At 46.0% G+C, this 516,525-nt stretch overlaps 4 protein-coding genes and 1 long non-coding RNA gene across 5 annotated transcripts; 2 read left to right on the plus strand and 3 right to left on the minus strand.

The window, feature by feature from the left end:
- The first annotated feature begins 47,474 nt into the window (after window positions 1-47,474).
- LOC142584978 (uncharacterized) lies at window positions 47,475-356,413 on the plus strand. The gene is made up of 5 exons (XM_075695378.1): window positions 47,475-47,842; window positions 234,536-234,816; window positions 237,503-237,847; window positions 286,229-286,346; window positions 349,734-356,413. Exons 2-5 carry the CDS (start codon window positions 234,568-234,570, stop codon window positions 349,844-349,846), a joined length of 825 nt encoding a protein of 274 aa, XP_075551493.1. The 5' UTR covers window positions 47,475-47,842; window positions 234,536-234,567; the 3' UTR covers window positions 349,847-356,413.
- A 296-nt stretch (window positions 356,414-356,709) lies between these two features.
- spel1 (DNA mismatch repair protein spel1) lies at window positions 356,710-439,890 on the minus strand. Its single transcript, XM_075695379.1, has 26 exons — window positions 439,701-439,890; window positions 435,985-436,034; window positions 428,661-428,696; window positions 428,050-428,137; window positions 427,129-427,274; window positions 423,309-423,419; window positions 421,018-421,104; window positions 420,465-420,585; window positions 411,489-411,575; window positions 407,643-407,701; window positions 403,617-403,737; window positions 401,830-401,949; window positions 393,786-393,922; window positions 391,973-392,092; window positions 385,649-385,763; window positions 385,081-385,136; window positions 381,756-381,845; window positions 379,040-379,211; window positions 377,384-377,512; window positions 376,520-376,615; window positions 375,575-375,639; window positions 370,441-370,608; window positions 366,139-366,230; window positions 364,893-365,047; window positions 362,595-362,662; window positions 356,710-356,859 (listed from the first exon to the last, which is right to left on the minus strand). Exons 1-26 carry the CDS (start codon window positions 439,732-439,734, stop codon window positions 356,788-356,790), a joined length of 2,595 nt encoding a protein of 864 aa, XP_075551494.1. The 5' UTR covers window positions 439,735-439,890; the 3' UTR covers window positions 356,710-356,787.
- A 168-nt stretch (window positions 439,891-440,058) lies between these two features.
- mRpS31 (mitochondrial ribosomal protein S31) lies at window positions 440,059-469,287 on the plus strand. Its single transcript, XM_075695381.1, has 8 exons — window positions 440,059-440,152; window positions 440,310-440,520; window positions 440,956-441,053; window positions 452,131-452,313; window positions 453,071-453,289; window positions 454,183-454,256; window positions 455,295-455,441; window positions 468,731-469,287. Exons 1-8 carry the CDS (start codon window positions 440,100-440,102, stop codon window positions 469,018-469,020), a joined length of 1,275 nt encoding a protein of 424 aa, XP_075551496.1. The 5' UTR covers window positions 440,059-440,099; the 3' UTR covers window positions 469,021-469,287.
- Window positions 469,288-490,217: 20,930 nt separating this feature from the next.
- LOC142584304 (uncharacterized) lies at window positions 490,218-498,464 on the minus strand. The gene is made up of 3 exons (XM_075694450.1): window positions 497,588-498,464; window positions 495,805-496,040; window positions 490,218-490,690 (listed from the first exon to the last, which is right to left on the minus strand). The coding sequence occupies exons 1-3, from the start codon at window positions 498,350-498,352 to the stop codon at window positions 490,300-490,302; spliced, it is 1,392 nt and encodes a 463-aa protein (XP_075550565.1). The 5' UTR covers window positions 498,353-498,464; the 3' UTR covers window positions 490,218-490,299.
- A 5,547-nt stretch (window positions 498,465-504,011) lies between these two features.
- LOC142584981 (uncharacterized) lies at window positions 504,012-510,256 on the minus strand. The gene is made up of 3 exons (XR_012828994.1): window positions 510,175-510,256; window positions 506,914-507,058; window positions 504,012-504,121 (listed from the first exon to the last, which is right to left on the minus strand). It is a non-coding gene; the product is annotated as an uncharacterized LOC142584981 (long non-coding RNA).
- Between the last annotated feature and the right edge of the window lie 6,269 nt (window positions 510,257-516,525).

Raw genomic sequence — 516,525 nt, forward strand, 5'->3', positions numbered from 1 at the left:
TAATGTATCAGACTTGTCCTCTCTTAGTCTTCTTACGGCGACAGTTTACAAATATGCGATATCTGTTTCGGTGCAGATTTACGGGTTTGTAAACTTCATGGTTCTTTTCCTCTTTTCACGCTTACGAATTTTCGGCAATTCTCGTAAAAAATTTCAAGCTCTAAATCAAAATATCGCTTGCAACAGTCATTGTATTTTAACTTTCTCTCCGAAATGCAGCAGCATTAATCAAAATCAGCGCAGGATATAGATGTGAAAAAATTGCTTATGTTCAATCATTAAGCTTTCTTTTATTAGAAATAGTTGAACATTATATTTCATTTGGTTCCTTTATGGTCTGTATGCATTCAGAAATTAGAACACAAAGCTGGACGAGTTTCTTTGACTTTATTGTCAACTAAACTATGACTGAAACACAGGGAAAAGGCGGCGAAATAGAGGCGAGAACAGGAGACATGAAGTAGATTTCTTTCACGTTTGTTTCATTATTTCACGTTTATTTCATTAAATCCTCCTTAATTAAGCAGAAGTACACTGATTATAAAACACGTAAAAAGTAAGCAGCTTTAAGCACGTGTTCAATCATGTCAGCAACTGCGAACTCATTTACCGGGAGAGCCGCAGGTTTTCAAAGCTGACATTAACATCTTCTAGAGAGCTACTCATTCCTTTGAAATTTGCACAACGGCGTCATCTGCCGAGTCAGCGCAGCGTTCAAAACCCTGCACAAATTACGAGAGTCTCGCTGTAGGCAGCTCACTGTTGAGTGCATTCGGCTCCTAATTGCACATCGCTGCAGGGTCTGGAATTTTTCGCACATAGTCTTAGCCTTCCGGCTGTTAAAAGGCAAGTTCCAGCACTCACATACATAAAGGAGTGTGTTACCACAGAATTTTGAAAAAAAGAAGAAAAATGAAGAAATTGGTGGATTTCACGCTTAGGTATAAATGGGTATTAAGTGAAGTTTTTATTGGTGCTTGCGTGAAATGTCAACGTGAATATTGCGCAAACATTACGCTAATGACCGAAATGCCTGCAGGAGATAACGTAGATAAAGTTTTATTTCACGTAAAAATTGTTAATGACGAAATGGCCATGCAGTGTTTGGGTCGGGCCACCGTCTCTTCAGCGTTCAACAGACGCTTTCGTCGCATTCTTGGCTGTTTGCTTTCTTGCTCTTTATACCGTTGCGCTTACCCACTACGGAGATTGCTTATGTTGCTAACTTCTTGTATGCCTCTCCATTGTAGACTTCATTGCTTCTCACCTCTGGTAATGGATAGTGGGCATTGACGAAGATGAGATGACAACGTTATAACGGCAACGGAACAATCACCTTCGATCCACGATGACCTGAAAATCGCGGCGCGATGACTACGGAAGGACCACAGTTGCGTCCCGATGACTGTATGATTACGAAGGTGTCATTACTGCATGTGAACAAGGAATGACGACGAAAGGAAGACGGCAATGCAATTGCGACAATTCAATGACTAAGATGGAATGACGATGGGGGAACCATGACAGTAGAACCACGAATAGGAAACACCACAGTCGCATGACTATGGCGGCATGCCGACGACTGCCTGATTACAAGGCATCACGACGGCATGTGAAGAAGGAATGATGACGAAGTAGGAATGACAATAGAATGACGACTCTCGAATGACGACAACAGATTTCCGACGGCGGATCGATGACGATTGAGCCACAACGGGAGTGACGGGGATAGTGTTTCGACGACATAGTGACCGCGGCGGAACGATGACGATGCAACCACGAAGGCCTGAGGCACACGGCATAAGCACTACGGAAGGACGACGAGGGAATGGGGCCGGCTGAGTGACGATGAATGAGTGAGTAACGACGACAGATTGGGGCTGACAGAGTTACGATGGTGGAACGATGACGACGTAACCACGAGAGCTCGAGGACCACGGCATGCCGACGACTGCACGATTACGATAGGGTGACGACAGAATTGCACATTTTTGACGACGACGACGGGACGATGACGGCATATGACCCAGGTATGACGACAAAGAAATGAGGACGACGTAGGTACGACGACATACTACCCGGTACAAGTCTGCCCTACACCCAGACGATGAAGAAATCGCGGTGACGACGTGACAACAATCGTCTCGTGGTCCCAAAAGCAGGCACCCAGAGGCACATGTCTAGTGATACATAGCCAGTGGTAGGTATGCATTCTTGCATAATCGGCTAGGAAGCAGCAGCCAACGAGCGAAAAAAGGGGAAAAGAGCCAAAGAATGCTTCACGTTAAAGAAAAGCCAGATGAAATAATTTTTTTTGAAGAGAATTGAAGCCAACCGAAAGTAGGTGCTAAGGAAATTGTTTTCGGAAATTAAACATGCAGGACAAGTACAGTCCAAAAACGACCGTCCACAATGAAAGGTACATAAATAAACATTTCACAAGATTGTCCTCATATTATATTCAAACATTTCTACGCTAGCGATATGGCGACCTCAATTCACTTCATTCTTTAATCGTCATCGGGATGTAAGAATATGTGCAAGTGTTAATGCGTGCCTGTGATTACCTAAATGTGCCGTTCTTCCTTATTCGTAAGCTTCTTTTTGGCTGCAGAGGTAAATACGGCGCCTTCACGATGATACGATAGTTTCCGTTCGGCTAGCGCTGACAAGTTAGTTAATTTGAGCACTTCTTTGCCATAATCTATACGACAATTGTTGCTAAAGTAAATGTAGCGTGTCATTCATCCAAAGGTGGTGGCGGGCACAAGGACACGTGACATCATGTTTTCCATTTGTTTCGGTGAATACATTTTACAGAAGTACCGCAAGACAGTGACCCGCAGCTGCCTTCGCGATACTCGCCGTTCCCGACAAGGGGAACCCCTTGTTTTTACCTTGAGTTACGTTGCATCCGAACCGATCACTCCAGAAAGTCATGCGAGCTATTCTACAGTACCCGAAGGCGATAGACTTGAGTGTCCGACTTTAGATATACCGTACCTGGCTTCACGTGAAAGTTAGATCAACACTATAGTGTATTTTCTCTCTCTCTTACTTTCACTCCCCAAACGCCCTCCCCACGTGTAGAATAGCAAATTGCACAAAGTCTAGTTAACCTCTCTTCCTTTCCTTCTTCCCTTCTCTCTTTCTCTTCTCTCTCTACATTGATGATAATACGGGTAAGAGCCGCTGCGCCAAAGTGCTTCTTTGTTGCTGTTTATCACCTACGCGAAATTGGAAAGTTATGCTACTAACGAGTTCGCTATACCAAAATAGCAGCAAGAACAAAGTTCTACAAAACAAGGAAAAAATACAGACGTAAGTAAACCGAAAGACCTAAATATTTGATCCGGAGTATTCGCTTGACAATTTATTCAAAATCATGTTCAGACAGACACAATCTGTTCTACAGCACAATAAATACAACTTCGAACGCTTTTTAATTTTCTCATTTATATTAAATTACGCATATATATATATATATATACGAATGTAGGCTCCAGTTTGTAGCTGAAGTTCGGTGTGACACACGATTCGGTCGCGGAAATCTAGTGCTTATTTTCATCATCATCAGCCTGGCTACGCTTACTGCAGGGCTATGCCTCTCCCATACTTCTCCACCTACCACGGTCATGTACTAATTGTGGCCATGTCGTCCCTGCAAACTTCTCAATCTCATCCGCCTACCTAACTTTCTGCCGCCCCCTGCTACGCTTCCCTTCCCTTGGAATCGAATCCGCAACCCTTAATGATCATCGGTTATCTTCCCTCCTCATTACATGTCCTGCCCATGCCCCATTTCTCTTTCTTGATATCAACTAATATGTCATTAACTCGCGTTTGTTCCCGCACCCAATCTTATTTTTTCTGATCCCTTAACGTTACACCCATCATTCTTCTTTCCATAGCTCGTTGCGTCGACCTCAATTCAAGTAGAACCATTTTCGTAAGCCTCCAGGTTTCTGCATCGTAGGTGAGTACTGGTAAGACACAGCTATTATACACTTTTCGTTTCCTTTTTTCGATGTCCCATTAGCTTAGGAAACATCCCTTCCCATCACAATACAACGAACTTGATATTCGGTGCGAGACGACGCGAACGTGACTCATTACTGCCCGTACAAATTTGCTCAGGACTTGGAATCCCATGTGTCTCACCTCTGCATGGACATCGTGCTACGTTTCCTTGTGACGCTGAGAGAGGGAAAATATTGCTTCTAGAAACACGCATGATAGTCTTGATAAGCTGAAGACATCAGCTATAAATGTTCTCAGGAACTTCCTTCAAAAGCTACCGCAAGAACCTCCGGAATATGTAGGTAAATAAATATTCGCGGTAGCCTCTTAAATAAAGCTATGGTGTTTATACCTGACGTAATAGCTCTGCGGAAACCCGCAAGGTGGAGAGAAGTAATTAATAAAGGGAAAATGAGACATCCATCCAAACGTACCTGAGTGCTACAAAGGAAACCCATACGGGTTCCTCGAAAGAAACACTTCGCAGTTGAAGAAAAATTTGTCCTGCTCCAAGACTCGAACCTGGGACCACCACCTCTCCGGGGCAGCCGCTCTACCATCTGACCTAATCAGGAGGCTAGCAGATGAGCGGTGAAGCAAATTTATCAACAACTCAGAAGCAAAGGCAAGGGATTGACGTAATAGTTCTGCCTAAAGCCGCAAGGTGGAGAGGAGTAATTAATAAAGGAAAAATGAGACATCCACGCAGACGTACCTAAGTGCTACGGTGAAAGAAAAGCTTCGCAGTTGACGAAGAATTCGTCCTGGTCCTTTGGTTTCCTTTGTAGCACTTAGCTACGTTTGGGTGGATGTCTTTCCCTTTATTAAGTATTTATACTTATATATTATTACCATGGCACTAGAATTCAATTTTTTTACATGAACTGCTAACTGTACACTAAACTCGACTTCCAGTTTTGGAAAACACGTGATATTTAAAGTAGCCACCGACTTTCCGGACACAGAGCGCTTAGGCTAGTGTGACTGAGTTGAGACAGAAAGCAACCTCCACTCTGTCTCCATTATCTGATCGATGCCCCTGAACCGATTACGAAATCGATTGCAGCACATCGATCAAGGAGGGGTGGGAGCAGCGCCGGTAACCGTGCTTCCTACTTCAAGAAGGCACCTTCGCTGCAAGACTTTAGAGAAATTGTCGCCAGCTGCTTGAACACTGAAAGAAACAGTAGCAAAACATCGAGACAAAGGCCTCGTAAAACGCGACGTTAGGGATCGAGGCTGCGATAGAAGCCATCAACCACAGGCAGGGAGTAACGGGCTGGGCGAAAAACCATTGTGCCCTCTTCGCGCGGTATTGACGTTCTCATGCTGTCGCTCTCACCGTCTCGCGTGTCAAAAAAAAAAACAGAAAGAGAAGAACGAGGTCTCGTAAAAAAAGCAAGGTACACGCGAATGTGCGCTCGGGCGCGAGAATTCTTTCGCGACTTTGGCAATTCTGTGGCGCGGGTCACATTGCGACGCCAAAGTGTAGGCGTGGGAAAAACTCCAAGCGATGTTGTCCAGCCCAACACGTGAAGCACATCTCCGTATCTCTCTATTAAAGCGATTTTTACTCGCTTAGCCCTCTGCGGGGTTTCCCATCCATTGATAAGTATTCTGTCCGATGTATAGACATACTTATATGAGCAAGAGGAAGGAAAAGAGAGGGGTGCGATTTTCGTAAGTCAATGACAATGACATCAAGGAGAGCGTAGGATAAACTTCGTGTTATAAAGAAAATTTAGAAATGACAAATAAAATTGAATGCAAGTGCACGAAAAAAGAACCTGCCGTAGGCGGGATACGAACCAACGTCTTCGCATTGGCGTGCAAGTCTCTTATCAATTAAGATATCGCAGTGTCGCTTTCCCATCCACTTTCCTGAGTATTATACGTAACATACAATGTATAGACATATGTACTACAGCATCCTTCTAGCTAGTGCTCACTGTCATTGACCCACTGGGGCAGGTGTTCAGTGAGCAACAAATAAGGCGCAACCTGCAGGTGTAACACTCAAGTGAACAATGGAAGCCATTCATTAAAAATCCTGTTGAACCAATGTGAGAGCGAGTGAAAACAAAAAAAAGGAAAATCTGGGCTAAATTTCTACAAGAGGCCGTATCTTTGAAAGGGCCTCACTAGAGGTAGGCCCGATAGGAGAAGTCAATGAGGGGCTAGTTTGTGCATACTTAAACAAAATGAAGCGCAGTCACACAGACTGCATAAGAAAAAGAAAAGGAACATGTGGTTACTTCCATCAGTTTGGTTGACGACAAACACATTAAGTACAGGTACAGTCGAAGAACCGCTTGCACAATCGCTCCGTCCCAAGGAAAATAAAAATATACGCAACATTGCAGGAGTGTCATCAAATCAATGATAAAACTAAGCCATGGAGTCGATCATGAATGTAGTCCGTGTAGTAGTAAGGGTCCTTAACACAACCCGCCTCTTTTTCTATTTATAACTGTTACAGAAACAAACGACCATGCTAATTTATACGCTTGACGAGGAAACTCGACTTTCCCGTTCTTCTTGAGAGACGGTTATTTTTCGGACAACAAGCGATTCGCGCAAAAATAGCTCAAGTAAGTGTGACGCTGCAAGGTAGTTTCTAGCGTGATAACATTTTTCATGGATAAAAACAGAAGGACCAGTGAGAACGCTAGTGCTCTGTCCTGTGCCGAAATATTATTATGTCCCGAAATATTAGAAATCACGTAGCAGCAAAAGCTGCAGCATCAATTGGCTCAGTTCTACCGTTAAGCAAGCGTCCTTCCAGACGAAGGCGCATTAAGATGAAAATGTTTCGCGATTCCCATTGATTGAATCAAGGGTATCCTGTGCCAAAGCTCGAATTGTGTGCGTGAGAGAGAGAGAGAGAGAGAGAGAGAGAGAGAGAGAGAGAGGTTCTTGAAGGAATCCCGGAGAGGTTTGCCTATAGCAGCACGACTAGCCTGCCAGTACAATGATGCCCACATTGCACCAAATGAAAATGTACGAATATACGCACAGTACACGTCCCAAACACACAACGACAAGAAAACGCAATACAGCGCCCAACATACAGCAAGAATAGAGAGAGAAAAGAAAGAGTGACAGCGCAGATGTTAACCAGAAAAGCGTGTGTTTGGCTACCCCACGCGGGGAGACGGGAAATAGGGAATAGGAAGGCGAGAGAGATAGCAAGACGGTAAATGTGTGCACGTGCGTAGATTGTACCACGCAGCAAGGCACTCGTACAGCCTGGTCGCTTACAAAAAAGCACAAAATTGCCGACGCTGCAGCCTTCCGGCAGGGTGATTGCTGCAGGATGGTATTCCAGTAGTGTATGGTCACCGGATGATCATCTAGTTGCCTCAATGCGTTGAACATTAGCTGTCCTTGTAAGTCAAATTGAGGACGGTGACGCAATATGTGGTCATACAAATTAATTAAGGCGTCTCATTGAGGCCTCCCAGGAAGGTTGCAGGTATACTTCGTTTCGCGGACCACAGAGGTATAGCGCTAGTCCATGGGACAAGAATGCGGTACCGTATCTCAAGGCAGGATCGTGTTTTATGCATAATCAGTGAGAACGTTAGGCCTGTTCTTTCTAATGTCGGCAGGCTGCAGGAACAGAATAAGTGGGCCATTACTTCCCGCCCGTTACGCGCAGGGCACAGTGGCGGTCTTATCCGATTAATGGTAATTAGCAAGTATTTGGTATTCAGGACATATTCGGAATCGCGCCTGTCCTGAAGACCTGGTTGCGCTATTATGGTGCTTGGAAGACAGGTTTAGGTGCCGCAGTTGTGAGCGTTGCGGCCTCTGAGCACGGAGCCGCGCCATGGTGGATAACCGTGGGATATTGCTTTTTTTTATTTCCTCGCGTTATTTGATGTCATTTGCCTAACAATTTCAAAAATCGCCGCCCCTTCCAGTCCGTGAAAATGGTCGAACAGTGAAGCTGTGTTAGTTACACCGAATGTTACACCATGCAAGTCAAACTTTGCAAGCATTCTATATCGTAAATATTTTGTTTCACCCTTCTTTCACCTCATTTTCGCTTTTGCGTGCTTCGCGTGATGAGCATGCTTTAGGAACACATTTACCCAGTGGTTTTTTTTTTGCATGTGAGGTTTTTTTCTGTTTTTTGCCGTGCTTTTTTTTTACGTGGAGGTTGCTCCGCCCCTTTTGTGCACGCCAGTAACGACAGCAAGGTTTGGCGTCAAATGAAAACCATCCGGTTATTTTTTTATTCATCTTGTGTCTAATGTTGCATTTGCTTGGTCTTCTCTCTTCTACTGCTTGATCTTGAGTTGTCGTCTCTTGCGTCTGCACTGCTCAGTGTGCCTCCTCCGTTGCAGTGCTTTGTATGAAGACGTTGAACCTTGCATTGCTTACTCTTGAGTTGACGGCAGATGACGGCGTTTACATTTCACAATCACAGTCTTGTGCTTCAAAATTAAATCTGTCCGTCACGTAAGGCAATGAATGGCTCATACCCCTTTAGACAATGGCTTATGCAACAGAAGTGAAATCCTACACTCTTAAAAAATGTACAACCAGTGGGGCTTATCTTGTCCCACAACGATAATCGTCATTAGTTTTGGCCGCATTTTCTTTCTTTAAGACTGCGAGCCCGGTACTTCCAAGTCAGGACCGGCTCGCACGTTATCAGCGTGACACAGCATTCTCGACAGGAACGTAGCGAGCGCCGAGTCTTAAAGAAAGGAAACGAAAGCAAGACAGGTGACAATTATCGTTGTGGAACAAATATATAACCCAAAAGGTGCAGTTGTTTTTAATGTTATCTTCGGCTGGTCGTTTCTGAGCACTCTGGAGCGCTCTCGCGAGCTGCGTTGTCTTCGGCTGGTTCAAAGAGGGTGCGCGCCCTGCGTTCGGCTGGTTCTTCTCGATTGCTCTCCTCTATCTTGGAGCGCTCTGAGGCGCTCCGAGCCCTGTCGTCGGAGCAGTCATCGAGACTGAAACGTCATCGCAGCGCCGCGTCGCTGCTGTTGGCGACGGCCCACCGTAACCTTGGCAACCTAGGCCACTGCATGCTGGCATCTCGACGAACGTTCGTACCGCCGGCACGTCCGCCGGTTTTTCCGGCAGCGCCGGGAGCTTTGGATAGGCGAAACATCGGACGTTGGCAGTAGTCACGTGGTTTCGCATCAGCAATTTCCTCGTCTGAGAGCGAGTCGCACGTTTGGCTTGCGCGCTTGTCCCCTACCTTTGAGCTCGGGAAACGACCGATCTACCCGACTCTGCTTCGGGGCATACAGGCGACCAGTCGAAGATACCATTAGAATGTACGTTGGAATGGCGAGCGGAAACCGAGCCACCCGTGGAAGACGACGACGACGACGACTAACACGGCGGCAGTGGCACGAACGCGTTCGCGCAGTAGCGCCGAAGGGCGCCAAAGGGCCAGTTGCGCAAGAGGACGACGATGCTCGAGCCGTTGCTGATGATGATAGTTTTAGCGAGCTTCAACGTTAGTCAGAGGACTCCGTCGCTGGTTTCTTGCACCTTGCAGTCATTGACGGGGTAATGAAGAACGCTTCTGTTCTCGTCAGATCGCGAAGCTGTAGACGGAATCGTACTCTGTCAGTACATGGTAGAGAGACCACGCGAAAACGCCGACTGTGACAGTTTCCACAGGAATAACGGGGTCTCTCTAATCCAACGCTTAACGTACGCTGTAATGCGAGTACTATATTATGTGACCGGGGATGCTACGTAGGATGCGCCGAGTTTGGCGAAACTGGGAATCTTCACCAGCTCTGGCGACTCCCCAAGATGAAAAAAGAAAACTAATGGAAGCAAGACAAAGCTTGTACCTCAGCACGCCTCCACTTTCATTGGTTCATCTAGATTCACTCTGGGTGGCTATCATCCCTTGCGCGTTGCCTTATGGGTGGCCGACAAACTGCCGCTCACGTTATCATACCGTCGGTGAATAGTAAGTGCCTTCTTTCACTTGTCTGTCATGCCACCAAGTGCATTACATGCGCAAGCGAGTTATACAATAAATGCATTTAGTACAATATTAGTCACTTTAATCTGGTTAGTAAGCTCTTTATAGTATACAAGATGTACACTGAATGTGTATTTGACTAATTTGTAATTTACTACCTTTCGCGTTATGTCCCGAGGGAACGCTCCCCCTTCTCTTTCCTTTAGTATGGATTGGCGCGGCTCGCTACGTGCTTGCGCTCGCATTTCTCAGCACAGATTGGTGCTCACCATCACCATCAGAATCCTGGGTATGTTCATAGAATCACGCGGCGGCAACGGCACTGCGTTACGCAAGTTAATTGCGAAATCCGACAATGCTTTTCGCCTCGTCCGAAGGGTCACGAACAGACATCGCGGCCTCAAGGAGGACAACCTGCTTCGGCTCATCAACGCCTTTGTGCTGTGCCACTTCACCTACACGGTGGCCATGCACAACTGGCTCAGAGCCGAGCGGGAAAAGCTTAATGCCCTCATTAGAAAATTCTTCAAGTGAGCCCTCGGGCTGCCCGTCAGAACGCATACAGAGGATCTCCTTCGGCTCGGCATACACAACACCATGGAGGAGATAGCCGAGGCTCAGGAACGGGCCCAGCTAACTCGGCTGTCCACCACGCCGGCCGGCAGGCGTATCCTCGAGGAGATCGGACTCGCACCCAACAAGAACTTGGCTGAAGACACCCAAATCCCCCGAGAAATAGGGGAGAAGATCGTGGTCGCCCCTTTGCCCCGCAACGTTCATCCCGTTCACAACGCGGGTCGTCGCAAGGCAAGAGTATTGAATATACTAAAGCAAATAAACAAGGACAAAATCGCAGCAAACTTCGTGGACACAGCTGCATACCGAGACGGCAAGGCTTTTGCGGTTTCCGTCGTTGACACGCTGGGCAAAGTTATCAACTGTGCTTCCGTCCGGACGACGAACCCAGAGGTGGCCGAGCAAGTGGCCATTGCACTCGCCATGCAAGACGGTCGGAGAGACAGGGTGTATAGCGATTCGAAAGCCGCCATCAGGGCATTCCAGAAAGGCCGGGTAGCCCGGCAGGTAGTTCAAATTCTGAAAGACGCCAAACGCGGCAACACCTCCATGCACTCGATCCTTTGGTTCCCTGCACACGTCGGGGCGATTGAGGCGGCTCCTCTGAACCTCAACGAGTCTGCCCACGAGGCTGCGCGTGGCTTTACCGACCACGCTGCCCTCGGATCGGGCGACTCTCTCCCCGGACACAGAGACGCTCCTCTCACACACAACGAAATCACTAAATTCTTTTACTTAGAGAGAAGGGTTTTCCCCCCGCCTCACTCCAAGCTAAGCAGGCCGCAGGCGGTCACACTAAGACTTCTGCAAACGAACTCGTACCCAAATCCGGCGTCGCTTAATAGTATATATCCCGAGATTTATACGAATTGTTCTTGCGTGGCCTGTGGTGAGGTAGCTACGCTGCCTCATATGCTCTGGGAGTGCGGGTCGCTGGGCCCGAAGTTCACCAAGGAAGAGTGGGACGCGCTCCTGCGAAGTCCCGTCTTTGAGGACCAAATCCTGGCCGTCCAGCGCGCCCGCGATCGGGCCGGCAGACTAGATCTGTCAGTCCCGTCGTGGGATTAGCCGGGTGCGCGTTTTATCGCGCTTTTCTGGACCAAATAAACGTTTATTCACTCACTCACTCACTGGTGTGCTCCTGGTTGTGGCAGTGGGCTTTCAACAGATCGCTCGCTGCTCGCGCTAAAGTAATGCTGCGAGATGCAGTGAGCATCGGCTAGCGCTATAGTGGTTTGCTATTGGCTTAACGTATAAGCACGCAGGAATGCCTGAAAACACTCATACAAAGGGTCAGAAAAATGCGCTTTATTTTCTTTTACTTTGTGATGCACCTTCATAGTGGGTAGCGCAGAGAGATGGCTTTCAACAACCGTAGGAAAGAGTCTTCATACTGGGTTGCCCCGAGTGATCCATGGCTTATAATGAACGCAAGAAAGGGCCCTTTTACCGCATCATCATCATCATCAGCCTGGTTACGCCCACTGCAGGGCAAAGGCCTCTCCCATACTTCTCCTTTTACCGCACGTGGCCATTAATTGATTGTCACCCCATTCATGTCGGGTGGGAATCCCGCAGCGGTGCAGTTACCCTTACGCGCCGCTGATGAGGTGGCGCTTCACTTTTTTACAATACCTTTCCATTTCCAGCGTGAGAGCGTCCGTGATAAGGCCCACAAGGATCAGGCTGTGGTTGACTCTTTTCCAATGCCGATTGAGGCTCGCCCCGTTAGCATTCATTAACTTTGGGAAGCAGTTGTATGCGCCTCATTCTTCACTATGAATAATGGTCCCCGGTTGAGCATTGGCTGCAATAATGGGGCCTATAGCGTTGCCGCGTCACGTCGGTTGACCTTGAAATGTAGCAGCCCCACTGTAGTCACGCAGACCATGCCGATGACCCATGGTCCACCATCTGCAACACCACCGTAATTTTGGCGGCTAGGCGGAATGTTGTCGCCTATCATCAGGCGATGAGATATGCAAAGGGGGAAGGCAGCTGGGGAGGATCAGATAACAGCAGATTTGTTGAAGGATGGTGGACAGATTGTTCTAGAGAAACTGGCCACCCTGTATACGCAATGCCTCATGACCTCGAGCGTACCGGAATCTTGGAAGAACGCTAACATAATCCTAATCCATAAGAAAGGGGACGCCAAAGACTTGAAAAATTATAGACCAATCAGCTTACCGTCCGTTGCCTACAAAGTATTTACTAAGGTAATTGCAAATAGAATCAGGAACACCTTAGACTTCTGTCAACCAAAGGACCAGGCAGGATTCCGTAAAGGCTACTCAACAATAGACCATATTCACACTATCAATCAAGTGATAGAGAAATGTGCAGAATATAACCAACCCTTATATATAGCTTTCATTGATTACGAGAAAGCGTTTGATTCAGTCGAAACCTCAGCAGTCATGGAGGCATTACGGAATCAGGGTGTAGATGAGCCATATGTAAAAATACTGGAAGATATCTATAGCGGCTCCACAGCCACCGTAGTCCTCCATAAAGCAAGCAACAAAATCCCAATAAAGAAAGGCGTCAGGCAGGGAGATACGATATCTCCAATGCTATTCACAGCGTGTTTACAGGAGGTATTCAGAGACCTGGATTGGGAAGAATTGGGGATAAAAGTTAATGGAGAATACCTTAGTAACTTGCGATTCGCTGATGATATTGCCTTGCTTAGTAACTCAGGGGACCAATTGCAAAGCATGCTCACTGACCTGGAGAGGCAAAGCAGAAGAGTGGGTCTAAAAATTAATATGCAGAAAACTAAAGTAATGCTTAACAGTCTCGGGAGAGAACAGCAATTTACAATAGGCAGCGAGGCACTGGAAGTCGTAAGGGAATACATCTACTTGGGGCAGGTAGTGACGGCGGATCCGGATCATGAGACGGAAATAATCAGAAGAATAAGAATGGGCTGGAGTGCGTTTGGCAGGCATTCCCAAATCATGAACAGCAGGTTACCGTTATCCCTCAAGAGAAAAGTATATAATAGCTGTGTCTTACCAGTACTCACCTACGGGGCAGAAACCTGGAGGCTTACGAAAAGGGTTCTACTCAAATTGAGGACGACACAACGAGCTATGGAAAGAAGAATGATAGGTGTAACGTTAAGGGATAAGAAAAGAGCAGATTGGGTGAGGGAACAAACGCCAGTTAATGACATCTTAGTTGAAATCAAGAAAAAGAAATGGGCATGGGCAGGACATGTAATGAGGAGGGAAGATAACCGATGGTCATCAAGGGTTACGGACTGGATCCCAAGGGAAGGGAAGCGTAGCAGGAGGCGGCAGAAAGTTAGGTGGGCGGATGAGATTAAGAAGTTTGCAGGGACGGCATGGCCACAATTAGTACATGACCGGGGTTGTTGGAGAAGTATGGGAGAGGCCTTTGCCCTGCAGTGGGCTTAACCAGGCTGATGATGATGATGATGATGATGATGATGATGATGATGATGATGATGATGATGATGATGATGATGATGATGATCAGGCGGCCTCGATTGTACTTTCGCTCGCCCCGATAAAGGCACTCGTGAATTTGCACTATCTTCCCGGGGCCATCAAGGGGAGGTCTTGCCAGCAGCTCGTCCCTCACGACCACACGGGAGTGGTTCCTCCAGTCGGTGAAGGCGTGCTCCTACAGAAGAAATAAGTCGCCGGTCATCTTCAATCGCCGCACGCCTACGCTTTTGCTCCCGCAGTATGTGAGCCAAATCCCTTGCCGCCTGGAGAGGTGGACTTTCGGACGGCCGAGTAGGTCCGTGTTGGCGAAGTAGCTTCCTTCGCCTCTCTGCCCGTGCAGTGCAGTGGTACCATGCATTGCGACCACTGCTTTCGGCACCTGTTGCACCGGAAGGCAGCTCGGCGCCCATTCTGAGTCTTCCTATGCAGGGTGTCCCACGTCATTTGAGCCAAGAAATTAAAAGTGAAGGGCGCATCAGAAGCGAATTGAACCGAACGCATACTATTCGCAATATCCTATAGTAACTCAGGCAATTTCTTTTGTTTTCCCCATAACTGATTAACTAATGAAGTTTAATTACCCAACTTTTCATTTATTGGCTGGGGGCTCCAAGTATGATAGGAAGATTTGTAGAGCAGATTCGTGGACGACGATGCTGAGGAGCGCGTAGTCCTCTCCAATGACAACGTATCGCAGCTGTCGTTTGAGATGGCTGCTCTGCTGTCGGTTATGTATTGGAGGGACATAAAGAGAGAGAAACGAAGAGGCAAAGTTAGGGAGGTTAAACGAGGAGGTGCCTGGTTGGCTACCCTACACTGGGGGAGAGGGAAACAAAATAACAGATAAGGAGAGAAAGGCAATATAATACTTAGTCATTTACGGTCAGTAGCAGAGTAATCTGAGCCGCACTGCTACAAACACGGTCAGGGTAGAGAATCGCTCGGTTTTCCAAACCCAGTGCGATTGCATTTGTTATTCACAAGCAATGCACACTAAAGAGTCCCAGCTCCTTCCTGCGCTCGAAGTCTCGTTCCATAACCACACAAAAGAGCGCTCACCTGCCAAAATACCATTGCTGCAGTTTCGTTACGATATCTATCTGCGATCACTATTAGCTCCAAGCAGTGGCAATCGGCAAGCAACTTGGCATGCACAACACACTCAAGTACAGCGTACATGCGCAGAGGGGCATCTTCACTGAGCAACCGCTGCAAAGCGTTGAATTGTGTCGCTGGGCAGCATGCTCTTTTTTCGCAGTGCATCGCGGAGGCACTCAGATAAAATTTTACATTTTCACTGCGCTGCGTCACAACAGACCCAAGAATACCGTACCGCCATCTTGCAGCGACAGCCGTTGTTTCCGCCTCTCTGGCTAGAGTGTGATTTTTAGTCAGTAAATCGGAGGCTTTAACAACCTCAGCGAAAATCCTGCGGTGAACAGTCATGCCGCGGTGCTGCGTTGCCATTCCCCTAATGGGCAAGGAATGGTCAGGTCATTGCCATGACTGACTTTATCGAGAATAGCACAGCAGCGCCCCTGGTGTCTGCCTACCATATGAACTCCCTCGTGCGGGTGATCCTCTAGAATATTCCTGCTTATGAGCTTTCGTCTCACAGTCACCACTCGCAGCCAAAATTGCGAAATTTAATAACTTGCTCGATATCACTTTGCCATGAGAAATATTTCGCCTTCAAAACGAAAAACAAGTACTTCAAGAAAGAAAATGTTTGTTGTTATATTTGTTGTATTTTAACGTGTTCCTTTGAGGGAAAGTGTAGGTGCGAGAATGCGCCGCATGGGGGGCCCTGTTCGCATTCGAGGGAGGATAGAACGATAAAGCCCGAAAGGAGAGGCACATTCTTGACGCGCCCGAGAAAGGCGTGGCAAGTGGCTCACGGCAAGTGTGCAGATAGACAGCGCGACTGTCACGCTATCGATAAATTCAGACGATACGTTGATAACAATACGCGGCACTGGCGCGTTTCTTTGCGCTGCCTTCTGTGCGTGAAACGCGGAATCAGGGTGCGCGCATGCTGTCATATGCGGCCTTTTCTCGACAGTTCCTTTTTTTTTTCCTGCTGTTTATCCACGTTCCATGCTATCTCTGTTCACTGAGCGCAATCGAGCAAGCTTGGGTAGAACTCTTGCGTACGAGAAACTCGGCGCATCTTGCATAGCACTGCAGTACTTTTGTTTTTATAGAATTTTTTTTGAATGCCTTGCAATAGATATCGCCATTTCAACTTTCCAATTGCATTTACGTAACAGACGGAAACTACTTGGACAAGAAATCCCAGCGTGTCCACGTAGCTAATTCATAAGAATCCCAAGTTAACTTTTAAGCTCCCTTTGGACACCTGCGGAAGTTGCGAAATTGGAACCAAGCACTACTTGGAAGTACTTTCTACTAAAAAGGAAGCCTAAGACTAGCGCCATTTTAGATATATTCGTACTTGAAATGTGCGACGAAATGCACTGACATTACGGTTGAGTTTCTCAAAAGGCTCTCTCTAACAGTTTGAGCCAAGAATATTTGCAATGCCAGTGCGTATTTTACCAGGATTCGGGGCGCTACACCTCAGAAGCGGTGGTAGCTCAAGGATTTCTTTTGAGCCAGATATGGCTTCACCATATACAGCCTTGCTTTAATTGAGCAATTTAAGCGCGTTCCTTAAAGTGAATAATAGAAACGTTATTCAACCTCTTCATTTAGCATACTTGACATTGCGAGCTATAGTTACGTTAAATGTACGCCTCTTTCGGTTATCCACTTGAGCAGGCGGAATCGCGCTATTTGCTGGTTGCGATTTTTTGTTGATTTGTTCGAACTAAAACAAAGAAGAAGAAAGAGAAAGAAAGAAAGTGCACGATGAAGTAGCTTTGAAGAAGAAATATTTTTGTTAACGAACGTTTCACTGGCATCGCAGATTGACGCCATTTTAGTTCACACTAGGGGAAAGCAGGTCACACTTCGTCTCTCCGCTGCAGGCTGACGAAGCAGTGACGCAGAGCGCAACGCACGGTCGGCGCATGCTGACACAAAAGGCAAACCTTCCTTTGGCGGCAACAAGCGGCGTAATGAGATGCTAAGGTTTTCTCCGCACTGCTCCAGCTGACGCTCTGGTCGACGTGCTGTACGTGTCATCATCATCATCAGCCTGGTTACGCCCACTGCAGGGCAAAGGCCTCTCCCATATTTATCCAACAGCCCCGGTCATGCACTAATTGTGGCCATGCCGTCCCTGCAAACTTCTTAATCTCATCCGCCCACCTAACTTTCTGCCGCCCCCTGCTACGCTTCCCTTCCCTTGGAATCCAGTCCGTAACCCTTAATGACCAACGGTTATCTTCCCTCCTCATTACATGTCCTGCCCATGCCCATTTCTTTTTCTTGATTTCAACTAAGATGTCATTAACTCGCGTTTGTTCCCTCACCCAATCTGTACGTGTGAGAGCGCCCAACTGTATACACTCCGAACCACACCTCACGTCACGTGCCCCACGTCACACGATCGCGCTTTCCGTAAGCGCAGCCCACGCTCGACTACCTCGTCGGCTCGAACACTCTCTATGAGTCCTCTACTCCTCTCTGACTCTTTTCTTTCCTCGCCGTACTGGAAAACATACGAGAAAATTACTAGGAAAAAAAAAAAGACACTGCGCTTGCTGGAGTCGTTCGGGATGGCGTGCGCGCGCTTCTTCTGCCTCGCGAAGTTGTTTGCGTTCCAAAGCGAGTGATCATTTACCCCGGCGCGTCGTCAATCACGATACGCTCGATGAGTACGGCAATGCAGCATCCTTTCTTTATGTATATATTTATTTTTTTATCGTTGTTGTTTAGTGGCGAAGTCGAGAGAACGAACGACGCTCAACCTCCCTTTAGTTGTTGAGGAGCCGTGACATAGCTTTTTTTTTTTTTTTTCAACGGTTCACTCTGAATAACCACCACGGCCTTCTGCTTCTTGCCTTGCGCATCTTTCTCAAGAACAGTTATTTTTATCACGTAAAATGGCTTATAGGATCCAGAGAAAAAATCCTGTGGTATTGCTTTATGACTTTTTTTTACTTGTATGCATCGAAGGAAGAATGAATTGATCCAGGGTATCTGATACGCCCTACACGTCCCGGGACAGATTAGAAATGCTTTCGACTGCTCATTTTATAGCGTTCGGAACTGAAGCTTGATACGCGCTTCCTATTTATTTCGCTATTACTTGGAATCTGTCGTTAGATGCATTCAGCCTTTACATATTGACAGTCTCTCTTGGTTTGATTTATACGCTGGAGGATGGGCGTTCATATCAACTGAATCTTGTTATTGTATTCGATATTTTGGAGCCATAACGGTTCTTTCTTGAGAGAATGCGGCCCACTGGAGCTGCAGATTTCTTATTTAGGTGGTGAACGAGCCGGCGGCGCTTGATGCTAAGGGTGGTGAAGAGGAGGGGGGGGGGGGTGAACGCTTCAATTTCTTGAGCACCCTTATTACGTTGGCGAGAACCATTGGGAAAGGTTAGTTTCTGCGTATGGATTTTTCTTTTTCCTTGCGGACCATAGGTCGCGGGCCTACAACAGCGCGAGGGTGCTATTCGAGCGGTTAATGTCAAAATTTGGGGGTTTTCCCTGCCGAAACCACTATATGATTACGAAGCACGTCGTAGTGGGAGACTCCGGAATAATTTTGACCAGCTGGGGCTCTTTACCGTGACCGCAATTCATCTCACACGACCGTTCTAACATTTCGCTCCCATCGAAATGCACCAGTTTATTTTGCGTGTGCTACACGGGCAAAGATTCAAACAAGAATCACTTTCAGGAGTTGGTTTTGACTTCTAGTATAAGCGTTTCGTGAAAGCCAATTATGCGTCGACCGTGGGCTCGGCAATGGCTGTGCGCTTGATCGCGAACTCTCGAACATTGTTTTTTTGCTGCAGCCTTCCTTCACTGAAGCTTTCTTTTTATTTCCGCCGGCGTGCGTGTACGAGCGATATTCGCATAGAATTTTTTTGCCTTTCCGAACGGAAAGCAAAGGGCCGAAGGCGAGAATAAGTCTTTTGTACGTTCATTACCACGGTAAATTAAAAATCAACACGCGCAACTACATCGAACTGTTTGTTTTACAGCGCATCTTTGCACGTATTGATGGATTAGAAAATTCCTTCTTCCGCCTCCCGCTAACAGAATTGAACGCAATAATTATCCTATTGTGTTTTTGCAAATCAGTCTGAACGTGTTTTCGAATGTGCACAGTAGCGAATTTTGCACTGACAGTTTTCGTGTCATGATCAAGTTCTGAACTGAGTCATTCACGTTTGGTTCATGTATGTCATGCTCTTCTAATTCTGATACTTCAAATGTACTAACGCTGATTACTTAAATTTACGAATGTGTCCAATAAATGCACGCCAATCTCATTTGTTGCTTACTTTTAATCCCGCCTACTTGGTTCGTCTTTCTTTATACCACTGTGCGTATCTAAATACGGATAACGTGATGCAATGGGGCCATTTGGTTCAAAGACATGGTGTATCACCGCACTGCAAAGCAATAATGACACGGAAGTGAACTGCGACACCAGCCACACCAGAGACGCAGCATGTGTACCTATAGTGTCCCACATGTGTATCATGGATGTCTATAGTATATTATTTCTTCACGACCTTGACCATGGTGTTGCTTCGTAGCCGTGACTCACCATATCTGAATAAGAAAAGCGCTTCCTCTTTTTCCTTCCCTTAGTCCGCTCCCATGCGCTCTTACTCTATTTAGCGATTCTGAACTCAAGAATCTACTTACATTAGATGTAATCCACTATCTCCTGCTGTTGTGCGTTTTAAACATGGACAGACTTCCCTCTCGCGGAAGGCACTAGACGCTCCTTGAAGGAGCACGTATGGAAGTGTCCATTTCGGTCTCCATATGTATAGCCAAACTGGCAATAGAAGACTGCCAATAACGCTCCGAATCTTCCGATCTGAACAGCGGCTCTTCCTCAAACGTTTAACCGGCACAATGTTTGCTCAAGGAAATCGGAACCAGGACGCCGTTATCTGGGGAGCAGCAGTGCGGTCCAAGCACACGAAAAAAATTGTGGTGATGCCGTACATTCATTCGATCGCGCACCGAGTAAAGAAAATTGGTAAAATATGCGAGGTAAAAGTGGTGTTTCGGGCACCGGAATAATTGCTGAGCATGTGCGCAAAAGTAAACCCAGGTGCCACACAGAAACGAGGCTGTGAAACACAACACAGAAAGAGGTTCGTCGACTGCACTGAGGGAGTGGTATATTCCATTCCACTTCAGTGCGGCAGAAAGTGCGTCGGACAGGCTGGACGATGTTTAAACGAAATATTAAAGGAAGATGAATATAACGTTTCAAGAACAGTCGCCGGACACCTTGGAATACATTGTAGAGATTGTCGATGTCGGCCATTCTTTAAGAATTGTAAGATTGTGATCAAAGATGGCCGCCAAATAACGCGAGAGATAATCGAAGCCGCTGAGAATGCGCGTTTGGGAAGTATGTGCGTGAGCACGGCCTCAGTCTCCCTTAGTGCAATGGAATTAGATTTCCTCACGCGCTAATCTGAAGTTTCCTATCCTGTTCGTTTTTTTGCGATGTCGAGTGCAGCAAAAACGATCACATGACAAAGCCGGCTGGCACTGGTAGATGGCAATGTTTGTCAAAACAATTTTTTTGTTGTTTATTTACTTTTTTGTCGCTACCACCCTCCCCCCTGAGTATCTTCCTGTGTTTATTCCACTGACAAAGTAATAAAACGATAGTTGCAAGTAGCGCTCTGTGGTGGTGTGTTTCTCTTCTGTGTGTCTGGTCAAAATGTTGCGCAATCCAACCTCTAATATCGAGGTGCGCCATGTCGAAGGATGAAGCAATGTAAGACGAAAGCGCCTACATCCCACGTTGCAGCATGCATTAGATAAAGCAGCAGTTTGCGCGTAGTGCGCCAAATGGCCCACAGCAACTATGATCCACTGACTGCGATCCGGTGTCATTGGAAGCGGGCCGCAGAGGTCAACGCCTACCCGATCGAAGGGTATGGTTGGGCACGAAGTGGCTGCAAGATGGCAGACGCGCTTAAAGGTGGCATTGAACAAACGTTTGTACAAACGTGTACATTCCGCGTCAGTAGTGGCGGTGGCGAACACGTTCGTGTGCCTTAAATACTACGATATAGCCACATTGCGGATCGTCGTGAAAAGAGGCACAAATTCGTGATTTTTTGTGCGGGGAATGACCAGTAGGCATCCTTCGGGAGCGTAGTTGAGTCGGTGGAGCAGCCGATCACGAAAGGCGAAATGAACAGCTTGGCGTCGCAGGGATCGGTATGCAGGGATGGTCGATGATCCAGAGAGGTAGGCGAAAAGAGAAGTGATCCACGGGTCATGGCGTTTTTTGGAGCCAGTTGAGTCAAGGTCGAGAGATTACATAGAGTGTGTGCAAGTGGTTCCGTAGGCCGAGTCTTGAGGAGGAGGTGTACGGTACAGGGCGCCTGCGTCAGATTGGTTGCGTCCGCAGCGGTGGACGTAGCGAATATCGTACTCCTCTGAAATATCTGGAATATCTGGAATGCGCCGTAATCGATGCCTTTGAAAATGGGCTGAACTTTATCAGCTTCGGGCATGGCGGCGATGACACGTTTACAAAGGTCGATAACTTCAATGTAACTCGTGAAAGTTTCACCTGTCTAATGTGCACGGGCGCGCAGTTTGCGGATAGCAAGTCGACCAAACACTTCAGCAAATGACGTCTTGAAAGTTGACCATGTCGAGATGCCGCTTTCATGATTATGGTACGAGAGTTGGGCAACGCCATTCTGATAAAATATGACGTTTGTCGACTTTGCGGCGTCGTCCCACTCGTTATGTGCGCTCATCCGTTCATAAGATGTAAACCAATCCTTCATGTCGGTGTAATCTATACCGCTGAAGACCTGCAGATCACATTGCCGAGAAACCCTGTGCAGATTACAGACTGGGGCGAAGGCGCCGGCGGGTCTGTGTTGTCGGTCATCATGGGCGGAAGCCTTCGGTTGTTGTTGTTTTCGTCGTCATTGTTGGTTTGCTGTTGTATTTGCTGTTCTGCTTGGCGAGTCCAACCACCGACCAACCATCAAAACGGCCGAAAGAGCAAAATAAAGGCCATTTTCGTTATAACCTTAGGGTAACCACCACTCACCAGCGTTCGCTCTTCAGTAGGCTCGCTTCGCGCGGAACGAACAATTTAAATCAACCACTTCGGTACCGCGGATAAAGGAGAGCCAGGTTGCAAAGGCTTTTCGAAAGGCTACCTTGTACAAAAATTACGGTAGCCTGTGCGATAAATATTTTTCGGTGTATATATTAGTGCAGCTTAGTTAAGCAAAACCTACCATGCAAGTTCCACTTTTTTACGTGAACAAAAGTTTGCACACATACTCACGCTATGAATAACTACATGCACAAAAGCAGCGTTTGGCATTGTGAAAGAGATGCTAGAATTTGTCAGTAAAACAGTTTGTTTTCTTCCGTTAAGACATATTATCTCGAGCGATAGCGCAACCACATGTAACGCACATTCGACGCATTTGCGGTGACTATGGTCGTGTCACGTCATCGGCGCATTAAAATTAATCTTGGAGATGATTGCGCTATCAATTTTTGATGCGAAAAGCTTCACTACGCTAGTCAACACGGCGCTTCGCGCGAGCCGGCGCATGTCGGAATTGGCTCCGTAAGCGTGTTCGGAGTCGGAGCAGGTGGCCACAGCCGCGCGCTTTACGTCATCGTTTGACGTTCGCCGCAAGCGCGTGTTTATCGCGGAGGCCGACTATATAACCGCTTGCCAGAGAACAGGCGTGCGGATTCAACATGGAAGAAGAATAGAGTGATACTACCGATACAGAGAGCTGTGTTTATGGCTCTACAGAAATCTTAAGACAATGTGCCCAGCAATGATGAATAAAGAAGTTTAATAATCCTGCATAACTTATGATATATGTCATTGATAAACAATTTGCATAACTACACAGGGTACACGTATAGCATAACCATAAGCTAACCAAAGCATATCCATAAGTGAAACCGTAAGCATAACCATAGGCTAAATCATAAAGCATAACCATAAGCTGAACCGTAAGTATATCCATAACTTAAACCATAAGCATATCCATAAGTTAAAGCGTAAGCATATCCATAGGCTAAATCATAAAGCATAACCATAAGCTAAAACGTAAGCATAGCCTTAGGATAAATTAGAAAGCATAAAGATAAGCTAAACCATAAGCATCACCGAACCCTTTCGCTTCGCGATATCCAGGCTTAACCTTAGCTAAGCCCCAGCCAATATTTTTGGCCGATATCTGTACCACGAGGGTAGGAATTCGAAACTTAAATCCTGGCGGCACGCTACTGTGCGCAATGTAATAGTGTATTTATTTGGCAGCTAAAAGTGCACTTTCTGACACCGAGAGACGTGTGCGAATATTCTAAGCTATTGAATAACGAATCGAATATTGCCCCCAAAGTCACTATTCGAAAGTACGAATATTTTTCTAATACTTTTAAAAAAAATATTTTAAATCGCCAACTAACTTTAAATATCGTCAACAGTGCACAGTCAAGCGTAAAATTGGTGCGAAATTGGCGTCGATTTTATCCCTAACATAACATAACAGACAAGAAGTTACCGATCGTCAGCACGCTACGTAGTTCAGGGAGATTTACTTTTCCGGCCAAACCACGGTCATCTACTCTGACCAATGTGTCCTGAGTATGCGAAGAACTGCTCATTTGCTGCTAACGCTCCGTCTGGACTTTTAATAGGCAGCTCTTTATAATGTGCACTCAAGAGGAAGCTTCAGCTCGTGTGCTACTATCTATATACGTGTAAGAGGAGAATTCGATTTTCTCGACAACCACAGCACCAAATTTGACGAGATTTGTCGCACTTAAAAGAAAAGCTTAAAATCTAGTGACTTCTGGTTTCGAATTTTCGATTTTGGTCATCAATTATTTGCTGAAAATTGTCAAAAACAGAAAATTTTCGAAAACGAAACTATCAAGTTTACAACTCTGTAACTCAGCAACCAAAAAAGGATAACACAATTATGTGAATCGCATCTAATAGCACATCTAAAGTGGACAAAATTGATATGTTACACATGAATCTAAAGAAATTTAGTAATATGGAAATACAGTTTTTGCAGGACCCTTGTACACCATGTAACAAATTCACGTAACATATAAAATGACACATCGAATTTGTCCGCTTTCAATGATCTAAAGGATGCCGTTTACAGAACCGCGATATCTGTTTTTCATGCAGAGCTATTGATTAGTTAACTTCGTGCTTCTACTTTCTTAGAACTTTCGAATTTTCGCAAATCTTTTAAACAAAATTCGGGACCTAAATTGAAAATCAGCTTCCAACAGTCACTAGAATTTAATTTTTTTTCTCAAGTTCAATAAAATTCATTAAAAGCGGCGCAGGGGTTATCCCAGAAAACCATTTTCGCGTTTTACATGTATTTGAATAGACCGCGTCGGAGCCGGGCACGAGTTAAAGCTTCATCTTAAGAGGAAGCTTTAGCTCGGGTGATTCTACATCAATACATGTAAAAGGAGAATTTGTTTTCCTCGCAACCACTCCAACAAACTTCACGAGGTTTGTTGCATTTAAAAGAAAAACATAGTATAGTGCCTGTTGGTTCGAATTTTTTATTCAGGTCGTCAATTTTTACTAAAGATTGGTAAAAATCGCGAATTTTCAGAAAACAAAACTATCAAGTTTACAACTCCGTAACTAAGCAATTAAACATGATATCACAGTTTAGCGAATTGGATCTAATAGTACATCTAAAGCGGACAAAATTGATATGTTACACATGAAGCTCAAAAATTTAGTAAAATGGAAATACAGCTTTTACAGAACCCCTGTACACAGAGTAAAAATTCACGTAATATATAAATTGACATATTGAATTTGTCCACTTTGAATAATCTAACGGACGGCGTTTACAGAATCGCGATATCTGTTCTTGATGGAGAGTTATTAATTTGTCTACTTCGTGCTTCTATTTTTTTTCGAACTTTCGAATTTTTGAAAATTCTTTCAACAAAATTTAGGCCCTAAATCCAAGATCCGCTTCCAACAGTCACTGGAATCTAACTTTCTCTCTCAAATGCAAGACATTTCATTAAAATCAGGCCAGGCTTTATCAAAGAAATGGGTTTTCGCGTTTTACATGTATTTGAACAGGCCGCGGCAGAGTTGGACCCGAGCTAAAGCTTCCTGTTAAAACCTTGTGAATATACTAGGCTGTGTCCGTTGTCTTACGTTATTGGTGTAAACGCCTGTTCATAACTCAGAAGGTATCAGAAAATTATTCGATATTCGGAATCGGTTCGATTCCATCTCGAGAACTGCCATTCGCACACCCCCCTAGACGCCACGCGTCAAACAGGCCGGAAGAACGCTAACAGTGTCGCTTCCACCTTGCGCAGTGTCCTCGGATCACGCGGCGACGCCACTCCCGTGCTGTAAGCGCCAGCTGCGCACGTGGCACCATTGCGCGCGCATAAAAACATTCAACACGGACCTGACCTAGTTTCTGAGCACGTTTCGCTCCACGACTAATAGCTATTGCCTTCTTCTGAAGAGATGATGCTCGGAAGGCGACGGCGGCCCACCGCTGTATTACCACGAGCTCAAAAAAAAAAGGAATACACTGTTTAGTGAATAGGGGAGAATAGGAAGTGCTTTCTTCTCAATTCTCGCGTGTTTAAGATGGCTTATTTTGCCCGCTCGACGTGTTTCTTGGTAGAAATTACTTCTGGAAGAAGCCTGAGTTGCTTGGCAAGTTTAGTGGGAGATCGTGACACCAGTACTCAAAGGAAGGTAATATTTATCACGAAACAAGCGAGCTTTTTGTTTTTCCCCTCCAGCCTATAGCATTTGCATTAACTGAGCAAACACACTTGAACTGTGAGCGGGCTCCCGCTGGCACGGCTCTCTTGCAGATGTGAAGGTGAAGTATGGAAAAGCACTGGCTTCACCTCTGCGTATATAAAAAGACGGTTTATTACAGCTTAGCTGCCGAGTTTCGCGTTCTACAATGGTTCTCGTGTGAGGAGTAGTGTGCGGAGGCGTGCGCGTTGGTAGAATTCAATCAGAGAACAGCCATCAGCCCAGGCCTGCGACGGAGCCCCAAATTTTCGCTTTGAAATGAAATGTTCGATAATTATGGAATATTATATATCTCATTCGAATAGACAACCGCTTATTCGCGCAGTTTCTTCAGCTAGTAATCCACAAATCTGGTTTCTGACGTCGCGTTCTACTCGCTCCACGTTGGAGGTCAGCTTTACTCGGGGTCAACTTAATGTGCTAATAGAGGCACTCCTACAGAAATAGCTTGTGTACTACTGCTCAAACTAGTTCGGCAGAGTTTGACAGCGCATATAACGTGTAAGCGGTCTTTAGCGAGTACCCCAGCAAAATCTGTCCGTCACGCGCAAAGTGTAATGCCTTGGATCCGATCTAATTGTGTAATTTGCGAAGTTAACACATTTAACGGTTATAATAGTGTAAATGTAGATGACTGGTAGCTTTGTAAGTGATCAGGAACAAGTGAAAAAAAGAATCCGACGGTTACAGTGCTCCCTAACGCAAAATTTGAGCGCAACTGTATACGTGTTTTCATTTCGAAATATATTAAGACAAAGAATTTTAGACCGAAATCACCGCACTGACAGGGAGTGGACAAATGCCGGACAAGTACCTAGGGAGGGGCAGTATGAGAATGCTGGCATGATCAGTGGCATCGCAGCCAGCTGCCGAAGACGACGAGGAAAGCACGAGCAGTGGCACAAGCGGACGGCGACGCTTAATTAAGAAATGGGAACCTACGGGCTGCACTCTAAAAATTGATCAGGGAGAATACCCATGTTATCAGATTTATGCATATCCATAGGATACATGAGGCTCAATAGAAGATGCATGGAGAAGCCTATAGTAGCTAGGGGTAGGCCAACTGAAATAGGGGGGTGGGCCAGCTTGAAATTTTGGCGTGGGCCCACTTGAAATTTGTAGGTGGGCCAACTGAAATTTGGGGCTACGCTTTTGCATAATTAGAAAACTGCAGTGGAGTTTCTGCATAATTTCAGGCTGCCTGAAGCAGATACAGAGTGCGCCTAGCTTTCACGTGACGGCTCGTTCGCCTAAATGCAGAACAGAAAATTAGACAAATAAGTCTGTTTTATCACTCGATGGTGCATTCTGCGTGTTGTAAGCGAGATATTTATGTTTTCGCTTCCCCAGATAGAATTAAGGCCGAAGAGAAGATGGGACCTTTTTGAGCGGCCCTCTTGCGCGCTCTTTGCCTCCATCGCAACAACCTTCATTGCTGGAAAATGTGAGTAGAAGAGTTCGTAAGGCTGCGCTATAGAGAAAGCCTGACGGCTTGGTCCAGCAAGCAGAGTTCATAAGGATAGGATCATGTCTGATAAGATTGACAATGATAGATAAAGGTTGATGATGATCTCATCAATTGTGATAAGTTTGATAACGGCCGATAAGTATTGATAAGGGTCAGATCGAGTCCGATAAGGTTGATCACGACCGATAAGGGTTGATAAGGATTTATATTGGTTGGATCAAACTTGATAAGATTAATGACACCGGGCTGCGTGTAGATGAGCGATGGAACAATGCTTACGCATACTTAGACAACTCCGGTGGCGGTAAGTATTGATAAGGGTCAGATCGAGTCCGATAAGGTTGATAACGACCGATAAGGTTTGATAATGGTTTGTATTGGTCGGATCGAGCTTGATAAAATTGATAATGACACCGGGCTGCGTGGAGATGTGCGGTGCAACAATGCTTGCGCATACTTAGACAACTCCAGTGGAGTTTCTGCGCAACATTTTTAAAGATTGCGTGTGGTAGATAGCACAGTTCCAGTCCTTGTGCTGGTCCACTCGAAGAGGCCGGCATTACCTGCGCGAGAAATCTAAGAGATTAATCTAGTAAAAAACAAAAATTCCCTACTTGCGTTTTTAACTTATTCCTCTACGGCGCATATTTCAATTTGCAAATTGCAGCCCGTGAGACTACAGTGCATATCCATTTGAAAAGAATTCATAGGGTGACACCACTATCCAAATAATAATTGCCAAAGTTTGCAAAGAAATACCTTGGCAGTTTAGTTAATTTTGTGTGTCAATGCATAAAATGGCATTTCGTAAAAAATTAAGTGGAACGACAATACATTTCTACAGGAAGCTTGATGATGCATATCTCGAAAAGATTGCCATCCACAGAGTTATTTTCAAGGGAAAGGGCCTTGCAGTCTTTCTGGCTACAATCTGTAAATGGGAATATGTGCTGTAAAGTAATAAGCTTACTTAATTTGTGAATTTCCTTTAATTTTGAATTATTAAATTATATTTCCTGTACGACTAATGCCCGTCTCCCTGAGTAACCAGCTCAAAGACTGGAATTGCGCTACCTGCCACAGGCGATTTTTAAAAATTCCTTCGAGTCTTCACCAAAACACCTGATATACAGGGTGTCCCAGCTAACGTCCACCAAGATGGGAAAAGAAGATTATCTAAATATACGGTGCAAGAACCGATTATAAGACTTAGATTTCCGTGGTCGGACCCCTGTCGACCGAGCAAGGTCGTACGTATTCACACGTGTACTTCTTTATCGGACGACCGCTTCTCAGCGCCTAACAAATGTCATCGCACAGCGCAGGACGCGCCTGCATGTAAAAGAAGTTTCTGGAATGTTGTCGATGGTTCCATCCGCTGTCTTTCACCGCAACTTGCGTAATCTGATTGCATGTGTGCGCGACGCGAATAGTGTAGAACTTTGTGGAAGACACGCGGGTCCCAGCGGTTACTCTGGAACATTCGACGACTGATCTATAAAAGCCGACGCGCTTGATCCGCTGATCAGATTTTCGACGATCGCCGAGTGTGTTCGCCGTTATCGTTGTTCTTTGAGTATAGCCTGCTTTTGAGGGCACAAGTTCGTCCAATAAAACGCCAGTTTCTCTAACCACAGTTTGAATGCCTTCTTCTTCACCGTCACTACTACGTGACAGTATTTTAGGCACCTTGGCTAACGTTAACTCGGGACACACGGTATACTTCCAACGGAGGGTGCGAGAACTCGGTTATACAGCATTTCTTTCTATGATTTATAATTTTTTTCATATAGACATACGCCTATGAAGCGTTCCTTAAACCACCTTGTTAATTAGAAATTGCTTTCTGGCATGATAATCGGCCTTCTTTATTTTTCACGAGTGCTACCACTTGGGACCGGTTTTTGGTTGAAAAATAAAACAACGTGGGTTCACCAAAACGCTGCAGCCCAAATAGATATAGTTTGCCTTCACAATGTACAAGGAGGAGTGATAATCTTCACGAAGTGACACTTTGAAAAGTGGTCTCCGCCAACGCCATAAAACGAGGGGGCAATGTTATTCAGTCGGCTGGTCGGGCCATTGCATGGTCCTCAGTGAACTGGCGCAACCCACTCCGGGAGTCCGACCATGAATTTAGCTTTGCATTTATTTAAACATACTGTTATTATAAATAATTATAAGGAACATAAATTCTATCAAACTTGGTAACTGGAAATTGTGAAATGGAAAGTTAACTGATATAGTTATGAAATTAATAGTATCGACATATTATACGAAATAATTAGGTGAATTACAAAAAAATGCCGGAAGATCCCAAGCCCTCTGGAAATTGATGTTGTGCGAAGCAGTTTGCGGAGAGCCTACCAAGGTAACGATACGAGTATGAAAGCACCAAGACGTAAGCGGCTGTTTCATGACCTACACGACGCACATGTGGTCGGCATACACTCTTGTCATACTATGCCAATTTTTATACATACCAAGTTAACGAAACGACTATGAGGGCACCAAGACGTAGGCGTCTCTTTCATGACCTACACGACACACATGTCATGACCTATCATTTACGTTCGGCATACACTCTTGTCAAACTATGCCAATTTTTATACATACCAAGTTAACGAAATGCCTATGAGAGCACCAAGACGTAAGGGGCTGTTTCATGGCCTACACGATGCACATGTCATGACCTATCATATATGGTCGGCATACACTTTTGTCATGCTATGCCAATTTTTATACATACATACATACATACATACATACATACATACATACATACATACATACATACATACATACATACATACATACATACATACATACATACATACATACATACATACATACATACATACATACATACATACATACATACATACATACATACATACATACATACATACATACATACATACAAGAGCGAATGGTGTGGGTTCATGTGCGGGGGAAGGGAAAGGGCGTCAGAGTGCCTTAAATGTGCAGGGAGTAGGCTTAAGCTGTCCAGATTTCTTCCTCGTCCATTAAAATGTTTCTCGCTTTGAAGCTATAACATGTAGTCGAGGGAAAATTAAGGCAAAACCGAGTTCCTAACGCATCTTTGCAACATACGTGTGTTTAACTAATGAGTTGACTCTGCCACTGCTACAATGTGCTGATATGGAGCATACGCGCTTGAAATAAGTACCTTGTGTAAAGGATGAAGTGCACAAGGAAGCGCTTTCAATAAAAAAAGAAGAGAGGGCAGCGAGGCATAACTAAAGAAGGCGTTCGACGGCATGGCCACTTGTCTGCGTCGTTTTCTTAGTGTTGTAAAGTCGACAGGATACGCAAGAAAATATGTCCTCTGCTGTCGGAGCCACATCCTCGGAGTTCAGTGCAGTCATTGACCGAATGCGCAGGCATTCACTCTGTGCTGACAGATGTCTTACTGAAGGAAGACAATGCGAGCAACACAGCTAAAATCATTATTATCAAAGACCTGCCATTGCAGCTCAAGTTTTCCTATAAGACCGGCTAAAGACGACAAACTTTTTCGGTGCAGACACAGCTGTACCCTTCTTCGAGCAAGGAAAAGTTCACACCACCACCTTACAAATTTGTGAGCACGTAGTCTCTGATGGAGGTTCTCGCTTTTGACCAGAAAATGCCCTCTACTCCACCTTTTCGCATTGACAGCTTAGTAGCACGCGACATTTTGTCGAGCTCAGGCGACTCGAGCGTGTAGATTGGCAGTTGTTTGTTTGCGGCAATGCTGCGAAGATGCACATAACGGCTGGGGAGACGGCCACGCTGTTTGCATGGCGTGTCAGTGCGGTCAGCCAATGTCCAGTGCACAGGACACTGTGCACTGCTTTCACAACTGCAACCACAGTGCAACACTCGTTGCGGCTTGACAGAGAAGCTCTTTGTGCGTTATATGCCTCACCGACAATGACCTGACTTTCACAGAGTATTCGACTATGGTTTTTACCCACGCGTGTCTTAATGAAGTTGTTGCCAAGTTGTTTGTCAGGCTTCCAGTGGTGCCCAAAACTTGCTGCGTGGTTAAATGTAAATGTTCAAGTGCACAAGGTAGCGCGGGAAATGAAAAGAGATGATGATGACACGGAAGTAAAGGAAGCGTTTGGCGTAACAACAATTTGGTAGAATGGTCTCTTCTCTACTTCTCTCTCTTAAAGTTGAAAATATAAGTGTTAATACAATAGAATATTTTTTTTTCTTTTGAGATAAACACAGGGTGCATTTGCAGCAGTCTCCATACTAAACTCACCTGGCTGACTAACTTGAACATGTCCATCGTCAGGCAACACGCATCCTCTACTCCTGTCTTTTTGGTGATTGCAAGCTCCGTTAGCCTACCAGGATTGCCTCAAAGCCCTCAAGCGGCACATGCTGCAACACTGGCGCGATGTTGCACGAGTCTGTCTGCTCACCGGCTGCCTGCCGGCCCTATGGACAGCACTCGTCTCTCTTTTTCAGACGGTTAAAACAAGCGATCAGGACAGCCTGAGCCTCATCAGGCCCGCATGGACCATAAATCTATGCTTTTATCTGACATACACCAGGGCCCCGACATTCTGCTCGCCCGGGACGGACTTCACCCCCATTTTTTTGGCGTCAAGGTAATGGCTAACAACATCACGTAGAGGCTCAGGAACTCTTTTAAATTGACGCAACCTACAAGACTAATAAATCCTGCGTCCCAGTTAGCTTCAACACAGGAACACACGCCTGAAATTTTCAACACCAGCTCGCACGCACGCTCTACCGAAGCTAGAACCCAAGAAGCATCTACACAGACGGTGGACGCGGAACCAACACCACCTTTACAACATCCGCGCATACGGAAACCCACAGCCACCTGCGAAGCCTTCACGCAAACAGCTACATACACTAACAAGCAAACCAATACGCAGATAGACATCGGTGAAGGCCTCGACAAGAAAATTAAGCGTAAAAAGACACCACCTGAAGATTTTTCGCCCCGGAGGTCGGCCCGAACCAAACAGCAATGACTATCACGCACTAGGGATAGCACACGCAACAACAAATCTCGCCCTTTCCTCCAATCCCGCAAACTCGTCGCCAGACAAACAAATTACAGATTTCTCCTAAAAACTTACACTAGCTGCATTAAAGAGAGGAAAATCCCAAAAGGTCTCAGAACTAAGGTTAGATGCGCCCTCGGTTCTTTACCCTCCAGGCTATTATTAAAGTGGAATGCTGTCCTAGAAAATGCATCGCTCTCCCTTATTGACATTCTCGAAGAAAACTGCAAAGAACAACTTATGATAATCTCTGATCAACTGGACAGCATAACATTAACTGAACCGGAAAAAAGAGAACTTAAACAATTCGTCCAAACTAAGGAGGAAAAATTACTAGATAAATACCAGCGCAAAGATATTAGAGCTGCAGATCCACCCAAAGAAACTAATGTAACCCCTGCAGCACGTAGCTCCACCGACAGTCCTACAGGCGAGCACTGCAGAGCACTGCAGCAATGTAGTAGACATATCCAAGAGTCTAAGCCTCGAAGAAGTTGATCTCCTGAAACGCGGTCTAACGTTTTGTCGGACGAACAACGCAGTAAACGAATACGAACTGCACAAATTTATAACTGAGTTTTCACGACGCGTGCGCATCAAGGAGTTCTTTTTCGGTAGACCAGATGTAGGAAAAGAAGATAGAGACTCTCTTAGATCACCTAGCACGTGGACACCGGAAACCGAACAGTGTCCAGACCTCGATTTATACTTAAAACTGATATCAAAGGAAATTCTAGAGTCAACGCGGAATTGCCGGAAACGCAAAAATTTCACCCCGCTCAACACCATATCCTTAAATAACTTGCGAAAAGGAATGATATTGTAATAAAACCAGCAGACAAAGGCGGCAGTATCGTAATCTGGCCTATCGAAAAGTACAAGAATGAGGCCTCTAAACAACTGAGCAACCATACCCATTACAGAAAACTCGACTCTAACCCAACTTCAGATTACAGCAATATTGTGATAAGCACAATAGCGGAGCTCCTGTCCAGGGAACTAATCACGCAATCTGAATATCGCTTCATGATGCCCAAGAATAAAACAGCAGGCCGCTTTTATCTTCTTCCTAAAATACATAAAGTTCCGGTCGAAGAAATATTTACAGCAGAAATCCCAGGTCGGCCTATTGTGTCTAATAACAATACACCTACTGAGTCACTATCTAAATTCTTAAATCACCACCTGTCAAACTTACCCACCACGCTCCCATCTTTCGTTCAAGACACGCCGCACTTCCTTCGAATTATCGACGACACCAACGCCAACCAAATCCTTTCCCACCGCGCTATTCTATAGTCACTTTGGATGTTTCTGCCCTTTACACCAACATTCCCATGAGTGAAGGAATTGAAGCCGTTCCTAGATCCCTCGCAATCAATCCCTAGGCGCACACTCCTGAAGCTTACTTATCGCTCCTTAGGTTAGTTCTCACGCTCAACTATTTCGAATTCGATTCTATACACTACCTGCAAATTTTCGGCACTAGCATGGGTACGCCATTCGCTCCCACGTATGCGAACATTTTCATGGGACAGTTTGAAGCAGACCTGCTGAAATCCTACCCTTTAAAACCCCACACCTATCTTCGTTACATTGACGACATATTTATAATATGGGAACACGGCACAAGCGCCTTAACCGACTTAATTAGCCGTTTCAATCGCTTTCACCCGAGTATTAAATTTACTGCTCACCACTCTCCTAGTCAGATCAACTTCCTGGACACGACGGTCTACATAGAAAACAGAAAACTGAGAATGACGCTTTACCGGAAGCCTACGGATAGCCAGCAATATTTAGACTACAACAGTCTTCACCCGCGACATTGCAAGCAAGGAATTTTTGTCGGACAAGCGAAACATACAAGAAGAATCTGCAGCGAAGACCGCAATTATATCCACCACCTAAATGACCTTAAATCAACGCTAGCAGAAAGGAACTATCCCCAAGTTGCTCTCGATAGAGCTTATGATGCCGCGTCAAGATTGGAGAGACAGTCGGAATTGGCGAAGAGACATGCCACAGTAGAATATGACAGACCGCCGGTCTTTATAACAACATATTCTAATGCACTCCCAAACATAAACAACATCCTAACAAAATACCACCCAATATTATCAAGTAACGACCGTCCGCGAAAAGCGTTCCCGGATGTACCCAGGGTTACCTATCGCTGAAACAAGAACTTTAAAGACATGTTAGTGCACGCAAAAGTCAGCCAACAGCATTCCCCCGTAATAAAAGCATGCTGTCGCCTTAGGTGCAAAACCTGCAGGCACCTTCAAAGTGACATTAAAATTAAAAGCACCGCAAATAGTTATACACATGAAGTCAAATCTACCTTCACTTGTACAAGTTCGGATGTGATTTATATGCTTGAATGTTCCTTCTGTAAGAAACAATATATCGGTGAAACAGGACAATCAATGAACGTCAGATTAAACGGACATCGCGCGGACACAGCTAAAAAGCTTCCCAAAGCCGTCGCCGTGTATTTAACCAACCAGGTGATCACTTTGATGAACTTAAACTCTACATCTTACAGTCAAATTCCCGTTCTGAACGAGAAAGAAAATACAGAGAATCATACCTTATCCATAAGTTCAAGACATTGCAACCAATAGGCATTAACGTTTCAAAGGGAGCTTTAGAATCTATTCGCTATGCTAAACTTCAAGCTAAAGGCAGCAACACTTACTTTGATTTCTTGGCATATCCCCCCTCTGCTTTTTTTTTCCTTTCCTTTCCCTTTTTTTTCTTTTTTATTTGTCAGCCGGCGTGTCAGACGCCCTTGACACGCCCGCTAACGCGCGTGCGTTGACAGACCGGGGGGGTCCTTGGCTTTCACGTTTTACACAACGTTCCTTTACTGTCAATTCGACACGCTAACACATTTTTCCTCGTTTCCGCATCCTCCCGCCTCACACCCTCTCCCCTTTAGAAGAACCCCACCTATATATGCTGTGGCGAGGAAAGCATACGTCGCCTTGAAGACAAGTCCACTTGTCACGTTGGCTCCAACATTCACCTTCACCTTTTGCTCATCGACCAAAATGCAGTGGCATTCTGCCAATAGCATTGATGTACAGGATAAGCTTCATTCACTTTCACATAAGGAAGTGCATTAAAGCACTCTGTGACGCACGTGGGCTCCGTCCTTTTAGCTTCAACCTACTTTTGTTTGGCACGATGAAAACTTGTGTACACCAACAAAGTGGCACGTGTGTGCTGAATCTTGAGTTGTTCCTGCACTGAGCTAGACAGTCTTTCGTCGACTTGTCAGAGTTGGTTAAAGCTAGGTTACATGCCTTGACAGCGTGGTGAAGGAGATCTTCCGACATGCAAACTATTATAGTTGTGTTGCTGCTCTGAAAACGAAGGAAATATTAGACGCCCTGTTAGGGTGCTCCTAGGTGCTCCTACAGTGCGGGATATGTCTGCGACTCAGTCCTTAACTATTACAGGAAAGAAAGCTTGAGTTTTGAGAGAAATTTTATCCTCGCGTGGGCGAGAGTGCCAGAGTGCGAGATCATTAAAGCAGTTGTTTCGCTTCCTTTCGAGCAACATAAAACATAAGCAAACTGTAGATGTGTAGCTGCTTCTTTCTGTATTCATGCACCTTCGTGGCGTCATGTGGCATGGTATGCAGAGCAGCCGTGATTTGTTGGAAACGCAGGGCGAAAGAAAAACAGAAGACGGGCAGAAACACGCAATGCGTGGCAAGAACGCGCAAAAATATTCGTTGTTAGCGCTCAAGCGAAATGGTGCAATTCAACAAGGGAGAGAAGCCAGCAAAATGACCGTGCGCGGACATACATTTTCTTTTTGCCAGTGTCTAATATACGCCGCGAAATTAACCTCAATGTAATGACGAATGAGGACACCATATCTTGTGTCCTTGCGAATTACTTTTACATTCGTTTCAAAAAATTGTTCTTTTGAAGATGACGCAATTGTGGTTTAAACACTGTAATGCTTATGGTCTCGTTGGCGAGACACAGTCCCATAAGAGGTAGCACCGCAAAGATTCATCCTTCGCCAAATGTTAACGTGCGTCTCAAAACCTCGACATATCTCCATTACGTGCGCTGAAAAATGTGGTGGCTTATCTCCGAAAAGGCCGCTTTTTCTGGGCTACTTTATCTTCTGGGATTTTTATTTCCTTGCGCGTGGGCTACTAACGAAGAATGTATCGCGGAACACATTACATTAACAGCGATTCATTAAAAAGCAAACTAAGAATGATAATATCTTGCGTATATGTTCAGAAAATATCTAGGAAGAGCAGTGATACGTCACCACGCCGCAATTTGTGTGTCAACGCAACAAATTGACGCCCCATTTTCATTGCCGCCTAGTCAGAACGAAGGGCCACGAACGGCTACCGAATGGCGAACGATAACTCTCGACACTTTCGAAGAGGCGGTGTCGCGGCTTCACGTTCTGTTTTTATAACGACTGGGTTGCGAGCACACCACAGGCGACAGTGACTCAATCCCCAGTGAGCACGTGAATGGTTCCTATCAGAAAGTCAATATCAAAAGTCTGAAAAAAGCTCATACGAATGAGGAGACATTTCCCTTGCATGCATAGCGGACCTTATGCTTGCTTTATACCTGGAGTCTTTCGTTTTTCGGGTAAAGTTTGACAGGACCCATTTTTTTGCACCACGGACAAGTTGAAAGAAACTCAGGTCAAACCTGATTTCTCCCCTATGTTTCGCCCTTTCCTTAAAGGTAAAAATGAATGCAAGTGTTACAAAATCAATGAATGCTAACCTCCTTGAGTGAGAAAGTGGTGAAAATATGCTATATTAATATTGTTAATCATATATGAATATGACATATGCCTCCTTTTCGCTTAATAGTCATGAGAAAGGTGCCATACGCGTACATTACCTACAATATTGCATTCATTGACTGTCAGCCTTGAGTCAAAGAAAGTTTGTTGCTATTTTTTTTATCCGCGTTTACGTGAATGTGACAATGACTCGTCGCACGCACTTCCGTACTTCACATACGTGTGAATAGCGCAAATGCGCTAGGAAGCGAAAGCAGCGTTGAAATTGCAAGCTGTGACGTTGAGAGCACGTTCGCCCAACTATGCTATATTCAGAGCAGGGCTGCTGGTTCGGTTAGCTGGTATTACATTAATTTTATTGCAAGAGCGCAAATCGTGAACCCGCAAAGATAGGACGGCAACAGAAAAAAACTAATAGCCCCACAGGTCTAGGATAAACGCAGATAGGCCCAAAATAACTGTAATAATGTACAGTGCTCAGCGACTCAAACGCTACAGGGAGCATTTAGTAGAGCCCTGCTTATGTGCAAAGTACCTGAGAGTGCCATGCCATGTCCCTTGGAATCTGGTCTCCAAAGGTGACGCGGAGGAGGAGGAAGTAAACTTTATTGGCCTAGAAAGAGTAATTCAGCGGTCGGGCCGGATGTCTTCGTCTTCTATTGGTTGATGCCGATCTCCGGCCTGCATGGTTGGCGCCCCTATTCCAGGGCACCACTGAGCGTGGCTGCTCGTCGGGCATGATCCACCAGCCTCCGTAGGAGGCTAGGGTCGCCGCTGGAGAGCACGCTCTCCCACTGCTCCGCACTCGGATTTTCTATTTTGTGGAATGCCTTATTCGTATTGCACCCCCGTGTGATGTGATAAAGTGTGGGTATTGCGCCACGCCACGGGCATGTGTCCCTGTATTGACCTGGGAACATTTTGTATAGTTTATGTAAATTTGGGAAAGTTCCTGTCTGCAGCTTTCGCCAGTAAACTGCCTGTTCTTGAGTGAGTGTGTTGTGAGGCGGGGGATATTTGATCCTCGTCCCTCTATGGTAATTTAGTATGTCAGAGTACGTTGGGATCACTGTCATGAAGTCCTCAGGATCTCTGTTTAGGTCCGCTCGGTTTGTATTCTCGCGAGCGATCCTATCTACCCTTTGGTTGCCCTCAATCTTAGTGTGCCCTGGTACCCAAAAGATGGTGTGTCTAATGCGTTTATTCTGTTGGCCAGCGCGGAGGAAGATTTGGACCGCTTTTAGACCAATTCTGCCGTTAATGTAGTTTCGGCATGCTTCCTTGGAGTCTGTTAGAATTATAAGGGATCTATTTGTGCGGTAGCCCTCCACAGGTGACGCAGACTCCGCTCTAAGTGTACGCACCGAAATTGCGTCGATGTGACACAAACTGTAGCCGGTGGAAACGAAAGTAGGCACATTACGTAGCCCTAAATTGACGCGTTTCATTCCGTGAGCACTGTACGTCAGCAAAGAGTTGTAAGATAAACGCATCAGACCCCTTGCGAGGCAGGCCCGTGGGGACTACTACTTGTACTTTTTTATTGCGATAGCAATTATACGGACACTCCAGGCGCATGTCTGCCGTCGACGTCGGCGTCACCGTGAGGTTTCGCATAAAGTCCGTCAGCGGCAAGATCTTCGCCGCAAACCGTATGCTGTACGTGTCAGTGAAAGCTTGCGAGGGTGAGCCGGCAATCGCGGCTCAATCTCGCGCACGCAATGGTCGAAAACGGAGAGGACGCGCGCTCTTTCCGTCGCGCGCAAGGTTCCGGGTGCAGGGAGAGATGGGGGCGGGGGGGGGGGGTTTCAACTCCGGGTGGCCCAGGCGGCGCCGTGGGCCCGGCCGGGCTGCTTTATCTTGAAAGCCATCTGCGATGGATAGAGTCCGCACTGCGCTGTGTTTTCAAGGCGTAGTTCACGTTGATGCGAGCGAATTGACCTTCTTGACGTGAAAGGCTGCACGAAGGTCAATTCGCTCGCTGCTGCTGCCGCCTTTCCTCACTGCAAGATTTTGACAGCGAGTCTCTGTGGTCATCGAGTGACATGTGTTCATGTTGGCCTGTGCGCGCGTGACACCATGCTTGCTAATTTAGTTACACTCGCGTACAACTTTCTGTGGCTATGAAAAAAAAGCTACGGAGGCAAAGTGCGCACAAGTAAGAGCGTTTTTGAAAATAGTCCTGCGTTTTAATCAGCGTTTGTTTAGGCTGGGGAAGACAAAACATAAACACCTAATTAGCAACAGTTAAATAAGACGGAACGCACCACTTAGTGTACAGATTTACTCATCTTGCGGCTTTTCGCTTCCGCGTCTGGGCAAACGTGGAACCGTTGCACGTGGAAGCTGCGTCGATTCAGCGTCTGTTCCGAACTGCCAATAGCACTGTCAAACGTTGCCAGATTACTCGGAGCTTTAACGTATGTGTAGAAGCCACGCACTCGTAGCTTTCCCTCTCTCCCTTCATAACTACAAAACGTTGCCTGCGAGCATAGTATCCTTATGTTTACAGGTATATACGGCTGATAAAGTTGCTATCCATACTTAGTATAGCTGTCCACTAATTTGCTATCGCAATCGACGCTTCGCCTTTCGGGCGAAAGTGCGACTTTTGGCGAAGCTATCTATGGCTAGGATCTGGAAAAGAAATGTGTCCGAGATGCTGCCAAAAATAAATCATGTGGGCCGATCCTCGTGATAGTGCAGAAAGTGTCCAAACTCAATGGCAGATACCCCTGTGGGCTCGGGGACATTTAACGCGCCCTTGGGCTCGGGGACATTTAATGCGCCCTTGAACTACCATTGTCACACGTGGGCCCAAGTGTTGAGACGTCAGTACACACGTAAGCAAAAAAAAACGACAAAAACAAAGAGCATAAAAATAAAAATATAAGAAGACGAACCCAACAACGAATATATGCTGCTGACCAAAATAATGCACCGGAGCGACAAACGCTGTTGCCCAAACGCTAGTGTATAACGATGCGTGTCGTAACGTCAGTGTATATGTATAAATAAAGAAATGAATTAAAATAAATACAATATAAAAAAGGAAATAAAAAATAAGGAAACAGGAAAGATAGAAAAAGAGAAGAATCAAGAAAAAAAACGAATAAAAGAAAAACAAAACAAACAACTAAGTTTGTGCCTTTATTCAACCAACATAGCATAACCACCACATAGAAATTAATGTAGCTATTGAGCAATACAGCTTCGCTGATTTTCCATCTTCACATAGTGAAAGGGCTCTGAATTTTTCTTTTCTTGTTTTGTAGAAGAACGCAGTACTTAACAAAGACACAATCACTAAATATCACTGTATAATAGTTCTTTTTGTTCATGTGGTTTCTTTGAAAAGCAGAATAATGTCCACCAATGATGAACTATATAGATACCTTCATAACATGACTTGCGAGCAGCTCCTTTTGTCATTACATGTTCCTGCGAGTGATTTCGTTTATTCTTATAAAACGTTAATGTCCAATAGGAAAGCATTGCCTGCGTTATCAAGGCATGAAAGATATCAAGAAAATGCCGAAGTTTCGGCTGCCAGAGAACAAAACCCACAATGTTTCTGTGTTTTTCCGGTTTACAAATAGCGCGCTCGACTTTTACCTACCCTAACTTCAAAAATATAATTATCATCATCTTCTTCAGCCTGGTTACGCCCACTGCAGGGCAAAGGCCTTTCCCATACTTCTCCAACTACCCCGGTCATGTACTAATTGTGGCCATGTCGTCCCTGCAAACTTCTTAATCTCATCCGCCCACCTAACTTGCTGCCGCCCCCTGCTACGCTTCCCTTCCCTTGGAATCCAGTCCTTAACCCTTAATGACCATCGGTTATCTTCCCTCCTCATTACATTTCCTGCCCATGCCCCCCATTTCTTTTTCTTGATTTCAACTAACTGTCATTAACTCGCATTTGTTCCCTCACCCAATCTGCTCTTTTCTTATCCCTTAACGTTACGCCCATCATTCATCTTTCCGTAGCTCGTTGCGTCGTCCTCAATTTAAGTAGAACCCTTTTCGTAAGCCTCCAGGTTTCTGCCCCGTAGCTGAGTACTAGTAAGACACGGCTGTTATACACTTTTCTCTTGAGGGATAATGGCAACCTGCTCTTCATCATGTGAGAATGCCTGCCAAACGCACCCCAGCCCATTCTTATTCTTCTGATTATTTCCGTCTCATGATCCGGATCCGCCATCACTACCTGCCCTAAGCAGATGTATTCCCTTACCGGAAAGCGCGCCACGATAACCTGGCTCTTTATTTTATGACGTTAACTTTGACGCTCGTTGCAATGGACGACCCTGATGACTTCAGCGATTGCTATAGCGAACGCTGTGGAATTCCTGTATGTTACCAGCTATATTCCTATTAATCAGGAATCCGACTTCTAGTTCTCGTTTCTCCGCTAAGCCCCGGTAGCACAGGACGAGCCCGCCTTTTAGCACTGTATATGTGCTTCATTTGTACTCCTAACTTCACTGAGCCCTATTATATCCCATTTACTGCCCTCTAATTCCTCCAATGGCATTGCTAGACTCGCCTCACTAGATAACGTACTAGCGTTAAACGTTGCCAGGTTCAGATTCCAATGGCGGCCTGTCCGGATCCAGGGATTCTTAGCACCCTCCGCTGCGTCACAGGTCTGACCGCCGCCGTGGTAATTTGCTTCGCAGCTGCTGGGGACTGAGGGCCGGGGTTTGGTTGTTGTATTCATATAGGAGGTTGTGGCTAAGTACTGTACCAGGGTGGCCAACCTTGCTCTGGTGAGGGAGTGCGTTACCGGTTCTGGTCACAGGTATCAGGCCTCCCTCCAGGCCTGTTCATGCAATTTTATCAACACGCGATTTTTTTAATCCCGTGAAAAATTGCGCGGCACCGGGATTCGAACCACGGTCCTCTTGCACGCGAGGCGGATGCTCTACCTCTACGCCACCGCTGCACCTTCTGCGCCACCTCTGCAAAAATATATGAAATCGGAAAACTGAAGAGCCCCACAAGCATACGTACCTTCCTGTGGCAAAAGCCAAATGCAGAGTCCCAGAAGGAGAGAACATTTCGCGAATATAGAAAAATACCTGAGTGTCGGATTGAAATTAAATGTTTTTGATATGGTTTACCACTTTACCTCCCCCTCCTCTTCTCCCCAGCGTAGGGTGGATCTTTTTCTCTGGTTAACCTCCCTGCCTTTCCCCTTTCCTCTCTTTCTCTCTCTATATATATGGGTTGTAAAGAATGCAGAGCGTCGCCCTCGTCGTCGTCGTTCAAAAGCATGGCCAGGCTAGCCTGGGGTGCTTGGCCGGCAATAGCTGCGCTGAGAATATCCTACGCTACCATTTCTTTGCCGGCAGTGAAACCTGTGCGCAGAGTTCAGACATTGTTAAATGCCCTCAGTGACACTAATCACGGTGGGGTCGTATCAATTTCGTAAAAATGGGGTCGTAGCAGAATTTCTAGGCGTGGTCTCTGAGCGCTGCTTAAAACCTGCAAAGTGTTGTTTCTCCCCAAGCGGGGACCCTTTCTATCGAATAGGTGCTCTGGGATGCCACATGGAAAATTACTTCCATGAGAGCGGTACGCACTAAAAATTATGCGGCTCTGCCACAGCATTGGTCATGTTGCGGTGCTGCACCCTCTACAGGGTTTTCTGCAGTGGTATCTCTAAGGTGATGTAGCCTCATGCTTGATAGCTTGAGGCTCTTGTTTGGGAAATTCGAAATTCATGGTAAACATCGCGAAGAAAACACGATAGCTATTGTAGCTTGTGAGTTGGCTAGGTAGCCAATTAATGTGTTCTTGACATATAGCCGCATATATACCTCTATATATTTCTCTGTTCCTACTATCGTACTCTATTAATTTCAAAGAAAGGGGGTTAACCGAGGGGCCTGATTTTTATTAGTCATATCATAAGAAGCCAACAAACACTGACATCAAGGACAACATAGGGGAAATTATTTGTGCTTAAGGACAACATAGGGAAACTTACTTGTGCTTAGGACAACATAGGGGAAATTACTTGTGCTTAGGACAACATAGGGGAAATTACTTGTCCTTAAGGACAACATAGGGGAAATTACTTGGTTTAGGACAACAGAGGAGAAATTACTTGTGCTTAGGACAACATAGGGGAACTTACTTGTGCTTAGGACAACATAGGGGAAATTACTTGTGCTTAGGACAACATAGGGGAAATTACTCGTGCTTAAGGACAACATAGGGGAAATTACTTGTGCTTAGGACAACATAGGGGAAATTACTTGTGCTTAGGACAACATAGGGGAAATTACTTGTCCTTAAGGACAACATAGGGGAAACTACTTGCGCTTAGGACAACAGTGGAGAAATTACTTGTGCTTACGACAACATAGGGGAAATTACTTGTGCTTAGGACAACATAGGAGAAATTACTTGTGCTTAAGGACGACATAGGGGAATTACTTGTGTTTAACACATAACGAGGGTCTCGAATCCGGCAACGTTGATGCCTTCAGGTAGCATATGTGGGTTTATTGACCAGTTGCCTTCACCTAAAAAGATCACGCTCTCGTGACGCTTGCGGCAAAAAGGACGTTCCACGTCCGCCGCCAAGGTCTGTGAGTGGTGGCGCTGGCTAACACTCCCAGGGTTCTACTAGGACACATAAATACCCAAGAAAGTGGATGGCAAAACGGCGCAGTGGTAGCTCAATTGGTAGAGCATCGTACGCGAAATGCCAAGGTGGCGGGTTCGGTTCCCACCTGCGGCAAGTTGTTTTTTCATCCACTTTAATTTCCATTAATTTATTGTTTGTTTTATTTATTAAGCACAAGTAATTTCCCCTATGTTGTCCTTGGTGTCAGTGTTTGTTGGCTTCTTACGATATGTCTAATAATTTAAGTTATTTTACATCGCCCTTTGTGTTTGCTCTTCTTCTTCTTCTTTTTTCGCTTTTCTTGCCTTCTCCATTTCTGCAATATTTATGTCCTATACACTTCTTTCATCACATTACGCAGGGATCTTGACTATGTCATCTACTCCGACATACCCATGCCACAAATATGGGTTTGGACACAGATATCGCCCATGCTTTTCCAGCAAATCTTCGTAGTGCACTGCTGGGCGAAACCGTGTTAAACGTCAATGTAAAGTATGACACCCCCCATTTTGGACATTTGTACGTAAAAAAAGAAACACTAGTGAATGTATTCCTGTAAGACAAATATACCGTCTCTTTTTTACTTCGAAGACTTTTATTTTATAAAAGAACGCTTGAAAATTAACTCAAGCTACATCGCTAGAAATGAGTTATCTGTCCAGGTGGACATCACCTGCAAGAAAAATAGAGACAAAGCAATTTATTAAGTAATTAGAATAATTACGTAACCCGCCGTGGTTGCTTAGTGGCTATGGTCTTGTGCTGTTAAGCGCGTGGTTGCGGCATCGATTCCCGGCCACGGCGGCCGCATTTCGATGGGGGCGAAATACGAAAACACCCGTGCACTTAGATATAGGTGAACGGTAAAGAACCCCTGGTGGTGAAAATTATTCCGGAGTCCGCCAGTACGGCATGCCTCATAATCAAATCATGGTTTTGGTACGTAACACCCTATAACTTATTTTAGAACAATTTTTTTTTATTTGAGCCATGTAGACAGAAATAAGTTGCGTCAAGCTAACCGTCCAATTTACTTGATTACGCACGCGGAACCGCGAAGCGTGGCCAATACTTCTGTGGGGTAAAAGTGTGGCATAAGCGAAAAAGTGTTCCGATTTGCTCTTTGGGCAACTCCATATTGGACGCATAATTCCTTCAGCAGCAGGAGCGAGAGAAACTGCATTATCGCACGGTATGGCCAAGCTTTATTTTATGCCAGCCTACTACATCGCTGACGGTTTGCACTGCATGGCGTGCTTCGCGAAACCGCAAGCGTAGCCAGGTAAATTGTATCTTACGTAAAATATATGAAAAATGTAGAGAGAGAGACAGAAAACACGGATAGGCGACCCCAAGTGGTCACGACCACCGCAAAGTAAAACAGCACAGGATCAGGCTACAGCCGTATGTGTAAATCTGTGATTCGTAAAAAAAAAAAAGAAAAAAAAGCACAAGTGAATGCTTCGTCCTTTGATATGTCGACTTATGCGCTCGCCATTCCAAAGTAAATAGCCTCGATACTCGTGTTTGATAAATGCCAACTATCGCAGTTATGAGTGATCATCTGTGTATAGTGTTGCTAGGACAGTCGCACAGAAGGTTCTGAAGGGTCTCCTCGCGACCACAGTCATTACACGTGTAGCGTTGTCGGCCGTTTCAATGCCAAAGGAATAAAGAACAGTCACTGTCCCACCAAGCGTTAACGAAAATGCGCTGAAACCATCTACGATGATCGTAAACGCAAGCGAATAGCCGAAATATTCTGGAAAGCTATTCGCGTTATTAAAGGAATAATGCGCTTGGTGGCGTTTATTTGTCGCAGTGAGGATATTTAGGTAGCGCTATATTGTTGTTTTCTTACCTAATTCGGTAAATAACACAGCCGTTAACCAGCTCATTTGAGACGGTAGTGCAGCAGCTTTAGATAAAATACGGTTTGCTATATTTGTGTTTTCTCCTGTGGTGCGAGCGCCGGCGTAGAAAGCGACTGCCGTCCTTCCCTCCCGACAGTGCCCTCTCTCGCTCGCAGGCATCATTGGGGCAGGCGCTGGCGGGAGGATGAAAGAGTTGTTCTGTCCGTCCAATCCACCGACACATCTAAACTCTAATGCAACATCTAAAGCTCACACGCTACAACACGTTTGTCTCAAAGGGTTTCTTAGCGTTCTGCGAAGAACGAGCTCTGCAAATTGGTCACTTGGTTGTGCGAGAACGCTCGCCCCTTGCATCGGCACATTTGTATCGGCGGTCAGTCCGACTACCGACCATCAACCACAGATACGGGATAAGGAGGCGGAGAAAGCTATTCACTTTAACACTCGCAAGGTTTAGATAGATTCCTAGGAGGAGCTTTCTTGCTGCTTTGAAACTAAATTTACACCTGCAAGATAGAACTTCACCCCTTACCCTCGACATGAAGGCGCCATCGAGATACTCCACTGGATTTTCAAATCGCATTGCAATTTCCACTTCTGTGCTTGTCTCGTGCATGACAATTTTCCCGCTGAATTGAACGAACGCGAGTTATTATTGATGTATCAAAGTTTAATGTTGAAAATGACATGTCACGGTGGTCAATTCGCATCGGGTTCTTAAGTGGATTGGCTGAACAGCGCTGGGAAGTGCCCGCGTGACAGAAGCAACAAACGCGGTTCACTCCAAACTACAGAAAACGATTCGTCCGCACGCCAGCCCTAGGTTTCTTGCCTTTCTGTCGAGGCTACTCGCACGTCAATAATGTCACAATGCTGACAGGCTTCTGTATGTTTGACAGCGCTATGAAGCATATTTTTTCGCCCGTAAGACAACTCTTAAAGCCTTTCTTTTTCCCTGTCACGCGCCACGCTTGTATTGTAACACGCTTACCACAGGAAACGCCGGTGTGGCCACTCGAAGAACGTATTTTCGTCGGCGGCTATCTCTCGTGCTCGCGCAGCTATATCGACGCCGCGGTGGGCGCGCTGGCCCGTCCTGAAAGAAATAGTGGACAGGTGACACGAACGGCGGGCAGCGGTGACGAGTGAGGAGCGCGGGGTCAGTGGAGGTGGTCGCCGAGAGAGCGAAAGAGGAGGCGGGGGGAGGGGGCTCGCCTCGGTCGGCTCTGTTGCGGGGCCGGCGGCTGCCACAGGTTGTGTCCCCGCGGCGCGAGCCGAGATCCTTCGCGGCGCAAAGGCCCGCCGTCGCAGAGCAGGGCGGCCGCGGGGCTCCGCGGGGTCCGGGGGCCCCGCGCCATTGGCGGTGCGGCTCAGCCGCCGAGGGGGGAGCGGAGAGGGTTGAAAGGAGGGGAGGAGAAATCCACGTTGTCCCGAGAGAAGGGATGCGAAGCTGCGCGTGCGGAACCCCCCACCGGGTGACGTAGTAGGCTGGCCGCCGTCGGGAGACGACGGGCTCGTTCTTGTGGAGGAGAGAGAGAGAGAGAGAAGATAGGGAAGGGGTCCGCACTTTAAAAAGAGACGCTCGGCTGAAAGAAAAGCGTCGCCCGCTGCTCACACATACGCACGGTACGGCCGCCTCCCCTCCGGACACACGTCGGACTGAGTGGCCGCCGCGTGACGACGACGAGCACGCTTCGAAAGAATAGCGCCGTTTTTTATTGCGTGCGTGTGTGTGCGCACGCGCGGCCGCACGCTCGGTGAGCGTGTTACGCGCCCGGTGCTGATTGCGGCACAGACGCCTCTCTCTGTCGCGCCTCTTCTTTTTCTTTTTTCTTCTCCACTGACCGGACCCTGGTTTCGTGTCTTGGCGCGTGCTTACTTTGCCAGCGTCAACCGGCGCCGCTACACAGCTGCGAGGAGCAAGTCGGGGGACCCGCTGTCTCCTCGGGCCCCAAGCCTGAACAACCCGGAGGGGAAATAACCGGTGAGCCGAACGCAATGCACCGCGATACTTTCTGCCCGCCGTCCCATACCACGATGTTGCGCAATTTTCATTGAGAGATCGCCCAGTTCAAGCGCCGCGCCTTCTTCCCACTCGTTCACAAACAGAACCGGACCAGTGGAAACAGAAGCGAACTGGTACTTTCATAAATCTGTAAAAAATAGCATGTTGCCGGTCGTTTCGCGGGCTCAGATAACTGATTGAGTCAGACGAAGATTCCGCTAATCAGCATGGGCTGGAAGTTGTGGGTAAAAGCGCAAGTGAATCAGGAGCACACGAAAGCTCGTACGTCGTTTTCCCGCGACATGACACTACCAAGAGCAAAGTCGCCAAACCAAAATTTATTCAAAGTGACGATGCCACCAGTTTAAAACCGGAGCCGGGGATAATGTGCCGATTCGATTCGAATACTATACCTTCTCACGCTTCCTGATAGGTCTGAGTGGCGCTCCGCCCAGGTAATCATTGTGATCAGCCAGACGTGATTGGCGGATGATAATAAAGGACTAGATTTGACCGAAACGAGTCCTCACGCAATTCCTATCCACGTTTTGGTATCGCTGCCAGAAGACAAGGTTGTACTTAACGAATCCCAAAACTAAAAGCACTAACAAATAACAAAAAATTCTCATGCGAGCCACAGGTCAACGGGCTTGCTTGTTAGCCCGATAGCGCAGACACATTTCTGCATTTAACGTGACGTACTGCTCGTCAAAAATATAGCTCCTCCCTGTTTTTTGAGTTAAGCAGAAGGACTAGTGAAACAAGTGTCGAGGTTGTCTTCAATGGCCATGACTTCTGTCAACTCTCTTCACAGATGGTCCTCTTTGCGAGCGCTGAAGCTGATTCTATAAGCATGCACTGAGAAAATGTACTTGAGAAAGCGGCGAGTTGATCTTTATTTTACTGAATATTTGTTCGTGTTCTCTCTCTCTCTCTGACTTTCTTTCCGTTCTTCGCTTCGTCGTTGCTAACATGAGCAAGCTCGTTCTAGTTTATGCAGTCGCTCTATTGAATAAAAATGTAGTGCTCAGCGTAGGGCCACAACGTGTGTGCGCCCCTCGTTATTCCTACGCATCGTCCTTCACCTCGTATCCTATAGGCCCGTATTCGCGAAGCATTTCTTTCGTAAGTGATTTTTGTCCGTTGTAAGTGATTCACCGTCCGTCATCGCTAAAGTTATGTCCAGCATCTTGATTGACTAGAATATTATCTTACGACCAGTTGTAGCGTAACAGGGTTGTTGTGAATGTGTAGCGTAATGTGTAGCGTAACAGGGTTGTTGTGTTGGTTGTTGTGTTGTGGGTCCCAGGTATTTCTAGTCATCCGTCGTGCCTATAGGGGCACGTTTCGGTGATAACATGGACGTACCTTCGTGGCAAGCCAATCACGAGGGGCATAAAAAATGAACGGAATCTTTGCAATATATTGCCTAGGGCGTTTGAAGTTGGGCATATAAGTCATCTGGAACAAGGGCAAAGAGACGTAAAGACAGCAATAAAAAAAATGGCACGTATGGCCGGGAAATGCAGTTATGCAGCAAGACACCCTGCAAAAATGGAGAGAAACAATCCAACCAATACAAGCGCTTGCACTTGCGTTGTTTATTAATCTTCCAACATGAAAATACCGTTTGTTGTCGCACCTGACGTTCTTTTATCCGCGAGAAGAGCTTTCTTGTTAAACTTTTTTTTTATTTATTGCTCATACCTCAGCAGCAGACAAGAACACGCAGAAAAGTAAAACACAAAGCTGAGACGTTGTAATTAGTAGACGTTCTGGAAAAGAAAAAAGCTTCCAGAAAGCAGAAAAAAAACCCTCAAATATAGGAACACAGGACGTCCGTTTTCCTGTGTTCCTATCTTGTCCGAGCATATTTGGCGCTGTTTTTCACCAATGAGTTAGTACAAACTAGTTCACATTCATACCAAGTCACGGCTAATACGTGACTCTACTCGAGCTATCTCGCCAAACATGGCTGAACGGTGGAATGATTGCGATTATTTTTTCAGCAAGCCGACTCCTGGTGTGAAGCCTTTGTCTGAGAGCACGTGTTTTTTCCCCTTGAGCACAGGCCAGTTATCGGCAGGATGGTCGTGTTGGACTTCGGGATCACATTCCTCGATGCTAGAAACAGATGCGAGGAGTTACGAAGCGCTGTTGAATGTGGCGGGTTACATAGCTAGTGCGCCGGAAGTTATGCAGGCACCAGGATTCTGTTGAGGCCAATAAGGGCAGCGATGCGGGCTTGTTGGTTGATCGTCATGAAAGGACATGAAGTGTAGCGGAGCAAAAAGCAAGTACACAAGCACTTGTGTCGGTGTTTTATTTCTTCTTGTGTCCTTGTTTTTGCTGCGCTTTACAGCTATGGCAAATCAATTCTGCGGAACCCCGCAAGGTGGTGGTACGTTCATTTTTCTCCCGCAGCAAAACTTTGTTTTTCAGAAACCTGTGTCGGTTTTGTTTGTGGCTTCGTGCTACAAGCTGGGGGAATATAATTTTCTTTTTTTTCCCTTCGGCGAGGTAGCTAGCTGCGAAGAATTGTTTTCAGAACAAGCTGGATCTTTTCCTGTATGTGTTTCTTCTTCTGCTTATATTTTATTTCTGCCAAAGCACGCAAAACGCATTCCTTGAAGTCCAGTGGTTCCACTTGAGCAGGTGTCCGCCAACGCTATCTTGGTTTGGTCAAGGGTAAAGCCACTCGAAGAATGTTCGCCCTCTCTCTGTGTCGTCGAATATCCGTCCCGAAACTTGTCGTCATTGAATCAGTAATGCTGCTCCGGCATAGGAGCCGCATTTAACCGGTACGCACTTAAAATCAAGCACTGCGCTGTCGCGTCCCGATCGCGGGCGCAGCCATGTCAGGTGGTGTGTTAGGTGCAGCGACCCGTGGTGGTGGGTGAGCATACACGTCGGCACGCAGAGAACATGTGGGAGCTAAGCTGACACTGATTCGAGCTATTTGAACTGCGCATTTGTGTTGTGAATTAAAGGACTGTACACCCATGATACAGCAAAAGGTGGGCTGAGGTTCAGCAGTTTGTCCTCGTCGGTTTCCTTTTTTCTTATTCACTTGTATTACATGCTAGACCCTCAAAACTAGCAGCCAAAAGGGGAAAAAAAACACTTTCGGCAATTTCGCAGGGGATGCTCAAGCTTAAACATCGTGGAGGAGGGCGGACCTTGCAACTTGAAGTTGGGCAAGCTGTTTAGACACGTACGTCATCAGACAAAAGTTGTTTAAGTTTGTGGAAAGTGCGTAAAAGGTAACACAATTTGTCCCCAAGCATACCGTAAGGAAATGGTACGTGGATACTCCAGTGGAGCACGTGGCTGCAAGCATTCCATACGCTATTACAACAGGCATCGTTAAAAGAGTGCCGAGTATTCGAGCTTTCTGTCTCTTCATTCTGGAAACTGTTTTTCAGAACGCCTCGTATCACTCTGCGATGTCTAAGCTTGAGCATCCCGTACGAAGTTGCTGAAAGTTCGTTTTTCTTTTGCTCGCTAGTATTTTTCTTGTACCTGCTGTTAGCGGAGTGTTCGCTCTTAAGCGTGTACTGGTTAAACGCGGATCCTATGCACCAGCACCATTACTGATTCAATACCGACAACTTTCGGGGCGACTTTTCAACGACACAGACAGTGGGGGAACCTTCTATTGATTTTACCCTTGTGCAGCACAAAATAACGTTTCGGACGCGTGCTCAAGTGGAACTACTGGACTTAAAGGAGTGCTTTTTGCGTGTTTAGGCAAGAATAACATATAAGTAGAAAAAAAAAGTACACACAGAAATAGATCCAGCTGGTTCAGGAAACAATTCTTCAAAGCTAGCTAGATCACTGAAGGGAAAAAAATAAAGTTTATATTCACCTATCTTGCAGCACGAAGGCAGAAACGAAACCGACTCAGATTTCTCAAGAACAGACCTTTGCTGCGAGAGAAATATGAATTCCGGTCAGAGTCAGGGCGAATTTTTCCTTCACTGCGAAGCTTTCTTTCTGAAAAATTCGTGCGCGTCTCCTTCGTAGCTTCGTGCTACAAGATTCGTACATGCGTCGATTTTTCGCTTTCATAAACATTCCTCCACCTTGCAAGCTTCCGCGCAACAAGAGCTTGTGTCGTTGCTTTTGCTCCACTGCACTTCATGTCATTTCATGACGATCAACCAACAAGCCCGCATCGCTACCCTTATCGGCTTCAACGGCATACCAGTGGTTACATAACTTCCTGTGCCCTACATATGTAACGCGCCACATTCGACACCACTTCATAACTCTTCGACGTTCTTGCGCGTATTCATTTCTCCCCGCATCTTTTTCTAGCATCGAGAAATGTCATCCGGAAGTTTAACGTGACCATCCTGCCGATAATTCGCCTGTGCTCAAGGGGACAAAACACGTGCTCTCAGACAAAGCGCTTCCATACCACGAGTCGGCTTGCAGCAAAAATAATCGCAATCATTCCACCATTTGGCCATGTTTGGCGAGATAGCTCGAGTACAGTCACGTATTAGTCGTGACTTCGTTTGAATGTGAGCTAGTTGGTACAAAGTCATCGGTGAAAAACAGCGCCAAATATATACGGACAAGGTAGGAACACAGGACAAGCGATGTCCTATGTTCCCATATTTGAGTTTTTTTTTATTTCTGCATTCTGGAAACCTTTTTTCCAGAACATCTACTAACTACAGCGTCTGACCTTTACGTTTTACTTTTCTACGTGTTTCTGTATGCTGCTGAGGTATGAGCAATAGACAAAAATATAGTGTAAGAGGAAACTCCTCCCGCGGATAAAGGAACATCAGGTGGGACAACGAACGGTATTTTCAAGTTGGAACATTAATAAAACACGCAAGTGCAAGCGCTTGTATTGGTTGGATTATTTCTCTCCATCTTGCAAGGTGTGTTGCTGTACAACTGCAGTTCTAGACCGTGCATGTCAGTTTTTTATTGCTGTATTTACACCTCTTTACACTTGTTCCACACGATTTCAATGCCCAACCTGAAACGCCCTCGGCAATATTTTGCAAAGATTCCCTTCATTTTTCTTTCTTTATGCCCCTCGTTGTTGACTTGGCATGAAGATACGCCCCTGCTATCACCTAGATATGCCTCTATAGGCGCGACGGATCGCGAGAAATACCTGGCACGAGTATTCACAAAAATCCTCTTGCAGCAAATTTTCTCGTAAGATAAAATTCTAGTCGATCATGATGCTGGACATAACATTAGCGAAGGCGGACGGTCAATGAGAAAGATCACTTAAGAAAGAAATGCTTTGTGAATGTGGGCCTATAAGGTAACAGGAAAAGTGCAGTCCTTGCGATACTTTCCAGAAACGGGAAGACTCATCCATCAGCTTCATGGCATAAACTTATTGATTCGCCTTTCGACAGAAGACGCGCACCTTTGGAGACAGGATGTGCGTGGCACCACAATATGTGAGTCGGCTTGCGTAGTCCTTATTTTGTATTTTCTTTCTCGGAGAACTACGAATGACAGTTGAGCTGAAAGGAATCTTCAGGCTTCTCGCGTTGCGGGAAGTGATTCTATACAGCGGAAAGTAGCCTCGTTGTAAAAAAAAAAATCCTGCTTCCACGCCTCACTACGTCAGTGTATCTTATTTTAATGCCTCAAACAGAAAAAGCTAACTTTGCGAGATTTAAACACAGTCGCCTTGAATGGTTGGGCGCTGCACTACTCTTTGCTGAATTGCGAGTTAAGAAGCTTCGTGGCATTTTATTGTCTCTAATCGATCCGAGCCAGCGTTACAGCGTCATTCAATGGAAAAGTCAGTTTGTGTGTGTTTACGTTCGAGCAGAGCATAACTCCTCGGCAGACAAAAAAGAAAACATTGAATAGCCTCTGGCGGTGCTCTGATTACAGTCCAAGATACACAATACTTGAGTGGGAATAACACTTTTTGGATATTATTTATAATGTAATAATAGTAATATTGATATAATAATATTAAAGCAGCGTGTAAGTCGTCTAAGGCAACAATACATTTTGATTATAACGCCATATTTCACAAGTTCCCTTTCGATCTTCTATTTCATCTTAATGAGATATCCATTCATTTGAGAACAACAGTTCCTGTTTTCTGCAGTGTAAACAATGCGTTTGCATTTCGCCCTTTCGAGATGTCTTGCAGAGATTAGGTGAAACGCAGCTCCACAAGGTGTATCGAACGCGAATTTAACATCCGCAACGTCGACCTTCATTAAATTCGGTAACGACTACAGTTCGCGAAGACATCAGCGCTGATATCTTCGACCGTAAGGTACTCTGCATCTTGGAAGCCCTAGAAGTGCTCGTGTAGCAGACGTTACATTTTGCAGGAATGCTTGGTAAAGGAAGTAACACTACGATTTTCATGCGGTGAAAGCCACGCAAGAAATTAAGTTCCGAATTTTCACTTTAAAATGTAATAATCAATTATTATTAAACAAAAGTTACCTTGGGTCTACCCTGATTCGAGTGGGCAACAGCGTCCTTGTGAGTTTTCTTTTTTTTTTATGCAGTAACACACAAGTTTTGTTTCTTACGCCACGTTTTACCGGCTGCACATTGAAATTCCTCTAGGGCTGACTGCGAACGCGAACTCTGGCTGCAAGCGTCCGCAACGCAACCTGCATAAAAGGCACGAAGCGGCCACATGACCAGAGCGCCGACGAGGCGACAAAGAGCGCGCAAGGAAAGTGCCACCTTTTGGGGAAAGTGCCACTTTCTCATAGCCGTTACTTAGGCCCGGGAGGAGAAAACGTTGACGTCGTATTTCCCGCAGCAAAATGACCGAATTACACATGTCAGTGTTAAATTTGACATAACTTACTTCTTTTCTCTTGCGTGTTGGCACAAATGCGTAACGGGCGCGCACTGAAGCCGCTTCTGATTCAGCATCTGTTTCAAGAACCCAAAAGCGCTGTCAACCGCTGCCGGAGTACTTGCCCCAGTAACGCAGTGCAAAAGCTGCGCCCCTATAGCTTTTCCATCACTGCTGCAGAAAGTTTAATGCTAGTCTAGAGAGAGAAAGAGGGGGGGGGGGGTCATAACGAAAAGACAGAGTGGTTAACCAGGCGTGGTGTGAGAACTCGCTTATGCAGCTGTGTGCAGCCAGTTGCTTAGATTCGCACACATCCGCATTTCCCAATTTTTTCAAGACTGCTCGCACGTGGCACAGATGAAAGGATCATTAAAGTGGGGGCACTCATTCGTTTTGTCCATTCATGGGGACTTCCAGGCCAAATATCGCATCCGGCCCGAATGTTCGACGACGTGATCTCGATTAGATCGGCATACGTTTTAAGCTGAATCTCGCCCCCTTGACGTTGAACGGCTTGCAAAGAACCTATTTGCAGAGGAAACACTGCTGGCAATCCGTCATCCCCTTTCCAAATGCATTGTCGTATAGATAAGTTGCAGTTGCCCCAGCCTATACTTATAACGCGTCGACTGTGTGGTGGCCTTCTGTGCCACTGTTCTCGCTTCGATAACCAACGTGAGACTCTCCAGTGTGTCTTAAATAGACTGGATGACAGGCCATTTACGGAAGCGAAGATCTTGGGAGCCTGGCCTCACAGTTCATTAGCCCCGAAAGCAGTTCGAGCGCTTTTTCACTACCTGAGGGCAACAGACTTAAGTGCCCGACTATAGACATCTATAGACAGTCTGGTTAACCTCCCTGCCTTTCCTTTCTCCCTTCTCTCTCTCTCTCTCTCTCTCTCTCTCTCTCTCTGTGTGTGTGTGTGTGGTGGCCGCGCATTCGAGGCATCGTTACAGTCACCGGACGTCTTGTTCAGTTGGAGCGCATAACTATAAAACAGTTGAGTACAATCTGATATCAACTCATATCAAATATTTCCTGCGAACCAACTGAATTCGTAAACCCGGCAAACAATAGCCGGTAACTGCCAAGGCAGCGGATACTGCGGCATGCATTAATGCGTGTAAGTGTTCGAATATCATTGGTGGCTTAGGTGTGGCTGTACGGTTTCGGAACACGTTAGACGCAGCCAATCCCTTTCTTCTGACTTTCGACGCGCGTATAACGACTTTATCGCTTTAGGACACGACGATACGTCACGGCGCGCAGCTTGGTTTCGTCCCATGGGCGGTGGCAGCTGTCGCAATAGTAGCGAAAGCGGCTCGTTCAACCGCGGTGCGCCCATTCTGTTGGCGTTCGTTGTCGACTCCGCCGTTTTGTATTCAGCTGCACGGCTCCCGTCTTATCGTCCTCACCAGGCCGTGGCTGGCCCACTCGCTTTGGCTTGTGCGGCTCGCTGCCCGCGTTCGACATCTATTTCGTTTGCCCGTTTGTGGGCGTTTGCCTTCAACGTGGACCGCTCAATGCTGGCGCCTATATGTCCTAGTCTTAGGCATAACTTGGTTGTCCTGCCGCTCATTCTAGCTGAAGCCTCTCGACATCAGCGGTCCTCGCGCGCTGCTAGGTCGCCTGACAAACTTGCCGCTCAAAGCGGGCTTTCAGGGGCATTTGCCTTCGTTCTTTTCTCGCCGCACCAACGAGACGAGACGCTCAAAGGGTTTCACTGGCTGCCAGGTTTGCGTCAATGTGACTGCTGCTTTTTGCTCGAGGAAAAAGCTCGGTGTAAGCACAATCATCTAGTGGTATATTACAAGAAATACAACTTGCATATTTGAAGGTGAACCGCATGTCTCGTACCCTTCATCGTATTTAGTCATATGTGTTTTGAACGGGAATACAAATGATTTTTACGCACAATGCCACGTGGGTACATATGATTGGACTATGGGTGTGTGGCATATATATATATATATATATATATATATATATATATATAAATATATATATATATATATATATATATATATATATATATATATATAACGACCCAATTGAGTTACGCTCATTTTTGACCGGTTTATACGTTGCTGGCAAACACGATTTTTTGGCACCAACGTTCAGTACGTCGCTAAACTACGATCGTGTTATAAGTTTACTGGCCACTAGATCCCATCTAAACAATAAGATGCGCGAGGCGCGCGCGATCGAGAACAGTATATAATCTGCCCGGCGCGGCAGCTTCACCGCAATACTCGCCCGCCCGTCTCACGTGAAAACGACGGCGCGCACACAGTTTTTCACTTCGGTACGAGCAAATCCTTCTCCACAATCTTCGCACGCGGTATTCACACCTATTACCACCAATCCCATTGGGATAAGCATATTCGCCTGTCCGTTTCACAGCGCGTGGGGTCGTCGGAAGCGTAGCGCTCACATTTAATAGGGGATAACCTAAACGCGCTGCCGTCCCCTGCTGCAGACTGCGATCGTATACGTTTCCTCGCGGCTAGATTCCATGTGAACAAGAAAAGGCGCGAGGCGCACGCGATTGAGAACAGCATATAGCCTCCCGTCTCACATGAAAACGATGGTGCGCTCAGTTTCTGATCCCGGTACCAACAGGTCACCACCCCGGTTGTCGCACGCCGCATTCACGGCTATCGTCGCGAAACTAATTGCGATAAGCATCTTCACCTATCTGTTGTCCTCCTGGAGATTCATTTGAAGCGTACTGGAAATTTTTATAGAAGTTTAATAAACATAGAACATCGACAAGAAAGAAATCGTGGATGTATAGCATATTGTGAAAAGTGGATTAAATGATTAACACCGTCAATTCTTGTTTCTTTTTCCACGCAGATATGAAAATCACTTGAGTATTCTTACATGATTTCAATGCGAAAGCGTGAGGACTAGTCTCAGTTGCCACCTCAAATTAAAGCTTCACCGTAATCCACTTTGCTCTAATTTGTACCAACCTTAATCCACGATAATCCACTTTAATCCACCTTAATTCACATTAACCCAATTTTCGGAGTGGGCCAGGTTGGTATTTTTGGGTGTGGGTCGCGGCGTACGGCCGACACCGTGGCTGTTCACTGTGGGATTTCGCAGTGCGAGCCTCAGCAAGTCCAGCCCCGGGGAACGTTTCGTTATCCTTCGATCACGCGAGCTTTCTTCCCATCTGATATTAACGCCGTACGCAGGATTTTTTCATTCATGGGGCATATAAAGCTTTCGCCTTGGAAAAAAAAAACATCAGGACAAATAACAAAAGTGACAGTAACCTAAAGGGACAGACAACCGCTCAGAACATGAATCGAGACAACCCTGCTGATGGAATGAGTCTCCGTCGTAGTGGCTAAAACGAGCCATTTTTTTTCATTAAACGTGGATTTATATTTTTTGAATTCGTGACTAAAAGTCGCGAAGAATGAGCTTTGGCGCCCCACGCGGCAAAAACATAAAGCTCCATAAGTGGTCCACCACGGGACCTTCTACAGTGTACGCGGTTACTGTTTTTTTTTCATTAGTATTAAAATGCAGTATACTTTTTATTATTATAAACTTTTCCTGACTGACAATGTGCAGATAAGTCTCCGTTTGGAGTGAGCAGAAAAGTGGCGCTGCCTTCCCTTTCGTATTCGATATGTTGGCTTGGCTCGTCCATCGACCGAACAACGACGACGGGGGCCAGCAAGCAGTGACATAGGCGTGTACGTGGGGGACAATGCGCTACAAATATAAGAAATACCTGTACAATGACGTGAACTTATTGCGCCACCGTCTTATTTTCAAAAGTGGTTGAAAAAGCCAGAATGTAGGTGGTTGACCACAGTTATACTCACTCCTGTGAAAGCAGAAAGATGGGTGGCTTTCACAACTTGCGAGGCGGGCTATAGACATTGCTATCACTTCTCAGCGTTGTTGGAGGAGGGACTCTTACTTTTTGAGAGGCTGCTCATGTAAAAAATTCTGCTTACTAAATATCCACGCGCTTTTGGAAGTAACCGCCTCAGATGTAAACACTACCGAGGGTGTGCCGTGCGTTGCGCCATAAAAAACTACGTCCTTAAAGATCGGTCGTCAGTCCCTTTAAGTATCCTTGCGTGATTTTAATGCGGAAGCATTAGGACTTCTCTAAGCTATCACCTTAAACTAAACTCCAGCTTAGTCCACCTTGCTCCAATTTGTACCCAACTTATTGCACCTTAATATACTTTAATCCGCCTTGCTATAATTTGTACCAACCTCAATCCACCTTAATTGACTTTAATCGACCTTAATCCATTTTGATTCATCCTAATCCAATTTTGGGAGTTGGTCACGGCGTCCGTCCGACGCCGTGGCTGGTTACCATGGGATTTGCAGTGCGAACCGCAGCAGGTCCAGCGCCAAGAACGTGTCATTATCACTTGGTCACGTGGGTTTTCCTGCCATCCGATGTTAACGCCACAAGCTCGCCGGATTTTCCACTTCATTTGGCATATAGGGCTTTCGCCTTAGAAGTTCACCAAGCGCACTCTACGTAATAGTTAATAAGGATGCAGGAAAAAGTATAACTGGATTTAAAGCTCAACTTTTGAGCGCAGAACAGAACCTCCAAATGTATTTAACTTTAGGTAGTTAAACTTATTTAGCTCGTCGCAGAAACAGCGTTGAGAAGATAACGCTCGACCAGACCTGTGCAAGTAATATATTTCCAACGTAGTAAGAGGTCAATCATTTTCCAAATTTTCCAATCCTGTTCCAGGAGCCCCATAATAAAGCGCAGCACTCGAAACTTTTGTACAGCGTGGATAAAAAAGAAACATTTTGCGGAAACCACCAACGATGATTGTCAATGTAGGTGAACAGCGGCGCGCATCTAGGAAACTATTCATTTCATTTAAAGAATGATGCATTTGAAGGCATACATTTGTTGCCGTGAGGACATTCAGGTAGCGTTTGCTGTTTCACTGCGCAATTTCACAGAGATCGTAGCTATTAACAAGCATGCCGCCTGTAGTGGTAGTACAGGTGGCTACACGTATAGGCCGATTTGTCACATGTGTGCTCTCCCCAGCAGTGCAAACACCAGCGTGGAAAACGACTGTCGGGCTCTTCTCCCGCAAGCGCTACTGGGGAAGAGGGTGCACCGATGAGGGGAGGGCTGTCCATGCAGACTGCTCCGCCACGGCAGCTCAAGCTCCAGAGAGGCGCAGAACCGGACTCCCTGCAGGGAAGCGAAAATAGCGCCGCTCTACCTACGCACCGCCCCCCTATCTCTCTCTGCCGCTCTCTCTCTTCAAAAGCTCCAAGAATTACGCGCTACGCCAAATGTATATCAAGGAGAGCTACAACAGTGGCCGTTCGGCGACGGACCCACCTCGTAACTCGATTCCACGAGAGTACGTACCCGATCACATCGGCGCCTTTTAATCAACGGTGAAAGTCAGACCACCACCCGCCACCACGCAAACGGAGAAAAAAGCCAAAGAAGGATATAGGTGTATGGGCAGGTGACGGGTGAGAAAAGACAAATAAAAGACAAACTCAGATGGAAGCCACGACGCGCAGCACCTACGAAGCAATAAGAGCGACAGAAACGTTTAGCATTAGCGGTTGCACTCCTTGGAGAGTGTTGCAGCTGCGCGCTTGGTATGAGACACGCTGGCGCGACGGAGCACGCAAGGGAACTCCTTCTGGGCGAAAAGAAACATCGCCCTGGCAGCTACCAGACGTCTCACAACGCTGGCGTTGTGAGCAGCGCCGCTAGAAGCTTGACAGGTGTTGCTCGTTGATGGGGGCACGAAACGAGACCGACGCCGATGCATTGCCTGTAGAGTCGGCGCCTGCAGGGGCGTGGTAAACGTCACCTCGACGTGTCCGTTCCGCTCAGACCAGTGCATACACGCAGCGCTTCAGCGGGAACGCTGCTACACGCACAGTGCGCGCGCGCGCGACGATCCTACCAGCGGCAGAAGGCAGAACGCCGTCCTGCATGGCGTCGCCACCGAGCTGATTGAGCGGGGCACTGATGGTGCGCGCACTTCACTTAGTCAGTTTTCTTCGGCAAAGCGGCGGAGTTTTCTGCGAAGCGCAATCCGCGTCTATGGAGAGCTTCTAACCTTCGAGTAGCGTGCCCCGGACGAGCCGTCGACTGCAGCGGGACAGCTCGACGACAGCGGTGGCATGTGCGTCGAGCGTGCGTATGATTGTCGATACAATATTAGTGGCACGTATAGCAGGGCGCACACGCCCACACATTGTATATATATATATATATATATATACACGCCTCCCAGGCAAAGTCCGGACAAAGAAAGTAAATAAAATGGCAATCCGGTTTGCTAACACTACGCTGGTGGACAGACACGTATCTCAGATCAATGTACGGGCTGAACACGTTGCGCGAATATCGCGAAATCCCGAACAAGGAGGGAAAATAGCACAGGAGCAGCACTAATGACTCAAGGTTTATTGAAGATAAAATCAAGCCTAAAATACATTCGCACAAGGCATCACCGTCATCGTCATCAGCAGCAGCCTACGTTTTTTTTAAATGTCCACTGCGTGACGAAGGACGAAATAGCAAGCCAAGAACACTTATGAGCGCCAGAAATGTATCCCCCAAACTCCCTATTTCAATCTCCTCTGTAATCGAAAACTAGGAATAATAACCGTAACAGAAAATGTGTGGTATTAACAGCAAATGGATGTTTGCTTCCGTGGCCCACCTGAACGTATAAACAAAATTCCATTTTTCCTGAGCAGTACAATTGCACGTGGAATCAAAAATATGACCCATGTCAAGGAGGACGGCGTTTCTAATTACGTACAGCCTGCTTCCGTTCTGGGAGCTCTTTTGTAATCGTGGCATTTTTGTCCCGGCGCGCCGACCGACGCTTTAAATCTCAGAGCTCTTGGTTAGCCATCCTTCAATTTAAGCGGCACGATAAAAAGATTGTTATTTGTTTCCCTCATAAAGGGCACTTTACTTACGTGCCAATAATATTTATAGACTAATTGCTAGCATAACATGACCGGCGCTTCTGTACCTATGTTTATGTGTGTCCCTACGAGTGCGCTTCCCGAATTGTGTACTACTGATGTTTTGAGAATTCATCATAGAGGTGCAATTGTAAAGAAGCGATGTATATTTCAGGCAGAGTTTACCGTTTTTGATAGCAGCGCATGCCTCTCATCGTTTGGTCTATCGGAGAAAGGTTTACGTTTAGGTACACACAAACAAAAGCGTTATGGTGTGGAGTTTGGTGCAATCCTGGCTAGCATGAAGAGAGCCTACTTCGACTGCTGAGACGAGAGTTTGGAGTCCAAATAGAGGAATGTATTCTGAAGGTGTCTTTGCAATAAAACGCCGTTGCGAGTTGACGAGAAAAAGCTGAGAAAAGGGCGCATTAAAAAACGCGCTGTGTTTGGACACTTTTTGTGTGCGAACCTTCGAAAAACGCAATGCAGCTTACATTGAGCGTATCACAAGGCGTGACGGGGCCTTTGTGCGTGGGTGTCGACCTTCTTATCGTCTATCTATCTATCTATCTATCTATCTATCTATCTATCTATCTATCTATCTATCTATCTATCTATCTATCTATCTATCTATCTATCTATCTATCTATCTATCTATCTATCTATCTATCTATCTATCTATCTATCTGGAAGTAAAGGCTATCACCTCTCCACGTGCGGTGCCCAGCTGACCACCTCGTGACGACAGTGACTGGTCTGCTGCGTCTGCCCTCTACCGGGCAAGTTCCAACACATAAGCAGGCATCGTTGACGCTGTCGCTCACTTTTGGCAGCAGCGGTTGCGGTCGCGAGCAAGTCGCTAATCTTCTGCTACTTTTGCCGCAGGTTGGTCTTTTTTTTTTCTTTGCTTTCCAACCATATTTTTCTCTGTGTATACCGCTGCCGCTGCTGCCAAATTACGTGCTGTTTACACAATGCCGACCAATGCTGAGTTGGCAAAAGAAATGGAGGCGTTACGTGCTGAGGTTGCTGTGATGCGTGACAGCCTTAACATGTTACATGAACTATTCTAGACGGTTAAGAAGCAGAATATCGATCTAGCTGTTGAAAACAGGGCTCTGAAAGCTGAAAATGGCCACTTGGCACGCAGCGTTTCTGAACTGGAACGCTACTCCCGGCTAAATGACGTGGAAGTAAAAGGTGGCCCTGCAACCAAAGGCGAAAGCTGTCTTGTAGTTGTTCAGTCTATGGGGGATGCTATAGGATGCAAAATCGCTCCTGAAGATGTCGATACTGCCCATCGTGTAGCAGCTAAAAAAGAAACAAATATTACTGCACGCTTTTGCTCCCGAGGAAAAAGAAACGAGTCCGTGAAAAAGGCATGCAAGGCTCACTTGACCACTGCGACCCTTGGGTTTCCACAAAAGAATCAGAAGCCCTTATATGTAAACGAACATCTTACGCAAGAAAGAAAGCGGCTGTTCGCACAAGCTCTTGAACTGAAAAAAAGCAAGAGGCTGGAAACACCTCTGGACAGACCACTGCGTAATCAAGGCGCGAAAAAGAAATGACAGCCGTGTCTACCGGATCTCTAGTGCGGGTGATCTTACTGTTTTCACGTAGCTTATTAGTGTTTGCGGCTGCGTATCTTAAACCTGCGCAAGAATGTTTCTTGCCAGGATCTTGAAAAAATATTTCAGTGATGAAACTCCCAAGTTATCTCTGATACATTTTAATATTCGCAGTCTACGAAAAAACTATGACAGCCTCATAGGATTTCTTGCTATAATTAATCACAACTTCTCTTTTATCTGTCTATCTGAGACATGGCTGTCACTGGACGATAGAAATTTATATGCGCTACCAGAGTACAATGCAGAGTACTGCTATCGTGCTACGCCGCGTGGCGGCGGATGTGCCATATTTATTAAATCGTCATTGCCATACAAACGCCGCAATGATCTTGCGTTTTCTCATTTGCTCTGTGAATCTATATGGTTAGAATTTGATCAGAGTGTTTTCTTTTTCAATTGATGGCCGGAACACAGTGTTAGCGTGCATTTATCGTTCACCATCATCGTCAAACTCGGAGTTTTGTCTACAGTTTGAGAAAGCTGTTGCACACTGTTGCGAACGAAAACAAAAATGTCATTATCGGCGGCGACATCAACATAAACATTATCGACCCTAACATTCCATCATGTTCTGACTATCTTGCGTGTTTTCTTAGCTATGGCCTTACTTCTTTAATTGCTTCTCCAACTAGATGTGACATGACAGAATCTAATACGTTAATTGATCACATATTAACCAACTTTACTACAGATCATACGGCAGGAGTCATCGAGCACAGCATAACCGACCACTACCCTCTATTTTTTACTTTAGGTGCAGGAAATTCTAAATCGACTGAAAAGAAAGAGAAAGTACATTTTGACACTCCAAAATTTATCTCTATGATACAGTCACATGACTGGACCGCAGTACTCTGTGAATCTTCCGCTGAAGAGGCTTATCAGTTGTTCTTGGCTGAAGTTAGACGCTGCATTCATGAATGCACTACTACATCTATCACAACTCGTTTCTTCAGTTCCCCTCGAAAACCTTGGGTCACGAAAGCGCTGCTTCGATGTATATTGAAGAAAAATCGGCTCCACAAAAGGGTAATTTGTGATCCATTTAACTGTGAACTTAAATCTCGTCTCAAAAAATGTTCTAACACACTTGCAGCTGTACTTAAATGTGCTAAACGAGATTACTTTCAGAACAAGATTTTGAATAATGGCAATAAAAGGAGGCGCAACTAGCAGGTTGTCAACGAATTCTCAAATAATAAATGCCATGAGCATTTAACAAAAATAAAAACTGGGACACAAACATACTGCCACCCAGCTGATATCGCGAACGCCTTCAGTGAGCATTTTAGCAGTACTTGCAATTCTCAAACAGATCCCCTATTACCGACATTGCCTAGTCATCTTTATTCTTTCTACTTGCGACCTACGAATGCAAATGAAGTTCTTCATGTTATATCTTCGCTTAGGCCTACTGGACCTGGCCTAGACTCTATTCACCCATCTCGTATCAGGTTAGTTTCTAATGAACTGTCTCCTATCATAGCAGATATTGTTAACAAAATGTTTAAAGCAGACATATTTCCCAGTTCTCTGAAAGCTGGTAAAATAACACCTGTTTACAAAAAAGGCAATCGGGAACTTCTACATAACTACAGGCCTATTTGTTTTCTTTCATTTTTTAGTAAAATGATTGAACGACTAGCTCACGCACGTTTATCATCCTACCTAGGAAAATTTAATTTACTATCACCTAAACAGTATGGCTTTCGGCAGGGTTGCTCAACTGAGCTTGCGCTTCTAACCTTCACCGATAAAGTAAAGAAGGCTATCGACCAAGGCTTGCTGGTTGGAAGTGTATTTATAGATTTAACAAAAGCTTTTGACACCATTAATCACAAAATTCTAATACATAAACTTGAATCTTACGGCATAACTGGCCCACCACTTCAGCTTATTTCTAGCTACCTAACCAATCGTACTCAAGTTGTTCAGATTGACGGCAAACTGTCATCTGCTAAGAACACATATCAAGGCGTTCCTCAGGGCTCGATCCTTGGCCCGCTGCTGTTTCTGCTATTTATTAACAACCTACCTAATGTTCTGACCACTACGGACTGTATATTATATGCATACGACACGACTATTTTTACTTGCGCTAACAATGTCGACGACCTACAGCGAAATGTTACCATTGATCTGCGTAACATAACTTCCTGGTGTCGAAAGAACATATTGTGCATCAATCCGCTAAAAAGAGTGTTTTTGGTTTTTCATTCCTTCCCGACCCTAATTTCGAACTCTATATCGATGTGTCTTGAAAACAACTTAATACCAATATGTGATAGCACTAAGTGGTGGTGGTGGTGGCGGTGGTGATGGTATGAGTACATTTTTTGAAGCGCTCGATGGTGGCACATACGACGAACGTTTTTAATTGAACCCTTAAATGCATTTACACGCCAAGGTACGTTATTCACAGTATAGAGCTCGCCTTAATACACTTCTTCCATTCCTTAGCGTCACCACTTGTCGATGCGTCTTTCACGATTCATATATTCATCGTCGTCTGTCGAGCGCCTTCACTTAGTAGCTGTGAACGCCCAGGGGTTAGACAAGTGGCATAACCCGCAGTCGAGGGAATGAAGTGAAAGGCCTGTCGTCCGTGAGTAACGTAGGCAGGGGCGAAATGTAACGTGAGACTGCTGCAACGACTCGTGAGCGTAATTAGCTCGATGATTACGAGGCCGTACGAACACTAATTGCGCTGAAAAGAAACAGACGAGACGCAGTTCGCGCTCTCAGTTGATTTCTATACCAAAGAAATTAGCGACCGAGGTGGCTGTAGAGGGACGCGGCGTGATACTTTGGCGGCCCGATACACTGACTTTTACCTTTCACCTGTAGGTTTAGTTCTTTCGACATATGTTTGTTTTGAAGGTTCAGAAAGTACCTATTTCGCTAAAGCACAAGATGAAACAAGACTTCTCCACCGTCCTTGGCTAGGCGCGGCATTTCCGAATGCCTGCATTCATTCTACATTGGAATGTTAGAGTGCCGTGCATGAGACAACTGGTGACAGCGAGGTATGTTTATTCTGACTGCCCTCTCTCTGCAGTGCACCTAGGAAAGAATGCTCTACTGCGATGAACAGACCGGACATTCGACTATTTGTTGGAAGAAAAAACCTTAAGACACTGACTCAAGCCGTACTCAGCAGAGGTTCCCTTAAACGTGTTCCTCCGCTTCCTGGGGATAGAGAGATCGTGTGGCAGAGTCAGAGCGCTCGCGTGGGGCTCCGTATTATGTGCACACATTTTCTTTTCTCTCTTTCTCTCTCTCCTTATTTTAAGGCGGGGCTCCTTCTATCAGATTGAATTACCTTTGCTCCTCTACTCCAGCACAGGGTAGCCAGCCAGTTTTGCATTTACTATTTGTATGTTTCCTCACTGAAGCAAAATAGAAAAAGAAATACATGCTAATTCAGCTATTTTTTTTTATAGCTCTAAGAGGTTATGAGCCCCACGTTTTTTTTTTCGTCTGCTGATTAATGATTGACAAAGTATGCAAAAAGCAAAATAAGTGACCACACGGTGCTACCGCCGTCATCACTGCCGGTGCAGCTACAAGATAGGTGTCATATGTGGACACAATTACCACTTTAGCAAGCCCTGCTGTAGGCTTAAGGGGCGAAATTCAAGGGGCTCTTGCTTCGTACGCTCTCCGTGCCGCTCACCAACCGCTTGCGCTAATAATACTTCCCAGCGTAGGGTAGCCAACCGGAATCTTCACTGGTTAACATCCCTGCCTTCCGTTTATCTCACTTGATAACACTCACTTGATAGCATTCCTTTGAAAATAGAGAATTGTACGTCCGACTTAGGAATACTGGTTCTCTTCCGACTAACTTTCGATGAACATGTTTCAAGAATTGTTATTGCATCCTACAGAAAGTTGTCTCGCATCAAGAACGATAGTACCAGTGGCACCGACGACGATAATGGAAGAGGGAATAGTCTAGAGGAATTCGAAATCTACAATGTTAGTAAAAGTTTGTTAAGAAAGTCAGCTCTTCGAAAAGTGTATATATATATATATATATATATATATAATGTATATATAGTCAATGTCACAGCGAACGTGCACGCACGAGTGGTCAGCCAATCAGCTCACCTGATTCACCCGCTCATCCACCTATTTTCTTGCTATATCCACCGCCATTACTCGTCCTCGCCAGAAACTAGCTTCCCAGTTTGCCACTATCCTCGCAATGGTTGCGGTGTAATAGATGGGATCAGTGCGACATGGCGAAGACGAAGAAGTTGCGAAGAACAGCGCACTTCCTGCCGGTCCAGTAAGTTCCTTGTCCTCGTGCTGTAGTGCTACCGAAGCCAGCCATGGATCCACGTTCCCGTTGTTTCGCAACCTCTGCGGGACCGCAGATGCTTACTTGCAAGCAATAAACTCCGTGCTATTAGTGGGATAAGTCTAGCCACCGAGCAATCGGGAGTCCACTATCTGAGCTACCGGGTGGAACTGTTCGCGCATCCGGGGAACGGGTTCGTGGGCTTCCGAGAAGTTTCCTTGGACGGGAAAGATTATGGGATGATCAAAGTTCCGGGCCGGCATTACAACGTGTGCTTTGTTGGTAGCAAGGCGGCAATTAATTGGAATCGGCCATTGTCCCGAGAGAGTTAAAGGGAGAGAGAAAAGCGTTTAATGATATATCCAGAGGTTAACTTCGTAACATACGTGCCATGCTACTCCAGGTTAGCTGGTCAAGGATGAAAGAAAGCGAGTGAGATGAACACAAAAGCAACGCGCACGCTCTATTTATTTTGTTTAGGTGCCATAGAGACTCTAGATGGCATTACATGGAGGGAGCGAGGAAAGGGGGAGGGAGGGGCAAAGAGAGAAAATGTTATGCTGTGCAAAACGAGCATAAAAAGAAAACAAGAACACATGAAACAAAATTAAAATGAACGAAGTAAATACAGTGGTTTCAATATAATGGTAATACAATCTTGTGATATGAAAGTCCAACGACACAATAAAACATACTCGAGTGAAACGGGAGAGGAAAAAAGGAAGGTTTTAAGGTTAAAGAAACACATAACGAATCATCAAACACAGAGCTGTTATTCACGGAGAAGATGTTTCAAAAGTACCCTTTGAAAAATAGTCGCTTCAGTATAAGCGACCATATTTCCTGGTAGAGCGCACCGCCCCCCCCCCCCCCTCGTTTGTGCATTGCACTAAGGGAGGTATGTTAGATTTTCGAGGTAGATTGTGCATAGATATTTTAATGTTCGAGCGAATATAGGTTGCATTCGTGTTCATGGTCACGTCGACGAAATATGTTGTGCTGGCTTAATGCTATTGGTCGGAAGTATTGTTTTGCAGTAAGAATTAAAGAATCTTAAACGCGAATATTTGCGTTGAGTGTTAAGGTCGGGAGTATAGATGCTGCACTTTGACAATGATGTGCTCATATTGGGTGAATATGAAGACAGTAGGATCTTTGCCGCGCCATATTCTGTAATGGCTCAATGCGTCTATGTAAATTAATGGTACTTGCATGCCATATTACTGATACATATTCTAAGAAACACCTTATGAGAGATCTCTGAGCACGGAGCTTTGTTTCCATGTTCGCAGGATACAAAAGCCGTTTGATTATACCTAGCTTCTTAAGTGAATGACTTATTATGTATTCAGTCTGTGTATGACAAGTTAGATTCGCAGTTAAATAAGCATCTAGGTACTCGAAACGTTGCAATCTCTCTGTAACTGCGTTCTTGATTTGGTAAGCATTTAGAGATGCGTTCAGCAGCGTAGAAAATGTCATAGGCTTTGCTTTTGCTACGTTGATATCCTTGTCACATTCGTCGTAACTTATTGAGCTGCTAAAAGGCCGCATGTAAGCTATATTTTGATCCTCGGAAGCTATTACAGCGAAGCTGTAATAGCTTAATTCCGAGGATAAAAGGATAGCTTCCGAGGATATGGCTAGCCGATTCGGCCGTGCATATGACGTCTGTGCGCCGAAAACTCCCCCGGCGCAACCCCATGCGCATGCGCGAAAAAAAGAGAGATAGAGAGACGCGTGATTCGCTGCGCCAGTAGTGACGTCGTTGATCTCCGTCGCAGCCGAGCGCGCGCGCAGAAGTTTCTCTCCGCCTCGGAAATGGGTAGGCCACGCGTCATATCTACTCCTGAGGAACAGGCAGCTTTCGATCAGCAGCGCCGCGAGCAGAACCAGGAACGAGCTCGTCTACGCTGTGCCGATGCTGCAGCCAGGGCACAAGAACAGGCTCGTGCAGCCGAGCGCAAGCAGCAACTGCGTACCGGGGATCCGGCAGCCTAGAGGGCCGTCGTGTATTAAACCGTCAGGATTGACCCAGTGATAAACAACGGCGCCGCATGTTTCAGTTTCACAAGTTAAGCATCTATATGGAGTGCTTAAGTGCTGATATTTATCTGTCCATAAATAACACGGTCGTTGGCATAAAGCCCCCTGCAATAACGTATGCTCTTCGTTATATTACTATCATATATCGTATATAAAATAGATGAGGAAAAACCTGCGAGTCGAGAATTAACCCCAATAGTACTCCCGACATTACTTGCGTGTTTTCAGGTGGAGTGATGAAATTAGGAAATTCACGGGCACTAGTTGAAATCGGTTTTGTGCAGGACAGAGGCAATTGGAGATCGCAGGGAGAGGCCTTCGTCCTTGCAGTGGACATAAAACAGGCAACTGCTGATGACGATGACGATGATTCTTGAATGACAATTCACTGCCATCGATTATTACAAATTTCACAAATATAATAGGTTCGGTTGGCATTGGCTACATCGGTGGGGTGAGTGCTACATGTTTGCTTCTCTTTTCGCCAGACTCATTAGCGCAGGCAGTCGGTAATAATGTCCGGTGTTACTAGTGATCTTGTCTCGTAGAATAAGAATTGAGTTTTTCGCGGGTTAAATTGCTAGTGGGGAACAAACATAGGGTGCACGGTGAGCATGGAGCAGTTGCAAATGCAAGAACTCGTCGAAATTCATGGGCAGATGGGTATTTCGGCTGGCCCTCCAAAAGGTAAAAGGCAGAAATTGGAGCTTTCGCAGAATAAGATGAGGAGTTGGAAGGATGCCGGTGAGACCAGGAAGATTTTGTAAGGAAGGAGCACTGAGAAATTCTTCAATCTCCTGGTAGTAGCGATCAGGACGGGCTAGGTAGTGCCGAATGTTTGGTCTTGATGTTGCCAGAGCTCTGTAGTACAATAAAGCAGATGCTAGGAGAATATGGGTGTTTTCTGGTGGGCAGTTTTGCAAATTCGCCTCCTTTGAATAAGGAATTTCAATTTTAAGGAAGGGTTGATTTTTGGAGGCAAACAAATTCGCTATGGAAAAATTCGAAGTGCAGGACCACCTTCTAATTTGCGAGGAGTTCGGCATTGCAGCTGACGCCACAAAAACAAAAGAAGGAGTTCTCGACGTCATAAACGAAGAAGAGGTGACGAACGAGGAAGCTGATTAGACTTGGGAAACTATTGTTCAATGAAAAGCAAAAGGCGCAGGAGGGCGAGAGGCAAGAGAGGGAACAAAGAGAAATGCGCGAGACGCGTGAGAATGAAGCAGTAGAGAGGCAAGAGAGGTTTGAGCGCGAAGACGCAGAAAGGCGCAAACGAGAAGCAGAGGAGTACGAGAGGTTCGAGCAGGAGGCAGCGCCACGGTACGCTCTTGGGATGGCAGAACTTGAAGCCAAAATTCAGACACTTTTAGATGGCAAATAGCACGACGCCAACTCGACACTTTCTAGGCAGACGAGAATATAGTCGATTTCCTCGCCGGTTTTGAAAATGTGTGGGAGAAAGAGGGCGTCAGCCGGGACTTGCGGACTGAGAGATTACCAGCGCTAATCCCGCTGAGTTTAGCTAAGTGCTTCATGAACTGCTTGTACGAGGAGAAAGCGCAAGACTACGATAGGGCTAAGAAGGCTTTGTCCAGACACTTTGGTCTGGAATTTCGCACCGACTTAGAAGGCCAAAAAGAAAGTGTGGCAGGCTTCGCCGAGGATAGCTGCATGCGCCAAAGTTTCCACAGTACGTCGCGCCAACCAGGGAGAAACGACAAAGCGCGAAATGGTGCCGGGAAGCAAAAGGGTAACAAGTCTTTCCGTAGGAATGTTAAACCGGAGACCTCAAATTCCCCGGGCACGCTGCAGGAGAAAGAGGGTGACGCACCTCAAGCCGAGCAGGACAGCTACTGCCCTTCGAATAGGTCCGATCAAACGCTGACGGAACGAGAACTCTTCCCCAATATGGGAGCTCTCAGGGCAGAAACACCGGAGGAGACTGATAGGCGTGCCCCCTATTAAGCAGCGGTCAGAGGATCATGGAACGATTCCCGAGGCAGCTGCGTGCAGTGACGAGTCAGACGTGTTAGTAGCCGGAAGCGAGCAGAAAACGGTAGACAGTGGCGGATTTCCCGCACAAGAAACCGAGGACCGCTTACACCAAGTATGTATGGAGGCAGCAAGTTCGGCCGGCCTGCCGGAAAAGGTCACCTATGACTGTCCGGATAGGTCAGAACAGATTGTGAAGAGAAGACGTAGGCACAAGAGGAGAAAGGCGGACGCCGTCGAGGCGTCCAGAATTAAATGTGCGAAGCGCCATGGCGACAGAGGCAAAGGTGTCAAAGTCAGGATCCTGCCGAAGACTGAAAAAGCGAAGGACAGTGAATTCCAAGTTGGTGTTCGCAGAGATTCGGGATCGGCGTGACGCACGTCGCGTAAATGAGAGTTCCGCGAAGATTCAGGCGCAGTATCCGTCGTCTAACCACATTCCGGACGTCTCGTTGTAAGCAAAGCCAGTTAAGGGAAGCGTCCTGTTGGCTGCTATAAGAGCCGGTCACTCGCGAGGGCAAAGGAACTCAACTGCCTAACACATAAGGGGACAATAGGCGTGCGAGTTTGTGAATGTACCTCGCTCCTAGTAGGCGGAGGCGGTTGTTTTAATGTCGCAGCTACGAGCAGCGTCAGGCAAATTAGCGACTTTTGCCTTCTTCGCGACCACACTTTGCGAGAACCCCGGAAAGCGCGACCCTCTCGAGCTCATCTGAAAGGATTCGCTGTTGCCCCGAAAAGGAAATCAAAAAGACGGGTTGCAAATTGTTTTTCTTTTGTATTCATTTTGTAGGAGATTAGTTGTGCGCTGCCCGTTCGACAAGCGTCAGGATTACAACAACATTTTCTTAGGTGATCAGCATTTTCGGCTTATGTTAGATCTGTAGTTTGACGCGGAAAGTTTACGTGACGACGCCTGTAGAACTGTTTGGCAAACTGGGTGAGTGTTGCATACAGTTTGGAAGGCGATGCGCAAGTTGCACAAGAGGATGAGTCATGCTTTAGCGGGAGTTCTTAACGAGTCTTGTTTGATTCGGCGGGAGTGCTTCTGGAGGCACGTTTTGTAGATTGCTTTCATGAGCTTCAATTTTTCGCCGATATTAATTCTGAGAGCATTTAAGTTGAGGAGCTTTGATTAGCGGACAACATTGGTCTCTTCTGCTAGTGGTATGGCGGACCCTTTATTTAGTTTGTTGTTTAGTTTCATCAAAACATGACAGCTGAACGCTCGAGAAAGAAAAGCGTCAGTTCTCATGTTCTTTAGTTACATGGAGATGTAGCCTGAAGATAAAAAGTCTCAAGGTAGGTTTAATTGTGACTTGCTTTGGATAGTTCGCACGATTTGTCGGATGTTTTTTTATTGTTGGTTGGATTTGGTGATTTATTCTAGTCACGCTACGTCGCATTAGCACCTTTTAGAAGCGCACTAGCAGAAAAGCGAAATAAGTGCCAACTCCGGGGCCAACTTAGGAACGTGATAAGAGTCATCGATGCTTTTCTATCTTGTTTATTTCGCGGTTTCAAAGTATGTAATGATCATATAGCTATCTGGCGCTAAGGATTACGGATATGAATTAATCAAGGCAAGTTCTCTCGGCACGTTCGTGACCTGAGGAAGCTCTAATTCATGATTACTTACCTTCATTGCATAAACCCCGTTTGTGTCTATTTGCCAGGACACATAATTGGAAAATTCTTGGTGCTTGTCCGGACCGGCGTGAACCTTGTGTTTCATGGTTTTCTTTAGATAGGGGGTTCTCAGATTTTTTTTTAATTTGTACAGTCTGCCGATGAGAGTGGCTTGTATGTGGCGCTTGCGGCATCTGGCGTGGCTGACAACGGTCGCTGCTTGGAGCTTGTCATCTTGCATTTATGCAGTCCAGTCAGAGCCCTCCTATCATAACCATATCGTAGATTTTTTTTCAGACTGTAGTTTTTCCTAGAATCTTTTTTAGTGCTAACACACTAAAACAAATGCACTACGACAAAAGTTATTTGTGGAGACTCATTTAAACCAGTATCCAGCGCCAATTCTATAATCTCTTTAGCGCGCTGCAGTAAAGATCCCGGCTTCTTTCAAGGTTCAAGAAGGTCTCGCTGCTAAACTCATGTGTCTTTCTGCATGTTTGAAGCATTCCTCAAAGCAGCCCTTGAGGTGATGAAGCGAGCGTAAATACAAGCAGTATTTGTATTGACATTTATTCTTGAGGGCAGGCGACAGCAATGAGAACGAGGGAAGCGAGAAATAGCGCGTGTAATTCGAACTGTCTCGTAACAGTGTCATGTAATTCGAAAGCAGGTGAATGACCTCGCTAAGCACACATGAGCACAGAATCACTCGTTCAATGAGGTTTAGAACATGTATCCGGTCACAAAGTACTTCCGCTGCATTTATAATGCGCATCGAAAGTGCATTTGAAAGTGCTGCTGGTGAAACGTTTATCGTTGCGTTCTGAGTGGGGAAGGAGAGAGAAATCGCTACGGAAAAGGCTGAAGACAAGCATATAACGTCAGTTAATATCTACATACGAAGATATATAAAAACATTTAACCCCACCAGACAGTAAGCTATGCACAGACAACATACTATACAACTCCTGTTATTGAAAAAAAAAATGTAATCGTGGGGTGACCTGCGATACATTCAGTAAAAGCCTAATATATTTGTTAGTTTTTTTTTTTTCAAAAAGTTTTTAAAATGTTCCAATGGATTCTTCTGTGCCTCTATGGTTGGCCATGGTCTAAGTATTTTTTTTATCAGATTGAGAGGTCTGCGGTCTAACAGCATTAAATAGTCCTGTAGTCCCCGCGTCCTGGTAATGTGTGGCGGTAACCCGCGACGAGGCTGTTCCATGTGTTCGTGAGCTCGGCCACAATAACGCTTCGGACTAGCCATGCACTGAATCCTGTGAAAAAAGTGTGATTCGACAAGCGCCGGATGGTGTCGAAAGTTATGTTTCTATCGTTCTTCAGCTTTGACGGTCAGGGTTATTCTTTATAGCTTTAATAACCATTACGCCGGCCTTGTCATGCTATAATTGTCAGACTGTCGCTGTCATGTCTCCATCGTCGCACCGTCGTCGTAATGACGTCGTGGCCGGGCTATCATCGTCACTCTGGCTTCATCATCGCACCCTGATCATGCCATCGTCGTCATACAGATTTCTTCATAGAGTCATCATCACGCCATTGTCATTATACACTCGTCTACATCCCATTGTCTTCATGCCGTTGTCATGCCATCCTCATCACTGCACCGTCGTTATGCAGTCGTCGTCACGCATTAGTTGTCATACCTTCGTCGAGATGCCGTCCCTGTCGTTTCGTTGTCATCACTGTAACTTCGACCTCCGACTCTCGTTGTGCCATCATGGCCACAATGTCGTTCCTCAATCGTAATCGCTTCAAGTTCATCATCCCATTGTCTTCATGCGTCGTCCGCATACCACCTTCGTTGATCCACCCACACCATTTTTTGTTCCTCATTATATCGTAATCATGCTGTCATCGTTCAAACATGATTATGCCGCCGTCGCCATGCCATCGTCGTCATTGCGTCGTCGCTACAAAGACGGTGTCGCGCGTCCTTCGTCATACCACCGTCGTGTTGCCGTTTTCGTTGTGCCATCGTCATAATTCCTGCTTTTTTGTACAGTTGTTGTCATGTACAGTTGTTGTCATGTTGGATTGGGAAGAATTGGGGATAAAAGTTAATGGAGAATACCTTAGTAACTTGCGATTCGCTGATGATATTGCCTTGCTTAGTAACTCAGGGGACCAATTGCAATGCATGCTCACTGACCTGGAGAGGCAAAGCAGAAGAGTGGGTCTAAAAATTAATATGCAGAAAACTAAAGTAATGCTTAACAGTCTCGGGAGAGAACAGCAATTTACAATAGGCAGCGAGGCACTGGAAGTCGTACGGGAATACATCTACTTAGGGCAGGTAGTGACGGCGGATCCGGATCATGAGACGGAAATAATCAGAAGAATAAGAATGGGCTGGAGTGCGTTTGGCAGGCATTCCCAAATCATGAACAGCAGGTTGCCGTTATCCCTCAAGAGAAAAGTATATAATAGCTGTGTCTTACCAGTACTCACCTACGGGGCAGAAACCTGGAGACTTACGAAAAGGGTTCTACTCAAATTGAGGACGACACAACGAGCTATGGAAAGAAGAATGATAGGTGTAACGTTAAGGTATAAGAAAAGAGCAGATTGGGTGAGGGAACAAACGCGAGTTAATGACATCTTAGTTGAAATCAAGAAAAAGAAATGGGCATGGGCAGGACATGTAATGAGGAGGGAAGATAACCGATGGTCGTTAAGGGTTACGGACTGGATCCCAAGGGAAGGGAAGCGTAGCAGGGGGCGGCAGAAAGTTAGGTGGGCGGATGAGATTAAGAAGTTTGCAGGGACGGCATGGCCACAATTAGTACATGACCGGGGTTGTTGGAGAAGTATGGGAGAGGCCTTTGCCCTGCAGTGGGCGTAACCAGGCTGATGATGATGATGATGATGATGATGTTGTCATACGGTCGTCGTCATCTCACTATCATCATTCTGTCTTTGTCACGTCGTCACCGTTACACCATCGTCATAATTTAGGAATGGACATCTCATTCTCGTCTTGCCGTCGTCGTTATACGCCTTTGTCATTCCATCGTCTCTGTGTCTGCGACATACAGTCGTTGTCATTCCTCCATGCTCATGGGCCACTTCGGCAAGCGAGTGCCTTGGCGAAGTGGTACGGCATTGGAGTGTGTCGCGTTTCGCCAAAGCAGCGAAAGTTTCATAATTACCACTCCACTTGCTAAACACACGGGAATTCGGGAACATTGTCGGTTGCTACTTTGGTCGATTGCTATTCGCGTTACTGTCGACATTCACCGCGAGGTGAGTTCTGTCTTAATCGCCTTTTTTTTTCTAACAGAAATGTTCGGGAGGTTTAAGCCATGGATTCTTCAGTTTTGGACTCGATGAAATTCACTGACAAATTCAAACTTTACACGGTTCTCAAGCCGCCTGTATAGTTGCCAATATAGGAAGAAATATGCAAAATGTAACTTTTGTACAATATTTCTAAAATGAATAGGTGGATAATCCTTGCTTGCGTGCATAAAATTAACGGGGCCTCGGGCAAATGTTGTAACTAGAATATATTTAAATTTCAATTCAGTGCGTTACAATAACAATGAAAGAATCGATTTGGGCCTGAGCCGGTAGGTGTTACATGCAAGTTCTTAAAAATCTACAAATGTCTCGTTGATGGCAATCAAATTCTTTCTACGCATATATATTTAGGGAAGACAAAAATATTTTAATATTGCACACTATATGTTTTCGAACGGGATATTATGCACATCAGTATAAAGCAATGAAAGATTTTAAAACTGGGACTACTTTTTTCTCTCTTTTTTTGAAGGAATTTGAGAGCTAAACGGCTTAGCCAGCTTTCGCTCAAGAAAACTACTCATATCACTTCCTTCAGGCAGACCTCTCCATCTTTTCAACATTAAACTATCCCTCGCCCTCTCTACTAATATTTATTTGTTTATTTATTTAAACATACCTTACAGGCCCCTTTAGAGACATTATGTAGGGAGGAAGTACAATCATATACTATAACACTCAATAATTAGAATACATACGCGAATACATATACATAAAATATAGAGTAATAAATGCGCCAATATACAGTTATATAGTATAACAATATGTAAAAAGTACAAACCGAAAGCTTTTTAACGCGACAGCTCATTCAACAATAAAATTTCACACAGTAAAATGTAATCAATAAAATTACAGAGTGAGGGGGACATAATTAGGCTATAAGAAAACAGTGTTTAACGCATATTTGCACATCAATTACGGGAAAGGAAGTGACAAAAACAGGTTATGTAGAGTTTGAAAAATTATTTGTTAGAGGAAACCGGATATTTTCTTGGCCACATTCGCTAGCTATGGTGGTAGAAAGGCCGTTCCAAAGGGCAATGGCTCTTCGAAGAGCGGAATAATTAAATCAATTAGTCTTTCTGCAGATGCACATGAAACTGAACCGATTGTACAACCGTTGTGACCTGTAGTGAGCAGTTTAAAGAGGCAGAGCTGATGGCGCTGTGTTATGGATGTATTTATGGAATAATGATAGCAGTGCAACATCGCGACGATCATGCAAGCCTGTAGGGAAAGCTAGAATTTAATTTGTGCTATTCGTTAGTTATAATCATAACAACCCGAAATAAAACGCGCATCTCCAGTCTGAATAGATACGAGTTTTTCAATCAAAAATTTTGATCGGCAGACCAGACGGTTGCAGCGTATTTAAGGTGAGGTCGAACATATATTAGGTAAGCTAGTTTACGAATATCTGCAGTGTAATTATGTAACCTGCGACGTTTGTACCCTAATGATCTCGAAGAATTCGCGCATATGTATGCGCCAAAGAGTCACAGTTAGGTTAACACCAAGATATTTATATTCAGTAGCATATATATATATATATATATATATATTCATTTATATTCAGTAGTAACAGTGATGTTATTCATGTGATAAAAAAACGTAGAATTTAGAAACGTTAAGCTTCATTAGCCAAGTCTTAAACCCAGGAGAAATATGTTCTAGATCGTTTCGGAGGATTGTATGACCACCGGCACTCTTAAGGGAACGATAAAGAATGCAGTCGTCCGAAGAAATGCGTCCGTGAGAGGAAATCTTTTTGGATAAGTCATTATTGTTTATTACAAATAGTAACGACCCAACAACGCTGCCTTGTGATACACCTGAAGCAAGGTGTGAAAAAGGAGAGGAAAACTTATTAACTGTTGTGAATCACTGACAATTAGGAAATTTTAAAATCATGGTAGTGTAAGAGAACGTAAGAGCAGATAATTTCAAAATCAGATGGCAATGTGCCACAAGGTGGAACGCTTTTCAAAAGTCTAGAACAGCAGAATCAGTTTGTAGATCATCTTCCACGTTAGTATGTAAATCAGTTGTTAATTTGAATAAGTGCGTCTCAGATGAGAAGTTTCTCCAAAGTCCGCGTTGATTAGAAAATAAAGAGTAGTTGGCTTCCAGGTGGCTATAGACATTCGATGCAATTACTTGTTCTAACATATTGGAGTATATAGATGTTCATGATATTGAACGGAAGTTTTCCTGTGCATATTTATTACCTGACTTAGATATGGGTATAACTTTTGCTATCTTCAAGTCTGAAGCCCAGTGTCTAAGCGATTGCCTGAAGTTAAAAGACAGAATTTTACTAAATATTATGACGGCGTTTTCCCCAATTTTGTAAAATAATGTCATCAATGCCACAGCGTGTGGTTAGGTTGATGTTTTTTATTAGGCATGCGACGCCTTCAACTGTTATTTCTATAGGTGACATGTATTTGTAGTTTAGTTCCAATACATCTGGCAGATCAGGCTGATTGGTGAATATACAAGAAAAAGAAGTATTGAAAGTAGAAGCGCAGTGAATATCTGGGAGGAGAGTGTTGTTATTGTTATGTAAAGAAATGTTCCTGTTGTCCTGATCTGGGCTCATAATGTGCCAGAACTTTCTGGGATTACATTTTAGAAGAGATGGTAAGTCGTGAGTGCAGTCATTTCTAGCTGCAGACAGGGCAGGACGGTAAATTTTTGAAGCTTTCCTTATATGTGGCTCAAGCCGCTTGCGTGCGCAAGCATTGACCACTATCGTAGTGGCGCTTCTTCCTGTTTCTCACTAAGCGCAGGGATCTGGTGAACCATGGGTTATATACATCATTGGTTATCTCAATGAGAGGGACGTACTGGTTAACCAAGGCAGACATCTTATTCCTGAAGAGTATAGACTTCTTCTGCACCGACCTACTATAATATGAAGGTAACAGCAAGTGGCAAAATAATATATCTAATTCAGAATTCGTAACGTTTTAAATGGCTTTATTTTAACCGTGTATTTTTTAGTAGCAAAACCAGTAAAAGATAAGGGTACCCTAAAGGTACTTGCAGTAAGAAACATGTTGCTTTTATTCCTAGAAGGTCACCGCCGCCTCTTTTATCTTTTCGGTGACACCAGTAAATGTTACAGTAATGAACAGATTCAAATATTTCTTTATCAGATACATCTGGATACCAGCAAAGTTCAGTTAATGCTAGCATGTCAGACATGTTGTATTCAAGGAAGGAAGAAAGCTGGTGGTGCTTACGCGCATGGCTTCGAATGTTAGTGAACAGTAATGACACGGGAGGAAAGGCATATGATAGGACTTAGATCAATTACGGCTTTTTGGACACGTATTGCGCTTGAGCTATCTACTGGAAGGAATAGCCGAGTAAGTAGCGATATAAAATATGCATGTCTTGTTTTTTTGTGCGCAGCCTGTTGACTGTTGGCTTGAACTGTTTTTTCTGCCTTTTTGCCTGCCGTAGAGCTGGGGAGAAATCTTCACTGATCGCAAATGGCGCTCCTTTGAGTTTGCGTGCCGACATAAAAATGTTGTCTTTGTCCTTGAAAAAGGGTAATTTTGCTATTATTATCCTGCGTTTATTGTCACTGCACACACCTAGTCTATGAACGCGTTCAAGCTGGTTATTTGTCACAATAATTTGAAGCTTCTCTGAGCAGAACTTCATCATTTTTTTTTCTGCGGGTGCTACCCAGTCTTCCTTAGGGGCGTGTTCCATTACAATTGGTAGTGGCATGCAATGCCTAGCTGCTCCGAAAACTCCACTGCATGCGGTATTAATTATTAGCCGCATAGTTATTATTAGTAGTAGTTATTACTTCGGTACCGGACGTCGCATCTGGGAAAACTAATTCTCCTGTGAAGGTGATGGTGCTTACGTAACACTGGTTTAACCCAAAAAAGCCTGCAGATATTCCGTAGGCCATAACTGTTAGAGCGTGGCGGAGGAAATGTAACCAACGTGAACCTTAACCGCATCCCAGAACGAATCGAAATTGGAACGGTAAATATGCAACAGAAGTGAGTACTATGACGAGGCACATGTGTCACAGAAACATTTCCTGGTTACGTAACAAATGGCGTGGCCGTGCTTATTGAGAGGTCAAGTGTGGGCATTCTTAGCAGATATTTTGCACAGAAAAAAAGCAAGCACTCTGGGAATCTACCCGCTACACTTTGTACACAGAATGGTAATACCAAAGTTCCTTTTTTTTCTTGTTTTAGCACATAATGGAATAGCCCTTTGGGCTGTCAGTCAAGAGCACCGTGAAAAGCTGTCATATAAAACAGAAGGCTTGATCGATTGTGTAACAGAAGGCTTGATCGATTGTGTAACAGAAGGCTTGATCGATTGTGTTCGAGCGCGGTAAAAAGTAAGATGCTGCGCGCTGTTAGGATTGGGGGCTCAATCCCATCGCTCGTAATCAGTTGTGAAGATTGGAGTCCGGCATGAATTAGAAGGTAGCTGGCCCATGCCGCCGTCCAACTTATCCACGCTGAGGACGTTGATGAAGGGAAGGACTGCTTCTCATCGAGAACGAGGAATATGGGTTTATTTACAGTATCTACATCAGTCTAGCATGACTGCAAGAGAAAGTACATCAGTCCAACATGACTGTTTGAGAGAGGTGTCAGTCTCACATGACTGCTTGAGAGAGTGTCCTGAGCAGCCGCACAACAGCGGTTTATAAACACTCGGTCCTCCCCCCCCCCCCCCGATGCCCAAGTGACGGAAACGGCCGCCTCTTTGCGCGAGGGCTTACACACGCACACACACACAGGTTCACGGTCCGGAACCAACGTCACACGGACTTCGTAGAACTCGGCGCTGACCCCCACAGCGTGGCCGCGTGCCTTGCGTCTTGGACGGCGCGTGGGAAGAGGCCTTCGAAGACGTCCCCCGGCATCTCCCCCCGCTCGCGGCCGACCCGGTTGGCGGTGTCGTGTTCCGGCATAAAGCCTGCGTCGTCGAACTCATTCAATCACAACGGCGACGAGGCTAGAGCGTAACGCCAAGGAAAGTTGCCGCCACTGTCGAAACCGGCCGGCAAAACTTGCACTGCAGCTGGCCGTTCTTAACAGCGGTGAATACAAACGTGATGCTTTTTTTAGTTATTCATTGCGGAAAGAAAACACTGCCAGCGAAGTATGGCTAATGCAAGCATGAATATGCGATGTTTTTTTGATGACGATGTAAAAACACCATAACTGAGACGCCATCTACGATACAAATAATGAGAAAGGGCAGTTCGTATCAACTAAATAATTGGAGGACAGATGAAATACCATGGTACAAGCGATACCGCGTCAATTTACTGGCATACTTGGCGTAAGTCGAGCGCCCCCTAATACGAACGACTCTCCAGCGAAATGTCCAGCAAAACGAAGGATTACGTATGTAGCGGCCGAATCACTATCTTCCATATACGCGGTGATCATTTTCTAAGTTTTTCAGAATTTTTGAAAATTGCCTGTGGCAGATAGCATTATTCTTGTCCTTGAGCTGGATTAGTCAAAGAGGCGCACATTGTTATCACGAGAACTCAAAACCCATATTCAGCTGAATAACTTGACTTAATTGTGTTGTGGCGTATATTGCAATTTACGAATTGTAACTGCGGCAAGTTATCAAGACGTATCCACTTGAATTGCATCTCCATGATGTCACCAGTTTCGAGATAGTGTTTTACAAAGTGTGGGAAGAAACACATCGGCGTTCCAGTTCCTTTTGTGATTCAATGCATAAAGGAGCGTTTCGTTAAAAAAGAAACACCTACGATTACGACACTCCCTAATGCCAAATTTGAGCGCTGCTCTATAGGTGCTTTCATTTCGCGATGTACTGGGTGGCGGGAAAATCTGTCTCGTGCAGCACATTGCAAACAGGGCGAATTGTGGCGCAACAGCCTCGCTAATCGGGAGATCGCGAGAGACAGTGCTTACGTAACGCGTGGGCTCGATTCACAGCAGCTGCCGCAGACAGACCTCCGCTCATGCAGCGCTTTGTTTCCATATACCGTATATGTGGACGCGCTCGACCCGCCGTAGTGGCTTAGCGACTTTGGTGTTGCGCTGCTAAGCATGAAGTCGTGGGATGGAATTCCGGCTGCGGCGGCCGCAATTCGATGGGGGCAAAATGCAAAAACGCCTGTGTCTCGTGCATTGGGCGTGCGCTCAAGATCCCCAGGTGGCCATTAAATAATCCGGAGTCCCCCACTACAGCGTGCCTCAATCAAATCGTGGGTTTGGCACGTAAAACCCCAGAATTGGTTTAGACACGCTCGCCGCAAACAGTCGGTGAATAGACGACGATAAACTACTCTGGCGCCATCTCGTAGAGGTCGGCGCCGCAAAGCCCGTCTTGCGCGGCACTACGCTTTTCCTCTCACGCTTTCGTCATACCTCCTCCCCCACTTTTCCTTCTCACTATCTCTTCGCTATGACCATGTTTCATCCGCCGCTGCACTTCGCGTTCACTCCTTCATCCTTCGCTGTGCTCGTTCGCTCGGTTACGCCGAGAGCCGACGCCGAGGGACGCCGACGCTAAACGCAGGAACGGGCGCCTAAGAGCTGCACCCTAAAAGTAAGGGGAGCGCAGTGCTTTTCAGGGGAAGTTTAATGGCGCATATCTCTAAACTGTTGACATTCTGGAAATTAATTCCAAGTGGATACGCCTTGCACACTCACCGGCTGCAATTCATAAGCTGCAGTATGGGCCGTAATGTAATTATCTAAAAAGGTAATTATTTTTAAATTAGATGAATATGTGTTTTGATTTTTCGTGCAAGTAATGTTCGCCTACCTGAATAGTCCAGCTCTGGGACTAGAATTGTGCGACCTGCAACAGGCTATCTTTAAAAAAATGTCGGAAACTTTATATATCACCCTGTATGTGGTGGACGCCTCCACAGCAAAGACCACGATTAATTCGTCAGTGCTGCAAGTAACTTGGGCCACCTAGACAGCTGATTTGTACCGCTGCAATGGCCTCACGGTAACAGCGCCGCCACTGGCTTCGACATTTACCACTGAGATGCAGTGAGCACCTGTTATGCCAATGGAAAACTTAACATGGATGCTCAGAATTCTCTGAGCCTCGGAGCCATAAAGTCAACTGCAGTCACACATTTCGTCAGCCGATGTGCACAGATGAAAATTAGCGCATTCATTTACGGTAAATATAACTCCCAAAACATTTAAATACTCTCTGGAACGTGTCTATACTTGTCACTCGCGATCGGTGCTGCGTGCGATCTTTACAAAGAAGTCACCTTTTTAGCGAAGAATTGCGGAGGCCGCAAGCGTCATTTCTTCTGCTATTGCCTGTATTTAAGGCGTGGTTGGTGCCTATAATATGTGGCACTGGCTACTTTTCTCATTTAACATGATAATTGTGCTCATATTGGTATGACAGAAATAATGGTTAGAAATAAAACACGGAAACACGGTCATCCTTAGTAAAGCGCACGTATGCACAAAGCCTAAATTTTCACACAATACAGCTGTCCATTAGGCGAGGAAGAAGAAATGGCTCTTGTATGGTACCGGTCTAACTCTTTAGCTACCTACTACCGCCCGATTCTTCGCCGATCTCCCTTAGTGGGTGCGAGCCATGACAGAGATTCATCATCATCATCATCATAATCATCATTAGCATTTACCCTTCAACCACCGGCTTCTTGCTAAATCCTCCATAGTGGGTAAGCTCCACAAGTGATTACGAGTATTTTTGCGCTTTTTCGGAAAGCGCCACTCCCGAGTCCTTCGGCGATAGAAGCGGAGTCAGCTAGACGTCCGGACGAGGCAGACGTCACAACATCAAGCGCTCTGAGGAAGCGCAACCACATCAAGAACGACAGAGGCAGCGAGGACACCTCGCTGTACTACTCTGCTTCAGAAGATGTCTTGGATGCCGGTGACTACTTGACAGCTGTAAGAGAAAAAGAAAAGAGGAGAAACGTCACTGCTTCCTCGTCTTCAACATGGACGACGGCGATGGCAACGAACAAAGACACAGCTCATACCATTCTCTTGTTGCCCGAGACGCCGACCGATTACCGGAATCGGCTAAACAGGCAAGCCATATATGTCACACTAAAGGTTTTTCTTCCGAATGAGATTACAGATGTGAGAATTAACATCCGTAAGAACATTCTCGTGGTCCATCTCAAGAACAGAGCAGCGCTGGATATTTCGAGTGCAGTCAAACTTATGGTCGAGATAAATCTTCGCAATATAATACCCCAGGACAGCGATACTTCATCAGATGTGATTTAGGATGTCGATGAGTGAGTCAACAACAACGACCTGCCTATTTTGAATAAACCCGTCACAGCAGATGTAATTATTATTGAAATCCATCGCCTAGGAGAAACAAGTTGTGTGAAGATAACCTTTAAGGGAGGAAGCTTGCCGCCACCTGAGAAAGTTGGATTTTTTCATCATCCAGTACGACCTTTCGTTCCAAGACCACTTCAGTGCTGTAATTGCTTAAGATCGGGCACGTCAGCGGAGTATGCAAAAATTCGACCGTGTGCCGAAAATGCTCTATAAGCAGTCCAGCGCTGATGCTTGCCGTGCGACTAACTTCAACTTTGCCAATTGCTCCGGTCCCCATGAAGCATCGTCGAAAGACTGTCCGAGACACAAGACAGAGCTGAAAATCCGAAAACAAATGATGAGAGACAAAACAACGCACATAGAGGCCGCCTCCAAAGTGCGACGGCGTCGTGCTCGCCGCAGGCGATCTTCGTCTACTAGAAATACTGATAACCTCGTAACACGGATTTTGAAACACGGATTTTGAGACGGAAATGCAAAGCCTCCGTGCAATCCGCCGGCGAGTGGAGCGATGGTACAGATGTGCTAAATCGGTTTACGACCTTAGACAGGCCAGACGTTTTCAAAAGAAAATTCAGCGTCACCTTGCTGTAGTGCAAAATCAACGCTGGAAATCTTTTCGTGTGTCTCTCGATCCGCGTAAACCTCGGTCAGTGGTCTGGAGAACAGTTTGAGGAAATCAAACAGCTCCTCAACAGCGCCATCCATTTAAACCTCTAGCTCTCCATAAAAACGCCGGGAAGTCGACGTAGCCGAAAATTACTGCGCAAGGATCGCGGGCCCGACGTCGCAGCCTTGCACACCTATTCCTATTGTCCCCCCTTGCTCCCGAGATGCTCGTGTGGACGCTCCTTTCTCCATCGAAGAACTGGAGGCCGCACTCGCTGGGTCCAGGCGATCTTCGTCACCAGGACCCGATGACATCACATACTCTGCGCTTGAAAACCTTGGTCAAACAGCAAGAGATGCACTTCTTGGCCTATACAACGCGTCATGGCTTGACGGCCTGGTCCCTGCCACGTGGAAATACAGTCGCCTTGTTCCACTCCTCAAAGCTGACGAATTCCCATTGGAATTGTCGTCTTACTGTCCAATAGCACTGCACAGCTGTGTTGGCAAGGTAATGGAGAGAATGATCCTTACACGCTTTGAATGGTACTTGGAATTTTACGTCTATCCAGGGGTAATGGCTGGTTATCGACGAGTACGCTCTTCAATAGATAGAGTTATTTACCTTGTAACGTATGTACAGCACCAGAAACATCTGAAACGAATCACTGCGGCCTTATTCCTTGATGTTAAAGGTGCCTAAGACAATGTAGATCTCTGGGAACAAATTCTAGCTTTGCAGGGCATAATCACTGCGTTTGACTCCCGTGACTCACGTTCTATAACTTCTCTGTCACCTGCCTTTTTCAATAATCAATCTGCACATCTAATTATTCTGAGAAGATCAGTCCGTCCCATTGAAAACGCACTAGCTTCGCGGCACAACCACTCTGGGGTGCTAGTTGACACGTGTCTGATGCTAGGAATTCTTTTTTAGATATGTCGGACAATAGGCAAAATTAGAACAAGAGCTTGGTGGCGCAACCCACCACCCCGTTTCGAAGGGGAGGCTCACAGCATCCATCCATCCAACCAGAAAAACTCGATAAGTACGCCGTCTCTAGGTGCCGCGCGAGCAAGTACTGTTTTCTTGGCTTGCAAAAGAAAGACGCCAGCTAGATGGAACAGAGTCATCTTTTCGTTCTTCTCGTGAGAAACAGCGGAAACATCACACTGGTACTAGTGAGACGAGCACACAGCATGACACGTAAACTTGCAACAGCGGTTAGTATCGCGCGATTATTTCATAAAATGCGAAGCATATGGTCCAAGCGGCGCGACCATAAACGCTTGTTTGCTCTAATATTCGCGGGCGAGAATCCTGTATCATTTCTATCCCTCTCTTCCAATAACAAAAATAAAGCGCGAACGGTACCGCGCATGGGCTTGTACGCGTACAAGTGGAATAGGTAAATGGTCTGAGAACACCTTCCAATCGCAAACATCATAGAGACACACGTAAATAAATCCTACCGAACTAAACTGTTAGAGGTGGAATTAAATATCCCGTAGGTATAGCTGCAGAAAGGCCGAAATCCAGACATTCTTGCTAGCTACGTTGACTGTAGAATCTTAGATACAATGCAGTGTTTTAGTTGGTCAAACACAGCTAAACGGCAAAGTGCTAAGAGGCACGGACATAGACACACAGACACATGCTGTCAGTGATCGGCTTTCTACCTGTTGCATTTTCTCGGCCTAACTTCTTTACATCGTAGTACACCAATCAGCGTAGGCTTTATGCACAGACGGCTCTTCACACCCTATTGGTAGCGAGAGCATACGCGATCTCACATACCTTTCAAGCACACTATAGGGGCTACAAAGAGCACTCAGGCGGTCAAGGTATCGCACATAATAATGTAGAAATAGAGCGCGAAAAATAGCTCTGTGTAAGCAATGCTCGGAGTGTGTTCTTGTTACTTTAGGAAGAATTCCAAGAGCTTCGCTGTGTACACACTTAAGGCCATCGACAATGGCAGATTTTTCTTTTTTTCCTGCGCGCCAGCAAAGGTATATAAACACGGACATCCCGGGAGAACTAACTCAAACGGTTTTCTTTTTTTCTCCTCTGCGACTGACGCGAGCAGCGGCGACGACAGATTTCTTTCTTTTTATTTGCGTCCTTTTATTTGCGTACTTAACGTCGGTCATCATTTCTTAAGAGCAATTTTTATCCGCAGCATTTTACCACATATAGAAGTGGAATAGTGGAACAGGAAGCAAACACTTCCTGCCTCTATCGCGGAAAGCTCCAGCTGATCTAATCCAACCTCCATAGTATAGTATAGTGCGTGCGTGCGTGCGTGCGTGCGTGCGTGCGTGCGTGCGTGCGTGCCAACACATACGGCAATCCAGACGCGGGAGTCTAGATCACGCGGGAATCAAGCACGCAGGAATGCACGGAAATCTAGCCGCATCAGGACTGACTGCAGGAAAATACAGCTGGTCACTAACGCACACGATACAGCAGGTAAACACGAACACAACAGAAACACGAAGAGGAGATTCTCGAAAATAAGAGCGACAAAAAAAAAAAAAAGAGCCCGCAAGAGAGGTGGGGCTAAAAAGTTTCGGACGGGCTCTGCTATCTTTGGCGCTCTCTTCTTCAACACGGTGTCATTTGTCTCTCTACGCATTCTTGGCGCATACTTTACCCTGGCACCCGCACGACGCGGACACGATGTTGACATGTCGCCATCGCTCAATTCACACAGCGCGCCGCTTCTCTTACGTTATCGCGCCGCTACTTGTGCCGCTTATGGCATTTCTACCAGCCTTATGGTGGCCGCGTGTCGTCGCGCGACGCAGGATGCAGCCACGAAAAGAACGAACGGCAAAATAAATGTTCGGTTAATGGGTCCCCATTAATGCACTCTCAAGCCAGAAGAATAAACTCCAGGTGCTCCTGGCGAAAGAAAATCAAAAGAGAATAAAAAGAAAGATTATTTTCACCATTAAAGCACGGAATAAAAATACCTGAAATCCCGTTCCCGTCTTATCTTTCTCGACAACTTCTGCCTTGTCGTTCGCCGCCTGCAAGCTCTTTCAGAAATGCGGTAGTCTTCATCTCAAAGAGCCCAAGGCAGCGTCATCGTATACGATACCGTTTAAAAAAAGAAGGTAATGTTAAGATCCACTCTAAAGGAGAGACTTTACGTAAAAGCCCTGACCTTTAAATGTCCATTAGAAAGACAACGAAGCCACACGAGAACGTCAGTGCCGGTGAATAAGATGCTGTCGACCGGAATGAAGTACAAAGACGTTGCCGCGGGAAGAAGGTAAATTTCATAAGCCGGCCGCCTACATGGTAAGGTTAAAGTCAGGTGGATTATAAACAACAACAAGGAGGAACTTTCTCCCAGGCAAGAAAGGGCGTAATAAAGCAGGAACTTTAAACTTGAGCCCAAACCGTCTCGTAACAGCCGGGGTCGCGTGATTTGCTGTTCCATCTGGTTTTATCCCGATGCTGTAGACTTCTCTCATTAAGTGGGTTCCGCAAACGAAATGTTACGTCGCTTTTAACAACCGGGAACTATCAAATAGGCCGTTGGTCCTTTCAAGATTTAAGCCGTTTATAACGACGTTACAGCCGTTCTGGTTTTCAAAGTACTGTTAACAAGAAACATTCGATGCCGAATGACATAAACTTACCATATCACAACGCATAGCAGCATGGGCAGGTGATCCGGAATGATGCTTTAAAAGTACATTAAGCAAGAATATTAGGCCAGAGAGCATTAGCAAGGGGTGCTCACTGCAATACGAAAGCAACTCCTCCTAACGGTAAAGGACACTTTTCAAGACGCAAAAGAGGCGAACACGAAAGACGGGGGAGACGCTGTTCTGAAATTAAAATCGAGTTTTCTTTCTTATTTTTTATTTTTTTTCTTTAAAGTATGAACTTGTCAAGCTCAAAATAATTTGTTTTTCTTTTTTGTGTCGCCTTGAAAACAGTCTTTAATGAGCCCGGCTACAATCTTCGTCATCAAAGAGAAACAAAACGCAAGAAATTCCCTGATTAGTCAAACGTTTAACCGATTAGAGAAAAGCCTTGATCGGTTAAAAGTAGTGGTATTCGAACAGGGAAATAAATAATTAAAGGAGAGACAACTATTTTCAGTCATCAGTGGCATCATGACATGACAGTGGCAATAATAAAAGATGGAAACAGCTGGTCGCAGAAAAAACGCACAGTGTTGTTTTCGTTGAAGGTGAGAAGTTTGATACTACCGTGCCGCACATACCTTTAAAGGGACGGTGACATAAAACACATGCCCATTGAAAACGATCAGAGACTATTTGACTCGATCGTTTTAAAAATTTCGAGTATTTGCAAATTCTAGTTAAATGAAAGAGTTCAGTTCTGTTCGTTGAGGGCAATATATGCTTGCTTTAGGCTTTTTGCGTGTTATGCAATACGCGGACTAAAATTTTAAGCGGCCACTACAAATCGAAATTCATTATTTAACTCGACCGATAAGCAAACACCGCAGTTATGTACACTGAACCTCACGATGGCTCTGATCGAGAGCGGACGAATTAAATTTGTTGCTCTACAGGGGTGCTATAACGTAAGGTTATTCCATTCTGACCTAATTTCGATATCCTGACGCGAAATTTATGTAACCGCCAACACAAGCATGGGTGGGGACCTGCTAGGTTGTTTCAACTGACGAATCAAATGCTCTCCTCATTTATAGGTGTCGATATTTGTTTGGCTTCAAAGCAAACAGCGTTTCGTATAACTCGACCGGTTTTCGTTATATAATTACCTGACGAAAGGCGCGGAGCACGCAGAAGTGGTTAGCGTTTCAGTAGGGCCAGTCTAGCGCAGCGAAATCACACAGGGTGTCCCAGCCATCATGGATCGGATTTTTTTTTTTTTAGGTGTTTCTGCTTTTTCTTTTTCTTCGGAGGGCAAGTTTGCCCCATAACGAGTTATATTGGTTACTCGTAGTTCTTCTGCTGTCTGCTGCTTCGCCGTTACTAAAACGTGAGAATATGTATAACAATTCAGGCCCCTTTAAAGTCCTAACCGCGATGCATTTGGCCGACTTTCGTTGTGACGGAGTTACAAAGTTAAGTTAAAGATTCTTTGGTTTCCCGCCAAAAGAGCGATATCACTATGGGGCATGCCGTAGTGGTTAATTCCGGTATAATGTTGACCACTTTGGGTTCTTTAGCGTGAATGCAATGCACGGTGCACGGGCGTTTTTGCATTTCGCCCCCATCGAAAGGCGGCCGCCGCGACCGCAATTTGAGGCCGGTTCCTCGGGCTTAGCAGCCCCAAGCCAAAGCCATTGAGCCACCACTGTGGGCAGTTACAAAGTTGAAGTGTGATGATTTAATTTTCTTTCGGCAATTTTTGTGAACAAGAAAAAAGGTACTGGAAAAATCAAATAAGATCACGAGGCTCAACGTCACAAAGAAGCACACACAAAGTGTGTCAACTGAACTATTCGGTTATGGCGCTAAAAATTAAATTTTAATTCCGGTGTTTACGTGCAAAAATCACCATATGATTATGAGGCCCGCCGTTGTGGAGGATTCCGTATTAATATTCACACCTGCGGTTCTTTGTGCACCCAATGTACGCTACGCGGGTGTTCTGGCCTTTCGCCCCCATCATTATGTGGCCGCCGCGGCCGTATCGTGTTAAAAGCATCCACGGGTAACTTCTTACTTAAATGGCTTAAGCTGGAGCTCTACATGTATGACACAAATTTTGCAAGAATTGCTAGAATGTAAACATATGACCCGGTTGTCATGCGCCTCCGGTGGTCTCAATACTTGAACAAGATTTGCAAAAAAATTTGAGAGAGTCGCACAGAATGTATAAGCATGTGAATAAACTGCGTTAACATTTCCAGCAGTTTGAACAACAAGTGAATAACACGAGGTGGATGGATGGATGGATAATATGAGCGTCGCCTTCAAAACGCGGTGGTGCGTTTGGTTACCAAGCTCTTCTTATTTTTCCTAATGGCCTACCTATATTTTTGAGAAAACACACAAATGGCAAAGAATTCTCATCATGAAAATTTTAAATGCCCAAGAATTTCTATGCTTACCCAACCAGAAAAACCGTCCATCCGTCCGTAACGTAAGACGATCGCTTTCGAGATAGAGCCTGCAGCAGCGAGCGACTTTACCTTCGCGCTACCTGTCACTTCAACGCGAATGAAGCGACGAAAACACAACGCTCACGAAGCTCTCAGCACACGACGCACCCTGCCGCTTTCGAAGATCGCTTTCAAGATATGGGCCCGCGCGTCTCTCTTAAACGCGAAGCGGCGAAAGCACAGCGCGCGGAGCTATCAGCAGTCGGCGATCTGTGTCCGCATCGCAGATCGCTTTCGAGAAACGGTCTGCGCGGCAGGCCCATACGCAGCCGCCAGCAGCGTAAGTTTGATCATGGTTCATAATGGTTCGATGCGCATGGATAAGGCGCTAAAGAGTGATAACGGCTTATAATAATCGGAACGTCATGAGCCCACCTGGCGCTGCCACCTGCAGTACTTTGCTTGCGTTATCAATGTGTCCTGCCGCCGTGCGCACCAGTTCGTGTCACCGAAGCGCTGTCACTTGTACTGGCCGGATCAAGTTTTATAACATTGGCAATGACATCTGGCTACGTGGAGATAAGCACGTGGAACAATGCTTATGCATACTTATACAACTCCTAGAGCATCGGGACAACATTCATTTGGGCTAGATGGTGCATATTTGAATTAGGAAGGAACAGCGCCAACTAAGACGATCACGAGAGGGAGAACGACGCAGGACAAGCGCTTGTCCTGTGTCGTTCTCCCTCTCGTGATCGTCTTAGTTGGCACTGTTCCTTCCTAATTCAACTGCTAGAGGAGTTTCTGCGTTAATTTTTTTAACCATTACTCGGCACTTTGTTTTCATATCCCTCCGTTGTTTGTGGTGTCCCTACTTTTCTTCCAGCAAACCTCCAGTCGCCTGTTACTAATGTCTTTTGCGGACATGTTTACTTCCCCTCTGCAATCTATGAACCCAACGGCTTCAAGGAGGCCACATTAACCTACCTTTGAGTTATCATAAATTGTTTCATTCCTGATTTTCTTTTTTTGCTCTTAGGTAGCTACTCATAACAGGTTTGTTTGCCATTTCCGTCACCCATGAGATTGTCTCAGCCTTTCTGACTTTGCGTTTGACGTTCATTGTTGTCGTATTGTGGACCATACAGGTTTCATACTTGCTGGTAAGCTTCCTAGTTCTTTTCCTGCTTTGTGAGTCAATGTTCTTACTGTACAATTATCTGAACGATCTAGCAACCCAATTTCATTTGTTCCTCATTCCTCAGTCGTTCTTGAAAATCAATTTTACACTGAGCTTTTCTCTCTTCAGAACTTGTCTAGCCCCTATCATCCTGCACAGCTTCATTTGTAGCGTTTTGTATATACGCATCTCTTCCTTACACCATCATCATTCATCAGCCCTTTCCCTCCCCGTGCCTTTTCCCCAGAGTAGAGTAGCAGGCCAGAGCAAGTTATAGCTCAGGCCGACCTCTCTGCCTTTCTGTAAATGAATTTCTCTCTCTCTCTCATTTGTAGTCTTCCCATGAGCGCCCAATAAGAGGCGTCCCACTGACCTTTGGTTGCCATCGAGTCCTGATCGTACCACTGACTCCAAGCTAACAACCACATGTCCAAATGGTTTTTACATACCCTGCACCACTTCGTACTTATTGTATCCTCATAGCACTCTGTGCTGCATTATGGCCACGTTTCTCTTCTCGTTTGGCATTATTGATCTTTCCTGTGTCTCCAGATGGCTATCGCCTTCGTTTATCCATACATAATAGTATTTGTATTCGTTTACCTTGGGTATTTCCAGGTCACCTATTAACACTGTCTGTTCACTGTATTTCTAAATATCGTAAAACCTTATTTTTAAAGCGAAATGCGGATCTTAAATTTATATTCTCACTTTCTTGTCCACAGATATCACCCAGAAGTTGAATATCACTTTCCTTGTAAGCGAGCAACACAATGTCGTCGGCATAAAACAAACCTGGAAGCAGCTCTACTATGGTGCCCACCTGTTTGTATGTGAGATTAAGGCCGATATTACTTCCCTCTAGCGCCCTTTATATCTTCATTACCCCACATTTATAGAGGGTACACAAAATGTACCCAGACAAATACAGCAACAAATGTCCTAGGTGCGAAGGAACACCGGCATAGGAACACATAACATTCCAGTGCAGGTTACGCCTGGAGGCTACCATCTCGTCGATTCTAGACAACACTCACTATAACTGGTCGTGGGTGCCACGACTCGCGAAAGTGGAATTGGGAAGCCAACTGGCGACCCTTGACCATGCCCGCCGAGCCGCTGTAAGCAGTGGGGCCATGGAAGAGGGGTTCCACCCACCATAACCAAACCGCCTCTACTACAATAAACGTTTACTCTCTCTCTCTCTCTCTTGCATCATCACCATGAACATCACAAACAACAGCAGGGATAGAGGGCACCTCTGTCTCTGTGGCTTGGTGATCTCAACTTTCTCCTCGCTCCTGATCCCTTCTCATTCAACGCAAATGGTATTTTCTCGGTAAATCTCTCTCAAAAGCTGTAGACAATCGTTGCCTAAGCCTTGCCCTTCTAGAATCCCGCAAAATGTCGCGGTCAATGTTGTCATACGCTCCGGCAATGTCTAACTAAGCCACATTTAATGGTCTCCTTTCTTCTTGGGATATTTCTATACACTGAGTGAGAACAAACAAGTTCACTTCCAGACGCTTCCCGATTCTGAAGCCCTTCTGAAGTTCTTCCAATGTTGCATTTTGTTCTGCCCATGCTTGCAGCTTTACTTTAATCGCCGGCATTGCTAGCCTATATATATACTGAAGTAACGGTCCACGGTCTATATGAGTGAATTCTATCTTTTCCCCCTCACCTTTATAAATTAAATTAGTTCTACTTTGTCGCCTACTGTGTGGTAATCGCCTATCGTGTAAGCTTTTCTTCTACAGCTTTCAGCAGAGTTTCCTTAATTTCTGGTCCTAACTCATTAATCAGCCGAACGGGAACCTCGTCTAAACCTGTGGCTGTGCGCTTAGGAATTTTCTCTTCAGCTTTCTTCCAGTTGAAATTCCTCAGCACCAGCTCCTTACCCGTCTGGTTCTCTTTCTTGCTTTTTTTGTTCCTCAGAAACCACCTCGCCATTGCCTTGAAGTGATTCGGTTGTTATCCTTCACATGTATTTTAATGCCGCGTTCACTTCCAGCTTCCACCTTCGTCTAGAATACGTTGTATTGTTTCCGACTTCCTGTCTAATAAGCTAGCGTGGTTCCAAAAAATTCTAGGTGCGGCCTTCAGAGTTTTCCTTATTAATATATAATACTAACGGGATGCTTTCACCTTTATTTGGCGCCGGCTGCTCCTTTTCACATAGAGATTAAAAAATACTAACTTGAACACATTAAAACTAAAAGTACACTCCAAGTCACAATAGCACAAAGTCCAGTCACATGAGTACACTACTTCCACACTAGAACTGAAAGTCAACTCAGAAACACAGCAACCCAAAATCTATCACCTAGGTGCACTAAACACAAAGTCCGGTCACATGACTACACCAAAATCAGGGTACATAAAAAAGCACGGATTAGATTCAAAGGAAGGTACATGAAGCCAGGCATTGAATCGGCCAAAGTCGGGTAAAAAAATTGCATTGAACGACCTTATCACATTTAAACACTCAAACGTTTCTGAGAATAATACTCGCTTGTAGAAATCTTTGAAGGGCCAGTAACGCTCGTCTTTGCAATGAGTATGTTGGCCAAGGACCTAAGATCTTCCTGAGGCGTAAGGGCCCGCGATCTAAGGCCACTAAATCACGTGCTAAGCGTTGTCTGTGTGCGTCGTGTGGCACACATTCTACCAGAAGATGCTGTGCATTCTCATCCGCGTGGCCATAAGTGCATTCCGGACTATCAGCTTGTGAAATTTTATGTAGAAAGGGTTTTGTGTACGCGATACCGAGGTGAAGACGGGGAATCAGCCTTTCAAAGGCTCTGGTTGTATTTAATGTGGGCGGGATTTTAAATTGAAACGATTGGTCAATGTAAAATAAATCAGAAGATTTAGAGTTCTGATCAAACCATGTCGCATTGCAACCACGGGCTGAGATCTGTCTTAGTATGTGCCGCAATTCACTTTGCGTAAGAGGGAGGCCATCTGTGGCGTTATTACTATGCGCGTAGCTAGCTGTCTTGTCTGCAGTAACATCTCCAAAATATTGCAGTGGCCAAGTATCCATTAGAACATTATTGTACAATTCCCTTCACTTGCATTTGCGAGTTCCTTTAGTGTCTCCTAAACTAACACCATGGTTTGCGAATTGATGTCACCATGAAGTGAAGACAAAGCTACCTGCGACTCACAAAGGATGACCCATTGTTCCCGTTTCTGCATTGAATTTATGTATCGTAACAAAGACAATATTGCAAAAAGCTCTGCTGTTGTTGATGGTGTCGTCTGAGATAGTTTAAACGTGTGTATTTGTTTCCATTCTGGAGTGACAAAGTCAGCTGCAGAGGAATTTGCTTGGCAAGAACCATCTGTATACGCTTGAATATAGCCAAGGTATCGAAAGTCTATCTGATATAACGCTAGTTGTTGTGCTGCTAGCATAGACAGATCTTGTTTGCGAATAGTTCCTTCAACCAAAAGTTCGATTTTTGGAACGACGAGTCGCCGTGGAGGGTAGGACATAGCTGAGAACCAAAATCCGTGATGTTGTAGTAGAATTTTTTGCAGCTGAATCACCGCATTGATGTTCGCCCTGTCTCTCTCAATGAGTGCGCCTTCAAGGTTCATGCTCAGGGCTCATGCTGTATCCAGTGACACAACTGTCCGATCTGTACGAAAAAGAAAGTGGTTTAAGTACGCGAAAACGCTTGACGACAGGCGAACAAGCAGTCCTAATTACCTAGGGCGCCTACAGGTGAATAAACTCTCTTGTGATCTATGCAAATTGTGTTCGAGCTTGCACAGCATGCATAAAACCTTGTAACTCTTAAGTTGTTACCGACTATAGATGGTCTTCGGTGACGAAAGCGCCCCGCGACTCAGCTATGAAAGAATGCGCTGGTAATATCCTTGAGAGTTACATGTGAGACTTGGTGAATAGCATTTTTTTGTTTGCAAATATCCAGTATGAAATATTCATCAACCTACACCGGGAAAACGATGTCAGGCCGTGGCAGCAGGCAAACATTTTCAGCTTCTCATTAATGTTAGCATTTATCTCTTTCTTCCCCCTGCGAGTACGTGAATGCCTCCTTACCACGAATAAGACACAGTATAGTGACATCGTCCCTCGCAACTTCATTATTCTGCTACAAATGCATTTGACCATTTGTCATTCCGTACGGTTCTTCTCTGGTGCAACGTGAGAGGCTATCCCATTTGAATCAAACAAACAAAGTCTTGTTTCCCGCACCCTGTACACTTTTCTTTTTCCTTAGTTTTCTTCTCGATCATACCGATAGACAAGCGTATGACTGTTACGACCGACGTTCGGTGGCTTTTTTTTTTTTCTTTTTGCTGTGCGTCCTGCAAGCTGATAAGGGCCACTTGTGCCTCGACGTGTGTCTCAAGTCTCCCGAGTAGCTCTCTTAGGGGACGACATGGTAGTTACAAAGACAGCTCGAGTTGCCCCCTTTATTGATCGTCAAGACTGCATACGGGGTGGATTAGCGCTCTCCCATCATTTAGGCTAACGCTAAGTAAATGCAAACTGAAAATGTGGAGACCATAGGTGGCAATGCAATTTAAATAATGAGGGATGAACAGGTTGAAATTCTTCAGACGGGCTGAACGATGCTTCGATTGGTGGACCTATATTTATCAAATGCAGTGTTGTTAATCCGGGCGTATTACTTTTATCAGTCAAACTTTTTCACGTGACGTTGCTTTTGGTGACAGCAAAGTACAAAAGAAGATATTTAAGAGTGATAGAGAGACAGGGAGAGAGTTAGCGCTTTTCTATTGCGCCACCCCGTGAAACTCTTTACAAGCCATACTCATGCTTGTCCCGTAGAGCCCATGATTCGTATATTTATCTGACATTAACTGACCGAAAGTTTCCGCGCGGCCGGAGAGCGTGCGTTCCCTAATGTCTTAGACGCAATGGCATTAATAAAGAATGGAAGGCAAGAAATGGCAGCTCCACAGATGCCCAGCACTTTTGTCTTGCTTAGCAAGTAAATCACGACGGTTTCCGGACAACAAGCATGAGGTTGTAAAAGACAAAGGCAATGTGATGCGACGTTTGGCGAACGAAGGGAGCAGACGAAAAGGCGCAAGCAGGAAGACACCAGCTACGTATCGATTGGTTGGTTCAGTGATTGATTCACTCATTGAATTTTGTTCCGAAGCAGTGCTGGGTCTTTGAGAGACACCAAAGAAGAGGGTTCTGAATTAATTCTGATCACCGGGTTATTTAGCATGCACTTGAATATAAGTACGCGAGCGTTCTTGCGCTTCGCTCGCATCGAAATCCGGCCACCGCGACCGGGACTAAGTCGACGAGAAAACGTCGCTAGTTCGCGCACCGCTTTACACGATACAAGCATGTCGAATATGCATAAAACCAAGAAAAAGGCTGTCGCAAGCACATTTTCTTTTTAAATCGAAAGCCTAGCTCATGGTGAAGTTTGTGTCAGCAGACCTGACCGGCGGAGTGTCCGCCAAAGCGTCATTGCGCCATATGTAGAACGATTAAAGACAGATTAAATTATGAAAAATGATTCACAGTGACAGTTAGTGAATTACAACATTATAATAGAGATTGTTAGAATAATGACTAGTATGACTACTAATGACTCCAAAATGACCAATATTTCCAATGACGGCGTGTAATGACCACAATTGATTAGAAATGTCTAGAAATGTCTAGTATAATAAGTAGTAATGAGTGAAATGTCTACTAGTAACTACGAAATGACCGATATGCATAACGACGGCTCGTAATGATCACGATTCATTACAAGTGACTAAAAATGCTTACTACCGACAATTAATGACTTGTAATGACTAGTAATGACTAATATGTCTGACCACAACTTGTAGCGACTACAATTGATGAGAAATTAGTAAAAATGCTTAGTAATGACTAGTAATGACGAATAATGGCTGATCTGACTTGTAATGACTACGAAATGACCAATATGTCTAACAACGAATTGTAACTACTATAATTGATTAGAAATTACTAAAATGCTTAGTAATGAGCAGTAATGACTAATTATGACTGAAATGACTTGTAATGACTACTGATGACTATGATATAACCAACCTGTCTAACGACGGCTTGTAATTACCACAACTGATAACAAATGGCTAAAAATGCTTAGTACTGAGCAGTAATGACTAAAAGAAACAAGAGAAAGAGATGAGATAAATAGAAAGAAGTGAATGATATGAGGAGGAAGAGTAGGTTTTCATCGTTCACCTCTTAAGAGAAATTTTATGAGACTCTGTAATTTTCCTTTCTTTTTCTATGTCGAAATATCATTCGAACATGTACGCTGTACGTTGGTTTTTATATAAAGACACTCAAGAATGCTTATAATGACCCCGCTGCAAATTTTATGGAAATTGATTATAAAAAGCATTTTGCAACTGGCTCGCCACTGGGCTCGTTAGGCCGCAACGAGACGTATCTCAGCGGCTTCGCGAGTAACCGATATACGCGCATATACCGAGAGACGCAAATGGAGCCTGTAAGCTTGAAAAACAGGAAGTTTGTGAAACAGAATATTTTATGCAGGTTATGGCTGTCTACAACCGCGATATAAATTTCGATTTTTGCAGAGCGTATATGTAGCACTTGTTTTTAGGAAGCCCGAGCAGAATATCTGTCAGTGGCAGTGTCGTCATCGCCCGCCTAATTCGATGCGCACTAGGGGGCGAGAAAAGGTAAAGACTCTCCCGGCATTCTGCAATAGCACCTGTCTTGCGTCAGCGGACACCCCATTATATGCCCTGCTAATTTCCTAAAAGGTAACGTCTAAAACATGGCGACTATGACGTTTTTCTAGCGCCACGCGCAGAAAGAAACGTGGCCTTCGAAGTCGGCCTTTGTTATCCCTCTAGGTAGCCCTCGCAGAGGGGTGGATTTGGACTCGTCCTAACTTTTTCACTCCCGGTGCATTAATTCAGTTATGGACGCTGCTGCTTTTGGCAGCTCTCTCCAATGGTGGCAAGAAATGAAAAAAGCCACTTACACTGTGCGGCTTGCAAATTAAATCCCTTGCAAACTGTTGTGGCACTTCGGTTCAGCGCGCTGTGTATTGCTACATACAACTTTGATGAAGGAACAAACATATTTGATGTGGTTTTTGACACGTCGTGTTCTGTTAGCAATGACGAAGAAATCGATTTTCCTTTGTCGCAATGCTTGCAGCCAATGACTAACCTTTAATGGGCTTAGAGCCGGTGATTCCGTTCTTTGTATTAAAAGGAATGAGGTAAATGATTGTGCACTAACTTGATACTTCGTTACTATGCTGCTAGAAGTAATGACTAGAATGTGTAGAAAGTATCATCATACTGCCTTTATTCAACTTCAGTGAAGCCTACAACGCCTAGGAATAAAATAACGTAGCTTTGACAAGCTTATCGGCATTAAATCATAATCGGTCCCTCTGCCAAATGGGCTTTCTTTTTTTTTTTCTCACTTAATATGAAATCGAATGTTGGCTACGCGTATTTCTATATTGATGTTTTGCTACCTGCATTATGTAACCGCGAAAACGACAACGTTGTCGTTTGCGCGGTTACATAATGCATTTCAATATCGACCACCAACTAGCTCGCCTCTTCCTGTTAAATTTGCTGCCTGCGTCACTTACAGTTGAGTAGGCCGATTTTATCCGATAACGCACAGTGGTATGACTCTGTTATGTAGTTATACAACTGCGTGTATGCACAATTACGTGTATGTACAACTGTGCCTTGTAGTTGCAGAGAGCTCCTTGATATACACACAACCTCGTGTGTATGTACAACAGTCGCTGAAGGTTTTGGCACGCATAAGTGAGCCTATTGCTGGTCGGAGTTCAACGTTGCAGCAAGAATTGGCAGTTTCGCCGGAAGGCGAAGCATTGACAGCAATAGCAAAGTTTAACGTTGAGCTCGATCTCCTCACATCAGGCACATACCCAGGATTTTTTTCGGGGAAGGGTGGCAACCTATGGCCACTTCTCTATGCAAATGAGGGGGGGGGGGTACCTTTACTAGTACAAATGTGATTAATGCAGGTACGCCTGTGAGTTACACCTCTCCTTCACTTGGCAAACAAGGAACCACATCAAATGGACTCGTGCAGGCAGGAAACGCAGCAAGAACACTGCCAAGAACAAGTAAACAAGCGAAAGTGTAAAATAAAGATTTCTGGTAGCGGTTTTTGAATTAGCTGTGGAAGAATTGTAGAGAAATACGTATTTGCGGAAGGATCCCTCGTTTACTGCTTTACCAAGTTAAGTGCCAAAACCTACTCGTATTATTTGGGAAGTTGCGTAAAGATGCGTGCCCACCAATCCCGTACAACCGCGTAGAGCGCAGGATGCTGCGATTCTAGACGCACTGCACCCACCGCGGAAGTCTAGAAGAACACCCACATAAGCACAGCAGAGAAGTGGCTACGTCAGGCGGCTCCATTGATAACTGTAGAAGCGTCCTTCAAAACACACATCATTATTCTCCACTTCCGGCACCGTTTCCGCTACTTCCTTCGTAAATAAAAAGATGTTGATCCGTAAATATTCTCACAAACAACGGTTAAATTTGTTAATTTTTCGCTTTCATTCCTGTGTGGCTGTTGCCTCTGCTCTCTCCCGTAGTAGATCGCTTAATTTCTCAACTCCTTGTGACTCTTGTTTGCAGCTGCCAATTTTGCACGAAAAGCGCTGTATAATTAGGCAAAAACCCGACAAGGTAAAGAATGACATTCATGTTGCTTGTTGGTTTGACGGTTATTGCAGAGTTTGATGATGGACGCTGTTTCATATTATTTTATTTTCCACCTTATCTAACCCATATCGCGGGCACATGGGTCCGAGGAGCTGACAGTTTCGCGGCAAGCCTCACTCGAGGAAATAATTAAGCAAAAGGAAAAGTTAAACGCAACTGGCGTTTTCTCCGGCCGCAGTTCGTTTCACGAGCACACAGGACAGCGGACTACCAACCGAACCTGGTCCCTGGATCAGTCTAAACAAAGAAGGTGAAACTAACGAAGCAACAGCGACGCACGCGACCGTTGAATACATGGTGACAACTGAACGCATCTCGAGTAATCGCGCGGATACCGAATCGATGAGAAAACTGGCCTTCACATCCCGGGAGATGGTACGTGTGTGAGGAGTGGTGGCGGGGGCGGGGGATATGCCGACTAATTTCGGAAGGGGGTTGGGGACCTCCCCTGGGTACGTGCCTGCTTGACATGGTATTTTATCAAAGCGAAGATGCGACATGGTGTCGCTCAGCACACGAGACAGCTGGTGCAAGTCTTTTAACTCACCACAGGCTCGCTTCGAATGCGCCGTCGATAGGAAGACGGTGCTGATGTCAACGCCGACGTAGACGGCGCGAGCACCGCCTCGAATATCCATTTGCACTGTCGCACGAAACATTTTAACGCACTTAACGAGGTAAATTCGTTTGTCGCCAGACGGACCCTCTAAGAGTGCTGCTGCTTGCACCCTACGGTTGGGGTACTATTATGGCACACCAGAGGAAGGGTGCCCAGCTAATAAACTTAGGGTGTTAGAGTGCTAGTCCACATTAACACCCATCAATAAGGTTGTTGAAGGGATGCACATCCTTTTGTTTCCACAGTGCGCGCGGAAGGCAGGCTCGGCTGTACACACCTCTAATTTCTAATATGTCCGTGAGTGGCGCGCTTTACTCAGAGAGAAACCGACAGAGCAGACGCTTCAGACTCCGGTGAAAATGGGGTAGAAAGCTTCGCTTTGATGATTGAATCATGCGTTTGAAGTCACATGCGTTTTTATATTGAAGGCATTGTGTTATTCCGTGCCGAACAAAGCCGGTGCCAAGCACATCTGTCGGGGCAGTTCAGGTGTGGTTACATATAAGCAGCTTTTTTATATGAGTGCTGTGCTGTACGCAAGCTACTGGCCAAGGCAGCAGCAGCCATGGTCGGAAGAGTCCGGGATTGCGTAAAAAAAAGGAGCAAAGAAAAAGATCTTCGCTTTAGAAAGTGCTCCCGTTACCTCGTGCATACAGATAGTGTCACAACACACAAGCTGTAGCGGATGGGGCAGTGGAAAATGAGAGGCTGGGGAAACAAGCGCCACGCGGCTTCTTTAGTATAACTCGATCTAGGACTTCGTAACGAGTATCACCCCACTACGGACGTCTTTCTTTCGGCAAGAAAGAGATCGTTCACCGTGCAACAAGGAGAAGGCGGTGCCACCCAAGCGCGTCAACATCTCCTCGATAGACATGCGATTAAAAGTGCTAGTGGTCTCTTATGCTGAACAGCAGAGCAATTGGCGAACCTAGCTGAACTCGTAGGCTTGCCTCTAACGAACCAGCGTGTTGGGTATAGTCGGGATTACAAACAAAAACTAAAATGCTCTATCAGCAAAACAAAACGAAGGAAAGCAGGCGGGAAGTGGGGAGAAAGTGCCGCCGGACGAGACAGACATGTACGACGACGTCCATCTGTCTAGCGAGGTGGAAAGGAAAGGTTGCGGGAGACAAAGACGCCGCCAATAAGCTGAGACCAAAGACAAGCAAACCAGCATAAGGAACTGAGCACAAATGCGTTAAACAAGAATGGAGGAAAGCTCATTAGGGGTCTCGTAGATTGTACTAACCGAAGGGCTCGAACAAGTGCAGGCGGTAAAACAAAAAGAGCTAGCGTCCTATGACAACGTTATCTCGCTCATTCTGTACCCCACATCCTTCGCATTACCAAGGGAAAAGGAGAAAAAACAAAGTAATAAAAGAAGAAGAAAAGCAAAAAGTACTCGTTCGCGATCGCAACACAGAACCGAAAGGACAAGGCTTGAATGGGGATGCCCACCCCGTTAATTCACCTGGGCAGGACAGAAGTGCCGGAAAATTAACTTCCGTTACTTGTAACGTGGTTTGTCCGCACGGCCATGTGCTTCGTATGCGCTGTGTACGGCGTCATTAAATTACATTCACGTGTTTGAACACAAACAAATTTGTTTACTCTGTTCAACATTGTTGATGGCATGCGCTTGCTCATCGCTGAAAGACGCTATTGTTGTTCTCAATCCCATTAACAAGAAAGAGAACGTTAAGTAGGCTGTTATCAAGAACGTTACCGCAGTAGGGTACGTTAAAAATGTTTTTTTTTCTGCGTGCTGCAGGTGGCTTGTGGTATAGAAATCACGTAGCCAGAAGGTACAGTAATGACGTAACGAAATACGCAAATTTAATTTATTAACGCAGTAAAAAGCTTACATGCTTTAGTTTTCTACAGCTAGAGGGGCAAGGGCTTACAATATAATTTTACAACCGTGCTCTCTCCCTATTCGTAGTGGGCCCGTTGGTTTTGCCAAGGGTGTTTCTGCACTAGGGTAAAAAAATGAACCCCCCTCTCCTCCCTACTGGTGGCTCCCTACTATGGCCGCCACAATGAAATATCGCTGCGCTCCCTGTGGGGACGCGCACGGTCTGCCGTGGTGAAAGGTGTTCAGTATCCTTCTGTTTTGCAGCCCGAATCTCTTCACACTGTTTGTGAACCCTGCGTGTCGAACGCGGGCGCCTCATATCCGAGCAAGCCTAAAATTTCTGCAAACGCATTGCCGACACTTGTAGCCCTTATAATCTTTTCCTGGTCACAGGTTTGAGCTGGGTGGATTATACCTGTTGTGGCTGAGTGAGTTATATCAAACGCGACCACTCCCGTTCGGATCGACAAACGTACTGCCCAGCTGCGTTTCTCCGAAAGCCAAGCTAAAGGCTCGAGTTAGCTCGGATTGCATCACGCGTGGCGCGATAACGGTGCCATTCGCGCGCCCGACACATGGATGGTCGAGTAATGGGTTCTCTCCTCTACACCGCGATATGAAAGTAAGGCGCGTGGCAAGTACGGTCACAAATATATAAGCTATATTTAAAGAAGAAATAATAAGACAGCTGCAAAATAATTTCTGTACCACTTGGTGTTCTGCGCACATGCCAATATAAGAACACGAGTGTTCTTTTCATTCTGCGCCCATAGAAACGCGGCCCCTCATTTCTATGATATGCGTTTCCACTTATGCGTTCTTTCTTTGACCATACTGTATGTATTGCGATACATGTACTGCTACCTCATCCCTGTGCAGGGTAGCAAACCAGAAACTCGCATTTGGTTAACCACTCTGTGTTTCCGATCTCTCGCTCTCTCTGTCGTAGTAATGCGATATATGTGCACATTCTTATTCTGCAACGGGTCACTGCCTGCTGAATTCTATGCCTCCTTTTAACGCTATCGCTCTAAAACGAGGCGCAGAAAATCCGTGTAGCAGAAAATCCGGTATCGCTGCTGGCGTCGGAGCTGGCGTCGGTGGAGTTGTCCGTGAGTGAAAGTATATATTTAGCTATATGTATATATGTCATGCTATATGGTATGCCGTATATGCGGGTTATATTGCCACGCCATTAATTCAATAAAGTTGCTTATACCTTGTCTTACAGTCTTGACAACGTTATTCCTCGGAATTATGAGAATGACAGCCCGCAAACAAATGTCATAAAAGAAACACCGACAGCGCATGCCTTTTATGTTAAATCTTCTCAGAGTTCAATATTACAAGTACGAAGCAATAACGGAGGCCTGAAAATGATGTAAATTTTTTGGTGCGGATGCGCGCTACCTCCGAGATGAGCCCACGCAAGAGGCCGCGTTTCTACCAGAAAGGTAGCCTTCGTTTGCCGCCATTACGGTTATATAAGCTGCAGTTGCCAGGAAGTGTGAGAAGCAGTCGAGATCTTTGGATGCTATCGGTGTTCCGCTCTTAAAGGCGAAGCTAAAGCGTCCTCCAAGTTTTCTGTTGGGAGGTCTCCCTGACAATTTTTCCTTCGGGACCTCTGACTGAACACTATTTCTGAAATAATATACAGTAGGATTATTAAAACTCGAATGTGAACTTGGCAACAAAAAAGTTTACCATCCTTCTCGGCGTCCGCGGCTACTTGTCGTAACGTCTCAGCTTCGCACTCCCTCACGGCGAGGTCGGCACGTCAATGACGAGCCCTTTCTCGAGCGAGTTCCCAACGGTGTTCATCAAACGCCGCCTGTTCTTCGGCCGAACGCACGACGAACGGCCCGCTCCCGCTGCCGTTTCTTCAACGCAGTCTGCTCTTCGACAGAAAGAACCAAACGCGGCCTCCCCTTCTGACTGCCGGGCCTGAACTGGAGGGAAACGTCGGGCGCGAGCCGAGCGAACACGCGATCACACCCTTTCCCTCCTCCGGGGCGACGGGACGCCTGTGATTGGTTCGTGCCTTGCGCTGCGTCTACTTCTTCACGCACATAAAACCCCACTTTAAAGGGCGTGTATGATGAACTCAGAGTGGCTGAATCGGTTAACGTGGTGGTCTCGCAACCCCGAGGTCGGTGGCTCGGATCCGCAGTCCGACAAGCAATTTTTAGTCTAGCACGGCTTGAGCAATCTTGTTCGGCAACACCAACACCGACGCCGACACGAGTGAGACAATACAAGCTTCGCTTGAAAAGAACCTGCAAAAGATTGATTAAATGAATGGAAGAGGGATATGCCTACGAATCAGAGAAGCGATATGCCTACCAAATCAGATAAGATTCAAACGTTTACGCGTGCAATGAAAATAATAATAAAAAACGTTTGGTAGCGAGCATAATACGGGAACTGGCATGGAACTATAGAAGGCAGAGCTCAGAGCCAAGCATGCTAAGAAAGTGCATGCCAACGACACACTTCCAGTGAGTAAGTTTGCAAGTAAGATCAGCTAACTGACTTTGGCTTGAAATATTAGATGTCCGTATGAGTGCCTATGAGCGAAATAGTACTTGCTGCACGTCTTCCAACTGTACGATGTTCCCATAAATGGGAATATCGATTATGGGAACGATGTTCCCATAAATGAAGAGGCAAAAGTAGTAAGAAAAGTGGTAAGGAAATCAGCCATCTATCGCTGGTGTACAAGCGAATCAGTGCTTTCTCTTTTTGCCGAAAGCTAATGCGCAAATAAATAAATAAATAAATAAATATTCGCACACGTTTGTAGGCTCTGACTTCCTCTGGAACATGCGATTTGTAAAAACAGAGGTTGAGAAATGCGTCTTCGATGGCACGTGTCATATTCGCGTTCCTGACTATCGCTTCATTTAAAGAAGGCTTAGCTTAATCGCCTTACTTAACTGATATAGAGGCACGCGGCTCGCACACTACCTGTCCTAAGTAGATGTTTTCCCTTACCACTTCCAGTGCCTCACTACCTATCGTAAACTGCTGTTCTCTTCCGAGCCTGTTAAACATTACTTTAGCTTTCTGCAGATTAATTTTTAGACCCACCCTCCGGCTTTGCCTCTCCAGGTCAGTGAGCATGCATTGCAGTTGGTCCCCTGAGTTACTAAGCAAGGCAATATCATCAGCGAATCGCAAGTTACTAAGGTATTCTCCATTAACTCTTATCCCCAATTCTTCCCAATCCAGGTCTCTGAATACCTCCTGTAAACACGCTATGAATAGCATTGGAGAGATCGTATCTCCCTGCCTGGCGCCTTTCTTTATTTGGACTCTGAATACCTCCTGTAAACACGCTATGAATAGCATTGGAGAGATCGTATCTCCCTGCCTGGCGCCTTTCTTTATTTGGATTTTGTTGCTTTATTTATGGAGGACTACGGTGGCTGTGGAGCCGCTATAGATATATTTCAGTATTCTTACATACGGCTCGTCTACACCCTGATTCCGCAATGACTCCATGACTGCTGTGGTTTCGACTGAATCAAACGCTTTCTCGTAATCAATGGAAGCTATATATAAAGGTTGGTTATATACCGCACATTTTTCTATCACCTGATTGATAGTGTGAATATGGTCTATTGTTGAGTAGCCTTTACGGAATCCTGCCTGGTCCTTTGGTTGACGGAAGTCTAAGGTGTTCCTAATTCTATTTGCAATTACCTTAGTAAATACTCTGTAGGCAACGGACAGTAAGGTGATCGGTCTATAATTTTTCAACTCGTTGGCATCCCCTTTCTTATGGATTAGGATTATGTTCGCGTTTTTACAAGATTCCGGTACGCTCGAAGTCATGAGGCATTGCATATACAGGGTGGCCAGTTTCTCTAGAACAATCTGCCCACCATCCTTCAACAAATCTGCTGTTACCTGATCCTCCCCAGCTGCCTTCCCCCTTTGCATAGCTCCCATGGTTTTCTTTACTTCTTCCGGTGTTACCTGTGGGATTTCGAATTCCTCTAGACTATTCTCTCTTCCATTATCGATGTACATACCGGAGTACATGAACCTTTATTACTGCTTTGTTACGAAACTTTGACATAGCAATTGAGTTTCGCTCCATGCCGTTATCAGCCGCATCGCTATTGCTGTGCGCTTTCAAAAGTAGTTTTTCTAGCGCAGCTCCGTTTGCATATGTAGTACATTATGCACACCAATAAAACCACGAGTTAAAGAACTAGAAAAAATGAACTCAAATAGTGAGAACGAAATGGTTCCAAAAGCAAAACGATGCAGCAAGCTTCGCTTGCGTCATGGCGGTTTAAACGTACTCATGCTATCTATTGCTATCTATGCTATCTTCTATTCAGCCAATGCTGCAAGACTGAATACGTCTGTGGGTATTCTCGTACACTTTCAAGTAACTTCATTTATCTCTAAAACTGCGCATATTCGCACAAGTTTGTACGTACTCTGGTGTAAAGGATGTGACTACCTTCCGTGGCTACCTCGCGTGCTGAAATTTGAACCTTCTTTACGCTTATTGGCGATGTTCAGCGCTCTTTAATGAATTGTGAGATTTCACTCTGTTTGGCATTCGACAAGCAGTATAGTAAGCGCCGCTTGAAGACGCCAATCTCTTTTTAAACGTCATCCCTTAAAGGAAAAGCTCTCGTGCAGTGAAATTCCTATGCAGAAAGCTGGCGACGTTCTACGGCAATAGCAGAGAATTTCTGCGTCTACTTGCGTATGCACGGGATCATCAACAAACAATGTCGAAGAACCCTTCTAGGCTGGATCGTTGCGAGAGCACTCACGTTATCTCGGAGGCGGAATAAGTCGGTCGTGATGACGTCGCACGGGCTCGTCCGCATCGGCGTCAGCTGCAGCTGTCGCGCCGTCTGCCCGTACGCGCAGCATGTGTCTTTGAAGTCGGCGGATGGGGGAGGGGGGGGGGCGAGACCGCTTAGCGCCGCAGCGTCAACCTGCGGCCGACGCTACGCGGGAAAGCCATTAGTATCCACGACTTGGTCGTCAGGGCACGCGAGGAAACTTCCCAGCTCTTGCCTTGTGTCTCGGAAGTGTACTTCCTCTCGTCGTGCTACACGGCTGGCTCACACGCGGAAGCAGAAGTGCTCGAGTCACCGAAGGGAAGGAAGTCGTACGTTGCAAGCTTTGGGAATGACCTTGCTAGATTTCTTGTTTTATATTTTGCCGTTTTTTTTAATGACGAAAAATTTTTGAGTTTAAAGGCGTCGCAGCGGTTACGAATGTAGCGCGCCAGAGCTGGGTATACTAAAGCTTTAGTGCACTGTTGCTGAGTGAGTTGGACGCGGTGCTATATAAGGCGTGAAAGTGGGAAAAAATAATATAAGACAGAGCGCTGAGTATCAACTAATATTTGCTGTCCGATTCTTCAGTACGTATGTGCCACTATCGGAGGAGCAAGGACTGACGTAAGAAATGACATCTTTGGCACACTGAAATCATTCAGCATGCACGACACTTGCCTAAGAAGAATGATTGAAGTTCCTTTTATCTGAAATTTATTTTTTTTGAAAATTCCAAGCGTAAAAGTTGTCGTTTCTGGAGTCATTTTTTTCCTTTTCCGAAGAAGGTATATATTGGTATTCCACATATTTGAACGATAAGCATTAGTTAATAGTCACCCTCTGTCTTTCACCCAGTCATATTCGTTTGTCCTGTCTTGCATCTAAACTATCACTGCATATATAGTCTAGTAATAAAATAATTCTGGGGTTTTACGTGCAAAAAACCCCGATATGATTATGCCGCACACCGTAGTGGGGGCCTACACGGATCAATTTTGGCCATCTGGTGTTTTTAACCGGCACCTAAACTAACTACACGAGCGTTTGCTTATACTATATCCACCAACAAACGCAAGGTGAACAGCCTTGCAAAGTATTTGCAGTCATAGCTATGCCAGAGTCTGCGCAAAACATGGATGATTTGCAACCTGCATTTTAGACGCCATAAAACCGCCTTGGCACTCTCTCAGAAAGTGAACGAACCTGCAGAAAGGGAAACAGACGGGATTATAATCCAGATGTCGACTGCGCTATACACTTAGCACGGGGTCATGCAAAAATACTTACCTAGCTGCATCCTAAAATCAATGCGTTTAGCATGCTTTGTAAACCTTACCAGCTTTGCGGTATATCTGTATCTAACCTCTTCCACTCAGTGACCCAAGCTTGGGCCACTAGGTATGCGATGGATGCTGTCTTGTCGAGCAGACGACATGAGCCGCTGGGTATGTGGCTGAATATATACAAGTGGTTGATTCTTGACCTGGGTATGTGCCCTATTTGGATTGGATTGGAGAAACTTTATTTATGCCTGCAGTTGGGCGCTCGCGCGCCCCGACGAGGGCCTACGTCATCCTCGAAGGTGCCGTTACTCGGCGCGGGTCTCCGCTCGCCGTTGCCGGCTCGCTGGGTCCGTGCCTTTCGAGCGCCTCGAGGACCTGCTGGACGGCCCAGAGCTGATCGTCTCGGTCGTAGCTCTTCGCGGCTGCTTCGAGCCGCGGTGGGAGTGTTCTTGAGTTAGCGTCTTCTGGATATTTAATGCAGTCCCACAAGATGTGCGTGTAGTCTGCGGTCTCCCTCCGGCAGACTCTGCACATATCTGTAGGATATGTCTCGGGGTACATGCGATTCAACAGTTTCGGGCTCGGTAGCGATCCGGAACTTGGCACTGCTTGTGTGAAGTTGGTATGTGCCAATTCTTGGTCCATCCGCCAGAATCAGTGTGCCAAGGGCATGTAAGGGGTACGTACTCTTAAACTTCTGAAAGCGATAGCGCCTCGTCCACTGCAAGAAACCTCCGGGTCAAGCGCTGCCGCTATATGGAAGGTCATTGTAAGAAATTTGCTGCTAGCATGCCAGGAACATCACGGAGTTTCATCACGTAGTCCCGCTGCCATCACATTGCGATTGGCAGCGGGACTGCCACTTCGTGTATCTGCGGTGGCAATGCGGTGCGTTGTCGCATCGTTTTAATGCTAATCGCATTAACGTTGACATTCGTCGTAAAATAAAGTCTGCCTTGTTTTCTTTACTTATTTTTGTGAATGGGTGCACAGTCTTGTAGCAACGCCAGTAGGCCGCTTAAACTCGTCAGCGGCAGCTGTTCCTTGATCTTCTTATAGGTCCACATAATAAATAGCACAAAATATGTTTTTGCCCTATTCTCCGTTCTCCCCCCAAGAACTCCCACGTTCCCTCTAGCCAATTCTAGTTCGCTTCCCAATCACATCGGCACCATGTCTACAACAACACGAGCGCCGTGCAACCTGCGCGAAATTTATCCGCTTCGTTTCCCGCTCGTCTTTACGACTTCGGTGACGACGCGAAGCCGTTTCCTAATCGCTTAGCACCTCTTTGTCTCCCAAAGGGCAGCCGTCTCGAGAGAGCGAGCGCGCCTCGTGTTTACGGCGTCATCCGGGTGGGGACTCGGGTTTCCTTCACGCAGACTGTCGCCTGTCGAGGCCGCTAACAAAGGCGGGCCGTTCGCAGACGAGCGCATACGCTTATCATTTCCACCTCACAGCTTGGTTTCATTACGTGGGCGCCTGCAACGTAAGTGCTGGGCAGTCGCTGAAAGGGCCAAGCGCTCGTGAAGCTCCGTAGACGTGTTTGTAAACAGTGTGAGTGGCACGTGGTGCAGTGTGTAGGCAGAACAGGCAGGCCACGCAGGGTGGCCGCCGCACCGCGCACTGTGCCTGTGGTTCGTTCTCCGCTATGCCGCACGCCACGAATGACATTGTTGGCAGTTATCAATGCGTACGTGAAACACTCAAAAATATTGCATCATAATTCGACTATGACTTAACGTACTCGAAATCTGATTAGAATCTTCACACGAGTTCATTAAGAACAGATACATCCTGCATGCGGTAAATTGTTGTGCTCAAACGAAGTTCGTTTCTTAGTTGTTCCTGCACATTGTCTTGTCTCAGCTTGCGCTTCAATTAGCACTCAGCCTGCGCTAAGTGAAGCGCTGTTATGCAGTGTGGACGAGAAGAAGCTAACCCTGAGTCTTCCACATTACGTAATTGCGAATATAGGGGCCCGGTTCACCCCCGCGGCAAGTTGTATATTCGTGCGATTTCATTTCCATATTGTTCATATCTTTTTTGGGGCATTACCGGCAATTTTCCGCGTCATCTATGTAAGCATGTGTCAATCATTCATGTTTGTTCTTCACATAAACATGAGAATAATGCGCGGCACTATCACGCACGCTTTCATTGGTCCTTCTGGGAAAACCAACTGTTCTACACATCTGTGAGGAAACACTCTCCTTGTCATGCTGTCCAAGAGTCTCCTCCTTCTCGTACACGAGCGCTTGCAGGTCCAGGTGAAGCGCTCAATATCGCATGCTTCTTTGCACACATGAAACATGGAGAAGCAACTCAGCCTACCCGAAACATCCGTGCAGGCGTGTAGGTCGATGCTGTTCTTACTCAGTACAGGGGGCTGGCTTCCGTGCGAATAAGTCCCTTTACAACACAGGGGTGATGTGGAAATTTCCAAAGTGAAAGAAAGTGGCAACGAATTATCTCTTTAGGAACATGGTAATTCACCAGAGCACGCACTGTTGGCTGCAATGACAGCGCTTTATTGGCGAGCACGTCTGCTCTTTCGTTGTTAGAGGCACCAACAGGCGAAGGTACCCCCTAAAACGTTGTCTTAATCCCTTTTTTGGGGTAATTTATTTATCCGAAACCAGTCAGTGACGACAGAACTCGTTCGGGGACACGCCACGTGATATCGCAGTTCTGTCAACTGAATTCATTAGAGCATCCAAAACGAACAAATTTGATATGTGAATTACTTGAATTTGTTACGTTGTTTACAAAGGCATTGCAAGAATTCTACTCACAAATTAGTGGTCTGTTTTAGAGCCGTGCACACATATAAGTTTGATGCGCTTTAGCTGTACTGTTAGGTGTAAGTTACAGAAATGTGATATCATTTCCATTGCTGAGTAACAGAGTTGTAAAGCTTATAGCTTCGTTTTCTTAAGATTTGCTAATTTTGTCTATCTTTATTTTAAAGGATTTATAATCTAAACCGAAAATTCGCAGCCAGCAGTCACTAGATTGTAACTTTTTTCTTTTAAATGCATCAAACTTCATCAAACTCGGTTCAATGGTTGCCGAGAAAACAATTCTTCCTTTTCCATGTATTCAGATAGGAGGCCCCGAGCTAGAGCTTCCCCTTAAGTGCTGACTTCGAGTCCGAGACAGCCTTCTGGGTGGGTCCTTTCTCCAGCATGGGAATAGCAATTGCAATAGCAGCGCTCTGTACGCAATCGTGGAAGGTAGCAGCAGGTCCAAACGGCCCGACCATGCCTGCTACATAGCGTTCTACCAGGTGTAATAATATGCAACTGTATTGCAATATGTGCACGTATCGACCTGCCGAGCCACCTCGCTCGACAAGGTCCGTCCTTCGAGAAGAGGCTGCTCAAGCGCATAGTGTGGTTGGAACCTTCGATCCCGTTCCTGAGTGGATTTCGCATCTGGACGCTTTTGTTTCCTTGCGCGATTTTCTTGAACTTCATTGGACTGCGTAACACATGTGCATTTGCTTTTCAGGTGCGCCTAAATGTAATGTAACTAATTTTCGCATGAGACTACTAATAATTCCATGCAGAGAAAGAAAAGATGCTACGTGACGCCCGTGTTCCATCGCGTGCCTCCTCGCGCGCTAGGACGCGTTTATAGGTCATTTTCCCGCTTCACGCGAGAAAGCACTGGCGCGGCTCAGTGGTGGAGTAGCGGACTCCCATGCAGCGGGCCAGGGTTTGATAGCTGCTACGGACACCGGACACCGACGACGTCGGAAGCCATCGCCAACCGAAACGGTTATTGGAATGAGCCCATAACAACTTACGCTGTAGTAAGAACAGACAGCATCCGATTCCTAGAAAGTGGCTCGATGGCAGAACCATGCTAACAAGAACAAAGCATGCACATTTATTTTAAAGCAATAACAATTCTTTATGCGCGTGCTGAGCCAGTTTCTATAATCTGCGCGGGCGATAGTCAACGGGCCCGGCGCTGCACCGCGGCAGAAAAATAGTTCAAATGTAACCGGGAGAGCAAACAGATACAAAGGCATTTCCTTATCTCGCACAGATTGGGAGCTTTCGATGATTGAAAGTCGAGAATCGAGGCGAGCTTATGGTTCCAGAAATAAAATCGTGCGGCTGATTTTATTTCCTTTTGTATTCTTTCCCAATCCTTATTCGGTTCAAGACGTTAGACGGCTCGTATTTTGTGTTCGATTAAACTACACATTCATTCATTCATTCATTCATTCATTCATTCATTCATTCATTCATTCATTCATTCATTCATTCACATTACCTATCAGGGGCCCTATAACGTAAAACTATTCCAATCTCTTTTTATTCCACTCTCCTGACGTCAAATTTACGTAACCACCAACGCAAGCATCAGGCGGTCCTTCGTAGCGCTGTTTGGAAAGCACATTCAAACGCTCTCCTGCTTTATACGAGGTCACTTTTGTTTAAGTTCAAAGCGAATAAAATTGCCTGCATCGAGCGGTTTTACAGCGGAGCTGTTATACGCTAGGTTCTGATGGTTTGTTGCGTGCGTAGAATGATCGCGTAGACCGAGTGCGTAGAATAGAAACTGCTGCATCGTCTATATAGACATACATACACAAAGTGTATCACCGTATATATTGTGATAAAAAAATGTAATAAGAAAGTAAAACTGGTATAGACACGGTTTAATGTTGATTGCTGTTTGGCGTTGCGGGTTCAATAGGCAAGCCACGTAACCTTACCCCAGTTCTCTTCCACCCGTGCAATGGATAGGCCACGTGCGGTGAGGACTGCGGAAGAACAGGGCGCCTACGAAGAACACCGCTGTTAACAGAAGCGGCAATGTGGGCGGCGACGGTGGGCAGCACGTAAAACAGACGATGATCGTTGCCGCAAACGCCAAGCGTATGCACCTTTGGTTGGATCACTCCTAACGACTTCACTCTCATCGTAATTTTGGGTGATTTCTACATAGACGTGTCTCAGCCAGACGGAAAGTGGTTCGTGGCGTTTCTCTTGGAAAAGCTCGCCATTCAGTGTTACGCAAACGTCAGTGTGCCAATGATGCGTCGTCGGTCGTGTATATACCTCACATTGGCCAAGAACCTTCCCAGTGTCGCCACAGAGCCAGTGACCATATATCATAGCAATCATAAGGCGATTATCACATTGGTAGCTAAATGATAAATTTTAAAAATTAACAAAAGTAGGGTAAAAATAAAGAAAAGCATGGAGTATGCAATTTAATAATACAAAGAAAATGGTGAAAAGGGAAATTCATTGTTGCATGTATTTTATTTTTAATCAATATATTTATTATCAACATATTTATCAGCCCATATACAGCTCGGCTGGTCATCCACCTTCACAGAGTAGAATGACTCTCAATTTTTGAGCGAAATCTCTATTCCTCGGGGTACAACTCCCAATGTCAATCTCGACGCACTTTTGACTTTCAGCCGCCAGTGTGCAAGTGTGCAGGTGTGACGTCACGCCTCGTGATCCGCTGCATAGAGGCATGGCAGCTGCGCTCGCTGAAGCCTTGCCGCTCTTTACCAAGTGACTAGGCGAGGGTTTAACAGCTGCTTCGCCGGCTCTTCTTCGCTCAGACTCGCCATGAATAAAGCACGTGACAGTGCGAGCGCGTCAGCTTCGCCGCAGGCGCCAGACCGAGTCTGAGCACCCTGCTCATATAGCTCGCCGGGAAAAAGCACTGAAGTCGAAGCATGCTAAACGAGCGACAAAAACAGATGACGAGCTAGAAGCTCAACTGGAGAAGAAATGCAAACATGATCGAGACATGTCTTTGATTCGCAATAAAACATACAGAGAAGAAAAACCGTGTATAACCATGTTCAACGTAGCTTTCGCTCGTATAACTAGGTTCAAGTCACGCTGAATTCCAACCACTTTTTTCTTATCTAGTTGGCCAACGATAGGCGAGGAGCATGCTCAAGTGGAGAGGGTTCCCATAGGGTCGAGCCAGCGCAGTGAAAATAGATAACTGGATGAGGAAGGCTATGCCAGCGTTCGCGATTGGTCCGCTTCCCCTTACGTAGCTTGCGGTGGATGGTCGAAAATCGAAGCGGCGTGCGATGGAACGTTAACGCTTCCGCTAAAACGGATCATCAGCAGAAAATATTTAGCAGAGCGACATCTCATACGCGCCGAATAGGCTCGATAACGTTATACTGCCACGCAAAAGGTGTATTATTGGCAAATGAATCCATGCTCTCTGGCAGCTCCCAGTAGCCAGTGCCTGAGTGATCGGCAGACAGCCGCGTTCTATTGCTTTCGTAACAGGCCTGCACAATTCTGGCTATTCACAAAAACAGTCAGTTTTGTTCGGAACATTAACAGATCTTTAAAGCGTACGCTTTACTTTGACGCAGTGAGTTTTCGCGGTTTTGTGACGTGGCGCGACAGATTGGCTAAGTGGACGTGGCCCGAAAATGTTTTGACTAATCGTGGAGGGCTGATTGCAGAATAGGAATAGAAAAGTTTGGAATAGCCTTACGTTATAGCGGCTCGGGCTTCTACGCGCACATGGCACGTTCATCGTTTTACTTGTGCGGTGCGCTAGTTAAATACAATTCAGAAAAAAATGAAGACGAGGAAAGTAACTTCTTATGCTATGAAAAAACAAATGGCAGGGCTCTCACGATATACCAGGCCAGTGTGACCCTACGTTCCCAAGTCAAAGTCAGTTGATACTTGTACAGGTTGTAGCAAAGACAGAGTGAGGAAAATGCAAAGAAGAGGCTAGGATGGTGAACAGAAAACAGTCTGGCTGGCTACACTACGCTAGGGGAGCGTAACAGGAGATAGAAGGACGGGAAAGAGAAGGTGAAGAAATATGTCTGTGTAGAAGGCCAATATAATGGAGAAAATAAATATTACAAACAAGCACAAACTACTACTGTAGTGGCGAAAACTAAGAACATGAGTTGTCACGTAAATACTGCATAATAAGAATCAATACATCCGCATAAAAAAGCCGAAACTTATTGTAAAGCTAAATGACCTAACTGAATTATTAAATATGTTTTTATTGACCACTGGAGCCCGAGAAGAGCGTCCCTCCATATTTTAATTCCAAGTTGACGATAAAATCGAGAGAGCCGTGCCACAATTTTCTTATGCGACACTCACGGAATTCACAACGGTACTTGTGAACGCCACTGGCTAGAAAAATACACTCGTCTTTCTAAAACGCGTACCTTCCAAAAACACATTAAGCGGAATTTGCGGATGCCACAGCGCAATGACTGGGCAAAAGAATGCGACCTAAAGTGAAGTAAAAGCAGAGCATGCGCACGACGTGGGCGCTAAAGAAAAGCGGAAGACCTGTCTGCTGTGAAAAAAACGCACTGAACCGCGTCAAGAATGCTTCGGGAACTTCGAAGCCAACGCCTAACCTTATGAAGTGCTCTTTTGCTGCAGCTCGGGGCTGTTTCTGTCCTTCTTTTTTTTTCTTCTACCGCTTCGATGATAAGAGATCCTGATGGAAAGGTTGTTCGCCCGTGTAAGACCCACTTCTCTTCTTTCACCTTCCTCTTTCTGCTACTGTAAGAACAAACAGGATACCGCTCGCTTTAGGTCAGCAAGTAGGCAGTGTGTCGGCAGACACGATGAGAACAAAAAGAAAGAAAAAAAAGACAAGGCTAACGGTGCATCAGAGCCTAAAGTCTCCAGCTGCTGTTGTAGGAGGGAGCCAAGAAGGGCTCGGCGGCTGTTCGTCGGAATGGCGCAGTAGGCGTACACACACACGCGCGAACCCACGCACTCTCCAAAGCACGCACACATTACGGGCGCGCGCACAAACAGAAATTCCGGAAAAGCCATCGAAAAGCCGGAAGCGAAAAAAAAAAAGAATAAGTGACAGACGCCATCCTGGAGCCTATACGATATTGAAAGCCTCCCTCGACTGCTCTGACCGCCGGGTGCAAATATCAGATGTTTGCCCCGACTTGCTCGACCGCGAGCCAGTTGGGCGCTGCGCTGGCACTCGCGGTTCAGTCGGCCTGAATGTCGCGTGCCGCCCATCTTCGTGCACGTTTGTTGTTGTTGTTGTTGAAGACGAGTTCATCTGTGCGCCGTTCGGTCGGTGCCGCGATAGCAGTGTGAGGAAAGGGCACTGACTTGGTTGCCGCTGTTCAGTCACTGTCAGGCTTTTCTCGTATTTTTTTTCTGGCTCTGTATTTATCTATTTCCACTTGTAGGCACATCTCCATTCCCTTCGCTTTGAATGAACAAGATGGACGACATCTTTAGGCCAACTGATGGCGTTTGCAGAAACCGTTCGCCCGTCTACAAATAGCCGCAGAGCCCTCAGATGTATAGATAGGGTGTACGAAGACTATATATACGGGTTGCGTTAGACCCTTCGCAGGTTATAGAGCGTCTACAGTTAGTAACGTCAGTAGGATGCCACTGGATGGTCCACAGACGTCATTATTTGCAGTTACAAGTGACTGCACTCCAGGATACATGCATCTAGAGACAGACAGGTAGAAAAGTAACTTTATTGGTGGTCTTGAGAGGCTCCGATGACCCCTTTTCAGGGAGGTAAGGTAGTCTTCAGGTTGTCTACAGACAATCCTCATGCAGCCCCGTCTCGTTTATATATATATATATATATATATATATATATATATATATATATATATATATATATATATATATATATGTATATATATGTGTGTGTGTGTGTGTGTGTGTGTGTGTGTGTGTGTGTGTGTGTGTGTGTGTGTGTGTGTGTGTGTGTGTGTGTGTGTTCAGTGCAATTATGCGGTACCGGTGTATTCGAGAGAAATACACGATACTGATCTGTCAGAAAGGTTGGCAAAGCAATTCGAAACGCGGAAAGGATAACGTACAGCCACTGAGGCACGTCGGAGCAGCGCACATGGCGTGGTGCGCTTCCACTATCAAGGATAGGCTCCCGCAGAATCCTCTGACGCCTCCGAAAGTAAAAAGAGAACACATAACTGGCCAAAGTTGTAACTCCGTGGGATAACCTCAGCAAAATAAAAATAACAAGAATATGAAGCACAACGAGGACACAAGGCTCGACAGAGAACTGGACAGAATTTCGTTTCACAGCTAAGCCTCATGTAGGAACGAGGGCAAAAATTTTGGGCATAAAAAGTCAGCACCTGTATAGCAGTCGCGAGCTGGAAACAAGCGCCGGACATCCTTTCATCGTAAAAAACTTTATGACACAGATACGGCGCTTGTACACAAGGACACAATGAGGCGACACAAAGTGGCGCTGTGCCGTCTCGGACTTTAGTGTCTTCGCCTCTGGGCGCTGCTTTCGAGCCATGACACATCCACCTAGCCGTACAATATATGTCAACTTTCCTTGCGACATGCACCAACACACCTGAAGTGTGGCACCGATAGCTGGTGAGGTCGCAACTCGGTTCGTGACAGAGATGGACTTCTCATTACCAATTGGCAGCAGCGAAAGTGCTTATGTGGGCCTGCGCCGAGTCGCACAACCGGCCCTAGCCAATCTCGACGTTGTTATTTACGAAGGCCTTACTTTCTCGACAGTCAAAGGGGAGGAGAATTCAGCCATGAATTACTGCGACAACAAAGTCACCATGCCTCTGTGGATTATCCACGAAGAAATACCGTTGACCATCGGAAACCTTTTTGTGCACAACACAGCTGTTTGACGGTTGACGGTGTTTTTGTTTCACGAATTATGTGCCCATACGCTCCCAAATGACGTAAATGGAACATTTTTCTGCGTTAGGAAGATGTGCGCTCGTTTCAAATAACACCTCAAGGATTCCAACGGCCCGGAGCCGTGTAAAGCCGTGTACCTTGTAAGATGCAGAGCATATTGGACGACGCTGTTCAAAGACACAAGCGGTCATTTCTTATTCAGGCCAATAAACAGCCAAAATGCTTGTCACCCCATCACATGAACAAATGGGAAAGCTGCGTAGAAGGGACTTGAGGATGGGAAGAAGAATGATGAACGGAAATAATGGCGCACGCACCTGAGGGATTAAGGAAATCAGAAAGGGCGGTCGGTTTCCCCACCACAATGAGTGGTGGTGGAAGCTGAACGGTGGTCGTATTCATTTAGCCGTTATCTTTGCGTATACAAGTTACAAGTTTACTTATTCGGAGCACATTAAACAGCTGAGGTGACGTCCGTACTCTCCGCTTCCTGAAGCGACTTGTAGGGATAAGTAGATTTTACCATGCGAACGGGCGCGACACTAGTGCTGACCTTGTTTGATCACAGCGAAAGTGTGCGTTGTATACGACCCCAGCTCAGACGGCAGTCATCATGCACTTTCTAACTTTGCTTTTCTTCCAATTGCTTTAAAGGTGTACATCTAAAAATGTGGCGATAATGAAAAGAAAAATGTACATTGATGTACATTCGCTTAGGCGAAGAGCAGCTGAGGATTTCAATCAAATTCCTGCGCACGAGAATTTCAAATCCAGTCGGTAGGTGAGGACAGGAAGCGAACTTTTGTTTACAGTTTCCATACTTGTGAAAACAGGGTGTACTTGATTAACAATTCCACCTGCTACGCCGACGATTGTAAGCTATAGCACACTGTTGAATGTAGTACAAGCAGTGTTCTTACAGCAAAAAAAGGCGTCAATGTCCCTTTCGACTACTAGAGTGTCCTGTCGTACCCGGAAACTCTTCTCGCTCGCGGTTCAGCTCCCCACTACACATTGAAGCCGCAAACACTCATTCTCTTTTATGCCCGCCACTCCCCCCCCCCCTCCTTCCCAGCGCTTTGACAGTGACAATGTTTTGAGTGACGAATCGACGCAGGCTGTCGTGAGCGTGAAGGTCGACATCATTGATATGCTGCAGTTGTGATCGTGCTCGCGTCGTCGGCCTACATCGTCGTCAAACTGCGGTCGTCATAACCACGCATTATCACTATGAACACACGCATTAAAAAATGCAAACTGCTTTTCTTTTACCATTTCAGAACTCACGCTCACGCACGCCTCCTTCGTTTTCATTATTTCGCTTCCCTCCACGATTTCGCGCGGCAACTTAACGTGGCACCTAAGATACGCGGCTGGATACTGTCTCAAATGGCAGAACGCTCCGACAATCACGAGTTAATTAATAGACGCCTAAATGGTCCGAAATGACCTGGGTGACGTTGCAGTGATGGTACTTGAGCCTTTCATTTGTGCACCGGCCAAGTTTCTTTACCTACGCTTTGACGCAAGACAAGTGCATTTGAGTACCGAATGTTTCTAGTAAACTCCACAAAGCGCTTACGGTGCTCAGCAGTGCAAGCATTTGGCAACACTTCCTGGGTTTTCAAGCGCTAGCAAGGTTTCTGCAAGTACTCTGGAGCGACAAAACACCGAATAAGCACCTTGCCTTACGGCATGTGTCTCTCGGTTATATATTGAAAGTGGCGCTAAAGGAGCAGAATCTTTGGAGACGCTTTTCAGTGAAGCGCGATAACTGTGCGCATTAGCGATGAAACAAACTTAGTAGACATCGTACAAAGAACATTAAAGAAAGCAGAAGAATAGAGCGTCAGGAGGACAGGTTTACATATCATTAAAGGACTACCATGCTCAACCGCATTTAAGCTTAATCTTAAGCTTAAAAGCTTAAATCCTTAAGCTTTAAGCTTAAGGAAAAAAACAGTAAAAACAGTACTCGATAATTGTCGTAAAAGTAGAAGGCATGCAAAGGACATCATTAAGTCTTCCAGGGAACGCCTACATATTCCCCTTCCCTCTTCTTGTTACGACATTAAGAAGCACCTCAATACCAGTGAAAAAGAAAATTCTGTAAGGAAATAGCTTTCTTGCGGTTTCCAAGTCCGGTAAAAGAGGGAAAAGAAAGAAGTGCAGCGCAAACTTGCAAGTTTCTCGAGGTTCTATAATAAAAGAAGTCTTTAAATACGCTTCTTTAAAGGCATTGTTGGAGCTATTTCTAAACAGTTTAAGTCTGAACAATGCCATTCACGCGATACGACAACACGTATCTCGGGAAACAAAGCACATGTCGACCCATGCTGGAGCCCCAAGGAGCCCAGGAGTTCTGCCTTCCTTTTACTTACGACACCGTGCACCGCCCAGTATAGATTATCTACTGTGTCTGTTTAACTTGTGTATTTAACTGCGTGCTTGCGTGTGAAACTAAGGTCGCACAACTTAGCGTGGCGTGAACGACGTTCTGCGTTTCTGGCAGCGCTTTCTTCGGCAATATTTTATCGTTAGTGAACGTGTTCGCAAAAAAACGTTAATGAACGAAACCGTTCCTGACCTTTCATGCATCAGAGTTCAAGTACATCTCGGAGCTTCTCCCGGTGTGCCGCTCGGAGCGCCAGTAAAGCGGCAGTAGAACTTCGTCAACCCATCTTTTCGATTGGCAAGTTGAGCTGACTTAAAGGGAAGCTGAAGAGTCTGTCGAATTCAATAAGACGCTCATATACGGATGCGGGAACCTTGTAGACCATGAAGGTAAAATTTTGGGGGGGATTTTTCACTTAGGAGCGACGCAATCGACGGGTAAAATTGCGCTGTAGCTCCGCCCCCCGTCGAGCGCCGCGCGCTGCTGCTGACGCTGACGATGCGAGCGGAGACCGGAAACCGCGGCTTAGTGACGTCAACACTGGTGTTCCGCTCCTTCGCAGTCTCCGCGACCGTGCCTGACCAGGCTTATTTCTGCGTGCGTGTCGTCCAAATCTGCTTCACTCGACCCTACATTCCTTTATTTGTGTGTATATAGGAGTGGTAGTTGACGTGCGCAGCATCAATTGAACTTGTAGGCCGATCACGCCGGCGTTCTGTGCAGCCTACGCTTTCACGAACACCAGCGGCCGCGACGATGTTCCGATGTTCGATTAGTTCCTGCAAGACAAAAAGCTTTCAGCTAAGTGGAAGGCTGCTGTGAAGCGAAACAACTTCACGCGTCCAAGAATAAGTGTTGTGCTCTAACCACTTCCGTGACGATTACTACCGGAGTTTATCAATAATGCGTGCTTTGGTTTCTCCCAAAAAAAATAGTTAGCACGCTGAACGGAAGGTGCACGTTTATCGCCCACCCTTGACGCAGGTTTCATCGCCAAGCGCCGCGAATTTTCTATTCGCACGTGTGTTGTGAAACAGCCTGTGTGCAGCTACCATAACACAGTGCAAGCGTAAAGTTCGCATGTGTTGGAAAGCCTGCTCACGCCAAGACGCTGCGCTCCCCCTTCTCTCGTACACATAAGAAACCGACCATCTCACGTAGCCGACGGAATTCGCCGGTTACGAGTAGCGTGCGGATGGCAGAGTAGCGTGCGGATGGCGTTCTATACTACAAGTGCTACAACAACCGGTAAACTTTTCCCGCGTTTAAACCGTCTGTTGCCGACGGTTTGGGGCAGCGCACAAAGGCTGAAGATCGCATCAACGCTTACGTTATACGAGGAGGCATGCAGGAACATAACACTACAGTTGTTTGCCCGGAAACGTACTCACTGGAACGCTGAATGCAGCTGAGCAAAAAACATACTCGTCAAAGAACATTTCCAACACAAGGAGATGCGAACACTTCGCCTTCGTTCGCGTGGAAAGCAGTGCTTGCAACAGCATTTTTTGCTTCTTGGAGAGGCCGGCTCTTCGCAATCGGCTCGTACATGTAGTATGTACAAGTATGTACGTACGTGTAGTATGTACAAGTATAAACCCCTTACAAGTGATCTTGCACGCGACAGTGACAGCGCTACAAGCGAGGCGATGGCTGTCGCGATCACTCGTCATCTGCAAGCCGAACTCCACGCGAGCGACGGCTTTGAGCGACGACTTCCCGGTATGAGGGCAGCAATATACGCGCCGAAACTAGCGTGACGCATGCTTTATCAATTTAAGTTGATGTATTTTTCTGAAGAAGGAGCATAAAATATTTCTGAAGGTCTTGCACTACGTTCTTATTCTTGCACGTGTAAAATTCAATAGTTTGGTCGTTCCGTGCGACAAACAGAATTATTTGAGTTATGTACATCCAGTTTCGGCTTCGCACAATTGGCTAGTCGCTCATAGCATTTCCGGGCGACGAGCGACGAGTTCTAGATTTCTAGAAACGAGCGATCGAGCGACAACACCGAGCGATTTGTTCAAGCGACGGCCCGTTTTGTCGCTCGAAGCCGTCGCCCGTCACCGTCGCGCGCAAAATCGTTCTCGTAGAGTTTGGACTTAACGCCGAACTCCTCAGAGAAACGCAAGCTCTCGAAAATTTCCATGACCGTCTCAGCAAAACAACACCAAACTACTTTGCGCCGCGCTTCGTGTGTAGCGGCAGATGTCGGTCCGGACGAACACCATTGTTGACGTCACGAGGCGCCCGACCAATCACAGGCGGAAACGAGGCGCGCGAGCTGGGCGTGTCTGCTGCTGCACTTTTCGTCGAAATAAAATATGTTTGCGCTTTCTTTCGCTCAATTTCGATGCGATATTCGAATTCAGAGGGTTGAAAACCACGGCGTACTGCTCTTCACTCATTTTTTATGGATAAGCTTTCAGCTTCCCTTTAACGAATCTGCACAGTGGGTAACGAGGTCTCACGATAGAATTATTCGGAGGAGCAAACTGCAGCTAGTCCTAACGTTGGGCGCTGCATTGCTGGAGGCGGCCGACCGATAGTAAAGATCACTTACGGACGAAAAACAATGTTTTGTGAATTCGGCCCAACGTTCGTTCCGCCATTCCTTGTGGGACGCGTGCTTCGGCCAGAGGTTGGCCACAGGAATGGGCTTGCGGAGGTGAGCCTCCCCCCCAGCTCTTTCGCTTGGTTGTGAGTGACACCTGGTAATTGCCGTTCAGTGGGCGCCACGACCCTGCCACTATACGACGACGCTCGCATCGTCTCCCGGGATATTCATGCACCGCTTGCTTATAGACATGGACTGAAGGCATTACATCGACTAAGTTTTTTTTTTATTTCTGTACTACGCATAAATCAAGCAGCGCTATAATAATAGCTAGCACATTTATTTATCCTGTTCGTCGGCGCAAACATCTCCAGCGACTTGCATATTTAAAATGAAACTCTAAAAGAATACCTTGCTGGCAGCGCGTCTTTGCGTTCGATCAATTTCAGCAAGAGGATTGATTATTATGGTCCGCATCCGTCAGTGTTACCGTTGACCACGCTGTTCGCCTTGTTCATATGAATTCGATGGATGCTAACGAAGGCACTCCACCTGGCTGCTGCAGCTCGCTTTTCCAATCGCGAGGTGTACGCTTAAGATGTGTTTGTTGTTTTTTTTTCCTGGGAGAACGAACAAGGCGACTGTAGAAGCTAAGTAAATTGTTAGTGGCACGAGCATCCAGTGACACTCTTGTTTCTTGCGCAGCACTTCCCATTCACCTCCTGCGAGTACCGGAGACAAAATTCAATGTAAAGCAGCAAAAAAAAAAATGTAAGAAAATAGCACAGTACGAAATTCATAGGTTTCGTTATAGATATAAGAGCATAAGTTTAGCTACAAGTTGTGTTACTGAAGTGTCTGGAATAATTAGAATTAATTAGAAATCACTGATAACCACACACCAAAGCACAAAATCGTAGACGTTAGAGACCCGCTAAGTGAGCACGACTTTAGCGAAATTCCTGGAAACCCGGTAGCAGAACGCGGAAGTAATGACGTCATTAATGAAGTCACACACAAGACGGTGGCATGATATTTAGCTCGCTAATTAATGATGGAAAATGGTTGCCTCGCATAGACTGAACATCTGCCTAGCAGAGCGGCTGTGACATCACTCCCTCCTCTCTCGCTTCTCTCCCGACGCTCACCTGCTCGCTCGCTTGCTCGCAACGGCTGAGCGTGCGCTCGTTACCTGCTTTGACGTAAGCACCGGAGAGGGCGCGTAAGGTGCGCTTCGTGCGCCGCTCGCTAGGGGACCACGCCCCGGCAGGTGGCGCGTGCTGCGCTTCCTCCTCGCCCGCTTGTCGTGCCAGGGGAAAGACGTTCGCTCACTTAACCTAAGGAAAACCAGGGTCGAGGTGCGAGTCCCACTAAGAGACACTAAGTCAAAGAATAGGGTCGCCTACAGTTTGAACAATGTGGGGCCACAAAGTATATATTTCTGCTAAATGTAGGCCAGAGCAGAAAACAATGCAATATCTTCTAAGCCTGTGAGAGCAAAAAAAAGAGGATTTTGGAGAACGCTTAAGCTTCGCTCTTAAGAGTGGAACGCGGTAGCATTCAAAGATCCCTGATTGCTTCTCACGCTTCCTGGCAACTGCAGCTTATCTAACCGTAACGTTTACCGGGAAACGCTGGCAACGAACGTTATGCACGAAGGCGACCTTTCTGGTAAAAACTCGGCCTCTTGCGTGAGCCCACCGGTTGTTATAGTTTCGACTTCTATTATTTCCAGTCTGAGAAGATTTAAATAAATTGCATGCGCTATTGGTGTTTCGTATCATGACATATTTTTGCGGGCTGTCATTCTCAAAGTTCTGAGGAATAATTTTGTAAATAATGTAAGACAAGGTATGAGCAACTTTAGTGATAGAACTTAAATGCCGTACAGAATATATACGACAAATTTCGCTCACAGGACGCCAGACAACGACGCCGGACGCCGACGCCGGATTTTCAGTGACACGGGGCTCTTAACGAAACGCAGGTCTCTGTATTACCCGGCGAAACAGGAGTAACTCCTGCCCCCGTAGCGGTCTTTGTCAGTCGTCCATGGCCCTTGCAATTTCAACCCACGCGCGCTTCCAAGATGAAAGATAACGGTCTTCTTCGAGTTTTATAACCAGTTATGTGAAGGAAAATTCGTTTCAGGACTCTCTCTGCTTCTCGGATGCAAGATGTGCCTAAATCAGGCAGACGGTGTCTCTCAGTCAAGAAAGCGCATGAAGGCTTGGCTTAGTATAAGCTACTGTCTTAGAAGCTCACTGCCAAAAAGCTTAGGAGTTTGTAGTGATGTCCATTAAATGACGCTTTGTCATCGGAGTGCCGAAGCACAACGCGCCCTTGTGGAGTATTGCCCGAACGCAGATGTTAAAAGCAATAAGAGAAAATTTGAATCAGACCTTGTGGAAGCTAGCTTACACCCTCAGTTGAGCAGCAAGTTTCTTTGGCGACCAGTTTTACGACATGCGATCACGGACAGGCAGCTTTAAGAACCTCGTAAAAAATGCGTGGGAGGCCAGAAGGTATAGACAGCCCTCTGAACGATATCCTGCACTGACCCGTATCGAGGGGCGATGTAGAATATTGACAAAGGGCGCAGAAGAATAATTTTCTTTCCTAGCTAGATTGCGTGTTTGCTTGCTTGTTCGTTTGTCTTATTGTTTGTTTTTCTTATGTTTGCGTTTTTTTGTTGTTTTTTTTTGTTTTAGAATGGCGGAATTAACTATAGCTTAAATATATCATAAATCGTTTGTTCACAGAAAATTAGAGGTACAAGAATTCACGAAGCTTTGAATGCAAATTGAAAACTGCGTTCTCTTTATTTTTCTTATTTGAATGAAAGGTATGATACTGTAATTGACCATATTTATTCATTTATTGTACATTTTCATCGTGTTAGTGCTGCGGGCAATAACACCAGATTTATTTTCGGGCTAATGGCAATGAAGTAGCTGAAAACGTGTTCTATCCCCATCTCCATTTGGTCTACCTAGCCTAGCCTATGAACCTAGCTTTTGCGGAGGCCTAATGTTCCCGATTTCTTGAAGAGCTGACAGTTAAGTGGGTGTTCGCAAACGCAGTTTTTGCGCTTGACTAAATTTAGTGATCGCGAATTATCGAAGAAGCTGGGACGCGACCAAAAACACGAAATATTCAGCTATAGTAGACTAAGGACCATTAAGGGTGTTGAAAGTTTTTAAATATTTCTTAACCACGAACAAACGAAAGCGTAAAAGGACAAAGGCGATGGTGTCACTCTGAGGTGCTTTAAATGGCCGCTATGTACTAAACACAGGCTGAAAATTTAAACATTCCTGTAAGTTCCATTCTCAAAGTCGAGGCGTTCTATAGCAGTGGAAAATGATACTTTGCCGCTCCACTATTTCATGAGCAGGCATGTGTTTCAACTTTCTTCTGTTTTCTTTTCTCTCTTTTCTTTTATTATCACAACTTACGCCTACAAATTGGCGTGTTTCATATACATTTACACTGACTAGAGATTTCTAATGTATACATTTGTGAAATTGCGCTATTTCCCTACAAACTCGGCGGTAAATATTTCTCCTTACTGATATTCACTCGTGTTTTGCATGTTATGTGATCGTATGTAACGGACCAAACTCTCTGCATGCATGTTGTCTCGTGCAGGTTCTTGTTTCTAGAGTCAATTTTGTTGATACACGGTCTTATGAGGCGATATCCCCTCTCATCTGTTGCGTCTTGCGTTCAGCTATCATTGGCACTCTGTGCATTCAAAGACACAGAAGCATTGGTAACGTGCCAGTCCATCATCTTTTTTCGCAAGCTTCTTCCGAAACGCAGAGATATTTAGAAAAAAAAAGAACTTTACTGTTGAAACGCCCTGACACGAAACACAATAGGCACAATAGCCAATGCAGAATATGTATATGTATGTATATATATAAATACGGCTTCCGAAAAGAAAGTCGTCGGACCAAATTATTTTCTTTTTTTTTCTTTTTTTGCAAGTTAAGTTCTTGGGAGGACACTGATACTGCGACCCACATTTCAAAATTGTCTCCGCTGTCCAACGTCCTTCTTGTGCATTTTCTCCAATAGCCATTTGGAAAAATACTGAAGTCCTCAATCCTTTAGCAGGCGCTTTGATGCAAAAATGCCAGTATACAGTCAACCACGAGACTTTACGGGGCACGTGATCGAATAAAAAGCAGAATATCTGCGCAGCCTTACAACTCAACCTAGCATGTTCGCATCTACAGCTTCTGCGTGTAGGTGTGACCAACAATGTGACCTTTGATTTTACTGACTACTGTTACAGGCTGCTCATAAATTGAACGTTTTCTGAGATCCCGTGGTCCGTAGACGTTTCTGGTCGACTGTACGTCAAGCCTTAGTTGATTGACTTGTTTTAATGAAATTGGAAATGTCGGGCGGTATTGTGTCACCAGTGTTCTCCGGAAACAACGTAAGTTTTTCGTGTGGTCCCACAGACACTACGAGTGGGCACAGGCTTATCTTCGATAGCCGGTGGCTTTTTCTATCCGTAGCTGTGGATAATCCTGCCTACCACTGCACTGCATGGACAAGGCATTGGACAGGACAGACAAGCCAGCACTTGTCAAACCTTTATTTTTTTCTATATGTGTTGTATCCTGCGTGCTGCTATGCTATAGATATAGTCCTGCTAGACCCCTTTGCTATCTTTGTGAAGGTAACAAGGTGATGCTGCGACAGCATTTCTAGCATCAACGCCTCCCAAAACGAAGTCTAACTCTCTGCGCGACACGTGTCCATAAGAGGATTAAAGGTGTCACCAATTACCGCCGGATCTGCTCGGAGTCGGCGACAAAGCGAGGCCTCCCGCCCAGGTAACTAATCAAGGACCGCCAGCTCTTTCGCAAATCTAAAGCCGCTCTAAAAAGGACAAGAGAAGAAAAATCGCGCGCACACATAGATCTAAAGCAGTAGCTGTTAACTATTTCTGGAACGAGGAAGAAGCCTTCTACGATGCTTTCTTTTTTCGCCAGCTTCTTCCACCCCCGGTGTAGGGTAGCACAGCAATCTTAAATCTTGTTAGTCTCTCTGCCTTTTTGTTCTATCTGCCTTTGTTGAAGGAAGAATGTTGACGTGAAGTGTCCGGCCCATGTCTAAAACCATTTATGGTTTCTATACCCTATTTATGGTTGCATTTACCCCTTCTGCGAGATGGCCCAAGAACAAGCGTAGACCCAGAGATCAAAAAAATATAAAACGTTGAATATCACGCCCTATTCCGGTAAGAGACCTAGGTGCTTTACAGATACCTATGAGGAAATATTAGATGTTCAGGTTTTAGTTCGTAATCTACTGCCTGATTTCGCGGAGAGCAGGTACACTCGCTGGCTCTAATTTTTCGGTCAACATTGAGGTTATACAAGTTGCAGATTAGGTGAGAAACGTAACATACATACCCCTTATTGCAACCTTTTCGGAAGGGGGGGGGGGGGGGGCAGGGATGCAATAAAGAAGCTTCACTTTAAAGTTGGAGAAGATATGTACAACTTTAATAACTTATATGTCATTTATATATAACTGGCTAAATAACTTATTTGGGAGAGAGAAAGCAAGGAGGCGGAGAAGGCAGGTTATTTCATACCATTTATTTTTTTACATTTATTTGAAGTCTGGAAATGCAGTTTACCTCATTGGTAGAAAAAATTACTGTGGATAGGGCGAAGTAAATAACCTTGTGCAAGAAAGGCTGGTGGTGGAAACTGCACCAACTTACTCTACGTTCCCGCTAATTTGACGGTAAATAATACGAATATTGAAAGAATAGAAGATACGTAAGCATCGATGGCGAGATATATTTCATTATCCTCCTTTGCTTTCTTGGTGAAGGGCACGCTCCACTCCTTCTGGCATTCCCTTTCGCTTTTGTGCTGTCTTGTTCACTGTGCCGCGAATCAAAAATTGTGCCCACTGAGCCATTGCAGCATCTCGCTTTGTCGATTTCGTCCTGATGCAAGCCTGTTTTGACGGTCAGTGTTAGAAAGGACATTGTCTATGCCAGCGCTTTGGTCACCAATGCCCGTCAGGTATCACCCGAAAAGTTGTTAATCATGTCCAGTACGATGTACCCTATTCGCGTATTGTTTTTGTTAGTCTATTTACTTGTTTGTGATGGGCTGACGAGAGGCAGGGAGCACCCAGAAATGGAGAGGATTTCGAGGGGCCGAGCTAGCGCAATGAAAGTAGATAACCTGATGAGAAGGGTAGAGCCCGGGCCTACGATTGGTCCGCTTCCCCTTGCTTAGTTTGTGGTGGCTGGTCGAAAATCGCCGTGGCGTGCAATGGAAGGTGAAAAATGCCACTAAAACGGATGCTCGACGAAGAAGAGCCGGAAGGGCTCGAAAACATTATCGTGTCACGTAAAAAAATGTTTATTATACGCAAATAAATTCGTTCTTCCTTGTTGCTCCGGGTTGCCAGTGCCTGGGCGATCGGTATGGAGACATGTTTTATTCCTTTCAAACGGGCAGTGTCCTGCCATTCCGAAAAAAAATTCCGTTTTGCTTGGCATATTCATGCATCTTTAAAGCATACACGTCACTTTCTCGTGGAAAGTTTCTTTTTTTGTTTTTGGCGTCCCGTGACAGGAAGGCGAAGTGGGCGCAGCCCGAAAAGTTTTGACCAATAGAGGAGGGCTAATGGGAAACAAATATGTGGAATCAGAAGTTACTGCTTTCTTTCGTTCGGACTTATCATGTGTGCGCACGTCATGTCAGATGGGGAGGTTTCGCAGTTCCCTTGACGTCCCCTAACAGACAAACGAAGCAGGGGAAGCCCGAACATTTTTGACCAATTGTGGAAGGTTTATTGCAGAAATGGAATAGAAAAAGTTTGGAATAGCTTTGCGTTGTAGCGTCCTGAGTGTAATTATTCGTAAAGATGTTAATGTTATGTCTGGCGCAGCAATAACTTAGTAGAAGTTCGAAAAAATAGGAATAGAAAACAGGTCTACAAAATAATTATGCCTGCCAACCACGTTTCAATTAGGCTAGCTTTTTTCCAACCACCTTCAGAACAATATGCCAACATACAAGCAACGTTGCCAAGCATACAAACACCAGCTCTTTGTGATTGATCTGAACGTATGCCAGGATATATAGGTTTCGCTTATTTTGCCAAACATCCATCCCTTCTCGAAAACACATGGCTAATGTCTACAAACTACGTATAGACATCTCATGTTTTCCCTCCTAAGACATATTTTATTTTCATTCATGCAGAATCCGATCGCTCTAACGACAAGACACGTTAGAAAGTTATTTTATATTTTTCTTATCGGAGGTCAACGAAGCTTTAAAGGAACGTTTTTTCGAAGAGCCTCCTAACCAGAGTTTATCAAAAGCCCAAGGCCGCAAGTACGTAGGCGATACAACGCAAGATGTTCATGTACTCTTTTATATTACGTCTCAGCAAATACTGAGCGCCTTCCATTATTTTCTGTAACTGTTATGCAACACGGACAAGAACTTCGGCAACTAACTTGATCACGGACTGTGGCTAGAAATGAAACCTTTATTACGCTATAGGGGGACATCGCAAGACCTCACCAGACGCATTCGTAAAGTCATTATCGTAGCAGTCACCAGTAGCTACCTGTACCGCCTTGAACTGACCACATATAGCATTGCGATAAATGTGGTCCATGAGAAGCTATGGAACACTTTTTGTTGGAATGCCCAGGGGCGCTATAACGTAAAACTATTCCAAACTTTACAATTCTAATTCTGCAATCAGCTCTCCGCGATTGGTCAAGAATTTCATTGGACCACCCCCATTTCACCTGCCTATCACGCGACGTCACAAAAACCAAGATAGCTCCGCATCTGATATAACGTGTACACACTTACTATGCATGAGTCCAAAAGAACAAAAGAAACAAAAGAAAAATTGTTGTGTTTGATTCGACACCTTTTCGCCATTAGCCCTCGGCTATTGGTCAAAAGTTTTCGGGCTGCACCCACTTCACCAGCCTATCACGCGACGTCATAAAACCATAAAAAACTCGCTGCGTCAATGTGACGCCTACGTGGTAAAGGTGCATTAATATGCCGAAAAAGAGTGAATTTTCTTCCGAATAGTTGCAGGCTGCCCCGTTCTGAAAGGAATAAAATATGGCTGCCGCCGATCACTCAGGCACTGGCTACTCGCACCTACCGGAGAGCACGGGTTTATTTGCGTATAATAAAACTTTTTGCGTGGTCGTATAACGTTTTCGAGCACGTTCGTCAAATTTACGACCTCTTTCTGACAACTTGTTTTTGCTGAGGATCAGTTTTAGCGTCATTCTTAAGTCTCCGTTGCGTATCGACGCGATTTTCGACCAGCCACCGCAAGCTAAGTAAGGGAAAGCGGACCAATTGCAGACGCCGGCACCACCCTCTTCATCGAGTTATAGATTTTCAGTGCAGAGGCTCGGCCCTATCGAATCCCTCTCCACTTGAGCGTGCTCCTCGCCTTTTGTCAGCCAATTAGAGAAGACAAGCTGCTCTGTTTAGGCAATGTTATTCGTTTTTCAAGCAAACAAAAGTGACCTCCTATGAACGAGGAGAGCGTTTGATTGGTATGTTCTGCGGGGATTGACATACAGAAGCTGCCTGGACTTAACTTTTGTTTCAAGATGCCTCAGTGCCAGTGTGAAATGGTTTCCGGACAACGAAACACATGGTAGTGACCAAGTTCCAACGTACGTTAAAATCGATGGCATACGCAAGTCACACTCTGCCACAGTTCTTCAACGCATCGACTGGCCTAAATACACGTTGCTCATGGAGAAGAATTGCCAAAAGATCCAGCAATGTCCACCTGGCAACATCGATGAGCTCATTAACGACGCTGCTCGAGAAGCCACAAGAGTTTTTAGGCCTATTCCTAAATTTTCTTAATTCGAAGCAGAATTGGAGCGGCTTCGAGCAATTCGCCGTCGCGCGGAACGAAAGTACAGGCGCGCCAACTCCATCTACGACCTAAGGGAGGCGAGACGCATACAGAAGAAAATCCAACGTCAGATCAACTCCCTGCAGTCTCTAAGATGGAAGACTTTTTGTGATTCCCTTGATCCACATAAACCCCTATCACCTATATGGAGAACGGTGCGCGGTCCTCGAACATCACCACAACAACGCCACCCCTTCAAATGCCTGGCTCTCAGTCAAGGTCGCCGAGAGATCGACGTAGCAGAGCATTTCTGTTTAAGCGTAGCGGGCCTACCATCCTCGTTTCCCGTACATGACTCCCTCGACGTTCCGATCTCGCGGGATTCTCGTATGGACAATCTGTTTTCCATCGAAGAGTTACAAGCGGCGTTGGCAGCGTGTAGACGTTCCTCATCGCCTGGGCCTGACGGGGTGACTTACGCAGCTCTTGGCGACCTCGGTCAAACAGCCCGGCATGCTCTTCTAGAGGTGCACAACAATTCATGGCGGGAAGGAGTGGTTCCAGCTGCATGGAAGTCCAGCCGCCTTGTACCTCTGGTCAAACCAGGTAAATCACCCCTAGTTGTGGCGTCTTACCATCCCATTGCTCTGGCCAGTTGTCTAGGAAAAGTAATGGAGAGGATGGTGCTGACACGTCTATAGTGGTATCTAGATCACTACAAGATATACCCTGACGCTATGGCAGGCTTCCGACGCGGACGCTCTTCAGTAGACAACGTCATAGATCTTGTCTCGTATATTCAACACGAAAAAAGCCTAAGGAGACTGTCAGCGGCGATGTTCCTGGACGTTAAAGGCGCTCATGACAACGTAACACATCGAGCCATCCTGGACGCCTTGGGCGATGTCGGCCTAGGGGGACTTGTGTTTCGATGGATATTCAGCTACTTGACAGACAGGTCATTCCTTGTGTAAACAGAGGATGGTGCATCATCACAACACAACACCTACCGCGGAGTGCCACAAGGCGGAGTCTTGAGCCCCACTCTATTTAACATCGGGCTCATCGACCTGGTTCACACCCTTCACCAATCCGTCCATGTGTCGATCTATGCAGACGATATATGCATTTGGTCATCAGGAGTGACGCGTCCACAGGTGCCGTGCCAGACTGCAAAAAGCGGCCACACTAACATCCAGCTATCTTCGAGCACGAGGTTTGGAGTCGTCCTCCCAGAAGTGCTCTATGGTCGCTTTCACGCGCAAAGAAATGAGACAATACGTTGTTAGAAATTATGGACAGCCTATTGCCTACGAGAAGACGCACCGTTTTCTAGGAGTAATAATAGATCGAGACCTCTCCTGGAGTCCTAACGTCTCTTACCTAAAAAGGAAACTAGTGATGATAACAGGCGTGCTCAGATTTCTTGCAGGAAAGTCATGGGGTGCGTCTGTGAGTGCAATGCTCCAACTCTACAACGCACTGTTCTTGGGTCTCCTACGCTACAGCTTACCTGTATTAGGTGGGACCGGTAAGACCAACCTCCGAGCCCTCCAATCTGTACAAGCTCAAGCTCTGCGAATTTGTTTTGGTCTTCCCAGGTGTGCTTCAACGGCAGCAACAATAGCCATCGCGCATGACCACCCTATCAATACGTATATTCATGTCGATTTCTTAAGGGTGCACATCAGGCACTTCGCCCGACTTCCATCGCATCATCTCGCCTCCCTTCCTGCCGTTCGACCTCGTTCAACGTTTAGCAGAATTATTGCCGCCAATCACGGAAGTTTAGCGTCAAACTTCACACCTGCAACACGACCATCTGTACCGCTGTGGTGCCTGCATCCACTCCAGGCCCTTCTTGGTATTCCCGGCATCACAAAGAAAAGGGAGATGTCATCTATCGCCCTCAAACAAACCGTCCTTTCATTCTTACATGAAAAACACAACGAACACACTCACGTTTACACGGATGGCTCTGTCTCCTCTAAACGTTCAGCTGGAACAGTGGTACTTCCCGCTCAATCTGTCACTATCAAATTCAAGACGCCTCACGTTACATCATTGACGGCTGCAGAACTCGCAGCTATCTGTGCTGATTTGGAGTTTATAGGTCCCAAATCACCACATTCGTGGTCCATCTTTTGTGATTCAAAGGCAGCTCTCCAGTGTCTGCTGTCCCCTTTCAACCACGGACCAAACGTACAATTAGTCGCAGACATCCGGCTACTCCACCATTACGCAATGGACAAGGGACGCAACATCATCTACCAGTGGATACCGGGTCACTGCGGAATTTCGGGAATTTACAGTGCGGACGACGCTGCCCGGTCGGCCCATGATGGTGCCCAAATTGTAACCATGTCACTGTCAAGAACAGATGCAGCCACAAGTCTTCGCTCCGTCGCACGCGAGTTACGCTAACTCTATGGAACACCAGTGAATTCACGAACACACGTCTTCACAGATTGGACCCAAGTTTGCAACTCCGTCTTCCACCAGGGTTGCCACGAGCGGAAGCAACACTTCTGTGCCGCCTATGGCTCGGCGTGGCATTCACGAACTCCTATTCCTTCCGCATTGGAATCGCCGACAGCCCTGCTTGCGACACCTGCGGCTGCGAAGAGACGATCGCGCACCTCCTCTGTGGCTGTCCACGTTACAATGTGCAAAGTGCTCGTGATCGTGCTCGAAAAACTGGACAATCGCCCCTTCACAGAAGGTAAAGTTCTAGGACACTGATCCAGACGGGTTTCCTCACTCAAGGCCTTAAGGGCTTTGCTCAAGTTCTTAGGGACATGTGAATTGTGCGAACGCCTTTGACTATTGTTGCGCGTAACATCGCGTTACTGTGTGCATTTTTCTTGGTTTTTTTTCTCTCTTCCTTCTCCTTTTATTCCCTTTACCCCTTTCCCCAGCACAGGGTAGCCAGCCGGTATTTACACTGGCTAACCTCCCTGTCTTTCCTTCCCTTTTGTCTCTCTCTCTTGATTGGTATGTTCAGACAACCCCTGCGGGTGACCGCCCGATGCTTGCGCCCGCGCTTACGCAGATTTGACGTTAGGAGATTGCAATAATAACATATTGGAATAGTTTTACGTTATAAGACTCCAGGTGAAAGAGATGACAGAATTTGTTATTTCATTAGAATGGGGTTCTGATTCACAAGAACTAGTAGATTTAGAAAGAATACTAGGTCCTACAGCATCTCGTGCAAAGCAACGACTGGCTTTAACATTTATTTTTATATTTCTTGAATACATCGGCTTCATTGACAAGCTCTAGCATGTCTACGTGAACACCCATCACAGTTGTCTCAGCTGCAAATACCATGATCATATTTTTCCTTGTTTTGCCCCTTGTTCATCCTGCTCTTCCGAGGGCCTTTCTGTCCTCGATCCCCATGCCTAAGCAGCGTAGCGTGTAGGGGCCTAATTATACGCCGGTAGAATCCTCTGCATTTTTGTATAGAGCTTTCTCTCTCTCTCTCTCTTTCTCTCATTATCACCACCCTTCTCACTTTCTTTCTTCTCTCGTCAACATGGCAACGTGTGTGCATTGTTTTTCGCTATGGTTCATATTTTCACTGTTTTGTGCCCGAATTTATCCACATTTTCTGCCAGTGCTTTTGAGAACTACACTGCGCATGCGCGACGCAAAACTCTGAGACCCTGACGGACGCTGCTATCTCCAGATATTAATTGCGAGATCAGTTCTCCGCAAATCCGCAAACACTGGAAGGTTTTACGAAAGGATGACTTCTTATCATCCACGTCAAAATGAGTTTTGCAGTTTCCAGCAGAGATCATTTTCTTATATTTTTACTCTGAGCTTCGAGTCATCGATTACTTTGGCATTTCGCTGCAGTCAAGATTCCAGGCGTTTGATTAATGCCGTTCGTAATGCCACTACCTTTTTCTGTGGCAGTTTGAAGTTGGTTTTTCAGACTAGAAGGAAATTTGCATCAGATACAAAGCTTCCTTTCCAAAACATCCGCAATACTTTGTACCGCACTAGTGCGTTGGGGCGTATGATATATTTATTATTCATTTCACGAGGCATTAAGCAGAGCCGTGCGGGCTTTGTTAATAATTTCATGGCTAACGTGGTTGGTTGTGCACGGCATGTGAAGATTGTAAAATTTTACCAAGACACGCTACCACCGGAATACTGTTTTTCCTTGTATCGTTAGGGGAAATTTCATCTCGTAAAGCACCTTTCGTTGAATATTAAACATGTTTTCATTACAATAATGAAGGCTTCAGATTTCAATTGGCCTGTCTTCGGAGCATATATTTATGCTCTCACATAAGCCCTTCATAAGGTTTGCAATGTCACTAATGAACTTTGAAACAAAAAAGATACGATCACTAACGGCAGAATGAATATATAGCCAGCAAAAGATAACATGGCCGTGAATAATATTTTTTGCAGTGCATATGTTAATACTATTGTTCTACCGACATAGGCAATGGCAGAGTCGCAAACCAAACAAGCAATGGTCGCAATGACATCGTTCGTAAAAAACGGCAATGACGGTGCTCCTGGACCAATATAAGAGTGTGCGCTGCTAAAATAAGAATTCTATTAACTAGAAAAATCACGATGAGAACACCTACGAGGACCACTACGCTAAAGAGCGATTCTTGGGGTCGCGCTAGATTATTGTCTCTTGCCTTTACAAACAGGTATGCTTTATTCATGAGTCAAATTTGCCTCGAAGACGTAAGCTGCCTGATGCCTCCCTTAACATTATCTTTCAGCCCAATAAATTTCTCTGAAAATCCCAGCTCAAGAACTATTCATCAATAGAATGTTCTTGGTCACGCTGAAAATGTAGACTTTCTTGACATATTCCTGTTTTGCGGATAGAAAAAAAAGTGCTCGTTTCCTTGCATCAAATTTTCGTTCGCGCTATTACGCAAAAAAAAAAGACACAACAATTTTTTTCGTATCATAGAAGTTACCTCTATGTTGATGCTGCGATAGTAGGCAATTGCTGAAAACTATAGGTTCGCTGTTGCTCCATCTTTGCTTTTCATTGTACCGGCAACTGTTCTCGTCATAATACTTAGGAGTAACTTCACTTTAGGCGCAAACAAACACACAAACAAACAATCATCTTCCCGTCTCTGTTGTCGTGTGGTCATCAGGTCCCCTCTCCAGTCTCTGTTTCACCCTCGCCTAAAAACAAATAACAACCTTCGCATGTGTACGCCAAACTGGGTAACTCATTCATCAGGGAAATTGAAAGCTCTATAAGAGAATTCTTACGCCCTTCAGAAGTCCAAGCGTCCTGCTACAACCTTGTTCGAAATACAACCATAACTTTGCATACTGCGGGTGGCCCGGCGGGCTCTTCTTCTTTCATGAAGAATATTCAACAGACGCCTTAGTATATTTGGTGGTCCCGTGCATTCCGGGCACGATAAAGATCTCCTGGTGGTAAAAATTATTCCGGAGTCCTCCAACACGGCGTGCCTCGTAATCAAATCGCGTTTACAGCGCGTAACACCCCAGAGTTCAATTACTACGTTTGGTGCACCCACTTCGCAAAATCCGATCCTTTTCATATGGTTCGTTTTACCCGAACTTTGTACAGAGAGCGGAGTTTTTCCTTCGATATCGTTGAAAAAGAAAACAGAACCCTATCATAGCCAACTACTGTCTATTATTTCGTCAAAAGACACCACGACGTCTTCAGCGTGCGTTGAATGTAAAATAGTGTTCTTTGGGAGATCATCGTGGGCGGAGGTATTGACGCCATTCCGGCAAGACTCCCAGCAGGGCCTGGGATGGTGGGATGAGGCACCCTGTATTAGCAGCAGCCGGGATCCACGGCAGGCCCGTAGGCGCCGATGCAAATTAAGCGGATGAGGTGCTTACGGAAGGCTAGTCTCGCGAGATCACGGACGATAAGATGGTCAGTGTGCCGCTGCTACTAAAGTATTAAACAACATTATCAGTTTCAAAAGAACATTGGAGTCGTGCCCGAGCTAAACCTCCTTGTTAAAAAACATTCAGTGCCCCTCCACTGCGTCAAGAAGGACGACCAGATAAGCTGTGTATGTGGGACCCTTAATGGCGAACGGCCGCGGCTCGGCTCCGTACTGAGCTATCTTCGGGCTCGGCCTACGTATGGGAAGAGCTTAATGCCTGCTTTACCTCCGCCGCGGCTCGGGCCAGTATTGCACTATCTGCGGGATCGGCCTACGTCATCATCATCAGCAGCAGCAGCAGCAGCAGCAGCAGCAGCCTGGTTGTGCCCACTTCAGGGCAAAGGCCTCTCCCATACTTCTCCAACTACCCCGGTCATGTACTAATTGTGGCCATGTTGTCCCTGCAAACTTCTTAATCTCATCCGCCCACCTAACTTTCTGCCACCCCTTGCTACGCTTCCCTTCCCTTGGAATCCAGTCCGTAACCCTTAATGGCCATCGGTTATCTTCCCTCCTCATTACATGTCCTGCCCTTCCCCATTTCTTTTTCTTGATTTCAACTAAGATATCATTAACTCGCCTTTGTTCCCTCACCCAATCTGCTCTTTTCTTATCCCTTAACGTTACACCCATTATTCTTCTTTCCATAGCTCGTTGTGTCGTCCTCAATTTATGTAGAACCATTTTCGTAAGCCTCCAGGTCTCTGCACCGTACGTGAGCACTGGTAAGACACAGCTGTTATACAGTTTCCTCTTGAGGGATAATGGCAACCTGCTGTTCATGATCTGGGAATGCCTGCCAAACGCACCCCAGCCCATTCTTATTCTTCTGATTATTTCACTCTCATGATCCGGATCCGCGGTCACTACTTGCCCTAAGTAGATGTATTCCCTTACCACTTCCAATGCCTCGCTACCTATCGTAAACTGCTGTTCTCTTCCGAGACTGTTAAACATCACTTTAGTTTTCTGCAGATTAATTTTTAGACCCAGCTTTCTGCTTTGTCTCTCCAGGCCAGTGAGCATGCATTGCAATTAGTCCCCTGAGTTACTAAGCAAGGCAATATCATCAGCAAATCGCAAGTTACTAAGGTATTCTCCATTAATTCTTATGCCCAGTTCTTCCTAATCCAGGTCTCTGAATACCTCCTGTAAACACGCTGTGAGTAGCTAGCATTGGAGAGATCGTATTTCCCTGCCTGACGCCTTTCTCTATTGAGATTTTGTTGCTTTCTTTATGTAGGACTACGGTGGCTGTGGAGCCGCTATAGATATCTTTCAGTATTTTCAGTATTTCAGTATCTTTCAGTATTTCGGCCTGCGTAATGACGTTTTATTCTAGTAGGGTCGCGTCAGTCACGGCGCGTACTCGACGGTACGAATGCAGGTGGCGTATGACGCGGACGCGGGAAGAGAAAGGTGTTTTGTGTCGGCACACGGAAACGATCCTGGGGAACTAGCCCTAAACAGCTTCGCCGTAATATATTATTATACGTTCAGCCATAATGCATCGCGAAAGCTCTGTGGCACACGCTCGCTTCTTCGTCTTCTCATCCACGCTGTCTCCATCCCGTATTTTCTTCCTCACTCACTCACTCACTCAAATAGGTCACTTTAATGAATAAATCCCTGTAAAGGGTGCACCACCGCTAGCTAACTCATTGTGCAGTATAGCCATCCTTGTAAAAGGAAGGACGCTATAGTTAGAAGTGAGATGAGTTTGCGCAGCATTCTGTGATGTCGATATCCGAGTTGGGGGTACCTGCTCTATGCCACCGGGCGAGTCTGACGAGTCAGGTCTTTCAGCTGTGACTTCCCGCGACTATCATCCACGCACTACCAAGTCCTATCTTGTTCTCGAGTAGATTGCCCTTCCCTTGGCACAGATTCTCCTAACCTATACTCCGTTTCATACATAGCAGTCAACGCTGTGGAAGCTAGGCAAGAAGTTCGGTTAGAAGAAGAAGAAAACAAGAAGAAAAGTTATCACTCCTCGCGTTTCGTCTATGCTTCGCTGCTCGCCCACAGCGTTCGCTCGCGCGTACGTGCACGTGAAGCTACTCGCGACGGGTTGCAAATAAAAAACCCGAAAAGACGACAAAAATAAATATGATGTAAAACAAGGCATTAGAAGCCGTTTATTACCATGTGTTTGTTTCTAAGGATTGAAACTTGTTTTATTTAACACTGAGCCTGTGTAAAAACAGTTGCGCACGATTGCGGTAAAAAAATATCGAACTCTATCCAAGTGCGAACGAAGGCACTGCAAGAAGGCTATCTAGCCTGCACACCGTTGACTGCTATGTATGGAACGGAGTATAATAGACCATTAGGTCTATACCTCTAGGTTTACAGCATTAGGGTATGAATTCAACGGCTTGTGAGACATTTTTAAACATTTCTGTGCCTACCCAACGAGAAATCCCGTCCAACCGTCTGCCCGTCACGTAAGATGAATGTTTAAAGGGAATGAACGCATAAAACAAAGTAAGTTCGAAAGGAAAAGCTTTAGCTGCAGTGAGTATCGAACATACAACCCCCCATTTAGAAGCCGAGTGTCTTACCTCTCGGGCTAAATACCCACGCTTGCAGAAGGTGAATATATCTGAACCATATGAATGTGTTGTACCAGCGGTACAAAACAAATCTCAAAGAAGAACAGTTTTTATAAAGAGTTTGTCGAAAGATTTGGTTATGGTGGAATAAAAGCAATATCTAGGACCCCATGTAGAGCCAACTTGGAGCCTTGTAGACACCTGGAAAGTTCTCGTTTTGCCGAGATTAAATGTCAAACACGATACATCCCCGATGCCTAGCGGTGGTCGCGGAAGGTGTCTTCCATTGGGTCGTTCCTTCACCGACCGAAATGCCACGGACCTGTGAGAGCTCGTGTGCTTCGCGTCACACGACACAGATAAATCAGCAGCCAATGAGTTGATAATGATGATAAGGAGTCATGAAAGGTTATATTATTATTATTTACATGTACCTTACAGGCCTTCGAGAAGGCATAGTGTAAGGGGGGAAATACGGTAACATATTAGTATGGAATCGGGAAGAAAATAAAGATCAGCATGATGAAAGGAGTACGCACAGAACATGGATAATTAATACATTAGCAAATACAATATGTAGAGCAATAACAATAAATGGTAAACAACAACATAATAGCATAATAACATTGTAAACGTTTTTGCATGTTATACAGTAGTAAGTATTGTAAAAAAGTGGGAGCACTGACATTCTTTAACTTGTAGAAAAAAATGCAAGAAAATTACGAAAGACATGACGTCTTTAGACGGTTGAAACGGCATATTTATCGATTAGCAGATTGCGAAATGCAGTGTGTTTAGTTTGGCATGCAATGGTATCTGGTAGTGCGTTTCATAAGCGGACCGCACGGGGCAAAGCTGAAAAATTAAAACGTGTGTGTTGCCATAAATTCGGGTGTAGCTCAACTGATTGTTCAGTCGTTGTGACGTCGAGGATGCTTTTTTCAGGTTTGATAAGGTTAGGCCAACTGTGTGAACAAATCTATGAAATAATAATAGAAAGGAAATATCACGGCGAGTAGTTAGTGGTTGCAACGAAAGATCGATTTTTATTTGGGTTACACTTGACTGGTTACTATACTTTTTTTAGAAATGAAACGGCTCGCTCTATTCTGGATGCTCTCCAGGAGTTCGATGATGTAATTTTGGTGAGGAGACCATATACAAGAGGCGTACTCAATTTGTGGCCGTACAGTAGTTACGTAAGCTAGTTTTCGTAGTGGTGAAGGCGCACTTCTTAAGTTGCGGCGCAGAAATCCTAATGATCTGGAGGCGTTAGCTGAAATGGAGGTGATGTGTTTAGTCCATGAAAGATTGTGTGTAAGGAGCACTCCTAAGTACTTATATCTGTGGTGTGATCAACTATGTTAGAATCCAGATAATAAGAAAGGTGAGAGTTAACAGTTTTTCGAGAAAAGGAAACTACTTTGCACTTCGACACGTTTAGGGACATGAGCCACGCAGCACGCCAATCACCTATATGTGCAAGATCATTTTGGAGTGCGGCGTGGTCAGAGGGACAGTTATTCGAACGGTATACAATGCAGTCGTCAGCAAATAATCGTACAGAAGATGATATATTGTTCGGTAAGTCGTTAATGTAAATTAAAAAGAGAAGAGGCCCAAGTACACTACCTTGAGGTACACCAGAGGTGACTTCAGAGAGGCCAGAGGAAAAGTTAGCAACAACAGTGAATTGTTGGCGATTAGTAAGAAAATTAGAAATCCATGATAGGGTTAGTGAGTCGAGTTTAATTGCTGAGAGCTTTGATATCAGGCGACTATGGGCTACACGATCGAATGCTTTCGAGAAATCCAAAAAGATGCAGTCAATTTGTTTATTACTGTTCATATCAAAGTGTAAGTGTGACGTGAATTCTAGTAGTTCTGTTTCGCAAGAAAATCCTTTTCGGAAACGATGCTGTTTCGGGTAAAAGAAGTTATTACATTCAAGATGAGGATATATATGGGATGCGATAATGTGTTCCAACATTTTGCAGCAAATGCATGTTAGTGATATAGGACGGTAATTATCACTAGAACTCTTGTCACCTTTCTTAAAGACAGGAACTACTTTTGCTATCTTCCAGTCTGTAGGAAGCATACCAGTTGTAAGCGATTGGTTAACTAGGTGTAGCAGAATTTTGCTTGATACTAGTATAGTTTTTTTTAGTATTTTAGAATTTATACCTCCTATACCAGAGGATGAAGACATTTTAAGGTTATCTATAAGTTCGACTACGCCTTTTAAAGTGATAGAGATGGGAGCCACGTACTGGAAATCAAAATCGGGAACAAAATGTATGTTTATTATCTTCTCTTGTAAAGACGGATGTAAAAAATGAGTTGAATGCTGTCGGACATTGACTGTCAGGAATAGGTGTGTTGTTTTTATCTTGCAATGAAATATTACTGCACTTATTACTAGGGTTAACTATATTCCAGAATTTTCTTGGATTGCTTGTAAGAACTCCCGGTATGTCTTTTGAAAAATATTTATTCTTGGCGACCAATAAAGCTGTGCAGTACTCTTTTAGATAGCTTTTGTATTTATCCAAAGCCAATGTTGTTTGTACGCGCTTAGCATTTTCATATAGGCGTTTTTTCTTGCTTCTCATTTTGTGAAGAGTTTTAGTAAACCATGGGCTGGAATTATCGTTAGTTATAGTAACAAGAGAAACGTGCTTTTCAATCAATGCAGACAACTTATCTCTGAACAGAACCCAATTTTCGTTGACAGATCTGCTGTAGAAGGATGGCTCTAATACATAAACAAAAAAGTTGTCTAGTTCAAAATTGATGATATCATAATTATCTTTATTGTAGTCTCTAATTTGCTTTGTTGTGTAACCAGTGGACGCGCACGGAACATCGATGGTCACTTGGAGTAGCTGGTGATCACTGAATCCATCTAAGCAAGTTATATGTGTGACAGTTTCTGGAGCTGTTGTTTAAATGAGATCCAAAAGATTGGAATTACGAGTCGGTTGATTAACTACTTGATATAGGTTGAAATCTAATGTTAAGGAAATAAAGCTTGTGCACATATGACACGAAGAGGATGGATTAACCCAGTCGATTGAAGGAAGATTGAAATCTCCGAATAGGTACATTATATCTGCCTGGCACAGACCAGTTGCCTCATTAATACTGTCATGTAATGCAGTTACGAAGGAAAAATCAGAATCCGGCGCACGGTAACAGTTACCGAGCAGTACCTTCACGGTTGATACAGAGCAGGCTGCCCAAATGATTTCGAGGTTAGTACGGGTTTGAACAACAAAAGATGCGATATTCTTTTTAATTCCTATCATGACACCGCCCCCACTTTTCTTATCTCGGTCGCGCCTGTATATGTTGTAGGTTGTGTTACCGGGGAAAATTTCGTCGTCAGTTATTTCAGGGTTTAACCAGGTTTCGGTGAAAGCAAGAGCATCCGAATTGCAATCGTCGAGAAAAGAAGAAACAAGATCGCGCTTTGACATAATACTACGGATGTTAGCAAACGATAATGATAAGGATGAAGAAGTAAACGTTTGATTTGGTTTATGGTGATTGCGCACATGCGTATTGTGCCTGAGCTAACTGTTGACCATGACAACTACTTCGGTCGAAACATCGTAGGTGTACGTTTCAGAGTCTATGCGCATTCGGTCGACATGCAACTTAAATGCCTTGTTATTATTCCTGGCAAAGCTAAGGAATTTCCGCCTCGCTTGTCGCGTTGCGGGAGAAAAATCCTCGCGGATTGAAAACATCGATCCCTTAAGTTTAGGTGCTGAAGCCAAGATACGCTCTTTTTCCTTGAAAAAAGTGACCCTTGCTATGATTGGCCTGCGTTTTTCTTGTGAATGTTTGCCCAAACGGTGCACGCGCTCGAATTGTTGAGCTGTCGTGTTAACGCCAAGTTTTTCTGAGCAAAACTTGATAATTTTTTGCTCGGACGCAGCCCAATCTTCTTTGGGATCATCATCTACTCCAAAAAACAAGAGATTCGAGAGGCGTAGTCTATTTTCAGTGTCATTGCATCTTGAAGATATGGCTGCCAATTGCTCGGAAACGTTGCTTATAGCATCAGAATTTGTCCCGGCTTCGGCTGTGGAATGCGAACAAGTGGCGGATTCTAATTTTATGATTTTCGCACTGAGCAGCTTGATTTCGTTTTCTGGTGCCTCTTGCTTTTCTTTCGCCTCCTTAAGTTCGGCGATTAAAGCAGCGTGACCATTTTCAAGCTTTCGAATGGATTCTAGAGCCTCGACAAATGCATCAGCTTCAGTTTTGGACATTCGATCAGGATTTGGTTCAAAGTCTCCAGAAAGTATGAGCAGAAGGGCAGAAAATGCATTATGAATGTTGGAATACAACAGCAAAAACCACTTAAACAAATCATGAAGTTCTACAGGGCACGACACCGCACATAAACAGTAGTTACTGCTCCTAACATACGCCGCATTATTCAGGTAACTGACCTGTAACAAGAACCAGCGTGAGCGTGCCATTCCCGGTGCGCTGTCGCGCCCGAAGTGCGCTGTTGATGGCTGGCATTTAAGGCTTCCGCACACTGTGTCGAGGGTAGTCGACGCACACCCGTGTTGCCAGTTGGTGTAGAAAGCTTCGTCCGGAACCGACCTCCAGCGCCGTGATGCCGGCAGTGATGGTGACAGCTTGACTCCAAAGTTCTGGCTTGGGTGAACAAGCGAAGAACAGACTGCCCAGGGGATAGCGCCCTGTAACAAGAACCAGCGTGAGCGCGCCATTCCCGGTGCGCTGTCGTGCCCCTCGACTTCTTTGTTGCTTTCTCGACTTCTTTGTTACTATGACGATCAAACTGTTCATAATATCAGTCCCATCACGCTTGATAATAGTTCGACGGGGATGGATAAGGTCCAAAAGAGCGATAAGGGCGTATATTGGTAGGAGCAATTCTGATAATATTGATAAGGACTGATAAAGGTTGATAAGCGTCGGATCAAGTTCGATAAGGTTAATAAGTTTCGATAAGGGTTCGTAACAGTCGGACCATGTCCGATAAGGTGGATAACACGGATAACGGCTGATAAGTGTGACGTGCAGTTAGATAAGGGTTAATAAGAGTTTATACTGGTCGGATCAAGTTCGATACTATACCGGGCTTCGTGTAGATGATAATACCGGGCTGCGTGTAGATGAGCAAGTGGCGCAATGCTTACGCATACTTAGACAACAAAGTGTCAGTGGGTTACATGACCTGCTAGGCACTATTCATTCTCAATTTCCAAACGCTTCCTTTTTTCTAATAGGATATTTTAATTTTCCAAATATACAGTGGTATTCATTTTCGCCTACAGCTCATCCCGCTTCTGGAGAATCCAAAGCTTTTTTTTTTAATCTCTGCTCCTTGTTAGCTCTTTCACAGCTGGCATGTACGGCAACTAGACTGGAAATTGGAACTGCCAACGCGCTGGACCTAATAATAACGTCATCCCCTGAGCTTGCGTCTAATATTTTGTACTTACCTGGTTTAAGTCACCACCTACTTCTGTAGTTTACTGTTAACACTCCTGCATCAAAGAAAAACGCGAGTATATTAGTTATCTTAGATTTCAAAAAAAAAGCGAAGTTTGAGGAAAATAACACTGAATTATCGAATTTTCTCGACTTCTTTGTTACTATGACGACCAAACTGTTGATAATAAGCGGCAACTTTTCAAAACTAAACTTCATAAACTCGTAAAGAAGGACATCCTCTTGCGCAAATTCTCCTTCAGTATCAACGCTCCTTGGTAGAACGCTCACTGAAAACACCCAGCAAATAGACAAAAGCGGGCATGCCATGCCGCTAACTCTTCTTCTGACACGCGATGGGAAGCCTACTATAATGCTAACTGTACATACGTGCCACCACTAACTCTAGCTAAAAGCAAATTTCTTCAAGAAACGATGCTACCAGGTTAACCCAAAACATTTTGGCGAGTGATTAAACCTTTCACTAACAATACAATTAACATGGTTAACGATACTGGCGCTACTATATCAGATGACGAATGTCCCTCCGTTCTTAATGAAATTTTCTGCAATAACGTCGTCGTTATTCGAAACCCACCACTCCCCACCGTCACACCATGCGCATTAACCCAATAATAATTGATCCATCCAGTGTTGTTAAGGCCACGCAATCACTAAAGATATCTGTCTCGTCTATCGCAGACCTTAATAATTCAAAACTTCTAAAAAACGCTACCTTGTATTCATCAATTATTATTTCAACAATATTTTTACAGTCTCCTGACACCCACCACTTCCCCGCTGACTGGAAACTCGGGAAGGTCCTTCCACTCCACTAGTCTGGTAACAAGAATTCGCCTAACAATTATCGCCCTATCTCCCTAACCAGCATTCCCTGTAAAATGTTTGAACACATTCTGTCTTCTCAGCTTACCTGGTTATTTAATTCATCTCATTTCTTCTTCTTCCCAACACGGCTTTAGAAAAACACTCTCTTGTTAAACCCAACTACTCTCCTTCACCCATAAACTACACTTAATTTTGGATCGTACTTTCATGGCTGACTGTATATTTTGGACTACTCAAATGCATTCTATACAATCTTTCACAAACTATCTTTTCAAGTTAAGCAAAGTTCATATAGTTTCAAATCTTTTAAACTGGTTTGAGTATTTCTTGACTAACCGTCTTCAGTTTGTTGAATGCAATGATCCCAGATCATCTGCTAAACCTGTCCATTCCGGGGTTCCACAAGGGTTAGTTTTTGGTTACATCCTGTTCCTAATATATATTAATGACCTGGTTGGCTGTGTTTCTTCTAAGATTATTTTATTTGCTGATGACTATGTCATTTTCCCTGAAATTGCCAACGATAACGACAATAATGCCCTTCAAACTGACCTTGAGGCCACATGTCAGTGTTGTGACACATGGCTTATGCAACCAAGTCCTAACAAATGCAAAGTTATGCGTGTAACTCGAACCTCATTCACCTGTCTCTGCTATTTCCCCAACAGAGTTATCTTGGAGTCTGTTGCTTCCTACCGTTATCTCGGCGTGAACATAACCTCAACCCTAAAACGAAGTGGGCACACCAGTATCATAATTAACAATGCCAACCGCATGCTATGTTGCCTCCGTCGAAATTTCTCCTCTTCTCCTTCCACCTCAAACTACTCTACAAAACGCTAGTCAGAACAATACCTCAATACGCGTCTTCCGTATGTGATCCTTTTTCTAACACTCTCATCACTGCACTTGAACTTGTCCAGAATAACGCCGCTAGATGCATCGCTGCCAACTATTGTCGCACAGCTAGCAACACTGAAAGGAAAAGCACACTCGAAATCCCTCCGCTTGCTGCTCACCGCAAGCACTCTTGCTGTACTAGTTTCCCAAACTATATTATCATATTCCACACCTACGTTTTCACCTAATGTCCCCCCACCCCCCCTCCTATACGTCTTAACGCATCAACCATGTCAACAAGGTTGCTATTGCGCCGTGCCGTGCGAAAACATACCTCGAGTCTTTCATACCGCGTACTTCCAAAGAATGGAATGGTCTTCCCTGCTTTCAAGACCTTGTTAGTTTTCGCGGTCATGTAGCCAACACTGCGCCATAAATTGTTCTCAGCTTAGCTGTTGTTTCAACATATATTTCTACTTTTTTGTATATACCCTACTAGCTGTTATTGTATAATAAGGTACTTACATTTTGCATCGGTTTTGTTTCCCTTGTAATTTACTGTGTCTCCGGGCCTTGAGGGTAGTAGTAAATAAATCAATAAATAAATAAACTCCAGTGCAGCTTCTACATATTTTTTTGTTCGACAATAACATCGATGAAGCACGATAATGTGTCTATAAGACATCGCGGAAAGATGAGGTATCCCAAGATGACGCTACCAGCATTCGGTAACCCGGTATTATGCAAACGAACTTGCACATACCGGAATACGGGACGCTCTAAAACTGTCTATTCCGAGACCCAACTGCAGCAAAATTTTATTCCACTTGAGACCCTGCTAGCTGACCTCCAATGCGGTGCAGGTCAAATGTGAAGTGAGAAACGTAAATTGCAAATTACTAAGTTAAACACGCAAAAGAAGTTGTTTTCTCTTCGAGTGATATATACGAAAGGACCAGAATATGGAGCACCTATAGGTTGCAGCCATCTTGGGCAAGGGCTGTGGAACTGGCGAACCAGTGAGCAAAATTGAATGCTGCGTGGAGTATTTTCGGCAATAAAAAGATTTGTTTACATTATTTGGTGCATGCAATGCCTTTAGCTACTGGATACCAGGTTAAATTAAATTGTGGGGTTTTACGTGCCATAACCACTGTCTGATTATAAGGCACGTCGTAGTGGAGGACTCCGGAAATGTTGTCCACATGGGGTTCTTTAACGTGCACCTTAATCTAAGTACACGGGTGTTTTCCCATTTCGCCACCATCGAAATGCGACCATCAAAGCCGGGATTTGATCCCGTGACCTCGTGCTCAGCAGCCCAACACCGTAGCCACTGAGCAACCACGGTGGGTAGGATACCAGGTCAACTGAGAGGCTTGTTATTGAGAAACAAGGGAAGCTAAGATCACATCTGGTGCAATATGACAATGACACTATTGAAAAAAGGAAGAACAGTGCGTACCAGATGTAGGTTATATAGTGTAGTGCTTGTTGAAGTGCGTTGAGGATGATGATGATTGGCATTCCCATCGAAGTAAGGCCACAAAAACAGTCACCTGGGCTGCTAGAGCTAATTAGTATTGCATTCTTGAATACCTGTTTATTATTTTGCCTATCCTTTTTGATCGTTTCTCGATTCAATAAAACTTCTATCTCTATATTGCGCAGTTGCCCAGGATTATCACGACTCCAGGTCAATCTCTTCGGGGCTTTGTCCAAATAGGAACAAAGAATTCGAAGATAGCCTATAAGACAACACGTGAATAGTGAACAGCTGGCATGTAACATGCATAAGTGACATCCTCCATGTGTCTGCTCAAGAACTGGGTCGTTGCGCAATAACCGTGGTTCTCCTGCACCAGAATCATTCGAACTAGTCTCCATTCACGTCACTATTTCTCATCGGTAGACTGCAGGAACTGATGCTTTGCCTGGTAGTATTCCAACGAAACGAATATTCGACAACTTCGAATAGCGAATGCTCGAATTGAATAGACACCAAATAGCAAGGGCTATTTGATTCGTATTCGAAATTTTTAATATTCGCACCCCACTACACATCATAGAATGCTGTGATTTGCGAAGACAACTCTTTTGTTGATCGCAAAGGTGAACGTCTTTGGAAGACTCAATATCAAAATCAACTACATCGCGCTGTCGCAGTAAATGAGTCCAGAGTCAAAGGCATATCGCCTAACTGTGGTGTTTCCCTTTAATAGCTGACGGTGGGGAAATGACAGAACCAGTAAGCAACCGCGAATTACCCCACGTTCTTACAAAGCAATGAACAGGTGCACAGTTTGAAATCATAGTAAACAGGTGAACGTTCAATATGATCGTCAAGTGCCACGCCTTCCTCCTTGCTAGCCTCCGGCTGTCAGACGAGACAACGGTATAATGCTAGTCTAGAAACAAGGCCATATTAAGGAAGCCTGAATAGTTGTTACGGCCTTAGCGAATTCATGTTTCATATAGCCGTCGCAAACTCCCTAGTCATATTTATTTCCTTTTTTTCTTTTTATTTGCTTGAGCTTTAAAAAAACCCTATGGGCGAGTCTACTTTAATATTTGTACAGTATGAAACTATTCGATTAACCTTGAAACGTTTACTGCCTCTGGGCGATTAAATACAAACTATAGTCCTTTATCATTCTTATCGCGTTTGTTACCTCGCACCGAAATTTCGGCACACAGGTAAGTACGGCGAGTGTTGGGACAGAGTGAGGAATTAGAAATTCCCGTGACGGTAGCGCGGCAGTCGGATTGGAGCGACTTGCCGCCGTGCTTTGTGTTAGTCGCACATGTGTGCAGCGCACCGCTCCTACAACGAAATGAACTGTACATCTGAAATTACTGTACATCCTGGCCGAATACCTATATTTAGGTGTATTGCGCGCCCGTTTACAACTAATCTGCCTGTGCAGCGAAGGACTTTAAGCTTTTCCAAAGGCCGCTTCGCTTCATTGAAACTAACGCATGTAGCAAACGGTTCCGCTGCCCTCTGCAGCCACCACACCGGTGCTATGGGAAAACGGAACGTCGGTCAACATCGTAGCAAGCATGCGAAGTGTGCCGCGAACATCTGTGGTCGGCTGCTGTCACGCATTCCGTTGGACGAAGTGCGTGGAAGAAAATTGACGGCTCACTTCAGTAACTATATCATCAGTTCATCTCCTTAAATAAGGATGTTCGGTTTTGCTACACGTGTTTATCCGGCTCCGCTGTGAATGGTGCTGAGCACTGTCACTACACCGAAAGATTTTGGAGGTCCCAATCGCTTCGTCATAAAGCCGTTTGACTGTATATAGTGAAACTTTTCTGTTGGTGGATTGTATGCCAGTTCCTGCTATAATGCTCTTTCCAGAGCCGTTAGGAAAGAAAGCTAAGAAGTCGTTACTTTGCGGTGTAAGGTTGGAATTATAAAAGACGCGCTCATAGTAATGAAAGTCATGTTTGTAAAAAACTGATCCCGTGCTATGCACTTCGCAGTCTCTCATAGAATCAGAATCAGAATCAGAATCAAAAATTTATTATTAGAAGTTGGGTCACAATTGCAAGTACTTAGTATGCAGAAGGAGGTCCCATAGTCAAAGACTGTATCGGGACCTCCTGTACAAGAACGGTTATTGTAGTTAACATCTAAAGGCAACAACAGCATATAATAAGGAAGTATACAAGCAACAGGAAAAGAACGGTTACAGAACAAAATACATGATTGATTACAAAAAAATAACAAGGTTTAGCATATCTCATGGTAGCAGCAAAATTGTGCGCGAACAAAATACCAGCAGTTTATTTACAACAACAAAGGAAAAAAAAAGAGGAAAAAAAAAGAAAGAAAAACAAAAAAGAGAAGAAAAAAGCGAACCATGACCGACTACAGTAATCCTTGTCGTTAATCTAACAATAAAAAATACATTTTTAGTTCTCTTTTAAAATGTGATAAAGATCTTGAGTTTTTTATTGTGAAAGGAAGCGTGTTCCATATTGATATGGAAGAGAATTCTACAGACTGCTTACCATAGTTAGTACGGATTCTTGGTAAAAGAAAATTGTTATTCAACGCAAATCTGGTGGTACTATGAATCATCAGGTTAGAAGGCGAAAATGGGATCGATGGTAGCTCATTATTCACAAATCTGTAGAAAAAGATACCTAGGTTGTATTTAGTGAGTCCAGATATGGTAAGAATGTTATTCTGGCGTAGTAGGGAAGTGGCATTAGAAAAGCGTGGGCTGTAAGTAATTATTCTTATGGCTCGGTTCTGAACTGTCTGGAGAGATGCAGTATGAGTATTATAGGTGTTACCCCAACATATTATGCCATAAGTAATGTGAGAGTGGACAAAAGAGTGGTAAAGCGAGAGTAATGTGGCACGTGAGAAGTAAGGGCGTGTTTTAATTAAGATGCGTATACCATAAGCTATTTTCTTTTTTATGTTAGCAATGTGATTGTGATATTTCAAATTACAATCAAGTAGAATACCAAGAAAAGATGAACATGAACTTGGAGGAAGGCGGTGAGAACCGAAAGTGATAGGTGGAATGGATGGTATGTTTCGCTGATGAGAAGAGAATACAACAAATTTAGTCTTAGTTGCATTAATAGATAACATGTTAACATTACACCACCTTAGGATATTTTCTAAGTCAGCATTTAACTTATTAACGAGAGATGAGATATCTTTATGAAATGTGAATATAGTGGTGTCATCTGCGTACAGAATGCATTTTGTGGAAGAGAGACAGTTAGGTAAATCATTAATATAAACCAAGAATAGAAGTGGACCCAGGATAGATCCCTGGGGCACACCAACGTTAGTAATTCGCTGTCTAGAATAAGCGTTGGAAATGGAAACAACTTGAACTCTGTTATATAAGTAGCTTTTTAGTAGTGAGAGGGCAGGCCCACAAATGCCAATAGCTTCGAGCTTCGAAAAAAGGATATTATGATTTATGCTATCAAATGCTTGCGTTAAATCGATAAAAACTGAAGCGGCGAGAAATCCTTCGTCGATTAATTTTTTTAGTTGATCAGTAAGATGAATAAGTGCCATCTCTGTGGAATATCCGTGGCGAAAACCAAACTGGCATGAAGAGAGAATATTAAATTTGGAAAGGTATTTCGTTAGCCGTATTTCAATTAGTTTCTCAATAACTTTCCCAAAGAATGGTAGAAGGCAAATAGGTCGGTAATTATTTATTAATGAGCTATCGCCTTTCTTAAAAACTGGGATGACTTTGCCACGCTTAAGTTCAGAAAGAAATAAACCAGTCTTGAAAAATAAATTAACAATAAATGAAAGTATATCTGAAATTAAGTGCACAATTAATTTAATGTTAGCAGGGTGGACTTCATCAATTCCAGCGCTTGTCACTTTTAGATTATTTATAACTGCAGTTATTTCTTCCGGCGTTGTAGGAAATAAAAAGAATGAATGAGGTAGACGGTTCATGCTGATGGTCTGTGTAGAGGAAGGTAAAGTGTTAGGAAAGAAAAAACTACTAAAAGCCTCAGCCATATCTGCAGGGGAATTTAGCTCGACTCCATTTATTGACCCTTTATTGCTCCTAGACGTTAGCGGTGTAAATAAATAAATAAATAAATAAATAAATAAATAAATAAATAAATAGACTGAATACTCAATTAACTAGTCCATCAAACAAACCAACAATTACATGTCTCAGAGGAATTTCCCTTTGCCACCGCTCCAGTTTCTCACTCCGACGATACCTTAACAGCTGTAGCCAAGCCGATGCAAAATCCCGATGGCAAATAAGTCAACGAGACTAGCCGAGCCCCTACTTGCTCTCCAGCATGGACCCGGTTCCATCAACCACTGAGCCTCTACGCCTATTGAAGCACGAAGAGATTGATGATTAGCGAAATCCTTTATGTTCGGCTGTTTTCACCACATATTGGTCGCGTGGTCCCACATCGAAGTAGTGGAGGAGTCAAGGGAGTTCAGCAGGTTGGACTATAGCCTTACAAGGGTCGGCGTTACCGCCTCCTTTTCTTTTTGTATTTGTTGTTTCTTTTAGACTGAGAAGGTGCGAAATACGTGTGAATTGGTGTTCCGTTCATTCTTCCCTTTTTTTTTTTTGAGGGAAGGCCAATGACAAATCTTGCAAATCTTTGCGACTCCTCGTGGCTAAGTTGCAGCTGAAAAAGCTCGCTGAGCTGTTTATCTTGAGGGAGGAGCCTCGCTAAAGCAGTGCCAGGAGAGCCGCGCTGTTCTAGATATCATCCGCCATTGCTGCCCGAGAGTCTACGACTGCAAAAAAGAAAAATAATATCCAGCATAATGCGACGAGTGGCAGCGATTGTGCTTGGAGAGAGTAAATGAAGAAAGAAAGCAAGGCAGAGAGTTTAGCCAGAAGCACGTCTGGTTCACTATCTCATGCAGGGTAAAGGGGTCTAAGGGATGAAAAGAAAGAAAGAAACAAACAAACAAACAAACAAAGAAAAGCAAACACTGAGGGCACGCTTCGAACGAAACTACAGTCACTCACTGAGGTCTGTCGGTGTCAGGAACTGCAGTAATGTACGTATCGCTCTCCGGGCTTGCGAGGCACATGGCCGCAGTCCAACTACTTTTGCCGCCGAGAATCACCACCAAAAAAAGAAAGGGCAGGCGCTTTAACCAAGCGGCCATTCGGTTGGTCACCTTGCATGCTGGAAAGGCGACGAGCGGTTGAGAGAATGAAGAAAAAGCAAAGGGAGAGAAAGAAAGACAGATGCAGTAAAAGAAACGCACGGAGGTTAACTAGATCAGAAATTCTGTTTCCTACCTTACACGGCCAAGGGGGGGGGGGGGGGGGCAGCCGCAAAAAGATGAGGAGCAAATCGGGAGAGAGGGACAGCACATGCACACAATCCCTGTTGCTCGTATCGTGGGATATAGAGTTAACTCTTGTCAGTGCTAGAGTCACTCCTCAAGCTTTGTTGTCCGCAAGAAGTACCGGCAATACATTCGTAGCCCTCTGCTGCTACGGCTTGAGAGGTCGGTATTTTAAAATGACTTGTTGTCTCAATATTCCGCCAACAATGCAATCAAGCGCCGTCCACATTAAAGTGTAGTCGGCACCGTGTGTCTATGAGCATCCTCTGAGGTCTGTTAATATTTTTTTTAATTCATTAGTGCGCGCGTGCCCTTCTGTGTTAAAGAAGGGCGAGGCCATGCAGCCGGCATCTTTGCCTCTGCAAAGGACCAACCGTCCAGGTGGCCCAGAGTTCTCCGGATATGCTGACGTTGGGACGTCGAAGCGGGTGCAGTGGCCGAGGAGGTGCTCGACAAGGGAAAGGGCTACGATGAGTACTGAGCTGTCCCAGTTTGGCGCACTACACGAACGCGGTCAAGCGAGAAACCTCGCAGCCTCTTGCTCAACAGCGATGGCGGAGCTAGGCGCAAACTCGTCTATTTCGCGAAAAAAAAAACTAAGCGCTAAAATGGCTTGCAAAATGGAAGGAAGGGAAGTCTCCCTATAGAAATCCTCCACGGGATGCTTGCACAAAGGATTTCGAGACTGGCCTTAGGACGTCGTGCTCGTGGCGATAAGGCAGACGCGTTTCGAGCCCACAGCAACATCCACGGCCAAGCAGCCTGCGTTTTTATGACTGGGCTCGGGGGCCACGCCGCAACGGTCGTGGCTGTCAGCGCCTTATCTTTATTACAGCGCGAGACCGACGCAGAAGCATCGAACGCGAACGACTCTGTGTTCTCCTGCTGCGAAGGTCTTGTCGCGCGTGGACAACGAGCATCCAAAAATAATTTACTTCCATGTGGGGTGAGAGAGAGTGCGAGGGAAGAAGGCATGGACTGCGGACAAGAGGCCTGCCATACGCAGTGACACCTAATGTCGGCTGTTTCCTGGTTGTCGAAAAGCGTTGACAGGTGCCAGTTGTAACGTGAAAACAAATAAATTTTGAGAAAGAAAGAGAGCGTTTGTTCATTATATGTGACTTTGTTATCCTGTACGTCTGTTACATGCATCAGTTTTTCTTACCATCCGTATATAAATAAATGCTGGTGCCCTAGGCAGCACCGGCTACCCCTGTTCTCCAGCATGACAATTGGACTCAAAACGCTGAAAACGATAGAAACATCAATTAGATAAAAGTACATTGACGTTAGTTGTATTGTTTACGCATATATCTAACGTTCCCGCGAATCCACAAAATACCCGCCGCGGTGGCTTAGCGGCTATGGTGTTAGGCTGCTAAGCACGAAGTCGTGGGATCAAATCCCAGCCGCGGTGGCCGCATTTCGATGGGGGCAAAATGCACAAAGGCCTGTTTCCCGTGCAATGGGGGCACGGTAAAGATCCCCTGGTGGTCAATATCAACCCGGAGTCCCCAACCACTCGTGCCACATCAATCGAATTGCTGTTTTGGCAGGGAAAACCTCATAATTAATTCATAAATCCACAAAATAGAAATGTTGTTTGTTTATCAATAACGTAACAATAATCTTATTTAGGTGTTCGAATGCGAAAAGCTTTTTTTTGCCTACTTCAGCCGTTTTGAGCCTATCTATCTATCTATCTATCTATCTGTCTGTCTGTCTGTCTGTCTGTCTGTCTGTCTGTCTGTCTGTCTGTCTGTCTGTCTGTCTGTCTGTCTGTCTATCTATCTATCTATCTATCTATCTATCTAGCTATCTATCTATCTATCTATCTGACCTCTTACAACAATCAGTGACCCAAGTTGTCTACCTGTTTGGAACACTAGGTATGTGTTCCAACGGCATCACCATCAGGAGGTCGTGATGCCGTCGTGTTCGTTCCATTGTCGTCATTCAGCATCGTGACCTCACTCTCGTCATGCCGTCGTCGTTCCTACTTCTTCCCGACCCAGTCACCCAAATTGTCTAATAGCTTGGGCCAATAGGTATAATCTCGAGGTCGTGATTTCGTCATGGTCATTGCATCGCTGTCATTCCAGCTTTGTCATCCGACACTCTGCCCGACATCGTCGTCACGCCATCGTTGTCATACATACAATCGTCATTCATTTCTTATGACACCGCCATAGTGATGCCATTTTTTTGTTCAACCGTCATTATTCTAGCTTCACTATCTAACTCTCAACTTGCTGTCACCTCCCTGCCTTTCCTTCTCCCCTTTTTCCTTCCTTCCTTCCTTGCTGTCACCGTCACGCCTTCTACTGTGACCCAGTGGCGCAAGTTGTCGAATAGCTTGGGTCACAAGGTCACAAGGTCGTGATCCCATCGTAGTCGTTGTGTCATTGCCATTTCAGCTTTGTCAATCCACTTTCGTCATGCCGTCGTCACCACACCATCATCGTCACACAGCCGTCGTCTTGCCGTCGTCGTCACGCTGACGTTTTATCATTGTCATCACTTCAGTAACATACTCCTATGTCATCATGCCATCGTTGACATACCGCCTTCGTCATTCCATAGGCGTCAATCTTTCTTCGTCATTGTATTGTAATCATACTGTCATCATTCAATTGTGATTAAGTAATCGTTGCCGTGCCACCATCTTCAGTCGATATCATGTCTCCAGTGTTAGATTGTCGTAGTTATGCCGTCGTGGTCGTGCTGTCATCGTCACTCCATCTAAGTCGTCCGACTCTCATCCTGCCGTCGGCGTCACGCTGTCGTGGTTATACAGGTTTCGTGATTAGGTCATCACCACGCCATTGTCATCATATATACAGTCGTCAGTCATTCGTTATCGCAGCACCATAGTGATGCCGTCGTTCATTCAATCGTCATTATTGTAGCGTCATTATCTGACTGTCAACTTGCTGTCACCGCCACGCCTTCTACTGCGACCCAGTGGCGCAAGCTGTCCAATAGCTTGAGTCACAAGGTAACTCATGCTCCTATGTCATCATGCCGTCTTCGACATATCGCCTCCGTCATTCCATCGGCGTCAATCTTTCTTCGTCATTGTATTATAATCATACTGTCATTATTTATTTCCAAGTCGATATTCCTGGGTCACTCACCGGCTACAATACGTGATTGCAATATGTGCCGCAAAGTAATTAATTCAACATATAATTAGCGGATTTTTGTTAATTAGTTGAATATGTGTTTCAATTCCTCGTTCATCTAGTGTCCGCTCCTCTGAATAATTCAGCTGAAGAACTTGAATTGCGTTTGCAACAGGCTATTCTTTTCTGAATTCCATAAAACCTAAAAATGATCACCCTGTATACAGTGTTGACTTGCACAAAGCGTTTATGGGTGCTTGTGTTATGATGAAGATGCTTTGCCCTTGAACCCAAGTGGCAGCTGAATTCAAAGGCCCGTGACAAAACAACTTTCTTGCTTGGCATATGGTGCGGCGTCGCAGGTACGAATGAGTGTTTATTTTTCACACGTATGGCCAACAGTGTCGCGTCCAATTTGTGTGTGCGTGATGAGAGAGTAAAGCACCTTCTGTGACAGTGTGCGTCATTCGACATTCAACAGTGTGAGCTAGCGTCAGCCGCTTAGACGGACTGCTCTCAAAGGAAATGATCCTGGGACCATTGCGATGTGGAACTTTGTCGAGGGCGGTGGCCTGTGCGATCTATATTAGTAATAATTTACCCTTCCTTTCCTTTCCTTCGCCTCACTAAGGCCTCGAGCCAGCCTGTGAGAATAAAGATGGGTCCGAGATGGAGACCAAAAGACAAAACACAGCTTTCAAATGAATTGGTTTTTCCTTCGCAAATATACTAGCCTGTAGAATCCAACCTGCAGCCTATTTGTCTGCAGCCATAATGCAGCAGTGGTTCTTGTTTCACCCCAACTCAGCGTCACTGGCTCAGAGCCCCGGAACAGTTTGCTGGCAAAATACACGGGTCTGAGTCCACAGATACTACCGTTAGACGGAGGCAAGACTATAAGCATGGCCTCTGACGGCGTTCGTTACTGCCAGACTATCCCTGTAATTTTTTTTTTGCGTAGTGTATAACGTTGGTGTGTATTGGCGGCCCCAGAGAAACTACAAGAACACTGCTAGTCAACGAGCTAACGACGCCGACGTCGTTACGCTTCGCCGAGCGCTCGTGCGCGTCGCCGAGTTCGCATGCTCGGAGCATAAAACGCGCTAATGACTACGTCGCTGGCTTCTGTGTGGGCTGAACACGTCGAAAAACCTTGCGCATTTTTTTCTCTCATAAAAATGACATGTGAAACGTATATATATATGTATATGTATATAAGAGGAAATGTGTTAGGCGTGATATAGACATAGGCAGAAGCTCATTCTCACAAGAAAGACATTTGCAGGATGACATTATTGTCACGTTTTATTCTTTACTTCCTCTCTGCGCAGTGACATATGCGTAGTAGATTTTGCTGCGAATTCACCGTCACGTATGTGTTCTTGCCCCGCATTCGCTCGCTGCAACTTTGTGCAAAGCTGTTTCTCCGCGTAAGGAAGGAAGTACCATCCCAGGAAAGAAAAAGGGCGAGAGAGATAGAAAATGTACGCGGGGATTATAAAGCAATTCTACATTCATGGACCATCCTTTCTGGAAAATTGGTATGGGTTTTCTTCGTAGCTTTGTCCTGCTCTCGGGTATATGGTCACTTTCTGTTTAATCGAGGCATTTCTATGTCGAGAAAGTCGTGGACGAAAATGAGCTAACGACTCTACGTCCGACACGAGTGTACATAAAGGTAGTTATACATAGGCTATGAAGGGGCAGACAGGTGTAAGAAATCAAAGTTAAGGAATGCATCGTATAACAAGCTGCGATGACGAGTCACGTATAAGATGCAACTATAACATGCAGACTATGGCACCTTTGCAATAACCAGCGGAGAGCTACATAACACGAGCAAAAAAAATAACTAGAAATTTGCTGCAGTCTGAAGGTATAGTACCCGTGACGCAAGCAGTGACTTCGGTAAGCCGTCTACACATAGTGTATCCGGGACAGTTGAGGAAACGAATGGGGATAGCCTTTATTATTTTGGCCGCAGAAGCAAACAGTGGATAACGAGAGCTTTCCGGGGGTAGCGGGAGTGCTTCGTATAAGCTGTACTTGGGCACAACTGATGCATTAATGTTCCAATACTTCCTTAAAGGAAGGGAAAGAGATAAGTAGAAGGCAGGGAGGCTAACCAGAATAACGTCCGGTTACCTACCCTACACCGGGGGAATGGGAAAGGGGGAAAACAAAGATGAAAAGCTTGTAATCTAAGGAGTAGCTAAGATTTGGGTCGATTTCGTAAAGTATCGACTTCTTGCTGCTTTCTGTTAACCGAATGAACGCACCATTCCTTCTTCCGCATCACTTATGAATTGGTGATAGTCACAAAAATGGCGCTCCGGATAACGCGGAAGCATGTAATTCTGTCGATGATGTTTTCGTAGCTGATTTAAACTGTAAAAAGCATGTCGCTCATATTACGAGTTAATCTAGTTACCAATAAAACCTAAAGGACCGTTATACTTCACCGAAACTCGCGGTATATTCAATTAAGGCGGAATTTGCTGTGATCCACAGAGCAGCTCTTAGACAAACTTGAAAAAGTTGCGAACCGGCGAGTCCAGTTATCGCTGACAAATGTGATATGATCCTTATAATGACGGAGACTGAGAGAGCATTACATTTTCGCACCTTGGTTGACTGCCTCTTCAAAAGCTTAGAATGAAACTTGTTTTTTATGAAGGATTACTCGATGAGATTCAGAGAGAGTTGTACTTTAAGCCACCCACGTGTACCTTGCGGAAATGAAATCAGAAGTTGAAAGTCCATGATATTCTCTTAGAGGATGATGTCTCTTCTCATATATATATATATATATATATATATATATATATATATATATTGACACGTGTACTTAGCTTTATCGGGCGACCACGTTTCGCCGCCTAACAAATGTTATCGCACAGCGCAGGACGCGCTGCATGTAAAAGAAGTTTCTGGAATGTTATCGATGGTTCCGTCCACTGTCTTTCACCGCAACTTGCGTAATCTGATTCCGTATATGCGCGACGCGAATAGTGTAGAACTTTGTGGAAGACACGCGGGTCCCAGTGGTTAATCTGGAGCATTCGACGACTGATCTATAAAAGCCGACGCGCTTGACCCGCTGATCAGATTTTCGACGATCGCCGACCGTGTTCGCCGCTATCGTTGTGCTATAAGTGTAGCCTGTTTTTGTGGGCACAGGTTCGCCCAATTAAAGTTCGTTTTGTCTTTCACAGTATTGCTACTGTGTTCTTCAACGTCACCACCACGTGACATCTGGTGGAGGTGCTTGTGCGTTCATGTACCGAACGCCCCCGCAAAGCCGCGATCCAAGCCCGAAGCCCGAGGACAAAACCAACATCGCCCAAGACCAGCGTGCTAGCCGCCGACAGCAAGGACTGCCCCCCGAGCACGGCCTTCTACCTGAGACGAGCAGGAAGATTGCCACCAAGTCCACCTCAATGGCAGCCCCAGCGTCCCCAGTCGTGCTGCAGCAGCCTAGGGAGCCCCCGACGTTCCGCGGTTCAACAATCGAGGACCCGGAAACCTGGCTCGAGACGTATGAGATGGTCGCTGCATTTAACAGCTGGAACAGCGAGGACAAACTGCGACATGTCTTCTTCGCTTTGGAAGACGCTGCCAGGACGTGGTTCGAGAAAAGAGAAGCCACCTTAACGACCTGGGACCTTTTCCGAAGCGGCTTTCTGCAGACATTCACAAGCGTCGTACGCCGAGAACGAGCCCAAACACTACTAGAAACCCGAGTGCAGCTGCCTAATGAGACCACGGCGATTTTTACAGAAGAAATGAGCCGCCTATTTCGCCACACCGATTCGGAAATGTCCGAGGAAAAGAAAGTCCGGCTATTGATGCGTGGTGTAAAGGAGGAACTTTTCGCCGGTATGGTACGAAGCCCACCGAAGGCTGTCGACGAGTTTCTTCGCGAGGCCACTAGCATCGAGAAGACACTGGAAATACGGAACCGGCAATTCAACCGCCGCACGAATTCGACAAGCTACGCCGTAGTTCAGTCACTGGCCACCGACGACCTGCGCAAGACTATCCGAGCGGTCGTGCGGGAGGAGCTACAGAAGCTGTTCCCGTCATCACAGCCTCAAGTGGCCTCGATTGCCGACGTCGTACGGGAGGAGCTCCAGCAACAACTCGGTGTAGCCCCTGAATCTCCGCAGTCTCAGCCGCAAGCGATGACATACGCCGCTGTAGCCCGCCGTCACGTTCCCCCTCCGCGCCCACGGCAGGGCCCTGTGACGACACAGTTCCGTCTTCCACCACCACCCCCGCCGCCAGCACGCCAACCCGTCACCCCACGCGGCATTCCAAGGAAGACCGACGTTTGGCGCGCCCCCGACCACAGTCCGCTTTGCTATCACTGCGGAGAAGCCGGGCACATCTACCGCCGATGTCCATACCAGGAGATGGGATTCCGAGGGTTCGCCGTTAACGCGCCGCGACCACAGATTGGCGAACGACCTCGCGATATCGCCGACTAGCTCGTCGCCACTCAGTGGAGCCCTCGACGACCGTCCCGTTCGCCGTCACCAGGCCGCTACCTGTTGCCGCAGCACCGACCATACACTGGCCCAGCTCGGGGCCGCTCTGCGAGCCCATATCCGGAAAACTAAAAGAAGCAACCGATGTAGGTGCGGTTGCTGTTCGTCGAACTGACGAAGATCCTCCGCCGCCGACGAAGACGACGAAGAGACCATCTAGACGACATAATAACGACACGCCGCCGTCCCGACGAAATCAGGAAGCCAACACTACACCGACGAAAGACGACTTGACGACGCGACGTTCCAACTTCAGTTCAACACGACGTAGCCGTGATCCGACGCCAAGACCTAACTGCGACGCCAGACAAAGAACCACCGACCTCGAGGTGCTTCTGGACAGCCACGCAGTTACCGCCTTATTGGACACAGGGGCTGATTACTCCGTAATGAGTGGACACATCGCCGCCCAGTTTAAGAAAGTTAAGACTACATGGGAAGGCCCTCAAATTCGCACCGCTGGAGGACACCTCATCACGTCGACTGGAATCTGCACGGCAAGAATAACCATTCATTACCGGACTTACCTTGCCACCTTCGTTATCCTCCAACAGTGTTCACGAGACGTCATTCTCGGTATGTACTTCCTGGACGAACACGGCGCAATCATCGACCTGAAGTCGAAGTCAATAACGTTGTCGGAAGATAAAGCGATGCCGCGGGAGAGTCCTCGTAGTCACCACGCCTTGAGTGGGCTCGAAGATCAAGTGAGCATCCCGCCTTGCTCCAGCATTGTTATTTCGATCGGCACCGAAACACCCGCTGACGTAGAAGGCATCATCGAAGGCGACCAACGTCTACTGCTAGACCGTGAAATTTGCGTCGCAAGAGGGATCGCTCGACTGCATGGAGGGAAAACTGAAGTGTTGCTGACAAACTTCAGCCGGGAGTTCAAGCACATCAACAAGGACACGGCGATCGCGTACATCGAGGAAATTCTGGAAACAAGTAACGCGCTTGTCCTCTCGGATTCCGCCGCATCTACCCCGACGACCATGGTTCCCGAACCAGACTACGACATTAATCCAAGTCTCCCCATGATTAAGCAACAGCAGCTCAGAAGTCTGCTCCGACGATACAAAGGCTGCTTTTCGACGTCATCGAGGATTCGACAAACACCAGTCACCAAGCATCGCATAATCACCGAAGAGTGCGCTCGACCACTCTGCCAGAGCCCTTACCAAGTTTCGCCGCGAGAACGTGAAGCTATAAGAGAACAAATCGACGAAATGCTGCGCGACGACATCATCCAGCCGTCGAAAAGCCCGTGGGCATCCCCTGTTGTCCTGGTGAAGAAAAAGGATGGAACCCTACGTTTCTGCGTCGATTATCATCGTCTGAACAAGATCACGAAGAAGGACGTATACCCCCTCCCACGGATAGACGACGCATTGGATCGGCTCTGCAACGTTAAATACTTCTCGTCGATGGACCTCAAGTCTGGCTATTGGCAAATAGAAGTCGACGAAAGAGATCGCAAAAAGACTGCCTTCATCACCCCAGACGGCCTCTACGAGTTCAAGGTTATGCCATTTGGACTATGCTCGGCACCTGCAACGTTCCAACGCGTGATGGACACGATTTTAGCAGGATTGAAGTGGCAGACCTGTCTCGTTTACTTGGATGACGTCGTTGTCTTCGCCGGAAATTTCGACGATCACCTTAGGTGGCTTGCAACAGTACTAGAGGCCATCAAGTCATCATGGCTCACTCTGAAGCCAGAAAAGTGCCGCTTCGCTTACGATGAGCTTCTGTTCCTAGGCCACGTCATCAGCAAGTCTGGAGTCCGCCCCGACCCGCAGAAGACAGATGCCATTGCAAAGTTCCCGCAGCCCATCGACAAGAAGGCAGTGCGTAGATTTCTTGGCATGTGTGCCTACTACAGGAGATTTGTCAAGAACTTTTCCCGTTTCGCCACCACGTTTCGCCGACCACGTTTGGCCGCCTAACAAATGTTATCGCACAGCGCAATACGCGCCTGCATGTAAAAGAAGTTTCTGGAATGTTATCGATGGTTCCGTCCACTGTCTTTCACCGCAACTTGTGTAATCTGATTCCATATATGCGCGACGCGAATAGCGTAGAACTTTGTGGAAGCTCGCGGGTCCCAGTGGTTAATCTGGAGCATTCGACGACTGATCTATAAAAGCCGACGCGCTTGACCCGCTGATCAGATTTTCGACGATCGCCGACCGTGTTCGCCGCTATCGTTGTGCTATAAGTGTAGCCTGTTTTTGTGGGCACAGGTTCGCCCAATAAAAGTTAGTTTTGTCTTTCACAGTATTGCTACTGTGTTCTTCAACGTCACCACCACGTGACAATACATATATATGGTTACCAAGCAAGACGGCAGGCGCGATCTCCATCACCCCGGCAATCCTTTTCAATTTGTGCACGTACTTCGAGGATGCCAGGTACGGTCTCCGAGCCCTCGCCTAGAAAATTGACGTCAGGGACCTTTAGAGACGAGGCCACCGATAAGCGACGTGCTGAAGACCTCCAATCACTACGACTTCGAACCTCAGCCTGAAGGCAGGTTCTCAATGAACATATCTGTGCTCGTCGACGCTGGAAATGTCAGTGCGCTAGGAGACGCCGGTGCTGATTACTCAATTATTAGCGGAAAATTGGCGAGCCTTCTCGAGCGAGTGATTATGCCTTGAACTGGTGGCGTCTTCGTCTGCTGTCTAATTCTGCGGCAAGGTGTGGCAATATGCAGGGTGTCCCAGCTAATTTTAGCCAGAGTCTAGATATATGCGAATGCCACGTATAGCTGGACAGAACCAAGGTAATGTTGTTTGCCGTCGCTTGGAGATGCACAAATCAGTTATTTTTTTCATTCCGCCTAATTAGATAATTAGTCTTAATTATTTACTCAACTTCTCAAATATTATAATTATATGAATAGTGTCAATGAGAAAATTGTAGAGCGACATGAAAAAGAAAACTCATTGCCCTTCCACTCTGTGAAGGATGGCTAGCGTAGCTGTGTATGTGGGCTCCTTAACGGCGAGCTGCACCTCCGCCGCGTGTCGGCCCGGCATTGCACTATCTTCGGGATCGGCCCTGGTATAGGGAGTTTTTTGCTTACCACGCCAACGACACGAAAACGTCATTGGACGGTAGGCATGAAAGCAATGCCGCGAGCAGAACCGGGAACGAGCTCGTCTACGCCGTGCCTATGCTGCAGCCCGGGCACAAGAACAGGCTCGTACAGCCGAGCGCGAGTAGCAACTGCGTACCGAGGATCCGCCAGCTTACCAAGCCGTCGTTTAATGAGCCGTCGGGATTAACGCAGTGATAAACACCGGGGTCGCACGTTTCAACTTCGCTGGTTAACCATATCTGTACGGAGTGCTTGGGATGCCATTTATTTAAGCGGATTCCAACTACCTTTCGATCCAGCTGTGGTCGTGACGCAAGTTTGTCACTACAAGTCTGGCAAACGTGAAATTAAACTTATTAGAAGTGAATTAAATGGAATGTTGCCTTTTAGTTAGTTCGCATGGCCCATTTTGTGAACGATTAGGAAATGACAAGAACGTCAAGGGTATAAATTTCCGACACCGGACACAAAGCGAAATGTTGAGTCACTTTAGAATACGCAACAGAGGATGAATGCGAAAGTCTGCGCGCCCACGAGACATTCATTATGTTACTTGAGATTCCCATTCGAATGCGTTGTTACTATACATTACCTGTTTTCTCCTACCAAAGATCGTGGGTTCGAGTGCCTAAATAATTATATCTGAATTAACTGCGCCTTAACTAACTTCGATTTAATTAACACCAAAGGTTGTGGGTGTGACTCCCAGCAATGGTTGTGGGTTCGAGTTCCACCATGCTCGTTACCGTCAGTTTTGGCGCCATCAATTTTGGTGCCATTGAAGTTTGGTGTCATAACGTCGGATGGTGAATTAACAGCTAACGCCGGACAACGAATTTTTCGACCCTAGAGTCACTTAAGGCTTTCGCCTTAAAAATAAGCTGCAATAAGGGTTCTTCAGTTCTTTAGGATCTTTTAAACAAGAGTCGCAAGCAAAGTGATAAAAAGCAATTTGTGCTTGATTTTCACCTGCAAGACGGCCAGCATAGTTGCCGCTGTAGGATTGATCCGGTCGTAATTAGGATGTTCAAGGCAACTCCTAATTGGAAAAGTTGAGGGGCAATTAGGGCCGCAATGCCTAGACGATCCATTATTGAACTCACATGGCGTTACATATAGCCAAAAGTGACTTTTAATTTGTGATATACAAGTCAGCCACCTCTTGTCTTTAATTGCCCTCGAGGCCCTAGGTACTTGAGAGTAATGAAACAAATAAGTAAATAAAATAAACTGTCATAGAAGACCTCGATTCTCCAGTTCTCCAATACAGCCTGTTCAAGGCTCTGAATAAAAAAATAAATGAATAAGTACGCTTTCAAAGCTTTAAAGAACTACAAGAACATTAGACCCTTTCGGGTTTTTATCTTGGCACATGATAGCCGTATCCTCGATAATTCATTTTTGCTAGTACTAGGCAGGCTCTAGCACTAGATGTACTGTTTTGCCATTTTTCTTACGCGATTTCTTGTTAAAGCGTCCTACAGAAAGTGCGCATTCATTAGAAAGTCTGAGAAAGGACAAAAAGAAATCCATAGAAGTTCATTAGAAAGAAAGCATAATTCATGAATGAATTGTTCAATTATTCTCAAATAATTTTGGTCGTAAGTAAGATCACTAAAGTAATGAAATAATTCACAGAATATATTTATTCAAACTATAATTTTATTGACTGTTTCACTATTTATATAATAATTTCATTCAAAGTGCTTTAAATTTGATCATGAACAACCGAGGCCACGGCTATGGCGCACCTAAAGAATGTAGAGCAGAAAATAAACAAGGAAAACTGGAAACGTAGAAAACTTAGTACGAAGAAATGTGTAACATAATCTCAACTTAAACAAACAGACAGAAATTAGTCAAAGGCACACGCAAGAGTTAAATATGTCAACTTGAAAATGGAACGCACTTTGTCGCGTAAAACCACATCTCATTTGGGGTATCCTCAAAGGAAAAGCACACAACATCAAAAAAAAAAAAAGAAACAACTCCGGAATTACACACGTTGGGTCGAGAACACATCAGAGACGCCAAGGTCGGTATTAGTTCTTGACAGGGAAAAATTATCGTGAACAAGCCTATACAAAAATAAGTAATCGCTGTTTTTTTTTTCGTCTCGCTTCAAGGGGTACAAGAATAATCACGTATGCGGCACGCGCTCTTATAATCATAATAAACACGTTGTAGGCAAGATCACCTTGGTCCTAGTTTGACGGTAACCTACAAGTGTTGCCGAATCGGTTTGCCCAAGTGAATTCGCTTGAGTCTCTTGGAAACAGCTCTTGTTCATTAGTTCGTAGGACATTGCAAGGACATTGCCGAATAATCAAAATAATTGTTTGAAAACGTTGCACAAAATGTCCTTGATGCTCACTATTTTTTTTTCGTTCGTTCTTTGCGAACCGAAATTCAAGCAGCAACTGACACAAGAAGCAGGCATTCAATTCATTGATGGTTGGCTTACTTCTAGTGAAAGCAATGTTTACTGACAATACGAGCCAATGTCATCTTAGTGACAACATCGATGCTCAGAATGAGAGAAGGGAAAATAGATAAAAACAAGAAAACAGGGGACAGGGTGGGCGTGGGGGGGGGGGGGGGGTAGGACTAAACACATCAGTTTATTAGATGACAACTATGAATTGATCTCATAACCAGAACAAAACAAACAATGAAATATCACTTAACACGTGCCTGCAGACGAAGAAGCGCCAATTTCTCGCATGACAATGTTAATGACGCGGAGCTTCCACACATCTGTCTAGTTCTTACCTATAGCTTCTGCTTATGTAACCTCACGTGTAAGCTGATCAGGACTACAACATACAATAGAACCTTCCCCGAAGTTAGAGGCACACTCGCAACTCATTCAATGCAAAGCAATATCCTTCTCTCTTCACAAAAAGAAAAGGCGTCGAAATAAACTACCTCCACTCAGCAAATAAAAGAATTCTGTCAGCGCCTCCTAATTACCGAGTGTAAAGTATTGCCACTTAACAAAAGGAATATCTCCACGGGTTAGCCATAGTGAACACTATCACAGTTAGGTATTGGCGATAATCTCACGTGACATAACACAGTACAAGAAGCAATCAACAATATCTATAAAAGAAGATAACACGGACAGTTATATTCCAAAATTTGGGAATCTGCTCTGGCCACGAAGGCCCATAAACTTCGTTCATGACCGCCTGAGTTTGTTAAATGCGATTACATTATTATTATTATTATTATTATTATTATTATTATTATTATTATTATTATTATTATTATTATTATTATTATTATTATTATTATTATTATTATTATTATTATTATTATTAAATGTTATTCATCTGGTGTTCTACTGAGTGCCATATTTTTGTGACATTATTCGCCCTTTTGGCGCATGTTTATTTCCTTTGCCAAGTGACAAGGAGTAGCCGGTGCCGCCATAGAGGCGCCAACATCTCCAATTCTTCATTTCAATAAAAAAAAAGCTTTTTGCAAGACCTACTCAGTTTATTAAATGCCGCTTTATGACATGACATAAATGGTAGGAATGCGACATGAACAGAAGAAATACAAATGGTGAGCTTTCAGGTTACTGCTACTACATACATACATACATACATACATACATACATACATACATACATACATACATACATACATACATACATACATACATACATACATACATACATACATACATACATACATACATACATACATACATACATACATACATACATACATACATACATACATACATACATACATACATACATACATACATACATAGTTCCACAATACTGATACGACAGGCTATGAGCTAACGTATCCAACAGAAGCAAATATCACTGCGATAGCGATTTCACAGGGGCTCAAGCAACGTTCGCGCCGTTGGCGCCGCCTCCGCCGTCGTGCCGTCCCGCTGACGGCTCACGCGCGGCTCTCGCGTTGGCGGTGGTTCTGCAGAGAGGTGGACCCCGCTGCCCCCTCCCGCCCAACAGGAGTTGCCTCGCGTGCTGCATCGCACAGTGTCGAAAGCGGCGGCGCGGCGACGGCATTTGCGAAAGCAGCCGCTCGAACCTTTATGCGCGCTGTTTTGTTTTCACGGCGAAGAGAGAGGGGGAGAAGGCAAAGAGAGGGAAAGGCAGGGAGACCAACCAGACGAGCGTCCGGTTTGCTTCCCTGCGTGGGAGGTATGGGACAAGAGGGAATACAGAGAGGGATAGAGGAAGAGAGTGAGCATGGATTGCGCGGCAGCACTAAATATATCCGACATTGGGGAAATACACCATTACGGTCTGGAAACAAGTCACAACGCATCTTTTTTTTTTACGTGAAAGCTTTTACTGCGACCAGGGACGTTGAATGCGGCTAGAAAAACTCGGAAACGTTATACGCCAGTTTTTCGCGGTGTCCTAAACGACCGAGATTGTTCGCCGACTGTATATAGACAGGAAATAGGGCGAATGCAAGGGGTGATACGATGGAAAATTTTGAACTGCGTGGGCGAATGCTAGGTTAGATTCCACTGCTATAATATAACTGGGGGTACGTGGTAGCAATACTATGTCTGCCGAGAATGGTGGCCATATTGTGGGTGACGTGTATCGAAAGTTTAAAGCGCGCAGGTTTATTACAACTTTTGAAGCAAATTACTAGTACAAGCGTTCCTGTGCTTTGCATCCGTTTATTACGAACTACGCAGGAAATTCTTCTAATGCCCTGAAAGAAATCGCCGTGTGACGAAGGTTTAGGTTTTGAAGACAGGGGTAGCACGTTACGAGTGATGCTTGCGCAAAGCGTAGAGACTCTCGGTTAATTACAGCCTTTGTAGAAGATTACTTAGGCGAGAATTCCAACCCGGAGTGTCATATTGCCACTATCCAAATGTTTCCAAGAGTGTTAACATAGCTGTACAGGACAGCCACTTCTCACTTGTTCGAAATAGGGCTCACGTTAAGTGTAGTAGCTGACAGAACTTTATTTCTTCCGGCCTAATTAAAAGAAAACACACCGAAATGAACGACTGCGCCGTAGCGCTTGGCAGCGCGTGCCAGTGGAAACCCATGCCTCGCTCTTGCTTGGAGCGTCCGTGCTTCGCACTTCTGGCGAAGATGCCAAATTCTGACTGCCAAACGCACTAATTTTGCACTCTTGGCTACTCTCCCTTTAAAATGCTACCTGCGCATAACTGCATTCACTTTATATGTCACAATTCCGCCTTGTGAGATTCAAGATATTGCTACACCGACGCGATCTACTCCATTATTATGTCGACACGAGCCTCCTAATCGTTACTGCGATAGCAAATAAATGGACATACCGGGAAATCTTCGCCGTCGGCGTCGAGTCGCCGTGGTGTTCCGTATATATTTAAGTATATGTATGCTACATGTATTTAGCGATGTGAGAAGGGTAGATGTTTTGGCTAGTTAGTATATCATTAGAAGGGTTAAACTAGCTGAAGGACAGGGGAAGGTGGAAGACATCGGACAACACGATCTGTAACTGGCATAAAAAAAACCTGCATCCCTGGCGTACCACTGCGCATGCACGACTAAACTATAATCGTTATTTTTATATGTTTTTGACGCAAATACTGATAAAACACGAGTTCAAAATGACATGAAAATCTTCTAACAAATCAACAAGGTAAAATAAACGTGCAGATAACTGCCAACATGACAAAAGAGTGTAACTACAACTACCTTTGATTATTTGTAATTACTAGTACTATATAGCATACTACGTGTTAAACTCTTTTGTATTATGTGCTGAAAGTGACTCTTGGCTGTCACATTCTGTGTGTGTATTATTCTCATTCCTCATCTGTTTACATGCTCATCGCAGTCTACATCGCGGTCGCTTGCGTGACTTTGTCTGTGACTTTGTTTACAAACTCACTGTGCTGCAACTTGCCTTTGCCTTTCATATTTATATGTTCGCGGATTTATAGGACTGTGTGCCGTGGATTTCTGGCCCTCCCATGTCGTCTCTTCTCAATATCCTATTACATGTTATTTTTTATATATTGTTATTTCTGATACGACAAATGGAGTAGCCGTCACCATTATGGGGTGAATACATCTTTCTTTTATTTTCGTGTCAATAAAAAGATGAATCGCTTGTGTACATACATACATACATACATACATACATACATACATACATACATACATACATACATACATACATACATACATACATACATACATACATACATACATACATGCGCGCGCGCAGGTGTGTGTGTGTGTGTGTGTGTGTGTGTGTGATTGCGGTTTTTTGGGCATGCGCAACGGTACGCAAGTTGGCGAAAAGCTTCCTTGCAATGTCAGTTGTATACGTTCCATCCGTTTCCATCCGTTTGCACTAGTTTAACCTTTTCGTCTATAGGGTATGTATGACAACGTTACTCAGCGTGTACGAGGTAGCTGCTGCACTACACAACCTCCGAAGTTGTACCAACGAGGTCATCAATTCTTCAGTAAATTATTTCTCAAAAACGCTGTATTCGAGAATTGCATCGCGCCAAACAAAAGCCGCTACACAACGCATTCACAGCGCGTGCCCGTTAAGTGAAATCTCCCCAGACTATTGAACAATTCCAAACAAAGTCAGTGCTCCCAAGCTGGAAGTGGCGTAATTTCAATGACGCCGTTCTTTACGCGCCGCGCAGAGGTGCTTGTACGATGCACATTACAGGCCCTACACGGTCTGTTAAAGTTCTTTAAGGATGCCAAAAATATTGCCGCACCCATATATGTCGCATCCGCCTGTAGTCACACCCACTTACATACAAAATACTGTTCGAGAAGTTAAAGTGCGACGCTAGACGTTGCTGTCAGTCTCCGTGCTTCGACCTTCGGGCGAAACTGCAAATTTTGTTTTAAGAGTCATTGGCTAGCGTAGGAAGTATGGCGCGTTTTTATTTGCATAGGCTACTGCAATGGATATCTGAAGTACTCTTCCCGGAGACATTAGGCTCGTGATTCACCATTCGATCCATTGTCTGCTTACGCTATGCGCCAGCATTTCTTGCAGATTTGTTAAATCCCGATGTATAAAGGATTTTTTAAATACCTACAATATTTCCCGGCTCGGTAAATGATTATTCTAAAACAGCCTGAATGTAAGTTGTTTTTCTCAAGTTAGTTGTCTGCAACTTTATTCGACACTTGGAAAACGTCAACGTTGCACTTTTTTTATTTCTTTTATTGTATGGCAGTAATTTCTTCACTGTACCCATTGCGTGATGTCAACTAAGGATACATACGACAAGCTGATTGTGTACAGAGAACGCCTTTAACAACTACCATCAAGTTCTGGGGCCCCACTAGGTTCAGACAACAATTTATTCCGTTTCGCGACCAATTAACTGTTCTTTGTTCCTCTCTTTGTTTCTGCCTTTCTTCCTTTCTTTTTTCTTTATATCTTTACTCTCGTTCTTCCTCGTCCCTTTTTTATTTTTTTCGTTTCTGTCTCTCTCTTTCTTTCTTTTGTTCTCTTTATTTATTGTTTCTCCTCGTTCAAGAATGTGGTGTCTATCTGAGACCGTGCATGATGAATCACAGTCGAAAGACCATATAATCATCACGGTTGCGAATGCAGTCCCGATAGATAGCTTATCCACCGTTTCCACGCTTAAACGACCAGCCGTTCCCTTCTAACGCTGGAAAGAAGCACAAAGAAAACCGAAACTTTTGCACCGCCCTGGCCGACATTGGACCGGCCCACACTGGCATTCCCCTGAATGGCATTGTCCCGTCAGTCCCACTACGCAGAACGCTTTGCTTCTTCCCGGAAACGCTGATGGCGCATAAGCGTCACGCTCGACGCTCCGCGTCAGCGAGCTTCGAGACGTCAAGCTGCAGCCACAAGCGTCACGCGTCCATCGGCAGTGTGATGTATCGCACATCGTCCATCACGGAATGCTCTGCCGCCGCGGCCATCGGTTAACAGATAGTGTCCGCCCAAAGATCGTGGGAGGTTATTGCACGCACTTCCAGGGAATCGGTGCACCCCTCATCATTCCTTTTGAAAGAAACATTCCACGCATTTCTCTCTTTTTCTTTTTGTTCTTACTGCTTAAAGTCAGAGAAGCGGAAAGGCTGGGTTAAGTAGGATGTCCCAACTATCACGCATCAAGATTTAATAATATGTAAATGCCACCTAGCTGGACAGAACCAAGCTAGTGTTGTTTGCCATCGCTTCGAGATATTATATTCCGCGCAATTACACAAACAGTGTTAATTAATTAGTAAGCTTTTCAAATATTACAATCAGATGAAAAGTGTAAATGAGAAAATTGTAGAGCAACGTGAAACACTCCCGATACAGCTTTGTGTTGCTCAATGTGTGCTACATAAAAGTGTTTTTCCGAGGGTGAAAGAACTCCCCGAAGACGCGATAACTGCCTTGAGCGGCCAGTCGTGCCGCAATATTACTCGCATGCTAATGGCCTTTACGATGATACACATCCCCGAAAATAGGTTCCGCCTGAATTCTTTTCTTTAATTTAGAAAAAAACTGTTGAAGCAGCCTGTGACAAAATTTTTACTCGTGACAATTTCGGCTGCTCGGCACACCATCACAAAGATGTTCTTGTGTGTGAAAAATAACAAAAAAATGTGTTTATACTTTCCTTTTTCTTCCCCGTGTACATTTGTAACGAACATCTCAGAAATGTCTTTTCAGGTTTATTTCTAGACGATGCTGAAATCACCTGCGTGCGACATGGCAATAAAAAAAAATTAAATAAAAAATTTACTTTATAAATGTTCACTTCAAGGCACATTATGAAACTGCGAAATTGAAACCGTGCCACGTAGAAGTCACGTCTGCTCCGCAAAATTTCGAAAACACCACTCTAGAAATATACGTTCCCATAATTAGCTTAAAAATGCGTTAGCGTTTCAGTTAAGGTCGTCCCAAAGCACTAAAGGGGCGATGTTGAGGAAATGCTAGTTGAACACCAATGCAGCACGTTTAAGTAAGGGCGTCTCCAAAGTTATTCCAGATTTAGGATTATTGCAACAGCTGCCGTGAATCACTAAAAAGCTTTTGCAAATATTTTTAATTACAACGTCTTGCGCAATTCAACTTCGCCTCTTAAGGTAATTCAATTTAACATGCCGAACTTAACTATATGGTGTATTCGAGGTTTCCTGCACGCACACACACACACACACACACACACACACACACACACACACACACACACACACACACACACACACACACACACACACACACACATATATGTATGTGTATATATATATATATATATATATATATATATATATATATATATATATATATATATATTGTTACACACGAGGTGTTTACACCTCGTGTGCGGGGTAACTCCCACGACCTACAACGGAACCACCCGCACAAGAGCTACGCCGACGCCGTCGCCTCGCCGGACTTTCGCCGTCGCGCTCCATCATGGCTACAGAACAAAATACCCCGCACCTCCACCAAATGTTACATACGAGGTGTTTAACACAGAACCGGATGAATCTGGTTGATAGGCGCGGTTCTTAAAGAGCGGTCTCGCGGCTGCTTGGCCAACGTCGTTTTCTTCTTTCTTCTGGTTGTCTGCGCGGCAGGCGTGGTTCATGACAGCTTGTAACAATATATATATATAATTTAAAGAGAAAGGAAGAGTTCAAAACACACCCGGCGTAAAAGAATGTTGCAGTAATTCACGTGTGCTGTTTCGCGTTCATTAACTTGGTAAAACTAGGTCCCCGAATCAACGACTCAGCACAGTGTATAGACACATCGCTAGGAATCACTCCCGACCAAAAATGTTTGTTCGAAACAGACGACACATCACTTATCATCGACCTTACACTTTTAAGTTAGCAGGCCCAATATTACATTTACTATCTTCAAGACGAACAGTCAAAGAAAGCGCACCTTATAATAAAGCATTGCGGACGGGCGCCTCCTGCAACTATCATATTGATTCTTAATACAAATGTCTTCAGCAACACCTCATGACTTGTACTGCTATTCTGCCCACTTGTATTGAAGTTGTACTCTTCTATATAGGGTGAACTGCACGATTCTTTAGTGATTCTATTATATTCTGCTCATACTTTCTTGTACTTCACTTCTGAGAAAACCTCACACTGTATTGGCAGCACGTTGAAATAAATTAAACGAAAACAAAGTTATGTGGCAAACTGATTCCTCTGCTGGAACCCACACTTGAGTACTAATAAAACGGCGTTGAAATCGATACGCTCACAATTCACACAGACGCAAAACGCAACTATCTTGAGAAAACTATACAGTGAAAGCCATTTGGGTATATTCGCTTTTTTTCTCGCGTTCTTATTCACTATAAACACCAAGCTTCGCTATTATCTGCACCTCGTCGTCGTTGTTGGGAGGCGGCAGTCAATTTTCGCCACTACTGCATTACTCCTTGCAATACAAATCACACTACTACACATTTCCATTGAGATTTACGTACTGAAGCAGCAAACTTGTATCGTGAGGCATAAGTGGGGTACAGCATACGTGCGTCGAAAGATTATGGTCCGCTCCGCGGCTTAAATGCACGTGTTGACGGACAATACAGTTAGTCTTCCACAGCCCAGCTGGTACTTGAAATAGGCGTATGCGTGGTAAGAAGGCCTATCCAGCGTTTGCACACTTTCAGAATGCCATCAGTGGAATCGAACACGTCGAGCACACAACGAACAGTCCAACGAAGAATGCGGTCCACAACAACGACGCAGAGCTCTTCCGCGTGCGCCCAACACGCTCGATTCTCGCGATCCGCGATCAACCTAACGTCACGTCGTTTCGGAATCCGTTAAGCGGTCGTTGGCAGGGCTGAGTACACAGTCCCGGGTCTCCACATTTCGGCCGCGCGCGCGTCCCCCGCACCGAGGCCACATCTCATTCGAATGAAGACGAGTTTGCGCGGTGTACGAGCAGGCAGCCTCGCGGCGACCACAACATCGAGAAGCCCATTTCCCACTCATGCGCTCGCGCAACTTCAGTGAATAGCAGTAAACGCCACATGGCCGTATCTTATATCTATACATTACGGCAACATTTTTTTTTTCAATCTTGCACGACGCAGCACGAAACGCGGCGCGAAGCTGCGACGTAAACATTTGTCAGCACCGCTCGTAAGACGACGTGACATGACGAATTGTCCTGGCTAGAAATCTTCCTACCCACGCTTTCTTTTTTTTTTTCTCTTCGTACCGTTTAGTCCCGCGGGTTTGGCCGGTCTGCTGACGCTGAAGGAAATCCCGCAGAAAGTAATTTTGTGAATGTATAGCCCCCGATTACACTGACGTGTTTACTGCCGCTGTCGCCTCAAAGTCAGGCCGGTGTGCACAGACTCATTTCGAAAGGGAAGAACTTCCTCCACCCTCAGGATTTCTGCAGAACGCATTGCACCATATGAATTCCTTTAAGCACGACGCTGGTGGTCAGTGAGCATATGCAAAACGTAGGTCTGAAATTGCAGCACGTTATTTGTGGCTGTCACTTTCGTACAATTTATTTATTCATTTATTAAGGCGAAAGCCTTTTTAGGCTCCTGGTGAAGTTTGTGTTAGCAAACCTGACCGCCGGAGTGCCCGCCGAAGCGTCATCACGCCATATGAAGACAAATTAAAGGCAGATTAAAGAATGAAAAATGATCGATAGTGACAGTTAGTTAATGATAACGTTATAATGGATATTGGTAGAGGCTAATAATTACAAGTAGTTACTAATAATGACTACCAATGACTTGTAATGACGATTAATGTCTCCGAAATGACCAATACGACTAACGACTAATTGTAACGACTACAATTGATTAGAAATGACTAAAAATGCTTAGTAACGACCAGTAATCACTAATAATGACTGAAATTACTTGCAATGACTAATAGTGACTATGATATGACCAGCATGTCTAACGATGGCTTTTATTGACCACAACTGATTACAAATGACTAAAAAGGCTTATTAGTGAGCAGTAATGACTAAAAGAAAGAAGAGAAAGAGAAGAGGCAAAGAGAAAGAGGCAAATGATAAGAGGAGGAAGAGCAGGCTTTCGCCGTTCAGCTCTTAAGCGAGCTCTTAAGAGACCCTGTAATTTTTATTTATTTATTTATTTATTTATTTATTTATTTATTTATTCGAAAGCATAAAACGGCCCATTGAGCGAAAAAGCTGGCGTTTGTCGTCTGGCGCAGCGGAACGGCACCTAAATTGCCATTGGCTGCGACGCCACGCCACTAACGCTCGCTCTCGGAAGCCCGATTTAGCCGCGCGTTCCTTTTCCGCGCAAGCTCTACTGCGTTATAACCGTACCTCGGTAATCGCTATAAAGAAATTTAATCTATGCATAACAGAATCAAGTCGAAAGGAAAAACGACGGCGGTAGTGAGTTTCTAACCTACAAGGCCATGCTCTGAAGCCGAATGTTTAGCTACTAGGCTAAACCAGCGCGTCCTAGATAGCAGGCCTGTGCGCGCTGCTTTATGACATGATGCTACTTGGCCCGAAAAAAGCGATGTAATCAAAATCACCGCGGTTTTCTCGGGAACGTCCCCATTAGATTCTATGGCCATCGGGCAAGGTAGCATGACGTCATAGATCGAAGTGCACCATGCGGCCAAGAGGCTCGACCTTCCGGTTCCCACGTGGGAGCGGCCCGCTTCGTGAAGACTCACGATCTGCAGGACTTCAATAAAGTTTTACCATACCGGCCTTTTACTATCTAGGAGGCGTTGTTTAAGCGTCTGAAGGCGCTCGCGTGCGCGCGAGCAGTTCATAACTCGAATGACCGCTCAGCGGCGTTCAGCTGGACATTAATGTTTTCGCATTCACATTTAATAAGAAGTAACTAACTAAGCTTACCAACTAATTTAGTTAGTAAGCGAATGTTTACGAGTTTAGCTACCGATAAAACTGCTATCCTTACTTCGTATAGCTGTCTGCTAATTTGCTATCGCAGTCAATGCTACACCTTTCGGTCGAAAGAGCGATTTTCTTTTTTTTTTCTATTTTTTGAGGAGGAGGAAGGCAAGGGGGTTGGGAAGGTGGCATACTAATACAGGCATTTTGGGACTAGAGGGGGTGGAGGGAGGGGACGTGCTTTTTTGGCTACGTCACTGTTTCTGCCATCTTCGCTTAGCCAAACATTGTTCACTAAAGACCTCAGTGGTCACCTCGTCTGGCTCCAGCACCCGCTTCCTCAATGCTGCAGTGGAGATACATATTAGAAGACATCATAAAGGTTTCTTCTTTTTCTTCTTAGCTGCATAGCGAGGAAGACCATGGCGCAGGCCATACGACGTAACGGGATGGACAGAAAAAGAGGCCCCTTTAGCGAGGACTTAAGTACGGCCGCAGTTGGTAATCTGCACACATGCCCAAATACGGGTGTCCATTTCAGAGCTCTAGTTCAGTGTTCTGCCCCAATTCACAAAGTATTTCCGCATATATTACGCATGTATCCACCGCCAGACGTAAGCGAGATTTTTCAACAATTGCCGCCCGGAATTACAAAGCAGTAACAGCGGTTCAAGCAGGTTTCCTGATGGCGAAATTGGAGAGTGCGCGGTCCCCTTTCTGGGAATTCCACAATGTTGCCTGACCGCCCGCGGTCCAGCGTAAACGGATGGGAAGTTGACGTGCAATTTAATCAAAATTTGACGGAGACAATGTTAGACAGTACCTTTCTTTTTTTTTCATTTTTAGCTCTCTACAATAACGTTTCCACGTCCTTTGTTTCGTTCCGACCACTTCCCCGCTTCGAAATTAAATCGGAGAACTCGAGAAGCCGGCCTGCGACCTGCAGCCAGTTTTGCACAAGTTTAAGTCAGAGACAGACATGCATAGCTTCTTACGCTGATTTCAGACACGACGTCAACGTGTTTTTGTTTTCGTGCGTATATTTTGATCTGTCGAGCACTTTGAAGTTTTTATGTTCTCTTCTTTCAAGCTCGCGAGCAGTACAGGGCGGTTCTTTTAAATGCCGCGGTAGTAGCCCACTATTTTCGGTACCGCTAATTTCGAGCAGCATATGTGAAGGCTAAGCCCCGTGCCTGCAAATCACGAAAGAAAATTTCCATTTCCCGCAACGCAGCGACTCCATCTGCTACATTTGTAATCAAGCGCGTTCACATTCAATGTAGCTGAAGCTGTAGCACAGAACACCTAGACAAACTTAGAGAAGGGAAACTGTACCTTCCACAGTGCAACGGAAATAAGCGTAGCGGTGGCGTCGTGAACTAAAGTATGCGACCACAGATGGCGCTGTACAAGAGGAACCGGAAACGGGGTTTTGCACAGTATGGCCGCAGGTGTTCTTTGGCTGTACTGGGTTTTTGGCTGCTGCGCTTCGATCGTGCTCCCGCCAGTTTGGTTGCTGTGTGGCAAACGTAGCGCCTACATATATAAATATATGTAGCGTGGAGTCATATCGAGTTAAGGCACACTCTGAACCGACTTTTCAGGGCATCCCGAGCGGTTTTTCGTTTATTACGCCGCTGTTACCCCGAGTTGTGCCGCCGCGCTCCAGCTGTTGCATTTCGTGTAGGGCTACTGACAGAGTGCGGTTTCCAGGTGGCACGATGGCCTCGACTGGAATAAACGCACACGACACCAAAGATTGAGTAAGCCTGAAAATATTTTATTTGCATTTTACAAATACAACAAAAAGCACACGTCTACGCATCCACACAAACGCGATTACATAGTCAAGAACATAGTCAAGAAATGGCTCATTCATAAGGGCAGAAAGAAGACCTAAGCTACAAAACGTACGGCCGGCTGCTAAGTATAATAATTTCCCTGTCACCGCGTATCATTTTTATACAGCATCTTTACCAGGCCGGTAGTTTGGCGGAAAGAATGCAACAGCTTACGGCCGTCAGCTGCCTCTTCTTTAAAGGTGTCATAATTATCCTAATATCCGCATCAACATCATGCAAGTCTGCATCTGTATCTGAACCATATGTGCCAGCTTAATACATGTGTAGTGAAATTATGATAACCACTGCGTCTTACAAACATGTATTGATTTTGCAAATGCGCATTACAGCTGACGGAACGACCTACTGTAAGTGAAGCACAAGAGAACAAGGACAAAAGGAGGATACAACACTTGAAGAAGAAATGAAGAATTAGTAGGCGTACAGCAAACAAGCGATGACGGAGAACACGCAATGATGCATCGGGTGTTCTGTGACTTCGGTTTGCGTACTTACGGTGTTATGGAGATCAACGGCATAAAAACGTACCTTCAAGCGTACTCCCTCAACCTCCGCCGCATTCATTATGATAATCAACGCCTAAACAATATGAGCCACTATTTTTTGCCAAGAGTAGACCTCTTTATAGCAAGTCTATGTAATGACTCGCAGACGAAACCAGCATGCTTTTCGAAAATGTTTTACCGCCGTAGTATTCGAACGCCAACGGCCAGGAAACACATCGATACCAATAGGCTGTCGGCTGTCGGTGGTTAATAAAGTACAAAAACCTTGACGGTATGACTAAAAAGCAGCTTCAACAATAAAATTTAAAAAAGATCAACTGCCTATTTGCCTAAGGTAAAAAAACATCCTTAGACACCTCGATTATTTATGTCAATGGTTTGTGTAAAGTAAAGAATTCAGCATGTTCAGCGCCCCTAGCAGAGAAAGCACAAATTAAAGTATGCGACCAAATTACAGTAGCTCTACTTGCGCGCTTACGCTGAAATGCGCCTCGATTGATTATTCGCCCTCTGTGGCCATTTGTTGAACTTGAGAGTGTGCGGGGCCTGGCTATAGACGCAGTGTAACATTCAATGAGTTTGTATACATGGAGCCGACAAAGTCAACTCTGGTCGTCTTGTAAGCCCGACATTCACCTGTTGGGTTCGTGTGAGCATTAGGCCGCTGGGTCAGCCTACCATTTATAGACCTTTTCATCGGGCGAGGAGGATAGGGCGCGCCTCTCTGGCTTGGGCGATCCGGCGCGGCGCTGCTTGAAAGTATTGGTGCCGCGGGCTGCGGAACGATTTCGAGATGTTTTATATCGTACTTTGTGAAATTTACGGCATGTCCGTTCATATAAGGTCGTCAGGGAAGCCTTTCAATGCATCGGTAACTACAGTAGGCGGGAAAATGTCTTGGGGGCGCAAAAATGTGACGCGTTTTATCAGCCGCGGTGCACGCACATTATCAGTCGCGGTGTGTGTACGTGTTGTGAACTATTTTGTATATATCGGTTTTAATTCAACAAAGACAACCGGTGTATCTGTATTCCCAGCATTAAATGATAAATCAGCTCACTGTCTGATCGTTTGGCGTAGGGAGTAAAACAAAGCGTAAGAGCGCATGCTCGTGCACGGCCCACCTAAGGCAACCACGAAACATCTAAGCGGCAGTCGCTATCAAATATTTGTGATGCACCGGCATCGTTCTCGCGCATTTCAAGTCTATTAAGCTTGAAATTACTATATGTCCACGCTAGCTTTCCTGCATGAGGCCGATGGCACGGCTCAGCACAGCGATCACTGCGGTTGGTGAACCAGCACGATGCAAATGTAAGCTGTGCGCTTTGGCATTGCATTTTTGGTCTCTATACAGCCATAATATATGAGGGGTCGCATAAAAAGAATGCGACGTCTATTTTAGAGGACAAAATTTCCCTAATACGTGTGAGTGCGTCGTAGAGAACGGAACGAACACAACCAAAAAATATCGGTTATCATCCTCTTTCTCGAAAAAGCAAGAGAAAACGGGCTAACGCCGCAATACGACCTCGCATAGTCACGCCACACAACGTTTATAGATGTATAACCGCTGATGCCGCATGTTTCGACCACGCGGTATATAGAAGAAAGATATCTGTAATCCAGCACCTACCACTGCTTAGGACGCTCGCGCAGTTCGTAAACAGTTCCTTTGCTGGACAAGCTTAATTCAGACTGTAAGGTATGCTGATATTACTTGCCAAAACTATTTTATTCAGGGGCAGAAACCTCATCCATCGAACCAAGTAGTCACGCAATGTAACCTGCAGCGAACAGTTCGAACATTGTCGAATTATAACAGCACCGCTCTTATCGTAGCAGAATGGTACCCACGCTGTTACGACGGTCGCGTATGTTTCATGGCTCCTAAACCGCAGCTTAGAAATAGAGGATAATACTGCAATAAGGTCACGTTAGTGAATGGAACATTTAGAAATACGCAGTTGATCTCCGAGGCTGATTGTAGGCTCAAATATGCGCGCGCACATCGCGCTGCAGGTTCCGTCCACCTCAACGCCAGCAGAAACTCCGGCCATGGCGCCTTAAACCACTCCAGCACGATTCACAGAACCTTTCAGCCTCCCCATCCCGCTCCCATGTGTGGGGTAGCAAACCGGTTAAGCTAAACTGGTTAACCTCCCTGCCTTTCCTTCTCCACTTTTTTCCCTTCCTTCCTTCCTTCACAGAACCGTTTACTACGTAGAAGACACACGTCATACTAAACAGACCGCACGACCGCGAAAAGAAACGCCAGAACCTACCGCCGAGCGTATACCTGCCATGCAAAACACCGCTTTCACCCAACAAGCCCGCATGGCGCTGCTCATAGGCGGCCCCACTGCGTTCACAATATGGCGGCGCCTACGAAAAAAAAAACGGTGTATAGCATAGAGTTGTCCGAGTGAGCCATATCCCTTGAAAAATAAGGTGCATGTAGGCAATACCGAGGGGTGTTGGGAGTCCACAATCAGCGATAGCATTGGAACCCGCGCCCGCTCGCTGTCACCTCGGCCCCCGAGAGCGAGTGAGTCTATGTAAAATGCTGACAGGTATACAGCTCACTGATTCCGACCCCCGGCACGACCCTCTTGCCTCGAGTGCATAAACAAACCTATGTTTGCATGCTTCGGTAGGTGCGTGTGGTTCCCAGAGTCGCCGACGTTATTTGCGAAAATGACGCGCCGTTTTCTTCACCGCGCTGCTAACAGCATCACAGCACCGCGCTTAGCCTTCACAGTAGTGCATGACATTAGCGAGGCAAAGCATACACACCGGCCGGCTTGACCAGAATATAAATGTGACGAACGCCAGAGGATGGGGAAGACACCTTTCCTAACTCAGTCAGGAAGCGAGGAAAGAGTCTCTTCCGTGCTGGAATTTCCGACACACTCGTTAATTAGTGCACTACGGGGCAGGACGGAATGGCGTTCCCCGTCAGGTCGGAGTTTTCGTTGCGGTGGCTGAAAGCCATGTGGCATAAGCTCCAAAGCATCCGCTAAAAATTTATTTCGTGGGCCAGAGGCTGGATAATTAGTAAAGAGGACCTGACAAAATCGAAAAAAAGAGATAAAGGAGCTCAATAGGGCTGTCACAGATAACAGGGTGGTGTCCCGCTAAGGGAAACTGCGAAAAGTAGCCAGCGTTAGCTGAAAACTCGTGCTGTGAGCAAAGTGAAGCTTTTCAACGCGTTAGCGCTAAAGACCCCGTGTCGCAGAAAGTCTGGCATCATTGCCGGCGTCGGCGCCGGCACCGTCGGCTATGTCCGTATGAGAAAAAGCATCCCGAGCCCCGCATGCCGATCCACGCAGGCCCTCCGCGTGGCGCATAGCTGTTACCGAACCAATTGCATTTCTAAAAGTAAAATGCGTCATAAAATTTGTAAAGTACGACTGACACACAACCTACATACATGATAGCGTCGGATTATAATTTGAACATACGACAAAACATCACTCTGTTACGCGGAAACTCAAACACCGACCCCTTTTCCAGCTGCCGTTTGGGGCCTTAGTAGGAGCAGCGCGTACTATTATGCTATTAAGCGTTCTATATTTTTTTTTTTTTGCGCTTTGACGGGCCCGCGAACACTTTTCGCAGTCCTCAAGGTTAAACGGCGGGAAGTGTTCTTCATGAACTATTCATGATAGCCGACGTCTTTTGGATGGGCCAGCATTCCAAAAAAGAGCCGCCGCCGCCGCAGGCTGTTTTCTCTCTCCAAGGTGACGGCGCCGTCAGCGCTAATCTGGTTGGTCAAAAAGCTGGCACTGTTCTGCGATCCATGCGTTCCCTATTTAGGTACTCAGGTTATTCTTGTGTAGACCACTTAGACTTGTCAATATAATACGCGGGGCACACTGTGCACTTAACCTTGTACACGGTGTACCGCGCCTTTTCGACTGTACAGCTGTATCTTGTACGAGGGAGGAGGCGTCCTACCGTGGAGAGAGGCTTGTGAGCGACACCACACAAAGCTCACAAGCACAGGTCCTGATCTTGCCAAACCACACCGGGTCTTTCTTTTGTCTGGCCCCCATGTCTTCGACCCTAAGCTCCAACACAGCCAAGTTAGAGAGCAAAAAAATAATTACAACCCTGAAATTGTTGCGGCTTAATCGCTGCACATTCCCACCCGTGCCCCTCTCGCCAAGACAGCACTTCTTGGCGCACCGCCCAAATCAACTCGCGCCTCACGGGAACACTATCTACACTGCATGCACTGTAACAGAAGACGCCCCCTGTGCAAGCACTGCGGTGGCTACCTGGACAATCGTCACGTCTTTTGGGACTGCCTCCATGTCAAACAAAACCTCAACCGATCCCCCACATGTGTCCCTATATCAAAACGCTCACTCCACCGCCACCATTACTGGAGCTGTATCAGCAAGCTCTGGCAAGACACACCAGGGTTGCCCTGAACACTTAACGCCCCACCAGGCGTATCCGATATTAAACGTTTTCTTTCTCTCCAACCCTACCTTAAGCACAACTTTGTAACTTGTCCTTCATGCATTACAGAAGTGACTCACCGTTATGTAACGTACATTCACTACAATATGGCCTAAATCTCAAAATCATCTACAAAAAGAATTTTTTCCGGCATCTCGGTGGTTGTTATTTGCAACGACAGTGGTAATGTGAGAATTCCACGCGACTCCAGCTTACCAAGACTTTAAAAATCTTGCCCGCATATCATACACAATTTCCCATACGTCTGAAAGATATCGCTCGAATCTGGGGTCGAATGCGCGAAGTTTTCGTTTCGTAAGCGATCTCTGCCATAGGCCTGCCACCTTCGCTAATTATGTGTCCGTTATCACGATTGGCTCAAATTTGCCCTTACGAACAATTATAAGCGCAGGAGCTTTTTCCCAATACGGGCCCTGACTTTAGTCGTGTTGCATTAAGGCGAAGTCCCTTCCTGTATCCACACATTTTGCGAAAGCTTTTACCTGCACGCTCATGGCCCATCCTAACTGCATTAACAGTTTCGCTGTATATATACGGAGTCAACGAGGCAATGAACACGTCAACCTCGCAACAGCAAACAGCAGAAGAAAAAAAAAAAGGGGGGGGGGGATCGGGATGTTCTGAAAGTGCCCACCATCTGCTGCTAAAGTTCTGATTGGCTCTGGGCTGTGGTACGTGTCACAAGGGAGACAGGCACCACCTATATATATATATATATATATATATATATATATATATATATATATATATATATATATATATATATATATGCATCACATGTGCCGGAGAGCCGGCGCCTACACATAGGGCCCGGCAGTTCGCGCTGTCGCAATGACGAAAGGAAGCGATAAGCGGCTGCAAAAAGAAAAAAACAAGCTACAGCTTCAACGAAAGGCCGTTGTTTCGCGACCTGTCGTGTTTTTATTGGAACGTTCAACGCGTCTGCAAATACTCTCACGTGCGTACAAAGAGTGAATGGGGCTCGCAAATGATTGAGAAACGAAAGGAGTGAAATGTGCCTAAATGAAACTGCCCATTAACGAAGCTAGTCATTTCCTCTGCTTTGAAATTCTTGGAAAACACAATTGGATGCCGCCGGGAAGAGAAACCCCGTGGGCGACGATATGTCGCCCTACCTGCCGACGTATTCTGAACGACAAGCCAGTCAATGCCACTGCCGGTATAGAATTGCCAACGCAGAAAAAAGACAACACTGAGTTTCTGTTGAGGAAGGCGACACCACTGATATCTCTCTCTCTCTCTCTCTCTCTCTCTCTCTCTCTCTCTCTCTCTCTGCGTGCGCGTGTGGGCGCGTGCGTGTGGATGATAATGGGATTTACTTATTGATATTGAAAATATCGGCAACATTCGCTGCAATCTTTCTCACAGCCTTTAGCTGTCTGATGAATACGCAGAAACGACACGTCGAAACGAGCAGATATAAATAAATAAATAAATAAATAAATAAATAAATAAATAAATAAATAAATAAATAAATAAATAAATAAATAAATAAATAAATAAACAAACAAATAAATAAATAAATAAATAAATAAAAATATCCGCAAGCATATGCACGCAATGACGGGCACTTTGTGTCAAAGCTCTCTATTTCATACGCAATGTGGAGGGCACGACGGGAAACCACAGCTAAAATGTGCACGTGAGAGTTGAGACATCTTTTCACGCGCATGTGTGCGTGTGTGAGTCTGCGTGCTCATGCGCTCACTTTTTCGAACTGCGTTTCTACTCACATCGCGATACCCGATTCCCGACTCCATGCGTCGTGGCTTGGGAAAAAAGGGTAGCAGATATATGCGCGACACATATAAGTCGCGGCCTTGTGGGCGTCTTGGCTCGGTGCAGATGGTGCCTGTGCCGTGAAATAAAGTAAGCTGTAGAACAAAGCCTTAGAGTGTAACAGGGAATGGGACAAAAGAAGAGAAAAAAACAAGGAACGATCGTCACGAGACAACGAACTGCAGGAGGCTATACTGTTGCCTCAACGCAGATATTTTTCCTATTTATTTCTGCTTTTTTTCGGTTTGGCGACACGACGCGTGCTTGAAAACGACGGAGGTGGGGATGGGGTGAACGGAGGGAAGGCGTTTTCAATTTCGACCTTCGCGACTCTATCAACTTTCTGAGAAAACGAAAATCAAGAACAATAGGCTAGACATCGAGCGAGTAAAGAGAAAAGAAACTGCGCCTGCCGATAAGTCAGCGCTCCGTGCTTGAGAGTGAGGCGATTTTTCGAATGGAACCCGATTCGCCGCCAACGCGCTGCCTGGGGGCCCACGGTGTCACTCTAGCAAGACAGCTACAGGGAGTCGGAAAAGAGGGGAATTGGTTTCACGCGCTGTGCATATTTCTTCCCCTCGCGTTTTTGGCCTAAACTCCATCGACGAAACGTATACGTCGATTCATCTTTCTTATTTTATACGAAAGCGTTGGGGAGGGCAGGGTGGATGTATGTAGCTAGAGACAGTCTGAAGTGAATAACCTCTCTCCGGCAAGGATATGGCGTAACGTGTGCTGTGACGTAACATGAGCTATGGAAGAGGCAAAATGGAGGAAGGGAGAGGAAATATATAGCAGTGGCGACTGGGGCGTGCAGGCAGGATTCGCCTACGACACACGTGACGCAACTATTAAGCCTTCGTCATATTTCTCGGAGCACTTAGACTGATATAAATTGGCGTAGTAAAAAAATATTTCGCCCGACAACCCGATTAAAAAAATATATTACGCAAGTTTCGCGTGTGAATGAAGCGACTGTTGGTTCCCGAAAGGCGGCTGATTTCTCCTTTGCCGGAATGTATTGTTTTTTTTTTTACTAAATTTTCAGGGGTCATAACGCTATTTTTTAATTTCTTATTATTAAATCTGTGTGTAATGTTATGCGCATTTACGTTTACAAACCCGCGAAACACAATGTTGAATAAGCACCGTGTCCACCTCAATTGTATTAAGTGCAGGAAAGAAGATGCACGCTCCGAAACCGCATCGAAGACGAAGCGCAAGAACGCAGAGATGGAGCCTGGTTTTACTCAACCTAGACTGTGGTGTCGTCTATCTTGTGACTTGTGCTCAACTAGGTCGTTTTCTGCAAACCTCCTTTGCAGAAAAGAAAACATTTTCTGGGAAGTATTCATGATCGCCAGTCAGTTTCCAGAGTATGTGCAGAAGTACGTTTATCTAGGCCAATTACTCACGGGAGCCCCTAATCAAGAGAAGAAAACGTACACAAGAATAAGAATGGGCTGCAGTGCATACGGTAGGCACTATCGAATCCTGACTGGAAGTTTACCACTGTCGTTGAAAAGTGTAAAATCATTGCATCCTACCGGTACTAACATATGTGGCAGGAACTTGGACGTTAACTAAGAAGCTCTAGAACAAGGACAGTACCAAAGCGATGGAATGAAAAATCTTAGGCGTAACGTCGAAAGACAGGAAGTTAGCGGTGTGGATAAGAGAGCAAACAGGGATAGCCGATATTCTAGATTTATTAAGAGAAATAAATGAAGCTGGCCAGGCCATGTAATGTTACAGAAATTACAGAACTCTTCCAGAGTTAGAAAATACTAGAAGTCATATTCCTCCTCTGTAAGTCAACTAGCAAATCAGCAACCAATGTGGACAGGGGTGAAGGCGAATCGCATCAAGAGTACGCCTATCCAAAGCCTGTAATAAGGTATCCATGCGCACAAGAATTCAAGTAAGCCCTGAACTACCCGAACAATAGATTCATAGTCCCAGCAAAGGTCAAGCTAATATGCTAAGGTAAAAATTTTTAAGGCAAAATGATAAATGTATATACAAAATGTAAACATATATGTAACTGGTAAATGTAAGTCAAATAATTAAGGTAAAAGGGATGGCGCCCGTCCTTGCTGTTCTACCTTGTCCGCGTCACCTAAGTGCTATGGCCGCAATACCTGTGTCAAATCATTTGCCCAGAAGTTTGTGAAAAGCTAATTGTCAAGACAGGGCAGGTTCTGGAGGCAACGAGGCGCAAAGTAACTGGCCAGAGGAATGCGCCTCGCGACAACTTCCCTTCTATCTATCTATCTATCTATCTATCTATCTATCTATCTATCTATCTATCTATCTATCTATCTATCTATCTATCTATCTATCTATCTATCTATCTATCTATCTATCTATCTATCTATCTATCTATCTATCTATCTATCTATCTATCTATCTATCTATCTATCTATCTATCTATCTATCTATCTATCTATCTATCTATCTATCTATCTATCTATCTATCTATCTATCTATCTATCTATCTATCTATCTATCTATCTATCTATCTATCTATCTATCTATCTATCTATCTATCTATCTATCTATCTATCTATCTATCTATCTATCTATCTATCTATCTATCTATCTATCTATCTATCTATCTATCTATCAGCTGTCCATGTATGCTATAACAAGAAGAAAGTGAGGTACATTTGTTATGATATGAAAGCTGAGAATATGGCCTCAATTAAAGTTCTAACACAATACTCAGCATTCGCGAAGTGCAATGGGAGTAATAATAGAAAGAGAGAAGGGGAAAACGAAGAAGTGATCGTAGAGAACAGCTTCAGCTTCGAGGGAGAGAGAGAGATACAAATGAGAGAAAGGCAGGGAGGTTAACCAGACTTAAAACCTCCGGTTTGCTACCCTGCACTAGGGGAAGGGAAAGGGGAAGTAAAGACGGGAAGAAGAGCGTGACAAAATAAAAGCGTGAGAAAAAAATATGAAAAGGGATGAAATGGGGTCATTATAGTCTTTATAATAGGCCACTGTCACGTAGAAAGGTCAACAAAGCCTTGACCGACTTATGCTGCGACGACAGTTCACGTCGGCATTCCAAAACTGACTGTTCTGAAAGTGTCCTGTCGTCAAGGCGTGCCAACGCGGTCGCTAGTGACAGCCGGTGCACGCTGTACTGAGGACAGTGGCAAAGCACGTGTTCGATGGTCTCCTCGCCGCCGCAGTTCAGCTTCGAGCTCTCTGTGTTTCCTATGTCGTCATACCTCCGACGTGAGTGGCCGCTTCGGCCCCAGCGTGGTTCCGATTGAGACATCTGACGGGTCCTCCACAAAAAGTAGGGGCTCGAACAATGATTTTACCTTGGTGCCAAGCCATCGTCTGAATGGAAAGATAAAGATAATATCACCAAGCAATCGCCTGGCGCGGATAAAGGCCAGTAGCAAGCAATCATACACTATCAGGTACGTACAAATAGCTACAACAGACAACTTCAACTCATTGAATAGGCAGTGCCTATCGGAATATTTCGAACGAAATTCCCCTGGTCAAGTTGATTAAATACGTATAAATGCTTCAAAGAACATATTTTCGGCGGAAGTCAATGCATAGACCATGCTGGAAACACTGAAAGCAATCAATCAATTGGGAGACATCCCTGTTTGTGCGTTCTCTACGTCACACAAGGAAGCGGCGACAGGCGTCACAGACACTGACCTCGCGAAACTACTGTCATCGTCGTCTCATGTGCTCAGCTTTCACCTCTTTTGACGGTTCCGATGTGTGAAACTAGTATTTCAGTTGAAAACTTTGCCCACGCACGTCGAGGTTGCATATGTGAGGCTTTCGGTACTTCCTTACGTGCCGATTCCTTTACAGCGTCATAAGTGTATGACAGTTGGGCATGTCAGCGCAGTTTGCAAGGGTTCAGCAACATGTGGAGGACCTCATGGAAACAGCAATTGTAACACTGCCGCAAAGTGTCTAAATTTCACTCTTACCCACGACACAACGTCCAAAAGGTTTCCAAAGATCAGGAATTCTGAATTGTGATGAAGATGGTTAGAAACCATTCCACACACAGGGAAGCGGTCAGGTCTGTCCGCCGCCGCTGACGCCGTTCACGACACCGACGCCGATGGGACAGCAGCGCTTCTCGCGTAGAAGGATCGACGGCTCAAGTTCAGCTTCCACCACTCCCTCGTCGGCTTTTGCTTACCAGGAATGAAAAAAACAAGTGGCTCAAAGCCTTTACACTCTACGAAAGTGTAAGGCGACTCGTCATCGGCCCTGAACACATTGGGGGCTCAGTGGCCCTCGTTACCATCAAGCCCTGCGGAAACGCCCTTGTATACCGCTCCTAGACCTAACGCAGAGAATCAAAAGACGGATGATATCAATGCCAAGAGTATGCTGAAAAATTTGGTGGGCACAATGCTTAGGATTCTTTCCGGCCTTAATACCCCGGTTGCTAAGGCTGGCGTGCAGCTATTTGAAGTGTTGTAACCGTTTCTAGTGATTCTTCACTAAGCAAGTATGGCGATGATGTTTCAAGTAAGGATGGGTCAATAGCTTGTCTAGCAATGGAATGCTCGAGGTCTGCGTGGTCGTTTGTCTACATTCCGACAGCGGGTACTTAATTACAAATTTCTCATTATTGTTATCTGTGAGCTTAATATGGATTCTTCTTTCCGTATTTCTGGACATGTCCAGACATGGTCTCGTAACAACCAAACCACAAGCGAGGTATTAGCTTATATACGTCACGATCTGTTATAGTTGTACGTGACATCCCATCGCATTCTACTAATGATTATGTACTCTTACCATAAAACACAAGTGGCGCACGTTCTCTGCGATTGGAGGATGCATCCATCCAAGAGCGAGGATCGATTCCTCGCACCTGATATCTGTGCTGCAATTATCTCAAGGTTCGCATGTTGTCACTGGTGACTTTAACGCACACCATCCTTTGGGGGCAGCGCTGCGATGAATTCTCGTGGAAAACACTTGGCAGACTTTACGTATAGTCAGGGATAAAATGTCCTCAATGATGGATCTCCCACAATTATTCTTGGCATGTCCTAGAGTAGTTGTCTTAACCTAATGTTTGTATTAAGGAGCCTTCTGTCTTCGGCATACAGTTGACAGATGTAGAGACTCATGGTTGTGACCACCTCCGAACTTACGTTTACTTTAGCTGGTTCTTCTGCTCGGTTTCACGCTGCATCTGTCGGATAGACTGGATCTTATTTAACACGTCTTTCGATAGCGGCTGTCAGCGCATCACATCTCCATCTGAAATAGAGGACATCATTGCTTCTAGCCTGCAGGACAAAACCAGAGGAGTCAACGCAGCGAGGCACAGATCATTGGCCGACAAACAATATGACACCCTTAGTGTAATCTGTCGCCGCACGGCAACAGAAGAACATAGTCACCGTCAGACCTTGCGAACAGTCGCCGACTTCAACGACATGTTCTTCGACATCTCGGTAAGCTTTAGAAACGACATTGGAGGTCATTCTGTGGACCTCTGGGCCCAAGACAACCTATATAATCTGGCTCGTCATACGAAGTCTCCAGGCAACTCCATAACAAAGACATCCATTCCGTGCCGTTGTTCTACATCAACGCCGGAGCGACTAGGAGGTAACAGAGGACTATCGTAAACTTGTTGTGGACACATCTAATGCAGTAACTTCATATCTTGTCACCATCGCGCCCCCGTCACCTGATTAGCGACTCGAAGTTCCTTTTACGATGCAAGAGATCAACCCTGCAATTGCTTTTTACCGACGCTTATCGGCCTGTTTTAATCATGTAAGCTGCACTCTGCCATCTTGACAAAGACGCAGTACGTCATCAATCACTGTGATTGATGGCGTATTCCAGTAAGACTCTCCTCTTCTTCTCCTCTCTCTCTCTCTCTCTCTACTTTTCCATGTGCTCTTCCACCAGCACAGGGTAGCGAACAGCAGGCTTATTCGTTTATATTCCTGCGTTCAATATTGACATTATCTGTTTTGCGTTTCGTTTCATACATAGTGTGCAGCGCTGTTGAGGCTAGCAAGACTTTTTGCAATAGCTGTGTTCGCAACAGGAAATAATTTTTTTGCCATAAATCATGTGAAATTGTTCTTTACCTACGCAACACACCTAGCCAGGCAAGGGTGGCAACAGTTCAGCACCCCGCTGAATGGCACGGCTAAAACATGGCGTAATTCTTAAGGCTCTAATGGACCCTCCCAACACTAAAGCAGAAAGCGGCAAAGCAATTCAAAGGCTAGGGCACCAATATCAGGGAACAGACGAGCAGCTCCTCGATGAAGTCAGAACCAAATGCTACGGCACTGACGAACCCGAGGGATATGAAGGAGATTATCTCGGAGAAGAAAACTCAGATATGGACAAGCCTATCACCAGAGAGGAAGTCACCGCGGCAATGCGAGCCATCACGAAAAACACAGCGGCAGGAGCAGATCGAATTACAAACTCTCTCATAAGGAACCTAAGTGACGAGGCAGTAGATCAGCTGACGGCCTACCTCAACAAGCTTTGGAAAGAAAGAAAGATAAAAGGCGAGTGGAAACAGGCTGTAGTAGTCATGATTCCCAAACCAGGAAAGAAGCTGCAGATCAAGAATCTCAGACCAATCTCCCTCACTTCTTGCCTGGGAAAACTATACGAGAGGATCGTCACGAACCGCATCCAGCAACACCTAGAAAACAAGAGGCTCTACCCAGACACCATGTTCGGTTTCAGAGTGAACCTCTCGACGCAGGACGTGCTTCTGCAACTTAAAGAAGAGGTCCTGGAGACAATGCCCAAGAATGGGGAAAACGTAGTCATGGCACTTGATATAAAAGGTGCTTTTGACAACGTCAGCCACGCCGCTATAATGGAGGGACTAAATAACACCAACTGCGGGAGAAGAACCCATGACTATGTCAAAGACTTCCTGACCAACAGAACGGCCACAGTAGGACTAGGGGAGTTGAGGAGTGATGTCTTCACCACCCCAAGCAAAGGCACACCCCAAGGCTCGGTTATCTCGCCCATACTCTTTAATGTGGCGATGATCGGCCTAGCAGAAAGACTCAGCACAATCCAGGGCATCCAGCACGCTATATACGCAGACGACATCACAGTCTGGGTGAACCATGGATCCCTCGGAGAGAAACAGGAGAAGCTACAACAAGTAGCAAACTGCGTAGAAAGATACGTAAAGGAAAGAGGACTAGCCTGCTCTACAAAGAAGTATGAGCTACTGAGGGTAGGAAGACACCCCGCTGATGCACCACTCGAGGTGAAACTGGAGGGGCAATACATCCTAGAGAGGAACATGATAAGAGTCCTGAAAATGTGGCTACAAGCGAGCAGGAAATGCAGCCACACACTCAGCCTGCTCAGCAAGTCGGCTGAACAGGTAGGCAGAATGATAACCAGAGTCTATCACCGAAGGCATGGGATGAAAGAAGACGACACGCTAAAACTCGTCAGAAGCCTCATAGTCAGCAGGGTAATCTACTCGCTGCCATACCACCCCATGATCAAGAGCGAAACGGAACAAGCAGAGACAATCCTGCGGAAGGCCTACAAGACGGCACTTCACCTACCAAGAAACATACCGAGCGACAAGCTGCTACAGCTAGGGATTAGCAACACCTTCGCCGAACTGGCAGGAGCACAGCTTGGAACACAGTTTCAGCGACTCAGAGACACGGCTACGGGAAGAGCGCTCCTGACAAGGTTAGGTCGCGACCCAAGGAGGCATCTCGATCGATCCGCCGATATACCCGACGAGATCCGTAAGGCCCTGCAGGTCAATCCCATTCCGAAAAACATGGATCCAAACCTCCACGTGGCCAGAAGGCAGGCGCGGGCAGAGTATGTGGAAAGGCATTTAGCCAAGCTAGAAAACACGGTTTTCACGGATGCAACACTGTATCCATGGAATAGACATACAAATTACATTAAGGCAGCTTCGGTAGTGGTTGACAACGCAGGAAAGCTAATCACCTGCGCAACTACACGTAGCGCCAGGATAGTGGAAGCGGAGGAAGTCGCTGTTGCGCTGGCAGCGGCTGAGGGCTATCGAAAAAACAAATCAATGGTCATTTTAATGGATTCAAAAGAGACATGCAGGAACTACACAAAGGGTAGAATCTGCAGAGCTGCCTTAGCTATCCTCCGCAAGGCAGAACACCAGAGACACCGCAACCCACAAACTAATCTGGATTCCGGCACACACGGGAATAGAAGGAAATGAAAGCGCAGACAGCTTGGCTCGCGAGATCACGTACCGAGTCGAGCGGCCACACGCCCTGGGACAGCACTTCACCGTGGAGATCGGCTATTCAGAGTTACTGAACTACCACAGAGGCAAGAGAATTAGATACTCCACGCCACACAAAGCCTTAACACAGCAAGAAGCAGCTAGTTGGCGGAGGCTGCAAACGGGAACCTTCTCTAACTTACATATACTAAGCAAGATGTATCCTACACAATTTAGGAACACATGCCCGTGGTGCGGGGCAACCCCCACGCTTTACCATATAACCTGGGAGTGTAAACGTAACGACACATTCTACCAACACAAAACCCCGAGTGCGGAGCAGTGGGAGAGCCGGCTCACCAGCGGCGAGCTCGCCGCCCAAAGGGCAATGGTGCACGCAAGCGAAGCAGCGCGGCTCAGTGGAGCCCTGGACTAGGGGCCCAACCCTGCTAAGAAGGTCGAGCGTCTGCAGCGATGAAGACGAAGACCGAACGCTAAACCCTTAATGGATCAAATAGTTTTCTCTCTCTCTCTCTTACCTAGGATGAATAGCAAATAGAAAACGACTCACTCATTAAAAATGAAAAATCGGTTTTATACGATACATTTTCTTAGATAATCTTTCTTTTCGTTGTTGTTTCTTGTTTTTCATTTAGCAGCCCGTTGCGACAGCCTCACGCGCAGGTTCGCGCGAGCATGTGGGACCACTAGACTCGACCACGAAACGCGCGGAGCGATACGTTTTGATGACGAAACTTCTTGCGTAGTTTCCACAGCGTCGCACGCTGAGTACTAATCGGAGTAATGTCAGCCATGACGCGCGTAATTTCCGGAGTACCAAAGCTAACTCCATTGGTGAGTTGGAATCTATTTGAAGCCATTTTAGTCCGTAATGCGTTGGCAGGCCGGCCACGGGCAGCCACTTAGCCCCAGTCATTCCGAAAGACCACAAATGTGCGGTTTTTCCCCCCCAAAAAAGGCAGAAAATAAAAAAAACAGAAACTCCGTACGTTACGCGTACACTTGGCGCGACTGAAAACAGAGCGCGTGCGTGATACAAAGAGAAACGATCTCGGGTTTTTCCCTCCGACAAGGACGGTGGTGGCTGTTTAATCACCACCACTGCGGAGGGGCTGCTTCGCAAGTGGGCAGTGCTGCCGAGCGCCAGTTTCGCGTGCAACTCGTCATCCCCAAACGGGAAGGAGTGCGCCCGTTAAACGGCCACGCAATTAGGGAGAGCGGAGGATACGCTGCATGCCATGGCCTCCCGCCGCGGACGTGCCTCGTCGCCTACGCGTGGACCAACAGAGCCCTGCGTGTTTGGTGAGAGGGGGGAGGGGGGGAAGGGGTGCACCCAGTGGCCAATATTCGTTTGAGGAACTGCAGATACACCAGCATAGTAGAAACGCGGACGGGACGACGGAGGCAGACGAAGACCGCCGTCGCTTTGCTGTTCGAGCACGTATGCGCATGCGCTCAGGATCGATGGGTCGTCGGAGCAGCTTTCCAGAGACAGCCGCGATGGCAAGCGGGCCTAGTGTAACGGACGGGGCACTCGAGAAAGACTTAGCGGAAAGGACAGGGAACAAAGTAATAACTAAAATAAATTGAGGGATTATATGTGCCAAAATGATGGCATAATTATGAGGCCTGCTGTGGTGGGGAGGGGGGGACTTCGGATCAATGTTGACCACCAGGGGTTCTTTGACACGCACTTAAATTTATGTACACGAGCACTCACACCCATCAAAATGCGGCCCCGCTGCAGCAGGGATCGAGCCCGGGACCTCTGCAGCGCAACGCCATAACCATTGCGCTAGCGCACGGATAACGCCTGGGTAACATCCTCGCCAATATATCCATCAACATTTTATCGCAGACATTTGTCAGCACAATTGGCTTGTAGCCTGTGAAATTTATTGCTTTTAGGGGATCGAAACCATATACATCATTCTAAATGATGAAGGCAGAAAATACAATTGGTGCGACACGATTTTCACATGACGCCTATTTGCGGGCTGAATTCTTTACAAATAATGCTGAAATAGCCGTGGGAACCTGGTTATATTCCGTTGTTGAGTTCTTCTATGGTCTATGGCCATTTCGATCTCCTTTGCTGCGACATCTGCTGTCGACCTTCGTGTTTCTTGGAGTGACATTTCCATTTCTTAAAATGACAATTAGACAGACCTTGAAATGTAAACATGTCAACGAAAACTTAATATTTAGCCATAATCTACGGGCACTCAGAGTCGCAAATAGATCGTTTTATTGTTATTTTCTTTCACTGCGGCATGCATGTCATCCTAAGCTAAAGACTAGGCGTTTTATGTTTTTCTCTAAACATTTAGAATGTCGCACGGGCCATCGACGCAGAGAACAATAGTTGCCCAGAAAAGAAAAAAAAAAGACTGCGTGTGAGGTATAACTCTAGAAAATACCGTTACAAGATTCTGAATTTCTTCTCTTAGACTATATTATTCCAGCCGAGATTGTTTTCGCAAAAAAAGGCAATCGAAAATGGACGCTCTTGCGCAATAAAACTTTGTAACAAACTCGGATTTGCTGGCGTAGATGGCAAATAGGCGCCGCTGTTTTTGCAAGAAGGCCGCTGGCTCGCATGCCCAAATTCTGTCAGCCTCTAGTGCCACTTTCTCGTTATTAGTTTCTGCAATAATTGGAAAAGGGCTCAACTGTAGCCGCGGAACCCCTACCGCGTTTCTTGTGGCCACACGGACATCAAGCAGCTGGGCCCGTGGCGTCATTATTTCTCGGTGGATATTGGTGCCGCGATATGGCCTTACGTAAGCGTGTTTGTGGAATGCCCCTGGCGTCTTGGCATAACATCTGACGCGGCGTGCAATCATCGTGACAAGCCGTCACTCATTCCTATAAATACTTTCCGCGGCAACCGACATATGCGCGATGTGTATCCTGCATTACATTTCGCTTTTAAAACGGTGCCAACATGGTTGTTACGTAGACGCCCAGCTTAGGTCATATCTCGGCCTTTTTCTCAATACACGTGCTGTCTTTCTTTTTTTGTTAACTTTATTTATTTTTCGGTCGTCAGCAGGGCTATCCTCATCAAGCTTCTTACAATATTGCCTCGGGAGAAATCTGGCACCACCGTCTATGCGAGTTGGCCAACGGATATCATTGCCGGTTTATGTGGGCGAGCGAGGAACTGTCTGGAATGCGGCTCGGCCTAGAACGCGGTTATTTGCGCACAAACGAATTTGTCTTCGAATGTACTCCTTACATAAAGTATTCTTTGCTTGTTTAAGACATGCTTACTCATACAACAAGTGCGGGAATAAACCACGGAATGTGCTGACGCCACGCACATGTGAGAATCGGTGATAAACGTGACGGGCTGCGCAGACAGCGCAAGACGACGGTCAGTATAGCCACGCTGCACTTATAGGTTTCGGGTCACCAACGGTGTCAACTCGAAGCCCCGCTGGTGAATGCAAGGCGCCGCGGTAAATTTGGTCGTCTGAGCTGCGCTGCGGCCGGAATTTTTGAGAATTTTGTGCGCGGGAGGATTTGTAGCATGCCTTACGTCACCAAGGAATCAAAGCGCTGTGTCGAGGGCGTGTACTGCACTCGAGAAGTCGCGGAACGCAAACTTATACGTGTCCATTCGCTTTACGCGCGTCAACCGAGAACCGTGGCCTCTGAACAATGAAGTAATCGGCTAATAAAATAAATCCAAGAATTTATAGGCTGTTGGCGGTTGCACCATGACTGAGTTTCACCGGTTCTGATACGCGATGAAGCTGAGACGACCGGCCGCATACATGCTCATGCAGCGAAAACACAGTTGCAGACATGGCCATTAGTAAATGTGGGGGTTGAACTTCGGCAGCCTTAGCAGTAATTAAGCTTACAGAGAAAGAGTGATGTAAAAGGAATAGTTTAGTTTGTTTCCATTCATTTGTTTACTGCAGCATATAATGTGTCAACGGGTTTTTGAACACCACTTTCTATGTACATTCCCCTAACTATATGCTTTAGCTAACTGTCTGTACCATGTCAGTCGATCAATTTTATTTCGCTTGTACTTTCATCAACGTGTTCTAGGAACCGCTCTACGAACTTTCACTTATGTACTCGGTCCACTTCACCATGAGAAATTAATTTCAGTCAGGTAAATTTCTGTTCGTCGCAGTTTTCTAAAAAGAGCAAACACATACTCTGCAGTTTTAGAGACGCGAATGCATTTTCGCGCCAGCTTTCTGCATTGTTCGGTGAAATGTGGGGCGCACACTCCATGAGATGATCCAAGCTCTACTCTCAGTGAAACCAGGTGCCTTTTCCAGTAGCTGAACATCATTATACTGCCTAGCTAATTTCGTTGCTCGCTACCAATTCAACAGGATGGTATGTTCAAAACTCGAGCGTGTCAGGCTTATGACTCTGCTAACAATCCAACACGCAACACTAAAAGCGGAGACTCGAACCAGTGGTCCCACGTGTTTTCTGTGCAATGAAACATTAAATAACGACGTAAAACATGTACGGTTAATGTCGGCTCTCGGTAATGTCTAAAGTACGCACACCTCTTAAATGAAAGAGCGCATTTGGCAACCTCAACGAACGGGAACGGGATGTGGCCATGGCCCGCAGCTACCTGGAATAGAGCGGCGTGCCTCATAATCAGAAAGTGGTTTTGGCACGTAAAACCCCATATATTATTATTATTACCTGGAATAGAGAGGCTGCCCACCTACATTTCCGCATTTCTTTTCTTTAACGCTGCGAGCCCGGTACTTCCCAGTAACGAACGGCACGCATGTTATCAGCATGACATAGCACTGCCGACAGGAAAGTAAGGAGCGCAGCGTTTTCAAGAAAGGGAGCGCAAGCAATACAGATGACGATTATCGTTGTGTGGCAAATATACACCCCAAAGGGTGCAACTGTTTTTAGAGTGTAGGGCGCAGAGTGCACTTGCTGAGAATAAAAGTTTATTCTCTCTCTCTCTTTGCCAAAAACATTCCTGTGTAGCAGAGTATGGTCCACCGGATGTTCCTGCTTATATAACACGAAATTTTGGCTTCCAACGTAGTGTCAACGAGCGTACACTACCTTCTGCGAACCAAGCCATGCATTTATACACGAAATAAAACCTGTACATGGGCATGAGCGCACTGGATACGTGCCCATGTTGGGCCAATCCTGCAGAATGGGTATGTGCCACTGTGACAGAAAATCTATAATATTACTGTAGTTACTCGTGTAAAGCCCCACATCTTTCTTTTCTTTTTTTTCATTTTGTCTAGGTGCTGGCCTTACACGAGGCAGGTTCATAGCTACCAACTGAAGTCTCAGATCGCGCTCAGACTGCTATCCAAAATAACGCAACCACTGCCAGCTGAATACAACACATTTACAGTCGCCAACCGATTATGACACATGGAGAACGCCGCTGAAATGGGCGAATAATCGGGCAGTCTGAAAAAGCGGATTTCGGTGGTAAAATTACTTCTGCCGTTCTTTTTTTTTTTCTAGAGCGCCAGCACAGCGAGAAATTCGCTTACAAGCTGTTGCTCAGCAGCGTCGTGCTCCAATAAGATAAAGTTTACTTAAAATTTCGTGCTGGCCGAGACCGCGGATGCGTTTCGCGTTCACCTGTCGTGGAACTTCATGCGCGTTGCGAATCGTCGCGGATTACACACGCGACCTTGATTTTCACCATTGCCGGTTTAGGCTGTGTCACGCAAAATCAATTGGGAGATTTATTGGCTCTGTGAATACACGCAAGTTTACACCGTTCTCTCCAGTAAGGGCACACGCGAAATTGTCAGGCGCGTTCGCGGTTGTTGATGGCTGATGACCCGCGGATCCAAACTCCGCTTCAGGCACGTGACCATCAGGTCAGCATGCGCACGTGATCTCACTGCAAGGTATCTACAGAGATTCCACAGCTGTTTTAATTCTTCACAAAAAAAAGTTGGAAGATACCTGTAAAGGAAGGAGTCAGCCAAAGAGACACGATCTCTCCAATGCTATTCATTGCGTTATTGGAAGAAGTATTCAAGCGTTTCAACTGGGAAGGCTTAGGAGTTAGGATCAACGGCGAACACCTCAGCAACCTTCGAATTGCAGATGACCTTGTCCTGTTCAGCAACACTGGGGACGAGTCACAACAAATGATTGAGGACCTTAACAGAAAGAGTATGGTATGGTAACAGTAAGAGTGTGGTAGAATAAGAATATGCAGAAGACAAAGATAACGGTCAATAGCCAGGCAAGGGAACAAGAGTTCAGGATCGCCAGTCAGCCTCTAGAGTCTGTGAAGGAATACGTTTACCTAGGTCAGTTACTCACAGGGGACCCTGATCACGAGAAGGAAATTTACTGAAGAATAAAAGTGGGTTGGCTCGCATACGGCAAACATTGTCAGATTCTGCCTGGAAGCATGCCATTATCATTAAAAAGAAAGGTGTTCAAGCAATGTGTTCTACAGGTGCTGACATATGGGGCAGCAACTTGGAGACTGACAAAGAAGCTCGAAAACAAGTTAAGGACTGCGCATAGAGTGATGGAACGAAGAATATTAGGTGTAACGTTAAGAGACAGGAAGAGAGCAGTGTGGATCAGAAAGCAAACAGGGATAGCCAATATTCTAATTGACATTAAGAGAAAGAAATGGAGCTGGGCAGATTATGTAAAGCGTAGGTTAGACAACCGGTGGACCATAGGGTTAGAGAATGGGTGCGAATAGAAGGGAAGCGCAGTCGAGGACGGCAGAAGACTAGGTGGGGTGATGAAATTAAGAAATCCGCAGGCGCTAGTTGCAATCGGTTGGCGCAGGAAATGGGTAATTGGAGATCGCAGGGAGAGGCCTTCGTCCTGCAGTGGACATAAAACGGGCTGCTGCTGCTGCTGCTGCTGCTGCTGCTGCTGCTGCTGCTGCTGCTGCTGATGATGATGATGATGATGATGATGATGATGATGATGATGATGATGACGACGACGGCGATTACGACGATGACGACGACGACGACGACGTGATCTCACGCCCTGTCACCCATGCGGTGTACTGGTACAAACATTTTAGCTTCTTCAGCCCGTCACATCTGCGCGCTAGGCCTAACCACCAACAGCAAAGCCGCTGGATAAAAAGAAAATCCAGCGGCCGTGCCAACATTGTCGCGTTTGTTTGTAGGAGTCGGCAAGGAAAGATGGTGTTTGGTTGCCGAGTTCGGGGTACGGTGATAATGCTATCATCGACCGGACAACTAGTGACATATAGTAGCGGCTTGTGTGAATTAACGAACACGCGGGTGTACGCGCATCACGCTTAGCGCAACTTTCGCTTAAAATAAAGCTTTCTCTACCTCTTCTCCCGACTTTCCGGGTTCTGCTGCTGTTGTCATAGAGTTTCCTACAATATTCTAGAGGGAACTCTGGCCCTGCAGTCGTTGTCCTACAATGGGAATGATGGGAAGTACATGGATTTGTCTGGTCTTCGTGCTTGTGGATTCAGACGTTCTTGCGGCTTTGTATATTACGATATACAAATATTATTGTCGTAAATTTCAGACCAATCTATGCCCTTCGAAGTGCAGAAGACGCGGCGAACACGCACAATCGCTACTAACTGCAACGATTGAGCTTGTCGAGGTGGCCAAATCGAAACGCGCTAAGTGTCTCAAGGCGTCTCGTGCCCGCGATAAATTCATAAGGGCGTTTCACATCGCTGTCGATGCATGCGTAATGGTCTCAATATCCGGCTTCTGTGCTAGAGGTCCTGTGTTGAAATCCTGCCGTCGGACAATTTCAATAACGTTTATTTAATAACGTTTTACACGGCACCTTGTTGATAATGACGAGTTTGCAAAGTCACAAAGCCGTTTGAAGCCAGAAGGACGAAATTTGGGCAAATTTACATACTTCCCATAATTCCCATGCTGGTACAGCCGCTCCCATTGCCGCTCCCGTAGGCACTAGCACCAGAGTTCCCTCTAGTAATTATTGTACGAAACTCTATGGCTGCCGTTGAGATCTAGCTTACACGCACCGCTGGGTTTCTTGCAGACGCCGCTCGCCTCCGCGCACCCGGCCGGCACCGCCGTGGCAGCGTTTCGCAGTTTGTGCGTATGGCACGGGCTGTGCTTGCTTTCCTATGCGACAAAAATACAGGTGCTGGGCTGTGTGGGTCGCGTGCTGCGCTGTGATGTTGCAAACATTACAGTAGTACGTAGCCTGCAGAGAGTGCTTGGAGCTGGCGTCTCTGCCCATAGCCGTGGTGCTGAAGCACGCCGCGCTGCCGCATCCGTGTGTCAAACCTCCGAGCGCTCCTTTCCAGCCGCCGAACGTGCAAGAGCAGTCGACTTGCTGACTAGCTGTTGTTGAGGAAAATGTTCTTCTGTACACTACTGCCACGATGCGACGTGCCATGTGAGGCAATGGTAATGCTCAACCCTCTCAGAGATTATGAACAATGACGCGCAGCAACGCCTCAAGTAAACTTACATCTCCCTGAGTGTTACGTGGGCGTCGCAGACAAACAGCAGTGGTAGACGCAAGGAAACGTTTTGCATCAACTCACCACTCTCGTACCCGCCGTGGTTGCTCAGTGGCTATGGTGTTAGGCTGCTGAGCAGGAGGTCGCGGGATCGAATCCCGGCCACGGCGGCCGCATTTCGATGGGGGCGAAATGCGAAAACACCCGTGTACTTAGATTTAGGTGCACGTTAAAGAACCCCAGGTGGTCAAAATTTCCGGAGTCCTCCACTACGGCGTGCCTCAGAAAGTGGTTTTGGCAAGTAAAACCCCATAATTAAATTTTTTTAACCCCTCTCGTATTGAACTAAACGCCGACGAAATCGCATATCGTCACGTCACCGCAAATTATCGTCAAACACAGCAAAGAGCATAAAGTACTTCCCCTATATCGATTTCTACAGTGCGTCGGATCCGAATTTTTCTTTTCTCAAAATTTTCGCACTTCGAATTTTGCGTTCGGGCCTCACGCGAGTGCGGACCTTAGTCGAGCAATTACGGTATGTGTCGTACTCGGTACATGTACCTCGCATTATGATTATTTTCTTGACAAACGTCATAAATCTCGTTAGCCCTCACGTCATGCTACGCCGACCATCACCCAATGTACATATATCCACCTGATCTGGCGTTTGAATTTCTCCTTAGCTTGTGAATACTGCGGTGCATATATATAAACACTGCGTGGGGTCACATCTTGCATAGGACACAGCTGTACCCATCCCATTTAGCTGTATATGATGTAATTAACCACGTCTCTGAAGCTAAACTTCACATTGATTCAAACGTGTGCGTTCCATCCGCGTTATTTACACTACGACTTGTTCGCCGAAGCGTTTGACGTCGGATGAGCTACCAGCCGCGTCAGATAGACCTCACCAGTGTTTAGCCGTCGAATGAGGAAGGTCAGAAAGACACATTCGTCCTGTTGGCGATGGCCCGGCACCCCGAACAGTAGGTGTACGTTCCCTATCCCATTGCGAGTTCCTGTTATACGTTCCCTGCGGCGCGCAAGTGAATACTACTTCACTCAGGTGTTCATGACAGCATTGCACTGTATCTGGTATAATTTATTGTGGTACATTTACCATGTTCCACAGAAGCGTTGCATTTAAGGCTGGACTAAGGATCCCACACCTTCAGGTTTTCGTCCAAACTGTGAGCACCAGCTATGTCTGGCGGAGCACTAGGGTCGCCGGTGCTGTCGGTTTCCTCGGCGTATACAGGGGCAAGGACAGAACATGTGCTATATCAGCTCCCGCGGCGTCGCTCTTCTAGTCGTTATAAAATATCGTGTGCCGTAACAAATATTCTTATTTGATTCCAGCGCCAACGGGTATGGCTACGTAGATTACATCGCCTCCATCGATGAGGGCGGTTAAAGCGCCCGTGTATTTAGGCGAGTGTGTAGTTTATGCTATAGATTAGAGATCGTTGGGAGAGGCGTTCGTCCGATACTGGACATAAAAATGGAATGATGATGATGATAGCGTATGCGTCACGCTACTATGAATTTCAATTGAGCTGGAACACAGAACACAACAACGGCTAACATTACGTTCGTCCGCCAGCTAACGAAGCCTTTATTCGCGCAAGACTTCAGCACGTATCCGCCATTGGGAGCCTCCATCAAGGTTATTTAACCGACACGTTAGAAGCGATTCAGAATCAAGCTTAATGATTTATCACTTGAAAATATGATAAGAATATTAGTATTAGACACATCAAATAATTTCTTGGTCTTCCATCATTGTCAATGGGCCGAACGATCAACCGCCCTTTTCCACAAACTATACTACAATTTTCCGTATATTCATGGTGCTTTCCCGCTTCCTCCTTAATCGTTCTTCACGCCGTTTTTTCGCTTCCCGTAGTTCACAGCGACTTCATGGATCAACTAAACCTTTTAACCAGTCATTTCTACCAAGACTATTGAAGAATGGAACTGAATTCCTGAGTCTTGTTAATGAGCGGAACACCACGAAATTTAAAAATATATATGTATTACAGCCTATATCATAGTCTAGCTGTTGTCTACAAGCCGGCTCTTCCCGGTGCGCCTTGTTTTTTCTTCGCCGATACGTTTTAGGTCGCTGAGTTACGATACAATACATCTTTTGTTTCGGACTTTCTTATGCATGTAACTCATGTACTCCTTGACTATATTCTATTTTTGCACTGCTTTTTATTGCCTTTGAACTTGTGAGGGCGTTATTATAATGGGACGCATTGGAGTCTATCACCCTCCCCCTCCTCCCTTATGTAAGACTCACGGGGGTTTCTTTTAGGAGAAATTAAGTCATGCTGCCGATGTTGATGAAGTGAAAGCACACGAGAGGCGCGACTTGCTGCATAAAGCGCACGCACATGATATATACGTGCTGATAATTCTGTGACGCGTCCCTAAACTCAGAACACCCAGTGCAAACATATATATTTCCATAAATGTTATACTCTGTCCCTTCGAGGGCGTTTAATTGAGCGTAGGATTTATTCTACTGTCATGGCCGTAGTACGCGGTAATCCACAATAAACTCGTGAGAGATTCAATCTCGTCCATGGGTTCCCAAACCGGACGGCCTGGCGCTCTTGTGGTCACCTGAAGACATCAACGCTGACCTAACTGCACAGCTTGTCGGTGGCGGCGATAGCGACGAAACATTCCCTGACACCGAACGTTGCGGAACGATATATTCAGAGAGAAAAACTAGTTTATTGTAGGCATGGACGACATAAGGTAGCATTCTGAAAGCGCGGCCCCTATGAACACCGTGAGAAAGGAGGTGGCACGACCAAACTACTAACGTGTCACACTGTTGTAGCTCCTTCGGTGCACGCTTAAGAAAACTAACGTCTAGACGGTGTTCGCGTAGAGGCTTCGTCTTGGAACTTCGCATGTCGGAAATTGCAGCCGTGAGAAACGCCGCGGCAATATCCGGGCGCCTCCGTTTGGATCCATGCGCCTCGTGTTCTCAGAGTGTTACGGGGGAACTGGGTTTGGACCCTCTGTCTCTCTCTTCAGGGGTACAAGCGTGGAAGCAGAATAAGGTTGCCCAGGGTAATGGGAAAGAAAATCCAGCGCTTTTGAGTAAAGCATGAACACTGACTATACCGCGTTTCACTGCGGAACGTGTGAATGCACTCACGCACGCATGGACAACAGACGAACGAACACACGAACACACACAAAACCACGCCCAGATACGCTCCCCAGAACAGGCGAATAGAGCACATAGCAATACATTGCTGAGCAAAAAGAGAAAGTGAGAAAGAAACAGATAAAAACGAAGCAAGGAATCAGGTCTACTAGCGTTGAGGGTTGGGGGAGTTGGTATTTTATTTCGTAATTGGCACAGCGCAACAAGGAAAGGAAGAAACAGCCGAGCAGGCCAAAAGCCGGCCAGCATCCTGAGTCTTCTTTTGGCCTGCTCGGCAGTTTCTTCCTTTCTTGTCGTGTTGTACCAATTTGAGGTGCAGGGCACTTGTAACGGCCCCGCTTTCTGCACAATGTTCACGCGCAGTTGAGGTCGCGTGGACATGGAAAGGATGCATGCATGATCACTAGCCTCAATCAACAGACTATGGACAGAAATATATTTGTTTGTGCCGCAGTGCACAGCTACCGTGCGTGACACAAATCTCTTGAGGGCTCTGCGCGCTCTATGGCACGTGTGCGTTTTTCTGATGACTGAAAATATTTGAGTAGGATGTTTAGTGCCCTTTTTCTATATGTAAGTCAAATGGAAACTGCTTATCCCTGCTTCTTCGTTGACGTTGTCTTTATTTTTTACTTAAGGAAAACAAAAAAAAAACATTTCACGCAGAAACTCCTTTCGGAGTTTAAGTATGCGTAAGTATTGTGCCACTTGCTTATGTACATGGAGCCCGGCGTCATTATCAATATTAAGAAACTTGATCCGACCATTATAAACCCTCATCAACCGACATCGGTCGTTATCAACCTTATGGGACTAGACAGGACCCTTATCAACCCTTATCCACCCTTATCAACTTTATCGGACATGATCCTAACTTCATCAACATTTACCGGTGGGTATCAACCTTATCACAGTCAATCCATTCTTGATCAGCATTTAAATGTCCTTATCAACCTCATCGGACTTCATCCGACCCTTGTCAACCTTATTAACGTTATCACAATTGCTCCGGCTATTTAAACCCTTATCACTCTTTAGCACCTATCCATCCGCGTCGAACCATTATCAACCGTGATTCCATCCATATAACCCCTCATCACTCCTTATCATCCTTATCAACTCATTGACTGCTTATTTGTCTTGTGCACGGAGTGACGCGCATGAGCCTTCAGAGATCAGTGGCATTTCAGTGGTTGAAAGAACGCCCCAACGGAAGGCGCATCCCGCGACCATCGAAACACATCAGGGATGTGGCGTGCTTATGCTTAAGCACGCCATAGCAGCGGTGGCGTAGAGGTAGAACACCCGCCTCGCGTGCAAGAGGTCCATGGTTCGAATCCCGATGCCGCGCAATTTTCCACCGGATTGTAAAAAAAAATCCGCGTGTTGATAAAATTGCATAAACAGGCCTGGAGTGTGGCCTAATGCCGGTGACCAGAACCGGTAACGCACTCCCTCACCAGAGCAGAATTAGCCACCCTGGTGCAGCACTTGGCCACAACCTCCTATATGAACACAACAATCGAACCCCGGCCCTCAGTCCCCAGCAGCTGCGAAGCAACTGACCACGGCGGCGGTCAGACCTGCGACGCAGCAGAGGGTGCTAAGAATCCCTGGCTCCGGACAGGCCGCCATTGGAATATGAACCTGGCAACGTTTAACGCTAGAACGTTATCCAGTGAGGTGAGTCTAGCAGTGCTATTGGAGGAATTAGAGGGCAGTATATGGGATATAATTGGGCTCAGTGAAGTTAGGAGGCCAAAAGAAACGTATACAGTGCTAAAAAGCAGGCACGTCCTGTGCTACCGGGGCCCAAAGGAGAGACGGGAACTAGGAGTCGGATTCCTGATTAATAAGAATATAGCTGGTAACATACAGGCACTCTATAGCATTAACGAGAGGGTGGCAGGTCTTTTTGTGAAACTTAATAAGAGGTACAAAATGAAGGTTACACAGGTCTACGCCCCTACATCTAGTCATGATGACCAGGAAGTCGAAAGCTTCTATGAAAACGTGGAATCGGCGATGGGTAAAGTCAAAATAAAATACACCATACTGATGGGCGGCTTGAATGCCAAGGTAGGCAAGAAGCAGGCTGGAGACAACGCAGTGGGGGAATATGGCATAGGCACTACGAATTACAGGGGAGAGTTATTAGTAGAGTTTGCGGAACAGAATAATATGCGGATAATGAATACCTTATTCCGCAAGCGGGATAGCCGAAAGTGCACGTGGAGGAGCCCGAATGGCGAAACTAAAAATGAAATATACCTTATACTCTGCGCTAACCCTGGCATCATACAAGATGTGGATGTGCTCGGCAAGGTGCGATACAGTGACCAGAACTCGACTTAGCCTAGACTTGAGGAGGGAACGGAAGAAAGTGGCACATAAAAAGCCGATCAATGAGTTAGCGGTATGGGGGAATCAGAGGCATTCCAGATCAAGCTACAGAACAGGTATTCGGCTTTAACTCAGGAAGGCGACCTTAGTGTTGAAGTAATCAACGACAATCTTGTGGGCATCATTAAGGAGTGTGCAATAGAAGTCGGTGGTAACTCTGTTAGGCAGGACAGCAGTAAGCTATCGCAGGAGGCGAAAGATCTGATCAAGAAACGCCAATGTATGAAAGCCTCTAACCCTACAGCTAGAATAGAACTCGCAGAACTTTAGAAGTTAATCAACAAGCGTAAGGCAACTCACACAAGGAAGTATAATATGGATAGAATTGAACATGCTCGCAGGAACGCAGGAAGCCTAAAAGCAGTTAAGAAGACACTAGGAATTGGAAAGAATCAGATGCATGCGTTAAGAGACAAAGCCGGCAATATCATTACTAATATGGATGAGATAGATCAAGTGGCTGAGGAGTTCTATAAAGATTTATACAGTACCAGTGGTACCCACGATGGTAACGGAAGAGAGAATAGTCTAGAGGAATTCGAAATCCCACAGGTAACGCCCAAAAAAGTAAAGAAAGCCTTGGGAGCTATGCAAATGGGGAAGGCAGCTGGGGAGGATCAGGTAACAGTAGATTTCTTGAAGGATGGTGGGCAGATTGTTCAGGAGAAACTGGCCACCCTGTATACGCAATGCCTCATGACTTCGAGCGTAACGGAATCTTGGAAAAACGCTAACATAATCCTAATCCATAAGAAAGGGGATGCCAACGACTTGAAAAATTATAGACCGATCAGCTTACTGTCCGTTGCCTACAAAGTATTTACTAAGGTAATTGCAAACAGAATTAGGAACACCTTAGACTTCCGTCAACCAAAGGACCAGGCAGGATTCCGTAAAGGCTACTCAACAATAGACCATATTCACACTATTAATCAGGTGATAGAAAAATGTGCGGAATATAACCAACCTTTATATATAGCTTTCATTGATTACGAGAAAGCGTTTGATTCAGTCGAAACCTCAGCAGTCATAGAGGCATTGCGGAATCAGGGTGTAGACAAGCCGTATATAAAAATACTGAAAGATATCTATAGCGGCTCCACAGCCACCGTAGTCCTCCGTAAAGAAAACAACAAATTCCCAATAAATAAAGGCGTCAGGCAGGGAGATACGATCTCTCCAATGCTATTCACAGCGTGTTTACAGGATGTATTCAGAGACCTGTATTGGGAAGAATTGGGGATAAGAGTTAATGGGGAATACCTTAGTAACTTGCGATTCGCTGATGATATTGCCTTGCTTAGTGACTCAGGGGACCAACTGCAATGCATGCTCACTGACCTGGAGAGGCAAAGCCGAAGGGTGGGTCTAAAAATAAACCAGCAGAAAACTAAAGTAATGTTTAACAGTCTCAGAAGAGAACAGCAGTTTACGATAGGTAGTGAGGCACTGGAAGTGGTAAGGGAATACATCTACTTAGGACAGGCCGTGACTGCGGATCCGGATCATGAGACTGAAATAATCAGAAGAATAAGAATGGGCTGGGGTGCGTTTGGCAGGCATTCTCAGATCATGAACAGCAGGTTGCCATTATCCATCAAGAGAAAAGTTTATAACAGCTGTGTCTTACCAGTACTCACGTACGGGGCAGAAACCTGGAGGCTTACTAAAAGGGTTCTACTTAAATTGAGGACGACGCAACGAGCTATGGAAAGAAGAATGATAGGTGTAACATTAAAGGATAAGAAAACAGCAGATTGGGTGAGGGAACAAACGTGAGTTATTGATATCTTAGTTGAAATCAAGAAAAAGAAACGGGCATGGGCAGGACACGTAACGAGGAGGTAAGATAACCGATGGTCATTAAGAGTTACGGAATGGATTCCAAGGGAAGGGAAGCGTAGCAGAGGGCGGCAGAAAGTTAGGTGGGCGAATGACATTAAGAAGGTTGCAGGGACAACATGGCCAGAATTAGTACATGACCGGGGTAGTTGGAGAAGTATGGGAGAGGCCTTTGCCCTGCAGTGGGCGTAACCAGGCTGATGATGATGATGATTAAATTGCGCAAAATTTGAATTTTTCTAATGCGTGCAATGTTCCACGTCGGCTCTACATGAGGTCCTAGAGATGGCTTCTATTCCGCCATGACCAAATCTTTCAACAAAGCCTTCACAGAAACTGCTGTCCTTTGACATTTGTTTTGTACCACCGGTACAACACATTCTTATTGTTCTGATATGCTTACCTTCTGCAAGCGTGGATGTTTAGCCCAATGGGTAAGACACTCGGCTTCTGAACGCGGCGTCGTAGATTCGAAATTCACCATCACCGCCAAAGTTTTTTCATTTTGAATTTATTTTGTTGTGTGTGAGAACTTTATTTGATACATTAATTTTTTCATAGTGATCCCACTTACGTGACAGGTGGACGGACGGGCGGACGTCCGGGTTTTAGGGTTGGGTAGGCATTGAAATGCTGACATTTTTTAAAAAGTTTTGCAAGTTGTAGAATTGGTAGCCCTAATGCTCGAAACATAGAGGATTAGACCTAATCGTCGATTAGGAGAATCGTTGCCGAGCGAAGGGCAATGTAGCAGAGAAAACGAAAAACTTGGTAATAAGTCGATGATGTTCATTGGATATCACACCTGAAAGACCGGACTCATCACACTCGCCCAATGGCAGAGAGCCGATGCACCCGAGCCGGATACCGACATCACAATGCTGCACGAACTTGCCCTCTCACTAAGCGTTCTTCCTTTTACAAGTATGGCTATACTGCACAATGAGCTAACTAGCGGTGGTGCACCCTTTACAGGGGTTTTATTCATGAAAGTGACCATTTGCATGAGTCGGTGAGTGAAGAATAAAATAAGGGATGGAGGCAGAGTGGATAAGATGACGAAGAAGCGAGCGTGCGCCGTATAGCATTGGGGATGGATCATACCAGAGGGTTATACTATTGCTTTTTTTAACAAGGAGGTTTAGCTCGGGTACAACTCCATTCTTTTTTTTTTCAGGTCGATGTACAGCGTAAGAGTTTTCTTACATCATTCCGATTTTACTAATACTTCTCAGACTTAACGGAAGAAGTGAAATTTCAGTTGTTGCTGGCAATAGCATTTTCACTTTCGCTTATAGCTTCTAAAGCTGGAAAATATTCCCTAAATTTAAATATGAAAAAAATGGCGCGCAGCAGTGTAACTCGCAGAAAAAATATTGGCATTTCTGAAGCTACGATTGTAGGGCGTTGTAACGGTTTCAATAATCCAGCATAAAGTAGTGGTGAACGCATGTTTTCGTATACGCCTTCATAATGAAAAGAAAAACAGATGCGGATTGTCTCGGGTCGTCAAGCTTTTGGTATGTATGCTTCTGAGCAGGAATCTTTTTGGAGAAGAACCAAGACGTGATAGACGGCATTTGAAATTTAGGTTTAAAAAAGCTTGTGTTCATTATTCAATACAAGTAACAGTACGAACAAGAAGAGATGAAAAAGAAGGCAGACAGCTAATCCCCCAGAGTTCTGTGCCCCTAACTCCAAGGCTGTACATATACTGCAGAAGCCCTGTTCAATTCGTTAGGGTGACGATATTTTTGAACAGACACAGATAATAGGATAATTAACAATAGATAACAGAATAAGGAGTGAGTGAGTGAGTGAGTGAGTGAGTGAGTGAGTGAGTGAGTGAGTGAGTGAGTGAGTGAGTGAGTGAGTGAGTGAGTGAGTGAGTGAGTGAGTGAGTGAGTGAGTGAGTGAGTGAGTGAGTGAGTGAGTGAGTGAGTGCGTGCGTGCGTGCGTGCGTGCGTGCGTGCGTGCGTGCGTGCGTGCGTGCGTGCGTGCGTGCGTGCGTGCGTGCGTGCGTGCGTGCGTGTACGTGTCAGCCTTCACTTGTGAGTCAGGGCGTCACTTAACAGAGTACCGTCATCAACAAGCAACGATCAATCACGCTCCAGCGTGTCGCCTTAGCTTCGTCCTCCTCCGCGCCGTTTTATGGGCTGCGGACCCGGTCAAAGTGCATTCCGGCGCGGGGTGCATGGTCGGTGTTTAGTATATGCTCGGTTTAGTATATCGCAGTAACCTCCTCCTTGACGTAAAACATAGAGATGTTTTACACTCTATATCCCTGGGGAGGCTTTCGAGCTCGTGTTGATTTTCGTAAGTCAACTGGCGGAGACATCGCTGATCTTGCGGGTTCCTTGCGTTTCGCTGTAGCTTTCCTCTTGCGGTACCATCGTTTCCAAAGGAGGCTAGCTTGTCTCGGATTTCTTTATGACCGTTGTTGTTTAATTATTTTCTGTTTGTCTACTTTACTTCTCCGGTTCCCTATTCTTGTCGTTTCGAGTGCTGTCAGGCCGCAGCTGCTCTATGTGGTGTTACCACATGTTCCCGTCTTTTTTTCCACTTTTTGTTCCGTAGTCTCTTGCCCAGACTGAGTCACCTTCGTCAACACGACGCTCTTTAAAGGGGTGCGCGGTACGTCTTTCTTCCCTCCTTGTCACAACGCATTGCATTGTGGGCCGTAATAGGTCGAATCTCGTGAAGAATTCCTCTCCATTCATCAGTTTAGCTGAAGTATATCCGGTCCCAACGCGAGATGTGTTTTTGTAGGCGAGCAGAAATTTGTGACATGCGTCGTCCACGGTCCGTTCTGCTCTCAGGCTTGAATTGATTAATCTCTTGAAGGCGCCTGGTGAAAAATATTGTTCAATTCCATTCCTTGGCATGTAATTGCCAAACTGGTTAGAGGTGAACTGACTGCCATTGTCGGTTACGACTCTCTCCGGAAGCTCTTATCTTTAAAATGTTTCTTTTCTTTCTTTATTGATACTGTCAGCCCTTTCTTTAGCGCCAATACAGGAGTGGATAAAAAATATAAAACAAGAAATGTCAACACATCTGATTCAGGCAGGGCGTACAATACATCTGAATACAACGTACAAAAAAGAAAATGCAGTGCACATACATTGTAATAAAGCAAGAAGAAAAACCAATCAATATCCCTTGAGGCATGTAAAATAAGAACATACACAGATAATAACGAACTCATAAAATCAGATGATTCACTAAGTCATATTATTAACCCACCGCGCTCTCGGAATAAATAACGGCATGCAAATTACTCAGAATGTTATTAAAAGAGGCAGACTGAACTACGAAATCGGGAAGCTTGTTCCACTCCTTTATGGTTCTGGGAAAGAAGCTGTATTTAATAACGGGTTACAGAAGGGGGGAATATACATGCTGTGGCGATGTCTAGAAGATTCATTAGTAGAAATTTCAAAATAGTTCGTCCTATTAATTTTTATTTCATTATGGCTAATAAGGAACAGGAACTTCAGCCTATGATAGTTAGTCCTTGGTCTTTAGTCCTTAGTCCTTAGCCTTAGTCTTTAGTCCTCAGTATTAGTATCATGGTGTACGAGACACTTTGACGGTTGCTGTCGATGTTGTAGATGACATTTGGAATACTGCCGGCTATTTTGAGTACGAATCGATCAGAAGAAGTAATGTTCTTCCATGGAATTGTGAAGTATGAAATTTGAGACTTCAAGTTCAGTCACGGTTCTGTATCATTTACATCATGTACACACGCTGAAATACTCGTACCTAACCAGCGCGTTCTAAAATTTTGCTTATCATAATTTATACCAAATGAAAAGGAGATACAAATAGAGAGTAAATACTGTACTTTATATATGCAAAATACGTTTACGGAACGTGCGTGTAAGGCAAGTAAAACTCTTGCTTGGGCTAGTTGGTTCATGCTTGAAGTAGTAAAGGCAAGGTGCAGAAGACCAGGACGCAGGAAGAAGTCGGGTCCTGTCGTTTTTGTTCTTCTTCCTGAGTCCTGGTCTTCTGTGTAAGGCAAAGTACTGCTATTGGTACTATTGGTGTTACCCACTCAAATTTATTCAGTCATACTTCTTGATTTACTTTTTCATACGCGAGATGAAGCATGAATTAAAAATCACATATGCTCAACGTGTGCGAGCGACAGGCTCATTCTATAATTCGCTGTTTTCATTCGTTACGCGCGAAACGAAAAAAAAAGGTCATTGAATCTGACCTTCACTGAAAGTTTGACATCTTGAAAAGCACAAATAGTCTCGTACAAGGTATTCACCTCCGTAGGAGTTGAACAACTTCACAGAAGGCATGTCCTCTAATATCCACCGCTGTGCAGCCAACCACAAATGTTTACGGAACACGAGGTCTGAGAAAAAGCTGAATATCTGCGGAACCTCACAATGCAGCCTAGTATTCGCATTTACAGCCTTTACTAGTGTATGTGAAGAACATTGTGATGTTCGGTTTTACTGACTACTATTACAGGCTGCTCAGAAAATTAGCTTTTTCTGCGATCCCGTGGTACGTAAACGTTTGTGGTTCACTGTATATCAGTAAAAATTGGAAACTCGCAAAATTTGACGCTCGCCAAGCGTTGGACGAAGTTGCCTAAGACAATTCACTGCGCGGCAAACAGTCTTCAATGTAGCAGTTACTTCTCAGCACAAGATACGGGGGGGAAAAGCGGTGGAATCTATCTCATGATGACTGTCGAAAGTAATGCATTTAACGTTGAAATAACATAACGGCCTAACATATTGCCGGCGTCAAAGCGAGTTATGTATGAGGTGTGCACTGGAGTGGGATTCCCCTTTCGCGCTTGCCTTAGAACACACGGCGCCATCTAGCGCCACCACTGCGAAGCCTGCACGTGACCTCCGAAACGCATGGCAGTGCGTGTGCGTGGGAACCGCGGAAGAAAGAAACATAATAGGAGAGGCCCTAACACCATGCTTTTGAAGCCGGAAGTGCAGCCATGTTGGTGTGCCATCTTCGTTTGCACCTCCAATCAGCTATCCGAGGCATATAGGCGCGAGCTATGCACTTGCATTGCTACGAGCCGCTGGAAGGGCGTGCTGACGACGCACGTCAAAACCTATCCTACGAAACTTCTGAAGCAGGCTTAGTGAAGCAGACGCACTCCTGTACGTCTCCGTGGCACGTTAAAGACCCGCGCCGTTATTGCTTGAGTGTCTCTGTTGCTGGCTGACACTGACGGATGCAGACCCAAACCACAACTTTAAAACTTACACACCACACTCCAAAGTTACTTGTCTCGCGAACAGAATGTTCTGAGAGAAAGACATGGGCCGAAAAATCTTATTTCACTTTTCAGAGGCCGAGAGCAGCAGTGAGAGCTTCCGGAGGGCGGCTGCTATGGCGACGTTGATGTTTGGCACACCAGTCCCAGAGCGCCTTTGCGAATAACACCACGTGACCTCTGCCACATTCTCTTCAACTTGTGTGAGCAAGCCGGGACCTCTGCTACGCTTTCCTTCCTCCATGGTGCGAACGCACACGCACGCAAATGCTGGTGGGTGCGAACGGAGAAACGCGTCATGCGACAACTGGGCTCCTCTCTCGCACTTCTTTCTGGACAAGCTGCGCCATCTAGCGGCGCTGCCAAGAAGTCCGCGCGCGGCCTCTGAGACGAGAAGCGAGGCGAGCCGGTGCCTTCGAACACTGATGATTGTTGCCTCGCTTGCCGCACATGCAGCGGCACATGCTCAGTGCATTCATGGCGCAGCTCGGTAAAGCATTGGCGTGAAAGCAGTTAGTAGGAAGTGACACAAAACTATTGTGCATATTGTTACGGGGAGGTTATTATTACATTATTATATATAGTGTGCATTTGTGGCGCAGCCTGCTGGAGCACCGGGTTGCTGTCCTTAGGAACCCTTGTGACGTGGGTTCGATTTCGCTTAGCATCAAAGAAATTGAAGTTATACTTTTCGTCGTTGTAAAATGGCACATTCCCAGCGATTCAGACCTAGTTAGCTAACTTGGCGTCAAAGACGTTCAATGAAGAGTGGTACACACTTACTGTCACATAAACAGTGCTCCACGTCGGCTTCAAAGAGTTTCTTCGAACAGCAATGCCAACCAGTCCCGCATCTACAGTGACCCATGTCGGAGAGGTTCGTTGAAGAGCGGCACGCATGTGCACACTGGCATTTACTCAGTGGCCTAATATGTCCGATGGTTGGTCTCAAACCCTGTTACCTCGGCACAGCAGCCCGATGCGCTAACCCTTCGACCGCGGACTACTTAGTGACCCCGGTAGACTGGAAAATGGTTAGACACACACACATAGAAATATACATAGACAAACCCTAAAGAGTGTCCGAAGCACCCTGCAAATTCTAGCGCATGAATTTGCCACAAGACAGAACGTGGGAGGTCAGCGAGTACGAATTGTTCAAGGTTCCAGTCTACCCTACGCGGTGAGAGTGCAAGCGAAGCCTGACATCCCTGCGCGATTCGCCTCACCCTCCATCATCCCCCCCCCCCCCCCTATCCCGATTCACCAAAATTAAAATGGAGAGACCCGTGCCATTTGATGGAGCACTATAACAAGTATCTGATGGCGTCTTTCTCTGGATAAGTGCGAGTTACTTCTGTGCTTCTTTTCAGGGAAGCTGACTGAGTACCCCCGTTCATCCCTAACCTGGGTCATCGATTCATACCTTGCCAGCGCAATGCATTGCTCTGTCGCAATGCTGAACTAGTTGTGCTAGGACTTCCTAGGATTTCCACCCAACAGCTTGTTAGAAATTCCACTGTGGGCAATGTATGGGGCCTTTAAGGTTCTTTTCTCCTTTTTTATCATCCTATTCCCCAGTATAGGCCTTCGCGCCATCCCTTAATAAATACATTTTGTCATCATCATCATACTAGTCAATTTCGCTCCCACCAGATATAGATATATGTTCCTTTCTTACGAAACACGTGGCACGCGCTTCGGGGTAAAGCAGTGGTCATTAAAGGACGCTCGTCACCGTGACCATTTTGCTTACATTGCGAAATGATATAACGAAGTATTCACGAATTCTATTCCCGAAAACGACGCGATAACGATGGGCGCAATCGGTAATGCGGGCTTTCCGGGTAGAAGAAAATATTTGTGCGATGGAGTATCCGTACTAAAACATTCCACGAAGGGTCGCTTCGGCAACTTATGTCACCGCGGCAGCATGCGTCACAAACAGACACGGGTAAGTGGAAGGGTCAATCCGCTGGTCAACCCCTTGGGAAAGTCATCGAGAAAGATCTGTCGTGTTTCGGTTGTGTTTCTGTTGTATGGCTGTTATATTTTTGCTGTTTTCAATAGGTCATCTTCTGAGATGCGACAGAATGGCATACGTAATCGGCAAAGGGACATCAACCTTAGAAAAGACCTCCCCACATTGTTTGCTTTGTCAACATCCCTCTATCATCCCTCTAAGCCCCCGGTAGGTTGTCCCAGGCCATACTAATTATTCAGGAACGTTTTCCTACGGCTAGCGCGTGATCCAATAATAAGATATTGTGCAGAAACCATCGACGAGGAACGTCAATGCAAATGAATGGCCGAACGCTTCCAGAAAGCTATTCGCTTTATTTAAGGAATGATGCGACTGAAGGCGCACATTTCTTGCAGCAAGGGCCTTTTCGAAGTGTTAGTTGTTTCGTTGCCCACTTCCGCAGATAATGAAGTCCTTTATCAGCATACATGTAACGGTAGTATAAGTGGCTATACACACAATTTGATTCGTCATACGTGTGCTGTGTCACGTGACGCGAGCGCCCGCATGGAAGGCAACTGCCATCCTCCTCTCCAGTTGCTCCCGCCGCCCCCACACGAGGACAAGGCGGCGGGTAGTAGAGGACAGCTGTCCCTCATGAGCGCTCCATCGCAGCGTCTCAAAGAGGCCACGTGCGCCTCAAAGATCTATAATAGTTGGCGTTCAGTGGTTAACGCGCCCCACAACTCAGTTGCACGAGAGCACGTGACTTTTGCATCCGTGCCTTTGAATCTTCTTATTGCGATAGCAATTATATGGACACACCAGGCACATTTCTGCCGTCGCCTTGAGGTTCCATATGAGTGAAAACGCGTGAGAGTGAGCTGGCGAATGCGCTTCAATCTCGCGTGCGCGAGCGAGGAACGCGGCCCGGAAGCTTGCCCTCTCCTGTGGCGCGCGAGGCAGGGGGGTGAGGCGTGAGAGGAGGGGCGTTCTTTACCGGCGGCTGCTACGCTGCCTCATTATCCTTCTCGCCCGCCGCTCCGCACAGAGTGGAGACAACCAAGGCCTCTACTACGGCGTTGGCCATGCGAATCGCACACGCCGTAGGGACGCGTTGCCGCGCTCGAGTGTCTTGAAAGCGACATGCGACGTGGCTAAAGTGCGCGCCCGCACAGGCCTCATCTTCAATGCGGTCTGCGATGTTTGTAGAGTGCGCGTAGTACCGGTACTATGCGCTGTGCTTTGGACGTTTTGTTCACGCTGAAGCGAGACATGCATGAAGGTCAATCCGCTTGCTGCTGCCGCGATTTCTCACTCCAGAATTTTCACAGCGAGTTTCTGCGCTCATCGAGCGAGGTGTGTTTACGTTTACCTGTGCACGCGAGACACCATGCTGGTTAATTTAGTTAAAACAGGTTGACGGGCTACTTGGTTTGAATCCATGATAGAATAGGTAAGCGCGACTGAACAAGGACGTAGAAAGAAGCAGACACACAAAGACTGCGCTGTCTCTCTGTCTGTTTCTTCCTACGTCCTCATTGAGTCACGCGTACACATTCTAGCATTGTTAATTTAGTTAGTAAGCGAATGTTTACAAGTTTATACGGCCGATAAAACTACTATACTTACTTCGTACAGCTATCTGCTAATTTACTATCGCAATCGGTGCTTCGCCTTTTGGTCGGACCTGCATTTTTTTTTCTTTTTGCGACAGGCCACAGTGGCGAAAGAAACTTACCACCATGAAAACGGGCAAAGGAGGAGGTGGATGAAAGGGAGAAAGCAGGGATGTTAACCTGGTTGACTACTCTACGCTGGGGGAGGCGAAAGGAGAAAATGGGCGCAAGAGCCAAATAAACTCATTCTACTCATAATAGAACTGCTCATTTCGTGACGAAAGTGCGTCACTGATTCGTTGTCAACTCAGAGGCATATGGTGGTTGACCAAACTTGCGAATTCACCAATGTGTATCTCCTATGCAGAGTGCACTGCCAGTACGGCAGACAGGAAGTCAACACTAAGATAAAGAAGGCTAAACGAGTGCCGTTTCACGAAATCCACAATCTTGCAGTACTCGTAGGTGAAGCAGTGACATAAAGTTGTTTACGTATATAGCTGAAACCATTTCGCCAAGTCGACGCACACTTCTTGCACGTTGCGCTGGTACTCTCAAGGCGCGTTTATAGACTGACGTTTTCGGAGCACGGGCAAGCGTCGCTTGCGGCTAGTCGCGCTACGCCACTTGCGCTCCTCCAACCGAAATGACATTCCCCCTATATACTACGATGCGCGCGCCGTCAGCGGCTCTCTTCGGAGCGTACGCAGAACGGCCGCCAATATCCGCACCGCTTTGAACGGCTAGGTGCGACCGTCGGCGAAAGAGCGTGCGCGCCGTTTTTAGAGCGCAGCTCTTAAGCACGAGACACAGGGTGCGATTTCGCGGGCGATCCGTCGTACGACAGTATCACCAGCCGCACTCAGCAGGATCGCAACACGATCTGCCGCATGTGGCGTCGAATCGCATGCCGCGCGTGCGACCAACGGTATAGGCCTAGCTCGTGGGCCCCGGAATAGACGGCCGGCGAGCTAGGCCTATACCGTCTCTCAGCGATCGCAAGCTCACCTGGCTTGCTCAATCGCTTCCGTTGGCGCTGAAAACATCAAATCTATTGCAATTTAAGCGCGACATACTCGTTGTGCCGACCTGCATATGCGCTTCGTTATACGAGCTGCACGCGATCGCGTCGCAAACGCCACTGGTGTCGGATTCGACGGCCGAGCGAGCGGTATGCCTGCCGGCTCGCAGCCATCGGCAGCTGTCAGCGGAGCCAACACCCCAGAACACCTATCGACACTGCGAACGCGGTCTTGAGGAAACACGTCTACGGCGCTCGCATAGACGTGTTTATGTGGTGGTCATTTGTTTAGCATTGCTTTCACCTTCTCTGCGAAGTTACGCAGTATTCCGAGCGTCCATGCAGGGGCGTCGGTTCTGGGCGGAGCTACAAGTGCACCGGGGTTGGATGGTATCACATTCCAAATGCTACGGAACCTGGCTTACTCGGAGAAGGACTGGCTGCTAGACTACTTCAACTACATCTGGCGGTCTGGTTGCCTTCCAGAGGCATGGCTGATGGCTGTCGTTGTGCCAGTCTTGATACCGAGAAAGTCTGCCAATGCGCTCACCTCCTACAGGCCCGTGTCCCTTACCTCAGCGGCCTGCAAGGTGTTAGAACATGTAGCACTGGCGCACCTCGAGTGGATCCCACGAGCTCTCGATTTCTTCCCAGAACAGCAGACTAAGTTCCATCGTCACCGGTACACTGCTGACTCCGTCGTGGACATCATCCCTGCAGGAAGCCAGAGGCTCTCGCGAAGTGGCACTTCTTGTGCTTCTTGATTTGGAAACTACTTTTGATGGCTTCCCTTACCCGGTCATTGAGCGCACTCTGGACGACTTTGGTGTTACGGGATTTCTCCAGAGTTTCGACACGGCCTTTCTCACATGGCGCTTCCTTTGCGTGATTGTGGGAAAGACTGTGAAGTCCCCACGGGCAGTCTCTTCCGGCGTACCACCGGGATCCGTCCTAAGCCCCTTCCTTTCCAACTTGGCGCTGGCTTCTCTTCCTTTGCCACCCCAGCAAACCTCCTACATCACGTCTACTTTTCCGTATACGCTGATGATGTAGCTCTGTGGACTCGGGTCCCACTAGAAGCCTTCCAGCCATTCGGTCCTGCTTGCAGCACGCCCTGGACGAAATTGTTTTCTACTTCCAGACAGTGGGCCTCTCCGTATCATACTCCTCCACCCCAGCGTGGCCATACGCCGACGAGTAGTCCCGGTGGTGATGGGTGGCAACTGCGTAGTATGGAAGCTGGTTGTGACCTACTTGAGCCTGCAGATAGACCACCGGCTCTCGCGCGCGCCAGCTGCCAAGGTGCTCATTGCTCTAGTGCAGAAGGTCCAAAAGGCGGTTGGCCATCTGTTGCTCCGCGTCAGAGGATGTACACCACAATGGGGTAACCGTCTATACGCCGCCGCGGCTACGTCAAGGCTTCGTTCTGCACTCCCTCTCGTGGCCCTCCCACGGGTGCGCGTAGACCGCCTGGCGCTCCAGCACCGAAACGTTATCCGGCTGATTCTTGACTTGCAAGGGACCTCGCTTATCGCTTCCACTCTAGCCGAGGCAACGACTTGGCCGCTGTCCCTGCTGCTCCTACAGCGTGGCCTCCATCACGTTACCAGCCTACACCGCGCCCCGGGTAGCGCAGCTGTGCTTTAAAGGTTGCGTAGCCGACCTCACTCGCGCATGTGCAGCTCATGTCAGCGGAACGAGGATGTTTTCAACCGTCCTCCCACGCTATCCATCCCTCCACCTCCTCCGCACCATCAGCCATTTGAGTTATCTACTACGCTGGATGGCCTCACGAAAAGGCGATCCCTATCCTGCGCCTTGTACCAGCATTGGCGTTCCTGTTGAAGAACCCGCTGGACGGACGTCTCCACATCTACACGGATGGCTCGTCCATGCAGACTCTTGATCTGCCACTGCCTCCTGCGTGATCGCCGTCCTTCGGCGCTCGGGAGTGTGCTGGCTGCCTTTCGCGGCAAGCTCCACCGCAGCTGAGGTGACTGGCCGCCATCTGGCTGCAGACATGTTGGCGGAGAACCCTCCGGATTCTGCACTCGTGATCCTCCGCGACTCGCGAACGGCGCTCTTTGCTCTTCATCGACCGGAGACCGCCGGCCTTGGCGTTGCCGGGCTGGCGGAAAAGCTTCGCGCCCTTGTTTAGGGTGGCTTGAAGCTGCCGCCACAGTGGCTCCCCTCTCACGTCGGCGTCCAGGGGAACGAGGAAGCTGACGCCCTGGCAAAGACAGCACACCGTTCCACTGTACCAATCAACACCACTGTAACGGCCTTCGGCTATACAAGGCACACGTTGCAGCGGCACCTAACGTCGCTCCCCCCGGATCGGCGCATCGCCAGCGGTTGCCCTCCCCGTCCACTTCCTGATCGCGGCCTCACAACACAGAAGCGGTCTCTCCTGTTGCGCCTCCAAATCGGCTGCTCTTGGACGGATTCCCGGAGGTACAGCAAAGGCCTGGCTTCATCCCCAGCCTGCTCACCGTGTGCCGAGGACGAAACAATCGACCATCTACTTTGTTCCTGCCCCGTTTTCTCCAAAGAGAGGGCTTCTCTCCACATACCATTCCGATGTCTCGGACTTCCAGTAGTCTCGGCATTCCAGCAGCTGTATCCCGGCCGGCACCACGGCTCCACCTTCAGGCACCTTGTTACGATACTGGAGGACATGGGGCTCCTGTGAAAATTGTGAATGTGCCTCCTGGCAACCGCTTACAGCGGTACCTAACGGTACGGGCTCTGCAATCGCCTCGACCTTCTCCCTCTTCTCTCTTTTATTTCTTCTTTATGTCCCCCTCCCCTTTCCCATGGCGCTGAGTCATACTCCCTCAAGGGCTGCAGGAAATCCCACTCTCTCTACGACGGATCGCACGCAGAATCACACCATGTCTCTCGAGCTTTGGGCACCCGTTCCTGCGTCGAGCGTCGGTGTTCCCGGCGTAACCGAGTGAACGAGTGCAGCGGATAAAATATAGAACGTGGAGCGCCGCAGGGCGGATTAAAAAGGCTGCGAGAGCTAAGAGAGCGCGAGGAGGAAAGCGGGGGAGGAGGGTATGGTGAAAACGTGAGAAGAAAAGCGTAGTGCGTAGCGGAAAGTGGAGGAGGAGGGCATGGCGAAAGCGTGAGAAGAAAGGCGTAGTGCCGCTAGAGACGCTCTGCGACGACGACCGCTACGAGATGGCGCTAAACTAGCGCGCCGTCGTCTCTTTACGGCTAACTTCTTTGTCTCTCTTCGGTCGCTGCTTTTCACGGGCTATCAAATGTCAAACGTTATCCTTCACACACGACGCGCTTGCTTGTATCAGAAGTTGCTCGAATATTATCGATAGTTCTATCCACTGGTTTTTGTCGCCAACGCTCTTTGTAATTTGATTGCATGTGCGACGCGAAATGTTTAGAACTTTCTTGAAGTCACGCGGGCACCAGCGATTACACTGGAGCCTTCGACAAGTCATGTATAGAAGCCGACGCGCTTGGTCCGCAGATCAGATTTTCCGCGATCGCCAACTACATGCCTCTGAAATTGTTTGCCTCAGTGTATCGACAAGCGAAAGACGTTTAGAACTGCGCTCAAATTTTGCATTAGAGAATACTGTAATCGTCAGTGATTTTTTTTTCTTCGCGCAATGCATCAAAGCGAGGAGGGAGCAAGAACAATCTCGACGTCTGGCACGTCGGAGCGCGTTCATCGTATCCGGTTACGTTGGCTGTGCCAGTGCGTCAAATTATAGACGCTGTTGTTCTCGCCAACGTGACGTAGCGCGTATGTGTGTGTGGGTGTGCGTGTGCGTGAGCGTTAGCGCTAAGTCGGACTATACACGCGCCTTCAAGTCAGTTGTTGACAATGACGCCAGCCAAAAGGAAATGAAGTTCTATTGCCAGAAAGAAACATGATCTTTCAATAATTGCCTCCAGGGAACCCCTGTGCAAACTTGCAAATTCAAGCGCGCTTACTGCGTGCCCATGGAAAATCACCGCACCCACAGTAATGTGTTCCCTTTCAGGTTCTTTTTTTTTTCCAATTCCCACATACAAACACCTTTCATTCAATAGGTCTGAGAAGGTAAGGGCCTGAAAAACGGGCTGCTATTTGCGGTACTTGAGCAGGAAGCGAAATCTTGCAGTAGGAAAGACGTAAGGAGAGCTTGTGTAAAAAAAAAGAAGAATGTGAAGTAAGCGCAGCGGGAGGTTCTATTGTACTCAGTCTATTTAGGTGAGGTGTTAAGCTTCCGATAAATAGCCTCTTTTCATTACTGCGATTCCGAATGCGTGAGTATTGGCTTCAAGAGATTGGCGCATGCGGAACTAGGTAGTAGTGGGAGTTTAAATAGAAAGGAGAGCACAATAGAAGCCTAGCAGTCCGTGCCAGAGTGGCCAGGTTTTACATTAAAAAGACAGATAGCAAGTTTACCGCGGGTCGCACGCATGAACTGAGAAACGAGAAAAGAAAATAGGTGAAGCAAAAGTTGGGTACAGTGAAGAAGGAAAAACTGGAGGTCACTGAGAAATGTGTGGGCGTCACCGTTTCTGGCGGCCGCTTTCCAGGAAGGAAACAAATAGACAGCTTTCGTATTTTATGCTCTTGGCGTTATATTACGTCCCATTTCAATTTCCTTTCTTTCTACTTTTTTTTTTCTTTCGGTTAAGTTTAAAGTGGTACAAAGAGGACGTTTGCGGCCTGTGGAGACATAGGAAGGGGTGTGGGAATTCCGAAGGTTGGGAGGGGGGGGAGGGTTGCTTTTTGCGCTAGATCGCCTTCGGCTTTTGGGAATTTCAGTCGCACTAAATGAGACACCGCAGTGTCTTAAGAGCAGTTCCACTTTCCTTTCCTATATTCTACTCTTATTCAGCGGTATCCGATGAACGTAGACTTTCCAGCTTTTTATTATATTCTCAATCGGAAACGTTACAGGCCATGGATGGCGACCTTTTGGATGGCGACATTGGTGCGCGAAAGTACGGTTTAAGAAAAATAATATGATATATGCTAGAATAAAATTACCTTAAATTGCTGCCTCGGCACAGCTCGGTGCTTGTATTAGTCCCCTCAACATAAACTTTGCGCATAAATACTATACCAAGAGTTCAGTGTTCGAAAGGGCAGAACGAAGGAATGCCAGATGTCGTAGACCAAAGATTTCCTTTGAATACACTTTCTTTGTTCTGTCTGCACGATGGGGCGACTTCTTTCTTTCTCGCTTCTGTGCTTATCGACTGAGTTTAGGTTTATCTACACTCGAGTTAGAGCTTACGACTGGACAGAACCGGTTTCTCTGTCCTCATAGAAATCGCAACTAATGTCTATTCACTGAAGTAGTTTATATGCATGAGTCATATCAAAGTTGGTAATCACTAAACTGGTCCTAAATTTAGCCTATAGTTAATTAGTAGTAAAGTGAACAAACCCAGCCATCTCTGCTGCCCGTCTTCTCTCTTTACCACTAGACCACGACACTGCCGGGGCATTGCACTGAAAATGGTAGATGTTTTTTTTTTTGCCTCGTATACGGAGTACTTATTTAAATGTACACGTTCTCAAATGTTCGAAATTTCGAATAAGAGAATATTAGTCCAGATTTCTTTCTACTGAATTCGTTTTCTGTTCAAGACTTGACGGTAGGAAATTATCGAATATTTATTTCTGTTCGAGTATAACTTTCGCTTTGTCGTATGTGTGTGTGTGTGTTTATGGGTGTATATATATATATATATATATATATATATATATATATATATATATATATATATATATATATATATATATATATATATATATATATATATATACACTTTCAGCTTTGTGATTTCATGCCCAATGTACGGGGGGAAATGAGCTTCGCGCACTCCGTTTTGCGTTTCGCAAGAGAAGTAACATTTAGAATAAAGCTCTGCTGCGCCTTGCGCTTGTAGCAGCATTTCGATTTGAGTGCAAACATGATGCAAAATGTAATTGTAGGGGCGATAATTAATGTAGGTTGTCGCAGATACGAGTTCGGTGATTAAATCCGATTACAAGTTTCAATGCAAACTAATGCCGGTTCTCGTCGTTCGGCTACCAAAGCCAGTTCAATACCGTCCTTTAGACTTAGCGACGAACGATCATCTGTGCACTTCCGGCGAAACAATCATGCGTTTGAGCTACGAAGTTCTGAGCTTACCCACCAAAGAACGGAATGCATGATTGCCGCTTTACATGCTAGATGGCGTTGACGTTAGACGACACATCCTGGCCATACCAGGCGAATTACGGTAGTCACGCGCGCATTTGTTATCGTTCAGCCGTTTCGGTTGGCGATCGTATCCGCCGCCACCGCCGGTGTCCGTAGCAGCTATCGCCGGGAATGAGAAAAATAAAATACCTATAGTCCCCGCCGGGATTGAGCCCGGGCCCGCTGCATGAGAATCAGGTACTCTACCACTGAGCAACGCCAGCGCTTTTTCTTTTCTTTAATGCGTGGAATTATGAGTATAGTGTCATTCGAAAACTGTTAGATTACATTTGGACACACATGAAAAACAAATGCACTCATGCTACGTACTCTATTCATTATAGAGAAGCCGAATTATCGAAAGACATTCCGAACCACCTCTCTCGACAAGGTCTGTCGTTCAGAAAGGGGCTGCTCAAGTGCTTAGTGTGATTGCAACCACTGATCCCGTTCCTGAATGAATTTCGCATCTGGACGCTTGTGTTTGCCCGACTTTGGAACTTTCATTGAGCCATGCCAGCGCTTGCTAGCATTCCGCGGAACAATGTCCTATAAACGTGTCGCGAGAAAATACACACGTCGCGTAGCGCCGATTCGTGCACATCTTGCATTGCAGTCGCGTATTATTACACCAGGTAGAATGCCGTGTAGCAGATGCACAGGTAGCGGCACAAGGCAGTTAAAGAAGGTTTAGGGGAGAAAAAGAAGTTTAAGGAGATGTATACAGGAATGCGAGAACCATATATGTCGTGTACCTCATTAAATCAAGCAGACTAGGTGACTATGTGACTGCCGCGTTTCAAAGGGGATGCCAATACATTATCATCATCATCATCGTCGTCGTCGTATTGTGCCACTTGCCTTGCGATCTGAAATTCGCACCGCGTAGCGTCTATACGGGCGCCTTTGCATTGCAGTTGTATATGATCACACCAGGATGCACCTTATGTAGCCCTTGCACAGGCATTGGTACGAGGTAGATAGGGAAGTCTTGAGGAGGGAAAAAGAAGATTATGGAGATGTGTAAATATTGTTGTAACGAAAAACATATACAGCATACCTGATTACTTCAAGGAGGCTATGTGACTGTTTTTTACTGTCCTGTTTCAAAGGGAATTCCCTTAAATCATAATCATCATCATCATTAGCATCGTACCGTGCCATTTGACACGCGATGTGACATGCACGCCGCGTAGCGTCGATACATACAAACTTTGCAATGCAGTTTCGTTATATTCCACCAGGTTTCCCTACATATAGCAGTTACATGCTGCGCGTAGCTGGACCTGGTTAACTCAAGCAGGCTAGGTGACAAATAGTCACCTACAAGTGCCAATAAACCATCATTATCATCGTCATCAACAGCAACGTGCCGTGACACGGGTCAAGGGATGTGACATGTGCGCCAGGTAGTCTTGATATCTCTATTTACTCTTCGGTGCACGTTGTGGCGCCTCCTCGCAACGTACGAACCGCTTCTGAAGAAGTGAATCGTAGAGCTACGAGCGCGGCCGCAACTAGGCAACATCGGGCTCAGCAGACCGCTGTGCAGAGAACAGGACAAGCCGCAGCTCGCCGTCGACGCCGGGCGGACTGTTCTTATCGTTCTCGTGAAAACGACACCAAGAGACTTCGCCGCGAAGACCCATGTAGCGCGTGGTAGCGAAAATGGTGCTCCCATCGAGCCGCTCTTCCAGCTTACGCTTTGTCTGCGCTGCGTGTACCGCGCAGGCCTGTGACTTTTTTGTAGTTGCTTAATAACTGTACACGAAGGCTCAGGGGAGTACAAGTACACCTGTGTGGCATGTGCATCAGTGTTACTTTTGAACGCTGTGCTCTTTGCAAAGTCATTGCACATCGACAAAGAGAGCTGAAAAGTTCCGTTGCAAAATGACTCCGCACAAACGAGTGTTTACGATCTTGTGCGCTGGTTTTGTGGATACGGTCCCCAGTGAAAGGCGATCTAATGTCAAAGGCGGGTAAGAACTGCTCCCTTGAACCGTCATTGAAGAACGCTCACGTATCGAAGGACCTTCCCGCCAACGATTTCTGGGAATAGCACAATGACACCCAACCGGGGACGCATGTTGCTCTTTCAAGTCGGTGGTCAGTGAAACAATGCCTTCTCTTTGTTGCAGTGAGAGCTAGCTAGCCGCAGAACAATGGGAAAGAAACAAATGCGGCGCATGCTCCGATAAAGTTACTTGACGTCACGTACAAAAGCTTGCTGCCCTTCTCGCTTGCTACCGGCGCAGAGTTCAGATTCCTGACGTTGACAGAAAAGGCATTGTTGACAGGCATCCGTAACGCAGTGTACTTCAATATTCTGAAATTCGCACCACTGTTGACGTGGTGTTGGGTGAACGAAACAGCAGTTTTTCTGGCAAAAAAAAAAAACAAAGGCAGGGGAAACAAAAGATACGAATTCTCTCGTACTAGGATTTGTCCGCTAGAAACTTTTGTAAAGAAAAACAATGCGGGGATTCCTATGCCGGGTGAGAATGAGTTTAAGCGAGGCTTTCTTTAGTTTTATAGAGGAACGGTGTTTCTGTTTAGCGAACATTATACAGCATAAGGCAAACGACCATTTTGAACCAATTTGCATTGCGCCCCAACACCGCAAGCACGTTCGACAGAAGCCAGAGTCTACCTCGCACACGCTCCATACACACCGAGCCGAACTTGTCGAGCGGAAAGGGTTTCTTTAACTACTTGTTTGAGGGCACCCGTAAAGAACGCGGTGTGTTTCCGCAGCTGCCTGATCACTGCCTACCGACGCCGCCAATCTATATATACGCATTTACGAGCAATTCTGCGCTCACCTTCGAAGCCGTTCGCTGCGCACTGAAGCTGTGGTGCTTCCCATTTGTGAGCAAATCGCTCACTGAAACTGCTCGACTTCGCGTTTACGAGGCAGCGTGTGCTCGCGTTCTAATCACACCTCGCTGCGTATCGAAGGCGTTCCGAGTGCGCTCGACGCTTTTTTTCCGAGCCTCTGTTTCCTCTACACTTGTACTGCTGCCATTTTTTTTGTCATTATGCCTGTTTCTTGAGCTCGCGCCTGCGCTTACATCATCGTTCGTTGCCCTAGGCCGCCGCGGTTAGCGTGATCTTCGAGCCCAGCGCATCATGCAACACAAGCAGCCATATCATACTAAGTTGGGAGAGGGGGAGGGGGGCCACTGAATGAAGGGAAAGAAAGCTTCCTATTAAAATTGTCAACGGTCATCGAGGGATGAATGTTTAATTCAAGCGATAGCTAGGCGGTGTAAATCTGCTGAGGTGTCTTATCGTGTATGATGCGAGCTTGTTTAACGCCGAGATAACAGCGACAGCGATAGAATGACGACGATGCAGCGACGACGGCGGTGTGGCGACGGTGGAATGACGATGACTGCGTGACAACAGCGGCCCGATGGCAGCAGGATGACGAACACATAACCATGGCGACTGCACGACGACGACAATGGAGGGACGACTACGATGCGACGGTGATGGCGTGTTTGCATTGGAGCTCACGTCTACGCCTATGTACACCGCCGGCCGCTCCGGGGCGCCTAAGTTTTCATTATCTCCGTTGTCGGTTCGCGCTACGTCCAACACCGGCCAATCGTGCAAGACAGCTGACAGCTGTCGCAAAGTGTGTGTGGGGGGGGGTTCGAGCCAAAGAAATCTTTAAAAAGTTTTGAGAAACAGGGCGTCAATCGTACATAGATTGATGACCCGTGTTGTCTTTAGCCGAAACGCAATGTCGGGATCGCATACAAATGAAAAATGGCCTCAAAGTGAGGCGGCAGAAAAGCGTGAAGTAAATTTTGAACGCTCACTTTATATGCGCACCTTCTAGCCAGGTACTCGATATGTTGAAATAAGGAAAAGAGGAAGGAAAAAAGGTGGAAAGAAAAAGCATTATGATGATAATGTGAACACAGGAATCATTAAAATGCATATTGCATGGTTTAACGCTGTCAGAACAATTCATGCAATGGCTCTTCTCAAACGTTACTTCAGTGTACACCTCCCATTCAACTAGGTGAATGAATACATGAATTAGATTTTATAAGTAGCCCCTAGAAACGGGCGTAGTGATGCTACTGATATTTTTAAAGCTTTAACCTCCCTGCCTTTCCTTCTCTACTTTTTCCTTCCTTCCTTTAAAGCTTTACTGGCCGCGAACTTGCGATTTCGCCATGGCGGTGCTCCGAGGAGGCACATGACTTCACAACGAGAGCCTCGCCGCAGATATTTCTCTCTCTCTCTCTCGCTCCCTAGTCACTACTGCGCATGTGCCACTAGTAGCACCGACCCACAGGTGTTCTGCCGCTGCACAGGGCCGCGCCTTTCCGCCGCCGCCGTTAGGTATGACGTCACACCGCGTTCCTCGTCGTTGCGCTCGCCTCCGCTAGCTTCGCCAGCTGCGTCGCATGCCTGATAACATGTCGGAGGATTGAAAAGGAGAGCTCGCGTGCGCCGTGTTCACAGTTGAGGTGGCAGTATGGACGGCGATAATTCTGATAAGTAGGAGGAGGCCTGGAATCGACATCGGAACGAGATGAAGAGGAAACGAATCGCGCAGGAAACAGACGAACAGCGCGCCGAACGACTGGCTAAACGCCGCAACATAGCTAGACAACCAGGCTAACCTGGACTTGCAATCAAGATTAAACAAGGCTAACCCTGCTATGCCTTAGCTTTCGCTACGTATATCGTGGCATAGCCGAGCTAAGCCACTGCCAATTTTTTTTTCTTTAACCTTTCCACTGCGTCCATTTCGTTCTTATCCAGATCCGCTTATATCCATCTAATATTCAGTAGTACCGTGGACGTTGCAAATAAGGCGTGATGGAGTGAATAATTTGGATGAGATTAGAAATAATGGCAATTATTGTGTTGCCGCCTTTTCCCCAAGCAATAAACGATAAAGGATGATAACATGAAGTGATGTTAAAGAAGTTTCGGTAATAACACACATTTCGCGAAAGTGCTTAAACAGTCGATTTTAAAGAAACTAGGCAACAAAAATACAACAATGCCACACACATGAGAAAAGAAATCAGCCCGGTACCACCGAGGATGATTATCTAAGTAAGCAAGGTCTGCCATCGACAGTCGTTCAGCACACTCATTTACTGCAGACGATATTCTCTTTCTTGGCATTCTGGACAGCGTAGCATCGACGTTCTTTCGCGGCTCGAGAACGACAGCGTTCGTCCAATTCCTCTTAGATGAGGCAATCGTTGACGTGAAAGTACTCATCGGCACCATTCCTCGGCTCTTCCTGGCGGGCCTGCTGTCGGTGCGCGTTCAGCCCACATATTTGCTGTAGACTATGTTCTCCTTCTCTGGGATTCTGCGCAACAAGGGACACGAGAAGTCGCACATTCACAACCTCTCACTCGGTGCCAAGCCACGTGACCTCAAGCGTGCACCAATGGAGAGAGAGAGAGCGCGCACCTCGGAGAAAGGGTAATCTTAATAGGGGATCCAATGACTCCGCGCCGCACCATGTCAAGCGCGCGGAGAGAAAAAAAAAGGGGGATCTCCACTCCTCCCCGAGTGGCAACGTCGTTCGGTCAGATAAATATCTGATAATTATCTGAAAGAACAAAAGTGCCACGGCAGCCAGGGAAATTCCCCGTAAAACACACGCAAGGGCATAACAGGAAGCGTTTGCCGTGACGCAACGTGAACACACAACCGCGGCCATTCTCGCTCCGAATCCAACAGGTGTCCTTCCCCGTTTCGTGCAGGTGCGCGCCCCCTCCGAGCCGGGCCGAGTTCCATGGCGGTACCGTCGTCGGGGCCGAGCGGCCTGCTGCTGCTGCTGCCACTGGTGCTGCTGGCGGCGGCACCCTCGCGGGCGCAGTCCGCAGACCCGGAGTGGCTGCAGCGGCGCGTGCTGGAACGGCGCCAGGTGGAGCAGCTTCCCCCGGCCGCCATGCCCGAGCCCTCGTGCGCCCAGCTCAGGCTCATGTGGCGCCAGATGCACCGCATGGCTCGACACAGTCAGCTCACCAACGAGATACCGCAGGTGAGGGCACGCTGCCGCGAGCACTCCCGCAGGGAGGGTCGCTGGCGGTGCTTCGACGTGACTGCGATCGACAAACTGCGATTGTTGCGAAGTGCAACCGCAGTTCATGAAATCGACTGGCCTCAGCGACTGATCCTAGGCGTGACGGGCAACCCTACGTGCGGCTGAGGCTATTAGTGCCTCCCTAGCCTCCGATTATTTAGTTATTTTCATCATTTAAGCCCCTCGGATAGCAAACCGGACGCGTGTCAGCTGGCCCACCCACGATGCCTCTCGTTCTTCCTCCTTGCTTCTTCCGCAGGAAACAGTGCAGCGCCTTTGTGTTTGCTCATGCAGTACGCGCGAGAGCGGAGAGCGTTGGCCGACTGCCTGTGGCGGGGCTTGTACATGTAACCTTTACCTAAAGATATGCATCCGATTCATCACGAGAACCGTAGGAAGGCAAGAGCCAGAGCTTTACATGCTAAGTACGGGAAGTACAACGGGGCAGTCTACGTAGATGTCGCCGAGTATAAGAACAAGGACGCATTTGCAGTTGCGGTGGTGGACGGGCGGGGACGCTTAGTCACCTCTGGATCAGTCAAAACCCGCTCCTCAGAAACTGCAGAGGAGGCGGCGATAGCGCTAGCTATAGGTAATACTGAAGCTGACCTGATTTTCAGCGGCTCTAAAACAGCCATCCGAAATTTGGCGAGGGGCAGAATCTCTGTCACAGCGGCAGGATTACTAGATCGGGCCACGGGGCGAGGGACTACGGAGGTGGAAATTGTCTGGGTACCGGCCCACTCTGGGAACCCTGGGAACGAGGCGGCTCACATGAATGCTCGAGGTTTCGTCAGCCGAGCAGGTGAGCCGGACGTTCCAGGGAGGTCCACGAGAGATGGGCTGGTGTCCTTTCACGACATTACTAACCATTACAAACTTGAGCGGAGAATTTACCCTCCACCGGACAAGCAATTGGTGAAGGCGCAGGAAAGCGTCTGGCGAAGATTGCAGACGAGATCTTTCTATAACCCATACGTGTTAAACAAAATCTACCCGGACGTTCAGCCGGAATGCAAATGGTGCCAGGAACTGGCCACCTATGACCACATATTGTGGAGCTGTAGCATAGCGCCGCCACCGGCGGATATTATGCGTGATCCTTCTCTCGAGCAGTGGGAGGCCGTGTTGGCCAGCTCAGACCCGGTCGTCCAGACCAGGGCCGTGGAGTGGGCCACCCAGGTCGCCGTCAGCCATGAGCTGATGGCCATCTAGCACGGAATCGTCCGCACATGCGTTCTGACGAAAATAAAGTTTTTCCATCCATCCATCATGCCTGTCGAGAATCGGCAATGAGCAGTTTAATGAAGAGGCACCATTGGTATACCTTGGTCCAACCTGTAAATGCCCTTGCAGAGTTGTTTGTGCACTGCTTGCATTCCTGCGCAGAGTGGGGCTCGACTCACGACGGGTAAAATCCCGCCTGAAAAATTGCTATTTCGTAGTAATCTTAGTTTTTGCGAGGTAGAACGAATAATAGAACAGTTATATTCATGCCAGCGACGTTATCATGGCGTTATGATGGTTGCGGTGGTTTCCATTTCAACACGAAAAAAGCAGACACAGACTTAGATGTCTTTGGCATCCTTCAGTGATTTGATACGCAAAAACAACTAAGTAGGTCGTTTTCACTTCGTTTTATTCAAGTACAAGGAAAACGCGCTTGATCCCAACCGCTCTGAGCAGCCTTTCAAGTAGTCAATATACATATAACAATTAATTATAGCTACGCCGATTGCCCAGCAGTATTGAAGTTTCTCGTATGTCATAGTTGTTTTATTTTTCGTTTTGTTAACTTCTACATCAAACCTTGATCACTTATCATCCCTAAGCCTAACTATGAGATTTATTTAAAACGTGCACATTGAGCGTTACACTACAATAAGAAGTCGGTTTACGTTATTCCCCTGCGCATTAGAAGCACACATGTTTACAAGAGAGGCTAAGATACATCGCAGAAGTTATCTGAACAACATGCAGTACACGTAAGACTTTGAGTAAAGCGCGTTTAAACCATTCAGGACGACCAGAACCACAGGCTCCAGCTGATATGCGTTGCTGTTTACACCATCCAATTGGTTTTAACTACGCTGCTGTAAAGAGGCAGAATAAACGGGAACCATTTTTCACATAGTTGAGCTACGCCGTAGTTGTTGTTCAGGGACTGAACAAGTTTTGTGGGCTGCCAGAATGAGTGCGTGAGTGATTTCTTTTGATGAAAATGAAAATGTTGGCAACAACAGCGTCGCCGGCGTGTCCACAAGCAATAAGATGTCCAATTATCGAAGGATGATAACATCGGGTGATATGAGAAACGTTCCGACAACAAAGCAGATCTCTTAAGCGGGATTAAACAGCCAATATTGAAAAGAAATAAGGTGCAATGGAGATACCACCCGCGGTAAATAAAGGCCGTATACACGCACGAATGAAATAAGCCAATCCGCGTACGGCCAAACGTGTTCGACACCACCGTCCTGTTGAGGGCTAAACGTGAACGCATAACGGGCAGCTTTCCCGTTTCATACTCTTTTAGATACGGACAGAGCTATAAGGCCTTGCGTGCTATAGCGTATTTTCTACTTCTATTTTTTTTTTCCCCAATCCAAGCATAACGCATCCCTCTCCTACTTTCGCGGCGCAGTTCCCAGCCTCCTACCCGTTCGGTTACGTGTCGCCCGACGACAAGGCACTCATGTTCTGGACGCCAGGCTCGTTCGGCAAAGTCGTGCGGCAGCCGGGCCAGAACCCCGTGGGCGTGGTCAAGCCCCGCCGGCCATCCGTGGCGGGTCGCTTCGCCCAAACGCCCCTGCCCCGCTCCAAGCTCGGTTCGTCGTACGGCACAGTGGTGCGCAGCCCCAGCGAGAAAGCCGCGCTGCGGCGCCAGATGGCCGCCACCGCCGGTTCCTGGGGACCGTTGGCACCTCCCGACCGCGGTTCGGACGTCGGCGTCGTTTCCAAGACCAGGGTGCTCTACCGCAGCGAACAGGTAAAGGCGCAGCCAGTGACGGTCTTTTCGCACCAGCGCATCGGTGCACGTATCACGACTAAGTGGTGATTATTATCCGCACGGACCTCATATAAGTAACTTATGAGGTGCGACCTGATAAGGAGAACCACTATATCGAGTTCCACTAGCGATGTGCGAAATGCCGCACTTCATGCAGCTACACGCTTCCGTGACCAACTGCGGTGTCGATTTGAACCTGCGGATGAAGCGTCACAGTCAGTATTCCCTCTTTTTTATCTATCTATCTATCTATCTATCTATCTATCTATCTATCTATCTATCTATCTATCTATCTATCTATCTATCTATGTATCTATCTATCTATCTATCTATCTATCTATCTATCTATCTATCTATCTATCTATCTATTAAAAAATTAAAATTAAATTATGGCGTTTTACGTGCCAAAACTATTTTCTGATTATGAGGCACGCCGTAGTGGAGAACTCCGGAAATTTCGACCACCTGGAGTTCTTTAACGTGCACCTAAATCTAAGTACACGGGTGTTTTCGCATTTCGCCCCCATCGAAATGCGGCCGCCGTGGCCGGGATTCGATCCCGCGACCGCGTGCTCAGCAGCCTAACACCATAGCCACTGAGCAACCACGTCGGGTATCTATCTATCTATCTATCTATCTATCTATCTATCTATCTATCTATCTATCCTTCTTTTTTTTTCTTTCTTGTTACCTGTCTTCCTTTATTTCTGTCTTTCTATCCACCTTTCTTTCTTGCAGCCTATGTTCTTAACCCCTTTCCTCCTGTGTAGGGTAGAAAACCGGACGCGTGTCTGGTAGACCAGCCTGCCTTTCATTCCTTTCTTTTTCTGTCAGAGTATGACATGCGTCAGAGGTTTACGCGGTAGCGGGATTTGCGAAAAGAAAAAACAATCTCACTTTCCGCGAAGTTTGTGCATTCAACCTCAAATACTGACAAGCGGTCTGCGATAGTATTGGCAGCCAGCACTCTGGTACGAATTTCAACAGCCTGCTTAGCTCAAATCACAAATTGAGTTCTTTGTCGTTTTTTCGTGTAACACGCACCCCGCAACCTTTTGACGCCCGACAGCACATTGTCGGGAAAGTTGGCCCATATTGTGTGTCTCGTTCAGCTCTAATTCGGTTCGATTTTGTTGCGCAGTGTATATGATGTGCAACGCTATCTACGGTTAAAAGGAGCGCGTGAACCTAGAGAGCGCGTGCGCAATTTTTTTCCCTCTGGCAAGTGCCCAACTGGCCTGCTTTGTAGCAGGGCACGTATTCTCGGACGAACACTTTCGGCGATACCAGACAGTTTTAGTACTGCGTACGTAGCGTACGCAACGGCGTTGCGTACGTAAGATCGCTACGTTCTGCAAAGTGCGCATGTGCAGAACGCAACACGAACGGTACGTGATGCGTACGCCGCCGCTGCGTACGCACGCATCCGATTCTTGCGTGCGTACGTAGGGAGCCTTGCGTGCTGCTCTCATGGTTCTCGTTTGTTCGGGAGAGCGTGAGACAAAAGAGTTTCCCAAAATGGCAGCGTCAAAAGGCGACCAGCGGAAGGCCGTACTTTTCAATGGCCTACAATTTGGCGTTGCTGCGTGAAATGAACGCGCACAAGCTATTCCCAGATCCTGCACGGTGGGAAGGCATAGCAAAAATAGGAACTTTGTTATTGAAAAAGTGTTCAGTGTGCTGTTTGCGCGAAAGGCTCGACCTGCTTTTGGCGCAGTTCGTCGCAATTGATCGTGCGAGCCTCAGAAAGCAAGTATTCGGTTTTTATTTTTCTCGATATGGTTCGTGCATTTCACCTGTATTAAAAGTAGTCTCTTAAAGGCCTAAATATAGTTCGACGAAACGGGAACGCGCCTACACGTTACACCACGCTAGCGAGATCAACAGCGTCTAGTTCGACCGACGGTTCGACGTACTGGCGGACGCGGCCAATGCGCTCCGACGCGCCCGGCGTCTAACGCTCGCTCCCTCACGTACGTAGGCATTTCGCAGTACTTAAAGCCCTAACACGACACGCGCTCCTACGCTTCGCAAAGCACTCCCGTGCTGCGTACGTATCGTCATGGTGTAATACTAAAACTGTCTACGTAGCGCTCAACCAGCCAATCAGCTCATCCGTTTTTGCCCAGCCATGCAATCAGCGTGTGTGTGATGTCCGAGGCGATAGTACCACTGAGAGGTATCGTCCCAGAGTACGTCCTCAGATGACTCATGGTTCGTGGAAGTGGCGCATTTCTGCGCACCTGTGCAGTGACATAGCTTCAGCTAACGCTTGCAACTGGTGTACGCAAACAAGGCGAGACTGCGCATTAGTGTTTTATAGTGAAGGGTAAAATTGACGCCGACTAAAAACATTAAAAGAAATATAATAATATTTGGGGTTTTACGTGCCAAAACCACTTTCTGATTATGAGGCACGCCGTAGTGGAGGACTCCGGAAATTTTGACCACCTGGGGTTCTTTAACGTGCACCTAAATCTAAGCACACGGGTGTTTTCGCATTTCGCCCCCATCGAAATGCGGCCGCCGTGGCCGGGATTCGATCCCGCGACCTCGTGCTCAGCAGCCCAACACCATAGCCACTGAGCAACCACGGCGGGTATTTTAAAAGAAAGGAAACCAAGACGTTACGACTCCCGCACAAGAGCCTTGTTCACAATTAAAAACAAGTTTTTCTTCTTTTTTCAATGTGAACAAGCCTCCTGTATGGGAGCCGAAACGTCATGGATTCTTTTAATATTTTCGGTCGGGGTCCGTTTTACCCTTGACTATGAGCAATACCTACCAAACCAGTTTTCATCAAGCTCTTGATTACATTGGTGTTTTCTTTAACAGTGGGCCGAACTGTACTTATTCTGTTTTCTGTTCCGCTGCACATGAGGTAATGAGTCAAATGCTAGTTGGGGTGAAGGACGGGCATTATAGTCAAGCGCTTGGGGCGTGTAAAGCGGTTCCAAACTGTTTCTATTCCATTTCTGCAATCAGCGCTCCATAAGTGGTCGAACATATTGCGAGGTACCCCCGCTTCGCCTGTCTGTCACGCGACGTCACGAAAACCACAAAAACTCCTTATCTGATATGGCATGCGCGCACTGATTACGCGGGATCACACCTAACAAAAGAAGAATAATTATTTATCGTCATTAGCCCTCCGCTTTTGGTCAAAAACGTTTCGGTCTGCACCCACTTCGCCTTTATGTCACGAGACGACATGAAATAGCGAAAGCTCACCCCGTCAGAGCAATGTTCACGCATTAAACTTGAATCAGTATGCTGAAAAAAAGAAGCAGAATTTTCTTTCGGCATAACCGAAGTCTACCCCGTTCCGAAAGCAACGGAAGAAGTCGTCCTACCTATCGCTCTGGCACTGGCTACTCGAAGCTGCCAGGAATAACGCATTTACTAGCATATATGTGTGTATATATATATATATATATATATTCGCTTGGCATCCACTGTCTTCTTCGCTGTGAATCCGTTTTAGGGACATTCTTAACTTTCCATGGAACGTCGCTGTGATCTTCTACCAGCCACCGCAAGCTAAGCAAGGGGAAGCGTCCCAATCGCGGACGTCGGCACCACCCTCCTCATCCGGTTATCTGCTTTCACTGCTCTACAGCTACGCCTCACAGAAACCCTCTCCATTTTTGCGTGCTCCTCCCCTCTTGTGAGCCAAGTAAATAATAGAAAATCACCACTCCTTCCAGTCCGTGAAGATGGTCGAACAGCGAAGCTGTGTTAGTTATACCGAGTGTAACTAATACTTTGACGGGGTGAGCTTTCGCTGTTTCATGTCATCTCGTGACGTAAAGTAGAAGTGGGCGCAGACCGAAACGTTTTGACCAAAAGCGGAGCGCTAATGACGATAAATAATTATTCCATGCAATTCAAACTTGGCAAGCAAATCTACATTGTAAATCTGTTGTTTCGCCAATTCCTTCACCTCACTATCACTTTTGTGGTAGGCAGCTTCTTCCTCGGGAGTACGCACTACTTGTGGTCTTCCCATAGTTGCAGCTGGGATGGAATGTGCGGAACCACTAATCAAAAGCTCCATATATTGGGCGCAAGGCCCGCCGCTGGAGATGTTGGCACTGCAATCGTTTTGACGGTTGGTTGCATTGGCTTGACAATTGACGTCTTTGTGTTTCTTATTGAGCTTACACACACGTTCGGCTGCGACAGAGAGAACGACGTCAGTGTCGCTATGCCCTCCGACCGCCGCTGTAGCTTGCGTTCGATATCTCGAGTTTGCTTGGGGACGTGGTTAGCAGCATCCGACCGGCATTGTCACTTCCGGTTCTTCACAATTAAATTGTCTGTCCGTCACTAAAACAATGAATGGCTCGTGCCCCCTTAAGCAATGACTCATAACACCGTAAACGCGGCCTCTCCATTACAACGACAGAATAGAAGTGAAATTTTACGCTGGAATGACGAGCGGCAACGAAGCCAGCTGTGGAAGACGACGACGACGCTCGAGCCGTTGCTGATGATGATAGCTTTAACGAAGTCCGCCAACCACGGCACAGGGTCCGCCTAAACAGCTTCGCTGTGAAACCTGTCAAAGTAGGCAAATGATATTCGCTTTGAAATCAAACAAAAGTGATTTCCTATACACGAGGAGAGACTTTGATTGAGCGGTTTAAATAGTCACCGCCGGATGCTTACGCTGGCGTTTACGTAAATTTGACGTCAAAAGGCTAATAAAAACCGATTGAAATAGTTTACGTTATACGGCCCCCGACTGCTGTTTCGACCGGTAACCTAGAGAACGACATTTTTTTCCGCTCTGGGTTGGAAATAAATTGAACTTCATGATATATAACCAGATTAAATAAGCTAAGAAAGAGAGCGAATTAACGCTATGAGAAAGCTGAGAGTCAGAGACGGTGTCATCTTTGCCTTCTGCTCAATTTTTCACAATCGGCGTTACATGCCTCTCCTATGTCAGTGTGGCGGGAGTGGCGCGCGGTACAATGAGTCGATGGTCGCTTTTTTTTTACTTTCGCTCGATGCTGACTGAGACAATCATGGTGCGCGGCCAGCTCACGAATGACGCATCGTCTCGGGCAAAGGCCCACGTCAACCCTGTCCGCCTCTTCCCGCCTTGCTCTCATGCTCCGGCTCTAGTACAGGCTGCGCCGTGCAATGAATTCACATTGCCTCAAAGACACGCGTTGACCGCGAGAGAAACATTCCGTACGAGCTCAAATGTTGCAAACAAAAACAAAAATAAATAAAAGAGCATGAGATAATCTTCACGGCCAGGAGAGTAAAAAAAAGAAAGGAAGAAAAGAAATGAAGTTGGATGAGCCCAAAGTCAAGTGATAAGCGCGCGACGAAACGAGGATAAGCGCCGCATGAAGAAAGGAACACTTCAGTCGCTCTGGCGTAGCGTACGCTAAGCTGTGAACGAAAACTAGTGAATTTTGCTGAAGACAGCGAAACATATTGCGGCACGTGACGCCTCTGTTTACGCTATGCTGCGCTCGATTCAAGCTGCGTCGTCACCCGATTTTTAATGCCTTGACTGCTGACACAGTCGCAGAATAAATATATAATGCAAAAAGGTAATACACCCAAAGGGGTGTCACAGCACCGCTGTATCAACGCTGCGACGACCGAGGTCACTTTAAGCTTTTTCTGAAATTTGGAAGCAGCGCGGATAGTTATTAGTTGCTTACTTTGCGCTGTTACTGCTTATTGCTTGGGTAAGCCCATCGCCACGCCATCGCAATAATGATCTCGAACTTAAAGCAGCCCTTCCTTAACAAAAAAAAAAACGAAAATTCCGATTCCAGTGAGGTAGAATAAGCTTCCAATTCCAAAGGGGTAATCGCTGAAATAGCTAAACTGCGCGACTAAAGTAAGCTGCGCGCCTTCTGGAATACAGCTAAACGCAGTGAGGCAGCGTAAATCTTCTCAGGCTGACTGCCGAAGAAGAGCTATCCAGTTTGACGGCGCCGTCAAGTCGGGCGAGACGCCATTTCTCTCATCCCGCGTATTCAGTCAGTGTTTTCCCCGTTTCTCCTCAGCGAGTGCCCGCTGTTTTCTTTTTCTTTGGCTGCACTACAGCGATGGCGTGTACCGAAACTGGTTCGAAATGCGCCGACGAACCTGCTGCACCTCTGACGTCAGTCGCTCTTTGCAGAAGTGCGCGCCAGTTATGCGCGCGCTTTCCGCTGGGAGGCGGGCGCGTAGCGTGGGTCATTTTATCTCTCCGCAGCAGACACGGAGCTGGCGCGCGGGTTTTCACAGAAAAGAAGCTTTCTCTCCAGCCCAGGCACGGAGCGTGTTTTGCCTTCAGCGAACTGCGGCGTTCCGTAAGAGAGGATTTCGCGCATGCACAGTATTTCTTATTCTTTTTCGTTCAAAGAGGTTGAGCTTCTCCTTCCACACCCTCTCTCAATTTCTTTTGTGCGTTCGGCTGGCTCCGCGGCAGGAAATGGAAGGGAGAACAAAACGTCAAGAAGTTGCATCACGATGCGCATGCGCCTGGTCGCAGGCATCGGGCTGAAAATGCTGCGTCACACGCAGGCTTTTTCAGTGAGACGAAGTGTATATGGGCCAACCAGAGATCGTCCTAAGTACTGCGTTCGCTGGTGTTCTCTTATGCGTTTTTTTTATTGTTGGTGATTCAAAAGCCTTTTTTTTTAATACCTGCTCAATGCGCTGTTTCCCTATGTATCACGTACTGGGATGTGAGGCATAGCCTGACACCTCAGAGGTATAGGAAGTCATCTTGTAAAAACAGTGCTAACGAAAAAAAGAACGAAAGAAATAGTTGCGGTGAGGCGGGGCTCCAAAAAGAAATTAAGAAACACTGCATCAGGAGCTTCGTAAAAAAATTACTGATTGCGATAGCGTAATCGGGATTCGTCTGTGTTTTTAACTGTAAGGCGTACTTTAACATAAGCTTCCACTCTCTTTTTGACCTTGGTCTATAGTTCCCCTATAGTTAATACATAAAGACGTCAATTATAGCCCATCTAGACAGCAAGCAACCGACTAGATTTTATTACGACGTGAGGCATCCATACGTTACACACAGTCAGCTATTATATACACATGCCGGACGTGACAGCGTCTCAACCACAGCCTTTAAACGTCACAAAGAACGAACTAAAGTTGCTTGTCCGGCTATGAGAGCTTTCCGGCTCGTTAGTTTCACGAAGTCACTCGTAAATTTTTTCACTCGCTTGTCGCGGTTGTGTGGATCGTTAGCGTTAGAGCTTTATCAATCCACATAACGGTAGATTCCTTGGTATTTCAGTATTCATGAGTCCTGACATGCACAGTCACTTTTCCAGGTGCCATGGTCTAGAGCATTCATTTAGTTCAGCAGTTCTTGAAGGATGCAACAAAACCAGTAACTAAAAATACCAGAGGGAGGCTAGCGCGCCATCCTGGCATAACAGCATCATAATCACTAGTAGCTACCTATTTCTCACTACTTAAAAAAAAATTATGGGATTTTACCTGCGAAACCACGATCTGATTATGAGGCACGCCGTAGTGGGAGACTCCGGATTGATTTTGACCGCCTGGGGTTTTTTAACGTGCACCTTTTGTAATATTACTTTTATATTATTTTTTATTCCCCTTGACCCTCTTCCCCAGCACAGAGTAGCCAGCTGGTCTGGGCTCTCTGTGCTGGGTACAGAGAGCCCAGACTGAAGTACTGGGAGAAGTACTGGGCTCGCAGCGTTAAAGAAAGGAAACTTTCCCAGGTATACTTTGTGGCGCAAAATAAATTTCTTGAAAAGAGACAGAAGAAAGGCAGTGAAGCGCTTCACTGCCTTCCTTTCTTAATATTTGGGGTTTTACGTGCCAAAACCACTTTCTGATTATGAGGCACGCCGTAGTGGAGGACTCCGGAAATTTTGACCACCTGGGGTTCTTTATTGTGGACCTAAATCTAAGCACACGGGTGATTTTGCATTTCGCCCCCATCGAAATGCGGCCGCCGTGCCGGGGATTCGATCCCGCGACCTCGCGATTAGCAGCTCAACACCAAAGCCGCTAAAAAACCACTGCGGGTTCCTCACCACTTGACCTCAATATTTGTTCATACCCGTCTTTTTTAAACCACGTATGAAAATAAAAAGTCCAAATCGCATTCTTAAATCAAACAAACTGGATATTAAATATAATCTTCGAATGAAATATGTACCACCCTTCGTTCGTTCGTTCGTTCGTTCGTTCGTTCGTTCGTTCGTTCGTTCGTTCGTTCGTTCGTTCGTTCGTTCGTTCGTTCGTTCGTTCGTTCGTTCGTTCGTTCGTTCGTTCGTTCGTTCGTTCGTTCGTTCGTTCGTTCGTTCGTTCGTTCGTTCGTTCGTTCGTTCGTTCGTTCGTTCGTTCGTTCGTTCGTTCGTTCGTTCGTTCGTTCGTTCGTTCGTTCGTTCGTTCGTTCGTTCGTTCGTTCGTTCGTTCGTTCGTTCGTTCGTTCGTTCGTTCGTTCGTTCGTTCGTTCGTTCGTTCGTTCGTTCGTTCGTTCGTTCGTTCGTTCGTTCGTTCGTTCGTTCGTTCGTTCGTTCGTTCGTTCGTTCGTTCGTTCGTTCGTTCGTTCGTTCGTTCGTTCGTTCGTTCGTTCGTTCGTTCGTTCGTTCGTTCGTTCGTTCGTTCGTTCGTTCGTTCGTTCGTTCGTTCGTTCGTTCGTTCGTTCGTTCGTTCGTTCGTTCGTTCGTTCGTTCGTTCGTTCGTTCGTTCGTTCGTTCGTTCGTTCGTTCGTTCGTTCGTTCGTTCGTTCGTTCGTTCGTTCGTTCGTTCGTTCGTTCGTTCGTTCGTTCGTTCGTTCGTTCGTTCGTTCGTTCGTTCGTTCGTTCGTTCGTTCGTTCGTTCGTTCGTTCGTTCGTTCGTTCGTTCGTTCGTTCGTTCGTTCGTTCGTTCGTTCGTTCGTTCGTTCGTTCGTTCGTTCGTTCGTTCGTTCGTTCGTTCGTTCGTTCGTTCGTTCGTTCGTTCGTTCGTTCGTTCGTTCGTTCGTTCGTTCGTTCGTTCGTTCGTTCGTTCGTTCGTTCGTTCGTTCGTTCGTTCGTTCGTTCGTTCGTTCGTTCGTTCGTTCGTTCGTTCGTTCGTTCGTTCGTTCGTTCGTTCGTTCGTTCGTTCGTTCGTTCGTTCGTTCGTTCGTTCGTTCGTTCGTTCGTTCGTTCGTTCGTTCGTTCGTTCGTTCGTTCGTTCGTTCGTTCGTTCGTTCGTTCGTTCGTTCGTTCGTTCGTTCGTTCGTTCGTTCGTTCGTTCGTTCGTTCGTTCGTTCGTTCGTTCGTTCGTTCGTTCGTTCGTTCGTTCGTTCGTTCGTTCGTTCGTTCGTTCGTTCGTTCGTTCGTTCGTTCGTTCGTTCGTTCGTTCGTTCGTTCGTTCGTTCGTTCGTTCGTTCGTTCGTTCGTTCGTTCGTTCGTTCGTTCGTTCGTTCGTTCGTTCGTTCGTTCGTTCGTTCGTTCGTTCGTTCGTTCGTTCGTTCGTTCGTTCGTTCGTTCGTTCGTTCGTTCGTTCGTTCGTTCGTTCGTTCGTTCGTTCGTTCGTTCGTTCGTTCGTTCGTTCGTTCGTTCGTTCGTTCGTTCGTTCGTTCGTTCGTTCGTTCGTTCGTTCGTTCGTTCGTTCGTTCGTTCGTTCGTTCGTTCGTTCGTTCGTTCGTTCGTTCGTTCGTTCGTTCGTTCGTTCGTTCGTTCGTTCGTTCGTTCGTTCGTTCGTTCGTTCGTTCGTTCGTTCGTTCGTTCGTTCGTTCGTTCGTTCGTTCGTTCGTTCGTTCGTTCGTTCGTTCGTTCGTTCGTTCGTTCGTTCGTTCGTTCGTTCGTTCGTTCGTTGACTTGCTTGCTTATTTAAATGCCAGTTGCCATTGCCATGCCAACTTTAAGCACGCAGACAATGCTCAGATAAGATCTATCTAATGTATGCCAAAGGAAGTGATTGAAGCGGGCTTCTCCTCAAAGTGAGTCTTATTGCGAAGAAGCCGCAGCTGACGGGGTTTTAGGGATTTCTTCGGAAAGTCGGCATGGGACAGCTTTGGAAACCAGTTGCAGTAAACCTTTTACAGCGATAGCTCTACTACTCCAGGTACAAACCCAGAAAACGCCCGATTCCGTAAATCTGACGTTTAAACTCAGCCAAGGTCAAACTGGGACTTAGCCGGCCACTGCGTAGCGTCGGCTGCTGCGTACGCCACGTGGCTTCCATATCTTGAAAGCCCTCTGCGATGTGTACAAAGTACGCCGAGTGCTGATAGCTTCATATGCGCTGTGCTTTCGGCACTTAGTTTGCGTTAAAGCGAGACGCAGCATGAAGGTCAATTCGCCCGCTGCTGCTGACGGCGCCGAGCAGTGTCTGTGTCCTTTCCCAAAGCAAGCAAAAACGTGCTATCGCTCGATAAACTTGGTTTGACCGTGTTCGACCACGGCAATGTTATTTGGGAAGCGGCTCACCTGCATCATGTGTACATCGAAACAAATTCTCGGAATTTCATTGCGACAGCAATTACATGCACACTTCAGGCGCGTTTTTGCCGTCGCCTTCGGCGTCGCCGTGATGTTCCATATAAAGGCCAAGGGCGATGACACCGTCGCCGCGCGCCCTACGCTGTGTGTGCTAGTGAAAGGGCGCGATAAGAGCGTACGATCGCGACTCAATCTCGCCCGCGCGAAAGGGAGAAGAACGACGAGGAAGCGCGCCGTCTTCCGTCGCGCGCAAGGCATCCAACGTTGCAAGGCACCGGGGGGAGAGGAGGGACAGGGGGCGGCGTTCTACTTCGGCTGCAGCTGCGTATGTGGCAGCAGTGCGCAGTCGCGCAGCCGTATCTTGGGAGCTATCTACGTTAGGGGCAAAATCTAGGTGCGTCGACGGCTCATATCTTTATGTGTGCTGTTTGTTCTCGGCGCTCAGTTTGCGTTGAAACGATAGACAACACGAAGGTCACTTCACTCGCTGCTGATTCCGGGCTTGCTCACGCCAGCGTTTCAACAGCGAGTGTCCGCAGTCATCGAGTGGGATGTGTTCATGTTTGCTGCGCGCTGACACCAAGCTCGTTAATTTAGTTAGCAAGCGAATGTCTGTAAGTTGATGTGGCCGACGAAGGCATATCCTTACTTCGTATGGCTGTTTGCTAATTTGCTATCGCAATCGATGCTTCGCCTTTCTGGCGAAACTGATATTTTTGGGAAAGAGCACTCTGCTATCTCTTTTACATTCGCATACACAGAGCACGGTATAATTGCTGCCGAAAATATTTTTGTTTCCGCGAACATTACAAATCCTATCACAAAGTTAGTTCAGTAGGAGCCAAATCCATCGGGGGTCTAAAGATAGCTTGAACCAGCCAATATAATCCTCAAATGTCACGCAAAACAGTGCCAGCCGACCTGCTCAGCTCGTCATCCTGCAGGATGACGAGATGAGCTGAGGGCTTCACGCAGTCCGCACAGTGCATCCTCTTTCTAGGAGGTTTATATATTATTTACATTCTATTTAGCCTCACATGGTGACGGTGGCCTTTTGCCCCGACAGATCGACAGCCGACAGAAGCGGCAACAACTACGCAGTGCGAATAAAACAATGAAACGCCGCATAAAGCACCACACTAAAGCGACCACTGGCGTCACATTACGAGCCTATGTTGCGACACCCTGGTCTGGCTAATCATCTGCGAGCACTGCCATGGACTTAAATAATGCCCACTTTATGATGGATGGACGATACGGGCATCGCCTATGAAATGGCGGTGGTGTCAAGTGCCGCCAAGGTCATCCTTTTGTGTCATTGCGCTGCGTCTTATCTCGATCCTTGATATCCTGTGGCCGGTTCGCTATGCCAAACCGGCCACAGCAACACAAGACCACTCGTACTTTTGCTGCGCATCCACATGGTATGTGTGACGAATGGGACACTTCAGCCCCCTACTCAACCCACCTCTAGTTGGCACGTCGCCTTACGAAATGCCAGATTGTGTATAGTGCTCTGCAAAGACAGATTGTTGTTCATCGTTTGTTACTCTTCCTTTTATCTGGTTTCCATCGCCTCAATCCGCTCTGTATTATCCTGCAGCATTGAGGCGGCAGCGTTATCTTTTCAATCCACATTGACACACACCCAGCCTCAGTCATCCGAGCACCATCACGTGTATGTTTAATGTGTCTCTCTTTAACAAGCGCTGAGAAACTTGAGGGTTGCGGCAGGAGGCTCTGCAGTAACTCGACGACGAAACCGCAGCGATAAACTTCAAGATATCGAAGCCTTTCAGCAACGTAAGCACGAGCTTACGCGGCAGTCAGGAACGCCGCACGATTCCCTAAAGGAGAAAAGGAAAGTGTGCTCGGTAAAGAAAAAAAATAAAAACCGCAGGCCCCACAAAAGTGAAAAGAGGGGTTGACACTACCTCTCGGACAGAACGGGACTTAGGCGCCCGCGCTTGTCGCATGACCGGTGCCAACTGCCGGCCACTAAGGTGTTGACGCCGACGCTGTCCCTTCTCAGGCATAGCTTTGTCCCGGCGCCCTGCGGTTATATCCAACCCATTTTCCGCCTCTCCAAATCTCTACCTCCCGCTCTGGCTCCCTTCACTACAGGCTTCAAGTACGAAGCGTTTTCGAAGAACCGTGACTTGTGGCCGCGTCACTGCTGGTAAAGCCCGATCTGCGCGCTCATCTAATGCCAGAAGAAACAAAAGACGATAAAGGGCGGGAATAGACGTGGGCACTGTGCAGCTGAACCGATAAACGAAAAATAAAAAAAAGGGAAAGAGCATTCGGAGCGACAGAGAAAGAAAATCAAAGAAATCAACAGAGTGGCCGCGGGAACGCGTAGGCGGGCGGCCGTAAATCGATGCCGACGAAATGCGCGGTTGGGCGGAAAGAATCAATGGTAGCGTAGCATGGCTTCTCGGGGAGAAGGAGGGGGAAGCGCTGCCTGCGATATACCGAATGAACCCTACCCTCACCGCTCCAGTCGAGAAGTACGGGGGAGGCAGGGGAGGCGCGCACCCGTGACGCAACGGACTCTTCCCCCTCTGCCTCTTCCCTCTTCCCCCAAGTGGGGCCCACTCCAGAAACTCGCAGAAGCCCGCCCGTCGTCTTAGGTTAACTTTCCGGGCGACAATTTTTCACCCGACACGGCTCAGGCAGCCGGTCGGGTGGGGAAGACAAACTGCCCGCCGTGGGTTATACGCTCAGTCTTGCTCTAATTTTCCTGCTGCGCGATGCATTAAGGGGAAAGCGACACGGCACCCTAAGGCACCCGCTGATGTCGAACTCACTATCAATCGCAGGACTTTTCGTTTGCACTCTAAGTTTCGACTTTAAAAAAAAAGGGGTGGCGTTCGTATTCCGGTATGTAAAGCACCCGGCAGTGCACGTTTAATTTAAATTTTAAAATGGCCCTCTTCGATTCGCTTGAGATTGACCTCGATGGCTCTGAATGGTGTTTCAAAGGTTGAATTAACCGATAGCGAGTTAAACTATAAATTGTCACACGCCTTTTAGAGATTAGAGGCTCGCCCCTATATACTCCTGCACTGTTTCAGCGACGACAAGTAGAACGGTTTTAAGTTATGCATTTATTTAGGCCAATCTATATTCCCTCTCTCCCTCGCCGTATATATATATATAACCTAGCAGAAGTGTTAACCAAACGACCATCAGATATTATCGAATATAAAGATAGCATAAGTAGGCAAGGTATACTAATAGAACTAAAATACAAAATTAGATCGGTAAACGTCCGTCTAGAAATCGCAATATCGATGTTCGTAATTCTCTCTGAACATATTGTAGAAAGTTTTGTTTTGTTTTTTCTAGCAGCGACGAGGTTGCCCCAACGGTTCCATTCCCTGATTGCTAATGAAAAGAATGAATGCTTGAAACAATCGGTGGGAAACGAATATTCAATATACGTTTGCGTAGGTTTATGGCGGAATTGTCTCGTTTCTCATTTAGTGACGTGCCGCGATGTGTTGGTTGGTGATTCTGTACGACGTGGTACAAAACTTCTAGACGCGTTACTTCAGCCCTATTTTGCAGGCTGAGAATTCAGATTCGGCGCTGTAATTCTGGATGTGATTCTGTTCACCTGTTTTATTGTTATCTATCGTTCTTTGATATCTAAGGTTGCGTCGGTGCTATATGTGCTGCAAAACGTACACAGGAGGGGCGGGCGAATTTTGGAAAGTTTCGAATATGAATTGACTATTACGCACTAACTTCGGACCACTTGGCCACGCCGCTCACATGCCAGAGTCGGTGATGAGCATGACGACATAACGACAGCGCAGTGTCGAGGAAACTTACGTCGATGGAAAGGAGACGGCAGTATGACGACGACGCCACGACAACATTGCGATGACGATTCTCAAATATCGCCTGCGATATAAGGACGATGATATAACGGCGACCGCATGAGGATAATGGGATGGAATCGATAGTGTGACGACAATGGTATGACAGCGATGACTTGACCGCGATTGCATGACGATAGTCGAATAACGAAGTTATAATGAAGACAATGTAGTGACGACAACAGCATCACGACGGCCACAGTTTGACAAGGAATGCTTGAGAAACACGAATGTTTGACATAGGCATGATAGCATGATGATGACTGCTTGACGAAGACGAAGTGACGACAATGATTTGACGAAGAAATGACGCCGATTAGCGACACAGGCGGTATGACGGCGAGGCCATAAAGACAATCAGGTGACGATCCTGAAATTATGACGCTCGTATAACGACGAGAGCTTGACGACGACAACGTGATGAGAATAGGCCGACAACGAGAGTACGGCGTCGATGGCGTGACGACGACTCTACAACGAAAACTCTATGGCAGCGATGATGGGACAACGATGGTTGACGACAACCGGATGACGCAGCTGGACTGAGGATGATTCAACGACGACAGCGGCATGACGATGACAGTATGACAACGAATGCAGGGTGACAATTGTCGGACGATGATGGCGTAACAACGGCGGCATGACCCCGATTAAAGGATGACAGCCTGATTGCGGTAAAACGATGAAGACCGTATGACGACGACAACATGACCACAATGTGATAACGTTTCTGAAGTGATGACGATAGTAAGACGATGGCGGGGTGACGATGACATAATGACAATGGTATAACGACGAGTGTGTGACTACGATGGCATGACAGCGACGGAACGACCCCGACGGCATCACAACGATGCATGACCACGGATGCAGGATGACGGCTGTGTGACTACGACGCAATGACGACTACCGCACAGCCACGATATGAGGGCAATGAGATGACTGCGACAGTATGACGACGATGGCGCGGCGACAGCGTTATGACGATTGCGTCGCGAGGATGGTTTGAAGACGACGCAATGATGAAAATCGGATGGCGAAGCAAGGAGAGGCGACGATAGAAAGACCATGATTGCAACGCGACGACGGTATGACGACGAAGGCGTAACGACAACGGCATCACGAGACTCAGAAGATGAAGCTGGAATGATGACGATGCGACGAGCACGACAGCATGATGACCATTAGCACTTATCTAGTGACCCAAGCTATCAAACAACTAGGCCATTGGGTCGGCGTTAGAGACTTGCCGGTGATGGCATGACGATAGTCAGATGACGAAGCTGAAGTGAAGACGATGTAGCTATCATGACGGCATCACGACCACGGGCGCGTTTGCTAGTGGCTCAGGGTACTAGGGGCCAGCGGGTAGGCGTAAGAGGACGGACGGAGGGACAGACAGACAGACAGACAGACAGACAGACAGACAGACAGACAGACAGACAGACAGACAGACAGACAGACAGACAGACAGACAGACAGACAGACAGACAGACAGACAGATAGATAGATAGATAGATAGATAGATAGATAGATAGATAGATAGATAGATAGATAGATAGATAGATAGATAGATAGATAGATAGATAGATAGATAGATAGATAGATAGATAGATAGATAGATAGATAGAAAAAAGTAGGCAAATAATGCCATTTACGAGGCCAAATCAGAAAGTCTTTGCCCCTGTTCTTTATTAGCCAAAATAAGGTACATGCAGGTAATTACAAATATACGTACCGTACTACGTACCCTGCACTATTTTTCCACATAGTTCCCACACTAGTTGAGACATTTGTCCCATCTCAGCACTAGATTTGAGATGCTCCTGTGGTGGAATGGTCCTACTGATTGTCGAACCACCGTCGGACTCCTGCCTTGACATCATCGTTGCACGTGAACCGTTGTCCTGCCAGTAACTTCTTCAGGGGACCGAAAACGTGGAAATTCCGAGGGTCGAGGTCCGGACTGTACGACGGGCAGTGGCGTAGCAACAGGGGGGGCCGTGGGCCCCGGGTGCAGGGGCCAGTGAAGGGGGGGGGGGTGTCATATACGTCTGAAGACACCCCTCTTTCCGCCGGCTACACCCGGGGGGGGGGGGGGGGGGGTAGGTGACAGAATACCTATGGGGCCCGGGTGCCAGACGACCTAGCTACGCCACTGACGGCGGGTGGTCCAGGTTCGCCCAGTTGTTCTCGCCAGCCAGCGACGAACGTGGCCTCCCCCAAAGCTGATTGTCATAGAAGTCTTCACGACCTTTTGCGAGCTCGCAGCACCACCACCTCACACTTCTCAAAGCGAGACACCTTTCCCCAAACGTGGGCTGCATTTGCCTGTGGATTTCCCTTGCTCCATAAAAAACGAATCGCACTTCGTTGCTCGTAGACCGTGGACGTGTGAAGCACAACCGTCATCGTCAACAGCTGCCAGCAGCGCCGTGCCGCGGAGCTCCCCTCATACGAGGCCAGGACGGTCCAAGAACGGTCCACCGCTGGGAATGGATATGTTTAGCTAGCATTTACAGCCGTAATTTGACTAGAAAAGTAAGGGAAAATACGCTGTGATTCGCGCTCGTACATTACTACGCCCGAAGCGAACAAAATTGATGTGTTATACATCGCTCTGAAACACACCGCTAAAGTATAATAAAAAATGAATTCTTGGGCTTTACATGCCAGAACCACAATATGAACCACAATATTCCCTAGTGGTGGCCTCTGGATTAATTTTCGCCTATTCGGGTTACTTAACATGCACCCAATGCATAGCACATCAGCGTTCTTGCATTTCTCGAACTGCGGCCGCCGCGGCCGGGATTTGATACCGCGACCTGGTGCTTAGCAGCGCAACATCATAGCCACGAAGCCACCGCGGAGGGCGGCATTCCAACAGAGAAACAGAAGTTGGCCCCGAGCTAAAGCCTGATCTTAAGCATGCACTTTTTACGTCATGTGTACATACGTGGTATGTAACGATACTCAGTTGTTAAGCCTCATAGACAATTGGTCAGAAACAGGCTGCCAGAAACGGTGACGACGCGTTCGTGACAGGATGGCACGCTCATCTCGCTCTAACCAGCGCTCATGATATCGTTTGTGTTGCAGCGCCAGTTCTCTCCTGGCAAGAGCTGTAAAAACACATTTCCTCAGTGCACGACGCACTCTGTTCAGCCCTAGAAATATACTTCCAATGAAATGGCATTTACAAAATAGGAATAAAAAGTCGGCCCATACGCTCTTTCACTTCTTTTACAGGTGTTTAAGTAAAACTGCTCTGTCCTATAGCATTTCTCGAGAAAGTACGCCTTATCCCGAAGAGTGCACCGCTAGTGAAAGTTTTCCAGACAAAGTGAGCGCCTTCGTCATCCGAAAGATAAATGATCCTGCTTTGAAATTGCTTTGGAAGCGTAGGGACAGAATGTTCGGTTCACAACCTACGCTCCCGCGAGTTGATTCCCCCGAAAGCTAAATGACTTCATATATTTATGTATATCTCTTGCAGGAGTTGTGTTCGTAAAGGAACTGCACGTGACAGCTGACAGTCGGCGGCACGTTACAGAGGCAATGAGCCGTGTAAAGTGCTGACTCAGTTAAAGAGACTGCGCCGCTAGAAAGGAAGTAAAACCGTTCCTTTCGGGCGAGACAGGGAGCGAGAGCGGCGGATTGTTAGTCAGAAGCAGGCTGGTTCAAAGCGGAGATTGGCACTTACACACATACCTACACACAGACAAAAAAAAACAAAAGAAAGCAAATTCGTAAGAGTGGCTCCGCAACGTGCAAAGAACGTGGCAATATCGAGAAAAAAATATTGACCGGCAGCATAACGTGCTCAACAAAGGTGCTCGACCCCGCAGTTTATATCAAACTAGACCTGTTCAAGCTAATTTAGCGCAAGAATAAGTGCTTTCTTGCACACCTCTATTAGCAGTTAACGAGCTCTCCAGACGGGAGCAGCCTGCGCGTATCGTATGATAAATGATAAAAGTTGTTAGCTGCCGGCGGCGGCGTGCTATAGTTACCATGGAAACGTTCTGGCACGGACGACTGGACGTACATGCAGAACGCAGTGCTTGCTGCGGGGTGCCGCCATTTGAACAAACTTCTGAGCAAGAGAAGCGAGTCAAGTGCCTGATTACTCGGGTGTTCGATGCTCGATACGTAGCATGTCACTCGCTCTACAGGAGCCTTCTCCAGCGCTGTCGTCGACTTGAACATATCGTCTCGCGATATACAACGACCCCATCCCACGTTCTAGAGCAACGTACTTTGTATTATGGGTATTAACGCTTTCCGTGGTAGCTGACTGACCAAGCCAGCTGAAGCGGACTTAGAGATATGCAAATGCGCCAACATGGTTGCCGCACTTGCGTACTTGTAAATTCGCTTCCACTGACTTGACAGCGCTGCGATGAATATGAAAGCCAGGTGTTATTCCGCTGCAAGCAGCAGGGAGCTCACAATCTCGCGATGAAGATAGCTCGCTCTCTCCTGAACCCTCTCTTATGCCCCCCTTATGACGTCATAGACCCCCGCGACAGGCCATAGACGTGAGCCATTGGGTGATTTCTCATGTTCATGAGTTACTCTCGAGTGAAAGCTCGCGCAGGCGTGAACGCTGTCGGTCGCCTATGTCAGAGGCTATACGTAAAGCTTAACCATAAGTGGGCCGGCAGTAAGAATAAGTCCGGCATAAACTGTCTCAGGGTGACTGTCGATGTCAATGCGATTAGCAATGAAGCAATTTAGCGACGCACCGTATTTCCAACGCCGAAACGCGCTATGTATCAGGCCTCTGTTGCAGCCGGCCTCCTGTACCGCGCTTCCCTCTGGACACCCTGCGCCATCTAGCGCCCCCACTGCGTTGTGCGTGCGTGGCACGTGTCTGAATATATATATAACGCGGGTTCGATTCCGCCCAGCGGTAGGTGAATTTTAAATTATTTTTTTTTTTGTCATTGGAGAGCGACGGCTACTTAGTGAGCCAAGTTGACGTGAAAAAATGAATTGCTGGCTCTCGCGTAATCGAGAGTAGATGTAAGCATGAAATGGCAACCGGTAAAGCTGATTGGTCGGATATGATACTAGGCACAATCTTAAAATGACTGCAGTGAATGTTCGCAACGGCACACCCCACCACACCGTACCACACCGCACCACGCAATACTGTGCACTGGTCTATGTGGACGCTGCCCACCTAGAAGAAGAAAACCGGCTGAAGGCGGCACGACAGGCAGCGAAAGATGTCAGGGAGACAGAGCGCACTGCCCAAATAAAAGTAGAAAAGCGCCTAAAGGAGGCGCCGCGCAGCATGGTGCCATCTCTCGAGGCGATGCAGAACTCACGGCGCGGAACTCACGGACCGCTAGAGTTCAAAAGAGCACAAGCAACCCTTTTTCAGCGCCAAAAGATGACATTGAAGTGTACGGTGCCCTGTATCTGCCTTTTCAACGTCCGCTATTGGAAATGACAAATAAAACTTCAGCGTACTAGAAGTTACAGCTTGAGTGATATTGTGAAATAACATCAGGAAGAACTCGGAAGCAATACCTCTTGTAATTTGTTTGGGAGTAACTAGCGTATGCAATGCGGTCTCCTGTACAAAGTGTGTGTGGGAGGGGGGGGGGGAGGGGTCGATCTCGTTTTGTTCTCGCAACTTGCCCGGATGTTCTCGTTTGAGTGCCCGGATAACGGCTCCGGCTTTTGGCTCAAGGTCAACTGAAGGTGGCCGAAAACGAGAGCTGAAAGCATTTCATGCTTAAACATTCATTTAAGAGCGACGCACACTGAGTGAGCCAAGTTGGCGTGAAAGTGGATAGATTCAGACAAATATACTTCAAACTTGAAGTTTCCAAAGAATGCTATTGGCATTACTAAACAGTAAGAAAGAAGCGATAGCGTATTGGTACCGCGCCGCCCCGCTGAGAGGAAGCGTTGCGTTGACGCACAATAACATGTAAGCACTGCGTTCTTTCGTTCTGTTTACTGCCCTATACTGTTACACAATGGACAAAATAAGAGGAACTTACACACGTGTGCGCACACGTGCGCCAGTATAGCGCCGTAAGAAGGACGATATCATAACAGCTAGCCCGAGCCAAAGCCTTATAGCTCTCTTTATATCTCCATTAATATTAGGTTCTCCTCAAAAATTATTTCCGCAATATACAGTATTGATTGAAAGGCATCGCACTCACTGCAGTATGTTCTCAGGATTTAAGAGCATTGCAGGGCCATTTTAACGTCACGCAAAATTAAAAGCACACCCGGAAATGATAGATCGTCAACAAAGACCCTGATCAACGCCTGCGGCAGAGCGTTGCGTTGAGCAGACGCCATGCTGCGCCAAATGGTCACAATACGCTACTTCTAGGAGCAACGGAAATGCTATCGTAGCGGAGTGCGCACCGCATCATCAATGTTCAACTTCGAAGGCGAGTGTGTTGCGTATGGACAATGGCTCAACACTGCGGTCATATTGCCCCCATCCCCCGCCTTCCTATACCGATAATGTCCCTACATTTATCCCGAGGAAAGCTATAGGCGCGCGTATCAACTGGCGGGCTGCGTGTCTTCGCCTAGAAGCCCATGTACGCCCTGATAAACCGCTCACAGTGGGTTGAGGACGGAACGCGGCTATCGTTACTGGACGGGCGATCTCGTCGAGGACCGCTGGCTTCAACGAGAGATGCACCCAACTGCGCCGTCCTTGTTATATGCTGTACGCAGCGCCACCGCAACCATGCAAGACGAAAGGGCCGCAGAATAACGGCAGCCGCTGGCGGTGATGTAACTGCCAATCGGCGATCAGTCTGAAAATCCGCGAAGGAGCCAATTGCGTTCCCCACACCCGCCCCTACCTGGAGCCGCGAACATATATAATCACCGTTTTGGGGGAAAGCTCGACGACGACGACGCCAACGTGAGGCGAATCGCAGCGCCGCCCCGTCTCGTCCTCGCCGGACGTCACTCACACGCAAGTCCCGCAGACGCCCGCTGACAGGCGCAGTTCGCTCGAATGAGCAGCTAATATCTTCGAGCGGTTGTCCCCACCATCTCCCAAGTTTTCCTCATTCGGGAGGAAGCGCCTGCGGCAATAAAAGGCCCGCGCCTCCAGCGCGCCTCCGGGTCTCAGCGGGCCGTCTTCGAGCCCGTGACATCACGCTAGGCTCGTTTTCGCCCGTAACGCTCGAGCGCGCGCGGCAACGCGGAGTTTTTTCAAAAGAGGGGCGTCACCTCGACGCCGAGTGCGAAGGCGCCTCTTTCAGCGGCCTGCTGCCGGCGACAGCGCGCGCTTTACCCCACTTGACGGGTGCGTCCCGCGCGCGCGCCCACGCGGCCGCGTTCTTCTTTATTTTATTTTTTTCGACCGGCCACCGCGAAACACGGGATCCTCACAAAGGGCGCAAACCGCGGCGTAGGCGAGAGGCCCGTGATGCAAGCCGCGTTGTACGACAGCACCCGCTGGTGTACGCGCACTCCGCGGGGACCCTTTCGCAGCGTTTACAACTTGACGACGGCGCGATCGCTCGGGGAGAGCTTCAAGCGCGCGACCGAGAAGGCGCGGGAACGAGGAGGGAGGCGCGCGGCTTGGAACGTCCTCGCATTGTCTGGCGACACAATTAACGCGGACAAACCCGCACTTGCCTCGCGGCGGAGCCCGCGGAAAGGTCGGTGTGCCAGTGTCCAAAAATAGCCGCACGGGAAAGCCGCTCTTGCAAATGAGTTAGAGGCGTCCTAAATCTGCTAGCACGTGTTTCCCTCCCGTTGACGGCGGGAGGTATTAGAACAGCAGCGTGGGGCATTTAACGACTGCAGACTCTCTCAAAATTACCCAACCTACTACAAGTGAAACCGAAGCTTCTGATTCCACTTCTGCACAGCGTATTCAGGCGCATGTGGCGCTTCCTGCTCCCTAAGGAGGAACGAATTTGCTTAGTTACTGCAATGTAGGAATTGGAGATTAAAAGCTGCAGTGAGCTTTAGGGTTGTGCACCAGGAGCACTGTTTATTCAATGTGTGTAACTTACAACTCATGAAAGAAGCAAAACGGCTATGCTTGGATAAAGCCGGAGGCCGGGCAGCATACACTATCATTCCGCTCCGAACAATCTTCTTAATTTATCAGCCGGTAGTCATTAGGACGTGCGACTAAGGCTTGTGTTTTTACAGCGAAGCTGTCTGTATGCTAGGATCTGAAAAAAAAAATGCGCCCCCACCCTCCGAGATATCGTAATGTAGAAGCCACGTAAAAAAAGAGAGAGACAGAGAGAGAGAGAAAAGGAAAATAATAATACATAATAAAAAAGACGAAACAACAAACAAATTTATGTGTTTGTGCATTTATTGAACGAATATAGCATAACCACCATATAGAACTTAATTTATCTGTTGAACAATACAGCTTCGCTGGTCTTCCGTCTTCACGTAGTAAAACCGGAGATTGCGAGAGCCAATGCGTGGGCCCAGCGCATGGGTGACGCATCGGCGCGATTCACAGAAGCCGCCGCCGCCGCCGACAGACCCAGACGACGCGCGCTTTTCTGGCGCCATCTCGCTGCCATTGTCGCAAAGCTCTCCTGCGCGGCACTGTGACTTTGTCACGCTTTCGCCATACCCTCATGCGCTTTCCGCCTCACGGTTCCACTGCACCCTCCTCTCCGCTTTCCTCCTCGCGCCTCTTTCTCGCCGCTTGTTTCATCCCCCGCGGGGCGCTGCGCTCGCTGAAATCTTTCGCTGTGCTCGTTCACTCGGTTACGTCGGGAATGCCGGCATTCGCCGCAGGAACGGGCAGCTGCGATCTAAAACTATCTTAAGAGAAAAGTCTGCCTACATGTTTTGCTCGATAAAATTGGCCAAAGCACTGCTATTTCTTAGTTGCACCGAGGGTAGCCAACAGAAAGCCCGGACACTTCGTGGCCCATCTTGCAAGACGGCAGCCGGCACCCGTATAAGAAGCTGAAAAAACCGCCAAGAAAGCTTCGCTTTTCCATGCTTATGGGATAAAGGCACGCGAAATCGACGTTGAGTGTACTGTCAAAAGAAATTTCATAGCGCCATAGTCTGAGGTAAGTGAAATCTGCGCATATAACACCGACTTGCATCTTCTTCTCTCGATGCCTCCGTGGGCAGCAACATGAGACTGTCTCGCCGTTTTCAGCGGTTCATGGGCTGGCCATGTCTATCTATCTATCTATCTATCTATCTATCTATCTATCTATCTATCTATCTATCTATCTATCTATCTATCTATCTATCTATCTATCTATCTATCTATCTATCTATCTATCTATCTATCTAATGGTTTTCCCGCCAACCTGGGTAACTGGGTAACCCATGGTCAAATGGGTAGCGCATCGGGCGGCTGCGAGAAGGGAACAGGGTTCAAAACTAGCCGTAGGAACAGTTTGGTGCGCTGTGTATGTGGCATTCTTCACCTATGCGCCGCTCTTCAAGGAACTTCTTTGACGTAGACATGGGCCGTTGGGGATGCGGCACTGGGCATGTGGCACTGGGTATCTGCCGCGCTTTGCAATGAACCTCTCTGACGCCGATTTGGACCACTGAGAATGGGACACTCGCTCTGTGCTGCTCTTCCGTGAACCAATTTCATACCAACTTGTGCCACTGGCTTTGCGCCAGTAGGTGTGCGCCACCTTTCAACGACAAAAAAGAAACCTCTAAATTTATCAATAACAAAATAACAATCGAACGCGCGCCATGCACGGATTTTACGGCGCATCGTGTGCAGTAAGAAGCGCGAGAGAGAAGCCCCGGCGCATACAGGTTTTGGCGTTGGCAATACGGTGACCCACAACATTGTGTCAATGCTAATCGCATTATAATGACGACATATATCGTGAGACTCGGTCTGCCGGATTTTTCACTCTGATCTTGTATATTCTGCATGTCTCGACGAGAAGAAGGTAAAAAGAAACTTTTTTTTTTTTTGCCGTGGGATGCATGGGAAGCTGTGGAAGAAGGAAAAGGCTCAAAAATCTATGCTAACAGAGGTCGAAAGGTCAATTACCCACCATTTACTGTCACGGTCTTACGGAACCGAAAGTCATAAGCATTGAGTAACCGTTACAAGCGGGCAAAATACATTCGTATCCTCGTCACAGCCTCATCCTCTGAAAAGGTAAAATATTTTGTCTGTGGCGTATTTAAATCGCAAACTTTGCCGCAGTCTAAGCTTTCTAAAGCAGCAACGCAAACCCACTCTCGGCGAAATTAAACTTTCGCTTTGGCAAGGCGTTTTATGTGACTTTGTTTGGCCTATACCCGGTTAACTTGAGGAAGAGTTAGATAAAAGCTGTCTTGTTTTATTTGGTAATTTCAACTACTATAAATTTAATTTGTTCTTACCGATCGTTGGAGCTTGGGAGTCTCAGTGTCAGAGCTGGAAATGTGGACGCATAGGGAGGGCGGGGAATCGGAGATGCGAATATGCTTGGGTGATGCTGGTTACAACCTTTCGGCGGTAACGTCGCAACATGTGTGGAAATCACTACCGCTAAAATTTCTTAGAAAGGAGGAAGGTACAAACGCAAAATTTTTTTAACATGGCAAGCGCGCTTCTTTGCATTGGGGACACGTTTATTCGCGTTCAGAGTGATCCGCTTTCGCTACATCTAGTATCTCATTTGCGTGATTTGACCTTGCATAAACACGCAGTTGAGTTCGGCTGGCGGCCACCTCTTTAACGCTTAGCCCTTTCGACCCTGATTTTCTTCGGTCATGCAGATATTTTTTGCTTGACATATTTGGTATGAAAAAAGCTTTCAGGAGCGTGATGCAAAAAGAAATTTGAATTTTTTTTCATTTTTAGCAAGGTTACACCTATGGTGTCGAAGAACTCAGGGCTCAAGCGTTGTGAATGAACACGTGATGTATTCTTTAAAGAACGTACAGCTTTCTTATATTTTATGTTGCACGGGCTGTAAAAGTTTGATTTCATGCCCACCAAACGTTACGTTGGTTTTCGTAATGTTCAAGCAAATAAATATAACTGTACCAATAGAAGAGGAGGTTATCACAGGTGACGACAGCTCTAGTTATAAATCGTAGTGCGCGTTGAGTGCTTGATATTCGCAAGTCAAGCTCCACGAACAGATATTCGGCTCGCTTTTCATCTAACGAACAGGTTGGACTCGGGCATTCAATGAGTCTCCTTTGTTTTTATCGATGAACGATATACACGCACCTGAATGCCCTATAGGCTTATACCACATTTTCTGCTAAATAACTGTCCCGAACTAGTAAACACGCCTAAAAACAGCAAATATACGCACTGTTCTTGTGGGAAACGCTTCGGGAAACGCATGAAAGAAAACTGAAGTGGCTCCTTCTAATCTCAGTTTCACAACCGCTGAACCCAGCTGTCGTCAAGCTCAAACATCGCAAATTGAGCTATTATATCAGCCGCGAAAAGCACCTTGCTCATAGATGTTTTTTTTTCCTTCAGATGTTATTCAACATATCCTCATTTAACAATAAGATTATCAAGCCACATGCCCCAGTTCTTTAGCACTGACGGTGACCTAAAGAAGCGAGGAGTGTTGCCACTATACTACTGATTTTTTTTTAAATATTTTCCGTAGAACAATACCTGTCTTGCCCCATTCGACCTCAACGTCTGGCAATTGCCTCAAAACTGCGCTGGCTTCACGTCCAAATCTTAGATCTTTTTCTATTCAATTTGTTTCGTGAATTCTGTGCGACGCTTTCTGCAATGCAATCAATTTACACCGCTAGAGTCGAACTGTTTAACGAAGTTGAAGAAATCTCTTAGGGGACGGTAGGAACCTTAAGACCGCGACAGAAGCGCCCATCGCGCCATGGGCGCCCTACCTTTCTCGTGTGCGCGCCCGTCTTCTTGCCACGCCGCCGAAAAAAAAATCTCCCAGTGAAGCTATTCACTGAAAAGTCGGTGGTGTCGTAGGACGGGCGAGCGGCGGTTACAAAGTAAGTGGCTGCGTCTGCGTAAATGTCAGATAAGACGGAGTGGCCACTGCGCGCAAATTGCGAGGGTTCCACATTTGCTTCAAGAAGAAAACATGCATCTATAATTCAAGAAATACTTAACGAAAGAAAAAAATTCGCTTAAAAGCCAGTCGCAAGAACCGAACAGGCGTGTGGTGGATATTTGTGTCCCGCTAGTTTAGAAAGGAAAATTACGTCAGAAAGACACAGGTGTGTAAAGCGCATGCGAAAAATTATACAAAGCCGTCGCATCAATGCCCCGGATACACACTTGCGTTTCCAGCATGTGCCTCTCGTCGAGCGCGTTCTGGAGTTTGCGACGTGACCTCGAGGTATTTCAGAGGCTTGTGTATAGTGGGTGGGTTGTTTATACGGTATAAGCTGTGCCGTTGATAAAGCGGGCCCAAACAGTGATGATATGTTGCAGTTTTATTTTTATTTTATTTTTCCTCTCGTTTTTTTTTTTTCTGTAAGCCGCATGGCCTCTATATTTAGGCGTACGAGTATGCGCTCTGTGAGCGATCCGGAGCCCCCAATATCCCCGAGTAGCTGCCTAAGCAGCTCGGCCCTTGGGAAGTCGGCAAATATGCGTCCTTTTTCCTCGACAGGCGCTCGTGATGGATTGCTTTGAAATCAGGAACGCGGAAAGGTACCGAGACTCCGGTTTCTTTAGCTTTACGTTACTATTTTGTGCGCTCCCACAACTATCTGTGAATCGCCTCTTGCGTATTGAGTTACACTGAGGTAAAAAAAAAGAACTGCGAGAGATTCCGAGAGACAGATAAAGAAAGCCAGCAGTATTTTTTTTTTCGATTGCCTGTGAATGGCAGTTGTCTTTTGTCTTCCTTCTTTTTTTGTTTCCTTTTGTTTTCTTTTGATTTTCTTTCTTTCTTTTTCTCTGCGCGCCGGTGCGTGCACGCATGATGGTGATGGAGTGATGGATGTAAAAATGTTATGCGCACGACACGCTCTGTGGAAACCGATTGACACGAACCATCTTTTTTTTTTCTTTTTTGTGGATGTGTTAGCGAAAAACTCTGTTGTAGTTCAGTGACAATTAACAAGTATATACGCCACGGGAGTACGTTGCACGCGCGTTAACCGGGAAACGCTCCGCTCAGCGTAAACTTACTGTGGCGCCCCAACATCTCACGCTCAAGGGTCATCACTGTGTACAGGCAACAGGGCCTAGCTGCTGCAACGCCCGGCGACCTGCTGTTCCACGCCACCCGGCTTTGCGTTTACGAGCAAGACGGCACTCAAGTTACAAGCCATTCTTCGGTGCCTGTCGACGCTGCCCCGCTTCTGGGCGAGGGGCTCACCACCCTCGTTCGGGCTCATCAGCGCACATTGCTGCACTTCGCGTTTACGAGCTATAGCATGCGCTCGTGTTCTGAACCACGCTTCGCTTCGTATCCAAGTCATTCCTGACCCGAGCCTCTGTCTCTATCGCGCGCAGTGCCCGCTTCGGCCCCATGTGGTTTGAGGTCGCCTTTGCGTTCGGTATAACGCTTCTGTGGCGGTATTCTTGGGTGATCCGTTTCGAAGTTACTTTCGCTTTCGCGAGATTTCACGAGACTGGTCCCAGACGCATTCCGCACCTGCGAGCAAAAGCGTTCGCAGCGCACTGTCTTAGGCTGTGTTCCAATACTCGCTGTAGACGGCAGAGTAGACGGCTAAGTGGACAGTGGACACAATTCTCATGAAGACGTCAAAGCAGACAGCTTCGCGAAGACAGCATCGAAGTCAAAAACGATGCAAGGTACTTTCCTGCCCGAACAAGAGGGCGGAGGAGCAGGGTCCTTGGAAACTCGACGGGAAGTTCGTACAGCTGCGCACAAGAAAACGTAGACGCGCTTTCCTGTGCCCCAATGTAAGTCACATGCTGCTTTTCATGCGTTCGCCAGGCGGAAGTACTTAAAATAGAGAAATAATGTCTGCTTTTCACAACTTTTCTTTATCGCCGCGATGTGGCGTCACGTCGCAGAAGCCTCTTCCAGATGGCTGAAAACGCATTCCCTTACTTTGTCTCGTCTGTCTTCCTTAGCTGTCTACATAGACTGTCTCCGATGCTGGCCAGAATTGGAAGACACCCTTAGCACATGCATGTTGGCAAAGTTCCAGAACACTGTTGCTCGTTGACTTCGAACGCGTCCGCGACGCTAGGAAGCTATCTGCTTTAAAATTTTTAACTTGCCACACGTTTGTACACGTCGTCTGCGACAGCCTATCCTGAGGGCCGCGAATAAGCCTATTCAACTGCTTATTCGTGGACTAAATAAGCTCACGAGGGTATTAGCCGTCAACCTTCAAGCTCGGCGGCTGAGCGTGAAGCTGTTGCGTTTCGCTAGCTTACGTTACCTCTGGGATGTCGCACAATTATAATTCACACAAAGGTCCCAATCAATTGCGACACACGGCAGCAGGAAATTTTTTAAAGTAGTGCTTAGCGCCCAGAAACTACGCAGTGGATCATAAAAATGCCGTAGTGAGGAAGGCTCCGGAATAATTTTAAACAACTAGGGTATCTTTAACGTGCACAGAGGGCGCGATACACGAGCGTTTCTTGCAATGCGGCCACCGCAGTCGAGAGTCGAACTCGCACCATCGTGCTCAGTAGCTCACCGCCATAGACAGAAAAACCGCGTTCGAGGTAAAGTCGTAGGCACACAGAATATTAGTATCGTACTGATTAATGAAATCATCTTTAAATAGCTGGATTTGTCATATATTTATTTTTCTCCTCTTGGCGCAGCGAAGCAAAATTAGCTTTATTGCAGCAGAACTGATAGTTGGGCGAGTTGGTACGAATTCATAGTAAAATATTCTTGCGCGCACAATTGACAAGGACACAGTGAAGGGGGGACACACGAGCGCTTACTCACAACTATCTTATTTTCGGAAAGATATAGAACATATATACCCCAGCTATCAGCGCTGAGCATGTGCTGAGCATGTCAGTAAAACAGAAACCGATTAAAAAACAGATTAAGAAGGTTCAACCAGTATTTAAAAAAGCGAATTCATTTTCAGTGATTACAACCGATGGTTGGCTTATGCATCTTTCAGCGCACTTTTTTATATGAAATGTTTCTGTGATTTCACGTGTTAGTTTATTTTTATCTGAAAACAAAATGTCAGTGTTAAAAAATACCGGATCACAGTGGCATAGATTGCAGTGGTTTGACAAGTGCGAATGATTTTCTTTACCAAGTAAACGTTCATGTTCTTTTAGACGGCGGGTGTTTATGCACCGACCGGTTTGCCCTATGTACATGTTGCCACAGGTCAATGGAAGCCGGTACACACCACCTATTCTGCATTTTGTGAATTTTTGATCGTCTTTTAGACCGCAGCTACATTTTTTTACCCTATTGTCTAATTTGTTGGAAATAGCTTGGCACAGTTTTTGCACCTTGTTAGGAGCGCTGAAAACCACTTCAACGCCATACCGGCTGGCAACATTCTTTAGCCCATGGGAAAAATAATGTACGTAAGGTACAACTGCAAGGCGTTTTTTGTTCGTGCTAAGCCTGTTCCTTGAATGTGTGGGTTGTACACCCTTTACTATTTTTATTACCTTTTCAGCCGCTCTGACTGTAATGTGTTCCGGGAATCCCACCGAAGCTAGTCTTGTTACCTGCTTAGCAAAGCTTTCTTTTAGTCGGTGGCAACAAGATTTTACTAACGCAGCCCGAAGGCAAGACACCGCAATTCCGCTTTTTACAAACTTCGAATGTCCTTATTTGTACTGTAATATGAGCTTTTTTGATCTAGGGCTGTACATCCAGCATGTGTGATAGGGTAGCGATCGCAGAGAAAGATCTAGAAACTGTAGTTCGTGTTCTTTAGCAATCTCATGGGTAAATTTAAGGCCTAGGCCACATTCATGGAACACTTTCAGTACATTAACCACATTACAGCCATGTTCATTCCCATCGAAAATGACCAAAATATCATCCACAAATCGGAAAATGTTTGCCAAGTTTCCTAAAGCACTATGAATACTTTTGTCTACATAAGCTAGAAAAATGTCACTTAGTATTGGCGCTACCTTGGAACCTATTCATATACCTGATTTTTGCACATACATTGCTTGATTCCAACCGACAAACGTAGAACTAAGATAAAAAGAATAGTATTTCCATATAGCTTTCCACGGGTGCTCCGCTGTCATTTCTAAATTTTACTTCATCATTAACTTCGCAAATACACTTTTTAACATTTTTTAACAGCTCTGTGTGGGGAATCGAGTAAAATAGATCTTGTACGTCAACACTGAAGGCGCTGCATCCCTTTGTTTTGTTTTCCCTCAAATATTGTACAACAACCTCAGAATTACAGATTGCTAACGGATCTGGGATTCTTAACGAGGAAAGCTGTTTCTGGATAAACGAGCTTTCTCTTGAAAGCTTTATTCTTGATACGCCCAGCGCGGCTACGCGGCTAGTTTTGCTTGTATTAGAACACTGCTTGTTGAAGGCGTAGTATATGAGCATTACTTCGGAATTACTAGCCGCAGTAAATTTGGCCGAACAAATACGATTGATGACTGATAACACCGTGCTGCAGAGTCGTCTGTCCGCCGCGCACGTCCCCCTTCCCACTTCAACCTCCTAACATCTCACTTCATGGCGCTGAAAGCGAACAGTCAGAAAACTCGTTCCGTTCGGTGTGCTCCGCTCCGCACTTTCTGGCCTTTCCACTCCGGCCAGGTACCCGCCAGAACCGGACACCTGTCCTTTGCTTCGAGTAGCAGAGGGCCAGGTGCATCTGAAAGAGCGCAATTCTATAACAGCCAGACGGGAAATCAAGTTTCATCGCTGCTACGGCGCTTTGTCCATGTGTGCAGCCAGTGTCCCGTGTATAGCCGACTCAGAATGGAGCGCCCCGTAACCTGATTCTCCTCATAGTGGCCCAGCTACGCGGGCGCTTAAGTGGCGGAGTTGCGAGAACCACTGAAAGGAGACGACAGGGTATCTTGGGTTCTTGCTTCGTCTTTCTAGATTTTGCTGTTCTTATTTTCTCTTTTCCTTCTTGCAGAAGTTAGAAACCCCACTGATGAACACGATTCTGCGTGCACGTGGGCACGGACTTTTAATGCGATATGGTCAAAATAGAAAAGAAAAACAAACAAGTGTCAAACCCGGATGCCTAGCTCCAAAGAGGAGCAAAGCTAAAGCGACAACGACGTGGGAGGAGTCGTATCGACCGGTAGAGCCACGTGACGGCGACAGTGGAACGCCTGGTCGTATCAACGCAGCAGATGGATGAACGCATCGGGCGAACAAAAAAGGAGGACGCCATAAATAAAACAAAAAATAAAAGAAATTAAAGGAAAGAAAAGCAAACAGGGGGGGGGAAGACGACATCAGTTGGGTGACCCTGCAAACGCGTGATAGGAAGGGCACAATAAACAACCAGCTAAGGGCACATTTGGACGGGCCAGCAAGTGCACCAAGTCTACGTAGAACACGAAGAAGAAGTAAAAAAAAAATATCTTCGCCAGGATGTGAAGGGAGTCGTCGTCCCTTCTGCCACTTTGCCCATTTGTTTTCTTGGTATCCTTATGTCTACAAATCCGTGCTCCAGTTGGCGGCAAGACATCCAAGGCACTATCCGCGGTAACCGGGCAAGAAAAATGAAGAGTCATCCAAAATCAATCAAGCATGCATTTGCACGTGGCACTCGCAAACAAATGCTAAAGAAGGCGAACGCGTGAAGTCGACGTGGCGCTAGGCATATCAGCTGTCGTCGCAGATTTATCAAAGCAGAAGGCACGTGAAGAGGATATCGCCGCCATTGAAGACACATTCGCCTGATTTCTTGGTGTAAAATAACTGCCAAGCCAACATAAACGTGCCAGCGCATAAGTTCCATTTCAGGTGTGCTATAAGAAACATAAATCGAATCTGCGTATGACGAGACTTATTCGAAAGGAGTATTGTTTTGCATTGCTATCCATGCGTATTATTATTAATGCGAAAGCATTACATTTCCCATGAGGCAGAAAAGCTGGCATGGTCCGCAACGAGTGGTAACAAGTACCATCATCAGCGGCTTGTAAGTTTGAGCAAGTTGGCGTAAGGTGACTTGAGGTGGAATGATGAATTGTGGTTAAGTAAAGTGAGTGAGGGTGAATTAAAGTGTATCAAGGTGGATTAAAGGGGATTAAGGTGGACGGAAGTGAATTAAAGTTGGTACAAATTAGAGTAAAGGGGAACAAGGTGATTTAAGGTGGAGTTGTGAAGGACACACGACAATGTATGACGTCACGTATCACAGACATAACCAATTAAATAGAGAGGTCATAATTGCTTTGACGTTCAAATCACGTAAGGGTGTTTGAGTGACTATCAATGTTTCATATCTCATAGCATTTCCAAATGATTGAAATGTTTCAGGCGTACATAAGGAGAGAGTCGATCGGGTCAACAACACCTACGTGTTCATAAAGCACGCGACTCATCGGGTGACGGATTAAGACGTCCTTATTCTAACGGAAGCAACCGTGTGCATCTTCTGCCCCCTGGCTATATAGGATCTCAGACTTGAAAATTGAACAGCTCGTGTGCAGAAAGCACTCTGAAGGCGAACATTATTTCGCACAGAATATCCGTGACTCGCGCACACGCAGAAGACTACGTGGACATGCGCAGAGCCTAAGATCGAGTTAGAGGCGTCAACCAAATCCTGAGGATCGCACGCATGTATGCGCTGCGCTAGCTTTAAGCGCAGCCGACGTGCGGCGATCCGTAAGGTGAGTTACATTGTCTATCATTTTATAGTAATGTCATTAATGTTTCATTAGCTACAGGAATTCACGTTTTTGTTAACCTTTCTATTGCTTTAAACGATCGTACATGCAACAATTCGCTTCGCTGACTTCCTCGGATATTCGGTAATAGTTCAGCAAAAAAAATTACGCGAACTCATAGCACTTTTTTTTTTTCATTCTTATGTTACTAACTCGTGAAGTTGCAGTTGTATCTGATTCCGACTTCTGGGAACATGTAACAGCTCTATTGGGCAGTTGTCGATATGTCTCAAGAAGTCCCACCTCCTTGTTTCCATCGAAGCTGCGCAGCACAAATTTTGACTGATGCAGAGCACCAGAACTGCCATTTTTTGGATACATCACTCATGAATATGCGTTTGCAGATGCCCAGCTTTGTTTTCATTTTGCCTTCTAGCACGCACTATGTTAGTTTTACGTATGTCTGCCTCAAGCCCATAGCAGTGCTTGTATGACTTTTGTTACTATAGCTATGCTGTGCTCTTTTACATTTAATTTATTTGTCCAATACATCGAATACATGCGTATGCGTCATAAATATACATTTCTCATGTACTTGCAGTACATGCGCGTCATACGCGTACTTACACCTCTTTCATATGAGTCATGAATGATAATTTATCGGACATTTTGCATACAAATTTTAATTGTGCAAGTACGATGGCCTCACAGTGGTTCCTAAGCGCTTAAAATAAGCATTGATTGATTGATTGATTGATTGATTGATTGATTGATTGATTGATTGATTGATTGATTGATTGATTGATTGATTGATTGATTGATTGATTGATTGATTGATTGATCGATCGATCGATCGGCCCGCACTGACATTTGTTTTACCAATTTTCTTCCTTCATCGTTTACTTACTCGGCATATGACATATGTGCATTTACATGATAAATGAACGATTTTCATGCACTCTGTTCCCCACGCCATGTTCCCACACGTCACGTGATCAAGAAAATGCAACGATTCTATTCCATTCTCTTTTTTTCTGTGTTATCTTCAGCGGTGCTAGCGGTGCTCCGCCTGCGTTATCACCAGCATCAGCCAGTCGTGAGCGGTGAATCATAAGGAATACAACGAACGAAAGGAATCAACACAATACACTGACTCTTGCTTCATGTTAGTCGTAAAACTCCTACTGATAATGGCGTATGCGAAACACGAAGCACGAGAAACGAGAGCAGCCAGACGCACGTCTCTTTTGTTATTATTATTATTATTATTATTATTATTATTATTATTATTATTATTATTATTATTATTATTATTATTATTATTATTATTATTATATGTGTCTAGGAGAGTTTGGCATCATGTGTAATTTCGGCTGCTCCTGTTCGCTTAGTGAAACAGTTTTTACATATCAAACGTAAACCGCATGAATCAAGAAAACCGATCGGTACTTTTTTGTCTGTCGCAGTTTCTACGAGCTCGAGAAAGCGGAAACAACGGAAAAGACGACAGGTTGTAATGACTAAATTTGCACGGAATACACATACATAGTAACCAAGGTTCTCTTGCGTCTCGAGAACGTCGACTAATTCTATGAAACCACATTTGATAGCGAACGGGACGCCGCCGAGTTGGTCGCTTTAAAACAACAACAAAAAAATGAAGGTGAGACGGACGCGATGAGGGACGCACCGAGCGCCTCTGGAACGCACGAAATCATCGAGACTGGAACACGACAGACCAGACGGGCGATGGTCTAGCAGAAGTGCTACAAGAAAGCTGCGCGTGAAAATCGAGGCGCTCCGGTATTTATAATGATAGCTAAAATAAAAACTAACTTCTGACAGAGCTTCTCAGTTTCCGTTATTGGTGTAAGCGTAGCGAACTCCGAAGAAAGCTCATGATGAGCTCAGAGTTTCAAAAAAAGAGTTTCCCTAGAGTCTTTTTCACTTAAATCGTGTTTTTTTTTTTCTGTGAGACCACTGGTGCAACTACTACAGCCCCGCGTAGCTGCTAGCAACAGCGGGGCATAGCTGCACTCCTTACGCAACAAAGACAGTCGCCGTGTCGAGGCGACGTGCCGCAATGTACTCCGAGGCGCGCATCACTCGTAGCCGTGTGCTCCAGGAAGGAGTGAGAGGGGGAAAAAAGAAAGGAAACCACTCGCCTCTCACAGATAGAGGTAGAGAGAGAGAGAGAGAGAGAGAGAGAGAGAGAGAGAGAGAGAGAGAGTAAGTAGGAGAAATTGGAGTGAGAGTGGGAGAGCGGATTAAATACCGCGCCCGCTGGCGCGCACTGAGGAGGCACTGATTATTGTGTGCCTTGCGAGAGCAAACGGGCCCGGAGGGGAAAAAAAAAGAAGGGAGCGGAACCGTGGGCGGCTGCACTGCTGCAATAAGGTCTGGTAGCCGGGCCTTTCATTACGACCCAAGTGGGCCACGCTCGAAGGCTCGCATGCGCCTGTACCATGTCCGTCGTCGACCTCCTCTCTCTGTACCTCGTTCGTCGGGCTGACGTGACTGCGAGGCTATCTTCCGCGATGTCGTGTAAGTATATCGGCAATAAGTGCACGTTCGTTTCTTCCTGTATACCATATAAACGTGGTTACCTTTTTTGTATTTTTATGCCGTGGTAGAGAGAAATGTGTTTTCCGAAAGGAGTATAGTTTTGGTAAGCACTGTCATGTATCATTGTGACATGAGTTGCTGAGTCAGGGAGCGGGGAGTGACAGCGAACGAAAGCTGCTCCGCCATGCTCATAAGATAGAAGTTCTAGCGTGTTTAAGAAAAAAAAAATAACCTATCGCAGTTCACGGAGTGCCGGTACACAGGAGAACAGGAGCGCGCGGTAATGCTGCCGCTGCATTTCGCGTCTCTGACGTCAGTTATGAGCACACAGACCTTTAATTGCAACAGCCACGTTCAGCGTACCAGCCGGCGCAAAAGCGTCGGCAGTTGAGATCATTAGTGTATACTGGGTGTTTTTAAAATTTTCCTCCAATCGCGAGAACAATTACGCCGCACAGGAACGTTGCTAAGGCGTTTCGGATGAAGAAAGCTGCCCAAGACTGCGCTACCAGCGCAGCTGTTGCCTTCGACGTATCCGGTGTCGCGGTATTCGTTAAACTGTGTGTGCGCGCGCGCCTGTTCCAATGTTCCGGTATTCTTTAAAGCGTGCGCGCGTGTTCTCGCCGAAAGAAAATAAAAAATTAACTTCGCGTTGCTGATAACGTTCACGCAAGCATGGCGTGGAGCTTTGGGTACCCAAAGACACTTCGCTTCGCTATTTCTACAGCTCTCTGTTGTGTGACAGGTCCGTCAGGCGAGCAGTTGTAAACTGCAACTAAATTGGCTAAGAATAATTCCCCTAGATCTCTCTCTCACTCACTCACTCACTCTCTCCCTCACTCACTCGCTCCCTCACTCATTCTAGTCCCGTCTTTCATGCTTTCCAGTGCTTCGATCACAAACAGAAAATTTTTTTTTTTGGGGGGGGGGGGGGGGGTTTCTAACGTGGGCAGCTTTGGCAGACAACTGTGGGAACCTCGGATAACTGCTAGCCCGAGGCAGTCGCGCCACCTACAGAAAGGTCTGACGTGAACCGCTCTCTCCTTGGCGGGAGACGCCATCTTCTCTCTTCCCGCGGGGCGCAAAATTGGGAGCACAGAGTCACAGACGCAATGACGCAATCACGTCGTGTAACGTTTGCCCGCACGCACCTTGATGCCGGTCATTTCGCCGAACGCGCGCGCTCCCGGTGAAACAGTGCACTGCGCACACCGCGTCCACTCTGAACAGGGAGATAAATAAATGTAATTCAACCTTCAGAAAGTGACCGTAGAGGGCCGCCCGAGTGGCGGGCTACGATTTTCGTAGCGAACGTCTTAACTGGACTCGAATGCAGACGCTCTGAAATTCTGCGACTTCAGGGCGAATTAGTTGCGGGAACCATCAAGGCAGCGTCGACAGCTGTATACTGTTTTTTTTTTTCTTTTGTCTGGCTTACTGAACATCTTCTCAATCTACGAGTACGACTAACGAACGACGGCGTGTATTAGAGCTTGGCAAGTGTGTATGTGTGTTTAAGGGACGGCAGCGGAACGGGCGACGGCGTGTGGGGTGGGGAGAAAGGGCAGCACCCCCCAAAAAACCATCCGCTCCTAGAGATTTGTTTCCCGGCGGCGCCTTTACTCCGCCGGCACCCACGCAGCTCCACGAATTGGGTCCCGCTGCCTTTCACAGCCGTTCGACGAGGCGCTCAGGGGCGGATTTTAAAGAGGAAAGGGGTGTTTAGGGGGGCCCGGAGAGCGTTGGGTGAGAGGGGTCACAGGCGTTTTAGTTGGAAGAGATTGCCATTCCCCGCGTAAAACAAAAGAATATATACGCAAAAATGAAATGCGACATTTAAGAAAAAAAAAAGACGAGTCTGTCGTGGCGTTAGAGCAGTTATTGAGTAAACAGAGCTTATCGGGAAAAAACCGGGGCCAGGAGCCGGAGATCGGTCCGCCGGTTGTTCTTCATCGGCCCACACGCCGAATCTTCATATAAATTGCGTATACTGATTCCGCGGGAAGAGTGTTTTCTAGTAGGCGCCGCGGTGCAGTTTGGAGAGTGGGATTCGCTCTACCGCTAAACTTCGGCGAATTGAGGCGAGGCTTGCTTTAACCGCGCGGAACACACACGAAGCAAGTGCATGGTACGAGTTTCTTCCGACTCCACCTCACGCCCTGCTAAATTCTAGCTCAAGAACGTGCGCTATTCGGTGCAGCTATACAGGCACGCGCCTGGGACAGCACTGCATCGTCCGGGACGATGCGCGAGTAATAGGGCGAAGCGCAACGTACAACCTATTTTCGACGCATTTTCGGCGCGACCGCTGAATGACGTCAGGGCTTTCAATTTTGCCGCCGAAGTTGAGTGCGCTGTCACTGTAACTGATGGTAATTCGCGAGGAGTATCTGTTTACACCACTAAACGAGTGGGACTGAACACGTGTAAATTGCGGCCGAATTTGCAGCGTGGTCATCACTGCGAATGTGACCTGCCGAAAATGCGTCGTAAATGCGTCGCGCCATTGCTACGTAAAGGGACCCTGAAGAAGGAGGGTATTAAGCTAAGTTGTACGAGTAGGCTAAGCTTCTGCATATAAAAATGATCAATCGTACATTGAGCGTAGGCCTTGTCAAGGTTCCTCACTAAATCACATCACTAGATCACTAAACGCATCACTAAATTAAATAAAACAGTGTTTATGTTTATGAACGTGTGGCAACGCCGCCATTAAGATGCTGCAGCCAGCTTGCCGTGACGTCATAGATTTTGACAGCGCCTACTCGAGTTTATGTAAGTATTTTTCTGTGGCTATCAACTTTATTTCATTCTTAAAGAACCAAGGGTCTCAACCGGCAAATTTCGAGCACTTTAACTGCTCCAAAACGGCCAGAATACGAGAAAGTACTTTAAATTCCATAACGTCACGCTGAGAAAGAAAGGGGTTAACCGAGGGGCCCAGTTTTTATTAATCATATCATGAGAAGCCAACAAACAAAGGCACCAAGGACAACATTGGGAAAATTACTTGTACTTACTAATCGAATTCACACTGGACGCACCGACACTGTGCTTCAGCACACACACACACACACACACACACACACAAATACTGGAAGTAAGCTGTCCATTTTCTCTCATTGGTAATTAACTTTTTTTTACTTCACGTGAATGCGATTTTTGCTTTTAATGCATAATTTAACACTTCATTTTTACGTATAGTTGTTCTAGTATTCGTGTAAAGCACGCAGACCGGCACGTCCCCCCTGTCTTGGAGACAGCCAACGTGATGCAGTGGTGTCGAGCTGTTGCGGTATCCAAATGACGTACGCACATCTGCCGTAATAAACTGCATGGCCGACGCAGTGCCCGGTGTACCGGTTGTACGTCCCACGCAACTTGAGCCACACTTTAAATATATGCAAATGCCACGTATCTGGACAGAGACAAGTTACGTAATGCTGCCTGCCGTCCCTTGACGATACTCAGATAATTATCTTTTGCATTTCGCCTAATTACGTAATTAGAATGAATTAATAATTGATTAATCAACTTCTAGCATACTATAATTTGATGAAAAGTGTTAATGATAAAATTGTAGAGCAAGATGGAAAAACTCCCGATACAGCTTTCTAACATAAAATTTTTTTGCAAGCATGACAGAAGCCCGCGAATACGCGCGATGTGCCTCGAGCGGCCAGTCGCGCGGCAGTCGAGCAATACAAACGTGTATCAGGAGTTTGTCATGTTTCTCTACAATTTTCTCATTGAAACTTTCACCGAAATAAAGTATTTGTGAAGTTGAATAATTAATTAGGACTAATTATGTAATTGGGCGGAATGCGCGAAATAATCTGAGCGTCTCCAAGCGACGGCTCACGACGTTGCCTTGATTCTGTCCAGCTACGCGGCATTTGCGTGTATTTGTTTGGCTCAAGTTACGTGAGACAACCGCCATACAGTCGTGGGTAATTGGAGTTTTTCAAGTGACTCGAATGCAAACAGGTGAACTCGTCACATGAATCAGCCGAGCATCTATAGTAGCTTCTTTGGAAATATACCATAATTGTCGCAATAACGATCACCGTTATCATGAGCGACCTTATTATGGTCACTGCAGGAAAAACGCCCTTGCATGTGCCACGTCACCTTCCTATATTCCTCGGAGCACACCTGTATAGTAGAGCAGTGCTGATACGTCCCCGCTTGATACGCTTTTCTTGCTATAAGGTCACCGAAGACTAGGCGCGATGACAGGTTGTACATAGGCTGTGGTTTATTACAATGTCTCGATAAATAATAGTCGCGCCTCGAATTTCCTTTCTGAGAATTCACGAATGTAGCAGCTGAACAACAAATAAATGCTCTTTGCTGCTGAACCGTTGGCTGTTGTCGGACATATTTTGAAAACACAGGCTTTCAGAATTTTAACCATGTGTCCGCGGTTCACAGGCTTGCCGAGCTAAACTTCTTTCTTTTTGTGGATCCTTTGGTTCTCAACTTCGCACTGGAACAAATTTTGAAATGACGGACAAATGCGAATTGTCGCCCCAAAGAAACAGACCAGGAGGCACGGCATACGCGGAATCCCAAACTCGTCCGGTTGATTTTTTTTTTTTTTTATAGGTAGTGCTGTGTGCTTCATCTAACCTAACTGTGAGTCCGCTGTTTCCAAACACATATTATCTTATCTTTGCATCAACTGGGGTGACTCGGTAGCTATGCCGTCCTGCTTCTGAATATGGTAGGATACATCGAGAGCGGGAAAGAAAGCGATACCGTTGTTGAAGAAAAACATTCTGGAAGGAGTAAAAACAAGACTATTTTAATACGCACCTGTCAGCGAACAAACAGAGCACTGCCGCTCATTGTCAGTTATTCTGCTTCAGGTCTTTCATACGCTCCGACACAGTGATTACACATTGGAAGCGTTCGCAATGAAAACAAATATAGATCGAACACCCGTTGAGAAAAGAGAATGAAAGAAAGATGCACAAAAGATAACTCCAGCGTGCTCCTGCGACGCGGAAACCGAAGACCGCCTCTCACAGCGCGCGCACCTGGGCTTTGTTCAAACTCGTCCTCGCTTACGTCGTCTCGCACACAGCGCCTTATCGAGTTTCCGCAGGTGGGTCTTTTCCGGCGCGCCGAGCGCGAGAGAGCGAAAGGTCATGCGTGCTCGCATCCGCCCGCTGGTTCCGTGTTTCGCTTACTGCCGCCTCGGCTAATACACACGGCTACGCTCGGGAAAACGTCCCCGCTCTTTAACCAGCCGACGCCTGCGTTCGGCTCGCTTTTAGACGAGCGCGCGGAACGAACCGCCCAGGAGAGGTCGTTTTCCGGAAGTGCATCCCTCGAAGCTGAGCGGTGATTTTCCCTCGCTGTCGAAGGTATTGTAATTCACCTGAAGTTGGAAAGTTGTAGGTTGAGAGAAAAGAAAGAAAGAACACCGACGCTTCAAGCTTTAACAGACGTTTTTGCGCATTGTTAAGCAACTTGCCGGCAGTGCGGTGTGCCAAGCTATAGATTGGTGGTGCGGTTAATTCGCACCGTTAAGCGAGAGAGAAGCGGTTCTTGTGGGGAAGGAGGAAAGGCTAGCACAATTTTCTGCAACCCATGCGGGAGCACGGCTCAGCGCCAGCACGGTGGAGGAGATGGGAATAAAAGAGAGAGAGAGAGGGTAGAAAGGAGAAAGGTAGAGGGTCATAGAGATGAAAGCGAAGTGATGAGGTTTTCCAGTAGTGAAGCGTGCCGTGCTAGTGCTAGCGCTGTTATAATGCTTAAGTTAGCTGTTACGTTTGGGAGACGAAGAGAGAGAGAGGGAGATTGGTTTAAAGGGAAGTAGAAGGCCTGCTTGCCACACTCTGACAGCATCATAACTCCAACGACAGCTTAACATTGGTCGACGCCTTTTTGGGAAAGGGTAAAATGAGACAGTGAGAGGGCTGGATGAGCGAGAGAGAGAGTGGGAAGTCGACAGCCTTGCTCACAGGAGCTGCACACAAGGCGCTAAGCGTGCTCAGTTAAAGGTTCAACGCAAGATATCTTGCTGCGCCTGTCCGTACGTATCGCGTCTTGTTGTGAGGCGGAAATGAGGCGTTTTGTGCGCCGAACAGTGTAGACGCGACTCCCTCCATAAAAACACGGTTAGGGTTAGCAGCGAACCGACTGTAGCGACCGCAGGTACAGCTTCGTCCTCGTTGGAACAATAAGTGAATCGCGAGCAAATGCTTTACAGAGAAGCGCACTTGCAAGCAAACTACGCTTTACACCGTCTGGTGGTGCAGACTTTGTCAGAATTATGAGGGTTACTCCACACTTTGACGACATCTGTTGTTCGGCTGTGTGCTGCGGTTACGGTGGCAGTCTTGACACTCCAGAACTCTCAAGGAAGAGCGTCACAGCACAGTGCTTCCCATTTGCCAGCGCGTTGGAACTTTCGGAACACCCGAAGAACTCTCGTTAAACAGCCTGCAATCGGCAAGGCGCTCGCATGCAACGAAGCCCGTACATTTTTGACAAAGGCTGTACGTTCCCACTGGGACTTTCGGTGTGAAAATCGAGGAAAGTATCATGTCACCAACGGTCGGCACTGTTTATGTCTACTTCTTATTAGTTATGTGTGTGTGTCAGTGGCGTAGCTAGAAATTTCGTTTGGGAAGGGAGGGGAGGGGGGGGGGGGGCTCACGTTGCAGCTCGGCCTCCTCCTCATATAGTTTGTCGAGGCATCAAATACATGAACAATGATGCACTGCCATTGCCAAAGATGCTGCAAACGAATTTTGGAACGCTACGCACTGTCAAGACAAGTAAAATATGTATGCTTCCAAAAAAGAATGCACCCCTATGTCCTGAAAATTGTGCCCGAAATAACTGATATCATTGCTTCCATGAATTTTTTGTCTATTTAATAAGTAAAGAAAATATCACACGAACTTTAGAACCATATATTCGAAACGAGCAAAGCAGTGCATGTCACTGGTATGAAATATGTAAAGGCCGTGAAATGAACAAGTTGAGGACAAATATTTTAAAGAAACCTTGTCATTCAAGAACTTTGTTTACATTTTTGTACATATGAAACGGCCAGGGAAAAATCTCAATGACGCTGTCCTTTGTTCCAATGTATTGAGCAGGAGCAGCTGTCACCGGTCGTGTATTGTAATTGCACCGAAATTATAGTCGCAACAGAGAGCACATATAAAAAGCAGGAGTTGTGCAAAATATACGACGGCGAGTCAAACGAAAGTGAGCCAATGAGAACAAACGGGGTACATCTTTTAAAAGTAGCCTCCATAAGAATTTAGACATTTGTCTCGCAGACTATCGAGTCACGTGATTCCCGTCTCATAAAGATCACTGGGTTGCTGCTTCAAAAAGTATGTAACTGACTGTTTCGCGTTATGGTCCGACGTGAGTCTGGTTCCCTTGAGCTGTTTTTTCAACTGCCCCAAAATGTGGAAGTCGCAAGGCGACAGGTCTGGGCTGTATGGTGGGTGTTGCAGCGTTTCCCCCTTTGAACTTTGGCAGTCAACTTAACCACGTCAACGACGTAGGGACGGGCATAGTTGTGGAGAACGATGACTCCATGAGTCAATTTTCCACGTCCTTTGTTCTTGATGGCGACACGCAGCCGATCCGGCGTTTCACAATATCAGAAACGATGTATAGTCTATCCATGTTTAGCAAATTCGACCAGTAATGGCCCCTGAGGATCAAAAAGAAAGTCAAAAACACCTTTCCGGTGGAAATGACAGCCTTTGCTTTCTTTGGGGGCTGGTGAATTCAAATGTTTCCACTGTAAGCATTGCCGCGGTGTTTCAGGCTCATAATAGCGGCACCATAATTTGTTCCCGGTGACAATTGCAGACAAGAAGTCGCCACCCCCATTGTGATACCAGATCAGATGAGTCAAGGCAGCGTCGAACCACTCCGTCTTCTGGCGGTGGTTCAAAACCTTGGGCATCCATAAAAACCGATAAGCAAAAATCGATAAGCGAGATGTTCATGAATTATCGTGTGAACCGAACAGTGACTGATGTTCACACTCTGCCAGTTCATCGATGCGTATCCTTGGCAACAAGCAACAAGAGGTTTTCTATATTTTACAGAGAAACCAGCTGTAGACTTACTGTCCCCGTTCCTCTCAATCACGGCGCAAGCCTTTCCAACTTTTCCGGTAGCACAAAAAAACGACGTCCGCATTGAAACCTCTGGAAATTTTCTTAAAACGATGAGACAGTCCGTGGACGTAGTACGTAAGGCACGACTGAAGCATTGGCGTGGCTTGTCTTGTTCAGTTTGGCTTGTCTTGGTCAGTTTCCCTCGAAGGACGAGATTTTATCCTTGCGAGTAGCCTCTCGGACGCCTAGGGCAGCATAAGCGCTGGATGGCCTGCATCATTGAGACGGCCCAGCTTCTCCTGAAAACTATGAAAAAACCTGTGGGCACATGTCCGCGGCGATGTGTTTCAGTGCTTCACCGATTTATTCCACCAAGTATCCTTGCACCCCTTAACTTGTCACCTGGTTCAATCACTCAACATTCGGTTGGGGAAGGGTTAGACACTAGAGTGGGAGTAAGGGACGAGAAATGTAAGGGAGGAGAGGAATGTCCAGAGAGTGGTGCGAGGGGTTGGGATAGCCACCGCAGTAGACGCATGACGGGGATCTCCCGTAAATGTACCTTCAAGGAAGTGATTGCGCGCAGGAGCGCGTTTGCTTGCGCCTGGCGTATACGAGCGTGCCTTACGCTCTGATTGCTTTCTATGAAGTCGGGAGAACCTGCACTGTCCCATCCGATATGGAGCTAACGCGCAGTCGCCTTGGACGGGCGTGGGATGTCGGAACTCCAGATTAACAAAAAGATAACACGCAGTAAAGCAGCCTTCGTCTTTTTTTTTATTTACAATTACTGCCATCTTGCATAAGCAAGACATAGCAGGAGTGGGTACATAATTGTTGAAAACAACGAAGGATTAACACACATAATTGGGTAGTTCAATAGCAAATTGATCAAGAGGCAATTCACGCAAGGACGCTTCAAGGTTATTCCAAAGTTCTATGGTGCGGGGCAAGAAAGAAAACCTAAAGAAATCTAGGGGTGGTTTAAGGGGAGCAAGGTTCAAGGGATGGGTCCGCCTGGTACGGGGTTCTTCTTTTAGTAATTTTGATTAGTGTACAAAGTATTTAAAGGTTAAGATACATTGTAAACGTAAAAAAAAAAGAAAGGAGTTTGGCGGCAAGCGCCATCACCCCGATACATAAAGGGTGTTGATATTATCACCACCCTCAGATGTAGTTACGACCACGCGCGAAGAGGATCCCGTTGAGTCTGCGGTTCCGTAACAGCTTGGAAACAATCAGAATTCCCACGTAAATGCTGGGCCAATGAGCGTGATCTGCATACAACTTCGCAGGTTGAAAAAAAAAGATAATAATAAGAGAAACGTCGTTTTATGACCCGGCAATCAGAGAACAATGCACGGAAGGAAACCACGGCACGGTCGTTTAAACAGTGGCGCCTAAATTGGATACAGAGATGCGCACCCAGATATAGAGCCGCACGCTCACATAATCGGCGAATTACGCCCGTAAATTGTTTTCAAATGTGCCACCGCAGGAATACAATAGCTCACAGCCGTGTGCGACCGTTTCGCTCGAAACGACAGAAACAGACTTCGTGGCGTTTACGATTTAGCCTAGTAAGCGCTACGTGACGACACCTCGACTTGTGTTTTTTTTTTGTCGGGTTGGTAGTGGGAGAGGGCAAGAATTGTCTTTCAGCAACTTTTCTGCCTCAATAATGCACCATAAGATGCCTCTCACCAACACATTTTTCGGTGTTGCCGTAAAACTGGGATCTTGGTAATGTGCGGAAGCTCAAACATGACATCAAAAATACGACTATAAATCTCTGAAATGTGAAAAATCCCGGCGAAAAATTCAGCGTTGTTGATGGAATATGATCACGAGTAGCGATTTTTAAAGTGGGAGATCGAAACAAAAGAAATGAGATGAGTCTGAGATGCGGTCGCGGGAGATATGACCTAGCGCAACTTGTGTTGACGACACTCTTAACGTGGCAAATAACGAAGGAAACAGATAATCGATGTTGAATGGCCTCAGATTTCCACAATAAACCTGTCCAGCGACGCGCTGCTGTGCCTCATGATTCCTAAAAGATCCTGGCTTTAAGAGGAAGCTTTAGCTCGGGCCCAACTCCGACGCGGCCTATTCAAATACATATAAAACGCAATAACGTTTTTCTGAGATAACCCCTGGGCCGATTTTAATGAAGTTTGATACATATGAGAGAGAAAGTTAAATTCTAGTGACTGTTGTAAGCGGAATTTCCATTCACGGCCTGAATTTCGTGAAAACTATATTCAAAAATTTGAAAGCTAGAAAAATATGGAAGCACGATGTTCATAGATTAATAGCTCTGCATCAAAAACAGATATCGTGGTCCTGTAAACTGCATCTATTAGAACATTCAAAGCTGACAAATTACATATGTCAATTAATATCTTACATGAATGTGTTATGTTGTGTACAAGGGTTCTGAAAAAGCTTTATTTTTATATGACCAAATTTTTCGAGATTCATGTGTAGCATATCAATTTTGTCCGCTTTAGATGTATTACTATATGCAATTCACAGAATTGTGATATCGTTTTTCATTGCTGAGTTACAGAGTTGTAAACTTGATAGTTTCGTTTTCTGAAAATTTTCGATTTTTCCCAATTTTTAATAAAAGATTGACGACCTAAATCAATAATTCGATACCAACAGTCACTAGATTTTAAGTTTTTCTTCTGACTGCAGCAAACCTCGTCAAATTGGGTGCAGTGGTTGCCGAGAAAAACGAATTCTCCTTTTACATGTATTTAGATAGGACCACCGGAGCTAAAGCTTCCTCTTAATGAGAAACTGGGGATGATAGCCCATAAGCTGACGACCCTGAATGATGTGATAGGTATTGGGCCGGTGGAAGGTGAAGTGCTGCGCACAACGGTAACGGAGGTGCGACTGCCACATACGCGCAGATACACAGACGTAAGAAACAGGTGTCGTCAAGTTGTTGAATTTGCCAAACTTCACTTCCCTGATTGTCGTAAGTGTTGTAATTAAACACATCTGCAATAATGGTTTTAAGATACGGTATACGCCAGCCCGTTCCCTAAGACCGAAAGAACTGTACGTAATCCCCAAGACGGCAACAAAGTACAGAAGAAGAACGCGGCAATATTATGTTCCAGCCATATTTATTAAATTGCCAAAGCCTATGTTAGAAGCAAACACAAGGCGTGGGATCTAGATATTACTCAGTATTTTCGAAGTTTAAAAGAACATTTTGTACAACTTCAATGTTTCGTTCCGACCCATTAATAGCTAACTCCGCTAGTAACCACGTGAAATTTTCACTGACCTGACTGTCAGACACTGCCAGTCGAGCCCTCTGAGGCTTTGGTAGGTCTGCTATCAGTTATTTTGTTTTCCTTTATGCACACTAAATATGGTATTGTATTGTATTATATTGTATTGTATTGTATTGTATTGTATTGTATTGTATTGTATTGTATTGTATTGTATTGTAGCCGCTAAAACTACGTGCAGAGAAGGCCTATTTACAAGTAGCCCCTAGCCATCCAATCTGCTCCATTTCGCCCTCGCTGTTTGCGTACCGTGGATTTGACATTGGCCATCTTGCGTAGGGTGCATTAAATGTGTGCGAAGGCGTCTAAACGTGATCAGGCCCATCGCGCCCTGCTTACCTTTCTAGAGTTAACTAATTTAGGTTCACGTTTGTAGCGTGAACATTCAACATTCTGTAGTAGCGTGACCTTCAGTGACCGGCACTACTGTGTGTGATCTGTACTGTGTTCTACTTTAGTCTTTAGATTTGTACTGTTGCTCTTCCTTTCCTCTTTCCTTCCCTTCTTCCTATCTTCCATTTCTGTGTTGCTGTCACCTCCCTTCAGAACAGTAGGCAGGCGTTGTGCCCTTTCCGGTGGCAGTTTCCAGCCTGCTCCTCGCTTTCCCTTTCCTGTTAACTGTGTATGTGTGTTCAAAACTAATAATAATAATAATAATAATAATAATAATAATAATAATAATAATAATAATCACAGGAGCCCTATCGCATTGCGAGAAGGTTCGCCTGTAAGGAAGGCACCGCAAGTCCTCTACGTGCTACTTTTCTTCGCCTCTTGTGTTTTTTTTTCTCTATATATTTTAACTGAACAGTTCCAGTTTTTTATCTCGGTCTAACAGTATTGCTATGTATGTGTGTATGTGTGTGACTGGACACACTGCCCATGCAGGCTCTACTTGAACACCGCTCTCACCACTCGTTGATCCACAGTGCAGTGAATGCACATTTCAGTTTTTTTTTTATTTAAGGACTACTGATTGTGCAACGTTTTAAAGGACTCTGCATGTGCGAACGCCTTACATAAGTGACGCTGCCCATGCCCCTGCAAGCGTTCGCCACGTCTTCCAATAAACTCTCCATCTGCATAATATTTCCTCTGCCCGTTCGCTTCCCTCAGCGTATGGCCAAGCATGCGCTTTTCTTCTGCAGTGGTTCACATCTCTGTTCTTTTTTTCTCCCTATCTCTGTAGTTTTTAATGACATACTCGTGCACTTGGTAAAGGAAGTGAAGTAGTTCATCATGGCGCTGCGTATGCATGCAGTTGGCTCTTCTCCCCACATGAGCCACGTGTGCTTTATCGCAGCCCCTTCCTGTGCATTGCAGGAGCGTTGCGGTCGCAGCGTGATGGGCCGCACCTGCCACTCGCACGACGACTGCTTCTGCCCGGGACTGAAGTTCTTCTGCTCGGCCGGAAGGTGTCGCTCGCCGGCCTCCAGGAAAGGTGAGCGATCGGCTCGTCTTCTGCTACTGGTGGCGTTACAATACACGCCCCAGCGACGGCGCCCTCTGGATAACAAGAGTGCATCTCGAAGGTCGTGCTTCTGCTGAATGCGGTGCGCCGGGAGAGATTGCGGAGCCGGAAACATATATCTTGAATCGAGCTAGCTGTAGTCACACATTCCGAAAGCCCTTGACGACGCTAGAGACGGGGACGAAGCGCGCACAACGCGAGCACCCGTGTTGTGCGTATTTCGTCCCCGTCTCTGGCGCCGTCAAGTGCTTTCGGAAGTAGGTCACAGACGCCATGTTTCGGACCCCACCTTTTATGGCTAAAGAAAGGTCATGCAGGAAAATTCAGCATACTTAATCGATTCATTTCGCAACGAACCATATTCAACTCATGTACAGCGACAGTAGCGGGCTACATCACAAGGGGCGCCGCCATATTCTCAAAAACTACTTTTTTCACGATGCACATGTGTGCTTCGTCCGCTGTAGTATCACCTACTGTGGCCTCTGAAATATAAACACATGCGCCAACAATCTCTGAGTCTGTGTGGGACACCATACCCCGCGCAAATGGCCAAGCTCCAACGCTGCGCGTTAGTGTAGCGGTTAGCGCGTCCGCTGCGAGTCATCGCAGATGATGATGATGATGATGATGATTATGATTGTGGGGGTGGGGGTGGTGGTGGAGATGGTGCGCCTTTAAAACATGACTTGTATTCCCTATGGGGGATGCATTGTATTCACAGTTGACGACTTAAGAAAGACGAACTTGAAAAGGCTAAACAGCGAACGAAAGAGTAGTGTGTAATGGAGAAATGAGACGAGGTGAATGGGCGATTACATTTTAGAAGAAATAAAAAAGCAGATTCATTTAACAAATTAGGATACAAGGAATCTAGAAAATTTACAGTAAGAATTGTAAGGAAAGTAAGAATTACCATGATATGCGTTTTGGACCTTCAATGAAATCGCACAAAGTGTCAAACACGTCCCTCTGTTTAAAACCCAGCGCCTATGCCCCGAGGCAGTGTAATACCCTAGCACTTAAATTCAAGCCTAGTTTACGAACCGGTGCATAATTGAAACGTCTTCGTAAAAATTTCTTCATAGAAACGCCGGTAGGAAAGCAATGCTTATTTTCGAAAACACGTAAAATTTACAAGCAGTCGTCACATTCCTGTTTTTAGTTTTCATTGTGGTTTCACTGTAATTTTGATGACAAAATTTGTTGTCTCATTTCCTCTCTTTGTTTTCTTTCTTTATTACAGCCAATGGAGTAGAGATGCCTATAAATTTGTTATGTCTGAGCAAGCAAAACAACAAGACTGGCATTAACAAAGTCAAATCTTAGAGTAGCGAACAGAGTGTACAAATTCGCATTGTGCCGCATTACCTTGATTCGTTGCAGTAAATAGATTTAAATTACCGTACGGGGCCGCAGTTCATATGCTTATGTGCTGTTTTATTTAGTTGTTTTCCTTTGTTTTGTTTTGTTTGTTTGTTTTGTTTTTGCAAGAAATGCATGGGTAAATTAAGCTATTGATAGTATCATAATGAAGCGTGATTGTTTGGTTTTCTTGACACGTAAAAATAACTACTCTGCCATGGTGCTTACGTTTTAAAATGAATTTTGCTGCAACTGCGTTTTGGTTTTGATGTTGTTCGTGTTGACTGTTGTAAATCCACTTACGTACAGCACACGCCGATGCGAAACTGCGTGGGCGGCAGGGACCTCTGTCACGATGTGTGCCTTTAGTCCTACACCTCCTCTCACATTTTCAGATAAATAAAAAAAGTCAATCCGGCTCAGGCAAATATTGCTTTGGAACTCACGTCGTATGCTGTGTTGATCTACTTCAGCCGAGTGATAACGAAATGAAACCAATAAGATACGGAGAGGTTGACTTGATGTTTATGTTCGTAGGGACAAGATAGATCGGTAAAACGAAACAGGACGTTGAAGACGAGACGACTTGGGCCCTATATGGTAAAACTATTCGAATGTATTTTTATTCCAATCTCCTGACGTCAAATTTACGTAACCGCCGACGCAAACATCTGGCCTGAACTGCCCAATCAAACGCTGCCCTCGTTTATAGGAGGTCACTTTTGTTTGCTTTCAAAAAGAATAACATTGCCTAGATTGAGCAGTTCTTAGCTAATTGGTTGAAAAGAGGGGAGGAGCACGCTCAAGTGGAGAGGGTTCCGATGGGGCCGAGCCTGCACAGTGAAAGTAGATAACCGGATGAAGAGGGAGGTGCTGGCACCTGCGATTGGTTCGCTTTCTCTTACTTAGCTTGCTGTGGCCGGTCTAAAATCATGGCGGCATGCAACGTACACTTAAAAATGCCGCTAAAACGGATCCTCAACAAAAAATAGTTGGCGGAGGGGTGTCGTATACGTGCCGAAAGGGCTCGGTCACGTTATACTGTCACGCATAAAGTTTTGTTATACGCAAATAAACCCACACTATCCGGCGAGTGCGAGCAGACAGTGCCTGAGCGATCGGCGGCAGCCATCTTCTATTCCTTTCGAAACGGAGCAGTCTCCGGCTATTCAGAAAAAGATCCAGTCTTTCTGCGGCGTCTTTCTGCGACGCGAGGAGTTTTCGAATTTTTGTGACGTCGAGTAACAGACAGGTGAACTGGTTGCAGCCTAAAACCTATTGACCAATAGCAGAGGATTAATGACAAAAAGGCTTCAAAAGAGAAATAATTATTTTTCTTTTGTTCGTTCGAATCATGCATAATCATACACGTCATGTCATATTGGGAGCTATCGCGGTTTTCGCGACGTCGCGTGACAGACAGGTGAAGTGGGGGTGGTCCAAAAAAGTTTTTGACCAATCGCGGAGGGCCGATTGCCGATTTGGAATAGAGAAGTTTGTAATAGCTTTACATTATAGCGCCCTTGGTCACCGATGGGCGGCTAGCTCAGAGTCAGCGGCTGAGGCATACGGCATTGCACCATCAAGCTGTGCTGGCGGAGTTTCATTCGCACGTTCTCTTTTGTACTTATTTATTTGTACAGTCGGAAGCAAAAGTCTAGAGACCCCATCATCAGCAAAAAAAGAAGAAAAAAAGCTATTCTATCACAGCCGTGCAGCGTGAACAGTCTCATTTGCCTCATTGGTAGAACAAGCGTGCCCCCGTGTAAGCTGTACCATTTGAGTTCATCCCACGTACCTATTGGATGCGACGAAAAACCAAATTTTTGTGGCATCTGTGGTCTCCAGAACTTCTTGTTTTAAAATAAAAAAGCTTCAAATAAAATTCTGTCGGTTTGGGTGCCAACTTAGGGTACAATTATCTTTAGGCTATATGTGGCAACTCGCGGTACCAATTGGTACGATACTTGGCGGACTGCAGACAACCCTCCTCCCCGGTATACCCCTGTAGTCCACCAAATTTGCTGTTCTTGTTGGGACTACATACATTATGGCTAAGTGGGAGATGTGCTCAACAAGCAAAACCCTTGCGATCTACAAGGTTGTGTGTTGTGTATGTTTTTTTTAATTTTGTTTTTCTAGCGTGCATCCGGCGCAAGCTTAGCTAGCCTCCGGAGTGTTAACTTAATGATTGGCCTCTAACAACCGTGAAACTGGTGCCGTTGATTCCATCTTAGTAGATACCTTTAGCTGAATGTCGCATGCGGTCCGCTCCGTTTCCATTCTACGTGCACAGACACTGCATTTACCTGCTTTGACTTCGAATTTTTAAAGCGCGCGTCTGTCAGGGATGCGAGAAATCCTCGGCCAGCTTTGCTGCAAAACGAGCAAGAAGTCAAGGGAACGCACCGACGCGCACGGCTCAGTCGTCCCGGTAGCGGAGCGACGGCACCGTTCCATCTTGATGGGCCGCACAAACACCCCCCCCCCTTTTTTTTTTTATTCGGCCGCTGAATGGCGTCGACATACGGGTGCGAGAATCGAGAACCTGGGGCGATAATTCTGTCGCAGTTATTCTCGTTTTATATTCTTGTTGCCCTTCATTACTGGCTGACAGGATTCACCGCCCAAGTTGTCATCGGTATATCAGCTCAATCGCGTGTGATAGGAAAACAATATATTAGGCGAAAGGAATCCTTGCACGATGCGACACCGGCACTTCTTTTGCTTTCCACGCGGTTTCGCTGCAGCGAAAACGTTCTTCACAGGGCTAATAACCCACGCCCGTATTCCCGAAACTTTTCTTTCCTAGAAGCGCTTCCTCCCTGCGCTTCCTCAGGCTCCCGCCAATCAGGATAGGCGTGTGAGTGATAATGAAATGAGCACCGCGGCAATGGCCAATCCTGAAGAGCCCTCACAAATGTTTTGCGGACGCAGCGTGCTCTAGAGTTGGCGGGCTCGGGTAGATGGTCTTTCTCCTTTCAAAATTTCTTGAAGCTGCTCCGAAATGTACAATATGCACGGAGGGCAGCCACATAAGAAGGCGCGGTTGCTGGTAAACAGCCCCCGGCCTTTTCAGTTTTCCGCGAATAGCCTCTTCCTACACGTCATCCTGCTGTTGGAGCCACTTCACCATCCCCGCCATTCAATCGGTCTGGCCGTCATCTGCGTCCTCCTTACCACATTCCTTACAGCTGCTTTCCCTCCTCCTTGTGCTCCCGTTGAGGCGTTGTTCGAAATTCCGGAGCGCGGTATACTGTCGAGGCAGCCTATAACCGAAGGAAGAGCGCGCGCAAAAAGGGGGCGTTTTCTGCCAGCTGTCGCCGCCACGGTTCGTAATCGCGCAAGGCCTCCTGTCTGCTTATTTTTAGCGTTCTCGAAGCGGGTCCCCTGTACAATGACGCCTGCTGGCGCTTTCTACCTCTACGTTCCACTGCGAAGACCTAATATACCCACTGGGGCGCATTCTCAGGCCAACTAAGCCGCGTGACGCTTCCATCATTAATTCAGTCATCGCTTCTTTGCTTTCTTTCTTGTTTCTTTGCTTGCTTGCTTGCTTGCTTGCTGGTTTGTTCGTTTGGGAACGTCCTCTATTCACCTTATTTGCACTTCTGCTATCCGGATATTTTCAGACCTGTGACTCTATATAGGCTATACGACGGGATACAGAATGAAACAAGTTATACGATGGGACGGCGTAGCACATCGTAGGAGGAGATACGACAAGAATAGAAAATCCGGGATGGGACACGGTAGTACAAATTCGTATAATTAAGAGAGAATAAAATAGGATAGGTTGTAATAGCACAGGGCAAATTGGGATAGTATAAAGATTACTATATTTCGATAGCAACATTATGGTTATCGGGCGGAATGAATGAATGCGTCGAAACCGGGCGAAGCACGGCGAACATACATTGGAAACAACTTTCTATAAGAACGCCGCTTAACGCTTACGAAAATATGAGCTAACTGGCGGTTCTTCGATTATTAGAAAAAATGTTTGTAAAAACGTAGTAACGGGTGTAGTTACTAACTTTACTTCCCGTTACTACCTATTAGCTAGCTGTTTGTACTACCTTCGATAATTAAGACTTAGTAGGTGCTGCCTTTGCTAAGCGGTTTCTAGGTTTCACAGACCAGTTAGTAAAAGGTCTAAATGCCCCGCCTCACCCATGGTCTATTATGACGTGTAGCGGCTGTCTTAATGCGATGTTTATATAAACTATAGTCCCTATGTTGGAATACTAGTTATGTGCTGCGTTGTGGCGAACACAAAGGCGCATTGAACATTATACAAACATATGTTGATATATTTCTTCGTGCATCGAAATACATAAGTGTCCGCCAGTGCTACTTGTGCTTCCAAAGCTAATATATGATGATAACGTCGGTGAGCCAGACGTGTAACCTATAGCATCTCGATCAGTGCATTGTGGGATGCGTTGTTCCCTTTTAGTCATTTGCTTATTTCTGTACAGTGCAGTTTTATTACATGCAACTTAATGATCCCACCACGCATGACCCTTACGTGCCATCATTTTATTCTTGCTACAGTATGTGTGGCAACGTGGTACTCGCTGTTTCTATCTCTTTCATTGCGGTGTAAGTGCCGCCTGTCAGCATAACAGGCCCCACTGATTTGTGTGGGTAGCAGATGCCACTATGCCGCTTACCTTACCATGCATGTTTCGTAAACTTCTGCCTTTGCTAGTCGTATCAACCAACTCCTTTGGGTAGTAAATGCTACTACCTGCGCCATTACTATACCTACGGTTACTGGCATCTTAGTAAACTTTGTGAGAAACCGTTACTACGTTTTAGTAACTGGCACGACATTTTTTTTTTTTTAAGAGTGCGCTCTTGCGTTGCGTTCCAGAATAATGCGGTCACCGTGGTTGGTGATCGAACCAACGACATCATGCGGCCGCGGAGCCAACGCGGCGAGCTATAGCCAGCCTCGCGAAAGGCACGTGACGCATTTATAACGTTGGCTTATCTTCAGCTGTCATGGCTAGAATGTTTTGCCGCGTACAGTGGCCTGCCTAGCTACCCCAAAAACTTCAAAAGAGACCTGAATATAATGTCCTGAATATAATGTTCAGCGACAGTCCCTGGCATCCATTCTAGTGCACCTTGACACTAGACCATTGTCCCTCGACACGATTTTCACATGCCGCCGACAGAAGACATCGCAGGTGAAGGCGACGAAGGGACTACTTCGGTTTTTGTAAGAGACGGGATTGGACAAGCGGCTGTGACAGTGATATCACGTACCATGCCAGATTGATGGACTCTAACGGACGATGTGTGTGTGCTGTGCTATGTGCTCTCTCTCTCTCTCTCATCCCCTTCCCCATCTTTCATCGCTCCGCTCCCATCCCTCTCCCATGTGTAGGGTAGCAAACCGGTTAAGCTAAACTGGTTAACCTCCCTGCCTTTCCTTCTCCACTTTTTCCTTCCTTCCTTCCTCAAAAGAGACCGTTTATAGTGTCCTTGTGTATGGTGTCCCTCCCACACGTACTCAGTGCTTACTCTCTCCCTTTCTTCCTCTTTCTATTCCCCTTTCCCCCACCCCCAGTGTAGAGTAGCAAACCGGATGCTGTTCTGGTTGACCTCCCTGCCTTTCCTATCCTTGTTTTCTCGCTCTCAAAAGGTGTGCTTCGGTATTGGCCACGGCCTCATATTAGCGCTTAAATTTCGAATAGAGGCCGCATTTCGCGCTCATGTATAAGTGGTTTCAGGACTGAACCTGCTTTAAAAAAATAATAATCATCATAAATATAACAGTTATAGTAAGTAGCGAGTCCATTCCTTGACAGTAGGCTTTGCCGAAAGAAGTGCATGGTTTATTGTGTATTTAATGTACTGTACATCTCTTTCTACGGTTTCAAACGAAAGAAACGCTCATCATGCCTCAAGCTCGTGTAATATGTGCATAATCCCTCGGGTAATACGGCAACACTAATTTATGAAATTACGATTAGCTGTGGACGATAAGTGTAGGAAACCTGCAGGTTTCTGTGCTTGCGCGCTGCTGAAGCTTGTCACTGTCTTCGTGGCCCGCTAAACATAGCGGGCTATATTAATCGGCCCTTCGGAGCCTATACTTAAAGACGGCGAAATAGTCTATAATAGGACTTTTACATCATTGCCTTCCTAGTTCATCCTGCTACATTAAAAAGCAGCGATGTCGCTCACTGCCACGGCAATCAAGAAACAGGCTGGCCTCTTAATATATCGCACAAAGCAGCCATCGGTTTAAACTCCAGGGGACAGCTTGCACGCATACAGCCGCCTCGTTGCATTGTCCTTAGCGAAACTCGGATATTCTTATACCTTTTATTCCCTTTCACCGTCATTTCTCTTCTATCAGCTTTAGTTCTGCCGATGGTTACTTTTATATAGCCTTCTCTCTGCCAGCATAGTTGCCCCTGATTACGCCTTTCATTTTCAACCAAATTAGTATTACGGGAGCGCTCGAGGTGCCGACACGAAAGGTAAATTTCCTCCTGTATATCTCTATGCTACTATAAAAATAGCGCCAATTTTTCATTCAATCATTCATTCATTCATTGGGTTTAACGTCCCAACACAACACTGTGGTTATGAGAGACACCGTATTGGAGGGTCCTGAATTAATTTTGATTACCGGGGGTTCTTTAACGTGCGCCCAAAGTTATGTTCACTGGAACCTTTGCATTCTGCCTCCTTAAAAAAGAAAAAAACTTGGAGGACGCTCAAAGTTCTCCTTTAAGAACGGAGCGCGATAACATTGAAATCTTCCTGACTGCTTCTCACGCTTCCCGGCAACAGCAGCTTATGTAAGCGCAATGTTTGCCGGGAAACGCTGGCGGCTAACGCTATGCGCGAAGGCGAGATTTCTGGCCAAAACATGGCCTCTCGCGTGGGCCATTCTTGGAGATAGTGCCCAGCCGCGGCAAAATATTTACATCATTTTCAGGTTTCATTTATTTTTGGCACATTTAATATTTCAGTCTGAAAAGATTTAACGTAAAAGGCATGCGCTGTCGGTGTTTTCGTTTCATTAGATTTGTTTGTGGGCTGTCATTCACAAAATACCGAGGAATAACTTTGTCAAGGTTGTAAGGCGAGGCGCGAGCAACATTAGTGATATAATTGTGTGGAAATATACCCCACATATACCGCATGTCATATAGCAAGGCGTGGCATATACATGTACCTAAATATGTACGGAAATTTTCCCTCACGGGACGTCAACGCCGGCTCCGATGTCGACACTGGATCTTCTGCGACACGGGGCCACACGTTAAAAGTGCGGCTACCGTTGCCGGGGATCGAGCCCGCGACCTCGTGATCCGCAACAGAACGCCATAGCCACTTGGCCACTACGGGTAGCAGGACAGTAAAAGAGAGCAAGGACAGCCGCACCGCCCGAAAGCACAACGAACAACGCAGCTGGGCTCGAGCTGTCTACATACTACCTTGGTCAACGTTGTGCCTGCAGCAAAGCGATCGTTAAAATTGACGGCACTCTAAAGAGCGTTTTATGCCGGTAACTATACACCGTGAAGAGCTCGACCGCAGCAGTCCCAGAGCTCTTCCGCTGGCTCGATCATTGCGTGAATTGTTCGTTGTTATCAAAAGAAAACAATTAACGCAGACGCAGTCGGACAAAAGTATACGCAGACAAGCGTATACATGCACCGGTCAGGCCGGTTGTACACATGCATACTTTATATCGCAGGGTAAGGTGGGAGGGGGGGGGGGTGTTCGGTCAGATAACGGTTTTCTATTCTACATCTATATCTGTCGGTTTTCTATATCTGGAGAGTGCGCGTCCCAAATGGGATTTCACAGAAAGTATACAGCATATACACAACACAAAATGCTGTCTAATATCAGCTACGCTGTAGTGCTAACGAGCCAGCGATGAACGTCAAGAATGCTCGCGCGGTAATTGCTGGCATAAGCGGGCGGTTCACTGCCCAAGCGCCCGAAACGGAGAAGGAGAGGTTTCAATGAAGAGAACGACCGAGAGGTCGTCGGGAAGAGCGTGCACAAAAGGTGGCCATTGCACTCATAATTAACTAGCATCTGCGCACGACTCTGTGATGAGAAACGACACTTCCGAGATTTCATCAAGCAAGGCACGTATCGTTTACGTTCTTGCATAGCGTTTCTTATCGTCGTTTTGTTCTGTCTTCATTTCTTTTCTTTTATTTTATATAGCTTTAAACGTCTGAACACGTCCTTCGCCGACTGATGCCACTGTTGCCAACTACGAGCCCTTAATGAGGTTGACTTTTTGGCGCTATATAGCCGCACTCTGGAGTAATTACACTGGCCAGACCTTAATTATCGCCGGAACTTCTCTTTCAGAGTACCGCTAACTGCTACGATGCCTTAGGCATGGTGCCATCGCTCCGAAGTGCGCTTTTGCACCGGCTCGTCTGGGCTTGGTAGTATTAAAGCAAAGCGCCCCGTAAAGGTCGCCGGCTATACCTGTACCTGCAAAAAGCCCTACACCACCCACTCCTTTACCGTGACGCGGCTGACGTCAACTGAAAGTGAGTTAGAACGCCTTGCTATCGACGCACGCTGCTCTCCAGCGCATCTGAAGAACTCATTTTGTTACCGAAAAAAAAAAGCAAGCTGTATAGTATTGACCATAATGCGAAGCAGGGATGCGACGGTAAGCGCCAAATTTATGCGCAGTACAATCATTCTACTATTCCTTACAGTATTGGTTGCAGTGAACCGATACTTTCATGCTCGCGCGCACATGCGCGCAACGTGAGAATAAGGAGAAAACTTTAGTCGGTATGTATAGCTACGTTTACATGAACCCGATAAGGGCGGGTCAAGCGTAGGCTTGTCGGACCGAAATCCGTCGTCAGGAATCACGTAAGCGCTAGAAGATCGGGCCCAGTGAGCGTATGGGCGAGATCGGTCAACCCACCATGCAAGGTGCGTGTCGACTCGTCCTACCCGCTTTGAAAGGTGCACGTAAACATGCAAACTTCATCGGGTCGAGCTGGGTAAGCGAGACTTCCGACTCGACCAGATCGCGTTGAGTTCGTGTAAACGAATTTGCGATGCCTCTATAGTCCGAGTCGTCTTTGATAGAGTACAGGTGGTGCTCCCAGGTGGCGGACAAGCGGAGGTGACACAACTATTTTTTTTTTCCAGCTCATTCCTATTCTCAGAAGCCTTTCGATTATTGGCCACTGGCTTCGTTTATATTCATTCACCTCGACGCACTGGTTTACGGTTAAGCGGCATATAGCGTGGCGTCAACCAATCATTTTAACCAGAGCTCAAGAGGCCAGGCACAGAATTGCCCTAGCGCTGTAGTCTTTGCCGCGGCATTATCGGAGTGGCTGAGAGGCCGTTTGTAGATTTCAGCAAAGGGACGAACATTCGTATTTGTATACTATGTCTCGCGTTCATGTAAAGGATGACGAAGCAATAAAAAAAAAAGAAAAAGCGGAGTGGCTGAGAGGTAGCGCCTCCGACTGGCAGCCTCTGGGTCCGGGGCTCGAATTCCCGCGGAGCACTGCAGTTCAACTTTCTCTTTATGAAATTCTGGCAAAGCACTCTGGAATTTCAGTGACAGCCACCGGCGGGTGAGTGAGCCCACATAACAGCTACCGCGGTAAAGCGAGCTGCTAAATTTGGAAACATGAAGGCTGAGGTTCTTTAGCAACCTAGCTTTCAGCTGTAGGCATCTGAAGTATCTCGCATCTGGTCAGAAATAGGGGTCCTTAGGACAGGAAGCGATAAACGAAAACGTGCACAAAAAAAGAAAAAAATATGTTGGCGAATTTGAAAGCAGGTCGACGTCTAGGCACCTTTAAGCCATATTGACGCGGGCACACGCCAACGCTGATTAGGCGGAATCTCGGCGGCTACAGCCAACCGCAGTTTTACTAAGTTACAGGAAAAACCTAACGGCATTTTGTGTATTATCATAATTGACTTCGACTTTAGTGTGTGTCTGTGCTGGTGTATACGCGAGACCATGGGCCCTATAACGTAAAACTATTCCAATATGTTTCTATTCCAATCTCCTGACGTCAAATTTGCGTAACCACCGACGCAAGCACCGGGCGGTCACCCGCAGGGTTGTCTGAACAGACCAATCAAACGCTCTCCTCGTTCATAAGAGGTCACTTTTGTTTGCTTGAGAAACGAATAACATTGCCTACACTGAGCGGCTTGTCGTATCTAATTGGCTGACAAGAGGCGAGGAGAACGCTCAAGTGGAGAGGGATTCGATGGGGCAGAGCCAGTGCACTGAAAATCGATAACCGGATGAAGAGGGTCGTGCCGGCGTCTGCGATTGGTCCGCTTTCCCTTACTTAGCTTGTGGTGGCTGAACGAAAATCGCGGCGGCATGCAACGGAAGCTTAAGAATGACGCTAAAACTGACCCTCAGCAAAGAAGAGTTGGAAGAATGAGGTAGTAAACGTGCCGAAAGTGCTTGAAAACGTTACACGGTCACGCAAGAAGTTTTATTATACGCAAATACACCCATGCTCTCCGGCAGATGCGAGTAGCCAGCGTCTCAGCGATCGGCGGCAGCCATCTTTTATTCCTTTCGGAACGGGGCAGCCTGCGGCCATTCCGAAAAAAAAATTCAGTTTCGTTCGGCATATTAATGCCTCTTTATCGCATACACGTCACTTTGACGCGGTGAGTTTGTGCGGTTTTGTGACGTCGCGTGATAGGCAGGTGAAGTGGGTGCAGCCCGAAAACTTTTTACCAATAGCCGAGGGCTAATGGCGAAAAGGGGTCGAATAAGAAATAACTGTTTTTCGTTTTTCTGTCAAATTATGCATAATCAGTGTGTACACATCATATCAAATGGGGAGGTATTGCGGTTTTCGTGACGTCGCGTGACAGACCGGTTAAGTGGGGGGTGGTCGAAAAAAGTTTTTGACCAATCGCGGATGGCTGATATCAGAATTGGAATAGAAAAGTTTGGAATAGCTTTACGTTATAGCGCCCCATAATTGCAGCGCGCAGCAACTGGTGGTGCAGAGGGGAGCCCGAAATCTGCAGCCAGACAGCACGCCACCAGAAAACTAAACAACATAAAAGCTTGCAGACATATAGTGAGTTGAAGGAAGCAAGAAGTTTCCGCGGAGTCTTTCCTGCAGGGATACAAACAATGCAATACAATTTTCCATCATTACATTAAGACAGAGGATGTGGTAGAAAAGTAAGCGCTTGACGAGGATTCCACCCCTTTCACAGCAGGCAAGATATAATCTAAATCATTTATACATTCTGAATAGTTTATTAACGAATCAACTGTCAGAGTCGAGAACTGCTGCGGGGCAAAAAAAAAGTGTTGATTCTTATGCGATGAAAGTCACTGTCACTTATGCGATTTTGCAGAACCATAACTTATTATCTAGTCAAGTTGCCAGTGCGATTATAGTGAATGTTGGCCACTTGAGGGCTCTTTGATTCGTACATAAATGTAATACCAGAATCGTGCATTCCACCCCGCCGATAATCAAGCGCCGCCGTCACGGTACGCGTATTCGATTCCGCGACCTCTCATACATTGCAAGGAAACGCCATCCATTGAGTCATCGGAACGGACGCAATATTTTAGTGCAAAATCTGCATTTAGCAACACTTTTTCAGGACACCTGAAATTAATTCGGAAAACAAAAAGAAAAATGAAAGAAACCGGACATTTGAACTTGTGCATTGCATACTTGCTTCTTTAACATCACTTTCACTTATTCAAATGTATGTTAACGGTAAGATAGTTTCCGTTACACTTGTCTCAGATAGTTTCGCCTGACGGGACCTACTCGTAAATATATTCCTCAAGAAAAACGCAATGTTCCAAGCACTCTCCAGTGCGCATCAAAAAGCTGTACTTTAGGTTGCGCTCATGGTGAGGTAAACAGGTGCAACGCCTGTGCTTGACTGCATGAACATGTACCAGGTAGACTGCTTCCTCAATTCATGCAATGCCTTAAACTCCAAATGCACGCTACCAATCACGGACGATGTCGATCACGACGTGAGCGCTTGTAAGTGTTCAGCCCACGCGGTTTAATTTCTGAGATTAACGAGCAGCTTCGGGGAGCTCCTAGCGGTTCACTTCGGTATCGGCACGCTAAGGTCACAGGTCACAAGTGGCGTTGAAGCGAAGCTATTCCGGTAATTGGAAAACAGGTAACTCGTTTGAACTTCCGTTCGAAATTCGATGGCATACGGCCAGTTGTTGTTCGGATGGCTAGCGTAGTATAGAACGAATGTGGCACTTTCGGGAAAAGGTCACTTCTGCAGGTGTGGTATTCAGGCACGCGTGGATCGATATTACCGGCCCGTTGCTTTATATGCGTTTCGGCTGGAGGAGATGGGTTGAACGTGGATTTCTTTTTTATTGCAGCATCTGAAGAACAGCCAAAGAAAAGAGATTGCACTGGGGTATGGTTGTGACGGCATGGATCACGATTGGTGTGTATCGTAGGACATGCAAATTAATTTTACGAAGTCTGCTTGCATGACCACATTAAATAAGAAATTGCCCTCACTTTTTCCATGTACCATTGGTGGTGACGTATTTAGAAGAACAAAAGAAATAAGCACCTCGGTTTAAAAATAATAAGTAATTTGAACTCGAGCTTCCATGTAGAGAACGTCTGTGGATCGGTGCAGAGAAAGCTTGGCATGTGAAAAAGGACGCTGAAGCATCCTAGCTTCATCATCATCATCGGCCTGTTTACGCCCACTGCAGGGCAAAGGCCTCTCCCAAACTTCTCCAACTACCCCGGTCATGTACTACTTGTGGCCATGTTGTCCCTGCAAACTTCTTAATCTCACCGGCCCACCTAACTTTCTGCCGTCCCCTGCTGCGCTTCCCTTCCCTTGGAATCCAGTCCATAACCCTTAAGTAAAGCTCTTGCTTGGGCTAGTTGGTTCATGCTTGAATTAGTAAAGGCAAGGCGCAGAAGACCAGGACTCAAGAAGTAGAACACAAACACAGGCTCCGGTCCTGTCGTTTGTGTTCTTCTTCTTGAGTCCTGGTCTTCTGCGCCTTGCCTTTACTAAGTCAAGCGTAACCCTTAATGACCATCGGTTGTCTTTCCTCCTTATTACATGTCCTGTCCATGCCCCCCATTTCTTTTTCTTGATTTCAACTAAGATGTCATCAACTCGCGCTTGTTCCCTCACCCAATCTGCTCTTTTCTTATCCCTTAACGTTACACCCATCATTCTTCTTTCCATAGCTCGTGCTTCTTTTCAGCTTCAACGTAAATCTAAATACATATTTGGCAACTGTTTGCCCTAGCCTGGAGTACGCGCGTGTGGTTTGGGATCCCTACCAGTAATACCCTATCGATAAGTTGGAGAGAGTACAACATCTCGCGACAAGGTCCGTCTTCTCCTGTTACAACTGAATGTCGTATGTTGCAGACTTCACAGAGCTTCCGACACATGAGACGCGTATGAAGGTTTCTAAGTCAAAATTTCTGTTTCAATTGCATTTGAGGAATCTAAACGGGGACCCCAAACCGTATTTGCGACCTGATTTGCTGCTGATTGGAAAAAAAACTTAACTCAGGGGTGTTTCAAACTGCTGAATTTGTTGATTCTTTTGAAAGAAATTTGCAAGTGTTTTTTCACTGAGTTTTTAATGTAATGTAATAACGAATAATTATTTGTGTGCATGCCATCTTGTTTTCAGTTTGCATTCCATCCTGTAACAGCCCGGAAAGGGGTCACGTTGTGGACAAATAAAATAAACATAAATAAAGAGAAAGGCGACAGCGAGAGAGAGAGAGAGAGAGAGAGTGAGATAGATAAAGAAAAACAAAATAGATTAGTCGGTCCCGAATGTCCAGTTTGCTACCCTGTACTGAGGAAGTAAAGAAAGGAAAGGGTAAAGATAAAGAGAGAGAAAGGTTAGTACCAACAAGGGGGGCGAGTACCCCCGACGCAGCCACGAAACCAGAAACACACCTAAATGAGTGGTCGTCCACGCAGGCCAGCTCTTCTAGGAAAGCACATCATCTTCTGTGCTTGCAGTCGATGGGGCAGCATGCGATGCATTTTTGTTCACTAAAGGATGTCGGCTCATAAAACATTCCTCTACTCACGGGTTTCCAGCACTCAACTCAGTAAATCGAAAAAGTGCACAGTGCTCTGAGCCGACGTCGTGTGCTGGTCGTTTAAAAGCACTCTGACAACAACCTATAATGAACGCCGTACGGAACTTACTTGCCGATTTGCAACGGCCGTGGTCGTAGTAATAGTTTGTGCCAGAGCAACGGCAGCAAGATGCGACTCGCTGACAATTTGTGGCTGGGGTAGTGCAGGTCATCCCTCCGTGCATTCAGGCTTTCCAGCTTCTCTTCTCGACGTACCGTCAGTAGCGAAGAGCGTTCAATTGCAGTCTGGATAGAGCTGGTGTGTAAAATAAAAAAAAAAGTGCACATCGTGCAAACCCTCAGCATAGATAAAGAACAAAATCAGCTTAAAGGAAACACTTAAAGGCCAGCAAATATTTTCAAATTTGGTCTTCTGGTTGGGCTGGTGTACACAGAAATTACTGAAGACGTGAACACGTTCATTCGGAGGGCTTTAGGGCTTTAGGAACTTTTGAAACGGCTCTCTACCAGCCGCCACGGCGTCGGTCCGCTACGGCGTCTGTCCGCTACCCGTGTTATTTACTACTTTTGTGTTAACTGCTTGCTTTGGAATTTCAGACAAGCGCGCGCCATATGTGAACCAATGACTCTGTAGTTGCTGCTAAATTACACGCACAATTACAGGACTGCTTCCTACACGCCATCGCACGCAATTTCCTGGTGGCTCAGCTTTCATCGGTGACTATGTTCTAAATATTGTGAGACAATGACCGACCGAGACTGCCAAGCACTTTGTTCGAAAATAACACCCCAGAACCTTCCGCGAAGAACAATATCGGAATTGATAGTGAGCATGTATCGGACGCCAACGTATAAAAGCCTCTAACCCTACAGCTAAAATAGAACTGGCAGAACTTTCCAAGTTAATCAACAAGCGTAAGACAGCTGACATAAGGAAGTATAATATGGATACAATTGAACATGCTCTCAGGAACGGAGGAAGCCTAAAAGCAGTGAAGAAGAAACTAGGAATAGGCAAGAATCAGATGTACGCGTTAAGAGACAAAGCCGGCAATATCATTACTAATATGGATGAGATAGTTCAAGTGGCTGAGGAGTTCTATAGAGATTTGTACAGTACCAGTGGCACCCACGACGATATTGGGAGAGAGAATACTCTAGAGGAATTTGAAATCCCACAAGTAACGCCGCAAGAAGTAAAGAAAACCTTGGGAGCTATGCAAATAGGAAAGGCAGCTGGGGAGGATCAGGTAACAGTAGATTTGTTGAAGGATGGTGTGCAGATTGTTCTAGAAGAACTGACCACCCTGTATCCTGTATACTCAATGCCTCATGACCTCGAGTGTACCGGAATCTTGGAAGAACGCTAACATAATCATAATCCATAAGAAAGGGGACGCCAAAGACTTGAAAAATTATAGACCGATCAGCTGTTGCCTACAAAGTATTTACTAAGGTAATCGCAAATAGAATCAGCAACATCTTAGACTTCTGTCAACCAAAGGACCAGGCAGGATTCCGTAAAGGCTACTCAAAAATCGACCATATTCACACTATCAATCAGGTGATAGAGAAATGTGCGGAATATAACCAACCCTTATGTATAGCTTTTATTGTTTACGAGAAAGCGTTTGATTCAGTCGAAACCTCACCAGTCATGGAGGCATTACGGAATCAGGGTGTAGACGAGCCGTATGTAAAAATACTGAAAGATATCTATAGCGGCTCCACAGCCACCGTAGTCCTCCATAAAGAATGCAACAAAATCCCAATAAAGAAAGGCGTCAGACAGTGAGATGCGATATCTCCAATGCTATTCACAACGTGTTTACAGGAGGTACTCAGAGACCTGCATTGGGAAGAATTAGAGATAAGAGTTAATGGAGAATACCTTAGTAACTTGCGATTCGCTTACGATATTGCTTTGCTTAGTTACTCAGGGGACCACATGCAATGCATGCTCACTGACCTGGAGAGGCAAAGCAGAAGGGTGGGTCTAAAACCTAATCTGCAGAAAACTAAAGTAATGTTTAACAGTCTCGGAAGAGAACAGCAGTTTACGATAGGTAGTGAGGCACTGGAAGTGGTAAGGGAATGCATCTACTTAGGGCAGGTAGTGACCGCGGATCCGGATCATGAGACTGAAATAATCAAAATAATAAGAATGAGCTGGGGTGCATTTGGCAGGCGTTCTCAGATCATGAGCAGCAGGTTGCCATTATCCCTCGAGAGAAAAGTGCGTGTATAAAAGCTGCGTCTCACCACTAATCACGTACGGGCCGGAAACCTGGAGGCTTAATTACGAAAAGGGTTCTTCTTAAATTGCGGACGACGCAGCGAGCTATGGAAAGAAGAATGATGGGTGTAACGTTAAGGGATAAGAAAAGGGCAGATTGATGAGGGAACAAACGCGAGCTAATGACATCTTAGTTGAAATCAAGAAAAAGAAATGGGCATGGGCAGGACATGTAACGAGGAGGGAAGATAACCGATGGTCATTAACGGTTACGGACTGGATTCCAAGGGAAGGAAAGCGTAGCAGGGGGCGGCAGAAAGTTAGGTGGGAGGATGAGATTAGGAAGTTGGCAGGGACAACATGGCCACAATTAGTACATGACCGAGGTAGTTGGAGAAGTATGGGAGAGGCCGTTGCCCTGCAGTGGACGTAACCATGATGATGATGATGATGATGATGATGATGTACCGGACTTGTACGATGCACCTTTCAGAACCTGAATTCTGCGGGAACTGCAGAAGAACGCCCTAGATGGTGCCACTCGGCAGCCTCGGGGATTTTCAAACAGGCAAATCCGGGGGATGAGCATTCGTTTCCTCATCCTGCCGCTCGACCAGACGCTGGCCGACGAATTGAACTGGTGCTGGCACGTCTCGATTAGCGACGGCCACTTATAAGACGTTAATGCGAGAAAATTAAATACGGAAGCAGAAGAACTTTACTTAAAGGTCCGGCAAGTTATTCGGGGATTTGGTGAATATACCCACCTAGGCGTCGGCCATGAGCCTTTGAGCTCTGGCGGCTTCCTTGGCCACTGGATTTATTTATTTATTTATTTATTTATTTATTTATTTATTTATTTATTTATTTATCCTCAGGGCCTCTCGGCGTTTGAGAGGGGACTAAGTTATACAAGAAATATGGAGGAAATATATTACGAGCCTATACACAATATTTGCTAATTATACCATGTCAGGTAGTGGCTTTCGAAAATGATCATTGTTATTAACGGAAATAATATCAGAGGGAAGTTCATACCAATGTTTTGACGTACGTGGTAAAAATGAATGTAAAAAATAAATCGTGTTACATGCATCAATTCTAAGTTTATGCTGATGATCAGTATACGGTCAGATAAGTAATATGGTAGCGACATGAATTCCGGATGAAGAGTAGGGTGGTGATACACCTTATGAAAAAATGAAAGGCGGGAAATTCTTCAAAGTGTTGCTGGTGGCCGAAGACCCAGATTCGATTTCATTGAAGATGCGCTCGTAGCACGATTGTAGTTCCAAAGAATAAAACGAGCTGCGTTGTTTTGGATTAGTTCAAGGGAACATATTAGGTTCTCGCGAAAGGGGTTCCATATAGCTGCAGCATATTCTAATTTTCGCCGTAACAGGGTTTTATAATGTAGCAATTTGAAAGGAGAGGGAGCACGAGAAAAGTTACGGCCTAAGTATCCCAGCAAGCAGTTGGCTTGGTTAAGTATCTATCCAACGTGATGGTTCCACGTTAATTTAGATGTTGTACGAACGCCTTACTTATACTTATATCAACTTGTCGATTCTAAAGCAACGATATTCAAGTAGTACATAGGCAGTCTATTGTTTGATCGGGATACTCTCACAAATTTTTACTTGATGATGTTGAGTTCCATTCGCCACAATCGGCACCAATTGCTGACTTTATTAAGATCGACGTGAAGCAGAGTGATGTCGTGTTCGTTAGTTAGTTCTCTGAAAATCACACAGTCGTCTGCAAATAAGCGTACTTCAGAAGTTATTGCTGCAGGTATGTCATTAATGTACACGAAGAATAATAGAGGTCCCGGGAAGGAGCCTTGTGGGCACACCGGACTGCATGTCGCTATGAAGTGAGTCATGACCATTAGCTGTTACGAACTGGGAACGGTTAACGAGAAATGACTCAATTCATTTTAGAACGTTATGATCGAGGTTTGCTTAGTTTATAAAGTAAAAGTTTGTGACACACTTTGTCAAAGGCTTTTGGAATATCTAATAGGATGCAATCGGCAAGAGAAGAACGGTTAAGTATTTGGTGTAGCTTGTGAGTGAATTTTAATAATTGTGATTCACATGAGGATGATTTTAGAAAACCGTGTTGTGATGGCGAAAAAAAATGAACTAGACTCAAGAAAATCCGCCAGGTTAGTAAAAATTATATGCTCTAGCAGTTTGCAGCAGGTACTGGTTAATTATATCGGGCGATAATTTGTGGGCAATGTTTTGCTGCCAGATTTATGCAAAGGAATTAATTTTTCCTGTTTTCCGTTCTGACGGAACAGTAGATGTGTTGAGTGATTGTCGAAATATTTTAGTTAATATAACGGAACTATAAAAGCAGGTGTTTTTCAGAAACTTAGCACTGATGTTATCAATTGTAAGGTTCGTAACAGCGCAATGCAATACACGGACAAAAAGCAGGTAAAAGCGACGACACGTCGCTGACTGTCAACTGATATCTTATTGAAGATATGTCTAACCTATATATGTAAAAATGCCAGTTCAAAAACCATGACATGCACGATACATCAAGGCAACTGTGACCAGCTGACGCATAATCAAAAGTGACAAAGGTAACGCAATTCCTTGTCATGAAAAGCTATAGACGGTTCGCTAATACATGCCTTGTCCTTAATCTTTATATTGCAGGTCTCGGCGATTTACCTTGTCAATTGGCTCGCGTGTTTATAAATGACATTGTTTTGTTTTTTTAAATAGAGGCGACAACCGCATGACTTGCAATGCTCCGGGAGATAACAACCGCAAGTCGTGTGGTTGTCGCCCCTATTTTATGCCAGGAGATGCCAGGACATTGCGTCCTGGCATCTCCTGTATATATATTATTCGAGTTAGAATGGTGCATGTAGCACTGAATGTTTATTAGCAGTTTCCTGTAGCTGAGTTTAAACTGTGGCGCGTCTGGTTGTGATTTAGCAAACTCAATTAGTTTTTTTTACAGACAAGTCGAGTTGCAGGTGAAAAGTCCTCATTAACTGCGGTGTTGCTAGATCTTAACTGCGATCGTGATGAAAGTACCGTTTCTTTGGCTTTGTAGTTGGTAAATTTAGCAATTATTGGGCGACATTTGTTAGTTTGGTAAGTGACAAACCAGTGCGCTCACTGAATTGAATAGCTGGGAGAAAAGCCAAGAACGGCTCTAACTGCTGAGGCTAGTTTTTCTTCGGTCTGTTGCCAGGTTACCTTCGAATCAGGTAGGCCATGAAATATTAAATTATCGCGACGAGAACTGTCTTCAAGATCATCAAGACGCGATAATTAGGAGCCGTTCTGAGCAGTGAGGCTGTCGACATTGTCTTGTATTCGTGTTAGATTAGTGTCGAAACGGTCAATGTATTTGGGTTTTCTTCGCAGAGTTGGTCTTCAAAGGCAGCGCTTAGCAGCAGGTTCCCAGAACTCCCAACGGGTTCGGTTCGAGGCTGCGTCCCCGTCTGCAACCCACCAATTAAATCAGAGAACCTTCTTTTCAAGTTTTCATTGACCCAGCTGGGAGCATCTTCTCCAAGTATCAGCCGCAATGAAGCACTGCGATTCATAGAGGACCCAGCGGCAACATCGAGTGAGTTTTCAGTGTCGCCGCTGGTGTATCCACACACACACAAAAACGAAGGGAAATAACCGTTGAAATTTTTGTAAATCAATCGTTAGCAAAGATAAGCAATGTGTGAAGGGCTGCAGGGGACACACTGAATGTGCCAGACCAACTATTTCTCTTTACGGCATCTATGTAATGTTAATAAATGCTCGGATGAAAGTAACGTAAAAACAATCGACTACTTTTGAGTAATTCTTACGTCACTTTCATGAGGCAGTAATTAGTAAATGTAATCAATTGAATTTTGACTGAAGCAATTGTAATTGTAATCAGCTACCTTTTTTTCTGTTATGTGTACAAGTCTGGTATGTATACATATGAGAACTGTGAAGCTTGTTCGTAGTGCTCACATTATATGATTCTGCAGATTTGAGAATTACGAATGCTCACAGATTTAACAATGCAGTTATTCACTGACACATGCATCATAATCCGCACTCCCGCCAAGAAAAATTTGATGCAACTATAACATATTTTTCCTCGGCGAAACGGCTCACGTTCTGAGCTTGGCACGCTTTGCCTTTTGCGTGCATCGCCCAAGAAATTCGGCGACGTAAGCATAGACTTCGTCAAAAGAAACCAAGTCACTATAGGAGCATCAGTGCTGCTGAGTTTGGGCTACGCATTCTCATGCCCGTGGAACTGCCGGGGCTAGACGGCTGTTGAGCGAAAGTGTTAAAGCGATCACAGCTATAGGCTCCTTTTCCAGCACTACACCCCCCCCCCCCCTCCCCATACCAGAGCTGCGCGGACGCAACTTGAGGCCAAGCATGTAGACGTCCCGGTAGTCGGCTGCGGTTTTGCGTCTCTAGCTTCGCACTTTGTTTTAGGTGAGCCAGCTACGTGGCGCACGTTTTCACTGGGGGTTCCTGTATATAATATCGATCGCGCATTTTTTGAAGACCCAGTCTCAAGTTTGCAGTCATCGAAAATCACTTTCCTGTGCTCGCTAAAACGCACCGGCCCAGCGTAGGCTTCTTCACGGGGCTAAGTATAACTGCATACTTCAAGCACATTGACTAAGTTGTTTCGTTATTCCTAGCAACATATAGTGCCTCTATCCCATCGTTGGTGATGTGAACCCACGCCGGACCTCCTAGAATTAGCGAGTGTAACGGCACCGCTGCCTTGACTGCTACGCTGCCTTCGTCGGGGATTCCAAAACTCGTCTCTTTAAGTGCGCCAGCCTTGCCACCTAATGGACGTAGTTTTCTTAAGACGGCGTCACCTTTGCAGCCTCCCAGCGTCAGCGTTTCCGCGAGAGGGCTTGTCTTCGTCAGGGCGCGAAACTGTTGGTGGCAGTTACACAGCAAAGTTGAAAGGGTATACGGTGGGTAGGCGGCACTTCACATATATTCTCCCTTCCTCAGCCGCAAGTGATAGCGCCAAGGCTCAAGTTGCAAGTCCGCTTCGATATGCAGCTGCCGGACACTCGGCAAGATTAACGGAGCTCGGGTCCCAAACACAGGGGATTGCAAAGGCCGTGCGATGGCGTCATCTCTCAGATGCAGCCCCGTGACGTAGGGTATAGGGCACACAGCGCGCATCTCCTTATGGCGCTATCGGCGTTAATTTAATTGCACTGACGAAACCTTTACTCAGTCACATTTTGAGTGCCTCATTGCCAAATGAGCTGTCGTGAGCTAACAGAATCTGCCAATAGAGACGCTGCTTTGTTTGCCATATGAGAGGCATCGAAAACCGTTCCGGTTGTCACTGTGAGGTTCGACGAACGCACTTCTTTATTCAGACAAGAAGTGTGGCAATTTGCATATGATCTGCTCCAGGAGTTTATATTAACCTGTTTGCGAAATCAGAGGCAGTGTCGTTACAGCTTAGCGGAGATACATAGCAAGCGCTTGATTTCTATGAGCAGCATAGTTAACAAAAATATACGACGTTATTTTTGACAGAAGGGAGACTGGCGTATTCATAGCTCTGATCAGAACTGCATGCATAGCAGCATTCATGATAGTGCGACTGGCATACACGATACCGATTGCGATACCGATACTGTTACCATACCATACGTGACTCTGACTACATACACGATATTGGTTACCCGAGCGCTATTGGCACGATTTTCGTGGACAGCGTGCGCATTTTGGTCCCGTAAATATTTCCTGCGGTAAACATATTTTCTACACCTATTCATTCATGCTGATTCGATTGAATCTAATAGTTTTAATGCTTCCAGAAAAAATTACTAATAAATAATCTATTCAACAACAACAACAAAAGAAAGAAGCAGACGCCACCCGCTGTAGGAACCGATGCTATGTGAAGAATTTCGCAGATATAGTTGACTATCCAGCATTTTTTGGGGCACCGCAAAGTGTTACGAGATGGAGCTACCTGCTTGCGTAAGGCGAACAATTGCGTGTGCGCGACAAGTCTGGCGTGACAAGTCTGGCGAGACAAGTCTCCTTGTCGGAACGTTGGCGCTATCTTGAGACATCCCTTGTACGACCAGTGTTAGACTCCTAATGTCTCCATCTTTTTTTACACATCTGCCTTGCTTCGATTGATGTTCGAGGTATACTTCTTTCTCGCAATGTGCATGGATTCGTTAGAATAAAATAAGCGAAATCCCAACGCATTTTTCCCAAAAGAATTTCGATCGGAGGGATATCCCAAATAGTGATGCTTGCTTGATATACCTCCTTTACTAGGCGGAAATTACTTGAGCACAGACAACGCTTTAAGTTCCGCAGTATCAACATGTCTCTTTAAGCATTCGAATAAAACTAAATAATTAGTGATGTGTCTCCCAATGCTTTCAAGCGAAACTGTCAATCATTAGTCCTAAGTAAATAAATAGTTGCTTTTTATTTCAAGCATTCTAGAGTGTCAATTGCGCTTATAATGTGTTACCAAAAAGACTGCGCTTTTATCTCCACTGCGTTGTCTCGGCTCTTTCTCCTTCAAGCAGACAGTATACATATTAGGGGTGCTGCCGTCACCACCATCGTGCCGGGAGCTGGAGGCACGAAATAGATTGATAGAGGATCGCAAAGCGGATAGTCAAGGCACTGGGGGCAACGCGCATTTGTTCAACGAAGAAAACAAAAGCCACGAGTGCTTTCTCTTGACTAGGAGGCGGTCTAAAGTTAGCCTATCAGAGTACGGGCGACATGGATTCGACTAGCGTCACCCACGCTCGGCGAACACACGGATCGCTTCCTGTTCCCCAGCGAGCGCACCAGCTTCCGTCTGAGTGACGCGCATTCCGTTTCCGCCACGCTTGGGCGAGAGCAGTAATGGCGCGGCCGAGCAGTCCACGCGGAAAAGGGCGCGGCGCTAATAAGACGTTGGTGCGGGTGGCAGCCCAGCAGTGGGGTCTCGACACGGAACCAGAGCTAACTACGCTGTCAGCTACGTGATGCATTGGCGGCAACGGAGCGCCGTTTGTGCTGATTGTGAAACATTGTGGCGCTGGACAGGCCGCGATACGCCGCCTCCTTCCGGACCACTCCCAGCAGGAGGAGCCTCGTTAGTGGCGACAAGGTGATGGGTGCCGTGCACGCGTCATTCTTTCCATCGCCAACACGTGGTAGAAAGAAGTGAGAAACAGAAAGAGCGCGAAGATGAAAGAGAGAGAAAGAGAGATGACGCAGCGATCCACTAATCAAACGCGTTTTGCGAAAGTCGGTTAGGCAGAGGAAGATGGAGGTGTTATTACCATGGAAAGAAAGACGGGAGAGCTGGCATCAAGGACCAGCTTATAATCTGCTTCACGCTGACGGAAGTGGGAAGAAGGAGCGACTGCGGTGCTAGAGGTGGATCATGGCAAGAGATGGAAGCAAATACATGTCGTCACACGCATGTGTGTTAGCCTGGCCGATGGCCGGGCACGCGACTGCAGATGTTGCAGGATAAATGTGATATATGCACAATGATCTGGGTGCGGCCCAAGGAGGAACCCGCACAAGCTCCGAAACGTCTCTGTGTGTGTTTTTTTTTTTTTTTTGCTTTGACTAGGTCAGTGACTGCAACCTCTTCATCACAGTGATCACATAAGCGCAAAGGGCACTTAACTTCACACACCGTATATATGTTCAGAAAGTCTCATTAAGGCGTTAGCAAATTCCGAAGCACTTACGTTGTGCGCATTGCGCAACTGGTCTCCTCGGGCCAAGGATTTTCAGCAGCTCCAAACGCGAGTCACACTGAAAGTGCTCTGCTGCCTTCGCAGATTCCCTTTCTGACAAGTAACAGCAGCACTCACATAGAAAATATTGCAAAGTCTCATGGAACCTTACACGTAGAACACGTCTACATGTCTGGCCGCTGAATTCTATTTTAAGTAGCTCGCGTGCGTCGCGCTGAGTATGCACTGTAGGCATGCTTGTTTTTTGCCTGTTGAGGCTTCGCTTCCCTTCCGCAGATTTGAACACAGGTCGGAACAAAGAGCAGAACTAGCTAAGACTCACTCTCAGAATATATCTTTAGCTTAAGGCTCCCTCCTCATCATTTCACCTACGTCATGCTATGTCCGGTTCAGTCGATGTTCGTCCTCATAGTAACATAGACGTCGCTGAACTTACACGTATTCAGACTCACGAAAACCATAAGTCAGGTAGGCTCACTCAGGCTCACGTTCTGGCTCACTCAGATTCACAGAGCCACCGGCTGACAACTCAAGGCCACGGAATCTTGAGCTCAATCCGGCCTTGTGGATGCACAGCACAGATTCACTTGCAATTGTGCGTGCAGCGCGTAGCACGAAATCCGGCGGTTTCGAAAAGAACTGAAATCACACGCAACTCCCTCAAGCTTGGATCTCGCTCAGACCACTCACGCTCCGATTCAATGATACTCACTCGGATACGATTCACACCCACATCGACTTACTGAGGAGTGCGGCCGCTGCGACTTGGAAGTCTAACGCGCGACATCGTGCTCAGCAACGCAAGGCCACAGCCGTTGAGCCACCGCAGTTTATTTTTTTCAAAATGAAATTACGAAAAGAAAAGTTTCAGAAAGTTCGTTTGCACAACGCGTACGCACTCCAAGTACCGTTGCTTATGTTTTATTCGATTGTGCCTGCAAGTGTGCGTTGACGATATGCGAAATTCCTCAAGAAGACTTTCTCGGCTTTCTGTCCAGTGCGCCTTGAACAGGCTGGACGATAGGCCATTTGCAGAAGCAAAGGTCTTGGGAGCCTGGCCTCACATCTAATCAGCCCAGAAAGCCATTCGAGCTCTTCTGCAGTACCTGAAGGCGAGACATTTGATTGCCCGACTTTATGTATGCCGCACCTGGCTTATAGCTCACGTAAAAGTGAGATCAAGACTTGTGTTTTTTTTTTCTCTCTCTCTGTCACTCCCCCAACCCCCTCCCCACATGTAGGGTACCAAACTGGACAAAGCCCGGTTAACCTCCATGCCTTTCCTTCCTCCCTTCTCTCTCTCTTTCTCTTGCGTCTGACATGGCCCAACAAAAAAAAAGTCGACCTCTCGTTATTGATTGGCATTGTTGAAGCTGACAGACACGTCTTGAAAGATTTGGTGGCGCGAGGAGCGGAGAGAAATACGGGTGGCATCACCATGTCCCGTCAGTCTAGTCTCAGTTCCGCCATTTTGTTTAAGTCATACTAAATCTTCGGAGAAGCATTCTGGCGAAATTAGCATGCCATCACCCATCGTGCGCGATGTTATAAGTTCGCGCTTGACAACTTCACATGGTAACTGCCTCAGCTATTGAAAAAAGCAGTTGACAAGCGTGCCTTTTAAGTTTAATATGTTATAACTGTACTGAATTTAGTCCTAAACTGCTTATTATTACAGTTCAATGACGTTGTAAGCACTTTTTAGTCAATAAATGGCGTTTCACTATACAAATCGTGATTCCAAAATAAAATCGTTGCATTGATTGCACATGACGTCGTTCAATGCCATTAAATACGCACGCGTTGGATCAGCCGCAAATCTAGACGGCATTAAGAAGCCTGAGGTGCTTGCCGTTAATGTTATTAAACTGGCCAGTGCGACGAGAGGCCTGTCTCAAAAATTAGGGTGACCTGCGCGACGATCTGCACATCCGCTTCACATGTCGCCGTCGGTTGCCGCTTTGAGCGGCGGTAATGGGCTGCCGAGCGTACGTCTTCCGCCAGCCAGGGCCCAAAAAAGTAAGTACATTAAGTGTAACGGAGAAGACGTCAGAAAGGCGCGTCGCCAGAACTAGTGGAGAAAAGGAGAGGGTGGAATGGGAATCTGCGGAGAGAAAAGTGGTCGACGCAAGCTGCCATCGCATATCATAAGCCTCTCTTCTTCTTTTCCGAAACACCATCTGACGCGATCCGCGCAGTGGATCGATGATGATAGGCGAAGCAGCAGCAGCCGCCAGGGGGCGTGCCGGACGTAAAAGGGAAACCGCGACTTCTCGCTTTGCTCTTGTTTTGCTGGTCTGTTCCCAGGAATTGCATTGACGCTTTGCCCGAGCTGTCAAGAAGCGGCTGGTGACAACCCATCCTTTCGTAGCTGCTGTATTATGGCTGCCGGCGAAGTTCAATGAACACCTTCACCCGACCCGCGTGTTTGACGGCAAATGGTCCTCGTTTCATGGTAGCGTGACATGTGGGACGGTGAAACGCGAAATTTGACCGCGGCGTGTTCACTGTACGATAAGATCTCTCTTCTAAGCGGAACAGATCTGACGTGCTGCATGTGCAATAGGAAAAAAAAAACTAGGGAGAGGCCTCCTTCCTTCAGTAGTCGCAGGCTTGGTTGGAATTCGTTTCCGCGGATAGGCTGAAAGAAAAGACAAGCCTGGTCTGGTTGGGGGCGTAGACCTCTAGTCAAGCCTGTACAAAGGCTCTTCGTCTGCGCCACCAAGCATCCTGGTAAATAAAGATTCAATTTGGTTTGCTACCCATCGCGTCTACAGACGGTCGCTCAGGTCAGCCGACTTCAGAAATTGCAACAAAGCGCTCAAGTTTCCACCTATGCGCCTCGGTTCATAAATATTTGCCGGAGAGAACGTTCTTAAATTCAAGCGGCCTAACGAGGACCGGAGTAGAACGCTATGCGCAAAGGCTTATTTTTTCCTAATTCAAGCAGGTTACACACGTTCGTGACACAGTTTCAGATATGAGCAATCCACAGACTATCTTCCACGCAACCCCTTGACAGGCAAGAACGAACATGCGTTCACCACATGAGACATAACGTAGCGTACACGTACTTGTAATCCAGTGGATAGACGCGCAAGTATAGTCAAACGCGGTACGGGATACGACTTTAAAAGCCACGGTGTTCGGTCGTTAGAACTCTTACGACAGAACATCGTAGATCGTGTAATATTATCTCGCACCCTGTCTTTGTTATTTTTTTTTCATTCTGTTTTTGTTTCTTCTTTGAGCAGCTTGCACATAACGTTAGCTGGGACACACGGTATACGTGGGTGGGTGTGTGCTGTTTGTGCGTGCCAACGCGTATATTCGTACGATATATCGTATTTCTCACTTAACATAGAGCACCATGCCAGTCAATAAACCAGGCTGACAACTCCAGCTTCTCGTTGAAATCACCATATTTCTACCTCCATAATTAATGGTGCCAAGGGCGGCTGAAAAGAACGGCAGGGGACTGCTGCACTTCTTCCATGCTTCTCCGTGACCGCATTTTGCGCAACGTTTTGTAAAAAGAACCTCCTCCGCATCCCTTCCCGCTGTATGTGATGACAAGCGTATGTATGGAGTTGAAAACGTCGCCGGTAATGGCGCCGCCAGCAGTAACGAATAATTCGAACAGCGCTGAAGAGGTAGCGTGCAATCGTTCGCAACGGCAACAGAGGTGGACGCTACAGACAGCGCGAGATCTCGGGCTCGATTCCAAGTAGCAGCGGCCGCGCGAGCATTCCGACGAGTTAGAAATGCCAAAAAAAAAAAAAAAAAAAAAACGTCCGCGCACCGAGCTTTGCGTGTGCGGTAAAGAGCCACATCTGGTGAACAGTTTTTGGAGTCCGTTCTTTTCTTTATTAAAGATATGTAAAGAGATGCTGGCACCTCCTCTGCTTCAGCGGCGTGCAATAAAGAAAGGAGGAACACTCTGAGAAGAGCAAAGCCGTGGCGATCCAAAAAAAAAGCACTCAAGGATGAGTTACCGCGAACTCGCAAGTCGCCGGAGCTCAAACCGAAAATTGATTGAGCCAAGTTCACAAGCGAAAACACGTGCCTAATTAATGCAATTCAAACGAAAAAGGAAAAGAGAGAAAAAAGAAAGAAAGGAAATACAAGTATGCTAATCCAACGCACATGCTGGAATATCTGTGAAGTGAAACTTTACTGAAGCGGTTAATGAAATGCCATAATTCCGTCCATTTCGTTCTTCTGTCTTTTGGTGTCAAGGAAGCTGGCATGCGCATGGGCTCTAACATATGCGCGCTGCTCAATGAAGCACATCTTACGCGGGCTTGTGTTTCTTCATTTCTTCTTTATTTATGTTAATGTACTGGGCCGCTTTTCGGCCAGTCCCCCGCTGCGAGTATGCGTCACAGTATATGGGAACCACATACACAACCAACGCGAGGCGATCGTCTCAAACAGCTAGATGGCGTTGGCACAATATGTACAGTCGACTGCGAAAGTTTAAAGTCCAGAGGTGCCGCTAAAATTCGCTTTTTCTTCGCAGCCTGGGCACAAAGGCCGAAATCAAGTTGTATTCCCTACGTGCGCCTGTTTGACTTGCGGCCTGAATTAGTACTATATTTCACGTTGCGCGGCTGTGCTAGAAGAAATTATTATTATTATTATTATTATTATTATTATTATTATTATTATTATTATTATTATTATTATTATTATTATTATTATTATTATTATTATTATTATTATTATTATTATTATTATTTTGCTGATGCCGTGGTCTCTAGATTATTGTAGTCTACTGCACTTCCCGCTTTTTGACCAACTCCTCGTAGTGGGTATGCGCCATAGTATGGAAAGCATCGTCTGGGCCGATCCCTGGTTGTCCGTATGCGTCATAGTGCATGTATCATAATCAACACGCGGGAATTCTTCTCGGACGGTTCCCGTTGTGTATTGGAATCATAATCATCAACACGTGGCAATTATCGCAATGACCTCGGTGGTGCTGGCACGAGAGAATTGCACGTGCGGTCAAGTTATTGCACTGAAGTTGCAATAACAAAAAAAAAAATCGGCATGGGCACTTAAGACTGCTGTCGTGGGGAATGCGAAAACGTTATACCGTTTGTGGACCTCGGAACGTCATTTACGCGCTCATTTTATACACTCATGACGTGGCGCCGCCTCCTCCCCATTGGCTGCGCCGTCTCGTGCCCAGTGGAGCACGCACTGGGCCACACGTTGAGTAAGCCATATGACTGCGGCGTGACGTGTGTGAGGACGCGCGCACTAGGCACACATTCAGTCAATCAAGGAGTCCCGGGCTGCATTCCAGCCCAGCCCCGAAATGTACCAAATTTCCTTTTCAAAGCCATTCATTTCCTTTGTTTACAGGAACCTAGGTGAGGAATTCGACATCAATCTGGGCATTTTCTGGCATGTTTTTTGCTGTTTGAGCCACCGGCCATTTTCTGTACCATCTTTCGGTCACGGCGACTTCGACAGATTTTCGTTCAAAAAGCCGTTGTGTCCTAATGGTTACAGCAACCACAGAACGACAACCAGACCGAGGCGAAACCATGGATTGATAGACGCTTAACGAACTTACTGACCGCATTCTCTCATGACCTTCGGGACGTTTATTACTCCAAAAATCATGCATGCTCACGCGCTATAGCCCGCCACATCGAGTCGATGTCACACCATGCACCAATTGCTTATCACCGCAACGACGATGAAGAAAACATCTTGGAAGGTATACCTGGCATTGCAATTCGGCAACCGAACGTAGTCTGGGAGTGGCTACTAATCAGCAGCGCCAGTATTCTCGAAGTGTGTGCCGACGCAGATAGGGAGACGGCTTCGCCTAGAAGTGGCGCCTCCGCGTCTGTGTCTGTCGGTTTTGCGACAGCCGGTGCCTTTGTTGGCCATATTGAAAGGACTTCCCACGTGAAAAGCATCGACTCGAAGCTGTAGGGCGAACTTGCCGCGGGAGCTGTGTCGGAACCGGCGACCCTTCCGATTCGGAAGTGAAGCAGTGCCTGCTGTACCCTCGTGGCATAGCTTTCAGGCAGCATCTATCTGCCAGACCGCATAGCCTATAAGCCAGATGCGTGCTCACGAACAAACAGTAAACAAAGAGTAGGCCAGGTAAAAAAAAAGAAGTCGCGGTTTCGCCCGAAAGGCGAAGCATCGATTGCGACAGCAAATTAGTGGACAGCTATACGAAGTAAGGATATAGTAGTTTTATCGGTCGTATAAACTTGTAAACATAGGCATACTAACTAAACTAACAACCATGGTGTCACGTGCGCACACGCAAACAAGAACGCACCTCACTCGATGACCACGGAAACTCGCTGTCAAAACGCCGCAGTCAGGAAACGTGGCAGCAGCAGCGAGCTAATTGACCTTCCTGCAGCCGCTCGCATCAACGCAAACCAAGTCGCGAAAAAACACAGCTCAACGCGGATTCTGTGCTGTCGCAGATGGCTTTCAAGATGCAGCGGCCCGGCCGCGCGCGCCGCCCGGAGTAGAACGCGCCCACCCTCCCTACCTTCCCGCCGAAGCCTTGCGCGCGACGGAAGGCGGCGCGCTTCCTCCACGCTTCCGTACGATGCATGCGTGCGCGAGATTAGATTGAGCCGGGATCGCCGGCTCACCCGTGCACGCTTTCACAACCACATAAAGCATACAGCGCACGGCGACGATTTTATCGCCCTTAGACTTTATACGGAGCTGCACGGCGACGCCGACGACAGAAATGCGCCTAGAGTGTCCATATAATTGCTATCGCAATAAAAGAATAGACGACAAGGTCGTCACATCCTCCGCATTTCGCTACCGGTCGCCTATCAGCCTATCTTGCCTGGCAAGAAAAATCGAGGCCAGCGGAGTTAATTTTTATTATTATTCTTTTATGCAAACGCCCCTGTCCTTATTGTCAGTTTATATTATATGTGTTTATTGTTCGTTATTATGCCCGGTTGTGCTCTACATCTTGTTTACCTCTTTCCTGTGATGTTTCTTTAATATTTCGGTGCCTTGTACTTTCTCTTAAATAATAGTAATAATCATTATTATTATTACTTATTTATTTATTTATTTATTTATTTATTTATTTATTTATTTATTTATTTATTTATTGCATGCATGCGCCAGCGCTCGAAGCTTAGGGTTACTTACTGTGCACGGTCAGTAAAGTATTGATTAGTTGATTATTATGCCTCTGTAGATGTTTTTTGTTGTTTTTTGTCCCGCGAGGAATGTTACCCTGATATAGGACTGGTTGGCTGACGTACTCGATTTAAAAGAGAGAGCGAAAGCAAGAAAAGGCAAGGGTATAGGGACGTCGTCTGGACGATTCATTCTAGAAACAGTGCAAAAATATGGAACGTGAAGAACATGTCCGCGTCTTCCCTCCCCTCTTCCTTTTTTTTTTTTTTACTATAGCGAGAAATCAGGATGTATACAAGATACAATTTTGTTTAGAGCTCTAGCTACTGCAGCACGCCACCAATCGCAACATTTTTTTTTCTTTCTTTATTATGATACTACATTCGCATAAAGTTGCACCAATCTACGATGAGGCCACGCTTTCTCGAAAGCGCGATAAATCGGGGCTATATGACACACGTAATTAAGCGGTAATCATCTTATTCCCCTCCGTGTTGCCGTGCAACTCGTCTGCCATTACAAGCAGACGAACCGGAATCCAAATCATGACGGTATGAGATAATCGTACACGCGAGTTGGCTCATTCGATCACCTCCGGTTGGACGCTTCAGATGGCCGCATTCACCCGACGAGAATATCTGGCCTGGCCAGGCCAGAAAGGCGGCCGGAGTCAACTTTCCTGATGCCGGTATTCCGGCTATAGCCGCCATACGAAGTTCGTCGCTTGGACGCTGATAGCTCGCTCCACGTACAGGCGCCGACAAAAGTGGTATACTCCAGGCAGCGGGAGCCGGCGCAGCGGCACACTGCATCGCGACACCATCTACAGGTGGCATCTGGGATCGGGTGCCCTTTATTATCGGCAGACATGTCGCTTGACTCGTTTGACTCGATGCTGCCTGTAGATGGCGTTGCGATGCAGTTTGCCGTTGCTCCGGCTCCCGCTGTGTGGAGTATACCACTTTTGTCGGCGCCTGTACTTTAGGCTTCATAGCGTTGCAAGAGAAAGCAGTTACTGGGTAAAGAACTTCAAGCCCTCCGGCGCTTCAGACGGGCTTAAAGGGACACTAAAGGCAAATATTAAGCCGACGTGGACTGTTTAAATGCCATTCCAGAAACCTGGCAACGCTTGTGTCGTGCCAAGAAAAGAGTAAGCTTACGAGAAAATTGCATCGGAAGGGTCCGAATACCTTTTTTCGAAATTCAAACCTCCCATTACCCAACCGGGGCAGTGGTGACGTTGTATACATCAGGGCTCTTTGCTGCCGTCAGCGAGTAAAACGGCGCCCAACAAACGGCGGCACCGAGCCAAGACAGAGCGGTGGATTCGCCGCTGGAGCTTCTTTTTGGTCAAATGGCGTAGACCATTCGGGCATCCCGCGACATCACATGGAAGGTGAATTCTCTGCTACTTGCAGTTTGTGTGAGTTTCGTGGGCCAGCAAAACCAGCGCAGAACTACGCAATAACGAAACTGCTGGAACGCGAAAGCATGGGTGGCGCGGCGTCGAGCGAAAAGGAAGCCTTTCGACCGCCCTCGTCGCTGTCAAGGGCAATTTCAACGAGTTCTCTTTTTTTTTCTTAAAATTAAATATAACTCGACAAGTAGCATTTTATTTCGTCCTGTAATAGAATACAAGGACGATTTTTGCTACGAGTGGTTGAGTACTAGTGACAGAATTTAACTGAGGAGTGCATTCGCCATTGGGCAAGTACTTGAATGCTCCGGGGGAGTCTCTAATCATGTCCCGCATTTACCTCAGTTTCTCGATCACTAAGGCCCCGTTCGCGATTATATTGACGCTTTAGAGATTCTTGAGCATTAGTCTATCACTTTAGCTTGACTTACTATTTGCGTTTAGTACCCCTTTAACTGAAATCAGCGTCTCTGTGACGTCGCGGTCCGTCACTCCAACTCAACCTCTTGCACCCACTCGCACCTTATACCTGAGTCAGCAGTCATGTTCTCGGTTACCCAAAACGTTCAAGAGAAAAAGGTCCTAACGTCAAATTTCAGCAGGTACTTTGGCCGGTATTTTTCTTGGAACGAAAGATCAAATGCAGTCGTGGCGAGTGATGCACTAGAGAACCGCCCCTCCCCCCTCCAAAAACATAAGACAGAAAGAAAGCGAGTATTAAAGAATGCCCAGCGCTCTAAGGAGATAGTTTGTCATATAAGGGGAAAACGTCATCCACCCGTCTTGTAGCACGAAGCAACAAAGGAAATCCATATGAGGTTTTCAGAAAGAATTAAAGCTTCGCAGTTGAGGAAACAGGCCGTCTTGGTCCGGGATTTTTCCTTTCGTGACACTTCCTCCACCTTGCGAGATTCCGCAGGACTGATTTGCCACATTGCGATAACTTGCCGCAACTTCCGAGTCATCTAGGCGCCGTCGCACGAGCCATGTATGCGTGGTCAAAGGGCTCAACCACGATGAAGTCACGCCTCTGCACATATATCCGACATGACAGCCAGTGCACGTGCGTGTGCGAAGCGCACGTGAACATCGCGAAAACAATAAGAATAGAAAGTGCCAGCTTAGTTGAAGGTACCTCTCCATGCATCAGACGGCAAGGAGAAAATTACAGGGAAATGAGATGGGAAAGGCAAGGAGGTTAACCGGAGGAAAGCCTTCTGGTTTACCACTCTACACTGGAAGAGAAGGACGAGTAGGAGATCGTAAAAGAACTCGGGAAATATAGCGGAGAAAGAAAGACAACTCGCGAGACAGAGAAAAAAGAAAGAGCTGACGAGGAACACCTGGGAGTTTCAAAGTTTCTCTAAAAGGCTATTCGAACAGAGAAACCTCAATAACGACTTGACCGACTTCTAGTTTGACGACAGTATACGCCAGCACTGTGAAATTGTCTGCTCTGAAAGCGGCCTGTCGTCGAGACGGCTTGAGGTACGAAAATTAAAAAAAAAAGTGAAAATGGACAAAGCACTGTGTGCAAGGGAAAGAGCTGCACCTGGTGAGAGGTACGTTCGAAGGAAAAAAAGAACAACAACACACTGCACCATTCACAGTGCACAGAACCATGTGAAGTCACAAAAAGATTGAAACAACAGGAAACATCCGAAGAGTAAATCATAGGAAACGAAATAGATGCATACATAACAGCACATAATACCGAAAGAAACGCTGACTCTCTCTCCATCACCTATAGTGCGAAAGGAGCAGCCTAGCAAAGCAGCACCGCTCTCGTATTTCAACGACAGCGCAACGGAGGGTCCACCAGGTGTCAATTTCGACAACAGCCGGGATTTTTTCCGAAGCGCGTCGAAACTTCATAACTGCAAGGCAAGCGCATTTGCATGTTATTCTACACATCGCGCACGTAGTGGCCAATATGTATGAGCGGCTGTCTGCCCAACGCGAAGCTTGCCCGTCTCTGATGCAGGGACCTCGTGCGAATTTGAATCGAATAAATGTGGTATGCTATACGATACTCCTTGCGAAGTGAGTGTGCGCATTTCTTGCTATGTGTTCGCCAAAGGGCACTATATATACTGACGCGAAATGCCGTGGTCTACGTTAGAGTAAACGAAGAGAGTCGGAGCTCGGAACGCTCGCATTTGTTATTCTTGTTTATCCCATGCGGAGGTAAATTAATTCCGTTCATTGAACGTTCAGTTCCCCCAACACTGTTCCTGCACATTCAGAATCCTTAAATGCACACGCGTGCAGAATGCACTAAAAAAAATTTCAATTCCTCAGCGAGTTTTGTCAAGTTCACAGAATGGGGAACTCACGAGAACTCTCCGAAGCAACGTCAGATATGAGAACATCAACTATTTAATGTCTATCACGTACACTTGGAAAGCGTCCATCCTGTCGAACTTCGTTTGTAACGCGAAGCAGGGACGCCCTAGCTGGCAAAATGTAACGTGCAATAAGCCTTCGCGAGGTGTTTGTTATGCGAATCGAGAAAGTAAAAGCAATGGTACCTATGAGAATCGAGAAAATAAAAGCAATGCTAGTCGCATTTGTTTCCGAATATTGCGCCTTCTGGTGGTGAAGTCGAAGGACTCGGCTTCTGTTCCTGCTCTTACCTATCCGCGCTTAGCCACTGACCTCTACTAAAACAACCATTTAACTTCTTACTGCTAGACCCCTTCGGTTCATCTGGTTGGGCTACACCATTAATAGGCCTCGCGTTATACCTGAAAAAAACATGACGACGTTAGCTTTCTCCAGCATACATGACAAGCCGAGCCATCGAATAAGAAGAGTAATAGAGTTTACACGCTCATTGTCATTACATGTACAAGAAGAAAATTTAGGAGCGGTTCGGCAACTGGGATGGTGACGTGCTAGAAAACACGAAGGAGGCGCGGACGCCAGTTGCATCCAGTATTCAGCTAGACGCTGAATGGGCGTTAGCCAATCATGGCAACTGCTGGCGATATCGCGCTCTCCAGGACCAGTCATCATCATCAGCCTGGTTACGCCCACTGCAGGGCAAAGGCCTCTCCCATACTTCTCCAACAACCCCGGTCATGTACTAATTGTGGCCATGTCGTCCCTGCAAACTTCTTAATCTCATCCGCCCACCTAACTTTCTGCCATCCCCTGTTACGCTTCCCTTCCCTTGGCATCCAGTCCGTAACTCTTAATGACCATCGGTTATCTTCCCTCCTGATTAAATGTCCTGCCCATGCCCATTTCTTTTTCTTGATTTCAACTAAGATGTCATTAACTCGCGTTTGTTCCCTCACCCAATCTGCTCTTTTCTTATCCCTTAACGTTACGCCCACCATTCTTCTTTCCATGGCTCGTTGCGTCGTCCTCAATTTGAGTAGCACCCTTTTCGTAAGCCTCCAGGTTTCTGCCCTACTCCACTAGCGCCGGCACAGTGTCTGAGAGGTAGAATCCTGGATTACTAATCTATTGGTCGTAAGTTGGAATCCTCGCGGCACAATGAGAATATCTATTGCTTTTGTAATTTTATCGCAAATGGTTTTGGAATACCAGCGACGACACTGGTGGACATTAAAAGGACCAGCGGAGTGCGCTCAAAACAGCTATTGCTCTAAAAGACGCATGATGTGTCAAACAGTGAGACAAGTGAGCCCACTGCGTGACAGCAAACTAACACTAAGAGAAAAGAACAGCCGCCTACTTACTCATTCCTTTTATTAAACACTCCACACATATTAAAACTTGCAGCGCAAGTACAATCAGGTGTGTTTCAACATGTGTGCGAGAAGAAAGAAAACCCAGGGGCCTAAATTTTTTTTAGTCCCAATCGTATACTTCCACGCATACTTGTTTATCATTATCTGGCGACCGTATTTCACCGGCTAACAAATGTTAAAGGTTATCGCTCAGTGCAAGATACGCCTTTCTTTATCGGAAGTTTCTCGAATGTTTTCGATGGTTCTACCTGCTGTCCATGTTGTCGCCTAGCCTCGTGTCATCAAATTATGTGCGCGGCGGGAATACTGATGCACATTCTAGAACTAACGCGAGCACCAGCGATTACGCTGGACGGTTCGAGCCGTGTACAAACAGCCGACACGTCTGATCCGCACATGAGAGTTCGAGGGTCGACGAGTGTGCTCGTCGTTATCGTTCTGCTTTTATTGGGGATGGTGTTTTTTTTTTAGAGCTCAGTTCTTAGGCGCCCGTTCTTGCGACGAGAGTCAGCGTCCCTCGGCGTAACCGAGTGAACGAGCACAGCGAAGGACCAGAGAGCGAACACGGAGCGCAGCGGTGAATGAACGACGGCGATAGAGAAGAGAGCGCGAGAAGGAAAACGGAGGACGAGGGCATGGCGAAGGAAGGAAAGCGTAGTGCCGTGCAAGAATGGCCCTGCGGCGACGATGGCTACGAGATGGCGCCAGAGTAGCGCGATTCATCTGTTCACCGACAACGCCACCGACGCTATACGTGGAAACAAAGCACTGCATGAGTGGAGGTCTGTCTGCGGCGGCTGCTGTGAATCGCACCCACGTTTCACCCATGCGCTGCTGCTCGCGATTTTTCGATTAGCGAGGCAGTCGCGCAGCACTTCGCTCCGTTTGCAACGTGCGGCACGAGACAGATTGTCCGCGCCAGCCAATATATAGCGAAATGAAAACACGTACAAAGCATGCGCTCAAATTTGGCATTAGGGAGTATCGATATCGTCGGTGAACCTTTCTTTTTTTTTTCTAGGCGCAGGTTCGCCCAACAAAGAGTTAGTTTGGTTACTCACGGTTTTGATACTGTGTTCTTCACCGTCACTACGACATGACAATATGAAGCTAACAAAGAATGCAAGCAGTTTAAAAAGGCTTAGTATAAATAAATTGTTTTATTTGATATGCAGAAATGATAAGTAAAGGGAAATGAAAGCGGATAAAAAAAAAACGCTTGCCGTAGGTGGGGTCCGAGCCCATGTCCTCGCATTACACGTGCGAGGCCGTTGCTGGCAGCTGAGTTGTTCATGTCCACATGTTCAAGCTGCGTTCTCTGCGTTTGATTTTCTTTATTTTTCCTTGCGTGTTACTGTTCTGTTCAACCGAAACAAACCTGGAACATCGACGTCTAGCACATGTACGCAGTCTGCTCTGCTCGAGTGATCCATAGTGATGTGGAAAACAGAATTGAATAGCCAAATTCACCGATTCTGTGTAGAAAAAGAACAGAAAACAAGGACCAGCGCAATTGAAGTGTTGACAGAAAGGCAGCGACGTTGGAGAGGAAAATAAGAGAACCAAAGAAGAATGTCCGAAAAAATATCCCTGTAGATACAAATGGTAGAATAATCGCTTCTCCGGTGCGTTTCGCTAACGTGTGTGCGCAAAACTTGCTACTCACAGTATAAAATAATTTACAACCTTAAATGTGAATAAGGGTCTAAATCTGTCTATAACTCACACCCTTACGCCCGAAAAAAAGTGTCAGGATGTGAGTTAGAAACACACTTACACCCTTTTTCACTTCGATTCAAGGGGTGTAAATTATTTTACAGTGTATCGTGCCGATGAAGTTCATTGTCTGTCTGTCTGTGCGCCGCGCACGTTGCAAGCTTGTCGGCATGTTCCTACACCCACGGAGCCGCGAAGATCAGCGAACGTCAACATCGTGACAGGCATGACAGGAGTGACATGCCTGTCGGCCGCAAAAGGAAAAAATGAGCAAAAGACAGATTCAATCACGGCCGTGGCTGTATCGCGCATGTATACGCACTTTCGCGAGCGACAGCCGCTGCAGCTGCTTCTTCGATGAGGGCGGCGGCAAAGAGCGCGGGAGCGGAACACGACGGATTGTCGTTCCACGCGCGCAAAACATCGAAACTCCGGAAAGAATCTCAGTCGTGAGTGAAATTGAATTCAGAGTCGCGCTACTCGCAACCGTCGTTCCGCTACGTCGGGCTTACGTCTCGAACTGTGATGTTCCGCGACGTCGTCTGCTAAAGAAGAGTGTGTTTAGCAGAGTTATTCAGTGAACGAAAGGCAATCAATAATATCCCTACTGATTGTTGTTCATACTTGGTAATAGTGCAAAAGACGCAAAACGATGCGAAGAAACGACACGACAGAAAGGGAGTCTCAATCTATTAATAACGACCAATAACTACTGCTAGAAGTTCCACCGAAAGAGATTAAACCAATGGAGCTCCACTTTCCATCTCGAAGGTAGCCCTACAAAGATTTCACTACACTCTTCGCCGAGGACGTCACAAACAGCTGGTGTCCGAACAAATTCAACGCTGCACTGTGGAGAGTGGACAGGACGTCACATTTCAGTGGCTCATCCTCATAAGCAACGATTGTGCCAGAGACGCTGCGCCCGCCAACGATACGAGCGTCTGTGCGTCGTTTACAATGACAAGGGACGATTCGGCTGTATAGATAACATATCCGTCTTTGGCCTCGTATCACACTGCCGACAGTGGAATTCATTAGATTTCAGTGACACTCGGTTGCACTCACTGGACACTTATTTGCGAGTGACTGTCAACCAGACTGCGCCTTTGTGATGCAACGTCAACTTTGCCGTCTGTCGTCGGCTGCCGCTTTTCACCATGAGTTATCCATTCCTTATCGGAACGACTGACAGTTTCGCGTGCAGCTTTTGCGCTTGCGAAGAAACGTTAGACGCATCCCATGACACTGGCTTCCATACGACGAGGACAAAATGTTCGGACTTTATTTGGTCACATGGCAGATTGCTTACAAGAGGAAAGGCCCTGGCAGCCTCCCTATATACGGACGACTTCTGCGCAAACGGATAATGGAGCGCTGTCTGACTTCTTAACACAATCAGACTCTGCGCCCGCCTATGACACTGCAGTGAACGCCCGTGTATTATTCTAGATTTGAGACTTTGAAAAGTTGTTGCGGTTCAAGTTCACTCACCCCCATCTTCACCCACGTCATCACCTCTCTCTCTTTATTCCCGTCACCCTTTCCCAATGTTGAGTAGCAGGTCAGAACTTTGATTCAGGCCGACCTCTCAGCTTTTCTACCACAATAAATCTCTCTCTCTCTCTCTCTCTCTCTCTCTCTCTCTCTCTCTCTCTCTCTCTCTCATTCTCTCTCTCTCGCTATCTCTCGCTCTCTCTCTCTCGCTCTCTCTCTCTCTCTCTCTCTCTACCGTGCACGATTGTGGCGCGTGAATCTGCTATTTTCAGCGTTTCCAGCTTTCTATCACGCAAAATTGTCGCGCGACTGGCCGCTCGAGGCACTCTGCGTGTGTTCGCGGGCTTCTTTCGCACTAGGAAAAACACTTTTATGCAGCACGTATTTGAGAAACAGAAAGCAGTATCGGGAGTTTTTTACGTTTCTCTACACTTTTCTCACCCGCCGTGGTTGCTCAGTGGCTATGGTGTTGGGCTGCTGAGCACGAGGTCGCGGGATCGAATCCCGGCCACGGCGGCCGCATTTCGATGGGGGCGAAATGCGAAAACACCCGTGTGCTTAGATTTAGGTGCACGTTAAAAAACCCCAGGTGGTCAAAATTTCCGGAGTCCTCCATTACGGCGTGCCTCATAATCAGAAAGTGGTTTTGGCACGTAAAACCCCAAATATTATTATTCTACACTTTTCTCATTCACACGTTTAATTTAATTATAATATTTGAGAACTTGATTAATTAATTAAGACTAATTATGCCATTAGGTGGGATGCAAAGTTAATCTGGGTATCTCTAGGAGACGGCAAACAACATTACCTTGGTTCTGTCCAGCTACATGGATGTTGCATATTTTTAAATCTTGGTGCATGGTAGTTGGGACAGCCTGTATATACTGTATTGATCTTTTTACTTGTGTCGCAATGTGACAGCAGCAGGAATTCCAGAAATGTGATTAGGACGTGAGGTGGACTCTTGTAGACAATGCGATTTAAAACGAACAGTAGGTAGACAGAAGCACTGCATACAAACACTAAGCAACGTGTCCTTTGATTAGTTCGACCAGCTTGCTTAACATTATCGATCACTTGCGGAGTATTCAGAGCAATACCTAGGCATTTGGGTACACTGTAAAGGAGTGCTATCAGAATGCGGTTGATTCAGAGTTCCTGGAACTGTCTGTGAAATAGCGACTACAGTGACGTTTAAACAATATCAGGAGCGAATGAATGAGAAAGGGTACGATGTCTACTATCTGAAGACTCTCGGACCATAAAAGAAAGTGGCACAAACAAAGACTGGCTTATTTTCACTACTTGTCGTCTACTTCTGCACACCGGTTGAGAAGTGTTTACCAGCACATTTGCAGCAGTACAAGTTTAAGCGGCGAGGAGAATTCATTGCGAAATGGCCACTGCTGCATGTGAAATCCAGAAGTGGGGGAGCTATAGTACTGCATCGTTAAGATGATGTAAGTGCGCCAGAACTCCACTGGAAACTGCGAATAAGTACATCACAAAAAAAGGCACCGAGAACATACTCAAACACTCATGCTGGCTTTAGAGCAGCAATTTCAACAGCGTATAATTTAAAGAGAGAGAGAGAAAGAAAGGGAGATTCAAATGAAGATGAAACAAAGCGGTCGGCTGATTGAGGTAAACGAGCTGAGCTCCTTCCTTCAGTTATATCTCCGCACGCCGCGACGGAGTGACGTCACCGTCTTTCGAATTAAAGCAGCCCACTGCATGGTATACAATTTCGGGTCTACTATCCATTCGTCGCGCGCGTTTGCTTGCTTGTTCGAATCACTCGGAACGACCCGGTGACGTAAACGTCGACGATAGCTTACCGCCAACCCCCGCCCCGCCGAGCTCCCCAATAGGTACGCATACTCGAAGCGTACGAAAGCGATTTCAGCTAGGTCAGCAATACAGCGGCGTGCTGCCTAACCTTAATTCCCCACTCTGCGCCGAAGTCACGATCAGCTTTCCCCTTCTTTCTGACGTAGTCTGTTTTACCACGTTATAGGTAATCAAACAGGAAAAATATTTGCAGGAACTGGGGGCTTCGGATAACCCCGTGCGAGTCCCGTCCAGTCTTGTTTCAAAGTTTGCGCAAGGACGCAGCTCTGCGTCGACGTAGATAAGGCGAAGCGTCGAGCGCACCGATGCATGCCGCGCGACACCTGGTGCGTCGTATAGCGTACCTCGAAACCTGCAGGTCGCCCCTTCATCCGGCATAACCTCCCTGCTTCGGATTGCGCCCGCAGAAGTATATGGAGGGCCACGGTGCGCAGCGCGTAGAGGAAATTAGCGCCCGACGCGGACAGAGAAAAGAATAAACTACGCGACAACCACGCGAGAGGAACTAAAAAGAGATGCGAGAGGATGCCGGCGCACTGGCTCACCGCGGGAGCCCAACTTAATTAGAGCGGCTAGCACCCGAGCCTTGATAGCGCCGGTAGGAGGGCCCTTCGACTTTTCGAAGCTCTGAGAGCGCAACAAGCTCGCGTTCGCGCGGCCGTAATCCCGCGGAGCTGACGCGCCTCGAAGCGCCGATTGGCCTCGGTCGAGCGGCGCAATCCATTTCGTTTACGGGTCAGCGCGCGCCAGGCGGCACCGGGATCAAAGTGGTCCGCCGCGGAAAATTCTCACTATTAGCCGACTCCCTTTGTGCCGCCATCAATTCATATCCAGGCCGATGCTTCATAATGAAAGGCGCTTACGGTCAGAAACTGAAGGTGAGAAGGTCATGACTACGAGTTGAGTCTAACGATCAGCAGAGCGAGGGCAATCAATTGCGTCGATTGCGACTTCTAACGCGCGAGTTCGAAACAGCAAGAAGCTCGTGCGTGCGAAGAGTTACAAAACAGCAGGCATGTTTACACGGGTCCGAGCGTTCCGACGTCGTCACGCGGTGCTTCAAAAAATGCGCTGAATCGGAGCAAGTACCTGGTATGCGGAAAGTATATTAGCTGCTCAGGTTCCTGACAAACCCTGGTTATTTGCTTTTCTTTTTTAATCAAGCCCGAGCTGTAGCACTGAAGTATGCACAGAAGCTTTTTTTCGTTTCAATTATAACACATCTTAAAAGTTTAAGAGCGCTTGATTCCAGATACGAGTGAATAAACTTGCGTTTCAAACAGCAGAGATACTGCGAAAGGTTAGCATACAAAATACGGCATGCGATTAGTAGGCGCATGGACTAAGATATATTTGGCATCCTTATGTCATTTACTGCACAATCAGTTCACTATAGATATTGCTCTCGCTCAAATGTCTGTCAAACATGAGCGAAACGCACCGTCTCCCCGCCACTGCGAGAGGCAGCGGGTGGGGTGTCCTTTAATGAGCCCATGTTAGTAATATTGCATGACGGCACTAATAAACTAATTACCTTGAAATTTTGCACATCTCGTTTTCACATCATGGACTCTTTCTGTGAAAAATCATGTCTCCGTATGTCACCTAGCCTGCCCATGAAAATTACTTAAAGTGCGCACTTTAAGCGTTACAGTACCCGCATAGCGTGAAGTTATGGACGCTCGAGCTCATTTCCCTGCAAGATTACTGCTTTGCTCAGTAAGAAAAATATTTTGCAGTAAGATACAAAGAAGCGTCACAAGCTGACTAAAGCAATCACGACTATAGAGCTAAAAAAGCGCATGAGATTCCTATCCGGTTCACGAGATATACAAGTTTCACAGAGAGAGTGAAAAAAAAATGCTGCAGTTTTGTCTGTATGGCGAAGTATTGAAACCGGTAACAAATTAAAAAATTAGCACACGAAGTAAGGTTCGTAAGTGGGTAGGGACGAATGAGCCCAACCGTAGAGGTTGCAAGCAGTACGCCTCTGGCTACTCCATTCCAATTCGCGCACTCGCATGAAAACTTTCCTGTACAGAATGAACTGCAGTAGGCATTCGCTGACTAGCTTAACACGCGTCGCGTCACGTACCCAAAGATACACCTGAGCCGAGTTCACTCGATGACCGCAAGCACTCGCGGTCACAACGCTGGCGTGATCGGTAGAACCAGCAGCGGGGAACGCGAGTGTCTGTCAAAAAAGCGAACGTTCCGTGCTGCCGTTCCTTTCACCACATCAACCGCGCCGCGTGTCCGAAACACCGCAGATAACGTCAGCTCGTGAGCTCCTCCAAAGCACGGTAGGCGGGCCGCGCAAGCGCCGCCGCACCTGGAACAGCACGGCGACGGCCTGAACGTGCCTTGGATGCCCGTATTATTGCTATTAATTGCTATCACATCATCAGGATTACGAGGCTTACGAAAAGGGTTCTACTCAAATTGGGGACGACGCAACGAGCTATGGAAAGAAGAATGATGGGTATAACGTTAAGGGATAAGAAAAGAGCAGATGGGGTGAGGGAACAAACGCGAGTTAATGACACCTTAGTTGAAATCAAGAAAAAGAAATGGGTAGGCATGGGCAGGACACGTAATGAGGAGGGAAGATAACCGATGGTCATTAAGAGTTACGGAATGGATTCCAAGGGAAGGGAAGCGTAGCAGGGGGCGGCAGAAAGTTAGGTGGGCGGATGAGATTAAGAAGTTTGCAGGGACGACATGGCCACAATTAGTACATGACCGGGGTAGTTGGAGAAGTATGGGAGAGGCCTTTGCCCTGCAGTGGGCGTAACCAGGCTGATGATGATGATGACATCATCATCATCATCATCATCATAAAGTCCATGTTGCAACCAATAGTAAGTCCAATAGTAAGTCCAATAAAGTCCGTGTATAAAGTCCATGTTGCAACCAATAGTAAGCCTCGCTAATGGATATGCGAACGCTCGAGTGCCAGCGAATGCTCCTGCTCCGTGAAACTCCGGGAATCGTCAAAATAATACGTGTGAACGACAGCGCGTGACTTGCGCGTCGGTCGTCCACCACACACCCGATCGACGATGATGGTGCGCAGAGAAAGGTCGGTTGTTTTTTCTCTCTTTTCTTCCGCAGCGTGTCGTGCAAACAGACTCCCGTGCATCTCCGTGTCACAACTCAAACGATACGCGGCAGTGGAGCTGTGAAAGCGCGTCATTAGTGCCGGGTGGCGTGAAATGATCCACGCCGCGATCGACCTGCAACGATGAACATGGTTGCCCTTCGTACACCGGTGATGTAATTAGACGTGCACGACTTCTCCTCACGATCGTCAGCGCATCGCGCGCACTCCGAAAAGTAAGTGACCGCCGCCGAAAAGAAGCCACGCACTAACGCACGATTCGAACAACACTCCCTTTCGGTAGCCTCGTTGACGCCGCCGAATCTGCGAACGTCAGAACATTAGGACCGCGAACGGCTGCCACAGTGTATTCATCACTTCCAGCCTTCCGAATTTTCCACTGTCTTGAATTATCTCTGTCTTGTTAACGTAAGTGCGGGCTTACCACCCAAAACACGTTTACGTTACGCCGAGAACGCAAACTCAATCGTGCGTACCGCTGACGCCTAACCTGTAAAGCTGTTTTCGCCGCCTAGAGAGTCCCATTGTGGCGGAGCGCACAAAGAAAGACAACGAACGTGGTACTTGGCTGAACAGGCAGTGGCGTAGCCAGCGGGTAGCACACCGAGCGCACGAGCTTTCCCCCGAGGTCCCTGTGTTAGTACGCTGCGTGCTCAGCCCTTCCCCCACCCCCTTCCGCATCCGGTCAAGTGCGCGACCTCCCCCCACCCCGACCAAAAACATTTCTGGCTACGCCACTGCTGAACTGGGTAGAAAAGTGAATTAGTATTCAGATTCCAACTTCTCAACTTACTTAACGCAAATAAACGCCGTCTCACTAGCCAGCGATCGTTACGCCCATGCCTAGAGCACACGACAAGGCATAACCTGTAAACCTGTCTTCACAGCCTTGAGGATCACAGTGTGGCAGAGCGCGCAAAGGAAGAGTACGAACGCGGGACTCGGCTGAACATGAGCCACAAGTTAGTTCTCAGATTCCAACTTCTAAACTTAGTACGTTTCTAAACGCACTATCGCTGATCGCTTCCACTAGACTCCAACAGTGTGCGCACTGCGGCAAGTGTGGACCTGCTCTCGGCAGACTGCGAAAGCGCGCAGCACGGTGTACCAAGACAGATAGAGAGAGAAAATAAAGAAAGGAAGAAGGGCACGGAAGTTAGCTAGAACAAAAACTGATTTGCCACCACATAGTTAAAGGCGCAGGGGGTAGGCAGAGATAGTGAGAGAAAATATAGGAAAGGCAGGGAGATTAACCAGAAGCACGCATGTTTGTTAGCCTGCTCTGGTGGAAGGGCACATAGAGGGGAGGTAGAAGAATCCCACAGCTGCAGCATGCTAACACACATACTGTTGCCGCGTGCGCTTTACCGTTGCCGCAAATGCCTTATGGAAACTCGCCCACGTGGGCATTTTTACACGGTCATAGGAGGTTCTTACGGCTAGTACTTAGTTTTATTTTATTTTTTGTTTCAGTGACGCAGGCCTGCGTCAGATACATAGCGCGTTTTGTTACCTCTCGTCGCGAAGTAATTTGTATACGCGCGGCAATATAGCTGGCCATGCAGCGCACGAGAAGGCCCTCGGCGGTATAGAGAGATGTAATAAGAGCTTTCATAGTGTGCGTATACATATACGCAGCGCGGCTGCGTCATCAGGTGGCTAGGCTCTCGCTCTTGCGTCTCGACACCCCCACGCTCACTCGAGTCCTGCCCCCAACCCCGCCCGCCCTCCTGCGCTGCAAGTGGAGAGATCTGCCAGGCAATATAGTACGCATCGCGACACTCAATTTATCTTCGAGAATCGCCGCTATTCCAGCAGAAGCGCGCGTGAGCCTGGCTACGGACGAGAAGCAGTCGCGGTGCCGTCGTTCGAAATGACCGGATCCCGGACGATGTTATTCGTTCTGGTGTGAACCACGGCTCCACGCGTTTTTCGTCGTGCGCGTAGCTCCAGTTTTCTGCTTGGTTTTATTTCCCCAGTCTCTTGCATAATCGCCGACGGTTTGTGCATCGCTTCGTCTTCTTTACACGCCAACGCTGGGCCAAACGAGCCAAGTTATTTGCGAGCTACCCCTGGTTACAGCTTCGTTATGCGGCGAAGTTGGCTCGCCGCACTAGCGGGAGAATGAGCGTGAATCCTGGGGAAAGAATCTTGGGCCGGAATAATGTAACGGTTATATTCTAACACTATTGCTTTTCGTTGATTAACGTCAATTAAGCGCTTTTCAAGTGGCACAGTTGGCGAAATTCGCGTGGCAAGTATTTGCGAGCGATGCGATAAATCCAAACAATAAATCTTATGGATAACAAAGACCAGGTGCTGCATTCCCAAAACATTTCGTAAAACACGCTTTCGCTTAACTTCTGCCTTCAACAGAAGCTGCCGTGCGTCGGTAGACACGCGCAGACATAGGCGAGCGCTCGTGTGGTCTGTAAGCTTTTTGCCGTCTACACGCACCGATGGAATTTCTTGTCACAACACGGGCGGTGTCGTGCTTGCAATATATGCAAAGGCCGCGGGCAACGGCTCTGGAATAAGGAAGAAGGAACGCGTAAAAAGACAAGCAGAGAAATCGCTTACGCGCGTTCCAGGTGAAGCGCTCGGGGCGAACGGGTCTTGCGAGACGAGTTTGCTCCAAATAAGACCTCTGGGCGAAAATATTGAGGGAACACAGAGGCGGCGAATCTGGTGAAAACTGATGAATACGAGCAGACCCGACGAGTAGCCCCCGCACGTTCATTAAAAAAGCAAAGCCTTTTGCAGCGGCGTCCACACGTTGTCCTTCGCGGTCACTGTGAAAGGTTGGCGAGAATTATAAGTACGATCATCCCGCGGACGCCATCGAACGTCGTTCGAGAGCGTTGACGCGCATGTCGCTTGCTTCCAGCATCGCGGATGGCTCGCAGCGGCATTCAAACGGAAAGGGTTTCTGGTTGCCTTCGGGAACAAAGATGGATAGCAAATATTTCGAGACATCTCGCGAGGCCATTTCGAACGCCACATCGCAAAACACGTGTAACGCAGTGAGCAAGGCAGTTCGCGGGCTGTCTTTGCTCTGTATTTCCATGGCTATTTAACGCATACCTGCAGGCACTTTCCGCATTCCTAAATCTGTCTGTACGTCTCTATTGAGCTTGCCTTGATATGCAATTATTACGAAGATCATGTTCCTTCGTTTCCTAGTTCGTCTTTTTTTTTTTCCCCCGGTCGAGTCGGGTCGGTCATATGTCTCTGCAGAGCGAGAAACTTGCGTTTGTGTTGACTTTTTTCGTTAGTATTTAGATCCGTGTTTGCTCGCCTGCCTCTTAGTAACATCACATGCCAGTTTTACTAGGCTTTGCCGAACGCCTGCTATAGTAGTTACTTTAATAATAATAATATTTGGGGTTTTACGTGCCAAAACCACTTTCTGATTATGAGGCACGCCGTAGTGGAGGACTCCGGAAATTTTGACCACCTGGGGTTCTTTAACGTGCACCTAAATCTAAGCACACGGGTGTTTTCGCATTTCGCCCCCATCGAAATGCGGCCGCCGTGGCCGGGATTCGATCCCGCGACCTCGTGCTCAGCAGCCCAACACCATAGCCACTGAGCAACCACGGCGGGTAGTAGTTACTTTGGTTTTCTTATTGTTTCTCTCTCTTCCTTCCTCCCATATGACCCCATTTTCCCCCATCCCCGCGTAGAGTAGCAAATCGGGAGCTTGCCTCTGGTTAGCCTCCCAGCCGTAATCTCTTTCTTTCTCATTCTACGTTTCTACAGAACCCGTGCCCCGCATGCCCATGGAAATGTGCAATAGAGTACTTTTAATGTGTAAGCATTCTAGGGCTGCTTCTCTCGGTCCGTCCATCTGTAGCGCGTGACACGATGCGGTCCACAGGTATAGGTGGTGTCCTGTGACAGTTTGATATACGACAATGTCTTATGACTACGTATGACCACTGAGATTTACGAGTATGATCATGTATATATATTCGCCTCGCTTTACGAAAGAGAAACAACATACTGTGTGACCGATGTGGGAGTCGAGTCCCTGCCGTCGAGCACAGCAACCGGGTGTCCTAACGATTAACTAGGCCAGGAACGTACCTCTAAAGCCAGCCTATTACATAGTGTTTCATAGATGACATTTTCGTGATTTGGCCAAATGGTGAGGTAAGTTTGTGAATTTTCATAAAATACTCCAATGACTTCCGTTCTCACCACGTCTATAGACAATAATAAGAGGAAACATCAGCACCCGAGTGGTCGCACTATCACGCGGCAATGTAATCCGTATGCGCGTTTCACGGAAAGACGGGAATCGTGTTGCATTAGTCCTCGCTCCGCATACCGCTGTTAGTCGCGCACAGTTCAGTCGGTAAATCTATAGAGCCCCGAATAATGCAGCTGACGGTCGCGTCGGGTGGCTTCGTTTCGCGAAGCGCTGCGGCAAACGTTTTTCCGGAAGCGAAGTTTCGTTTCCAAGTAACCGCACTGCCTTACTTCGCGGCATTATGTTGCGATCAGGTGGAATTCAAGTTGCCCTTTAACGGCCCTGTCACGAGGATTTTCGCATAACTCGTTTATACTCCGTCGTTTCGGCACACGGTGCGTGCGGAGTTCACCGAGTACAGAAGGTGGCGCCATAGCGTCGCGCTTTGGGACCAATTTCTTGTTGCTAAAAAGAAAAAAAAAAGTTAATTAAAGTTATAAAAAAGCGCTGCTCTGGTCACGGACGTCAGCCGGCAGCTCCTGGACTTTGCGAAGCAGACCGAGCATTAATTCTCTCAAGCAGCAACCGTTATAGCGCTAAGTAAGGACAGTGCAACAAAAAGAGATAAACAGCGACCTCCACACGATACATCCGCATGTATACAGCTTAATTCAGGTCATACGAAATCAATGGGACACCGAAACGGCTATAGTTTAGCCCTTGAAGGCCTAACCGAAAATACGTTCTGCGAAATATCGCACACTATCCCTGCCAGAATCCTTACGCGACGGATGTCGCAGCTGGCACACATAGGAATCATGCGTCGAAATTAATTTGATATCATTTGGTTCGGTTCGGTTTGCTTTTCCCTTTATGATGGCGCATGCCCACTGCGGGGGATTGGCCAAATAGCCCTTCTTTTTTCCTTCTTTTTTGCTTCGCACGCAGCATCAAACAGCCTATGGGGTAGGCAGCTGCCACTATTCGTCGGTCGCCTGTGCTAATTTCGTTGAAGCGTTTTGCGCGCAGCGGAAGTGGCCGAATCGGCGGGCTCTGGAGCGGGGCGTGTCGGCGCTCTGTCGCCCCCGCACCAGCTGACGCGAGAATTGTTTTCCGCCTGCATCGCGGGCCGCAGCCCTCGCGAACGAATTCTCCGCAAGCGTCCGTATTTCCTAGGGAAAGCGCAAACGACCCTCCCTCCTTATGCTTAGAGAAGCACGTTAGCGGTCATACGCACGTCGTCTGAAATGTCTGCCTTCCAATGAACAGTTTCTCTCTTTCTTTCCTGGCTACGACGCCGCTATAACACAGGGTGCAGCCCGTTCGAGCTATGTGCATCAGAAGTCTTTACCCTCGTCGTGCTGCTTGACGATGTTTCTTGCTGGCATCGAAACAAACCCCCAGCCTTACTTTCCGTATTCCCGATATAGATTACTTTCGAGGACGTCAATTTCACTGCGCGTTGATTGGCTTAATCCGGAGGAACCGGATACGGCGGAAAGAGTACGGACATTTGAGGTACGTTTGCGCCGTCGGCGCCGCAGCCATCATGCTACAATGGCGTCGACAGCGCATGCGCAGGCCACACGTGGAGCGTTAGAAGCATAGGAGTCTAAAGACGCGAGGGATGCGCCATCTGGCTGCGAAAAATAACGAAGACAAGCTAGCAGTGCAAATGACGCCAGAGAACACAAAGGAGAATTTTCGAGTCCAGTCTCCAAGTAAGGAGACCGAGGCGATCCCAATGTGCAATAAAAAAAGCTTTTCGTGATCGCATAGAATAAACGCTGGCTGACAAGCAATAAGCCGAAGATACACTTAATCACGATAAAGAAACAAAGGCTATTACGTGTTCATGCCAGATCGCGATAGGAAGCACATGTTGAATATTTCTACAATAATAGCTACGTGCTTTGCAGGTTTCCTGTCCATGCTTTAAAGGGACCCTGAAACGATTTTAACGATTTTCTACAAACGTACTGAGTCGTTAGAGTAAGTCCTTCTGATCATTAATTGACGCATGTAAGTGCTCCGCGTAAAACGTGTAATTTATTATAAGGTTTTAAAAATGCACATCGCTGCCGATCGCAGCACACTATACTCGGCGGAATTTTAAGCCGCCCCTACCCATATGACGGAATTCACCCATATGACGTCAGTGGGGCGAGCTATCGGCTGACCAGGGCGCGTGATCGATAATTTTTCCAACTTTATACATATGATGTTCGTAATAGTTAGAATGTTAGTTAATTTATTTTTATAAGAAGAAAGTAACATAAAGAGAATGCCCAAGAACAATTTTTCAGTACACTTAAGCACTTCCAACACACAGCAAGTGTTGTCTGCTTGTGTTACAACGTGCTCCGTCTTTGACAGGAGCTCCGCCGTCAGTGTCGGTCTGTCTTTTCGCGAGCGCTATGATTCGATTTTGTTGCATTGTGGACTGCAAATGTAGTGACTGGCAATATGTCAAGCTGCGACATCGTGTCTCTCTGCAAGCCAGTAGACGAGCGGACTGGCTACAGCGCATCGGACTGCCGCTATCCGATCGGCGCCAGGATTTGCGCGATTGCGGCCGTCACTTTACACCGGAAGATTACTAACGCAATAGCGTTTCGCGAGTCCGGTATTATTAGGGTAAGCGCAAGCGCGAGGTGACAGGGCCTGGCCGTGTCCCCTTGCGTGTCGTTTCAGGGGATGAACATAAGCGCAAATGTGAATGGTCTGCACGGTGCAGCCACCTGGTGACATAGAGCTCAACCACACACGGTTACAGTAACAAAATGTATTCTTCTTTGCTGCTGGTGTAAATTTTTCGCGGAAGTGTAATCGTTAACACGTTGTTTTTGTAAATGTTTAAAATATTTTACACTTGGTTAGAGCAATATTAGCTCTTTCTTTGGCTAGTTAAGCTCTGCGCCAACGGGTGCCTGGACCGTGGAGACCGATCAGGCAGCACACGTACGTCTACGCTCCCTTCATCAGGTTGAGTTTATGCCTCCACTGTTGCGTCGAAACGTTCAGCTAGTGTGTGATTACCGGAATACTAGACACGTTCGGCGCTACGACAGAACGCTCGCAACGCACGCTGCTTCAATCGCTCTCACTCGGGGCCGACGGCCAAGCGGCTAGCAGAGAGGTTTCGCGCTGGCGGGGGCGGGCTCCAAAACAAACGGAAATGGACGATGTGACGTCGCATCGTGACGCAGAATCAGTGAAGGCGGAGCTCAGCCCCGATCGCTCGGCGAACGAGTTGAGGGGGAAAAGCATGGCTAGGGAAGAGTATAACTCCCCTCATGTATAACCCCTCTCCAGGGGCATTTGAGGAATAAATAAATAAATAAATAAATAAATAAATAAATAAATAAATAAATAAATAAATAAACTTGTAATCGCTTGTAGCTCCATTAATACGTAACACTTCGATTAAATTGTGGTGCGAATATTCTACTTAAGCTGTACCCTACGCGTCTACAAAATTTGTCCGAGCCTTTCAGGGGCCTCTTAAAGTTTGAATAACAGAGCAAGGAGAGCAGAGGGGACAGAACAGAGAACAGAGCGCTAACTTTCAACAGTTTACTTTCTTTTTCCGAAGGCACGCCAAGATACAAAAAATTGTAGCATCATTAAAAAACACAGTGATCGTGTCACGCGTGAAATAATCGAAGCGGGGAAAATTCTATGTTTAAAAGATGGGTGCGTCAGCACACACGCTGTCGCGCTAACTGACAAGGAGGTCAGATGCCTCGGGCTATCGATGCCACGTTGAATTTTGTCACGGTGCTCTGCGCCAGGGTGGTGTGCTAATGCGTGGCTATAAACAACGTTTGCTATAAAACTTGGTATGCTTACTGAAAATAAAAGAAACTGTTGAAAGTTAGCGCTCTGCTCTCTCTTCTGTGCCCTATGCTGTCCTTGCGCTGCTATTCAAACATTAAAGCATGTTTTACCAACAAGCCCAATCCTACACCCTTCTTAATTACATTTTTTTCCTGTCCAACAGCCTGTGTCACGTACACGTCTACGCCTTTTATCTTTTTTTTTTTCTTTTCGCGATGCCAAGCTATGTAGTAGCACATTCCAGTATGTTTTATTATTAAATTTAGTCAACCAGGGGAACAGGCATGTTCCAGGAAGGGATACTCTACAATGGATCACATCCATTTCATCAATCAGGTGATCGAGAAATCCGCAGAGTACAATCAGCCTCTCTATATGGCCTTTATAACCACGAAAAGCATTTGATTCAGTCGAGATAGCAGCAGTCATAGAGGCATTACATAATCAAGGAGTACAGGACGCTTACGTAAATATATTGGAAAGTATCGACAGGGATTACGCAGCTATCTTAATTCTCCACAATAAAAGTAGGAAGATACCTGTAGAGAAAGGGGTCACACAACTGGGAGACACACTCTCCCCAATGCTATTCACTGCGTGCTTGGAAGAAGTATTCAAGCTACTAAACTGGGAAAACTTAGGAGTGAAGACCAACGGCGAATATCTCGGCAACCTTCGGTTTGCAGATGGCATTGTCCTGTTCAGCAATACCGGGGACAAACTGCAACAAATTAATTATCACCTTAACAGAGAAAGTGTAAGAGTGGGGCTGAAGGTTAATATGCAGAAGACAAAGATAATGCTCAATAGCCTGGCAAGGGAACAGGAATTCAAGATCGTCGTTCAGCCTCTAGAGTCTGTGAAGGTCTACGTTTACCCAGCTCAGTTACAGGGGAGTTTGATCATGAGAAGGAATTTTACAGAAGAAATAAAAATTGGTTGAAGTGTATACGGCAGACATTGCAGATCTTAACTGGAAACATACCGCCATCATTGAAAAGAAAGGTGTACAATCAATGCATTCTACTGATGCTAACATATGGGGCAGAAATTTGGAGGTAAAGTCAAGCGTTGCCCTTATTCTATCGGAAATTACCTTGGTGAATATGTTATACAATACTGAAAGTAAGCTAATGGGCCTATAGTTTTTCAATTCTTTAACGTCTCCCTTTTTGTGGATCTGGGGGTGCGCTCAGAGATCGTTGTTCGGCGTGGGGTGCGATCGGAGATGGTGGTTCGGCGCGTTCGTTCGGTTACCGGCGCGCGCGATTGGTCTACTCCGCGCCGACGTCGCCAGCCGCGGGGCGCGGCCACGTTTTTGGTGACGTCAAAATGACGACATGCTCCTGTCAATCATCGTGCAACCGAGCACGTTGAACCGACGGGAGTTGGGAAGTTCGGAGCGATCATACGCTCATACGAGACCGGCTTCGCATGGCTCGTTTGGTGGATTGGATTGGATCCAACCGGCGGCAGCGGCTGCGGAATGGCACGTTCGAATCCAATGCAGAGTTTAATTCGAGAAAATGGCGCTTGCATTGGGAACTTAGGGTGTTACGCTGGCATTGCTCGAAGAGGAAGGAGCGGATGGCAATGCGAAACGCGTCTGAAGAAGTGGCAGAAAGCAAATTACGATGTCGCTTTCGTTTCTCGAAACAAATAGTGCGTTGGTTGTTCAGCGAAATCGACCCCATCATCGGTGCCAGCGAGCCACTGGAATGTTGTTGCTGCCTCTTGAAAAGTGCGCCACTGTTCCCGTCGTTTCTTTTTTCTTCTCGCTGTGCGCGGCACCACCTAGGGACGACGCAGAGAAACTAATAATTACGAATTGGTAGTAGTCACACGTACTATTATTTGAAAACGTGTCCAAGTTTAAGAAGAAAAAAAATACATTTTTTAGATAAAGATTTCATTCATTGGAAAACGAGAAACATTTAGTTTTGTAGTATAATGTCTGCAAGCAGACCACAACCGAAGGAAGTAAACTTCCTGGGAGTTCACCGCTTGCCGATTGGCTGCTCTCTCCGCCCTGTTCTCAGAAATTTTGCACACTGCCACTTTATGACGTTGCAGTAACCGAACAAAACGCGTATCAAACAAAGATCTCCGATCGCGCCTGGTGACGGCCTCACACATAAACTCTTGCCTGTGTCTCATTTCGCGCAGCGCACGATTTTGCCAGCTGTGAACGGGAACACCTGACGTCAGTACTAGCGGTACAAGTAATTGGCACAGTCACGAGCACTGAGTCTGACGCAAGCGGATCAAAGAGTACGATTGTGCACTGGAACGCTGTAGAAAAATGGCAGATAGTTTCGTTTTCTGCACGCCGTCCGTGATATAAGTCACCTGTCACTGTGAGTGACGTCACAGCACTGCACATTTACGTAGGTGCACTTTTGCAACTGACGTCGACTCTTCTGGGTGGAGCGCGGCTACCGGGAGAAGGGTCGACGTCAGTTGCAAAAGGGCACCTACGTAAACGTGCAGTGCTGTGACGTCACCTCCCGCTAGAAGGGTGCACCTCGTTTGCTTTGAAAATTTCACCTCTTCCGCGGAGTGAAGCCATACTTTGCAGACAGGACGTCACGAAAGAGAGTGCTGCTATGATGATCGATTAAAAATGTAATGTGCGATTAACATTCGTGCAAGTGCGGCGAAAAAAGCTACGGCATTGCGTTTTTCAACCATTTAAGTACCTCAGTCACGAGCGAGGTGTTGCAACCACGGAAACGACACATCACATGCCCAGCACTTTGGCGTGCCAACGGCTGTTTCGCAGAAGCTGTTGTGACCATAAAAGTGACGCCATGATCGGACCGCGCGTCGCCTTATCGCAGAAATTATGGGAACGCAATGGCACGCCAACAGGCTGAGCAGGCTTGGCAACCATGACGAGCCGCCTTCCACTGCTGCCCGGCTGCCGTTGGGTGGTACCAAATGACGTCATGCGGCAGTGAAAGGCACGCCTTTAAAGGGACACCAAAGGCAAATAATAAGTCGACGTAGATTGTTTAAAAACCATTCCAGAAACCTCGCAACGCTTCTTTCGTGTCAAGAAAGGATTTAGTTGAGAAAATTGCATCTGAATGGTCCGAATGCCTTTTTCGGAATTCGTGTCCCGCCTCCCAACCTGGGGAGTGCTGTCGTTGCATACGCTACCATCGCCCTTTGCTGCCGTCGGTGAGTGAAACGGCGCCCGACAGACGGCGGCACCGAGCCAAGAAAGAGCGGTGGATTCGCCGCTGCAGCTGCTTTTTGGTCAAGTGGCGTAGACCATAGAGTTGCATACAATAATTATTGTATGAAACTCTACGGCGTAGACCGCTCGGGCATGGCGCGACATCACATGGAAGCTGAATTCTCTGCTACTTGCAGTTTGTGCGAGTTTCGCGAGCCAGCAAACCCAGCGCAGCACTACGTGATAACGAAACTGCTAAAACGCGAGAGCATGGGTGGCGCACAGTCGAGCGAAAACGAAACCTTTCGACCGCCTGCATGCGTCGTTGTCAAGCGTAATTTCAATCGGCTCTTTTTTCTAAAGAACAAATAGAACTGGATAAGTAGCATTTAATTTGGTCTTCTAATACAATAGAATGGTTTTCTGCAACGAGTGGTTGAGTACTGGCGACAGAATTTGACTGAGGAGTGCTTTCGTCATTGGGCAAGTGCTCGAATGTCCCGGGGGAGTCTCTAATCATGTCCTGCATTTACCTCAGTTGGCCTTGTTCGCGATAATATTGACGCCTTAAAGATTCTAAAGCACTAATCGAACACTTTAGCTTGACTTAATATTTGCTTTTAGCGTTCCTTTAAGCCGCGAAAATTTGTGTGGAGGGAAATTAACTCTCATTTTGCTTGTATTTTGAATTTTCTCTGACCGATAATTTAGGTTAGTGCGGGTCAATTTTCATAATTATTTTTGCTCTGTGCTCTACGAAATGCTGAGAATTGGTCTAGAGGAAATATCGTGACTTGAAAACTGCGTTGCTGGGCCCCGTTAATGTGTGGGCCGGAAAAGTAGGCCCGGCTGTCAAGTCCTCGGGACATCCGTGGTAGAATCACCTAAGATATGAATTTAAAGAAAGCGCCTGTTTGGGAAGCAGACACACCGCCATCCGCATACCTGCCAACCTGAAGATCTGGAGATTCGTAATATTATCGCGGCGGGGGGGGGGGGCGGGGGCTCACGCGTATCCCAGATGCTTTTTCGAATCGATGTGGACCTTGATGTCAGACTTGCGTACATGCGAGATGTTCGCATCGCAGGCGCACGTGGCGCAGAATCCGAACTTCCCCCCTTTCTTCGTCGGCAGGAAGCACGGAAATTCTGCCGCGTACGATTTCAAAAACACTTGGAAGTACTAAAGTCCCTCCATCCACGCGCCACCGTCGCTTTCTTAAGTAGCGACAACCTTTGTTGTGCGCCGCCTTTTCCCCTCACACCAAATCCGGTTCCGGCGTTTCCGCTTCCTGGAGTTGCGCTGCGGGAATTTCCGCTTTGACTGCTGTTACGAGGGTGAGACGCCAGCGCGTGCTTAGCAGAGCTGTGGCAGTCACCATAAGAAGAATGCAAAGGGGACAAGCTGTTGTATTCCGCTGAAGTAGTAGTTCGCGGTCGCTGTTTTCCAAATGCACGAAAAACGGCAGTGGTCTCCAAGCGCCCAGGCACTACATTCCACTGTACGTTGTCTCGTGGCACAACCCGTCGCAGGTTGACGCGAAGCAGCGAACACGACCAAATCGCTGATTACAATAGGCGGTGGTTCTTGGATGGAATCACATTCACAGTTTAACCCGCAGCTGGTGCAATTAAAGCCTCTCCGTCGACGGGAAAGTAAACAACGTTAAAAAACGTAGCATCACTTCCACTCGGAACAGGAAGCTGCAGCTACGTAAGTTCCACTTGACGCCGGAAGCTAAGGGGGTGAGTGGGAGAGGAACGTGGTGGAGGAGGGTAGGTTGGCGGTACTTAACCTGGTCGGCGGAAACGTGTATGGAGGGGCTTTAGGAAGTACTTTCGGCGCTTCGAGCCCGCCATTACGCTGCGTCCGACATGGCAGCTATAGTCACACAAAAGGGGAGGACAACGCGGCAGTCACTGAAGCTGACTGAAGACCAAGCCCGCGCGACCGCGCAAACAAAGGCAGGAACATGGAAACAGGTTTGCGCAGGCGCTAGAAGCACTATCGGCACTGTCGAGCTTTGGATATGGATTTGTGACCCCCCTATTAGACGACAGAAGTTACAACCTTGTAGCTGCTGATGATGATACCACGCATACGTATTGCCCTCTCGTGGCGGTGCAAGGTACCAGGGTGTAATTTCACCACATTTTCACGTTTTTTTTCGCAAATGAAATGTTTTCTGTAAAATTTAAAGCAAGATTCGTACATTTTACGGAAAATTCAGAAGAGTTGGCAGGTACGCATCTGGCACGCAGTCTCCTGGTGCATGTCCACAGAATTCATTTCGCATGCCGATTCCACATCCCAATTGTGTATGTTCGCGATGGCACCTTTTTCGGACCTTGCCGAGCAGAAGAAATCTTTATTCCGACATAGTGCCATACAATATAATTGACAGCACTGATCTATACTTTAGGGGCATAGTAGAGATCAGTGGTTTAGTGTCACCTGGATCCTTAGCCTATGTGACCCAGTTTTAGATCCATACCTCAAAAGTCAGCATAAATTACAACCCAAAGCCTAAATAGCTAATCTTATATACATGATTTAAAGTTAACACCAAAGCCACTAATAAACCACCATGGGTTGATGTTTTAGTGATGGAACAGCATAGGGAAGTTTTCTAAGCCAGGTATTTAATTCCAGATTTCTTGCACCGACAAATAATAAGCAACGTTGACCATTACAAGTTTTCGGCAAGTTGAATTTGTTATGCTCGATCAGCCTGCCTAGTATCCTTTGTAGGCGTGAGAAATATTGATGAGATATCTTGCATGTTCGTGGTTAGTACATATTCTGTGGATTAGTGTAGATGTGTTATAATCCCGAGCTTGCCCTCGTCACTTGGGAAGTCCACTGAACGTCATTTGGATGCGAGACCTGTGGATATTTCTGGAACGCCCATGGGAATTTGTGTCATTTGGGCTCCATTGGTTGCTGTGAGCGTGTTGCAGGTCGTAGCACTATATATAGCCATGACGTTTGATATTAGCACACAATATTCTATGTTCGTGACACCAAATGATGAGGTGTGCTTTAAGTAGAAAAAGAAAGAGTTTGTAGATTTCCAAACGATAGATATTCTTCAGCCAGCTTTCAAAATGGTGCTGCTAAAAACACACGCAAGAAGACATGGCGTATATCGTGTTCGTGAGCCAACACAGCCGTCCGGAGGGCCCGTTTACAGCCAAGAATACAAACCTGTGTTGCTACTTTTCTCCTCTTCCCTTTCCCTCTGAGACGCAAATAAGTAGCAGGCAAGAGGACCTTTTCCATTACAGCAAATAAATCTTATCTCTTCCTATGTATTATATATCTTTATATAATATTCCTGTATAATATTTCTTGCGGAACAGATTGCTGGAATGGTAGTGCCTGGTTATTGACTCCAGTGACCGAACTTATCGCAGCTTGTTGTCTTTTCTTTACATTTATGAAACAGCTTATATCGGCGTATACATCCGACATCCAGCATGTTGGATAACTTCGCCGACAAATTCCCAATGTCATCCCAAAACAAATTTCCCAATTCCTATTACAAATTTCGTAACACAGCAAAATAGACATCTATGAAATATATATACACTGTAATTAACGACATTAAAGGGGTGCTGGCACTATATTTTCAGGTCTTCTTTTGCTTTAAGTGAAGGTCCGGTAGCTCTACACCCCAGGAAAATTACTGCCAAGCCTCATAGCACTCTAAATATTTGAATATAAAAGCTTGTCTGGAGCCACTTTCGGTTTCGATTCATACTGTGTTGCGGCATCATGACGCAGTATTTGGTCACTTGATAGCAGGACATTGCGACTTTTTTACACTCGGTTCGGCTTGCTCAGTCGTCTGCTATGCTGCTACATAAGTCCTCATGAGCAACAGCACATGAGGCGACCGAGCGAGTGTCAAACGTCGCAGTGTCCTGTTTCCACGTGACCACAATGTCAGGAAGTCAGAATAGAGTATTCTCCTTGGAAACAAAACCGAAATTGGCTATAGAAAAACAGTTGCAATTTGCATAAGGAGCATGCGCACCCTTCAGTATGAACCCCATGCAAGCGATTTCGTGCGTGATGGCAACAAACGACGCGAAGAGATGGCTGTCACGTTCGCTCATTGTTGCAAGTCGTACCCCTCGCGAGCAATGACATTGAGCAACGTCTTCCCGGTGTTGCCGGTATGAGGGCAGCAAATACGCACTGAAACTGGCTTGACACGTGCTTTATTAATTTAGGTTGATATGTTTTACTGTAAAGAGTAGCATAAAATACTTCTGAAGGTCTTGCAGTAGGTTGTTATCCTTGCACGTACCAAATTAGTCGTTTCCACGTTCCATGCGACATTTGGTAGTACTTGAATGATGTACATCCAGTTCTGGCTTCGTGCTATTGGCTACTTGCTCATAACACTTCCGAATGAGCGATCTGATCTCGTGACGGCCCGTTTCCTCGCTCAAATAGAACGCACTTCTCGCAATGTCACCAATTATGGGTAGGGGCGTGCGAATATTGTTTCGAATACGAATCAAGTAGCTTTTGTTATACGAGTCGAGAATTTGAATTCGGTTTACTATTCAAGATTGTCGAATATTCATTCCATTCAAATACTACTACAACGAACAGCAGTTGTAGCAGTCAGTAGGAAAAAAGAATCACCGATGATTACGATACTCCCTAATGTCAAATGTGAGCGCAGCTCTATACCCGTTTCTACTTGGCAATATATTGGCTGGTGCGGACAATGTTTTGTACGGCACGCTGCAATTGATGGAGTGAAATGCGACGCGACAGCCTGGCTAATCTGGAGATGGCGAGAGCCAGCGCATGGGTGACGCGTGGGGGCGATTCACAGCCGCAGCCGCCGACAGATCTCCCAGACGACGCGCAATACTCTGGCACCGTCTCGCAGCTATCGTCGCTGCATTTCTCAGGCTTTCGCCATATCCTCCTCCGCTTTCCACCTAATGGTCCCGCAGCACCTTTCTCTCCGCTTTCTTCTTTAAGCATTACCCGCTGCGCTCCGCATTTGCTTTCATCTTTCGCTGTGCTCGTCTGCTCGGTTACGCTGCCGTCGAGGCAGGTATGGGCGCCTAAGAGCGATACTCTAAAGATTAATGCAAGTGGAGAATTCGTAATGATTCTGCTGCCGGATAACCATGGTATTGCTCAGAAGTGGCTCCTGAGCAAGCGCACACAGGATATAACCTAATCCTGCACAATCGTTAAATATGCAAGCCATGCCTTATAGACCGTCCACGAATTTGCTGACTCAACTTAGACAAAGCAATTACATATCTGGCCAATTTCATCATGTTTGGATTCCTTTAAAACAGTGTGCAGTACTATCCTTCAACAGGCACCATACTGTATGTGCAGTTGGTGACGTGCTGCTTTGTTTCGTTATAGTCATTATCATGGTGCCCTCCATATGATCACCTTTCCTTTGTTTCTTATTTAGAAGCTTCTCAGGTAACCTGACATCCAGTTAACAGCACTAGATCTATCATTGTGAAAAGTGTATAACCGTCCAGTGTATAACCAAAATTTTCTATGGGGTCTGGTGAGTGGTTCCCTAAGGCACATTAAAGACCTCCTTTCAGAAAGTGTGGAAACGAAGCTTTTGTAATTCTTTGTTTCCCTCTGGGGTGCCGTCTATGGAGTGGCAGTGAAAAGCAGTTCCGCATAATTTCTTTCCAAATGATGTTTTGCCAAAACGTGCCTTCCTTGCTTGCTTGCCGATCGGCTCTAGAGAAATGTGACTGGCTCTAACAATCAGTGACCATAAGGACTGCACTAAACATGCAATTATAGCACAACTTGTTAGCATAGGAAATAGAATAAACTGACAAGTACACCCCAGAAAAAGAAAGCGAATGCTAAAAATAAAACAGCCCTAACCACCATTCCTGTGATGGTAATGTCCTGGAGCACAAGCATCGCTCCAATTCCAGCAGTATTCAATGGCAGAAAATAATAAGCTATGCGCACTACACAAGTGTAGTTTATCCTACAAGGTACACGACGCAATCCACGGTGTAATGCGAAGCACGTGAAATGCATATACTGCATATATTCTTGCAGCCAGTATGTGTCATTCAGAGAAATCTTAGGTGCCTTCCACCAATACATGTGTTGACCTCATTCTCTACCTTGTTTCCTTTTGCTATTTCACATGCAGCCTTCAAGGACCAGTGGGGCACATGGTACAGCGGCCCCCTGGAGTTTTCCAGACTGGGCATGACGGGCAATGCAAGGACAGGACTTGGATTGGCGACCTCCAATGACGTCTGAACACAGAGCTACTAATCGAGGAGCCGCAGCCACCGCCGCCATTTTTCTTCTGCGAGCTACTTCCTCGCTGATCTTACAGATAGAAAGAGAGGGAGAGACCGCCATCTTTGCACCCCCTCCCGAACAACCCCAAGTATTCTTTTTCGAAGGACTGACTGCTCAAGGGTGCTCCCTTGCCCATACAGGGCCATTCACATTTACTGAGCTCTGCTGCAAGACAGGGCTTTCTGGCCTGCGGGTCCTGGTTGAAACGAAGGCACTATTCTTGCTATGTTCAAGGACGGCCAGTATAGAATTGCGTTGCCTTTCCCACGACAGTTTGCTTGGCTTCATTCACTGCATGGCTGGCTCACACAGAAAGCAAGAGCTTTGCCGGGTGGGTTCTACAGAGCACTTTAACTTCAAGTGATGGGCTGTTATGAAAAGAAATGTGATTAGCAAGACTGTTTCCTCCTTGTTGCAAACAATGCAGCTGAACTCTTGCACTTGTTCACATCTGGATGGCTAGGTACACAAGTTGAGTTAGCCAGAGAGCCAGATGAAGATGTTGAAAGCAGCACAAGACTGTTTTGCTATTTGTAAATTGGTAGTGTAAGTGTACAATGTACAATGCCATATCAAATGTGGAGATAGGAGACACATATCAGCATCACGGAGCTACTGCAAAAAATTGTCTGTAGGACAAGTGCTAGTGCCTATAGATACTCAGTGGTGGTTCGAACCTATGCCTTCTGTGCTGTACTCGAGCTGTGCCAACTTTGTTTCTACGCAAAACTTGGAGCCAAATTACTTCCCAAAGTCTTCTCGCTTTTCAGCATTTTTCTCCAGACGGGCATCTCTACTCTTCTTTGGGTATTCTGTGGCTGAGCGAGTACTACAACTATACCTCAGCCAATGAGTCATGAGCTAGCCCACAGGGCCAAAGAATAAAAGCAGTTTGCAATGTACTTTGCAGGTATTCCCAAGTCACAAACAGCAGCTTACCATAGAAAAACACCCATGCAATTCGCCAGTGTTTGCTTATGGGCTTAAAACATGGAGACAAGGAAGCCTGGAGAAAGATGAGGACAGCAAAAGGAGCAATGCAAGGGAAATGTAGAGGAAGCCAATGTAAATGCACGGTGCTCTAGCTAAAACGAAGGAATGGCATCGGGCAAGCCACATGTTGCATAGAGTGTAAAACTGAGTGTGCATAGAAATTAAAACTGGTACTAATGGGAAGTGTAGGGTTGGGAGACGCAGTCAGGCACAATAGAATGACTGGTGAAATGAAGCACTGCAAATTATCAAGCCACAAAAGTTGCTGGATGCATTTGAGCAGTAGCAGAGCCAGCACGTACCTATCACGGGCTGTTGTCATCCTACTCTAAATTTCCGTAGGTGTGCCTACCCTGCCAGTCATTTTCTTTGGATTGCGGGCACTCTAATGGGAATAAAATAATCCGGGGCGGGACTTTTTGGCATTAAAACAATCCAACACCAAACCACTTCAAAATGGTAACAAGCATTCATGCCTCCTAGTGGTACAATATTGGGTCACAGAAGTCATTGGGACACTGAAATCATTTCTTGCAGATATGCAAGCTAAAATGTTGCATGAGCATGATATAAGTGCATTCTTGATATAATGGCCCTTTGAAATACAACTTGATTGGCATTGCACCAAGTGAGGTCAAATTGGCAGTGCTTGTCGCCACACTCAGACACAGTATTGAGGAGCCCTGCTATTGCCACAGCGACATAGACAGCGACACATCCAACCTTAATGTGCTGCTTTTTCTTGCTCTTCAACATCCATAGGCATGCACTGTGACACTGGAGCTACAGGCTCTGCCTTCTGTGGTAGAACGAGCTGGACCTTTAACAGTAGAAAGAAAAGTGCATAGCAACTGCAGAAGCCACACGTGCCAGATGAGCCCACTACGGACCCACTAGCAATATTTCAGCATATTTGCACCAAGATAAAGGATTACAGAGATTTAGGATAGCTAATAGATACGCACACCATATCACAAAAACGCAAGGGCAGTCAGCCATCAACAGTAGCAGCCTCTTATGAAGCTGTGGTCAACTATTACACACTAGAAATTTTTCCGTGTTGCACAACTTATCTTCCAAAAAAAGAGAAGATGTAAAATTGCCATTGTAATCATTATGTCAATGCCGACTTATATGCCAGTAGATAAATGAAGCACTTAGGGCAATTATGTGCTGTTCTGTTAAACAGTGTGTCACAAGATGGCACCACTGCCACTGCTGCTTTTTCGCTACATGTCATGCTTGTAGGCCACCGCTTTGCTAAAACCTGCTAACGGCGATTCGTGAGCCATGATGTAAGTTTCGGTACACAATCTGACAGCAACTAGGAGGGAAATTCATCAGCAAGTTTACCCAGCTTGAGACTAGAAATAAAGAAGCGACAAAGAAGACAACGCATGTGCAAAGCATCAGCTGACAGAAGGTAACATACTCGAAGGTTAAATGGATAGACAAAGTTTTGCTTAGAAGTACCATAACAATGGTGGAAAAATCTATATGTGAAGCAGACTTTTGCCTTCCCCATTTTTCTTAAATTGGTTAGGTGACATGACATAGTGTATCTTATGCCTCCAGCATTATTTGTATGCCAAAGATGGTACTGGTTCAACTGGAATGGAATTTGACTCCCAGAGGGTGGTGTTCTGTGGCTGCTTAATTAGTGCTCAGTATGCTCAGTGTCGAGCACAGGTTTTTATTTTCAGCCATGCCGGCATGGCATAAAAATCAGCAAACTTGTTTGAGTGCAGTTCAGACAGGTCTCGAGTCAATGGTGCCACGGATGATGAATGCTTTGTACCAGGACCTTGATAAAAAAAAAAAGTTTAGTACAGCAGAATCTCGGTATAACGAAGTCACAATCAACACGAACATACTTGTTATAAGCTTCATTTATATGTTTGTTTTTGAGCATACAGGCTGATGTTGGCAAAATTAGCAAAGTTTAGATTTACTTTGTTATATCCAATAATTTGTTATATGCATGTTGGCTATACTGAGGTTTGATTGTACACCAGGGTGGTTACAAGGGAAAACTTCTGGAGTCACAGGCACAGAAGGCGCCTAAGAGAAAAAGAAGGCCATACTTGTAAGTGTTCGTGTAGAGCTTGAGTCATCATCATCAACATCAGCCTGGTTATGCCCAATGCAGGGCAAAGGCCTCTCCCATACTTCTCCAACTACCCCGGTCATGTACTAATTGTGGCCATGTTGCCCCTGCAAACTTCTTAATCTCATCCCCCCACCTAACTTTCTGTCGCCCTCTGCTACGCTTCCCTTCCCTTGGAATCCATTCCGTAACTCTTAATGAACATCGGTTACCTTTCTCCTCATTACGTGTCCTGCCCCTGCCCATTTCTTTTTCTTGATTTCAACTAAGATGTCATCAGCTCACGTTTGTTCGATCACCCAATCTGCTCTTTTCTTATCCCTTAACGTTACACCTATCATTCTTCTTTCCATAGCTCATTGCGTCGTCCTCAATTTAAGTAGAACTCTTTTCGTAAGCCTCCAGGTTTCTGCCCCGTATGTGAGTACTGGTAAGACACAGCTGGGTTATAAAGTTTTCTCTTGAGGGATAATGGCAACCTGCTGTTCATGATCTGAGAATGCCTGCCAAATGCACCCCAGCCCATTCTTATTCTTCTGATTGTTTCAGTCTCATGATCCAGATCCGCAGTCATTACCTGTCCTGAGTAGATGTATCTCCTTACCACTTCCAGTGCTTCACAACCTATTGTAAACTGCTGTTCTCTTCCGAGACTGTTAAACATTACTTTAGTTTTCTGCAGATTAATTTTTAGACACACCCTTCGGCTTTGCCTCTCCAGGTCAGTGAGCATGCATTGCAGTTGGTCCCCTAAGAGCTTCAGTAAACTCTGGCTTTTCAAAATAGGTGACCAAGGGAATAAACATTCTCTGTTGCCTGCTGAATTGCTTATTCTGGCTTAAAGGTAGCCACCACAATCAATTACGTAATTTGTGATATGCACTTCTCACTGGAAAACTTGTGAAAACAATGAAAGCTGCCAAGCTAGTCTCCCGACAGTAAGAGTGGATGCTTTCTGTGGGCCGCCACTGTTTCGATGCTCATGGTAATAGAACGGCAGCTGTGGTTCAGGACATCACCTACACTCCAGAGGCGATTTTTTTTTCTCTTTATTTCCCCGCAGTCGACCGGTAATCAGCTCTTCGTGCAGTGCCCAGTATGGACAAGAAGCCATTGCATAGAAACAGGGCTGCCTACAAGACATTCGGGCATGCGCAAGAATGCTGAGCCTATGCAGGTCGCTGTCATATCGCTCGTGTGGAGGCAATGCATTATTGTTCGTCCAAATAGGTCTTTACAGGCACTACAGTTTCAATTGAAGGTGTGTTGATCCATCTTTGTTTTCTTGCACTAGTCTGACCCACTCGCTTTGATTCATTGGCTTGCTCTTCCCTCACTTTCCCCTTTGAAGACTCTGCCAGTTGCTGCTGACGGGTAGTGCACATGGACCAGGACGACCTGTAGCGAGTTTTTTAAAACGAAAGAATGTGAACTGCGCACTCTGGCCACAGAAAAATCGTGACTTGGCATGTTTCTGAGGGAAAGATGAGAATCCTTGGAACCTACACCATTAGTGTCCCTAGTTTTTTGTAGCCAGTGATCGATTGTGGTATGCATCCATGTTAGCCATACAGCTTGGCATAACGCAAAACCATGCCCACCACAAGAAAGAAAGCAAAGGGATACAATTTGCAAAGCTCGTTCATGCTGTAAACTTTTCATAACAATGCCAACAAAAAAGAGGAGCAAGAAAGACAGCATGTCTTCTTATAAATATTTGTATGTACTCGAAGCTACTGATAAAGTGACTGATCAAAGTACTATATACCTTCATGGCGCACCATGGCGCACCGCTGTTAAAAGGTGTATCAGTGTCTTCTAGCTCGCCAGGGCATGTTCAGCAAGCAGCAAACCGAGGTTGCACCAAAATTATGCATCTGCTTTGGAAGCCCAGTGAAGAACGAAAGCCACATAAGGTTACTAATGTTGTTCACTATGCTGTCATCACCAGAAGAGGTGCCAAACTTTCTTGCTTCGATTTTCACGTCAACAGCTAGAAAAGGCAGCTACCAACAAAACCTGTAAAGTCTTCCTGCATCAAGAAATTGAATGTCTGCATTTAGCAATCTGTGAATTAGGGATGCAGTGTTCCCTACAGGGAAACAAAATGCAGAGTCATCTGACGGCTATAATTAGCAACACTGAGGATGCAGGCACCTGTAGCAGTCTTTTCCTCAGATGTCCTGCTTGTGCAGAAAATATAAGATCAATAAACAAAAGGAACAGACCCTTTGTTGGGTATAAATACAGCTCATTTTGAATGTTAAATGCAATCTTTGACCACCCTTGCTCTTACATTTTTGTGTGATCCTTATAAAAACAAAATGAAAAACATAAACTTGTGCCGATACCTACAGAAGATGCCGAATGTGTTCACATTTTTTGCATGTATAGCGTCGAAGCCTCTTCGTGTTCGTGTATCTTTAGAAAGACAGATAAATGGGGCTTTGCTCGTTTTCTGATCAATTTTTTTTGATGCAGCATCCACTGGTGCGTGGAGCACTATCAGTGGTTCCACTGAAGTTCTGCTACTCTGTCACACGGCAAATGTAACTGGTTGTGACAGAACGAAACATTCTGCACAGCATCTACTCACTGATGTCTAGCGAACACACCAACACACTCGAACCTTGTTGTAGTGAAGTCATATCCGATATGAATATGCCTTCGTTATATTGAATATCTGTTATAATGTTACATTCGTCACACGCTATCACAGAAAGATTTTGGATTTACTTCTTCATATTCAATAATTTGTGACATTCATGTTTGTTATATCAAGGTTGAATGGCTTCATCTTGTCCTAGTGCATCGCAGAAGATGGCATGTCTGTGGAAGGCCAGATAAAGTATTATGCTTAGCTTGAATGTACCATGATTTCCTACCACCTGCTCATAAATAGTATTTTAAAGCACACCAGTAACACATCAGACATGCACAAAAGAGCGAAATTTGTGCCGGGCAAGGAGCGACAGCAACAGGACATATACCAAAGAAAAATGCCATAAACCCGTCCTTGCATCTGTAGCATTTAGTACGATTAGACTCCCAAGCAGACATTCACCAGATGTCGGCACTAAAATGAGCGAGCTACAAGCAAGGTCGTGTGACAGAGAAGCACGTAAAAACCATAGCCGCAGCCACGATAGCAAGTTGCTTTTACATCCCAGATGTTGCTGTACAGAAGAAAATAAAAGTCAATGCTTGTCCGCAAGTGTATAGATGCATGTAGAGACAGCCTGTAATAAAAAGTTGCACACACACACAAACACACAAACATAAGGACTCTTGTCTGTAGAAATCCTAACGCGACTTGAGATGTGCCGCATACCCCTTGTGTTCGATGCCCCACCGCCCTTGTTCACCTGTGATAACGATTGACAGGGCCGTGGAGACACGGCATAAATAAAATAGTTATTGCAGAAGCACTGTGTACGAGTCTGTCTTTCTTGCCCATCAAGTAGAGGCGGATCAAGTGTTAAGTACTAGTTAGTAACATTACTTTCAATGGTAAAAGAGCAACTGAGGCTATGGAGCACCAAGTGCAAAGTCCACCTCTTCAGTAGTCCAGCTGATGTGATAGAACTGTGCTTTTCAGCACAGGTGTATTTTAAAAAGTTTTTCTTTTGTGTAAATATTCTCTAGTATGATGCATCATGAAACAGTTCGCTAAAATTTGATTTGATGTGTAATCAACGATGCCTCAATACAGACAAGATGACTGGCACTATAATTTTTATTTAAAATAACAGAAAAACATCTGTTGGCACATAGTTAAGGAAAACAAGGAAGGATATCAGTCCTCCATGGTTGTTTCGTCCTCTTTAGCTGCAGTAGCTTCATACTGAGACAGGACCTGCCTGGCCTCCTGCGCCAAACACAAAAAACAGAGTTCGCGGACAGTTCAGAGACAGCAATGAATTTTGTACAGTGTTCTCGACACAACCTAAATGTAATGGAATTACTGCAGCATAGCCATGACTTAGATTATTTATTGACAAATGAAAGGGTGACCTAAGGTGATAGTGTGAGCAGGCAAATACCCATCCATTTGCCTACCCCAGTGTGTTGCTACATTGCTTCAACATTATTTGTGTCACCAGTCGCCATTCATAATGAGATGGGTTCTGCTAATTTTTTTTTTGTTATTGAATAAACATTTTGGTATTGGCAAGAGTTTTCTAAGTGTTCTCTAAGTGTTCTCAATAGTGAGGCGTGGAAACAAAATTTTGCACCAAGATGGAAGTTTGACACCCTGAATCTAGCGTACTGTGTTCAATGCACCATGCAAAGAGACAATTAATATACAGTAAACTCTCGGTGATATGAATACCACAGGATCGCGTGAAATCTTAGTATCACCCAAAATCTGCATCATCAAAACATACACAAAATTAAGAAAAAATTTATTTATTTATAGCAGAAAAATTTCGAACACAGTGGAACCCTGTGGATACGTTCCTCGCTGCTGTGTTTTCCCGGCTGCTACGTCATGCATTTACTTCCATGTATTATATTCCTCTTGATTTGCCGCCAATCTGTAATGTTCCTGCATCTTACGTCGCATTTGAATGTGGCGGTCATGTGAATTTCGTGGCGTGGCCAGCTCGTACGTTGCAGCAAGACACCAGTGCATTGCAACAGGCGACCACAACACTGCAAGAAGCTGCCAAAGTTTGCAGTAAGCGACGAAAATTTGCAGTAGGTAACCACTGTTTGCAATAAGTGACCAAAGTTGCACAAGCCAGGTGTTACACATGTGCACAGAGTAGCTGGCAAAGCACCCAAAGTGAAGTGCGCATCAATTAAAGCCTACCAGGAAACACGCACACTGGGCCAGATCCACTGAGCACAGCATTGCATTTATTTTGGAGCTGGCAAGGGTCTTGCATGTTTAGCATAATCGCTGCGTCTCTTAAGGGGACACTAAAGGCTAATACTAAGTCGACGTGGACTTTTTAAATACCATTCCAGAAACCTCACAACACTCGTTTTGTCTCTAGAAAAGACTTAGTTTACGAGAAAATTGCATCTTTTAAGCGTCCGAATACCTTTCTCGAAATTCATATCTCCTGCCACCCAACAGCGGGAACGGTGACGTTGCATACTCCATCCCCACCCTTTGCAGCCATTGGTGAGTTAAATGGCGTCCGACAGACGGCGGTACCAAGTCAGAGAGGCAGCATGTGGGGGATTTGCCACTGCAGCTGCTTTTTGGCCAAATGGTGTAGACCGTTCCGGCATCTCGCGACATCATATTGACGTTGAATTCCCTGCTACTTGCAGTTTGTGCGAGTTTTGCAAGCCAGCAACACCAGCGCAGCACTACGTGATAACTACTGAAACGCAAAAGCTAGGCAGAGCGCAGTCGAGAGAAAACGAAACCGTTCGACCGCCAGCGTTGTTGTCAAGGGTAATTTGAATGAGTTCTTTTGTCTAGACATGAAATAGAACTGGACAAGTAGCATTTTATTTCGTCTTATAATACAATACGAGGATGAGGATGTCTTGTGCAATGGGTGGTTGACTACTAGTGACAGAATTTAGCTGAGCAGTGCTTTCGTCATCGGGTAAGTGCTTCACTTTCCCGGGGGAGTCTCTAATTATGTCGTGCATTTACCTCAATTTCTCGATTATTAAGGCTCTGTTTGCGATAATATTGATGCCTTAGAGATTCTCGAGCACTAATCTATCACCTTAGCTTGACTTAATATTTGCCTTTAGTGTCCCTTTAAGTCAGCTTCGCTGCAATGGAGCTATGTTATGCAGTGAATCATAAGCAAAATATATATTGCGGTCAAGCACATTAAGAGCTGAAAGGGGCCACTGTTGCAAAACATTGTACATGTCCCAGTCTGCTTGACGAGGGACCAATGAGAGATTGCGCAGCCGCGTGATGTAGCTGATTGCTTGGAGACTATGCATCCCACCCAGATTTGTCTGCCAGCCACTACGATGGCTCAGTCGTCGCTGCCGCCAGTGTTCCTCACGCATTGGTATGATCCGCAGCAGCACGGCAACACGTTCGAAACAGAAAATGCTTCTTGTATTGTAAGCAACATATTTCAGCCAGGGAATGTTACGAATTCGTGTCACCGAAATTCGTACCAGCTCTGATTGCATCACCGAGATTTTGCTGTATAAGGTTCTTGATAAGTAGCACCTGTATGCACTTATATGCCTTCTCATCCTTGGCAAAGCACACCAGTGCACACCAGCAGTCCCTGATAAACGATTCACACTATCATGGGGCAATTTTAATGCGAAAGCGTTAAGGAGCTCATGTCACAAAAAAGCCGGTGTCGTCGGCGGCGTTGGCCGTGAGCGAAAAATGGCGGAAGGCAATTCATAAACAAAAACAACTTGCAAGATGGGCTGGGTGGGAAGCGAACCAGGGTCTCCGGAGTGTGAGATGGAGACGCTACCACCCAGCCATGAGTTTGATGGTTCAAAGTGGGGCAAAAGTGCCTCTAGTGAATGCGGTGTTGCCTTAGAAATGTGCCATAGAAAGTTATACAGCGGTGTATACCGGTAATTATGAGCATGTAAATTACAGAAGTCGCAGTTAAACGCACAGCGAAGTACGTTTCCGCTACATTTCTTCTGCACTTGGTGCACACACAGAGCCATCTTGCAACAAACACAGAAGAGCACCAGCTGGTGCATGCTTTGATACAGTGGTAACAGAGTGAACATTAGTTTGAAGCCAAACTGGCCTAGCCTTGTTTAACAAACAACGTTAATAATCACTGTTCTGACAGTCATCAGAACAAATGACAGCAGCACACTGACTGCACTTACAACCACCTCTTGTACCCTGCTGACTGTTGAGACGACTTTTCCCAAGTTCCACTGTCGTCCTCACATATAGCGCCATCCTGCATTTGGCATGGAAACCACAGCATCTGCACTGCCGCCATCTATGGCCTACAGTAAACCCTCGTTAACACGAACTCGCATATCTTGAAATATCGGTTAAGTCGAAAGTTTTTCACGCCGCACCTTCCCCACCCATAGGCGTTATGTATTTGCACCCGTTTATCTCGAAGCATTTTTCGGGCGTAATACGGATATCTCGAAATTTCGACCGGGACGGCTGAAGGCAAAGGCCGTTACCAAAAGGTGATAAAGGCTCCGAGCGAGCGCTTGGTTCCTACTAAAGTGCCGAATGCGGTCACGATCTAAGGGCGAATACAAAATTCCTGCGGATGCAGCCGTTTTCCGTCAACCACGTCAAGTAACCTTGGAAGCAGTCACGTGGTGTGCGCCGCTTGCGCACGGGGGCTCATGGGTTTTATCGGGTAGTCGCGCCACCGCATTTCGCACGTGCGAACGTTATTGTGCGTGTGCGATTCTGTTCTTTGTTTCGTCGCGCTGTGCGCACGACGCGTTGACTGCGATTTTTTTGTTGTTGTTGTTGTTGTGTGTGGTGTGTGGTCAACGGACGACGACGATGTCCCGCCCCAAACAGTGTAAGTCTCTGACGCTGGAGAAAAAAGTCGCATTAATCAAGGAAGTGGAGAAAGTGGGAAGATCCAAAACGAGCATCGCCAAAGAATTCGGCATCCCCTTGTCGACGCTATCGACAGTTTTAAAAAATCGGCAGAAGGTCTTCGATGGCTTCGAGCAAAGTTCTTCCAGCGAGCGGAAGCGGATTCGGGCCTCGAAATTCCCGGACGTCGAAGCAGCACTCATGCTGTGGCTCCGGAATGTCAGGGCAGCCAACCTTCCCGTGACAACCCAAATGATGATGGAGAAGGCAGACGCTCTGGCGTTGCAGGTGGGCCACACAGACTTCAGTTGCAGCAATGGCTGGTTTGAACGATTTAAAAAAAGAAACAACGTAGCCTCGAAGCCTATCCACGGCGAAAGCGGCACTGTTGATGAAGGGGCTGCAGACACCTGGCGCAACCACCGCCTCGCTGAGCTGCAAAAGGCATACGCGGACAAGGAGATTTTCAACCTCGACGAAGCAGCACTGTTCTATAAGATGCTGCCTAGCCGCACATACACGCCGAAGGGAGAAGCGTGCTCAGGCGCTAAGCAGCGCAAAGACCGAGTGACGATACTTTTCGGAGCCAACTCCACCGACGATGAAAAACTGCCGCTGCTTGTTATCGGTAAGTCGCTCAATCCAAGGTGCTTCCGAAATGCACGGCTCCCGAGAGATGCAACTTACCGCGCCAATAAAACGGCCTGGATGACTGCAGCGCTCTTTGAAGAGTATGTACGTGCTCTTGACCGCAAAATGGCAAGGGACGGCCGGAAGGTGTTGTTCGTTGTGGACAACTGCCCCGGCCACGGAAAAATCAACAACTTGGAGGCGGTCACGCTGGAGTTCCTGCCTGCTAATATGACGTCCGTGCTCCAGCCTATGGACCAAGGAGTCATTGAGGTGGCTCGCAAGTTTTACAGGAAGAGTCTCCTGCACCGCATTTTGTGCTCTTACGACAGTGGTAAGAAGTACGAAATAGATTTGCTGGGTGCAGTCCACCTGATCGCTGAAGCCTGGCGACAAGTACGTCCATTGACGATTGCCAATTGTTTCGCGCACGCAGGATTTTCACGCACCGAGAAATCGCTCGAGCCAGACACTGACGAGTTCAGTGATTGCGATGAACTTTGCGACGAAGTCCGCAAAGCTGCCGGCTGCGCCAGCGATGCCGAGGACGGCGAAATCACTTTTGAAGAGTACGCGCTCTACGAGTCGGACGTGCCCGTTACCGGAATGTTGTCCGACGCCGACATTGTTGAAATGGCAGTGAACGACGGTGATCACGCTGACGAAGAACCACCTAGAGAAGTGCCGACAACTGCAGAAACAAGGAACTTGCTACGTTTGCTCCCCAACAAAGTTGAATGCAGCGGCGGTGAACAACGGCTCATGCGGTGCGTTCAGCAGCTCGAGGACGCTTTTCTCGCGCCGAATGCCAACGCCAAGCAGGCAAGCATCACCCAGTTCTTTCCAAAACAATAAAATTCAGTTTTTCCTGGGAATTTGCGTTTATTGCAAAAGCTCCCCTCGTGCTGTGGAGCGTTTGTTAGCAGTGCTGGTTGTCACTGGCTTTCAGTGACCCGGTCACTGAAATTTTCTGCATTTTGCTTAACTCGAAACTCTGCTTATCTCGAAATTTTTCCCGGATTTTACAACTTCGAGTTAACGAGGGTTTACTGTATCATGTAACAGCTACTCATTGCTGCCACTGCACTCTCCTTAAACAGTATAGTATAGTTGAGATTTCAAAATCACTAATTACTAATTATGCATAAGCAACAATGTAAAATATATTCACATCTACGCACTCAAAAAGGAAGCTGCAACTAGAAGCAGGCAAGTGTGAAGGCTCCAAGAGCCAGGGGGTACTGGAAGCTCTCGGTGCCCGTTAGTGGGAGCAGGCAAGCATTCTGGAGTTTCCCTGTTTCCAACAGGGCAGGGCACCGTCCGCAATGTAGCATTGGCATTGTGGGGCAGTGGTCTACACCAATCACAGCCCTCTTTTTGGGCAGAAACCATTCTAAAAACACTGTCCAGTCACAGGACACAACATAAAATGGCTCTGTGAACAAGGCCCATGTGCCACGTGACATGATGCACACACTCACCTTGATCACATGCTCTGGGAAATGGGCTAGCTGAGCAACTTCTATGCCAAAGCTTTGGCTGCACACACCTGTGGGGAGGCATAATACAGTCAGGGTTTGTGCCCAGAGTGAGTGATTCACCATAATTTCACAGTAAGGCTACGTTCACACTTGGGAAACGGCAAGCGGGCGGAAAAGTCAAAGCAGCCGGAAAATCTTTTCCGCGCATGTACAAGATGTTCACATTTGTTACGCCACTGCAGCGGAAACCACTGCCGCTTTCACCCATGTCCATCAAGTTTGCGTACGTTTGCCCACGTGGTGGTGCTGTTCATTACACTATTTCAAGACATGCATTCATTCATTGACCCATCAGTTACTAAAAGCTATCATTTCGCGTAACTGTGCATGTCGTTTTTAACTTTCGTCTACCATGGAAGATGAACAAGACATAGTTTCGATAGTTTTAGCTAGTTGTTTTTTTCTAAAAATAGAGAATGAACAACAGAAAAAGGTAAATTTTACGACCGGATGTTTACATGCTAGTGCAGGTTCCGGTGAAGCGGAAGCGTTTTTCCACCTAGGCGAGAGGATTTCGTCAAGTTTTTTCCACTTCCGCCTGCTCCGAGACCAAGTGTGAACGTAGCCTAAGTTTCATTCTGGCTGCTATAGGGTGTAAAGGGGCCTTGCAATACTTCTTGAACATAGTACACTTGAACCTCGTTTTAATAAAATGAGGTATAATGAAATATTGGATATAATGAAGTAAAATTGTACTGCCACTGGATATAACAAGCTGGATTCATCTCTGAAACCCAGAATATTGATCGTTGCACACCGAGCATATTGCTTTCTGCTGGGTTACGCACTTGTTTCACATTGCAATTCATAATTCTTTTGCCGAATATGCTGTAGAGCGACACTAGTCTTTCTCACCACCCTGCGTAGCCGCGTACACGGTGGTCGCACACAAGCGGCACTTCTTTCTTATCTTATCGCACCTCTCTCTCGCTGTGGCATGTAGCTGGCGATGCTGGAAGCAATTTCAGAGGCCACGCCTAGCTGTGCTGCGCGTTTCAATGATGATACTTGTGCAAGGCGTGCTAAAAACAAGGGCGCGCACTTCTCTCTCTCACAGTGGCACGCCTAAGAGCTAAGCGTGACCTCCGAGAACGCATGAAACCGGCATGAGCTGGCCAAGCCAAGCCGGCGCACCCGGACAGCCGAGCCGCAGGGCCACGAGAAAGCGGTGAATGCGGTAGTTTCCCTTTCAAGGGCCGAATGCACCTGAGTACAAGTACGCGTTTCTGGCTCTGTGCGAAGCTCTATTGGCTGTACACTTTGATGAGTTTCATGACAATATCAGTGAGCCAAGTGGGAAGCAGAAGACAATCCACGAAAGACAATCACATTGCAACATAAGGATGCTATTGTAACGGCTGTCATATCATGTGCTAAAAAGTCTCGTGTTGCACCCACCAGAGAGCTTTTTGCCATTGTTTTTTATTTATTTATTTACAGGATACTGCCAGCCTTAGTCTTAGGCCTTGGGCAGGAGTGAACAGTGCGATACATGCATACAGATGAACAAAAAAAATGAAAAAAAGAAAGAAATGAACAGCAAAAATCATTACAAGAATTCAATACATTGCAGTAGACATATTCCCTGATCTGCACAAGCTGTACAGAGCATATTGATGACAATGTGATATTGATAACAAGGAGTAAATAAAAAAAACAGCAGAAAAAAGTTTATAGGAGGCGCCGATCATGTATCTAAACAAAAACATAGCTCTTTCTGCTCAACTCAAAGGTCAGATTAGCATGTGGTGCATAGACGGACTCTGGATAAACAAACGGTGTGTTGCAAAGTGCGTAATTTCTAAACGTTTGTCTATGAGGCTGTTGGCAGCACAACGAAGCTGTACAAATGATGGAGTCTGTCTGAATTATTGGTGCTTGAATTATCAGTTGGCAACTCCATTCTTGTTTTTCTTCATCCATTACAAAAACAGCGCAACAGCAGACAGATGACAAAAAGAATGAATGAACACAAGTACTTTTGAGCTAAGGTTGGAAGTCAGCCCTTAGTTGGAAGTCAGTGTTGTGTACTTTTTTTCCGTCCTCTGTCCGTTGTTGCGCCATTTTTGTAATGGATTACCAACTAGCCCAGTCACACATTCCTTCATCCATCTTCACTTGACATTACCCAGAAAAAACTAGATGTTTCCACATTCTAGAGCAGCCCATCAGTTTCAAGAATGGCTGAAATAACAGGATTCAAAATGCAGTACTGGTACCGGCAGAAGGGACACCTACCTGGCTTAACCTTGTATAGGAGTATAAAACTGTCCTTGCTGACATCGGCCGTGACATGGACATTGTGTACACAGGGCAGCTCTGCAGCCAGTTCTGTCAGCTCGTGGAAGTGGGTGGCAAAAAGGCAGAAGGCATCCACCTCCTTTGCCAGTTGCCTGCAGGTGGATATATGTGAGCATGTGAACCACAACATATATGGTAAAACCTAGTTGATACAATCCCAGTTCGTATGATTTCCCAGTGTAAACTTTCACAATCGAGAACAGAACAAATAACCCAATACAGTTACGCCTCTTTTTTACTGGTTAATATGTTCCCGGAAAACATGATCTGTAGACACCAACGTTGAGTACATCGCCAAACTGCGCACTTATGATATGTTTCCAGGCTCTAAATCCTGAATGAACAAGCGAGGCATGCTTGATCGAGAACAGTGGGCATGCACCACAGCAGCTTCCCCACAGTTCTTGCCTGCCTGCGACACGTGAAAATGCCGGCACGCACTCAGTTTCCTCTTCCAGTACCAGCAAACCTCCTCGTGTGCCGTTGCACATCACGCTGACAGTTATTGCTGCCAACCCTATTGCCGCCAGCCCTAGCTTCAGCTATCTATTTCACTGCGTGTCTGGCATAGTAGATGGAAGTGTGCTGCATGCTTTTAATAGGCGATAACCCAAACGCATCACTGCTCCCTGCTGCATGCAGTCCGAAGTGAGCATCACGTTTTGTTCTGGCAGCATTGTATTCCAGCGTTGCCCACAGGCTCGATTTGGTTACGGTTTCACGTAGCCATCTAAATACACTACACAATAGGAAAACAACCATGTGTGTTTCGGGCCGCTCAGGCCCTTAAAGCTCAATGCGCATTGGCGTCTCACGCTGCAACGATTCTCGGCAAGCGGGCAGGTCAAAACTTCCCACCAAAATGCTTCACCCAAAGAATTTGAGGAGCACAAAAGTAAGCTAGCTGAAGCTGCAAAAATGATGGCATGCATTTCAGGCCACTCGAGCTGCATCAGCTCAGTGCACGTCGCCGTCTTGTGCTGCAACAATTCAGGAAATGCTTCGCATTATGTAGATGTCAACTACAATTAAGTCTGCTAAATCTTTGAGCAACTTCGGATGGATCGTATGTTTTCCCAGTTACTTTGTCTTTACTTGCGTTCTTTCTTTTTCCCAGAATGTATAAGTGAGGTTCTACTGTACAAACAAATAAATGCATGCCATTGCGTGCTTTCACACTCACTCAGAAATTGCCCAAGCCAGGCCGAAGCCATCATAAGTGGAGGTGCCCCGGCCCAGCTCGTCGATGACTACCAGGCTGTCGGCTGTGGCATTCTGCAAGAAACATGGTGTTTGCTTGATATAGCAGGCAATGACTGCATTTCACGGGCAACTACTGCATTTCAAGGTGTATAACTTGCACTTCTGCATAAATAACACAACCTTTACTTATAACAGGTTCTTGCAGAAAAAGTTGGTATCATATTCCAGCTTTGTAAAATGTGCACAGCTGTTTACTCTAATATTATGATGTACTGTGACCATCCACACTCGTATTCCCATCATAAAATACTGTAATTATGGAGCCTTTGAATATCTCCAAGTACGATCTGCTACATCAGTGTAATGTCCCGAAGTGTCCCGTGCATACATGACTCATACCATATAGATCCATGTAAGGGCTGCACCACCAACTAGACAGGCCAAAATTTGGAAAAAATATTTCAAATGCAGAAGCAATTGCGTTTGGTGCCCCGACGCCATGCGCGCATATCAGCGAAGTTTTACACGCAGCGTACTTCTGCGTACCACTACTAGATGGCGATAGCTGCACATTGACCTCTGGTGCAACGGTACAACTGAGGATAAGGGATGTGCACAAGCCAAAACTGCGTCAGCCCCATTGTGACCAAGAGGTTCGGTCCCGTGTACATCAATCGTCGAAATAGGAAAAAAAAAAGTGCAGCCCTTACAAGAGTCTATACGGTCTATTCCATTTGCGCAACTCACACAAATGTGCATATAAAGCCTTGTGTCGCAATTATTATGCACAGAAAAGAACAACAACCCACATAAGTACAGAAGAAAACATTTGCTATCCTTTAGCCAAAGGCCATGTCTTCTGACACGCTGTGAAAAGGTTTGGCCAGCAGTGCCTCTGGTAATGTTTCTTGCTCAGTGCCTTTTATTGCCCAATTCCAATTTACATTGCATACATAACTGCAGACAGCTTAAAGGGGCCCTGAAACACAATTTACAGAAGGAAAAAAACAGCATTAGAAGTTAAAATTGACTTTTCAGAAACACTTTGCAGCAAAACATGCTTGAATCTGTTCAACAGAAGCGGAGTTATTGGCAATCAAAGATCGCCTTTGATCCCCTTCACGGTGCTTCCTGTCCTTCTTCAATGCCTTGAAATGTGAAGGCTACGGAGGAGCAGGGCATGCCCACAACACTCCGCCTACTGAACATCACCATGGTGCGAAGTTCAAATTTGATTTTGGATGTTCACAGAGACGCCACTACTTCCAGTTTTAGCGCTATGACATGTCAAACTCAGAGGCTATCCCTCAACTTAAGAGTTGTGTTTACCAATCTCCACAGGTGTCTCATTGGTTAGCTGTACTACACTGTGCTAGATAAAGTGCTGCTGTGTTTTTTTTGCACTGAGTGGCGTGAGTAACACTTCCTTTTGCAATTATCTCTACAGCAATCACACAATTCTCAGGGTCAAAACAAAATGTCATCTTCATGTTCGCTTGTGCAAGTACATCTGCAACGCACATCGGCTAAAGGCACAGATATAGTACGATGTAATGCAGACGCATGCTAGGCAGTTACGCTATGCTGACGAAAGTTCAGCACTATACATGGTCTCTTCGATTTGCCTGTGCTTTCTGCACTTGTTCAAGGAGTGCAGCACTTTTGTCCATGATTTTTCAGTGCAGTACGCACCACATGCACCACGCTCTTCGATTTGACTTTGTGCAAGGCAATTTCTGCACAAGTTCCCGGTTCTCCAGCACTCCCTACTTTGGAAGTGCAAGCATCATGCAAGCTCTCAGTAGCAGACGACACAGCGCAGCGCTAGTTTAACAACGGCATGTGTACATAAATATCTTCCGCTTTCGTTACAACAGTTCCTGAAGCTTGTATAAATAGTGGAGTACGAGTTCAATGCGTGCATGGTTGTGAGGGCAGTTTAGTGCAAGTCACGTGACATGTTAAATTGCTTATGTTTCTAAATTGCTTCGAATGCATTCCTTGACAAAAAAAAAAACATCATCCACAGCCACTATTCCATTCCCACAATGTAGCACTATCACAGTAGCGATTATTCTGATAACGAAAAGAAATTAACCTCGCTTTTGCAATATGCAAATTTTTCAAAATGGCTCACAACAGGCATGCACTAAGTTGAACAGACGTGCTGCCAGAGTGCAGAAGCACGACCGCATAGGAGCCAAACTTTGAGCACCACTTAGCTGAAAGCAAAACATACCTTGAACTGCAAGGAGCCATAGCAACTCAAAAAGTGTTCGTACAGCAATGTGGTAACAACAGCAGACTCTACGACACGCCTTGCAGCACATTGTGGTGTGTCATAAAAGGAGATGCTACGATACAATGCGCCAAACATGTGAAGTGCACCAAGTAGACAGCAAGGCTTGGATTTGAACTTTCTGAACAGGCACTGCACTCTGCTGCACTCGCACTGTAGCACAGCGAAACTAGTGCAGAAAGTGCAGCCAAATTGAAGAGTTCTACACTCTAGAATCTGGTGCCGCCAGCGTAACCAGCGGCGCTCGGCGTGTTTCGGCACGGCTTGCGCAGGTATAGAGCATGTCCAATCAAACACCACAACCGCTAGACCTGAGTGCATCATGTACTAACTCTACTGGCCGGCAGCATGCTGGCTTACAGTTCAGGTGCACTGAAGCGAGCATGTTGAGTTTACGTCTTTGCCAAATACAAAAGTGCTCACTCACCGCACACATGCGGGCATGTGCTGCGGCAAAAGCTGATTTGGCCCCCATTCAGCACAGCAAACTGTGCAAGGAGCAAATTTTTGGTGATCTTGGTGTAATTGAGAAAACATATCCGACTTCGCCGGCTGCTGCCTGGCATGGTGGAATTGCCGGGCTATATCTGCACCTTTTAGCAATAGACACTGCCCTCCAGAGTCACACACTTACAAGCTTCGACCATCTTGACGAGATGTAACACACCTCAAAAGTATGCAACTCGGGAAGCACACAACTTCTTCCTGTAAATTTGGAGCTCGAGCCAGCTCGCCATGCACCTGGAGCCCCACATCACCCACAGACTAATCAGAGCTCGCAGTTGTCCTTGGCGAGCCGTAGCGTCCTCAGCAAGCCATCTCGTTGCAGCATCCTGCAGCAGCTGCAGTGGCTGCGTCTCTTTTGCGAATGTTATGCACCCACCGTTCACTTGTGCATTTAATTTTCTGTTGCACAAGCTTACTCGCCACCCTTTTCTTTAGTCAGTATTTGTTCCATATAAGGAGCATCTCTTTTTCGTGTAATCCCAACTTTTTGGCTAGCTCTTTCGGAGAGCTAGCACCACCTGTTGAGTTATTTAGGAACTATTTAGTCAGTTTCACTTTTCTAAGGCATTGATACAGGCTAATTAGACTGTCATACTGGGAACCTCAAAGGTGCTAAAAATACAGGGACAGACACGTGTGTTGTCATTTTTACATCTGTCCCTGTCCTTTTAGTGCTATTGAGGTTTTCAGTTCCCTTTTCTGTTTTCTTTTTCCACCATGTGGGCATTTTTAAGGTGTCTCCAGAGAAAGGGCATGGCTGGTGCGATGAGTGCTCTTAGTTTGCGAGATGGTGTCAGCATTGCGTGCCACTCATGCATGGAAACATTGCATTTCTAGCGATTCTGATGCATCTATGCGCAAATTCTTGGTCTTTGGAAGCAGCACTGGCATAGAAGACAACTTCAGTTAGTCACATTTCAAAACAAAGGTTGGCTTTCATCATCAAACCATATTAAAGGTGCCATGCGATTAATAAAAGGGGTCCTGCATGTTCTAAAGGTCACAGTTCTTAAGTGTTAACATCCTTAGGTTGGGATCATTTGTTGGCAGCCATGCATGCAGCGAGTAAAGTTTCTCGAGAAAAGTCGTCCGAGATTTAACCCCGGCATTGCGCTAGGGCTAGTCACTAGAGTTAATGCTTCTTTTTATACTATCTCAAGGAATTCTTTACACCAAAAGCTGATAGTCAACTTACAATTTTTTTTTCAGACTCCCTAGGAACTGCGAAAACATCCCAAAAACTAATGCATGCCTATTCATTTGTTTTAGTTATAGTAAGGATCCATAACAAGCAAATGCAAGAAACGGCTGAGTGTTTTTCAGTGCTGGTCATAAAATAGTTTGTTTTGTTTCTACGGAACAAAATCCAGCTAAAGCCAAACACGCACATTATCAGCTTCTGACTAAGAATCATACTACACAGTCTACGACCAGGAAAGGACGATCAGCTGAGCCTGCAATGCAGGAACATCTCACCCTGAGGATGTGTGCAGACTCCAGCATCTCGGCCATAAATGTAGAGACGCCCTTGAGTTGCTGGTCACCAGCTCCAATGCGTGTCAGCACAGCGTCGACCAGTGACAGCTCGGCAGAATCACATGGCACAAAACTTCCCACTTGAGCCATGAGCACTGCTAGGGCCACCTATTCACAAGCAAACAAAAGTTACAGTTCAGCATTCCTGAGGCTGTTGTTTATTCATTTGCAGGTTCATGCCAATTGCAACATCTGTTTGCTTTACATCTGAGAACACGGCACCATCAAAAATACTTCATATGTTCACACAACGGCTCCTTAAACCCTCAATATATAGTGACCTGCGTCTTTATGACAAAAAGTATGGTCAATGTCCGATTTTTCGGACTCCCTAGAGCACATGAAAATGATCAAAATGTTAAACAATCTGAAAAGAAGAATGCATGCCCTTTACTGCCCCTAAGGGCTCAAGTCACCACAGGCACATCCAAATAGCTGTGAAGTACACTTCTTAGGCATATCGGTGCTCATATTGTGACAGGAGACACCTGGCGTACACATGTCTTATTAAAGAATAGATAGAGTGTCCTGTGACAGTGGCTCCTTTCCATTCTTGGTATGCACCTCTGCAATACTTTGCGTACGCTTGACCGCATAGCACTGCTGTATTGCGCCGACGCTAACATTTGGGAACTGGCATTATGCAACGATTGAGTCTTGCTGTCATCCGTAATGACAAAACTGGAGTCCACAAATCAGACAGCGAAGGATTTTAGTGTCCAAAATTTCGGAAATCTTTATGCATTGGCTCTATGGATGTCCAAATTATCAAGCATGTCCTAAAAATTGGTCATTGACAGTATTAAAAAAGATGTTGCACTTAGCGCTGCTTTGCTCTTCCTCACATTTCATAGCAAAATCAGATTCTATTGTCTGGATTTTTCAATATGCCACTTGGTTTTGTTACTTGTGTGTCAAGAAAAAAAAAAGTGAAGTTGCCTTTGTCTGCACCCCTCGCAGTAAGCAATGTCCAAAACATGGCATTTATAATGATAGTACAGGGCCGCTATTTTCTAGCGATGCCCTATGCCTTATTCTATGCTATTCTTATCATCCACGACACATGGCCACCTGATCCCCTTGATAATGTGGGCAGACCGTCGCTGTGACCACTGGCCAAGCACGAAAAGCCTGAAAAAGCATAGAATCGGAAAAGGCATCGCTACAAAATACCATCCCAGTACCTGGTTGATACTGACGCCTTCAGTAAGGCAAACCATGTCTTTCAATATTGTTTTTCAATAATTGCTAAAAAGGGTACCAATGTGGACATCACGAGGAGTGCAGATGAAAGCAAATTCAAATTTGTTTCTTGACAAAACACAAAAAATGCCAAGAGTTAAATTGAACAATCAGAACCACAAAATTAGACCTTGATGCAAAATTTGAGCAATATCGAGAGAGCGGTAAGCACAACATATTTATTTAAAGCTCTTCAGGGTGTCTACCAAGTTGACATTTCCAAATTCCATGAGTTTTCCAGGTTTTCCCTGAGTGCAGTTGGAAAATTCCCAGAGTGATGCAGAACTATGTTTTATGTCAAGGCGGGCTGAAACCATATTGCCTGATGCTGTCACTCTCTAGTAAGCATATGAAAAAATTTAAAAAAAAAAACGACTCAATCCAATTTGAATACTAAGGAGTAGTGTTTATGTTACTTAAAGAAAGAACAGAAGGGAGGGGTTAGTAAAATGCACAGCAAATAAAATGTCTTCTAAAATATTGCAAATGGGGTCAGACATTCTCAAACACGAATAAAAAGGAGATGCATAAAGAAGCAAATATTTTCGAATGTGAGCTATTTCTATCAACTGATAGCAATCTCAGAGGTATGAGGCCCGAACGTTGTCACAATTGAGATTCTCTCACAACACCTCGTAAGTCAACCTCAACTGTCCTGACATACTTTCAGCCCACTGACGGCGCCTCATGTGTTGTGTTTCACTGCTTTAACGAGTTTACTTCGGTTTGGATGAGGGACACCTGCACCTCAGCATCAGCCAACACTTTTTTTCTTAGCTCAAGCTCCTTCAAAACGGCAGCAGCACGCTTCCTTTCCAGTTCATTCCTCAATGTGTAGGTCCTTTCTGTTCTTTTCTCCTTCCGCCACTCGTTCACCCCACGGACCATTTGAAGCATCTTCTTGGTCAGTTGCACAGTCCACGTCCAATTTTTCGAACTCCCTAAGGGCCGCGAAAATGTCCGAAAAATCGGCCAGTTGGAAAAAATAAATGCATGTCATCTATTGCCCTTAGGGGCTCAAACCGCCACAGGCACAGGCCTGTCAGTACATGTATTAGGCATATCTGTGCTCGTATTGTGACAGGAAATACCGGGTGCATGCGTGTATAATTAAGAAATACATACTGTGTCCCGTGGCAATAGCCACTTCCCACGCTTGTTATGTTTCACTGCAATACTTTTACGTATGCTTCACCAAGTAACATTTCTGTACAAAGGCGAAGCTAATTTTCGGGAACCAGCATTATGCAACACACCATGCTTTCCAAGCTTCTAAGCCAATCACGAGGACCACAAAGGCGGAGTTCGTGCCATTCCTGACAGCAGAGAATTATTTCAATAAAAAACACGGCACCCAACGACAAGAACCTTCATAGCGAACGTTGAAGCAGCTAGGCGTAGCGTTGCCGCCGTGGTGGCTACGGCCGCCAGCAGACCTACGTGCGAGAGCACTGGTTTGAGGCGGCGAGGTAATAAAAATTGCAGCGGTGGTGACTTTGATTAGTGCCGTTTCGGACCTGTGGTCACGGCAAAACGTTCGGAAAATCGGACGGCGAAGAGTTCTTGCACCTGAAATTGCAGACGTTCTGATACATTGACTCTATGGGGCACGTGGTGGTGCCGCGAAGCCGTCCAAATTATCGAGAATCCGGAAAGTCGGTCGTTGACTGTACACTGGCAACTCCTCCAGCCGACGACAGGGCGTCAAAGACAATTCATTACGATTCCTGTCTGTTACTCGAGCCAGTATTACCGCGACTTTCAACCCTTTCAATAAAATTACAGCTAATTTTCCCTGATAGAGGCACGAATTCCCTGAGTTTTCCCTGAGTTTTCCCTGAGTTTTTCCAGACTATTCAAAATCCCCGAGAATTCCCAGTTTTCCCGGTTTTCCCGGTTGGTAGACACCCTGGCTCTTATGATAAAAAATGCAGGTCACCATTCTGTTTATGGTACAGGCCCTACTTGTCCCATGGTGGGTTTTATCAATCCTAGACGGAAAAGTGACACTATGGTACTGCTGTCGTTGCACAACCAGATATGAGGGTATCTGCGTCTTCAGCAAGTGCATAAACTCACTCCTGCACTAGATAATCGAAGCATATGAGATTGCTCGTCTTCAGGACTTGTGCATTTGCCAGGCTACTGTGGACTTCATAGATAGAGAATTGCATTTCTTCAGTACCCCTTGTTGAGCTACTTGCAATGACAGCAAGCATGTGATCTTGCATTGGAAACATTCCCTTACTATCTTTTTCTCTCCAGTTACTCACCCTTTAAGCTGCTTTCCCATTTTGCCTCCCTTTTACTTCCCATGCGTTTGACTGTCAAGTTAAAGGGTACTTGAAATGGTCCAGACAAAATTTGGAGATGTGTAGGGTACACCTACAGTAAAACATTTACGCCACTATTTAAGTGGAGCATCTCATATTAAGAAAACTACGGACAATTACTTGTTAGCCTCCGCCCTAGGCATGCTTTTTTTCAACTTATTCACTGAGTTATAGGGGCTAAGCGCCGTCTTTACTGGCTCTGCTTCATCATGTGATGTCGTGAGATTTCCTGTTGCCTTAGAGCCAGTGTACGAAGCCTCTCCAAGCTCTCCACTAGCCACCTGGTTATCGATACTCAGTGAGAGCTATCCAAGCAGCGTGCGTTGTGAGCGTTCTGTCGCGGTGCTGGGTGTATCCGGTATTGAGGTAATCACAGGTGAGCTGGGCGTTTTGACATATGGACGGAGGCGTAAACTAAAGCTCTCCGTACTACTACTGCTGTGCTGGAGGAGCCTTGGCATAGATGTAAGTGGGTGGCCCTGTCGGCCTGCACTGTCCAGCCACTTGGTGGTGCAGGGCTTAACCAACCAAACACAGAGCCAATATTGCTGTAACTAAGTGTAAAACATTTTAAACATTTAAAAAAACATTGTGTTCACGATTATGGTCCTGCCGAAAATTCACCCCAGCAGCAAAGCAAATCCAGTTGGTTACTGCTATATTAGCTTTGTGTATGGTTGAGCTTTGTGCCACCAGGTGGCTGCACCGTGTAGGCCATTCATGTTTGTGCCTCCACTCATACCGTAAAATGCCCAGTCCATTTGTACTTTTGTTTACCCAAATACCGGACATGCTAACTCTATTGTGGTAGTAAGCCTTCAGCATGAAGTGACAACTGCAAACGTGTATAATGCTGGTGCCGATCGGATACCAACAGTCCAATTCACTGCAGCCACTCCACTTGTCTGCTGCCTTGCAGAGGGACATGATGTTGCAGCTTGACATATCGCCGATCGCTACATTTCCAGCCCACAACACAACAACCATGGTGCACGCAAAAAGAGAGATCGAGAGCAACACTGACAGCGTAACTCGCGTCAACACAGAGCACATTGTAACACAAGCAGACGACCCTTGCTGTATGCTGGAAGTACTTGAGTGTAGTGATAAATTGTCATTATGTGTTCCCTTTCTGTCACATTTTTTTATAGAAAAAGATTAATCAACATTCCAATTATTATGAACAACAATTGTTCACCACAAAGTTGGAAAAATTATTGATGATGCGACCTGGGTAGCCAATCGTATAGCTCACCCTACTGATGTCAGAGGGGCAACACGCATCGATTGAGGTGGGACGGGTGAAAACTCAGGGTAGCAGCGGCGCTACAATTGGTAGCGATGTCATATTTTAAAGCCTTATAATACATTACACGCTTTACGTGGAGTGCTTAAATGCGTCACTTGACGATCAGGAGGACTTAACCTAACTCCGTACGTTTGTACAAAATTGTCAAAATCGTTTGAAGGTCCGTTTAAGTGAAAATCAAAATACTCACTGATCGGATGTATGTCGATTTCCCACCCATGTTCGGACCAGTGATAATGTAACAAGAACTTGAACCTGCGAGGGAGAAAGAACAAGGGAGAGGAAGGCTGGCAGTGACTGCCTTGCTCACAGTGTATGACACTATGGGCCCGTGCAGCCAACACAGGCATTTGGAAAATACAGCCATATTTTTCTGTACCATGGAGGTTGAACAACTTTGACTTAAAGCAAAGAACATTTTGCATGATGGTTTTGCGAAATTGGTTATCCAAACATGCTCACGCTGCAAAGCTGCATCAAAAGATACCAGACATTCCGCAACGTTTTGTTATGGTACAGCTGTATATCTGTAGGGCTGTCATTCTTAAACAGACCTTATTACAATTTCTTGAGTGAATATTCCTAATAAGAGTGCAGACACCAACCACATAATCATCTGTGAACTACAAACAATGGCCACACAGCCAGTAAATTGTGTAAAGGTGCAGCTCGCCTGACACAATGTTCATTTAGAGAAACTTTTGCTTAATGCATAGATCTCAGTGCATATATTTCTAATAAAACTTTAAGGAGAATCAATTGCTTTGTGACATCCATTAGTTTGTTATAACAAGAGTTGATTGTATTGTTATCCCTTTTGGTGATACCCTATCTACAAACTAGAAGCAACTGACTCAGTGCAAATGTATTTGCCATATGTGTCCCTCAATTAAACACGTGTGCATCTGCCGTGTATGGTCACACACAATACAAGCACCAAGACATCTAATAACTGCACTGGCAGTCACTCGGACTGTTTTTGACGTGCTGTGGCAATTTGTGCCCTTCCTCATGGTTACATTTTCCCGGATAGTACGTTTTCTTGTTGTTTTTCCCACAGTCCCTTTAAAAATGCAGCAATGGGGTTCTACTGTAATAAGTTGCAATGCATAGCCCTAAAGGAGCAGCCACCGACCTTTGCGCATCTCCACATCATTGGGAATGAAGAGGACGTCCCCTTGGGCTTCCACCAAGGGGTGGCGCAAAGCTGTCATCCGTATCACACCTGAGCCTGGATAAAAACACACGGCTCCAAATGATGCTGAGGCACTTGTAATGCGAAAGTGTAGAGAGAAATAAAGGTTATGGAAACAGAAAATGGGAGAGTGCAAAATCAGTAAGTGATCATTAAATAAGAAACAAGACACGCGCAGCCTAGAGCAGCGCTACATTGAGTAAAGAGCAAGGCGCAATAGACCAGTACAGAAGAAGAACACAAACGACAGGACCGGCACCAGTCCTGTTGTTTGTGATCTTCTTCTGTCCTGGTCTATTGCGCCTTGCTCTTTACACATTCAAACATGAACCAACTAGCCCAAGCAAGAGTTTTACTTGAGCTACATTGTAGCACTCTGGTTTGCGAATTAATCATCAAAACCAGGCAAACGGGTTCACTTCACCTCGCAGTAATCACCACGGCCATAGGTCCAATCAAGCTTAAGTGTAGAAGATTTTCAGCACATTAGACCTTATATATCCGTGTCAAGGAATTGAAAGCACTTCATTAAACCAAAAGCTGTGGCTTTACCACTGCGGCAATATTTTCATCGCTACAGCATCAGGACTTTGTTCACTGACCCTGAAATTAGTTTTTTTTTGAGCTGCTTGATTATTCAGACATTTCTTATGGCCCATTCCATACAAGAAAATTCAAGTGGCGACTGTACTTTTAATTAATGCAATGTCAAACTTCTATGCAGACAAATTTCAATATAATGACGTGCCAATTTTATCGACTTTGTTATATCCAGGCGTATCAATGGATGTCTTAGCTGCTCACCTTTGGGACGCATGGTGGGCCGCACAAAAGGCTTGTTGGTGGCTGACACTGCTGCCACTGCGAAGCCAACTAGGACATCTAGGTGGGAGATGACCTCCGACAGCTGCTGCAGGGGCTCCCAGTAGCCAGCTGGGAAAGCAGCCATTAAAGGAGTAGCTTATTTCTTTTGTAAGGAATTGTTTTTGTTTCAGCCAAGCTTGAGCTATGACGACAAAGAAGATGCAACAAGCTGATGATCTGTACATATGAGAAAGGTTTACGCACGACTATATGTACAGATGAGGAAGACGAAAGGCATACAGTGGATTCATATTTGATTTATTTCTGTTACCTTCAGGCCCACACTGCATTAATATTGGGCTTGTGAGAATATAAATTTTTTGCTTCAGTGAAGTTGAAAGAAATAGTAATTAGTTTCAAGTAATTTTGAAGCAAAATAGTTCAAACACCTTGACATAAATGCTAGATGGTGATAAATCTAAAAGGAGTTTCCTTTTTTACTTGCAAAAAAAGGGGAACAAGTTCACCCTGCGGTCAGTTTATTTTCAAAGTATATCTTATTGTATTTTCATGTAAAAAATGCAAGTTCAACATCTCTTTCAACTACAGCAGCACAGCAAATTTGTTTACAGGCTCTCGCCCACTGTTGTGCAGCATTCTACTTAAAATATTGCAGTGGTTGAGGCAACGGGAGTGTTTCGCATTTACCCATCGTGTGTCACTGCAATGCTGTAAGTGCAACCTCGAATGCGAGACACAGTTCATGCTGTGTAGCGCAAATTCAGCTTGATGCTTTCTGTTCAGTAAGTGCAAAGACGAACTTGGCAGGCGTGCTCATTGCTTTTGTGATCCTCGGTACAGCTTGTGTGCAAGATCAGAAGCTCGCTCACCAATGAGCAGCAAACTTTCCCTAACGGTTTATCATCCACTACCATGCCTTCCTTGGCTGTTAGGCCTAACCAGCCCTATTTTGCTGGCTGTTGGCCATCAAAGTTATGCTTTAGCACCACATCAATGCAAAGCTATTCACAGTGACTGTATGGCTATCAGGAAGCCATACAGCCGCTGCAAATATGCTTGAATAATTGAGAAGGTGTAGAAACTAGGAGGCTGTCGGCCTGGCGCCAGCTTATCCCGATCCTTGAAGTTTCGTTTTCTGTTGTTATCAGGAAGCGAGCATTGGCTGGCATGGGCAGTTTCATGGTCCTCGCTAGCCGTGTGCTTACGCGCTGCAACATTTTACGACTTGCACCATTTGTGCATCATTCTATGGTGCATGAAAACTTCAAAAACAAGTCCTTTTTTTAAATAGAACATCTTTTATTTCGAACATAATTTCGGGCCCCTTCAAGTTTGAATTATCGAGATTCGACTGTAGAACAATCTCTATCAGTTTTAATGACATTTCATGGCATTTACGATTTTCCAACCCTGCCCAATGAAACTGCATCCAGATTTAATTAATATATTCGAAACTGTGCATACTGTTACAACAAACACTTCAGGCGTGGTCATTGTGAAAGGAGGGTACACACGAAGTTCCAAAGCACAGAAGTGCGACCGAACTGGGCAATGATGTAGAGCAATGACGAAAGCCAGAAATGATGAAGCAATGATGTAGAGCAGCAAATGCATATAGCAGGACCATGTGCTTACCAGCGATTTCAACTATCATTTTGGCGATTCCTTCCTGGGCACGATCGTACGCCTTTCGTGCCTCCAGAAAACGTTCGTTGGCTTCAGTCAGCGATCTATTGCGGAAGCGCACGCCATTCTGCTTGGTGTCGATAGTCGTGTATCCCGTGCGTGAACGCAATACTGGCTCCTCCTGTGACCAACAATAAAAGCACATACATTGAGAATGTGATCAATACGTCAAGCACATGAGTGATTTATTTATTGATAGACTGATAAAGTTCAGCTTCCTGAAACAATCCTTCTCTTTCTCTTCAGTGGCTGCTACAGAGCTGGAAACATAAAACATATATAAGCGAGCAAGAACAAAAGTAGAGAACATTGTGACACTGAACCAAGTTACAACCATTGGAAGTGAAGTAACGTGCCAATATTGACTGAGCAGCTGTCCATTCAACATGTATTCTTGCCACTCACATTACAGTCAACATTTAATTTTTGGACTCCCTAGGAACCGCAAAAACATCCGAAAAATATGGCAGTGCAAAAAAATGAATGCAGGCCTTTAATTGCCCTCAAGTGTTCAAACTGTCGTCAAACCGCCGCACCCACATATGAAAGAACTTAAAAGGCTATCTAGTACAGTTACTAGGCATCTCAATGCTCTTACCGTGACAAGAGATAGCAGGTGCCTGCATGTATTATTTATTTATAACACATTTAATTAATATCAATAACATATTTTATGTACTGTAAGAGTGGCTCCTTTGCACTCTTGGTATGCTTCACCACAATACACTGCTTGTTTGACTGTATAACACAGTTGCATTGCGATGAAGCTAATTTTCGGGAGCATTAAGCAACACTTTAAACCTTTGCTGTGCTTTCTGTACTTCGACGCCGTCGGCAAGGATATTGAAGGCAGAATTTGCGCCCGTTGCCGACAGCGGTAATTCATTTAAATGAAAAACGTGGCACCAAACATTGGGAAGCTTGATGGTGAATGTCCAAGCAGCTAGGCCTAACGACAGTACAAGATGATTACTACACTTGCCAGTGGATTGGAATGCGAGAGCACTAGTTCATGGCTTCAAGATAACCAAACTGATGGCGGTGGCGGCTACAATTATGCTATTTTGGACCTGCGCTTAGGGTAAACAGTCCAAAAAGTCAGATGTCGAAGGGTTTCCGCATCAAAAATTTCAGATGTCCTATTACACTGGTTCTACGGGGTACGCGGTGGTGCTATGATGGCGTCCGAATTATCAGGCATGTCCGAAAAATTGGTCAACGACTGTGTATTCTCGCAAATCTTACAACCACCATCAGAATAAATCAAGATGCAAACACGATAATAGAAAAATATATGGCAGAATTAATTTCATAATGATTGTCAACAGTAATGTGATTAGCATTCAAGCTATGTAGCGACACACCATTTTTCTGAAGTCACGTTTATTTATCTGTAGTGCTCATTCTGTGAGGTCACGGCATTGTGTCTGTGTCTTGCATGTGCCTTCTTGCATCCTCATCCGCATGCAATACCACAGTATTCCAGATGCCGTACCAACAAGCCCATATTGCAACAGTAGGTGATGCATCTACGCATAAGCAACTAGGCTCAAGCAGCCTTCATTCAATTTGGCGGCCAACGACAGTTCTCACTGCTGTCGTTGCAATTTTAGTGTTGCTTGTCTTTCTGGGAACATGTTCTACCTTCAGCCCCACGTGACATTATCAATGTCAAAGTCATTGGTCAGAGACGCCATATATGAAGCGGCCAAGGTAATATAACAGTGGCAGGCCAGCAGCAACACTTTCCGCTTACAACAGACAGCAATGCCAGCGCAATGACAGCTTTTTCATGCCGTCACTATATTCCATCCAGGCGTGCTTGCCCATTCCATAAAACCAACGAGCAGGCTGGCGTTGAGACGTATGCAGGCCCAAGTGAACGTTCTCATGCGAGAACATGACAGTGGAGTGGATAAGATGTGAACATGGCAGTAGCAGACAATGCGCAGCAGACATCAAACGATGCTGTCTGTGTGCGATACTGCCTAGTGCAAAAGAAAAATAATGAGGCTGTTAAATTGCTTTAATATTCACGCATAACCATTAATGAGCAAATTAAATGTTGCGAAAGTAAAAGAAAATTTTCAGTATAGATTTTTTTATTTTTTAAGCTCCAGAAACACTCTGGCGCTGTTAATGTATCGGTCCCAATTGAAGCCCAAATTGGCAACGCAAACTTCCCGGGTTGCGATCCCTCGTCTATTGGCTGTGCTCTTCCTTGCATTCTCACAAATTTTTCGAATGGCCTACTTTGTGACATAGGTGCCACCAAACATTTCGAGAGCACGCTGTATGTGTGATTGCAACCCTGCTCACACTGCCATTGCCACGTAAAATAGGCATCAGCATGTGCAGACATCCTGCTCCTGTGTTGTTGATTGGTTCAGTAGGTTGCAGCTTGACGATAAGATCAAGGAATAAGCAAATGACACAAAGCAGTCGCTTTTCAATGAAAGCAACCATTTGCAACCAATTTGGTCGTGTGACCTCTGTGAGTCGTTGGTATGAATAAGTCCTTCTTAATCATGTTCCCACCATCTAGCCAAGCTTCACACCATTCTCAGGTTGTGGTGATGGTACACATTTCAGTTGGGCATCGGTCTTTCATTGGGTTTGCTTCTCTACTGGTTACAAATAGAGCGTGAGCAGTAACCATTCTGACCTTGCGGGTCACTCTGAAGTAGTAGCCCAGATCTTTACTCGTCTCCAGCTTTATGGTCTTGGCAGCTTCCAGGCCTAGGTCTTTTGCAGCCTAAGATGACAAAAAGAAAAAAAAAAAAGAAAGGAAAAACACTGAAGGTGAACTTCATCACACACAAGTCTCAAAATGGGCTAGAGTGATTAAACACAGATTTGCACGATGATCCAGCCACAACTACACTGGCTCTGCACATGACTTGCCTGTTCTACGTTACTCACCAAACAACCTCAAACACAGGGCTTTTTTTTTGCTTTATTTAAGTGGCAGAGTAACAACTTGTTGAGCAAGATAAACTGCTAACATGAAAAATTTAACAGCGATAGGAGTTCTTGAATACTGCATATCAATTTCATGGCACCTGCTGCAAGTATTATTCCCTCGTTTACCATTATCATGTTCCCCTGGCCATAAAAAATACCAAGAACAATAAAACTGTCTTTAGCCAAGTGTCGATCCTGAGTATGCAATGCAAGCTCTCACGCTATCATTGGTGTTCCTGTAATCGTCATGCCATCATAATCATTACTGTCACTGTAATGATTATCATCATGCCACCATGACCATCCTTGTAATTATAGTCTCAAGGCCAGCTACTGCTTTTTTGGGTGAAAATACTTTCGTTTGAGTAGCTCAACAGTTTCGTTTTTTTTTAATCTTCAAGTGCACATCACTGGGGAACTGCAGCATAGCATTTACTAGAAGAGTAGCAAACTACATAACAATGACCCGAGCCATTTCGTTAGACGAGAATATGCAGTACACATTCTCAGCCGCACAAACTGGAAGAAAATGAAGCTCTTAGGAGAAGCCAAATAAAGCATACTTTTTCAGATGAGCTCTTTGATGAGACAAGCAGTTTGGGTACCTTTATTCTCTTTCCCATAGACACAGTGCAAAATAATCAAAAGCACTAATTTTGTTATCACAATGCAGTGCTGATCAGCATCCTGCAGTACAAACTTTAGTAAGGTGTGCGGCCGAGCTAGTTGATCTTTGACAGCAGGATGAAGGACAGTGAAAGCAGCAACGGAAGGAGACAGCACTTGTTTCTGTTTGTCACCTCTTTCGCCATCCTTTGTCCAAGTACACGCTGTCAAACATCATGGATGCAGTACAAGGTAGCTGAATGTGTTACATCTCATTGTAAAAGAGCACAGTATAAATAAGGCTTATTGCAAAAAAATATTTCGCAGCGTAAAAAGTGCAGTTTCAGATAATGTAGCTATAGAGCAACCTCCATGCAAAATTTTAGGTTTGAAATATGAGTTGATGCGTCATGAAAGCCTTGCCACAGTTTTTGATACCGAAACTAGAAAAAAAACATGCTGCCATTGCCGCTCACTGGAAGTGACACACCACTCAGAACGCCTGCCTCCTTGGCATGACCTCCGAGATTAGGGACCTGCCGCAACTTTTGTCATATCCGTTCACCACCAGGTGCATGTGTTGATTGCTTAGGTGCTATTTAATGGACTGCGTCCCTGAACTTTTTATTGCAAAGTGGTACCAACACATGTTGCTTGAAAGTCAGAATAATCGTGCAGGTCATAAAAATCAGGCATCTGAAAAATGAGTCAGTGACTGTATTTGACATTTTTGCTATCAGAGTATATGAGGTGTATTTTTAAAAGGCCATTAGCATTCTTTGTTTACTTTAGGCATTTTGAGCTTCTCTATTTATCTATTAGCCTCTTATGCCAGCACAGCAACACAGTAAGTATGTAAGCCATATCGATGTAGAACAAATCTTGAGGATGACACATGTTTCAAGATATGCGCTGTCAAACTTGCAGTAAAAATGCACTATTGTTCCACCTACTTTTTGAAACTGTTTTATGCATTGAAGCACAAAAGTAACTGGAATGCCAATGCATTTCGTAGGACACTGAAAATTATTATGGAACTGGCGTAGTCCCAAGAATTCATTCCAAGTGAATATGCTTGGTGAACCCACCAGTTACAATTTGTAAATCGAACTTTATGCCATAAGGTAACTAATTAAAAAGATAATTGGTGTAATTGGGTTAATTAATCAATAAAGTTTTTGATTTCTTGTAGAGTAGCAGCCACCTTATCGAGTAATGTACACTAAGGATTAGAACTGCCCTATTGGCTACAGATAATCTTTTCAAATCTGGTGCAGCTAAAGAAAAGAAGCCTATATATATATATATATATATATATATATATATATATATATATATATATATATATATATATATATATATATATATATATATATATATATATATAAAGAGAGAGAGAGAGAGAGAGAAAGAGCAAATATGTTTGGTTTACCTTGCAGCATAGCTCAAGTTCTTTACGTTTAAAAGGTAGCCTGAAAAACTTTTCTCTCTCTCTCTGTGTGTGTGTGTGTGTGTATATATATATATATATATATATATAGAGAGAGAGAGAGAGAGAGAGACATGAAAACAAAATATAGCTTCGCTATAGTGATACTGGGTTTTCAGTTTTGTTATAGCAGGAGATTACTCGATATAAATAAAGAATGGCCGATGAAATCATCTAGTTCCTTCATTATATCAGTGTTCATTATATCAATGTTCAACTGTACTGTCTTTAAATGTGAACTATAATATTTACCCTATTCTAACACACCCCTGAAACTAAAGCGCAACCATTTTTCAAGGCATTAAAGTAAGAACACAAAAGTGCATCTAAATGTAACACACCCCAATTTGTAAAAGAAAAATATAAGACATGCAGAATTTACTTTCACAGAAGGGAAAATATTTTTTAATTAGTTTTCATTATGTAAGCGGTGCGTTGTCATTGCCATTTGCACTTCGTTGGCCACAGATACCAAGCACACAGTGGCAGTATTCTTAAGCAATCTTATTTAGAGACCTACTATCACTTTCGTGAGGTTTTACATGAGTCTGCATTGAACTCGAAGTGTACGGCTGACAGTGTTCCTGGCATGGTGCGCAGATAGCAAGCTTCGCACAGGGCCAGAAATACTGATGGCTGCATGCGCAGACGCATATGGTGCTGAGTTGTGCGAAATCTCGCGAAAGTCATAGTAGTCATGGAGGGCAAGTGCGATGCAGTTTTATGGGCTGAGCTCCAGCGAATTCTCAGGCTTCCACCAAGTGTAACTACAGCACCTATCTGTAGTTATCACTCTAGTGTCCATCTCTTGCCCAACAATATTCTTTAGTGTTGCTTGCTCTTTACTGGTGCACAATCGTTGCTCCCACAACCACTGATGGTTCAGAACTGCTACCAAATAAAATTGCGCATTTCTGCATTCTGCACCAACCTTTCTTAGGTAGCTTTCGCATTCGCTTTTCACTTTCTCCAACTCCTCGTGAAGGGCTACAAAAAGACAAATGCAAGGTCAAGCAACACTGCACTCCCCAGTGTTCCCCCCAGTAACATCAATAACACTTTCATGATGCACTGCAGTAATTACAACAGCAAACTTGAAAACAAGCGACACACGTAGGAACTCTTACAAGTGGCCCACAGATAGAAGACCTTAAGTCTTCAGCACGAATATTTGGTCCTAAAAGGCTACACAAACGTTAGACATCTGGGAATGGCATCTCTTTGTGCATCAATCTACACCAGATGGCTCTGTTAAGCTGAATTTTCTGATAAATTGATAGCGTTAAGGGAGCTTCATTTATTTTCTTTAAGTTCAGTGCAGCCGGAAATCGAACCCGTGACCTCGCGCTCATTAACAGAACGCTATAGCCATTCAGTCGCTGTGGCAGGTCAACTTCTCAGATTTTAGACAACTTCTGGGTTCGCCGATTCTGAAGAGACTTGCAACAGCTGCATAATCAAGCGTCCTCTAAGCAACAGGACCCCAAGCATGGACTGACCTTGGAGCTCGCCGTCAAACTCTGGCTTCACCAGGAAGTCTCCCTGCTCGACAGCTTCAAAGTCCAGCGTGCTTTCCACCATCTCTAGGTACTTGCTGAAATCTCCCTCCAACTCCTGCACGAGTGGAGGAGCATCGAGGTCAGGCTTAAGAGCAAGGTTTAGCTTGGGGGCTTCTATATAAATACATGGTAAAGGAGAAATAATTTTTCACAGGAACTGCTGCACCGAATTCAATGACACTTTTACGTTTTAATGAAAAAGCTTAAAATAAAGTGACTATTGGAAGCGGACATTTTATTTAGGACATCTTTTATAAAGTTGTTGAGAATTGCAAAATTTATAAAAACAAAACTGTTAAGCTTATAACTATGTAACTGGGCAATGAAAAACAATAGCACAATTTTGTAATCTACACCTAATAATACAACTAAAGCGACAAAATTAATACAGTTAAACCTCGATATAATAAAGTCTGTAAAATCAGAAATTTGCTTCGTTAAATCAAAATTTCAATATGTTGGAATTTGACCCTTTATGCAAATAAGTACAGTCACTGATAGATTTTTCTTACAAGGAAAGGGGCCACAGAACTTTCTGGATTATCGGGCAATCAAAAAAAGGTAATTTCAATGTGAAAACAACTCATTTTGATGAATTTCGGAATCGGTGATGAAAGATACGGTTTCATGCAATGTCACAGATATCTTCACATCTATGGTATGAATTAAGCAAAGCCAGCCACGCTTTCGCATGCACTCCGCCTCTGTGGTTGATAGCGTTGGCCGCACTAGAACAACGCCATCGTGAAAGGCACAGGCAGTGGGGAGCGAATGCTTTGTCTACCTCTCATTCCAATGGGTCGCCGAAACTCAAGATTACACAAGCTCCAATACTAAATGCGTGAGAAGACAGCTTACATGATGCCTCGCCATCTCGGCACACCTACTTTTTGCACACGCGGCAGATCACCTCTAAAGCAGGGTGCACGGATGCGTATGCGCTCAGCCACGCTTACAGCCATGTGCAGCCACGGCCAAGATGCAGGCCAGAAATAGCGACGCGCCAACTTTTACAAGTTTACAGAACTGCGATATCCGTTTCTTTGGTGCAGAGTTAGGTGCTTGTAAACACTGTGCTTCTATTAAAGCGAAAGCTAGCCACGAACTTGCGATTTCGCCGTGGCGGTACTCCGAGGAGGCACATGACGTCACAACACACGCCTCGCCGCGGATGTTTCTCTCTCTCGCTCCTTAGTCCCTACTGCGCATGCGCCACTAGTAGCACCGAGCCAGATGTGTTCCGCCGCTAGGCAGCGCCTCGCCTTTCCGCGCCCGCCGTTTGGTATGACGTCACACGGCGTTCCTCGTCGTCGCGCTCGCCTCCGCTCGCTTCGCCTGCTGCGTCGCATGCCTGATAACATGTCGGAGGATTGAAAACGAGAGCTCGCATGCACTGCAACCACAGTTGAGGCGGCAGTATGGACGGCGACAATTCTGATAAGCAGGAGGAGGCCTGACATCGACATCGACAATCGACACCGGAACGAGATGAAGAGGAAACGAATCGCCCAGGAAACAGACGAACAGCGCGCCGAACGACTGGCTAAATGCCGCAACATAGCTAGACAACCAGACTAACCTGGACTCGCAGTCAAGACTAACCAAGGCTAACCATGCTTTGCCTTAGCTTTCGCTACGTATATCATGGCATAGCCGAGCTATGCCACTGCCAGCCAATTTTTTTTAACACATGTACGAGGGATGTTCCAGAAGTAAGTTTCGTCATTTCTTTAAAAGCGAAGATGGTACACCAGGTGAAACACACAATTGCCGCAAGAATCCATGCCCATTGCTGGTTCAGTGATGGAAGGAGCATCAGCGAAGGAAGAATGGTGCATGCAAAAGGCATCGAAGAAGAGAGAGTAGCAGCCGACCAGCGTGCCCGAGGTTATTCCAGTACAAGTCACAATGGCAGACAGATGTGTGCTGACAACGTGGTTGCCAATGGAAGTGCGTGCTGTTATCCGGTATGAATGGGCACGTAGGACTAGTGTGTCTGTCATCTATGAATGCCTACAGATTGTGTATGGTGAAGAGGTCATGTTTCAGGCCTTGCATTGCAGGGCACTGTGTTTTACCAGAACAATTTCTTCAAATTGATTGCATGCTACAACAAATGTCTCAATGTCGGTGGCGACTATGTGGAAAAATAGTGCAAGATGTATAGTGCATGATGCCATGGTGCATTTTTTCTTTGGCAATAAGCTTTCCATGTGAAAATAAATGATGAAACTTACTTTTGGAATGTCCATCGTAAATTTTCAGCAATCTTTATAAAAAATTAGGTCAGGTTCTAAATCAATATCCTGCTTCCTACAGTCACTAGAATTTAACTTTCTCCCTCAAATGCAACAAATTTCATTAATATCGTTTTAGGTGTTACTTCAGAGTAGCATTTTCACCAGAGGTGCCGGCTTGCACCCGTGCATACTTATGGGTCCAAACATTTGTTATTTCGATTCTAAAGTTGGCCTTCGCTGAATAATTTCAACTGGACCAGTAAGCACGCACAAGCCTGAACACTATGGTGACCCCAATAGCGACACACTTAGTGGTGGCATCTGTCACGGCAAAGCGTGGGAAACAGTGAATGCATTGAACATCCATAAAAAAAAATCTCCCGTCAAAAATGCCTATTTTGGCCTGCCATAGGAAGATTTTTAAAGGGTAACCACAGCTAACAATGTTCGATTATGGTATTTACCCGATTCCAGCACATGGCTTCTTTTTATTTTTATTTTTATTGAAAACTGGGCCTTAAATTTCCTGTGCGTTGCAATCCAATATGAAACCAAAACCGTATTCACAGCATTTGTATGCTTTACCCCAACACACGCTGACTATAGGAAACTGGTCACCCATTGTGCGACAAGTACTAGATACTTGCCAACATTTCTTGCTAAAAAGTCGGGTGTGCATTAGATTTCTACATTCTTTAGAAGCTCTAATGTAATTCCTACATTAGTTTCCTACTTTGGACACATAAAAAGTGGGCGCACGTTTGATACAGAGGCAGGTTAAAATCAGGCAAGTAATGCAAATGAATCAACTGTGTGTTTTTCATTTTTTCTGCATCTTGGTTAATTCAACCCACCAAATAATTGGATCAATTTCAGCAATCTAGACAGGGTCAAATTAAGGGAAATAGACTGTATTTGAATAGGTGACATCAGAGTTGGGCCCAAGCAAAAACTTGCTTTTAACAGTAGGGGCGTGTGAATATCAACATTTTCGAATATGAATAATCAGCTTGAAATATTGAACTGAATATAGAATAATGACGTGTACATGCATTTATTAGCAGGTTTGGTTATTATATTTTCCTGCGTATAAGTTGCATTTCTTTCTGAATTTTTCATAGTGTCTTATAGAATGATGCAACTTATATTAAGTTCTTGTTTTTGTTTTCGCAAGAAACTGCTGTCAAAGCACGCTGGGTTGACCTCGTCTGGAAGTTGCTACAAGTTGTGTGCGCGCTATGAAGGTACCGGGTTCTTCTCGTGATCGAGTCACTGAGTACCGTGCGAGGAGGACGGAGCAGCAATGCAAGCGGCGGCAGGCCTACCCACGAGTCAACTGACTCCGAAGTCATCGCATCTGCAGATCGCTTTCAAGATAAGGCGCGCCCCACTGTGCAAATTACACAGTTGCTACCAGAGTAAAAGCCATCCCCTTCCCTGCCGCGCTTTCTTCCCGCTTTCCTCTCTTGTGCGGGATTTGGCTCGCCGTAGCATGCTTTCACTCGCACATACAGCACACGACGCACAGGGACAATGTTATCGCTCTTGATTTATATGGAACATCGCAGTGACCACGATGGCAGAAATGCGCTTGGAGTGACTATATAATTGCTATCGTAATTCTATAGGAATGGCACCAATATGTTTGACATTCACAAAGTGAAATGTCAATGCATTTCTTTAAAGATCCCTTATCAAATGAACAGGTGGGTCTTATACACCGGTATGGCTTATGTTTTTTTCTTCTTATTTTTGGCAGGGGGGAACTGCTGTTTTGAGGAGGGTGCAACTTGTACAACGATGCAACTACAGACCAGGAAATAAGGTATTTTACCATGTTGAAGCATCGCAATACCATTGTCAACAGTAAAAAATTACCAGTAAGCCATTATCCTAAAATACTGCGTATTTAGCTCAAGTTAACTTGGAAAATTGTGTAATTTCCACTACCTGTCTGTTCTTGCCAACCTGTGCCTTATATACAACATCAAGTGACCATAAACGCAGCCATCTGACCCTGTGCTAGCCGTCACTCATCGCATTTGCTGTCAAGCAGTAAGCTCAGGATTGGGAGCGGCACTGCAAAAATTTGGAGAACACTTAAGCTTCGCCTTTAAGAGTGCAATGCGATAGCATTCAAAGATCCCTGACTGCTTCTCACGCTTCTCGGCAATTGGAGCGCATGTAACCATAATGTTTACCAGGAAACGCTGGCTTTGTGGTAGAAACATAGCCTCTTACGTGGGCTGCGATGCGAGGAAGGTGAGTGCCAGCTGGCAGTATTTCAAGGAACCGGTCACACCGTTCTGTGGTCCCCAAGACACCCACACACCGATGCGCACAAATGGCGGACACCGCGGTTGGTCTGTGAGCGGTATCAACGCTGGAAAAGGGGTTTCTTTGAGTTTTCGGGTAACAAAATTATGCTTTCTCGTATAGTCAAATTACAATCCGAGAGCTATCATGTGTGTAGGTTGCGTGTAAATCATAGTTTACTATGATTTTTCCACGTATTTTAGCTTGAGAAATTAAATTAGTTCAGTAAATTCCTTGCGTCACATGGAGGGCCTGGGTATAGGTGGTTCAGAAATCTTTTTGCCGAAATGATATCTGGTGGTGGACGCCGGATGCCAACGCTGGATTTTCTGCGACACGGGCTCTATAACGCTATCGTGTTAAGAGTGTGCACCCTAGTAAACCTGTCCCCTTGCAACTGAGAGGCTGGCTTTTCCGCAATTCTCAGATGTCCAGTGACTAAGCGTGCTTTACAGGTGAAATTTCGTCAGCAGCACAAAATTATCACGACATTCAGCACAATACCAGAGTGATATTCTTAGATTAGATAGAAACAAGCGCTAAGAATCGTGTTAGCTCCCACATTGCCAGCAACATATTCAATTTGTTTAGAATATTCACATCCTACCGAATATTCAAAAGTTTTCACATGCCTAGTTTTCAAATAGAATACAAATGATAAAAATATAATGTTCAAAATTTTTGGAGTATTTGCACACCCCTACTTAACGTTCATCCAATTCGCACACCGTCTTCAGTGACAGTTCATTCAATAAGAAAGGTGTACACTTTTACTTTGCAAAACACCGCTTGGGTGCAAAAGGCAGCACTTCTCAACAATGCCCCAGTAAAATATTGGACAGATTACCTAGGTACAGGGTGTAAAGTGCTGTAGTATCACAACAGTGGAAAAATAGGTGCTGCAGCTGATTAAGACTGTCAGCTAGGATATAGAATTAGATTCTTTTTTTTGTATCAATTTTAGGAGCAGAAGAAATCATGAATGGGTGAAGCAAAAGCAAGATAGGCATATATAATGCAACATTTCAACACAACACAATAACCAATTCGCAGGTGAATGTGCTCTTCTGTACAGACAGTGAAAGAAACGTTTCTTTCTTTCTGTGCTTTTCTTCTCAATATTATTATGCATAGTGCACATGGATGCAGTGAACCAATAATGAAATTAGGAAAAAGCAGTTTTTGGAGGGTACAAGCAGTGTTTTTTTTTTTAGTTGAATATTCTCCCGATAAAGGAGGGGTTAAACAAGCTTCCCCTTATAACGTCTATTAAGATCCTTAACATTTTGAGTCAAGGTTAAGATCTAGTTTTGCATAAACTCAGTGAGACTCTAAACCACTTGGAGCAGAGAGTACCACTTGTGTACGGCAACCTACCATTCTTTTGTTCAAACAACTCTAAAGGAAGCTTTTGTGTTTACTTTGGCTTTGGTTGCTCTGAAATTCCAGAACAAAGTGGAATTCTTTAGTTCATGCCATTCAAGAGAACACTTAACATCAGTGTTTTATTTTTCCATGCTTTCATCTGCTGATAGGCAGTAACGCTAGTACACGTCCTGATACACCATTTGTCCGACAATGTGTGCACTGATATAGTTTTTTTTCTTATGGACGGATCAGGCAAAACGAATAAAAGTGTTAGAATAAAAACTCTGGTCACTGTACAAGATCTCGCATGTGCACACAGGTTTAGAAGAAAAGTCCTTGCCTGAATTGGCGCAGCGAAAATGGCGCCAAGTAGTGGTGACTTGTGCGACTCGGATGCCTTGGTCAACGCCTCCCGCATTTTAGGCAGCACTTGCAGGCATTGATACAGCTTGTATATTTCCTGAAAAAGAAGCAAGCAAAAAGCAGGGAATGAGGGGATAAAATGAATATTAATATATGTAGATACAACGTAAGCAAGCAGAAACCGTGGACGATGACAACACTGGGCGTGCTGCAAGGTAACTTGAGCAGACACAGCTATAGAAAGCACAGCTGTTTGGTGGAAGTCAAACATACTCTTCACTTCATTGGGCATGCACATTTGCGCCGATGACTTCCGGAGTCAGATTTTGTAAAATTGTTCCCTTCATTTTTTTTTTTAATCATTCTGCTCTTCATTGTTGACTTTGCCACCTAGTTTTCTAATGTTGTGAAAATCGGTTTGATGTTCATTCGACACAGATCGAACAAAGAGACACAAAAAATTATTTGGGCACTAATTTTTTTAATCTTGACAGTATACAGTGATGGAACAGCCATTTCACCTTCTGGCGCAGGTCCTGGCACAGGCAAAAAGCTGATTTGGAGCAGCAGCAAGCACTTTTGGAGCAGGGTCCAATGCACACACTATGCAAATATTAACTGATATAGTCTATATGTTGTGGAGATGAGTTTGCGCAAGGCATACCGTGCAAGTGCGATCAGAAAAGGACGCGATGCTCCTCCACACCGCGACGCACAAAGGGCACTACAGCCGTGTTTGTCGATATGGTGCAGAGAAGGCATCACAGACAAATCGTCAACAAATGCGTCTTTATTAACCTAGGATGCAACACAGTGCAACAGTCACAGCTTGTCGACAAAGGCTCACCGCAAGACCAATCGAGTATGCACGCCTGCACCGAACATGACATCATGCAACATATTCATGTTATGCCACGCACATTAGGGAATTCTCGAATAGGGACCGTAAAGGTTTTGCAGCCACAAAAGTAAAATAGCGTCAGCACCATTGCACATGTGCAAGATGCAAATAAGGTTTTGCGTCGGTGTCAGCACCGCTACTTGACCGAAGTAGCGCAGCGGCACAGACTCGACGCAACAGTTTTCTGTCAATGAACAGGGCGGCACCCATTGAAGTGGTGGCTCTCACCGTGCACCACATTCCCTAACACCATTCTTAACTATGCACCACGTGCAACTCTGATCACAGCGGCTCTTTTGCAAAGCCTCGCTATCACCCATAAACAGAAAAAGTTAACCTTTAATCCTAGAATGTGACATCCTCCTTCGGTAAACTCTGTGGTACCACGTAGGTTCAATGAACACTGAAATGGTACGGCCGAAAGGTACGAAATGGTACGAACACCGAAAGATGGTACGGCAGCACTACATTGTACATCCATCAGAGAAAAATGCACGAATGACGAACCGGACGACTCCGACTGGCTCCATAGAGTTTCTCAATATATAGTGAGAAACTCTATGGACAGGCCTCTGCTTCCTTTTATGATGACGATTATTACGTGCTGTTGGTTTTGATTTCAGTTTTGTTAGCTGCAAAGCATCAACATAAGGAGGGTTTGGCTTTTATGCGTGCTTGGCACAGGCTCGACGCACTTTTCTGCTAAAATGCCGTTTTGGCGCAGGATGGGGGCAAATGGTCACTCTCGGCGCAGTTTGGCGCAGCTGTTTTAACAATGAGTTTAAAAGTTAAGCAGACAAAGACTGATTGACAGGTAAGTATAAACCCAGTGGTCCAGAACAGTCCGTTCAAGTCCAGGATGGCAGCTGGGAGTACATAGCAGCCGTACCTGCAGGGAAACCCGCTGTTTATGAAGTCTACGTGACAGCCTGAGAAGGTCGGGAAACTGTCGCAGGAGCTGTTCATGGAGGCTTTGCCGCAGCTCCCAGTCGTCTACCAGCAAGGACACCAGGTCCAGCCGCTCCTCTGAAGCAACAAATGCAGTGCGGTTTATGTACAGAATAATGAAACTGGGCTCACAGCAGAACATACAGCAGACAAAAACATGAGTGAGCATATTTCCTAGGCATACTTGATTGTGACGCTAAATACGTTTTCTGAAAAGGGGACACAAAAAAGAAGGCAGTGAAGCATACTTCATTGTGATGAGTGTCAAAGATGAGCAAGCATAGTAGTGCATAACCACTAGCAGAGGGGTGGGACCACCCAAAGTCACTTTGGAGCAATTTTTGGAGCAAGTAAAATTGCGTTTTGTTACAGTTTGGAGCAGACAAAATTGCATTTTGGAGCAGTTTGGAGCAGTCTAAATTTCATTTTGGAGCAATTTGGAGCAGGTAAAATTTCATTTCGAAGCAGTTTGGAGCAGGCCAATCTGAATTTCGGTGGAATAATGGAATATGGAAGCGCATTTCGAAACCACGACCAAACACAGAATAGATGAACATGAAGCGTGCTTTGTAGCTATAGCGTATTAGAATATAGAAGAGGAGGTCGAGTAGCGGCATGGCACATGCTTTCCTGTAAAGCCGAAAACATTGGTGGCACTGCGATCGAACAATATACTCTCGCGCAGCACTCATGATGATAATGGAGAAGGTTCTCAAGTTATGCGGTCCAATCAATGTGGTAACATAATTTCTGGGTCACCAAATGTCACCGCAGACCTAGAGAGCCGCAATGAACCCTGGGCTGGTATAACATAACACTACTGTAATCTGTTTTTATTGTGACAGCGATTAGATGGACACTCCAGGCGCATTTCTGCTGCTGTCGTTGCCATCGCCTCGATGTTCTGTATAAAGTACATGGGCGATAACATTGTCACTGTATGCTGTATGTGTGAGTGAAAGCGTGTGAGGGTGAGCCACGGAGCAAGAAACATTTAGGAGAGGAAACTCAGCTGTTTGCGCCGACCAGAAAAGGTCACAAACTCACGGAGACGTTATCATGCTGGCGGCGCCTGGCGGCCTGGAAAGAAATTACCGCCGTTGAGAGCGCGCCGGTGCCCGGGCGCTGCATTTTTTTTTTTTCGTCGCGGCTTCTACGACGCGCCGCATGGCGCTGCCACTGTATATGGCCCCGTCGGCACATACAACAATTGTGACTTTATCTGGTCGCCCGCGCTCGCTCGCGCTGACAGGAGTTTCACCTCCTAAATGTCTTACTCCGTGGGGTGAGCCAACGATGGTGGCTTAATGTCACGCACACCAGTGCGGTAAACGGGGAGGAAGAGTGCCGTCTTCCAATGCGCGCCAGGCACTGGGGAAAGGGAGCCTAGGGGTTCTACTCCGGCAGCTGCTGTGTATGTGGGGCCTATCTTGAAAGCAATCTGTGATGGGGACAGACTGCGAGTGCTCATAGCTCCGTGTGCACTGTGTTTTCGCCGCTTAGTCCGTGTTGAAGCCAGGCAGCATGACGGTGTGATGACCCTAATATGGGGACAACGGTTCGTGCACTCAAATGTATTAACGGTTCTGATAGGCGGAGCCTCCGAGAACCCAATTGAAAACAAAGCCGTTGGTTTGAACACACACACAAACTTTTAATGGAACAAAAAAAAGGCTTAAAACAAATGGAAGAAAACAGAAAACATAAAAGAAACACTCAAATAGACATAATCACAGAAAGAAACACACTTGGGGCTAGTATGGAGCTAACTAGTGCGCGAGCCCGGACTTGCCACGACGGCAGGGACACACAACAGTCTCGACACGGCAACAAGCTGACGAAAAGAGCGGCACCGGTCTCACCAAAGGTCGTGGTAGAAGATGGTTGACCGGTCGACCAGAGCTGGCCAGCTCTGGCTTGGAGAGGTAAAGCAGGCGGCTTGGTGGCACGAGTAGACGGCGGCGGCGTTCTGGCCGGGCAGCTGGGTGTAGAGCTCAGGCCCGTAGCCCGACTGCTCTTGTCCAGCCCACGGGCACAGAAGCTCGAACGCTGGCCTCGGGCAGCTGGCGTAGAACTCGGGCCCGTAGCCTGACTGTTCTCGTCGTACCCACGAGCACATAAGCTCACCGGCCTTGGGAAGCTGGCGGCACGCTCGGGTAGACAGGCGACGCACAGGAACAGGTTGGCAGGAGGCCCCGGTCGGGTGAAGTCCTGGTGGCTCGGGTCCGGAACCCGACGGCCCGTCTTCAACGCCCGCTCCGGTGGTTGACCTCCTCCTGGCGTCTCCCCTACGTCTCCCCTGCGTCTCCCCTGCATCTCCCCGGCATCTCTCCTGCGTCTCCCGCTTCTGCCAGCGCACCACGCTTTTTCTTCTCTCTGGCCGATTAGGCATTTTCCGATTGGCTGCCTGACACCCCGTGGTCTTTCCTAATTGGTTTGCTTTTCTTCTTTTAGTTGTTTTTTTGCGCCATGCGTTCACGTGCCGGACGCTCTTCGGCGTTGTCGTTTTTCTCCTTCCAGCACGGAATTTGCCTTTGCGCGTGCACTCCTTGTCGTCTGCTCCTGACCGTCCCGATCACCGCATTATGTCGCACACCACACATCACAGACGGTCAATTCACTCGCTGCTGCTGCCGCATGTCCTCACTCCAGCATTTTAACAGCAACTTTCCGTGGTCATTGAGTGAGATGTGTTCATGTTTGTTTGTGTGTGCACCACACCATACTTGTTAATTTAGTTAGTAAGCTAATGTTTACAAGTTTATATGGCTGATAAAACTACTATCCTTACTTTGTGTACCTGTCCACTGATTTGCTATCGCAATTAACACTTCGCCTATCAGGTAAAACTGGCTTTTTATTCCAAATCCACATGATAGGTTAAAATGACTCGGGCCTCACCCACATGAGAATTAAAACAGATTGGAATAGTTTTACATTATACCGGCCCTGGTTATAGAGACGCCTGCCCGCTGAATTCACTGCAGTGTGCGCCTCCTTAATATCTAGTTTGCACGCAGCGTCCGCAGCCTACATTTCGTTGTCTTGTGCCTCATCTAGGCATCGCCACGCCACTCGGGCCACTCAACTGTATTCTAGTACACTCTAAATACAACCCCCCTGCCCGTTCCAAGAGCAGCGACAACAGCCGGGAGTGGCCGCATGCACGCTGGCCACTTGCCGAAAGTGCAAAAAAGTCCAGTGTTATAAGCACGGACACTACGAGAAACTGTGCGGGAGGTGCTGTTGCACAGTGTGCAGAATGTGAACGACTGGACGCTTTTTCAGAGAACGAATCCGCTCGTTATTTGAGGCTACTGCCAAAGCACACATGCCAACGTCGTTCTGGCGCAGCTTGGTGCAATTTCGGTCAATTTTCTGTGTTTGGCGCAGTTTGGCGCAGGAATTTTGCGTTTGTATCAAAATGGCACAATTGGTGCAGGAGTCCCATCCCTGCTAACACAAAATCTTAATTTTAGCAACACATATTTAAAATGCAGTGAAAAATGGAGCTGGGCAGGTCATGTAATGCGCAGGTTAGATAACCATTGGACCATTAGGGTTACAGAATGGGTACCAAGAGAAGTGAAGCGCAGTCGAGGATGATAGAAGATTAGGTGGGGCGATAAAATGAGGAAATTAGCAGACGCTAGTTGGAATCGGTTGGTGTAGAACAGGGGTAATTGGAGATCACAAGGAGAGGCCTTCGTCCTGCAGTGGACATGAAACGGGCTGATGATGATGATGATTTAGCTAGGTAACACAGATTGGTCACAGCTAGGTCACACAGATTGTTATGCGAGTGAGTCATTTGAACATCTTTCCCTCTTTGGTTCCCCCATGTGTCAGGATTATGGTAAAGACAGGAGGCAAAAGAAAAGGTAAGAATGTTAACAAGAGAACTAATATGTTTTAACTTTTATGCAGTTAATCCTTCGATATAACAAACTTTAATATAATGAAATTCTTGATATAACGAAGTTTTTTACTTTTTATGCTTCTTATCTATAGAACACCATGCATTTGGAACCTCAATATAATGAAGTGCGCTTACACAAGATTTCAATATAACGAAATTTAATTGCCACAGCAAAGGAAAACGGAGACAATAAATGGAAATTTCCATGGAAGCGGATGGTGAAATGGTTGAATTATAGGCCGCTCCTTGGGAATGCACCTCCCAAATCGCACACCACACAACCAAGGAAGATCACCAAAGTGGAGCAGCATCACATTCCATATAAAGTCCAAGCGTAATAAGATCCTACAATGCCCCACATGCTCTATGCTTTGGGTGCGAATTACAGAGTGTAAGAGTGAGCCAAGAAGGATGGTGGCTTCATGCGAGCTGTCTTGCTGCACGAGCATGGGGAAAGGCTAGAGGGGATTGAGCTAGCGGTAACGGTAACATGATCGAGCACGCACAAAGGTGGAGAGGGAATGGGTGGCAGGTTGGTAGCACAGCTCCTTTTCTAATGCGACCGTGGCTGGGCATGGCTGCCAACGTGGCTGAACGCATATGCAGCCCGCATGTTCTGTTTTAGAGATAATCTGCCATGCGTGTAAAGTGGGTGTGCCAAGATGGCATGGAATCGTGTGCTCTGTCATCCCGCATGTTTAGTGCTGGAGGTTGCACAATTTCGAGTGTCAAGGACATGTTGAAGCGAGAGGCAGACAAAGCATTCGCTCCACGCTGTCGGCACTTTTCATGATAGCGTCATCCCACTACAGGCGACACTATAAGCCACAGAGGTGCGCAGTGGACGCAAAAGTGTGGCTGGCTTGCTTCATACCGCTGATATGAAATATTGTCGACAAAACAGTCAACCGTACCGCTCGTAGTCAACTCTCAAATTCAACAAAATGAATTTTTTCTCACTTAAATTAGCTTTTTTCAATTGTCCAATAATTCAGAAAATTTTGCAGCCTCTTTTGTGTAAAAAATGTTTATTGGTGACTGTACTCATTCAATAAAACGAAATTTCAGTACAACGAACCAAATTGACAAAAACAATTTCGACTTGGTTATATCAAGGTTAACTGTACTATCCCATGCAAAAGAAAGGAGATACGAACATGAATGATGAAAAAAAGAATAGAGTTGCACCAGAGCACCCTGCCCCCCCTCCCAGTCACAATCTGCCACATAAGTTTCTTAAAAAGAAAAATCAGAGCTTTTGCAACCTGTCATACCGATGACAGGGTTAGAAACCTGTGCTTGGAACCTGCGCAGCCATAAGTAGCAACAGTTTTAAACATGAACATGACATTCCTACAAGTAAAGTGAAAAGGAAAAAAGAGGAAAGGTAAGGAGATCAATTGGATGAATGTCTGGCTTGTAACCTGACATGGAGGGGACGAATGACAGAAAGGGGGACAGAAAGCACGAAAGAGGGAACACCGTTTGCACACAGGCATGACTATCGACACACCATGACAGTGTGAGTGCAGTAAAATATTGTTAATTCGAACTCCTAGGGGAATGACAATTTATTCAAATAAGTGGGAGTTTGGAACTAAGGAGAGCCCCTTTAGACATAGTGCCCAGTCAATTGCGTAGTACAAAGCGCAAAACCAAAACTATCACTGGGCTCGCATTGACAAAGTCTTTTCTTTCCTGCCGGAAGAAATGGCAGAAGAAGCCCACGTTTCGTGTAAAGACTAAGTGTGCTAAGATTGCGCCACATACGCCATTTGCAGTGGGTGTGTTGGTAACATGTGAGTTTGAGCCAAGAATGGTGGTCTGATATGCACCATCCTCCAGCATGCCCAATGTTAGAAAGGGCATGATTGAGCACACCCTAATGTGATCAAGTGCACGCTAGGAGATGGGAAGGGAGGGGGGGGGGGGGGGGGGGGAGCATAGGTGAGCGCATAGTAACATGATCAAGTATGCAGTATAAGGAGAAGGGTGACATAGGTGGGCGCGGTAATGTGATCAAGCTCGCGATGATGGCTCGTTCCTGCTCCTTTTAAAGGTCCGCTCACCAGGCCACGTATAAAATTTTGGCTTATGCTGGAAGTTGTCATGTGCCCTCTAGGGAGCGTTCTACGACAAAAATTTTTTTGATTCATTAATAGCAGAGATAAAAATAGTTGAAATGCTGCGAACCCATGATTTCAGGAGGCAAGCTTCACTGCCAACACAGACACTCTCTCCACTTTCCCCCTCTCTAGACTGCGACAGCGAAACTCCTTCCCTGCGTTCTGCCATACCAGAGCCGGAGGATCACATAATGCATACGTCATGGGCCCCACCTTATTTTTTTTCACTCCTTCGCACACCGAGCGTCTGATCCGGCGTTACGGCAGAACAAAACACATTGAATCCTGCTGCTTGTGTGGCGCGTCGGACGCCAAAGCATACCACATGTCACCAGCTTTTTCGCACACCATATCGAACGCCCAATCATATCACGTGTCTCCTATTTCATGGCAGCAAGTTCGGGGTGCGATTATTATGCAAGGAAAAGAAACAACTCACTTTTTGATTGCAAAAGTGGGGGTGCATCCATTCTGCAAGTAAATACGGTACTCCCCATGAGAGAAGTTTGCCACTGCCTTCTTTGCTTGTAAATGTTGATAAAACAGCAGAGCAGCCACTGTTTTCAGACGATTCCGCAGTTTTGCATAACCTCCACTGTGTATTTAATCTACTCCCTTGAGCAAAAGTATACAGACCACGGATTTTGCAATAAAACCGATTTTCTTCTCCACTTATGAATCTAACTTGAAATAGAGGACTGCAGTCCAATCTCAGTATTGCCAACTTTCCAGTGCATTTGTCAACCTCAGTTTGTGCATCTAAATTACGAATAAATGCAATTTTTTGGTGACCCTGCGGTCTGTATACTTTTGCTCAAGGGTGTACAAACAGGTTATTTAGCCAAAACTTTAGCCAACCTCAAACCAAGCGATATGAAACTAAGTGGATTTCTTGCCAAACATAGCAAATAGTATTTTTAAACTGTTCAAGGATGACAAAAAAAAATATCGATGTAAGAAGCAATCCGATAAAAGCAACTACTCTATAAAAGCTAAAAGAATAGAGCTGAAATAGCACAACTGTGCAGAAGTCCAATAAGGATGACACAAGGTGCATTTTCGATCGAGTTCGAGCCAGGTTGGGATAGACTTTCTTGGTTATGGGCTCCTTTGTGCAAGCTGTGGGTGGAGCCAATAGAGTGTGAATTTGGGTCCACCAGGAATGCAGAAGGCGGTGCAGAGTCACATTTGTTAGTTACGTTACCCGCTACTTCCACAGTGCCGTGGCCACCTCGGCCATGGCGCTGGGGTGGCCACGGCCCCTCTCGCAGCGCTCGTTTTGCCGCTAGTTGTGGCTGGTGCATTACGGTGCGATGCAGAAACGGCGACCTTGCCATACGAGAAAGGGTGAAATTTCCGCCACGTTTTTTTTTTCTTCTTTTCTTTTGTGTGTGGCATTGAGGGGTTTCTAGTAAGTGTTTCCTCTATGGCGGGGTCAGAGCAATGCTAGTCGGAGGCGCCTCCACATGATTTGGCATGCTGCTGAGAGCATTGCCAATGTGCGGTATGTTCGAATTAACTGTTGCAAATGCTTGCGCGTTCGAATTATCGGGCATTTTCACCCATAGGAATACACATAACTTTGACAAGACCGTGGTGTCAGTTCGAATGAACCAGAAGTTTGAATTAAGTGTGTTCAAATTCAGAAGATTTGACTGTATTTATTGTTTATTACTTTCTGCACAGAGAGGCAGGGAACTTCATCTCACTGTCTCTGTTTATAAGACAATTTCATTCTTGTGGATACATTTTACATGCAGATTATAGTTGCAAATGTAGCTAGAACTCAGTCAGCTTTTTAGAAATTCTGGGGGGCCGAAACTGAATGTTTTAAGTGTTTTTGAAAACATGACCTGCAAGTCTCTTTTTCTTTTCAGTTGGAAACTCTCGTCAGGCTTCATGAGCCATAATGAGGCAAGAAATTTTTTAAAGAGGCTCACCAATACGATTGAGGTCGCAGAGTGGCTGTCGCAACCACTGGCTCAACATCCGCTGGCCACCCACCGTGCGGCACCGGTTCAGCAAACGCAGAAGGCTCGGCTCAGAGGCTGCCTTGCTACCTGTGTTCAAGAGGAGAAGTTTGCACCCACAGTGCTCTCATGATGACAGTAAAACAGTAACACTATATGTCCACACTTCACATGCCCCAATCAGCCAACTGTTAAAAAAAATTAAATTATGGGGTTTTACGTGCCAAAACCGCTTTATGATTTTGAGGCATGCCATAGTGGAGGACTCCGGAAATTTCGACCACCTGGGGTTCTTTAACGTGCACCAAAATCTAAGCACACGGGTGTTTTCACATTTCGCCCCCATCGAAATGCGGCCGCTGCCGCCGTGGCCGGGATTCGATCCCGCGATCTTGTGCTCAGCAGCCCAACACCATAGCCACTGAGCAACCACGGTGGGTCTAGCCAACTGTCTATTATACCAGACTACATTATGGTTGCTGGACAAAGCAAGATGCATTCCTAAATGATGCACCAATTAGCCTGCTTGCCTTTGCAACAAGGTAAGTTATGGCCACAGAATTAAGTGCCACAAAATCCGGCTTTGCCATAAAATCTGGCTTGCTTCATTGCTTTTACATATGATAGTAAGTTGTAGGGAAGCTTATAGACTCAGAAGTATTGGCGTGGTCATAAAATTTGTCTTCTGGTGCCCTGCTGCTTGTCCCGCTGCAATTTGCACCGGTGTTCATGCATTTGTGCAGCGTAAAAGCTTATAGCATTTTCAGTACCCAGCACCTGCCACAGCATACTGCCCTGGGCGCATGCACCCCGTGCACCCAGATTTCTCGCACTTTATATATGCATTTGTGCAGTAAGCCTTTGTATAGAGCGAAAGAAAACACATCCAACACATAGACTGCAGAACTGATAACTGAGCACACACTTGCTCTGTATCTTTACTTTTCTCCATTCCTGGCCTGTTGTGCGGGCACTACACTTTCATAGCTCCTATGTCGCTTGAAAAACAGCAAGCATTATCAACTGCAACATTCTATTTTTGTTTCACATGAAAACTTCTGCAAATTTTTCATTATGCAGCTTTACACATGGCACAGCATCTAAGTCTGCTCTAAATCATGTTAATCTTTGAAGAGCAAGCTTCCAGTGTAACTGAACTCCAGCGAATGCAGCTCCAAACTTGTGCCATTCGCTACAAATGCAAGTGCCCTACTGCCAGGCCATCACTATGGTCACACTGTTCTCTCTGTATGGCTAAGACGGCTACTGCAGTGAGTGACAGGCCAGACTTCATGACTGATGAGGCTAGCTTGGCAAAGGATAGAGTTGTTGTAACAAGCATGTAACGCCCCCTCGGCCATAATCTTCGCCGGCCCACCAGGCTCGGTGGCCTGCCAGGCTGGGTAGGCAACATTGGTCACCGCACCCAATAAACACTGATGAGCACAGCTGCTCGGCGGTCAGTCATCGTTCATCACCACCACGCTACGGAGCGTCTGTCCAGCAGCGGGTGCCTCGAGCCCTCCCTTGTTCACGAACCCGGGCAGATCGTGACAGTTGTCAATACAGTAAACGGAAGCAGTTGAAGTCGATTATGAACTGAAAAGCAAGAGCAACAGTGGATAGCTGAAAACCAGCTGTCTGGTCACAGACACTGCAAACACAATTCAGTGCATGCCACTCCCACACTCCAGGCAAGTGTGCTGGAGGCTGTATGACCATCGCCACGGCAACAACAACAAAAAAAAAACGCTCACCTTCCCCATCTGCTGGCAGTACAGCCAGAGCTCGAATGGCTGCATTGTTGAGGCGCACAAACTGACCAAATTCAAATGTGCAAAGCCGAAGACAGCCAAGGTGCTCAGCACATGATGTCAGCTGCATACAAGCAAGCACAAAGCAGAATATTTTGCTGTGAACTGCCATAAAGTCACCAAATGCGGCAAACATTTAAGAAAACCCTTCATATTTAAAATGCCAGCGTTTAAGGCTTAAACCTTGGCACCTTCACATTTCCAATGATGTGTAACCTTGAGGAAAATGAAAAAAAAGATGATGCCTCGGTGAAGCAGGCAAAAATATTGAAGCTCAGTAGATAAAGGCATTTCCCAAGAAAGAGGTGCGAGAAAAAGCTTAGAATGAAGTACACATGTGAAGAGGTAAAGAGACTAGATTGGAGTGCAGCCAGAAGAATGTGAAATCATAAAACTCCTTCGACATTACGAGAATAATTACAATCACACCCAATTTCCAGCATTGCAAATAGACTGCAATTAGAACAGGAAGGTCACAAAAAGTGTGCATGGCTTTTAAAAGGGGCCCTGGAACAATTTTGAGTAGGGGTGTGCGAATATTGAGCATTAACGCATCGAATCAAATAGTGAGTGTTCAAATATATCGATTTGCAAATCAGCTATTTACTAATTAATTTTTCAAATATTGAATGTGTTTGGCATAGAGACACACAAGTAGTGCCACATGTCCCATGTGCCATGGTGCTCCTTGTGCTCAGTGACACGTAAGTGAGCATTTCACCTCCTTTTCGACACTAAAGGATCACCAAGAGCACCGCGGATGGGCTGGCCTGGCTGACACGGTAATGGACTTTGTCGCTGCAAACACTCCCCAACGTCAGCCTGATACGGGAATCGGCTAACACAGCACCTGAACACTGTCATTCACAGAATGGCACCACGTGAGCCGGGGCGACCTCTGTATGCACAAGGTTCATCTGGGTCGACAGCACCGATCGATATGATAACATCACACAGACAGAGCGAACGGCAGCAAAAGCAGCACATATTCTGTAAGGTGTGTCGACATGGCATGAAACCGTATTATTCGTCGCCGACTCCCAGATTCATCAAAATGAATTGTTTTCTCATTCAAATTTGCTTTTTTCAATTGCCCGATAATTCAGAAAATTCTGTAGCCCCTTTCCTTGAAAGAAAAATCGATCGGTGACTGCACTTACTCGCATAAAAGGTTGAATTTAACTACAATCAAATTTCGATATAACAAAGCAAATTGCCGATTTTACATACTTCATTATACTGAGCGTTAACTGTACTTGAATGTCCCGGGGTAGTCTCTAATCGTGTCCTGCATTTACCTCGATTTCTCGATTACTAAGGCTCTGTTCCCGATAATATTTATGCCTTAGAGATTCTTGGGCACTAAACTATTACTTTAGCTTGACTTAATATTTGCCTTTAGTGTGCCTTTAAGCCTTTAAAATGTTTCAACCAGTACACCACATTGGGAACCAGGCAAGAGATCACGTACGTGGACTGGGCTGAAGGCCATGTGCGTGAAGTGGGTGATCAGCCAGCAACTATCACAAATGCCTACCACGTTTCCACAAATGCCAACCAAGCTCGTGTGTGTGCTTACTAGATGCAACAGGAGAAGCTCGCATATGGGCATAAAGCTAATAAAGCTCCAAAGTGATGTTGCATAGCACAGGCTAAATTGACAGTCTTGCGGAGTCAAGGCCACGTTCGCAGCACCTACACTTCCAGAAAAACCACAACCCTCATCAGGCTGTGCAATAGTTGAACGCAAAACGCACCGCAGCCTCGGATATCACAAAATTTCAAATAAACTTTATTTTAATGGAGCACAACAGTGAGTAAAAGTCTGCAAACAAATGTTCCGCTATGCTGAAATTCAGCAAGATTGATTTTACTTTCACAATTAATTTTGTCTTTGACTACCTGATTACTCGGGCGTTTTCACAGCAATGTCCATGCTTGAAATTTGGTCAGCAACTGTAAATGTGTTGCGTTCTTCTGCACAGAAGTCTGAGCACAGTTCGATGCTTCAATGAGCAGCCATAAGCCTGCCTCACGTAAGGCCTACAGCGGGCAAAAATCAGAAAAATAAAATTCCAGCTACGCAAGTAAATACAATATATCTTAAAGGGGCCTTGAAACACTTTCCTAACCAATAAAAAATGGCCTCACTATTAAAGAATGTCATCTGACAAATCTCAAGCCGCAAAATTTTTCTGAATCTTTCAACTATGAGCGAAGTTATCGCACAGATACCAGTGTCTTTTTTTTATCTCCACTAGTCAGGGAAGCTACACTCGCTACAAAGCCGAGAAGCCAAAAGGGCAAGTTGAGCGTCAAGGCAGCGAAAGGGCTCGTCAGGGCTCGCCGTGGCGGTCGCTGTAGACTAAGCTGTGCAGCACACCGCTGCCATCTCAGAGGCCACGCCTAGCAGACAAACCTGGAGTGTATAAACCGGCAGTGCAAAGATGAAATGATTTTTCTATCTTTTTGGGATAGCAGACATACATATCTGTTTTATTTAATGAACTCAATATTAGCAATTATGTATTAATATTACTGAGAATTCGCTCGCGATCACGTAATCAACCAGCAGCGTTGGTGGGTCCAGCTGCCTGCAACGACGCAGCATGATGACGTCGCGGAAGCAATAGCAAGCGATTTTTCGATGTTCTTGAGAAGAGACTATAAATTCCATTATGCATGCAGCGCAGTAATATTTGGCTCACATATTCGCGACAGCCTCTATGACAGATCAGCAACCTTTCTTTACTAAGTTCGATATGTGTTTCAGGGGCCCTTCAACCAATCATAAAATATCCATAGGAGCCTGATCAAAGATAACAGACATCTGTTCATGCAGTACCACTGTGACAAACCCACATGTGCAAGGCATTATTTCGGCCAATGTTGCAAGGATGCCACCTCTTAAGAAAAGAGCTGCTTGGAAGTACTCTATGCAAACCCTTGATAGAAGTGATGATGGCTTGTACTGAAATCATGGAAGAACAAGGGAAGGGGATGCTTCGATCTGGTACCAAGGTTTCAACAAAAAGACTTGGTTAGATCAAAAGCAACAGCAGTTATCTTTTACATTGTCATGTAGTGACCATCAAGAACACAGGAGCAAAACTGTGAATGACGAAACTAACTTTTATTGGGCGAACTTGTGCCCACAAAACAAGTGGCGCTCAAAGCATAACAATAGCGGTGAACACAGTCGGCGATCGGCGAAATCTGATCAGTAGGTCAAGGGTGTCGGCTTTTACACAGCACACATCGAAGGTTCCTGTGTTACCACTGGTGCCTGCGTGGTTTCCAGAAACTACTACACCATTCATTTCGCACATGCAATTTGATTATAGAAGGTTTGGCGAGGATATACACAACAGATACAATCAACAATAACATTTACGTAAGTTCTAAACCGTGCAGGCGTGTCTTGTGCTAAACGATAATGTTAAGTTGTGAACGATTGAAATACAGTCCTCAAGAAAAGGATAAACAAAAACCCGTGTCAATACCGTGTAAACAGGCTCCTTCTCCTGATAGTAGGGTGTTGAAGGATAGCGTAAGGGCAAGCGTTCAGGAAAAATGTAGATGGTCCCAATGAACACAGCATGTGGGAAATACTTATGCTTAGTAAATATGATTAGTGTAGTGGGTGGTTCTGCTATGCAAGAGTTCTTACCCTATCAGCTCCTCAGAAATGCCATGAGGAACAGTGGCCGGACACAACCACAACAGAAAAGCAGTGGGGCCAGATTATTGTTCTGCATCTAACATTCCTAAGTCACAAACTAACAGCTTTTTGGAAGTAACTCAGTTTCCTGGACTTGGCTTGTGTAACTGTGAAATTGCTTGTTCAAGTGTTTAAGTGACCAAGTGGTAGTGCTGATAAAATTGAAAGGAAAGCAGCCCTCTCGGGTAATCAGCTAGCAGTCAATGATATACAGATGCAGTACACAACAATGAAATTTAGGCACTTACGTTGAGGAATTTGATGACCGCTGCCAAAGCGTTCATGGCCACCTTCTGTTCCAGTTCAACTATAAGACAAGGCATGTTTTAGTATACAGTCGAACCCGACTACATCGAATTATTTTATATATCAAACAATTTCTAGGCACGCTATAGTTACAATGAGTATGTATGGTAAAAATTACGTTTACATCAAACAAAAATAGCAGCGACTCCCGATATATCGAACATCGAGCGGCGAAAAACTGCCCCCAGAAGTTGGCTTTCCCTCGCGGTTGCGGGGAAACCCGACGGTGCGGCTCCATCCAACCGCTCTCCCTACGGTGACTGCGCTGCTTCGGACGAGCCGTTGACACCCCCCCTGCAAAAAATGATCCTGGCCCGCCCGCAGCACTTGCTCAGACAGCCAATCAGAGGCTCGTGTGCCCTCGTCATGCAAAATGGTGAAAGTGCAAGTTGTCTCGGTGCTTTTCTGGTCCATTGTGTGTGTGCCTTGTGGGCCTTCTCCCGCAGTGTTGCCGTGATGAAGCGGCAGAATTTTCCTTTCATCGTGAAACTCGAAATCATAAATAGGGTCGAACGCAGTGAGAAGTCGGATGTGTCCCCGCAGCGTGAATGATGCCGAGGAACTCTCAGGACGATCTTGAAGAATAAGGGGGAAATTAGGGCTAAAGCGGCCAAACTCTCGCCCCAGTGCCCGTGGCGCCCGACGCATATGCACGGCCGTGTAAGAGTGGTCCATCCGAAATTGCTTCAGCCGTGCCGGCTTCCGCGTGCTCGGTGATGACTGTAAATTCTGGTGAATGCGACGCAGCCGTTGCCGGTGTTGCCGAAACTTCGAGCGAGTTGTCAGAATTTCCGGAAGCTGTTGACGAATCAATAGTGGATGAGTTTGTGAGTGCAAATGATAGTGTCGCGACGACGGGAGAGCCCGAAAACGAAGACTACATCGCCGACATCATACCGAGCACAAGTGAAAGTGGGCACAATGAGGAAATCAACGACGGCCCTTTGCCTACATCCTCCGAAGTGATTGGTGCTGTTGCACTAGTCCTGTGCTTCTGCGCGAATGCGGAAGGTTGCGGCCTCAGCTGCTCCCGGCTCCTTAGACAATGTGGAGAAGTGCGTGCGTCGCAGGCAGCGAAATTGCCCAAGCAGAAAAATATGCAGGACTATTTCATGCGAAACTAAGCTAGTTTCATCAAAAACTGATTTTATAAATGGTATGTCCTTTTATGACATCCAATTATTCAGCAGGCTTATATCGTATTATGCTATATATCGAACTGATTGGCATTTTTTTGGAGATTGATATAGCCGAGTTCGACTGTACTGGACAATCCAGGGCATAATATGCGATTATGCTGCGAAACTTGAGGAAAAGCGAAGTAGTGGTAAACAGAAAATAACTTTTTTTAATGGAAGACACAAAGGTCACTGTAAGAACACCCTGTAGATAGGTACGAAACATTTGCCAGCCTTTCTGAGGCACCTTATCCCTGTTTATAACCTCTATACCACAATGTGCTACTCCATCTGTCATCTCCCTTCTTGATTGTGCCTTTTGTCAAGGATGATTTTCACTGTGGAAGAACTGTACGGCCTGCTCAGTTGCAATTTTCTCTACAACTTGGTAATCTCTTGGCCTAAAGCAAATATTGTAAGCTTCCTAAAGTGCAATCTAAAAAATTATGCAGATCCCACGCACTGTGCGAATCGATGTAAGCAAAGCTTTCGGTGCTGGATGCTTTCATTGATGATAATTAGCGGTGATGTTGATGGCTAAAGCTTGATTTATTCAATGTTTAGGCTAACATGAGAGTGGTGCGTTAATGTTAAGCGTTACCTTGCGTGTACCACTGCTGTTTGTCTGCGTAGTGCACAGAACACACAGGGAGAGGTGTTTGCTTGATGCGTTGATTGTGTGCCATATTTTAAAAACTCTGAGAGGATTGAGCATTGTCATTTCCTCACATGGCACATCGCATTGTGGCAGAAGTATTAAACTTGAATTGGGCTGTACGTGCGAGAACCACACTCGGATTATGAGGCAAGCCGTAGTGGCAAACTCCGGATTAATTTTGACACTGTGATGTTCTTTAACGTGTCCCAAAACCCAAGTGAACATGCATTTTCTATTTCGCCCCCGTCGAAATGTGGTTGCCGCGGTCTGGATAAAATCCACGGGCTCTAGCAATGCCATAGACGCAAAGCTACCGTGGCGGGCACAGAAGTGTTGATTTGACGGTCAACCGCTTCCGTAATGTCTCCTGTGGTGCACTTTATTTATGCGGCTCTGCTTCTGGATGCCCTGTGTAAGTTGCCCGCTTGACATATTTGCATGGCATTTATTCTTCAGAAATAGCAGCAGTGTACTGTACCGTACGTTGAACTTAAGCTTATCCTGTTTCCCCGCAACCGCTGTCATATAGCAGTGGGGTTTCCTTGCCTCACCTCCCCCCTCTTTATGAGAACTGCCTCTTTCCTCCCTCTCCTTCTCCTCTTCTCCTCTCTACAGTTCTATCTGCATCCCCTTTGGCCTCACACGTTAGTAGAAAGGGAAGCACTGCAGTTTCTGCAATGCTTCTGAGGGCAGTCACGGATAATTACAGCTGTCAAGCGGATAATGTGGTGACAGCCAGGGACCTCCAGAGGGCATTGTGCAAATTCGACGTGGTGGGGTGAAAACGAGTCTTTCTCATCGCCTTACTGGCACCTGTCATGTATATACAGGCTCTAACCCCCCCCCCTGACACAGCGTGTGCGAGCAGCAGTAGCAGCAGCAGTGGGAAAGTCGAAGGAAGAGGCAACGAAAGCTTCGCTTTAAAAATCTAACAGATCCTACAAGTTGGAATCTACATACAGCGAACCTATTTGTGTGAGTGCATAAAGAGTCGAAGCACAAGTACACACATACACACACATACACAAGTGCGGGCACACAATAATATACCGAGCCTTTTAAAGCGATAGCTTTAAGGGCCCCGTTACGCAGTGAGCATGACATTGGTGGCATTGAGCATGAGTTGACCATGAGCGAAACATGCCTACCAATCACAGAGCGGCACACGCCGCGTGCTTTCCACCAAACATAGCATGGCGTGCCAAGTTTCTAAAATCCGCAAGAGCCGTGGCACTAGCCAGGTGGGAAAGAAAAAGAAAAAAAAAACTGAAATCTTGCCTTTGTGCATAGCGTGCACCGCAAGCATTTCCTGGTACAGATTACGGTTGCATAAGCTGCAGTTGCCGAGAAGCGTGAGAAGCAATCAGGGACCCTTTAATGCTATTGCGTTCTACTCTTAAAGGAGAAGCTTAAGTGTCTCCTAAGTTTCTTTTGTTAAGCAGAGTTGCTGACTGCTAGTGAGTACCACGGACCCTTTGAATGCATTATGGTTTCAGAGGCAGCACGTGCATATGTACATAGCACAATTCGAATCTATTCTATGCGCAAGAAGTGTTTACTCCCTCATTGTCGTGCAGCCGCGGATGCGTGAAAGCGAGCTTTCTGGTTCTTTTTTTCTTTCCCCCGCACGGCAGGCACCAGCGCTGCCATGCATGCGCAAAGGCGAGCCCCATCCGGTGGTGTTGCAAGGAACTCAGTGGCGCGTGTACTTCGCAGTGACTGGTGGGCCTATTCGGTGACAGAACAGCCACGGAGATCCAATGATCACAAAACTCAGCGAGCTTCGCAAACGAAAGCTTTGCTTTTAAAATCTAGATTCACCCAGTTTGTCCCTTCAGTGGCTCTTTAAAGCATACCTCCAAGAAGTTGCTCCTCGGGAATTTTAAAAACAAGAAACTCATTGAACAAACTCCATTTCACCTCCTGCACTGTGAATACATGGAAAAACTCACCTAGCATGTTTGCCTGCCCCTGTGGCAGCTGGGATGGCTGCAACAAGCAGCTCAAGTCCTGTGCAATTTCTTTGGAGTTGAAATCACCTGTGCAAAGAAAGGACAGTCGTTTGGCATAAACCTGCACATTTTACTTCACCCAGGTGGTGCCCAACAAGTAGCAATGCGAAACTGTATGCAAGATATTTCGAGTGAAACCTGCTTTGATTAAGCCAAGTGGCATCAGTTTTGCAAGATCAACATAGTGGGCAGAAGCTGAGATGCAATGTCGCAAGAAACAATGCGAATATCAAGAAAACGAGAATGGGCTATATTAATGATACATACGAATTATATCTACTCTTCAAAAGTTATTTTTGATGTCCTTGCTTTGATCTTGACTACTGTGCCGGTCAGATTTTACATGTACATTTTGTACTCTGGCCATGAAATAAGCTAGTTGACAGTGGCACCTGTTGTTCCTTCTCTTCCTCAGTGATTTGTCTGAATTTGTATTACTGCATCTTTTACAACAGCTAGGACAGTCTGCCTCAAAATAATCAGCTTTTCTTTCTTAAAAGGCTTGACATCATTATGATTAAACTTTTCATGCATTCAGACAACAAAACAACTCCAGCCCCACTGGCTAAACAACCACAAAAAACCTGACATGGCACCATAGAGGAGCAGGACAAATACACCATTCACAGTGTCACAGTGACAAAAGAAAAGATGAGGAGATGAGGAGTACTCAAGGAAACTGAAAGAGCTGGACAGGAAACCCGTGGGTTCTATAGAAACCAGTGCAGCAACAACTGTGTTGCACTGTCAGTATGTGCTCAAACTGACATTGTCAGAAGTGAAGGTTACAGCACAGATCCAAGAATGCCAATTAGATTGGCTGGCATGCCTGAAACAACCATGTAGCAGACTCCATTATAGATGAACTTGAAGAAGTCTTGAAAGTTTACAGATTTACAGTGAACCAACAACTAAACAAAGTAGGCATACTTTCAAGCTGATTAGAAAGTTCTACTTAGTAGAGTTCATCTATTATGGTAGAGAGCTTTTCTTTTTCTTTTAGTAAAGGCCCAAAGTACTGAAAAAACATACCAAATTTTTTGTATGTTTTTAGTACTGTTTGACAGCTCCCATTTTGTTCTTTTTCTTCTTTCTAATGAAGGTCCCTTCTTCCCCAGTTTTGTAACAGCCAGTTGACCGCCAACTGATGTCAGGTGCATGCTGATGCCAGCTGATGTGCCGTACATGCAGCACAGTCGTAGTGTAAGCTGAAGGAGCGACTCCACAGGAGCTCCATTTTTGGCACCACACACTAGTACAGGGCCTTCGAAGTCTCTCCGCGTCATTTTCCAGAGAACCATCTGAACTGTCTGCTGGGTGTTGATGGCGAGCTGTGGTTTGTGCTGCAGCTTATCCTGCTCTCTGCACAACGGTCTGCTGAGCCCAATGTTGCCTGGTTGCAGCTGTGTGCATAGCTTTACAATTCACTTCTTAAGCAGTGGTTCATATCTTGCAAAGAGGCGCCATAATGTGTACCCATGAGTAAACACGAGTACCCAGACTACGTGGCACGCATGTTACATCCCTTGACCTGTGGTACAGTACGTTGCTGTTATGATCATAATATGGTTTATTGGCATCCCCTTAGAAAAGAGGTCATGACAAATAGTCCCCTAGCCTGCTTGAGTTAACCAGGTCCCGCGAGCTACATGCAGCATGCATGGATGGATGGATGGATGGATGTTATGAGCGTCCCCAGGGTGTCTACCAAGTTGACATTTCCAAATTTTCTGAGTTTTCCATGTTTTCCCTGAGTGCCTTTGCAAAATTCCCTGAATGATGCAGAACTATGTTTTACGTCAAGACGAGCTGAAAATATATCGCCCGATGCTGTCACTCTCTAGTAAGCATATGAAAAAAAAATTTTCAAGAAAGCGACTTAATCCGATTTGAATACTAAGTAGTAGTGTTTATGTTATTCAATAAGAGAACGGAAGGGAGGGGTAGTAAAAAACACAGCAAATAATATGTTGTCGAAAAAAAATTGCAAATTGAGTCGGACATTCTCAAATACGAATAAAAAAGGAGATGCATACAAAAGCAAATGTTTTCGAATATGAGCTATTTCTATCAACTGATAGCAAGCTCAGTAGTATGAGGCCTGAACTGCTCGTAAGTCAACTTCTACTGTCCTGACATACTCTCAGCCTGTGCACGACGAGTTTATTTTGGTTTGGATGAGGGACACTTGCATCTCGGCATCAGCCAGCACTTCATCATCTTCAACATCAGCCAACACGGCAGCACGCTTCCTTCCCCATTCATTCCTCAATGCGTAAGTCCTTTGTTCTTGTACTCCTTCCGCCACTCGTTCGCCCCACAGACCACTTGAAGCATCTTCTTGGTCAGCTGCACAGTCCACGTCCGAGTTTTTGAACTTCTTAGGGGCTGAGAAAACATCGGAAAAATCGGCCAGTTGGAAAAAAATAAATGCATGTCACTTACTGCCCTCAAGGGCTCAAACCACCACAGGCACATTCGAAAACGCTCTGAAGGCCTGTCGGTACATGTATCAGGCATATCGGTGTTTGTACTGTGACAGGACATACCGGGTGCACGCGTGTATAATTAAGGAACACATACTGTGTCTTGCGGCAATAGCCCCTTCCCACACTTGTTATGCTTCACTGCAATACTTTTGTGTATGCTTCATTAAGTAACATTTCTGTACGGAGGCAAAGCTGACTTTCGGGAACCGGTATTATGCAACGCATTGTGCTTTCCAAGCTTCTAAGCCAACCGCGAGGACCGCAAAGGCGGAGTCTGTGCCATTGCTGACAGAAGCGAATTCTTTCAATAAAAAACACGCCACCCAATCGCCTATTGTCGCAGGAGGTTATGCTAATGCTAAGGAAGCAAATCTTTGATAGCGGCACCCGGGACGTGAGAGAGATTCTCGTCCTGGATCTCACTAAGGCGTTCGACACAGTGTTACATCAATACATTCTGCAGGCCATGGCCGGGATAGGCCTGGGAGTCAAATTCCAGGCTTTTGTCAAGTCCTTTCTCATGAATAGAACTGCTAGTATTCAGGTGGGGCAGATTCGGTCAAGCGTGTATGGATGGGGGCTCGGGGTACCCCTCAGGGATCAGTCATCTCGCCACTGCTCTTCAATATAGACACGAAGGGTCTTTCAGGCAGGCTGGGCGGCCTCCAGGGCATAGGTCACGCACTTTACACAGATGACATCACGATCTGGTGCCCAGTTGGCTCCCTAGTGGAAATGGAGCAAGTTCTAAAAGCGGCCTTGGACGAGACGGAGGCTTACCTTGCGGACACGGGTCTCAAGCTGTCTACAAGTAAGTCGGAGCTGTTACTTTACAGACCCGCAAGGCAAGGGGTTAGGGGTCTGACACCCCTCAACCAACTACCTGTGGTATTATATGCGAATAATGGGCAGAAAATTCCTAGAGTCTACTCAGTTAAGATCCTAGGCCTGTTCATAGACACGAGGGGCTGTAATGCCAGAACAATTACCTACGTTAGAGCCAAGACGGAGAATATGTTGCGGTTAATCGCTAGGGTGTCCAACTGAAAGAAGGGGTTAGGTGAAGACAACCCCCTTCGGATGTACAATGTGTTTCTCATGAGCCATATTAACTATGTGGCGTCAGCTCTAGTACGGACCAATACGCAAAAAACCAAGTTAAATACCCTCATGTGCAAGAGCATCAAGAGAGTGCTAGGCTTGCCTATTGCCGCGAGCTCCGACAGGCTAGATCAACTCGGGATGCACAATAGCATAGACGAGGTCATAGAGGCCCAGGTGGTTAGGCTATCATCGACCAAAGCTGGCAGGCGAACTCTCAACAGGATTGACATGGCTCCCAGGATAATGGAGGACCGGTGCATAACACTGACACAAGAAACGAGAGCGACCTACCTGGTAAGGCCCTTCCCGCGAAACGTATATCCACAGCATAACAAGGGTGGACGTAAAGTCCGTGCACAAGCCATCTTGAAGAAAGTTAGGGATGATAGAGACTCTGCGGTCTTTGTCAATGCGGCGCAGTACGGGAACAGGAGAGTGTTCACCTTGTCGGTTGTAGGTGGGCAGGGGTGCTTCGCTCCTTGGCCTTGGTCAGAGCGGCCACCGCGAGTATAGCAGAGAAAATTGCGGTTGCACTGGCCTTGTGTGATCCAGAGTGTTCGCATCGGATAACCTTGCTCGAGAAGCAGCCTCTATTCTAGAGAAAAGGGCTTGCCCCGGTTCTCATTATATCATGTGGTTCCCCGCACACATGGGAACGAACATTCTCGAGGGCTTCCCAAACTTCAATGAGCTGGCCCACGACCGTGCGCGAAAACTCACGCGCCGCGACAGTCTGGAGACCCCGGAGGGGCAGGAAGGGACTCAGCAGAACGATCCACTCCTCTCATATAATGAAATTACTAAACATTACTAACTTGGTTGAAGAGCTTATCCACTGCCTACCCAAAGCTCAGTAGAGGTCAGTCAGCTACTCTTAGAACGTTGCAGACAGGATCTTTCCCGTCGCAGGGATTCCTCAGTAGGATGTACACGGATGTGAACCCTAGTTGTCCCGTCTGCAGTGAAACCTTTTGCTCTATGGCTCACGTGCTCTGGTAATGTCCCACGTTGCCTAACGATTTTCTCTCCAGCGAAGCCGAATGGGAGCTGGCCATCAGAAGCACGGTACTCCAAAAGCAAGCCCAGGCTATCCAGAGGGCCCCAGAAAGGGCCAAGCGTCACGGCGTTCTGTCCTCTACATGGGCGCTGCCAGTGGCTACAAAGGCCTCCCATTAGGAGGTCAGGGTGTCTACCAAGTTGACATTTCCAAATTTCCTGAGATTTACAGGTTTTCCCTGAGCGCCTTTGCAAATTCCCTGAGTGATGCAGAACTATGTTTTATGTCAAGACAGGCTGAAACCACGTCTCCCAATGCTGCCACTCTCTAGATGAAAAAACTTTAAACTACTCAATTCAGTTTGGATTTAAGGAGAAGAGTTTATGTTATTTAAGAAAAGAATGGAAAGGAGGGGTTAGTAAAATGCACAGCAAATAAAATGTCTTCGAAAAAAGTGCAAATCGAGTCGGACATCCTCAAATACAAATAAACAGGAGATGCATACAGAAGCAAATATTTTCTAATATGAGCTATTTCTATCAACTGATAACAAGCTCAGTGGTATGAGGCCCGAACTTTGCCAATAATTGAGATTCTCTCTCAACAGCTCGTAAGTCAACCTCAACTGTCCTGACATACCCTCAGCCCGCGCATGACGCCTCAGTGTTGTGTTTCACCGCTTTAAAGAGTTTATATTGGTTTGGATGAGGGACACCTGCATCTCGGCATCAGCCAACACTTTTTTTTTTTTTTGAGCTGAAGCTCCTTCAAAACGGCGGCAGCACGCTTCCTTTCCTGTTCCTTTCTCAATGCGTAGGTTCTTTCTGTTCTTGTCCTCCTTCCGCCACTCGTTCACCCCATGGACCATTTGAAGCACTTTCTTGGCCAGTTGCACAGTCCACGTCCGAGTTTTTGAACTTCTTAGAGGCCGCGAAAACGTGCGAAAAATTGGCCAGTTGGAAAAAAATAAATGCATGTCATTTACTGGCCTTAAGGGCTCAAACCACCACAGGCACATTTGAAAACGCTCTGAAGGCCTGTCGGTACACGTATTAGGCATATCGCTGTTCATATTGTAACAGGAGATACCGGATGCACGCGTGTCCCATACATACTGTGTCCCATGGCAATAGCCTCTTCCCACTCTTGTTATGCTTCACTGCAATACTTTGGCATATTCTTCACCAAGTAACATTTCTGTAAAGAGGTGAAGCTGACTTTCAAAAACTGGCATTATGCAACGCACCGTGCTTTCCAAGTTTCCAAGCCAATTGTGAGGACAACAAAGGCGCAGTCGGTGCCACTGCTGACAGCAGCGAATTCTTTTAATGAAAAACACAGCACCCAAAGGCGAGAAGCTTAATAGCGAACGTCGAAGCAGCTAGGTCTAGCTTAGCTGCAGTGGTGGCTACGGCTGCCAGCGGATCTGCGTGCGAGAGCACCGGTTTGAGGTGGCAGGGTAATCAAAATGGCAGTGGTGGCGGCTTTGATTGATGCTGTTTTGGACCTGCGGTTACGGCAAAAAGTCCAGAAAATCAGACGGTAAAGCGTTCTTGCATCCAAGATTTCAGATGTTCCGATACACTGACTCTATGGCGTACGTGGTGGTGCCGCGAAGCCATCAAAATTATCGGGCATCCGGGAAGCCGGTCGTTGACTGTATACTGAAAAACCCTCCGGCCGACGACAGGATGTCAAAGACGATTCATTACGATTCCTGTGTTACTTGAGCCAGCATTACCGCGACTTTAGACCCTTTCAACAAGATTGCCACTAATTTTCCCTGATATTCCCAGTTTTCCCTGAGTTTTTCCAGACTACTCAAAATACCTGAGAATTCCCGGTTTTCCCGGTTGGTAGACACCCTGGGAGGTCCTGACAGTAGCTCCTCAGGATTAAATAAAGTTTGTTGTCAGTCTCTCTAGTTTAGTAAGACAAAAAAATAACATCATGCCCCTAAGCAAGCAAAGATTCAATGGCTGAATATGAATGAAGAAATGAAGGAAAGAACGAAAGAACCTTTAAGCAGTGCATTAGGTGCTCGCATGCGTCGTTGAGGAGGTCAACCTACAATGCCATGCTTTTACTTCAGACTGCGACTCGTTATGTATTGCAAGCATGTGATCGACCAGATTCTGCTCAATATGAGAATGAAGTGCGAGTCCACGATCACCTTGTACATGACGATCGAGATGCTACAGGCTGCTTGGATGGCTGTACCGGCACGCCCTATTGCCAATTGCTTCTGGTATGCCTCATTTGGTGTCAGCAGCAGCGGTTACAGCGGAGATATCAGTGCTGCCACCGATTGGGGGGGGGGGAGAGTGCAACGGACGACCAAGCCCTAGCACTGTGGGACGTTTTCCTTGACGCCGGCGTTTTGCATGTACGTCAGTGACGATGCTGACACAGTGATGACCGAATAGCTAATGGAGGTGGAAATTGTGTGCGCGGTGACGGGGATGCCTAATGATGACAGTGGCGAATGTGTGGACAACAGTCCAGAGCCTAATATTGATGAATTCGACGTACCGACGTCTGACACAAGCTCTGGATATGACAGACCTGCTGTGCCGCTTCTTTGGCGCTCAGGATGACGGCGAGGACGCGCTCAAAATAGCAGCTGCAGCTGAAAATGCCATCATTCACCTGAAGACGTGGCAAAAATCTATCTAGGACTTCTTTTTTCTATGAAGTGAGATGCCAGCTGGTGTGCTGTTGATCAATTAGTGATGATCCGTTTGGCAAGAATAAAGCAGCAATTCTTTGCTGTTCTTTCTTTTTTGCTTGTTTTTTTCCGTGTGATGGCCATTTTTCTTTTTTCGTATGGCGGGCTGCTGTGAGATTTGGTGGCGAGTACATCCTCTCTTGCTTACTAATTGTGGATAGAAATGGATAGTGGCTATAATGAACTAATAGTTATAACGAAGTAATTATGACCCCCCCTTCAACTTCATTATAACAAGGTTTACTGTACCAAAAATATTCATTGCAAAAATTTGAAAAGCTTACACATTATTCGCCGCACACTGCTCGAGTTGGTCGCTGCCAATTTGTTTTATATCAGCCGCTAAAGGTGACTTCTGCTGCCCTCTCTTGGAGCATGAGTAAAGCATACTCTGTGCGATGAAAAGCGCAAGTTTGAATGACACTGAACGGTTTCCAGATCTACTGATACTGAAAGGTGAGTCATACCAGTAAGGACTCCTAACATAGCAGTGCGGAGCATGTATTTCTGAGTAAAGGAGGGAGAAGGGAAAGTTTCCTCCTTGATGCCGCACTGATGGCCCCACTTATTTAAACGACTTTCTGCTCTCTGATGGGGCAAAGTTGGAGGTGGGGAGGAAGCAATTAGCTTGCTTCCACAAAGGCGGCGATTGCATTCGCCAGTTTCGCGCCTTACAAAAGGTAGAAGTGAGGGGTGCTTTACTCACTGCAGACAGCAATGGTTGCCACAGTGGCTTAAAAAATTGCCAAAAAATCGGTCTCAAGGGAAGTGAAAAGGGGGGAGGTGAATTAGTGGTTTTGGGGGGGAGGATGATCGCCAAACTGCCCCCCCCCTACCCTGGATCTGCCACTGGAGCTGGCATGGCTCAGTGGTAGTGTGGCTGACTCCTGCAGAGTGGGCCCGGTTTCAATCCCGGCAGGTACTGAATACCTTTTTTTGAACATTCCTGACATTGCTGACACCAGACACCAGCAGCCGACAACATCCCCAACCCAAACGGCTATTGGAATGAGGCCATAACTGCTTTTGCTGTAATAGTACAGAGCATTAGTTATAGCACTTCTGCCATTTACATAAACACACACAAAATGGCCACACCCTACTAAGGGCATACCCTCAAAGAGATCTTTAGTAGAGCATTCAGCATCACCAATGCAAGACCAACGCTGAATGTTGTGGTGTTACCTTGCAGACACGATATCGATGCACTTTTGCAGCAATGGCAATGCCTTTTGCTAGGCCTAACAGTATCAAAACAGGCAACCCATCCAAAAAATATTGACCCATTATTAATAATGCTTTACCCTCAAGGTGAAACAGGGACTGGCAAAAGGGAATAGCAAAAACCAATTTTACTATTTATTTTTACAAAAGTGGTAGAAAATAAGCAGCAAGAGTAAATTTAGATCAAATTGGGGTCCTAGGCATTGCCAGCTCAACAAGCCACGCACAGCCTGCCATGCTAAAATTCTAAAGATCGCGTGCGTAGATAACCCATGAAGTTTTCAATTGCGCTCTGCACACACACAGTTTGGGCTCACTACTTTACATACTTTACAGCTTTGCATACACTATACCTAGACATTTTAATGCCTCACTTGTCTTTGACTCGGTGACCAGGGCACCAGAACGCTCTAAGAGGGCCTTCAGCTCGGGGCAACGCTTTGCGTCCGTGGCAGACAGCAGGCACTCCTGGGGGCTCAGCTGGGCCAGCACAGCCTGCATGTGTGCCCACCAACAGCCTCAGGATACCCCACTCCATGCATGGTTAAATTGTGCCATTCGACTGTGAAGTACTGCCCGCAGTCGTTCAAATGCAAACAGTGAAGCGTGCAGTTTTTGTGCAGCCCAGCGAAAAGCAAAGGCCATGGAGATATACAACCAACTGTGATGTGCCAGGAGAGTGGATAACCGGGTCAATTGGTATAGACGCGTGGTTGATTGGAAGGGCAAACATACAGAACAAAGAAGGAACAAACTGTGCTCATTGTGTCTCGTTCCTTCTACATTGTGAGTGTTTGTGGTTCCAATCAAACCTGAACAAGCAGTGTTCGCGACACGTCAAAGTTGGTCGTACACCCTGAGCGGCCTTTTGCTTGTTGCTGGGCTGTGCAAGAAACCCTCTCTCCAAGCAAGCAATTTCACACTCACGCAGAGGTTTGAGAAATGCTCATCATCCATAAATTCCGCCACCGTCAGCTGCTGCAGGACCGCATCTCCGTAAGCAATACCCAGGGTCTGTTTGAGATGATCAGAGAGAGCATGCAAATGTGAATGTGCTGCCAAATGACAATATCCACTCAGACCAAGTAAACTGCACTGCAATGTGGGCATGTTGCTAACTGAGGCACTGGCAGCATGGCAAGAACAAAGAAGACAATGTAGTAAGAATAACTTAGTCCTTTCTATTTATTTTTAAGGTTTTCTTAAATATAATGCTAATTTTCATATAACCAGGGTCTCTACAAAGTTGGCATTTCCAAATTCCCTGAGTGTTCTCGGCTTTCCCTGAGTGCCTTTGCAAAATTTCTTGAGTGACACAGAACTTTGTTTTATGTCAAGACGGGCTGATACAACGTCGCCCGATGCTATCACTCTCTAGTAAGTGTGCTAGTAAGCGTGTTAAAAATTAAAAAAAAAACGACTTAATCTCGTTTGAATAGTAAGGCATACTGTTTACTCAATTCAAAAAGAAAACAGAAAAGAGGGGTTAAGTAAAACGCACAGCGAATCGAGTAGCTTCGGAAGAAATGGTAAAGCCCACTGCGTATCAAGTCGAACATTTTCAAACAGGAATAAAAAGAGATGCACACAGAAGCAAATATTTTCGGATATGAGCTATTTCTATCAACTGATAGCAACCTCATTGGTATGAAGCCCAAACTTTGTCACCAGCGAGATTCTCTCTTAGCAGCTGGAAAGTCAACGTTAACTGTGCTGATGTACTCTCCATTTACGCACAATGCCTCAGTGTTGCTTTTCACTGTTTTAAAGAGTTTATTTTGGTTTTGATAAGGGACACCTGCATCTCAGCGTTAGCCAACACTGTTTTTTGAGCTAAGGTCCTACAAAGAAGCGGCGGCACACTTCCTTTCCCATTCATTCCTCAATGCATCAGTCGTTTCTGTTCTCGTCCTCTTTCTGCTGCGGGTTCACACCACGGACCATTTGAAGCAACTGCTTGGTCTGTTGTACAGTTAACGTCCGATTTTTCGGACACCCTAAGGGCTGCGAAAACATCCAAAAAATTGGGCAGTTCGAAAAAATGAATGCGTGTCTATTAATGCCCTTAAGGGCTCACATGCGAAAAAGCTCTGAAGGCCTTCCAGTAAACTTATTAGGCATATTGGTGCATGTAGTGGGACAGGAGATGGCGGGTGCACGCGTGTATAATTAACGAATGCACACAGGGGCACGTGACAATTGCCCCTTCTCACACTTCTTAAGCTTCACCGCACTACTTCGAGTATGCTTCACTGCATAACACTGCTGTTTTGCGGCGAAAGTTACTTTCGGAAACCAGAATAATTCAATGCGTTGTGCTTTCCGAGATTCAAAGCCATTGGCGAGGATTACAAAGGCTGAGTTGGCACCATTGCTAACAGCGGCACAATGCTAACAGTAGCGAACGTCGAAATAGCTAGCAGATAGCCTTGTGGAAATGAAAGTGTTCTTTCTCCAATTGAACAGCTGCTTCATGTCCCCAAACCCTGTGAATTCACTCAAGTTAGTTGCTGGATCTCCAACCCATTAACTGAATCTTCGTGAATGACGGAGACTTCCATAAGTGCAAAAGATGGGAGGATCAATTTCTTGAAACGGAGCGTGCTGCCTGGCAGTCGACATCACCGTCACATATAGTGTAGAGCCGGAAGCACAAGCATGAGTCAGCATATCTGAACTGTAACCAATGGCACCCTTGCCTACGAATGCCTTGCACAGAAAGTGTGTCCTCTGCACTTTGGCCAGATGTACTTGTGTCCATCCTGTTCCTCAAAGTTTACGCTGGAACGCTTGACTATCGCCAGTTCATATCAACCTTACAAACTATTCTGCTACCCGAGTTCCTACACTTACAACTGCATGAAACTTTCTTCAAGTGCACTTGTGCCCGCCAAATTTTTTATTGTGCCCACCTGTATGTTACTTCATTTTTTCTGGAGAGACTTGTAACAATAACTAATTATATAACCGACAGCACCTGTCGCAGAATCTGAGAAATCACACTTGTTTAAACCTAGCTCAGCTTAACCATTGAGGATCCAAGTGTGTTTGAGTCAACAACTCAGCGTAACATGGAAATGGGCATGCTCACATAGAGAATCACTCAAATGTACAGAATTCCTAAGTGCGCACTCACACATGCACACATGAAATTTGATGTCATGTTACAAAAAAGTGTGTCACGAGTATGTGACCACACCAGACAGCAATCAGCTCACTTGTTGGTTGGAATGCATAGAAACCGCCAACACTCCTTTGGACTCTGAAAGGCCTCCACTGCTGGCTCCAAAGAGGACATCTTCCAGCGGTGCCAAGTTGCCAGGAGATGCCTGAAATTGGTTTACTTCAATTTATTTTATCTTCCTATGCACTTCATTTTATATGCATTCTTTAAAACTATTTTTTTAGGCTGTCTGCTGCTCAGAGAATCAGAGTTGTGAATTCCCTCCATACAGAGAACAGCATTGCCTACGTAATGCACATGATAGCACTTGAGATTTCACAGAATGCCACTGCAAAACAACACATAATACCGTTTAGTACTTCTGTGCTAACATACTTTATTACTATTCCTGATCCTCTATATGTCTAGTAGAGGTGTGCAGAAGGTTGTCTTCAAGAAATTTGGTGACTCTTCATATACAGCTGTCTCCCTTTAGGATGAGCATAAAAGCAGTTAGGTAATCTACTCATCTTCTCAAAAGTTCAGCTCAGCAGAAGTACGCTGAACCAATTGAAAAAAAAATATAAAGGTAGGTCCCTGAACTGTTGACCTTATCAGAGAATTCAGCTTGAAAGGGATTGTCCTAAAGGTTGTGCACTACACATAGGGAGAAAATGATCTATCATTGGAATAAAGGCGCAGTACACCCTAATATGGTGCGAGAAATAATGCTTATATTATGGCTACAACTGTAGTTCCCTCCTGGACTTAACCAGCAAAATGCAGCAAAGCCTAGCATAGCATAAAAAACAGCAAAATATTTTTTCATCATCTTTTTTCTTTTTTTTTGTGTTAACTTACACCATGCACCATACAAACATCTGCAAACTGCTTGAATCCATAGTAAAAGCTTGTGGTGGGTCCAATATAAAAATACCCTTGAGGCTAGAACACATCTAGAAACATACCCAAATTTCGACAGAACTCACCTCATGATGACTGTAACTCTCCTCGATGGTCGTCGCGCGCCACATTCACAACTATCACCACCAACCCTATTACAATAAACGTCTTTACTTATCTGTGTCACAGCATGCAGGGCATAGTGCTGTTGAGCATGTACTGCATGCTTTTACAGGGTGTCTACCAAATTGACATTTCCAAATTCCCTGAGTTTTCCAGGTTTTCCCTGAGTGCCTTTGCAAAATTCCCTGAGTGACACAGAACTTTGCTTTGTGTCAAGGCAGGCTGACACCATGTCGCCTTATGCTGTCACTCTCTAGTAAGCATGCTAAAAATTAAAAAAAATGACTTAATCCAGTTTGAATAGCAAGGACTACTGTTTGTTTTGTCCAAAAAGAAAACAGGAGGGGTTAGTAAAATGCACAGCGATTCAAATAGCTTCGGAGAAAATGGTAAAGCCCACTGCAAATCGAGTCTAACATATCTTCAAATACAAATAAAAAGAGATGAATACGGAAGCAAATATTGTACTACATGAGCTATTTCTATCAACTCTATAAGCCTGAACTTCGTCAGAATTGAGATTCTCTCTCAGCAGCTGCAAAGTCAAGCACAACTGTCCTGGTATGCCGATCTCGGCCCGTGCACAATGCCCCACTGTAGCGCTTCACTACTTTAAAGAGTTTATTTGGGTTTAGATGAGGGACACGTGCATCTTGGCATCAGCCGACACTTTGTTTTTTGAGCTCAAGCTACTTCAAAGAAGCGGCAGCACACTTCCTTCCCTGTTCATTCCTCAATTCATTGGTCCTTTCTGTTCTCATCCTCCTTCCGCCGCGCGTTCGCCCCATGGACCATTTGAAGCATCCTCTCGGTCAGTTGCACAGTCAAAGTCCGATTTTTCAGACTCCCTAGGGGCAAGGTTTGGGTACGGGCTAGCTGGTATTCCATTGTTTCAAACATCACTTACAGCGCATACAAGGACAAGGGACCAAAAGAACGACGAAGACAAGTGCTGTCGGCGCTTGTCTTCATAGTTTTTCTTGGTCCCTTGTCCTTGTACGTGCTTTAAGTGATATTTGAATCCCTAGGAGCCATGTAAACATCCGAAAAATTGGGCAGTTCGAAAAAATGAATGCTATTGCCCTTACGGGCTCAAATCGCTACAGGCACCTCTGAAAAAGCTCTGAAGGCCTCTTAGTACACTTATTAGGCATATCAGTATCTATACTGTGACAGGAGAAGGCGGGTGCACGCGTGTATAATTAAGGAGCACATACTGTGTCCAGCGACAAGTGCCCCTTTCCACGCATGTTAAGCTTCACCGTAATACTTAGTGTATGCTTCACCGCATAACATTCCTGTATTCAGGCAAAGCTGACTTTTGAAAAGCAGCATTACGCAACACGCTGTACTTTTCGAGCTTCGAAGCCTAACGCGAAGATTACGAAGGCAGAGTTGGTGCAATTGCTGACAGCGGCGAATTCTTTCAATGAAAAAACACGGCACAAAACAGCAAGAAGCTTTATTGCGAATGTCGAAGCAGCTAGGCCTAGCGTTGCCGTGGTGGTGGCGATCTGCGTGCATGAGCACCGGTTCGAGGCGGGGACATAATCAAAATGATGGCGGTGGTGCCTTTCATTAATGCCGTTTCAGATCTGCGGTAATGGCATAAAGTCTGGAAAATCAGACACCGAGGAGTTCTTGCGCTCGAAATTTTAGACGTTCTTATACATTGACTGTATGGGGTACATGGTGGTGCTGTGAAGCCGTCTGAATTATCGGGCATATCCCAAAAATTGGGCATCCGGAAAATCGGTCCTTGACTGTACACTGGCAACTCCTCCAACCAACGATACGGCGTCAAAGATGATTAATTACGATTCCTCTATGTTATTCGAGCCAGCATTAGTGTGACTTTCGTTCCCTTTCAATAAAATTAGAGCTAATTTTCCCTGATTGAAGCACAAACTCCCTGAGTATTTCTAGACTATTCAAAATCCGTGAGAATTTCCAGTTTTCATGGTTGGTTGACACCCAGTTTTAATAGACAACATTCCAAACGTGCTGCCACTCTCTGCTGCAGGCAGTGCAAAGGGAGGATCATGTTTTGCTATGGCGGCATCATATTCTGGCAGAGACCACCAGCTCGATTTCATTTTGGAAACACTACGCAAGACAAAAATGACAATGCACATATTGGGCCACTTTGACGTCACCAGCTCAATGCACACTGGCAACTCTGTGCTGCACACCAAGCAAGCATGTCAAAACTAACCGCCAAAACAAGCTGCTGATTCAGGCCAAATTCAAGGAACACAAACGCAAGCTTGCTGAAGCCGTAAAAACAATGTGCGACTTGGGCTGCTCAGGCCCCACAAACTCGGCACGCATCGGTGTCTTGTGCCGTAAACAATTTGCGCAACACTTCACATCATGTAGATATCAACTACAGTTCAGTCTGCCACATTTTTTAGTGTCTTCAGGTCATATCTTCTCCTGGTTAGTACATCTCTCTCTCTTTTTTTTAATGTGTGAATGAGATTCTACTGTATATTGGACAAAGCTTCCAGACTAGAAAACTTGTCCGTGGCGCAGAAAGGTTTAAAACCACACAACCATGCAGTTAGTTTGTTGATATACTACTGTAAGCTTTCTTTCTTTGCAAATAGAAGGCAGTGAATCATGTCTGTGTAGCACACACAATACTGCCAAGAAACTATTATTTATTATTGCATCCAACTATCATGCAATAAAGATAAAGTTCTTTTCGCTACAGCTGGTCTGTCGTGCCTGGAGTGAAAGATTAGGTACATAAAGTAAAAGAGCAAAAAACCAAAGTTAGCCAGTTCGACATTAAGAAGGCAAAACTCTATAAGCTCCTCCAGTTTTCTAGAAGTAAAACCACTCACCTGTATGGCAAGGGACCAGGAGGTGGAACCACGTGCACCCGTGTTTCGGTACACCTCAACCCGGTAGTGCTTGACGAGCAGCAGTTCAGAAAGAAGATTTTCATAGCTGCGCTGGCTCACACATACGGATGCCACACGTGCGTCACCTGCACAATTAGGCAAGTAATCTGCAGACATACAGTACTACTGAAAATGGTTATGCACGCTTCTTGTGAAGCAGAAAAGTGAAATTACACAGTAGTATTTACAGAAACTGGGACATGCACTGCCCTTATAAGGCGTTGCTTTGCACACAAACCACATGACCCCTCTGGCTACTGACTCCCCTAATTAGCTTAAGCCTTTAGGCAAATAAACTTCCAGTGCGCCTGAATATGCTGCAGTGTAGCCGACATGGAGCTATATAGTATTGCATGCTATAAGCGCCACTACAGCATGGTGCTTGCACCAGACGAGGTGCACCATGTGATGGTGTTTATAGTATGTTCAAGTGTTCTGTGTACCTCAGCTCTGTTCTGTTAAACAGCAAAGCCAGCTTTGCAGCACTGTTTGTACTACCATGTGCAGAATCTACAAGCATGGCACTGCAAAGGGCACTGTCACGGTAGTGCATGCCAGGACAAAATGTTTACTGCCTATTCACATCAAAGTCAACTACTTGTGGTCAGCAGCAGTACTGATGCTGCAAACACAAAAAAAGCAAACATTATAGGAGTCTTCAACAATCCTTGCTGTAGGTCAGACTCAGGTCAACAATGAATGTCTGTGAACAAGTTCCCTGGCGCTGACCCTAAGACCCTAAGGGACAGAAAAAATTGTTGTGTGAACAATCGGTGTTATCATGTTGCATCTTATTTCATGGTATGAATGAAGAGGCTGCTTAACTCATCCAAATGCTTCCCAGCTTCCCCAGCAACCTACCTGAGCCAAGGTACTTGAGTGCAGACATGCTGCGGTACATTTCCCTACAGACGTACTCAGCATCTGCTCCATGGACTGTGTAGTAGTCCTGTAATCCAAACGTTCGAAAGCACATTCTAATTCAGCAATTATAATGCAAGAACTAATATGATAAAAGAGTGATTTTCTAATGCCACAGAAAAAAAAGTTATGACCATGGCATGAATCACTTCTAAATCATAATCTCTTAATAAAGAAAAATGTTTTAGTGATGCATGATAGATAACAAACAGCAATATGCAATCATGCAGGATCACCACTGTATGCTCCAGGGTCTTTGAGGGCATGCAGTGTGGCAACGAATCAACCGTCACATCATGCTGAATCTCTCCAACAGAATTGCGATGTGCGAATTGTTGAGGAGCAATCACCCATGAATACAAATAACAGTGCATGTGAACAAAACATCTTTCTGTTCTGTACTGGGCTACTACTGTAATTGCAAACCTGGCAGTCAAGCTACCTTTCTGAAAAGTGGCATGTATATCTGAGACATCATAACATAAATATAATTAACATTTTTGTACTTGGGAGTGTGGATCAAGATCCTGCCCATGGATTAAAAGACTCACATTTCTGTCAAAGAAGCGGAATGTAGTTGCAGGTTTCTGAAAAGGAGAGGAGACAAAATTGGAAAAAGAAGAAGGTGCCACAAGATCCCATCAATGTAATCGAAAGACAATTCTTTACTTATCCTAACTAGCTCTTTACCATCAAGCATACACAGATGTTGGAGCAACTCTTTAGGCATCTTTGATGTTTACTACTCGGAGTCAAAAATAAACAAAACATTTAACTTTGAATGCCTTGCTACAACACAAATCAAGATTGACATACTTAGCTACAAAGCTCTCTCTATCCAGAGGACAGGTGCTCGTTCTTCAGCATCCTACTGTACTCCATCTCACAAGTCATTTGCAGTACTGCCAAAGGTACGAGATGTACACAGGTAATACCCTTGTGCAGTGGAATACAGTTCTGGGCATATGTCTTATTACTGGCAGGATAAGAGTTTTAGTACTGCCTGGTACATGATATGCTACAGCGATACGTTACGTTAGAACCTTTGCGCATGCACATTCTATACTGTGAATTACTGTGGAGGTTATTGACAGTAACCTTAAAAGCCACACTAACCATAATTATTAGTTAGCGCCGATATAGCACAACCCACCCACTTTGAGCCAAACTCGCACTTGTTGGCTCGCCACCCGGACAGCAAGAAATAAGTGGTAAAAGCCAACATCGCTTAGTCTCATCTCATGCTGAGAGAAAAGCATTAGGTATGTTTTGTCGTAATTATTGAGATCAACTGTTTGTTTGGTGCTTCGAGGACTACAGAGGCAGCACAGAACCATAAAAGTGGTTTGAATTAGCAGATGGATGGATGGATGAATAACTTTCTTGAGGTCCGTCAGTGCGCACGATTAATGTGCAGCGGGCCGCTCCCACATCGGGACAGAGAGGCCATGCCCCTCCGCCATGTCGCAGGCCCGATGGACAGCCCAGAGCTGTGCTTCAAGGTCCAAACTGCGTAGAGCTCGGTCCCACTCTTCTTTGGTGGTCCTGGCCCCCGGCACCAGGCGGCAACCCCAGAGCATGTGAGCAAGGCTAGCTATATCCTTACAGTAGCGACACACGTTGTGAGGGTGCGCGTCTGGAAAGATTTTGTGCAGGAAGGCCGGGCATGGGTAGGTGCCCGTTTGAAGCCACCTGTACATGACTTCTTGTGCTTTATTGAGTGCTTTGTGCGGTAGTGGCATGGTTCTCTTGACTAACTTATAATGCTGGGTGAGATCGTTGTGACGAGGGGGTCGGGTTCACTCTCCCATCCTGCCGAGAGGGAGTCCGGGCTCGCGCAGTGAGTTAGGTCTCGTGCGGCCTCACGTGCCATCTCGTTGAGGTTAGGGAGCGGCCCCTCCAGTGGTCCCATGTGTACCGGGAACCAATTGATGTAGTGTGGGGTGAGGTGATGAGTACCAAGTATTCTGCCGATTGTCGGGGATATGCTCCTTGTTCCGAAGGACAGAAGTGCCCTCTTGGAGTCGTAGTATACCAAGCTTTTATCGTCTTCTAGGAGTGCAAGGCTTATGACCGCCTGCTCGGCCGCCTCAGAACTATCAGTGTGGACCATGCATACGTTGATGGCCATGCCATCTTTGTTGACCACCGCTGCTACATAGGCTCGTCTGCCAGGATATTTGGCTGCGTCCGTAAAGCAGCATGCTTTCCCGGAGGTGGCTGCCTGTGGGAGGAGTGCTGTGGCTCAAGCAAGTCTTCTGTCGATGTTGTGCTCTGGGTTCATATTCCTGGGCAGAGGGGCTTGTCCTGATCTTTTTCCTCTGGTCAGGTGTTAGCCCATGGCTGTTACACTCGATCTCCCGAGGCACGACGTCAATTTCTCGTAGGATCCACCTGCCGCAGGTGTGCCGGACAGCCTGGTGATCTTTGCCCGTTCTTGTGCCTTTGTAATCTCGCTCAGCGTGTTGTACATGCCTAAAGCTCCGTGCTCCAGTGCCTCCATGCATGGGTAGACCCATGGCTCTCTTGGTGACCTTATGCAGGAGCGTGTCAAGCTTGTCTCTCTCCACTTTGGACCAAATGTGCATGGGTGCGATGTACACGAAGTGACTGATTACAAAGGCCTGTGCCAGTCTAAGCAGGTTGTCCTCCTCGAGCCCGTGATGCCGGTTGGCCACTCGTCTCAGTAGGCGTGTGGCGTTTTCAGCCTTCGTGGTGAGCTTAGTGACTGCGATGGTGTTTGAGCGGTTCGCCTCTATTGTCATGCCCAGCATCTTGATGTGACCGACCACCGAAATCTTGTTGCCTTCATCGGTGTACAGGCGGATGCATAAGTCGGCGCCTATGTCCCGTCCCATCGGTTTGGGACCTTGTCTTTTGGGTCTATATAGCAGCAGCTCAGACTTGCTTGGCGAGTACCGCAGGCCTGCAGGTTTGAGGTACTCTTCAGTGGTTCAGATCGCACTTTATAAAGTGTGCTCGATTTGTCCTTCACTCCTCTTTGCCAGCCACATGGTCACGTCATCTGCATAGATGGTATGTTGGAGGTTCTCGATTCAAGTTAGTTGCCTGGACAGTCCTATCATGGCCAGGTTTTATAAAGAGGGTAGGGGATATCACCGAGCCCTGCGGGGTACCCCTGTCGCCCAGTATGACTGGCTCCAGCTGCAGGGACCCGACTCGTAGCGAGGCCTGAGGCCTGCCTTCCCCTCAGGAAGTCACGGATGTAGTCATGGAGACATTGACCAAGCCCGAGTGTTGAGATTTGTTGTAGAATGAAGGAGTGCCGTATGTTATCAAAGGCCTTTTCTAGGTCTAGGCCTAGGATGGCCTTGACGCCTCTTGTTGTGTTGTCTAGTATCTGGATTTTGACCAGCTTCATAGCGTCTTGCATTGTCAGCCCCTGATGAAAGCCAATGATGTTGTGAGGATATATCTTGTTCTCTTCCAGGTAAGGCTTCATACGGTTAAGCACCGCACGCTCCATGGTCTTACCCAGGCACTACGTAAGCAAGATTGGGCATAGCAGATGGTGCCACGGAATTAGCAATAGTGATACATCAACAATGTTGAATGCTATAAAGGCCTAATTGTTCACTGCATCAATAATTTACTACTCCCTCTGGCATGGTATGTGATGACGGCAGTGAGCAAATGCCATATAAACGCTGAGCACAGGATGCGGTGCAGGTGAACATTTATAAGGGCATTCGCCTTTACTACTGGCTAACGAGAAGGCAAAAAACCGCTCACAAAACGTATAGATGAAGCAAAGCCCCGCTGCCGCATTCATGTGCACCTTATGGTTACAACATGCACTTTATGGTTACAATGCCAATGGACTTTATGGCTACAATGCCAAAACATTTTCACATTAATCCATCAACCATGGAGCATGTATTGACAGGATGGCAAGCAAATGCTGAGCACAAGACACAGCATGGATAAACACATCCAGAGGAACATTCTGCCTTCCTATAGGCTAAGGAGTCCTCCTACAGCTTCCACAGTGTTGCAAACAACTTGGCAGATGGAGCATAACTTTTCAAGTCAAGCCCTTCATAATCTATAAGTTATAATCAAGAGTAACTCCAATAACATCACTGGGTGCGATAATGTCAGTATAGATCTTTAAAAATAGTCTTTTCTGCCTTGGTGAACCTTACATTGACCTACACAGCTATTTACACAAGACATTATTTTTTTTCTTCTGAAAACTTGGTGCTGATGTGCACTTGTGAACTTCTATAGCTAACACAGTTCCCCAAACTTTGGTAGCAATACTACAATAGTAGGTTTTATGCACAATGGTGGCTGACCTTTATTTTTCATTACACTGCAGCGGTGAATACATACGTGTACATTACACTGCCCACGTACGTGTTCTCTTTCCACAAAATTTTTTTGCAGCCTTTGTTTGGCCGACTACGTAAAAGTCAGAATGATACTGTTGTGCCAACACCGTGGCCTCCAAGATCAAACAGCACGACACACCAATCTCAGAGGTCATAACATCGGCACCGTGGTACCATTCTCGGCCACTTCCTTTAGCCCTCATGGAAGCCATGCAAATACTAAAACTCAGCTCAGTGAGTGGAGCAATGTGGACACTGCTGCACACTGGCACAGCAACACAGCTTCAAGCCCAGTAATAACAACAACAAAGAGTAGAAATTTAATTAAATTGTGGTGTTTAACCTCCCAGCTGCACAGTGGGTTACGGAAGATACTGCAATGAACGGCTCCAAATTAATGGTGGAGAACCCCAGGTGGAGAACCTGGGGTTCTCTAACTCTTTCAGTGTTACTGACATAGCTGTACATTTCCTCATGTCTGTTTCACCGTGTCACCGAGGTACCCATATGTCTTCCACTCTCTCCACTCACATGTGCACAATAACAATGAGTTGGCAAGCTCCAAGGTGGTTTCGCCATCTGTTGTATATTTCTAGAAGCATATTTTCTCCTCTCGATACGTCTACCAAGTCTGCATTATTTTTGTTAGCAGCTGCAGACCATGCCGCTTCGTGGGCGTGGTTGTGCCACGCGTCCGCAGGTGGGAGATGTGGCTCCAGGACTTTGTACACCACCATGGCATCAATTCTCCATTCAAATGTTCGTGCTGTAGCACAAGGCCACCACTCTTGTATGCTTCTGCAATCTGTTGTTTGTTCAGGAAAAATCCCCTCCCCCACCCATTTCCCACTGTCTTTGCTAGAGCTGCCTCCTTCTCGTTGACAAGGATGCTCCTTTAGTTGGTATGCTTTCTCCAGCATGGCTCTGCCTCCTGTCTTACCTCTTTGATCTGTCCTCCCTGTTTCATCTGTTGCTGTCTTTGCTTTGTCTGGTCGAGTTCGAATAAACAAAAGCGCTCCTTCCTTGAGCGTGGCCGCTTGATCCCTTTGAAATGGCTGCTAGCGCGGGTCTTTCAACTGTTGATTGGAGCGGCAGCCCTTCCAGCTCCAAATACGAGGCAAGCTTAGGCTAAGAAGGTGACAGCTTGTTGTCCGACGGAGAAGCAACTTTGACTGGATTGGATTCGGATCTTAACACTGTGAAAAAGTACTGAGGACAACCGTATCTTTGGGTCTGATGCATGTTTTATTCTTTTTGTCAGACGGGAATGTAAGTATCATACTAAGAGTGCAATTGCCATTGTCTGTGTCATTCTTTTCCTTATGCACAACCAAACATAAGCTGTTGTGTTTGTTTAATAATATCCGGGGGGGAAATGCCATAGAGGGGATGCATCGCCTTCGCAAAAACTCGACACCGAAAGAGATTACTTCCATGGATAACCTAGGCACACTTTGCGCCCCAGCTACTCTGGAAGAGCGGGGCTCATAAATGGTAATAAGTGCTAATTTATCTCACCAAAGACAATTTGAGCACATTCACGCACCTAGCTATGTTTCTAAGTCACAGATGGCACTGCAAAAAAAATGAAATTGCAGCGGAAGCATTTTTTAAACATCGCAACAAGAAAAATGGCATTGTCGTCATCGTCATGTAAGAAGTCGGGCCTTCTTGCACGACTAAATGCAATCCCACATAGCAGTTGTCTGCGTCACAACTGGAAGTCGCGTTTGGGACATCCACTTTTTCTTTTTGCTTTCTTAGAACTGAAAAAGCTAACTTCAAGCAATGAAGTGAAGCCAACATTTTTTAGCATTATCTAAGAGAATTTGGTATGTGTGTTCTTTAAATATGTATATGATTCTTAATATATCTCTCGTGTTTATTTATTGTGCCGATTACATCAAGCATTCCTTTTTTAATTGGTATTTTGGGAACATTCTTCTGTTTTGGCCCCACTATTATTTAACTTATATGTTAATGACTTCGTAAATATTGATGCTACAGTTAATTTCTTTATATATGCAGATGATAGCACACTTTAGTCTTTACTGGAAAGGATGCGAACGAACTAATTATTAGATGTAATGCGCTGCTACGTAATCTGTCTGAGTGGTCACAGTTAAATGGAATCAGAATTAATCCTGCTAAGATGAAAGCTGTTCTTTTTAGAGCGATAAATAAAATTTTTTAACTGCAACATTTGATAACTTATTTAGATAACAATATTGAGCTAGTTAACCAACATAAAATACTTGGTATAACTTTTTCCTGTCATCTAAACTGGGATGCTCATTTTAATCAACTTCGCAGTAAATTTTCCGCAGTAGCTGGGGTGCTGGCTCGCTGTAGAGCTCTCATGCCAGTAAAAACCAAGTTTCAAATTTATCATCATTGTTTACCTCCCAATTTAATTATTGTAGTTTATTATGGGGGACCACAACACAAACAAACATTAATAAAATAATTACATAACAAAAGGCACTCCTCCGGCACATTGCCAGTACCAATCCCCTATCGACTACAAAAACTTTGTCAGAGAAATACCAAGTTATATGGGTAGACCGCTATTACGAATATCGCGTTTTACATATGTTTTGTTTTGCAAAAGAAGAATTGAGAAATTGGCTTACATCCATAGTAGCCTTGCAGTGCCATAAAATACCTGTACACATCTAAGAAACCCTCATCCTTGGTATGTACCACGCTTTCGCACTGAATACAAATTACAATCTATTAAACACAGTTTACCAACAATCCTTAATAATTACACTGACCCTTCTAATTCTTCTCGCAGGGAATTGAAGATGTGTTTTGTTCACATGTAAACATATATATTTCATGTATAATGATTCTAATTGTTTGGTGCCCTTTTATCTTATCAAATATCCCTTTAATCTTATCCCTTTAATCTTATCCCTTTAATCTTATCAAATAACCTTGAATGTTGTTTGTTTCTGTATCGCGAGATAATTTTCCAGTCAATAGGCTTATATTTGAAAATGTTACAATTGTTTTTGTTGGATGTTATATGTTTGATGTTTTAAAGTACTCTCTATTATCACCCTGCCATGTACAACTATGTCTCTTGGGTCCAGTCAAGCTGCTTATGGCAGCTTTTAGCCCAGGAGGACGTTTCCAGTGTGTACTATGAAAATTAATAAAGTTGAAGTTGAAAAATAATTCCAAGGGTTAACATGCATCCAATGCAGAGTGCACAAGTGTTCTTGCATTCCACTCCCAACAGAGTACTGTCGCTCAGTCAGGATCAGTCTCGCGACACTGATCTCAGCAGTGCCATGCCATAGCCACTGAGCTACTGTGGGTGTTGAGATGTGGAAAAGGCAGAATTTGAATGCAGGCAAACCTACTCAAGAAAGGTCCACTCAAAAACTTTATGCTGTACGCATTACAGACAATGCTCGAGAGTTTTAAGCATCGCTTATACAGCATATTAATTGGATAGTAAAGAACTGAAAGTAGTACAAGAAGTTGTCAAAGATAAAAGAAGAAACAATACCTCTGGCAGGGACCTTAGAAACCCAAGAAAGCCAGGGTCTCGTTCAACCTCTGCACCAGGAAAAAGTTCATAATGGGACACATTAACAAAACACAAAATACTACAAACCAAATACTTTTCTTTGTTTTGTTCTTATAGCAACAAGGTTCTATACTCATGGAATGAAACGGGGCAGGAAAATTTCAAAGTAGGGCACCAGATAAGCATGATTACTCAAGGGTGCGATGTCATGTCGCTATGCGTCTGTTGGTAGGAACACCGATCTAAGCTTGAGAGCGAAAATCCATGCCACTGTAACTCAAACTCAAGACTGTGGAAACAAAAGTATGCACACTAGTTAGCCCTAAATTGACACATTTTATTCCGCAAGTATAGTAAGCTGCACCAGCCCACATTAACCCTATAACTGTAAAGCCTGAGCTGTACTCATCCTAGCTGATAGTACTAACATCGCCAAAGGCGAGCCATACTTGTCCACATCTCAGTTTCCTCTGCTTAGCTTGTCGGAGATGAGCCATCCTTGTAAGTTCAATTCTCGTAGTGCATTTGGGCTTTGGTACTCACCTATGCAATTCATTTTACTATAATCTGTTCAAATAATTTCGTCCAAGCCTTATATGCGTGCAGAGGGAAACTCGTCTTTAGAGCAAATGTCTTTCATTAATGTTTTGGGTGAATATAAGAGGCAAACCACACAAGTAATATTTTTTTTAAATCAGGATATAATGTGCAAGAATTTCATGTAAAGAAATTAACTAATTGTGTACACTTTCTTATGAAAGAATCTGGTAGCTAAAGGTTTGATAATAATGGTAAAATGTACAGAAAAAGTAGATGACTTGGTGATAAAGTACTGTCAGTGTCAAAAGTTTAGGGGGCGCAGGGTCCAAGGAAAGGCTGAGTATTTCCACATCCTGGGCACACAGCCTGGTACTTTGACTTCCAGTCTGTGTGTTTATGTGCGACCAATACAGTGTGGTACGGTTTTATTGACCATAGGCACAAGCTGTTCAGAAATTCTACTTCTTTTGAGAAACCCACACCCCGTAATTTTTTGACACCCCATATTCACTCATTGCACTGTTTTGTAGATCGGGGTAGCGTTTATGCCAGGAATCCACCCAGCACAGAGATAAGTATGTCCAGTAGTAGGTATGAAAGAAAATGGGTTTATTTAACATTATTTAGACTGGCTCCAGATATGGAAGCTCAACTCATGTAGGAGCATATTAAACATCTGAGTTCACATCAGGACATGTCAGTCCCCCTCTGCATCAAAAGTCTTTCTTTTTGTTGTGGTCAGGCCTCAGCAAGACAGGAATTACTTGCCCAATCTGAATAAGATCGATAGCGATACGTGCAGAACACTTTGTTTTTTTCAAAAAGATACCCTGCATTTATTGCTTAAAATCCCCGGCTCGGACCATCAGCATTCTTATTCTGGTTTCTTTTTCTATACTTGACCTCGCCGCAGTATTCTGGTATTCCTGCAAAACGAGGCTCCATCGCACCAGTCTCTTTGGGGCCATGGGTTCAAATGCCACCGCTGCCACCAGTTCGTTGCGACTCAGGGTACCGTTTAAGCCAGGAATCCACCTGGCACAGGAATGAGTACACCAGACAGTAGGAATGAAGGAAAAAGGGTTTATTTTGCATTATCTACACTGGCTCAAGATACGGAAGCCCACTACATGTAGAAGCATATCAAACGGCTGACGTATCTTGATGTGAATTCGAACGTTTAGTATGCTCCTACATGTAGTGGGCTTCCGTATCTAGAGCCAGTGTAAGTAATGTTAAATAGACCCTTTTTCCTTCGTTCCTACCACCAGACGTACCCACTCCTGTGCCAGGTGGATTGCTGGCCTAAACACTACCCCAAGCCACAACAACTGTCACTTTTAACTATAATTAGGGTTTAGAGCGTTTATTTTTTATTGGCAAATAACTGAAAATTACCTAGCAAGTCGTGAGTCCGTAACTAGGGGCTCGGTTTGCAAAAAAAAAAATGATCTGCATTTACGAAATTATTGCAGCAGCCCACGATTGTAGAGTGGCACATTTTATCCGCATATAGAAAACACACTTTCTAAAAAATGTATAAGGCGCTTGTGCATGCACATTGGAACCCCAATTTCAATATAGCCTTGAAGTGACTCAGGTCTATAGCTCGCTTCTAAATGCAAATTGCAAGACCAAACTGCCTAGGGACTTCAGCATCTAATGCTTATCATTTGGCACTGCAAAGAATGAGGAATAATGCTGGAAACAATTTTTTTTTAACGTTTGTGGAGTGCATATTGTGCCTGTAATTAAAGGCATACCTCAGGGTGGCGTTTTGGAGGTCCTTCTGTTTAATACCTAAGTGAACAATATTCCTAACATTAACAAGCTAGCAATGCATATTGCACAGACAGATGACACTAGTCTTGCCTTCTCATAACCTCATGATTCAGGTTAACAATGCAAATTATACACAATCAACATTGGCAGCCCAGGATCTAGTATCTGGCTGAAAATTAATTAGTTAGAGACTATACTGCCCTGCTTCTCCGACCTAAGGCAAGGAGTGAGTGAAATTCACTACCTAGTAATTTTATCAAATATGTCGATAGTTTAAATTCACTCAGTATTGTCTCCACATCCACAGACACGAGATGCACACATGATTTCTGTTTCCCCTTTCTCAAGCTATCAAAATATGTCACCACAAGCACAGTCTGTCTGTAAAGCTTAAAGGGAACTTGTATCAAGCCTTCTTTTTTATAACTGCTTTTTTGTCTTGGAGAACAATATAACAAGCTGCTGCAACCTTCATAAACTCTCGGGCCTCGAAGATGCCACATATTGTAGCAAATGTTTCAAGAAAGGCTTTACTTCCACCAGCCTTTCTAGAAACAGTGCAAACCATAGAAGCCATCTGTGATGGGTACTGGCTTTTTCTATTTCCTGTGGTGACAGTGACAAAGGTACCTTTTCTATTTTTTAATCTCAGCCCCCAGCAACTGAATTTGTTGCAAGCACTGTGGCGTCCATACTTCGTTCCTTGCATTGCTTCTAGCCAGAAGCGTTAATACTTTTAGATAACGAGCGAAAAAACTCGTAAAAAAAATGTAAATTATGTCAAGCGTTCAATCCCTTCGTAAAACGGGCCTATTCAAGGTGGAGCGAAAGGAACATTTTAATTTTAACGGAACAGTCACTGTTGGGAGTGTTGCGTAGTCATAGTAATCACTGGAATCAACGCAGAACATGGTTGGGCCCATTGCGCAGAACACACCACGGCAGTAAAAAACATGAACGTCCTTGAAGTCAAATATTGATCGATTTCATGGCAGTAAGGTCACGGCAAGTAGGGGCAGGGCCCAATGACCGAGCATCTATTCGTGCCATGCATTTCTCCCCCGGGATCTTCTGTCGCGTTCAACTTCGTTTGCGTGTACACGTACCTCACGCGTGAAATTTCAGCATTCCTCCCCAGCGCCCCGCTTAAGGCACGGAGAAGTTACGCATTGTCAAAGACACCGGTAAAGCGTTTTACCGCGTCTTCTGACCACGTCTCGTCTTCCTTTGGGGTGTAAAATTAATCAGCACCGCACCACAAGAAACAAGCACCGCACGCTCACGCGCGCGCGGTGACCGCCTCTGGTGCGCTCGCCGCGCGCATTCATGCCGCTCATGCGGATTACGCGCGCGAGAGCGTCACGTTTACGTACCCGCGATGTCAACGTTTGGCAGCAGCTCTGCCATTGCGAGGACGCTTTTTGGGTTGCTTCAGAATATGCTAAAAACAAAAGCTATTTCCGCAAAGTGCTACAAGCTGCTGCTCTTTTGACAGCGGTCGCCGCATGTATTACGACAACAAACAAAACCACACATTTGACAAAGCACGTGCGATCTGGCGCGCCGTTATGACCAGTGTTGCTAATCCTTCGCGTGAAGGAATGTAAGCGTAAACAATTTCTTACTCACAGTTAACTAATGTTTTATGTTTCAAAGTAAATTTAAGCGTGGTAACTTTATAGGTTTGAAGAATCAAACTAATGGTGTTTAGTCATTGCGTCTTTTCTTTTTCTGTGACAGACACGAGTGGCACTGCAGTTCTGGTCCAAAATATGGCGGCTTCCATGTGTTGTTCGCGCATTGCTTCTAGCCAGAAGTATCAGAGGTGCGCAAGTTTTTTGAAGTTACGTAACTCGCACTTTTGCTTTTGCAAAGCCATCAAGCAAAGATGGGCGTCAATTCCCGCTTAATGATTCTCTAGCGACAGCTGTATTTATCTCTGCACGGTGTGGTTTACCCAATTGCTACACGTCTTTTCGCAGAACCATGCTGGCTAGTGTGCGATGCGCTCTGCGTCCTCATACGAGACCGTGCCGGTGGGGCCCGCATTTTGCCAGACCCTTCTGTTCGTCAAGTGGCCAGAGCTCCGACAAGCCGGTAGGCAACAGCGAGCATCAAGCCAAGGACGAGCAGCCAACCGATCAGAAGAAAGCGGCGCTAGACAAACTTTCGGCTCTGCTCTCCGACATGAAGGTCAGAGCACATGTGTAGGCACTGCGCGAAACTTTGACGTAGAGCCGCCAAGCGCTATTCACCAGAAAGCGTCACATCTAGCCCTTGCTTCAAGTTTTCTTTTCCTGGCTGCGCTCTTCGACACTCACAGTGTGCTACGCAGTTATTCTTCAGCTATGCTAAGCGAAACTAAAAATCGCAAGTGCTTTGTTCAGCAAGTAACGGTCACGTTAACCCTGATAAAATAATTTTGTAGCGCTTGTAACTGATGCAGACCCATTCATCTTCACCTTTTCATTCTACCTTTCCTTCAGATTCTGCTTCTCATTCTAACCACAAACAATTTTGCAGACTGCACCGTTAGCAACAAGTAGTGCCTGTTATAACCATGCATATCCTCCAATAAATTTTAAGCGCTGGCTGCATTATGACTAAATGGTTTTTCCACCTTTGCAGATTGAGTCCATTGCAAGCACAGATCCCAGCAGCATATCTTTCAAACTGGCCAAACCAGGGCTCCCTAAGAAGCCAGCACTGAAAGAAGAGGCAGAAAGGTGAGCCTTTCTTGCCCAGCTATAGTAGTAGTATACAGGGGGTGGTTTTAATCTGTGCGTTACCACTGCTTGTGCATCATGAAATTGGCTGTGTTAGCACTCTCCAGAAATATGTCTTCAGTTATATATAATCATTTAACTGGCAAAATTTAACTGACAAAACGGCCTTCAAACCAACAGATGATGTGCGAAATTCTGTAAATACTGCTGCCTTGAAAAGTGCTTTGAAAAGAGTAGTTTTTGCCAGAAACTGTCATCCACAGGCTACATTGTGCTGTGTTTTTGCCAAATGACATGATAACATAACAATGACATAACGTCAATGGAACGTCAAAGGCAGTGTGCCGATGACAGCATGGCAAAAGTGTAAGGACAATTCTGTAATTATGGTGATAGTATAATGATGGCAGCTTGAGTACAATGGGATAATGATGATTGTATAAGAGCAATGCCAAGACAACGACAGCATGCCGACAGTAATATGGCGAAGCTGGAAGGTGATGTTGACACAAGCACGACGGCATGACTACAACAGTATGACAGAGGATGCATGACAGCAACTCTGACGATGATGCAGATATATGACGACTGCAGCATAGTTATGAGTGAATGACAACATGATTACGATAGAATTACGAAGAAGCAACTATGTCGGCGGAACGACAACAGCAAAGGTGGTATAACTACGAGGACATGACGGCAATGAAAAGGCGGGTCTGAAGCAATAAAGGTAAGTACGACATTGACATGGCAGCGGCTAAGTGGGCAGGTAGGCTCAAAATGCCTGCAGTAGGCAAAGAATGGTATTCACATTAAAATATGCTCAATGTAAAACAATCTGAAAAACAGTGAATGAAGTAAACCAGCTGCATAATGACATACTGACATCGAGAGTGAATGTCCTCTTGTCTACCTTCGAGCTCATTTTACTAAAACACTATGCATATATTATTCAAATGTGTAGCACAAGTCTAATAGGAAGCATTTCCAGATGTGTGCAAGATGCTTTTAATATACAGTCAATTCCAACAGTGCTTTTGCTTTTGATGCACAATTTTGGTGTGCACAGGCACACAGTGCCTGAATGGGATATTAATGTCAGGGGCTGGTTGCTAGTAATGGTATTACCATTAAGTTTTGTTAAACCCCATTAGCACATGTAACCCAGTCAGTCAGCAGTAGCTGACCTGGCGATAATGGTATGACGGCTGGTACTTTGTTGACACAGGATTGAATTCAGGGTAGGTACAAAATGGGTTTTGTCTTGTGCCAAGGTCTCCAACCAACATGACATGGTGATGATATGATACTTGCAGTAGATACCATGACAGCCCAACCCACCACCTTTATGAGTGTGACCCCTTTAAGTTTATATATTCACAAATAATGTTTTTACAATTACCTAATACAAACAGTAGTATTTAGAACACAATGTTTACTTTCCCCTTTTTCACAACAAAGGAGTTGGGACAGGATGGGAGGGGTGCATTAACCAGGGTGCCTACCAACCGGGAATTCTCAGGGATATTGAGTAGTCTGGAAAAACTCGGGGAAAACTCAGGGAATTTGTGCCTCTATCAGGGAAAATTAGCAGTAATTTTGTTGAAAGGGTCAAAAGTTGTGGTAATGCTGGCTGAAGTAACAGACAGAAATCGTAATGAATCATCTTTGATGCCCTGTCATAGGCTGGAGGAGTTTCTAGTGTACAGTCAACAACCGACTTTCTGGATGCCCGATAATTTGGACAGCTTCGCGGCACCACCACGTACCCCATAGAGTCAATGTATCAGAACCTAATTTTGGACGCAAGAACCCTTTGCCATCCGATTTTCCGGACTTCTTGCTGTGACCACAGGTCCGAAACAGCATTAATCAAAGCCACCACCGCTGCCGTTTTGATTACCTCGCCGCCTCGAACCGGCACTTTTGCACGCAGATTCGCTGGCAGCCGTAGCCACTGTTTGGGATCGCACCGCTGGTACGATCTGTTGGGAACTCGGCGCTGACGCCCGTGGTTGTACCTGGGTCGCAAGCCCCAAGGGTAGCGTTGGCCTGGCGGCCTGGGGTACAACTGGAAGCATCCGAAGGTCCCGGCAAAGCATGAGTCGACTGGTAACAACGAAACAACTTGTTTATTTTAACATCGCAAAGAGTTGGCGGTCAGGTTGACCGAAGTAGAGAGACGGGAGAGCACTTTACTCAACAGAAGAAATCGGAGCCCTTCTTCTTGGCGTCCGGGGGCAGCTGTTTTTATACTCTCGCAGTTGAGGGCAAGAAGGAACCCCTCAAAAGACGAGCACGTGAATGTACAATGGGCTAATGGTGACGCACACTGTCGTAGCGCTGCCGTAGCACCATGTCGAGCACGATCTCGTAGCACCCTGTCGAGCACGATCTCGTAGCACCCTGTTGTAGCGCTGCCGGTCGGGCACAATGACTGTAATGAGAGGATGATCCCTGCTTTGGCATCGCCTGTTTCGGGCACAATGACTGGAATGAGAGGATGATCCCTGCTTTGGCATCGCCTGTTTCGGGCACAATGACTGGAATGAGACGATGATCCCTGCTTTGGCATCGCCTGTTTCGGGCACAATGACTGGAATGAGAGGGTGATCCTTTGCGGTCGCATCGCCGCAGTCGCGCCTGGAAACACCTGCCGATGAGTGTTGCGGCGACGACGATCGGGCCAAAATGTCTGCCGCCCCGCCGCAGTCGCGCCGGCAAAACCACGTGTCGCAGGCGAAACGCAACAGACCGCCCCGCCGGGGGAAGGAGATCCCGATGGACAGGGGACTGCATCCGCTGGCCGGAGGGATGTCGCTCGATGATGCTCATAACCGAAGTCGGGCGTCCCTCGACGTTTCTTGAGCGCAGCGCACAGAGAAGGCCTCGTTCTCTCGTTCAGGTTCGCACGGGACACTGCAAAGTGACTTCGGGAGAGTTCACATTTTTGTTCTCGTTCCCGGCAAGCGTTAGAACTACGCTGAAACTCAACCGCTCAGTCAGCAAGCACGGCACAACCCTCACCAAGCCCTGCCAGGCTCTTTCCCCTTTTTATACCACTGCCTAGTTCCTTACAGTAGTCTAGCATCACTCAGAACGCGTCCACAAATTGAAAAATTGCACTAGAAAGCATATCATCACTTTGAAACACTAAACAAAAGCAATATGTTAAAAAAAATCCTGCCTCAGGAAGAAAAACATCAGTAACAAACAATTTTGAGGCTGATTCCTACGTTAGGGGCTTCGACTTAAGCCATCGGCGTTACCGTTGAGACTCCCCTTTTTGTAACGCACCTCAAAGGAATATTGTTGTAAAGCGAGGCTCCAGCGCAGGAGGCGGCCATTTTTGGGAGAGATGGTCTGCAGCCATTGGAGAGGGCAGTGATCCGTCTCAATGATAAACCTCGAGCCGGCTAGATAGCATGACAATTTCTGAACGGCCCACACGAGACACGCACACTCTTTCTCGGTGGCGCTATACGCCTGCTCACGACTGGACAGCTTACGACTAGCATACAGGACGGGGTGTTCTACTTCTCCATTTTCCCGTTGGCACAGTACAACGCCCATGCCTCGCTCACTAGCATCGCACTGAACAATGAACCCTTTTGTATAGTCTGGCGATCGTAGCACAGGCTGGCTTGTTAGGGCACTCTTTAGGGCGCTAAAAGCTCTTTCCTTTGTCTCGTCCCAGACGACTGTTTGAGGCTCTGTCTTTCTTAGAGCATCCGTCAGGGGAGCCGCGATATCAGAGTACCTAGGGATGTACCTCTGATAGTAGCCGGCGACACCCAAGAACGACCGAATATCGGTCTTGGTGCGCGGTTGCGGAAAGTCTCGCACAGCGGCCACTTTTATTTCAGAGGGGCGGCGACGACCCTGACCAATCACGTGACCGAGGTAGACAACCTCGGCCTGTGCTAACTGGCACTTAGGAGCCTTGACTGTCAAGCCCGCTTCGCGCAGGCGGGTTAGCACTGCCCGCAAGTGTGTCATATGCTCAGACCAGGATGCGGAGAATATCGCTACGTCGTCTAGATACGGTAAAGCGAATTCTTGCTGTCCCCGCAACACTTTATCCATGAGGCTTGAAAAACAGTATGGCGCGTTCTTCAAACCAAAACTCAACACTTTAGGACGGAATGTTCCCATTGGTGAAATGAACGCCGCATACCTACTAGCCTCTTCTGTAAGTGGAACCTGCCAATAACCCCTGACAAGATCTAGGGTGGAAATAAACTGAGCGCTACTAACTTTCTCAAGGCGCTCCTCGATGTTAGGGATCGGATAAATTTGATCCTTAGTGATGGAATTAAGCCTGCGGTAGTCGACGCAAGGACGAGGTTCCTTGCCCGGTACCTCAACTAAAATCAAAGGGGAGGTATAATCACTCTCACCTGCCTCAATAACACCGAGTTGTAGCATTTTCTTTACCTCAGCCTCCATAATATCGTTCTGGCGGGGTGACACCCGATACGCCTTGGATCGTACTGGCTCTGGGGAGGTAAGTTCTATATCATGAGTAAGTACAGAAGTCCTACCAGGCCTCTCAGAGAACAGACCTTGAAACTCTTGTAATAGCTGGTGTAGTTCGGTTTTCTGCTCGGGCGACAGCGGTGCTTTACTGATAAGGTTACTAATGACTTGACCGGTGTCTTCCCTGTTCGTCACTGAGCCTAGTCCTGGAAGCTCGACCGGAAGCTCTTCAGGAACGTTTACCATCATGCACACCACTGCTTCCCTTTGTCTATAAGGTTTGAGCAGATTACAGTGGTAAACTTGCTGTGCTTTCCGCTTTCCTGGCAGACTTACCACGTAGTTAACGTCCGACAGTTTCTGAACAATTCGTGCTGGGCCCTCCCACTGCACGTCTAGTTTGTTGTTTAGCGATGTGCGCAATATCATGACCTCATCGCCAACCTCAAAACGACGGGCCCTGGCTGTCCGATCATAATAAACCTTGGCCCTCTGCTGGGCCTTTGTCATTGCTTCACCTGACAACTCCTGTGCCCTTCTTAAGCGTTCGAGGAGCTTAAGCACGTACTCCACCACGACTGGGTCGTCGCCCCTACCTTCCCATGATTCTCGAAGCATGCGAAGCGGAGATCGAAGCGAGCGACCGTACACCAGTTCAGCTGGCGAAAACCCCGTAGCTGCATGCGGCGCGGTTCTTAAAGCAAACATCACCCCAGGCAGACACAGCTCCCAGTCAGTTCGATGTTCAAAACACAACGCTCTCAACACGCGCTTCATTACGGAGTGGAGCTTCTCAACGGAATTCGACTGTGGGTGGTACACTGAGCTGTGTAACAGCTTTACCCCACACCTTTCGAGAAAAGTTGTCGTCAAAGCGCTAGTAAACACTGTGCCCTGATCTGATTGGATTTCCGCAGGGAAACCAACTCGCGCAAATATGGACAGTAGTGCATTAACTATCTCAACTGAGCTGAGTTCTTTAAGCGGCACTGCTTCAGGGAACTTTGTCGCTGGGCAGATCACAGTCAAAATGTGTCTGTACCCCGTGGCTGTTACCGGCAGAGGTCCCACTGTATCAATAACGAGCCGTCTAAAAGGCTCCGTAATGATAGGTACCAATTTCAACGGCGCCCTCGATTTGTCCCCTGGTTTGCCCACCCGCTGACAAGTGTCACATGTCCTCACGAAATGGTCTGCGTCCCGAAAACACCCTGGCCAATAGTACTCTTGCAAGAGACGGTCCTTAGTTTTCTTAACTCCTAGGTGTCCGGACCACGAACCCCCGTGTGACAAGCGCAACAGATCCTGACGATAGCATTGAGGCACGACCAGCTGATCGAACTCCACTCCTCTCCGGTCTAGATACTTCCGGTACAGGACTCCACCCCTTTCCACAAAACGCGCCGTTTTCCTGGCGATACCTTCTTTGACATTGCAGCGCACGTTTTCCAGGCTGCCATCCTTTTTTTGCTCGGCTATCAAAGCCGACCGGCTGACTTTTAGCAACCTATCAAGTCCGTCTGACGTAGGCGCGATGAGCAAATCAGTAGATAGCTCTTCTAACTTTCCCGCATCGGGATTTTCCTCTCCGGTATCTGGTGCCTTTAACGTTACGGACTCAAGTTTATTCAGTTCGGGCGTGCTCTGAATATCAGCTTGCTGCGCCTCTGACCCTTTTTCGTTGTTTGATAACGTCGGCCCCGCAACTACCGCCTTTGCAGCGAGCTCCCGAACCTTCGACCTGGTTAAGGCCTGAACACTAGCTTCACCAAACAAAAGCCCCTTCTCGCGCAGGAGGTGATCGGACCTGTTTGAAAATAGGTACGGGTACTGGGGTGGCAGCATAGATGACACTGCCGCCTCCGTCTCAAGCGCTCCGAAAGGTCCTTCAATAAGCACCTTTGCTACTGGCAGACACACGCTATGAGCTTCCACGGCTTGCTTGATCCACGCGCACTCGCCCGTGAACATATGGGGTTCTACGTAAGACGGGTGAACTACATCCATCGTAGCTGCGGAATCGCGAAGCACTCGGCACTCTTTCCCGTTCACGAGGAGGTCTCGCATGTAAGGCTCGAGAAGCTTCATGTTCTCGTCAGTGCTGCCTATTGAAAAAAACACAACTTTTGGTGTTGTTTCCGGACACTGCGCCGAAAAGTGACCCGGCTTCTGGCACGTATAACAAACGCGCGCTTGCCTCATCTCGAACCGCTTTCTGCGTTCGGCTTCGGCTGCCGCCGTCTCCTTAGGTTCGGTCGCACTGCTTCCACTCGCATCCGCACTACGCGTGTTCCCCTTTGCTCTCATGGGTGTGAACTTCGGCCTCTCAAACTTCGAGCCAAATTCACCCTTTTGACCGTCCTTAGCTCCGCGAGCTCGACGCGTCACAAACTCCTCGGCTAGCTCAGCGGCTTTAGCCATCGTACAAACGTCTGGCCTATCCAAGACCCAGTATCGCACGTTCTCTGGTAACCGACTATAAAACTGTTCTAGCCCGAAACACTGCAGAACTTTATCGTGGTCACCAAACGCTTTCTCTTCTTTGAGCCACTCCTGCATGTTCGACATAAGCCTATACGCAAACTCTGTATATGACTCACTTCTGTCTTTCTCATTTTCCCGAAACTTCCGACGGAACGCCTCCGCAGACAGCCGGTACTTTTTTAGCAGACTCGATTTTACTTTGTCGAAATCCTCTGCTTCCTCTCTATCCAAGCGAGCGACTACGTCGGCCGCCTCGCCGGGTAACAAAGTGAGCAAGCGCTGTGGCCACGTTTCCCGAGAGAACCCCTGCTTCTCGCACGTTCGCTCAAAGTTAACCAGGAACAAACCAATGTCCTCTCCAAGCTTAAACGGCCGCATCAGGTCAGTCATTTTGAACAATACGCGTTCTCCTGCACCGTGTGCCTGACTTCCATTACGAGCGCGTTCCATCTCTACCTCAAGACGCTTCATTTCCAAAGCGTGTTGACGGTCACGCTCTTGTTGCTCACGCTCTTTCTGTTCTTTAAGTTCGCGCTCCTGTCTCTCTTTTTGCTCTTTAAGTTCGCGCTCCTGTTTCTCTTTTTGCTCTTTAAGTTCGCGCTCCTGTCTTTTTGACCTCTCCTCAATAGTCTCAAGGCATTCCGACAGCTCGTCATCCTCAGCCTCTAACTCAAGAATAGCCTTTAGCAGTTCTGGTTTTCTGAGTTTGTCTGAGACATCCAGACCCAACTCTCTTGCAAGCTCCAACAATTTCGGTTTGCGCAACGACTTCAAATCCATGGCTGCTCTGAATGCTGCTTTCTCTACTGCTTACTATTGTCTTGCCGCAAACTAACCCGGCAGCAACGACAACCACAATTACCAGCTCTGTTTCTGACACTAACAAAAAGCCTGGCAAAGCTCAGAAGAAGAAAGTCCCGCACTCACCAAACCTCGCAGCCAAGAGTCCAGCGCAGTCGTTCCGCTGCAGGCAACCAGTCATCACACAGGGCTCGTTGCACTGCTCCCGGATCGTCGATGAGCTGCTCAGCATACAGTCAACTGCATCTCTTCGCTGCTGGCCTCCGTTGTCGCGATCTCACCGCTGGCAGACAGTTTGAAGTCAGAGGCGATCTCACCGCTGCCAACCAGATGTTTGGAATCGCACCGCTGGTACGATCTGTTGGGAACTCGGCGCTGACGCCCGTGGTTGTACCTGGGTCGCAAGCCCCAAGGGTAGCGTTGGCCTGGCGGCCTGGGGTACAACTGGAAGCATCCGAAGGTCCCGGCAAAGCATGAGTCGACTGGTAACAACGAAACAACTTGTTTATTTTAACATCGCAAAGAGTTGGCGGTCAGGTTGACCGAAGTAGAGAGACGGGAGAGCACTTTACTCAACAGAAGAAATTGGAGCCCTTCTTCTTGGCGTCCGGGGGCAGCTGTTTTTATACTCTCGCAGTTGAGGGCAAGAAGGAACCCCTCAAAAGACGAGCACGTGAATGTACAATGGGCTAATGGTGACGCACACTGTCGTAGCGCTGCCGTAGCACCATGTCGAGCACGATCTCGTAGCACCCTGTCGAGCACGATCTCGTAGCACCCTGTTGTAGCGCTGCCGGTCGGGCACAATGACTGTAATGAGAGGATGATCCCTGCTTTGGCATCGCCTGTTTCGGGCACAATGACTGGAATGAGAGGATGATCCCTGCTTTGGCATCGCCTGTTTCGGGCACAATGACTGGAATGAGACGATGATCCCTGCTTTGGCATCGCCTGTTTCGGGCACAATGACTGGAATGAGAGGGTGATCCTTTGCGGTCGCATCGCCGCAGTCGCGCCTGGAAACACCTGCCGATGAGTGTTGCGGCGACGACGATCGGGCCAAAATGTCTGCCGCCCCGCCGCAGTCGCGCCGGCAAAACCACGTGTCGCAGGCGAAACGCAACACCACCACTGTGGCAACGCTAGACCTAGCTCCTTCGACGTTCGCTATTAAGCTTCTTACCGTCAGGCACTGTGTTTTTCATTGAAAGCATTCGCTGCTGTCAGCAATGGCACCAACTGCGCCTTTGTTGTCCTCGCAATTGGCTTAGAAGCTTGGAAAGCACGGTGTGTTGCATAATGCCTGTTCCCGAAAGTCAGCTTCGCCTCTTTACAGAAATGTTACTTGGTGTAGCATACGCAAAAGTATTGCAGCAAAGCATAACAAGCGTGGAAAGGGCCTATTGCCACAGGACACAGTATATATTCCATAAATATACACGCGTGCAACCGGTATCTCCTGTTACAGTACGAGCACCAATTTGCCTAATACGTGTACTGACAGGCCCTCAGAGCGTTTTCGAATGTGCCTGTGGCAGTTTGAGCCCTTAAGGGCAGTAAATGACACGCATTTATTTTTTCCAACTGGCCGATTTCTTGCACGTTTTCGCGGCCCCTAGGGAGTTCGAAAAATTGGACTTGTACTGTGCAACTGACCAAGAAGATGCTTCAAATTGTCCGTGGGGCAAACAAGTGGCGGAAGGAGGACCAGAACAGAAAGGAGCTACGCACTGAGGAATGAACGGGAAAGGAAGCGTGATGCTGCCGTTTCGAAGTAGCTTGCGCTCAAAAAAAAAACAGTGTTGGCTGATGCCGAGATGCAGATGTCCCTCATCCAAACCAAAATAAAATCTTTAAAGCAGTGTGTGAAACACAACACTGAGGCATCGTTCGTGGGCTGTATGTCATGACAGTTGAGGTTGACTTGCGAGCTGTTGAGAGAAAATCTCAATTGTGACAAAGCTCGGGCCTCATACCACTGAGCTTGCTATCAGTTGATAGAAATAGCTCATATTCAAAAATATTTGCTTCTGTATGCATTTTCTTTTTCTTCATATTTGAGGATGTCCGACACGATTTGCAATTTCTTTCGGGGACATTTTATTTGCTGTGCATTTTACTAACCCCTCTTTTCTATTCTATTTTTGAATAGCATAAACACTACTCCTTCGTATTCAAACTGGATTAAGTCATTTTCTTTTTCTTTTTTGCATATGCTTACTAGAGGGTGACAGCATCGGGCGACGTTTCAGCCCATCTTGACATAAAACATAGTTCTGCGTCACTCGGGGAATATTGCAAAGGCACACATGGAGAACCTGGAAAACTAAGGGAATTTGCAAATGTCAACTTGGTAGACACCCTGATTAACAATCGCTTTTTCGCTGTTTTCTGGAAGATTCTAGTGGCGTGCATGTGCGAGCAAGCTTTTGCTTTGGAGTGATTCATTGTAATGAACAATTGCCCAATGGCGGGTATCTATGGGGTTTTGTGCTGTCTGTGATGTCATTGACTGTGGCAAAAGAGAGGGGGTTTTGAAAGCCACAAGAGAGAGCAAGCAACCTGTTATTAGAAATTGTGGGCACCTTGCTGCATGCAACAGAATAATATTTCGCTCGCTTGTTCATGGCAGCATTGTCTACAGATTGCAAACATTTTCTTGCCATTTTCAGAATGTGTTTTAGTGCCAATTAAGCTCATATTGTTGGGTGATTGACTGTTAACATTAACAAGAGGGAAACTGCTAAATAGCCAGTATGCGGTATTACAAAAATAATACTCATTAGCAGCACATGAAAATGGAAGTCGTTGCATACTTAGCAAATGCACGTGCAATTGACATGTCAGCAATTAAGAAACATGATTTATTTGCTAATGTCAGCTGATGTATGCTTTACAAAAGTGCCACTGCATATATAACATAGCAAAGCGCTGACTAAATTCCTGCGCTCTACTGCGATAATAAAACTGTGGAAAATAAAAACCTTGTTGTTTGTTTGATTGATTGATTAATGGCAGTTCTGCTGCCACCATTCAGTAAAATAACTGGTTTGTTCTTGAGTCTATACTGACTAACTTGTCAAGGATTCTGCTTTTTGGTTTGTTTGTTTGTTTGCTTGCTTGCTTGCTTGTTTGCAAGCTGATTAAGCCTTTTTTTTTTTAGCATCAGTGCAATCCATTTGGCTGAAACAAGGTGTCAAATTTACTCCGCTTAAAGCAAGGTTCTCAATATAGTGAACATGTTTTTTGATTCCAAGCTGTATAACATAAAGAAGTTCTAGTATAACGTACTGATGAATGATTTGTTGTCCAGGACTAGAGGCTTGGGCAAGGCAGTTGTGCAGGCTGCCAGAGATGTAGCTGCCAGCCTGGGTAGCAGTGAGGAGCAAAAAGAGCAGACAGAGTCAGAGCTGCTGGCACAGCTCCGATTGCATGCGCAAGAGAGGCAAGGCAACGAGCATGTTGCTCCGGACAAGGACAACAATGCCACCCTCAGGTGGGTGTAGCCTCCTTTGTGTAATCTAATGTGAACTGTGTAGTAATGTAGCACAAAAAGTTGGGCACATTGAAAACTTGACATCATTGGATGTTTCCAACACTTTCTAAGGGAGAAGAGAACAGGAACAGGACGATTAAAAATCAGTGTTTCTTTTGCCCTGTTCCCTTCCTCTTTTTTCTTAAAAGCATTCGAAATATGGAGTAATATTCTATAACGAACTGTGTAAGCTGCAAATCAGACAGACAAAAGGTAACATGTGACACAGAGACGCATCGTGTTATGGCTCCAAACAAGCCAGAATTCCGCAGGAAGATGATGAGTTGAACGGAGCAACAGTGGTCAAAGAAGGGATGTTGCTGGGCACTGCTTTCATTGGCAGTGTTAAAATAGCTCACTCTCCCCTGCGCCGTATGAGGGAGGAGGATTAGCAGGTACAGGTGGGGAGAGTGAGCTGCATAAATGCTGCCAAGAAAAGCAGTTGCTGCCCCAACAAATACAAGTCCCCTTTTAAAACGTTTGCTCTAGGAACATTCCTTGCTCGACCACTTGATCCCTTCATGTTAGGGCATAATTCATAAATCTTTTAAGTGATTTCTTTCAAAGATTATTTTGAATACTTGCATAACAAAGCAACCAATGCCTTTCACTCGAATCATGTGTGAGTGACTTGCATGATAATGGGACAGTAACAAATTCGTACTTAGCAAGCTTTAAGAGGTATGCTGTCCTCTCCTACACCCTTTGTTGCATGCAGTGACCTCTTTGTCGGCATGAAGATCGAGCGCAAGAAGGCCAAGCAGCAGGGAAAGCAGGAGGGCAGTGCCTATGCACGCCGAGATCGGAGCCGTGGAGACCGCGAGCTTGGCACAGTGCAGAGTGAGTTCTTGCCAGGCACAATCGATGCACTGACAGAGCAAGTCAACAAGGACGCAAAGGCCGCTGCTCGACGACAGGTCGCAGACAAGCAACATCGGTGAGCTGCAGCTCTGTGATGACCCATGCTAATAAGTGAGGTAAAAAATATTTGTAAATATGTGTTGCTGGAGGGGACTACTAGTATGTTCATACTTGCAGGTTTTAAAAAGCGTGCACTTTAAGAAGCATTCAAAAGACAGTCACTGTGCTGTAACTATGCTTCATTGTTATATTGAAAGATGACTGTAAAGTTCTTTATTTCTTATTATTTCTTATTAATGGTGCAGTCTGCACACTTTCCCTACTTCTTTATATATGTGTTGTCTGCTCCAAATAAGCATCACTTACGAGGAGTGTTTATTGCATGTGTGTTTTTCTTTTGTTCATGTCTTAAAGCATGTACTTGTTAAAACCTGCTAGGAAAATTGCAAGGAGTGTGCCAATATGGACCGCCTGACACATGCTAGGATTAGAATGAACAATGCAGAAGATGGGATGAGCTGTAGGATTTATGCAATTTGTTTCTATTTCATCAAGGATTTTTTTGTCGTAAGTACAATAAAGTTGTATTCAACCATTCGTTGTTCATCTGTAGTATGTGTGAGCTTGACAGCCACTGCACAATGTAGGGTATGTATGTATTCCCTTAGGAAACCCTACTTGCCTACTGACATCTGTTGCCCTTCACTAGTGCTAGCTCGGGTGAAGTTTCAAGTGAAGTTTCAAGTGAAGTGTGCCCTGTTTAGTGCAATTTGTCCCCACTTCAGGAAAAAAAGAACATTCTCTCCTGGAAAGAGAAGCTTCATCTCACATCATTCAGCTGTATATCCACAGTTAGCTTAAACACAATTAAGTTAACCCCAGTTAGTGCACCTGTTCAGCAGCGCCAAAAGTGTCTTGTCTTCATGGTACTAGCTGCTTTACTTTTCTTTCTCTTGCACCACTGCACAGCATCGAGGAGAAGCTGGAACTCGACGTCGACAGACGGCTTGGCATTTTCTCAAAGGACATCGAAGAGAACACAGGTACTTCAGGCTTTCATTGAACACTCTCCGCTGTTTAATCACTAAGCTTGTCTCACCTGAAAAAATGCAGCCCATCTTGTAAAACAAGAGGTGGTTTGAAGACTGGAATATTCTTGCAGCATTATTCCTGCACTGTGCCATTCTTCTTGTAATAGTAAATGCCTGCAAGCAAGCTTGTTGCGCTTGCATTCTTCTATTTACTTCTGTTTAGTAAGCTAGCCAAGTTCACAAAAGAGTATCGTGACATTTTGAGGTCAATCCGGACTCTTCTTCAGGTGACAACTATCAAGCGGTCAGAGACAGTGGCTTTAAGCATACTACTTTTTTTTTTTCTTCTTCTTTAAGCCTTGCCAGAAAGGCCCTGGATACGCATGTTTGGTATAATATATTCTGAAAAAATGTTTGATGGTCCCAGTTGTGTTTTGAACGTGACACTATTCAAGGAGCTTTCGGGTAGGATGAGGTAGCTTTGGCATCAGTCACATGAGTGCTATCCGAGTTCATGTGATGGTTGCTTATTTCATAGTGCTGTATTGCTTGTTTAGTTTATTCTTCATTCAACGTGCAGTTGACTCTCTTCAAGATGGACATGAATGGACCTTGAAAATGTGTTCGTCGTATCAAGAGTTCACTGAATGAGCACGAACTAGCAAATGTCAGCAAGCCATTCAGCTTATTAGAGAATCAGTTTTAACAAAGGTTATCTTCAAGGAAGTCTGCTGTACAGTCAGCTGCTTTATTAGAATGCTGCATGCAGCTTGTGATACCCACGTGTCTTTCTTGTGCTGCCAGAGCTTTTGATGACAATCTTTGTCTTGCTGAAATACTATGTGGCCAGGCACTTTGCCCAAGGCAACTTTAAGCTTCACCAAATAAGGCAGATTTTTGTCGAAGATGCTTTCAAGAACTTGCATGTGCATTTCAGCAGCTGTGAGACTTCATTCAATAGATGGCAAGGACCAAAGTATCTGTAGCTTGCACAGCAACAGCATGCACATGGCCATCATGCTTCATCATCCACCTTGCAAACACATGCAGACGTACCACAGCTAAAGACATGGGAGACACTGCAAAAGCGTGAGCTGCAGCTGTTGGTGGCACCTCCACCCAAGAATGCTTACGAGGAGATGATCCTCTGGACGGAGCAGGGCAAGCTGTGGAAGTTCCCTATTGACAACGAAGTAGGTCAGTGAACCGTTGGCTTGTACTGTTGCAGTTTCCTGCCATTTCTCAGGAACATGGCTGCGAAGGTGAAGAATTTTGTTGATCTCATAAGTCAAGTCTGATTGCAGGAGTTTATGGAAAAAGATGGTACTGCTGTTATTGTGCGAGTTTTGTAGACAGCATACACAGTGCTTCCCTTGCAGTTTTCCAGTACTAGAAGCATTATTTAGCATTCAAGCGGCAACTTCATGTTGCCGCTTGAATGTGGCAGGTGCAGCCAGGCAGGGAAGTGACAAAGATCCTAAGAAATTCCTTGGGTGAGCCCATGCGTATGGAAAAAAACAAAGCTAAGCTGTGGCACAGCAGTGCCGGCAAAATTGAATGAAGCTGCTGGCAATCAGCTCATTGTCTATTGTGCATCATCACAGGTTCTGTAGCAACCGTTGAAAATGCAACATTTCTAGAAAATGTGCTGTAACTCTTCATTTTATTATTTACCTAACTTATTTTAAATATTGTGAACTTGGTTCTTTCATTGCTTCTATTCATTTTCAAGCTGATTGCAAACATTAATCTCTTCCTGATTGCACATATGGTCTTGCTTCCGTTTCTTTCTTTTCTTTTTTTTTTCACTGCAGAATGTCTGCATGTTTGAGAGACATTTAGTATTGATGGCTGTTGACTCTCTCATTGCATTAGATTTTTGTTAATTTGACTCCAACTAATACGACTTTTCGGTTAATTCGATCCCGACCGAGGGTTCCAGCTGGTGCCCACACATTTCTATGGGCCCAAACATGCGTTATTTCGATCTCAACATTGGCTTTCACTGGATAATTCGAATGTGACTGGTCAACTTTGCCGCAGTACCATGAAGCATACGAAACCTATTGCGGTGAAGCATACCAGCAATAGAAAGGGGCCACTGTCACGGGACATAATTCACGTTTATTATTTGTACAAGAGTGCATGCGCAGTCTCAGGTCACAGTCCGAGCACCTAGACCCCTGATAAGCATACCAGCAGCCATTCAGAGCTGTTTCTGACGTTGCTGTGGGAATGTAAATGCTGATTTCGCGCACCATGCGTGTCTCATATATGAAAGTGTTAGCGCATTCCTTAAGTATATGTGCATGCACGTGCCGTGCCGCGAGAAGCTTAGAAAAATAGTATGTCTTTTGGAAAAGCTAGCAAAAAGGAATGACATTAAGATGGAAAAATCCAAAAAGTCAAGAGGACGCTTAGGCCAACAAAAGAGCAGGGGTCTAGCTAAAACCCTGAAAGCCTGCCAATAAACTGATTAGGCGTCTTGGTGCTTGTACTGTGATCAGAGACTGCGCACGTGTGTGTGTAAATTAAGGAACACGTGCTGTGTCCCATACAGTAGCACTTCTCTCCGCTTTGTATTTGTCACCGCATAACATGTATGTATTGCGGCGAAGCTAACTTTAAATGCACTGCTGCCAAGCAGCTTACAACGTTTTACAGCGTAAGCTGTTTTGGGCTCATTTCAATAGCCGTTTCAGTTGGCCGCCACAGCTATCGCCAAGAATGAGAAAAAAATACCCAGCTCCTGCCGGGATAGAGCCCTGGAACTCAGCGCGGGAGTAAGCTACTCTACCACTGTGCCACACCAGCGCTTTGAGCTGCTGTAGAAACATGCCCTAAACATGCATCCCAGCACATGAAGGGTCACGTGATTAAAGCCCCTAGATCTTCTCAAAGTAGCGAAAGGCTATGATCTCGCCGTCGTGCTACCCGATTGGACGATAACTTAGCACGCCTCCTGGTGTGGTCCAGAGCAGCTAACAGACAACGCGCGCCTGGCGCGCATGGTTCTCTGTTTTTAAACAGAGCGTACGTTTGGGATCGGCCAGATCTGCCAGTGATGATAGCTGGTATCTTCCCGCATGTTCACACTAAGGGAAGTGAAGGCACGGCTCTAATAGGGACGCTGAACCGGCACGCATGTTCGCACCCGGCCATTTTATTTTAATTTAAATTTCACTGCCATTCAGCTAGGCAAATTCACCCTTATCCTGCACCACATCCGTGTCATTGCGGCGTGCCGTTGCTGGCCACTCGGCCAACACATTGTCGATGCGGCATGTGATAAGATCGGAACGGAATCAAAGGCCAGGCTCTTTTCCGTTTGTTCACTGAAAAGGAAAGCAGTGACATGTTAACTAATGGATTAAGCTGTTAAATCGCTCGGCCACATAATGTAACGTGGCGCGTCGGTTGCGTGCATTTTGGATCTTTTTCACCTCGACCAAACCAGGAGGTAGTGCAGGCAGTTGGCACTACTTTTATAAAATTCAGGCGGGCACATACCCAAGATTTTCTTTTTGGGGTGGGGCCCAACCCAAGGTAACTTTTCTACGCAAATTTAATTTATTTTCACCTTAAAGGCCCGAAGACATTACATAAAGGAGGGCTTTAATCCTTGTAACAATGTTAGAAGAAATGTACAGAACAGTAAAGAAACAACAATAAACAAATACAAGCCAGGAACAATTGCGAAAAAAAAAAAAGAAAGGAACATCGTGTTAGAGTAAGGGTAAGTGAGATCAGTAATTAAGCAGTGTGGTTATTTAACATTTCGCGGAACGTTTTACGGTCAGTGCATGGCACGATATCTTCTGGGAGATGGTTCCAATGGGTTATAGCGTCGGGGAAGAATGAAGTGTTCATGGCAGATGATCGGGTGTTAATGTTTGCTATGGGACGACTGTGGCTTAAGCGAGAGGATGTACGTAAGGGTGGCTTTAACAGGGAATGCCTGGAGTGTGGATGGTAATAGAAGGTGTGAAGCAAGCAGAGGCGAGAGATGATCCGGCGGGAAGCAAGTGATAGTAGTTCAAGTGTACGTTTTAGTGCGGTTATGCTGGTATCACGAGAGTAATTGGAAGTTATAAACCGAGCAGCGCGATTTTTTATTGCTTCTATGTCATAGGTAAGAGATGATTGGGAAGGATGCCAGATAGATGATGCATATTCTAACTGCGGGCGTACGAATGTTAGATATGCTAGCTTTTTTATTTCTGGTGATGCGGCTTTCAGGTTGCGTTTTAAATATCCAAGTGTGCGTGAAGCATTAGAACAGATGGTGTCAATATGAGTTGCCCATGATAGTGTCGATGTCATGTGAACGCCGAGATATTTGTGAGATGGGGCATGATTGATAGGAGCTGAATTTATTGTGTAGGTGTGACTGGTTAAGCTGTGGTTGCGGGTGAATGGGTAAGCATACTGTAAGCAATGAGGGGGAGGATATGTTTACTAGTACGAATGTGACTAATGCCCACCATTCGTCATAAAGACATATAAACCTGCAAAAGAGAAATGAAATAAGGTGTATCTCACGGGTACGCCTGTGAAATACACCTCTCCTTCACTTGGCAAACAAGGAACCACGTCAAATTGACTCGTGCAGGAAGAACACGGCCAAGAACAAGTAAGCAAGCGAAAGTGTAACATTAATATAGTGCAGTTGGCAGCCAAGGCACGTGGGCCACGTGGGGTTGTGTTACTTTGCCAGCCAATCACAGAAGCAAGAAAATCGTCGCCATGCGGCCTTTTCAAAATTGCATTGTGCTTGATACCTCCGGAGCGTCTGCTGTTCTTGAAGAATTTTTTCATCGGCAGAAGCAATGAAGTGTGCAACACACACGGACAAAGTGTATAGAGTCTGAGCATTTCACTCTTCAAAAGTCTGCAGTACAGTTCATTTCACTGCTGAATCTGTTTTACTCATGAAACTACACTACCAACTGAAGTGAAACTTGACAATAAATAGTTGCAGTGAAGCAAACATTTTATTTCAGTCCAATAAAGAATTAGGCTTTCGCCATTCCACTATAACAGGCAAGAGAAAACGTATAAAATTATGCACTAATAAATAATTTTTGTGGTTACCGTCCTATTTGGGTAACAGGAAAAGTTTGAAGTATGAATTATTCGCAGCCTCGCGAAGGAACAGTGGCTAGCGGATATGAGGGCGTGGGCGGGGCTTCACTGCACACTTGTTATATCCGACTATAGTAGCGTATTTTTAATTAGCTCTGAAAGAATTATAGAGAAATATATATTCGTGGAACAATCACAGTTCTTTTGGATCCCTCGTTTACTGCTCTACCAATTGCCGAAACTGACTCGTATTGTTCTTTGGGAAGTCGCGTAACAATGCGTAGCCACCAGTCTCGTACAACAGCATAGAGCACAGGACGCTGCGGTTCTACGAGACGTACTGCGCCCACCGCGGATGGTTAGAAAAAGGCCCACATAGGCACACTAGAGAAGTGCCTACATGGGGCGGCTTGACAGATAACTGTAGAAGCACCATTCAGAACACACAGAATCATTCTCCCCTTCTGGCGGAATTTTCTCTACTTCCTTGTTAAATAAAGAGATTTTCATCCCTAAATATTTTCACAAACAACGGTTAAATTTGTTCATTTTCACTTTTCCTTCCTCTTTTGCTGTTGCCTTGGCCCTTATTAGATCACTTAATTGCTGAACTCCTTGCGACTCTTGTTTCCAGTTGCCAATTTTGCATGAAAAGTACTGTACAATTAGGGGAAAACCGGATGAGGTAACAGGTGACAGTCATATTGCTTGTGGATTTAAGAGGAAGCTTTAGCTTGAGCTTAACTCCGATGCGGCCTATTCAAATACATGTAAATGGCAAAAACGCTTTTCTGAGATAATCCCTGGGCTGATTTGAATGAAATTTGTTGCATTTGAGAGAGAGTTAAATTCTGACTGTTGCAAACAGAATTTCGATTTAAAGCATGTGTTTTGTGAAAAGAATTTTCAAGAATTCGAAAGCTGGAAAAAGGTGCACGTAGTTTATCAATGAATTACTCTACATCAAGAACAGATATTGCGGTTCTGTAAATGGCATTCAAAGTGGACAAATTCGACAAGTCAACTTACATCTTACGTGAATTTGTTATATTGTGCATAAGGGTTCTGCAATAGCTGAATTTCCATATTCTGAATTTCTTTAGATTCATGTGTAAAGTATCAATTTTGTCTACTTCAGCTGTACTATCAGATGCAATTCACAGAATTGTGATATCATCTTTCCTTGCTGAGGTAGCGAGTTACAAACTTGACACTGTCATTTTCTGAAAATTTTCAATTTTGCCAATTTTTAATAAAACATAGACAATCTAAATGGAATATGCGAAACTAACAGTAAATAGATATAAAGTTTTTCTTTTAAATGCAGCAAACCTCATCAACTTTGGTGCAGTGGTTGCCGAGGAAAACGAATTCTCCTTTTACATGTATTTAGACAGGAGCACCCGAGATAAAGCTTTTAAGGGTTATTGCAGGGTTTGATGATGGACGCTGTGTTGCATTATTTTATTTTCCACCAGATCTAACTCATATCATAGGCATATGGTTCCGAGGATCTGGCAGTGTAGCAGCGAGCTGTCACTCAAGGAAATAATGAAGCAAAAGGAAAATTTAAACACAAATGGCGTTTTCTCCGGCCGCGACTCGTTCCATGAGCATACGGACCAGCTGACTACGAACCAAATCCCTTTCCTGGTCCCTGGATCAGTCTAAACAAAGCAGGTTGAACTAACGAAGCAACAGCAATGCACGTGACCGTTGAACAGATGCTGACAACTGAACGCACGTCTAGTTAATTGCGCGGGCAACGAATCGATGAGAGAACTGGCTTTCACACTCCAGGAGATGTCGATAACTACCGCCATCCAAAATGAGTGAAAAAGGCAGTAAAATGTTGACCACTGAATAGATTTCAAGTCTCAAACACTGATTTGGTGGCACTTTAGGAATGTGTGTGAGAAGTGGTGGTGTGGGCAGGGAGGGGGGGGTATGGGGGGGGCTCTTAATTTGGGGGGAGGCAGCCCCCCCCCCCCCTGGGTACATACCTGGATCCAGGGGTTTTACACTTGACACTGAAATATGCGCCGCGTAGCATCAATACGTGCACACTTTGCATTGGAGTTTCATGTCATTGTACCGGGTGGCACGCCATGTAACCGTTTCATAGGTAGCAGTACAGGGTAGATGGAGAAGCTTTGAAAAAGAAAAAGATTAAAGAGATGTGTGCAAAAGTGTTAGAATGAAAAATATGTATAGCATACCTGATTAAATCAAGCAGGCTAGGTGACTATTTGTGTTTCAAGGAATAAATCATCAGCAGCAACATCGTATCATGCCATTTGTCACGTGATGTAAGATGCACGCTGTGTAGCGTCGATATGTGCAAACATTGCTTTGCAGTTTCATTGTATTCCAGCAGGTGTCATGACATGGGGGTAGCAGTTTCATTGTATCTCGCCATGTGTCAAGAGATGCGACATATGCAACACATAATCTCGATACCTGTGTTTACCCTTCGATGCATGTTATGGTGCATACTCGCAAGGTATGAACCGCTGCTGAAGAAGCGAATGGTAGAGCTATACACGCAGCTGCAATCAGGCAACGTCAGTCTCAGCAGACTGCTGTGCAGAAAACAGCACGAGCTTGCCATCAACGGCGGGCTGCAGCTTCCATTCTTTCTCATGGAAACTATGCAAAGAGACTCCTATAGAGCTGCTCCTCCAGCTTGCGCTGTGACTGTGATGTGTTTGCCGTGCAGGTCAGTGACCTTTTTCTGCATTTTATTTAACTCGACCTGCCAGATAATTCGACCAGTTTCGTCGGGCCTTTCAGGATCAAATTAACGAAAGTCGATTGTAGTGAGTGTAGTGCCGTCTTTTTTCTGCTCTGCCTGTCATTGTTAACCTTTATTTTCAGAATTTTTGTGCTACTATAACATATCGTTTTGTAGCATTGCTATGCTTGTATTAGTTCTTGAAAGTGATTGTTCTTATATTCTGCCATTGTTTATGTACAACTTGTATCTATTACAGTCAATGACTGATTTTCCGGACTCCCGATTTTTCGTACATGCCTGGTAATTCGGACGCCTTCGCGGCACCGCCACGTACCCCATAGAGCCAATATAAAGAACGCCTGAAAGTTCGGACTCAAAAACCCTTCGCCGTACGAATTTCCGGAATTTTTTGCCGTGACCGCAGGTCCTAAATGGATCGAAGCCCCCACCGCCGCTATTTTGATTATCTCGCCGCCTCGATCGGGCGCTCTCGCACGCACGTCCGCTGGCAACTGTAGCCATCATCGTGGCAACGCTAGGCCTAGCTACTCCGACATTCGCTACCAAGCTTCCTGCTGTTCGGCGCCGTGTTTTTCATTAAAACTGTTAACAATTCACCGCTGTTAGTAATGGCGCCGACTCCGCCTTTGCGGTACTCGCCACTGGTTTCGATGCTCGGAAAGCACGGCGTGTTGCATAATGCCGGTTGCCGAAAGTCAGCTTCGCCTCAATACAGAGATGTTACGTGGTGAAGCTTAACTGAACTATTGCAGTGAAGCTTACCAAGAGTGGGAAGTGGCAATTGTCGCGTGACACCGTATGCATTCCTTAATTATACACGTGTGCACCCGCCATATTCTATCTCAGTACGAACACCGATACACAAGTGTATTGGCAGGCCTTCGGAGCTATTTCAGACATGCCTGTGGCGATTTGAGCCCTTGGATGCAGTAAAAGGCGTATGTGGAACACCAGTGGAGCCAATGAAATGTTACTTGATCAAAGGGTATTGATTTGTTTCATTTAATCAGTTCACTTCGTCACTTCTCAGAGTAAAAACTGGTGTCCCGCAGGGTTCCATGCTTGGTCCCTTATTATTTAACCTCTACATAAATGAACTACCAAGCATTCCTTCCACCCCTAACATAATCATGTATGCTGATGACGCAAATCCTTTTTTTCGCAAATGCTTCCCTGCAATACCTTCAGAAAAAAAAAAGAGTATTTAAGTTTATTGTCTGACTGGTTGTACATAAACAAGCCGCAATTAAATGGTAATAAAACAAAGTATATAAAATTCAAACCAGCAAACCATAAATTGCTTAGTAATATAACTGTTTGATTTCAGAGGATGTGCATAGAACAAGTAAAAGCCTGAAAATTCTTGTGGGTCTCATTCGAAGATAACCTCTCTCAGGCCACTCGTCTCAATAAGCTAACCATTGAGCTTAGTAAAGTAGTAACTTGTATGTATAGGATTAAGGCTCTTGTTTCATTATGGTTAAAAAAAACTGCATACTATGCCCTTTTTTACGCTTACTTACTGTGTAATAATTGGGAGTACAACAACTGCAAGAAATGACAAAAAATGTATACTTTAGTTTATGTTTAAAAAACTATTATGGTAGGCCACAAGGTCTACCGACATGCAACGTGTTTGGCATGCACTCATTGCTCCGAGCCAGCCAGGTATACCAATATACATTGCTCTTACTTATAGAAAGCAATAGTCTTCACATTGTTAGCACACCTACTTCTCCATAAGGTTACCTATTGCACAAACAAATGAGAACAATACGATTCACCCGCACAAATTATGGACGTCAAGACCTACACTACCAAATACCCTGCCTAATATTGTTGACCCGGAAAGTGATTTTTATGTGGCCCAATTTAAGCATTGTATAAAAGCTTTTTTGTTGAATCATGTCATTTTCTATAAACAAATATGCTTTTGTACTGTAATCCTGATAGAAAAAAAGTAATTTTTATATATGTATTGCTTTGTGTTGCTTTTCTAATTTATGAGATGTATAATTCATGTGAATGATTTTTAACATGCAAAGTGTATGAATGAAGTATGTCACAAAATGTGTGTACAATGCATGTAAACATATACCTTATTTACTTGCTTAATGATCACACTTTTTTGTAAAAAAAATTGATGCAAATTCAGGGGTGCGATCATTATGCGGGTTGAATTTCCCGCGAAAAGAAAATAAAATTTTTTGATCACGCGTTTGCTGCGGGATGACAACAGGTCAACAAGCAGGCCATAAAGTTTCTCACTAGAACACCTAGAGGGAAATCTGGTGCCACCATCTATGGGAGTTTCCTAAGGGCACTGTGCCATCATGGGAATGACACTATATGTGTCTGCGAGGCTTGTGTTGACTGGTGTTGTAAGATCCTTCGTCTAAAACATGAATATGGCTACACAAATAACGCATTCTTAAAGTAAAATCTTCATAAAATCTTTTCATTCATGCATATTGCATCTTTACTCAACTACAATGCATAACCAAGCGAAGAAAAACAAGAACAGACGACACTTTGTTCCAAAGCGAGCATGATTCTTGTCGTCTGTCCTCCAACTTTAGCAGCCTGCTGGCACTTCTTACGTTTCATATAATTGTACATGCAATAACAAGTTCTCATAGTTAAACAAAACATGTTTTTCTATAATAATAAAGCTAGAACAGCTTTTTACGTGCTGTTTTAGTAGAAAATTCATCATTGTGACAGACGGAATGGTGCTTGCCTAGCCCTCTGAGAACAATGCAATCTGAAGTCACAATATACTGGCATTCCCATGCGTACCACAGCGCACCAGTGCCAAATTTCCCACTAGGTAATATAGTGAGAAACTATGAAGCAGGCGGCTGCCGCTGAGTGCGGGACACCAAAACAAAAATGGCGGCCGGCGGGGCAAGCCGAACGCGCCGAACGTGATTTTTTTTCTTCTCGTGAGTACATTACGCGCATTGAAACAGTTCCTTTCGTATCAGTAATGAATATCGAATATCATAAATGAATATCATAAATATCGACAAGTTTGCAGCAATAATGTAGCCATGACCACTTTGAGGGGACAGAAACAGAGGTGGGCGCTCTTAGCTGTGGACATGGACAATCGCTGGACATAGAAACACATGGCGGGCATGCTGCAGAAACTGCGGTATTTGTCTTCACTACTATCCTAATACGTTTCCGCTAAGGGTGGGCAAATATCTTAGCTGTGTTAAAGCGTTTGCGTATGAATAGGGTACACTTCTAACGTATCAGTGTAAACGTGGCCACTCTTGTTGTCGCTCGCGATTTGTTGTGTGCCCACGAGTGCAGACGAGAAGAATCGAATGGCGCCGTTTTTGTTGTTGTTGTTGACCAAAACCATTATGAAGCCTACAAATAATAAAGCCAAGACAAGTTTGGTTGTAGCTTTTTTTTTTTTTTTCAAGGAAGTGCGAAAAGTGATGAAAGGAATGAAATGGAGCATCTGCTTAAGAATGTTTGGTGCATGCAGACCACTTGGTATGTCTTTAAGAGTCATTCGCATGGCATTTGACAGATGGTAAGCGCGATCATCATTAGCTGGACTTGGCACATGACATATCGCTGCAACAAGTTCAGGGTGTGATCATTACATGGGAAAGAAAGAAAATCGAATTTTGACGTCAAAATTCAGGGGTGCGATCATTACGCGAGTGCGATCATTATGTGAGTAAATACGGTGCATACTTGTATGAAATGTGAAATGTACCTGTATGCCAAACGTCAACAGGAGCAAGAGCCTCTGGCAGGCCACATGGCCTGTAGCTCTTGCTCCTCTTTCTTGTACAAGAAAAGTAAACGGAATTGCATTGAATTCATTTTTCCAGACGTTCTTGCAGCCCCTAGGAAGTCTGGAAAATTGGACATTGACTGTATCAATATTGTCATTCGTCCAACTTAGTGTTTTGATTCACAAGATGCACTATATATTACTAGTTTGTGTGTCTAGGTTTTAGTACTATTTATTTTATTTATCATACTTGTGTACAACCCACACTTTTCTTTCGGAAGTTTCGCAGAGTACAACTGTTACACGAGGTGACATACGACTACCCACTGAAACTGCAAATGATGTTGCAAATCATGTGCAGAATAATGTGAACACTAGCTTCACTGTGCACACACATTTATATTCATAATTTAGTACCACCGATCAAGTTACACTTCATTCTTTATCGCTCTCAATCACACTTTCATCATCGCTGGAATCTACTACCTTGTCAGCACGCCTCCAAAGATGGTCGTCCTCGGTGCTTTCTACACTGTTAGATATTTCAGCAACATTAAGACATTTAGCAACAGTATCCACTGACATCAAATTTCATGCATTCAGAATTCACGAGCAGACCTGCTGAAGGGTTGCTCCTTTCAGCTGCCCAGTGTACTTCCCTTCATGGTCATCTGGGGCCATCTACTTGGAATAGCTTTGCTGGAATTTTGCCTTAAGTGACTGATTCATGCACACATCAAGCGACTTATAGATTGAATGCGACGCCTTTTTGAGCCTGCCCAGCATTCCTGACCGACAGACTTGATGCACAATGTCACCTGACATCACCTGAACAACTAATGCACCTTGGCAGGAACAGGAGTAAAATGTCTGCCACCCAGCGAAGCTGCACACACTGCAATGTTATGGGAAGCGTTTTGCATGTATGGGTAGTTGGTTCTCCAGCATCGTTTGATGTTATTCAAAGCATTACCAGATGAGCCAACATGCTTGTGTAAGGAAAGCAGTTGTGCCTACGGTGCAAGCATGTTTGTGGCAGCAGCAAGGCGATGATGATGGCAACAATAATATGATCGCTACAGCATGAGAGCTGTTCCATTCTTTCTTTCTTTGCCTTGTTTTTTTTTTCTTTGGTAAAGACATTACAACCTGTTCCATTACGGCCTGGGACAATCCCAGAGGCAGTAAAGTGCCACACAGTGTCTTCGTAGCATTAGCTGCTACTAAAAAGTGGGCCGAGCCTGAAGGTGGGCACAGTCCTACACTGCGTTTCAAAGGGCTCGCTACTACCAGAAGACAAGAATGAGATAAAATGGCTCGCTCCCGCTTGTGATACACGGTAAAGACAGTGGGGAATCTGTGGATGAGTGGAAACTGGCCTGCACACTCATGCTCTTGCTTGTGCTACACGATGTGATGCACAAGGGAAGTATGCATGCGACTGTGGCCTAGTGGTTAGGGTGTCAGGCTGCTCTACTGGGAGGCCAAGCTTTAATACCACCATCTGACACATATTCTTTCTATTGAAGAGGCCCAAAACAAGGCAATACACGAACTTATCTACTTACCGCAAAGTGCCTGCAATGAGACAAATAATGCTTTGCATTAAAAATAGAGCTGGCAAGTTCATATGACAAGAGAGCAATAGGCAAAGTTGCGCCATGTGATTGGAAGCAAGAAACCAGGTCGTGCCACTCAGCAGTGGCTAGCAGCATCTAACAGGCTGTGGCTGTGATGCTTGCACTGTGGCAGGTAACTGCACAGTGGAGCATTTTCTTTTGCACATTGCGGAGCTGTTTAAGCTTGAGCTCTGGCTGTGCCGAACATTAGCAGAAAGCTCCGCTCGGCGAAGTGGAGGGGGGGAAGGCTAAGCGAGGCAGAGGGAGGCTAAGCAAGGTAGGAGAGAGCTGCCGTGGAGAGTAGGCGTGTCATATGGGATTGGCTGAGCCTGGTGATGACGTAAGCTCTGACGTGCAGGTGCTCTCCTGGAAGAGAGGTGATGTGTGTGCCGGCGGCGTCAGTATCTGGTCTACTGTCGACATGAGCTGACCAAAGAAGATACTTTCTCCTGAAGAAGCCGAGCGAATGTGAATGAGGAGGGAAGCCACTTGTGAGTGTAAGGCGTAAGTGGGAAGATTCTGAGTATAAGGATAATACTGCCGAAGCTAAGCGGTGGAAGATGGGTGACGATTCCGAGTTGTGGGACAGGCAAGCAGAAGCAAAACGGTGATACGACGCCACATATCAGCATGAATGACGTCAAGCAGCTCTGCTACAAAGAGCGTTCGATCCTGGTTTGCGCATCATGGAGAACTTCAAGCGAAGAGAGAGGATGGCTATTTCTGGTATGGACTTAGGTGGGCAAAAGGACTGCAAACAGCTCTGCTGTTTCATCAGTCTTTGCGATGTTAAGTCTGTGATGCTGGCCCAATTTTTTACCTCAAATGTTTGGTGTGGAGGTCGTACACGAGTACATATTATATTTGTTTTACTACAGTAGACTTCCATTAATTTCCTTTCGGCTAATTTCATTTTTTGGTCAATTTGCTCCCGACCAAAGGTGTTTTCTGGCACCCATACATTTCTATGAGCCAGAGCTAGGGTGAAAAAGGGCACTAAATAAATGACTTAACTGTTCCCAACCAGGATTCAACTTTGGGACTGCGTCATGTAAGCCAACTGTGCTCTCTCTTCGTTATCGTCATCATCCCTGTTTTCAAGCTAGCTACCACTAGCTAGCTAGCACTGTTTTGAGGGATACTTTTCCTTCAAGTGGTGCTCTGCATTTTGCTGAGTCTAACATTGTTCATAGTGTTGTTATTTCGCATGCAAATAGAAGTGAAGACAAAGGTCTAACCATAAGCCTTCTCACAAATGCTGCAGGTCTGGACGAGGAGGCACAAATGAGCTTCGAAGAGCACGTCTTCCTGGAGGATCAGATCAAGGACTTTCCAGAGAGGGGCCCCATCCGCCACTTCATGGAGCTGGTGTTGGTGGGCTTGTCCAAGAATCCACACATTTCTGTGCAGCGCAAACACGAGCACATAGAGTGGTTCCGCCAGTACTTCCGTGCCAAAGCCGATGTGCTGCGCGCTTCGGGAGCACTACCAGAGGATGGCGAGTTCTTCTACTTGGGCCAGGACGAACAGCGCAGCAGCATCGAGGCCAGCTGAACAGCAATCGTAAAGGGATGTGATATCAATGCTAGGGTGCGCATGCCAATAGCTGTTCATATGCACTGAATGCAGGACCATCGTGGCAATTGTGCAGAATAAATTTAGAGCATTAAGGGGGGGGGGGTGCAGTATTGACAGGTGTGGACTACACACCACATAGCAGTCGTGCTGAAATTATGGTCAAAAATCATTTCGCATAACTGTTGTTTTAAGTGAAAGACACTTGGAATGCATTTTGTAAATAAATACACTGTGTGCATTGCCTGTCTCTGTTGCTGTGATGCAATGCTGAAGGGTGTTAGGAAAACAGTCCGATGTGACTGTCTCTAACTCTGTGAGTGAGGCCACGCCTCCTAGTCATTGTTAAGAGAGAGAGAGCACAGGAGCAATCACTTGAGGCATGTGCGTGGTGTCAATGCTTGCCACTCTGCTCGTTTTAGTCGAATGTAAGTTCATGTTCACACACACCTAGCTAACGCACCCGTCCACAGTTACTGCGTAAGATATGGCCCCATGTGTAGGCAGTGGTTGCTGGTAAACATGTTGGAATCTCTCTTTCATAGCCCCAGAGAAAGCAGTGGGCATTCTTGAAAAGGTGGGCTCTCAAAACTAATACTCGGTTAATGATGCTTCTCCAAAGGAGTTTATTCTGCTAAAACACCAAGATGATGAATTGGTGGTCATTCCTCACTCCTGACATTAATAAAACCAATTTGTTCCTCAAAATATTTGTTGGTAACAAAATCTGCATCTACCACTCTATTCTTCAAGCGTAGCAATTTTTGAACAAACCATTTTGTAGCGAAGAATAACTGCTTGTCAACCAGGCGCATCTTGTGTATTAACTACAACTAAGTTCAGGTCAGCCTCAAGTGGAGTCAGTGACGTATTTCGGTGTAGTCTATGATTGTTCCCTCAGCTGGCTTGGCCATATTGACCACATAGCTAAACAAGAGTGGAGCTGTTGGCATGCTACGTAAGCTATGCAACAGTCGGTCGGGGATGCAGGGACAGCCACTTCTAATAATATAACGGTATGTGCTGCCCATTTTAGAATTTGGATTTGTACTATTTTCTGGTGTGCCGGCTTATAAATCCCGCCCCTCTGTTCTGCTTGAGCAGAAAGGGCTGCGATTTTGCTGTGGATTACTGAAATTTTACATCGAGAAGTCAGGTTGCCCTCAGTATTGTGCAGATTTCGTGTGCTGATTCTTAAATATGTATGAGTCCCCTATTAGAGAAGATTAAAAAACATATTCATTTCCCAGCCTGCATTATGCTTCAGAGCACAGTGGCTTCGGTTTCATACACCGCAGGTGGTCTTTGTACACACATTGATTAATCTCTTAAATGCACATATCTGGGAGGTGCCACCTATTTCTAATGAGCAAGAGAGTCTACAAATCATCTATTATGACATCTACCCAAACAATGCAAAACTTCTCTCTCACAATATATTTACAAGACCATTTATTGAGTTTAGGTATAATTCTAGTCATTGCAACAGATTCCTCACAGCATGGAAAAAAATCTGGAATTGGCATTTTCGCTCCTGCTCTAGACTGGTAATTCTCAATCAGCATTCCAGATTACTTATCCGTATTTGTGACTGAATTTCTAGCTGTAGTGTTAGTCTTACGTAAAGTAAATTTACCAGTTTCGACGGTAGTCATAATAACAGGTTCTTTATGTTCATCGCTCACAACAAATAGTGGAACTAACCTTTTATGTACATTTCATTTTTAGTGCCTGCCCACATAAACGTAATTAGGTTACTTTGGTTACCTGGAAATAAGGGATCATTCATGAACGAGTTGGCTGGCAGTTTTGTGAGAGAGGCCCTCAATGGCCCTTTACTGTCATTGCTTCCTACATCAGCTTACCTGTCTACTGCTAGATTCAGGAAATATATGCAATTGCTCAAGACTTTTTGAACCCGGCTACAGATCATTTTTCAGAATATCGACACCTCCTATTCCCTTGGCTCAAAAATTCCTTTCGCACCAGATAAACTGAAGTAGTTTTTACTCGATTATGTTGTCGAACACCAATATTAAATTTTTATCGTCACAAAGCTGGTCTCGCACCCTCCCTTCTGTGCACAATCCGTGGTGAAGATGAGAGAATAGATTTTTTTGTTTCTTATTCAGCCGCCGTTTTTCTTCTTTAAGGAAAAACATTTTACAATCAATGTTCATTCAACTTGGTTTAAACTTTAACATTCTGGATATTCTTTCTCTAAGAGCCTCCTCTCTTGGAAACTGCCACAGGGACGTTTGCTCAGCTGTGGAGGAATTCATAGTTGTTTCAGGGGGATTCTCGTAAATTCTTCAAACATTATTTTTATTCACTTCCTCCTGACAATTTTACCACTTTTAGTATTAACAGCATCATCCTAATACTGTACCATCCAAAATTTGGCCAATGGCCTGGAGTGGGTATGTGCCATCGTTGAAAGAAATCCAATCCAATTGAGGCGCATCATCGGCGTTTACATACAGGGTCGGTTCCGGCTGCTCACAGGGTAAGACCTCCGCACCGAGTTTGACGTCTCTTCTTGCGTACCCTGTCAATATATAAACACTTTGACAATTGGTGGAGATTGCGGGGTACGACTCCATCAACGCTGGAAGTTCAAAACCGAACCCTTCAACCTCATCGGCGCATGCCGGCTGGACAATCCAGCCCAGCAAGCTGCAGCCACAGTGCCACCTGACATCTGTCCCAGCGTACTGTGTCAGCGGGATCCTGCCATTTTCACGAGTACCAGAGATCACGATGTCGAGGACTGGCTTGTCTTGTACGAAACAGTCGATGCGCACAACCACTGGGATGATGCGGAAAAGCTCAATGACATAATTTTCTACTTCAGCAATGTTGCGCATTTGTGGTATAGAAACCATGAATCCGGATATGGTCGGCAATCAAGACTAACTTCACGGAAGACTTTGGCCACCGGCCTGCTATCTGTGAACTTCAGGCCAAAGAACAACTACGTGAACGTGCCAGCAACCAGGTGAGAATCCCACCAGCTACATTGAAGATGTCATTAATCAGTGCACCACAGTGGCCATGCCAGCCAAAACCTTAATTGGCGCACACCAGACAGCCACCAGATGTGTTACAATTGTGGCATCCTGGGATACATTGCCTACTTTTGTCGATGTCATATGCCGCCTTTTTATGATTACTGCCAACCCGTGAGCACTTAGGCTCCTTGACAGCTAGAATCTCCTGTGCCACCGGATGCAAACCTCATTCTTAACATTACTCATCGTTCTTCATCCCTAAGCCGCTCCATCTCACTGATGAGATGTCGCACTTCTCTCTGTTGCACTTGACGAGGCTCTCTGTCGCACTTCACGAGGCGAGAACTGTGCCGACTTCGATTTACCAAAGGCCTCGAAAGAACCCTCACAATGTCATAGAAGTACACACATTCGCACTGATCGATACAGGCACAGCAATCTCGGTGCTACGCGAAGGGCTTTGCCAACGGATAGGGAAAGTAACGACGTCACTTTCTGGACTGTATTGGAGTACTGCGAGCGCACAGCCTATCGAACTGCTGGGAGTCTGCACTGCACGTGTTGTCATCGAGGAGTCTGTTTATGTCATTACTGGTGATTCTGGTAAACTTTAATTTTTGCCGTGCAGTACAGGCCTGGTAACAATAAAGTTGACGGACACTTTAGCACGCGCTAAAGCGGATGAAGGCGAAAGACTGCGTGGTCACGAGACATTCCTTAAAATAATTGACATTCATATTCAAATTAGTTATTGTTACTTCCTATTGTTTTCTCCTACTAAAGATCAAGTATTTGAGTGCCTTAATTTAATTTTGCCCTAATTAACACCAAAGGTCGGGGGTTAGACTCCCACCAATGGTCATGGTTGAGACCATCACTTTTGGTGCCATCGAATTTTGATGCCATAACAGCGGATGGTCAATTTTTTGATAACGGCAGATAACGGATTATTCGACCCATGAGGCACTTAAAGCTTTTGCCTTAATATTTATTGTGATGATGCGCTAGAAAAGAGTGGCGTGTATTGTTAATGTGGTGGCGTCTTAGGAGCAAGGAGCACTTTAAGTGTCGGTTTTCAGGTGTCCTTTGGCTGCACTCTTAATTGCATGTTTGTGTTTCATCGTTATCTGTCAGAGGGAGAGAGAGAAACAGAAGAGGAAAGGCATGAAAGTTAACCAGAGGCACGTCCGGTTTGCTACCCTGCACTAGGGTCTCGGAAGAAAACATCAGTTTACGATAGGTAGCGAGGCACTGGAAGTAGTGAGGGAATACATCTACTTAAGGCAGGTAGTAACCGCGGATCTGGATCATGAGACTGAAATAATCAGCAGAATAAGAATGGGCTGGGGTGCATTTGGCAGGCATTCTCAGATAATGAACAGCAGGTTGCCATTATCCCTCAAGAGAAAAGTGTATAACAGCTGTGCCTTTCCAGTACTCTCGTATGGGGCAGAAACCTGGAGGCTTACAAAAAGGGTTCTACTTAAATTGATGATGACACAACGAGCTATAGAAAGAAGAATTGTGCGTGTAACGTTAAGGGATAAGAAAAGAGCAGATTGAGTGAGGGAACAAACACGAGTTAATGACATCTTAGTTGAAATCAAGAAAACGAAATGGGCATGGGCAGGACATGTAATGAGGAGGGAAGATAACCGATGGTCATTAAGGGTTACGGACTGGATTCCAAGGGACGGGAAGCGTAGCAGGTGGCAGAAAGTTAGGTGGGCAGATGAGATTAAGAAGTTTGCAGGGACAACATGGCCACAATTAGCACATGACCGGGGTAGTTGGAGAAGTATGGGAGAGTCCCTTGCGCCCTGCAGTGGGCGTAACCAGGCTGATGATGGCAATAATGATGATGATGACTGGGGAAAAGGTATATATAGATGAAAAGAGAGAAAGAATTGAAGAGAGAGAGCACAGTTTCGTGTGCATTTGAAGCTGCGCATCGAGTCTATAAATGGTCGCCAATGTTGACTCAAGGTACTGCAATAACATTTTCGTCGCTTTCTGTGCCATCGAAGCCCACGGCCATGAACACAACTGTGAACTGCGTAGAAGCGACAGATGCTGCCAGCAGTCCGTGCTCTTGTCATTGTTCTGGTAAGGAGCACCCTTCATCATGCACTAAAAAAGGATAAAAATACAAAAATGTATGTTTTGGAAATTTATTGCACATTAACGCGCAATAAAGATAACCAACTATGCCCAGTTCGCCGCTTCGCTGATAAAGATAATGAAAGTATGAAAGAGGAATTGTGCACAATTCCTCTTTCATACCTTTGTTATCTGCTTGTAATCACTTTCAGTCATGTTGCTTTAGACGCGGAGTAATTATCTTTCTTCCGATGTCCGTTTCCTTTGTCATCGGTTCTGTTGCGCACTCTGGCCACTCTTAGAAAGGGTGAGCGAGGAAGATAAGGAGAACTGTGTGTTATAAGTCTAGATATCCGATGCATCATATGTATGCATTTTTAATGTGTACATTTCTTTTATTTCTGACAATCAGTAAAAATGACTATTTAGTAGAGGTAATGCACCCAAAAATATAAATTTGCACATAAAAATTGCACAAAATTGGTAAGCTGTCATTCGACAGTATACCAAGGACCACTGACATCCGTGTTTCTTTCATGTAGTCAATAATTGTGCGGTAGCTTCAGCATATGCATTTCCAGGTTTGCTCCCAAAAACGAAGCTCAGCTGATCAAGATGGCGTTCGTGCCTTTCGGCGTGGGGCCACGAAATTGCGTCGGCAAAAGCATGGCCATGCTAAAGCTAAAGCTGGCGATAGCAAAGCTGCTGCTCAAGTACCACCTGCAGTTCGGCCCCTCGCAAATGGTGAGAAGAAAAAAAATCTGTGCTTCATCATCATCATCATCATCATCCTGTTTTCTCAGTACCATAAGGGGGGACGAAAAGAAATAATGAAAACAACATGTTTCGTCTACTCTCTATTTTTCTCGTAAATCGGGCACCGGGCTTGTGGTTTCGGAGGCCGTGGCTTGAAATAAAATTCTTGTCCAATCGCACTACGGATGAATTCTGAAAATCATCCGATAAGTTTCAAATCTTCAATTTCAACGTTCAAAATTTTCATCTGAACTGCCCGAGGTTGGAATGGCCTTCTAAGACAAACTACACTCATCGGCGATACAGCGCGCTTTAGATCTGCCATCAAGTGTTCCGACTTATCTTTCTAATGTCATCATCATTATTCCCGCCTTTTACGTGCCCACCCCTCATGTAATGTCCTATTGGGACCCTTGAGGTATCAATAAACAAGCCACCAAGCTAAGCGAAAAGTTGCGCACTGTTTGATTTTACCCACCATGATAGCTTAAGGCACATTCACACCGAAAGCGGAGCGTCTAAGCGGACAAGCGGATTTTCAAAGGAATGAGGCAGCGAGCGCCCTCGCCTGTTCAGACCAGCCGCGTTGTCTGGCTGTCCACGCCATCGGGAAGGCGGGGCATCTCGCAATATCTTTAGGAATTTCAGAGATGTGCCGCCATCTCGCGGCACTTTGGGCTTGTATGCGCACTTCCAATGTTTTTTTTCGTCGTGGATTGGCACGCTCCCATCCGCTATCTACTTCTGCAAAATGATGACCTCAGATGAAGAAGACAAGATCGTTGGCATTTTACTCGCCACTTGTATAGTCACTTTTCAAAATTTGTTACAGCGCAACACAAGACAAAGACAAAAGATGGTATAAATCGACGACACGGCGCCGTGTCGTCGTGTTATATCTTCTTTTGTCCTTGTCTTGTGTTGCACTGTAACAAACCTTACTATAAACCCCAACCAACTGGCCCAACTTGTCGTTTTGACGCTTTTCAAGAACAGAAGCGAAAAGCCCAGAGAAAGACATTCGTTTACATTCGTTCACCAGCGCTTCCGCCATGTTAGGTTCTGATTGGCTGCGGCCAAAGCGGCCAACTTGTCCGCGCGGAAAAATTCGGTCCATGTGCAATCCGGCCAAGCGGCCGCGTATTTTCCACAAAGCGGAAAATCCACGGCTGCTTGGCCGGATCCGCTTGGCCACTTGTCCGCTCCGCCTTCGGTGTGAACGTGCCTTAAACTGGCCATGATGTTCCGCTGCTGAGCACGAGGTCGCGGGATCGATCCAAACCCGGCCGCGGTGTCCTCATTATGATGGAAGCGAAATGCAAAATCGCCCATTTGCTGTGCATTAAGTGCACGTTAAAGATTTGCAGGTGGTCAAAATTTTTTTAGTCTCCCACTACAGTGTGCCTCATAATGAGAGCCTTGTTTTGGCAGGTGAAACCCCATAATTTAATTTTAGTTTTAACAGCGGAGCTGTTTAAGCTTTCGTTCCGCCGTGGAGCGTTACCAGAAAACTCAGCCCAACTGTGCGCCGCATCGCGTTGCTTAGCAACTATCTGTGAGAGCACCGAGCCACGTAACCTCTTCGCACCCCACGCTCGTAGGGCGGAGTCGTGACGTCACAGGCGAGTAAAAGCTCGGGCCGGCGTGGTGACACACCTCTCACCTCCTCTACTCCGTGCGTACGTGCTGCTGCCATGCGAAGACCGAAGAAAGTCCGGACGCCCGAAGAAGAAGCGGCTTACGAGGAAGAGCGCCGTACTGCCAAGCGAGAAGCGATGCGTCGCTGCCGAGCTGATCCGGAACACCGCGCCGAAGCTGCGGCTGAGAAGAGGCGAGGATTCCGAGTTTCAATCCAGGGAATGCGAGAGTCGGCGCCTGAACGATCGACGTCGTACATAGAGAAAGCGATCCAGGCCTGCGACTGCTTGAAAACTTCCATGCGTCAAGCCCGCCGAGACACGGGGAGTGCGAACGGCCGATTCCAGCGCGAATTTCTGGCCATAGAGTTTGGGCAAAGCTGTCACGTCTGTGACCTACAAGGAAGCTCGGCGCGCGGCTCAGCGGGACTACGATCGACGAAGGAGGGCCGATCCTGCCCATCGCGCTGAGGCCGCCGACGCCGTCGCCAAGCCGAGGATCCCGAGTTTCGGGCCGAGACAACGAACGCTGCCGACTGAATGCTCCGCGTGGCCGGGAATCGGTTCCGGGCCTGCGCGTCACCGAGAACTTCCAGCGCCAAGCCCGCAAATCTATGGAAGGTGCGAACGGCTGCTTCCAGCGCGAATTCCTCGGCATAGAGTTCGGGCACAGCTGCCGCGTCTGTGACCGGCTCTGCTTCGACGTGAATCTCACCACGGTGAGCTCGGTGCGGAACTTTGAACAGAAGCAGCTGTGCCTTGCACGTGCTTCGCGAAGCCTTCCCCGACGCCACCGATCACGACGACTGTCGGACGTCGAGGACGAGGACTGGATCGACGATGATGACAACTGAAGCACTGTACATAATAAATTGTGATGCACCTACTGTCGCTTTTATGCATGTGTCTTGCTAGGGCTTGTGTGGCTTACTGGCTTGGCCGTGTATGACCTGGAAATACTTGGCGGTACTTAGCAGATCTTGGCGACACTTAATTAAGCCATGCATATATACCTCGTAAGACTTGTCAAAACCTAGCTACACTTAGTGTGAACCTAGCCAAGCCATGCATAACCTTGCAAAACTTAGCAAAACCTAGCAACATTTAGTATGAACCTACCTGAGCCATTTATAACCTCGCAAAACTGTGCAAAACTTAGCAACACTTATATATAGCAAAAGCCGGAACTAGCTCTGCTGTGACCCAACCTTGCGCCACTAGTGCAAACTGTCCACATTTTTTAAATTGTTTTCTTCTGACAGGGTGAAATGAAGATAGTAAATTCATGGTGTATGGTGTCAACTCCTGCAAAAGGCCTGTGGATGATTATTCGTCGCCTTAATAAACACCTCTAGTAACATTTGTGTTCCGAGCTTCTGCAACGAACATATGTATCAGCTACACTTCGTGCACAGGCATATCAAGACCTGCACACATAGCTGGTCTGACCACTTTAGTACTGCATCGCAGAGCAATCTTCCTTATTTCTGATAGTGGCTACACGGGTCAACTTCTAAAATTGTCAGCTTTTGGAAGATAGCGCTGCGTGTTGTCTCGTGTGCCTTCTACGCCCGCGTCCTCTGTGCTTCAGCAAATTAAAGGACTCATTATCGCATTACTGAATTCGTGCACCACTGGTCGAAACATACAGCAGGGTTCATGCAAAACATCTGATTCAGACTTCAAGGATAATTAAAAGACTTCAAGGATGTCAAAGGCCAAAATTCAAGGAGGGCAAACAAACCTTATTTATGCACAAGCACTGGAGGAAAGTAAAATGTGCTAAGCTGCAATATCTTGCAGCTTAGCAGCTGCCACAAGCTTCAAACTTTTCAGGTGGACTTTCAGTGTTCACTCTCCAATGGCAATGAAGCCAATCGTGTTATAGCACAGCGTTCGGCTTCAGCATAAGATACTCGTGGTAAGGGCAAATGGCTGAAACTTACTTTCAAGCCAGCCAATTCTAGAGCTCGGAAATGTAGCCATAATCAACGTTTTAGCGCGACAGCGTTAAGGAGCTCGTGTCGCAGAAAAACCGGTGTCGTCGACGTCGGCGGCTGTAAGCGAAAAATGGCGGAAAGCAATTCATAAATAAAAACAACTTGCAAGATGGGCTGGGTGGGAATCGAACCAGGGTCACCGGAGTGTGAGACGGAGACGCTACCACTCAGTCATGAGTTCGATGGTTCAAAGCGGGACAAAAGCGCCTCTAGTGAATGCGGTGTTGCCTTAGAAACGTGCTGTAGAAAGTTATACTGCGGGGTACATCGGTAATTATGAGCATGTAACTTACAGAAGTCGTAGTTAAACGCGTAGCGAAGTACGTTTCCGCTATACTTCTTCTGCGCTTGGCGCACACGCAGAGCCATCTTGCGGCAAACACAGAAGACCTCCTCCTCGCAATGTACAGCGCTGCCCCGACAGTTGGCGCGACACTCGCCCGCTTCTCCCCTTCGTCTCGTTTGAGCGCATTGGGGCCGTGTGGGTACCGGTACGAGGATGCCCCAATACCCTTGCCTTTAATAAGTTTTCTCCCTCTCTCCTTCCAACTTCCAGCGTGCGTCACTCGAACCCTCGTGTTTAGGCGACGCGGCTCCTCTTTCCGCTCGCAGCGCGATTCTTAGGTGCAACGTCCGATGCGGGACGCCTCTGATGTGATCGCTGTGCCGTAGCGCGTCTGGCGGGAAAGCGTCCCCTGCGATGTGTGCCGTGCTGCTGGCGGAGTCATGTGTCTGCGTGGTGCTCCCAAGCGAGATAGAGGACGATCCCATCGAGGCGTCAGCCCCATGATCGCGTCCGCCTTCATGGCGCGTCGCGGCCCGGTTGTCCGTGCCGATCACGACGTTTGGCGCGCATAGATCGTTTCTCTCTCCGAGACACCGAATTCTTTGGTTCGTTCCGCTTGCTCAGGCGCACGTTTCGTCTTTGTGTGACTCAAAAGCATGCCGAGCGAATGAGTGGGCGGTGCGAACGGGGTGCGATAACGCTATCGCGTTCCACTCTTGAAGGCGAAGCTTAAGCGTCCTCCAAGTTTTTTTGGCCATAACATACCATAACGGCTGCTGAGGGAACCAGGTCGCTTGGTCTGGCTTCGTCTAGCTCCACAATGGCAATGACAATTTAAACAAGCTCGTTGTTGGCACCTAAGGACACGCCACATTGGATCACTTAGCGACGCTTTGAAAGGAAAATATCTAGAATTGTTTTGCAACAGACAACCTCCATTGGCATTGCATATAGACGGAGTTTGATACATTGAATGTTCAAAAATCGCCCCCCAATGCGAGTTTTCAATCCGATGAGCACATTTGTTTTCAGGGAGTTTTAAGGGCCTTTAAATCAGTTTTTCCAAAGTGAAGGGTTTTGCAAGATTTACGAACCCTGTACAGCAAACAACGGCATAAGGTTCGCGTTGTATGTGAGAAGCATGCTTGTGTGGTGTGGTGGGTGAACCTTTGCGTTCATATTACGTGGGGGTGTAGTATTGTTTGAACTGGCACCCCTACCCCCCTCTCTCTATATACGGAAACACTGTTGTCTGAAAATTTGACGAGTGCCGTGGGCCAAATGTAAGTAATGTTACACAATGTATAATAACATATACCCTAGTTACTCGGCACTCATAAACAGCGTTTCAAGCAGGGGAACATGTCATTTCGCCAGTGGAGAAATGTTTGAGCGAAACAGCGATATACGCATTGTGACAAGTGCAAAAGAGAGAGCTTTAGATTAGGGGAAGCAAGCCACTTGCGGCCCCTAAATACGGCTGCATTGGCGTGCATCACGGCAGCCGTATTTCGATGGGGGCGAAATGCAAAAACGATCTTGTACTTCGGTTAACGTACATATTAAAGAACATCAGGTGGTCAAAAGTAATCCGGAGGATTACTTTTGGATGTTGCTAAACTTCGTCATTCCGGTTTCAAACTGCTTTGCGACTCATTTTCAACGAAAGGTCGCGTTATACATTCATTTGATTTCTAAGCATTAGGCATCTGCGAGGGAAATTGTTTTCTCATGTTTAGTAAAATAGGACTGCTTGGAAATTTAGAAATGTATAATGCGGGGAAAATAGTGCCACAAGGACGCCTGAAGCCATGAGCAGGGATTCGACAAATCTACGTATCTACGACAAATCTACGCTTCATGATGAACGGGTGTGTGAAGCCTCGCTTCAGGATGAACGGGTATGTGAAGCGAGGCTTCATGATACGACAATCGTGTATAAAAGTAAAGATTCTGTTGCGCGTGAATTATTGGAGGCCAACGAGATTAAGAAAAGAGGGGACAACTGTGTCAGTACCCCGTCTTTGAACATATACACGAATGAAAGCATGTTTTTAGATAAGTTTTATATTTAGATTAAGCGTGCTTCCCTTTATCTTCAGTGTTCTCGCACGTGCGCATTCACATATTCAGTGTCCCTCTTTTTTCGTTCTCCTCTCCTCATGGCTATATAATCAGCCACTTGTGATTTCAATAAACAGTTGCAAGAAGCGCCTTGTCCTGTCTGTATTTTTTCTTGTGTGCCGTCAATTTTGGCGCTTATTCTATCGAAAGAGAAATGGTCCCCATGGTAGCTGAATTATAGCAGTGCCCGAGTTTCGTCTAGTAGCTTTTGCAGCATGCTCTGTTTCCTATGGATGGTGGCTGCGTTCTATCAGCTCAGAAGTTCGACGACTGCCTCCAACCTCAAGGTCGTTAGGGTATACAAGTTACAACCCTGTAATGGAGCTGTGTGTCAAGCGCCTTTGAGACCAATGATCTTGCTCGGTGATGCCACAGAGGTGTCATTAAGCAATGCCACGACGTTTGCAACAAGCAGCGCTGTGCATGACCTCACATCATTCAGCGAGCTCGCAGGGAAAAAGAAGTATATGATTATTTTCGCTTACCTCTAAGCATGTCTTACTGGCCTTTTTTTCTTAGGTAAGAATTGGGGCTAACAAAAGTTAGCTGCTCAGTTTAAAAAAATATAATGATGTTTAGGTACGACATGAATGCGCAACAAGCAGCTATGAGTGTGTGTAAGATAGTAACAATTTAATATATATATTTTTTAATTATGGCGTTTTATGTGCCAAAACGCCGATCTGATTATTAGGCACACTGTAGTGGGGGGCTCCAGAAATTTGGAACACCTGGAGTTCTTTAACGTGCACTTAAATCTAAGTACATGGGTGCTTTCGCATTTCGCCCCCATTGAAATGCAGCCGCTGTGGCCGGGATTCAATCCCGTTACCTCGTGCTTAGCAGCCCAACACCATAGCCACTAAGTAACCACGGCGGGTCATTTCAGTGTCGTTTCGTTTGCTTTTCATGTTACTCACTGCAATTTTTCTTAACCAAATTTTCGCGTTTGGCGATAAGCATTTTAATTTGGAGGAGGAAACGAATAGTCAGGGTTTCCAAGTAGGCGTAATTGCAGTGAATAGCGCATGCATTCATGACGATAAACTGAGAACGCCTCCTTGGCATTATTGTATGTTACCACTAACACATGTTAACATGTGTTACCGACTCTATTATAAATCAAAATGAAGATATTGTCGTTGTTGTTGTTTTCTGGAGGTAATAGTGGAGATAATAAAGAGTGCACCCAACAAAAGACAAAGTGGGATAAAAATTACACAATCAAGAAACAATACCTTAGGCAACTTAAGCATAAAAGGAGTAAACGAAAATTAAGTACACCACGGTCGGTACCCTAGCAGCATAATCCTCCGCACGCTTCAATGAACTTACGCATAGCAATAATAACGCGTGACTCGTGTCTAATTGACAGGCACCTATGAACAATATGTTTATTGTTGATAATGTTAAACCCATATTACCACTCGGAAGTACTAGAAACATTGTGCGGAGGGAGGAGGTAGCCGAGGCAGGATAAACACAAATGGTCAATTGTTTCTGGTTCGTTAAAAAAGGAGCAAAGTTTAGTTAAAGATAAACCAGATCTGTGAAGGTACAGGTTTAGGCAGGCAACTCTACAACGACAGCTTAACAAAATCAGCTCGCATTGTCGTGAAAGACATAGCGGGATCATAAAGAGATATCCATAATCCACGGGACTTTTACGTGTCGAAAATAATCAGAGAAAGTTAGGGACGATTCATTACAATCTAGGAATTAAAGATTTTAAAATCTGGCTCCTATTATAAATGTTAGGAAATATTTAAAACCGAACCACTTAGTGACGACGATGCGAGTGAGTCAGTGGACTATATCAGGAAGATTCCACTGCGATTGAGGACCCTTACATAGCGGACTTCAGACAAAGTGTCCGCCACAGAGGTAAAAAATGTACTCAGTAGGTGCGATTAAAAGTTAAATGCGTACACACCGAAAGCGCGTCAGTAGAAATTATTGCGTTCGATTTCTGAGGAGTCAATTTTCTGATGGCCAGGATAATTGCCGGAAATTCGACTAGAAATATCGGGGTGTAATCAGACAGACAGAGAGCAAAAGACTAGTTAAGCTGCGCAGAGAAGGTGCCACCTCCGGCTTTCTGTAAGGTTTTGGTTGCATCGCAGAAATAACAACGTGAGAGGGGAATTGACCTTGATGAACTTGATAGAGACCTTCAAGTATATGCGCTGGTAGATATGTATTGCTTGTTTTGCAAAAAGATAACCGAGAATCAAAATATAACAAATATGCACTTGGATGAATTATGTACCAGAGTAACATAAAAGTTTTGATAACAGAGCCTGAACAAAAATAACCTCAGGCCAGTTATAACGCCACCAAAATGTTCTGAACATAGAATCAGGAGAAGTGTAGAAAACGAATCGCAAACGGGAGAGAGGTGCATCGTAGTGTTTCAGAAAAAGTCAGGACAGTTAGCTGCTTCAATCTGGAATCAAACAAATCATCAATCATCTGCTTAAATCTGGAATCAAGTTTATAAATCACCAGTAACGTAGCCCTACGCATACCTGTATATCTATAGCTGAACTGGTGCAACAAACCCATTGCACATTCCCCTTTACGAACATCTGCCTCGACCAGCTGCTGCCAGTAACTTGCAATATCTACTCAATTCGATAGTGAAGAGAAACAAGAACGGGATTGCGCAATGGAAAGACAAGCAACGAGCATTGACTGACATTAGGAGAAAACGACAGCCCTTCAAGCGCAGACTCGAGCTCAGAGAAATATGATTGTAAAATTTTGTACAAGGTATGGATGTCCCGCGATGAGAAGAAAAGGGCAACATTATCGGCATAGATATATTAGATTTGAAGAATCCTGCTGAAATGGGTCAGACGAAAACAACAGATGGTGGCACGCCTCTCGTCTCTTTGTATTGCTATGCTACTCGCAGACGATGATGTGGACCCTTGGATTTAGTGGGATGTTCCCATAAGCGGCCACTGCTGATCTCGTGACGACGACATGCCTTGATTGATGTTAGCTGGCTTCCACGTTGACCAGTGCTTGCTACCATTGTAAATACACCTTGTAAATAGTTTCCCTATTGTGCTTTCATGTAACATTTATGTGGTGGAGGTGCTGGGTAGATATCGGCTTGCAGTACGGAAGGGACCAGAGTAAGCGGGAAATGGGCTAGGGGACTGAGGGGACCACCGGCTGTCGCAACAACGAGCAATGTGTCCAGCTCGGCTGCAGCAGAAACAGATAGGTTCATCATCGGTTGTTCTCCATTCCGACGGGTTTCTGGAACGATGAAGGGCGTATGATCTGCGGCGAGGCCTGTACGCGGAGACTGTAGGGCGGCGTCAGGAGTGTTCATGGCGCAGACAATAGAACAGAGGCCAAGGTTCACAAATTCCTGGCAAACAATGGCCTAAGTCAATGAAACAGCTGGAATCGAGGTGTCGGATACCTATATAGGAAAATAATACAGGAAATCAAAATGAAGATATTGTCGTTGTTGTTGTCCGGAGATAATATTGGAGATAATAAAGAATGCACTCAACAAAAATAAGACAAAGTACACGTGGGCTAAAAATTACGCAATCAAGAAACAATACCTTAGGCAACTTAAGCATTACAAAATTTTGAGGCGGCTTGTCCATAAAAAGAGAAAAAAGAACATCAAGTACACCACGGTTACCCTAGCAGCGTAATCCTCTGCGCGCTTCAATGAACTTACGCATAGCAGTAATAATCAACCCGTGACTAGTGCTTAATTGACATGCATCTAAGCACAATATGTTTATTGTTGATAATGTTAAACCCATATTACCACTCGGAAGTACTAGAAACACTATGCGGAGAGAGGATCGAGGTAGCAGCGGCAGGATAAACACAAACGACCAATTGTTTCTGCTTTATTACAAGAAAAGCAAAGGTTAGTTACAGATAAACCAGATCTGAAGGTACAGGTTTAGGCGGGGAACTCTACAATGAAAGCTTGATAAAGCCAGCTCGCATTGTCGTGAAAGACGTCGCGTGATAGGAAAGAAATTTCCATGTTTCACGGGAATGTTAATTGTCGAAAATCATCAGCGAAAATTAGGAACAATTCATTACAATCTAGGAATTAAAGGTCTTTAACTCCTACTATAGATGTTAGGAAATATTTAAAACCGGACCATTTAGTGGTGCGTCACGAATAAGAATACTTTAATTGTGTGTGCTGTTACTGGCAAGCTAAATCTACCGCTAAGTATGTTGAGCTTACCATTTAGGTGAATATGCGAGGAGAAGGTAAATACGTCATTGCGGCCTCGATAGTGAAGTACAAAAAAGATAATAACACTAAAATACATATGCCGCATATACAGGGCACACTTATCAATTTAATTGTTTAAAGGCTCAAACAACATAAGTACACACAACAGGACGTTCCATCCGTGTGTTCTCTGAAGTCCAACTTTATAACCGAGGCCGCAATGACGTAATTACATTCTTCTGGCTTCCTCGCCTCTATGGTAAGCTCAACCTATTGAGCGGTAGATTTAGCTTGCCAGTAACAGCACACTCAACTAAATCGAGACTGAACGCGGGCATGCGCAATGGGCCAGTCATCCCACTGCTTCAAATCGTTACGTTATTAAGCTCCTCTCTGTGTGCACTAGTGAGAACTGTTGGCAGCTTTGTAGCTGGTGTTGTACCAGTCAACAATAATTTTGAATTGCTATCGGCCGGACACTATTCCTACATATTAAAAACGGTTCCATAGACCCGGCGCGCACCATTGCTATTGTTCTCGATGAAGATAACCGACGTACGCGACCACTCACGAACAAATGACTACCATCCGCATCCACATGAGTAAACCAGCGCACTCGAAAAAAGAAAATACTGTACGTCCGGAGCGGTAAAGCGAGCCACATAAAGGCAAAAAAAAAAAAAAAACTCACGCCATAGTCACGTGGAATGCTAATAGCCAATGGAGCAGTTTCAATTTCGTCCTCAAGTCGTTCAGCTAGTAAAATGGCCGAGCTACAAGTCCGCTGCGTTATGAGCACACGCGGATAAATGCAACACCGCTAAGCAGCTAACAACACCCCAGAAAGTTTGTTTACTGTGTGCACCATGACACAGCTGCCGTGCCGAACGTGCTATGTGCGCGTCCTCGGTTAACGGACACCTCTCCCACCAAGGCCACGCCGCCAGTACGAAGTGTGAATGCGTGGCGCACCACCAACGAATAATGGACCGAGAAAGCACAACCCGTTATTATGGCGCGCATAGCTTAATGACAGTGCGCTAATATGCGCGACGTGGAGGTTTCTGAAAGCGTGTGAAGGACGTGCTGTAAAATGGCTTTTCGGCGTGGCATAGGTATGCAGTGCATGAACTGTGACTACGTTTACCTGAACAAAAGATGCATTTTAGAAGAGTGCTTGAAGAAGCACGTGTATGATGCGAAAACGAAAAGTGTCGCTTGCGACGTACTTGCGGAGGACGTGGCAGCCTCTAACTATGATATTGGCCTTAGATAAGGCTTTCGTTATCGCCAAGAATCTCGATTTCACGTCAGTATCCGTGGTGCTTCCTGTCACACTACACAAAAGGCTGAATCGCAGCGATGGTATTATATTCCGTATGCGTACGCAAGATGCCTAGTTCGAATATTCTAGCACTTAGTGTTTGCAAACAAAGCCTCCGTACAAATGAGTGAGAGCTCTTATCAATCACATGGTATGAAATCTCTTTATAACCACGTTGAAGGCGAGCCGAAATTCATTATATTAATTACTGCCTTTCACTGTAATGCATGCGTAATGAAGTGCACAATTTTGAATTTGCATAGAAGACGGCTAGTGGCCAGTAGAATCGCTACATGGCCACGTGCACTGAACAGAAAACAGCAAAATAAATTTCACCGTCCTCAACACACAACTTCTTAGCGTCTGACGCGATTGTATTTACGATAGTTGCCTTCTGTTTCAATGTGATGGTCTTTCGTTCCCGCTTTCAGTTGGCTTCTCTCTGGCATCGCGAAATGGCGGCGCGGTTGAATAGGTTGCACGCTACGACGCCAACGACGTTTGTCGCGTTCGAAAAGCACGTGTCACACAAGGAGGCGTGGTCTCGGAGATTGCACCGATAAAATCTCCGAAGCCACGCCCAGCTGCACTAGCCTGCGCGGTGCTGCAGTTGGAGAAATTGCGATGGCTATATGAACCTCTGCTTATGCGCAGCTACGCGCAGGTGAGAAGGAGCATTGTTCGACGGCGCATTCAACGCAAATACCTAAAAATTTTGGCACCGTATATGTGACAAACCCCGCGGAATACGATTGACTCGTCAAAGGTCGGGCATTTCTTGTTTCGGAGACAAATCAAGTTCTGCAAATCTATTGGCAGGATAATTTTACTTAGTTGAAAGGATGTTTTAAAACGTGTATATATACGGAGATTTCCACGGGGATTTCACTTTGTTACATCCAATAATCGTTATGTCCCATTTCGTTATATCGAAGTTTCACTGTATGAAGTATTTGTTAACATTTTGTCTTACCTTCTAATTACAGGTGACAAATCTGAGGTCAAGCAAAAGTAGGAACAAGCCACATTGTCTGCATGTGCATCATCCTGTGGAACTGTCTAAGCCAGCTTCCTGAATTATGCAGTGATCAATGTGTGATAACACAGTCACAAAACAAATCTCCAGAAGGTGCATTATAAAAAAATTTGCTTATGTAGTGGTGCTCTTCATTTGATTTATTAAACATTCTCCGAAACCTTTGGCCACTTCAACACTTGATTTGTTGATGAATCATTCTTTATATTAAGCGTGGCTTTAACATGTATTGTCACTTTTGTGGCCTTGCCTATATTTCAATGGCGCTATGGTGTGTTGTAAGAAATGGGCCATAGGCATTGGTTCTGTCGGTCCAGCCAAACTTTTCAATATTGCGAGGATTAGGAACATTCCGATTGATTTGTTCATTTAGCGTGTCAGGAGCCACTCGATTCCTTTATCATTAATGCTATAGTAGAGGGTGTATTGTGTTCCTAAATTCATGTGTGCCAAACATCCATGTAAGAAAAACTGTGATAGTGTTGCTGGAGTCCTTGATATTATTCCGTCCGCAAATCTCGAACAATGTTGACAAGGTAAGGAAAATTATCTTGGATCTTACCAGACCATCGCGTATGTGCAGTGTATGCGCTTCTAGCCAGATCACTGAATCTCATCATTTCGTTGCACAGTTGATCTGGAAGGAAACCGACATTGGATTGCAATGCTATGAATTAAGTTCAGCGTCAAGAGACTACTTAAAATGTCACCTTTGTCCTAGTGCTTCCCCTAACAATAGTGTTCCCACAGTAAATTGACAAGTTTGATAGGTGTTTCGGTCATTTTTGCAACCACTCCCTAGCCCAATGTACAAGTGGTACTTTTCAACACAATTTTAAAATGCTGATGCTTGCAATGAATGTTAAGCATTCCTGACTAGAAGTGCAGCCACTTTTTGAAAAATTTGAATGGCTTGTATGTCTGTTATCTTCGGGCCTGAAATGACCTGCAACTCAAGAAATTGCTTTACTAAATTATAGGGCTACGTTACACAAATATTGAATAGAACGTATCGTACCTTGCTCGTCAAGTAAGTTCGTTTAGACTGTTGGGAAAACGTTTTGGGGCGGCTACACAACGTCTCGCAAAATTTCTTACAGCGGCTATAAGACGTTTTTCAAAACATCTCATAGCCGTTTCTAAAACAACTACAAAACGTCTTGCAAAACGTCTTATAGCTATTTTTAAAACGGCTACAAGACGTCTTGCAAAGCGTTTTATATCCCTTATTTGGCGGCGCATTAGAAGGTCGTCACGACGGCTCCAAGATGTTTTAAAACAACCGACAAAGTTTTAGTAAGACGTCTTCAAGAAGTCTTAAATATCTTGCCAAGACGTCTTGAAGATTTCTTGTAAACGTTTATAGTGATTTTCAAGACGTCTTGGCGATCATCCCAAGACGTCTTGAAGATTTCTTGTAAACGTTTATATTGATTTTCAAGACGTCTTGGTGATCATCCCAAGACGTCTTGTAGACGGCGAATAGATCAATGTGTGTTCAGTGGGTAAGGTGGCATCCGATAATTCCGTTGTGGTAACTTCTACAAAATCTTACATAGGACGCTTCAATATCGTATTAGCAGTACATTGCGAAGAAAAGCGTGCTTTGAGTCCCTTCGCGATAATACCTAGGGAATCTACTGCGTTCTTAGGGGACAGTATACAGCATAATGTTACCATACGGACTGCTGGAAAGATTTCTTGCTCCGTAAATGGAGGCGGAGACACGACCCTTTCTTTTTCTTCAACGAGTCTATCGCTTTTTTCCAGTAGCATCATTTGTATTCATTCACCTCAGCGCACAAACAACAAAGCATGACGTCAGTCATTGGATGTAATGAGGGCACAAGATGCTAGACACGGTATTGTTCACTGCGACATCGGCGGAGTGGGCGAAACGTGGAATCGTCGACTCGCAATCTGAGAGTCTCGAATTCGAATTCGTTGTTTATAAAATTCTGGCAATATATTTTGGAATTCTAGTGACTGACACCGGCAAAGCCCATAGTTGGGAGTGAGCCCAAAAAGCTATCCCTATGAGACCCTCGACGGCGTAGCGTATTCGTAGTTATGGGGCGTAAAACCCTATCAATTCGGTTATCATCGAACATGTGAATAAACGCAGCGCGAATCTCAACGAAAATCACCATTGCAAATAACGAGGCTATACTGCGGCCATGCGTGCGTGAACTGCTGTTCCATATAAGTTCGTCAACTACGCCGTCGGCACCATTGCGATACGAACTTTTCAACTTGAGATTCTTCTGTTGTCTATCAGCTGTTGTAATCTGGAAGCCGGCTGGCTGCGAACGCGCGCATACTATGAAACCCACATGACGAATGTTAATTTGACGTACATCTGTTAGTAGAATAAGGCAACGCTAAACACGTTTTGCGGCAGCATTTGGTAGGCAGTTACATTTGTATATCTAAACAAATTCGCAAGAGGAACGCACCAGGCTGCAGGTCAAACTGAAAAGAAATAGCGTTTCATTTATTTGTATAGGGCCCATGGACACGCACGTTCCGTGACCCTAGATTGGCGTTGAATATCGCCGCTGCAACCTGTGATAAACTCCCGTGAGTACGGTTGGGGGCTGAAATAGAGTCGAGCTGATCCGACCCGACCCCGACGAGCTATCATCCACGCGCACAGAGCTACATGCAAAAGTTTAAACAAAGGAAACATCACGGTTCGTTTATTTGTTAAGTACGGCTAACGCCGTTGTTCTGCAAAGTTTGACGCTCGGGATTCACAAAACGTCCGGTGGTGAACTCCCGCACACGCGGCTGCAGGTCGAGAGTGAGTCGAACCGATTCGACCCGACGAGGCAAAGTCGACTCAGCAGGGTGGGCTTCCATGCCCTGACGCACCGGGCGTTGCCCCGGGCGTTCATGTCCGCGAAGTACGGGTACCGGATGTGGCGAATGTCGCACGTGACGGCGACCGGGGCTCGACAGCGGCTGCGTTTAAGCGCCGAGGCACCTTCTAGCCCTCGGCGCGATTCCAGGCACATCCTGGAGCACTCGCTGCGGGACCTGAACGCCCGGCCACCACGGGAAGACGGGCAGTCACCAAACGGCAAGTTCCACCGGACGCAGCGAGCACCGTCGAAGAACCACCACTCTTCGACCACGTCTTGCCTGCAGTCAGTGGCCGAGAGTGTACTTAGCGTAGGCATGACGGCAAGCTGCATGAGCGTCTGACAAGTTTAAACAGCATGCCGTGGACGAGCCACGAACTGGATCATACCGTTCGTCCACCGTTGCCCTTGAGGCAGCGAGAACTCGTCTGTGCAAATAAAGCAACTTCTTTTTCCTTAGCCGAACCGCTTTCGTCACGCTACTTCACTCAGCCAGTCTCATGGTGACGCCGCTGTCTACTGCTTGATAAACCGTGTGGCTGAAGCAGTTGTTGTTGGCAGAAGCATCGCTATCCGCGAGCGTTTCTTCCGTGACCGCGCAACCACGCTAAATAGCTACGCTGACCTTATTCACCCGGTACCGTTTCGGCCATCACCTTCATGGTTGACGAGCTACGCAGGTTATATACCGCGCGAGCAAGAGAGCGAGTTCGAGCGGCTGGCACAACGCAATGTGACCGCTCGGGCGCATCTGGAAGAGTGTGTGAGCAAGAAGTTGGCGTGCTGAATGTTACCATATCATAGAGGAATGCGTGCTGTCCGCTCTCCCCTTGCGAACTCCCCTTTCGGTGAGTGTCTTGCTGTACTTATTAGGAAAGCTTGCACGGATGTACGTCAGTGTCTTGAGCTTGCACGGATGTATGTAGTTGCATAGGCATCGAGCAATGCGTCTGTATAGAGCACATGAGCTCTACCTTGTATCAGCCGGAAATCAAAGCGCAGCAGGTCAGCGTCGAGTCGCCAATATTGGTTGGGTGACGCAAGACTTCGACGGCTGTTTGGCTTTCGTGGTTACTATAAATCTAGGTTACTGCTTGGAAGCCAGCCCAATTACTCAAGGCGGAATCTATGAACAGAAGTCGTCAAGAGTGCGAAGCTGGGCCGCTGGAGTAATTGGTTGTTGAAATCTCGTGGCGTATAGCCCAGGTGCTATGGCGTCGCGCTGCTAAACTCGAGCCTTGCGGGTTCAATTCCGACCGCGGCGGCCGCACTCCCAAGGGGGACGAAATGCAAGAACGCTCATGTACATGTGAATTAGCTGCACGTTAATCCTTTCTGTGCCAAGCTAGCGAGCCTCCCTCGACACGGCATTTCCTCCAAAATATGCCAATGACGAGTTTCAATCATCCAGGGATTTCCTTTCCGTCTACTGAGCGCTAAGGATAAGTTGCTGTGGTTTTATAAATTTAGTCTGAGTGTTGCCCTGTTAAATGACACCGGCTTCCGAGAAAACTGTATTTTCTTTCCCTTTCTTTTTGAGGCTTAAACGAAGTCGAACGTCATCTGCTCTAGATTTTAAACATGGCGGCGCAGGGTGAGGCGCATGCAGTGACGATTGCCGCCTTTGTGATTACCGGAACTGTGGCACTTTTCTTTTTTTTTTAACTTTCTTGATCTTAAGCAAACAATTAGACTTGGAAACCTCCAGTGAGTCGTGGTCGGAGTTTCAACTTAGTACTAAAAATTGCAAAGGAGATTTGGAGAATCTAGCGACCTAAATCGCTTGGACACGGCTCAGAAAAAAAAAAGAGAAAGGAAAGAAAGAACGATTTGCTCCAGGCGCATCTGCGTTTTGCTTTCCTCGGCGCGCCAGCAATAACCTGTCGCATAATTATGTTTCAAGAAATATCGCTCTTCATATAGAGTTCTTCCGTGGTTTTGCTTTTCTGAAATTCACAAACATTACCAAATAATCGACAGTAAGGTACAAGCAAATATAACAAATTTACTGCTGATATTGCAATAATGAAAACTCTGTACAATGAATCAGACAAAGAAGTCGGTAAATTTGGTGGTTTTCTGAAGAAAAAAGAAAAAGTTGGCAAGGAAATGGTTAAAGCACCCCCAACATGGTCAAAATTATATACAGGAGCCCCCCCTTCCCTGAACGGAGGACCTCATTATCATATCGTGCTTTTGGGATGTAAAACGAAATAATTTTTCTAACATAGCGAACAGTGCAGATGCCATGGACAAAAGATATACACAGTTGCCGCTTTTACCAGGAATTGTAGAATTTCAGAAATTATTAGCCTATACGAGTAGTGGTATGGATCGTTCAAAAATAATTTTTCAGACTAAGGCCCCATAGTCCGATGACTGCAAGGGAGACCAGTGATGAAAAGCTCAAAGATTAAAAATACGTGGGTAAGTGACAAGAAAATAAAAGTAACGCTTATGTAGCAGTAGCTGCAACAAAATACAACAAAATCATAGCTATAAGAAAAACAGCGATGAATACATAAAACAAAAAAACACACATAATACAAGTGAATAAGGGCTGGACATGATAAAAAAAAATTAAGATGACAATAGGAAATAAATTCAGAGCTATTTTAAATGTATAACGGTTGAGAACGACTTTAGGCTGGGCGGAAATGAGTTCCAGAATGAGATGGCTGTAAATGACCAGGTTTTATTCCGTAATTAGTGCGAACTCATGGTAATATTAAGCTTGCTTCCGACGCGAATTGCGCAGTTAATGTTTTCCGATAAGTCGTTGTAAATAAGTTCGTAAAGGTAGTTGACAATTTATTAGTTTAAAAGGCAAGCAGGTATACAATTAAATTGAAACAACTTCCTAAGAGATAAAATGTTGTATAGCCTAAGTAATGCAACAGCATTAGAAAGCCGAGGGCTTGAGATAATGATACGGATAGCCTGGTTTTGGATTTGTTGCGCCGATGAAATGTGCGAATGATGTGTTCTCCCAGGTAGCTATACCGCAGCTCAAACGACTGTGGATGAAGGAAAAATAGAGAGATAATGCATTAGTCGAAAGAAATATGACCTAGCTTTAATTATTGCACGAATACCCCTAGGAGCTTTGTTTTGACATCGATCATAAGCAAACAAAAATTAAGAGTTACGTCAAAACGCAATCCATGAACGAAACCGAATCACTAACAGAGATAATATTAGGGCCTAGCGCCAGAAATACCAGAGTAAATATCGGCTTTTGAAAGGATCTGATAATGACTAATTTATATTTAAAAGGGTTTATAGTTAATTATTTTTGCACCAGTTAACTCCTTTCAGTACAGTTTAGATGTCAGAGACGTAACTGGTTTGTCTGCACAAGTTGTCGCACGTGTCATCAGCATATAACACGCAGAATTTAAAACGTTAGGGAAAGGGGCGTATGTGTCCAAGCAACCTGGACAGCTGATCGGACAGATGTCCGTGGTTCGAATCCCGATCGCGGGTGGCCGCATGTCAATAAATGTGTAATGCAAGTGAGAAAAATTAAACTTTATTGGGCGCTTTTGCACCGGCGTGCCAAAGTACGGGCGACATAGTAAACTGCTCGATGAATTTTTCGCTCAACGCGTCGACCTGCCCTCCCACCTTTGTAAAGGTAAGAGCCCTGTATACGGGACATGCGTTGGGTAAAGCAGTAAAGTTCATGCTCTTTGCCCTCTCTCTCTCTCTCTCTGTCTTAAGGCCTGTAGACCAAGATCATTCACTTTCGCAACCGCGTTTATAGTACAGGCGCAATTAATCTCTACCCCCGTCGCTATCCGTCGACGTGGCCCGCGCAGGGGCTGCTGGTTCCGGACGGCGGAGCAGCCGACGACATAACACAAAGCCATGACAGGCGAACACTGGCAGCAGGCATGCGATAAGAACAGGCCGGGCGTTATCGTGGTCGCTCATTCTGTCAGCTCCCGCTGCCAGCGAGATAAAAATGGCTGCCACTTACAAGCGCTGCAGGGTCTAATCTGAATCAGCGTGCCAATCTGCGCCCACTTCGCACGTGTCCCGTGTCGATATCGCTCAGCTCCCGCTTCTCTTCTCGATAACACCTCGTGTAGCGGCCAAGCCGTCTCCCATCGTTCCGCGCGCGTAAGTCAGGGCCTGTGCAGTTTGGAAGTAATTGCCGCGCATCATTGTACGCAGCTACTTGCATTTTCGGTGCATTGTGAATCGGTCGATTACCTACGCACGTCGGTTGCTTTTCTTATATCGATACCCTGTTCGCCCTGCATAAAATACGTTCGTTTTATTTCTCGCTCACACTCCGGGAGTACATGTACGTTACAGATGCTTTCTATATATGCATGGCATGAGCTACAGCACAAGGACAGCTACATTGAGGTAACTGCAAAGTTGACTGCACTATAGCATCATGTTGCATACGTGCGGGTAATGCGGCTCGCTATAATATGACACAGGAGTGCAATCTTGCAGTTAGCGACAGCCAATCAGATGCGCCATCGTGGTAGTATTCCTGTGCTGTGTGTCCCAACGCGCACAGAATTTTATAGCTCTGCACTCGTTGAACGATGTTCCATAATTAGGGATGGTACATGAATCTTTCTACAATTTGGTTTGGATGAATATCACATTACGGTGTCTTTCAATCATCTTTGTGGTTCGGTTGTGTTTCGTGCTAACCTTTCACTGCACAACTTCCTGTGACTAGCCAACTGCGACACCTTCAAATTTGAGCGCAATATAGGGCTGCCATCTGGCCAGCTTTCCCCTCACGGTGCCGGCTGCCTCTTTGGCCTCCTACATCGGCACAACAGTCGCCGTTACTCCGGTCATCCCTAAGTGGCCATATAAATTGCATCGCAAGCGTTCTGTTCGGTGCTCATACTTTGCAAACTGAATTGCCATAAGTGAGTTCATTTCTAATTCCTATAACTGTTAAACACCTCGAAACTTGTTTTACTGGGCGATCTATCCTTTCACTCGTTTCTTCTAAGCTTTGTCCTACTAGTCCAAGCGCAACCTCTGCTTGTCTTTGATTGGCCTTCTAGGCGGCCGCCCACGGTTGGCGCTTATTGCGTAAGCTGGCACGACCAGTCAGGGCCACACGAGCAAAATGTATACGCAAGTTTTTCGTCTTCCTGCCGTGCTATAAACTTATTGGCTACGGAGACAATGCTCAGTGGGCCGTTCGTTTGAACCACGCAAAGCTAATACTCGACTCATCGTCGCTTTAATTTGGATTTTGCATACAGTACTTATTGCAGGAAGAAATAATGGGGGCGGGGGAGGGGTGGGGTTGACCGCACCCTTCACCCCTCTTTAGAGCTGTCGTTGCTTTGACTGTGTTCCGCCGGCCACTAAGTCCGCGCAGTTACTCCGTGGGTGTTAGTATCTCACCGCGAGCAGTCGGTGAAGAGCACGCTCTCGAAGCAGCGTTCGCGTGGCGGGTCCCGGGCGCAGCTGTCCAGACAAGTGCCCAGGTTGGCGAACCTGTTGGCGCCGCGGTTGCAGACGCGCACGCGGTCTCGCTCGCTCCAGGCGCACGAGCGAGACCGGCCGCTGTAGTAGGCCTCGCGTCTCCCGTGCTCGCAGTACGTGTAGAAGCGGCGGCCGCACCTACGGTCCGCGGGCCTCTGCATGCGTGGAATGCGATGATTAAGTTCGCGATAGCTGCGGTTTTAAAGCGAAGCATTTTCTTTTTTGCCCTTTCCGCCTATTTTGCGGATAGTATAGCGGTAATTGTCTGTTTCCTTAAAACAGAAAAAGGCACGAAGAAAACGAAAGTAACGACATTACTGTTGAATGGTGGCCACGCGGTGACTGTTTAGCTAGATAGGCTGACACCTGATGGCAGTGGGGGTGGGGTTGAAAGGAGAGACAAAGATAGGGGATAGAGTAAGTGGAAGCTAAATATCTGTACCATATATGAGGAAAATATGTAATAAATAAAATAAATAAATAAATAAACATGAATAGCCACAGTTTGCGTGTTATCACTTCGGTGAAGTGTTTGGAAACCCAGCCCCGCACCCTGGTACTGTTTAGTTCATGTAGGGCTGCCGTGATGCGAGGCACGACGTGATCGACGAAGCGGCGGCTATTACATCTAAAATAAATCAGAAATGAGGAAGTTTAAGCCAATATAAACGTTTTCCCATTGCGTAGCGCGGGTATACAGTGTACTAAAATGTTTCGGGTTGCGAAAAGAGCTGCAGGCCGCGTGTGAGGCATTTGATGAACACCACCAGGTTGCGCTGGCGGCTCCTCTAAGCGAGCGTCGCCAAGCGACTGAAAGCAGCAAGATATGAGCCAGCAGTCAGTGGCGACTTCTTGTAGAGTGCCGCGACAATATATCAGTTTCGCTTCAGCGTGTGCTTCTTGTTTTCCGCATAGAAAGTTTCCTAGTGACGTGTTTATCAGCACAGTGCGTTATATTTTGCTAATCCTGTAGCTGAAGTGAAGGCTGCAAAAAAGTCTCAGTTTCGCTCGAAAGGCAAAGCAACGATTGCGATATCAAATTAGTAGACAGCTACACAAAGTAAAGATAGTAGATACCGGCCGTATAAACTAGTAAACATCCGCTTACTAACTAAATTAACAAGCATGGTGCCACGCCCGCACAGCCAAACAAACACACTCGATGATCGAGGACACTCACTGTCAAAGCGCTGGCGTGAGGAAGAGAGGCAGCAGCAGCGAGCGAATTGACCTTCGTGCTGTTTCTCGCTTCAACGCGAACTAAGTGGCGAGAACACAGCTCACACGAAGTTATGAGCCCCTGGCGCATCTAGACTCTGTACTCAACGCAGGTCGCATTCAAGATAGAGCTCGCGCAGCCGCGTTCAGCCGCGTCATCCCATAGTCTCTTATTTAACTCATATTGCAGGCTATGGCCATACGCAGCCGCCGCCGGTGTAGAACTCCCCTCTCCTGCTACCCCGGTGCCTTGCGCGCGGTGGAAGACCGCGCGCTTATTCCCCTTGCGCGCAACAGATCAAGCCAGCATCCTCGGCTCACTCTCGCAAGCTTTCACCCGCACCTACAGCACGGCCCGCGGCCACGGTGTTATCTCACTCGGACTTTACACGGAACATCACGGTGACGCCGACGGCGACGACGGCGGCGGAAATGCGCTTATAATTGCTATCGCAATAATAGACGACGTATTTCCAGCGCATACCGTTTCATTTTCGATGCCCAGGCGGTGGGCAGGTGGCGTGCTCGTCTCGGTCTTCTCTGGGTTCGACGTCTTCACTTTTGTGACGACGTCTCGAAGCCTGGCCGCCCCTTTAGTTCCAATCCTGGCCACAGCTTCTTTCGCCTCAATCGATGCGGCAATCCTGTTGCCAACCGCCAGGGTAATCTGCCCCACCTCGCGCGGAAGGGGCGAAGCTTCTTTCCGATACACCGCCGTCGGCCGTTCAGCGGTCAGCGCCAGGGTGATCACAGCGGCAACCAGCGCGGCCACGAGCACCCCGATGCCGAAGCTCTGCAACCACGGCTGCTCCGGGCTGTCGCGTTCGTCTCTGTCCCCGTCTCGCAGCTCGTGCGCCTTCGACATAGCGTCGCAAAGCTCAACGCGTGCCTTGCCCGCGGGTGGCGGCCCTTGGGAATAGCTCGGCATCGCTGGGCCTTCCGGGACCAACCTCGCGTGCGGGGGCTGAGGCCCTTGGCATAGACGCGACGCCGACGTAGCCGTAGGCGCGATGTTGGGCTCGCGTTCGACGTTGTCGCGGCCGAACGGGAAGTCGTACCCGGCGTCGCGAGGTCGCAGCGGTGGCGGCAGTTCCTCTTTTCCCCGCCAGGCGGTCGGCTCGGAAGCGTACTCGCCCGTGCACTCGGTGACGTCCCCGGTGCTGGACTCGAGGAAGGAGACTCGACGAATCTTTCGCCTCTCGTAGTCCACGAGGCGTGGCGGTCTTCGGATCTTGGACGTCGCTATCATGGCTCAGAGTCGATAGGTCGGGGACTGCGAATTTTATAAGGCGGCTGCGCTTGGTTGCAAAGTGTCGCCGTCTTCTTCCTGCTCGACTGGATTCCTGGAACGCTCTCGCGAGCGCGTGCGTCGCGCAACGTTTTCGTCGTTTGAACATTATCTCTGCTTAAACGTAAATTTAGAGGATTTCCATAGCTGGTTGCGGTAAATCCGCAGTGCATCATAAGAAAAGTAAAATGCCAGCTGCCACGGATGTCTGGCGATGAATGAGAGGTAGGCATATGAGAAGTTTACAGTACTGCACTTTTTATTCAGGGTTCTCGCCATGGTTGGCGGCTCTGGTTAGCCTTCCCACCTCTCACGCCACCATATTGCCAACAGCCTGCATAACACGCTCAACACCCGGTTACGTCCACAGCCAGAGCGATGTGCTGACACGCGGTACGGCATGCTTTTGCGTGGCCTCTTTATGTGCGCAAATAATAAATCACACGCTACTGGATGCGAGATGCAGGACCAGTAGAGGCGTAAGCTATATTTTGGTCTTGAGGGAAAATTTTCTTTCTTTTTTTTTTGAATAAGGGAAGTGGTTCTTCACTGCCGCTTTACGTCAAGGGTAGGGTATGTAGTGTAGCCGCGCGCATACTGCGCAAGGCCGAAGACATCGGACACAAAAGCGCTGTGGTGATCAAGTGGTTTTCGGCCCACATGGGCAGTGACGTGTCGGAACGCGGGAACGTGAACCACAACGAGACGGCCAACTCGGCCGCGCGAGGACTAACCAACCGCGCAGCTGCAAGCACGGCCGACTCGGAGCGTTGGTCGCGGTGCAGTGCCAAGGACAAGATGACCACCTTCAACGAAATGGTGAAGTGGTACAGACTGAACAGACAGACTGTGCCTCCACCTCAGCCGGGGCTTACCCGGAAGGAGGCAGTGTTATACAGACGGTTACAGACGGGGTCCCTGCTCAACCCGGTGCTAGCTAAGCACGTGTGTCCGAGCGTGTACGCGAGTGATGTGTGTAGACTGTGCGCGAAGGAGAGAGCCACCGCGGCACACATCCTTTGGAACTGTAGCATAAATCCGCGAGAAGCCAGCGAGAAGACGACGATCCCGCCGCAGCTAGAGGCTGCAACGAGGAGCTATGACCAAGAGACACGACTCAAGGCCGTCCAGCAGGTCTCGGCACCTCTAGAGAGGTAGCGACCACGCGAAACCGAGGGGAAGGGGGGCAGCGCCCCCAGGAAGGGGGCGGTGGCCCTCTCGGACCCGCGGAAGTAGCGAGGAACCAAGATCTCGAGGAGCACAACGCACGAGACTGACGTATAGTGGTCGCGTCGCGGTAAAAGCTTGTCCTCCCTGAGTGGAGGGAGCCTAACCGACTCTGCAGGCGTTTTCAATAAAGTTGTTCTCCCTCTCTCATAAGGGAAGTGTAGTGTCCCGGCCAGTAGTATTGTTCCTACATCGAAATTTCAGGAAAGCACTACAGTAACACGGCTTGGACACCGGTTCGCAATTATGAATGAGCCATTCGCGGTCCAACGTTTGCTGTACCAATAAGCTACTCCGAACGGCTACGCAATTTTCAGTCATTGCTTATTGTGAGCTTTTTCACTGGCTCTACTCTAGCCATCAAGGAAATATCTTCAGTAAAGAAAATAATATGTTAGGAGTAAAAAAATCCGTAATACATATGTACGTATATATTGTCGGAGACAGCGGGGCCTCTCAGTCCTATAGCCCGCAGGCCTGAGTCCTGGCCGGCAGCGTCCAGCCATGGCTCGTATGTTGTTGTTGTTGTTGTTGCCTCAAAACATGGTTCACACCCACATGGGAAATCAGCCACACTAGGTTGATTGAAAAATGCGTCGGATAAAATACCGAAAGGGAGTGAAGGCATACATTTAAAACGAAGCATTAGGCAACTAAATGCTAACAGAAATTTCTTGAAGGTGTATACATAAATTTTGGATAAAATGAAATAAAAAAGTAAAGTGACCGGTAGTGACCGGTAAAGTGAGTCGGTACTCTAGCAGCGGATCTTTCCTGACGCTTCGATGAACTTGTGTGCAGCAGTAATGACTGACCCATGGCTTGTGCCTAATTGACAGGCGCCAAAGGACAAGATGTTTGTTGTAGTAAGCGCTAAACCCCGTTTACTAGTTGGAAATAAGAGGAACATTCTGTGGAGGGAGCAGACGCAGCGGCAAGAAATAAATAAATGGTCCATAGTTTCTGGTTCATTGCAAAAAGAGAAACCAGATCTATCAAGATAAAAACTTAGGCGCGGAATTCTACAACGGAAGCTTGTTAAGGTCACCTCGCATTGTCGTGAAAGGCTTTTGCTCGTGTTCCATCAGAAATTTAGAAGGATGGATCGATGGAAAACTTTATTGAGGTCCCATCGGAACGAGCACTAGCACGTAGCGGGCAGCTACCACGTCGGGTCAGAAAGGCCTATAGCCTCTCCGCCACGTCGCGGGCCCGTTGGACGGCCTATAGTTGGGCTTCAAAATCGGGACTGCGTAGGGCTGCCTCCCACTAGGATGACGTAACGTCTTCGGCGCCCCCTCGCAAATAATTTGCGGTAAGCAGGGATGAATTGTTACAATTTAAAAATAGGAGACGTTTAAATCTAGCTCCTGTTATAAAAGCGAAATCAGGAAGAATATTTGATACTGGGCCCTTTATTGACGAGGATGCGAGCGAGTTGGCTGATTCGCTTGAAAAGATTCCGCTATGACCTGGGAGCCAGACAAAGCGGAATTTAGATAAATTTTTCGGGTAAGCGTCGAAAATATACCCAGAAGGTGTGACCGAATATTAGAATTTAAGTGTGTACAAACCGAAAGAGCATCGGTAACAACTATTACTTTACAATTCCGTGGACCCAATTTTCTCATGGCTAGAACAATTGCCATAAATTCCGCAAGTAATATTGGGATATAATCAGTGAGACGGAGAGCGACCAGTTAAGCTGATTTGAAAAGATGCCAACTCCGGCCATCTCTAAATTTTTGTATGCCACCGCTCCCCCCTTCCTCGTCCTCTTTTCTTAAGCACTATAGTCTAGATTTTGTGCACAACGGTGCCAGTTCCCACAATATACGTATATATATATATCTTTATGAACAAGAAGAAAGGAAACCGAGGGGCCATAAGAAGCCAACAAACAGAGGCACCAAGGACAACATAGGTGAAATTACTTGTAATTACTAAGTGAATTAGAGAAATGGTAAATTAATGGAAATGAAAAGGGATGAAAAGACAACTGGCCACAGGTGGCATGCGAACCCGCGTCTTCGCAGTGCGCGTGCGATGCTTTTACCAAATGAGCTACCGCGGCGGCGTCGTTTTCCCATCCATACTCTGTGGTATTTATGTTTTACTACTAGAACTAACCCTGGAAGTGTTAGCCAGCGCCACCACTCACAAACCTTGGCGACGGATGGGGAACATCCCTTCTGACGCAGGCGTCACTAGTAAGTGATCTATTAGGCCGGTATAACCGGTCAATAAGCCTACACATGCTACATGAAGGCATCAATGTTGCCGGAATAGAGACCATCGTAATGCAATGAACAAGGAGAAAGGGAACCGAGGGGCCCGATTTTTACTAATCATTTCTTAAAAAGCCAACAAACAAAGACACCAATGAAAACATAGGGGAAATTGCGTGTACTAGTTGAATTAAAGAAATGATAATGGGAATGAAAGTGGATGAAACAATTACTGGCTCTCCCGTAATCGAGAGTAGATGCAAGCACGAAGTGACAACCGGCAAAGCAGATTGGTGGGATATGGTACTAGCCACGATATTCAATTGGGTGTAGTGCATGTTCGTAACGGCACATCCCGCAACATCACACCGCACCACACTGCATGTGCCACGCCATACTGTGCACTGGTCCATATGTACGCTTCCCAGCTAGAAGGAGAAAACCGGCTGAAGGCGGTACGACAAGCAGCTAAGGGCCCCATGGAGACAGAGCGCACTGCCTAGCTAGAAGAAGAAGAGCGCCTGAAGGAGGCGCCACGGAGCGTGGCGCCATTTCTTGAGCGGTCGCAAAACCCACGCCACGGAACTCACGGACCGCTGGCGTTCAACATAGACAACCATGGCTCAGCGCCAAAAGATGGCATTGAAGTGTACGGTAGGCAATCTAAAAAAATTGGTGCAGCTAAAGAAAAAACACATGGTATATATATTTTCGATGGTTATAGTTTCGAGCGTGGTTCCCCAAACGCAGAAGCGCGATAATTGGAAGACGCTTAAGCTTTGCCTTTAAGAGTGGAAAGCGATAGCAATCAAGGCTCCCCTAACCATAGAGTTTCCTACAAAAATTACTAGAGGGAACTCTGGCGCTGCAGTCGTTGTCCTACCATGGGAATGATGGGAAGTACATGGATTTGTCTGATCTTCGTGCTTGTGGATTCAAACGTTCTTGTGGCTTTGTATATTACGCTATATAAGTCTTATTTTCGTATATTTCAGCGCAATCTATATTCTTCGAGGTTCAGAAGACGCCGGGAACGCGTACAATGGCTATTAATTGCAACGATTGAGCTTGTCCAGGTGGCCAAATCGAAACGCGCCAAGCGTCTCAAGGCACTGGCATGCCCGCGATAAATTCATAAGGGCGTTTCATTCGCTTGTCGATACATGCGTTCGTGGCTTAATGGTTTCAATATCAGGATTCTGTGATGGAGTCCCTGTGTTCGAATCCTCCCGTCGGGCAATTTTAATTATGTTCATTTAATTATTTATTGTGCAATATACTGTTGAAAATGACGAGTTTACAAAGTCACAAAGCCGGTTCCCTACTAGAAAATCCTATTTGTTTTCAAACGGGTTTCATCAAATAGGGTTATGGAACGGGACCCCGTTTGATCCTGTTCAGTCCTGACCTGTTTAAATCCTGTTTATTCCTGTTTAAACCTGACCCGTTTAAATCCTGTTTAAACCTGACCCGTTTAAATCCTGTTTAATCCTGACCCGTTTAAATCCTGTTCAATCCTGACCCGTTTAATCCTGTCCTATCTAACCCAGACCTGTTTGCCCCTGTTCAGACCTATATTTTACTACATTCATACCAGGTCCTTTCAGAATGGATTGATGTTGCTTAATATAATTTACTCTTTAAACCTATTTTGTACACTTGTGTATTTGCGATCAGCATTGAAGAGAAGTAGATCTGCATTATGTTTGCAACAAGAATGCCACTTTCACATGTAGGTTTGCATGGTACATTGCTTGATACGAAGATGAACACAATTTTCGGCATAAATTGATTAGCACTACCAACACTGATGTGATACATCATGAACAAGTTTTGTATGACCCACGAGTACGTTCTCTATGTATGACCTACAAGAAAATGCACCCTGAAGAAGACTGTACCTCATTTTCCTATTTACTACAAGTATGCAAATGTAATTCTTGCAAGTTTAGTATATGTTCGATCACTTGTACTCGTCCTTTTTGCTGTAATGGTTTGTTGACAAATCCACAGTAAAGCGTAATTTTGGGGTGAAAAATGTCAGGCAAAGTATTGGCATGTACTTGTAAGTGAAAAAGACAAGTATATTTTACGTAGGTATTTCTGTACACCCACTTGAGCTTTCATTAAGCCTGAAGTCCTCCGGCTTAAGTAAAAGCATGTCATAAATGTCCCAAGCACTGTTTATTGGACCTTCTAACGGTATTTCGATGCATCCAGTCTGCCGAGAGAAGACCGCTGGAGTGGGTTGCTTGGGTGAGAGCGAGCAGGGCACCTGAAAAAGTAAAGCCAATAATTTATCTTGACTCATGCAACAGGTTGGCACATAGGCAAATTTGCCTATGTTCCCACAGATAAGAAAGGTTCAGCATTCCGGTCATAGGAGATAATGAATAAACCTTATTGAAAAATATGTGGTTTCATGCAATGCCTATGTTTCAAGGGAACATGGATTACTGTGGGAGAATAAGCTGTCATAATTAGCAGGCGATTGAAGCAAGTGTTATAGGAAAAAGATGGACACATCGTTTGATTTACAATAATTACTAGTATTGCAGCAACAGAATACAAACAAGAAATACCTTTAAAAACAACACCGACAGGTTGAGATAATAAATTATTCAGAAACTAAACCCTTCTGCCAGCAAAATACCGTAGTGTACTGGCTTTGACATTGCGCTGCTCAGGCAGAGGGCATGGGATTGAATCCCGGCCACAATGGCTGCATTTAGATGGCAGAGAAATGCCAAAACCCCTATGTTAGGTCTATTGGGTACATGTTAAAGGAGACTAGGGATCCCGCCAACTGGAAGTTATAAAAACCGGAGTATATTTCGAGATAAGCAAACTCACAAAAGTAGAAGGCCCTGGCCATGCGAAGACCATATAAAGCCTTTTAAGGTAGGTGCCAGCAGCCGCAAAATTTCTTGTAAAAGCGAAATATAGCAGAAGCGTTATTTTTCCGTAGATCACTTTTGCAAGGTATTTTACAATTGACACCCGACATGTTGGGCATCTACGGGCAACAGCAATTCTTGCACAGATCATAGCAAACACTGTTGCACCTAGGTATGCATAGACACATAGGTATAGGTACAGTCACCGACTGATTTTCTGGACTCCGAAAATTCGAACATGATTACTCGGTCTGCTTCACGGCACCGCCATTCTCCCCATGGACCATAATGTATAACAACTTCCGAAAGTTTGGACGCCTTGCAACCTCTCGTCTGATTTTTCGGACACTCCTTGAGCCAACTTGATCGAGAGCACCATGCACCGACTGTGACCGTTGCATGGTTCTACTTGCTGAACGCCATTTTTGTTTTGAACGGAGCCACCTTGCTGCCCCACGAAGTGGCGCTACTGCAAATCCCTGCTCATCATCATCGTTTCTGCCTGGTTTGTAGCTACAGCAGTTCCGGTCTCAGCTTAGTATGCCATGTTAAGACAATCCAGCAGCTGATTTGTTTGTTTCTTCGTGCACGACGCTGCGAGTAGGCCAGGTTTTTGTTTGTGCAACTGATGTCGGCGTGACGATGTTTGACGAAGCAAGATGGGCCAATTCATTTCACTAATATCTAGAATAGCTACCTGTAAGCACCACCTACCTTTCAACAAGATTTGCAAAGCAAAAAACCTCATCCTGAAAAGTCTGCACATGAAGACATCGGTAGTATCATCAGCGTGGGGCCTCAAGATAATTCGGCAAGCCAGGAAATTACTGACAGCATGAGTGCAAGCATGCCAACAGGAAATCAGTGGCTGAATAATGCACCTTCTACCAATTGGTAGACAGTGCATTTTCGCAAAGCCCTAACTACAGCAGATCATTGTTCACGAGTTCCCGAATGCACAACTCCATGCCATTTTCACGCCGACTCTAGGGAAGCACCTCTGCACAGTTGCAAGAAAAAAAGCTAGATGCCCCAAGAGAAATGAGCCCACTCAAGCCATCGAACTTATGTTTACCTTGTCTTCCTACAACTACTCAAAACCTAGGACTGCTGTTTTGCACAAGGGAACAAACGTCAACATTGGTGCCTCGCCCAACACAAGTGGTCTGCGCCGTAGAAGGTGCCATCAGTCAGCCCACAGATGAGGCCCACATCAGTGCTGTCAGTGTGCTGTACAAATTGCAGAAGCACAGCCTACAAGCTTGTCTGCCTTAGTGTGATCGCACCAATGAACGAAAACCAACGAATCAAGTTTGTTTCGTGCCGAGAACAGTTGCCTCATGCTGGATTTTCCTACAATTCTTTCTAAGCACAGATAATGCTTGGTTTGTTGTGTAGGCATGTAAATAATGAAAAGGCCTGCATCACTATCTCTGAAAAAAAATCATGTAACAAAGCTTGTACAGTACACAGGTGCAGTGTCTATCAATACCATTTCGTACAGTAGAGGCTACATCGGATAAACCGACCAATGTATAAATGACTGGCAGCGTGACGAAGCAAACTTGATGCGCGGGTCAGTTAGCAGTGGTAGTGCACTGCTCTCGGCGCACATGCACCTATGTTTGAAAGCTGCTTGATCGTGACAAAATATAAAGACAAAAGCGCTGGAGAGATATCTGATGCTTTTCTTATATGTATGACGAGGAACCTAGCACTAGCTCCCCATGCAGAGAATTACTAGACAGTGAGACTGCTTCTTATCATTGTAAAACAAGTGTCACGCTCACCATGTGATGCGTCCTTTTCGTTTCCGTGCGAACAGCATGTATTCAGATCTATTCTCCCCCTTTCACCTTTTGCACAATATCACTGTGCGAGCAATAATACTGAACTGTTAGTAGCAGTCTGTCAGGTTGCCTCCTTTCTTTCCTTGTGAATTGTGTGCTAAATAAGGCTTTTTTTGGTGAAAGAGTGCTAGTTTAACGCATAAACTAGCGCCATGGCACTTTGCAATAAAGGAGTTATAATTCTCTAAAAATATGTCCATGCAGAACAGTGCCAAAAGAACACCTTAAAGAAAGAACATGAGTGTATCTATCATAAAGACCAATCCTTGTCTTTTTTCCTTAACATAATTTTCAATACCGATATTGAAGTACAAGCTCACCATATTATATCACCTTGTCAAGGAAGCAAGGCACAATGGTGCCCAACTGTCGCGGGACCAACTTGGATGTGGAGATCAGCGCAGATCAGCAATATAGAATGGTCTGCTTACACTTCTTCTCCAGGTCCAGCCATACCTATAGCAGCTATAAAACAAGTGAGCTTAGAATCACAAGCGAAACAATATAAAAAGTGACACTGAACAAAGCAACTTTCGTTAAGCATAAATAGGATCCAAATGCTGACATTATGCCCATAAGTAACTTCACTTTGAGCAACACAGCATCCAATTTAAGAAAGATTATATGTATGAGCTATCTATGTGAGAAAGATTAATCGAACGCCCTCTATTTGCCATACTCCTCCCCTTATGCATGGATGTCTCACTAACTGAGTGAGCTGGGCTGATCCCAGGTATAGTGTAATTAAAGGTTGTCACTTGGTGGGCCAATCCCGACACCATTGCATGACTTGTACAATAATTTTAATGTGTATTGTAATGCTGGCCATCCTGCAGGCACTGCAACATTATAGCACCCATAAGTCTAATGGTATTACCTGATAAGGTTAACTAATAAGTGTCCCCAGAAGCATAACTCGGCATGTATACTCGGAGGCCATTATCATTAGAGAAGCAACAGCAGAGGTGAAGCTTTATCCTGTGCCATATGCAAAATGGCCGAGCACGCCCAGCTTTTTGGTTACATTCTCACTTGTGACCACTGCAGCAGGCTGACTGACATGCGTAACCAGCAGTTTGTAGGACCACATTTTCATAACCTGCAATTTTTTTTACATCTGAAGAGATCAGCCTTAAGCTCCATGATGCGCTGCACTCGAGAAGCATTATAAACTGGCAACATTTAAATGCTATTCTGCATGGTTTGTTGCATGCTTTAGGAATTTACTTATTTATTATACACATAGCTCATAGGCTCCAGTTGGAGTATTGCATGAGGTGGCAAGAAAACATCATCATCAGCCTGGTTACGCCCACTGCAGGGCAAAGGCCTCTACCATACTTCTCCAACAAGCCCGGTCATGTACTAATTGTCACCATGCCGTCTCTGCAAACTTTTTAAGCTCATCCGCCCACCTAACTTTCTGCCGCCCCCTGCTACGCTTCCCTTCCCTTGGAATCCAGTCCGTAACCCTTAATGACCATCGGTTATCTTCCCTCCTCATTACATGTCCTGCCCATGCCCATTTCTTTTTCTTGATTTCAACTAAGATGTCATTAACTCGCGTTTGTTCCCTCACCCAATCTGCTCTTTTCTTATCCCTTAATGTTACACCTATCATTCTTCTCTCCATAGCTCGTTGCGTCGTCCTCAATTTGAGTAGAACCCTTTTCGTAAGCCTCCAGGTTTCTGCCCCGTAGAAACCTGGAGGCTTACAAATTCTGAACTAACAAGGAGAACATTCAACAAAACAAGTCACCAAAGAAGAAAAAATAACATACTCTCATAATGGGACTACGTATCTGGCAGCTAGCTTATAAAAAAGACAATTAGGAATGTTTTACTACTGGTAGCGCTTTAGGGGCAGGAATGTAGAATTCCAAGCTTCATACACTTTTAAGCCACCTTTCGTGGCTTTTTGTTTTGAAGTTCTATTCTCTGTACTATTATAGAAATGAATACCCCCCTCCAAAATAAAACGAAGAAAAACATGTAATGCACAGTAATGTAACACAATAATGTAATGAACAGTGAATACTTAGAAAAATGTAATTAAGAACATGGAGTCTATGTGGGCACAGATGTTAGAACTCTACATGAAAGCATAATAATAAAGGTGGGCGAAGCATTTATGCTTTTGTCGGGCAACCTGCAGCAAGACATACAGGTAAAAGGATATGCATGCCTCACAACACAGTCCCTAAAAATATCTGTCACAATACAGTGAGTAGGTATATCATGCATATCTACAATAGCCCCTAATTATATTTAACTCAGAGGGGGCTACCTATGTAACTTGATCAAACTGCAGGTGGGCCAAATTCTAAATATACGATTCAAGTAGACAGAAAATGGACGTTATGAAAATGTATCTACAGCAAAAGTGTTGTACATTATTGTTGTACATTATGTCATACCTGCCAACCTGTGAACATAATATTTTGTAAAAATGCTGCAGACACTAAATTCTTTGTTGGGGACATAGCACACATTATTTTAAAGCTTGCTCTCAGCACCCCCATTGTTGCATACACACACACATTATTAATAAAGGGAAAATCACACATCTACCCACTCGTAGCAATTGCTACAAAAGAAACCCGTACGGATTCCTCGAAAGGAAAGCCTCACATATGAAAAAAAGAAATCGTCCAGGTCTGGGAGTCAAACCCGGGACCACCGCCTTTCCGGGACAGCCGCTTTACAATCTAAGATAACCAGGCGGCTAGCAGATGGCCGGGCGAAGTCGAATTTGTCGACAACATGAAGCAAAGGCAAGGGTCTGACGTAATAGTTCTGCGGAAACGCGCAAGGTGTAGAGAAGTAATTAATAAAGGGGAAAAAATATTACGTCAAACCCTTGCCTTTGCTTCGTGTTGTCAACTAATTCGACTTCGCCCTGGCATCTGCTAGCCACCTGGTTATCTCAGATGGTAGAGTGGCTGCCTCGGAAAGGCGGTAGTCCCGGGTTCGAGTCCCGGACCAGGACGAATTTTTCTTCAACTGTGCGGCTTTCCTTTTGAGGAACACATACGGGTTTCCTTTGTAGCAAATGGTGCGAGCGGGTGGACGTCTGATTTTCCCTTTATTAATTACTTCTCTCCACCTCGTGTGTTTGCGCAGAACTATTACGTCACACACACATTATCAACCATTATTTAACTTGTCGTGCAGCACAAAAAGCAGCAGCGAGCTTGAAACCAGTAACTGACAACATTGTTTTTTTTTTAGATTACAGAGCTTTACGCTGCTTCAGGAATTTATCTGACCAAACTTCCCAAAAGCAAGTGCCCCTCTGATGTTCTCGTTAGAGATATTGCATTGCTAATAATAAAGCAGTACAAGTACCATTGCAATTAATTTTTTACATGCATTTTAACAATGTCATGCCGACAATCTCTCAACAGCTTTAAAACATCTTAACCAACACAACTTCGTTGTCTTTCTAAAGTGACATTCATAAAATTGTAAAATGAGCCCACATTTGTAAACCCACGAAAAATTCAGGAGAGTTTCCAAACATGGATGATACCAACAAAATCTGCAGCTCGTGTAAGTGGCAGCAACTGCTTTGCACACACCTTGTCACAGCATGCACATCAGGTACTTTTCCGTGCTGTTGAGGCTGCAGAAGTGCCGCAGGTGCATATCTGGAGGTGCCTCTGGTTCACAAAATCTTGCCATCCCTAAACAATAATAAATGCTCAATTTATTGTAATCCCTGGTGAAACTGTAAACTTGTGATATAAAAAGATCACGTCATATTTTGATAAAAGTCTCATACAACCAGTTACATGAAGCTGCAACTGGTTGTGCAAATATCTGATTGTAACATCACAGGCGGTTAAATAACACGTAAATCGAACTGTAGCAAACATGAATCTACTATGAAAAGGTTCACACAAACGTACAGCTGTATAACGTGAAATGTGAATTGTACTATCAAAAAATTCCGTAGGACATGAAAAGCGTTCCAAAACCTAATTTGTTTATGCGGCGCAACAAAGCACTGCTCCCAAAGGACGATGCGCTCAAAATTACAACAGACCACCTCTATTCCTGGAGAGACAATACAGAAAAGAGAAAGATTTTTCCATTAAAAAGAAGCATTGCTTATGTAATTTCGGCTTCTCTGCAAGATCGGAACCCTTTACAAGTACACGAAAACACACAGGACACTAATACACGTCATCTGACGACACTCTATAAACAGAAGAATTTCCATACAAGCTAAAAATCTGGCCATGCGTCAACGAAGGAATCGGGTGCTATCTCGCGCAGCTGTTAGCTGTGAAGACCGACACATCGACGTACTACTTCTAGAAATGCCTATACCATTTGTCAATGAAAAATTATGTACACAAACAGTAACTTTCTTTCCTTGAATTTTTGTGCCCATTTAGATCAAAGAACCACCCGCGCTAGCGTGCTTCATAGGTGAAAGTAAATAAACCACAGATAGAGCTGTTGGTAACATTAATACGTTTTAGGGCAATTTCCATGGAACTTTTTGCTAAATGTGCACTGCGACATGAAGAACAACCATTTGAAAAGCACATTTATAATTCTTGCTGCTTTACAAATCCGGATTCGGTTGTTGTACGGATCTTGCGATACGTACAACAACGCACACTTCACGAACCATAGACAGGAAGAATGCGCGCAAGCGCCGGACTTACCTTTCTCGGCGTACTCGGAAAACGCTCCTTTTAGTGTCACAAGTGCCGCGGAATCGACTGCACCAACGGTCCTTCCGGCGCACACACTGTTGAATTGCGGATCAAGTACAGGACGTAAGAGCACAACTTTCACCAAATTCTTCCGTACAGTGCGATACGATGCGACAGTGCCAGAGGATGAGATCCTTTTCATGAGCCCGGAACAAAGGAAGCGCGAAGGGTCATATCTTCGGCATCGGCGCACCACACGAAGGATACTGCGGGCTACATTACGCGGTCCCAGGGGTTTTGTGATTTTCAATGCATACAAGATGCACCACAATTTTTCTCGGCACAGCGTACACACGATTAAACAACTACATCGGACGGCGTCAATACACAGCCAGCACTCACATGTAGCGACAAACTGAAGACGGCAAAATAATATCACCTGTAACTTTACCGGCGCTACCTGTGGTGCCATCTGTAGGCCGCCACCGAAAGCGACCGTGCTTTCGGTGATCTCATGGATGGTGACGGCGTTGTATATCGATGTTATGCGAGTCGTACAGCGTCTTGTACGACGTGTTTCAGCAACGTTGCTTTTAATAGAGAGGACAGCAATCTGCGTATACGCCGTATAGACGTCTCACCCACTTGAAAAACACAACAGGAAATTTTAAGTCTGTCGTATTTTGGGACGTCGTGACTGTCGTTCTGTTCTCTGTAGTGTGACGTCCTGTAGTCGAAAATTCTGTAGTTCCTGATAAATATTTGATTAAAAATTGACAGAGACCAATTTAAGGATATGTAAAATTATTAATACAAAAAAAAAGTAAAAAAAAATAAAAGTAGACAAAAAAACGCATCCGCTGGGAATCGAACTTCGGATCTACCGGTCCCGAGACAAGCATCTTACCACTGCACCACGCCGAACATAGCTGCTGTTGAATTGTTTAAGCTATGTCAAGAGTGTAAATCGCTGTCTGGGTTGCTGTTTACATTTACATCTTAAAAGCCAAGATGCGCTTTCACTTCACCGCGTCAACTGCCGCATCTCTAGATGAGCAAAAGTGTTGTTACCATCGACAGGTACATCGTGGAGTGCTAGACCATCGATTTTGCTGTAACGATATCCATATTTGATAAGAAATTCAGAAGTAGACAACGGTGACCGGGGACACTGAGGGTTGTTACTGCTAATTCCGACAGTTGTCTCTTGCTCTTTACACTTTTGAGCTCGCATATAATTCGTGTTCAATGCTATATAGCTACATAAACACTCGTGGGTGAGTCATCATCCCGACAGAATACTGGCTTCTCACGGCAGCGCTGTACCAGATTAATGAGACCCGAGCGAGACAGCTTTTCACGCAACTTTGTGGAACAATCCAAAACTTCTTTTCCGCTTCGCATAAGCTTGTGCAATATTTCTGGGAATTAACTAATGTCTCAGTGTAACCGCACATGTAAGTCCACAGGCTTGTGGGCCCCATCTTACCAAATAAAACAAAGCGGATACGCAGCCATTCCCGCAGATGGTATGATTTTGATCAGCGGCCGATTTTGAGGAGGCCGGTAGGGCGTTGCGGGGGGGGGGGGGGGGGGGGCTGGTGCCGCGTCGTCACGGCACAATTATAACAATTGGCCACGTCGACTTTAATACTGGTGTCGGTGCTATCAGTATTGCCGGCTTCAGAGAAGCATGATTGAATACCGCGCAAGAGAAAAGTACAGTGTACACCACCGATGCGAAGCTGACATGTTAATATAAAGGGCCGCGACCGAAGGTGCTTCTGTTGCGACTTCAGAACTCTTGGCCGTCGCGACCGAATGTTTCAACTGGGCAGGACCGGGAATCGGATTGAAATTCGTAGCTAGCATATCGCAGTTTGGTCTGTGAATGTTCCGAGGTGGTCACGCAATTTCAGTAGAGCTTGATAATGGCCCCAATTCAGCACTAGGGGATAAATTGTCAGGATGTCGAACAATAAAAAAGTTCCTCCCCAGTTCTATTCAAGCATTAAACTGGTATGCATGATGCCATCCAGTATGGTTGCCACAAAGCTCCAGATTAAACCAGCTTTTGTGACAAACAGGCGACCCTATATATGGTGCCACTGCGTCCAGTATAAGCCAGTTTAGTTGCAAACAGGGCCCCTGTTAAGACCCATTTCTGCGTGAACTGGTCATGCCTATACCTGCTTGCATGCCAAACGGGACCCCGCTCAGACCTGTTCGTGTGTGAACTGGTCCTGTTTATACCTCTTTGCATGCCAAACGGGACCCCGTTCAGACCGGTTCGTGTGTAAACTGGTCCAGTTTATACCTGTTTGCATGCCAAACGGGACCCCGTTCAGACCGGTTCGTGTGTAAACTGGTCCAGTTTATACCTGTTTGCATGCCAAACGGGACCCCGTTCAAACCTGTTCATGTGTAAACTGGTCCTGTTTATACCTGTTGTTAGAACCAGTTTAAACCTGTATAACCCAGTTTGAATTTAAATAGGATTTTCCAATAGGGTTTGAAGCCAAAAGGACGAAGTTTAGGCAAATCCATGTACTTCCCATAATTCCTCTTCGTGCTTGTGGACGACAATCGATTGTTGAGTCCGTGTCAAATTGGATTTCGATCTGGCTATTCAATATGGCACGCGCATGTAGACCTTGAAAGTCGCATTAACATCGCCAGACAGGCAAAACAATACGCGGCTCTAGTTACCTTATATGCAAAGCCTATGACAGCATTGAACATACAATTTTAACGAATCGGTTACAGAGCCATTGCTTTCCAGGCTATATAGTAGCATGGGTGCATGAATTTTTAAAAGACCGGGAGTTCTATTGTTTTCGAAGCGGCTATTCTTCCAGTAAATATAAGCAAACAAGAGGTGTGCCTCAGGGATCGGTACTTTCACCAGTATTATTTAATATTTTACTGAGCAGAATCCCCGTTCACCCAGCTGTCAGTACATACGTTTATGCTGATGACATTGCCTTTTTTGGTATGGCTAGCGACATATACTCTCTTTACGAAATACTGCAGTCGTATCTAAGGGAACTGGAAGGCTGGCTGGATAGCTTACACTTAAACCTGAATGCTAATAAGTGTGCTATCCTTGTTTTTCCCGTTAAAGACCCAGTATACATATCGCTTAACTATCATCTCGAAGATATCCCACAAGTAGAATCACTAAAATACCTTGGAGTGATTTACAACGGAAATCTTAACTGGCGGCCGCATATTGAATATATTGCGACAAAAGGAGCTCGTTCAATGGGCATTTCGCGCAAGTTGAGCAACCGAAGAACAGGTATGCGAAGAAAATCCCTCTTGATGGTGTATAAGATGTATGTTCGTCCGGTGTTAGAATTTGGATGCGTTTTATTCTCAGGTGTTCCAGCATACAAGCTTCGGCCGCTAGTTTTGTTGGAACGAGAGGCGCTACGTCTGTGCTTAGGCCTCCCAAAATTCGTTTCGAATGCCATATTATACCTGGAGGCAAGAATCCCACCCATAATATACCGATTTCGCCTTCTGACAGTTCAGACTTTCCTAAGGCTATATGAATCCCCATTAAACCGCCTTCAAATTATTTTCCTCTCTAATCCAGAATTATTTTTTCCTATTCATTGGCCCAGGTTTCATAGACCACAGATTATATTTTGCAAACATTACTTGAACCACTAAATGTGCACATTCGCGAGGTGCTTCATGATAATACGCATTCAAATTACCCAGAGATCAGGTTTGATGACATTTTCCCAAACCACGCGAAACTCCTCCCTTACGGCATTTTAAACGCCATGTTGCAAGACCACCTGAGAAGCCTAGAAACAAACGTTATCATTGCAACAGATGCCTCACAGTGCGAGGAAAAAGCTGGCATTGGAATATTTTGTCCTGCGCTCGACTGGTCTTTTTCTTTAAGGTTGCCTGATTTTGTGCCTATTTTTCTGGCCGAGTTGTTAGCCGTAATCCTAGCTTTACGTAAATTAGACCCAATTATTACAACGGCTGCCATTCTGACTGACTCCCTTTCAGTATGCTCTTGCCTTACCGCTACTAATGAGTCACCCATGCTAAAACTATTCCGCTTACTAGTTCCTGCCCATGTGCGATGTGTTCATTTGATTTGGGTGCCAGGGCATAAAGGTTTGTTTTTTAATGAAACAGCTGATTCACTGGCAAATGCATCACTATCCGGCCCTGTTCTTCCTATTCTACCAGTGACAGCACAGATCACGGCGACAAGATTTCGGATGCGATCAATAAGATTAGCCTTATCAAACCCACATTTGACTGCTTCTCCAGAGTATAAGCACCTGGCATTTCCCTGGCATAGCGAATCCTGTGACACAAAGATGCTGGAGGTCTGCCTCACCAAATTACGTTGCCGCATACCCTCGCTGAATTTCTACTTACACAGGTCGGGTTTGGTTCCCTCCCCCCTCTGTTCTTTTTGTAATGAGGAAGAGACGATACACCACTTTCTTCTATCTTGTCGCCGCTTTACTGCGCTTAGAAAAAGATGGTTGGAAATACCTTTTCGAAGAATTGGCCTGGACTTGACAGAACCTGCAATTCTTTCGTTCGGAGCGTCCACTTTGGGATTCAGCCACACGGATGCATGCTTCGCTGTCCGAACATTCCTTATGGAATCTAAACGAATGCCCTGCTAAATTCCTTTATTTTTGTTTTTACTTTTAAGTTAATTATTACCAATTCAATATTACCTTCCTGATGTTATTTAACAGGCAATTCTGCGCTATTCAATGCTATTTCAATAACTATTAGGAAATTTATGCTCCATAATAATTTCGAATAATCCACCCATCTCTTGGCCAATCCCCCATCGTGGGTAGGAGCCACACGCATCACAGGCCCCAACAACAACAACAATTCCCATGCTAGGACAACCGCTCCCATTGCAGCTCCCGTACACACTAGCGCCAGAGTTCCCTCTAGTAATTCTTGTAGGAAACTCTATGCCCCTAACTGCTTCTCGCGCTTGCCAGCAAATGCAGCTTATGTAACCTAACGTTTACCGGGAAACGCTGGTGGCGAACGCTATGCTACGAAGGTGAACTTTCTGGTAGAAACGTGGCCTCTTGCATGGGCCGATCCCGGCGGTTGCGCACAGCCGCGGCAAAAAAGTTACATAATATTTTCAGCTTTCGGTTATTGTTTCGCACTTTTAATATCGAAGTCTGAGAAGATTTAACATAAGATACATGCGCTATCGGTGTCTTATTTCGTGACATTTGTTTGTGG

This window comes from Dermacentor variabilis, chromosome 6, assembly GCF_050947875.1.
Source record: "Dermacentor variabilis isolate Ectoservices chromosome 6, ASM5094787v1, whole genome shotgun sequence".
Classification (NCBI taxonomy): domain Eukaryota; kingdom Metazoa; phylum Arthropoda; class Arachnida; order Ixodida; family Ixodidae; genus Dermacentor; species Dermacentor variabilis.

Bases quoted from the DNA above. Each gene is read 5' to 3' on its own strand.
- mRpS31 (XM_075695381.1), top strand. From the start codon at position 440,100: ATGGCGGCTTCCATGTGTTGTTCGCGCATTGCTTCTAGCCAGAAGTAT. The intron at 441,054-452,130 runs GTGAGCCTTTCT...TTTGTTGTCCAG, and splicing joins CTGAAAGAAGAGGCAGAAAG to GACTAGAGGCTTGGGCAAGG. The intron at 454,257-455,294 runs GTACTTCAGGCT...AAACACATGCAG, and splicing joins GGACATCGAAGAGAACACAG to ACGTACCACAGCTAAAGACA.
- LOC142584978 (XM_075695378.1), top strand. From the start codon at position 234,568: ATGGCGGTACCGTCGTCGGGGCCGAGCGGCCTGCTGCTGCTGCTGCCA. The intron at 234,817-237,502 runs GTGAGGGCACGC...TTCGCGGCGCAG, and splicing joins TCACCAACGAGATACCGCAG to TTCCCAGCCTCCTACCCGTT. The intron at 237,848-286,228 runs GTAAAGGCGCAG...TGTGCATTGCAG, and splicing joins TGCTCTACCGCAGCGAACAG to GAGCGTTGCGGTCGCAGCGT.
- spel1 (XM_075695379.1), bottom strand. From the start codon at position 439,734: ATGGCAGAGCTGCTGCCAAACGTTGACATCGCGG. The intron at 403,738-407,642 runs GTAAGTGCCTAA...GCTTGTATGCAG, and splicing joins CGGTCATCAAATTCCTCAAC to CTGACATCATGTGCTGAGCA. The intron at 366,231-370,440 runs GTGAGATGTTCC...TGTTTCTTGCAG, and splicing joins AGTCTGCACACATCCTCAGG to AATGCCACAGCCGACAGCCT.
- LOC142584304 (XM_075694450.1), bottom strand. From the start codon at position 498,352: ATGATAGCGACGTCCAAGATCCGAAGACCGCCACGCCTCGTGGACTAC. The intron at 496,041-497,587 runs GTATGCGCTGGA...CCACGCATGCAG, and splicing joins TGGGCATCGAAAATGAAACG to AGGCCCGCGGACCGTAGGTG. The intron at 490,691-495,804 runs GTGAGATACTAA...CACTGACTGCAG, and splicing joins CTCTTCACCGACTGCTCGCG to GCAAGACGTGGTCGAAGAGT.